Genomic DNA, 520,689 nt, shown 5'->3' on the forward strand with positions numbered 1-520,689 from the left:
TGGTTTTGTAGGTTTTTTTTAAAAAAAACTTATTCCTCATGCCAGGGCTGTCCATTAACAAAAGACTTTCTATTTATTATGGTAGGATTAGTTTGTGCAAATTAAAGAGGGAAAGCTCATGAGACACATGCAAATATACGTGCATACCAAGATCTGCACCTGATTCTGTCTCTTTAAACAAAATTACATTCATTTAACTTAAAAAAGGACTCCTGTCAAGCTCCTACCTTAGAGCAACTACCAATTGCATCATCAAAATTGCTCTCTGAGGTTCTGAACAGGTTTCTTAATAAAAGAGCAACATCAGCTCCTCAGAACGCTTCATCCCCACAGGACGGCAGCTACAGCTGCTGATTGATTCCTGGCTCAGGCCGATGGCTGTTGCTGGTAGGAAACAGGATGGGTTAAAGCAGGAGCATCAGCTCCCTCGAAGCGCTGTGAAACGGTGATCCGGGAAACCAAGGGGAAAACGGCTGGCTAGGAATGGCTCCCAGTGCCGAGGGCTTCGTTCCTGCATGCACACTGTCCCCTTCGGAAGAATTACTGTGGGGAGGGGTTGTCACTGAAACAATGAAATTATTGGGGAAGGTAATTATGTGGGAGCCCATCCAAAGGAAAACGCGTGCTGCTAAAATGAAATTTTAACGTCCACTGGTTGCTGGAGCGAGTAACGCTAAGCAGCCCAATGAAATTCTGTGTGTCTATTTTTGGAGTCTGTTCGTGCCCAACGTCAGAGTGGTCATTTTTTATTCTGGTTAAGCCTGGAGGCAGTTGCAGAGGAGAACTTGACTTGAGTAGCGATTCCTGGATTCAACCCAAAAATAAGTGCTCTTGCTGTAAAACGCATGATTGGAGGCAGGACTCAGATGCTCTCTTGTGGTGTCAATGGGGGTCGTATGGCTGAACCACGCTGAAGTCTCCAAGCAGGGGCTTCAGTGTCATTTAGATGTTGAAGAATGATATTCAGCAGCTCTCTCTACATTTCTCATCTCAGTTCCAGCCTGACTTCAGATCAACTGCTGCTGCTCTCACACAGGAGAGACTTACAGCCTTCCCAGAGTCTGGAGGGTATCAGGATGAAGAATAAAAGTTACTAGATAACAGCATCCAGCCCTGCTTTGTCACAGTCATCCTTCTCCGCAGTGTTTGACTCGGGTATTTGCTTTTATTCCCTAATTCTAAAATATACTTTTAACTGTTATGCCCCGAATTTTGTTAGGAGCAAAGAAGAAACACAACCTACATATAAATCCAAGAATATACACATAGTATAATTGAAATTTTTACAAAAAAAAATCTGATTCACATTATTTCCAGTCTGGATCAAGTTATTACAGAAAAAAAGAACGCATTGGCACAAAAAGTTTTGGGGGCAATATGGGCAATTTAAACCCTTGCACACACCCTTCTTGGTCACTCTCATTTCTTCATGCTGTGCAGCCCATTGCCCTGCTCCGGATCCTGCGCTGGTCTCACGCGGTTGCCTGGGGTGCAGAGGCCACAGCAGCTCCTCAACATCTGAGCTCCTTCACCAGAGGCAATACGATGGTCACGTTTATGGTCCATATCAAATCTCAGTTTCAACCTCCAGAAGACATTATTGGATATTCGGGTCAGTTTGCTTTTTAGGTCCAGACGTGTCCATTGAGATAAGAACAGATGGGGCCAGCACTTGTTGAGGGCTTCCTCTCAGTTGTTCACGGATGTGCTAAACCTAGAAAACTTCTGTAGAAAACTGAGTCAAGAAATCACATACAACCTGTATCTAAAAAAGTTAAATGAAGTTGTAATGCCTGACACGTGTAATTATCACTTGACAGCTTGTCATTTGCAACCATAAATGTGGGAACTCATCACAACGTGTCACTAATCCACTTGTTCCAGACACTCCTGGCAGTCTAAGTCACCCGGGTCTCACGGGAAGAGACAAACAGCTCCGTCACTCAAAGCAAGGAGCCCCACAAAACGCCGCAGCCGTTCGCCATCCGCCAGCCTGCGGGGAGCAACCAAGGCGAGCAGGGAGAAATACGTAACTAGCGGAACAAGGTACAGGGAGGCAGGGGCAAAAAATACTATGCACACCAAGGAAATCTCCTTTCAGTGGCATCAAATGCTGCACATGCTGCCTATAATTACTAGCCTCACATTGTTTAGAGTTTCTACATCCTTTGCTCACTTCTGAAATAAAATTACACAAGCAAGTAACATATGGGCACTGCATTCTAGCCTTTTTGGAGGTGGGGGAATCAATGTCAACTACACCATAAGGCAGAACTACCCCTTATAATTCACTTTCACCTCAGGGCTAAACGACACAAACTTTCCCGGCACAGCTTTCCCTTTTTGAACAAAACCAGCCAGGAATCCCCATCAGAATTTCACGTGGGAGACTTGGTAACTCTCGTAGAGCGGTACTGAAGCTGCCTCAGTGCTTGAACAGATCACATCTAACCCCAGCAAGGCAAGTATCCTACGAAATTCCATAAAGTATTTAAAATACATTAGTCTGTGTGACCGATATTTATCAACAAAAAGGCAACCCTTTTCAGAAATTTGCCAATTAGAATTATAAAATTGACATTTAGAATTAATTCTCAAACAAAAAGAAAATGGCTTTGCTCTGCCTTGATCTTTCAGGATGTAAAAATTAAGGTCTGATAAATTCTATTTTCCTGCTCATTTCCCATCTTAGAATCAGTGAGTCTTACTGTGATTTGCTGGTTGATATTAAACCGACTCTTCCTATAATGATCCAAGCTGAGTCACAATTCCAGTAAGGCAGATGTTTTATCTGTAGAGCAAGAGACTGCATGATAAAGATCATACTATTTTGCTGAAGAGTTTACAGAATCACAGAATGGTTGAGGTTGGAAGGGACCTCTAGAGATCATCTAGTCCAACCCCCCTGCTCCAGCAGGGTCACCCAGAGCACGTGGCACAGGGTGGCATCCAGGCAGGTTTGGAAGATCTCCAGACAAGGAGACTCCACAACCTCTCTGGGCAGCCTGTCTGTCACTCTCACAGTAAAGAAGTTCCTCCTCATATGGAGATTAAGCCATTATTGCTCCTGCTCCTCTTCCTCAATTTCATTGAAAACCCAGAGCACGGGACCTGCAGGATTCTTGGCCCTTAAATGTAAGGTCTTGGCAGCTATAGAAACAGTTGTTTGCATTCTGGCCTATGTCCACAAGGGTGCCAAGGGTGCCAATTTCCATTGGCCTGCATGGCTCTGCCACACAAGATTGATTGTTTGGTGCCGAGGTAAACCAGGCCAAGAGGTTTCAGTGACTGAATTTTGATCCCAAACGCTTCAGGTTTTTATTTCTTATAATTTTCTGTTCAACAACTATCAATTAAACAATTAAATAGTGAGTAATAAAAATAAAACAGGCTTCTCCTCCCTGGTTTACATTTTACTGCTGGAATCAAACTTCGGTTCTGGGGGCAAAAATCAAGCAAGGGAAGCTTTACAGTTTCCAGCACAGTCCTCTGCCCTGGATGTGCAGCAGCCTGTAAGTATTAGATACCTTGGTCCCTTGCTCCGGGCTGGCAGTTGTCCCACAATGTCCCAAGAACACTTCTTGGGTACAAGTTCTCTGTCTGTTATCTAACAAATAAAGCTGTTAGCAATTCCAGATTACAACTGAGACAGGCACATTCTTCACATCCAAAGAAGAAACAGACTTCAACAGAACACCCACCAACCCATTCACTTTTCTTCTGTCATCCTAAGAAACTCTCATTTTTTTCTTCTCCAGCAATTTTCATTCTTATTTTCCAAAGAAATGAGTTTGGTAAGCAGAGTGAAGACCTCATTTCTTTTGAGGGTCAAATGTCCATCAGTTCCAACACGCTCCATGTGCCCTTTGAGATCCTGCAGTCCCTAGTGTGGACAGATCAGCTCTGCTTTCACCTGAACCACCCTTACCCTTTTCTGACTACCAAGCTGAACAACTGTTGACTGCAGAATTCCTGAGGAGAATAAGAAAAAAAATATCCTAGGAGATTTGAAATGATGGAATTAGTAAGGCAGAACAAACAATAGGGAGGTTTCTTTGCCTTAAACTAGAGGAAAATTGAAATTCTGGAAATAAAGACAGTTTTGAGCAACATAGTGCTAAAGTAAAAACAAAAATCAGAGTCTCTGAAAACCTTAGGAAATAAAAATTCATGACTGAGAAAATAAACCCAAATTAAGAAATACCAGCTTGACAGGTGCTTCCTGTAGATACGGAGATGAGGAATTAGAAGTGGTTCCTTCAAGCAAAGGATAATGAAGTTTCAGGGAATGGGTGATTTGTTTCTCCTCTCCAAGGTGCCTCAGCACCAAGGGGAATCGCGGGCCAGGCTCATCAAGCTCCACCACCTGCTACTGGCCATGGGTGCTACTTTCAGAGAGGTGACTGTGTGAGCAAGCCCCATTTTGGAAAGCCGCAAATCACCTTCCTCAGATGGCAGCAACTTTCTTCACTCGCAGAAGACTTTCAAGTGGAGCAGCCCCTGTCCCTGCTTCCTAGGGAAACAAACCCAAGCTGTTCAGGAGTCCCTATTTTGCTGGGTGTCTCAGTAGGTAACAGATGTTTAGTTCCTCTCTCCACTCGCACAAGCTGGTTTCCTGTTTAACATCCAATGTTCTGTCCTGCTTCTGAATGTGTCCTGTAACAGGCTCCTTCCAGCTCTCCTGGGAATAAAGCTCCATTCACTGTCGGGAAGTTTTCACTGATACAGAGTCCTGGTTTCCTCCAAGTCAGCCCTTCAGCCTTGGTTGCTGTCCGATAGATTAGGTTCACTAACTCACTGTCTCGGTGTTTAAGCCTTTCAAGGATTTTTACTGGGAAGGAATGTTCCTCCTGTTACCTTAAGCCATATGATAAACATTGTCACCTCTGTTGTCCTCCTCTCTTCACTCAGCTGGCCCCTTCAATTAAGTCGTTACACATTTCCGCTATGCACAAGGACTTGCATTTTGGGTAGCTTTGTCTCTCTAAGACAGAAAATGGGACACCGGGCACCTCGAAACACAATAATGTGAATATCTGCATTTCACTGGTCGCTAACGTAATGAATTTGTAAAGTGGGTTTATGCTTAACCAACGGGGGCTCTCTGCAAGGAATATCCTCCCTTCTTTCCAAAAGACATTATTTCAGAGAACTGTTTCTATTAGAACATAACCAGATCCACCTCTACTGAAGAAGATGAGAAACCAGCACATCCTACACTTGGCTCCATGTTCCTCCAGGCTCAGGGTTCACACGTACTTTTTCCTTCCTTTCACATGTTCCAATATTTTTCAGTATGTAAAATACTTAACCAGACTGGGGGGATCCCTGCAAACCCCTCCTGAATTACGATGCACAAGAACAGACAGGCAGGAGCAGCAGGATGTATCTGTGCTATCAGCTACAAGACACGTTTTTGTCATAGTTCTCAGTTCCAGAGTGCTCTTCGAGCAGATTTCATACTGCCAGCAGCACTTATTGTAATAAATAGCAAGAATTTAATGAAAAAAGGAGTTCAGCAAAGCACAGAATACACGTACCATCACAGCAAGGGCAATTTAAATAGCCCTGACACATGCTGAAATGCAAAGCTCTGATGCATCTTTTCTATCATTACAGACCTGCCTCCAAAAGCAATACTGGCAGCCTGTCCAAATTTGTAAAATTTAACTTTTCACACTTTCTTCTTTCTGACACTCCCGAAACGCCTCTGACACCTGAAAACTTTAATCCACCATATGCTTCAGTTGAGTCCTGAATTATTCTTCAATTCTCTTGCTCATCCCTCAAAGAGAACCTCAGCCAACAAAGGCTGCACCAGGAATATATGGGTTTAGGCCAGAAGGACTCATACAAATTGTGACAGATTCACTTCTCTGAACATTAATCCACTTTAATCCAATTGGATCACATTCCAAAGTAATACAAAAATCCTTGAGGCTTTGACAGCACCAGCACTGTTAGTATTTAAAGGTTAACAAATTCAGCAGAACCTGTACAACTTATATCCACACTGAGAGCTTGGACTGAGATTCTGTTAAGAAATTGATGAAGCAGAGACCACACTCTGATGGGACTCTGGTTTTCTTTAGGAGGATATAGAGCCCCATGCATTGGAATGCAAGTGCTGCAAGACTCTCGGCTTCAGTAACCCAGTGATTTCCAGGATCTCCACATAAGAGCAAAACACAAGGAAATTCAGAACATGCAACTGTGATGCAATTTGCTCAGTTTCTGAAGAACCAAATTCTATGTCTCTAGATGCCTCCCTCTGGCATTTCCAATGAACATTTTGGGGTGAAAAATGACAATCTCTGAGACCCAAGAGAACAGGATAAAGATCACAAGAGCACAGGATAAAGATCACAAGAGCAATAAAGAAACTATCATTTATAAACTTGCTGTTGCTCCCTTCTTTTAAAGGTACAAGAGCACTTGCAGCTGTTAAATACTGAGGAGGAGGAAAGGCTGAACATCCACCTGGAGCCCTCAAACAGGACTTCACAGAGCAATGAGATTTTTAAAAAGCTAGTGAAAGATTGAAGGACACCAAAACCAGAGTAGTAGATGACCCCACAACTTCATAATATATAAAAGTATATAACACTGACTTCCAAGGCCTGAAGAAAGAACCAATGCTAATTCATACGCATGATATTTGTATTTAATTCAATGAACTAATTTGTGACTGAGGCCCCCCGCACTCAGATACAATAGAAAACCAAGGTCCTGACCCACTGCAGTCTTGAAAGACAAGACGACTCTCAAGAGCAGATACCAATCTCTATTCAGGTTGACTGTGTCCTGCCTATTTCCCTTAGCTTCAATTTTTCTGTGCAGGAGTATGGCAGTTCACTGAGCCCTGCACAGGTACAGGGAACTGGCTTAGCACCAAGATGCTGCAGTGGCAGAAATAATATATATACACATACATAAAAATATCAAAGGACCTGAAGATCAAAGCATGATGTAAAGTATGAGACCATGAACCCTGCACATTTTCTCCTCTGTCTCATCCTGTTTGGGATCCTGCAATAATATAAGTAGTCACTTCATTTAAATTAATTTATTTTAGAATATCCCTTTTAATCCTGCATGCATTTTTAGCACAAAAAAGGATTTTATCACAACCTCCTTTGTAAAACTTAATTTTATATGTTCAGTAATGTGGCTATTTGAATGATTCCTCATTGGAAATCCCACGACTGTGAAACCTTGGCAACACTGTCAGTCAGTGACCTACACAAAGTTCAATAGAAAAATTTTACTGAATACCCTCTGTTTAATGTAAACAAGGCAGGAGGCAAAACAAGGAGCATATGTTTTTATAGAGTTACACTATTTTACAGGGCACAGAAAGCACTGGGGATCATGGCATGAAAACCCTGGATGATATACAATATCAGACACAGTGTTCCATATACCCCAAAGTCTATTACATAATCCATACATTTTACCTAGCACCCGAATTCTAGCAAGACAAATAGTGATAATAAAACAGCATCTGTGAAATCCTACTGCAAGTTATGGTAAGAAATCACATTTACAAAGTCATTCCATGACTACTCGTGCCCTGTAAAATCGAGTGCAACTTTACACTACTCAGTGTAAGCAAGCTCGGGACTCTGGTCCTTGTACATATATACACAGGTGATGTACAAGCAGATTCAAGCTGTGTATTAAATCACAGCTTTTATATTGCACAGACAAATACATAATAAGAACATTACACAGACAGGATCTGGATACTAGGAATATTACAGTCATAAGAAACGGACTATGGACAAATGTGTTCTACCGGAGCTAGCACGTTGCTTGTTACCAATGTTCTCTATCAGACTCTAAATCAAATACATACAATATATGGGAAAAAAAGAGGGGTGTATTTACACACATGTGCAGCAGGGTTAAAATGCAGTTTGGATCTGCGTCGTGGAACCAGAAGCTACTCTAGGATTTCCTCCCAAGGATTTCAGTCTAACACAGTGGCCTCGCTCTGCAGAGCAGGGGCACCCGCGCTGCCCGCGGCAGCCGCCGCTCTCGGGTGCCAACGCGGGGGGATAAATAACCACGCACAAACACAGGCACACGGGAGCAAAACGGGCACCTCCGGGACGTGCATAGATTGGAAAGGTGAAAACATGGACCTGAACTAGCTTTTACCTTTTGTTCCAAAGTGCATGAAAAGAAAAATCGCAAGACGTAGTTAGAAGAGTTCCATATCTTAAGGAACATTAGATGATCTTTACAAAAACAAAACAAAAAAAGCCAAAGGTCATTGTCATCATGGGAAATTAAGGATTTGTAGGCAGCACTCACATTAGCAGTTTAGGTAAAAGAAAGTTAAAGGGTTGTTTCACTTGCTATCAGGATGTATCCATATCTTATAAATTTATCAACTGAACAACATTTGGTTTGTAAGACATCACCAATGTTTCTGAAAACCAAACCATTATAACCTGAATTTAAGCATATTTATAATTATATCCCCTTATCTTCTCACGAGCAAGCTTTAAGGGATTGTGCTTGCACCTTAGTAGGCAATTCTGCATTAAAATGCTGCAGACTTTGCAGCAGTCCTTCCAGAACGGCTGATACCACTCGCTACAGTGTAACGAGCTCAGCTATCAATGGCAACAACAATGACACGGGTGATGTTAATAATTACATTTCAGATTGGTCACCTCTTGGATGCCTTTGCAAATTGTTATATTACTTGGAATGCTCTGGCATGGGTTTAGTTTAACATTCCTCTCACTCATTTATGGCAGTATCATCACTTCCAGTTTCCATTGAAATTGGGGGATTAGAAATATTCTAGAACATAGTCCTTTAAAAATAATGAAAATAGGAATTCTAAGGAAAAAGTAATACAGCTCACAAAACCAACACAAACCCAAATTCAGTAAAGCACCAGCATCCCTGCTCCATAGCTTAGCTTCACTTGTCTAAGACTGGAATTTAGGAAGCTTCTTGATATTGCGTTACATTTAGCTGCTTTGCTGAATTTGAACCTATGTTATTACAAATATATGTACTAAACATAACTCTGCATAGACATTTACATATTCTGAACTATATGTCAGATATGTAATATTAATTAAGCTTCTCATATGGACTGACTGCAGTACAAATGACTTGAAAGAACAAAAATGAAAACACTGTCGTTTTTATAAACTTTATCCTACTTTGACCAGAAAATATTATATGGCTAAATTCAGGGGAAAAATAGAGAGGTGGGGAAGTAAATGATGCTTTTGTTTGCCAGCTAAATCCAACAGGGTAAGCAGAAGCCTCTGAGTATAGGGAACCACTTAATACAGGTTTTACCTGCAAAACCTTTTTCTCAGCACCTCAGCAAGTCTTCCTTCCCAACCTAACTTGGGCTGGAGGCTTTTATGGCAGGACCCTCTTCACTGTTCCGATAGGAATAAGTTTGGCCTGTTAACTGTGACACTGCTCTAGTGAACTTGCTAACTTTAAAGGCCTCACAACATCTGGATTCCAGAAATCTAAGAAAAAGGTCTCAAAATCAGGGATTCAGGGCAAAAATCTGATTCCAGGTACAATCATGTACATCCAGAGGAATCCTAGTGACCGAGTAAATTAGTCCATATTTGCATATGAGTAATTGCAACTAGCTGTGCAAACAGGGCATTAGGAAAACATAATAAAAAAGTGAAAGATGCACAATGTAAACACAAAGAATTAAGCTCTACTTCACCTGCTTATAAAATAGCGTCCACAGGAGAGTAAAGGGGTACAGTGCAGAGAGCAGGGCAGGTGTCTCACCAGAATGACTCCGTGTGATCTAACACTTTAAGCAGGAGCCTCCTGACCCTGCTAGTGCAGACGTGGCAGTGAGCAGCAGGGGTACCTGCAGTGCAGGCTGCACCAGTGGACAGGGGCAGCAGCAGCAGAGCAGCTCAGCTCGTGGGGCCTCGCTGGGCAGCAGCGCCCACGCTGGAACCGCTCACGGGCACCCACCTCTGCATCACAGCACTGCAAAGGGAAAAAAGGAGCACATTTTGGTCCTAAAGCAACACCTTAACTGAACTGGCGTCAGTTCCTCTTTTTTGGGCACTACTGCTAGGGTTAAATAAGCAATAAAACCATTTCTAAAAATGACAAAACATTTACGCTGAGAATTTTCAAGGCACGAAAGATTCTTAAACCAATTTAGCTATTTAAAAGGAGTTAAAAATACTGTTTCAGTAAACACTACTGATGACCTATAATCAGCTTCCCTGTGAAGATGCCATGAGGCAAGCAACTAAAACTCACAAGCAAAAACCTAAAGCAAATCTTGTTACACAGATGACCTGAAGAGAGATCATTTGAAAAGACAGGGACAAACATGCTAGAAACATGTATCCTTCAGACATACTTTTTATGGATGCAACACTGAATCAGGGTTAATTCCATTAGGATTGATTTTATACTGATGTATCTCCTGGAGCAATCACTGGGGAATCAAACTCAAGACGATCTCTCATGAATATATCCACAGTGTATGCAGCAGTGGATCTTTTCAATCTCTCCATTTCTAGTAATATCCATTGCAACTGTGGTTATGATTTCCCTTTATATTCCCAATCAAAAAGCAAGAGTTAAGACATGAAAATGTTACAAATTAACTTGCCAATTTATAAGTAATAAGGTCACAAAAAGCAAATCGGTGCAAGTGAACCTAGGAACATAGGAAAGACCTAACTCCCTAAACATTGCCATTACAACAGAACAAAAACCAAGGTCTGATGTCTGTGGTTCTTCATACAGTTTTTGCAGCTCTTCAAACAATGGCTGGAAATGCTATGTACTGGCTTCTCCTCAAATCCCTTCAGTTGTATCCCAGGTCCATTTGAATCCATCTCTCTTGCGAGGTAGCAAACACCACCTGGCAGAAGGAACCTGCCTTCCAGTCTGCCAGAGCTGACACATCCCCAGGAGATGCCACCTCTTTCCATCTGCGTTTTGTCGCTAGTCTCTGAGGGAGCAGGCCAGGAGGTTTCAGGCCAGGGCTAGGGGGTGGATGAGGCATGGTACTTCACGAAGGCGATGGCCGCCAGCTCCTTGCAGAACTCCTCCAGCACAATCACGCCCTCTAGCAACGTCATGTGGTCAATGCTGAGAAGAGGAAAATAATTCAGCAGAGAAGTGAGACCCGCCACACAAACCACCGCGCAAAACGTTCTGGAGAATACACAATGTCTGTACTCACATAGGCCCTTCAGGCTCCAAGCCCAGCAGGCGTTTTCTGACCAGCAGAAGCTTGGGAGTGAAGTCTGGGATGCGCTGGATTCTGACCATGAGGTCCCCAACAACCTGCAAGGAGCAGGGCCATCAACACCCAAAGGAACAGCCTTGCAGTATGGTTTAAATGAGCACCTTCCACACCTGAGCTACAGACTCACTTCAGAACTGCCACAGACTCATAAAGCAACGTGCAGACTAGTCATCGTGTGGCAGAGAAGAGCAAGAGGTCATGAACACCAAACATGTTAACAGGTGCCAATATGTGGGCACAAAAAGTAAAGCTACAAATTTTAAGCCTTATTTGTTGTTGCTATAAATAGGTATTACTCACTTCAACGATGCCAATGATTAATTTGCCTTAGAAAATGTTAATGGAGGCACACTGGCCAGGAAATTTGTGGGTTTGGAAAGCACAGAGAAAATGAAGATCATAGTTTGATATGGAGGAGGCTGCTAAGAAAAAGGAGCTAGGCCCTCTGCACTGGGGACATTAACACCAAGCAGAGTAAAAAGGCATTGACCTTGAATAAGTGCAGGATTTTGTTACTGAGCAGCATCAGGAGGCCTGTGGTGATGGGCCTCCAGCAGCAAGGAGGGCAGCGGAGCAGCAGATTCCCAGCCAAGGACACGGTGTTTAGGAGCCACACTTGTTTGGGGGAATCGAAAGCCAACTCTTGCCCAGTCAGGTGCAAACCTGTTCTCTGCCTGTACCTATGGCATTAGGTGGCACTGCCTGCAAATGACAATGTGACCAAGTCGGAGTAACATCACTGCCAGTGGGGATTTTGCATCCACACAATCAAACTAAGCAAACATTGTAGGGGAAATAACTCACTCTGAAGGCAGGCACAAAGGAAACAAACACTGGAAAAAATATTTTCCAGAGTTTTTTGTTAGAAGCGCCTTAGTTCTTTTTTTCAAAACAGGAATATGAGGACCTATTTTCAGTAACCAGTCCTTTGCTAACTTCATTACATAGCAATATTCCTTACTAAACTTCTCATTGCCATATAGCTTATGTAAACACTAGCTGCATGTTTACTCACCCTGACAATAACAGAGAAGAGAGACCTACAGCCAGAGGCGAGGTTTATATAAGGGTCCAGAAGGTATTCGTGTATATGAGGATGAGGGAACAAGGAGAGTTTGGACAACACTGATGTAACTTGTAAATTCACATCATAGGGCTGGAAAAAAAAAACAAACAAACAGCAAAACAGTAAAACACAGAGCACAGTTCAGGTATTTTCTTGCTGGCATGTGTATACTTGATTAGAACTTTGCATACTAGGTTATGATTAGATAAAACTTAAATACTAGGTTAAAAGGCAGGCCAAAAAACCCATGCTTTCTGTAAGAATGAAGAGAATGACAGAGAAGCTAGACAGTAAATATTACCTGTGTAATTGCTACAGAGTCCCACAAGTAGGACTACTGCATAGCTGCCTTTTAAGCAAAGCTTTTTCAAACTTCTAGCTTGTTGGCTAAGTCTTTTTGCAATAAAACAATCATTCAGCTCAGTAGCTAAACAAACAACATAGCATCAACATAGATAAAACAACTGTTTGCTTCTCCTGGATAATTCCAAACTATCTGAACTTAGGAAATTGAGACAGGAATCCATGATTGCAGCTAACATGGTATATGTCCTATTTTCAGTTTGCTTGGAAAGAGTCATTGCAGAAGGCCCAGTCACCTTGTGGCAGCCTGCAGGAACTGCTATGGGAGACAGACAGTCCTGGGAAATGTTATAGTGATACAATAATCTGTTTTCAGCTCACAAGGTAAACTGTTTTCTGAACAAGATCTCAGATTGAGTTTTCTTAAAGTGTTGCAGAAAGGAGCTGTAAAATATTTTCTTTACTGAAAAAATAGCATGCCTTTTAAGCATAAATGCTGGAAAACAAAAACAGAACCAGTGAAGCTAACACCTAAAATATTATTTAACCCTCCTAAAGATACTATTGTTGTTCAATATTTTTAGTAAATTAAGAATACTTAGCTTCCTGCAATCTACAGAGGCACACTTTTACCCATTTTATTTATTTATTTTTACCTGATCAAGAATCCTGCCCATTCTTTCAAAAAGGACTTTCAAGAAGTGCCCTTCAAAAAATGATGCTTCTAAATTGCACTTTTCCAAAGATCTTGGAGATCCAGGCCACTCCCATCGTAAACAAATGGCACAATAATCCCGGAACTAGAAAAAAGTAGGTAGGAAAACATATTCAAACATTTAATGCAAAACATATTGGGGACAGAAAAAAAGACACCAATTTACATGGATATCATGTAATTTCCTTTTAATAACCTCCATAAGACTATAAACTGTAGCTATCTGAACAGTCTGAGCTCAAAAACAGTCATGTTAAAATAAACATCAGTCTATGCAGGCACTTCATTTCCTTCCTGACACTTACGCTCTTAGGGGGATTTCAAAAACACAGGGAATGGACAACAGAGCTCCCAAAAATCAATCAGGACCCAGACACAAAGCCACCATTACACACATCCTCATCAGGATTTTTCCAAACCAGGGATTGCATTCATATATGGTGTAGTTGTAAATAAGTTAACATTTTTAATCCTAGAACATGCAGCTTATCTGCTCAACCCAATTCCTCCTGAATTCCCAGGACAGGGAGGCCCACATATGTGCAGATGGTACAAGTTTCCTTCGGGCCTCCTTTCCCCTCCTCTCCATAAAACACTGTTTTTCTCAAAAACCTGTCAGCTTCTGCCTCTGATTTGCTGTGGGCTGCCTGATGTCTCACTTTCAAGGAATTTACCCCTTCAAAGGAGCACAGGTTACAATGAGTGAAAATACGGCCTGCAGGAATAAACTGTAACAAAAGACAGTGAGACAGGCTCAGATATTCTTCCCCACATGCAGCTTCCTACCTGTTCAGGCTTTCAGGAATATGGAAGCAGAACAGCTACTTCAATGCAACATCAGCAATAGGCAGGGCAATTCTTAGGGGGGAATATTTTAAGGGTAGCCATATCATTGTCAGAAAATGGCAGAAACCAGTTCTGTTCACCAATAACTCCCAGAATATTCTTCTCATTAAGGCATGAAAGAAATACCAAGATGATATGAGCTTTCTGGTATCCTTGAATAGAACATTGGGGAATTTCACAGGAATGTCTGCTCCCTTATTCTCTGCTTTCTAATCCCTTCCTTTGCAGGGAAGACTACAGGTAAAACAAGGTAACAATTGCAGAAATGGAAGATTTCCATTTCAAACAGCTCACATCACAACTCAGATTATGAACTTTTTCAAGTGCCTACTAAATACAGTTCTCTTATCCTTGTGTTTTATGTTTTTTTTTCCCCTCTTATAGGAGATTCACAGGGCCTCATTAGGAAAGCTGCAAATAAACAGTGATTGTCCTCTGACCAAGGAGACTCTAGATTACACTTGCAAAAACAAAACCTGCATTTATTTCAAAAGAGTAAACCATCAAGTTTTCCCAGCAGAATTTTCAACTTCAAACCTGAATGCCTTAGGCTGCATATTTCCTATGATGAGCCTTTATTTTTAAAATCCCAGATTGCATAACTCCTATGCAGCATTTTAATTTCCCTTTAGTCCTTTCAAACAGCTTGGCAGGCAATTCTCCAAGAGAATGCAGATAAATGAAAAAGCAAATTAAGAACCTATGTGCAGTTCAAATTTTCTCTCAGTGTGTTTGTTACGTGAATGTTAACGCATTTAATGCCATCTATTATTCCTGCAGAAGGTGGATTCACCCTCAAATTCTCCAAAGGCAAGATTCTGCAAGAAAATAAAAAATGGATTTCTCATCTTCCATTTCTAAAATTACACGTAGCAGGACTATTTATAGAACCACTTGTACGTTCTCATAAGCGTTTCCAGTTCTCAAGGACTGATTAAAAAAGATTTCCGTGACTTACTTGTCTGTGGGCATCTCTGAGGTAAGTATCATAACCCGTACCCTCCACGTGGTACGATGACTTAGCTTCATCAGGTACAAGACAGAGAAAACTAAGAAAAGACATGAGTAAATTAACATTTAACTACAATCCACAGAGCAGCAGGGCAATATAATAGTGGACACAGCACTAAATCAGATGCCAAATTAATCCAAGCATTTTACTGTAACTTCACGTGAAGAACAGAGAATACAAAATCTACTTACGCAAGTCTGTTCTAACTACTGTTTGCAATAACAACATATATACTTCAGAATTTGTATATCTGGCACTAGAGGTAAAAACATCAGTGGGACGCTAGCAGTTTCTGAAAAGGAGCAGACAAAATGGAGATGAAAAGGAATAGTCATGACCAGTACAGATATTTACTAAAGGTCAGACTCCATCTTACCAGACCAGATGGAAAGTTCACTGGCAAGTAAATGAGCCAAAGGAGAAGGAGGATTATACTTAAAATCCCTCCTAACCTATTGCCTTATTTACTACAGGTTTGTTTGCCATGTGGCAGTGAACACACAGGAACACACAGGAGTATTTGTCCCGGTTAGAGATAGTGCCTTTATCAGATATGTACTTAAATACTGTATATTCTTATTACTGCACTGATATTTGGCCTAAGTATCACCTGGCAATTTAAATTATTAGAGAAGAACTTCCTCTAACTAAAAATAAACAAAAAGTCAAAATTCTGGACAGCAAAAGGCCATTCAAAGTTGAGCTTTCTCCACACATCAGGAACTGCTGAGGCTCCTGCAAGGTTTTATACAGAGACTGAGAACTACAGAGCAGTTGAGTTTTCTTAGGAAGTTCATATTATCCTATAAAATAAATTTGCAATACACTGCAAAACCTGAAAACATTTGCCCTCCCTGATGGAGGGATGAACTTTGGAGACTGCTCTTTTTGTCTTTTCTCCAAATCATGTCCACCATAAACTACATAGCTATGGCAAAAAAAAAAAAAAAAAAAAAAAAAAGTGAGGGCAAGAAACAACTACTCAGTTCTTTGCTGACAGTCCTGGGGCTGTTTGCTCCTTCTAGCTAACTCTGATTATTTCTGGTTAAGTAGGTAGGTCAGCAAAGACAGACCAGGGCTGCTCTGCTAGCTTGTATTAACAGAGCAAAGAGCATCCGTCCTCGCATTAGTAGCTAAGAGAATTACCATCACTAAGTTGCTTAGAGCAGAGAGTGTCCTCTTTGTGGTATGCACTTTGCAGTATGGCTTACATCTTACCCACACAGATGTATGGTATAGGTGATCATCCTTTTGGGAACAGAAGGTTCTCTCTAGCTTGCCTAGCACCTGTTTAAGGAACCTTAGGAAGCAAGTAATATTTTCCCCTAAAAAAAACACTATGGCAACACTCCCCAGACCCCTCCAGGAAGGTCAAGTCACCAGATAAGACTAGTTTAAACTCAGCAAACGTTTTGAGAATAAACTGTTTTATACTCAATTAGGCTTTCATCCGTAAGTATGAGTGAGAGATTGAAATATTATTGGTAAAGTCGCCCTATTTTTTCTGTTTTATGTTGAATTCTTCTTACTTTTTGTAAGCTCTAATCCTTTAGGAGTAGCTTTCTGGTAAAATGCCACAATTTTCTCCTGGGGAGTCATTTTGCCAGCTGGCAGAACATAACAGACCTACACCCATTACAGAGTTCATTTAGTTCATGTAGTGTGTGCAGAGACTCACACATTCAGAGACTTCTTTAAGCACTTGTTTGAACTCACCTATTTACAATTTTATGTACTTCAGTTTTCCCATCATTCTTTGGATGTTCTGGACTGACAGGCGGAGAAGCACTGAGCCACTCCTGAGCTGACAACATGTTGTCTGGAGACAGATCAGTAAATAATGGATCTTCCTCTAGGTCTCTGGGGGATTATAACAGGCAGAATGTTATGGAAGATAGGAAACTTTCTGGACCAAAGAAACATACATTCTGTTTTTTCTTCTCTGGAAGATAGCATGTCTTTCAGAACATTCTAATATGTACATCTTCTTACTAATTAATACGCACAAATACTAACCTTTACAAATAGTTTTCAAACTTTGTTTTATTTTTGAAGAAACTTCATAACCCGTTGATCTGAACGGCAGAGCTGGACATTTCTGATTGGTTCAAAATCATTGTGTTAAATCACTTAAGTGATTTATCCAAGTTTTCCACACAAGAGAGACTTCTACTCAAGGAAATCATTAGATTTCAAATGGCTGAGAAATATCTAAATTAAGAAGCCTAAAACAGTTGGTGTAGCTGGTCCTTACAGCTCCTTTCAGCAAAAAAAATATCAAGTGTTTCATCCAAAAACATGACTCAAGAACATTAATGTGAGTGAGACACTCAAATGACTGATTTCTCACTGAAATCAATACACACATGCACTCAAGTTAGATAGATGCGTAAGTAAATTACTAATTCAAGAGCTTCTATTGTTTAGAAAAGAGGTTTTTTGTTAATTTTAGCTCTTGTGACTCTTCTACCAGTTTCCTTAAACTGCTGATGGAAAAGTTTGCACATCACATCAGATGCTCTTTGTTTCTAGACTAACAAACAAAACACTCAGTGCCATGCAGTGCTCACTTTTCTATCAATTAATGAAAGAGGAGACTCATTTAAAAAATAAGAATCCAAGTTAGCTGTTGTGAAAACTTTTCTCAAAAAAGAAAGACACTCACACTGCTCCTGCAATCTGTCCATTTTCTATAACATCTTTATCTTCTTGACAGGGAGGCTTGTATTCCATATAGTTTCTTTCTTCTAAATTTCTCAGAACCAAGTTATAAAGAATGTGCTCATGGGGTTTTTGCAAAAGGTGCTCAAACATTCGCAAAGTCATTATACTGATCTGCAACGTAAAAAGTAAAAAAAAAAAAAAAAAAAAAAAAAAAAAATTAGTGAGTTCATGCAGAGTTGCCTTATGGTATTTGTGTTTGTACCTCATAGAACATTGCTATTACTTATTAACATCATAATAGAAGCCAAAATTCCCAGGTAGAACTAGAAAATTACTATGCTGAGTGTGGTATATAAACATTACTCCACACGCACTTGAAAACTATTATGTGAATGTTTTCTTTTCCTATAATATCATACAGGACAGTTCTATAATGGAAAAGAACTTCATAAAACCTGCCAAAATAACAAAGAATAACAAAAGAATTTACAACTTAGCTTTCCATATCACAATCACATGCACAGTGACAACCAACTTCCATTGTGGAAGCCAGGACTTAAAGATTGTAATAAATATCCAGAATAAAAAAAATTATACTGGGTTATCATGGCTAGAACTAGATGCTAGTATTTTTATATGGAGATACTACGTGGGCTTTTTAAAAGTGGACTTTAAGCAATATGGAGGCCATTTTACAGAGAATGAATTCTCAGCTTGGCAAAGATAAGTTAATTTATACAGTTATCCATTCTGAAAGGCTGAGCAGACTGAAGAAAACAGGCATGCCAAGGTATGCCAAGGCACGGATCTGTATTTCAGGCTGGTCTGTGGATTTTTTGAGACAGGAGAGAGGGGCAGCTATTCCACAGAAGAAGTGGTTACATAAGCAGGTCCCAAGCAGGGATTTCACTGAGTTCAACTATATTAACAAGGTGTTACATTAAGTTACAGCCAAAGTTACATTATCTTTTAATTGGCACTTTGTATATTCTCTAATCAAATCCACTTTATGTAATAAAAAATGTTTATCTACCCCCTTAAGTTGTAATATGATAAAATTGACACAAGAAAAATACCAGTGATGCAACATATAACATACTGCCAATTGAAACGCAATTACACAAACTGGCCATCTTTTACAGATGGGCAAGCTCAGATAGGCATGCACAGGGGCAAGCAAAAAAAAAATAAAAAAAAACAAAAAACAAACACACACACACACACCCCTTCCAAAACCCTCTCCTTCTTAAACAGTTTGATAAATAGCTGGATAAATAGTTTGATAAAACAGCTGAGAAAAAAGTGAGATGATCACAATTGTGTTTTTGTGGGTTTGTTTTGTGCCTGCCCAGCAGACATTCTGCCATTTTCATTTCTCACCTCATCAGAAATATGATCACAGTGCTCAATTAACCTGTGTCGCAACGGATGTCTGTTGATGTCTGTCAAAGTTTCTGGCTCTCTGTGCTCTCCAAGTATAAAATAAACCATTTCCTGCAGCAGGACATCTGAAGTCACTTGACGAACAATGCGATGCAATAGTGCAGTGGATGTGAGGATTCCCATCTCTGAGCTGAATGATAAATTTGACATTAGAGATGTACTGGTTTTCAGGCAGAAAATACCCACTTGATTCAGATTCTGCTGCTGTTTCTTGGGGAAAGATGCTACTCACGTTTGCATCAGCTGGGGTTCCATAACATCAACAAAAAATCGATCCCGCACAGCTTTTGCCATAGCAACAGCAGCAGTCTGAAACAAAAGTACAAAGTGGTTGGTCTCACACTGAAAAAACCTAAGGAATAACCTGAACTATTTACTTTCTGAATAGGTTTGTATAATCTATAAACATTTCAAACCTTTTGTGCTTCTTTGATAAGTTGATCACAGTAGTCAAACCATGAAAGAAATGATATCAGGGCTCTTTTCCCTGGAAAAGCAGATGCATCTTCTTTGTGACTATAGGAATCCAAACTGGAGAACATAAGGAAAAATATTATTCAGCCTATTCAGAATTATCTGAAGAAAACTGAATGTTCTTTTTATTAAACAGCACAATTAATGATCTATCAACAATGAAGTGAACATTAGAATAGCTCTTCTGCACACAGAGGTTTCCAAGGGAATGTTAAAGGATACACAGCATGTCCAGCAGAAGAATTCTGCATGGATATGCTTAAAGTATTTCTGAACTCAGAAGGGAGTACTGATCATCTAGACTGTTATCTCAAGAAACAGACCACAAACTGACTCAGTAACTCCTGTAGCTACGGAAGAATAAAGGGAATTGTTCTTCCTACTCTGTGCCTCAATCAAGACCACACAACATAGAGCTGAACTAGATTGCACCTTTCAGAAAAGCTTGAAAACTCTAAATGATATATTTACCACAGTCTTTGCTAATCTGGCCTAATAATTATTTTTCACACTAATAAGTTGTATCTTTTTGTTTCTAAAAAGACCAGAAACTTATTTCTAAAAGCCACTAGAAATTAAAATACTCTTTGCAAATGTCTGCTTTTGTCTAAATCCTAATAGATCGTGATCAATTCAAAATAATGAAGGCAGAGTGTGGAACAGTATTTGAATATATTTAGAATCTAACACACAAGAAGTTAGGATGATAGGCACATTGTTTCATCCTTTGTGCTGATGAGCTATGCCATATAACTTCCCTGCTCCTTCCCTGTTGCAGCAACAGTCTGCTATCAGATACACCCTCCCTGCCATTCCTTGGAGCTCTGTGGTCACTGTTCACAGAGCAAGGTTTACACACATTTCTGATATTCTTGACACAAATAGGAAAATAATCTGTGTGTGTGATAAGCTGTATCAGCACAAATTGCTGACATAGTTCAATGGAAAACCTTGCATCCTGAGGAATCTCTACAGTGGACTGGTGGGCAAACCTAACAGTGTCAAAAATAATGAATACATTGGATGTCTGAAGCCTTATCTCTCTATTGCAATTAATACCTAAACTCTGCTCTTGAAACTTCAGTGTGGGAATGTAAATATATTTCACATCTTATCTAGCTACCAAAAATGAGTACCAAGGAGAGATGTAAAATTATCTCCAGTATTAAATACACAAGTGGAATTCTTACCCCCAGTTAATTGCCTCCACCGTTTCAATGTCCAATGGATCCAGTGACTGCGGCAGGGCTCTGTAGAGGGTGGCCAGCCTGTCTGTCAGCAGCTCACACAAACTGGTGCTTTGAGTCAGGCACTTGGCTGCTGCTGGCTCCGGCAAACTCACCAGGAGCATGAGGCCTTCGCAGGCCTTCACTGCGATCCGGCCGTCCTGGCACCGGGGAGAAAGTCATTGGAAGGTCAATGAAGCCCACTTCACATGAAGAAGCAATATCTCCCAAATAAAACCTCCTCCCCCGAAGTGAATGAATACTTTTCCTCGTTTCCTTTTTCAACCACTAGAAATTATTTATCCTGAAATTGGATGGTATAAAAAAGAACTTCATCTCAATCCATGGCAAACACTAAGAATAACTGCAACCTTAAGGCACATGGCCCTAAAGCTGTAGGTCAGATTAAGACCAAGACATTAGACAAATAATGTCAAATTATCACTTAACAATTACAAGGTACACATGCAATGTGCACATATATGTACTGCCTCTCTCTCCTTCACACAATACCCAGTATGTCACATTAAAGAGACAAAAAACTCACTGGACTTTTAGTGAGATTTAGCAGAGAATTCACTAAATTATAGTCTTGATTTGGACGGGGGCTTGAGGACTCGGTTGGTGAGGTGACATTTGGCTCATCCAGACTGAAGGCCAGCTCGGCTGCCTGCTGCGGGGGGTCATCCTCCTTCTCCGCCTGCTCTGCTCCAGCAGCTCCGGGCGGTTCTTCGGGGGGAAGGGGCTGCCCCGTGTCATCCTGCCCAGGCAGCAGGTCCTCCGCGATCGCCGACGCTTTCAACTTATTCTGAAAAGCATTTGGTTGGAATCAGGCACTTGAAATGAATTCACTCTAAAGCAGAAGCTCCCTGGAAGGAAGTTTCATACAGCGAGGTTTGAAGCAGTTCTCTGCAAGGCTGGACACGGTAACAATGTAGAACATAACAGGCAGCAACAGCAGGTGAGTTGCTGCTTCTCAATCTGTTTACACCCTTCTTGAACCCTAAACCATTTCGGATCAAGGCCAAATCCACCCTCACAAAGAGGTGGCAACCTTTTACCAGTGGCAACCGCCACCAGTGGAGACACCCATTCACTTAATTTGTCCAGTACCTGACATGAATTTTTCCTTTTCCTTATGAGAGCACCTTCTGACCCTCACACGCATCACAAAACATTGCTTTACTTAAAACCATCTCAAATTCTTTTAATCTCTGAAATGCTATTCCCAGTTGGAATGGTACAGTGAAACTCATGCTTAACTTCTGAAGATTTTACTTTCAAAGGGAAAGGGGGAAAAAGTTGCTTTTATGACAGTAGGATAACTCTTAAATTGTATTTGCTATAAGGCAAAAAAATCACTTTTAATGGATAGAAGACCACTGTAAGCACTGGGTACTGTAACACATCTTGAGAATCTTCTCAGAAGCTGCAAAGCATCTCACCTTAACCTCAAAGAAACCTGTTCATCTTTCTGCAAAATAAATCTGACTCTAGCACATGGCGACATTTAGATTTGTGCTCTGTGAGACCCAAAAGAAATTCACAGCAAGGCAGCAATTCTCTGTTCTTCCAGCACAAGCACAGGTGAATAATGCTGTATTAGAACCATAAATTCCACTTCAGCACAAGACTCTTTTTCAAGCAAATACAGCAGCAAGTGTAAAACTCCAGACCGTTTCCCTCCTCCATGGTGACACCCGAGCTGTTGCGAACACACAGCCCAAGTAGTGGTGATTGCAGAGTGTCACCATCAGGGTTAGCAGTGTTTAGTGCACAAGGACAGCAGGGACCAGCCACGTGGCACCTCGGGGGCAACCTACAGGAGTGCTGCACCCGCTGGGGTAAAGGCGCATGCTACGTGCTACAAAATAGCTATCAATTCTGTCCACAGGAGAAGAATCGTTCCTTGAACCTACACCTTTCCCTCCTCTGCATCTTACTGACATATGGGAACAGCTGGATCAGAGCTATAACATTTGTGGATGACGCAGAACTACCATGATAGCTGTGGTGCATCTAGGGGTTCTGCTACCTCCCTGCATTTTAACATGGTTCTCATTTATAACAAAGGGCAATTAAATAGGCAAAAAAAAAATACTCAAATACTTGTTTTTCTCAGCTGTTATGACTAGAATTGCATTTTCAATCATGCATTAGAAATTGTTATTGGCACCACTCATGTAACAGGGTGGAGTTACCAGAAAAAATATGATTTTGCAAAACATTTATTTTACATGGCACTATTTCCTCATAGTGGACCTTGCCATAGCTTACACTTTAGTTAAAGCACTGATGAGACCTAACAGTATAAACCCCGCCTTAAAATTGACCATAACTCACTACTACATTGGCAGGTGACACAGAGCAGTCTGCAAACTGAGTAACACATATGCACAGCTTCATATATATAAGCTTCCTATAGATTAATCATGCAATTCTGCAGCTTAGCTGCTCACCTGCCTTCTGTAAAGGTGCAAGACAGGATCCTGAATGACCTGACAGAAAAGGTTACATAAAATACATATTCTGTGTTTTCAAGGCAAAGCACTCCTTTACATTAATTCATCAGCTGCAAAGAGATATAAATACATCTTTCTACTGTCTAATTTTCAAAATATGTGGCTATTTGAGTGTCAAAATCTGTGGTGGGTCAATCAACCGATATCACAGCTAATGAAAATATCCACTCAATTCCTGGGGAGAAACATTAAGCTGCTGCTTTGTAGTAATGTAATTAGAAGTGAGCAGTGAAACTATTGCTTATTTGGTAAAATGGGGGTTCTTATAGTCTCTTTAACAGATGGCTGTGTTCAAACTTGTTTGAAGAACAGAACTAAATAAATAGAGAAGCAAGCGTCCCTTTGCATGGAAGGATCAGTTGCAAGAAAAACCTCTCATAAGATGAGCTGAGATGTGGCTAGTTAAAGAGAAAACTCCTTTTTTTCCCCCTTGCTTGTTAACATGTTTAACATAATGACTATGATCAGTGGGGATATCTGAAACATTCCCATGTATGTTCCTTCCCTATACAGGAGAACACGGAAAACCCACTTTGAAAGAAGAATAAATTAAAATCCAAAACAAATTACCACATGAAAATCACTGCAAAAGATACTTTGGAAATTAACAGCTGAGTCGGGTCTTAAAAAGAATGCAGTTCTTCCACCTCTTCTTCCTTAAAAAAGTAAAATTCCCACTTATGCCTTATTGGTTAAGCAATGCAAGTGATGTAGGGGACAACTTTGGGGTTTGTACTGCTCAATTTTCTAAGTTCATGACACATTTTAGAAACTTAGCAGGAAAAGTTGAAAGAGGAAACAAAGCTCAGAATAGACTTGAATGGACTGTTTTGAAGAGATGTACCTGCACTGCTATTTGTAATAGAGATTTGAGAGAACTGCCATAGAGTTCTGCAAGTTTACCCTTGATCTGCACGTGAACACCAGACACTGCTGCCAGGTCACAACAGCAGAGAGGCTGGCATGAAAACAGCCAGAATGGGGCATCCTAACAAAGGATCGTTCAGCACCCCAAATATGTTCCATGGAAATTACTAGCAGGAGTTGTGAAGACACATGTCTTCGGCTACAACATTTAGAACAATCTCCTGATGATTGGCATCAACGGGCATCTTCTTTGGCTTATCTGAACTTTTTGGGGAACATTTTGTAAAACTTGAGCTCTCGTTGAATTCTGCAGTCCATGGCTGATTTTTGATATGTAATTTTGCTATTTCAAGATTTTTTTTTTTTGGTCAAACTAATGTTACACTCATTACAAATGCTGTTCTCAGATTGGATTTCAGAGGCATTATTTGGGCACAAGACTCAAGTCTTATTTTCTCTTTTTTAAGCCATATAATTTACATACATTACATTAAAAGTTACTTGAACTTGGACCTCTATTATATTCTGCCTATAATGTATAGCTAGCAGCTTGCTTCTGAGTGTCTCTAATACTTAAACACTAACTGTTTCATCCATATGCCAATCTTCTTGCTTGTACAGATATTACGGATACCATGGAAATCTGAGCAACACTTAAATAAGAATAAACTGGACATGAATTTACAAATACAAGTTTAAGTGATGTTCAGAAACTTACAGGAAAATACATCTTTCTTTTCTGTGTAGGAAAAGATTCTTGTTTTGGGAAAGCTGATGAAATACTGCTAGAGTAGGCTATAGCTACAGCTTTTCACCTGAAGACAAAAGAACTTAGTAACTTAAAACATTATGATCTTGGACTTCCTATCTGTGTCACTGTTACTTCCCTTGGCTTAAAATTCTTTTCTGATTTGGAGAGTGCCCCCTAAAGGCTATTAAGGCATTAAGGCTCTCGAGCAGGTAAATTGAGAGGACAGAATGAAAGCCTAGTAAAAAGAATTACATGTATCAAGTCTCTAGAAGCAAAAGACTTCGTGTTTTGTTCAGGAATAAAATCATCAAGTGAATTAAAAGTCATCTTTAAAAGACTAACCTGCTACCTCAGGCTCTCTATCAGATTTTGCCTGGGACATAGTTTGGAAATAGACCTGAAAAATGCAGATTTGATCTACTCACCTCAAGGAAGAAGTTGACCAAGTATGGATCCTGTTTCAACTTTGCACATACTATACAGAGAAACTGAATTTCTTCATTTTCTGTGGGTGTTGCCAGAACTTCACCACATAGCCTGATTAATTTCTGTTACATAAGAAAAGCAAACAATTAAGTTTAACTCAGACAAAAACGGAAAAATTTACAAAGAGATGCCATTAGTCACAACACAGAGAAACTCGTCAGACAAAGCAACATTTACTTTAAAAATTGAACAGTACCTGCACAGGCCTATGCACGTTTATATGGGGAAGCAGAGGTTGTCGTATTCTTCCTAGAAGTTTTGTATAAAAAGCCAAAACTTGCTGTTTCATTCCTGGAGGACACTGAAACAGATACCAAAAAATATAGCAAAGGGAAGGGAAATGATTATGTAAAATTGTCTAAGATTGAACAGCAATAATTTTAAAACCTCATCTGTTAACATATTGCTCATCTTTTTTTTTTTTAAATCCATATTTTCAATTATTACTCTAGCAGACACCTTCAAGTCTTTCCAGGAAATATGTCCTACTATGCAGAAGTTAGGGGAAATTAACTCTGAATTAATTGGCTGTAGACAAACTGCTTTTTATGGTACTGTATCATTTCATACCATATTAACTTTTAGCTAGAGTTCTCACAAAATCTAGCAATTCAGTGTGCAAGTACATACAAATATGCTGATAAACTCATTACTACAAACACCCCAATGTCTACTAAGTATTTTTTAATTGATGAGCAATTATCCTCAGATAAAGTGTTTTTACTTACACAGATGTTCCAGGACAAAGCAGCTGTCATTTAGCTGAGATTCAGAATAAGCCATAGACATCTGTGGAACATTTATGTCCATGTTCTACTCTCCCGTACTAAGGCACGTGAGAACACTTTCTCACCTCCACAGGACCTGATATGTGTGCAAGTGCCACATGATCTAGGTGCCCCTGCTTGTGCAGAGGGTTGGAATAGATGATCTCTAGAGGTCCCTTCCAACCTCAGCCATGACTTTCCATGTATTAGCCTCGTTTCCGTCTAAATCCTTGCCCAAACCTAACAGTTCTAACATGCGAAATAAATGCCTCCTTCAGAGGTTAATTCCCTGATCTGCTTTGCTGCACAGGCTTACCAATAGATCTACCAACAGGCACCAGGAACAAGAACTGCCTTAACTTGGCTCTCCTGCCAAGGTAACTATCCCTAGAGCTATAGCCTCATTATTGCTTGCCAAGTAATCTGTTAAAAAGAGAAAGTTGTACCATGAGGGTGCAACTACAAGAAAGTAATAAATCTGTGTCATTGCTGCAAAGGGATATCATTCATTTTGCAACAGATCTTTGCAACATCTTGCAAGCACTGAACCCTATGTTTATTTCAGATGTATCAGCTCACAAGTGGTAAAGTATAAAGGCAGGCTGCACACAAACTGCTTGTACAGGTACATCTGAGTGCAAAACAACTTCTCTCAACTCTTAGAAATCTACTGCTAATTACTCACTTGATATGTCCCAATTTCAGCCCAATTTCTTGATAAGAGTTTGTAGATTTACTGACCCAGCTATACGCATATGTGTATTTACTGAGCTAATTAAGCTAATTTCACATGAACCACAAAGCAGATGAGATCCGGACAAGATCCTGGGCTAGGTTCATATAAAAGACCAAATAAGAAAGCAACCTGAGCATCAGCTGAAATCTATTACTTCTGATATGGTAATCTTACATTTTTTTTTAATTTTTTTCTGAATGTGGTTATTTAATATAACTGTTTACTAAGAATCTCCAAACACTTTACAAAGCAAGGAGTAATATTAATATCTTGTAGAGGACAAGAAACTCTTAGAGCAGAAGCTTGAGAACTGGTACTCTGGTGGTGACTATGAAACTATAAGTGGGAAAATGTTTTAATTCTAACCAGCAGCCTCTGGTTGTCTCACTTTGATCACAGCTGTAGTACAAGACAATACCCTGGTAACAACTGACGAGCTATCTGCAAGAGTTCTGTGTCCTACTCTACCATCTCCTGTAGAGTTTCAGTCCCTGTTATAATTAGGGGCTCACACCAAAGATAATCTGTTTAATGAGAAGTACATACATCAGCTTTCCCTAGGGTGTAGAGCGTCTCCAAAATCTTGTGATGCAGCAAATATTCCATACATGGCCCCGTTTCACCCGATTCCCTCTCATTTTCTTCTTGAACTAGAATATCCAACATCTGTTCCAGATGAGAAGGAATGTTGGTGTCAGTCACAGGAGCTTTGTCATCTAAATAGAACAAATGCACAATTATGATATCTTACCAATTTTTCTTAAAATCAATTACAAATTTAAGATTTAAAAATATGATTACTCCACATCTGATTATAAGTAATAAAATAGTGATTAGGGTGTTAAACAATTTTTATGTACATACATATCTACATTTATCTCTTTCAAGCCTATATGAACATATACTGGTCCAAATTTTTGAAGGACACTGGTGGTTTTGGATGCTACACTTGAGACCTATTACTTAGACAAAATTGTGGAGTACCTGAAAATCAATTTTTAAGATGTCCTGAAATGGATTTTTAGAACCATTTCTTGAAATGTAAACTGGAATACACATTAGGCAGCTATTCAACCTCATGATAGTAAAAATGTGAAATGCTGAATTACAAGACGTGTATTAACCACATGATCCAAAATGAAAACTTTTGTAGACAAAAATCAAACTTAGGGAGAGAAAGGTTCCAGTCTTTGGTTGAGTGTCCACCCTGCTTTGCTAATTTCTTCTTTGCCTCTACACATAGTATCTACAAATCCACAAATGGCTGTAATCTATAAATAGCTCCTAAAATCAGATTAATTTGCAATTCATCTATTCCTTTACAAGCCAGATAAATAAATAGCTTTTCTAACAGTAACAAAGTAAACCCAAGCATTACACTTGTTCTTCAGAATATTTAGATTTGGCTTTCATACTTTCTGCATTAAGATAAGGTGCTGTCAAACTTTACGAAGAAAAGAGTAAATACTGAACTCTATACTGAAGCCATGAGACTATTGTGAATTTATGCCACTGGGAGTGGGATCTTGTATTAACTCAAACGTTACCAAGCAGCTGCGGAAGTGTAGAAATTTTGCTTTTTTCTTTTCCTCAGCTAAATTCTAATTGAACAACTATTCCACCAGGAAAATAGCTACCACTTCTTACGTAAAATCTAAAAATAATCATCTCCTGCATGAAAGTGGAAACAAGCTCACAAAAGAAAACAGCAGTATCGAGTGTTTTTTTAGACCCTGTTACAATTTCCAGATAGCTTACAGTGCTTTGTTGGAGTTTCCTGGGCATAATATCCTGCTCCTACTGTACAGGATGGAAGTTTATTCTGCTTCAAAGGTGCCACTGGCAAATCACCAGCTCTGAAAACTCCGAAGTTTTTTTTTGTTTTTTGCAGGGTGGATGCCATTGGTTATACGGAAGAGGTAACAAAGAAATTGGAAAATAGTGTTTTCCACAAGACCTAGGAAAGCCTGGGTGAGAGATCAGCTTTTACTTTGCACCATGTAATTACGGGTATCAGTTTTCCTCTACCACTCTGCCATTTCTACCTTAGGAAACACCACACAACATTCCCAAAGCTGGCTGTTTAGAACCAGGGGTCAAGTTGCAGCCTGCATGAGTAAATATTGACGTATATCAAGTGTCCCAGACATGAACATAGATTCAACAGCTACTGTAAAAGAAATGCAAAACTAATAAGCTTGAGAAAAGCATGAGAGCCTTCACTTTTAAAACTATTAAATTGTGACCAAAAATTAGAAAGGTAATTGTTGCAAAACTATTTTAAGAAACCACTGTAAAAGTTAAGAACAAGCCATAATTCATCAAAATATCCACTTTTTGAAGAACAGAATAAAGTCTGGACAAGTTTTAATAAAATGCAGCTTAAATCTGCTCACAATTTCACTTTTCAGAGCTAGGGTTTCAAATTACCTTTCACAGAGACAATAAACTACAGAAAAACCATGCACAGTTCAGGTATTTCTGGTCAAATGTATGGCCACAAAATGATTTTATGAAAGCTTTCTTCAAAAGCTTGGAAATAGGAAAAAAAACCTGATGCAAAACAATAAAGTTAACAGCAGGAACTACACTTTTTTAGATGTCTGTTTAGATTAAACAGAATAGATGAAGATCGAAGTTGAGTCCAACCTGAAAGGAGACAGTTCTTCACATTGTGCTCAGGAAACAAGACCTTACTTCCATCATTGTTCCTGCCTATTTTTTTAAAGATGCATGGAGTTATACTGTTTTTTTTGATTAAGAACTATTATCATCATTTTGATAGGAGAAATAACTCAAGTAGGACCATGCAGTACTTTCTAGTCTTTCAACACCACCAATACTGGGAATTCCAGCTTTCACAATGAAAAGACAAAATAAAAACGCTTCTCTTACCTGATGTCTCTATGTAGTAGTGGGTGATTGCTTTCCAGTGGTAAACAAAGTCTTCTTGCAATGGGAGGGAAGGCGCAAGCTGTGGAGAAAAAAAAAAATAAAGAAAAAAGGAAGGAAATAAAAAAGAGAACTTGTCGGTAATGACAAACATATTTCTTCAGAGAGTAAAGTGAATTTTATCTTATGCTTCAACCAAAACTGCCAGCAGACCAGTGCTATGGTCTTTACTCTGTGTTCCTACACCTGTAACAAGGGCTCTATGTATTACCCTGGTGAGCGTCACTACCGATCTCTAAGACCAGACAACCTCTTCAAAGCAGTAAGAGCAATCAGTCATACAGGAAAGCTGCACTATACATGAGGGTTTGATTTGTTTAGATTGCAGAGTTTTGTCCTTTAGGAAACAAACCAAGAGCAGCTGCTCCTGATGCCTTCTCCCTCTTGATATCTGCTGTTCTCTGCTCCCTCAAACACCCTGCCTAGCTCCTCGCACGGCTCCCAACAAGATTCCCCCCCGCCCTATTAGCTGCAACTTCAAAAGGAGATCTCCTTTCCCTTTTTTCTGCACAGCAGCACCATCCCCAGCGCTGGACAATTCCCCTTCTTGTAACAAATACATTTCTGAACCAAGAAAGTTTAGAACTTGTGATGGTCAGCTGTGGGTGGGTGGGTGGCTGCCTGCCACCCAGCAACAAGTAACAGACTGCAGGAAGGAAACAGCCTCCCAGCCAGACCACCAAAAGCACTTGCTCCTTCCCCTTGGAGCTTAGTACATTGGGGCTCTATGGCCCATTACACCCCATCTACATTCTAGGACTCTTACACCGAGACAAAAGCTGACAGGGCCATGACCATTTTACCACTCTGCTCTCCTGAACACCTTAAAAAGAAGCTGAAAAGCACTTAGAATAAGAAAAGATCTGCTAAAATCAGGAATCCTACAGTGAAAATTCCCACAGTCAAAAAAATCCTGGGATCTGCTATTACTGCGGCCTAACATTGCATATTTGAGAGGGTTTTGAAGCCAGGAGTCCCCAGGCCATTCTTGTAAACTCAGCCCTAAAATAAAAGAGCATTCCCTGAGGGCAGGTCAGCAGCAGCAAGAGCAGAGCCCCATGCAGAACCAGGCATGCCCACATTGGAGGAAGAAACACGGAGCCATCCCTGAAAGTGCCGGGCTCCTGCTCTGGTGCATGAGCTCTTGCTGCTACTGACCTTTGCACGCAGGACTTTGAAATGCCTGGCTGAAAAGGCAGCAGTGCTTGGTAACTATCTGCGTGTCCTGCTGAAATGTGCCCTCACAAATGCCACCCGGGCAGCCGCGCTTGTGCTCTTTATCCATTCCCTGATACTCCATGGGCTGATTAAATCTTCCCTATTTCCACAGCTGGCGCTGAGAGCAACACACCAGCTACCATGGACTACCAGGTCACTGTGGACAAAACTGCTAAGTTTATGGTTACTGCAAATCAGAAAAGTAACTGAAGAAACTAAAGAATGAGAACAAGGATATTTTGCATCATGTCACACTTGCTAGAGCTGCATTTCAAGCAATGTAATCATCGTTTCGCATCTTTATTGAAAGTATAGTGAAAACTCAATTTTGATTCCCAAGTGGCTTAGAGAGCACTCCGGAGGAATACCAGGCTTTTCAGACCACACCATTTTCACACTAACACACTACATCTAACAATAAAAATGTACCCTTGACTGACGCGATTTTCCTCTCCCCTCCTGTTAGCGTCATCTGTTTGGAGATGAGTTTAGTGCCCCTGAGCAGTGCCAGGAAAAGGATTTCACTTTTCACCACCATCAATAATTTATCTGCAGAGATAGAGCTGTGAGCAGGACGCTCTCCTGAGGGGGACTGCTCACAGAGCAGGGGAAAAAGCAGCTCAGGGACAAGGCTTGCCCTTTTAAATTAAAACACTCAGCCATTTCGCTATTTGTCTGACCTGAGAACTGCTAGACCTGTCCTGGCTACTACCTCCTGAGATCCCTGGTTCCCTGCCTCTAGAGCTCAGGATGTTGTTTTCAGATCTTTCCTACCCTGCTTTAAATAAAGTGTTTCCTTTGGCTTTACAAAAGGTTTAATGTTTACAAAACAAAGTCAAAGAAAAAGGATGAAAAGAACATGCTGAGGAGCCAGTATGTAATAAGCTGCATCCTGCAGGCAAATCTTCTCACCCTCTCTTTCTCTTTCTATAAAGTTTTTACACTGACAAAAGGGGCCAGACTGATGTCCCAGGCCCTGAACAATAATATAAGCAGAGCAGCCGACCCCTCTCTTCCCAAGCCAGCCCACCTGCCTGACCAAGCACTGTGCCCATCCCAGCAGTGTCTGGTTCCCACATTTCTACTCCTTTTCCTGGGCAAGGGCACCACATATTCCTGGCAGGTGTGTGTGCATGGGGCACAAAGGAGTTCAGGGTACAGACCCATACATACAGGGTCATTGGAGATCAAGTGCCAGAGGCATGAGCAACTTGAGAGACTGGAGGCAGGCGTTCATGCCACGGGGAAGTCTGTGTGTTGGTAGCAAACATCAGGGTAGACACAAGTTCCCAAGCAGTGGATGCACTGATATAACTACGTATGTTCTTACTTATTTTGAGCTACTGAAGCCTTATTTCAAAGCAAATAATTCCACTGGGCAAAAGCAAAACAAAAAAAAATCTCAAAGGTTGCAGTGTAGGTGCAGATATAATCGAATAGCCCAAACTCACCAAATGCTGCTAGAAACAGCCCCTTAGAGAAGACACCAAGTAACTTTTTCCATCTGCTCCCCAATTGCAGCAGTCAAGTTCCCTGGGAGGGAGCAAATGAGTCTCCTCATTTGCTAGCAAAACTTCTAACACACATTGCTGAAATCACCCTGGGTAACAACACTCATGATGGAACCTCACCCCTTCCAGGAAGGCTGCTCTTCAAGAGAACTATAGACCCCTGGTTAAAACGATAAGCTACTAATTATAAAATCCGTCTAAAACACATTTCCATGTAGTTTCCAAAACAGACAGAATTTCTGTTTAGCTAGGGGGGAAAAAAAAAATCAAGATCCAAGAAGCCTACAAACACATGGTATTTAACAAAAAAATCTTTATGCTTTTTAAAAACAACACTGTATTTTTCATGTGTTTTTCAAAAGCACAACTCAGAGTTACAAGAATGCAGACAACAACTGAAGTTGGTGATATCCCTCAGCGTAATTTGGACAAGTTCACAAAGTAAAGAAAACAGTGTGTGAAAGACTAGCGGCTACTGGCTGCTCTGATGCCAGAGGGAAAAGAAAAATAAAAAAAGGAGGAAGCCGAGTCAAACTGCAGTGCCCACTCACCTCACTCCCCTCACTGCTAATTGGAGCAAGGAAAACCTGCAGCAGTCACTCCTGTTTTACTGTCTTGCTGCCTGGCATGAACCTTTACCCCAAGGGAAGGTCTGGAAAAGGACTAATGCTTGATGGTTTGTTTTATTTCTTCAGTTGATGAATGCACAGATCTTAGAACAGCCATTGACTTCAAGCGTAAAATGAAGGATACGTGTGTTTGCAAACCATACATTATTAAACTTTATCCTTACGATTTCTAGGAACAGCACCAAGGTAAAATCATCGGTGATGTGAAGTGATTGCATCAACTAAAGTGGGTTTAAGAAGAATAAATCTTGTTCTGAGTAGTACCATATTTAGGGATTTTTTAGCAATAATCCATAACAAGTGACTTGGCTTCTTCCAAAGTTCAGTTTTGCCTCAGAACACAAAAGAAAAGTAGCTTGTTTAAAACAAGTCAGACGCAAGCGTAAGATACACAGTGCAGTGACAGGCTTGTGGACAGGCTGTGAGGTCCCACAGATGGAAACTCCTGCATCTAATGACACTCCCAGGCATCACTAAATCTTGTGCAATCTTGTTTGAAAGCTAAATTCAAAGCAACCCTGTGCAAAATTTCAAGCAAGCCACAGATTCCTGAGGAAGATGCACAGCTCAGTCTTTTCAAATTCACTATGAAAAAGAAGCAACCTTATGGAAGCTCAATCAGCCACAAACAAAAGCCCTTTAAACAACTTGTAACCATTTTATACTAGTCATTTCCTCTAAGGAATAAAATAAGTAGGCAAAGCAAGAGAAAAAAGTAAGTGTAATTTGCAGCTCTGTTATTATACACTGTAATTTATATCTTCCTAGGATTGCAACACTCCTGTGAAACTTCTGGAATAAAAGTATATGAGAAATAGACACCTAGAGCAAAACATCTCGGGGATAAGCCAGAAACTGTCATATATTCACTAACATTAACTCCATAATGTAATATTTCTATTCTGTCCTAAAGCAGCCCAACAGAACAGACTGCAGTCCTCTCCAGCACTGCCACCAACCCACCCAGGGCTTCTCAAGGGCACCTTTGTCCTTAGCTGGCTGCCCTGTAACTCCATCCTACACTATGGACTGTCACTCTGTCACAGCAACGTATCCCACAACACTGCTTATTCATCCAGAGGCTGTGTTTTTTTTCTGTAGAGACCTGGAAAAGGCAAAAATACCTTAGATACTGGCAGGATTCACACATGGTAAGCAGTCATAAAAGTTAGGATTCAGTTATAATAAAAAAAGAGCTATAGAGATAATCCACACTTAAGTAATTTAGGCAGAAAAGGCCAATTTATTCACAGTAAGAGAAAGTCTTAAGGAAAAGCAGCTGGTCCCTCATCACAGTCCTCTCAGGAAGGTGGTTAATTAGAGAGCACTGACTCCAAAACAAACCTTTGGCACTCTACAGCTCTGAGTTGGCGCACAGAAAGTAAGATAACAGGGGTGAACACCTATTTAGATAATAAGATATAAGTTCTTATTTCTTAAAGAGATGTCTCTGAAGTCCTTTGCCTGCAGGCCTGAGGCAGGGCATTACATAAGCGATGTGCAGTGGAAATGACAGGGCAGGAGGCCTCTGAACAATTCCGATTTAAAGTAAGTCCTATCAAGAGAAGTTAAGCCTAGACATATCCCCAAGTGTATTTAAGTGCCCAACTCTGCTGCAAGTTGTTCAGCTGCAACTGAATCCCTGTGGGAATTAGGCACTCGGAACCTCTGGGAATTTAGATCTTAGTTACCCGTTCAGCAGAGGATATTGAGAGCTGAAAGAGTCCATGTGGGGCTCCCACTGCTATACTCACTCTGCAGCAGTAACAGCAGTTCAAAATGATACCCTCAATTCTCTAGGTTATAAAAACAGCAGGCAGCATGGATATGAGCTTAAGTAATATTTACAATTTACACCAGTCTTCATTTTATAGCTAGGCTAAATAGCTCATGTGCTTAAACAGAGAATGAAGAAATAATCGAAAGTCACTATCAAGCCTAGAACTAGTTAAAAGTTTATATTTTTCAGGCCTACATTTGAATTACTAGGTTAGAAACTTCCTAAAGAAAAAGTGAAACTCATTCTTAGTATCCTCCTGCTTTTGTGATTCCTTGTTTCATTTTTCCCGTGTGGTGCTCAACATTTGTCTCAAGTCTATAAATACCATTTATCCCAGCATTTATTACCCACAGGTTCCACCACAGTGGTGGTAGCACTGTGAGGCAATCATAGAAGGGCACCAAAAGTGAACAAGGACCAAAATTGAGAATGTCAGCACAACTGTCACTTGCAAAATGATGTTTATCTTTTTTAAAAAAAGAGAAAGCCTAATCCCTATTATTTATTTTTACTTTTATTCTTGTCCATTCATCTCATTGATTTTTTTAATAGATCTGAAACAAATGAATTTCCTTTTGTTCAGTTTTTGTGCACCACCAGCTGCTACAAACACCTTCAGACATCTAGAATTAGTAGCCCTAGAAGAAGAACTTTCCTTCCATTCTCACATCCCCTAGTGATCTGTTCTTACAATACGGCACAGTCCCCTGAACAAGGTTTCTGTAGCAGGGTGGCCACTCATTTCTCTTCATCCTTCCATGAAAGGGCTGTTGGTTGAGGGTACCTGCATGTGGTCACAGGCAGTTTACAGATAAATCATTCCACACTTGTTTAAAAAATAATTTATTTTAATTTACCACTCCAGCACTAAAAGAGCAAACTAGCATGTAGAACATGTAATAAATGCTACATTTTAGCCCCTGGATGGCCTTGCTGCAGGCTACAGGACCACAGGCATGGATAAAGTTAAGTGTGTGCTTAAATATTTGCAGCACTGAGGGCTACAACTATAAATGTAAAGGGTGTCCCTCACACAAGGGGCTAATTGACACGGAGCCTCGTCTCTGAGCTGTGAGGAAACTCAGAGTTTTCCTTTAATGCCTTCCCCGCTCCTTCCCAACACTGTTTACTCCACGGCAGGTTTTAGTGCCCAACCGAGGCCGCACAGCTCCCAGCTCAGCCCTGTGCAAGTCCCGGCTCCCTGGCACAAAACACACCTGGAGGCTACGGACACTCCTGCCGGGCCCCATCTCGGTACGAGCCCAGCAGAACCGGCGCCGCGAGGAGCGGGGCGAGCCCCGAGCAGGAAGCGCCGGAGGAATCGCCCGGCCCGGCAGGAGGCCCCGGCCGCGGCCTCCCCGCGCCGAAACCCCCACACGGAAGCGCCGCCGAGGCCGCCAGGCCGCGGCCTCCCGCGGGCGGCCTGTGCCCGGGGCCGCGGCGGGCCCGGGCCTCGGCCTCGCTGCCCGCGAATGGCGGCGCGGCCCCGTCCCGGCGGCGCGGGCGGCCTTACCGCCTCCACGGCGTGCTGCAGGATGGAGGTGAACTTGGAGAACATGGTGTCCCGCGAGCGCAGCAGCCGCTGCCGCGAGGCCCGCGAGAGCTCCTCGAGCCGCCGCCGCCGCTCCAGGGTGAGGGCCGCATGCGGGGCCCGGCGGGCGCTGCCGGCCGCTCCGCCCGACACCGTGGCACTGGCGGCGCCGCCCGCCGCCCCCGCGCCGCCCGCCAGGGGCCGCCACCGCCGCGCCCGGGGGCCGCCTCGGCGCTTCCCCGGCGCCCGCGTGTGGGGAGCGGGAGGGCGGCTGGAACCCGCTCTTTTAAATGGCGGGTTTAGGGGAAGGCGCCCAGCATGTTAAGCGGAAGGGGCTGGAGCGCGGAGCTCATGAGGAGCGGCTGGGGGCAGCGGGGGTGGTTTGGTCTGGACAGGCGCAGGGGATCCCTGTGAGGTGGCTGTAGTGAGGTGGGCTCGGGCTCTTCTTCAGAATACTATGGTAGGGTGAGAGGAGTTGGCCTGAAGTCGTGCCAGGGAGATTTAAATGGGATATTAGGAGAAAAACAATAAAATTAAAGCTATATAGAAATAGTGGTGAAGCATTGGGACAGGCTGCCTGGGGAAGTGGTGGAAATGCCATCTTCTCTAGTACACATAGGTGAGGTCCTTAAAAACACGACTCACCAGGCAGGGTGGTGAAGGGCTGACAGTTGGACTCAGTGGTCTTGAAGGCCTTTTTTTAATCATAATGATTCCCTGAACCCGTGAGTCTCGGTGTGCTGCTCTGCTGTCCCTCGTGGCCTGCAGGCTGGAGGCCTCCCATGGGAGCACCCTCTGGAAGCAGTGCTGGAGCGTGTGGGCACCTTTGCCAGAGCCCTGGAGGAGCAGAGCCAGCTGCTTCAGAGCCCAGCTATGCCCAACAACATAGCTCTAGAGGAGTTTGTGGAGATATATATATCTATATGTGTGTGTGTGTGTGTGTGTAATGCAACTTCTCTAGGGTTTATCAAGTTATATTCTCTATCTCTTCTTAATAAATGTGAATTCTCTCTGTGAGTAGCAATAGGATGAAAAGTTTGCCCCACCCTATCATTAGTTCTATTGCAATGGGACTGCATTTAATATTTCATCTAATATTTAATAGAAGGGGGTCTGTGCTTAGTATTTTAAGGTTAAAAAGTTATCTTGGACTTTGCTAATGTCCCCTGGGAGGCAAAGCCTTCTTCAGATGCATTTACGGAGTATCTACTATGGTTTTGCCATGCACCTAAGTGTTAATAATTAAATGTTAATGTATTAAATGTATTTAATATAGGAAGCACAGTTTGAGGTCTAGATCCAGGCTGCTTATATTGTTTGTTTGCAGGTGTAAACTCTTCTTTCATTAAAAGAAGAAAGGCAAATGCCCAAGGTTGGAGGTGTGAACGCAACGTGTTGCCAGCAGGAGGGCTGAGTGGTGGTAGGTAGTAGTGTCACCTCTTCTCCCATCTGGGGTAGGATGTGGACTGCATTTTAGTGTGCAGAATAGAGATTTTCATCATGCAGGTAGCATGTTTCAATTTTAAATGCTTTGTAATAAGGAAAACAATGCAAGTATCACAGTCAAATAATTATCATGTCTATTGCATATAAATTGAGTTAATGTGAATAATTCTACATTTACTTACCAATATATTTAGCCTGATTTTGTAGCCATGCTGTAGAATCCAGTCTATAGTGTGTAAATGTGTTTCATATTGTAGATACGTGTTTTTTATATACAGTCATAAAACATTTTCAGATCAAACAGGTATCTGAAGGTATTTCTCAATGCTGGAAATGCAGAACAAGTACTAGCAGGCCTGTATTTCTATAGTAATATTTTTATGAATAATGAGGAGGAGAAAAATGATTTCATCAATGTCAAGGCAAAAAAAGAAATCAACTGAAATTACATTTTATCTGGATGCTTGATGTCCTCTTTGGAAATAATTAAATATGGACAGAGTCCCAATGTCGTATCATGCAGCAAATACATTTTTGCCTGTTCATGCTTGATATTGTTTCCCCTGAAATAAATACAGGTTTTTACTACCTGTTTTACTATTGCTAAAGATGTAACCCTGCTGTGTTATTTTTATAGGCAAGGTGGTAGTTGATCTGTGGGTTTTGTTTTGGGGTGTTTTATGTTTTGGGACGCATGCAGTACTTCAATGTTTTGCTTGAATGTGAGTTAAGACACGGCTTCAAAGCCAGAGTATTTAAATTGATAGAGAATGCTTTTGGATACTAACTTTTCTCCTTACAAATTAATGAAATTGGCTAGATTTTAATCAAATTAAATGGAGTGAGACAGTAAAATAATGTGCTAGTCTTTCTATCTGGAAATCTCCATGCTGTGCAGATTGATGGCAGCAGGCCAGTCTTTAATGGATATATCTGCCAGTGTTACAGAAAAACTTCCTGCAGTCTGGACTTTTGCTTCAGGGAGGTTTGGAATTTGGAAGGTAGGTTCTTGCACCCAGGATGAAAACATACCAGAGTTAGCTGTGTCTAACAGCTGCTTATATTCTGCACAGACAATTGTTATGTTTTATAATAATAGGATTGATATCTGTGTTTGCAGTGACTACTTGGGTAAAATAATGAAATGTTAGAGGCTCGTTATGATCTCTGGTTTGGAGGAAGACTAAAGAAACGTTAAATAATCTTTGAGCCCTTTTGATTCTAAGTGTTCTGTATACAAGTTACCAAGCAGCCCACGTGGGATTCTCACATGGGATTCATATGGGTTCTCACTCTAGTTCTCCTGAATTTAACCATCTTATATCACAAATTTTCTGGCTGTTCTATAAGCTTTGGCCAACACCTCCCTCCTTGCTGCTTTGCTAGTAGCACCATGTAGGTAGCTCATGGTGTATTCCCTTAAATCACATTTTTCAGACATATCCTGGTCTTAACATCCTTCTGCTCATTTCACATCTACTCTTTGTGTAGGGATACTCATTTGTCTTCTGAGGGGTTACAAATATCCTAATCTGCCGTTTAGTTGCTTACCAGTCATACCCCGTGGTTCCTCTTTACTTCATTATTTAGTGCTGCTGCTGAAGGTAGAGTACTGGGCTAGCTATTCTTGCCCAACAGGGTATTTCTTATGTTCATACTTCAGTCACACTGTTTTTGCAGCGTTGTTTTAGCTTACATAATTTAGCTTACATATCAGCAAAATGGAACATTTTTTTCAAACATGTCATGTCTCCCTCAAGTTCCTGTTCTGTTGGGGGCCTTCTGATCAAGGTTTCCTCTATAAATAAATGTGAGTTTTGTGTCATGTGGTATCTGCAGATACTAATATAGCATGAATTATTAAAATACTCTGAAATATGATGCATGGCACTTAGCCATTTTCAGTTAAGTGTGCAGGTTAACATGGCTGTGGGTTTACTTGTTCTTGTGGTCCTAGAAACTGAAGCAAAGTGATTGAGGGTAAACTTGTAGGTTTATACTATACTGCAACTGCAATCACTGAAAGAGCTTAATGTAGTATAACTATAAATAGAACTGGAATTTGCCCCAAAATAATAGAGGGAAAAAATAAAATAAACACTCCAGCTGCTATAGGATGGATTCCTCAGTCATTTGCCTCTGTACATGCAGAGACTGAAGTCTAGCAGCCAGGGATGGAAGTCTGTGTGGATTTGGGGGGAGAATGTGTACTGCATGCTTAGTCTTGAATGTGACAGATTCCTGAGTAATTTTAAAATCAGCTCCAGCTGTATGTATTTGCTTCCTGGTGCATAATTAGATCTCTTTGCTACTTGTATCTTTGGATTTAAGACTGCAATTTATTAATCCCCAAAATGTCATCAGATAATCTGTTTAATCATAAGAAAATGCTGATATGGATAGTCAATAAGATATAAATCATACAAAACAAGTCAGGCTGACTTCCTGCTATGCAAGCTTAGAAACGTCAGCATCTCTTTTACTGCTAGCTCACAATTAAGAGTAAGCTTTTGCCTGAGTTTCATCAAGTTCCAATATGTTTGTTCTGAGGCATAACTGAAATCTTTCATGGTATTTGATAAAGAATTTTTGGTATTGCAAAAAGTATTAATTCTGCTGCAGCTGTCTAAAATGTTTATTATGTGAAGCATTTAGTAGTGGCTTCATAGTTACTATTAAATTATTAATGAAAGTGCAGTTATCTAGAAAGGCACCATCCTGACAAATCCGGGGATGCTCTTTAATAGGTAAGATGTAGTGGTGGTTATCACGTAGTTCCTCTCACTGGGAAAATGGTGAGTGTCTCCTGTGTGTTTATTTCATGGCTTGTTAACAGAAACTGTTCTCAGCAGCAGTGAGCCTTGATGACCTATTTTATACTGCACGCTTCTACATGGCCTTAAGCAACGTGGTTCAAAGAAATCTCCTACCTATCTTTGGGGGTTTGGGGAAGGACTCTGTGAAGGCTAAATGAGCTGGTACCAAAGAGTAAGGTTGCCTCTGGGTTTGAGGCATGTTACTGGGCTTGTAAAGCTCTGGGTGCTGCCCGGGAGAGCCCCATCGCCTCAGCACTCCTGGTTCAGGTGATATTTTCAGCTGCACAACTGGCTTGAGTTTACTGAGACATTGACTCCTCCCTGAGGCCATCACATCCCACATGATATTTATATCTTTGGGACAATTAAACCCTAATGTATTTAGGGAGAGGCTCAGGTTCAAAGGCAGTCCCTTCTTAGGAACTCCAACCAAATTCTTGCATGCTTCCCGAGAGGTGCAATTACTGCATACCTCACCATTACACTATTTTACCTGTAGGAGAGGATAGAGGGAGTCATCTTGCTAATTCTAGGTAGAATTTCATGCTCAGAACTGTGCTCTGAGCCAAACTGCTTTTTTTCCCAGAGCAAGCGGGTGCAACTGGGCTGCTTTGCTCTGTGCTCCTGAGCCATTAGCCCTGTAGGAAGGAGCATCTGCAGCTGGGGAGGCCTTAGCAAACGGGCCTGGAGCCTCTACCGGCATCAAGCAAAGAAAACAAAATCCACTGCAGAGCCAGGGTCATTCTGAAACGTTGCTGTTGCTCATCCCTGTTCTTTTGCCTCGGGCCACTTTGGTCGAGCTTGGCGTTCAGCCTGGAAATGCTGAAGGCAGCAGATCTGTGCTTGCCGTGTGCCTGATACGTGATGGGGCCTGGTCCTGAGGAGCTCGCAGTGGCACTGCGATGCGCCGGATCCTGCCTGGCAGCTCGTGTGCCCAAATCAAGCATCTCTGTGTGTTTTGGGTTTTATGTTGAAGAGCTCTTACCCCCAGTCTCTGGGTATCTGAGATGGTGTCACATCAGACTGTTACTCAAACCTGGTGTGTGTGACTGCTGAAACCAGAACCACGTGCAGGCCAGATAAGGGCTATGCTCAGTTAATGGACCTTATGTTTCTAATCTTTACCATTGAAACATTTAAGGACAGTATTTTCTTATTGTAAGGGTGATTTATTTTTTCTTTTCAAATGGGAATTTCTTACCCATGTCTGAATAATTGAAATATAGGAAGGTGAGCATTTTTTCTGGCTTATTAATGGGCAAAAAACCCCGAGTATTGGTATATTTAAGTTAACATGGGTTTCTGCACAGCTGCATACATACCCCTGTTTAACCTGTTTGTTTTGATATTTATTATAGAACACTTTTTCTGTGTTTCCTCCAAGCTCTCCAGCAGCAATAGACGGGGAACAGAGAACCAAGTGTTACAAACAGCATTGCATGCCCAGTGCACACAGGAATGCTGCGTTTGGAAACCAAAGGCTCCCAACAGCACAGACCCGTTCCTGGGAGCTGGGGAGCTCCTGCCAGCTCGCAGCCTGCAGAGGGCAGCCTGTTACTGAGCAAAAGGGAAGCATTTTGCTCAAGCAGGTGGGTTCAGTAACGCGCTGGCACCTCCAGCTCTAACTGTGGCTTTATCAAGAATAAGCAGCAGAATATGAGAGGGAATTGGTGCCAGTCCTAAAAGTGAAATGGATTCACAAGTAGACACCTTCTTCCTCCCTCCTCGCTTAAAAAAAAAAAAAAAAAACTCTGACTCAACCATTTGATACATATTTTGAAAAGCATGTTGAAAGAATAAGATTACACAAGAAAATTCAGCTGAGCGTGAGCTTTATGTGCTTCAGACAACATTTCAATTTCTTGGTGTAGGTATCAGGATCCAAGAGAAGGGAAGGTATCTGCAGACTATAGGTATCTGCATGTGCTGGACAAGACTAACTGGAGAAGATGATTTTTTTTTTCTTACCCCCATCTCTTCAGGAGTCTTTTGATGTCCATTTAAGCTACTGTTAACAGGACTGTAAGTGTGTGCCTCTGGCTGAGTGGCCTACGTCGTTTCTCTGTGCTGTCCTGAGCCCAAACATCACACATTCCAGGGGGTTTTGTTGGACAGTTTGCGTCTATGCACACATGTGTAAAGTGGATGCAAGGGAGGTACTAGGGGCTGCTATTTTGACATGGTGTGACAAGAAACAGGGCACTCTGTTCCTGAAAAAGAGCCAGTACTTTGTGTCTCTCAAATCAGATTGCATCCAGCAGCTGATTAAGGAATAATCTTGATGTGCTCTGAAGGAGGTCCTGTCTGCTTCTATATTTTTCAGCCAGAGGGCCCTGCAATATAGTCTTCAGTGTAGAAAACAAGTATAAAGAAAAAGAGCATCTAAGAAATTAAGATAGCATTGGCAAGATCTGAATTCCAGGAGTACAGGAAGAAATGCAAGTATTTTTTATGATCAGATATTAATTACTCACTGATTCATTTTTACATTGTTTTACTTAATTGCTTTCTTTGGATCTGAACTCTTTATTCCACATATATATATGTTCATAGCCAGAGATGGTTTAGCTATTTCAACTGTTGGTGGATTTTTTGCTTCTGATGCCTATAGGAGCAGGCCCCATGCATAGGAGCCCTGCGAGATTTTGATTCTGTTTTATTCAAAATATTCTTTGCTAATCTTGCTATGTTTTCATAAACGTCCTTTGTAATGTGAACTTTGACCGAGGGAATTGTTGTCACAATTTACACTGATGCAAAAGATACGCTACGTAAAAATGCTAGTGCATATAACCAACCTGTCATTGAGAACATTTATTATACACTTACTAAAATCCTGTCTCCTTTTAGAAACATAAAGGAGTGCAACAGAAGAGAAATAATTACTTGGGCTCCTTTTTGCTTTATGATCTTTAGAGAAGGCTTTGAATGTTGCTCTTTGTTTCTACAAATCAGAAAGCAGAACGAGCAGACACAGGCGCACGCAGCCTTTCTTGGTGGTGCTGGATTCTGCTTGGCTTCCAACACTCCGTGGGGCATTTGCCTCCCAATTCCTTGGCTGCCCAAAAACCAGGATGCTTGGAAACAGTTTTAGAAGTGAAGTCAAAATTCTCCCGTAGTCTTTTGATTTCAGCAGTTGCAACCTTTAGAAAAATATCTCATACAATACTGTAGATTTTTTTTATAGGACTTTTGCTATAGGCCTGCTTTTCCTAAGGAAGAAGCCAGAGGAGTTGTGGTGGAGTGTATGATTAAAAGCTTTTAGAAAAACCCTATAGTTTCTAATATTCTTCAGCATTCCAGCATTAGTTCAATGAAAGGCAAGGCTACAGGCAAGTAGCTTATTCAGGACATCCTTGCAATTCTCTTTGTCTACAAAAAATTATAGCTTATAAGAATTTTTCCTCTATTAAAAAAAAAAAAAGTAATTTCTGTGATCTGCTTTTTCAAGAGGGCCACGTGTTTTGCAAAGAAAGGTATGTGCTGACTGAGCAGTTATCTGCACCAAGGAAAGGTGTGATGCTGATTCCAGCCTGCCTTTTCCTCAGCAAGCACACTAAGCTATTCTCTCCTGGTTTTAAGGAAAAAGTCATTTACATGGATCTGATGCGATCTTAATTGTGTTCAAAGTTATCATCCTGTTCTGATATTTGATAAACTGGTTCAAAAGTGATTAGGGGCAGATAGTGAAATTCATAAACTTCATTTTCCTAGGAATCCATGCTAAAAATAGTCTTTAATATTTTGAAGAGGTGGGGTGAGAAGGGCAAGGACTGCATGGGCTGGTATCAGCAAACCATTGGAAAGCCAAAGCACAAAACTTGCCTTGTGCTTAGCATAAAAAGATATAGGTCCCATTCTTTCCTCCAAAATAAATTTTCCCTGTGACCTTAGACAATGTACTTAGCTCTCTAAGGGTATTTGGACATCTGAAAATACAAACAAGAGACTTGAAAACACTTATTGGTTGGTAAAATACTTGAATTTGTTTAGGCACCTCTCAAAAAAATCTTAGGTGTCCGTTTGCATCTCTCAAAGCCCAAATACCCTTAAAAACATTGGCCTGAATGGAGCTTTTCCCAGTATCTGAGTTGGAAGCCAGGGCAGTGTTTACAGTCAATAGGAAGGTGTAGGAGGTGGGATCTTGTTCTCAGCTGACTAATTGCGTAGCCTCAGGTAGATGCGGGCAAGGAGAGCGTCAATCACAAGTCCTTGCTGGACTTGAAAGGCAGTGAGGAGATGTCTCAGGCAATCGAACAGCTCAGCAGGTTGCTCCTTCTCACGGGAATCCTCTCCATTCCCTTCCGTGGTTGCCTGTCTCTCCTGACTGGTGGTTCCACACTCTGGTTTTGGCAGCTTGGGTGTTTATCTGGGCAGCTGGTTTATTTGTCCTTTAGTCTCCTTAGCTGGCAGAAAACTAACCCAGCAACAGGAATATTGAGCACTTCTCTGCTCTTTAAGGAGCCAAGGCAGTTTGCTGAGGGTCAGAGCCGTGGTGATGCTGGCGCAGGAGCACGCGGCTCGGAGAAGAAAGCGCGAGGCCAGCAGCAACATGCGGGCTTTGCTGGTCTGCTCTGCTTTGTAACATTTCGTCTTTAAGTATCTGACTTCATCTCAAAAAGAGGGATAATGGCACTAACCTTTCTCTCGGTACCTCCCTTTTCCACCTGCTTTCTCTTCATGTTCCCTAAGTTTTGGCAAGATATGAGGCAGCAAGTGCTGAGGCTGCTTCAGCTCTGTGCGTGCTGAGTGTCTGGCTGGTGCTTGTGGCCAGCGAAGATGCGCCCTCATGAAGGGCTAAATGTAAAGCACCCACTGCAGCTGTTCTCCTGAGTTTTAATTTATTGTCTTAGATTAAAAAAAGGAAAAAAAAAAACTTGTAAGGATGTAATGTTTCTGAGTTCTGTTGCTTAGTCAAACTTGTTTGAAATTCTGCAACTGCAAATCCTATAGTGTCTGGAGAGGACTTGGTGGACAGACAGAAAAACATAACTATCAGCCTCAACTCCCTAAGGAAGCAGGCTGAAAAGCACCTAAATGGATATGGTAGTTGGTCCATGTCAGTGTTTCCTGATCAACTTGTCTCTTGAACTTCTCTGCATTATAGACTTGATATGGTGCATGGAATAAATTCTTTGCTGTTCTGTGCCAAACCAATTCACAAACATGTTTTCCTACTTCCTAGCAGTATAAAGAAAGGAAATTCTCAATTAAACATGTACTTTCTGCATGTTCCTTTTTAATGCCATCTATAAAATCTTACACAGGAGAGCCCTCGATAATGTTAGTCAGAAACTCACTGAAGGAAGTGCATGGGAAATGACTCAAAAATACAAAATGCCGTCACTGCGTTGACTGCGGAACCCTTGGCTCTTTTTGGTACAAGAAGGAAAAGTTGAGTTTGTAGCTGGAAAACTTTACTCATTTCAAAAAAGCAGGATGGAGGAAGGAACTGTTTTTCAAAGGGATGTGTCAGATCAGTAACTAGGGATGATGCCCACAGGAGTTGGGAGAGGAGGAGATTCTGAAACATTTTCCATAGACAAGAAGGCAGAGAGACGTGACGAGTCCGACTGAACCATGGGCAGCAAGGGGGGATGCATGGCAGTAGAGCTGAGCACGGCCAGTCAGGGCTGCCTGTGCTGTGCTTCCAGACTGTGCTGGGAACGTGCCTGATGTTCATAGCTGCTGCTAGCAGGGACGTGGTGCGATGCAAGCTCTGTCACCTGCCTCACACAGGGCGGTTTTGGTAACTGTTTTGTCAGTAGGAAAGTCCTCCAGCAGTCTTGATTGTCAGATGTGCAGTACAGCAGAGGGGAGGAGGGGGACTGGGTCTCTCCTGTCAGCTGCTTTGCCCGCTGGCTCTGTCTCCAGGGATGCTGCTTTCTCCAGGGATGCTGCTTTCTCCAGGGATGCTGCTTTCTCCAGGGATGCTGCTTTCTCCAGGGATGGTGCTTTCTGGCTCTTGGCTTGTAGGTGCCCATCCTGAGATTGATGAGTCTATGCTGAGGTTTGAATTCCCTATCCTGATGTGGTCTTCTAACCTGTCATTCTTGATTAATCAGGTCATTTTGTTAACTCTTGCCAGCATCTAATAAGCTGGTTGCACAGGGCTGTTTTGGAACTATTTGGCCCACTGCATTGAGGGGCAGAGCTACAGTGGGGAGGGTGAGCACTGGGCACCAACCTGCTCCTTGCCACTTGGCAGCAGGTTCCTGCTGCTCCCGCTAAGGAGCCAAGTCCTCTCCTGGGTGCTAGTGACAGGGTTGTTCTGTGGCCAAACCTGCTGTCTTTCTGTGTGTGTGTTGACCCTATGGATATCCACAGGGCTACGCAGACGTATGGTTACTTGGTCGTTGTTCACTGGGTGAATTTCAAACTGAGCTGTGGGCTTCGTGGGCAGGTGCTGAACCCAGTTAGCTGAAGGAGGGCTGGACAGCGGTGTCGGTGCCTTCAGGAGAGCATCAGCCCCTGTCCAGGAGGAGCTCCAGCCCCAGCCCCGCTGCCGGCAGCTCTGCGCGAGCCGCCCGCGCCCTCCCTGCCCGCGGCGGGGCCCGTGTCGCACAGCGGCAGCCGCTGCTTCCTCACGCGCCCGGGCCGCCCCGCTCCGCATCGCACCGCGCAGGGCGGGCGGAGCGCGGGGGGGCGGCGCGGAGCCTCCCGCCCGCCCATCGCTGGCCGCGGCGGCGCGGAGGGAGCGCAGGGCGGCGCGGAGCGGGAGCCGCCGCCGCTCCGCGCCCGCCGCCGCCTCAGCCATGTCCGCCAGAGGTGGGTGCCGCTTCCGCGGCGGGTTCCGCGGCGCGGGCCGCGCCTGACCTTGGGCGGGGGCTGCGCGCGGGGCGAGGCCGGGGGTTCCCCCGCAGAGGCGCCGCGGGAAGGGCCCCGCGCTGGGCGCTCAGGTGCGGCGGGCTCGGTGCGCGGCGCTGCGGGAAGGGCCCCGCGCTGGGCGCTCAGGTGCGGCGGGCTCGGTGCGCGGCGCTGCGGGGGGCCCCGCGCTCGGCAGCCGGCGCTTCTCGTCCCTGCGAAGGCAGCGCTGCGCGGGGCGCCCGGCCTGCGCGGGGCTGCGGGCGCAGGGCGTGGTGCCCGCGCGGCCCGGCGCCTTCCCGGGGATTCGCATCCCGCCGGGAGCGGCCCTTTGGCTCCGGGCTGGCGTTTGTGCCGGCACCGGCCTAAGCTGGCGCAGCCCCGCCGTGTGCGCGGGGGTAAACGCGGCGCTTGTGTGCGGTGAATCCGGGCTGCGGGTGGGCAGGGAGCCCCGCGCAGCGCAGAGCCCCCGGCCCCAACTTCTGCTCGTGGTTCCGCAGATGGATGAAGGCACGGCCTGAGGTCGGTGCTGTTCGGTTTGTACATTTACCATTGCCGTAAATGCAGTTAAGCATTTTCTTAACGTTGTTATTATAGAGTGAAAATATTAATAAGCTTTATTAATATTTTTCTGAAAGGAGAAAACTCTTTGCACAATTGCTGCAAGTCAAACACTCCCCAGTTATCTCTGAATTGAAAAGTACTTTGTCACCGTACTGCTTAGAGATGAATGAACCTCCCAGTGTAGGGTTGCATCCTATTTTTTTTCTCCCATTATTTCTCTGCATATTCAGGTATATTGCTCAGAATGCAGCAGGTCTTTTATTTCCCTGGATTTCTATTGATGTCTGAATGAGCATTGGGCTGCTGTGCTGGAAGGTTGTCAGTGCTTTATGGTTATGACCATATTCCTGAAGCACCACACCCGCTTTAGATATAAATAATAAATGGCGTTAGCTAAAATAACTCCTCGTGGCGTGGTAGAATCCCGGCTTTAGGAAGGTGTGAGATTCCAAAGAACCCATTTCTTGAAGAGCTCCAGTTAGATTAGGGTACCTGTAGGAAAACTGTACCTGTAGGAAAACTCCTGACCTTGGCAAACTTCTGTAACGCAGATTATTTTGTTGTCTTCAAAAGGTGACTCTGCAAGTGACTCCTCAAACTGGAACATAGAGAATGGGAACCCAGGGAACATTTTTGCTGTCAATTCCAGTTCTCCCTAGCCCACTATCCCCCCTTTCGCCTATTTCATCTGCACAATGTGCGTCATGTTTGTTTGATGCCTGCTTGATTCTGCTGGAGATGAAGGGGTAAATCTTCCTCAGCCCTTCCAGCGCTATCTAGTCTTTTCAGAGTAATTAATTGGGGAGAGAGAGAAACACACAGAGCGCACTCATAGAGAGGTACTGAATAAGATTCATAAAAGAGATTAAGACACTAATTTGTATCGATAAAAATTAGTTTTAATGGATGGACTTAGTTGGGAAATCAGCATGTCTGTGCGAGTAAATCATGGATTTATTCAATACTGACCAATGGCTGTTTTTGTATAAAGCAGTGTAGAACATTTTTATTAATAACTACTGCTGTTAAAGACTTGCATATGTATTTACCTTTACTTAATGGCACTACACAAAAGGGTGGAGCTCTAATAAGAAATGTGTCTTTGTGGGCTTGGGGCTTTGTTTAAATGTCAGATACGGACCCTTTCCTTCATGGAGGCAGGTTACCCCATGTGCAGAGTTCCATTAAAGCTCTTTTATCCTTGGGCTCTGCACGTTCAGCTAATGTTGATTGTTAATATTTTATGTTGCGCTGGCTGCCCGAAAGGTGACCATTATTATTCTGGATGTGTCAGAGACAGAGCCGTCTGCCTGCTGATTATACACCAAGAATAACTATTTGGCTCTTAACAAGAGTAGCCAAGGAGTTAAGCATTTACCCGTGCCCTTTCTACCACCAAACTGCTGAAGATATCCAACACGCAGTGAAAACCAGGGCGGTATCAGCCGTGGTTTTCCTCTGTGCAGCAGTCTCTGTTCATGGCTTTTGCTCCGGGAGGCAGCATCCTCGGGGGACCTGGCTCCATCAGGTGAGAGGAGGAACTGCTCGAATCCAGCAGCAGCTCTGCAGTGTCGGGCAAGTCCTTTTGAGCTCGTCTGCTCCAGTCCTCCTTGGTTTTTCAACCATAAATACCCACAGAGTCATTGGTATTGTGATGAACTGTAACACAAAATGAGAAGTATAGCGAATAATTTAAAGTAATATAATTTTGCCTTAGGTGGATCTGTGGATGAAGGGTCTTTTACTTCCCTACTTGTACAATGGAAATGATGGTAGCTAACTTCTCAGAGGGGCTGCTCTGAGGACTAACGGTTCCCTTGTGTTTTAAGATCCTTTTTTTTGAAGTTTTCCTTTTTTCCCTACCACCCTCCACAGACTAAGTTGTTGCAGTCCGGCACTCTTGTCTCCTACCCTCTCACTGTTAGAAAAACATAAGGCCATTCCTTTGCTGTTTTCCTCATAATGCAGCTCCATCTGATTTTTGATCAAATGTCAAATGAAGGAGCTGAGTATTCCCAGAAACTTGGATCAATCATCACTTTGGAAATGGGGTGATTTAACTAGGAGGTGAAGTTAACTTTGAAAATCCCTTCTCGCTTTCTTGCCTAGCTGGAGCTTCCCGGAGCACTCCCTCGACTTTTTTGGAGGTCTGCTGGAGGCAAAGAGGGCTCCCATCGACTTCAGTGGCACTTTCAGGTTTTGTAGGACCTTTGTAAAGATCTTTGTGCTCCACTTTGAGCTGTAACGGTGCTAGGAGTTGTTACGTAGCCCCTACTAGGACTCATCCCTGACTGAGTTTGGGTGTTGGAGTCAGCCTAATAGGTTGGTACTTACCTAAGGGCTTGTTTGTATAGAGCTGTAAATTCTCTGGATGAAAGACTTTTTTAAAGACAAGTATTTCTGTGACCTACTTGTGCATGTTATCTCAAACTGCTTGAAAACTGTCAAAGCTACTTGTTATCACAACGGTCTCCGTTAATGGAAAAATGGCTATTTTTAATTCCCATAATCTTTAGTTATACATGGGCAAACAGGCATCACTGGTGGCATGGGTTGGTATGGTCAAATAAGATCTTTGCTGGTTATTTTTTTTTAATATATTTTATCTATTTTTAGTCCAGTGAGCACCTTCTCTAGGAAAACAAAGACAAATGAAATGGGAGTTTTTTCAACATTGTTGTTGTCTCTGCCTTTTTTGAGCCACAACAGAAATCACTAGATGTTGACAGACATCGCTATTAAAAAAACTATTCTTTTTGTTTAACAGGTTGCATTGTGCTACTCTGGTGCTATGAGTGTGGGTGTTGTGAAGAAGATAATTGTATATTTTAGCCTACTTAGTAGTCGAAGTAGTAGGTTTAGTCAGTTTGGTGATTTATTTTGTGCAACAATCCTTGTCTTTACCTTTTCCATTTTCTAGCAAATGTAGGTCATACACTTCTCATCTCAGACAAATAAACTACCATACAACTGGTGGGAGGGAGGTTTTGTCCTCGTTTCGAGGACAAAGCAAGACAAGAATTGAAATATTTTTTGTTTATCACTGAGTCTTAGAGGTAGGGTCAGAACAGAGGAATTCTTGTCTCAGACTACCAGGTTGTACTTGTACAAGCTGGAAAGTGAATCCTAATAGAAGACGAAAGTCTTTATGTCGTTATGCTGTGCACTGGAACTGGTCCTTTTTTCATAGGCATTGAGCACATCACTTGATTCTTTTGTCCCACAGCTGTGAACTTTTGCATGAGGAAGTCATGGGTCTTTCACTGAGAAATTGAATACCAAGGCTTGAACCTTTCGTTCCACAAATTACTTTTTCTTTATCAAATCTTCTAGTGTCCTCCAACAGCTATGGTTTCACTAGCTGCTGAACTTCTATTCAGTGTTTTATTCTGGTCGGTAATTTTCAAAGCTAGCATTGCTCATATCAGAGAGCTAGTCCCTTAAGAGGTGGCGATGATGGGCCTGTCTGTTCTGAAGTCTGCTGTTGTGTTTTTCTACTTGTTGTCAGAAGAATTTTCTTTTCCACGCATGTAGCTGCCCTCCCGACTAGCTGTTTGTGGTGCGACTAGTGCGTGTCTGTCACAAAACACTCTCAGCTGAGAGACCTGGTGAGTGGGGTGGGCAGAAACACATCATGGGAGAAGGGTGGAAAATGTGCTAATAACATCCTGAGAACAAAGTAGTTTCTCTAAACTCCCCAATTCTGCAACAGAAGAACTGAAGGTGTCACTGGTATTTGACAAATTCTCACCAAAGAGAAAAAGACTCAAAAGGAGGGTGATGGGTTTGGGGTTTAGCTTCAGATTTCCTCCAGTCCTGCTGTCAGGTCCACAGCGCTGGAGGCTTTGTGCTTTCTGCAGGCCTAGTGATTTCCACCACTCTCCCTAGTCTTCATCCAGAGTTTCTTCCATATCAATTTCATACTGTTATTTAATCCTCCCTATTCTTTCTGTTTACTTCTTCCAAATATAGCTAGTCTTTTTTTTCTTTTTTTTTTTTCTTAGTTACTTCCTTTAGGGATTGAACCTAATTTTAGTGGTCTAAGCAGCTGTGTATCAAGATCTGTGCTTGTCTGTGCATGAGAATCTGCAGCCTAATCTTTAGGCCCAGTGGAACTCATGTTTTGATGGAGAAGAGAAATATCTTATTAGGTATCTGACTTACAGAATAATGTCTCTTTTAACCTATTCTTGTGTGAGTTTTGCCTTTCTCCTATCTTTTTCCTACCAGACAAGATTGAAGACTGTGCCATTTAACTTCTAGGATTAATGAAAACTAGCCCTGACTGCATGGAAAAAGTGTAGAGGCTAAAAGCAACAGCAAGAGGAAACTGGGACAATGAGGCAGAATCTATTTTAGATACCCAACTTTGAATGGGGTTGCACCGAAGGAAAATAAGCATCAGCTTATGGGTGGAAAAGCAGACTTAATTGCCATTAGTGGAAAAATAGCAGAACCTCATGTGTTTTCCAGACTCTAAAAAATAATTGGGGAATTATTTTAATGGGTTTGAATTTAATATTTTGAATAGTTTTAAATGAAGCCTTTAAATAATTTAAAATAAAACAGGTATATGTAGTTCACATGACCTCTATAATATTATATTTTGCAGTGTAGAAACGGAAACTGAGTAGAAATCTCGAGGTGTCGAGATCAACTGAGATATTGAGCTGTATATTGTGAGATGACCAGCAAGCAGAGCCTTTTTTTATGGCAAACTATTTAGGCCGTGATGCCTTTATGAATAAGTGCTCCTCTCAACTAAAACCACGTCAAAATTGCTTAATTGTTCCTAGATGTTATGCAAAACTCAATGACTGTTTTTTTGTTTTTGTTCAGCCCTTATTGTAGCATGTTTTCAGAAAGGACTTGCTCATTAGAAGACGAAACCCAATTAAAAATTACAATCCACCACGTAGCATTACATTTGCTCTGTTTACTACTGTGTTTACTAGTTGTGTAAGCAACTGCAAAAGGTTGGTTGCAATTCACACTTACTGCAAACTATGAATCTGTTCATGTAAACTCCAGGCTTTAAAGTGAGGGTCTGTTGCCGTGTTCCTAAAAAGCAAGCCTGGAGCATGCAGGACTGAGGCATTTGGTGGCACGGGCATCCTGCCTGCCTTGAGAGCTCTGCTGCTCTTACTGATAGGTAGGAGGTGCAGAGGAGACCCAGCTGCTCTGCACAGGAGGCCTGGAGTGACCAGGAGGCAGAGCCCTCAAAGGTGAGGGGAAAGGGTGTGTTTTTCCCTGAGGCTTGTCTGCATCTCCAATTTAGAGGAGGGTGGAAGAGAAACAGTCCAAGAAAATCACAGAATTATGAGGTTCTGATTCACTGAAGCACTTGAACTTGTGCTTAGCTCTTTTTGAGGCAGATGTCAGAGAACTGAGTGGCCTAACCACAGCAGGCTTTCAGAGGAGAGCACGATAACTTTTACCTTACTGCTTTCTTACTTAGGAAGATGATATTCTGTTTCTACAACTGCACCAACAAGTAATGTGTCATCAGAGAAATGGACACATTTTAATCCTGTGTAGCAAGGAGCTGAACTGTGAAAGTTTGTGTTTTTCTGTCTTTTCTTTTTGTTTTGTTTGTTTGTTTGTTTGTTTTCCCTATATCTGAGACCTTAACTTAGTCATTGCCAATGTGCTCTCATTTTTAAGTAGTATTCTCCACTGCAAGCCTTGTATGAGTAAGGACTGTGGGGTTTCACTCAGTGAAAGGGCTCTGCTTGAATTGCTGTTGTTATAAAGCTGATTTTTGTTTCTATCATATCAGATTCTTAAGGAGCATCTTTGATCAAGAGAGAAGTCAGCAAAACTGCCCTTCAAATTACAGTTTTATTTTAACTAGTGATGAAAGCTTTTAGGTTTATTTTTGGCATTAACAAATATGGGAATCAACCAGGTTGGGTAAGTGCTGAAACTTAGTATAACTGTAAAGGAACATAGCTCAGAAAAAAAAAAAGTAATCTAGCCCTAAAAAGGAGCTTATTCCAGCTCTAACTCTGAGGCTGCTCATACAGAAGATGCGAAACAGCTTAGGTTAAAGTCTGCTGTCTTCCTCCGTTGCTTTAGGTTGGCGCTTTTCTAATGAATGTCTGTGCAAGAGCTCTCTTTAATAAAAGCTGTGTAAGGTGAATGAAGTTCATAGAACTAGTAATTAGAACTAGAATGTAGAAGAGCAGATGGTTCTAGGACTTGGCATCTCATGAAGATGGTAAATCTCTTTTTAGTTTAATAAGAACATAGTTGAGTCTGACCATGTTCAGTAGAGAATCTGGAAATCAACAATTTCCACTAAATTAAAACAGGAAGGAAGGAAACATCTTCCTTTCTTGAGTCTATAGGGTGAAAACTATGGAATTTTCTTTCTTCAAGGGTTGTCTAGAGCTTGGACTTCCCAAGTTGTGTATTCTGCTGGTTCAAGTGCCTGTGAGACGCAGAACTGAGAAATTAGTTACTGCCCCCAAGGCAAATTTGGGTCTCTTCGGCTGATGTTCATACTCACACTCCATGGTCTCCCACTTGAAGCCATCACTGAGACGCTTTAGGTGGACTCCGGACATCTTACCTGAGATGTTGATGTGCATGTTTAGCACAAATCGAAGCGCCACAAGCTTCACCTTTAAAATGAGATACAGTTGCAAAAGGAATCACGCTGACACCCACAGAATGATTTTTTTATGCCTATTGCCGAAAGTTGACACAGTGCAAGTGCACTAATTTTGCTGTTGGGGGACTGCCTTTCTTCCTGTGTGAGGGTAGGCACAGGCATGAACACGCCATGCTAAGGGCTGGGGAAATGTTTGTGTTCCACGAAGAGACACCTACAGGTGCTTGAGTGGTTTTTAATGAGCAGAGCTTTAAGACCTCTTGGCTTTCACAGGAATTGTGCCCAGTTCAATTTTTTTAATCTTATTTGCACCATTACTTGTTACTATTCTCTTCGTAAGGATGCAGAAACTCAGATGTTTGTTTCTATAGCCTTTTGTTGCCGTTGGGTATATATTTTTATATTGCTCTAGAAAGGCAATAAAACAACTATATGATAATCAGCCACTACATTAAAAACATGTGGCATATGTAAAAAAAAAAAAAAAAAAAAACAGAAGACAACATAGTTATATAATAATGTAGTTGTCCAAAACTAATGTTTGTTCTACTTTACGAGCTGGAGATAATCTTAAACTGCTGGTCTTTGATCTAGAGAAGAAAGATACGACTTTGATCATTGTTGAATCAACAGCTACTATAAAAAGCTTGTGTCACATCTCTCCAACACAGGGTAAACCCAGAATAACTGATAAAAGAATTTGAGGACTGCAGCCTAGGGATGTTTTTTGACTTGACCTGACATAACCTCTGTCCAAAAGTGTCTATAAATATTTTTCTATTTTCTGTTGCCAGATGTTTTGATATTTGGGATGAATAACAAAAATGCTTTGTACACGTGTAATGCACATTTGTATTCTGATGTTTCAGAGAAAGAGGCCCTACTTCACGGATTACATTTGTACCTAACATAAGATTAATTTATAACGAAGTTCTGATGCCATGATTAAGATGCAATTATCTTGGTTTCTATCTTTCTGAAAATGTCATTTAAAATCTTAAAATAAGTGGCTAATAACTATGAATATGTTATAGCTCCTGTAGTGACACTCTATTCCGCTACATGCCTGCGGCACAGTAAATATTTTCCTAAGTTCATTTGTGGTGCACTTGTGAAGACCTTCCTTCAGAGCTGAAACTGAACTGTGGCAGTTAATTTCTAGGTTTAAACTACCTTAAAACATAAAGAAGAATGTGAAGAAAAGTCACCTAATCTCTTACTGATTATGCATTGGGATTTTTTTTTAAAACAAAACAAAACAAAACAAAAAAAACACAGAGTCATATGGATCACAACCTTGTGAAGTTTCTTTGGTACTTCTGAAATTTTGCGTATAGTAGATTACCTATAGGAGGATGTACTACCTACAGTAATTATTTACCTAATAATTAAAATAACTGAAAACAGAGTCAATGGCAGTTGATTTTAGGCTCCTTATTCTATTTTGGGCACTCGCATATAGTTCCTTCACAAGCCCTGCGTCCTGTCAGGGATCTTTGATCTGCAGCGGTGTGTTTGGAAGCTCAAGTGCTGTCGAAGAGGCCGGTACCGCTCCCGGCGCCGCGAGGCCTGCGCTGCCTCCTGTTTGCTGTGTGCGTTGTGTGGCGCTTGAGAGGCTAAAGCTGCGCAAGAATCAACCTTGTCCTTCTGTGTCTTCCATGTGGCTCATGGCCTGGTGTAGGGAACCTGCAGATCTGCCACGCTCTTTAATACGCTGGTCCCATGTCTTAGACACTAAATCCTGTTGTGCTAAACATGTTGATGTTGCAGGCTTGGGAGATTTGGGGATGTTTTGCACTAGCAATTTCCCCCACCTCCTCTTCTCCTCTGGTGACAGTTTTTGCAAATACTGGCAGCTCTCATTTTTCCTTTCTGCGAGGCAAACAGACTAACAGGCCAGGTCTAGAAGACACACTTTATTCTCTGTGCATTGTTGCCATTCCCTATTTACCAAAAGCAAAAAGACTATGTGCCCTAAGGGGGATTAAGAATTCCTCCCATCTTGCTATTTGTGATGCTCGGGCGGTATTTTTAGTAAACATTGTTGGCAGTGGTGCCAAAGGGTACTCCTGCGCAGATAACTCAGGAGGCAGCCAGCTGAAACTAAAGAGTACCGGGGTTGGCATTGCAGGGAGGCACTGACAACAGCAAAGACCCCTTCGGTGGGTTTCAGTGTGTGTGTGTGTGTGTGTGTGTACATATGCATATACATATACACACAAACATGCTATAGTCATCAGTGGTCACTGCAGAATAGAAAGAAGAGGGGAGGGAATTAATTCCAGCTCTTTCTACATGATACATGTTCCTGAGAGATTATCTGAGCAGCACAGAACAATTTTTTGAGCTATTCCATGCCTCAGTCTTCCTGCCATGTGTACAGGTCCAGCTGATCTGATTTCTGTTATTCACACAGGTTACGATGTCATTTTCTAAGGGAGCAAGGTGAAAATTGACCTTGTTCTGCCCTTCTGAAATCTGCTTTCTGCACTATCTTGTGGAAACTGCAAAGTCCCGAGTGCAGTGGGGTAAGGGAGTGCGAAGGACTGCAGAGGGTGGAAGCAGAATCCAAGGTTACCTGGGAACAGGGAACAAAAGAGAAATCTTAAAAGCAGAGTGAGCGGAGAGCGTGTGTGGGATCTTCCTTTGAGGCGATACAGACACAGATCAGAACTGGCCTCGAGTATAAAAAAAAGTCTTAGAATAAAAGTGTTGGAAGCAGAGAACATTTGGAGAGCTCAGTTGCGGAGACATGACTTGTGAAAGGAACCGTAGTTGTTCTGATGCTCATTGATTGTTTTTCATTTGTTTTGTTTTCTGGACAACTCAAACATTATAGGAGTGTGTTCAGGAATAAACTATCCATTGAAATGCTGCAAATATTTTGATGTTTGATGTTTTTCTGAAGAGTGTGCAGGGAATTACTGTTTTGCTTGTTTTTCTTTTTTCTTTAATAATCTGAGAAAAAATCTTAGCTGCCTAAAAAGTCTGATTTTTTCACAAGATCCTCTAGGTACCTGTGCTCTGTCAGATCAAATCCTTAAGCAGTTAGGTTTATTCCTGACTTTCTGAAATTATGCTTTGTTAGCACTATCACACAAGAGTAGAGCCAGGAGAGAAGGGAGGCGGGAGAGCTTGCACCAGCAGATGATATTTGAGGAGCAAAATATAAATCTTGTGTGTTTGGTGAGTCAGGGCTGCCTGGCGCAGAGCGCCGGTGCGTTTCCTCGTGGTGAGTTACGGACCACGTTGCTGCTGAAGGGCAGAATCCACAGTTCTCCTTGAGCGTGTTCCTCAGGACAGGGAGCACGTTCCTTGTTTGCAGTGCAGGTGTAAGCTTCCAACAGGAGCTCTCTGGCCTCCCTAACGAGGTTTCCTAACGAGGGGTAATTAGGAAACACCATCAGCTGGAGCAGGGGAAGTCACTGGAAAGGGTGCCACCAGAAGCCCAAGGGTAACTCACTGCAGCTGGGATCATCTAAGATGTCTTTTGGCCTTCTGATGTGTCTGAAGAGCCCCACTGATGCAAACAGAATAGACTGTGTTTTCCTGTAAAGGTAACAACTTGTTTTTCTACTTGCAAAATACACTCTAAGGAAGTAAGTGAAATTGGGAAGACAGAGAAAAATGTTTGGAATAAAATCTACAGGAATCACCACTCCTCTCCACATGCTAATAGTGCTATTAACAGTTCCAGACCTAATAGTTTTAGTCAGAATGTCTTTTCCTCTGTTCCTGCAGAATAGCTTAGTTTATCTAGTATGATCTAGTTATCTAGTTTAACTAGCTCCCGATTTCCAGCAATAATTACTGTTTGAAAGTGTGGCAAATGATTTACACACATTAGAGAGTGTGAGATTTTTCTTGGTTCTGGGAAGAATAATGTTAGGAAATCTATGCAACAAGATTTTGGTGGGAGAATTGCAGGAGATTTTTGGTTTGTTTAAAATGCATGTCTATGTGTTTGCTCAACATTTCTTTCAAGGGTGGAGTTTTTAGTAATGCATTTATTGATATTTTTCCCTAGCCTGTATTCCAGAAACAGTACTCATCATAGATTGAAATAGCTTGTTGCCACTAGAGACTATTAAGATTCATTTTGCCCCCCTGCTTGACTTCTCTAATGCAGGATAACCTGGTAGGAAAACTTGCAGTGTTAATTCTGTCCATTATTTACTGCTAATGTTGGTGTGTTCTGGAGCCGTGTTACTCTAATATTGATAATTCCTCTTGAGAGTGCAAAGGTTCAGAACCAATTTCATTTTTTCCAGTAGGAAACTGAAGTAAAAAGCCTTTCTAAAATGGTTATTTTCTTGCTTTGTATGTGTTGAAAATGTCAGTCTATAGTGTTGGTGTCACTTGAACACAGTATTCTGCAATATCAGAGAGTGAGACAGAGACAGCAATTTGATCTTTCATGTTTTAAAAATAATCACCGTGTGTTTTATTTCCAATCTGTTTCAGGGCTGAATAGCTATTTAGAAACTGCAGCACTTACTTTGTGGACAAAGTATATATTGGAGACAAAAGGGTTTTGTTTCTTTTTGGTGGCAGAGCTCTTTGAAGACCAGCTATACTCCACGGGGTTGTGTAAACCTGGAATTAAACCTGGAATGGTGGAGTCTAGCAGAGTAATTCCAGATTTGTGTCAGTTGAGAGGTGAATTGGCTGGATTTTGGTGATGATGCAAAGCAAGGAATACATTGAGCAGAGGGAATGGTTCATCCTGCCTTGGTGCAGGAAGGTGCACATTGCTTTTTGAGCTATTTCAGCCATAGTGTTCAGTGCCTTCTAAAGTTCTGTGCCATAGGATGGAAGGGCTTATTGAGCTGTGCTCATCTGAACCCCTGTTTTGTAGACTTTGTTTTTTTTTTTTAAAAATGCATGTAGTATGACAACAGCACAGATAACTATATATAAACAAGTTGAAGCTATTTAGTGCTTTATTTGATAACAAAGTTTAAGTTACCCATTGGCATGTATAGAAGACTTAATTGTATGTGGCTACATGAAGCTAAATAAATTCCCTCCACATGAAAGTAGGAAAACCAGTGATTTGAGGGGAATAACTCATCCTAACAGTTAGAAGACTTAGTGTAAAGTCTGTATTTCATCCACAGTTGTCCGCTTAATCTGTTGTGGGACATGCTAGATCACATAGTTTTCTAGCAAGAAGGTGTGAAAACTGCTTTTAGATGTTTCTAGGATGTTATGTCAGGTGTCAGATGTAAGTTGGTGCAGGAAAGAGAAGTTGTGCAAAACTGGAACTTGGTGCTATTCCTATTTTTTTTCCAGTTTTGTAAGCTAACCAAAAAAAAACTGCTCACTCTTGTTCCCTCCCTTTGGGCTGGAGCCTGCTCTGAACTGAGTAGCGCTAATGAGTTCCTTGGCCACCCTGGCAGCTACATTGGTAAATTGCTGGAAACAGGAGGAACTCTGCAGATTTTAAGTGTATGCACATAAATGTTTTATCTGGGGGCTGATCAGCTGCTGGTGATCATGTTTTCAGCATCAGCTGAACTGCAGGCAAGTACATGGTTAGTTGTTTTTGCTTGGTGGGGTGAGAAGAACTCTTTTTCCAAACATCATCTTCTCTAGAGAAAGTGTAATATCCAGACATGGTTGTTACTTAGTTTTAATGCCTCTTTGGAAGAGCTTGTGTGCCTGAAGTGGCATGGAAGACATACCCCCAACCTAGAACATGGTGGCATCCATTTCTTGAAGGACATCAACACTCTTAACAGCAGAGAGCAGTGAGGTCGCTCAGTGGTCAGGGACAGAGCTTCATTGCATCCTTTTATTACTTTTTACCTTGTAAAAGTAAGATATGAAAGTGAATCAGCATGTTGATTATAAATTTTGATGCTAAATTCACATTCCTTTTGCTTTCTTCTGTCTTCCTTTTTTAGCAGAGACTTGGCAATGGTTGTACTTTAATTTACTTGATGTTCGGCCATCTGGCGCCGAGCAGGGCTTTAGTCACACGCGTTAGCTGTGTTAAGTGGAGCAGTGTGGGAACCAGGGGCCAGATTCACCCCCAGTGGCAGCACAGTGGAATCGGGAAAGTTTCGTCAGGGCTGGGCTGGTCTTTTAGGGGGGCCATATGCTGGCAGATCACTGAAAAGCTTCATCTGCTTTTCTGCAGCTTGAGGCAGCTGGGTGCAAACATGACTGCAGTGTTTGGGGTAACTTGTCTGACCAGTGAATGGGCACCAGGCAGGTAATTCCCAGTGCCCCGCTCCTGTTCGCTCCGAGGCAGCTGCAGGTAACACGAGCAGCCGGCAGTTCCCTCTGGTCGTGCAGCCCGCTCCGTGGGGAGCCCCAAACGCAGCCTGGGCTCCGAGGCTGCGCCGGGAGCGCCGCCTTCCCTGCGCTCCCCTCGGGGCAGCGAACGGGGAATACGGCCTGGCTGGGGGTGACCCCTGCTCCTGCCAGGACCCAGGCGATCCCTGCTAAGCATGTTAGATCACGCCGTATGGCAAATTAAAACACAACCCTGAGTGTGTGTGTTTGTTTTTTTTTTTTTTTTTTTTTATGAATTTTATGTTGAGTACAGGGAATGGTATTGGAAGCAATGGAGCAAAGCTCCCTTATATAACAGTATTTCTACTTTCCTGAAAATGAGCCTGTCTACACCATTTTGGGGGGAAAAAAAAAAAGTTGGAATTCACAAACATTATTATTGGTGATGGATTCCTTCTTCCCTGACTCTATTGTCCAGCTTCCTCCTGGTGCTCCCTTAGCAGCCCCGGTCTGTATTGTTTGTGTGTGTTGCTGAAGTACAGCAATGTGGAAATTAAAGCCTTTGTGGCTTCCTATTTGTAGACAAGAGATGTGGTTACAGTTTGCCATATAACATGACATAAAATCTCTAATAGGCATCGTCTGTGTAGCAGTGTGAGGGAAGCCCCGGTGGGCTGGTGTTTAGGGTGGGCAGAGGGACTCTGCATGTTTTGGAGATTAGCCTGAGCTCATCCATGTTGCTGTGGTTCAACTGTTGCTAGTTACCAAGCTAAAGATGGGTTCAGATGTGGCTACTCTGCCATGGCCAGGCTTTCTTTGGTCAAGCCCCTGGGACTGATCTTTGTATTCCTGAATCCTATTTCATTGCGTTGCTGTTGATTTCTTGCCACTCTGTTGCTCAGCCACTGGCTGAGCTTTTCTGTATTAAACCGTTTTACCAAGTTTTGATGATTAAAGGTTGTAATATGCAATACGGTCGAGGGACTACTTGAGTGTTGAGAGACACTTGGGTATCACATAGTCCATGTAAAGACTCATGGAGAAAACGTGCTTACGCTTGCGTTGCTGTTGGTGAAGTTCACTGTAAAATGTTTAGTTACAGGCACTTTGAGAGGTACATGCGCCATAATAATGTGAGTGCAGGAGGTCAGCCTTGGTGCAGAAGCCTTAAAATCAATGAATGGTGGAATATTGTGGAGTTTTGAGTTTGCCTGGTTATTGTCCCAGGAATCAGTTGTCACCTATAGCTCAGGCTTTTGATTGGAATGCTGGGAAAAGCTGCCCTGCAATGGAGGGAAGAGACCTTGTTGAGGCTGTGGGAAAGGTGAGGCAGCTCAGTGTCCTGTTTGGGACATTGAGGAAAGCTTGGTGACATTTACAGGTGGTCCAAGCTTGGATTGGATTTTGTTGTACAAATCACCCTGCTCAAGAGCAGAATGTATCACTGTGTTTTGGAGACTGTATTTCAGAAGCATTTCTAGATGAGTCTGGAGATGCAGCTTATTAAGCAAGTGTCTGATTTAAATTAGTTGAGAGTTTATAGTAATTCATTGTCGTTAATGTGTTTGACGAGATGCAGAGCACTGGAGTTGGGAAGTTTCTTGCATTTGAGTGTGAGATTCTCAGAGGTAGCCCCAGCTTTGTACTTCCCCACTGCTGAGGATGGGTGCAGACTCACGGGCCTCAGCGCTGCAGCTTCTCTCCTGCCCTGGGACCCACATGGAGATTCCTGCGGTCAATGTGAGCTGGGATGGCAGGTGCAGGAGAGTGTGTGGAAGATCAGATCCTTATGGTCCAAGGGGCTAACGAGCACACACGATAGCATGACCTAATAACAAATAATACAATGTTGTTCCCTCCCCGTCATCTAGTTATGTCTCACATCATCTAACCCGGAGTGGTGCTGTCTCATTTGGGCAAGAGGAACATTAATGATATTTGCATAGGCTCATTGTGTAGGATGTTGGTGTCATGTACATGTGGGCTAACCCTTTGCATGGGGTGGTAGTGAGACTTCTATGCAAACACATAGTTAGCCTCTTTCTGCAAATGGAGATAGTTACAAAAAAGAACAGTTCTGAATTACTAATTCCAGTTCTTTTAAGGTCACTTGATAACCTAAGAAATATCTCGGTATCTCTAAAATACTGTCTTGAAAAGATGTAACAGCATTTCAGGATGAAGATCTGCGTTAAGTCTCATGTGATTAGAGAGTAAAAGAGAGAAGTGTTTCTTGTCTTTGGACAGTCTAAGTTAAAAGACAAAATCAAGTTTTCTAGCTTAACTGATGTAAAAGAAAATATTGATAGGAAAATCTCTGTAAATCTTTTCTGCTCTTACTTGCCACATCACAAATTGAAATACTAGATGACCAGCTTGGAGGAAAAAGGGTACAGGATAACTTAAAACCAGAGGTGCATATTGAGGCGGCACCAGGGAGCAAAATGGAGCAGGTTTGAAGCTGCGTTTGGATGACCTTCAAACTGCATCTGCTGAATTCTTTTTAGCTTCAAATTTCAAATGTCAGCTGCAAGTAGATCATTGCACCAGTAACACTTAGGCAATAAAAGATCAAGGATGTCCTCTCTTTTCATTTCTTTTAGAGGAGAGAAAATTTTCTTGTCCAACTAGGAAGTGCTGTCCAGGAGTAGCCTGATGTCTCTAGAAGGAATTGGGAAAACTTGCTCACTGGATTGATGCATTAATCAAGGGTGAAAATAGCATTGTCTCCACAAGGAGAAGCATAAACCTTAAAAATCCACCACGATAGCAGATTGCTCAAGTCTGGTGTCTGGGTTTTGTGCCATCAGATTTTTATTAGGTGTTGCTGAAGAAATATATGGGAAATAATTCAATATGTTTCTGTTAACAACTGTCCTTCCTTCATAACAGTGCAGGGACCCTGTGTGGTCCTTGGTTTTGCTGATCAGTTTATCAGTTCAAAGTTCTTCTGCAATAGCTAATCCTTATGTCTCCACCTTGGATTAAGGTGTTGGATTACCCCTCCATTCGTGCGAGTATCTTAGTAACAAAGTTGATGCAGGCTTAGCTGTAATGTTAAACTAAAAAATCACCCCTTGTAACATTTGTGTACTACTAAAGACAGAAATTGGATGTGAGAGACAAGAGAAAAATGGAGTGACTTTTGGGAGGTGGTGCAAAAGTCAGGAGGCAATCAGGGCAAACTGAGTGGTAGATGCGATGCTGAGGGTCTTACTTTTGTAGAAGAATGCATGGTATGAACTGTGAAGATGGACAGTGTGGTTGTTGGGGGAAGAAAGCCAAAATGGTGCATACAAAGTAAAGTATAGCTGGGTGTATTTAGCCAGGACTATGATCTTGTGCCTCCTTGAGTGACAGAATTTACCAACAGCTCCGAAAGGCAGGAGGAGAGCCCTTGCCCCATGCCCCAGTTCAGCTGCAGACTTTAAAGGGAGAATATGTTTAAGGAACCGTGTAGAAGCGAAACGTTAGCTCCGAGGTGTCTCTCAGCTGGGATCTGCGGTGCGTCCAGGGAAAGCACAGAACCGGAGCAGCCTCCGAGGGGCCTTTGGCAGAGCGGAGGGAACTGGGATTGCTGGAGAGCCGGAGGCCTCTTCAGCAGCACTGCCAGGGCTGCAGGAGCTCTAATTGCTGCCACTGATGTCGTTCAAGCCTGGGTCCCGCTGGAAGCTCCTCCGTGTTAATTATGGTCCTGAGGATGATAACTTGGCGAGCACAGCTGCAGCGTTGCTGCTGCATCGCTTAATTAACCATCGCGGCTAGGCTGGAGAGAGGATGTGCTCCTCTACCCTCGCCACAAACAGCTGTACAGAAACGAGGGCACAGTTTGGGGGGCAAAAGGTCCTTTTTCATCTGTACAGGCTGTGATGGCTGCAGGATCCTAATATTAGTGTGCAGTGTTGAGTATATTCATGTTTTTGGAAGGGGGCCGAGCTCCTTCTCCAAAAGCAAGTATGAAAAGCACCAAATCTGCAAGCACAGCTCATCTTTGGCTATGCAACACAGCTGTAAACAAAGCTTTGTGTTTGAAATTAAACCAGCAATAATTACCTATTATAATTTCACAGGTACAAGGGATAGATCATATTAGGAATACAGTGTTTTTGTGGTGGCGGGGTAACAGGCTGCATTATCAGTAGGCCTTTGCAGAATTTGGGTTGTGTCCATTCATTTTCAGGACAGGCTTGTGGCTAAAGTAATGGTCTGAGCTCTCAGCGCTTAGGGAACAAACTTGAGCCTGGGTCTGGGGTGACCTTGCTGGTATTACCCTGAGAGATGTTTTGCTGCTTGGAGTATTCCCCAAGGTGCACTTGATCATACTGCTGATGACCTGCCTTTGTGCTGATAAGCTTAATTTGAAAAAATTTAATAATAATAAAAAAAGGGCCTCCTGCCTTATAGATTGCTGAGGTACTTGCTGGAAAGACCCTGGTATCAGCTGTGGTTAGGAGAAAATAAAAAACAAAGAACAAACAAACAAAACCCACACAGTAATAGTCGTAAGGAATCTGTATTTCGGTTAGGTTCAGATTTCCAAAAGAATGGGGTGGGCAGCTGGTGCTGGGCACTGTGAGCGCCTTGGAACACGCAGCCAGCTCCGAGATGCTCTCGTTGCAGCCCCGTTGCTTTAGGTGGGCCTCTTCTGGGAACACTAAGTGTGATTTCAGTATTTAAGATGGGTGTAATCAAGGTCAGGATATTAAAAATAAATACAGATTTTCAAACTTCTGATCTACGAAAGTAGTGGTTTCTTGAGCATTATATTTTTTGTTGTTGTTTGCATCCAGTCTAGAGCACATTTTACTCGATCACTAGTAAAACTGTTGTTTAGGGCAGGTTGAAGTAAACCTGCCTGCTCTTGGCTGCATTCACAGCATCACAGAGGTTATGACTTTGGAATGTGAGAGCACTTGTCCAGCACAGACAAGGCTGAGGATATGAACCATGTGCCATTGTTGCCCAGATTGCTTTACTGGGCATGGTCAGGCCACTGGAGAGCCTGCAGCCACACGTGCTCCACGGCAATATATATATATATATATATATATATATATTTTTTTTTTTTACTTGCAGTAGCCTAGTAATGAGAATGGACTGGAAAAGTTTTTCCTTTTGCTCACAAGTCTACTGTTTTAAAATGTATTTTTTTTTTAGCCTTTTACTGTCAGCTGCTTTATGGTTTGTTTTGTTTCTTTACAATAAGAACCATTGAGTCTGAAAATGTCAGATGCTGAATGGAGAAATAGTTGCAGTCATTAGATTAAAACAACAACAACAGAACTTAAAGACTGGATTTTGAGTGAAAGAAATATGTTTATGATCCTGAAAAAATCCCTTGTGCATGTAAGAATTCATTACAGAGAACTGGGAAGGAATAACATAATTTTGCTGGTGTCACAAGGTTTAGGTTTTGAGGAAAAACAAGCTTGTTTTGGGAACATGATTTAGGCTATTTTAAATCTGTCAGAACTCATTTTTCCCCCTTGTTAAAACTGTAGTGGTTTGGTTTAGCAGTACTTGGGTTGAGTTAACCTAAGGCAAGCATTTAGGTTGGGGGCTATAATAATTTAGTATGTCTGGTTGTAGCTGTTGCTGAGGAATGAAATGTGGAGTTCATCCTGAAGTGCTTAAGGCTGGGTGATGGATTGCCCTCTCCATGATGAATTGCCCTCCATAGATAATCTTTTTCCTGATGATTGAGGACAAGGCCTCCACGATTAGTGTTGAGAAGATGCTTATCTGTTGAACAACTAATGATAGGTGAGGTGAATCTTGCTCTTAATAAGAGGAATGTATTTTTTTTTTTTTTTAAGATTAGCTTAGCTCCGGGAGGGCCAGCAGGACTGGGGTGAGCGATGGGCGCTGTGCCAAGCCTGCTTATACATGGTGAAAGATCAGTGTCTGAGGAGTTAGCCATCCAAATAGGGTGCAGAAACAGAGAAACTGCTTGTAGCCTCCTTTTTTCCCTTTATTTATTATTTACTTCAATCTATGTAAAAGCTCTTTTTCAGTATTTTGGACTATGCTAAGTTATTGTAAAGGAGACATACTAGCAAGCAAATGGCAGAGCTTTTATCAAAGAAACACAAACACGCGGTTCATCAAATGGATTTAAGCATGACATATATACAGGTACACGTAAGATGTTGAAAAGTGAGTGACAGACCCAGAATCGAGTTAATAAAATTCACTTTGCATGGCAGAATAATGTATTCTTTGTTCCAGATAAACAGACATGTCATTTCTCAGGGAGTGCTTTTAATTGAAGGTACATGCTGGCATTATGCTGTATTCAGAGGATCGTGAAATACTTTAATATCCACTTGACACATTTTTTTAACATTGTCCATTAGAGCCTGATACATGGAGATACATGTAAAACGGATATTTTAAATGAGTTTCTTCACCCACAGCACAAAGCTGAAATGAAGCTACACCTCACGTGCCCTTAGCTTGGGTGATGTGTGCTGTTTTAGCTGTGAGATGTGGGGCTCTTTATCAAAGCTGTAGGAACAACAGCATCAAGAATGCCACTCTCAAAGATATTTTCCATAAAAACTGAAAGCTGGTGAATGGAGGCCTTTTACAATCCCTGGATGGCAGCCACAAATCTAGGTCAATTCTGAGTGCGGGCGTTGCGGCTGTCAAGTCCTTAAAGGTTATTTAAGCTGTCGGGGAGGCGGCCGGGTTGACGCGAGGTGCCTCGCAGGCCGGCGCGGGCCCCGCGCCGCGGCGGCTGCAAACGGCGGGGCTCGGGTCGTTCCCGCGCCGCTGTTGGACCGTTTCTGCCGCGGCCCTAAAGGCAGCGGGGGGAAAGCGCTGCCTCGCGGGTGCGTGGGAGCATGGGGGCGTCGGGGCGGCCGTTGGGACCGCGCGCGCGGCCGTTGGGGCCGTTGGCGCTGCCGTTGGCGCCGCCTGGTGGCTGAGGCGGCCGCGGGGGCGCGCGGCCGTTGGGGCCGTTGGCGCTGCCGTTGGCGCCGCCTGGTGGCTGAGGCGGCCGCGGGGGCTCGCAGCCGTCCCGGGCATGTCCCGAGCTGGAGGCCGGGCCGTGCCGGGGCAGGGGCAGGCGGGGGGCTCCCCGCACGCTCATCGCCGCCCTGTCCCTGCTTGTTCTGAGCGGGCTTCCCGGGTTGAGTACTTACACAGGCAAACACGGAGCATTCCCGGGTAGGACTTCCTCCTTCCCGGGCTTTCAGCGCAGATTTCCCGGAGTTTTCTTATGTTTGTACTGAGCCCCAGCCTCCTCTGTGTGAATCTGCAAGGTTTTGAGGTCTCTGAGTTTCACTGAGTAGGTCTCTCGGATTTTCAGATTTGGGCTTCTGAAACTTAACCATTCCAGCCCTGTATTTGTATTTCAACTGAATTTAATCACCTTGCTTTCAGGCTCTTCCAGTGCATAGTCAGCTTACCCTCCCGGAATAAATGAGCATCTTTGCTGGTGGGTTGTTTGTAGGTACCGATTTAGCTGACATTAACCAGCCCAGAATTTTTGCGAGATAAAGTTTTGTTTTCATAATTATAAAACAAGCTTGAGTGCGACAAAGGTGCAGTGACTTAAAGCTGCTGTTCCTCCCTCTCGTGACCTAAGGACCTTGGATCTTCCTGCTGGTAATTCTGCTTGCCAAGTCTTTTGGAGCCCCATCGGGAGCTCTCCAGCCATCGGCCTAGCCCAGAGCAGTTTAGCTTTGTGTCTTTTTTTTTTTTTAATTATTATTATTAAATTATAGACTGGCTGCAGACATCATAGCACCATAATTACATGGTTGGGCCTCCCAGGAGCACCTTGATCCTTCCAAGTAGTAGCTCTGGAATCCAGGCTTCCCATATAAAAAGAGACAGGCAAGTTGATTCTTACCGCATTAGCTTGGTTGCATTTTACACTGTCAGTATGAGGAATAATATTATGCTCTACAGATCTTGCTCAGTGTCTTCACAAATTCAACTCAGCCTCAGAGCAGGGAATCCACATCCCGGGTACTTTTTTCACAGCAATATCCTTTCTCTGCCTCTCCCCAGTCTTTTTCTTGCATTTCATGCCCCTGGCAAGGGGGTCAGTGCCTCAGGGTACTCATCTCCTGCAGCATCTCTGTTTCTTGTCTCTACCCAGTTAATATTTAGTGTCAGTGTGAGTAACCTGTCTGTCCAGGCTGGACTGGTATCCCGAATCCTTCTCATCTGTAGGATTTCACATGCTCTCAGAGGAGAGATTAAGGGAATTTCAGTGAATTTAAAGCCCAGCACTAACATGCTTTTCTATTCGTGTTAGCCACCCTCAGGGTTGTGATGCGGAAATGTGTGCGAGTGGAGTAGGGAGAGGGGCAGTGTTGGTTCTCTGCGCTCGCAGTTTCTCGTGTCCTTAATGGTTTCCAATATCCTGAGCTTCCACAGAGCAGTGTTGGGGAGGAAGCACTGGAGCTCTCTTGAATGCTTTTGAAAGCGTTGATTGTATTTACATATAGAACTCTCAGTTATCTTGAAGGTAACTAGAGAGCATGTGCTGGAGCAATGTTACATGACAAGCTGTGTACTTTACCATACGATTATACTGGCTCTGGCATATTCTGTTGTACCATAAACCTTTGGACCTTTGTCTTTGCACAGTCTCAGTTCTATGTTGCGGGAGAGAGATAAAAGGGCAATTTTTGGATCCCTCAGTTTGGCCAAACATTCTGGAAAGGACAGTCTCCCTTTTCTCTGTCGTGCAAGTGTTTAACGCTAGCATATTCTTTCATTCCTCTCAGCAGTGCAGCCTAGAAATCTCCAGCCAGCTTGTCCTATTTCCCTGCCAGCATGTAATTTCAGCGGCACTAAGGGAGCAGGGCCCTCTTTGTTTTGGGTAGGGAAACTCAAACTGCAAGACACTTTTGCAGTGATGTGTTACATAATACGGTTCAAACCGAAAAGTAATGTGTAGGTGGAAAAGATACCCTTACTACTCAGTGTAAGGCTGCTTTGCCTTTCTGACAATGCTACCTCCTACCTCTTCATTTCTATGAGATTCTCACTCAGTATCCCAAAGATAAGAGGAAAAAAAATTAAAAATTTGTCTTTCTTGTTTTTCAGAAGCTGGTAATACAAGCAAAAGTTTGAGGTTACTTTATTGTGTCATCTTGGCTGTTTTGTGTTTGGAAACAGTGAGCAAATAAACAGCTAAATGAAAAAAGAGGCAATGCCCCCTCCTCGGAGCTGAGGAAGCCCACACTTATCAGGCCAGCCCGATCAGCATCATTCTCATTTTGGTGAGAATCCAAAGGAACCTAGTGAAACAAATGACTCTGCCCAGAACAGCTGAAATCACAGTGTATAAAACCTAGCAAGGTATCAGCCTAGCTCCATGTACCACTGGGTTAGCTCTGTTCTTGCAGACTGAGAAGAAAATCTCCTGTGTATTTCTGCTGCCTGAGAAATGGTAGGACTGCTGACTTCTGCTGTTGCAGCTCTTCTTACATGGCCCTTCATAAAGAATTTTGTTTGCAGCAGTCCCAAGTTGCATGAGACTCTGCTAACAAGAAGAGTGTGTGACTGAAATGAGGTTCATCCAACTTAGACAATGTGTAATCATAGATTAAAAAACCCTCAAAATATTATTCAAGGTTCTTAGCTGCTTTTGTTTTACTGTTTAATCATGATTTAAATAGTGTACATTTAGATTAATATCTTAAGCATTTGTTCTTAGGCTGCTGTCAAGGACTAAGGGGGCAGTTGAAAGGAGGTAGAGAATGAGGCATATAGAAAATACTCTATACTTATATTGGTAAGTGAGGAATCTTCTCCTAGAGCATTTTGCAGTTCTGATTACTCCAGCTCCAACTAAAGAGAGTTCAGAAAAGGGTGGCAAACGTGACCTATGCTGCAAATCCATATGTTGAAAGACTAAAGATCCCCTTGAATTATTTATCTTAGATTCCCTTCTTCATCGCCTTTTTATGTCATGCAAGTAGTTAAAATTATAAATGGTGTACAGAAAACAGATCAGGAGCATCTCTTTCCTCTTTGAAGATCACTGTAACAGGCATTTGATTAAATCAAGAAATTAGCAAAATGATCAAAGAGATTGAGCTCTTGAGAAGTGTCCAGTTTTGCTGTAATTAGAAAACCTGGTTTCTGAGGCTATGAAACAGATTTGCCATATTCTTCCCTTGACCCTTCATGTCAGCTTTCCCTGTGGGACCCTGAAAACTGTGCAGCTCTTTGTGTTGCAAAAGATGCAGTCCTAGGAATATATTTATTTGCAGAGAAACATTGTGTCTCTTGAAATGTAGGAAAAAAACCCTGTCTCTAGTGTATCAGCATCTGTGTGAAAAATTCTGTATGTATTTGCTTCTCTCTTGAAAGTAAGTCTTTGCTTTACATTATATTTACATATTATTGCCTTTTTTAAAATCAATTTTTTGTAAATTGTCCCTGAAGACAAAATTGCCATCTGTATTTTGCAGATGTCACCCCGCACTGCTTTTGTCTCATGCTCTATCTTTTCCAATCCTATGTGTCTTTTCCAATCCCCGTGTCAGTGTGTGCGTGTATTCAGAGTGAATTCGGCACCCTAGTAGGCTTTCCATCATCCTCTCACTTGTCAACCCCCTAAAAATTCCAAAGGAAATTGTATTTTGTGGAGGCCTTGGCAGAAAGTGCACAGTGGAAGCAGTGGGTGGCAAGTGTGCTGATCACCGTGGAGAGCGTCCTCGTGCGCCGCTGTTCTGAGGTGCTCCGGAGAGCAAACTTCCCAGGAACCCCCCTTGGCTTTGGCACCCTCCGGATCACGCCCCACGTGGTCGTGACAAGCACCTTCACTCCCTGAGTTTATCTAGTCTTGGAGTGCTGCGCAGAAAATGCTGCCAAAGCCAGACCTGCAGCTTCCAGTGTATCAAGAAAAATATTTTGTTGTTCTCCTACTTCAGGTGATCATTTGATTCTGAATTTTAAAACAGAATAAAAAAAAACAGTTCTGGTTATCTGTATCTTTTGTCTTGTCAGGGCTCCTCATGTTGTGCATGAGATGTGAAGTTCCTAACCAGTTTCACATGTGTCCCCTCTTACGATGAATGCAATCCCTGGCATCTGTAGAATAAAATATGTGCTAATTGTTATAGGACTATTTCCTTGCATTTTTAATATACCATGATTTTCAAATTACCTCATTGAAAGCAAATGCAAAACCCCCTAACAGTTCATGAAACAAGCAGAAATCAGGTGTGTGCTTGCTTTCTCCTAGCTGTCCTGGTAGGCTACATTTCACTTTAGGTGTAAAATACTCCCTTACTTGAGGTGTTAAATACTCCCTTCAGGCTCCTTACATTTCTGATAGTCTTTTTTGCAGGAGTAGCAGCATTGATCTTGTTAGCACCTCAGGTTACATTGTGACCTTCCACCTATAGAAAAGGCCCTTCAGGTTACGGAGCATGGGCACAGCATGGGCATGAATACCTCATCTCATCACCTTGGTGCCCTGGGGTTTGTGCTTGGGCAGGAATGATGCGCTCGGCAATTCACGAGGATCAGCTGAAGGGCTGTAAGCCCCAGCTCCTGCTGACAGTCCTGCCGTGCTTTGGCAGCTGCTGAATTTGTCACTCAGCTCCTGGGTCCTCTTTCTTGTGGTGCAGAGGGGAGGTTTGCCCTGAGCTATGCCAAGCCTTTGATTTGCACCTCCTGGCATCAGGAGACCTGGCAAGCCCACCTGCTAGTCGCTTGTGCCTTGAAAGAGAGGCAGGAAATCCTATAAGAGCAGATACTTTTGAGCATTTTCGTTGCATTTGACTCCAGACTGGTCTGGAATCATGACGTATGGAGACACAAACATTTTTTTAAAAGGAAAAAATAACATAACTGCTCATAATCTCAATATATGTCTAGCTATGACTGAGTAGGTGAAACAGGCCAATACTGATTCGTGTTCAGACATAATCTGAGCGCTCGTTCAGGTCTAGATCCATTTCCCAGTTCTGTCTGTGATTTGTCATAACTAGGTTCATTACTCTTGGTTTTACTTGCAGGTTTTTTCTTCTGTATTTTTTTTTTAAGTTCTGTCTTTTAAGTCCTTATTCCTACAATTTTCTCTTCAAAATATTTTTGAGTCTTTGTGGAGTGCACTACAGAAAATAAGCTATATTGGATTTTGTGTTGTGTGCTGCCTGAACAGTAGGTATTTCACTGAAAATCAGTATCTCGCTGCCTTTGTGTTGGCATTTGAGAGTTTTTCATGAAGGGATTCTAAACTTCCTCATGCAGTCACATCAAAATCAGCTAAAAGCTCAGAAGAAGAAAATACAAAATGAATTTCAGTCAGTTATATGCTCCGTTAGAGGTTGAATCTTGATGAAATTGCTATGTGAAACTTTTTTTTTTTTTCTTTTAGCAGATGATCTGTCCATGTGATAATGTAGATTGCATCACCTATAAAATAATCGGCGTAGCTAGTAGTAGTGAAATGAACAGGCTTGGACACCTAGAGATACCTTTGATTTTGGAAAGAGCCGTTTTGAATCCAAGGGGTCTAGAACTACAGACATGTAAAGCAGCTGTGTAAATTTTTTGGTAGTCTTTTGTTGATGTTAGGTTAGCAGAAGGGAACAGAGAAGAATCTTTTTATCAGGGGTTTCTAGTGCAGAATTATATATATTTATATAAACTTTATTTCAATTATGAACTACTTATTTTAAAACTGAAGAATTTTAACCTTGTTCAGCAGCTTTGCATCACAGAATCCATAACTGTAGAAAGCATTGCAAAAACAAACAAACAAAAAAAGAAAAAAAATAATCTAAGCCTCTCTTCTAAAGAGAGTAACCTGCCTGCCAATGTCTTTTCCAAATATAACTGCAGTAATCTGTCCCATTTTATAAGTTCAAAGTCTGGGAGTTGTGAAAACTGTTGTGTTTAGTAACTGTTCTTATCTTTTGAAAGCTCTTCTGTGTTACTGTAGTATATAAAAAAAAAAAAAAAAAAAAAGGAGGCAACAACACATATTGTAGTGTGTAGTTAAGTTTTAAAGAGTCCCAAAAGAGCCAAGATAAAAAACCTCCTTACAGTTCATCAAGGCAAAGCAGCCACTAAATAGGGAAATAGATGGGGCAGCCAGGAACGGAGCGGAGGAGTGCTCAGAACTGCCTGGTTAAATCGGGCTGCCTGGTGACATCAGGCCAAGGTTGCTAATGTGTCTTTGAGTCTGCGGTGACTAATGCTATTTCCGCGTCTGGATAATTCACCTGAGGAGTGAAGAGGTACAGGTTTAATGCCCAGATTTATAAGACTTTTCTTTCTGAGGACAGAATTCCCTTCTCAGCTGCCCCACCGAGTTCCCCGACGGCTGCAGCAGGGAGCAGGATGGGGCACTTGAGCGTGAGCGCCGCTTCACTGCGTTTCAGAGTGACCCACTTGCTGCTCTCGAGGACTGACTTCTTGCTCTCATTTAAAAATTTAATTAATAAGTGGCTTTTAATTAAAAGAACTTGCTTTGTTCTTTGTATCGTGTGACACTTACAGCTAATATTAAGTGTTTAACATCAATGTGTGTGTGTATATAGAGAGGGCTTACATATATATTTATATATTTTAGTATATAATATGATACACATAAGCCTGTTTAAATTTTCTCCAAAGATTCCAGGTTATTTTGTAGGTTTTAGACTGATACTCATTGCTGCTTTGAACAAATTTGGATTTTGTGGTTGCTGGATACCACAGAGATAGTGTGATATGAAGCTGTAATGGAGTAGGGAGGAAAGTGACAGTTACAAATGAAAAAAATGGAGTAGTGAGGAGTTTACAGGGGAATTTGAAAATTGAAAATTCCTGATGGTATTTGAGCTTTTTTTGCCTTGAATTTTGATGTAACTGAAATGTACAGCAGGGAGGAGAAAAAAATATATATTTTCCATTCCTTGCCAAGGCAAATAAACCTGTGGAAAACAAACAAACAAAAAACCTCTAGCTAAGTTTTTAAGATACATAATAACTTTAGGTACCATCGTTTTTGCATCCCTATTTCTGATATTTAGAACTCAGTTTTTGAGAGCTGATGTACAGATCTTTTACCAGGCAAAGCAGGAAAATCTGCCTGAAGAATTAGTCTGGAAATTCTCTTTACTGGTTCTCTGGCATCCCGGTCTTTTTCCCTTACCAAATTGTCCTGCCTGTTTTAGCAGCACCAGGGACTACTACAGAAATACAAATATTGTGCTATACCCGGCATGTTCTCCAGGCAGCCTTCTCATCCAGTCCCAGATAAACAGTAATTTTCGTAAAGAAAACTGCTTGAAATCAAATGCTTTTAAAGATATAGCCTGGGTATCTGGGTCTGTCAAACTTTTTTCCTAAATAACTCATTCTTTTTGCATTGAAACCTTCTCTGAGAAGCATCCTGAGATCAGTGTGTTCAGGTGAGCAGGTTTAGGTGCCAAGTACTTGAGTGTGCCTGAGTGCTTGAGTACTTGCTGAGTGCTGGCGGGGGAGAAGGCAATGGGACATGTTTCCAGGATGCAGGTAGGCCTGATGCAGTTTTGCTTTCTGCGGATGCGAGTGATAAGAACAGATGTCTTGCCCTTTGAGAGTGATGATTTCAACAATTCTTAGAAGAGCTTTTACAATCTGAGAGTCGTTAACAAATAGCTAATAAACAAGGTGGAGAAAAATAAAGCTTACCTTTTCCTGAGGCTGCACGACAAATGGCATTTTAGTTTGCCTGCACTTTCTCCTTCTGAAAAGGCTAAAGAAGGAAGGAAAGAAAGTTACCATGAGTAACCAAAGCTATTGGGTCTGGAAGCCACCCTCTTAACAGCTGTTTGTGTGCCTGCTGACAAGACTAGAAATGCAACAGAATAATAAACAGATGTGATAGGGAAGGAAGATATAAAATTCATTTTACTAAGCAGAATATATTACTATGAGTTTTTTATTTTTAGATCTCACTAAGAAATTGCTGTCAATTAGAAGTATGATGGATATTGGCCTATCAGTGATATTGATGTTGGATCAACTATATCAGCATTCTGGTTTTCCCATAATTTTTATAATGTAAAGCAGTTCTAGTTCTAATGTAATTGGTTTATGCTCCAGTTATTTTCCTGTTATTTTGTTACCATTTTACTATTAGAAATCATCCTACACAAGACTGTCCTCACTGAGTATGTCTTCACTAGGCAGTTTGTATTTGAATGTGTGCCACAGAGCACTAAGCAAAGTAACGTCACCCTCATTCTTACTTTTCCTCTCCATTTCCCTCCCTGGTCATCTTCAGTTATTTCTTGTGTTGAAGGGCACTGGACTAGCCGCATGTTTCTGAGATTCAAGATTTCACCTCTTCTTATTCTGTGAAAAAAATGTAGATGGTTAGTGAAACGAGGACTGTGCAATGGTGCAGTAGCTAAGGGACAGACCTGCTAATGGTAAAAAGCAATTCTTTCAGTTATGCCATGAAATTCTCAGGCTTTAGACAATCTGCTGTGCTGTCAGGGGTTAGATTTATCCCCAAGCAGTATTTTCCTGCCTCCGTTTGCAAATCCTGTCCAGCAGGTTCTCTGCACGTGAACCCCCGTTGCTCAGTGCCAGTGGATTTGTTCTAGGGCCCTGGATCACCCCACCTCATGTTGCAGTAAAGGCCAGAGGGTGCTCTCAATCTTGGGGGACAAGTGGTGCTCCATGTGTAGATCCAGCATGGGGTGATCTTGAGCCCAGGCTGGCTGGCTGCAATACCCTGTTTAGTGCAGCTTTAAGTTTGGTCTGTGCCTTCTTCATCTCCTGCACAGGTGGTGCAATAAAAACTTCCAGGAAACCTACAATTAAACACACCCTTAAGGTTTCGTGTTTTTTGTTGGAGTCTCAGTGTTTGATCTAAGACAAAATAAAAGTAATCTTTATTTTCCGGTGAGCATTCATTTCACATGTGAGAGAAGGGATTTATCTAAGATGTCTTAGTAAGTCTGTGGCAGAGATGGGGTTTAACCTCAGATACCTTGGGTGCCCTTGCAGGCTTTCAGCTACCACCTCCTCCTTGCTCTTTCAAGCTTCACTTGTGCTGCCTTTCTTTTCAGAGCCGCGTACAGATAATACTGACATTTCCAGAGCAGGGCTCAGTGAAGTAATGATAAAGACAGAAGCACAGGCACCCCCTCACTCTTAAATATGGACTCAGGCATGCACACCACTGCGAGCTTAAGTAGGTGTTGATGCAAGGCCACTTGCTCATGGGTTTTTGCCATTTTAAGGTCCACTGCCAGTGCAACTCCAGTCTCTGCAGCCCAAAAAGTTTCTGCTTACATAATTTCAAAGTACCTGGTGAAGCCTGCGGTTAACAGGCTGCAGATTTCTTGAGGCAGGTCAATGTCCTGCTAATTTGAGCCGTGAAACACTGCTCAACTTCCTCAGTGCTCACTGCCATACAGAGATATAGGGCATAAATACAGATTAACTCTTACCCTGGGTAATCTTGGTGCTTATAAAAAAGCTACTTTTCCAATTAGTGAAGGGCAGAAAGGTTGTCTGGCTAATTCTGATCTTTTACTAATGCTATATGAGAGTTGCAGGTGATTCTAGAAATCGTGAGCCTAGGCAAGACGTGGTGTTTTAGAAAGTGGAGAATACTGGTTACAGCTCGTTGTGGAAAAATATTAGGAAGCAGGGCGAGTTTCTTCTGGGCTTGTTTTGCCCCTCTTTTGCTGCTCGACTTTGTTCTGTGCACATGGAACTTCCTTGCATTGTTGACTGGAGAAAGGGTGTTGTGGGAAGGAAATTGGTCATAAAAACTCTCAGGAGGAAACGGCAAGAGGGCTTGAGCTGTAAACCTGTCAAAACAGGTTATTCCTGTCCCCAAATGAGGCAGCTGGCAACCCTCGTTATGAGGGAAAGGCTCAATACTCACTGACTGCTGCCTGATCCTTGTGCCTATTTCTAGCTCTGAAAACTTCAGTAAAATGTAGGCAGCTTTGAGTCATGGGCTGTGAGCTGCTTCTGCAGCCGGGCTGCCTAGCCTGCGCTCGTGGTGAAGCTGCGGGCCGGCGAGCGCAGCTCCAGCCGCTGCCGCCGCAGCCCAGCGCCGTCGGAGCTGCCGCCCGCGGGAGCAAGGCCTGCCAGATGCTTCCTTTGCTCTTGCTGCTCTGTCCGATGGTCAGAGGTGGGACCTGTCGCTTCTGCCGCCCTGCGCTGTCCCTCAGCAGCCTCCAGCCGTGACCCGCAGTGACTTTGGTGTTTGCAGGGACAAGGGAAGGGCGGCTTCTCGCTGTTGCTGGCCTTGCTCTTCCAGGGTACACGCTGCCTTTGTTGCTGGATGGACATAGGGAGTGTAAAATAAATCCTGCTTTTCTGTAATGCTGTAACCACAGATGGTGCCTAGGTGGCAGTCCCACACATGCATTGATAAAAATACTTTTAAAAAATGGGGTTGGAGGGATAGTGATACTGGCTGATGGAAGGATTTTAGATATAACACCGTCCTCAACTGTTTGCTGCTCTTGTAGCTGGCCTGAGACCTTTCTGAGGAGTTTATCAGAGTTCAGAAATTGAGAGGATGCTACTTCTCTATGTTAGGGTATATGAATGGGACATTGACTGTGTTGTGTCCAACCAAGCCACTGAGTGTGAATATACAAAGCCGCCATGTGTCTGCTGCAGATATCGCTAGATCTTCCCTTTTCCCAAACAGCAAGTTCTGCAGACACAGTTACTTTGGTGTCAGAAACGAGGATGTAATAGCCTTGGGCAATAGGATGTTGTATTGCAGGGCGCTCGCAGGATGATGACCAGGAAGAAAGCACGGGAATATTTCCCGCTTTCCATATGCTCTCCAGGCTCTGATGGGAAGCTGTAGGAGTGATGGGAAGCTGTAGGAGTGATTAACTCAAATTAGGTAAAGATGTGAATTCAGAGTTGAAGAGGCAGTGGTTTACCATAACATATTCCAGTAGCAAGCTAACAGGAATCGATCAAAGACACTCCTATTCATGAGGAAGTGCGTCCACAAAAGGCTTTAGAGTTGCGCACGTGGTCCAGTCAGAAGTTAATATGAAAGATTTTTCTGAAACATATACAGACAAAATAATAATAAGAGTCTATGCTCCAATAGCTGATTATTAGAGCTAGTGACACTGTGGTGTCCCAGGGGGTTGCAGGTGGCACCATATAGAGCACAAGGCCTGGTCTCCAGGGTTCAAGTCTCTCTCCTGTGCAAAACCTTTGCCTGCATCAGGGCAGGCAAAGTCTCTGATAAATTTTATGTCCTCTCAGGAATTTCCATCTCTTTACCCTGGATCTGATGTATGTTGCCATCACTCACAGCTGGGTCTCAAACGCTCCCTCCAGCACTGAATCCAGAGTTGTTCCGCAGACGGCTCTCAGCGAGATGAGCTCCAGGTCCCAAGCACTGAATGCACCGCCTGGTCAGTGAGCTGCCCTAGCCTGGCCCTGTGCCCCGAAGGCTTCCTGTACTGCCAGGTCCTGCCAGCTGGTCCCAGCATGTAACTTGTTGTTGTTAATGCTGTTCTTATTAGTGAGTCAGGCAAGCTTGTTTTTAAAAAGCAGTATCTCCCTTTTAAATTCAGGAAGGCTATGGAAAAGAAGGAAAGGAAGGGCCCATGGGAACTGCTCTGAGCTGTTTGTAATGTTCCTTCTCTAAATTACAGCTGGAAGATTGTTTTGCTCCGTGCCTGTGCTACTCAGGCACCTAGAAAGATTCTTTGAGACTTCTAGGAGAGACTCTCTGCTGCTTAGAACAGCAGGTTTGTTGGAACTTCTCTTCAAATTCCAGACTTTGTCATATGCTGCTTTGATTATTGGATTCACAGGCACTAAATCAGCAGCTCAGGAGATCCCTTTTATACTCAGATCTGCCTGGAAAAGGCCTCTGCTTTTACGGGATAATTCTGAGGGATATACAGAGTCAGGGCTTATTTATTTATTTTTAAACCATCTATCTCCTCCCATGGTACATAAGTCACTTCCTCATGAGTAGCAGTCCCTTGCCATTGAGTTAGTTGCTTCCACAGTAACATGGCTGGAGAGTATGAGAGCAATGAGAGATGTAAAGCTGTAATGTTGTAATAAGATGGTGCATTACAGTCCCCACCAAGTAGCGGATCTTGGCTACGGCAGGTACTGACAAGTCTTACAACACTTTGATACCTTAAAGCCTTTCTTGTGAAGCAGGAGCCCCACGGGACTCAAACCGAGCCCATGCATGGAGAGTTACACGCGGAGGTCATCGAGGGGCTGAGGTCCGTGCAGGTGGTGGCTGCCTCTGAGGCAGCTGGTGCTGTTCCTGCAGGAGCCGGGGACGAGGCGGCTCCTCGTGTTCTGCCAGCGCTTGTCCAGGCTTGCGTGGGCTGCTCTCGTGCCATCCTGCCACCTGCCAAATCCTGTCTCGTGTGCTCAAAGGTGGAGGCTTCCATCCTTGTTTCTGGAATAGATGCTGTCGTCTCTGCCTTCCTAGCCCCTCTGGTGGGGCAGCAAGGGATGTATCTGGGAGGTCACTTGTGCTGGCAGCACTGGAAGTTTCCTTGTCCTGCTCTAGCACGTGAGGCTGGGATTGCTTGTTTGCAGAGATCTTTGTGCTGCACTGTATGGTGGGGCCTTCACGTGGAGAAAGTTCTTGAAGTGGGAGTTCAGTTAAGGAAAGATTTGGAGCCAGGAGTAGTTTCTCCTTAAACTGCAATTCATTTCACTGGAGCTCCGAGCGAGAGTTATCACTACAGCCAGATCTGGAACATGTATTCCAATAATATTTAAATAAGCATCTTTATTTAGTGCTAGCACAGGACAGTTTATTGCATCTCCAAAGCACTGGAGCAATATAAGATATTTCCAGCTCTTATCTCCCTTCAGACTGGCTTGTGATAGCTTTACTCAGAGCATGCATTTACGTTTATGAGAAGATGCCTGAATATCTTGTAATGTGCTTTTGCCTTGGAAAGCAGCAGGCTCTGTCTGTGGCAGAGCCGGGTGGGAAGTGGTGCCTTCTGGCGCTGCCGTGATTTTGCGTGCACTTCACTGCATGACGTGCGAGCAGGTTTCCTTGCAGCCCCACAAACAGCTTCCACGAGACAGAAACCCTCCTAGGCTTGATTCTGCTTGTAATGTGTTCTTTGCCCAGAGGCAGCACCACTGGCCTGGAGGAGCAGCGTTTCCCATTTCTGGCAGTGTGACTGAAATGCATAGCAGGCATAGATACCATTAATTATTCCCAGGATTAAATGTATTTCTTCCTGTGCATGTGGTTATAGTTCAAGATCTGACAGTGTTTTTCTGTGGTAGCACAGCTTATTCACTGGGTTTAGAAGCTGCTTTGCACTCTCAGATTTGCAAAGGCTGACGGCGAAGCATGTGTTTAAGTTTGCTGAGACTAGGAGGGAGTAGGGTGGGAATGGAAGAGGGGAATTATGGTTGGATCTGGTGGAGGTGAAATGACAATTGTAGGTGCCTCTCAGAGCAGGGGATGGATGGCCTGGAGATGAGGAAAATTAAGTCAATTATTTTTGATAAAAATTTCTAAATTTAGAGTCTAAGGCTTAGTGCAGGCATTAAGGTTTTCTTTAGACTTGGTGCTTAACACCATAACTGAAGAGTGTTTTAGGTTGGCGAGAAAAAAATAGTCATTGTAAATTGAGTCCAGGGGTCACCAGAATTTTCCTGGCTCTGCAAAAGTGTGAGAACAATCCAAAATGAATCTTTAAGTACACAGTGATTTTAAGCGTAGCAATGAGCCATAGCTTAAGATGAAAATAGCATTAGGTCTGAAGCTGAAAATAGTTCTGAGATGGAAAAATTAGTGACACTATAATAGAGCTATCTGGAAACTCAGCTTCCGAGAATATGTGATCCATGTAGAGGTGTCTGCATGAAATGGGCAAATGCTCTAAGAGGTTGGAATGAAGGATCTGTGTTTCCAGTGTAGGTGTCTGTGAGCTATGTGCTCTCCAGCCTTTCAAATCTCTAATCACACACGTACTCTAGGTGGAATTTATTTTGAACTGCCTTCTTTGGCAACACAGTTGACCTTGAGTTAGGCCTCTGATCCCTTCTGAGTACATAAACAGCCTGCTAAAAGGACAAACGATTTTTTTTTTTTTAATCATTAATTTATCATGGAACAAATGTGGAACTCGTGACAGAAATTAGTGGAATTAGGGTAGCGGTGTCATCAGTGTGTGGAAATTACTGACTAAATGTTTGGTCAAATGACAGCTAAATCTCACTGGCTTGTATTAATTTCTGTTCATAAAACTGTCCCCTGAGTTCTTCTCAGATGCCAAAAGGTAAATTGTTTTCTGGTTCATCTGGGATGGGTGGGTATCTATAGCAGCTCATTCTTTAAATAGAAAATAAAAACAGACTGGGCTTAGCTGCTTTCTGTCCTTTGCAGGAGACAGGATAAATTAATGACCTGAAAAAGAGGTGTCAAAGAGCTTGCTAGCCTCCTCTTAGTGAGTATGATAGGAAAAAATGAACCAGAGGGGAAGTTATTCCTAGGAGTATTTGGGGAAGGGAGCAAACTGCATGTGGAAAGGCAGGCCTCGATGGTTCCTGTTGGGACACGCGCACGCCAGCATCCCGGGCTCTGGACGATGCAGCAGGTTTCATGGAGCCGGGTGCCGCTCCGTGCTTGGCACCCTCAGAACTGCCCTCCAGGCACGGCTGGCTGATTTGGGTGCAGCTTTGGGCTTCATCCTGCTTTCTGTGCTCCAGGGTGGTGCAGAATGAAATTCCTGTTCTCCAGCGTTTCCGTAGTCCGAGGGGGAGGGTATGGCTTCCCGGGCTGAGCTGCAAGGTGTGTGAGAAAATGGGCTGCGTTGTGGGGCTCCAAGGGACCGTGTCTGCCCAGCAGCCTGTGACGAGTGGGGCGCCAAGCGCAGGGTTTGATGCTGGAGCTAGTTCAGCTTCTTCATCAGTGACCTGAGGCCTCCTTAGCAAGTCACAAAGGTCATTAAATTTGGGGCAGCCGTCAGCACGCTGCAGGGCAGGGCTGCTGTTCAGAGGGACTTGAGCAATCTGGAAGAAGGGACGAGCAGGAACGTGGTGATGTTCAGCAAGGCTGGATGCCAACACCGGCATGGAGCAGCCACCCAGTGCCTGGCTGGTTAGCAGCATTGCAGAAATCCCTCCTGGATCCCGGTGGGCACCTTGCAGGTGGACCAGGAGTGTCACTTGTGACATGGAAGGCTCAGGCACGCTGAGGGTCACTTGTGAGAGTGCAGCCAGCAGCTCAGGGGAATTAGTGACTGCTCCCTTGTTCCTCTGGAATAGTGTCCAGTTCTATCTCTCTACCAGTGCAGGAAAGATACTGAAAAATGGACAAATCTAGAAGAGTGCTGCCAGGATGATTAGGAAGCTGAAGTATGTGGCTTGCATGGAAAAGCTGTGTTTTTTTTTTTTCCCAGAATGAGTGTGTTTAAGCCCTGGATCAGACTGCTCGGAGATGCTGTGGAATCTCCATCTGCGTGGGTTTTCAGGAAGTGCCAAAACAAGGCCCTGAACACCCTGAGCAGACTTTGAGGCTAGTCAGGCTTTGAACAGACAGTTGGACTAGAGATCGGTAGAGGTCCCTTCCAGCCTGAACTATTCTGTGATTCTCTTCCTAGAATCAGTGATTCTAGTCGTGTGGACTGCGAAACGTACGGGCTTCTGCGCACTGAGGTCTGGAGCAGGTAGAGGGAGGTGGTTCTTTTGGGTTCAAATCTTTTCATCCTGACTCCGGACCTACTGTACAGTGAGGATATCAGTGGTCTGCTTGTAAGAAACAGCCCTGGGGGAGTCTCAGAGTTTGTATATCCAATTACCTCCTGTCTCCCCCAAGTGCTCACTGCTCCTGCTCGTCAGGGCTCTTGGCTTTAAGCTCTTCTGATGGCAGATGACAAATTAATGATGCCCGATGTGAATTACAGCATCCTGAGTCTCTTGACCCACATGGAAGCCCTGGCTGGCATTCTGTTTACTCCAGCAGAAAAATCTGGCAGAAGGGGGAAAATAATCGTGCTCAGGTGAGCAGTGTGGCCAGCGTGTGGGTTACCATGCAGTGAGCACGGAGCAGTAGGAATGGCAGTGTTGATTATTGGCTACATATTGCATGTAGAAGGCATTGAAATAAAGCTGAGGAATAGATAAATAGAGCAGCTCATTCTGCAAGGAACCCCCTTCTGCCTTTTAAACAACTAGATGTAAGTGTCATTGCCTCACTTCTAAATAAAACTTGCAGATAAAAGAGCATGTGAATGTGGGTTGCGAGAAGATTAACTCTGCTTTGCTTTAGAATAACCTCTGTTGGTTTTAATCCTGCATGTTTCTGACTATTTAATATCCTTCATCTTTTATTTCTTAGATGAGCTGTGTGCAGACACTCCAGACACTTGCTAGCACTTTCCATTTTTTCTACTTACCCTAACAAAAGGTAGGATTTTCTCAGATTCACTAGTGGTTGACATCACAGCACATCGCAAAGGCTGTTGCCTAAACAGCTGTTGAAGTTAAGGTTGTACTTAAATTTCATGCTGTTTTTTAGGTGTCTGCACTACTTTGCTGTAATCATTGCAATGAGAAGGAAACTTTCCTTGGTCTAGAGTTGTATCTCATACATAATATTTTCAATGGTAATGAAATTGTAATGAAAAACTCCTTATGTTGTTCAATAGGCTATGGTAAACATTGCCTTGCAGGGGGGAAAAAAAAAAGTTGTCATCTACACATTTTTTTACATTCATTTTTCTCCTATCAATTGTGCTGTATATGAAAAGCACATGGAGTACTATAAAGTCCCATCAGATGCATCTGTACTGAATAAATAAAATTGTCTAGTGGGTTCCTGCCTGGAATGTTCTAATATCCAGGTTCTCTCTCTGGCTTTGCCACTAGGCTGTGGACTGCAAATTTAGACACATCATTTTTTCTCTCTCGGCTTGGTTTCCTCTCCTGTATTTCATCTGTTCGGATTATAAATAGATACCGGAATGTTACGGTGTTGCTGAGCCTAGTTCAAAGGTGTCTTAACTTCAGCAGGAGCCTGTAGCTATTATAGCAGTAATGATGCAAGTGCTTGCACTGCCTGTTTCCTCTTCAATTCATGCTCTGGTGGGGTAGAGGATGTCAGCTGGATTCAACACTCATCAGAGCTCAGGGGCCCACACTTGTGGGTTCACTTTCTGGTATTTCACATCACAGGCTGAGGAGCTGAGTTTCTGAGCTGACAGATCTGTTGAATTGCCACAAACATGGATGCTGGCTGAGAACATCTGCAGAACTTTCTTTTCCCTGCCACTGCTTGTGCAATGGGTCAGTAACCTCTGTGTTTTCATGCCTGTTTTATAAAGAAAGTCAACTTTAATTCCCTCTTTTTCCTCATCTCTCTAGAGTGCACCAGCATAATCCTGCCTTACTCTGGATACTACTCAAAACAAAAGAAACTCATTTTCCCTGATGTAAAAGAAAAAGAAAAAAAAAATGGATAGGGAACATGGAGGCATTCTCTAAACTCTCATCTTTAAAAAACATAATAAAAAAAGCTCTTGTGTTTGCAGTGATGTATATCAGAAGAATTCTGTTGCATTACTTGTCTCTCTTAGCTACTCTGGCAAACATGCAGAGGTTCAAATTCCTGCATGAGGCCTAGGCTTTATTTTACTGAAACCAATTTTTTACTTTCTGTTAATCTAATTTCATATCTTTATAGCTATTTGTCATGGTGAATTAATCCTTCAACAGTTTTTTTTTCTTCTGGGCATCAGCTGACTTCTGTGAGGGTTAAATAAGCATCATCCTTGAAAAAATCAGAAATGTAAATATCCTTCTGTTGCTGAGAGAGGGTCCTCCCTGAGAATTGTTTGGAAGGTGGATCAAAATTGCAATCAGGTTGCCCAAATAAGGACCATTCAGAAAGTTCTCTATAGTAATTCTTAGAAGGCAAAGATTGAATTAACAGGCCACAATTTAACTGAAGAACTTCTAGTAAGTTGAAGGAAAAAGACTGGCAAGAAACTAGGATTCAGGCTCTCGAGTTGTGTAAACTGACACTCTCACAACAAGTTTCTCAAAGATGCAGGTTATTTGCTAGTGTGAAGGAGCAAAATCAACCATCTGTCCCCAGGTTATTGTAGAGATCTGTTAAATGCCAGCTGAGGATGGCAATAAATGTCATTCCTTAAACTAACACACTTTCCTTTTGAGAGGAAAAGCAGTTGTTTAATCAACACAACACCAATAAAAATAGAGTTAGAGAAAATCTAATTGATGAGATGATTTTAATAGGCCCTGGTTGGTTTCTTGGCAGCGGAAGGCCTATGACAGGCAAGGGGCTGCCAAGGGTTTTATCTGCACGTTATCCGTTTGTATCCCGCCGCGTGGCGCCTGCGCTGGGAGCCAAGGCACGGGAGAGCAGGCGCTATCAGTTAGTTCCCAGGCTACAGCCGAGGGGGAAAAGCACAGAGGGAGCACACGTTATTCCAGCTCCGCAAGCGCTTAGCTTAGCTTCGGGAAAGATGGAATTGTTAAGGAAAGCCTTACATGAAGCGCAGTGGGAGACTGACATTTTAATCTTAGGAACTATTTAAAGCTCAGCGTATGACATCTGAAATATTAGCATTTCTTTCAGAGGACTCACATGGCTACAACTCTCATTCACTCTTGTTTCAAGCTATTTTGTTGGAGAAAAAATAGTTGTATGGAATATATATATATATATGTTATATGTATATGGAATATATATATAATTGCCTGATGTAGCAAAATGGTAAAATTTTCTAAAATCTCAGTTCAGAGAAAGCATGTGGAGGAGGAGTATATGGCCTCTTTCCCCACTTCCCCCTAAGGATGTAACATTTGTGCCCTCAGATTGATCAAATAGGCAGGTGGCAGACTTAAAAATAAACAAAGCTACTTTGGAAGTGTTTCTTTGTACAGGACCGGACTACAGGATGGGGTTCACTACTGCAGTGTAGGGCAATGCAAGGAGGGATATGTTCCAACAGGAGTTAGAAAAAATGTAGCTATAGGTGCATCAACAGTTGTTTATCACGGGTCTGGTGTCAGTCCCCAGCTAAACCACCACTCTGCCGTGGTGTGGGCATGAAGCTAGAAGGATTGGTGAATATTTGTCCCAGTTTACATTCTTTTTCCCATAAGCACTGATTCTTGACTACCAGCAGAGGCACTGCAGGTTTTGTGCCTTTCTTTATGCCTAGTCAGAATACTGTGCAAGTCAATGTTATTAAAACATTGCGATCCTCAAATGAAATGGATATGCAGGAATTTCAAATGATGTCTGAAGGCAGAGGGAAGATCTCTTTCCAACTACAGAGATTTTCAGTTCTACTGTTGGCCCAAATAACTCTCAAAAGGTGTTTATCTACAGGGTGCTGCACTAGATATTAGTAGTTCTGTATGAACATGGGCCTCCTTTTAAATCCCCGTGACAGTTTACAAAGTGCTCTGGGATGCGTTAGGATGAAAGCTGTATAAATGCATGTAAAATGCTATAATTAGGATGCAGTTAGTAATGCACAAGAAAGGAGTGTTTTCCTGGCTGCACTTTATATGTCTGTGAAGTTACATTATTCTGAAGCACAGGATACATGGCATAACACTTGTTCAAAGCAGCTACACTGGAAAATAATTGCTATGCACAAGCTGCAAGGAAGCTATTGTGAATTTGGTTTTGGTGCGAGGCAGAGGTGCTGATGCAGGAGTTTCACAGGAGGATCTAGACGGATCCTCACTGGGGGCAGTCAGTGAGCAGGAGAACCAGGAGCAGCCAGGAGGCTCCGCTCGGACGGGGCGGCGAGGGACATGGTTTCCTGAAGGGCCGAGGAAGACTCTCCCTGTAATCCTACCTGCTGGTTCTGCTGCTGCCCCTTGGCAGCCAGCCCTGGTGAGAAGACAGTGTCATCCAGCAGCACCGTGTAGGTGCGCTCTGTGTTTTGTGGAACCTGCAGGGAGACGAAGTAAGGAGAAAAGCCATGAAAGAACAAGGTAAGCTAATACCCTCATGAAAAGAGCTGTTTATCTCCTTCAAAATCTCTCTCTTTTTTCTTCTTCTTCTTCTTCAAACAGAAAGTTGAATGATTAAACCACTGCACTGGAGCTCAGTTTCTTAGTTGGACACAGGTTTTCGTGATCATGGATAAATCACTTTTTCCATGGGTTTTCCTCATATGTAATAAGGAAAAGTTATCTCAGGAACGGTAAAATCTTCCAGGACTCCCAGAGCCTCAGTACACTGAGCTAGTCCGGTCAGAACTCCAAGAGGCAACCGAGTAATTCCCTGCATGTCTCCCTCTGGACGCAACAGGAATTTGCCACCTCGTGAAGCTGTGGCGCTCTCAAGAGTTGCTGGTAACACTCTTGATCTGCGTGTTTTCTAATAGCAGATAGCTTGTGATTGTGGGTGCTTCTGTTTGGATTACATGAAGTCTGGGGGAGAAAGGTATTGAAAGAAAATGGAGATTATACAAACAAGCCCTTAAATTTAAGAAATGTCAGACTCTTTGCTTATATACTGCGGCTAAAAGCAGCGGTGCTTCTGTGTTCTGACAGCAGTGCGGGTCTGCGTGGCCTCGGCAGCCAGGGCTCGCTGTGCTCAGGCACTCTGCAGGCACTGTGCTACCCATGAGAACTGTGTAGGCCAGAGTAAGGTAGGTCTGGGTGAAATTGCTGAGAAGCAAATAGCCAGCACGTCTCGCTGAGCTTTAGTGGCCAACACAAACATCTTTCTGCGGAGCACAATAGACTGTGGTCTTTCAAAGTCCTGTCACTTGAGAGATTTGCATATGTTTTCATGGGAATGACCTGCACCGTGCTTGTGGCAGCACAAGGGTGGATTTCACATTCTTTCTCCATCATTTCTAGAGGTTAGACCTTCTGTGCGAGGAAAATGTTTAGAAATGACTGAGGTGAAACTTGGGACTGGTGCAACATGCAAAAATTCGTAACTTTTTACATGCTGTTCTAGATTACCAGGTGTGGTCAGTTAATTTAGCGCAGATGAAAATCAGCATATAGTCAGCTGGCATTAGAGAGGATATGTACATCCATATCTAGCCATATAGAACACCTATGTTAAAATGTGGCTCAAATACAGATTTTAATAGTATGGCAACTAGTAAAATAGCTAGAGTGAGCTTGCTGACTCGCACACTTTGTAGAGGTGTATGGAAACGTTGTCATCTTCTCTCTCATCCCTTCCCCTAAGCAAAAGAGATACGAGTGTGGTTAACTCCATACGTCAGTGTGGGCACTGAACGCGCACACTGCAGAAACGTTTCTTGATGATAAAAGAACTTGGTTCTGAACTTACAAATCTGTAAAGAGGAATTTTGTAAGAGACTTTGTTCCTAGGAGCAGAGTGGCTATAAATAAGTGCTAGTGGTCAACACCTCCTGGGAATATAGTGCTTTAATCTTTTTTTGTCTGTAGAAGCAGAATAATTATAACTGTCTACCACATTAAAGCGGTAATAATGGTAATTAATATGTGGGATGCTTTGATTATTAAAAAACAGAGTGGGGGTGGAAAGAAAGCGTCACTTCTGGTGAGCTCATCACTTTCAGTCAGGCACGTTGGAAGTCCAAAGTGGGTGAACGCCCTGTCCTGCACTAAACTTAACTTGGCAGCAAATAAAATACCCAAAGCCAGAAGAGGAGAGTGCCAGACTGACGATAAAGGCAGACACGTGTTCTGTGCCTGTGCATTTGCCTGTGTTTGTGCATGACTATGTATTTTTAACAAGCTGGCTGAGAAGATGAAAGTTTTAGTTCTCTAGTAGAGAAAATGAAGTCAAAAGTTCAGGAAATTATAAGTCTCATCTAATCTTTGAAGCAGGCAATTAAAAGTCACAGGCCAAACTTTGAGTCTAGTTGTTCCTGTGCAGGAATCCAGCAAGTCGCACGTTTCAGGCATCTTTTCAAACATGTTTAGAAGAGAAGTAGGCCTTTTGTTAAAGAAAAATCTTAGTGAGAAAGTGAGATTCTTGATACAACAGCATCTCTTAATCCATAGACTTCAGTAAGTGAAGCTTGTGGAGGTCTCCAGCTTGCAAGCTCTTGGCTCATCTCTTGTGCTTGGCTGTCTTTTGTTCATTTCCCAGGACACAAGGCTTACATAGCTCTGTCCTCCTTCCTTCTCTCCGTCTTTCATGCAGAGAATCTGTGGGTTGGTTTCAGCCATGGATCTGGCAGAAGAAAATCACAGGTGCTCACTTGGACCAAGCAGCAGGGGTGCAGGGGAAGCAGAGAGGGCAGTGTGCAGTTTCCAAGAGAGGGAAGTAGTGAAAGATACCGGAGCCTTTAACAGAGGCCCCTGAAGGTGCCTTGGAGGCAGGCAGGGCAGGTGAAAGGAACGGGCAGGGTTTGTGGGCAGGGGCTTGTCTGAGGCAGGACAGGCCGCAGGGGTGTTGAGGGCACAAGTCTGTCAAAAACAAAAACTCGGAAACTCAGCTGCCTGTGAAACGGTTTGTCTTCTGCTCTGACTCTGTAGAAGGAAGTGCCTGGAAGTCTACGTGTATGGGAGCCCGGGGAAGCCGTGAGCAGCTTTGGCTTCCCTGCCATGGGAAGGGGGTAGTTGGGGCGGTGTTTCTCTTGCCTCCTTTCACAGGGGCCCTTACTCCTTAGGCACAATATATGCATAAATGAATAGCTGGGGAGCAGAGACACAGATTAAAATAGAAGTAAAACAGTCATAGGGCTCAAGTTTGTTGCTTTCAGCCTGCTTTTGAGGCAGGTTAGGATCCTTTTGTCTAAAAAAGAAAGTTATCAGTGACAGCAGCAGCTTTGAGGTGACCAACATACTGGGCTAGTTCACTGTTTGATAACATACCAATTAGTCCAGATGACTAACGGGATATCTAGAACAAAATATTCACTTTTCCTTTAAACTATTTGGGAACAGAAGCCCAGCCAGTTTGCCAGGGCCACTCCCTCGGCAGCGCTCAGCCCAGGAAACCCGGCGTGGAGCCATGCAGGGAGCCCTCACCCAGGAGCCCTGCTTCCCCCCGGCTTCCCAGCAGCTCCCGCCGCGCGCCGCGAGCTCCCGAGGGCCAGAAACGTCCCACTGTGAGAGCACGAATGGAGCTGCAGGTACCGCCGAGCTCTGCCAACGGCAAAGGTTTGTCCCGAGCTAGTTCTGCTGTATAAATCTCTCCAAATAAATGACATCGGTTAAACCATCCACAGGACGTGAGTTCTAGTATATACTGAGGGAAAACAGGTTGAGGAAGTTCTGTTGGATTGAGCTGCGAATGTTTGTTGATGGAGCAGTTTCTTTAGCTGAGTTTGTTTGTCTTCACTGAAGAAGCAGGGAGCACCTTGAAGCGCCTTCCAGCCAGGTGCTTTTCCTGAGCTGCGGATTTTGTGGGCACAGACACGTGGCGCCGGGGCTGGAGCGGGGAGCGGAGCTCGGCGGGAACAGCTAGAGTCTCTCTAATCCAGCTCCGACTCCATGTGTGCTTTTGTGAGAGCTACTTCACTGCTTTGTTTTGCAGATTCTTGGAGTAAAGATGATGTTATTGCTGTGATCCAGTTTCTATATGTTAAAGAGCTCTTTTGTAGCAGAGAGTGACATAGAAGTTCCAAGTATCATTATTTAAAGCTTTGACAGAAAAGCCGATAACTGACGCATTTTAGGGTGTTGTTGATAGCAGCTTTCTTTGGAATTTATCGCAAGGAGACACTGTTACACAACCTGTGACTTAGTGACTAAACACGCTGCCGTCACCTCTGTTTGCTTGCCGGGGGGCGGCCTGCAGGCCGTGCAGCGGCTGTTGCTGGGCAGCGCGCGGTGCTTTTCCTGCTGCCGAGGTGCCGCAGGTGTGACTGTAGGTACAGGCAAAGCACGGAGTGCCCGCAGGTAGCAACCGGCGAGGAGCCTCAAAGCACCTTCCTCGGACTGCCAAAGAGCAGGCTGCACGGCCTGGGGGTAAGTTGCACAAAATGGTGTAATGGGGACACCCCTTGCGTGCAAGAGGCCTGCAAATCTCAACTCGCTTATTAATTTTTTCTCTCGTTTAATATCAGAATTTTGGAAAAAGCCAGGGGGAAGGGGGAAGAGGTATACTTAAAAATACGTACTTAAAAGATATATTTAGCCTTCTTAGGAACTCAGGTGTGGGTAGTTGCTGCACTTGCTTATTCTGTTCTGCTTGGGGAGGTAAATAAGATCTTCAGGGACGCACTTGACTTGAGGGGTTGGAACTGGCAGAAATAAAACTTGATTTTTCCTTTGTATTGTCTAATCTGATGCCTGCTGCTTAAAAATAACATCTTACACGGATCTATCTTTGCAGGTCTGGCACTTCAAAAATGTGTAGGTGTACACTTTAAAGAGATCTGTACATCTATTTATAAAATGTTTCGCTTTACCTTAAAAAGAAGCCAACCTTCTACCATCTGTTTATAAGAGAAAACCAACCAAACAAAAAACCCACAGTTTTTTTTGCTATTGCTAGTTAGCTTTTTTAGACCAAAGATACTACACAATATTGAGTTGGATACAACAGTCCTACTTTTGTTGTTTCTTTCAGCATGCATTGATTTAGGCTTACAAAGTTACTTTTACACCCTATTTTCTTAATATTTACTTATTTTAAGTCTGCTTCAGTTTGAATATAAATTTATCTGAACAGAAGTATAAGCTGTTAGTATTCAGTTAAAATTGAATATTTCTATATTGTTTTGATTTGGGAACCTGCCATACTCTTCCACATTGATCAAATGAACATTAGTCCAAATCCAGTGGGGTTTACACTGAATATTTTGTTCTCTTCCTGAAAAAAACACACTGAGAATGGGGGAAGCCTCGAGCAGAGCTCTGCGTGCTCCAGGTAGTGCAGAGGAGCTCCAGCTGAGTCCAGGATCTGCTCCCACCGCCGGGTCCTAGTACATGAAGTGACGGCCAGAGGGGGGTGACTGCCTTTCGCTGCTGCTGCACAGAGGGAATTGTCTCTTTCCCAGCATTAGCAAGAAGTTGAGAGTCTAGCAATTTTGAAGCATAATGCACACAGATACTCAAACTGAGGCTTGTCATTTCTCATAATTTTCACATTTTCAAGTAATGAAAAAGATGCTTTACTTTTGTTTGTAGTTCAGTTTCATGTGCTGTTTTTCACACTGTAGAGAAATGTTTCGCTGCTTCCTTTTGTCAGATGCCTATTCTGAATCTAAAGGCCAGACGTTATTTTGATGATAATCTTGGAGGCAGCTGGAGAACTGAAATGCTTGAGTTCTTCAGAATCGATTAATTGACTCTAGGAGAAGTACAGGGAGGGTGTGGATTCCAAATGAACTGCAAATGTGGGGGGGAAAAAAGCCCAAAACAAACAGAAACCACTGCAAAATAATGGATTAGCACATTCATAGTTAAAAAGGAAATAACAGGAAGCTGCCAGCCAGTTTCAGACTGAAAATATGCATAACGTGTTTATAACAAGGTTTTTACTGATAAATTCTGTGACGATCAGCACCTGTTTTAACTGAATCATCTGAAAACACAGCTCACTGCTGCTAGTTCATCAATCATTTTCATTAGCACAGCCTGACAGGCTGGCTGGCTTGCCTACTACTAAAACTTTTTTTTTTCCTCCTTTTTTTGTCTGTAGTCAAATATACAACTATTCTGAAGACATGTCAGGGAAAATATATGAAGACCCTTTGAGGATGTAGATACTAGAGGGCATGATAAAGCTGAACTTGGAAAGTTTGTACACGGAGAAAGAATTTTTATTTTTGAGGGGCAAGTGTGAGAGTGTGATGACCACTGTGCGTGAGGAAGGACCAGAAGGGCTGCCTGAATATCACCTGCTGGACTGGTAACCCTAGACTCGTCTGGCCCTAGACTCATAACCTTAACTGGCGAAAAGCAGTAGTGTTGCTGGATGGCATCTGGTCAGGCAGTGACGGGATACGATCAAAAATGTATTGCTGAAGAAATGCCAGTGTAGATGGGTGCTGCCTACGGAATAAGGTAAATACCAAACAAGTAGACTGCAAGGGGGTCTTAGATTTCTTTGTAGCAATTGACTCATTCTCCCATCTCATAGTTTATGGTGCCACTAGGATGATTTTCCTGGTCTGGTATGACATTGTTACCTATCTTTTATTCCAAAATTGTAAGTTCACTGGAGGGTGAATGTCCTCCCCTTCCCCTGCTGGATCAAGGCTCTTGATTTAGCGGCAACCAGGAATGGCTCTTACAGCATTTGACAGGCACCGCTGCACAACATTATGCATATTAGAGCAATAGGGTAAGGTAAGACCTGTTTTGTGCTGAGCGCCACTGGTAAAGAACAAACCAACTGTATCTGTGTCTTCAAGCCAAGGGCAGGTCTCCCCCGCTGTACTGTCCTGTCAGCTCTGGAAGTTTCATATGTTTGACTTTTTTTTTTTTTCTTTCTCCTATTGGTGCTAGTTTACAAACCTTATTTGAGTAAAGACTTCTCTTGAAGAGCAAGAAAAAGCAAACTTGCATGATCATCATCTCTGCAAAGCAAGGCCATGAAATGAATACCCAAGAGGTCTAAACCCTCAGCTTGACGCATGCCAGTAGGTTTTGTTGTGTGTTAGCTGTCATCCCACATCATGATCTGACTTGGGCTAAATTCCTTGAGTTCTTGAACTAAATTCCATAAGCCTTTTCTCAATCATGTTGGAGGTGATGTGTTTGAGACATCGAACATCAATGTGTTTGAGATAACGAAGTGCAGAACACGATGCCTGTGTAAGCATGAGCTAGTAGTAAAGACTTCATTTTGCTTAACTGACAGTCGGTTAGTTAATACCGCGCTCTCTGGCTGGTGTGTGCACACACTGCTGATGCATTAACCAGGGACAGTGCTGACCATGAAAGGAGGAGTTCAGCAGTGTTGTAGGACTTATTTAATTACAAAACAAAGATTAGCCAACACAGTGGATTTAAAGCTGCTTTTAGGAGGAATGTTGGCAGTGCTGAGCTCATCTGATGTCATTTCTGGCATCCTGTAGCAGTGCCATTCTTTCCACTACATTGAAAGGCAATCTCCTATTCTTAGTTTTGGTTTTGACAGACATTGACAAAAAGTTTTTACCAGCTTCTGCTAGGTACTGAAATTAGTGCCTGGAGCACCAAGAAGGAATTTGTTTGGGGGCTTCACTGAGCAGGGAGGGCAGCAGGAGCGCCAGGGCTGGCCCTTCAGAGCCAGTTGGCCCTTTTGAGTTATGCTGTGCTCCAAGAACAGCCTCCATGGTGGAGACCATTGGAGTTTGATCCAGCAGCATCAATGTTTAATTCTTTATAAGATCATGTGTTCTGAGTCTTCACATCAGCAGTAGAAGATTTACTATGAAAGGTGGATGTTAAGCTAAGATGTTGTGCAAGTTATACAGTGAACTGAGACTCTTTTAATTCTAAGATAATTCTTTTTTTCAGTGTTTGAGTAAAGTTATGTACATTTCTGGAGTCATGTGATGCATCAGAAGAGAGAGTACAATAATATCCAGGTTATTTTAATTTGGAACAAGAGGAGTGGTGCTTTCTTTGATGTCATGCCTACAGTACATCACACTTTAAAAAAACAAGGAATAAATATGAGGATTGAAAGACCAACAAGCTTTCAACTTTGATCTCTTTCCTTCTCAACTTATTTCTGTCTCAAATACTATGAAGTCTCCATTGTGAAAAAAATATCGCAAAGAATTTATCTCCTCATCTGGAGACAAAAAATATCTGAAGTCAGGAAAGAAAAACCAAAGTAAAACGTCTGATTAGAAGAATTACATTTATCTTGCATGTTGAGTTGATGCCACCTTTGTGAGCAAATGAAAAGGCATGATGGATGTGAAACACCACGGGGTGCTATTTTAATGAAGCATCTTTAGCTCTTGGGGCTTCTAGAGAACATAATTTAGTTTGAGTTCTTGGATTTATTTTTATTATTATCCTTTAAGTGGGTCTTTACTGGCTTTACATGCTAAATAATAATGTAATAAAGTAAAAAGAAGAAAACAGATTTTTTGACTGTAGATGAGATTTTCTATTTGACTGTAGAGATTTTCACCTCAAATATAATATAAGAACATCTCTAGAATATAAGAAACATCAACATTGCTGATGAGTAGAAAAAGCATAGCATCCTAGTGACTGTCTGAAGGCATGCCAGCTTTTGCCACGATCCTTTTGGCTAATTATTCCTTAGTGCTGCTTAGACATCTGCTCAACTTCAAGCATCGTGTGTAGCGCTGCGCAAGTTGTGGGGTTATTGCTGAGCCTTGGGCTACATGAGCATTTGCTTTGCACTGAGTCACTTGTTCAAGCATAGGAGCTCTTGGGGGTGCAGCAGTTTTTATATCTGTATTTCATAGAGCTGTGGCCATAATCTCCTCACAAAATAGCATCACTTGTCAGCGAGTACAGGTGGTTCTTTTCCACTAATAAGTACAGCGGATTGCTTTTGCTATAAGAATATATGGTGCAGTATTCTTGGCAATCTAGATCAATAGATTAGTCTTTAATTGTGCTGCCAGGAAGCAAAGTGCTGAGCCACCTCATTTTGTAATAATCCAATAGACCTAACCCTTAATGCACACACTGACATTTAGTGTCTGAAAATAGTTGAGGACAGATATATTATTTTCCCAGACTAATCAGAAATACAGTTTTGAATTGCTAAAAAGGAAGATCAATATCCTTTGATTGGATTGCACCTATTGCCCTAACTTGACCAAATGTGCACTCCTCTAGTCCTAGCAACCAGACTACCTTTATTTTTTTTTTGCTGTTTGGAGCAAAAAAATACAACTGTGATTAAAAAATAGAATTATTGGATCAGAGCTGATGTGCAAAATGGCCTTGTCTGGTAACTTTGTTTGTTTTTTTTGTTTTTGCTGTTTTTTTAAACGGAGTAGAATAGGATGTCTGTACGCTGTTCTGGATGCACCAGTAACTTGTTTGGATGTTCTTCACCGGGACTTGTGTTAACAGAGCACACTACCTGAGGCTTTTGATAATTAAAAAAGCTAAAATAAAGGCAATACTGCAGGTGCAGGGTCACAGGAACGCTTCATTTTTGGGTAACGGCAGCAGGCAGTGAGAAAGCTACATAGCGGTAAATAGAGTAGAAACCTCAGCAAAAATCTCTGTAAGTGTTAGAAAACATCATGAACTCTTAACATTTGTCCAAGGCGAGTGTGTGATCTTTGTTATGATTAAAGCATGGCTGTATCCAAAATTCGTTGCAGGTTTGCATGAGAGTCAAATGACAGAAAGAGGGTAATGAAGTCACTTAGCTTGGGACCTTTGACAGATCCACCTTCAGTTCTCTCTTTTTTTTTTTTTTTTTTTTAATTTTCTCTCCAAGTTTCACAGAACTATAGTGAAGAATAGATAAATATTTTGTTACATGTTAGTGAAGTCACAGTTTTAGAAAGAGGTTTGTTTGTTGCTTTTAAAGAAGCAATAATAACTGCTTTCAGAAAAGTTTGTTTATATATCAGTAGTATTAATAAGAGTGGATTATTCAGTATAGAAACAGTGCAATTATGAAACTGATTTAAACTGTTCTTTCATATCCAGCGGGTCTGTATCTGATCTCTGACAGGGGTCAATGCCTGGTGCTTGGTTGGAAAGGATGCTTTGAGGCCTGTAAAGGCAGCAGGCAGTCCTGTGCTGACAGACACTATTGACATCATGTCACCATTTCTCTGGGTACTTGATTTTCTGCGTACTGTTTCGGCCCAGTTAATAGTTACATGTGCTGGAAGGTGCCTCTTGATCTCGAGCATGTGATTTTGGTATTTCTGTGTGCTTAGTCTCAGAATGCGCTGATTCACGGAGGGATCCGCTTGGTGGAGGCTGGATGGAGAGAAGCCGGTTGGACCGAGTTCCTGGGGACCACATTCCTGGGGGCTCGTGGTGCTGCCCGCCCAGCCTCACAAAGCTCTGCAAAGCTGCCCCTTTGTCATCGAGGCTCATGTGGCTCACGGGTCGGCCGTGGAAGTTGCCATCCCCAGTTGATAACAGGAAGCGGAGCACAATGCTTTAATTCAGCTGAAAGATTTTGCAAATGTCATCAGCTGGGAAAGGAAATTGTCCCTACGTGGTCTTCAGTTAAGTCCCGAGATAGAAATGTGATAGTGTTTTCTTTTGTGTTTTCTCTTGATAGCAAATTTTACAGAAGAAGTAAAGGGAAAAGCAATGGTATGTGTGTTTTGGAAGGATCACCAAGAAAAAAAAATCAATGCATCCTCTTACTTATTTCTGAGTTAGTTTAACAAAACGTAACATAGTTTGGAAATGTGTAAAACTGTTATCCTGTTTGCTCTATGCCACCTTGGGAGATGCCAAGATGCCTCTTCAAAGAGTTAGTATTTGATGCAATGTGTAAGATGATAGATATGTGACTCTATCTTATTCAGCCTTAAGCTTAATTCAGTTTCTTGACTGTTCCTCTGTACTTCTGTGTTTTGCACATGTGTGTGCTGCAAGGGTAGGTGTTTCTACTGAAAGCTGGCTAACTGATCAGCTAAGCGTCAGCTGTAGGAGCCGTGAGGTCCAAATCCTACCAGCTTGATAAGAAGCCCTTAGGTGTGGCTACTGCTCACGTGGGTTGCTCAGCTGAGCTGTGGGACACGTTATTTAACCTTTGCTCTCACTTTGGAAAGGGCTATCACGGAGTTAGCACTTCTCAATAAGCCGTTCCTAGCCAACCTCCACCTTCACTGCTAATATGGGCACCCTTTGGGCTGTGTGTCTCTTCTGTAGTATAGGTTACTTCAAGTTTACTTCTTGTAAATTTGGATATTTTGGTAAACTCCTGTTAGCTAATGAGTGCCATCAATGCTACCTTAGAAAGGCGAGAACGATTTGTACGAGTGTTGTCTTGTTTTCCGTTGTATGGACTGAAACCACTAAAATGACTGGTTAGGGATCTATGGACTGCCGGGCTTTCTGCTTCCTCTGCCTCCATAATGTAGTAGGGCATTTTCTGGTGCTTTTTCTTGATGCTTTTACAATTTGTCTTCAATCTGCTTTTGAAAGCAAAGGCGAAAAATACAAATTCGGAAAACTTACCTCTGATCAGTAATTAGGAAGCAAAAATTGTTAGCAGGGCAGAGATTCTTTTTAAAATGACTGTCAAATGAAATAGCTTTGGGAATATGAAGAATAATTTGCTATGGTGGTCAAAGTTGGGATTCCATATTTTAGTTGACTTGTTAATGTGGGTTGGGTTAGCTGATATTGCAGAGTTCGAAAGGCTTAGGGAGAGTTAGAGATGGTTGTAACAGTACAAAATCAAGGCAAATTCAGTCATTCCAGTCGAATAGCAGTAAGGTACTGTGCATTCTTCAAGGTAGTTTTTTTTCTCCCCCACCCCAAATATTTTGTATGATTCCATAACAGAAGTATCATCTACTCCTTTTACTGATGGCCACAGGTGTTATAAAATACTGATCTTTTCCTACTTGACTTCTTACCCGTTGCCTAGGCACTCGCGCTTGTTGATTGTTTCATTATAACCTGTTGACTATCTCTTGTACCCGTGTCTGAATTTGGCCACCCGGCAGTATAATAACTGTTCCAAAAGCAGTCTCACGGTTTCTAACAACGTGATATACAGCGTAACACTAAACGTAACAGAAAATGGGGCAGTACAACAAAACCTTCAGATCAGAAAATCTTCCAGAGCATGGAGAGCAAGAGCGTGGAGAACTGGGCAGGTTATTCCTGTTATCACTTCTGTATATTACTAATTCAGTTATCCGTTTGCTATGTTTATGATCATGATACAGCTCCAGCATTGATCAGAAGCTGTAAGTTCATATCTATAAGGATTCTTGAGAGCATCCAGCACAATAAAAGATAGCAATGCCCCTGAGGGCTTTCTCAGGTATATTTTTTGGTTTTATATACAAGAAATCATTGAAGTAACAGTAAATATAAATTGCTAGGCTTCCTAATCGGTTATGTGTAAAATCTGCATCTTGATATGCTAACATTGATTTTTCCAAAAGCTGCTTGTGAGCAATAACAGCATGTAACACGGGCGTCAGCAGTCATTATATGACTGTTAAATATTTTTTCATGAATGAATGTGATCCTGGTGAAGCAGCAGCGGGCACAGAGAGGAGGAGGAAGCACCGCTGTGCAAGGCGCACACGTGTTACGAGGAGCTCCTGCTCTTCACCTGCAGTGCTCTCCTGAGCTCGTGCCCAAGCCGTCTGCCTTCGCCTAGCGGGGTAACAGCATGCACTGTGTGACTGGAACAACACTGCTCGCCCTCATTTTCTGGTGAGGTTACTCTGATACCGACTGTGTTTGAGACATGCAAAACAGAGCCTGGTACCCGTGGCCTGCCATGGCTTTGGGCCCAGAGCAGGACTGCTCAGTCGGTTCTCGTTTATCTTCTTCCCAACTTTTGAGCATTCCTCTTATTGCAGAGTTCAACCCATTTCCCCACACTTGCCCGTGGAAGCAACAAGGATCCCGAGTGGGTTGGCTGCAGATTTACCCAGGAAGTGGGTTGCTGTTTCAGTTTCTCATTGCCAGCACGTGTTAGACAAGTCACTATACCCACACAGGTGGGTTAGATTTCCCCTTCCCTGTTGTTCAAGGCAGTTAGTTTTTTTTTTTGAAATTCCCTGTGCTGAAAGTACTAGAAAATAAGATGATGCCAGTACTTTAGTTTTTTTATTATTATTATTTGTAATCCCCAGAAAGTATGTAATATTTAAGACTGCAGTGTATGAGGGACTAATAATCTTTGTACAGCAGTGAACATGTCTGCTTTTTTGGGGCTAATGTACTTCTGTAATGGTGACAACTTGGCTCCAGGGTCTGAGCTGGGTGAATATGATAAATATGTCAGTGAGCTGAACCTCAGCCCAGCTGCATCTTCTGTAGTGCAGTGAGAGAATGGATCTCACTGCAAGCTGAAAATACCACCTGTAAACTACTGGGGTAGAATAACCTGAGATAATTTTTAAGGACTAAATCATAATTACTCCAGAAGCCACGAAGTAGCTTTGCACGGCTGGTTTTTAGAGCTCAGCAGATTTTATGTAGCGCCTGAATTATTAATGGCGATAAAGTGGAAGAGAAAGCTCCGTAGTCCTCTCGGCTCTCAAGCAAGGAGTAGCTCGATGACTTTGCAGGGACAGGAGGCTCCTTCTGAAGAAATGAGTGAGCTGGTGCCTGCCGAGGAATCCTACGCTGCGAATGGCCTGTGTCAGTATGCCCAGAAGATGACTGCCTGTTTTGGACGCTTAGGTAAAGGAATTTAAAGATTTGCATATAAGAGGCATGGAGGGAAAAGGTGTGTTTGAAGCAGTATTAATTCTTGCGTGCAAAAGCTGTGAGTTATGATTTAAGTCTGCTTTTTAATCTCCAGTATACTGATGGGCTGTTTCTTCCAGTTTACAATAAATAGCCAAGCATGTTTGTACTTCACCAGCAGTCTTGAATAAGTAAACTGTAAGTGGTAAAGTGAAAATGAAGATGGGTGTCAGACATATACTGGATAATTTTACCATAACTGGAAAGCTTGTGTTTATTTAGGTGTGAAAAAATAATTTTTAGAATAATCTTTCGGCTCTCTCTTGCTGTTTTATTTTTTTATTTTTTTTTTTTTAGAGTCACTCGGATAACTATATTTCTTGGTATTATGGTGCAGTGTTATGGGTTTCCATCTGTGTTAAGGGTTTTTTCTTTTTAATGCTCAGTATCTGTGAGAACTCTTACATAGGAGAAGATAATCCTATCGTCTTGGATAGTTCCATGAAATACTGTTTGGGGCTGTTTAACTGTGCAGTCCATGTGAGGAGGGAAAAGGAAAAAATGCTTTGGTTTTAATCTATTTTCTGTTAGCTTTTTGTTTTGATTTTTTTTTCTTTGCAGCAAAATTTCACTGAGTTCAGATTATTGATTTCCGCCCCGCCCCATGCCAGTATCAAATTACACTAAAATGCATCTGTGCAAAATTGAATGCTGATGACAGAAGCAGTTGAAGACGGCGTCACGAGAGCGCACGGTGCCGTTGTGCGTTGCATGAGCTAAAGGCTGTGTGATGTAGCCCTTGGTGTGCAATCCCTGCTGCTCTTTGGAGCGCGCGCCGTGGTCGCGCAGCCGGCGGCTCCGCGGGACAGGCCGGTCGCTATTGCTCTGCAGCACTAGCATGGGGGCTGCTCAGGGTCGTACACAAACCGTGAGGCTTGGGCAAGCGGGTCCTCTGAACCTCCTTCAAGAACTTTTCTCTTCAGCAAGCTGGTTAGAAACTGGCCTTTTCCATTTGCTGGGGTGCTTGAGCTAAGTGATCAGAGACTGCCACTGTCTTTTCAATTCTGGCTAATGCAAAATCCTACTCTTTGTTGCACAAGGCTGCCTCAGAGCCTGTCCTTTACGCTGGCCGCAGGAAAGAAGCTGACCCTTAGAACCAGCTGCTTTAAACAGCCCTTAATCTGACTAAGAAACCTCTGTGAAACTTCCTGGTCTTGTTTTGCTCACTTCTACTTCTTGTCCTTCTACATTACATTACTGACAGGATGGAGGCTCTTAAAGATATGCCTTGCACTATAAAAACACTAACAAAAAATCGAACTGCTTTGCATTGCAAGCAGTATTCAGCATCTGGCCCTTGCAAATGTCATTATCAGACACTGACAGCAGTAGCCAGGGCTGGAAAGGGCATCAGTGCAGCCTTAGGAATAAGGTGGTGTGACTTAAAATTACAAACCAGGATGCTTGTTTAGGACACGTGAAAGTCATGAAACGTGCATCTAAACTGAGCTGCCCCTAGCAATGCTGTGAGTCTCAGGGGTAGGAGACAGGATTACACTTAACTAATTGAAGTAGCATTTGACCCTTCCGCAGAGTCACCATCTCTGCTCCCGTGGTGGTGATGCTGTGGAAAAAGGGCCCTGGCTTCTCTGCTTCCTTTCCAGGTAGCACTGGAGGCTGCTCTGCCTGCTGAGGCCTTGCCTAGCAAGCACAGAAATGGCCCCCACATGGTTGAGCTTCTTGTGCCTCCGCTCAGCCCCTTCACCTGCATCTCCGTGTGGCTCTTGCAGAGTCATTCAAGAGGAAAGGAGAGGCTCTTCTGCTCGGGTTTTGGCAGGGAAGCTGTAGCAAAGCTTTGACAGGTTCCTGGCGCAGCCTGTCGTTCCGCGTTCTCAGCATTAACTGCAGCACAGTCACCTCGTGCCATGTGCACTTCTGCCTCACCTACTTTGAAGAGCAAAGTCCAGCGTCCAGAGGAGTGCTGGTGAAGCTGAGTAACGTCCTGTACAGATTACCCATCAATCAATAACGCTGCTAAACTAACCTGAGAGATGTGTGTTAGAGCTGCTCCTGTGAGTGTTCTGTGTCTACTCGGAGCACAGGTGGGTGATGCGGCTTCAGCTGAAGTGGCGAAAGCTCTGGGAGTCTGAGGAGCTCCGTCTGCCTCCTGCACTGCGTGGCCGTGGGGGCAGGTCGGTGGGCTGCAAAATCCGGGAGCAAGTGAGAGGTTGCTGCAAAGCTTCACTTCTGTGGGGAGTGCTGTGAAACGCAGCATTTGCCGAGATCTGTGATCTCTGACCTGCTAGAAAATGCTCTGGGACAAACCTCTTAATTCTTAGCTATTTGAGCCAAATCCTCCTCAAATATAGATTAGCACCACCCAAGTGAAATCAGTGCAGTGGTGCTGATTTATACCGACCTTGTCCCGCGTGTGTATGATTGATTACAAAACCAGTGGCTCTTTAATAGGAACCATGGTTTCAGGCTTGTTTTCAAGACAACACTACTTTAAAAATAAAACCTAAATGATGTCATAGGAAAGGAAAACTGTGATAATAGATGATCCAAGACTGGGCTGGAGAGACAATACGTTGTCTTTAAAACAGTAAATAAAGCAGTCTTCAAACCCTGCCACAATCAGTAGGTAGTACTTGAGCTCTATTTGGGTACTGAGGGAAGAGTTAAATGATAACTTCCTTAGTAGCTTCTCACTGTGCTTAGTAAGCTCTTTATCTTAGCGTTTCTTCACCTTCTAATTTAGCGAAAGCCTTCCTGGAAGCAGCACAGTTATTACCCGTGCTCATTTTGCAGTTATGTCTAACCCCTGTATATTATGGCGAATGGAGAGCCTGGGCTGAGCGCTGCCTGTGCTGGTATCTTGGAGAGTCTGGCTGAGCAAGGATCCTGATGCACTCCCTGAACTGGGGCCCCGTCTGGCTTCTACCTGCAGCTTCCTCTTAGAGATGATAAATGCTGTTCTTGTTTGTTTTATTTCTTTTGCTCCTTGGCTTTGGAATTTCCTGTGACTTTCCAGTGCTTGGCTGATGATTAACTCTGCCTTTACCCAGGGAGAACTATCCATTAGATGATTAGATTAGCAAGTTACTAGAATTGGATTAATGTAAATACTTCTTGTAAGTGAAGCAGTAAGAGTTGGCACAGTATCGGCAAAGCTTCTCCTGTCAGCCATGCAGGAAAGCAGGGAGGAAGAGCGTGTGAGGAAACCAGCCCTCAGTATTTAGGGGAAAGCTTAAATGCGTCTGTTTGTATTAGACAGTGGAAGCAGCAGGAGGGATTTTGCCAAAGAAATCTGCTTATGAAGTCGTGCTAGTCAGCCTGAGTACGTGCCTCGAAAAGGAGGACAAACATGCCCTGCCTCTCCTATAACCTTTTCTCCATAATAAATACAGACCTTGTAGAGAACGGAGACGTGGTAGGTTAAATGCACAGGTGTACAGGTACAGCTTATGACAATGATTCTTCCATAATAAGATTTTTAACACAGCAAGGTTTTTGTTTTTAACTAATCCTCTTATTTACCTCCGATACATTCTTTCTCTTGCCCTGTATAAGTAATCCGATTTTAAGATGCTCTCTGTGGCTCTGCTTCAGGTTTGGCATTCCCAGGGATGAGTTGTAACAGATTACAATAGTTTTAGATAGTGGTCACCTGACCAAGCATACTGTCGTAATCTCTTGAAGATAATCACTAAAAATATATCTTCCTTAATCTCCTTTGCTAGATAAGGGAAAAAGAGAAGGATCTGCAAGGACAGCGTGCTGGAGTAGTAGCCTAAGTGCACTACAGGTTGCTCTCCCTGTCCTCTTGCTAATAGAAATGCCTTCTTTCCCCATTCTAAACACCTTTGGGAAGCTGTGTGGATCAAGTAAAAGTAAAGAACTGGTGTTGGAAAAGGTGAAATTCAGAAATTCGGTCAAAAGGATGTCAATTATTGAGGATGGGGACATTGCAGAGGTCTTGTATCTCATTCCCAAGAAGAGCGTACTGAAGCAGCTGCCCTACCTGAATCCAGATGACTACTACTTATGTGAACAGTTCTTTGACAGCCCAAAGGATCTGGGTAAGTGAGGACTGGCGTCGGATCTTGTTTTTTTTTTTTTTTTTCTCAGTCTGTAGATTGGATTGCTTTATCATTGGCATATTTTTTGCTTAACAGAAAAATGTTGGTGAAAACAGATGTGCTCAGGTGCAGATTAGTGAATGACAGAAAGGATTGAAAAAGAATAACACCAAATCAATCTAGAGAGGCAAAAGTAGCTGATGGATAGAGATGCAGCTATCTCTGTAGGGCCATCTTCGTAGGAACAAAAAGGGTCTTAATCTGCGGAAGTACTCAAGCTGGGAGAACAGCTTGTGAAAGTGCAGCATCCTGTGCTAGTGTTTTTCAGAGCATGATGTATGTTTTATGAAACTATATTTCCTTTTGTTTGTTTTAAACTCATTGCTTATTAGTTTCATTTGAAGCTCCCTGATACTTGAATCACAAGAGACAATTAACAGTTAGTCCCTGTTTACCTTTTCCTTGTCACTTGTTATTTTAGACTTCTGTCGTATCTCTCACCCACATATTTCTTTCCAAGATAAACAGTCGTAGTTTATTTAGATGCTCTTTGTGGTTCTCAAGACCATGCCTTTACCTATATCTTTCTAGCTCTGTTATAACCCTTGGAAACACAGTGAATAGAACTACATATGGTATTCAAGATATAGCATGATGTAAATATCATGAATCTGAACATTTGTGTGTTTTGTCGTTTGTTCATTCATTTGCTTGTTTTTTATTGATATTAAGCTTTGGTTTATTGTTTAGGAGAACTGTTTATTGGTGGAGAGTGGTGTATTCATCTGTTTAGCTGTTAAGATCCAGTATGAATTTAAAAAATATTTTTTTTCTGAAAATGCCAATTTGATGCCAATGCTATGAAACTGGTTCTGTGTGTTCAGATGGAGCTTGCACATTGTGATTTGTGACTTGCATTATGAATCTCTGTTTAGATACCCCAAATTGCTATGTGCTGGAATTTTGCCTGTCCCTTGGCAGATCAAGCAGACTGCATATGCTTGTCATTCTGTTCAGCTAGTAAAAACGTTAACATCAAATAGCTGTATGTGACAGACAGGCATTTTTCAAATATCTGCTTTCAAGTTTATTACTACACAGCGCTCGATAACATTTTTTGTTCTGTGCAAATAGCTTTTTTGCTAATTAGCTCTGTACCCATTTAACTTCATGGTGGGCTGGTAATACTGGCCCAAACCCATATACTCTTTTGGGTAGTTACTGCTTCTAAGTAATCAGTTGTGTTAAAAGGAAAATTTCAATGAAGTCATTGCTAAAACTTGAGGCAAATACGTCATATGGCTGTGAACCAGCATTTTTATAAATCACAACTCAGAAAATAGATTGAATGGGCAATGACAGGCTTTATTATTGATCCATGCAGGAACTCCAAAGAAACTCTGCCCTTGTAGCCATCACCTTTGTGTACAGGTGCAGGTTTCTTCTAACTCTTAGAGGGCTTATAAATCAGTCTAGAGATCTGCAGCTGGGCAGTTTTTCACTCGTTAGTCAGCAAGCGCAGAGGGAGGGAGCAGGCCGGTGCTGATGAGCACCTGCTGCAGCAGATCAGCCACAAGGCCCCTGGGCCTGATTTTTCTTTCATCAGTCAATACGGGGCTGGCGAATTTTAAGGGGCTGGCAAAATGCCTCTGCCTTGCAGTGGTGTGGAAAATGCAGCAGAGAAGTTGTGAGGTGCCTGGCCTCTCGGTTTTACTTAAATCACAGCACTGGAATCGGAATGAGACAAAAATGGGGAGGTGGAGGTGGCTACTGGAGCCGAGCGAGCGTGGGCGGTGTTGAGGCCCGTGTGTAGAAGGTGCATGTGCCTTTAAGCTACGAAGACCACGTGTCTGCGTGGGGATTATGGTGCCTCAAGTACTACAAGATTCAGCCGCTTAATGTACCCTGCTGGGGAGAGTTTGTTGTCTGCCTTTGATTTTAAAGACAGGGATTAGAAATGACCCTGTCCAAGGCATGTGGAGATGCAATAAATATTTCCCTTGCTGCTTACACGTGGAATGATAATCATCAGGAAAGGCCCATTTTTTAGATTTTTGGAAAGTCAGAATTTTTCTCAGCAAGTGCAGAGCTGTTTAGTGTTCAGGAAGGGAGTCCTTGAGGCTCCCAGGTTTAACCCTTGACATGCAGACTGAACGCTCTTACCATGAAATGCCACTGTGGCCCTAAGGGGAAGTTATCCCAACTCGTGCTGACAGGTAGCATGGAGCAGTCAGCAAGAAGTACTCTAACAGTTGAAGAAAACTTCAAAACGAGCATTCAGAAGAGCTTTGTATCATTGAAGGGGGAAACACGGAGTAGTCCCTGGGTTGGTTTGGCCAGCAGACGCTGCTGCATGTGGTGCTCTCAGCTACTGCTTCGACGTGGTCCCTCCGTGTCCGCTCCCTGTGCTGACTTGGATAATAAGGACAAGGTTTGTTGATACAGAGGCAATGAAGTGGAGGATCTGGTTGCCTAAGCATTAGTGGAATCTTTTTGGAGGTTTATATCAGTCACCAATGTTTTTGGTGCTTGATCCAGTGCAGGACTTTGATCTTTTGAATCACTTCCTAATTCAGATTTGGGGAATTGCATTTTCCCCTCCTTGAAGGCCCAAGCCAGGGAAGGGGATGGTTTTACAGTGCTACTGCCAAGGTTTCTAGACTGACTGTGCATGTCATGGAGGTGAGATTTCCATCCTGGAAAGCATCTCTGCATCTGCATCTCTTGCAGCATCTCTGGGGACTGGTCACCAAACCTGCATGATACCGGCTGGGTTTGGTGTGAAAGGCCTCGTGTCCCTGGTAAGGGTCAGCCAAGTGCTGCGGGTGTCGTCACCTGGGCCCACAGAGCCCTTCTCCACCAGCATGCCCAAGCGAGCAGCCTTGTTCTGTCCTCTTCGTGCAGTGCCTCGGAGTTACCCTCATGTTCATAGCAAGGACTTTGGCACAAAGAGTGCTCAAAGGTAAAGGCTTTTTCTGTCTCTTATGCACCTGGTGCAGGTGCTTCAGCACTACCGCCTGAAGAGTAAACCTGCCTGAAACAAGCTGAGCGATGGTCTTGTGTTTGAGGAAGAAGCATAAATGAAACTCCATGTCCGTGCTCAGCCCTAAACATCTTTGCTCTGTAAATGCACACAGTTCTATTTATTAAAAAAAAAAAACACACTTTGTAATTCATAGCCTTCTCAAATAGAACTAGTGCTTCATTTTTTGCTTATGTGTGATGTGTCTGCTCTCCTTTAATCACCGATGGTGCTGAATTTTTACTTGCAGAACCTGAACATTTAATGTCTTAACCATTGGCATCCTGTTTCTACCTTCCAGGCACTGAGGGACAGGTTGTTGCCAACGTTTTGAGTTCTATCCAGACTAACTTGCTTAGTACATTCATGGTTAAACATTAGTCTGCTTCAAAGTGCCATGGTTTAGAGCAACTGGATTCACCCCTGTGAGGCTCTCTAGCCCATCCCTGTCTAAGTTGTCATCTGTGTTATCCATTAATCAAGAACACAGTTGAAGTTTCTACTGTTATTAGATGCTGTTGAGGAAAAAATAGCTAAATCAGATTTGAATAGAAGGAAATAATGAAAAAAAAAAAGAATTATACAATGCATTGGTATGTACATAGGTAATAGCAGCAGTGTGAAAATATTTAAGGGGAATTTAAGCAAAGAGCACATTTGCTCTCTAACCCCATAGTACTGAGGGGTACAGGCAGCTGTGCTGGAGCAAACTGGCCACAGCCCCCAGGGTTGTTTACTGGGAGCCCTGCTTTTGTCCTGGCTCTGGTCACAGCTTCCTCTCCTGTGTCCGTCCCTTGCAGCTGTATAATCCTGGTATTTTGATCAAACAGCTGAGATGAAATGCAGTCTCCTTCCTGGCAGTGCTGGAGTAGGAGAGCAGCTTAGCTTGGCCTCATGGCTTTGAGGAAGAAGAGCGCGGCCCCTCTCGCGGGTGCTCACAGGGGATTCCCTTGTAGGCAGGAACGATGAAGGCAGCCTAGACACAAACCTGAACGTGGAAGCTGGTTTCAAGCTGAGGAAGCTGTTCTGATAGTAGGTAAAGTACTGGTGGCACCGGGATGGGGAAAAGAAGTGGAAAATGCTGATTTGTCTGCTGGGAGCTGTGTCTTGGGCTTGCTCTGCTCTTCCAGATGTTGGCATATGGCTGAGGAGAAGATGCTAATTCCTTGTAGCCACCTTCTCCTCTCTTATGCATGAAAAGTGGGGACCTCACTAAGTATACTTTCTAATACAAGGACTTTAAAAGTGTCTTTTAGTTTAAGAAGATGACAGATATTTGGCGACTTCCAAGGGCTTTTTTTTGTTAAAATGACAGAGCTACGAGCTAATAGCACTAATGGAAGGAGAAGGAAGAAGGGCAAATCAGGAATGTTCATCACCCATTTGCCCGAATGGCAAGTGAGGGGACAACCCTCTGTGAGACTAACGGGGCAATATGTCTTTGCCCGTGTGCTTTTCTTCTAATATACATGGACTCCTTATGATATTGTATCCTGGCATGGTGAGATTGATAAAGGCATTTGTCAAAACTGATAAAATTCTTTCCATTTTGTCTTATATAATCATAATTCTTGAACTCTTTGGCATTTAGGTGTATGTCATGTTGTCTTCTTGGGCTAGTAAACTTATGTTTGAGAGAGCCAACTTAATTCTAGAATTTGGAAGATGTAGTAACAGGCTAGATTAATACTACACTATGCAGCCAAGTTGCATCTTCTCAGAAAGCAAATTTTTGTCTCTTATTTGAGAGTTTCTGTGGTTCTTTTGACTGGACCCTGGATGGGGAAGTAGCTGTTGGGAGGTGAGATACATTTGCAGCACAAATTAGGTGCCTTTTTTAGATTCCTATTTATAGTTTAATGTGGAATCTGAGGAGGAAGCTCTCCTTTGACATAGTGAAAATTGATGAGTCCAGTTTAAATATAAGAAGAGTATATATCCATTATGCACAGGATGGCTTACCTCATCTTCGGCGATAAGAGACTTGTGCAGTCATGTACCGAGGCCTGTGCTGAAGGCTAGTGAGGTATTGGCTCACGTCTCGTGAGCCTGCAAAGCAGAGGGATGGCTTCTGCCCTCTGCAGATGACCTGTGCTCGGTGGGAAGCGGCTGCCATCGGATATCCCAGGGACCTCTCCAGGAGAAGCTCTGCAGACCGGAGAGTCTTTCCTGCGCTCCTGCTGGTTTCACTAAGCCCCAGGCTCCCCCGACAGGCTGTGGGAGCTATTCTGCAGTTAAGCCAATTCTGAAGGGGATAATCAATAACAAATCTCTTTAACCTTAGGCATGCCCAGGAAAGCTTGACACTTGGAGAGAGGCTCTCCCGACAGGGATTCCTGCCTTCATGCGAGTTATTTGCTGTAGTCAGCAGCAGTTACCAGAGGGTTGCTGACAGTACACTCATATTCCTATCTACAGCAGTACTGGTTGTGATCAAGATCTGGTTAGGCTGCTAATTTAGATTTTAGCAGATGGATAGCGATGATTTTATATAGTAATTTTTAATTTTTATCAAAAGTGTAACCCACTATCACTACGGCATATTATTGTACTACATCTCAGTTCATTGCCTGAAGTGTAATATCAAATGTGTGCATAGTGTAAAAGTGTAAAAGTTCAGGCAGGTACTAATAAAGCATAATCTCCTTTGTAAGGATTAACAGCAGCATAAACAGTTTGGAAGTCTATTGTTATAGCAGGAATATAATTCTCTGTTCCTAGTTAAACATATGTATATATCTACATTAAGGACAATACCTGGCAGTGAATTTCCTGTGTTTTGGGGTCACTGTAAAGAAGTGTGGTTTAACCATCTTTTCTCATCTGTTTGTAGAGGGAAGCAAGATACAGAGGGTTCTGCTACTCTTTACATGAGGTTGTGTGTTGCAGACTTCTAACTGCTTAGAGCGCAGCCAGGTGTCCTGGTTTCCTTGTTTTGTCTTGCAATGAATCAGGCATCACCGTTTCACTGCTTTATCTGTATTCTTGCAGACTAGTATTGCTCTTCTTGAGACTAGTAGCCTACTAAGAAAATCTTGCTTGCAAATACCTTCAGAAAATGAAAAAAAACATACCCCAAAACCTGGGGAATGGTGTTATTCCTGAAGGATTTAATTTTATAGAATAGGAAATGGTTTTATTTATGAAAACAGTAGGGTCCCAAATCTTGAGGGACCACAGTGAAATAGACTGTGCTTTGCTGAGTCAGATAATATATTTGGTAATTTTTAATTTCATTCACCTCAAAAGAATGATGCCCTATGATTATAAATACTGACATTGCAAAATGCTTGAATTCAAGTTAGCAGGAGAAGTGCAGCATGCTGGAAAAGTTGTGGTTAGGACCCAGCCCATCAGTCAGAATTTGCTTGAGCATCAACTCAGGATAATGTGATGGTCACAGGATGCAGGGCCACAACATGCACCAAGGAGCAGCCCTGCTCCTCTAGATGGTTTAAAACTGAAATAGAGGATGTCCTGGATGTCATTTACTAAAACAACTTTCACCCCCTTCCCTTTGTTTTCCACATGTGTTTTCTTATGCACAGTTTCCTTTATTAGTCAATTAGCAAGAAATCTTGGTCAGTTTTTAAGAATTTGGGCAAAAATCAGGCAATGATTCGTATAAACCGTGGTCTCATCTGTAAAGAATGAGAGCAAGATAAAACTCTGAAAGCCAACATTTAAAATGAGAATAACAAACCTTAGGTCATTGCTAAGCTGCTGAATATCTTGCATGCACTTTTTCAGCATTATCACCACACAAGAAATGCAAAACAAACTGGTTAAACTCCTCCCCCTTGTGCAGTAATATTGGGGTGATTCTCAGGTCTTTTGCTGAATGCACAGAGTATTTTCACCATAAAACAGCAGTTTTGTTGGTTGCTATTCCCACAGGACTGTTGTTTAGCTACTATCATGTATTCATTGTGACTCACCCAGATTGTGTTCAAGGAAAAATCTTTATTAAAGTTGTACAGTGCAAAAGGCTATTTAAAGAAAAAAGTTATTTTTCTTTGTTTAAAATATACACCTTTAACTAACAATAAGTCCCAGGGGGTTGTTTCCAGAATTGCTAGTTATTCCTCTTTCATCTCCTGTTGATAGGGGATTTGAATAGATTCTGTGCAGCAGGGTGAGTTGTAGTTTTCAGGATTAAAACAATGAGATTAAAACTGAGATTAAAACCATTCTAGTGTAAAAACACTTTATTTATAATGCCAGCATTTGATTTTCATATTCTTTTACTCAGGAGTAAATCACTGTTGATTCCTAAAATCTCCAGTATAACTTACTGCAGTCTGTATTCTTTTAATCTATAATTATGTGCAGCCCAACGTTGCAGCTTTCCCCGAGTGGTGCATGGGAAGGCTCCCCCTCCGGCCGGGAGAGCGGAGATGCCGCGGTGCTAATCCCTAGCACATGGGAAAAATGCAGGTAATGAACTCGGAGAGCAGAAAGTCCTGAGAGCAGCAGTCAGCTGTGGTTTCAGCAGCTGCTGAAGCAAAAAAAAAAAAAAAAAAAAAAAAAAAAAAGAATGTTAAACATTGATACAACCTTCTGGGTGTCTGGGGGTCAGGTTAACGGTATCCGTGCATGTAGAGCATCGACTCTGTAGCACATCACAGGGAATATTTATGAGTGAAGGTCAGATGTGCCCCTTTGGGACTCTGTGGCCTAACTCGTTACAGAACCCTGTGCGATGTAGAGGACAGCGAGGCAGAAGTGCACCCTGCAACCTGCCTTTCCCCCTGACGTGTCAGAAATGTGACAGCAGGATCGAGGTCCCGGTGCCACCGCTCGCGACTCCAGCGCTATTCCTGGTAGCGGTGTGAGTCACAGGAGCAGGAATGTCAGGCAGCCTGCGCTGTGCTGCTCTTACACGTTACACTGCTAACAATAGAAAGGCAGCCCAGATTTCTTAGGGAATAACTATTTTCCCATGCATGTGCCTGGAGTATACATACACAAATATATACACACATACACACACATATATAAATACATATATATGTATTTATATATACCTTTTTCCTTAAGTAAAGAATATCACTGATTAAGAAGTATCCTCTTATTGATGGAACAGGTTTGTTTGTTTAGTTTCTTTTTGTTGTCCTAGACAATATATTGACACATAAACGAAATGCTTTGAATTTATGTACTGCAAGCATTTTAACATTGGATGTGTGCTCTGCTTTCCACCATTCATCTGCCCTCTGATACTCGGAGTGGTACGTGTGGCTGGTCAGTTTACACTCATTTCTCTCTCTGCTACACGTAGTAGATTGGAGAAGGAATCCACTTGTGGTGATGTGGCTTCCAATTCCAGCCTAGCTCTCGGAAGCCGGACAGTTGTCCTGCTCTGGGCTTTTGCTTTAGGGAGTGTGGAGCTGCGTAAACGCAGTTGAGCCTCTGTCTCCCACCCTGCGGCACATGTTGCACCGAACTGCGGTCGAGCTGGAGCCCTTTGGACCTGCCAGGAACACCTTGGCTTTGAACTCTCCTATGCATGACTCTGCTCTCCTTGGCAGGTCCATTCACTTTTCTTTCTTGTTTTTCTCCACCTTTAAAACACGGATACCGAAATTTACTGCCGAAGAAAAGGTGTGATGCGGTTGATTAGTACCTGTGAAGTAACTAGTACCTGGTAACTGGCTACGATGAGCAGCAGTCAGTTATAGAAGAAATAAATGGCATAAACATACAGTAGTGTGAGCCCCAAATGCTTAAGGCTTGACAGACTTCCCAGAATCTTGATACTGGCAACAGATTTATTTTAAAAATAATATACAATAAGTGAGCATTCAGAGCCTTGAGAAACCACATTCCCAAGCTCTTCTCCCCATCTGCACTAAAGTTTTTGCTTGGTGGCATCGCAGCACGCAGGCATGACGTGGACTTGCAGCAGGAATTGCTCTGGCCATGCTCCTTGATTGGGCTTCTGAACCCTCTAGCTACTGAGCAGTGACAGTTCTGGATTTTATTATTTTTTGTTGTTATTCCAAGGTAGTGAATAGAGTCAGTATTCCGGGTTTGCACTGATTATGTAGGTTATACATAATTATACAGATTGGGTAGGTTATTCTACTCTGTCCCATGGTCAGAAGACATTGAGAGGCCACTCCTCAGCATGTTTTGAACTCTAGTTGGTGACATTCGATAACAGTTTTAAAATCCATCCCGGAGTGACTAGCTGGAGAAATCCCTGCGCGCGGCTGCCGCCTCCACGCTGGCCGCTGCCCTTTCCTTTTGTCATCCCGGCTCGGTGTGAGCAGCCAGCCTAGGAGGAAGGTCCGGAGCGGCCCTTGCGTGCGCGTGCCGGCGCGCGAGCGGCTGCCCCGGCCTGGCCGCGCGCGCAGGGCCGCGTGAGGCGGCGGCCGCGCTGCCCCGGCCACCGCACGGCCCCGCGTCTGCTCCGCAGCCACCGCCGGGGCCCTCGGCGCCGGGGCCGGGAGAGATCAGAGCGCCCCAGAGGATCAGAGGCACGAGGCGAAGGGAAACGGCGCCGGTGCCGAGCGGTTGGGCTGGATCAGATCCTGCGGGAAGCCTCACCGAGGGAGATAATTCTCTGGGATAATAAGCTGCCTCCCTTTCCCCCATCCACTTTCATCTCAGCCAAAAGCGGCTGGAAAAGGAGATTGTGTTTGAATTGCTTCAGCTAATCCTTGCTGCTTTCACTGCCAGAAGAACTTGTTTGCAATGGTGAAGGAAAAAGGTAACTATGTTTATTGATAGACTGGAGCTGACATGATCTAAGAATCACCAGCCTTAATTGTTCCAGGTTTAAACTTCATGTTTAAAATTAAGCCTGTTTTCACTGACAACTGCTTTTTTCTCACTGTAAATGTGATATGTAGTGGGTTGTACTGGGTGTGTTTGTACTTGTTTCCATAAGGACAGAAGCTGGGATGTACCCCTACAGAAAGGATTTGCACAGCAAATGTTCATTCATGTCCAGTTTGCTATTGACTTTTTTTATTTACACTTAAAATGATTCCAAAAGCTTTGCCCACCAAAGCAGTTAGCTTAATATTTTTAATATAAGCATTGGCATGTTTAGCACTTCTGAATTTGGCAGGGACTTATTTTGCTATTTTACTTTTTATGAAGAAATGGGATATTGTCTCATACTTGAATTTTGCAGCAGTAAATTAGATATGCATTTCAGTTACTTTAAATGGTATTTTAAGTCTCTGGCCCAAACATTATCTGCTACTCAGAACTGCTTGTCGAGTTTTTCCATGCAATAACAGCGGTCTCTGTATCTTTTGTTGCATTGTGAAGATGTGAAATACATTCTAAATGGTACTCGAGTAGCAGTTTGTATTTAGTTTTGGAGCATTACATCAGCATAGATATATTCAGAGCTAATCTCTGCTTTCTGAAGAGGATAATCTCTGTTCTTTACTTTTCTAAAGGCTCTGTAAAAGTTAATGTGGAGTAAATGAAAACTAAGGAAGAAATAGAAACAAATAGTAGTCGTGTTGTGCTAAAGTAAGTAGATATTCACCTCCAAATACCCACATAAAGATTTGATTAGTGCTGTAAAAGAAATAAATGGAGTGAATATAACCTCATCAGGTTTAGACGGAAGCGAACATGACAGAGGCCTCGGTAGTCCCCCATCATCTGTCAGACACATGGGACAGTTATAGTCACATCAGCCATTCCTGTGGTCGTACAGTCTGCTGGGAACCTCTGCTGATGCAAAGCTCTTGTCCAGCACAAGTCTCGCTAGTTGCGGACCAGCTCTGAGCTCTGCTGCTCCAGATTCACAGCATCTTCTTTATAGAAGCGATAGATGCAGTTTTATACATGAGAGCTCTTGGCCTGCTGCCAGGTATCAGCCAGACCAGACGGGGCTGCTTCACCGAAAGCACCGAAGCAGCTTCACCGAAATGCCTCGAAACTGTTCATTTCAGAGCTATTTCCATCAGCTGTGTCCCTCTCCCTGCCTGCTGTATCATCAGGCAGCTTATCGTAATTGTTTACTTGATTTTGAGGTTAAAATTTAAAAATAGATTGCTGATTTTTCTTGAGATGTGCAATTAAATGTGTGTGGAAGTTTTAGCAGTGCATTGTTTTGCCTGCATCTGATGTGTCTGCCCTCCCCGTGCAGCGGCTCTTCAGCTGCCAGGGCTCCCCTTGCGGCTCCTCTGTAGCTACAACGTAGGGCGCCTTTCATGCTGCAAGATGCCAACACCTAAATAAATAAGCCTTAATGCTTATAGGAAATGGAAGGGGAAGAATCATGCTAGAATAGTGACAAAAGTTGACAATAAATGAATGATTGAAGATACGTAAGAGACTTGAGTTTAAATTACTTCCTCTCCTCCTCTCCCTCACCCCAAAGTTTAATGCATTACTTACAATCGCTATTAAAACGCATGTTAGATATACAATTCGCCTTCAGTTCAGAGATTATAGATTTAAAGAGCTAAACGCTGTCTAAAATTTTCTGAGAATTGCTGTTATTTTATATCTCAGGCTGCAGAGCGGGAAGGGTAATACTTGTCTTTACTGAGAATACTTGTCTTTATTGCCTTACTAGTCTGAAGTGAATTCTCAGATGAAGGTACGGGTGGTGGTGGTGTTTGCTTTAGCCAGAAGGTCAGGAGCAGCAGCTGATTCTGAGCTGCTCTAGATGCCGTTCTCTGAAGTGACACATTTGCAGAACGCCAGCCCAGCAGAGCGGGGCTGGGCGCTTCCCTCCAAGCGCTGCCTGAGCCGCCCCTTCTTGTCCCCGGGAAGGTGCTCTCAGGCCAGCATCAGCGATGGCAGCGATGGCAGCGCGGCGCCGCGGGGCTGGCGCACCTGCGGGAACGCGGTCCCGGTTCACTGGAGTGCGGAACGCTGGGAACAGCTTTTAGCAGACTAACACGCTTCGATTCGCTCGTCCTGTGCAGAGATGGCAGCGGCTGCCTGCTCAGTTCACATGCACACAAAAACCCTCCTGAGGCCGGGCTGTTTTCTGCTGACACCAAATAGTGCTTCCTAAATTGCTTGACTGATAACCGCGTTTTCATCTCTCTGCTTGCGCACTGGTATAATATCAGTGTAAGCCCTTGCTATCTAGTTACTGAGCTAAATTGTTGTCACTGTGTTGCATCCAAGGACAGCCAGACCTCTGTATCCTGTGACCAAACAAAAAGTTTCCACATGCATTATCTGTTTTTTGCAATTTAAACCCCGTATTGTAGCACGTGTGTTCTTAATGCCTCTTTATTGAAAACCATGCTGACATAGATCATTACAGCTTCACTTTAAGCTCTGCTAGTTTAAAGCAGCTGGGGATTCTTGATTTCTTGATCTTTTGATTAGAAGAGCCTGCTAGTCTATCAAAGCATGTTGGGAAACCGGGTTTATGTGTGATGAAGTCTTGGGCTGGATCACACGTGGACAGACTTAGTGAGTGCGCTGTTACCAGCTCATGCCAGACGCCTTCATGCTTGGAAGGATCAGAGCGGGAAAGGGGAAGGTTTCAGGAGGGTTTTGGGGGTTCAGGAAGTGGATGCTGAGACTGCAACAATCCCTGTTCTGCTCTTCAGTTCCTGCTTCTCCGGGTGGGTAGATTCTGCTGGGTTGCAGTAGCTACGTTGTGTTCAGGAGCTGGTGGCTTGTGCAGTAGACAGCATAGAAAATGTTAAGCGTATTTCACTGCTGTGTTGACAACGTTTCCTGTGTTAGTTCTGGTCTGGTTAAGTGCTACAGGGAGAGCTTTAGTCCTCTGTTGCTTTTTCCATGCTCATTAACAAGATACCAATATCCCTTAAATTTATGACCAAGAAAACACTCTTTATGTATGCAGTAGCTCCAGGCTTCTCTCCATTCACATATTCCAAGATTGAGGAGGCTTCAGACCTTCTTCCTCCCGAAATAAATCGGCTTGCCTTAGGTGGGATTAACCTTAAAGATCATGCAAGGGATTAGCTGTCTGTTCATGGAAAGGTGCTATATACCTGGAGCACCGTCTCCCTTGTGCTGTTCTTCCAGTCCTAGGGCTCGTTTCACATGTGGATCAAGAAAATTTTGAACAATGAGATACTGGTGCTGATGTTGTCCGGATGTCGTGGATGTTCATGAAATATAATCTAAACTCACGTCATCAGACCTTTTCTCCCCAGGTGACCTGGGAAAGCCTCCAAGTTTGTTGCTTTTGAGCACATGGTGAGATTGCACAATCAGACTTTGTCAGGGGGAGGATTAGAGAGATCTCTTTTTTCTTTTGGCTTTGTTTTTATTTTCTCTTTATTTTTGTTTTGACAGATTTTGGGGCTGTGCATTTGGGGTGTTGTTTTGGTTAAGTCAAAACTGATGCCTTGTAGAAGCCACTAAAAAGACCTCCTATAAATATGTATAGTAGTAGTGGTTAAAAGATACTCTTGCAGTTAAGCTCTAGAGAACAGTTATAGCTGTGTTAGACTGCTAAGGTGACCTTGAAAGTAATCTGATGTCTCCCTGTGTTAGTTAATATGTAAAATGTGGGTAAGAACATTCCTCTTGTCTGCCTTGCTTATTTGAATAAAGGGTCTTTGGAGCAGAGAGTTGCTTTTACTTTGTGTCACAGGTTTCCCAAAGAAATTTTAGTCTTGGCTTTTAACTACTACGGCTTGACAAAATAAATAAATAAATGAAATGCCTGTAAAATAATCACTTGTTTCTTGACAAATATGTGATGTCACTTTTCTACTTTTTTCCTTTAAAAATGCATTACTGTGTTTCAAATTGTAGCATTGAGAGAACCCAAAATAACCAAGAAGATACCAACTCAGGTGCCACTGAAGGTCTGATCTGCTAAAGATTGCATTTTTTCTAAGGAGCCCTTAATTCCCATTGGGATATTGCCCCAGGGCTGGGCAAGCGCTCTGCGGCCCTGCTGTGCCAGGCGGCTTCCCGTGTTTGCCAGCAGTGGAATTCCAACTTCCTGGAATCCCAGCTGCGTGTACATGCCAGTACTTGCAAGAGATGATGGCAGCAGTTTTATATTGAGAAACATGGAGATCTCACTAGATGGGAGGGTCTAATGATTTTAGTCATTAAATTGGGACCCACAGAATTCAGGGGTTCAGATGGGGGTAGTAGCCCTTACACTGCCTTTTTTTTTTTTTTTTTTTTCTTCCCCCAAAACAGCTGAAGTGCACAGGGTGCAAATTGCACCCTTGAATTTCTCAAGTGAGAATTCAGAAGCCAAGGGCTTTGAAGGTGCTGGCGCTTCCTGTAATAGCTTTTTTGTGGAGTGACATTGCACATGTTTAAAATGTGTTAAGCTGAAGCAAAAACATACTCTTCCGAGTGCAGTCAGGAAGTACTGTAGGAAAATACTCACTGTTTAGGATAATATTTTGGCCTGCTGCTTTGAGAGAGACAGGGACCTTTTTGTGGATGATTAATGCACGGTGGGGGGAAACACCGAGTTCTGGTAAGGAAAATGTGCTGTGTGTTTTGGGTGGCACCACCTGAAGAACAGGATTTGTTTATGTCTGCCGTCCCTAGGTATGTCCTTAACTAATTTTGAAAGGATTATTTGAAATGCAGTTGGTTCTCCACCTAGAAAACAGTCAGTATTCCCTAAAGGATGATTAATCCTTGCCTTGGGTGAGCCTGAGAGCTCACCCAGGGCTGATAGCTAATAGGCCCACTAGGGACCTGGCTTGAACACTTCAGTGTTGCCTTTAAAGCCGCTTCTCTTCAGCACAAGGTGTCATTAGGTCTAGTGGAATCACTGGAGTTTAAATTTAAGTGCTTCAGTGTTCCTGACACTTATATGGGTTTGTTATAAAGTACTATAAGCCCAGAAGAGCTGGATTCCCTGTGCCTTGGTGGTGCAGGGCAGCCGTTAATTGTGTCTCGTTACTTACAGGCACGGCAGCAGGAGCAGGGAAGCTGAAGCAGCTTTTCTTCAAAGCTGCAAAATCAGGAGTCAGTGCCAGAATACGGATCGAATTAAGTCCTGCTCACTATTTAGAAGTGAAATTTTGGCTTGTTGGTGCCGTACAAGAACCTAACTGACATTGCTCTGTAAACAGTGCCAACCAGGGAAACAGCCGATATTCAGGACTACTGCATTAGTCATCAGAATTTTCTCTGTGGTAGTTTATTTACATTATAGTATTCCAAGTTGATGCCAGAAGTTATTTGAGACACCACTGTATTACAGGAAGTTGGTGGTTCACCACAGATGTTCATTTCATGATAACCACTTTTTAAGGTTAACATAATTAAGTTGTATTCTGAGGTAGGTCAAGGTTAATTCCTTTCACGCTATGAAATACCCTAAAAACAACTGCAATACATTTTTTTTTTTTACCCTAAAAAAGAAAGCATAGAGGAACTAAACATAAGTTTATTGTTACTTAGGGCTAAAATCCATACGTTGATAAAATTGCTGTTAAGGTAACTACAGACTTTATTGTTTTAGCTAAAATCCATACGTTGATAAAATTGCTGTTAAGGTAACTACAGACTTTATTGTTTTAGTCCTGTAATGGTTAAACACCACTCATCACTAAAACAGATCTTTCATTCTCCATGGAAAAAGCAATACTGTTTCTGCTGGCTTCAGCAACTTGCTTTTGTGCAGCCACCTTCAGAATCTGCAGTGAATAATTTGACACTTTTTATTTGATGTCCATACCTAAATCTTCCTCAAAACAGTAAGTGATGTGTATGAGATGGTTGCTCAGAATGCTAATAAGGGCTCTTGAATTTCTAATTACCCTCTTCCTAGGAATGCTAGGAATGAAGGAATATTTTGAGATCATTTTCGTGTGTTATGATGTATTATGGAGTTGGATATTGAACAAAATGATTTTACCACTTACAAGGTGGGTATGTTTGGTGTGTGTTACAGATATGCAGATTTTGGGTTTGAGAAACATATTTGCTGTGATTTTGCAAACCTCCAAGGAGAAGTTTTGAAGGGTGGGTTATCTTGAAATATTGTCTTTATAGTAAGTCAGTTGAACAAGTAACTGAAGACAACTTCTTGCTGCTGTGGTGAAGATAGGTAATGGTGCTCTCACTGTATTGAATTAGGCAGTCTGAGTTCACTATCTTTTTATCACCCAATTTGTATCATAATCTCTTTTATGAAAAATTGCACTAAAGTAGAAATATGGCAGAGTAATTTCACTTGGTGCATCTGCCCTTTGGTTTGCTAAGTGCTTATCAAGCAGCCCCCCAGTCATCTATCCTGTTGAGTAGTGTAGCTTTTAATTCATAGACTGCCTTAGCTTAGTCCATGTTTGTTTCAACAGCATCTGTTTTACAGCAAGCCCTAGCTTGCTCCTTGCTTTATGGCATGATCAGTGCCTTTTCATTACTGAAAATGGTTTAAAAATGACCTATTTCAGCTTCAAACAACACCTAATCGTACCTAGTCAACAAGTTGTTTGTCCTCTCTTTGAAGGGGTAGGATTTTTTTTAATTCCATTGTCAGAGGTAACAAATAGAAAAAAATAAGAATAATTTTGTCAAGGCTTTTTGTTTCTGCAGCGTAGGCCATGCTATGAGATGAGCCCTTGATTCACTGTCTGTGAACTCATAGCACGTGGCCAAAGTCTCCGTGTTGTGGGCACAGTGAAATTTGTCCTTGCCCAGAAAATGAAGGACAGTCCTGCTGCAATGTTAGAGAATGAAAAATTCTTTTAATGCTGCCCCTGTGCCTTTGTGTCAAGAACAGCCTGGCGTAGCTGGTGTGCAGAACCATCGCGGATTTGGCCCGTAGGCTTGATAATACGGTTTAAAGAATGCAGTGCAAGGGTGCTGTAGGGTTGAGCTAGCCAAAACATGTGCTTGTCCTTCCCAAACGGAGCACAGCAGAGTTTTGCCAAAGGCCCCAGGAGTCAGGCATATGCACCTGTATTGAAAACCAGTCAGGTTGGTGTTTTGTCCCTGCGAAGCTGTTGAAAACTGCACACGATTTATACGAGATCAACATCTGTGGTGTGATTGTTAATGAGCGCACATGAGATTGTAACTCTTAAGTAGATATAACCAAATTTTTTTAAACTCTCATCATGGTTATAGAAAAAACTGTCAAACTGGACCTGTCAAGCAGACTTATTTCAATCACATTTAGCACAAAATGGTTTTATATATGGTGCAGGAGATTAGAAACCTGATTAGGTTTCAGCTAGGAGCAGGCAAGTGATACTATTGACTGTTTCTATTAATATTGAATGGTTCATGTGCATAAATCTGAGACCTACAGCCATGCAGGTTGTTCTCTGTGGAATTGATTGCAGTATCAAAGCCTTAGGTGACCAGAGAGAGCTGGGAAGAGGATGGGAAAGAGCATGTAAAATGCAGAGAAAATGAGCATGTGTTGCTTTCTAGTTTCAGAATGCAACTGAAATGTGATTTTTTTTTTTCTGTTATGGTTTAAAATTCATTATTTTATAGCCATTTTATATGAAAGTTCTTGAAATAAACCTTTTACTTTTGTTGAGGTCTTCTCAGTTTATTATTTTGATTTATATCTGTTACTCACTCAGTACTTAACCTCCTCCTTCTATTTTCCCACCTTCTTAAAGACATCTAATTTAGTATAGACTCTCTCTTAAATTAGTTTCAAGCCAAATTGGTAGTCTGTAGAGGTTATTTATTCACAGTGAGAGCCTTGAGAGGTGTCTCTCCAGCTATGATTTGAATGGCAGTAGCCTGAGTAAGCCGCTGACTGGGCCTTTGCCTTCAGGTTTTCCGTGCGCGCGTAGGCCCGGAGCTCGCGGGCTCTCCTGACGGGAATGCCCCGGCAGGCTCTGTGGGTGCTTCCCTCTTCCCCTCTGCCAGAGACACCTGAACAGAAGACACCAGCTCCCACTCCTAACTGTCCAAAACAGCCTCTTTTCGTAAGCAGGTACTGACAAAGTGCCAGTGTAATGGACTGAGCAGCGAGTGTAGGAGCAGGATCTTCTCCTCTGCTCAGAGAGACCCGCTGAAAGAGCTTTTGATTCAGTAGCAGTTTGCTCTCCAGTAACAACCACTATGGTCAAAACGTTCCGAAAGACATGGTTTTTAGCTTTAAAAATAGAGATTGACACTAAGATTACTGAGCACTATTGCGGTGTGAGAGTAGCAAGGTTTCTGTTTTGACACGTGTTTCTTGTTACAATTGTGATTCTGTGAAATGCACCTTAAAGGAGTATTGGTTCTCTTTGTACGTGTAAATATCCAAGGAAAAGGTCTCCAAGAAAACGGCCGGTGTTGCGGGGAGGGAGGGCAGAGCGTGCTGGCCGAAGGAAGGTTTGGTGCCTTTAGTGCTTTGGCAGTTCCTAGCACAGTCCTCTTGCCTTAATTCCAGGGAGTGGAAAGGAATGGGGTGGGGAAGTTTAAAGCATGGAGCAAAAAAAAACCCAACACAACAGTTGCACACTGTTAAATCTTCTCTTTATTTTTTTCTTCTTTATTAATAGTTCAGTTTTCAGCCAAAAGTGATTATTTTGCTCATCAGCCATAGGAGTGCCCTCGGAATCAGACCCCTCTTAAAATGTGCATCTGTGAAAATCTATGCAAAAAAAGCCCGGAAACTGTGGAGGTGGCAGCCATAAAAACTGTAAATCCCCGCATGAGGTTAAAAATCTTGCTGCAACATGGTTGGAGTTAGCTGAGCATAACTCCTCTTTTGCTTGAGAGGCTGAGCATGTAGATGTGAAAACCACCAAGTTCACCATTTAAAGAACAATAGCCCATATCCTTCTCCTGTTTAAAGGAAGCCGCTTTTTCCTTCAGCTGGGAGAAGTGCAAGTAACTTGGCCATGAGCAGCGTGCTCAGAGCAGGGCTTCTCCCAGGAGCCTCTCTGTGATCGCGGTGAAGAGGCTACATCTGCATTCAGGTCAGGCTGGGCTGGAAAAATCATCGGTGAGGGAGGCTGCAGTTTTCATTTTCTTTCATTTCTTTTATTCGGGAACTGGTAATAGCTGTATTTTCCATTTCAGAAAGGCTCGATGTGAGTACCGAGGTCCCTTCTGTGGCTGAGACGGCAGGCAGGCAGTTACTGTAAAACCTCTGCATGACAAGCAGCTCTTGGGAATGCAGCCCTGATGTTACGGGTTGAAGCTTTGCATAGCAAATGAATTCCTTCGTTTTGCTTAGAAAGTGCTTTGGGTTTGTCCTGTGGATGTGAACTTCGGGCTTCGCTTCTGTGCCTTTTTTGCTTTGTTCACTTTTTAAGGCTTCCTTTCTCTGTGCAGCTCTGTGATTATTGTGGGGTGCTGCAATAAAATGCAATGATGAGTCCTTGCAGTCTGTGGGAGCTGCCTGTTGTTTACACCCGTGTTGTAGAGAGGCAAAATGTAAGAAAATCAGTGTTATGGGATTCACAATGGAATGCAAAGGATGATGTGGATTAGGATGCTGTACCTGTGCTGTTGATTTCCTGAATAAGACAGTGTGACCCAGACTTCTCGCTCGTTCCAGTGAGTGTCCATGTGAATTTAAGTAAATAAGATATTTATTGGGCCATTTATTTGTCTTATTGGAAACCCAAATGAACCGAAAGAATTATTCGGTCAAGCTGTCTTGTGAACCAGTGTGGAAGTTTTAGCTTATTTCTTGAAAAGTTCTTTTTGGTTCATCTAGGACTACAGAGTCTACAAAGTCTTCGGGCAAGTCCCAGCAAAGTTACAAGTTAAAACTGTTAGAAAGCAACTTGAAACCGTGAGCAACTCGTCATCAGTCTGTGCAAAATTGTAAAGACTGTAGCAGCTTAGACTTCTGTAAGTACCATAGTCTGATAGTTAATCTTGAAAAATGCTGGAGGAATAAACAAGAAAAATAATCAAAGAAATTGTCATATCTTTGTTCTGTATTCCTGCTTCTAGCATCCCTTGGGGTTTATTCCAACAGAGGCACTGCACTAATTTAACTAGAGCCAGTTCAGTAGGAGCAGCCTCGATGCTTTTGAAGAATTGGTGTTTGTTTAAAGCTAGTTCTGTGCCCTGCTGATGTGGGCTAGGCAGATACCTTATGTTTAATCTTACACAGAAGAATCTGTGTTCCTTGTTATAGTGGTTGGACTACAGCGATACAAAATCACAGCTCTGAGTACTCCAGCATGATCTGTGGATGTGGATGATCTGTGCATGATCTTGCGGACAAGTTTCAGTGCACACCAGTGTGCAGGGGCTGGCACGTCCTGAGGTCGTGGTTGTGTCTCGCTGCCGGGGCTATAAGTTATGAGGGCAGCTGAGAGCCACAGGACTGAACCAGGAATTCACTGCTCTGGTGGCATCTCTGGCTCAAAAGGTAATTAAATTACGTTCTTTTAATTTGGAGAGGGGGAAGAAAGTTTCAGAGAAATGTAAGATGCTAGAATGGATCGCGCAGGTCTTTATTGTCATGGTAAGGTGCTGTGTTGCACCTGTTTTACAGCTGGGGACACCTGAGACGGAGAGAAACTAAAGGCATATTCAGATACCCAAGTTTAAACAAATAGGCTATGGACTTGGGGACTGAACTGAACTTTGCTGTCTGGCTTTAGTGCTTTCCAGGTAAGGGCTTGCCCTGGGACGAGCCAGGCCGTCTGCGGTGGGGCAGACTTTGGAGCCTGGGATATTCAGAGCCTCAACTGATGTCCTGGCTGGAGCCTCTAATTACGCTGGCGGGAATCTCGTGTTGCCCCAGTCATGATGTAGAGCTGCTGCCCGCGCAGCGTTGCTGCTAGCCGAATAACTGCTCTAGCATGCAGGGATGTAGGGAGGGCTGTTGCGGGCAGAGCCTCAAATATTCAGCCCGTGTCGAGATGGGAAATGTCTGCAAGGAGGCAGGCCTGGCTGGAATCTCTGCTTGGGGTTTTCAGACCAAAAGGAGCCCATAATTTATATGTCCAGTACACTGGAAAGGCTTCAGTCAGAAATATTTAAGAAGAGTTGATGATAAAGGTATTCCCTTTCTGTTTACTTCCCTGTTCTGTCCTCTCTGATGGCCAGCAGGAGTCACCTCTGGTGCTGGGAAGCCTTGCTGTGTAATGCAGGTAGCCAAAGGCTTATGAGTAACAACATGCAGCAGAACACAAGTCAATTCTGGAGTCTTCACATACAAGGCTAAATTGAGGCCAGTAAGTCAAGGACCATAATTAGCTTCGCTGAAGAGATCAATCTGGAAATAGCAACCTGGCAGTATTTGTAGTCACTTAAATAACTGCAAAGGCAGAACTTGAAAGAAGTAGCATCATTGGACCAGCCTTGAAACCATTTATTTATTTCCAGCAAAGAGCAAAAACTTGTCTTTCCCAAAGGCAGGTGATCTGGGTGCTGATGTGCAGAGCACGTAGGGTGTCCTCGGCGCGTGGGCTCGGGAGCGCAGAGCGTGGCAGCTGCAGGCTGGGAGCGCTGGTCCCAGGGCTCTGTCTGCTTCCCCATCTGGGCAATTCCCAAAGGCCTTTCGTTGCCGTTGTGTTCAGTGGCCTTGGGATCAGGCTGATTGCAGCCTCTTGGGACTAACTTAATTTACCAGCAGTTCCCTGCTTGTTTGTTTCTCTCTTACTCACTTGTATTTTTTTTCTTGCTATATAAATCATAAAAAGTGTGTTTCCTTGGTTACAAGTTAATAGTTAGTAGTCTTGCTTGAAAGAATAATAAACCTGCTCTTTCACTCCAGAAATAGTGCTACATTGCAGATTAGATGAGGTTCACTCGAGGCAGTGCATTTCTTGGGGCCATATTTAGAAAGAACTGCTAATTAAAATAGTAGTTGGCATTACTAGCTGCATTCTGCTTACTCATAGGACTGAATTAGTGCTCCAGGGTGTAGCTGAAATGAGACGACTAGGGGAGGAGATGCACAAACCTTCATATTTGAGTAGATGAAATTTATTTCCTGGAATACTTACAGTACTCTGTGTTTGATGCCAGCAGCAGGGATGGCAGAAAGGTGTGTGTGTTACCATGTTCTTCTGAGCATCTCTCAATTGCAAAAAGTATAAAAAGGAGTTGTTTGGTGTTTCTTTTCAGAAGTCAAATGTGGAGCCATAAACCTTTTACTGCCGTAGCACAATATCCAATAAAGCTGAGGCAGCTCCTTCGGGTTCTCACCCAGCATGTGCTTGGGGCTCAGGGCTGTGGGAGAGTCATTACCCATTACCATTCACCATTCCCAAATCCTGCTTCTCTCGTTGCTCTGCACGTGCCGTGGTCATTTCTGTCTATTCATAAAATCTCTAAGTCACTCTTAGAAAGTTGTTTCTGCTGAAATTTATTGAGGGTAGAAAGAATAAATCGGCTTCTTTGCTCTTCAGACATGCTTTTCCTGTGCTAAACATGCTGTAGTAGAGAGCAATGGTTGCAGTTTTAATGTTGTCATTTGCATGCAAAGTCAGGCTGCCGGTTCATCTGGTTTCCCAAATCATGGTTTGAAACTACTTTATTCTTTTTGCTTGGGTATATTTGTTTTTGGATTAGAGCAGTTCAGTTCTTTCTGCCCGTTGTGCTCACTGAAGGGTTTACACACACTCCTGCTCTTGGAAACAAACACAGACTCTGAAACACTTCATGGTGCGGAAACTTTGGAGGATTTTTTTCCTTTTCTTTCCTGTCCATGACAGCCTCAGTGGAAAGAAACAGTAGCTGGTGCAAATGGCTTATGCTACTGGTTTATTAAAGGTTGTATTCAGAAAAACATTTGTGACTCGTTAGATGCGCCTAAAGCGTAAAAAGGGGAATATGTATTGTGACTAAAACTGAGTGAGCACAGATTTATGCACAGAAGGAAATGCTCTTTTTGCTTGTGCTGAAGCCATGTGTTTTGCTTTGCAGTGGCCCACGCTCAGGAGCCTCACCACCCCTCCGAGAAGCCCGTCATCCACTGCCACAAGTGCGGGGAGCCATGTAAGGGGGAAGTGCTCCGTGTCCAGGCCAGGCATTTCCACATCAAATGCTTCACTTGCAAAGGTAACACCTCGACGGTCATCTGCTGTAAACGAGGCCGTTGGTGCAAATAAACCGTGAGCCTCTGGGGCAGGCCAGGCTTCCTCCTTGTGCCAGCTGGGAGACATGGTTGTGTTCAGTGTGAGAAGTGGGTGGAGGGGGTGAAGAACCGGCGCCAGGCAGCACCAAGCAGGACAGCCTCTGTGGAAACATCGCGATTTGAATAGAAAGGAAAAGCTGTATGAAACACGTGATTCCTGTTGTTTGGGATAGATTGGCCCCTACAAAAAGGCCCAAAATAGCACATTCTGCTCTGAATGCTTACATAGTTATTCTCTTTTCTACCATTCACTGGGTACAAGTTACACAATGGCTAATCATACCTCAAAGAGATGAGAGGAAAAAGTCTTGCCTCTTTTTATATGTTTTGATTGTAATTTTTATTTTTTATTTGTTGGTTTGTTTTTGCTTACGACAGTTTTTCTACAATTCCCCATAGAAATTCAGTTTCACAATTCTCTGGAGTGGTCAGTTAAGCCGTGTTTAGAATATGACTGCTTTTATGGTTATATCTATTTATGTGGGAAACAATGGGTCAAAACTGAACACCCAGAATGAATTGCTTTATATAGAGTTACCAAAAGCAGGAAGAGCAAGTAGAGCCGTAGCAGCCACCCAAAATCCTGTGTAGATAATGTACTTGGGTTTCAAAGGAGTTGTGCTGTATACATCTTGTATTGTTTTCATATATGGGTCCTATCTTCAGATAGCATTGTGTATTGTAGTCGCAGAGGTTATATGGCATAAGAATACAGAAGAAAACTGTATCTTTTCATTGCTTTTTGTTCTAAATGCTTTTTATGGGGTTTGGATAAATGTTTTTGAAACGGGCACACACATCCGCCGCCCTGTGATAGGGATAGCAGGGAAAAGGCAGCCCCTCTCACACGGCCTGGTTGCCGAGCGGCAGGTACCGCGTTGAGCAGGGGAGGCCGTGGGCCCGGCCACGCGCTGAGAGAGGGAAGGGTAGTTAATCATTACAAAAGGGAAAGGAGCAGGTGACGAGGGACATCCGTAACAACCACACTGACACTTTGACCCTGAGAGAAAGCCGAGCTGGAGCTTGTAAGCGGAGTGGTAGAAAAAAAATGTGCTGGTTTCAGTAGCTTGATTCTGCGCGAGTTCTAGAAACAGCAGTGCACACGTGCATACGTTATCCCTGAATAAGTCATACGGTGCAGAAGATCACTGGCAGAGCTTTCCCCTCGTTGTGTGTTTTTTCAAGGGTCTTGCAGGACCCCAGATTCCTTATGAGCAGGTACTGTGTTTATGTTAAAGGAGTTGTCATAGTGCAGTGGGTTGAGGAATGAGTCGAGCAAAAACATTACTCTCCACTGGCATGAAATTCTGGAAGGGCTCTTGTGTGCCTCTCTGAGAGGTGGGGAAACATTATAAATAGCTATTGACCTCATGTGCCCAAAGAGTGTGCTTGAGAAGGGTCACTCTATTTGAAGTTTAGTTCATTCAGTACCATAAGGTAAATTTTCATGGCAGTTTTGTTTAATATAGGAAGCCCGTTGTCAGCCTGAATTCTACGGAAGGTTTCAGTCTGAAGGGATTTGGTTTTGGAGCTACCTTAAGGATGGAGGAAACGCTGGTTGCCAGAGGCTGGACACTGATGCGCTCTCAGCTGCTCTTGCTGAGCACATCATGCTGATCACCCTGTGCTTTTCTACAGAAAAGAGGAGTTTAGAAGTTTAGTGAAGTATTAAACAATAGTAAAATATCGCTACTTTGTATCAAGACATCACCTTTAAAGATGGACAATCTCCTGAATCATTGTTTCTGTGCCACTGGCAACCATAAAGTTTTGAAATTATTTGATTGAACTAAGTAACTCTCTCATCATAGTATGTATCAAGACGTGTGAATATGGGAAATAACATGGAGCTCCTTGTGAAACAAGGAAAGGATATGTCACATACACCCCACACTTGTCAGATTTATCATGGTCTGTTCTAATTTGGTACAGGTTACAGTGGCCTGAAGTAGACAGTACTGGTAAATCAGAGCAATTCGCTTGTGAAACCAACCTGAGTTTTATAAAATGCCATAGGAAGTCTTAATTACATCTGCTCTGATTAGGGACTACAGATGACTCAGACATCTGCTGGTGTCACACATGTAATTCTGGTATGTTGCTGGCCCACACTTACAGGCAGAGTCTGTACTCATGGACTTCATGCATTCCTTTACTTGAAAAAATCTAAATCGTATTTTCTGGAAACATCAGTCTAGTAAGTATACTGCAGATCCAGACTTTGAAAGTGTCTCAAGTGAAAATCTTGATTTTTAGTTTTGTTTTTCAAGGTTCAAATGCGTGTGGAAATTAGTAAAAGTAGTTTATTTTAACAATGCATTGCACGAGCAATGTACCCTGGAAGTATTCACTACTTTACTGCTGTTTCTGGCCATTTGTAGTTCATACTCTGTTCTATTCTGCTTCTTACTATATAATTAGTACATAGCAGATATTTAAAATAATCTGTTTTTTTTTTCCTGTGTTATTCTCCTCTCCTTTCTCCTCCTCCAAAAACCAAAAATTTTAAAGCTCACTTGTTTTATATGAAAATCGGAATATGAGAATCGGATGAAAGTTCTAGCAATCAGGACCCCAATGATATATCCTACAAAAACTTACAAGATTGCATATAGCTGTCCATACATTTATATATTTATACATAAAATATTCTATTTCAAGGTGGAAAAAAGTCATGTCGCTGAGACTTGCCTGGAAATGTCTACAGCAAAACACATTTCTTACTTGATGGCAATCTTTTGGTTTGTGATGGTTCCAAAGAAATATGAAAAACAGTTACTTAATTGTTCTCAGTCCCTATTATGACTTAAGACAAAAGTTGACACATCCATGCTTCATCATCTGTCTTCCATGTAGTTAAATGGTGTTTTTTAACTTGTCATTTAGCATGGTGATAGGAGGTTTTCAGATAGAGAATTATCAGGATATCTTTGTCTTGGAACTCCGATTTTTTTTTTTGAATGAAGATTCTTTGTTTTGCTTGAATTCCAAAATTCTTTGTCTTTTGCTTTTTTGGAAAGGTTTTGGTCTTCATACTAATTTGTTCTTCCACTCTGTCTGTGGGTTTGCCTAGAAATGCCTAGGACAAAGAGCTGTATCATGTTCTTATTCATCACAAATGGCATTTGACAGGGTATTTCCCTGGACTCTTGGGCTCAGGGGTGTTGTACTTGGCTGAGTGTTCACCTTGGCTGTCCCAAAGCCGGTCATCAGCTGAAGGAGCTCCCTTTACTGGTGCAGATGGCAGGGATTCACATGATGGATGTGGCCAGCAAGATGAGGGGCTTCTGTAGAAATATCCCTTCCTGAAGTGGTGCAAAAGGCAACTTGATTTTCTGCTCTGTGTTTTCCCTGCTAAAATAGATGGGATGCAACAGGAGCTAGTGCTAATGCACAACAAAACAAACCACGTTTAATGGTTTATTGAGCCATTTTTGTATCATGTAGATGCCAGCAACCACCCAGCATTCTTTAGGAATGCCCCCCAGATATGATATGGACATGTGATTTGCCATTTCTATGCCTATTGAGTATTTTCGCTGCAAAAGGCATGAAAAAGGATCAATACGCAACTAATACCACTGCGACAAAGGGGACTTAATGAGAGGAGTGCAGCCATCTGCATATGTACATATTTTTAAATGAAATTTAGTACGTTGGTCATTTAAGGGTGCAGGTAAATTTTCGTTATGATCATATTCAAGGCCCTGCTCTAAAATGTGTGGGTTTTCAATGTTTCAATCAGACTCTATGATCAGGCATCTCTAGTTAGTATCTGCTTAGTATGTGAAGTCTGCTAGCAGATGTATTACAACAGGTTGCATATGATACTAAGCCTCTCTGAACATGTCTGTTTTTGTTGTTGTTGTTTGTTTTGCTTGTTTGTTTTTGTTCCTGTGCTCAATGATTAGAACTGCTAAGTTGTTTTTGATGGTAAGGATTGCAAAAGTAAAGTTTATAAAATGATACCACAATGTGGCTTCTGTGCTTTTGTTGCATATGGTCTTTAAGCTCAGTAGGTATCAAAAGGTTCCTAAGATACTTAACTTTCTCTAGGGATTGACTTCCATGTGTGTCAGACTGGACTGGTAGCAGCTCATTGGGGCAGGCCTAGAGGAGCAATAGCTGCGCTACAGCAGAACTGTTAGGCTCATGTGAATGTCTTTTCTGCATTACAGTATTTTGAGCAGTGCTTCATGTTTTATAATTCCGAAGCAGTTCAAAGACAGTAGCAAGTCTTCACTTACACCTCCTGCCTGTAGTGAGTAGTGATTCCAGCTTACAGAAGAGCCTAGAGTAAATATGGCAGTGAACCAGCTGAAACTGTTTGAGTCATGAAGGAAAATAATAATTCAGGCCAGGCTGTAAACAAACTGCCCAGGACCTACCCATGATTTAAGGCAGCAGATGGGATAGGTCTCTGGGATTGTTTTCTTGCTGAATGCCCCAGACTAATCCTGCCATTTCCTTGGGATTTTATTTCTTCTTTTACTTTTCTTTTTTTAATCTACTTCTACACTGTCTTTGTGCTTTGACTGTTCTATTGCTACACTGGTTTTAATAGGTTGCCGATTTGGGGAGTGCAGGATCTAAACTTGTGGCTTCTGTTTATGGAGATACTACCAAACTGATGACAGTTTAATATTCTGTAATGTGGTTGACCTCATGCCTGATTCCATGAAGATCACCAGAGAAAGAAAGGCTATATAAATAGGTCTCTCTTGAGTTATATAAGACAGGAGTTTATCATTGACTTGTGAAACATTGAGCTTGTGGAAGAGAACTGGCTGCCTGTCACCACTCGTGGTGGGAGAAGGGTGACAGTGTGGCCTGTGAAGCCAGTGCAAACTAAGAGCCACTGCTGAATCTTAAGAGACTTCTGTCTTTGCAGCCTATTAAGCCTATCTCTTATTCACTGTTTCGCCAGCAAGTGCGTGTCTGTGTGCGCAGATTCATTTGCCCTTGAGAGGAAGGATGTGAGCCGTTTGCTCCAAGGTTTGCAACTGCTAACTCATTTCAGGTAGAGCTACAGAGCTTGTTTATTGTTGAGCTCTCACATTTAAAACAAGCGGACACAGCTGTTCAAGTGAGGTATTTTTTTCCTCTTTGTCTAATGGATTTTTAATTTGACACGACTGCTCCTCTAAGGAGGTGGAGTTAGATGCCCTTAGCTCGTACAGTGCGTTGTTAGCCTTGGGAAAAGGCTCTGGATAGTGGAAACAGAATTAATTAGCTGCATCTACAGGTGGTTTGGCTGTCTTCCCCCTTTCCATATACTGAGGTTTGCACTTGATGCTTCAGCTCATACTTTCACAGTGTGAAAGACCTGCACAAACTCATGCTTGTCCGATGTTATACCTGCTAAAAATATTTAAGCTTTTACTGAGAGACTTCGATAGTCTAGTAGAGATGTGAGAAAAATCTGTTTCCTCAGGCAGCTGCTACACTAGTGGTGGTGTAGCAGCATTTCAGCAGGGTTAATTAATTCCCTGTAATTTTGCTGGATGTGGGATTCCTTGTTTTACTCATGTCCATTCTCGGCTTTGTTTCCTGTGGGTTATATTTGATGTTATGGCCATCCCGCCTCCCTAGGGTAAGCGGGAGGTGCACAGGCCCTCCTTGACCACTCGTGCCAACGGTGGTGCTTGCGCTGCAGGAGCCAGGGGAGCTGGGGCTGTGTGTGGCTCCGGCCAGCTCGGTACAAGACTGCGTGTCACATGCTGTGAGGGGACACCTTCCTCCCCCTGTAGTGAGGTGCTGCATTGGTGTCTGCAGCCTCTCCTGGAAGAGGGTAACTGCTTCCCGACAACGATGACAAGTGAACCCTCTAGCAATTGATGTGTTCCCATACCGCCAAGATAAGAGGCAGCCAGCAGTTATTTCATGCCCTTGGAGAACTAAATCTATGCAGCTCTTCTCTCCTATCTGCCTCATGAGGCAGCCTGGCTTATTTGGAGCTCAAGATAAGAACTAATAACGGAGAAAGAGCTGCAAATGGGGGCGCTTATCCTGCGGAAGGGGAGCGCCGCGGGCCTCGAGCGGCAGCGACTGCCCCGAGGCAGCAGGGCCCTGCAGGCCGTGACGCGAGTTACACTGTCCTGCGTTACACGTGCAAGTTTAAATGGGTTCTTCTTTGCCTCATTATTTTCAATAAATTGATTTTGGATTTTACCTTCTGTTATGGCAATAGTATGCAGATCTTCCTGTACCAAATGGTTGATGGTTACCTGGTAGTGGAAGCAACAGGTTGAGTGGAAGGAGGGTTAAATGGAGATGGAGGGAGAAGGCACTGAGCTGGAAGCATCTTTGTTTTACTTATTGTCCTTAATAATCATTAGCACTAACAAGAATGAACTAATGGTTTATGAATAAGTAAGTATTTGTTCTTGTAGACACTTATGCATGTGAGCTACTTTTGTGAAGACCTGACACTATGTTGGTTACATATGGAAATGTGCGCGGGATCAGGCCCTTGATTTTGATGTGCAGTAGCAGAAATTTTACTATCTCTGTTTACATGGTAATTTAATGGTGAGCTGGTATGAACAGAAATCTATCATTGCCGATTGATGACAGTTCATTTTACCCTATTGCAGGTTAGTAGAAGAGGAAACTTTGATGCTAATAAATTGCTATAGTAAGACTTAACAATAAAGCAGCCTGTGATTCATGTGCTGAATTAGGGGGGAATGCTAGTTTCAGTACACAGAGTTTTGCTTAGCTGAACAGGCTTTAAGCTCTGCTACTAACAAGGTAAGAGTTTACCTAGCTTCATTCTGGTAGATGCAGAGATATGTTGCCTTCTCTTAGCAAGCTAATGTGATGTGATAACAGCATTTCAAGAAGTGGACAGGTTCTCTCTTCTGACTATTGAATATAAATGGGAAAACATAGTCAGCTTCCCTATGGTAGAGTCTATACTAAAGTATCTTCTAAACAAATAATCCTGCTTTGTAAGTATGGGGAGTATCTTAAAGTGCTCTTGTCCACAGCACATTTGATTCACTGTGTGTGATACTTTTGCATGAAGTAGCAGTATCAGGTATCAAATGGCAATTGCCAGCTAATCTTGCTAATTAGAAAGCCTAGTCTTGGCACACTGGAGGCATTCCAGAAATCCAGAGCATCCAAAGGCAGAGAAGCAACTATTAAAGCTTATATTAAACTCGTTACAAGTGATATGAAGCAGTTTCTTATTTATGGAAGAAACAGGCTAACCTCTCGAGTCAGACGTCGTTCAGGCTGCAGCAGTACCGGCTGCCAGAACCCTCCAGGTGTGTGCACCTGCCTCCGTGATGTTACTGCCCATGGGCAACAGCCGCGTCAGCCGCAGCTCCAAGAGCTGCGCGGAGAGGGGGGAGCAGCTCCGAAGTTTAGATCTGGGGATGCTCCGTAATCTCTCACTTTGAACTGAATCTTCCTCCCTTCAAGGACTGGGAAGAGGTTAGTGTCATGTAAGCAGACACTGTATCAACCCGCTGGAATGTGCTTTAGGTCATTAGTTCTTTGACCTTTGATCTGCTTGGATTCCTTTAGTGGTGGCAAAGGGAGGCTGCAAAACAACTACTGGTTGTTTTGTATTATTAATAACTCAGTATCACTGGATGGAAGTTTACAGATCAGGATATTCTTGTAGCAGGTTTCCAGGGTGCTGATAAAAATTTTTGCTTTCCACGGAATTGCAGAGTCACAGAATCACTAAGATTGAAAGGGACCTTTAGAGGTCACTGAGTCCACCCACCTGCCCAAGCTGGGTCACCCAGGGCACGTGGCACAGGATCACGTGCAGGCAGGTTTTGAGTATCTCCACAGCCTCTCTGGGCAGCCTGTTCCAGTGCTGTGTTTCAAAGGATCATAGAGGAAAATTTATTTTTAGATATTGGTATATTGTGTAGTATTGGAACACATCCTCAGGGGTATAAATGAATGCAGTTCCTGTAAAGACCCTGGAGATAAGCTTGTATATGAAACAAGATCAGAAATAACACCTGTAGCTGCACAACAACCACTGTATGCCATGTGAGAGAGCCAAATCCACCAATATTTCTGAAATCTTGTCAGTGGACAAGATACCATATCTAGCCTGTCCCTTCCCAAGTGTTAGGAAACCCTAAAATGCCCCTTGATGCCCCAATTGACTGAATTAAAGAACTTTCTTTAAATAAAAAGCTCCCTGGGTAGGTAATTATCTTACAAAAAAGGAGGTTGTGTTTGCCAGCTTATGAACTCTCCTTTTCAGTTTGGTTGTTTAAACAGCTTTTAGCATTATTAAGGTGTTTGATTTTTCTCAAGGTTTTGTGCTTTTGTGTACAGAAGTATATTTCTAGTCATGGAAACACAAAACATTGGAAAATACGAACCTGATGCTTTAACACACAAATTAACATGGCAGAAATGTTGTAATATCCTGGTGTGGGTGTTTGTGACTTTTGGGATCTAACTCATGATCATGAAGGATGATAATTCTGCATCTTTTATCCATTGTAGAGGGTCCCATAAGAGGGAATGAGGAAGAGAAACTTAAGGATTTTAGCATGAAAATTAGAGAGAAGTACTTATAGCTGAGAACTTTGCACATAAATCACCGCAATCTGAAAAAAAATAATCTGAGAGAATTGTGAGGGACAGAAAAGACATGTTTAAGGACAGTAAATCCTTTTTGAGAAGAATTATGAAAATTTGTGAAGAGATGCTATTGTTCTGTGCAAATTGGAGTTGAAAAGTTCCCCAGTGACAGCAAATGACATTCACGTTTGAATTCCAGTAGCATGACATGAAAATAAATCTCCTTTGCAGCTGTAAGCATAGCTGCTGTTCCTGTGTTTTTGTATGTTAGCAGCTATGTCTTGAATCCTGTTCTTTTCTTGATGTGGTTCTCAGTGATATTTCACATCAAATTCAGGGTCTGGAGGTTTTGCTTTAAAGGACCCTGGTTTCTTGCAAATGTTACCTTTTGGTGTCAGCAACCCCAAACTGTTATTTTACTCCCTCTAGGTAAGAAAAAAAAAAAAAAGAAAAAAAGAAAAAACAAGGAATTTCATCCCACTCTGAAGGGGATCCTTGTGCTGCTCCTGAGGATGTGGTGCTGTTGATGGCAATCGGTTGGCATGGATCTTAGTTTGGGTAGGCCTGATGTTTCTTTCAGCAACCAGCATTTGACAGGAAATGGAATTAATTGCCCTGCATAGCTGATATTAATGAATGCTGACAGATGCCATATCAGATTTTAGTAAACTACTGATCCCTTTGAAAGCAGAAGGGCAGCAGGATACTCTACAGGTGCTTGATGAGTGAGGCACAGCATCCTTCTGAGAGTACAGAAATTTGCCTGGGTTTGTTGTCTCGAATTAGATCAGATCCTTGGTAGTGTGCACGGACTCATTCAGACAGTGCTGTTTGAGGAGACAATCTTCCACAACAGGAGCAAGGTAGTAGAAATCCTTCCTGGGGAGTAGATTTTTCTAAATTGCTAGTTTTGTGTTATACCTTAACTGAAAGTTTCATACAGTACATGGGCAAAGAATGAAAAGGATAGAAAAGGCAACATGTAAATTGCCCTGGCTTTCACTTTTTTTTTTTTTTCTTTTTTTTTTTGCAAGAAATACTACTTCATGCATTTCAGAATTCCTAGAAGGTCAGAACAGGCAAAATCTTTGTCTCTTCTTGCCGAGCACTTCATCCTGCTTCCCAGCAGCCTATTGGAAATCCGTGAGAAGGAGCAGCAGGGAGAAAAGTGGCAGTGAGGGAAGAGTCAGTCTCTCAAGTAATCAATCAGTGTGGAAGTTCAAATAGATTAGAGGACATCTGTGTAAAAAGCCTTTTTTAAACCATAGTGGAGATGAACTTTAACATCTATAAGTGCCCAACTCCTACTACAGTGCGTTGCAGAACCCCAGTGCGGATCTCGCTGCGGTTGTCCTTGCCTTCGTCTGTGTTGAAAGGAAAACAAATGGAACACTGGTTGCTAAATTCTCTATCCCAAGTTTGCCTCCTAGTAAAACGTGCAAAGCCAGTTGATAACTATATGGGATAACATGAACTTTTGTTGCGAGTTTTCTCTTAGTGGATTTGATAGAGACATTTTTATTATTTCCAGAAATAACTGCAATTGAGAGTACAGAATCATGTTATGTAGGATGGATCTGAGCCTGTGTGGAAAAAAATGCAAGACGCAGCCTCGTATATATTTCTGCATTTCAAGATATTCTGCATGTGCATATTTCAGTGCACACACACCCTGTGTGAATAAATCTACATTTAGTGTCACAGTAACTAAGCATATTCTGACGTTAGGGATTCATCCAAATTCAGTGCTCTTAGTGCTTGTGTCTAACGTGCCCGATCGGTGCTAGCGATGCTGAGTAAATGGGACAATATACCTGCTTGTCCAGCCCGAAGGTCTCTGTCAATGGCTCCTTCATTTTCCTGCCTTGTTTCATAAGTCTAGGAATGAGGCAGACTTGCTTTTGTTCTACTCTTGCATCCTTGGCTTGCGTATTTATAATCTTCTTAGGAGAGACTTCTCATCTTGATAATTACAGTCAAGTTATCCAAGGCTGAACTTTGACATTTTTCCACTGATTGCATTCCCTTCAAGGTTCATTTCCCACAGACCCTTGTATGACTTTGATCTCCAGCTAGTGCTTAGTTTAATGTGAAAGGTGTTTTAAATGGTTGAATGATTCTTGCCATTGTTCCCATCCTGATGCACAAAACATGATATTTCATTTGGGAAACTGTCACACCGCTCCATTGTATATGGCTTACATGGCTGTTGTTTGCTTGCTGTTGATCTCAGGTGCCAACTATTGCCTGTTAGCTTGCCAGGAAGCCTGGTTACAGGCACGTCAGGCTCAAAGTGGAAGGTTTTTCCTGTGCAGTGTGATGATATTTGAAATATTCTGTCTTCAGTGTTAAGGAGAAAATCAAAGAAAAATGAGGAGGATTAAAGGTAGCGTCATGGTTTTGTTCGGGCAGCTTATTAAATTGAAAACCTGAAACTCATAACTAATGGTTTCAACTGAATGAATATTTGCATTAAATGCCTGGGGGGTCCATACCTTGCTGAGAAGTATTTCTGTCCGGATAGCAGTGGGCTCAAGGTAGTTGTGCAGGCAGGATGTGTGGAAGGGAAGGTCAGGGTTTATCAAAGGAAGATGACTAAGGGCCTGGATTGAGGAACGCTGGTCTAGGGGGCTGTAGGCCACGTCAGGGGAGAGGAAAGAAACACCAACTCATCTGTTGCTCAGGAAAAGTGTTGGATACTGAACCTTTTGTCCTACCCCACTGCAACTCACTGCAGTGCTGATTGATCCTGGGGCTGCTCCTGCCTGCAGAGACCATCCCAAATGAAGGAATTTCCCAGCCTTTACACGGCATCACGTCATGTCTTGAGAATATTGCTAGGCTGTGTGAGGAGGCCAGTTTGCTGTGGTCTGTGGTGTTCGTCCCCTTCTGGAAAAGATGTCTGTGACCAGGCTCGTTAGTCAAAACTCAGCAACTCGCTGGACTTGAAAGGGACTCTGCTGTTTTACTCCTAGACATCTCAACTGACTGTTGTCCAAACACCCCCGCCGGATGCCCAGCAGGAAGAACTCTGGCTGCGGCTGGTGTACGCTGCCTCCAGCGCCTGGGGAGAGCCGTGGATTGCAGCAAACAAACTCTGCGCCTCAGCGGCGGCGAGGAGGCCGCCCCGGGGGCGGGAGCGCTCACTAGCTCCAGGGTCTGCCACACGCGTGCCGGGTCCATGGGGGGATCGAGCCCAACTGCTGAGCTCGGCCGCTGCTCCCTGGGGAGCAAAATACGAGAGATGGAGCTGTCCTGCAAGACCCCTTGACCGTATTTCTGATACAAGAGAAGTGAGAATAAAGTGTGGAATGAAATAAGAGACCGGCAGAAATTTTCAAATATTTGGGTTGTGCTTGGGCAGGAAAACATCTGTGGCCTTGAGCCCATTAGTTAGAGTTTTTAAATATTTTAAAATAACTCCAAATGTATCAGTTAGAAATTATTGGCAGATAAATAGAATATACAAAACAGAAAACCAAACAAAAAGCCCAATTAAGTTCATTAGAAAATCGGATTTATAAGACATCACAGATAAGCCCTGGAAAGGGCAAAATGTGAAAGCAGCAAACACCTTTAGAAATTTCACAGCAACAGAGAACATACAGTTGCCTTCAAAATCTTTTAGTAACTGTAGTGCTGCAGCCTTAAATAACTCGAGGTACAGGAGGTTGTGTCATCAAGAAAAATGCTGGTGAGAGGGCAGATACAAAGGCAGAGAAGCAATTCTTTTGAAAGGTAGAAACTTTAATAAAAATATGAACCATATACTTTCATCAATACAGGATTTATTAAGCACTCAGGGGAAAAGGAAAACACTTTTTTTTGTGCACTCATATAGATGTAAATGATAAACTGATACAATGCCAAATTCCTTTTTACCTTCAAGCAACAAATCCATTATGTCCGAAGAAATAAAACATCTATGAACATTTCCGCACCTGAGAACAGCACTGTTATTTTATGAAGCCTAAAAATACAAGAAAGGAACAAATTCCCAGATGGAAATTGCCCATGCACCTTATTTAGTGCAAAGCTGTGGCCTGTGCTCTCCATGCAGGGTGAAAGAGGCCCCTATTCCAGCTCCCTCCAGTCACAAGGGAGGAAGGATCTTGTGCTCAGGATGGGGAACACTTTGAGATACAAATTCTGAGACAGACGATTTTCTTCCAGGAACCACTTTTTGCTCATTTTTATGTCACTATACTCAGGAGTTTCAGGGAATAGATTTTAGTAGAAATGTTCCTCTCTATCATCACTTTTAAAAAGCAGGTTTTGATCATGTAAAAAATGAATTTCCTCCATCTTATCAAGCAGGAAGGGTTCTTAAGGAAGTGTTCCTGTAAAACTGCTTGTCCGAAACTTTGAGATCACAGGACTATTTCCAAATGATGGATGCCTACAGAATACCTGTGGCTTTTTTCTTTTTTCTTCTTCTTTTTTTTTTTTTTGCCTTCTTGAGCATGAATTATGCATTGTTCTTGGCTTCACTAATTAATTCTTTTGGAGATATTTTCCCATCAGGAAAAAAAGGGAAACATAATTTGATGTTTCCTGCTAACTGTCATCATCTGGAAATTCTTTTTTGATGGCATGATATTTTATCACAGTAATTGCCTAGATCACACTATTGGGTTTTGCTGTGCATATGTATCGATCACAGCTGTTTTCTCTTCCTTGTCTCTGCTGAAGTTAGTGGCATGAATGATGCCAGGCAAATGATCTTTGGTTTTATGTAAAAGAATCACGTGCAGTCATTCCTCTCTGTGATATTTCTACAATGGTCATAAATAAATGTGCTAAGCCATTATTTTTAAGCTTGAGGGGATACAGTCCTGTTTATCATTTTTATTCAATCTGTCTCTCACTGCAAGTGAAGACTGGAGAAGTGTTTCTTGGACTGTGGATGCTAATGATCTGGGTGACCCTTACTGGGCCGATGTAGCCCAAAGCTGTGATTAGTACGGAATTTCTGATCAAATTTGTTGTGGGCAGTTCCCAGGACTCATCCTCGATTCCTGCAGTTTGGTGGTTTCCTGTGATGTGCTCAAAATGACGAGGCAGATGGTGGTTCATATCACAAGCAGTTCCACTTGTGCTTGAATTCCTCCCTTTACCAGTGTGAGAGGATTTAACTCATTCTCAGTTGTCCAGATAAAGAGCAAAAGAGATGAGGTTGAAAGGAGCCTTCATGCAGAAAAGGCAAGGGAGGTGTCGACTTTTTAGTAACTATGATGATTGCCCTTAAAAGACTTTCCAAACAATTCTATCAACCAATTTTTTTTTTTTTTTAACCAGGCTTGAATCCCTATGGCCAAGCAAAAGCGAGAGCTAAATAATTGAGTGAATGTCCCTACATCTCATGTTCGTGGTGGGGTTTTTTACAAGCATTGATTTATCTGCCCTGTGGCTCTATCTGATACTTTGAAGCTCACTTTTCCAGGAGAAGCCAGAACAGAGGTTCCATTGAATGTCACTTTGGATCATCGTACCTCATGAAAGCAACTGGCTACGCGGTTGAAGTGAGTTTTTCAGAGCTCAGATACTCAGTTGTAGACCTGGGAACCACAGTAAAGAGCCCACGAGATCATACGTACAGCTTATGGGGCAGATCCTGTAGCGTGCTGAGGGCCTTCAGCTTGAAGCTGAAATATATATGGACTTTGACTCCAGCTACAAGCCAAAATACGAACTAAAGAAGGTTAGGAAAAAGCTTTCAAGTAGATACATTAGTACTTCATAGCTCTTCATGAATTTAGCACCTTCTGAAGCATCTAGTATCGACTGCTGTGCAGGCAATAGCAACCCTGCGTTCATTCCTGTCACCACTCGCCAACAGTCGGGATGATCAGGTAATCTCTAGGAGCTTTTAGGCATTAACGTAATTTCTCAATGTTCGAATTGCAAGGATTCACCAAAGGTGACTGGGAAAAGCAAGTTAGCGATGCCAAGGCGTAGGCTTTGCTCCGGCACCTTCAGGGTAATGGCTAGACGGTTCCCCACTCGGGACGGGTCTCAAGTAGTGACGAGGGGTAGAGGCCATTTGACTTTCTGCTTAGTGGTTACATAATGTTGAGCTGTTAATTTGTAAAAGAGTATCTTAAACAAAAAGGAGATGTGCAGAAAATTATGGAAGAGTAGAAGAGTTTTTGTTTATTTGTTGTTTTTTTCTTTTCCTGGCATTACACCTGAAAACCAGCTCGGAGCATTTTGTGGCATTATAACAGAGCCTTAACAATAGTTCTCTATAATTCTCCCGAGCCTCTGATAATTAAGTTTTGGCTGCTTGTGGATTTAATGTGACTGTGAAATGTAATTTGTTTGCACATGAAATATTGAATCTGTTCCATAAAGGAACGTGGAACCTGAGGAATGCAAACACTGAACTGCTTCAATTCTAACTTGCATTTTAGTGCATTCTGTTTATTACTATTCTATTAATTATCATTACAATAACACTCATCAGATACCTTTGGGGCATGGCATTACCAAACAGAGGATTTGCAAGCCCTGCTCCAAAGAACTTGCAATTTTAATTTTCGAGCCAGGTGACTAGCAGGGTATTAGCCCATTATAACAAGGCAGAGAATGATTGTTGTGCTCAAGATCATACTTGGAATTTGTGGCAGAGAGAGAGATGGGAATTGATCCTAGTGTATTTCTTGTTTTAATTTTTCAAAAACTTTAAAACTGCAGGGAATAAGAATGCTGCTTATACATTTATCCCTTAATAGTCAGAATTTCTGATACTCGCTCTGAAGATACTCGAATGTTATGGGGAGTGATGTGTCGTGAGTATCCTGCAGAGTAAGGCTTAAGCTGCCATCCTACACTACTGTGCTCTTACTGAAGTGCAGAGATTCAGCACTATAAAGTGGCTAAAACCAAAAAGCTTGGGAAATACCATGCGCATATTATATGTATTATATATATATATTTTAAGTCATCCAACAGCTGTTGTTTATGCTTTCTCAGAAAAGTGAATTAGGAGGGCTTTTCTTAAGCCCTTGGGGAAGCAAGCAGTCAAGTGTTTTTGGTGCTACTGTGAGATGTCGAATAGGTAGGTTCAAGTCCTTGGTTCAACCCAAGTTAAAGCAGAAATGTGAAATTGAGTCTCACATCGATGATGGCATTTTCCTATTTGCCTTGTTCAACATCCAGCGTGCTGTTGTGTAGCTTGGTTGACTATACCATAAAGCACGTGTGGTTGGGCTGTGTCTGCAATACTGCAGTCATCTGAGCTTGGGGGATTTTTAACGGCAGGCCCTTTTCAGCACAGCCTTCTTCCAGGGTTCATGTCTGAATTCCTACGATAAGATTACCCTGAACGTTTTGAAATCCTCTACTTTTAAAAGCAGTGGGAAGAGTAGTGGTGCAGGGTGGTAGAGCAGCGCAGCATTCTCTGGGGGTGTGGAGATGGAAGAGTTAATCCAAACCATACCACATTTCCAAGATACTCGTTATTTCAAAAGAAAGCCCCAGCACGAAACTTCTTAAAGCATCCAATTGCAGGAAAAACGTGTACAAGTTTATGGTACTGTAATATCTGCTCTATTTATAGAATCCTTCCCCCCCGGCTTATCTCCAGTCCCTGAAGTGAAAGCAAGATTGCAGGAGCACAAGCTGCTGCTTTCATGGTCAAGTCACAGGGAAAGGGGCAGAGTCTCTCGTGCTGTGGGTGTCTTTATTTTCTAGCCTCCTGGAGGCAAGCCACTATGTTCTGCCTTTGAGGAAGCTAAAGCAGATGCACCTCTACGTTAAAGACCTGGGAGATGATTTCAGGACTCAAAGGTTCAAAGTCTGTTCCACACACACCTATTGCTTTTCAGGCATAAGGCAATTAGCAATTTACAACATGGAAGTGGGATACAGGAGGAAATATTTCTTAATAATTCATAATACTCTTGTTCTCCTATTTGATAAAATTATCCTATATAAGCTTTAGCATTTCAAGTTCATACAAATATTCAAAATATTTAAGCCAGGTAGCTAGGTCAGAATTAGAGCCTACCCTGTTGGCTGTACTGTGATATTGCAGCCGAGACAAGGTAGGACCATCATGTTTGTGATCTGGAGCTAAAGTGATTGCTTGAGCCCATACAAAAAGTAGCTGTTGCATTCCTAGCTTCTTCCTGAGTCTTTCCCTTATTCCCATAGGAGAAAGAACTGTAAGTGATGGCTGTGGTTGCCAAAACAAAACAGAAAAAACAGTGAATACCTCTGGGAAAATGCCCTCTAGTCCAAGTGCCATGTGGAATTTGTCTCTTGGAGGATTTTTTTTTTCCTCCTGACCATTTAATTTACCTTCTACAGCACTGTATTCCCTGTTAAGTCTACTGGGTGACATATTTCTTTGCTCTGTAGTTAGTGTTTGACCACTGAAGTTTGTTGAGTAGAAAGAATAGGTCCTTCTGCATGTGATTGAGGCCTCTTCTAAGCCCTGACTGAAGATCTTGATCAAATCAGTTTTCTGCTGGAGGATTTGGTTGTTTTCAGTGAGATTTTGACTGGTAGAACTTTTACTCTGACAGGCAAGTGGCAACATGCTAGAGCTCTTTGCACTATTTTCATGTTATCTTCTGTCCTCAAACTCCGTATTATAAATGTAGGCAAGAACAAGTGATCTGTAAAGCACCCTGTAACCTGTGTATTGGTGATGATCAGAAGTAAATGCAATGCAAAAGCTATCTTAGAAGGCATGCCTTGTCTTTCCTGTCTCTAGTGTCTTTCCTAGACTAAAATGTGCCTCCACTGTAACTCCTCCTGCTTGCTTTGCAGCTATTTTCAAGATTTTTCTCCTCCCCATATAGGGCAGTGGCAGTTATTGCAGGTCCAGCAAATGTGCTAAGGAGACCTAAGATTCACCTGCTCAGAGAATGAGCTGTCTAGTTTAAGCTATGACCCTAGATTGAGATCAGAAGGGCAGACTCACTACAACAGAGTTTTTCTGTGAGGACTTTTTTTGAATTTGAGATGTGCTCTTGCAACTCCAAATTAAAACAAACAAAAAAGAAACAGCAACAGAAAGAGTGACTGGAAATCATAAAAACAGTTATGTGAGAGCTAGTGTCTTCTACTCAGACCTGAGCTTCTCAGGCCTAATCATATCTTTAATAGCATACCAGCGAGAATCTCAAGTTCCAGTTTTCTATGTGTTAATTAACTGGATGGTGTGAGGTAGCGGAGGTTTTGGCTCGAAATAATAGTGTGAAGTTATGATTATGCAGATTCCTCCAAGAAACTTCTTGTTACAAGCTCTCTTGTAGCCAGAGATTTTACTGGGTTGCCAAGGCACATAATGACAGGAGGAGAAGATGAGGATCTGATGGAAGGAACCAAGACCACTGGCCTCAACTCATGTGTCAGACATCCTTGGCATCCTTGGCAGGTGTATTTTTCCAATCTATCTATTTGCTTTTTTTCAGTGTGTGGCTGTGACTTGGCACAAGGAGGCTTTTTCATTAAGAACGGGGACTACCTCTGTACCCTGGATTACCAGCGCATGTACGGCACCCGCTGCAACGGCTGTGGGGAGTTCGTTGAAGGAGAAGTAGTGACAGCTCTGGGAAAAACTTACCACCCCAACTGCTTTGCCTGCACTGTTTGCAAGTAAGTGATCCCTTTCCGTTGGCATTGCATGAACCCAGTACAAGAAACACAGGGAGAAGGATAGCATCACCCTGAGACACAAGGCTCAAGGCATATTTTTTTAGGATGCATTTTCTTAAAAAAGTTCTGCGAGTCTTCAAAGCACCACGGGTTTATTTAGGACACGAAGCTTTTCTGTTACATATAGCTTGCTGTTCTCGAAAGGTTGCTCTCGTATATGAGGGAAGTGAATATTGGGCTGACATGTTGAGATAATAGACGTGTTGGGTTGAACTGAGGTGATCATGTTAGCATGATGTGGAAAATAAGGCCATGGAAAATCCTGCATAGTACAATTCAGAAGCTGTTTAGGCTTTAAGAATAGTTAAACAACTGAAAACAAGCTAAGACTCCTTTGCACATCATGTAAGAACACGACACTTGGAAGCTACTACAGTCTCCCTCTTCTCCCCAAGTCCAGTATGAGAATCAACCTTCAGTTCTGCAATGGATACAAAGGAGTTAGCCATATGGATGGGCCAGAAGGTGCTACTTTTAATTTTATTTTTGTTCTAACTCTCACTAAGATATTATTTCAGAAATTAGGAGACCCTAGGGCAAGTATTCCACATGATCTCATAGCTTCTTCATTCAAGGAGTTCCATACTTCAAAAATCTCTGCTGAGCTTTACTCCCTGAACTCTACCTGACGTCCCTGCGCGTGGTGTTCTTTATTAACTGGCCCTAGGCACAGATACTAGGATAGAATTTAATCTGTTTTAGTATGTGCCTTATTGCTATGGAAACCAGTATAGTGTTTTGGATACACTTGAAGAAATAAACTTACTTCTGTAGGTTTTTGTAATAGGGGTACATATTTTTTTATAGTAGTGAAAATAATCTGAGCATCAAGTGAAGGTGATACTGTGGTGCCATCTCTATTCTGCAGAAAGGCAGCTATATTATCTGTACTTGCAGTTTACTAAACTGAAATTATTAAGGCTACCAGGGTGTTCATTTCTGCAGTTCTGAGCCCTGCAAGTAAAACTGAATTTTTAAATAAGTTGATGTTTTGCATGAGGAATGCATAAAAAGCATGAGAGAGATGCAGATAGACCTCATGGAGAGGGGGACCCGAAAGGCAGAGAGCCTTTTGCTTTGTAGTTTTGGGGACGAACAGGACAGTGGGGTTCTCCAGAAGGCAGAGTGCTTGGACTGGATGGGGTTTGTATCTCCCAGTAGTTAAGAACACTTGAGTTGTCTGAAACCTAATGCCAGAGGGAGAACAGGAATTACCCTGAACTATAGTGTGGTACGTTTATCAAGACTCTTCCATATAATGTATTTGGATCATTTTTCTATTTGTTTTTAAATACTGTGTGTGATTTGACTACATGTCGGCGATTCATATCCTGTGTATGTTACAGATTTAGCTCCCAAATACAGTGTGAAAATAGATGATATGGGCATGAAATATGGCATCAATTTTCTGTATATTGTCTTGTACCAGCCTTTTTATGTTGAATGAACAAAAAATGAGTCATCTAGATAGATTCATGGAAGGCAATTTTGCTGCTGATTTGTTTATGACACACTTAGGAATAGCAGGGGAAGGAAAGCTAGAACTATGCCTCTTTTTTTTTTTTTTCTTTTTTTAACAACTGCTATTCATTTGCTAATCACAATCTGGAGTGAGGTGTGGTGTAGGGGTTATGTAGTCAGGAGCTAAAGCTTCTTACCTCTCAAAAGATTTGTAGTTAGAGACGTTTCTCATTTTAGTGCAGTGCCCCCACAAACCGTTGTTTGTTTTCAGTTTTATACCCCAAATAAGAGTTAAAAGCAGTGTCTACTTCTGCCTAACACACGTTCGTAAGATTTTGGGGGGTTCAGCAGATAAACTCATCTTCCATAGTCTGTGCAGCCTTACCTTTCCCCTGATCCCATCTGCATGGGTAGCAATCACAGGGACTGTAGTCTGGATACCTAATTTAAAGCTCTGGGAGGAGGAACATGGGTAACATTTTGTTTTATGTGCCTCTGCATCCACTGCAACATGAGTATTGCTTTCATTGCTCAATATAGATGACGTGTATTTTTCAGTGAATAGTTCCACGTTCCCCACTGGCCCCTCAACCAATTCAAGCTGTTCCTTTGAGTACTTTTCTGTACTGTTTGCTACCTACAATGGTGAGATTATCATAAATTTAGCTGTTGTGTCTAAGAGGATTTCACTGTCTTCTCCCCTTCAGATAAAGGATGTGTGATAACTTTCTGAAACCAAAATACTGGGCCCGTCTAACCTCTGCTCTGCTTGAATCTTGTGGATTGGATTTCTTCCCATGCTGCATTTGCCAAGGCCACGTTGCAGCAATCATTTGGCCTGAGTTTCTGTAAAATATTGATCGCACTAGGGGAAGGTAGCAGACTGGAGGCACAGGGAATAGAAGATGATTCCTGGCATAACCTTGGCTAAAATACGTTTTTCTCTTTAACTCTTCAGGCGCCCATTTCCACCAGGTGATCGGGTTACCTTTAATGGAAGGGACTGCCTCTGTCAGATGTGTGCTCAGCCCATGTCCTCCAGCCCGAAAGAAGTGTCTGCCTCAAGCAGTAAGTATGGCAGCTTCTTGCTGAACCCTGGCACTTGTCAAGGCTCCTGAAAAATTGCTTCAAACTAACTAAAATCAATTGTAGACCTTGGGGATAATGTCTGTGAACTCTTTGCTCTTTTGTATCTGTGTATCTGTAACTGGGACTGCAGATGGGAAGAGACACTTAGACATCTTCATATAAATGAATGACTTTTCCCTAAAGACAGGGTTCTTAAAAGGGATGATTTTCCTTTATAGACATTGGGAAAATGTCTTCTTAACAATATCTGAGATTTCAGAGTCAGTAGATTCAATTTTCTCCATGTCTAATTGCACAGGTTTAAATATTCAAGAGAGGACAATGTCAGAGGAAATGAATTATTTCTGATACTTTTTAACATTTTAATTTAACTGCATTATCTTTTTAGAACAGTAGCAACAGGCTTGTGCCTTCAGTAGATTGATATGGCAATAATATCGTGATCAGAATCACAAGAAACATAATTTTAAAAGAATGGAAGGGTAAGAGAGAGAAAGAGGAGGGGGAGAATTAACTTATTTTGCTACTGAGTTTTAGTGTTTTTTTAAAGAGTAACTTGTAAACTGTGGATTCACAATAGGCACTCACCTCTGCCTTTAGTAGTTTTAAAATCTTATAACATTTCTGATCCTTTTCTGACTTTTGGGGGTTAACTTTAGCACTTTCATCTCACGGAATCACAGAACAGTTGAGTTTGGAAGGGACGACCCTCCTGCTCAAGCAGAGTTACCTAGAGTAGACTCCCCAGGGCCCTCTCCAGATGGCCTTTAAACATCTCCAGGGATCTCCACAACATTAGAAGCAGTTTTCCATCCATGCTGGTTTCCTTCAAGGAGAAATGCTGTGTTTTCTGCTGGTGCTTAGCTTCGAGAACCTCGGGTTAGTGTGAGACATAATGGCAAAGTTGGTGCTTTGTGGATGAGGCAAATGAAGTTCAGGTTTCTCAAAATTGACTGAGAACATGTAATCAGACATATAGCAAAACGGGAAAGCAATTTTTTGGTTATCATGCCTTTATGTCTGCTAGATGATCCTATTCTGCTGTAACTATGGATTTGGAGCTGAAAATGCACTGGCCCAGTCAGTTAAGGAAGAATCCAGGAACCTCTAAAAAGTCTTTGAAGACTTAGAAAGCAATGGAGAGATCGGTGAGGTATTTCAGGCACCCACAGGAGAATGATGTAGAAATCTGATTAGTTTAAATTACTTATGGTTTGGGAGCATCAAGGAACTGCGAGACACAGGGACCTTGGATGATTCACTGACATGGGACATTGATACCATTTCATGTAGCGTGTCACAGCCGTTGTTCCTGAAATTATGGTGTTTCATGATGGAAGGGGCTGGATCCCATCAAACCAGGTTCCCAAAGTGACCCTCTCCTCTGGCACCGGGGCCTCTTTCCTGAGCTCTGGCTGCAGGTGGCATTTTGTCCCTGAGAACACAGTAGCTGAAGGCTGTGTCTTGGTCCCCAGGCAAATCTAGAATCCCAGTTTATAAAAGCCATTGTCTCTGCAGTGTTTCTTCTTATGTCACAGGCGGAAGCTATAGATAATGTAGGCTTTAATGCATAATTTAATCTGCTGCTTGTGCCAAGAGGTTTTGGGCAAATTGCCTTACCAATATGCAGAACAAGAAAGCTCCTGCTCTTAGTAGTTTAATGTACGCTAGTTAGAAATCTGCCTGTCATTCTGTATACTGTTCTTCTGTGAACAACTACTGTAGGTAAATACAGTATGGAGTTTCTGGTCATTTTGGAGCAAAGCTCCTCAAAACAAAAAACAAAGGTGGGGCCAGCATGTGTTTGTAAGTTCAGATGACTAAAGCTAATGAAGCATCCTCTTCAACAGAGTATTCAAAGATAAAGCAGCTGTTGCTTTAGCTTTGTGCAAAAGTTGACTTAAATACTGCAAATTTCTTGCTGGTGCTGAAGGATACATTTTAATTAGTGTAAGCTGCTCCATATTGTGTTCGCTTCTTTCTCACTGACTGACTCAGACACGTCAGTCTTCTAATGGCTTTGCCCTTCTTTGAAAAGGTACGTTTTAATGCAAGTGCATTTAGGAGAGGATCTCATTCATACTATGCATCTGTTATATGCCATATATTGCTGTCCAGTTCCCATGATTGCTTTCAAGCAGATTATTGGAGGAACCTTTCCTGGAAACGAAGGAAATGGCAGGCGAGGAAATTGGATAGACTAACGTATATGAGGTTTGGTTGATTAATGTAGTGGAAAAGGAAGCCTTGTACCCCATAGAAATGTTTGTTTGTCTTAATAATGAAAATAGTGTTCTTATCTCTGTTGTTTTAAATAAATAGGAGAATTCTTGACAGCTTTTCTGTCATGATTTTAAGGAAAATAAAATGCCTCACAATGCATGGGTTAAACACAGAATAACATGAATGTGAATATTGTTGCAGTATTCCCGTGTGCACACCCATGAAATTCAGAAGAAAAAGCACTAAATAATTTATTTCCATCTTTTATTTAATATTAGCTGGATTCATGATACTCTTTTACCTTCTTTATATTATTAACATACTTCTTTCACTCCACATACATTACTGAGATTACAGATTATTTTTTAAACAGACTTTTCAGTCACTGTCTTTTTATTCTAATTTCATAAGACAGCCTTTTTCAATATGCAGAGGCTACAGAGTAATAATACATAATTCAGTTATCCCTTCTCCAGAGTCCCTGTAAGACGAGCACAGCGCATTAGCTTTAGTGTTTTCACTGAAGTCAGCAGGAAGTCTAAGGCTAACATGCCTGTAAATAGCTTTGTAGATATGAAATGGTGGGGTTCTTGCTTTGGTTTTGTTTCATATGGCAGCTTGATAAATGAGATGTGATCTATGAAGCAAAATGACCAGGATGGATATAGCTCAGCCCAGTGCAGGGGACAACTGGGTGTTATTTAGAAGTCAAGTCCAAGAAAAGTGAAGGTTTTGGAAGATGAGAAGTCTCATGTCAATGACTTGCATTGCTCCTGTCAAAGATAGGAAAAATATTTTTCTTGGGTCACAGTAAAACAGTGATCTGAATAATATATCTGGCTCATTAGTCTGAGGTTTGTTATCATATTATCATAACTACGTGCTCTGACTGTCTTCAGCTCTCTGCTCTTTGTTGTGTGCTAGCTCGGTGCTAACACAGCTGTGTTTATCGTGGGTCACACCGTCTTTTCAGACGGTCCCAATTTGAGGGGCTTTAACTTGCCTGAGGAGGGACTTGCGCGCCTGAACCAGTCTGTCGGTATCCCTCCAGGCACCCCTCCAAGGGCAATGCTTGGCTTCAGAACATGTCCCTTCAGCCCCAGCGTCTCGGAGCGGTTCCTCACCCCCGGCCGAGTTCCTGTGGGACGTGCCGAGGGGCGGTACCGCCCTGGCGCCTCAGTGTCAGCGTGTGGAGCGGAGGCGACGAAATGGGCCACAGTGACGAGCTTTTACCCTCCTCGTTGGCTCTCCATTGGGACCCTCTGTCAGTGAATGCTCGCCAGGCCTGCTGAAAAGTGAGCTGCTGTGGATACTTGAAAATAAAAAGCCTGCTTTAGACCTCGGTTTCATGAAGTTCCATGTTTTCTTGAACACCCGACAGCAAAGCAGCTGTGGGGATTCCCCATGCCGAGGCCAGTGCTGGAGGTGGTGCCCTCGGCTGGCCCTGGTGGAACCTGGGCCTGGCCTGGGGACCTGCCTTGAAAGCCTGGAGGGACTGGGGGGTCTTCGAACACAGTGTAGGGTTTCCCTTGTCCAAGGAGACTTCCTCACTGCTGTGCCACTTCAGTGCTCCCACTATAAAGCATTGCAGGTGGAAGTTACTGTGTGCTTTCCCTACCTGAGGTTCAGCTCTTTCTCAGTTGGCTCATTGTGTGGGTACTTGTAAGGATATTTTAATTACCACTTATCACCTTTTATTCTGAAACGTTGGGTCATTTTAGTGAAGTGCATAAAGAGAGGAACAGCATTTCAAATGGAAAGCAGCCTTTCTAGGTGGATAAGAAAAAAAAACCCACTGAAAACAAACTGAAGCAAGTTTTCTTTTGGAAAATGCACCATTTTGAGCATGAGGAGGGAGACTCTCGCAGTGTGTTCAGCTTCAGTGAAATAGGGACCTGTGTCCCACATAACTGCAATATCCAGTGACGCTGTTTGGAGAGAAGAGCAGCGCAGACGTGAGTGCTCAGAGTGCTCAGCCCCTTCCTTTGTGGCGGTCTCTGCAGCGAGTTCAGAGGGTCATGGGCTAGACAAGACGCGGAGCAGAATCTCCCAAATGCCCAGGGTTGCGTGTGCGTAAATAATGCTGGGGGCAGCTGTTCCCCGAGCAGCCGGCTTCCGTGGGGAGATTTCTCAATCCTGTTTTGTGCGTTTGCCCTTGCCTGCTTTGTACATGATGTTCAGCTGCAAAGAGGGCCGATTCTCTGGGACAAATGCGCCGTCTTTCTGCGCGCGGAGCCCGGCAGCGTGGCGGGCTGGCTCCCGACTGGGGATCTCGGCTCTATTGTGACACCGATAATAAGCTTAATGCTTAATGAACTCGGGGGAGAAAGATATCTTTGTTAATTACTTAATATCCTTATCTCTTCAAATAAGATACAGGAATGCTCCCAGTAAATATCTGAAACTTGTGCAGCTTGTGGTAAAGCTGAAGAAAAGCAGAACTGGCGATCAGTTGAAGAAACAGGTGAACAGGAAAAAAAATAGAGTTGGCATATTCTGTCACTGCCCACAAAACTGCTAATTTTGGGGATTTTTTTGAGGGGGGGCAGATAGGAGAGGAGAGACTTGGCAGAGTTGCTTTTGAAACAACAAAGCAGCAGAATCAAGAACAAGTAAATCTGCTTTACAGGCATCTTTAAAAGGCTCTCAAGCTGTCAATGCAATTTTATACTGAGAGCATAACTGTTCTTTCATTAGATATGGAGGTGATTTTCACCAGCATTCAGAGAAAGATTGGGCTGGTTTATAGATCACAAACTTCTTCATAGGAAGTCAGCAGGGTGATCAGAATGGATGCAAAAATCCTTTTAATCACAGTCCTTGTGAAAAAAAAAATCTGCAGCAGGGATTTGTTACTGTTTAGTCATGTTTGACTCAATTTCCATTACTTTCTTCTTTAACCTCCTTTTTTTCTGAGCAGTCTGAAAACACCTCAAGTCTGTAGGGAAAACCCAGAAACCAAAGCAAAGTGGTGTGACCGTCTCTAAGTCAGTTCTTCGCAGTGACTTCTGCCTTGCAGAAATATTAAGCAATATCCAGCACATGATACTGAGCTCACTGTCAGGAAAAATCTTAAAATTTCCTACTGCGTATCAAATGTGCTTAGTATGTATAGGTATTGAAATTCACTTAAAATGCACAGAACTTGCATTGTGGTTAAAAAAAAAAAAAAAAGGAAAGAAAAGTAGTTACGTGAATTCTACTACAAAGAAAGTGGATTCATTAAAATATATTTTAATTTTGGAATCTGTGATTTGCTAAGAGTCTGTAGTTTATAAAACTGTTTTCTTTGGTTTGCTTTGCTTTGTAGTTTATAAAACTGCAAAGTTTATAAAACTTTGCTTTGCTTTCATGTCTTTAAAGACGTTAGAAGTGGTAGTTCTTACACCTGATTTTGTTCATATATTAGAAAAGGAGAGGGCAAGTTTACTTTCTCTGTTTTATATGCAACTTGGGTATTTAACTTTGATTTAATTAAAATTTATCATTTTAAGAGAAATTTATTATTTTATGTTATTGGTATTTAATACTCTTTATTTAACTTTAGATTGGATTGTAATAGCCTTGCAGTGCAACCACCTGCATGACTTTATATATTGAGAATATAGTGGGTCTAAAATTTTACCCACCTTTCTCCCTCCCCACCCCATCTCCTTTCATAAATAAGGTAAGAATAGTACAAAAATAGAACTATATTCAGATAACTGATGCAAATTTCAAGCAGAGTTGCTTTCTGGCAAGAAGTTAATGGCTATCGATTATGGCCAAAGAATACTCAGCTCTTTCCTTGATGAATCCTTCCAGTTGACTTTTTTTATGCCTAATGCAGGAAGATCTATTCTTTCCAAGAGTTTGGAGGCATTTGTATCATTTCAGCAGCTTTCTTGGATTAATTTTAGTCCTTACTTATGTTTCATACCTATAGCTAAATTATTGGGAAAATGACCCAAAACAGTCTGCAAAGAAGGGCACAGAACGTGCTGTCCGTGCGCTGGGCAGCAGGCAGCGAAGCTCCCCCGCAGACTGTGCGGCTCGCGGGGGTGCAGCGCGTGGGAATTGGGAATGGAGATTCAGTGGGAGCTACAGGCGCGCTGGGGGGCGGCAATAGGGCTAAGAGGGTGAGGGCCAGGCCCAGCCAGCAGTAATCGGTGTTACTGCTGGGGTAGTTTGTGATCCTCACGAGCCTCTTGGACAAAGCTGGCCTCAGTGGGAGGCAGCTCTGGGGAGGCTGTGGAGTCTTTATGCCTTTTTCTCTCGCGGTAACTTCTCTTTCTCTAGCAGCTTCGGTCTTTATGGGAGGCCGAAGCTTGTCACTGGTGCACGCTTCTAGCACTGATTACTAAGAAATTGTTTAAATGACTGATTAAAAAATAAGACAAATGGATGCTCAAATCGGAAGAGCATTCGTCCTTCTAAAACAAATTAAATTACAACATTAAATGAGGAAAAGGCTACTTATGATGCATTCAATATTTCTGCAAATTGATTCCTTCAAATCAATGGCTTTGCTTTATACTTCCATGCGTATTAACCAATTTCTTTAAAAGACAAGCCTTGGTAGGCGTGCAGAGATGCCTGTTAATGTGGGTTTGTGCTAGACGCAAGAAGTGCCAGTTTCTGCTCTTTGTGATTTGATCCTATCTTCAAACAACCAAAAGAATTGTACTGAGGTCTTTCAATGCTTATTTTGAAGTTATCATTTTTCTCAACTGGCTATTTATGTTTCCAAAGTTGTGCTCCGCTCACTTCCTTGGAGAAATCCTCCATTCCCTCCGTTGTGTGCCCAGCCTCGTACTGTGAGACTCCCCAGGCAGCCGGCACAGGTTTGTTTGGTCGTTAGCAAAAGACACTTGTATATTTAGCTCTGACAAACGTTGCCTGCCCTTGCGCTGGCAAAGAGAAAGCGTCTGCAGCAGCAAAGTTGAGAAATGGACTCGGATCTAAATCCTGGGTCTAACAATCTGAATATTGTGTGGTGTGCTCTGATCTGCTGGAAATTATTGCTGCCATAACAAGCAAGTGATTATGGTTTAAACTTTGAAAGCATTTTATGTACTGTAGACAGATGAAATGAGCTTGTATTTTTAGCTTTTGACAAAAATATCTTGATGAGCTGGAAAAGCCTGCATGATAAGATCAAAACTTTTAATTTTAAAACAAGGGTTTAAAAGGCATCATCTTGTGGTTAGAGTGTGATCAGGAAAAACTTATCTGTGATCTTTCTAGCCGTGTGAGAAAGGATAATTGCTCAACCTTCAAATTGTCCCAGCAGCATTACTGGATTATAAGTGCTTTTTCCAGGTGACCAGGAGTCATTTACAATAAGACACTTGCTGACCTTGGCTCCCGTGGTACCTTTTTTTACCCTTTCTTCACCACGGAAGCCCAGTTCACCACAGCTGTACTCCAGCAAAAGTTTTAAAACCCTTGTAATTTTAAACCTCGCTGGTCTCGTTGCCTTCACTATAGCCACTTATGTGCTTGAAGTCATATGTACACTTGAATACTTTGCTGAACCACCTCTGTGCCTGTTCCTTATGTCTGAATATCTTTAATGGCTCATCAAACACGACCCCACAGCAATAGCTTAAGGGGGTTAGGCTATACCTGCAGCTGGAGCAGGCCTCATGGGGCTCTGAGCACAGGAAATACACAACGGGTACGTTAAGCAGATCAGGCAGAGAACTGTGCAAGAAGCTTCTGCTGGGCTAAGAAATGATGCTGTTTGGAGAGAGGGTGAATTCTGCAAAACATCTGAGCGTTGTGGAGGCTGCAAGGCAGGGAGCTGCAGCTGCTGGTGTCACAAACTGCCCAGAGGCTCTGGGTTGGGTAAGGTTCCTGTATGCCAGTTTGCCCAGATATAATCTCATTTTTTTTCTCCCATTTAGGATGGAAATTCCCATTTTTCCCATTTAGGATGGAGAGCTCCTGTGACGAGCAGGGCGGTGTTAGACCCAACCGCGTAGCCAGAGGTGGGAATGGCAGGAACCATTCATCATACACGACTTTGGTATAAAAATGTTACCTTGCAGCCCATGTATTTCCAGCATGTGCTGTTCTATCTACCAGCCCGTGTTCATGCAGATCAAACTTAGTGTGATACCAAGTTCCTTCCTGCATATGGTGTGTGGTGAGGAACTGCAGCCCAAGGTTTTAATATGTCATGTAAGCCTGAGAACATAAAAGGCTGTTTTTGTTGATTTGGGGTGAACAAATGGTCGTCTTTTCTTAGCCCAGCCTTTTCTGCTTTCTATTTCAGGAGGAATATAATGATAATTACTAGCTTTTAGTGTATATTTCTGACAGTTTTGCTAGAGGAAAAGCCAGATTTAGTTAAAAGCCATCTTAGTGTAGTAAGACAATGCTGGACTATTAATTTACTTTGATTTTGACATTAACCATGTCTGTGACATTAGCAGAATGGAGATGAAGTTGTTTTACTCTTGCAAAACACTTCAGGAAAGCCAGGACAAATCATAGAAAGTTGCTGTAGAGGAATCCATGCATGTTATCAATCCCGTTTATAGCACAAGTTTATGTGTTTGTGTGCACGAGTTTATGTGCACAAGTCAGTGCAGAACCACCATCTTTGGCCAGTAAACAGGTAGAGGTCCCTCATGGATTCCTGTTGCCTCCATGTAACTGTTTTTTGCACCAAAGACAAAGATACTGGACTAGGGGCAACTTTGGTGTAAGAATATCTTCTATTTTGGCTTTACTTCAGAAATTCAATTGGAAACCAAAGTACTTTACAACATTTTTTTGCAGGGGCGGGGGGTCTGTAACTGAGAAATTTCAGCTTTACAAAAATTTCTTCGATAAAGGGAAGCAGCATGAACATCATTGCGGAAGTGTTGAGGGGATTGTTGTGCAGGTGAGCGTAGCACAGTTCAGCAGGACTCGGGAACACGCAGGTTGGCACTAGGGAGAAGCATTGCAGCTTCGGAGCTGAGGAGTGGGTGCTGCTGAAAGCTGCTGCCACCGTGGCTGCAGGGAACGTCCTGCTTGTTGTTGCAGGAGGTAAATTGCATGGTTTGGAATAAAGCAGCTCAGGCTGGAAGGGACCTCAGGAGAAGGTGTAGCATCCTCCCAAAGCCAAGGGCAAAAGCATGGACCCAAGCCATCCTGACAGATGTTTGCCTCCGACCCGTGCTGGAAATTCCGGAGCCTCCCTTGTTGAGCAGTTCCAGCGCTTGCTGTCCTTTTAGGGTGGCACGAAGCCCTGAGCTGGCACAGAAGGGCAGAGAGATCCATTACATGCTGTCAGTCCTTGTCATTTCATGATTCCAATTTGTAACATTTGTCCTCTAGAGCAAAGTCATCCTGGTATTAAGACATCTCGGGGTTGCTTTGCAACTCCAAGTCATGTCATCAGGCTGTGACATCCATTTTACCCCAGGGTACCATAAACAGGCTTTCAGGCCCCTTTTTTTAAAGTATTAGGGAGAAAAAGTGTGCAGACCAAAAGAGAAGCATGCTGCAAATGATGACCTAGAGAGCAGGAATGCACAGTATATATTTGGGGCCTGTTATTCCTGGCCTGTTATCCAGCAAATGAAAAGCTTGCCTTAGCATCAGGGGGCCTCATTCTCCTGTCATCGTCTTCGTGATGAAGAACTTGAACTAGATATTTTGTAAAGTGTAGTGTTACCTGGGGTATCAAAGAACAAGGAAAGAGGAATTTTAGGCTGTTCAGTGAACTTGAGCAGTAAGCCACGATGCTCCTTTCCCTGGTGCCTGGGCTTCAACTGCTTTGATTGCGCTGTTGCTTCAGGTCTTTGGTGGATGCTTGGAGGCATGTGGAGAGGATGCTACAGGCACCAAAGGAACACTGAATTTGGGGACAGTAGGACAGGGAGAAGTTTAGCACTTTGTTCCAGGCTCTCTGGTGTGTGGCTTTCCCGTTGGCCTCACCAGTTTTCCAGGCCCCTCTGTCCCCAGAGGTTGCATGCAGAGCTAGAGCAGAAGGCCTTGCGGTCCAGTGCTGGCCTCCACATCAGTCTCTTCAAATCACACTGTATTTTGAATTGTCCCTTACCAGGAAACCTCCAAGTATTTTATATTTGAATAAAGAGGAACAGGAGCTTGAGGCTGAGCCAGAGGTTTCTGATGTGACATAAGACACTGACATCCTTTGAGACAGAGGGCTTTGAATGTTCCTGGCTTTAGGTTTGATTTCTACCATCAAAGGGTCTTTCAGAATCATAAGGAAAAATGAGCCTTGGTTACCTGGAGTGAGGGCCTTGAGGCCACGAGAACTGCTGTTTGCACACTGCAGGTGGAAGTGAACACAGCCATAGAGCACTGCTGCCATTTCACCTGTCACCCTTGCGTTGGGCCTCAGCTGTAAGAGCGGTCCCTCCTCATGTGCTCCATGGCCAGGATGGGCCCCTATCCCTGAGCTGGGAAGCAGGGGGGGGCCCTGCTGCCCCCCTGGGGAATGCAGCACCCGGCGGGAGGCAGCCAGCGTGCCCAGCCGTTGCATCCCAACCTGCCTGCAGGACTTCTCCTTGAGCCATCAGCTTCTCACTGGGAGCAAGGGGAGGGAAATGCTGATCCCTTTTGAAGGCAGGAAAGTCTCTGAGTCACGGTTTGCAGAGCCCATTCCTAACACTGCCTGGAGCTGATGCAGAGCACTGGCCAATCCTTCAGTCACGGGCTGCGTCAAACCCAGAAGAGCTTTACCTTCTCTGCTGAACCTGTCTGTGGTGGCGAAGACTGAGTCTTCGTGCAGGACCTGTGACGTGTTTGAAGGAAGCAGGACCTACCATCACAAGCTGTGCAATTCTTCCTTCTGGTTACCGATTGCTAGTGGTTAACGAGCGTTCGAGTGCTCATTAATGTATCAAGTAACCAGTGATCAATGCGTTGTCTCTTCCTTTGCAGATTGTGCTGGCTGTGGAAGAGATATAAAAAATGGCCAAGCATTGCTGGCTCTGGATCGGCAGTGGCACCTGGGATGCTTCAAGTGCAAGGCCTGTGGGAAGGTGCTTACAGGGGAATACATCAGCAAGTAAGTATCCTCTGCGTCTCCTCGGCAGTCTGGGCCTGGAGCACGTGGGGGTCCTTCTGCCTTGGTGCCTGAGAAATTCTCCAGACCAACTGCAGTGTTTCCGCTTGGGTGTTCCTCATTCACACCAAAAAAAAAAAAAAAAAAAAAAACAAGTCCCTAGTCTTAGAGTTCAAAGAGACTGCTTTTGCTCCTCACAACCTGCCAAAAATTTCTTTAGAGAAGTGAGCAGATTTTACAGTATGCCTGTTGTAAAGACCCTGATTTCCACTCATCCCCATGGCCATAGTTCCTCTGATTTCACTGGAATTACATCATCTATCACTATAGAGAGTCAGTTCTAATGAACAAATTTATTCCAGTGTTTTGTGACGGATGCCTTTTCTTGATGACATTTTAAGGAATAATTCTAGAAAGCACTGTAGCGAATATGATTCTGTTTCTTTCCTCTGCACAAAAGTTCCCTGGAGTTCTCTCCCATTTGTCCCTTGCTTTTGGAAGGAGTTCCAGACAGAAGGCAAAGGAAGAGCATAAGTTGTGCTGTAACATGTTTGTTAAAAGGTGGTTTATATTTTGTGAATTTTCTTTTTCAGAGATGGTGCTCCTTATTGTGAAAAGGACTACCAGGTTCTTTTTGGAGTCAAGTGTGAAGCATGTCACCAGTTCATCACTGGGAAGGTCCTAGAGGTAGGTATTTTGTAAATCGGAGCCTGAGAATTGGGCCGTGTCCTATTATGTGCTCATGCAACTGCAGAGAATACAGAAGTTCTCACAGGAGAGTTTTACTGTTGTTTTTAGAATAAAATTGCTATTTTTCAGAAATATATATAGTGAGAGCCGAAAGTCTGTGGTAGGAGATTAATTGCATTAGTTTCTATAGATTTATGGTTGCTATTACTTTTCCTTTTAATATTGATCTACAAAGTCTATTACATTTCTGACTCTGCTAGATTTGATACATTTGTAGAAGCAATTTAAGTGTCAGAAACACCTCTGGAACCATGAATATTCTTAGATGTATAGCCATGAAGAGCAGTTAGTAATATTAGATTTCTCAGATGAGGCCAGATGATAAAAATGTTGCTGAGGTGACAGGGAGAAATGTGCTTGAGAGGGAAGTAATATATTCGGAAATGAGATTGCACAAACAGAAAATGTCTGAACTGTCTGTTCTGTTGTTTCTTAGTTTGGATCCTCATCCTTCTTATCGAGTCTGGACAAATCCTTTTATAGTTGTGCATCTTTTGTTGTCAGTGCTGATTTCCATCTCCCATGGCTGTGACTGGTTCACCTTTGTGCTGGGATCCTTGGTCCTTTCTGTGATGCATCATCATAGAAATGTATAAAAGACAAAACTTCTGACAGAAATGGGGAAGCAGGGAGAACTTCAGTTGCAAATGTAGTTTTTGAAGAAATGGGATGTCCTGTTCTAGTGAGTAATAGAAAATAGACCTTACAGGGTTACAGAGGAAAAAATCACCTGCAATGCATGAGTGAGGGTGCACTACAGATTCTCTTCTCTGAGCACCATTGCCTACAAACATAAAATTGTGTAAATGTTTTATATTTAATGTCAAATGGTAACAGCTTGTGTGTTTTAGCTCTGGAGGCTTCTCTTGTTCAGTATGCAGGATGTTAGCCAAGATGGTAGTCACCAAATAAGTGGCTGAAAACACATTTAGACACCCAGAGCACTTGTCACTGCTCCTACTGAAAGGAAGAACAGTTTCTTAATTAGCCAGGCTTAGTCTGCCTCTTTTGCGGTGTATTTCTAATTCTTTTAGTGACCCACATACATAATTAGTGATAAAAGTCTGGATTTCCCCTAAAATAGTAAGATTGTGTGTGCCTGGCTTTTATCTAGTGGTCTGCTCCATCTCCTTATCTGCTTCCCTCTAGTGATGAGTTTAGCACCATGTCCTGGTGAAACCACAGTTGGGAAGGGAAGCACTATTGGAGAGAGTTAATTGGATTTTTGAGATCAGGAAACATAAAATAATACTAAAAGGACTTCAGATGCTCTTCCTAATGCTACTGTATTATATCTAATGCACATGAGAGGTCCTAAAGCCTACAAGCAATGCAGTCTGCTCACAGGCATGGAGATGAAAGGGATTAAAAAAGAGGGTTACTGGAATCTATGGAGATCTGATAAGAAACGAGCTATTTCTATTTGGAGTGGAGCCTTTTGAGTAGTGGCTGCGAATGCATAAAGGCAGCACTCTGGTTAATTTGGAGCGCTCTTGAGCGGGGGCTCAGCCATCCATCATAACCTAAGCTCAAATTCAGGTTGTCGGGGTCTGTGTCCAGGACAGAACTCCAGTGCACAGTCATTCTGGCCTCTGAAGCTGGTTTCTTAGCCCATGTTTTTTTTCTCCTCTTACGGATATTTATTATTAAAAGAAAAGACAACATTTTGCTAAAATATAGACATGAAACAGCTGTATGACTTTTTGTAAGGGTCAAATTCAGAGAAAATAAGACAAAATTAGACAGAGGTTTTTCCATTTGGCCTTACCTCTACAGAATCACAATATATCAGTAAATTTAAAAGAGACTCTCTGAATGGTCTTATAAATATATGCAAATATTAATCATGTTACTTTTTAGGCAAGACTGTAGTTTTTTTTTTTCTTGAATAGTATTTGTGGCTGTCATTGAATATCAGAGGCACAACCCATAATAACACAGTAGAGGGCAGCACTAGCTCTCAGTAAGCAACCAAGAGCTCTAAAGCCCGAAGGAATTGAGTTTCTCATATGCTGTATCTCTTTCCGGCTCTGTTTAAATGATATTTGAAGGCTGAAATACTTAGAGACCTTGACCTAAAAATTATTACGTACCGTCACGGAGGCCACGGCGAGATCGCTCTAACTGAACCACGGTATATTTTAGCATCCAGGATAGGCACTGAATTCTTCAGATATTGTCTCCGAATGCGGATACCAGAGAGTGTCTGTTGTTAGGCAGCACTTGGAAAAGATGCTTAAATGATAAAAAACATTCAGTAATTATAGGACTTACAGAACCTTTTTGAAGGTTTTGGTTAAAGAACCTTTTACACTATCAGAAATGTACAGCTTAGGAGAGGTCAGTGCCTCTATATTAGAATAAAGTAGCTAATAAATGGAAACCTAGGTTCATAAAATCATGTGTCAGCATGTCTGTCCCTTTGGAGCAGAAAAATGTAGTTTAAACGACGGGGTCAGAGCACGATGTGAACATCTTTTTAACAGCCTTTCAGGGAAGTCACACACTTCAGTGCTGCTGACGTGTCCATTTATGACTCTTGAGACCCTCACAGGAGAGTTGCTCTTTGCCCCCTTGATTTTCTTAAGCAGAATTTCTTTGGGAAAGCTGGGTATTTTTTGGCAATTCATATAATGTGAGTTGTCCCATGTCTCGCTGGCTGTCTTGGGAAAACAAACTGCATTCTTGGTGTGAAGCTGCACAGTTATAGGAGCAGTCTGAGCAGAGGTAATGTCATCACTGACCATAGAGGGTGGTAGTATTTATTTTTGCAGTAAGGAATTTTTTAAAGGAAATTTGAAATATTTTGAAATATTACAGTCTTGCACTTCCCATTTGTTTTTGTCTATTGGTATTGCTTGGTAAATGAAAAATCAGGTCCTTGGTACTCTACATGGAGCAGCCACTGATAAGATATCCAACACTGAACAAATTTGTTTGGGGCCTGAGAATTCTCATGTCTGAAGATACCTACATTCTGTGCCCCTAACAAGCACCTCCAGCAAGCTTTGCAGAAAGGCCAGTTTAAGTCAAGAAAGAAAAAGCTGAGAAACCCTGGAGTTCATCCATCCCTGAGGGGATGGAATTTCACCCACCATCCTGTAAAAGTGATGCTTTGGTCAGTTTTGAAGCACTTTGTTAGAACAAACAGCCTTATTTTACTGATATCTCCATACCACTGAAAACATTGCCTTTTTATTTTTTTTTAAGATCTGATAACTTTCACTAGCCATAAATGTATGAAAGAGAAACACTACATGTATTTCAGTCAGTTTGGATATTTCTCATGTGCTATTTTGCACATAACTTTCTGTGACAACCGGTCCCAGATGATAGGTAAGCCTGCATGCCACCATAATAAATGTGGTAAGTATCCAGTAGGAAAGGGATCTTGCAGCTTCCCTGAATGTTCAGGATACTTCAGGATACCATTGTCAAGGCAGCAGAGGTCAGTGTTCTTGCCAGGATTTGCTAGCAGAAAGGAACCATTATTTATGAAAATTAGTCATTTCCTGTTAACTCCGATGAAAAACTTTTCTTATCAGACAGTGATGGTATGATAGGAATGTGAACTGACACATAGAGTTTCCCCTAAGCTGTTGCTTTCATAGCTTGAAGATTTGCCTATTGAAAGATGCCCCGTTGATTCTAATCATGCAATTTCTTTGTAGCTATATGTAACTCTGCATATGTGAGTAAGATTACCCAGTGCATATGTTTAGCTTTTTGAAAAGTGATGGCTTAAATTATGTTTTACTAAAATGCATATTATACAAAATCATAATTATCCAGGACTTGGTTTAGAATGTTTCAGTCAGCGAGACTGTTCCCAGGGACAGCGGCGCCCGGCGGCTCGTGCCTGTGTGCAGGCGATTCCTGCCGGCGCTGCGGCATCGCCTCTGCCCAACGAGTCAGGGGAGCTGGTGGGCAGCTCATGGGCTTCACGACAGGTCCGTAGGCCTCAGCCCAGGCCTGGTCAGCAGGTTTGTGCCCAAGGGAGCGTGTGTGAAAGAGACTCAACCCTCCCGTTGAGTCCCGAGGTTCGGAAAGGACCCCCTGGCTTTCTATACTCCTCCTCAGAGGAGCCTGGGTGCAGCTGGGTCCAGTGCTAGGCTGAGCCTTGGTGAATAGTTTGTATCTCAGGGTTTTGGCATGCCAGACCACAGTCTGGTAAATAATTTAGAATATTCTTTATTAAAACAGGTAGGCAGAGGAAAATTACTCTCGTGTCAGTATGAGAATAAACTACTACACTGTGAAGAATCAAAAGGCCAAGTGCTGCAGCAGATGTGCACAAATCGCTCGGCCCAGAATGGAGAGGGCTCTCAACCTCAAGCAGTTGCCCCTGGCGGCCTCCTGCCCTGGGGGCAGAGCTCTCCACTGCAGGCTACTGCTTCCAAGGAGAACTTGGCTCAAACTCAGAAGCCCCATGGGCTTGGTTTTGCTGATAGGCTTTGCTGGGTATTTTTGGCATATAACAGGTGTCTAAACTCGATGTTCCCGTGTGCTTTTTGCAGTTAGGTAAGTGCGTGTCACGCTGTGTCGCGCTGACCAGCTGCCGCGAGGATGGGTGGTCTCCAGGCCCCGCTGGTGCTGGCAGGGCCTGGCAGGCCCCGGGTGACGGCCCTGCTGAGGGGCAGCAAGGGGCAGGCGCAGCTCGGAGCACCCCACACACCCTGCCCACGAGGGTGCTGCACAAAAGCTTTCAGCTTGGCAGAAACACCAGGGCACAGGCCCGTGAATCACGGGAACAAAAGAATACAGAAACTCTGTGAACGATGTGCAGGTCTTCATGGTTTGCACCCCAGTGACAGGCTGGCTTTTGGCTCTTGCTGATCTGGCCATGATTTGGCCTGGGGATATAAGGATCAAGATGTATGTATCCATAAACGAATCCCCCCACCACCTGGCTTCTAAAATACCGCTTGCTTGATTGGCACTTAAAAAGCCCTCGTGTGCTCTACTCCAGTTCCTGTTTCTATGGGGGGCCGGCTCTCTGCTTGCTTCCTGTGCACTGTTGAAATTTGCCCACCACCTTGTAAGTTGGGGCCTGGTGCCAGTGTTAACAGATGGACCTGAAGAGAGGTGTGAGGAAACCAGACGGCTCCTTTGACTTCAGCCTGCAAGATCAAGTTCTGACTGTTCCTGTTAATATTATTTATTCTGAGCTTCCCCTCACTTGAAAGAGGAGTATAGTTAAGAGGTTGTCTTCAATGAGGAGGAAGTTTAGCACTTGAAGATACTCTTGTAGCGTGACGAATTTCCAGATGTCTCATTTGTGCTGCACCTAATTCAGGGCGACACCCATTCTGAGACATGTAGGCTTCACAAATCAGAAGTAAATACAAAAATAATAATAATAATGAAACGTTCAGATGGTTGCTAAAGAAACAAGGAAACAAACAGCACTAACAAGTTTGCTGTTTCTCATGCAAAGAATAAATGATGTGAAGGAATAATGCCTGCTTAAGATGTGTTGTCCAAGGGTGTGCTTCTGTCAAAACGTAACCGTGCAAGCAGCATTGCTCATGTGGATGGTGGTGTTCACATGCCTCAGTACATTGACTTTTGGGCCTATGTGCATAAGTCATTTCAGATTTAATAAAATTAAAATCTGATTTTTTTAAATAAATATTTTAAAATGAAACTTAGGCTCATAGCTCACATGGAAACATCAGCCATCTCTGCAAAGATTTGCACAGGTGCTTAGTACTTCAGTATTTTCATGCCTCTGGTTCTGTGTCCTTATATCAATATGCTTTCTAGATTGAAGAAGCACGTATAAAATCTCCTTAAACACAGATTTATTTTAATTCCTTTCAAAAATGCTAAATGAATGGCTAACATTTTTTCTCTTTATCCTGATGAATTTAATATTTGCCAAGGCTATTTTCATCGTGGTTATTCAGGAAATATCACAGAGCATCTCACTTACTGGATGTTCATGATACAGGTTCTGCTAGCGATAGAGGTTGAAGTAGTTCAAAGCAAGAAACACTTTTATAAATGTAAAATTTGATCAATGCAGAGGAAAGAGATGATGCAGAGGATCCAGAAACATTAGGTTTTGGTTGTTATAAATAAAAACTCTGAAGTAGGTATTAGCCTTCTGTTTTTATGGCACCAGAGAGGGGCTAGCTGGGGTGTCTTACAGGCCTAGGAGGAGACTTTGCTTTCAGCCAGCATCTCCCAATCAGCAGTTGTCATCACACAACATAAAAATGCAGGGGAAAAATGCTACACAACATAGCGATGAGAAGCAGCAGAGTTCAGTGTGTGCCTTGAGAACTCTGAGATTTGCTTTGTATTTAATTTTCCTGCTGTTACAGTAAAGGGAAAACATAGACAGGTGGCCTAACTGATAACGGCAGGAGTACACTGCTGTGATTTTGTGTATAAATATTGTTGCATATAAATATTGTTGACCAATATTGTTGGTTTTTTTCTGATTAAGGTACCTCTTGTCATGGTACTTGTAGAGAGATCAGAGTCAGTTTGCAGGGCCCTTCAAATGTTCCCGGGGTTTGTCTGAGGGCAGATCTTAGCCACAACATGCTGACAATATAGAGGGATATATGGAGCATTACGAGAAGTCGCCTTGTCCCTCTTCCTGCATTAACCTGAATTGGAGGAGAATGCAATCCCAGTGTAAGTAAATGTTTCTGGCAAAACTAGACCAACACCCAGGGGGCTGCATAAATTCTTCAGAAGCTGTGGAGTACCATTTAATGACTTCCAGAGAGCGAGTGCTGCTTTCCAGACTCGGCGAACACCTCTCCCTGAGGGAGATACGTTTGGAGTTGTGTCATCATCAAGTTATGGCATACGAGCACTGAGAAATAGTCCTGTCCCTGCCTGGGTCAATGTTCTTCCCCCTTCCTTTTTTTCCAAATGGGTTGGCCCGGTCGCTGCTGGCCCTGCTGCCTGACAGGGAGGGCCCCTGCATTCGTGTTTTGGTGGGTGGGTGCTGGAGAGCCAGGAGGAGCAGAGGAGGAATGAGGCGAAAGGCTCTGTGCAGCCACAGACACTTTCCTGCAAGAACTGGTTCAGTGAGAGTATAAACTGCCTGCACGTCCCTTCTGGTAACGTCGCTCGTCGGGAAGAGCCGGAGGGAAGCGGGGCTGAGCCCGAAGAATTCCTACCAGAAGGTAAAACTCCTCCGTGGATCCCCGTCTGAACGGGGACGGGGTCCCGCTTTCTTGTCAGGGAGAGGTTACGACTCTGTGTTAGGCTTAACAGCTTGCGAGTGATGCCAGAATAAAATACTTGCAGGTTATTCCTGAGCCCCGAAAGGGTATTTAAAAGCCTGAGTGTAATTCTGTGTTCTAGATGATGAGAACGTTGCTAGCACATGTGTAGGTCCCCATTTATTGTGAAGCTGCCAGGAAGAGGGGATAACGGGACAGAGCTGGGGCGGTTTTTGGTTGCTGTTGATCGCTCTCGTTTGGGAAACAATGCGTTCCTGTGTCTGAAGGAATTCCTAGGATAGTGTGTTGGCCCTGATTGCTTTCTGATTGCTCCTAGAGATTTGTTGTGCAGCAGTAAAGTTTGAGTTAATTCGCAGTTTTCCTGCCCTGGAGATCAGAAATGTGTTTTATAAGTTAAAGAGCACTGATTTTCTTGAAAGCGAGGAGTGTTTGCATAAAAAAAGGGAAATTAAAAGTTTAATTATAACTCGGGGTCTTGATTAAATGGTTCAGACCAGTTGTTTATGTAACAGAGAAGCATAGATTTTGTTTCAATTTGAAGTAATCTTTCGTGATGAAAAATATGCTGGAGTAATTCACAGGACACCACACATCCACGTGATCAGAACCCTAGAATAAAGGTGCTTTCCAAAAAATAACCAGAATTGTTTGATGCAAAAGAACTATTTCTAAGTGACTCCCCCTGCCTCAGCTCAAGAGATTGAGCTTGACAAGAAGAATCCCTCTAATTGGGAAAGGTCTCGTCTGTGGAGATGACAAAAGCGGGAGCCGCGGTTGGCAGGGCCCTGCCCGCGGTGCAGTTGCCATGGCACCGTCATCACGAGGCATTAACTTCTCTGAGGGCTCTGGAGCCGCCTGCGCTCTGTTTGCACATCACTAGTACGGGGAGGAATGTTAAGAGGATAAAGGGGCTGATGAATAAGAGAAGCAGGCTGCAACAAGTAAATTGAAAAATAACCGATTAAAGTGTCATTATTGCCACAAAAGGGCTTGTGAAATCTTGCAGGTGCTTATAAAAATACAGCTTATCTGGATAAATTGCTTTGAGTATGGTGTTGCTAATTAGAAATGTTTCCTGTATCTCCTAGCACACCATCTTTAGCTTTTATCTTATTGTTTTAAATATTGTCTAGTGTGTTTCTTGCACTAAATGCTCCTGTAAAACTTTAGTTGGCTGATTAACATCCTTTGCAATGGCATTTCAGTAGAAACATTTGTATTAGCATGTTAAGAAGTTATTGCCACTGCCAGCTGCCTGTGTGATGTGTAGCCTTTGCCTGTATGGCAGTAACACACGACAGCTCCCTCCAACAAGCCATGTTCCCATCTCAAGGGTGCAACGAAGCTGTATCTGTGTTTTAGTGGAAGAAAAACTTATGCGGGCTACTTTAAATTTTGCTTTGCTTAATTGTATTAGGAATTCCATTGCGTGGTTGTCTTGCCGCTTGATATATGCTATTTTAGGGAAAGCATCATACTGTGTTTCTTTTGCAGTTCCTGCATCAAAGTGCACTAGAAGCAAAACTTCTTCCAGTGTCACAGTCTTATGCCTGGTTGTGATGTATTGATATGGAAATGTGAGCCACCTGTGACAGTGCTTGTTTCTCCTGAACTGACCTACCTGTCCCCAGTGAAGAGTAATTATTAGGAAAAAAATACAGCAAGAGATGGAGGAGAACTGTTGATACAACTCTGTGGTTCTCACACATTTGTAACTGGCTCCACCCAGGGTTTGTGTTTAATGTTTATCAGGATAATTATGGCAGGCAGCTTTCTTGACCAAAAGATATGTCTGGAATTTGACTGGAATTTGGACTTTCAAGTCCACTGACTTAACACCGAGGTCTCTTTCCTGAGCAGCTGCTGCAGAAATGAAGAAATATGATATACATTACTATTTTGTGATCATGTTTGAAAAGGCAACCTGGAGCATGCAGTGGGTAGCTTTCAGTTACATGCTTGTGCTAAATTAGAAGATCATGCAGGTCTAATAGTTCTTTGGACGAACATCTGGGATATATGACACTCATAATAAGACTTCCTAATTATAAGAGGGAAAAATAACACACAGCAAGAGGCACACTCGGTTTTCACTGGCGCTGCCGGTGCTCTGACATTGAAACAGTCTGAAGCTGGCCCGGATTGTTGGGGGCTGTTTGCAGAGGTCTCTGAAATGAGTATCGTAATTCATTTGTGTATGACCTAAAATGTTAAGAATTTGACTTTTACACGTAGGATTTGGAGAGATTTGTTATGCAACAGATGGATCTGTTGTTGCTTTGAATTCTGTGAAGTGCTCGTGTCTTGGCTGGGAAATGTCGTTTCCGAGCAGTGTCTGAGGCAGCCTTAGTTCAGCAGCGCCCTGAGCTACCCCTGCCGGGGTGTCACGTGTGGGGACACTGTTGTCAACTGAAAGTCGAATGGCAGTAACTGATGTTACGTACCCCTCCCTGCTTCACCTCTATCATCTCCTTGATGTTCATCACCATAGTAATATATTGCATCATGGGTGTTTTGTAGAAATAATTTTCCCATGGTACCTGCAAATCTTGATTTTGTACAGTGTCAAAGAAAAAAAAGTGGGGAATATCTGTATGTCTTGGTTCGGACAGAAGTAGTTTCAAGTAAGGGGAGTAAGCCAGCTAAGATTTAGGAGTATTGTACCAGCAGTGAGAAAACTGACAGACTGAAAAAAAAAAAAAAAAAAAGAAAAGAAAAAAAAAAGAAAGGATTAACACAAAAAATAAGAGGCTGTGCTTTTAGCAGAATATATAATGGTGGTGTGATAGTTATTCCAAGTTATTCTGTTTGAGAGGGATGTTTCTCTGCATTAAGTATTCACTGAGTTAACTGATGTCCTTTGATATTTCTGTATTGAATTTAGTGTAATATAAATACATTGGCTAGAATTACAAACCAGGGATTCCTGAGAAGTGGCTAGATGCAGTCAAATCCGGGCTTTTAATTATTTATCAGAGACTCTGGAGTTTAGCAATATGTTTGGGAAGAAGAACAGTCAAGGGGAACCTGTCCTTTCCTTAGATTGTATTTTGCTGCTTACAATGACCTCCTGCTGGAAGAGATTGCCAAAGGCCTGCTGGGGAGCACTGGGGTGAATCAAGGACAAAACCTGATCTTTAAAACATTACAGGATCAGAACAGTTTGAATAACAGTCAATTTTGAGATTAGTTTGCTGCAAAAGCAGTTCATATTCACCAAAAGAGAAAGCATTCTCTGCTTGATTTACTGTTTACATGTTTTCCTATGTGCTCCAAGCAATTTATGATCTACCAGGTGTCCACTAGCATATACACAGTGCTACTTTGTCTATACTTTGGATTTTTGTAGGCTACCTTTGCTTTATGGTCTCTTTTTCTTTTATACTGACACATATCTCACAGGACCTCATACTTTGTTCCTTTCCCTGCCTGTTTTGCCCTTCTGCAACTTTTGGTTTGGGTTGTTACTGGGACATTCCCTCTGTGTCATGTGCAGGCAGCAGAAGAGAGGTGCCGCTTTGCCACATTGCAGGCTGTAGGTTGCACGCTTCCTGAAACAGCTTTTGACAGAAAAGCAGAGCTTTATGTCAGATTGACAAGAAAATCCAACTTCAGTTACTGAGATTTGCTCAGGCCCTGCAGGGCTGGGAGTCAGAGGATTAGAGTTCCGTGCTTGGCTTTGCTGCAAACACTAATACAGATCCCAGGTGAGTAATCCCATTCTCTTGGTTGCTTCGTCAATAGAAGGTGATTCTTGCTGACCTGCTCAGTGGGCGAGTGCAAGAGTTTTGCCCTGCTGCTCCACGGAGCTGTGTTCTCACACCTGACCTGTCCTGCAGGGCCTCTGCTGCTGTGTCGTGTCAGGGAAACGCCGGTGCTGGTGCAGCAAATCCGAACTGCAGGGTTTCCCCTGGTGTTGCAGCTAAGCTGCCTCGCGGAGCCACGTGAAGGAGCTGTGGCTATCGCATGAATTTTGCTTTTTAGTCATGGCAGAGCTAGAAGTAAAGCTTTCACACTCTGAGCTGACGTAACTGTGCCAGAAAATTGGCCTAATTAATCTGCCGTTTCAGTCCAGACCAGAGCTGCCTAGGAACAGCCTGCTGCATATGTGAAAGCTTTTTTTTTTTTTTGTAAGGCCCAGTGGAACAAATTTTAAGGTCAGAGGGACTGCTGAAGTCATTTGGCTTGACTTTCTCTTTTCAAAACCATAGAGATTTTCCCTGGATACCAAATAAAATCATACCCTTTGGGAAGTTATTCTGCATTTTCATGAAGATGTCAGAGTGACTGTAAGGCTACAAGTTTCCCTGCTTATGCTAAGATTACCCTGACTTCTTAGAAAGTTAATCTTATTTGAGGTTAAATCTATCAAATTCAGCTTTCTGAGCTTGTTGTAGCTTTGGCTGAAAAGCTTACCTCTTCCTGCCATTACTTCCTTTCTTTACCTTTAATTGCCTCTGCTTTGTGATCTAGTCATCTTTGAAACCTCTTTCTCAATTAATGGCTTCACTGGGGCCCTTCAGGTTCACATGATTTTTGTGGCTCCCTACTGTAAATCCATGTGTATCCACTGATCAGTATGTGAGTAATGATTTTGTCATATATAGAGTCAGAAACAAACCCTTTTTCCCCGTTTTCCTTTATATTCTTCTTATCAGAAGAATGGCCATTGCAGGTATTACAAGAGCTTTTCCTGGAGGAGCATTAATGATCATCTCAAACTGCCTCTCTTGGTTTTTGCCATTCACAACACGTATTTTAGATTTACAGGACCTGTTTTCCTCATTTGTAATCTTTCTGTATTTTATAATAGACGGCTCCAATGCACCTGTTGGTTTCTGACAGCTCTGGCAGGCGTTGCCTTTGAGTCCCTGGCGCAGTTACCAGGGAAGGGTTCGTGTTCTTGCCCAGGCCGGTGGCAAAGGTGCCTCATGCTGGTGGCAGGAGGAAATAATCTCCGAGGTATCTGGCTCCTCAGTGCCCCCCGCTGCCATATCCATCTGTTAGAGAACTGCCTACCTCTCACTTGCTTCAGATTCTTGACTACCAATTATTGAAGTCTCTTAATCAGTAAATGTTGGCACTTCACAAACACTGTTTTAAAAAGTCTTATTTAATTAACAGTATCAGGCAGGGAAAAAAATCTCTCTTTTGGTTTTCTTAAATACATGTTGGAAAGATACACCAACTCAATGCTGCTGCCTTTTCTGTATCATTTTTAATGATTTTACCACCTGTAGTTCACAATTGCCTGATCAATAATTCTTTTTTTTTCTTGCTATTCTTGCCATTCTTGAATAAGGGCTCTTATTGTCTCTAAACATATTGCCCATAGATACTTCTTTGCTAGTTTAGCTTTAATTCTCACTTACCTTCCTGTCTAACTTGATGATGCAAGAATTGCCATTCGTTTCTTCTACTTTTTTTTAGTTAATATCATCTCCATTTTTATGCTTTTTTGGTGCATAAGTATATGGACTCGTGCAACTGCTTTGTATTTCAGAATACTGATTTTGGAGATATTAAACAGGACACCTTAATTCTAGAATTTCCATTATAGTTTCTTTAAAGTCTAGGAATATGTTCCTTGAAAATGCCTGTGTATGGACATACCATCCATACATGGACACTGCAGACACGTGCAGTCCATGGACAGCCCAGACACATCCATCCATACATGTAACACTCCATTTCTGTCTATCTATAAATGCACTCAGATCATGACTGCAAGTAACTGCTAGTATGTAGAGTAGCAAATGTCCTTTTTATGTTAAATTTCTAATATTTATTTACCTGCTGTCAGATGTGGGGCTCTCTAGTATAGGAAATAATTAGAGATTTTTAGATAGAAAGGAAATTTCTTACTGCCTCGTTTCCAGCAGGGTTTTGGTAGGCTGAAGTCAGTTATAGATGGTTTTACTGACTGAGGGAGTTGTTTCTGGTTGAATACTATAGGTACTCTCTCTGGTTCCCAGAATACTTCTGAGTATTTTGGAGGCTTTTTCTGTCACTGCTGCTTACTGCACTTGAACTTTAACTAAAACATTCTGCTTCACGTGCGCATGTCAAGCTTTGTTATCAAAATCCAGCCAAAAGGACAGGTCAAGGGACTAAGAGTCACCTCGTGCAGAGGGTTAAAAGGAGAACTCTGTTTTTATTTCCCTTTGGAACTCTTTGTATTTGGAACACTGTATTTCTGATCATTTGGCAGGCTCGTTATCACCTAACAAAAGAAAACATGAAGGTAATGGGGAGATTTCTGGTGTTAGGGGGGGATTGTGGATTTGGGACATTACATATCTGGTGCATAGCCCATTTGCAAGACTAAATGCTGTTCTCTTACTCGTGCCATATACCTAATGTTCAGCACCAAACAAAGCTGAGGGCTCTGTTTAGTTCTCAGCATGCTACAAGCTGCAAGTGGAATGGCCTTCTCTGCCTTGCTGCAGAGAGACCGCTCACCAAGCTGTGCAGCTCAGCAAGCCTAAAGAGCAGCCCTGTTTGTCACAGTAGTGTTTTTCTGGGTGATCGAAGAAAAAAAAAAATAGTTATACTGGAATTAGGCAGGCTGCTTTGAAAAGGCCCTTGGCACTAGGGGGAAGTTACTGTAATTTTGATTCCGGTTGCTTTCAATCTAATTTACAAATGTGAATGTGGCTGTAATCAGCATCTTTATGTGAATTAGCTTTTTACATCAGAAGTCTTTGCTGGACAAAAAGCACACAAGATGAAGGAGTGTTTAGGTGTGGAATGTTCTGTGTAGCCTGAAGGTTACGGAAGACAGAAGTTTGCATCTATCCTTAGGAACTGGAACTGCTCCAGCAGTGTTAATAAATAGAGATTTGTGTTAGACCCTGTCCAGTACTTGCTGTTGGGAAGTTCAAAATAAAAGTATCTGTGCAAGAACCACACTATAAAGGAGAACTGAATGGTGATGTTAAAGATGCTAGATTTCACCCTCTCCTGAATAAAGAGTTGAAGTAGTGAGGTGGATGAGACTAGACTGGAAATCCTGTCAATGTGTTTACTTTTACATCAAATCAACACATGCACATGTAAAATAAATACTTAGTCTTCCCACTTTGCAGAATATACACAAATCTTAATAAGATATGGTGCATGCATTTCCTCAGAATTCCCTGATTAACTTGGCGTTCAGAGATTAGGTTTCTCCATTCATAAATGCCAGCCCCAGATTCTAAAAGAGCAGGTGCTGAAGCCCTGGCTGCTGGCACTGAGGCTGTGCCAGCTCTTGTTTTATTCCTCTGTACAGAGCAGGATATTGGAGCTGGCCCTGGGCACCTTTCTTAGATGAACAGAGTTACCTTCCTTGCCATGCTGACCTCTTTCTATTAACTGTGTAGATAATACCAGCTCCTAGTTTTGGTCTTGTGTATAGCAATAGATGGATTTATCCCATGAAGACAGGGTAGACACCTTCCCTATAGGAGATATTTTGTAGCTGAGCATGTTTCACCTGTGTGTGTTTCACTGGATGCTACAGGAGAGCGAGAACTCAAGACTCGGCCCCACGTGGCCCCCAGGGTCTTGCAGGAAAGTGGGTTGACTTGATGGCCCAGCTGCTGGGAGCACAGATTCTTTGTGCCCACAGACAGCACAACTGAGGATTTAGCCTGAAATGTGGTTCAGGTCCTTGCTAAAAGGAAAAGCGTTATTCCAAACATCTAACAACTGCATTGCTATGAGCAGCAACTAATCATATAACAGTATGCTTGACCTAATTAACACTGGTAACGTGCAAAATATAATGTTGCCCATCTGTTAAGAAATATATTAACAGGACATTGGCAGCCACTTTGGGGATGCTGGAGGTGCCTGTGTGTGCTAATGGGAAACCTTGCAGGAGTTAACAGTGCAAGTGTTCATAGGAAGGAGCAGGAGAGCTGCAGTTTTGGCTTAGTGCAGCAGTCAGTGGAAAGTTTTGAGGGTCTTTCAGGTCTCTTGCGTGTTCTTGTGTGGATTTAGATTCATGGCTGAATGCTCCATTTTCCGCTTTTCCTCTAATGTGGTGACTTGCACCCCATTCAGCCTGGGTGCTTGAAACTCAAATCCAGGTCCCCAGGAAACAATTTCAGTCATGGATGAGCAATTTACAAAACAGAATTTCCCCTTCTGAAACTGTCAAAGGGTGGGTGCAAACTTGGCAGTGCTTGAGCAGCATCCAAATTCTCTGGCCTTTCTTTCTAACAAAGAAATCACACCATTTGGGTACTTGAAATTTTATTGGTATGTCTGTCTTTTTCTCAGAGCCCATGTGAGATATTTATCCTACTCAAATCATTTTTAAAGCTTAAATCAGGTTATACTTTCCTTCCTTTGGAATGGATTAAGAATGTTAAAGTAGATTCTCGCATCATTTGTGAGGATCTGCTCTTTTATTTTTGTATTTGCGCACATGTATTTGTAGTGACTTGGTAAACAGATAAGAGTCTAGGAAAAATGAGTGGACAGTTAGAGCCAGGATGTTGTTAAAGGCAAATTTTGGTTCTCAGAGTTTGTGCTGTCCCACCCGCCTGTGAGATCAGTGAAGCCTGCAGAGAAGAAAACAACTGGAGTTGATATTGTACTAAACATCAAACAGGGCTAAAAGTTCCATGACCTCTGTAAGTCATTAAAATAAAGCTTTACTGCCAAATGTAGGCTTCTGCTGCAGTTCCTGTCTTACAATTCATGACATTCCTTAAGGGGTTTAAAATACAGGTTGGAATTATTCTTTGGGCTGTGCCTTCGTTCTTAAGAGAGTAGAGAAATCAGGTCATCCTCCTCAGAGCAATGGTAGAACTAAATATTTGATTGGATTCAGTTGTCAAATCAGAGCCATTATTACCTGTATTAAAAAAAAAAAAAAAAAAAGTGGGGGGGGAGAAGAAGGGTTTACATGTTAACTGCATAGCAGTTTTTGTGGTATTTAAGTACTGCTTTGAAAGTAAAGCAAAGCAAAGCTTTCTATGTGCTTGCTATATGTTTGTCAGGTAATTGCTTAGATATCTTTGAATATTGGGAGTGACTGCAGCTGTGCAAATGTAATGCAGCAAAAATGCACTTAAATGTGTCTCTTGGCCAACAGCAAATGTCTGTTGATCATTAGATCTTCTACCAGACCTGCTGGCATGATAGCTCTCCTAGCGGGATTCTTGTTGTTGTCCTTCCTGGCTCTCAGTTACTGTTGTTCTGGGAAGAAGGGCAGAAGTGAAGGCATGAGTAATAGATCTTAAGCTCTTATGTTCACAGAAGAGGAAAACATTCATATAATAGATCAGAGTTCTGCAAGCACCCATAGCCATAGTATAAAAATTAGTCTTGTAGGAAATGGGGACAGAGTAAGGAGCTGGAGTCTGAAAATGCAGTTATTGGCTTTTCTAGTACCGTTATTGCGGTGTTAAAGCTGTGTGTGTGCTCTGGGTCACATTACATCTGGAATCAGTGTTGTTCAAAATTTCCTGAGGTTCCCACTATTGCCTTCCCTGACCCCTGAGTGCACCTTGAGCTTCAGGTCCCTGGAGCGTCTCAATAAAGTGACCCCAAACCGTTGTGTTGTGCATTGGGAAGAGGCTTGGCTGCCAGCAGAGTAGGAAGGGGGTGCATGGGAAGACTGCGCTGCACTTAGCTGGGCTTTCAAACATCCCTTAGCCTTACAGTTTGTCTCTAAGCTGCAACGAGCCCTGTGAGCGTGATGCCCACGGGGTGTCACGTGCAGACCGTGGTGGTCTCCATCCCAACCTTCTCCAGGCAGGTGGTCGGATTGTTGCCTTTCCAGTACGGGGAGCCTGCGAAGCTCTCCGCAAGCAGCACGGAGGAGCTTTGAGTGGTGTTGGAGACTGGTTTAATCAGCTGAGGAGGATTTGTGTGTTTGTGCCGAGGTTATTTAAGAGCCTAAGATGCTGCAGAAAGGCTGACACTTGCTAGCTGCTGAGTCTGAAAGGGTGAGCTGCGCAAAATTTGGTCTCTTGTTATTCACTATCGCTACACGTCTAGCGTTGCTGCAGTACATAATGTTACCCAGGACGTGTCCTTCCTTCTGCAGAACATCTGGCTCCTCCTGCTTAGCACATTATCCCTGAATCCCGATTATTGACAATCCAACTCCCGTTCATGACCCTTGGAGGAGAAGGAGAGATGATTAGGAAATCAGGAAGTTAGGGGTTTTTTTTGTTTTTTCCTCTGCTCACCCCTGGCCATTAGGAATACATTTCTGTAACAGTTTTTTTTGGTAGTTTTTCTTCTAAGCATTCTAAAGAGGGCTTGAAGTGTGTTGCTAAAGATTTGATTCTTTTTAAGTCTTGAAATTATCAAAACAAATAGAACCTCAGTACTATGTAAAACAATGGTAAAATGCTAAAATCTGTTTTGTCTACATATATATATACACACACCTATAAAGCATTTAGTGTGCATAATAGACACATATATAATAGTATATAGTTGTTATATAGCAGGCATACGTCACTGCTCAGCCATGATTCAGTGAGAACTGCAGAATCATAGTAAAGTACTCAAATTTAACATACATATTTATATCTACATTTATAATGGCATTTATAATCATATGTATTTGGCTACTGGTCCTTCATTCTGCAGTTTTAAGACTCTGGATGCATTTTGTAAATGACTAAAGAATACCGATTTTTTTCTTAAATGTAATATTAACTATTATTTCAGTTATTGTTAGCACTTCTGCTTAAGAAAAGGCAGGACAGTCAGAGTTTGCACTTGGTGGTGAAGGTTTTCTGGACGTGTCCTGCACTAGAGACTGGGTAAGGAGAGGCAGGCAAGGTGGGCAGGCCGTGCTAAGAAGACTGCTCCTCGGTAACCTCCAACAGCATGAGAAACAAGACTTATAATCCCTGTTATAACAGTATATTATACAAAGCTACACATTGCCCTGAATGAGAATTTAGTAACCTTAGAGCTGAGGCAAGACCAGATATCCAAAAAGTGTTTTTAATCTCCTTGTAGATTCAAAAAGCTTTCATAGTGTATTGTAGTTTGCATTTTTTTATCAACCTATTTTCTTAGATGATGGCAGCAAGTCAGGCATACTGAGATTGGCCTTGATTCGGCTCAGATTCCAGTTGTTTGCCCATGGATGCCCGCTGAAGAAAGGCTTCCCTTCCAGAGGCACAGGAATGTTCTAGAGGTGGAAAATTCCTGGCCCTGATTCTGCAGGATTGGTCTTCCAGGGCAGCTGATGGCAGCTGTGGCGAGCGACTCCCCCGGGACCTCAGTGGTGCAGGGCCTGTTAGCACCTCCACGGAGCAGCTCTGGCACTTGGGCTCTCATGTTCATTCACCATTCACCAGGCTAAGATTGTTTCAGCCTCGGAAAAATGTTCACACAAACATTTTGGCTGTTTTGGTCACACATGCATCTTTTAAACTATAGTCTCTTGACGGTACCATATTGGAAGTTTTTCCTGAAAAAAAATCTTCACAGAGGTTTAAACATTATATTGTGATGAATACTGATTTGTTTCTCCTAAAAATAACCCGACTTTTTAAAATGTGTAAACTGCTTATAGTAAGTAACAGAGAAGTACTTGAATCCAGGTGCCCTCTTCTAAAGCAGCCTGAAGAAAGGCCTTGTGATTTGGAGAAAACTAAGTGGACTGTTGATCTAATGATCATGGCACATGAAAGACCCCCTGATATTAGAGCAGATACAGGTTGTTTTAGGACAAGGGATGGCTGAAGCTACTGGAAATAATTGAGCAATTTTGCTGTGAACGAACTGAGAAACAAGGACAGCAGTGTCAGAATCCTGGATCAGCACTGATAGGGTAGCTTCACAGCGTCCCCAAAATTGATACCTTTTGCTGATGAAATGTGGCATTTGATTAAAATTTCGGGGCAGTGCATCTTTCTTGCTTACAGAAAGCACACCCAAAGGCCAGCCTGGTAGAAGAACAACAGGTAAAAACATACAAGTGTGCATGAGTGCAAGTGTGCAGTATCCTCACACCATTGCGTTATACTGTAATGCTCTCACAGTATAAATCTCTCTACTGGATCCTAACTACCCTTCTTAAAACTGCTCTCCCTTAGTTGAGCATCAGCATCTTCAGTAAGATATATATATATATATTTTTTTTTTGGTAAGAACTGCTTCATCGGATAAGATTGATGTACCGACTTCCTGGAAATTAACTGAAATTAAGAAAGTTTTTTACCGCAGGATTGTCTCAGTCCTTTGTTTCTGGAAATTTTGAAAACATCCAACAAGTATCAGGCTCTGTACTCTTTCAAGTCCAGACTATGTATCTAATTCTTAGCTACTTTACAGAATACCTTTCTAGAAGATGCAAATTTTGTTTCAGAAATCCATGTGCCTACTGAAGCTTTCTTAAGCAGCAGCACCATGATGTAGCAGAGAGAACTTTAGTTGGATGAGACAGGCAATGTCCAAGAAAAAAAATCTTGTTTTATTGTTTCTAATGTACTTTTCTAATGTACTTTTTAAATTACTGTCCTTCTGCTTGGATAAGATCCTTTCCGGCCTTCTTAGTTTTTTTTTTTTTTTGGATCTCATTAGCTCCCAGGACACAAGATTTGGCATCATCTCTAAGACAAATATGCCTAAATATGTCTGGAATCACTTGTGACAAGCAGCTCTGTGGGCCCCACTTTGCTGAAGAACTTTAGCAATGCTCAAAAGGGATTTTTTTTTTCTGCAACAGATACTAAAATAATTCCTATTCCTCAGCATTTAGTAAGTTATTTCTGTGGTATGTGTTAGAGAAAAGCAAAAAGTGAAAAGGGAGATTTTCAGCTTCTGCTGAGTGTTGAGCTGTCCAAGTTGGAGATGTGTCCTTGAAGCCCATTCAGTACTCACAGCCCTGTGTTCCACAGTTCTGGGAGGATCTGTTCTTCTGTGCACGCCAGTGCTCAAGACCGGCATCACTGTGGCTTGATTCCAGCATTATGTTTCAGATAAATGCAGAGTTTCTTCATTTCCTCATTGTAAATCCCAGTCTTGAATGGAACTGATGGAACATCTCAGAGGTTAAATCATTGCTGCAGAGAAGTCAGCACCAGAGAGGACAGCCAGTCCTGAAAGTGGTAGAAAAACAATTACCAATGTGCATGTTTTTCCATCTCAGCCCAATATGGTTTTTGTTGCTGCAAATAAGACACAACACTCTTATCTTCTCTCTCCTTATCTAATCTTTCTTTAATTGGTACGTCTTGTGTTGGCCTTTCATTTTCTCCCTTTTACCAGACTCCTGGTAACTCCCACCACTCCTTTGGCTGGTAGTGGTGTAAATCCGTGGTGCACAAAACACGAAGGGCTAACACTAATCTTGCTGGTTGGTGGAGCTGAACCAGCAGCAAAGGTAGTATCTTCTTAAGAGAAGTGCAGACACATTTGCAAATGAAGAGTGGCTGTATAGCTAAATGAACATCAAACTCCTCTCTCAGGACTGCTGTGACAGAAAGTCCTAGAAAGGAATTGTCCTAAAAAAGGCCACAACAGACGAATAATATCTGCCCACACCAGAGTCTCTATGAATAGTTATTGTTCCTGACAAATGTATTTTAGTTTGCCTTGGTAGATGTAAGTAAAGATTGAACTTCATAAGAAATTACAGTTCCAAGTATAATGAAATAAGAAACTATGTGATGATGTTTTGCAAGTGGGCTACAGGATAAGGAGGGATTTTGTTCATATAATGTTTTAGCCAATATGGAATATTTTTTGAAAAAGGATTTGAGGTTAACTTATGAAGAAACCACAATTTTAAAAACCTTTCAGAATTCAGAACTTGTTACTAATCAGGGTGGGTTTTTTTTTTTTTTTAGGATTAATTATATTTAAAGAATAATACAAAAAAGCCTGATGTGGACTTTGCATGTTTAGCTTCTGATGCAAGGGAATAATACATTGGTTGCTTTCCTCATCTAGGGATAAGAAATCACATTAATATCTGTATCCTTGATTTTCCTTATCCTCAGTATAGCCCTGAAATCTGATCAGCCTGGTTGATTATGAGTATCAATGTATTTAGGAGAGTGAATGACTCAGAGGATTTGGATTTGGGTAATGGGATCTGGAGTATTTAGCATCTTTAGGTCATTAGTTCAAATTCCGTTTAAGCTGCCATTGCTAGTGCCCTCTGAAGTCAGGCATATATGGATTAAGCTTGCGGTCCCAGCAGTTGCCCTGGAGAGCCCTCTCTTCATTACTGCCCACATCAGCAGTGTCAGGAAGAAGATCGAGGAGTGAAATGGCAGGTTACTGATTATCTGGATTCATCCATAGCAGAGGGACAGTGGAAAGTGCGTGTTGCTGGTGTGTGCTCTTCACAAAGAGGACACGTGGCAAAATGAGGCAGCAGGTTTACAGAAACACCTCATTGCACTGTGCCCTTTGTTGCTCTGGATTCTTAAATAAGTGAAGGTTCAGAAAGGTGATGAGCCAAAGCAGGGAGGATGGATAGTCTGGAACATAGCCTCTGATCCAGGAAATCTTCAGAACATCAGTCACTTGAGCCTGGGAAGTTACAAAGAGGAAAAACTGTTCTATACTTGTCTTATTTCTTATGATCTTTTCCCCCAACTACTTGCTGCTGACCTCTGCTGTTGAGGACAGGATGGTGGGTTAGGCAGAGCTTTGGACTGAAGTAATATGTCAAGATCTTGCATTCTCAAACCTACTGTTACATTATAAGGCAATATTATGTCATTGCAGAAGAAAAAGAGCAGTGGCCAGTCAGCAGTAACAAGTGTTCACAAAGCAGTAATGTATCGATCCCTCACTTCCCTTTCTTATTTTTGTTTAGGCCGGTGACAAGCATTATCATCCCAGCTGTGCACGATGCAGCAGGTGCAACCAGATGTTCACGGAAGGAGAAGAAATGTATCTGCAAGGTGAGGATGTCTCCAGGCCCCAGCTGCATCAGAAATGGTAGACTCAGGTCTGCAGCTGTTCACACGACTGGCGTGGAAACAGCCCTGCAGCCAGGGCCTCCTTAGTTCATCGCCTGGCAGTAAAGGAGCTTGTTCTCTTGCTAAACCCAAACTAGAAAATCAGACTTAATTCATCTGTCACAGAACTCAGCAATTTATAAAACATCTGTATGTTGTACAGGCAAAGAAGACTGGAGCCATTCTGGCTTCATTGCAGCAATCTAATACTTTTCCACTTAAGGATGCTTTATTAAATGGCCAAACATTGACTTCACAGTCACTCCACACCTTCACTGCCCCAGATTACCTTTCCAAAAGGTATATAGCAAAATAAAACCCACAACTTGTGGTTGGCGCAGAGTTGAGGATTTTGCAAAATACACTTAACTTCCCAAGGCCGCTGTCTTATCTGCGTTTTAAGTTTTCACATATCTCAAACCTCTTACCATTTTCTGAAAGAAAACTCAAACTGTTAGCACAGTTCCACCCTCAAAAATGGCTTGAGACCCTCTTGTCTTGTTGACTTTCAACAGCTCCAGAGTTCGCCTAAGCTGTTTCTAAAATGAACCCAATTTGTACCAAATGCTGCCCCAAAGCACAGTGATAGCCTTTGCTTTGGTGATGGGCAAGTTTTAATTGGAAAGAAACCCAGCTACAGAGGAACCCAGAGAATTTTTACCAGGGCAATGCAGGAAGTCTGCAGCTGAATTGGAGAATTGAACCTAAACATTGAGTCCTAATTTTTTGGCCTTCTAGCTCAAACTCCCTCTTCCTGAGAGCTTAATTTGTCTGACCTCCTAATCGAAGGCACAGCGCCTGCTTCTCTCCCGACCTTTGCAGGCTCAGTAGGGTCCTGGCTTGGAGGCTGCTGTTTGTTTACTGTGAAGGCTGTTGGTTGTGGTCTAATCATTCCCTGCTGCCAAGTGCACAGTTTCTTCTTCCTCAGCTTAGCCTGAAAGCCAAACATCTCAGACCTCGATCTAGAGTCAGTGTTCTCTCCAGTCTCCTCATGAGGGTGATTATATCATGTGTTGCTGGGAAGTGAAGTCATTCCTGCTGGTCTTCACTTCCATACTGAGTCAAGCAAGGGCTTGTTGGAATAACGTCTCCAGGGCTCCTGTCTTTGAGGGAAGACTTTCCTCTGGCTGCCCTTGAGCTAATATTTGCCAGTAGGGGATCTGGACTTTTGTTTCTTTGAGGACAGAATGAAGAGGAGAAGTTCCCTCCTGCAGACAGGCGAGGCTTTGAGGTAGCTGGAGGGAAGTTTGAGTTTGCCCGCAGCAGCAGTCAGTATGAAAAATCAGCATCAGCTTCAGTCAATTCCAGTTTAGCTAAACCTGCCATCAGTCAGCACAGTTTGAACCTTTCCAAAAGACAACTGAAATGGGATAGAAATACTCCTGGCCCTTGACAACACTGAGGAGATCAGTCGAAGTAACCACCACCCAGTTCATTTGCTTTAGTCCTCCCCCTTGGCCAGCAGAACCTTTCAGCTCCAGCACCCAGTTCTGCACTACTTTCCTGCTGCTTGAGGCAGTTTGAGTTGTGCCAACTGCTTCAACAGCATCAGACAAAGGCTGCCCTAGGTGGGTTAAAGATTTGGATTTTTGTGTTTTACCTGTATTTCTCATGAGCTGGAATGGATCCATATCACAATCTGCAGCAGTGAAAGGGTTCTCTTTACTACCTAGCTTTTTATGACCAGCGGTCATGCATTTTAATCTGTTTTTTTTTTTTTAATCTCCCCCAGGTTCCACAGTCTGGCATCCCGACTGTAAGCAATCCACTAAGACCGAAGAGAAGCTCCGGGTAAGCTGGATTTGTGGCAAAAACACACCAGGCATTTTTGCACGTGCAGTAACTGAACACTTTCTTGAAGAGAATAATTTCCCATACTTTTCATTGCATATCTGCGACCACTCTGACAGGATAAAAAACAGCACCACTTCAGAGGTGTTATTGCTTTTTAGGCTCATCACTTTCACATATTTTTCAGTGCACTGCTCCAGGGACTCTGAAGTCCATCTCTTGGCATTTGGTTTCCAGTATTTAGCATTATGCTATCTAGATAGTGTTGTCAATGACCAGCCTATCACTGTGTCGACCTGCTTTAACTTTACTATATGAGAGACAGAATTGCTTTCAGGAGGGTTGTAACGACACTGCATCACGCAAGGAGCAGACAGGTTGTTTATCCCAGTGCTTACTAGTTAGAAGATATATGACCATTATTGGTGTCAGGCCTGTAGTTGCTGGTGGTTCTTCAAAAAGCCAGTGGTTTGGCCTCTTTACTCTGCTGGATTTCCTTTCCCTGTGGAACAGAACAAACCAAACCCCCATTTTAATACTAAAGCAGCTTCAGAAATTTGCAGCAAGCTCTATGTTCTCTCAGTAATGGAGCTGTGATACAAACTGACCAGCGCTCTAGCTGATCGAGATCTGCAGGTCATAAAAACAGTGGCTGCTTAAGACCTTTCTCCCGCTGAATGTTTTGGTGGAGGATTTTGAAGTCAAAACAAGCGTAAAATAAAGCAATCCTAAGTACATAATTTCCATATGCATTGTTTTTGTTTTGTTTTTGTTGTTTTTTTTCCTCCATCTGTCTAGCAGTTGGTGATTCAGCAGTGAGCAATATGGAGCATATGTATCATAACGCACAATTTATTTTCTAGCAAGTAGCTATTAACAACTTGTTGAAAAAGAGATTGAACTCTGGCTTGGGGAGGTCTGCTTTCCTTTTCACTCTTTCTCCCTTTTGTGTTTCATAACAGCATTCCTCATCCGAATTCTTTTACCCAAAGAGTCTGGTTCTGCGCAGGCCGCGCTCTGCAGAGGTTTGCTGCTGTGTTTTCATAGTGCTGCTAGTAGTGCTCTTTCCTGAGAAGATTTCACTCGTCATTATTGGCACCTGCTGCTCTTGCTACTACTTCTGCCACTGAGCTTTCCTGCCATCACGCACCACTGTGGGCACCAGTGCTGTATTTTGCATTGTGCAGTGTAGTGTTGTTGCTCAACTCTCACATTTTTTTTTTCATTTAATGAAATGCTGATTTTTTGTTGTTGTTGTCGTTATTTACATGAGCCTTTGGAACCTGCAGTATTGCTCTTCCAGGGCTATAGAAAGCTTTTCTTCTGAAACAAAAAATGGATGTGTGTGAAGCAAATGAAAAAGCACCTGCATTTGAAAGAACAGTTAAAATGAAATATTGTTTCATGAGCAATGATTGGTGTTTTTTTTCAGAAAAAGAAATGCCAATTAAATGTCAGGGTTTTGGTTTTCTTTGTTATTCTGTTTTTGTTTTTCCAAACAAACCACAAATCAATGTTGTAGTTGAGGAAATATGTACAAAATTTGGGACTTGAACATGTTCTGTGCACTGTCCAAAAACACTTGCCCCTGTAATCAGGGACATACCCATTTCACAGCAAGAAGATCCTCCCTCTCCCCTTCTTTCTAGACTGCCTTTCTCTCTACCTCCTCGCGTTCGCTTTGTGCCCCGCTCCAGCACCTCCCTCTATTTCTTCTCCTTCACAGCAGCGCTGCTCATTGGTTGTATTTGCTGTGTAGGGGGACGTATGGCTGCGGTGCATGTGTATCTGAGGCAGCTTTCACCTGATAATAAATAAAACTGTGCTGCGATGGACGTCAGTGCAGACTAACAGTGGGCAGACAGGCCCATGCCACTGGATTTCCATTATGTCAGCTCGTGCTGCCCGCACGTCTGTGACTGCATCAGCTGAGGGCAGGGTGTTTGTGTTAGATGCAGGCGGCAGGGCAGGGTTTCACGGTTCAATCCAGCGCTGTGTTTCAGCGTAAGTTAATGCATGCCCTGCTCCCTTTGTCCTGCGTGATATTTTGCTCAAAATTAACTTTGGAAGTTGCAGTGTCTTTGGAAGTCGGTGTCTTTCTTAGCTACAGAACTATGTCTAAAGTGACTACCAATACAAAGATGCATTTTCACTGTTTCTGAGAAGGGAAATGTCTGCTGTCCTGGGCTTTAACAAAATCACGTATTGGAGGCAGAGAGTAGCAACGTGAGGAGCCTTTTCACTAATCTGTTATGCCAGCTGAATGGCTCCTGAAGTGCTGCACGAATGTTCCTTCAGTTTAGGGTGCCAAAGTTGGGAGTTTTCAGTGTTGAAATACAGGAGCTTTGGGATTAAAAAACAAAGAAAGAATCCTACCCAATGCATTAGAACAATGTGCAAGAGAACAGGAGTGCTCCTCGTCATATTCTCTTTCTTACTTTGTAGACTGCATCTGTACCTTTGCAGATACAGGTATCTTAGAGTCAAGTGATATCCTCTTGTTTACACTTAATCGAGGTTCAGTTCTGTCTGGATTTACATGCTTATTGTGCAAAGTGTAATTCACAGCAGACTTTGCTTGAAGTCTTCTTCTGTGGAGCAGGCATAAAGATACCAAGATATCGTTGCTGTTGGAGTGTGAGAAAGGATGGTGATTATATCCTGAGCATTTAACATCAGCAGCACAGAAGTTCTGAGGTACCAAACTTGGGTACTGAAGCTTCCATTGAAATCAGTGGAAGTTAGGCATTGCACTAGGAGTTAGATGGCTATTCAAGAAAGAAAATGAAAAGAACATAAGAGATTTCTATAGTTGTATTATAATTGATAATCTTTTCCTATAGGCAGCTATCCAAGGACTTGAGACTTATATTTAAAGGTATTGCTTGCTAAGTATAAGAAGGAACACATCAAATTGGGCTACTTAGTTGGAGGGAAGTGTCTCCTAAGCTACAGACAGATTGTAGTCTTTTTAAAAAGATTTATATATATATATATTTACAAGAGATTTTGAGAAAATTGTACTATTTGAAAATGTTTGAGAAAGGAAGCCGAGAGTAATCGAATTCTGAGAATTTTGCCATTGAATACAGTAGGTTTTGGCCTTCCAAGCTTATTTTTCTGCCTTCAGTTTGACTTACTTTTGGGTGCAGAATACAAGAATACATTAACATAAGCAGGCTTGCAAGAAGCTTATGCTTCTAGCAACTGGCCCTTGGTGATGGTGCTGCAAATTGATTCTCCTTGCCTTTGTGTCTCAAAAAGGAAGAAAAATATGTTGTGACCTACTGGTGTGTCTGCGTGAGTTTGACTAAGTGTCATCACTAGTTTTGCCTTGATACATATATATAAATCATTTTTTTAAGAGTAGAACTAATGAGAGGCTGTAGACATTTGATGGAAACAGACTTGTAAGAAGAAGAGTACAGTTGCTAAAGTAACAGGTACTGTGAAAGCTGCAGCATTAAGATGCTTTATAGATCCTGAAAGATGCTACTGAAAAATATTGAGATCTGCAGGGCTACTGAAATCCATGCAAATCCTGTCTTTAATGAACTGTGGTTCCAAGCCCTAAGCTACTTCTCTGCCCTGTAAAATTTGGCAGTTGGTTAGGCAGGTAGTGAGAGTAGCATGTGCTGTACTGTGGAAGCCAAGTCCTTGCTGTTGCAAAATGGCTTCTGCCAAGTAGAATAAATTATGAAAGGAAACACAGATTTTCTAGTAGCTTATTTATAAATGTAATGCACTTAAAGTAACTACTAAGGCTTAGAAGATCTGCTGGAACTGTAATGTTACTTGTTTGTAAGTGAAAACATGTTCGTTTTTCTGCAGCTGTTATCACCACCTTGCATAATGAACTCTATCAAAAAGCTAAGGCAGGTACTGTACACAGCGTGGGTGATGCCTTTATGAAACAGCAGTGCATCCAAGTGGCCAGATGTTCTGGGGATCACTGTTGATCTGGTTGCCTGCCCTTGTAAGCTTTTATAGAGCATGATGCTGAACATCTGTACTTTAGGAAGCCATAGCCACCACACTGCAGCAGCAACTGAATGATGTGGATGGCTCTAGTGTTGGTTTTTTGTTTTTTGTTTTTTGTTTTTCAAAGAAGCTACTTTCTTAGAAAATGTGCCATGCATGATGAAATACAAGCTGAGGTAAACCCAGATGAACATCCTAAGCCTTGCAAGCTAATGCTAGAAAGCAATTTGGGGCAGATGCATGGGTGATATGATCCGTGGGCATTGAGATTCACAATGACCCCAGCTGGGTGGCCATCAAGAGCATGACCATTGGTGTTACTCTCTCCAGTCTGCAGTTGAAGTTGCTGAAGGACTTTTGCATTGAAGACAAATGCATGAAATGAAGAACAAAATAATAAGACATCTGTGATGAAGTGGAAAATACTGAGAAATCTTGTAGATATTTTAGTTACTTTCTGATCTGACACTTTTTTTTGGCTCCTTTATTGGCATGCATTAATTTCATTGGTTGAATTTCTGTTGATTCTTCATATACATTCATAGACTTCCTGTATCTAATAGACATCCTATATTACTGTATTTACTACTGTTATTCCATTTGGGTGGAAGAGGAGAGAAAGAAGAGATGACTTTTGTGCTCTGAGAAAATGTGGAGAAAGACCACGCAAGGCATGTGCATGTGTGCATACACACATAATACCTCATAGATATTTCCTTCGGGTTTCTGGGAACAAAGGTGGTATAATGGAAGGCTCTGGTCAATCCCTTAAAGAACAAGCATAGTCATATAAAGGATGTTCCAGATATGTATGAGAAATCTGTACAGGATGTTAATTTGCTCAGTGCTTAAGAGTAGAACAAATTGACAGGGAAGGAAATACTACTAAATAAATCCACACATAGGAAAGGAGATTTCCTCTAATTTCTTCACGTATCTGCTTTGAATATCGCGTACAAGAGATGTTCATACAGTATCTCCACTGAAGGTTGAACGTTAAATTGAGGATATTCATTACTTTTTTCCAATTTCACCTGTGCTCTGATTTTAGCTCTCTCCTAGTGCATAATACATATCCCATCTCAGTTACATCACTAGAGAACTTGACCTCCAGCATATCTCTTGCCACTTGTGTAGCATATAACAACAGTGGTCCGTAGGGTTAAGGATTCTGACTGATAAGGAAATGTAATGTGCAAGGGGATAAAAGCCATGCCCAGCCACAACCTTTCAGGAGCTGTTATAGTCCTCTTAAGATATGAACCAATGATGGGAATGGAAAGTCTGCCAGAGGAACAGCTTATATCAGAGCATAGTCACTGTAGGCAAACAGCACAAATGTCATTAAGTGCTGAGCAAGGTCTTTAGGGGAAGGCGCAAAACTCAAGGAGTCCAAACCATGTGGGAGATGCGACCAAGTGGGGAGCAGCTCAGCATCCGGGATGGAAACAGCCTGTGCAGTTCTAAACAAAAACAGGCCACGGGAGGCAGGAAGGGTGAGAGGACGTGCAGAAGTCTTTTTTCATGCTCTGTCTTCTGAGGGTAAAGCTAAGCAAGACCTAGGGTTGGGAGCGAATGGAGGTGCTGCACAACTCCAGCTCTGCGCGGATGAAGCTTCTCGGGACACGCAGGATGTTCGTTCAGGCAGCGGCTAGCAGAGTATGGAGCTTTGCCATAGTCTGAAGGTAAAATTAATGCTCAGAAGAATTTCAGAAAATAGAAAACTGGATTTAAGAAGGGTCATATTTGATGCATGGCTACGTTAAGGGGAGGGTAGTAAGGGTCTTGAAGCAGGAGAAAGAGCACACTGAAGAAACAGGGAAGAGGTGCTGTGACTTGTGCTGTCCATCTGACACTGAATCCCATGTAAGCGTTCCTGTGCTACAGGATTAAGAGCACACAAGAAAGTTAGCAGAATATGGTTGTCTTCTTAGGGTAAAAGACTTTATTGAATAAATTCACTGATGCAGTTAGCACAGTTGGATTTTCCTTTGCTGAACAAGTTCTTATCAATGAAACTCACAGATGAGGTTAAGAGTTGGCCCAAGAGCTGAAAACTACTTGTTTTCTGAAGCTATTGTGAAAGGACAGAGAGAAGAGCATCTCAGAGGGACTGCCAGCTTGGGAGATGTAGCTGATGCTGAAGGTTTTATTCCTCTTGGAGAAAAAATTACACAGAAAACTCTTGAAGAATGTCTGCCAAAAGCTGAAGGCAACAGAGCCACCCCTAACAGTGCCTCAACGACTTATCTTTGTTCCTGATGTTGTAATGAAAACAACTGAAAACAAATCTTTCCCATGGCAACTGCAAAACGTTATATACGTCTTCACACAACATAGTGGTGGTGTGAAAGAGCAGAATAAAAATGGGTTTCTCAACAACAGCCAGATTCTCCTCCCAAAGTCTTTTAATCTTTCCCTAAAATAAGCCTTTTTTATTTTTCTTTCTTTCTTCTTTGACTACATTATGGAAGAAGCTCAAGTGCAGCTGGGGCAGCTGAGAAATTCCTGTGCTTCCTTTTGGGACATAGGATTTTGCTGCTACAAAGAGAAAATGCAAGAAACTTGTGAAAGTCCAGCTGCGAAATGTCCTCAGATGTGCTCTGGAGAGGGTTTGTGGCTCTGTCATTCCATGGCCACATCTGCTCTCTGTTTGATCTGAATCTTCCCTTGTTTCGTGGGACATGTTCGAAGGCCTCTGTTCCCTTGACCCTCCTGGAGTGTGGTGGTTTTCCTGTTCCACAAATGGAGCGAGGGAAAACCTCATGTGTAATCCACAAATAGTCTTCAGCATTTTTGTAAGGATTGCTTTCTTGGCTCTGAAATAAAAAGCAGAAGGACGCTGTTGAAGGGGCTGTTGAAGGATCCTTCCAGGAAATATAAACCGAGACACAAGAAAGCCCCAGTAGCCTTGGTGAGTGCGCTCGAGGCATTGCCCAAGCCAAGCCTGTGAGGCAGGCTGTAAAGCTTTGCTTCTCCTCAGTGTGTTACTGAAGGCCCCCTAGTTCAAGACGGCAATCTGTTTACCAAGATTCAATTTTAAGTGGTATTAAAATATCCCCCTGCACTTGTGTTATCAGAGTTATCTGCTGGAGCATTGCTTTTATAGTGGGAGCTGGTTATCTGCAGCCGATTAGGGAGCAAGAATTGTAGTTTCCTGCAGTTGAAGTGTGCTGTCTCCGATCACCTTTCCTGAAGTCCACAGTAGCTGGATTCAAATACCTGTTTACATATCTCGTTGCCAGTAGGAGCTGGGAGCCTAACCCCCTTTCCATTACCTCAAATCATGTTTCTTCAGTGATAATCTTGTAAATCAAACAGTGTGCTTCGCTGGTTTTGTTCACCAGAGTCTCCACCATGCTAGATTGAGGACTTGGTCAGGCTGGTGACTTTTGATCAAATTAAATTATTTTACATTTATTGAGTTTTAAGGACTCAGTGATATTACTTTGTCTCCTCTCCCAAAACTTCCTCCAGAAAGGTAGTGTTTGTTCAGTACTTGTGATGTGTTGGAAAATCTGCTAAATGTGTAAGAGCTGTCACTCTGCAAGAGCCCGAGTGCAGGACAGTGTTATTAAACATCAAGACTTGGGAGGAGAGTGGGGAGTCACAAAATTTCAACCAACATTGTAGCTTTGGTCTTGCATCTAAATCATGCTACAGACATAGGAAACAGTTCAGAGCCCAGGATTTGTGGTCAGAGGGGCTGAACTCAGTTCTGTATTTATAATGGAAATCCAGTCACTAAGATGGAATATCTGGAAAGCGATAATGTGTGTGCTCTGCTCCACTCAACAGTTTTGCCTGGATTACCACTGATATCTCTAGCTGTTTGTGAACTAACATTTTGATAAAATCACCAGCAGGAGTATCTGAGCTGTAGTTTGTGTGACTCCCTGCGCTGTATCTGGCAGGTGTTGTTTTGTTCATTATCGTTGTCAGCCTTTTACACTGTATGCTTTAAAAATAAAATCACCTTTACCTCTCACAACACTCCTTCCCCTGCAAAAAAGCCTACCTGCTTCACAAGACTGTGGAATTTGCCAAACACATGCATTTGTGTTGACTTTTTTTCCTGAATACAATTATTTCTAATTATTATTATCTAATTATTATTAGCTAATTACTAAGTATTTCTAATTATTATTTATAATTATGTATCAAGGTGTCTCATTTAACACCCAAGTAACCCAGTAGTAATGGCTTCAACTGTCTCTGAGAAATTATCCTGTTTGTTTTTCAGCCCACAAGAACATCATCAGAAAGTATTTATTCCAGACCAGGTTCCAGTATACCTGGCTCACCAGGCCATACTATCTATGTAAGTACCCATTCAGAAGAATAAGGTGCTGATACCTTGGTTCTAGGCATGAAATACTGAAGTAAATGGCTTTTATACTTATGCTAATTCCTCCATTCCAGTGGTTAAATTGACAAAATTCTCATTTCCTTACCAGATGAGTTTGTATCACTGCAACGTTGTGAGAGCAGCCTAGGCCACATTCTTGTTACAAAGACTTGATCACTGTTGATGTTATGAAGAGGCACAGAAGACAGGAAGACAGGACAACAGGTCCTTTTACTCCAGTAGAAAATAGAAATTTCAGTTATGCAACAAAATATTTGCCCTTCATGCAGCTCTTGAAAGGTCTGCTGCCTGCACGTGCAGAATTTGGGGAAGAGCGTCAGCCACACTGAAGGATGTCTCGACTAGGAACAGAAAGATTTTTAATAGTGTGAGGGGTTGGTTAGTTTAAAGGAAAAGGATAGTGAGGAAGGATCTTTCTGTTAATAATATAATGCTGCTGAAAAAGGCACTATTTTTACACTTCTTTATTTGTAGCTATTTGAGATTTAAAGGATCATACAATTCTTCCAGTAACCAAACCTCCTATTTCAGTATTTTAGATAATGTCTTTGACTTTTTAGCCTTGTTGTTAATGCCCATGAGATCTTGAAAATTAGAGATTGGAATACTTCAGCATAAGGTTGGCCCACAATTTTTAAAGGAGTACTCTTTTTCCATCTATCATGCATCTTAGGAATGTGAGTGTTATAAAAGTTGGTGCTTTCTTTTTTCTTGACAGAGAAGTCTTTACAGTCAAAGGAGTCATCTTTTTGGCTCTGCAACTCGGTCCTAAGCAGGAAGGATATTAAATGAAATGTACTTGGGTGAATAATAGAGCAGCTCAAATTTCTTGTCTTTTTAATGCATCTTACCTACCCCTCCAAGATCCCCCGTCCTGTCCTTTTCCTTGAAAGTCCGTATAACCTGTGTCCTCGTATAAACCACACTTGCAGGTAACCTGCACAAAACCCAAAGCAGAAGCAGAGGGTAACAGCTAAGGAAGGAAATCACAGGAAAGCAAGTTAGTGAGAGAAAGAGAACTCATGATGAGGGGATCAAGGACAAGATGTGCTGGGAAGAAGAGAGAGGCTATAGGGCTAACTTCTGCTTCTGTTACGTGTCTGATAGAAGAGTTGGAAAGGAATTTGTATATTTTAATAATCAGAGATGTGATGTGTTGCAGGTAAGAATGTATAATGATTTTTTTTTAAGCAAATGTTCTTTTAGATGAAGGGAAAGATTAGCTACTTAAAACAGATGTAACATCTCATCTCCTTCTGATGGGTGCAGCACTCTGGAACCAATTTCCTACATTGAGCTTCCAGTTCTGAATTAGTCAAGACGTTGCAGTTTTAGTGGAAAAAATAGGTAATGTTATGCCTATGTAGTATCCTTTTAACAAGCAATATATGCTTTAGTCAAAGATTGGGTATAGGTTGAGTAATGAGAGTGATGTAGTAATTTTAGTTGGGAGTCTGACACCTCCTCCTGGCAATTAATCCTGTTGGCCTTTTGTTTCCTTTTGTTAAATTGTATATCCTCTCCTGTGTGAAGTTGCAGGTTGGCTTTCTGTCTGTAGATTCCTGCATGGAATCCTTTGTAATCTCTGTGATCTGCAAAGTAAGGTGATGTTATCACATATTTTGCAGATGGGCAAACAAAAGCAGAGAGGTGAAAAAACTTGCCTGAGGCCACAAAATGAGTAATTTCCAGAGCTGAGATTTCCAGCTGAATACTGGGGATTGTAAATGTTTGTTAGATATATATACACAATGTTCTTTCTTCCCTGAACCCAGAAGACACTGTATGCTTTGGAAGAGGAGGTCTGCTGGTGGAGAGCAAACAACAGTTACTTTGCGTGTTAACAAAAAGTGCCAAAAAGGGTTTTACGTAACAACAAGGTGACAGCAAATACACTAAAAACGGAAATTGTATAAAATAGAAGCTACCAGTACTTTTGTGTAAGTTAATTTATCTTCTGTCTTTGACCTTTAGGCAAAAGTAGACAATGAGATCCTTGATTACAAGGATTTAGCAGCCATTCCCAAAGTCAAGGCCATTTATGACATTGAACGTCCAGACCTAATAACTTATGAGCCATTCTACTCTTCCGCCTACGAGGACAGACAGGAGAGACAGAGTCTTGGAGAGGTAATGAAATGGCAAGCAAGCCATTCTGCTATAAGCTTTACTCAAAGCCTGCTATGCTTCTCTTCTCCTTTGATACAGTTGCTAATTGACAGTGCTGTTGCTGCTGCTGCTCAAAGTGCTTTTTGTCTATTTGATGGGCGTTTGAAGGGAAAAATCATGGTGATGACTTAGGTGCAAAGCTGCAGAACTGAGCACACAACTCCACTTCTTTCCATCAGCCCCAAGCGGAGGAGTGGGGGGTACAGGATGTTGGTGTGTGTTCTTATAACTCACATAAATATTCTGGCCTTTGGGTACAGCCACGTCCAGAACATGAGGCAAAAGCCAGTCTAGTGTTGCACCATACCCGGGGCATGTTGCTTTGTAGCACCGCCACGCACAACCGAACACAAGGAGTATCATCAGGTTCTGTGACAGGAAAAGAATTAAGAGCAGCTGGATGGGCTCGCTCACAAATATCAAGCAGAAATATATTTCCAGAGCACTTTGTAAGGCATGCTGGCTAAAATATGCAGCAGGTCTGCACGGACTGGAAGGGCTGCTTGGTTGCAGTGTGGAAATAGCTGCCTCCCATTTTAGACTGCTGCCATCTTTAATCCTGCAACAATATCATGTGATACATTTTCTTAAATATGTATTTAAAATATGTATTTAAAATACATATTTAGGATGCCTTTCAGGATGTAGGGCTTCTCTAGGTTTCTCATATTTGCAATGGACTGCTAATATGGTTCCAGTGCAGACTGTGAGGCAGGTCATGTCATTCCATCTGACAGTAAATCACATTCCCAGAATGAAATGGAAATGGACTTGCTTCCCTGTAGTCTCGGTGGCTTTACTGAGAGTAACTGAATTGACTATACCAATGGTCTGAAGATACCCAGATTGGTGACTGACAATCTTCTCTCTTAGCATGGTGTCCTGCCCACCAGCAGTAGATTTTGCTTATGAATCAGGGTTACCTCAGGGTCTTTTTTATTTTCTTTTTCAGAGTTTTATAGGATTAATCTTTTAAATGGAAACCTGAGTTGGAAATGCAGGAGACCGTGAAGCTCAGGAAAAATACAAAACAAAACAGGTCAAAATGTTAAAGAATTTCCCCCCTCAAATTCAGGTCAGCAGTCAACCCAGGTGATGTCTGGTTGGAAACTGCTGTGCGATGCACTGCTGATCTCTAAGCAGCTCTAGCAGGTCTAGGCCCTTTCACAGACCCAACTACAGACATAATTGTGCAGCTGGTCACAGAGGATGAGCTAATCCCTCTCAGATAAAATTTGTTAATCCTAAAGTCAGCTGCCTTCTAATAAAGCAGTATGCTGGAAATTGCCTCCAGTTTTGCATTTTGCGCGCTGATCCAAATCTTTGGGATTTTCCTACCCCATATTTTCACCAGTGTTATGTTCAGTTGTGAAAGGGCTCTCACCTTCAGCTCAGGAGATTTGAGTTTTCCACTAAATGCTACCACTGATTTCTGTGTCCTTGGGCAAGTCACTTCACCTCTTTGTTCCTGTCTCTCCTCCCATCCCTTGCCCTAATGAACACAAGCCCTTCTGGAGCAGACCCATCTCCTAGTTTGTATTTGTACTGTGGTAAACCCAGTGACCCCTTAGTCTTAGTCTTAACTCGTGTTTGGCACAAAAGCCCAAGAGGCTGGACTGGTGGAGCACAAATACAGAGCGACATACTCCAAAGTTAATCACAGTCGGTGCATCCTGTCTGAAGCTGCTTTCCTTCAAGATCATGTCACATTTTCCTCAATCCTTTCTCAGCAAGTGCTGGAAAACTGTTTGTCCTTTTGGGACCAAGAGGGTTTTGTGGTTAGGTTTTGGAAGACAAAAACCCTTTGAGTGATTTGATCTGCATTCCCTTTGCCAAATGTGTGCATGTGGTGGCCTTAAACAAAAAGGGAACCTGAGCTCTAACTTGCACCCCAGCAGTGTGCAACAGCTGCCAAAATTTCCCCAGTGAGGACATAACCCGTATGGCAGGGACCTTTCAGCCGTAGGAGGTGAGAAGGGGCAGCAATGGGCGTTATTCCTTATTGCAATGAAAAAAGAAACCGCTTTGGGGAGCTCCTGCTCACAGCCTCTCACGTTCAGTTAAATCAGGGTTGTTTTTCTGGAAGTCTGAGATGAAAAATATTCTCATGCAGCACCATCTAGCGGGAGCTGATGGGCTCCAGGCCGCGGGGATGCCCCGGCAGCTCGGGCAAAGCGGCCTCGTGGGGAGTCGCTGGTGACTCTCGGGCTGCTGCAGAACTTCTGCTTTCTTGAGGTCACTCAATAAACTGTCTCCTATGGAGGGAGATGATTAATGTACTGATACACTTTACAAAAACTGCCACCCAGGTCACAGAACGACAGGCCCTATTACTTCTGTCCTGCCAGCAGCCGGACCAGCACAGGAATCGGATCTTTTTTTCAGCTCTGACTTTTGCTGCAAAAAATATTTAGAGAAAGCCATGTGTTATCTGCATCCTGCCCACTGAAGCACTGAATGTCTTTAACAGCCTCCTGAAAACAGGCTGACATGAGAGATGCTTCAAAAACAGAGCAAGCACCCTACCTCATGCTAGGTTAACAGATATTGAAATGAGATCAGTGGAAAATGCTGGAGCTCCTGTTTTAAGGTGGCACCTGTAAATATGGCCAAAACAGTGTCTGCCAAGAATTCCCAGAGCACAGAAGGATCTGTTTGATTTCCATTATCCAAGTAGTCCCTTAGGTCTTAAAAGTAACAGAACACTGAGCCTGTTGCAGTGAGTTTGACCCTAAGTTTGGTCAGAGTAGGATTTTGTTTTCTTTTCTTTTAATCCAGAGCCATCACTTTGCATTTTCCCCATGTCGCTGTTCTGGAAGTGAGCTTATCCTTCTCACTTCACTTGCAAAGTTTGTTTCAAAGGGACTCGTGTAAAAACTTATGTGATAGAGGTTTTGAAAGACCTCACAAGCAGGAAAGAACCCAACTTTCCCTGGCAAGCTCAGAGTTTGAGATAAGGAAGTTCACCTGTGCATGATCAACAGTAAGTTGGCTGTGGCATATGGTTTCCTTTCCCAAAAAGCACCAAGATGATGCTAGTGGGCAAGTAGAATCATAGGAGAGGTTAGTCATGGAATCAAGTCCCTGTCTGGAATGTCTTTTCAATCTTTGAGTCCTGTGACTAGCATGTACAACAATTAATTATTTTAGCATAGCAGCTAGGTAATCACAGAAGATTATGAAAATTGATTTATTTAAGGTAAATATTTAATTAAATATTTAAATTACTTGTAGAAAAACATGGGGAAACCCATCACAAACTGTGCTCTGTTCATTCTGTTGCAAGTTTTAGGTTTTATTTCATTGTTTTTGTAGGGAGTGATGTTACAAAGCTATTCAATCTGTAATAAAATAGTGTTTTTTCTCTATAGCACTTGTGCAGTTATAATGATTAGAAAATCAAGAATGTAAAAAAGGCTTTGATAGACAAGTTTTAAAAAGATTTATTGCTCAAAAGGAGATGTTCTGTACCCAAGCTAAAAATGTCACTCCTTTGTTTGGATACTGTGTTTTCCCAATGTCACTAGCCCCTTTTATGGTCTCTCACTACTATGTAGGTGGCCATTTATTACCAAAAATTCTGCATACGTCTCACACAACTGCTGTTGTGTGCACTGTTGTGTTGTATTCTTGTTTGTACTGCCGACCAAGGCATAATCTTATGCTTCATTTCTAAAAAGTATTTCATGCCTCAGTTTCCCTAGCTCTGTAGTCGAAGCTATCCGTAAGTATAATTCCCATTTGCTTTTACATAGCTCCTCCAATTTAGATGCTTGTAATTCCTGTCTGTTCTCCTTGCATACCTGTAGAGGAGCCCACAGCTGATTTAAAGAGCGATCATATCAAAGAAATGCTGATGACAACTGCTTCCTGCTGTGTAAGGACAGTGTATGGAATGGAAGGCCTTGCCAGCGTATGGCTGTTGGAGGAGAAATGTGCTTCATCCGGATATTTTTTCTGTATTTCTGATGCCATGCAAAGCCCCGAGTTGAGACTGTTTAGTTTTGATTTCCACTTTAAGGATTTCTTCATAAGAGACACAGTTATTAATTTAATAACTCTTTTGGATTTTGATCTTTACAGCTATGTTTTAATTACCATAATGATTAGATGGCTAAGAGATTTTGTTGCATAATATTTGACTGAATTAATCTTGCTGTTATATTTCTCCCAGAAACTTAAGTTGCTTCAATGACTTAAGGAACAGTACCTGAGCAATGTAGAAAAATAAGTTTTGACTGTTATACTGGTCTCAGTTATGTCTGCACTGCCATTTTATCCTGCTGTGCATGCAGGTATCTGCAGCAATGTTCAGATTGCAGCTTTCTGGGCCAGCACATACCAGGATGCTTCTATAACCTTATTTTTTATGTCTTTGCAGTCTCCAAGGACATTATCTCCTACCCCTTCTGCAGAAGTAAGTTTGGTGGAACCTTTGGGGACAGTGTGTTGCTATGATTAGTTATTCATTTTGTGAATGAAACACAGTCATTGATTTTGTTACCAGTCTGATAAATCTCTGCTGCACGGGCATGTTTTCTGCTAATTAGAACTTAAGGAAAATTAAATCTAAAAAGAAAGCATCAAGTTCTCGTTGACAGATTTTACCATAAATGAAACTACGACGCTAACCAGTTGTTTTCTACAAAGCAGAGGCTTTTGTCCAGCAGAGGCCACTTCTTGTGTGTTCATTTTTCTTGTCGTATGGACAGGGACTCAGGCTCCAGGATCCAGTTGATCTGCATGACCTAAAAGGCTATTCAAAGCATCTAAGTAATAGCCCAAGGTTGCTACTGAAGCGTTGGTGATTCTGCCTTGAAGAAAGCCTAACTGTGGCCTGGCTTCCCCTCCCAGCCCACAGGGGTTTTTATGGACATCACAGTAACATTAAATTTGTCATTTGTCAAAACTGTGTAGGTGCCATTGCATAAGTATTACTGCTTGGGGAGTGGGCACCGCTGCTTGTTTAGCCAGAAGTCACTCCGATTGCTACGTGTAAAAAGGTTACTCTAAAGTCTGTCCTGTGTTTCCACACAGTCCTGTTCCATTCCTTCTGGTTTGCCTTGTTTCGATTTTTACTGGAGCCCAAGTCAGCTGTGTTTCACTCTGTGAGCAGGTGTTGTGTTGTCAGATGCAAGGGGTACCTAATTTGGATACGAAAACCCTTTGCTCATGAGAAGGAAGGTAAATTAAGCTACAGAGCACTCTGTGCAGCAGCTGTTGAATTTTTAAAGGCTCCAAGTTAGCTAGCTGAAGACTAGCTCATGCATCTCTACCATGAGCTACAGGATGGGTGATGAACACAGCATCCCTTAAGGAATCAAATGAATGGGGAAGCCTAGGATAACATAGAAGTTAATAGAAGTTACCCTGAAGGACATGTGCAATTTGGACCTTCCAAGACAGAACCTGATGACAGGAATCTTTTTTTTAAGGAAAGAAACAAACAACAACAACAACAAACCCCACAGTAATACTGAAGTAGGTGGAAAGCTTAAGGGAGGTTTTAGTTTCAGTAGCTTCTCTTGATGTCTTCCCATCCATGAAAGTGAAGTGCTGCTAAAAACTGCATGAAGTGCATTTGCCTGTATTAGTGAATTCTTTTGAAATGCTTCTGTCCTGCAGGGTTATCAGGATGCCCGGGATCGCATGATTCACAGATCTACTAGTCAGGGCTCTATTAATTCTCCAGTGTACAGTCGCCACAGCTACACCCCCACGATGGCGCGGTCCCCCCAGCACTTCCACAGACCTGGTAAGGGCCAACTGCATTAGAAGTTTACATTAAAATGTTGTTACTTTGTTATAGCACTGAATGACACAGAGAAGCAGTTGCTTCTCTTAGTAATGAAAATATAGAATTGAAAAATTGTTGCATATTTTAATGTCCTTTTTTTCTACTTTTTATTTATTCTTTTAATTAAAGCAGCCTTTTGCAGTAGATTAGTGAGTGTGCTTATATCATAAAGAGTGATCTTCTGGGTTTGTTTTTAATTATTTTTTTAAACATTTGTGTGTTTCTGAAAGTAAGCAGCAATTTGTAGTGGTGAATGATGAACTTCATTCTGGCATTTGGGGAAACATCACATCTTGAGAGGAAAAAAAAAATGTCATAGCTTGGCTATACAGAAATAACTAATGTAGCATTCCTCCCTCTTTAAAAACCCTTTTGATGGGCCATCCTTTCAGGAGGTGCTGGATACCTGCCTTTGGAAGCTTGGCACAGCCAGGGCATCTCAAGTTAAGCACCCAAAAACCCAGATATTTGAAATTGCTGGTCATCTTTAAAAACATGGGCTTGTAGTTACCCAGATAGTTTTAGTTATTTATTTTTTAACTAGAATCTTAAGCAATATCTAAGTAATTTTTAAAAAGTATATTTTTCAGTTACTCATGTAGGAGTAGTAAAGTTGCACGTACACTGCAGAAAATGTACAGGGCGTTCAGATTCCCAGTGCCTTCAAAATTACTGGTTGTGTATATGAAAGTAATACATGAACTTGGACTGTTCATCCACATACAAGCTGCCTTAAAAATGTATCTTTCAACATTGTTCACTGACTACTGTTCAAGTTGGATCTTATTTTTTATATAAATTAACCGAATCTTTGTGATCTGTTTTTCAATTAAGTACTACAATCTTGCAGTTCCTTCTTCCTTGGTGATTACAGATGAATGGTTGGGATACCAAAAACCCATGCACAATAGGAGCTGCATTTTTAAAATTAAAGATTTATTGTGGAGCCACCACTGTGGAACTTGAATGCTGCAGCCATTTCCTCACGGGGGTGGCTGAAAGCTGCTAATTGTGTCTGCCAGTGAATGCTTTATTTAATGGACCCAGGGGAGGAGGGACAGAAGCAAATTGTGTCTGATATTTAGTGCTGACAACATGGCTGTGTTTTGAGATGACACGATAGCTCAAACCAAAGGAGACTGACAAAGTGTGAAAAAGCTGCAAACTTCCCTCTCTTGATTCTGGCAGTTCTGCGGGGATTTTTCCATTTATCAGTTGTATCAGGGCTATGAACAAATCCAGGCCTTGTTGCAGACTTCAGTGCTTATGACTTGTACTGTCTCTGTTCAGTCAAGGGCCTTCCTCAGAGGCAGTCTCAGTTTATATAATTCTTGTAATGGACAGATGGGGGTCCAAGCCACAGAATTTGGATCCAGATCTGAAATCTTCCAAAGTTTGCAGCCTGTGGGATATTCTGGGAAGATTTTTGTTCAGGCTTATCACTGTTCAGATGATCTCATCCTTGGCTCACCTGTTTCTGTTTCTCATACAACACAGAAGTAATTCTGCAGAATTCATTGTTGCAAACTTTGCCACCCTGCCTTGGGCTAGTTATTAATGTTACTCTTTAATTTTCCTGTTATTCATGTTGAATAAGAAGACATATATATTTACCATTTTTTTTCTCCTAAGGCCACTTCTCATCATCATAGCATTTCCAAGAGTAATTTCTCTCTGAATAAACCTAGTGGCCCCAGGTAACTCCCTTTGGGCTCCCACTGAGCCCTTGAGAGACAAGCGAACCACTGTGTTGCTGCCGGCAGAAAGTTCTCTAAACAACTTGAGCGTTACAAGTTTTGAAGAAGTTTGCAGCTTTTTCATCCCGTAGTGCCCTAGCAGGTGTTGGCAGCATTTGAGGAAGGTCTTGAAGCGCTGGAAGGCAGCTCAGGTGCCTCTCCACTGCCATGCTGGGTTCTTGGTGGGGCTCTTCTCTAACCAGCCGCGTGCTGAACTGCGTGCGCCTCTGCCTGCGATGTCTGCATGGTGGGAGCAGGCTCCTTCTAGATGAAAAGGTGTAGGGCCATCACTAACCCAATAAATGTTATGCTATAGTAGCAAAGGATTACAAACTTGAGCTTGCTGTAACTGTCTAACACTTATGAACCCTTTGGTACGTCTCTTAACCTTTTTTTTCCTTCCTGCTTTTCAGAATCCTAATTGTTCAATGCTTTTTTTTCCCCCCCTCTTCCTTTGAAGCCTCCTTCCCTGCCTTTCTCTTATTGTTTTTCTTTGTTTTCGTTCCGTCCTGCCCCCCGCTCCCCTGCTGCCGCAGAGCTGCTCTCTCCTGGTGTGCAGCGCTTGTCCCACCTGCGCACTAGCAGCGTCAGCTCCTCTCACCAAGCCTCCCGCCCCAACTCCCCCTTCCGACACCACCTCATGCCCCCTGCCAAAGGTAAGGAGCCAGGCAGCACCCTGCACAGCCGAGAGCTCTTAGCATCCCGCAGAGCTACTAAGGTGCCTCTCCACGAGGGCCTCGTTGGCTGGCCGTGAAGCTGAGCATGCCTCGAAACGCGCCCTTGCGCTCGCAGCTGTTAGTGTAGACATAATGTCCTTTCTCAGAGGAAATATGTCATTTCTAAGGGCCCTAGCTGAAGAGTCGTTAAGTGATTACCTATCAGAGATACACAGGAAAGCGTTTTCATTTGCTGTTTAGAACACAGAGATGCTTAATATAGCTTCTTTCTAAAGCAGTACATGGCAGTCCATGCAACAACTAATGTATCAGATTTAATAAAAATTTCCACATTCTTAAAGCACGAAGTTGAAAATGACCAGAAATATTGCCCAGATGGAATTAAGGTGATTAAAACATACACTTCAAAAATTTATACTGCATAAAGATCAATGACAACAAGAAAACTCATCATTATTAATTGTACTGGCAATAATTAGTGCCCCACAAAATGTAATTGGTAGGCCTCTCCTCAACTCATGAGAAATCAGCACACTCTGCTGAAGACAGTAGAGTTGCATGATTTATACTCACTGAGGATTTCATCTTTTCTGTTTCTGTTTTTGTTTTTTTTTCTTAATCTTATTTTTCATGGTTTGGTTTTTGGTGGAGGTTTATTGTTTTCATGCTGCGATCCTTCCGAGAGCTCCTTCAGCTCATTAAGCTTTTAGTTCTGTTTCATGCTTTCCGTGAAAGTGAATAGAAGCCTTTGCTTCTATTGGAGCACTCTCTGGCTTTGCCTTCTCTCCCGCTGGGGGAGAAGGTCGTAGTTTATACCACCTACAAGAGCTCAAAAAGAAGCAGTTGAGTAAACTGAGCCTAGTTTCTGTTCTGGAACCATCAATTAATGCAGACAGCACTGGACATTAAAAACAATTGCAAAGAGTCCATGTCATGGACTTTCAAGAAATGCTGATGGATTTCAACATTTTGTCTCTTCAAACACTCAGATCACCATTACTGATTTTAGTCTTGTATTTTACGTGATTATTTTCAATAATATGCACTTTTAACTTTCCTGTTATATCACTTTGAACTTAAAATGAATGGGACCCTTAAAAATAGATACAGTGCTCATTTCAGCATGCAGTTAATCCATAAACTTTGCAATTCAGTGCTTCTTTGCTGTAAATTTAAATTGATGCTCACCTTCTTTCAAGTGGCATTCTCATCCCTCTTCTGTTGAGAAAATAGCTTCTTCAACAGATGTATGAGTAAAGCTCTTTGAAATCCACGCATATTATTTCAGATTTCAGAAGAGCACCTGTTGAGAAGATTAGGTTTGTGGCTCAGTTATCAATACAAGTGGCCAAATAGGATTACAGACACTCTAGTGAAAAGGGTGGGTTTGTATCTTTTCAGGTAGATGCACATAAAACATTGTAAGAATCCACTTTCTGAAAATTTTACATAAAGGTCTTAGGCCTGGACAGAATTCTTTGGTATAGTTTCTGCTGTTGTCAAGGCAGGAGCCTTCTCTTTAAAGTATGCATGTTTAACCTGCTCTCAGTAGGTATTAGTCCTTGTGTCTGAAGCTTGAGGGTTAAGTGCTTCCTACTGTCTTAAAACCTGTAACACCCCACACAGGGCAGCATGTTTGAGTGGAAGGGTTGGTAGTTGGACTAGTGCATTTTGAACTAGACAGTTGTATAAATCCTCTCGTTGTTGCAAAGGCAGTATAGCTAGAATAAATTATCCAACACACAAATGATGTTTGTTTTAGATGACACATGTAAAGCGATCTCTGCACACAGGTTATTATTGTCTTAGGTCAAAATGGCCTGAGGTCCTGTGTTATTTGTCCATCATGTAAATGTGGGGGCTCGCAAAACCCAAATGTAAGACAAAGACTCATACTGTTCTGAAGCTCTGCCTTGGCCTGTAAAAAAGGAGATTATGATAGAAGATAATTCTTAATCAAATGTAGTCTAAAAGCACACGTAGTTTGTGTAGGCGTTTATGCACCACCAGTGCACATGCAGTTAAAGAAAGACGTTATAGGGAGAGATTATATAAAAGAGGTTAAATAAACCCTAGCATGTAAGTATATATGTTTGCATAGGAGGAAACAATATAACTTGCCCAGTGTATGATTTCAGGGTTTTGTTTGGTGGTTTTTGACATTCAGGTAGTGTTGGGTGAAGTTCAGTTGCACTGTGTCATATCTGCCCTTTACTATTCTGTGTTTGTAAGTGGATACTCTCTTATACACTGATGGGGTCGACCTGAGTATCCCACACAGCTCTTCGGTGTTCTCCATGTGTATCATGTGTTTTTTTAATCTATGCAGCAGAGAGGATTGCATCTAAGGACTCCTTGACATTATTATCCATAAGGAGATGCCTTGAGTATTCTTGGTGTTCTTTTTTCTAAGTTTAAAGAACTGCCTTTACCCTTAGAAGTGGTGTTTCTATGCCTTCTGGGGAATTAGACCCTTGTGAATGCCTGATGAGGACTGTAGCCCTGTCTGGAGTTAATTGGATGTGATACATTCGTGCTGAATCAAAGAAAAGGCATCGTGTGATTTCCTTTGTACTTGGTCATCCTCTTTCAGTCACTTGTGCCTTTGGCAAGGGCGTGAACTGTGTGTAAGTTTTTAAGGTAAGGATTTCAGAAAGTCATATTTTTTTTCTTTAGGACTCAGAATGAGGATCATGCCATAACTGCCTCAGTAGAGGCATGTGATTTCCAAACAGCATGATGATAATGAAAGCAGTGTATGACATATTGCCTCAGTGTATATTATTTTATAACATCAAGCCAGAAAAGTTGATATTTGAGCAAGTTTCAGTGTGTTTACCTAAAGCTCAGTTAAATTATCATAATAATCAAGCCTTGTAGAGAAGGCCAAACTCAAAGACCACCTCTGAGGAGGAAGGGGGCTAAATATTATTAAGAAATGAAATTTCATTCATGTAACATATATGTGTAACTCACTAAAGGGGGTGCAGTATCCATCAACTTAGACTTAGATTGAATTTGGCCCACTGAATTTGAGCTTGTCTCGATTATGTACTGTCTCTAATATGAAAGGGTGAAAACAAGTCTGTGAATGAAAGAAATTCTGACCCTAATGAACTCAGAGACAAAGCTCTCATTTAAAGCCAGAATTTCATGTCACGTGCTTACATTTTTTCAGAGGCATTCAAAAATATTGAAAAGACCCCATAAGATTTCTGAGTAAAAAGAGCTCTGAGTTAAGAGGCATTTCTCTGCTCACAGACATTTCCATAATGAATGTGCCCACTTTCAAAGTGAATTTGAGCTTGGTTTTCACAGATTCCTGTTTTGCTTGCATATTTTTCCCTCAGGCAGGTCTCGGAAATCCAGTGCTCTGTGTGTGTGATAACTAATTCCAGGGTTTTGCAGATGCAGCTGAGGACTCTGCTCTGGAAAACAGCCACACTTCGGCTGTTTTAGGGCTTTTTGTTCTGTGCAGAAAATATGGGCTGTGGATCTGGGCAAGTTGATGAATGGCGACTTGATAAAACCTAAAGGGGCCTTAGGCTTTCCAAGTGCTGCTGAGCTCGCTTCTCTCTGTTGATTTAGAAGTGGAGCGACTAAGGCACAAGTTGACAGCAGGCTCAGTTTTGGTTGTATACTGTGTTTTTGGCCTGACTGTAAATTGAGCTTGTGAATCACAAGTTGGTCCAGTGATGACTTCAGAAAGCAATAAGAACCAAAATAGAGCATATATCTGGTTTAGGTCAATTTCGATCTATATCCACTATTTAGTGGAGCCGTCCTTCATAAGGACCTTCAGTAGAAGTGGTAGAAAATGGGAAGTTTGTCACAAATTTCCTTCACTTTTTAAATTTTAGTGTCATGCAGCTGACAGCTGCTCCCCGAGGGAAGGGAGCCAGCAGCCAGATGGGATAGCATGGCTGGCAGGGCAGGAATCTCGCCAACTAGAGCCCAGTCCCACAGCCTGAGCGAGCTGACCAGGCCCAGGGATGGCTGCCAGGTTCACCCAGGAGTCCCCCTCCCCAGACACATCTGTGGTGAAAAGGCAGGCTCCAAGTTAAGCTGGAAAGACATTGGCAAGTCAGGGTTAGGACCAGATCTGGTGATGCTGACCCAGGCCAGCGATGGTCACTCACATCCATGTCAATGAAGCAGGTCAAGCCAGGAAGTCAGGCCGCACATGGGGGTCTGCATAGACAAGGCTGGTAGCCAGGCAGAGGCTGTGAGACAGCCAGAGCTGCGCAGGGCCCAGCAATAGCACCCTGGGTTAAAAGCAGCTCCCAGGGGAAAGGGGACAGGGTGGCCTTGTTGAGGCCCCTCGCTTAGCTTGGAGCTAAAGCAGCAGAAGTGGCAGGGGGGGTGCTCTCAGGACCCTTGCATTGCATTTGATTCCAGATTGGTTCCCTACTAGGGTCCCTCATCCTGGAGAAGAAAAGGATCAAATCTAAAGTTAGTTTGGACACTTGCTTAGACAGTACTTTGCCTGTGTCAAGCCTAAAAATGCAGATGGTGTCATCTGTGAGACCCAGTGTATAGGGCAGAAAATACTGCTGTCATTTCAGTAACAGCTGTCATTGCACACACCTTTTCCATTCTTATAACAGCAGCAGTAGTTAACCAAAATGTTTAGGGCTCTTCAGCTTTCTGGCCTAGCAGCTTCTCCTGTTTTCAGTTGTACCAGCCCCATATGATCTGAGATCCATCTGAGTTCAATTTCCCTGGGCTTCCGAGAGACCCTGAACTGTCCCTTTTGGCTTTACCGCTGTGCTCAGGTGAGGGACTCACAACTGCTAGCCTTCTTCTGGACCTTTAGACACAGTCTACAGTCCAGCAAATGCCAGTCAAACCTGTGTTACTTATTAGAGATCACTTTAGACTAAAGGCAGTGCCAGTTTCCAACAAAATCAAAAAAAAATTCTAAGCAAACTCTAGAATGATGTTCCTAATATGCTCATAAAAACTGCTGTAACTGAAATCTTAAAATTGTTCAAGATAAAGCTGTACAGCCGCTCTTAGCAAAGTTGAGACTTACTTATTTTTTTAACTGAAAAATGGATATTTGGATGAATTGAAACCTTATAGCAGTTCCTCACAGATTTTATAGATTTGTTTCCGTAAAATAAATACAAAAAGAAAAAAAAAAGATTTAGAAAGATATTTGGTATTTTAGAAAGAAAACATTTTAGTTTTCTGGTAAAACTTCATCTGGTAAAAGAGGAAGAGTGTGCAGAGTATTTTCTCCCCCCTGACTCACCAAGAGTATACAAATAAGCAGAGTGCCAAATCAGGGGTTTGAGACCCTCTATTGGGACGCAGGAAATCTGCAGCTGAAAGAATTGCAGCTTCAGATCCTTTTCTGTTGTGTTTTACAGCCCTCTTGTACTTGTCTCCTACTTTTTTTTCTTGCTTTGTTAATAAGTTCTGCTAAATATCTGCAAAATTAGAGGGATTGATGCTCCCCTTCATCCCTTCATCTTTGTGGTCACTTACACCCATGCAAAATGAGAATTTAGGTAGACGACTTCTGCCTGTGACAGTTTGCACTAGTTTGAAGAACGGCGCAAAGTAAAAGATAACGTCATTTCTTTATGGTATATATATGGTCCCGTATTTTACAATATGACTTTTGAGTCTTGATGCTTGTGATCAACCAGTATGGTTGTGTAAGAGCCCTCTGGCCCTGGCAGCCAGAGGATCTTTCAAGGCTGTTGGATTAGTATGGCTGGATAGTAGGATGCAAAGAAATAGTTCTGATAAGATAAGAATAATCTTATAAATAGATTTTTTTTAGACGTTAGATCTACGTTTTCTGAATCGAGCAAACAGAGCAAAATTTGGCATTGAGGGATTTGTGGTGGCACCAATGATTTTGGTGCTGCAATCAGGTGAGCTTCATTTCTTTACAAATTATTTTGCTGTGAAATATCTAAAATTTACTATCAAAGATCTAAACCAATGAAAGAGTGTGTAGGGAACAGTTATGCCTTGTGATATGGGCCAAGTGACCTAACTGCTATTTTCCATCTCTAGCTTCTGTGATCTTTTGGTTTAGGGTACTGTAGTAGCTGCCAACATCTGCTTCTACCTGCTTGGAAGTTGGTTTTGTTTTGAGTTTGCATATGAATTACTATGCTCCATGCCTGTGCCTTTTACCTCCAAATGTCAGTCTCCACACTAAATCCATGCCGAGTAACCTTCCATTCCTCTCTTCCACCCTGCCCATCTAACCCCAGCTGCATGCGTCAGAATGAGCGGGAGCCGCTAAGACTCGACTCCAGTCTAAACACGAAGCTTTGTCTCTGCAGGAATGTCAGAAAGCAAAGTCAGCAGGGCGACCAGATCTTGTTATTGCTTGCACTTATGTTTTTGGTTCAAGCTTCTTTCCTCCCTGGAGGTTTTGATTCCACTGATTTTTGGTTGGGTTTGATTGGGCTTGCTTTTTTCTTTTTCTTTTTTTATTGCTCTCCCTCTTCTCATTTTGTTTTCTCCATTCTTTCATTGGAGGCAATGAGCCGTCCAGCGGTCGGAACTCCCCTGTCCCCTATCGGCCAGACAGCCGCCCTCTCACTCCAACTTACGCTCAGGCCCCTAAACATTTCCATGTTCCAGGTAGGAGCTGGCACTGTCTGTGTCTCGGTGTCCTGTCACGGTGTAGAATGTAGACTATGTAACTTCTGTCTTGTCTCCATGTTTCACGCTGTTTGCCGCGGGGTGCACACACAATGCTGGGAACTGCCTGCTCCTGAGCTTGCTGAGAGGAGGATTGTGTTACGTTTTGGGGATGCATTGTAGTTTTTACCTTACTCTGTCAATTGAGTGTTTAACTCTTAGAATATCGTGTTAATAGGGTCTATTAACAGACTGTGAGCTGGATGGGAATTAGGCAGACATTCTTGTCCCAGTTGCACCAGTGTAACTGTGCTACCTTTGGAGGAATTGGTTTTGAAAGTGGCATGCAGGAGAAATCTCCCTGGTGAGCAGTTACACAGACAGTTCAGTGCCTGTCCTGTCATGGCCTGCTTCAGTTTTGAAGCAAACAGTTCTAGGTTAGTGTTGTTTAACTGAGTGCGGACTTTCCTGTACTTGCTTTGTACATTGGCTCGATGTCCCTAGAGAGACCAGCAGATCTGCAAGGATATACGTGAATCTGGATGTTCTCTCTACGAAGGGCAATCTGTTCTGAAGTCAGCTGCACAACTTCTCCGGTCTGTGAGATCCCCATTTTGTCTTTCATTTTGATGGGAAGAGGGGTAGGTATCCCTCAGGCTGTGGACGTGCATCTTCTGTCTGCATCGGTGCTGGCCGAAAGCTTTAGTATATCTCGTTATTGCCCAAGCCACCTTCAGTCAGCACCCTTCACCTGCCAGAGGTTACTCCTCCTCCTCCTCCTTCCCTCAAATCTTTCAGATGAACGGTTGGTGTGAACTCTCCCTTTACATCAGTATGAGCTGGCTTGGCTAAGGCAGGTTACTCCAACTGCCTATGCTAACATGGCTCACGTTGGCTGCGTAAATTCAGATGCCCTTGCACAAATAGCTCTGTTGAGCACAAACCCCGTTTTGGTGGGAATTGAGATCCTTGAGATTGGTTGGTGGGACAGGAGTCCTCTTCAGCTGGCACCATGCAGCCGCAGAAGGAGCCATGTTCCAGCTTTCTGGCTTGGGCATGCACAAAAATACTGCTACCTTTGTAGTGTTCACACCTATTTGCTATTCAGGAAGGCACAATAGATCAGTAATGAGAAGGAAATACTGCGGTGTCTTTGTGTGCAATGAATTTGCCTATTGAGTCAGGGATACAAGATTCTGTGGAGTAAGATTTGCCTCTATTTCCATAGATTTTTAGGTTTACTTTTTCTTAAAGTCAAAGGTGAAGTTGTCTCCTATAGTATTTGGATCTGAGATATATACCATGCATTTATTTTTTTTATTATTTTTTTGCTACTATAATTTACAAAAATATTTAGGAGTGTGAAGTAGCAAAATTGATTTCTGACATACATTTTCCAATTTCTGGAAACATGACTTAAAATAGGATTTTGAGTTTGATTTTACACTGCAGTACCAGTTTTGGATTAACTGCTGTTATTCTTAGCTGTACAAAATATGTGAATTGTTGTGAGTTGTATTTTAGATCAGCTTCCTCTCGGACATCATTGTTTTGGAAAATACTAGATCTTTTAGGCATGAAATAGATTTACTGTGCTGGAGTTCTGGGAAGTGTTTTTATTCTAATTTACATTAATAGTGGGCAAGTATCTAAATGAAAAATATTATAAAGAAAAGATTTGCCCTAGTGGTTTGGGAATTAGCATTATATCAGTTAACATTAGGTAGAGCATCCCTTTGACTTGGCGAAGTCTACCTGCTATTGACTGTTTGAAATAGTGTATTAGACACTTCATTTATTCTCTGGGTTTTAAAGTGAATTCTAGGCTCTTTGCATTCTCCTCAACTCAGTGCAACCAGCCAGCTGGAAAGGAAATTGAGCTCTTACAAATGAAGCACAATTTCCTCTCTGAAATTATTTGGGGTAGTTTTCCCCAAATTGCTTGTATCTTCAACATTGAAATGTCTTGTTTGTTTGCATTTCCACTCTTTTATCCAAGTAACAGTCTTCTGAAAATTTAAAATAGATTGTTCATGACTTAGATGCATCCACATGTTACAGCATAATCTCTGAAGGGCTTCATGTCACATCTTTGACTGTTTCACCTGTTCTTACATTATCTTTTCATAAAAGAAACTGGTTCTGTGTAAAACTAGGATTAGTTTTCTGGCTTTTCCTTGTGCTACATCTTTGATTTGGTCTGTCTATTGTTTCAGTGTTGGAGTTATCTCTTTCTATAGCTGAAGTAGTTCCCATATTCACATTTTTCTTACCACTTAATTTCACAGATCAAGGCATCAACATTTACAGAAAACCACCAATCTACAAACAGCACGGTAAATGATCTGTTTATATTTCCAAGTCAGAGTGTCAACTAAACTAAGTTATACAAATCAGTGAAAAACACTCCAAATTTAATGTATGAGTATTAAAAATGAGAAATCTGAACTTTAAACAAGTTTTATTGCAATTTCTGCTGAGTGATTGTGTTTTAAAGCCTGTTGTTTGATTTGTGTAATACAGTTTAAACATTGGCTGTGTTAATGTTAATAGCAAAATTGCCACTAACTGGGATTTTACTCTCTCTTTAGCATTGCAATGCCTTTCTGTATTTCACTTCTTTAAGTTTATATTTTCGAAGTACAGGTATTCATCGTGGTAAAATGGATTAGCAACAGCCCATTCTCTGACAGGAACTTCTTGGAAAATCTTTATTTTAGACAAAAAATAAATGTACAATTCTTTATCTCATCAGCAAAGGTGGACATGTTATCATCAGACTGGAATATCAAATGTTTCTGTGCTTTAACTAAGAATCTTCAGTTTACTGAAGATAATAGAGGTTGCTTCCTGCTGGCAGGGCTAATTTGCCTGTCAAGCCCTTTAAACCAGCTCAGGTAGAGTACACTGTTTTCCTGGTGTTTAGCTTAGAGCTGAAAAATAGTGTCTCTTCTCCAGAAAGTTCAGAGCAGTCGTCGTTTTAGCAAGCCTGAAATAACCAAGCCCTAGCAGTCTTTCATACTGCTGAACAAGTATTATAAGGCCAATATAAATGGCCTTATATTCTGTCTTCCATTCTCTCTTCAAATGGGAGAAGATTTGTGTGCAGTCTGCTAAAAAACAGATGCATCTGCTCTCTAAATATTTTGAGACTCTTTTTTCCAGTGAAAATTATTTATGTTTAAGTAGTGACTGAGTGGTACTGTGCGTTTTAGATGAACCACTGGCCAAAAGTCTATGGATAGAAATGATTAAGAAATACAGGGAAATAAATCCTCTCCGTAGATGGGAGTGAGCATCCAAAGAACACTGTTGTGCTTTTACATCTTTTTTTGTTTTGTTTTGTTTTCCTTTTTCCTTTTTAAGTTTTGAAACTGTATGCCCATTGTAGAAAGTCTTAACATTATTTGTGTTTATTTTTATGGTTTTAATGTATCTCCTCACATCCCATTAACATGTGAATGTTTAACCACTGACATCACCAATTTTAATATGTAAGTACTGTTTGAAGTCATGCTTTTTAAACTCTGATTAGTTTCTTACATGCTTTTAATTATAGAGTTTCCCAATCTTAAAATTCCCAGAATTCCCAATGACATCTAATACTGGTCCTTTTATACTACCTTGAATAGATTTACATGTTAAAAAGGAATCTTTTATTGAGAACTAGCTCCTTTTGCTTCTGTGTTCTGCATTACTGCCTTAATGGATTTTTTTTATTAAAAATAAATAAAAAGGAAAAAAAATATATCCTTGTATTACTTAAGGTAGCTTGGACAAGTAGTTTACAGATAGAAGTTAATTAAGACAATTTTTGTTACAAACTGAATTCATTTGGATTTTTTTTGTATGTCAAGAAGTGAAAGCCAGAGTGCACACACATGGTTTTAAGAGATGGTGGCTCTAGAGCCTTAAATATGTGGCACACTGTTGAGCCGTTTTATTGGTGAGGCTCATTTCGCTGGAAATGCCTTTCCTTGCTGAGGTGATCTGAAAGGAGTTTGGTATTTACTAATAAATTCACATCTACTTTTATTACTGCATGTTAATTACAAAATGTGCAAGTAGAAACATTGCAGTGGTTAAATAAATGTAGCTATTTGCTTCAGGCTTACTTTTTTGTTTTTGTTTTACAGCTTTTCACAGAAGCACAGGAAATAGTTAGCGTTAGTGAAGTTAGTGCTCTCCCTCTGAACTCCTGCTTCCTTGTCCTGGAGGGAGGACAAACCAGCACATCAGAGCACTTTATTAATAGTCAAATGTCTTCAAAAGATATTGGCACACATAGTTAGCTTGAAATTTCTCACTCTTGCTTAATCATTCTAACGATGTAAAACCCTAGTAAAATTTGAGCTTACTTTGAGGGTTGGGGTGAGGGAAGGGAGGAAGGTTTAATCACAAGATATTAGCAGGAGGAAGGTATTTCTTTGCTTCAAATTGCTGTTAAAAAGGCAAAACATGTTTGCTTTTGAAAATGGACCTCTTGTAAAGCATATTTTTTTGCCAATAATAAGGAAAACCTTAACATTGATACCGATTATTACATAGCTAAGTTCCCTGATTGCCATCTAGATGCAGCTGCTTTGGCAGCACAGAGCAAGTCTTCTGAGGATATCATCAAGTCCTCCAAGTTTCCAGCAGCCCATGCACCTGCACCCAACGAGATACCAAAGATTGAGACGGACCACTGGCCAGGTCCTCCCTCCCTTGCAGCCATAGGTATGCAAAAGAAACATGGTACAAGTGATGCGGACTGAAAGGTACTGGTAACCAAAGTAGATTAATACTGAATCTGTAAGATCCATCAGCCAGGACGGTGTCCACCCACAACTTCACCATGAAGTTTAGTCCTTATGGTGAAATGCCTGGGTGTCCGTATATTTGTCTGTAATTGTGGAACAGGGCTAAGTAAAAGACTTTTTGCCAAAGTGCATTAGAATTGTTCACACAGATACTAACCTGCAGACAAATTGTATGAGCTCCCATGAAGTAGTTTACAAAGAGTATGACGCGTAATGCAAGCCTGACTTCTTTCAGTTATTGTTTATATAGTACTTTAGTCCTGAACTAATATTAAATATTCAGTTAGAAATGGCATTACTTCTGGCCATGGATATATCTGTGGCAAGGAGCAATGACTGCAGCGAACCAGTTAATAGGATAAAAAAGTCATGTTTTTTCAGAATCACTGTTTCTGCATACTATATTTTTTTTCTGTGTTGTTGCACTGTGTATATCCTATTTTGTTTCTTTAAATCACATACACAATCATTTCTTAACTTTTTTTTTTGGTACTTTATTTGTCTTCTCTGTTGATTTTGTTGACCCCAAGTAAAATATAGGATAAACTGTCTGCCCTGGGTCATTCACAAAATCACCGCAGAAACACTGGAAGTTTTGCCTGTTTCAAATTTCTGTGTAGGAGTTTATGGCTTTCCTTGCATCGGGTTTTTCATGGAGGGGCTGGAAGAGGAGGCCCAAGGTGACAGACCTCAGTAGTTTGTGTTGACATGACCAAAGGCTGTCAACGGTGGGGACTTCCAGGATTCTAGAAATTGTCATTTATGTAGCTTTGGAACCTCAGAAATCTTACAGTCATTTTGATAACATACAGATATTTAAAAGCAACAGTGTCTGTGGTAGCTGCAGCATTGTTGTGTTGTTGAGGTGGAGGCTTCGTTAAAACATTGGTTGTCAGCACAGCCTCTAGGCAATGGATGGCAACTTTGGATTAATTCCAGTAAAAGTTCTTTGAAAATTGGCTCTCAGGTGATTTTTTTACACCTGAGAAACTAAACTGCACTGTTTGGAAACTGTACAGGTAAAAATGTTTTTCTGGCCATTCTGCATTGGGAAACAAAAAGACACTGTACAAGATGAATCACTAAAATGCAAACCTTCAAGCCCTAGGTTTTTAGGTTGGTTATCCAGTTGAGTCTGATACTTCACACACAGAGCTAAGCTGAGCTCAGCTATCAAAAAGGAGTATTCCTGCTGTTGTACAGAAAAGTTTTGCAAAAACCTGAGACACCAAACAAAATAATATGTAATATAATTACAGAGATCTAGTTTCTCTGTACCTTTTTATCTTTCCTTGTATTAGCAAACCTTCTGATAATTTAGTGGCAAATTTTAGTGTTCAACAAAAGTTTGTTTTGTAGCTACCTTAGGGTATACCCTCTGAAGAAGGAATGTGTGTAGTGTCTAATGGCCTTCAGCAATAGCATGGTCTATGTGTTCGTTGAAATGTCCTGGTGTCTTAGACCATTTCTCATAAATGTTCAAGAAAATAAAAATTAATAAAAAGTGAGAAACTAAAATTTAGAACACTTGTTCAAAAGTAAAGTGGTCTTAATTCATTTTAGCTTTATCCAAAAGACAAATTAGTTTGCTCCATTTTAGACTAGAAATAAGGCCATATTCATTTAAAATAGGGGCATTTAGGGAAGTAAGGTCATTTTGTTTTCCACTTAAAATGTTAATTCAGATTTGCTTTTCTGGGACTGGATGAAAGTATAAATGTAAGTCAGACCTTATTTTTTTCAACCATTGGTACATGCATCAATGCCCTTAAACACGGTATGTGGCTGGTTAACCAAACTCCTTTTCTCTATTAAGCTGATGGGTAGCTTTTGTATCTCAGACTTTTGCTTGGCTGGGGACCAATGTACAGCTTAACTTTTTGTTAGTATTAGTAGAAGCCCAACAATAGTAAGGCAAAGTATGGGTGACCTCTTTTAGGGGTGAGTTTTGAAAAAGGCTTTTGAGTCTGCAAGAAAATAACTGCTTGCTTTATTCAGTAAAGCAAACTGACCAGTACCTTGAACTAGTACTGAAGTTTTCAAGAACTGATATACAGTGGTAGAACTGATGTAAAAACTCTTTGCATATTGTGGTTTTATGGAAGCAGGAGCTGACATGAGGCGGAGATCAAGTGGAAGAGAGGAAGAAGATGAAGAACTACAGAGGCGCCGGCAGCTGCAGGAGGAACAGCTTATGAAGGTCATTATTAGCTCACTGTGCTACTGTTTACGAACACCAGCCAAAAAGGGCCCTTTTTTCCCATAAGCAATTTATATTAATACCTTAATCAGCTTTATTTTATCACAGTATTTTTAATTGCCATTTATAGCTCAACTCTGGTCTGGGACAATTGATACTGAAAGAAGAGATGGAAAAGGAGCTTCGTGATAGGTCAGCCCTTTCTGCCAGTCGTTACGATTCTCCAGGTAATTCACGGAGGCAACAGACCTAAGAATGAACCATGGCTATTTCTAACAGACCATCTGAAATGTGTGTGTATATATTGCTCTCCCCTAAAAAGCATGGCCTAACCCATTAGCTGGTTATGAGATGGAGAGCAGGGTGATTTGTTTTTTTTTTTTTTTTTAATTGGAAGAAATATGAGGCTTAAGATTTTGAGGAAATCTCTGGGAGATAAATTTTCTAATACAGACAAAGAGGGAAGTCAAATATAGCAAAATATAGCAGTGACTGTTACATTGTGCATGTGCTAATACGTTCACAGGAACAGAGATATCTTATAAACTGTGTGGACCATTAAGGAGAGGGGCTCCCTCTCCTTTAGTTGCTTATGTATATGGTTAGCAATTTTAATTGTGTTTTAATGCTAGCTGATTCCTCAAATGTTCTTGTTTTTGAGTTTCTTTGGGATTTTTTTTTCCAATAAAAGATTTTTCTCTTCCCCATTCAACAGCACATGGTTCAGCTTCCAAGACCTCTTCTCTTCCTGGCTATGGAAGAAATGGGCTTCACAGGGTAAGAAGATAGCAATTTCGAGAAGCAGAAGGTGTCTTTAATTGTCTGTGATATTTATTTCCCTGCTCAGTGTATTGAATATCCAGTTTGATCAAGCTCACTTACCAAATCATCTGAAGTCAGACAAAATCTAGATTCCTTTCGCACAAACCACATTATTAAAAGTGCAAGAAAGCCTATGAAAAATGGGGGGAAAAAGCTTAAAGCAATTCGGTGCTCTGAAAACACCAAACCCATTTCTGAAATCAGAATTTTCGTTTCTGAAATCTGTGAATTTATGTGTGTGTCCCCTTTACTGTTACAGCCGGTGTCTACAGATTTTGGTCAGTACAACAGTTACGGCGATGTGAGTGGTGGAGTTAGAGGTAAGGCTGAGGAGCCTTTTTAACATGCTGCTTTATTACAGAGTATGTTCATATGATTGAACAGGCTGCCCAGAGAAGTTGTGGAGTCTCCTTCTCTGGAGATCTTCAAAACCCACTTGGACGCAGTCCTGTGCCACGTGCTCTAGGTGACCCTGCGTGTGCAGGGGGGTTGGACTAGATGACCTCTAGAGGTCCCTTCCAACCTTAAGCATTCTATGACTCTATGATTCTATGATTGATCATATCAGCTGTTCTTTTTTAAAGTCATGGATATGTTTGCTGTGAATTTGCTCAGTACATTTTAACTTAATCTGGTAAATTTGACAGTTAACTAGAACTCCGCAATTACACATTAAAAAGTTTATAGTTTATGTGCTTTATAGAGCTGGTGTTTGTTTATGCCAAGAGTCTACTTTAGCACTGGTGCAAAGAGAAAGCAGGTAATCCTTAGCTAATTAGGAATATTGTTCAGAGTTCTGCTTATGGTGTTTTCTTTCCTTGAAAATTATCAATTGCTGCACAGTCTGGAAGAATGAGCTACAGTGAAGAATGGAGGATAATCCCAGCACTGCTTATGATTTGCTTTGTGACTTGGAGCTGATCTGATACCAGTCCCTGCCCTATTTTTCCCTTCTGTAACAGACTGAAAATTAATATTTATCAAAGTTATAAAACTTTGTGTCAGTTAACGCTTTGAAATGGTTTTGAGCTCATAAAGACAAGAGAGAGACCAATTACCTCAAAATGGAAACTGACCCCTTCTGTCTTAGAAACCCTAAAATCCAACATCTTTTGTTCATGCTTCTTTTGATTTGTAGACTGTGGAGGAAGCCTAGACTGCTACCTGATGGCAGAGCTAGATAAGGTTGATTAACTGGTTATTTACCTGAGGGTGGATTTGTATGTCTTAGTATCTCCAAAGTGACTTTTTTTTTTTTTTTTTTGGATGAGTAGCCTTATTTAAAGGCAAAGAACTGCAGTGTTGGGAGAGTTTCGCTGTTAAGATTAAAAGTAGGTCGGCTCACTGGCTTTAGAGACACAGGTGAGATTTTGAAATGATAGACTAGAAGACACAAGGATTCTCTGGTTGATAGTGACCAATTCTTGTTATTCCACACTCTAAACCTGATGAGATTTCTCTTTTGCTTTTCAGACTTCCAGGTAGAGTACGGGTTTTCTTCAATCAACTGACAACAGAACTAAAAGCATCTACTTTCTTACTGAAGTCTGAATTTCTGCTACAGGGAAGGGTTTCTTAAGACCTTAGTTCTGATTTATCTGCATGTTTAAGAATAAGCAATGATGTAGACTCTTACCAACAAAAAGCAGGTGTAGCCTCAGATTCCTCTTTGTACCTCCCTAGAGCTGAAGTGTAAAGGCTCATACCCCAGTTCTGTGACTTCCTCTGTACAATCCACTGTCTGTTGAACACCTAAGTTACCTGTAACAGTTCACTCTGGACAGCTAAGGGTGGAACAGGCTGCCCAGAGAGGTCATGGAGTCTCCTTCTCTGGAGATCTTCCAAATCTGCCTGGATGCCACCCTGTGCCAGGTTCTCTGGATGTCCCTCGTGGAGCAGGGGCGTTGGACAAGATGATCTCTAGAGGTCCCTTCCAACCTCAACCATTCTGGGATTCTGTGTGAGTCTGTGATTGTTTTTCCAAACGCTCTAGGACTAACCCCAGACTCATACAGAAACATTCTTCTAGAGGAATATTTTATTTTCCATACCAGCAGCCCTGAACTCCTTGTATTTTCTTGGAATTTGCCCTCTAGAAAAAGATGGCTGATCAGTAGGTTTCTGCAATGCTGCCATCACTATTTCCAACCCTTTTCCCCCAAATCCTGATGCCAGAATTTTCTTCCAGAGTAGTCTTGAGTCTTGATAGCCTCTCAACACAGACAAAAAATGAGCTGACATCATAAGAAAGGATTTAAATACTTGAATATATTTGCTATTTGCTGTATCAAAACTGTGATGGTTGGGAAAAGAATGATAAGACTGTGGGAGGAGAGAGCGGGGTGTTCATGTATTACTATCAAAATATTGTTCTGTTGGGAATAGTACCTGTGTCAAAATAGCAACTTGTAACCAGAGAGCTACCTCTCTTTGGGTTCATAGTCAAATTGGCCATTGTAGAGAGAAAAAGAAGCCTGGCTGAGAGGGCCTTGGCAATTCGAAGTGGCAGGAAGTTCAAGCAGAGGCCTAGCAGCACCTCGTATGTGGCTTCGGTGGGGTCTGAGCTGAAGCCCCTGTGTATTTGTCGAGAGAAGAACTCTGCAGAAGAACTCTGCCTGGTTACTAGAGCAGGAAGGGACCTACCGCTCCCTGCAGATCTTCTCATTCACTTGGGAAGTGTTTTAGTGAGCTCTTCTGAGAGCTATAGCCAGCCTTAGCAGTGAGCAGCAGCCTGTGGTGGCAAAGGAGGGGGTGGAGGGATTTTACAGCCTGGAAAAGCGCTAAGCAGCAGCCATGGCCATGTCCTATATGACGGCTAAACCTTAAGACCCGAAAGAGCTCTCAGTGTAAATTCACCTTTGTTTTCACCACTGCTCGAGTGCCTTTACCCTGTGTGTGTGTAACCCACGTCTCTGATGTGTACCTGTATCCGATGCAGTCCCTCCCGGATGGTCATGTCCCTGGAATGAGAATGGACAGAGGAGTTTCTATGCCTAACATGTTGGAGCCAAAGGCAAGTGCAGATGTTATTCACTTTACTTAAGGCAGTGAAGATTTTAATGTGAAATGCAGGTGGAATATGGGAAAATTCCTTCTTCCCTTGTTTTTCTTTACCTCACCCCAATCCCTGCTCCTTGTGTGCCAAACCTCTGCTTGTGCTCTGATGAAGGTGTTAGTGCTTAGGCAGGCTGAGAGCAACCAAAGTGTGCAGTATTGAGGTCTTCCCAGAGAGAAAATGAAGACACTGAACATGTTTGATAGCTACTCCTTCTGTTACTCCTTCAATGGCCAAAATTACAGACAAAACTCAATGGGAGAGTCTCAGCTTTGTAAAGTCTGAAAAGTGATGCTGAATATTGTAGCTCACAACATGCCACTGAAAGTGGAAAATGTGGATCTCTGTCCCAGAGAGGCATCTGTGTATTTTTCTGAATCTAGTCTTCATCTCTTAGTGTTATCTTGACATTTTCCAACAGTGTCAAATTCCTCATATAAGAAAATTTTAGGATATTTGTTGAAAAGAGTCGTTGTTGGCTGAATATGAGTTAGGATATAAATTAAGATGCTTTCACAGCTATCTTCAGAGATGTCTGGATCAAAAATTGCAGTAATATACAGAGGGGCTCAACTAGAGCTGTTTTAAATCTTGTGATTTTCTCTACTGCTGGTGAAACTTCCGAGAAATCATGATTTTTTGCTAAAATTATAAGGATCAACATTTCTGCCAGTAAAGTGAGCAGCTCTTTTGGCAAACCAGATGACTACTTGTGCTTCCGAGTCACCTCCAGGCAAACTGTGCAAGGCAATAATCATAGCTTTATAAGCTGAGACCCCAATGCAATGTACATTAATGAGTGTTCGTATATATTATGTACATATAACCTTGGGGACATCCCCAACTCCTGAGATACTGTTTTTTATTCCAAATAATTCCTCTCTCAGTTCAATAGAAATTCTTACAGCCACCACTGCTGTTGATATAGCCAATCATTTGGAGTGTTATTTTGGGTGACAAATTCTGTCTTGTTATTAGTAATAAAATGTATGTTTTTTTTTTTTTTTTTGTGGGGCAGTAGGTTGTTCTTCCATTGATATTTCAAAGATTATGCCTTAAGAAGTTTTGTTGTATGAATTAACAGTAGTTCTGTTCCTTTCAATGGTACAGGACCAACTTGAACCTACTAAGGTGAAAAAAAGTTAATTCAAAGTCAGTACAAAAGAGCTGAGAAATGAAAATCGGTAAACCTTAGCATGATCAAAACTTACAAAATGGTGTTACAGAAGGACAGAATTTGTGCATCCTGACAGCCCAAAGTGACCAATGCTTTGTTCTGAATACCTAAACAAAAAATGTACTATGACCTCAGACCTTGACTTAAACTCTGCCTGTTTAAATATTATGAAAAATTACCTTTTAGTTTACTGTGATGCTGTCTATGGTAGCCATTTTCAGTATAGAACATAAGCATTGTAATTCAAAGTATAGACTCCATTGTACCATTGTGAGAATGTCAAAATCTACTAAGAATCCTATCTTACAATTGGTATGTAAGCACACGTTTACATTATTATTACTTACAATAAACTCAGTGGTATGTTCATTGATGCCTGAATCTTATTTGTTATATTTCTGAAAAGTTCATTGGTGGCAATGGCATAAACTTAATTGCCCAGTAGGACACTAAAGCTGATTAGGTGGAATTTCTTCTGTTAGCATGGCAATGGATTCAGTAGCATTTGTTGATCGCTCAGGTGCCCCTTCTGAAAAGTTTTGGCCCAGTGGCCAAAGTACTTGGCTACTTTCCCAGTATGCAAGTGTCTGAATCAGTAGAACAAGACTGAACAAGAACAAGTCCCACTGAAGGCTGTGGAAAGACTTTCATTGACTTCAGAGAGGGTTAAATGAGAACCTCACTGAAAATGCCCTTGTCCTGCTCTGCAAGGAAATAAGAACTGATTAGAACTATAGGGAGGCTCTGTCAGATGGGACGTAAACTCCTGAGGTTTCATCGATATCTGGTCCTGAGGAAAAAGGCTAAAACAGAGAATTTTATCTCTGAGATAAAATATCTCAGAGACCCACAGACAATAAACATGGTACCTCAAACAAAGAAATTGTACGAGTAGATGAAAACTGAATCTTTTATGCTTTCACAAATTATTTATTAACCAATAATGGATTTTGTGTAAATTACGGCCACTCTTTGCAATATAAAGGGGAAGTTATTGGGAGATGTGCAAGGTGGATGCTGAAGCAGATGACAAGTAAGATAAATATGTTTACTAAAAGTTCTTCTCTAAGCCTTCTGTGTATGTCACAGCCAGCAAACACAGTGGGAACTTGTTGAAGTTCTCTAACTGTCCAAAAAGGCAAGGAAAATAATCTGATTAATTCAATTCAATGCAGTGGCCCCACTGATGAATATCTTGCTTGTTCAGAGCTGCTGCTGTTTCTGTTGTACTAAGATGTGGTACTTTCATGTACTACTTTTTAAAGTCCTCTAAGCATCTGCTTTCTTAGAGCTACCCATTTTTTGGCAGCCATCAATCGGATCCACAAGTGCCAAAGATATTTACCTTACTAAACTCTAAATTCACCCATCCATGGATGAGAAAGTTGATGGGAACTCTGTCTGATCAAAGGCAGCCTGTGCATCTTGCACGCTGTAATAATCAGTAGAGTGGGCAAGCACACAGTGACTCTACAAGGCAGTTTGGTATTGGTATAAAACAAGTTTTTGTGCTATCCAGATGGGCTTCTCTTTCCTTCAACATTGGAAAAAAAAAAAGAAAAGAAAAAAAGATTTCCTTTGAAAAAGAAATCAAATGTTTCTGTGGTTATGAAAATAAGACACATGTACTTTCTGCTTTAGAGTGTAAATACATCTTTTTTTCCCCCTTTTATACATTGTTAACAGATTTTTCCATATGAAATGCTCATGGTGACCAACAGAGGGCGAAATAAAATACTAAAAGATGTAGACAGAACCAGGCTTGAGGTAAGAAAAGCAAGTTCCTAAATGCTCTTTCCTACTGAAGATGTTTGTTTTTGCACACTTGAAAGCTCAAACACTGAAGTGTGGGTCCTTGTTAGACTGGGAGGATTTCCCTGCATGAGACAGAGAAGCAGGAGTGGGACAGCAGGAGGAAGCAGCAGCTTCTCCACGAGCAGTTCCAGGCCCGGGGCTCCGTATCCCTGCCTAGCAGTGCGTGGGGCTCCCTGCTCCTGCACAGAGCTGCTCAGAAGTCCCTTAAGTTGTCAAGCAATTGCTAGGAGCCAGTACCAGCTATTCCTGCAGAGCTGAAGTCTGCCTTCCTTTAACTCAGCCAGAAGTTCTGTGAATTTGTTTGACTGGCTGATATCCAAAAGCATGATGATTTAAATCTCTGCTAACCAAAATAAGATGTTTACAATTTTGTGGATTAGCACGATTTAATCAGTCCAGTGGAAGTACTTGGCCAGGGATGTTTAAATCACTTGTAGTTAATTAATCTTGAGGAGAAGAATGAAAAGCGCCACAAGATTCAGATAAGTACCCATTTATGCACATTTTTAGATGAGCAAATATGTATGATTCCTAAGCAGAATTCAACCTTGTTCTACATTAGTGCCACAGGCAGAGACTGTCCCTATCCTGTGTACTCTAAGATACATTAGCAGTGTCCAAAGCAGCACCAACAAACGTTTCATCCCCAGTAGTGCAGTGCGCTGGACGCTTGGGCTGACCAGACATTTTCCATCTCAGAACTTAGGCTGTAGCATGTCCAGCTAGCAGCCCTTCCAAAAAGCTCTCCTTAAACTCAGTGTCTGTTTGAAATTCCATATATGAAAGGAGATGACTAGTTAAAACCCGGGACAGGGCAGAGCTATTTTTGTTCTCTGTTCTCCCCCTGCTTGCTTCATGGCTCCAGGCAAATCATTATTTCTGAGGCTGAAATAGTGGTCCTGATCTCCTTTTGTAAGCTTCTCTGACTTAATCAAATTACTAGATGGGAAAAAAATGTTATTGATTCATTAATGGTCCATGACAACATTCATGCCAAAGCACTGTTATTTCATCAAGCTCCTGTCACTAGGTGCTGTAATGGCTCCTGCACAGTGAGATGAAATCCATCAGGCATTCCTATTTCCTGCTGTGTCTGTTTGGCTTTGACTGACCATTGCCTTTTCTCCCTTTTTCCCAGCGTCACTTAGCACCCGAAGTTTTTCAAGAAATATTTGGCATGACGATACAGGAGTTTGACAAGTTACCTCTCTGGAGACGCAACGACTTGAAGAAAAAAGCAAAACTCTTTTAAACTCCCTTTAAACAATCCAACAAAAAATGGTGCATAGGATATTTGAATCATACAGTCCAAACTATTTGGAAACAACTACTTATCCACCAAAAAGGGAAAGAAAAATAGTGGCACCTCTATAAAAAGCCGTTGAACAAGATGAGCATTTGCCCTCCTGGAGCATAGGGAGAAAATGTCTGTGCTCAGAAACGTTGATGATGGTTTTCCAGGTGTCAACCTTTTACATGATATTATACGAGATAGGAAACCGTTCTGTTCTTCTCCCTCAATGATGTTCCCTTACTCTTCTCCATAATAGATATGATGGACTTAATTGCTAGAGCCAGGAAGTGCCCTTAGGATGCCTTGTAGACTAAAGTAGTTGTAACCACTCCAAGAACCGAAATATATATATATATATATATAAAATATATATATATGTATGCGTGTGTGCGTGTGTGTATTTATATCTATCCATCTATCTATCTATATATATATCTGTGTGTTTATGTATGTGTATATATGTATATATATATGGAAAGAAAGATAGATAGATATTCTGTAGTTAAGAAGACCTTTGTAACATATCCATATGGTTACATTAATCCTTTTGCACAGCTGTTTCTTAATTGGCACCCTTTTGAAATGGCATCTTCTTTGTGTGATAAAAATCTGCAAAGCTGGGCTCTCTGCTCACTTACACTGCATACTGATTGAATTGTTGGAAAATAGACTCCTTGCTTGTACTTGTACATATTTGCTAAGATATAGATAGTGAATTACAGTGTCTGTTGTCAGTCTTCCCTCTTCCATCCCTTCTGCTTGGATTAATAAGGCTGGAGCTTAACCAGTCATTTAAGTAATTTAAGATGATTTAAGTAATGGGAATGATGGAGAAGAGTCAGTTTTCTTGTTATTTAGTCGAGGAGATGGGTGGTTGGGGGTGGGAGTGTCAGAGTAAGAAAATGGATTTCTAAGTGTGCCCTGGTTCACACCCAGAGATTTTGGGACAGACTCCCTGCTGGAATTACTAGTACAGCTCCTCAAACTGCAGTGGAGTTTCAGTATTTTGTATCAGCAGGGAAGTTGGTTCTCTGAAAACCAACACTGAAGTTCATCCCTCTTGGGGAGGAATGTTATGCGTTAAAAGGTACCATCAAGGTGCCATGATCTGCCAATGGAGGCTCCTTAGTTAAACTGCAGTTGCTGATGTCAGTATGGCATAGTGCATGGGGCCAAGCACTCTCTTTTTAGTCAATGTAGTTTCACTTGTGCTTGGAAAAGGGGCACAAACATTTTGTCTTCTCTCTTGACATTTCAAAGCTCCAGCCTTGGTGATCTTTACTTCCCTTCGTGCCTGACGGTCTGTGAAGAGAGAGAAATCATGCAAGATAGTTTCTGAGCTGCACTGAACTCCTTATTGCTTCAGATCTTCTTCCACTATGCTGCAGCTTTAAGAATGGCCTGTACATACCTGACTGCTTGTAGGGAGGTCCTATGCAAAGGAGGAGGAGCGCTGAAGTAACCGAGTGCTTTGTGGCTGCAAGGTCAGCTTCTTCTCTTCCTTGGTGCTTAACTGCCAATGCAGAATGCACTAATTAGCACATCGCCTCATATGGGAGAGGGTCATTTAGGTTCTGTGTCTGTCAAAGAATATCAAATTTTCATTTTTAATGCAGAACTGTTGGCACAGGAGACATCAGAGCCCTTGTGTTCTCTGTTATGGTGTCAAAATCTGGAAGGGGAAGTAGTCCTGTGTGGTTGTGTAGCACTGCATTGGCTTCAGCAAACGGCATTTCACTTTCAGCACTGGCCTAGCTAAAACGAGTGTACAGGACAACCCAAATCCTGCCTTTTCTTTGCTGGCTTAGGAAGCCCTGTTGCAAAGTGTCAGTGCCATTCTTTTGAAAAAATCTGGGCTAAAGATTCAATATATGAGAGATTGATGCAAGTGGTCAGCACCTGCTCCGTGTCCCTAGAGGAAAGGAATGGTGAGGCCAAGGGAATGAACTGGACAATATACTGCTGTGCATATGGTATCACAGTCCCATTTAACAAAAATCCTCCGTGAACACTGTGACACTATTTTGAGGAAGCTCTCTGGACATTACTGAGATTCAGTGACAATCAGCTCAACCTGCTTTACTTCATTTTTTCAGAACAAGCACCTGAAATGGTCTTAGAGCAACGCTGAAAAGTAAATAGGAAGTTAGGGGCACTGGTAGTTTGAGATGCATTTTGGAATGGTTGTTGAAGCCAAGTACATATGATGAAAGAGCAGCAGTGCTTTGCAATCACAGATTTTGTGGCTACATTTTGTGTCTCAGAAATTCAGTGATTGTTACCTGCAAGTATTGGGTTAATTTTAAGATGAATCCACTAATTTTGAGTTTTAGTACATTTAAAGTATTAAAGTTCTCAGAAATCTGTCAGCTCTCCTCCTACAGATAACACTGGGCTGCCACAGCATCCTGGACACTCCTGGTTAACATAGTAGAACAGATAAAATGCATTTCCCACTCTTCTAGTACTACTTCCAGCTGAGAACATCAAGGGTTTCCTGAGCCTTAACTGCATGCCCGTAGCTGATTCCTAGTTATCCCAACCCTGTGTAGCCCCAAGAGCTCTCGTGGCTGTGAAACCCATCCTGCTGCCAGCCGCAGGGTGTGTGTTGGTTTCCTCAGTGGGCTGTTAGCACTCGTCACTGGAGCAGTTTCTGTTCTTTCATCAGCTTGTCCCACCTAATAAACACAGACACGTAGCCCTGGGGAGAATTTTCTTCCTAAGCAGTGAAGCATTTTCCCAGTAGCAATCCAGTAGCGTTTTGCTCTTTGGGCAGCTCTGCTTTTTTGGGCAATTCTTTGCAATTTCCCTCTTCAATATTCCCTTGAGACCTGTGGTGGATAATTGAATTGAATATTGTAATATGTCACAGAATCACATTTTGTTTAAAGCTTTGTAATAAGGCTCTGCTTCAGTAAACGCTTAAGCAAGTGTAAAGATGTGCCTTACATATATGCTTAATTTCCTCTCCTAGAAAGCAATTGAGCTTCTGATAAAGCCCCATTGAACTCAGTGATGTTGACAGAAAATCAGTGCCATAAGTGCTGAAAACTGATTGCTTTTGCTCTTTTACTCTTTTTCCCCTTCCTGCCTTAAGAGCAATATGAGAGCCAAGGTGCAGTGTCAAAGCAGCCATCCAGGATGGAACTGCAAAACTAACAGCACGTGCACAAAATGGGATTCTGTACACGTGTAGGTTTGCAAACACAAACGTACACATATTTATGGGTATCAATTAAAACACAGGAAGTTCCATCTCCATGTGAGGAGGAACTTCTTTACTGTGAGGGCCAGAGCCCTGGAACAGGCTGCCCAGAGAGGTTGTGGAGGCTCCTCTGGAGATCTTCCAAACCTGCCTGGATATCACCCTGTGCCACGTGCTCTGCGTGTCCCTGCTGGAGCAGGGGGTTGGACTAGATGATCTCTAGAGGTCCCTTCCAACCTCAACCATTCTGGGGTTCTGTGATATCACACAGTCCCCATTCGGAGTTGAGATGCTGTGTTGAGTAGTTAACCTGGAGTTTCCAAACGGTGCAGAGCGCCGTGGCTAGGGATGGTGAGACTGCAGCTGCACACAGTGTGTGTGTGCATGTGCCAGCGGGCACCTGGGTCCTGGTTCTGTGCGCTCTGTTTGGGGCTGCAAAGGCACGGTCAGTTCCTGCCATGGTCCAAGTGCCAAGTTGGCCACAGTAATATTACTTATAAGAGCTTTTTCTGGCATAGATGAATAGTTGTAGTACCTATACCTGGCATGGCTTAAATGAAAGGGTAATACTCTGTGCAAAGTCTTTATATTAACGAGGAATGCAGTGATTTGACTATGATTTTTTCTCTCTCCATGTACTGGTGTGGAAGTTCCCCTGTGAACTTGTGGAAAACAGTTCTTCCTTACAGCAGGAATAGTTGGCCACCCATCATCCTTGCCCTCATTTAGTGTAGGCTCCACCCTATTGAAAATCCAAGTTGAAGGTTTTAACAATGTTGAAATATGTAAGTTTTTCATTTTATCTGGAGACAGAATTAAGTCAACTTGAATGGAAATTACTTAACTATCCATTATTTTTCAGTGACACAATTTAGCCTCAATTATGTAAGATGAAAGTAGCATCTCGAGACTGCCCATAGCCTATCCAAACTTGCTAAACTTTCCTTACTCTTCAAATGAAGCATAACTTCATTTGGAGCTTGCTCAAGGAGTTTCAGTATTTTTTCTTCTGTTTGTTATTTCATGCTGGTGTCATTAAGACAGTTTGTAGTGGCATCAGTCTGGCAAACATCCTTGTGTTCAGTTTGGTTAGTGGCCTGTCATTCAGTAGGGCTCGTTGTGGACTCCAGCTAGCTGCAGTGTGCCATGGAAGGTGGCACTAGGAAGGCATGGCCAGACAGGGGCCAAGACAGCTCCCTGGCTCGGGCCGTGTCTTTACCTCTCTCGAGACAGGTTTCACCTCCTTGCGAGGATGCAGGGTCTAATGGCCATGCGGCTCCGTGCTGGAGTGCTCTTTGGTCCTTCCCAGTTGCACTTCAGCAATCCTTTTTCAGCCATACAGCTCAGAAGTCCCACTGTTCAGGGAAGGTCACAAGAAGTCCCTTTCCTAAAAATCTGTTACACTGAAATTAGGTGTATTTTGAGGTGAAATTCCTTTCGGTAAGCTACTGCTTCATGGTGCTACATGGTTCAGTCCCTGGGGCAGTCAAGTTTGGAGCACCTGTAAATCATGAGTGTCTGTGCTGAAAATAATCATATGAAATGTTATAACAAGTGACAGAAAAATTAGTCCCCCAAACAGTAAGAACATGAACATCCTCTAAGCCAAACAGAAATTTATCTTGGGTCCTTCTTTCTTTAGTAAAGTCTAGGATATCTTTGCACGTTTAAGTCCTAGCGCTGGTAGTCTCCCCTTCCACGATTCATTACTTTCCTTCAGAATTTATTTGTGGAGGAGGATATCCACATCCTGAAAGTTACTTGAGGCACTAAAAAAGTCAAAGATGATGATGATTCAATAATAATAATAAAAAAAAAGCATGCAGGAAGCAAGAAAATCAACTGATCTGCCCTGGGATGACACTCATCTTCCCATGACAGAGAGACACTTAGGGCTTGATCTCACAGTCTCTTTCCTCACCCAGGTCCTGGTTTAGTTCTTTATACCCTGCCAAACCTTTTGGCCCTGTCGACACCCCTGCCACAGGGTGCAGGTGCAGCCAGGCCTTCAGCTGGGCGCAGAGCACGGAGGGCTCTCGGCAGCGCGTGGTGCTCCTCACCCTGCTGCTGCGTAATGGAGAGCTGGACAAAGCTCCTGCACGCTGTGACGGGAGAACGAAACGCCTTTTGCTTTTAGTTTGGAAGCATCCCTATCACCGTGGGTTGCAGGGCTGCTCTGGATGTGGTGAGTTTTGCCTTCTGATTCCTCCCACACTCCTTGCTTTTTGCTTAATAAGAATAAGGAACAAAGAGTGCAGCTCAGTGCAAAGATGCAGAGTTCTTAGGCAACTCTGCTGGCAGGAGCTATCTGATGCCCACATTTGGCATGGAGGGGATAAGAATTATTAATTTTAATGTAAGCATCAGAGTAGGAAGTGGGCTTGTAATTGGCCATTAATGTTGTTTGCCTGTATGCAAAATAAATTATTTGTTGCCCAAAGGGCTTCCATCGTGGAAATAGCTTTCTGCTAATTGCTTCCAAAAGAAATGCTTGTCCATGTGAAGAGGTAGTACTGCCATATGCACTGCGGTCTCTCACTTTCAAGGTAAAAGGAGACAATTCTGAAGGCAGACAATAATCTGTTTGGTCAGAATTGCTGTAGTTAATAAAAGCGCTCCTAGGGCTTGAGAATCTAGGGCCCCCAGAGCCTGGCTTCTGGGCATTAGCAGATGAAATATTTAAAGACGTGAAGATGCAGAAGCAGCTGTGAGGCTTCCCCTGGTGCCTTTACAGGCTGAGATTCTGACTCCTTTAGACACTTCGACAGATGCCCAGGGGCACCTGCCTGGGCTTTGGCACTGCCCTTTCAGCCAGCACCTCCCCTGGGCTAGAGACAAAGCTGCGGGGATCAGAGGAGCCTGTGGTGACATCCCCACGCTTCCAACTAGGCCTTTCCTGGCTGCATGGACCAGGGAAGTCCCTGACTGCTCCACATGCCACAACGGGCTCTGTCCCAGCCAAGCAGGGTGATTTGGCAGGAGCTGCTGACAGCCTTTCCCACAACAGGGCCTTACAGCTGGGGGCTTTTTTTAAAAAAAATAAAACTTTGGTGTCTGAAACTAATTTTTCAAAGTTATATTTTCTTTTAAATCAGTAGATTTTGACAATAGGATTTTTATTTTATTTTTGCTTTTTTTCTCTCTCCATATAGGTTAGAAACTGGCATTCTGGGGAGGTGTCCGTGTTTTTCCATTTGTCTGCGAGACAGTCTCTTTCTGAGTCTCTCTGTAAAAGTAAATTTATGTCTTGTCTATACAGTAAGTCTTCTTGTATGCAAAATGAAAAGTTGCCCTGGGCTGCAGTTCTGTACAATTAGTGTTTCCACTGTCATACTGCAAACAGCACATACTGCACTCCTGTGCCACTGTAACCTGCATCACTGTTGTACTCGAGTCAATGAATAAAGTTTGGAGCTTTATTCTTAATGGCTGGATGCATGCTGCCTCATTTATTTGTTTTTCATCTTGCAGATTCATATGAAAGTCTTTTTGCAAAGCAGGATGTGCCCTCAAGAGTGGGGGGAGAGACAGACAAGTGACCAGGTGACAAGAGGCAGGCGGAATTACGTGCCATCCGTGAGGTTCTCACCAGTGCTGTGAGTGGGAGCACAATGTTTCCTGTAACAAAGTCGCTAGAAATATATATTCATGCAAACCACATAAGGGTTTTAATTCTACGGGATTACTTTGTGGTTTAAAAGCATCTCAGATGTCAGAGATGTCAACTAAGCCACACTTTTTATCAGCTTCACCATCTGAATGGCTTCCTTCCTTTAAAACCCCTTTGAGCTTAGCTATTCTGTCCCTGACTTGAAGAGGTATTTCTGTGTCTTAATACTTAAAAGTTAAGTGTTTGCTTTAAACCTGCTTTGGTGGGAGCTTTAAACCTGCCCAGCCTTGGTCTGCATGTGGAAAATAGTGGAGAAGATGCCATTCAAGGAGATAGGGCCATAAAACCCTTATGAATGTGCTGAAGGCCTGTGTCTCCAGCAGACCTTCGTAGCAGCAGATTTAGGCACATCAGAGGAACCCACAGCCACTCCTGACACTGCCCCAGAGGACAACTGTTAAGGGAAATGCTCCTGCTCCATGCAGATGTCCCCTGGAAGAGCAGCCGCACGTGCCTGGAGCTCTCCAGCTGGCAATGAGCATCTTCACGGGATTCATCTGAGCCTCCTGCTGCTCCTGGAGCCAGAGCGACCAGAGCTGGAGCTTCGTGCGGATTGCTCGTTGGGCTTGTTTGCCGGGGCAGGAGGGGGTTACTATTTGAAATCACATCCCAAAACTGGGGATCAATCCTAGAAACTTGGAAGGGGGAGGAACCCTAATCCAGGCCACTGATCATCTGCATTGCAGCCCTCTGCAGGGGCAGGAGGACTGATACAGCCCAGACGTGGCTGAGAGTCCTTGAGCCTATGGAGAGCCGCTGCAGAATCGAGATCTGTGCTCTGATGTGTCTCCCATTCCTCGTTCCTCTGAGTCTCATCCCTGCCCTCACCTCACATCAGTCTTTATTCTGTATGAGTTCCCTCTCCCAAGGAAGGTCAAGCTTCCCTCAGAGCTATTTCATGAACTAGATGGTAAATATGTAAGGACTGAGGCTCAGATGAAGTGAGTATGAAGATTCCTGCTCGGACAGCAGCAGGTGGAGAGCTCAGGGTTGCAAGTGGAGAACTCAAGGTCGTATTCACAACTTAGAACTAAGGCTAGAACGTGAACGTAAGGAAAAAGAAATGAAGGTTAATTTATTGCAAGTGCTGGAAATCTGATGCCATGAGAGGCAGAAGCACCACTGCAGTGCTATATTGAAACACAGATATTTAACTAGGGAGCTGCAGTGTCCAGATGGAATAGCCCTAACTCAGAATTGGTCCATTTGTAAGCACGGGCTCAAGCTAGTGCCTGACCTGGGCACTTACCAAGTTACCTTTCCGCAGGCACGCAAGCCTGTGGACATCAGCAGGTCTGGGCATGTGTTGCAGTATCCCTTGTTTCTCTCTCTCCTCATGTTCACAGTCATTGCATTTCCTGCCACTCCATAGCCCTCAGAGATGTGCCAGACCATCACACATGAACCATGCCATAGCAGCTCATTTTGTCTCCTCTCCTTAGCACCAGCACAGAAAAACACAAGCTCAGGAAACCCCACTCTCCTGTGGGCAAAGCTCAGCCTCCAGCACGTGGAGCTGCGCGCGATTCCGGGCAAACCTGAGCCGGAGAAGAGTTAGGAAGTCGCCATCCAATGTGCGACCTAGGCCATGTCCTGCTCTGTGGTTTTGAAGAGCACCCTAGGCTGGAGCTCCTTCACCTGGCAGTGACAGAGCACTTGACCTGCAGACTCCTCCTGAATCCATAGATGCTGGGAACATTATCTCCGTTGAAGTACCCATATTCCTAGAGCAGACACGTAAGGTTCTGTTCCATAGGATGACAGTGCCAGCCTAAGCGCATTTTTAATTTCTCTACACTTAAATACAGAAGCCCAGCAAAAATCTAAATCTTGTGTTGCCTTATCCTTTCTTTCTTTTTTTTTTTTTTTGGTTAGGCCATTTTCCCTGTTCCCCTCCTCCCCATAAATAATGTGAGGTTTATGACCCCTGAGTAATGACTCTGGAATGCACTACATCCTACAGCATAGCAAGGCATCTGGCAATGGGAATCTTCACAGCATGTCAAGCATACACAGATAAAACCACTGTAAATAGATTAGATCAAAACAAGTCAAATGTCAGTGTTAATTTGCTGTCAAGTATACAGCCCAAGACCACTTCCTCCTGCAAAAAGAGAAATCCAGTTCCCAAGTCAGATTTGCTCCACTGTCACAGGAAGCTTGTTCCTCACCAGAAATCTCCCTGAACTCTGAACGAACAAGGCTGTTTTTTTCCCCTTGCTGTTTTATTTTCCATAGCTTTTGTGCCTGTCTACTGCTGGGGCTGAGTCTGGGAAACAAAAATGCAATCTTGCCTGCCATTTCTCTATTGTAAAAGGGGACTCTTGGGAGAGATATTTACTGTTTTCTATGGCTCAGCTGGAGGGCGAGAAAGAAAAATTGTTCCAAGAATTCCCATTACAAAGCTTTTCTTTTTTTTTTTTTCCTCACATAGACTCACTTTTATTTTGTAAGGACTTGGAGATGAAAGAGCAGGCAGCATTGGATCAGGAAGCTCGCTGTGCTCCCCGAGGTCAGGTGGGTCTCAGGCAGCCGCTGCTCCTCCGCATACGCACTCCCGAGCAGTGTGTGAGTGGGACTGGATGGAGTCAGGGTAAGGATGGGGGCCCGAGAGGAGGGGGGGGCAGGAAAGCAGCACGGTACAGCCTCTCCTCGGGCTCTGATTCCACAAGACCAAGTACGGGGCTGCTCAGCAAGCCCAAGGTGTTCCCACGCCCCCACAGCTTCTTCCTGCCATCAGATATGTCAGCACGACTACGGGGTCATTCTCAACGGCATTGGGTAACAGATCCTGCTAAAAAAAAAAAAAAAAAAAAAAGAAAGGAAAAGAAAAACATTTTTGACTTGGTTTCTATTTCTTTGTACGATTTGTTTTCCCTTTCACATGGAGTCAGCTCCCTGCTTTGGCTTATGGAGTGGCCTCACAAACTGCTGGCATAAAAAAAAAAAAGGAAAGCTCAAGTGGCGCAAAGGGGCGCGAAGAGAGAGGTGGAGCAGAAATCCTTAAACCTGTTACAGATAGTTCATGCTTTGTGTCACGAGATCGCAGTTACAGCCCAATGGCAGAGAGGGCAAGAGGCAGCCTCTCTTCATTCTTTCAGTTCCAGCAACAAATACATTCACATCTTCTATTATAAAGTAATTCACATCTTCTAATATAAAGTAATTAATAAGGAAGGGTATAATTGTTTCCAAGATCTTTGAGGTTAACAGAGTCATTGTAATGATACGTTTTCCTGTGTCCTGCCTATTCCACCCACTCCAGCCTGTGGGCTCAGTTCAACTTGCAAGACAGTTTAATCACTGCTAAGGGCTTTGGTTGGACACCCACCACTAACCGTGTCTCGAGATTTCCGCATCCTTTTGCTGCTTACCCCGATAGACTCTTTGCTCAAAGGGAGGCAGCGTCTGCAGGCCAGAGGACTAGGCCTCAGATGGAAGAGTTAAGCGTGCATTGTCCTTTCATTGCTGTCCCTCCAAGCTTTGTTAAACCAGGGAGTTTTGAACTCTGAGGGAGCAACATCATTAAAGAGGATATTGCGGGTAGAGGGAGAAAGGACTGAGCTCTGAAACCCAGCCAGGCTCAGGTACGTCAACATTCATGGAAGAAGGTGACACATTCTTTGCTAGGAACTCTTGCCTTGATGGGAGTTGTGTGATCTTGGCTAAAACTGGAGCAATATTATTTGGACAAAAGTCTTGAGAGGCAACCTCCCCGGTGTGCACTCCTTCCTAAAAAGATTCTGAGTCTTCCCAGTTGGCAGGAGTAAGGGGCTAGGTGTGGATTGATAACACATCCCTGGGGATAACACATCCTCAGTGAAGAAACATCTAACGCCAAGGCCAGGTCTGGCAGGAGCAGACTTACTTGGAGGCTCACTCCGTACTGTCGGAGGTCCCCACGTCATGCCTGGGAGTAGACTGATTATCTGTTCTCAGTTGTTTGGGATATCCCAGTCCCCATGGCATATTAGATATTAGAGAGAAGAGTTTATGGTAGAACCAACCCTCTTTAGTCTAGCGTAGCTTCCGCAGGAAATGAATGCTCCCTCTTGGCTGACTCTTGGATTTAGGTTAGACTGCACAGAAAACAAAATGCAGCTAATGACCTTCATGGTCTTCATTGCTTGATACATGCTTTGAGGTCTTTACGTAAACTAAGCGTTGTGAAATAGGAGACAAGCTAATAATTGAAACAGGTTTTATAAAGGTTTTACAAAGAGTGAACCACTGCTGCGAAATGCCTACTTTATGACTTTGATGCCATGCTGCATGTTAAATGACTGCCAGTAGCAAACTCTGTGGTATCTCCGTTAGCTCTTAGCCCTAATTATCATTTATAGAGGAATCCCAGCCAGAGGAATGAGGACTGCAATATAAAGGACTTAAGTGAGATTATTAATGTGACTACATGAATAACTCTCCTAGCAATGATGCTTTTAAGAGCACAGATACTGTAGGAGGGGATTCATTTGAGATTTTGAATCATTTAAAAGCATAAGACTTATTTTGCATGTTCTGGCTTTTGCTAGTTCCCGAGTCCTGCTGTGGGCCCCGGGGTGGCAGAGCGCTCTGGGGCACTGTGACTGCAGGCTGTGGGAAGGCCCTGTCCCGTGCCACGTCCCCATCATGACTGTACTACTGAGCCATCTTCACCTTCAGAGGCAGTCGTAAACCACTCAGAGAAACCTGGAGTCAAGAATAAGTCCTCAGAGCAAGGTTTCCCTGGAGGCAAGCTGCCCTGGGAAGAGCTGGCACTGCCTGAAGGATCCCTGCCTGTTCTTGCAGATGGAGTCACCTCCCTCCAAGGAAGGAGATTCCTACGACTTCCCCGTCTCCACAAACTCTGCTCCTCTGATGTCCTTCTCTCTTCAGTCAAGCCATGATATATGTATGGAAAAACATGTCCACTAGTCTGGCAGACACCTAGCAGTCTGTGTCTGCTCTCACAGTCCTGATCTTGTCCCACCACCATTCCACCAAAGCAGAATGAACTCCTGTACACATCATGGCATTCAACTTAGCCTTCTCCCCATGGGAACACTTATCAGAAATTAACTAAATTTACTAATCCCCACTTTCAGATTGAAACAAAATCTCCCCAGTCCGATTATCTCAATGTGGGACTGAAGTAAACTAAAGCAAATTAAAGGTACTTAAAATCTGAAGGTCTGGTAAAACCTTCTGCGAGTCTCGCAGCAGTATTGGCGCCATTACTGCTTCCCACCACTTGTTCACTGGATGTTACCCGCTTGCTCTGCAGCGCAGGAGCAAGCAAAGGTGTGAGTGCTGTGGGGAGGCCAAGTGGACTTCCTCAGCGGTTCAACGGAGGTAGGTTACTCTGCACGGAGACAGAAGGGCCATAACAACAACCATCTTTGGTGGGTGGGCAGAGAGAACTGGGGTAGAGGCTCCTGCTCAGAAGAAGCTGTGAGATAAGATCTCTGAGCGTCAGGTCTGTGTTGAGAACTGCTCTCTTCCTGTGGCACAAACCCACAGGTCCCTGCATGGCAGCTCCCTCGGCAGGGGGAGGGCAGGGGACAACCTTCTGCAAGACCAACACCTGCACCCCGACGGCCACGTCTCGCAGCCGGCCTGTTGTGGCTGCCATGCAGCCCTGTGCTCCCTGGCGAAGGGAGATGGAGGCCTAGTTGAACGTGGCCTCCGGCACAGACGGACACTCTTTGCTCCTGCCACTTGTGTTCCAGGTGACTTGCACCCCATCCAACTTAGCCTGTGGTGACCCTACCGGCCACTGCCCCTGGGCAACAGTCCAGGTTGCCCCCTCCTAGCCGAAAAAAACATTTCTGGGCACCTGGCCTGCAGAGTGAAGCAGCCTCTGTGTGATATTTTGTCAGCTACAAATCGTTGAAAAAGGCCTACATAAAGTCCTAATTGTGTCACAGAACAGGCTCTTCAGTCATCCATCTTCCTATTAAACTTGTGAATCTCAGCTACTCAGCCCTGTTGGAGTTATTTTCCCCTTCCCCTCCTCTTCTTTTAAGCTTCTATTTATATTCTCTCAGTTGTCTCTGCCAGAAGATCTCATGTGGATACATTAGGCCTTTTCAAAAGGAAAGTTGGATTAGAGCGATTTTTCTCCCCGTAGGACACAACAGCTTCATCCTTCATAACAGAGCAATACACTATAACTTCATTATAGATGGCATGAAGCTGGCCTATTTAAATAGAATACTTAATGATAGTTGGGAAGGCAGGAGAAATTCAATTCCACTGGTCTATGTGGGAAAAGAGAAACTGTGTTTTTGGTATTTGCCAGTGCTGACTTCTTGACTCTTAAATTCTCCTTTCACAGGAAAATAAGAAAAGATGCAGTGAACACAAACGAGATCTGTTACCCAACAGTTACTTCTGATTTGGCAGGTAGTTTGATATATCCTGAAAGCCAAAATAAACAGCAGACATGGGGTCTGGGAAAGAAACTTGGACTCCTCTTCCGTAGTTAGTCTTCCTGAAACAAACTGCATTTTAACGGGTGCTCTCCTGTATGGACCACAGGTTCTTATTTATTATCGCTTTTCCACTTCTGCAGTGCTGACCTCAGAAGTGTGCTCTGCTTATTGACTTTGGCCGGATAGAAGTGGTTTAGGCCTAAACAAAAACTCTCTAGTTTTTTTTCTTTGGGGGAAAGCCAGAATAAACAGCCTTCTGCGAGCTCAGAGTTGACTTCAGACCACAGTTTGTGGTGATGATGGGGAAGGCTTAAAAAAAAGCTTTTGAAAAAGCAACATGCAAAAATTAATGTTTTCCCATATTTAGGTAAAACTAGTTTTCCTCTTGCCTAAGTTTTAGTGGTGCTGAAAAGCGCCAAGAGTTCAGCTCTAGCAAGACATGTCCTACACTGAGGGCTTGACAAAACACACTTTTTTTTGTTGTTATTTTTGGGTTTTTTTTGTGCCAACCTGGGAACAATATTACTCAGCACTGTTTCACTGGAAGAATCTGTGTGGGTGAATTTTTCAGTATTTGCTCACTGATAGCCATGCTTTCCTATCCCATCCCCTCAAAAGCTAGGACCATGGCTTATTTGTGCATCTGCGTCAGAAAATCTTAGGAGGCTGATGGTCGTCTCCTGTGGGCACTGTGAAGCATTACGTGATGAAATGCAGTGTACTGACACCCAAGGATGTGTTTTGAGGGTCCCCGACATTGAGCTTTGAAGATAGTGCAACAACAAATGTTTTCTACTTATTTAACTGCTGATGACCACTGTCAAGGGAAGGCTAAAGAGCTTTTTGGAGGGGAAGTAGTGTCTGAGGTTGAAAACAAGTATAAGGAAAGAACAGCTCCAGCATCGACGTCGCCCAGGTTGTTGAGCGCACTGTTAGGTCAGCATGTATCACACTTTGGCCAGAAATAGCTATCCTATCCAGCAGCGGAGAGAAAATAATTCCTGCTATTGGAGCTCCCTGTAATTTGTCCTGGAAGCCGTTTGGACTCAACAACTGAAAAGGAAATGTCAAAGAATAGGAAGCCAAGAGAAGCTCATCAAAAAGACATCTGGTCTTGCTGTCTTAAATGGGACATTCCCTCCTCCCTCCAGCCACTCTCTTCCCAGCCATGCTCTTTTGAAACACTTAATGTCTGAGAGAATCCGAAAAATTGCCGGAATGTATCAGCCATGAAGCTTTTGTATAGCTGAGCAGCTAAACAGCTCTGGTTTTGTTTGTATTAGGGCTGATTGTCTTGACTTTCGTTGGTGGAAGTCAGAAGTGGCTGGGCACAGTCAGTGGAACAAGAGCAGCACGAGAATATGTCCCTCTCACACAAACCACTTCACAAGGAAGTATTAAGACTTCAAAAGGAACAATATAGGCAGGATGCTTGCTAATCATCTGAAATGAAGGATTCCTCTTTGAGAGAGGGTTGTCATCCCTCTTCTACTGCAAGCTGGCTACTTTTCCCTGCAGCAACCATGCTAACAGTGACCCATCTGCCTCTGCTTCTTCTAACCCTTTCTTCATTGGCTCAGCCCTGGCAAGCTCCCAGTTCCTTCCTGGAACCAGAGACTTATCTGGTGGGCCAGTTATCTCTGGAGAAAACATTTCATTACTGTTCATTCTCCTGGATGGGTAGCCTGGGATTCACAGCACTGTTCTGCAGTAAGTCACGTGGCAATGCCATTTGTCACAGGCTGCTTCACAAAACTGTGTTCTGGGGACCTGGGTGGGTTAAGTGTCTTGCAGTGGGGTGTAATGGTTCTGGTCGTATGAATGACGAAAAAGGCAGCAGAGGCCAGCCAAGTGGTTCTGAACTCCCTGGGGAGGAATTGGATGCCTCTGTTCAGTTCCCCAGCAGCAACTATCACCTCAACCCACCAAAAAGAAGCTCCAGAAGACAGGCAGGATTCGATGGATCAGGGTCAAAGATATTGGTAGGAGCTCCAAAAATTTATTGAATGTCTTGTCCTTGCTTCTGACCAGATGGGAGCTGAAGGTGGACTGTAAACAAGACAGCTGAGCTTGCAGCTGCTGAGAGCAGTGATCCCTCCTGGTAGTATGGTCCCAGCTACTTCCTTGGACTTGCTATGATGTTCATATAGTGTCTTTCTTCCTTTCAGGTATAGATGCTTTACCTGGAACCAGCACCAGGTCTGCAACACAACTCACTTTTCTAGCCTGGGAGAAGAATCTGTCATTTTAGTTTCTCATCACCTTCACCATTGAAGTTGCACCATTTCACCATGAAAGTTGATCTAGCAATTTTGAAAATGGTACAAGAAAGAGGGACTGTGTGGTCAGAAGCAGGGGTGAGAGGAAAGATCCTCCCCTTTCAGATATAGCAAAGTTATTAAGTTGGCACAGCTGACCTTAGGTCCAAAGCCTTGGTTCAGGAAGATATGAATATAGACAAGAGTAGCAGCACAGCATCTCTTTGGCAGAAATCCTATGTAGAGCCTCTCTAATGGAAGGGACCTACTCCCCTGCTCAGATTATGGCAGCATTTCAGCCTGGCAGTGTGACCAGGGAGGCCAGAGTGACCATCAAGACCTTGTCTTTATCTTCTTCATTTCTTAATGCTTCACAGAACACCCTCAGCTCAGTCCGAGGGTGCACACACAGGCACAGTGTTTGACACGGCTCGCTGTCTTTCAGAAATTTAACCAGGACAAATTAATCTTGCATTCTGAGGTTCCTGAACAGCTTTGATAAGGGCTTGAGGTAAAGGGAAAGACTGTGAAAGAACAGGCTTCTTCGAAGCGTAAAAGAAATTTCTACCTTTTGTTCTGCCAGCTGGAATATTTTCCCTTTGGAAGTGGCAGTTTGCTGGTGTGAAAGGTAAGTGTAACAGCAAAAATGAATTATTTTGATCATTAACAAATGATTATTCACCTGCTCAGTCCCCTTTAGTTTAGCCAAAGGGTGATAATCTCACTAGCAGCCAGACTGGCTATTAATGCAACATAATCAGGTAGCAGTGAAATAAGTGTTAAAATGATAAGCTGTGGTATGATCCTCTGCACTGAAGGAGCGGGTGTCAGACACCAGTAAGGGGAGGACTCAAGCAGAATGAGCTTGGTCCTCAAGGCTTGTCACAACTGAGTCGTCACTCATAAGCAGGAAAATAACGTGAACTATGTGGACATGCATATTGAAATCTGTGGTTGACTGCTCTTTTATTGGCTCCTGAGAAGCTCAGATAGGAAAAGCAGTAAGCAAATGTTTATTCATGGTAAGCTTCCAGCTTTCAGCATCAATATTGGGAATTTTAGCTGCTTGCATTAAGAAGGGGCTGGGTATTTCCTCATTTGATTAAAGCCAGAGAACAACAGTGTGCTTGAAAAAGGCCATTCCAGTGTATTCCTGGGTATTTCCTAATACAAAATGAAGAGGACAAACAGGAAGAATTTTAATCCTTCTGCCGTTAGTATTTGTCCCATTGTCACTACCTCAGCAATTGCCATAGGCCTGGCCAACAGTCCTTGGACTGCGGAGAGCCCTCATGGAGGTGCAGGGGAAGGAAGGGGACATGGCAGTGAGTAAGGGCTCCGAGGCTCACAAACAGGAAGTTTGGGTATACAAGTTCTTGATCTTTCAAATCTTCTTTAATTAGTTTAAGAGGCATTATCCTTAATTAGTACCGATGAGTTGAGCATGACTACTACTTCAGGACCCATGTGTGCTCACAAGGTTTATATCTAGGCCTCACCACCCAGCCTTTACCATCCTCCTGCCCAAAATCCTAAAGCAGGCCCAAGCTCAGGACCAAACCTCTTTTGCCCAGACCTCAAAGCCTAACAGTCCCTTAAGGTTTAAGGCAATGGGATGAGGAAGAACCTCAGGGCAATGAGGTCCCAGTGGGACCTCATCCTTCAGTGGAAGCAGGACTAGAGCCGCCCACAGAGACCCTATGGATACAGAGGACAGCGTGTGTGCTCTAGCGCATGATGCAGAGCTGGTTTCTGCTGAGGAAGATGGAAGAGGAACCCAACTTTTCCAAGTGCCGCCCCGGGCAGTGCAGGCAGTGGGTCCCTGGCTGGCTCCTGCCTGCTGTCCTGGCACAGGGTCACACACAAAGCTCTCCTGGGACAGCCAAGGCCTTTCCCTGAGGATCCCCCGGCCCCACTGCAACCATCCTACAAACAGGGAGCAGAGAGGGTCCCTCTGCGATGGCCACAGCTCTGGGGAGCAGCAGGAGGCCCATGTCCCCGCCATGCCCTGCCCAGGCCCAAAAGCCACCAAAAAAAACCCTCAAACGCCTCAGCCCAGAGCTCTGCTCTTCCTCCTCCTGCTGCTGCTGCTGCTTGTGGCTCCAGCCCTAATCCCGGTCTTTTCCCTGCAGCAGCCACCGAGGCCCCGCGGGGAGAGGGCCGGAGCCCCGACCCCAGGTCCCCCCATCCCTCTCCCCGAGCCGCCTCCGTAGCTCCCGGGCGCCCTTCCCAGCTCTGCGGCGCCCCTCCTGGGCCGGGCCGGGCCGGGGCGGAGCGGGGCGGCCCGGGGCGGGGCGAACCGGGCCGGACCGGGGCGGGGCGGCGCGAACCGGGCCGGGCGGGGGCGGAGCGGGGCGGACCGGGCGCTCCGGCGGAGCGGGAGGCTGCGGGGCGGCAGCGCCGTGCGCCGGGACCCCGGCCCCATGGAGAAGTACAAAGGTGAGGCGGGCGCCGCGCGTGTCCGTGTCCCGCCGCGCGGCCGCTCGGGGCTGTCCGGGGAGCCCGACCCGGGGCTGCCTGTTCCCACGCGGGAGCGGTCCCGGCTGGAGGGGGATTCGTCCCTGCCCGCGAGTGGGGCCGGCTGCGGGGGTGGTCCCGTCCCCGCGAGGGCGTGTTGGGGGGCGAGGGCACCTCCGTGCGCGCGTGGGGCCGGGGCGGGTGCCCCGCGGTCCCTTGTCCCCGCAGCGGGCAGGGGAGAGCGCGGGGAAAGGAGACTCGTTTGAGGCAGTCTGGGAGCTGAGCCCTTTCTCGCCGTTTCGTTTTCGGCGGCCGCCGAATTTCGCCAGCGCCGCTGCCGTTTCCTCCGCAAACTCCCGTCTGGGCGGGCGAAGGGGCTGGTGGCGATGGGGGGCAGCTCCGCTGTCCCCTGGCAGGCTCGCCCGCAGCCCCCCTGATCCCCGGGGGTCCCTGAGGCTGGTGCTTCCCGGGGGCCGGAGCGCTCGGCAGACCCAGGCGCTGCTCCCTGCACCTGCGGGGTCCCTGTGCTCTCCCTGTTCGGAGAGAGTCGGACCCTCCTGGGGGCAGAGTCCGAACTGGAGCATCCAGGAGCGGAACTTAATGCTGGACCAGTATGGTTCTGCCTGACCTAGTTTAGAGCCGTTATTGCCCCACCTGCGAGACTGGCTTAGGAGTGAGCAGATGCACTCAAGTTACATGGCTCGTGTTTGCTCTTTTTTCTTTCTTAATATCTTAAGGCATCATTTTCATTTTCCTAAGACTGTTTTTTTTTATTTCACTATGAGAGTAATTTAGTGTTCAGATATGACTATTATTGCGTTGCCTGTTGCATTTTGATCTGTTCCTCACAGTTGTTGCTTTACAGGCCCCATAACATCATTGGAAGCCCAATAGTGACATACTGTTCAAGATAACGATATAAATCCGATATTGTGCAGCCTTTTATTTATTTATTTTTTAATTCTGGCAGGGTCTGTGCGATGCCATTGAGTTCCAGTAGCGCAGCAGTAGCTTCATTGAGACGCAGCTATGTTTTGCGCATTGTGTTCTCCGGCGGGCACGCTGCCCCTCCGAGCAGCGAGCGCGTGTGCGAGGACCAGCGAGCGCAGCCTGTTGCGGACACTCGCCAGCGCTCTCCGCGTTGCAGGCAACAAGTGTGCGTGGTAATGAGGTGCCAGGCAGCTACAGGGCGATTGCAACAGCCTGTTTAGGGAGGGAAGGTGAGGGTTGGGTGCAGGCACCTGGTGTGGAGGAAGCAGGTGGTGGGGAGGGCCAGGTTAGGTGTATGTGGGAGTTGGGAACCCTCGGGAGCAGGTGGAGAAAGCAATTAAGGTTTTACTCCTAGTCAAGCACCTGTGGATATTCCCAGTGATGACCCTTAGCGCGTGGGGGGGATCTCCGGCTTCTCCATCCCTGCCCCTGGCCAGGCGGGGTTCTTGTGCAGCAAAGTCCTGGTGTGGCAGAGACACCGGCGAGGCGCTGCCGAGGGACGTATTACCCCAGCCTCCTGCATGGGCCTCGCGAGGGGAGGCGTCTCCCCTCCAGCTTCAAGGGTGAAGTGGCTGCAGGAAGGCTGTGGAGAGCTGGGGGAGGGCATGGGCAAGGGGGCCTGCAGGGTGATGCCCTCTCTCTCCCCTTATTCCTCCATATTTTGCCTTTAAATACAAGTTTCATGCCACTGTCCCATTTTGTACACATGGGTACAAAATCTGACCTCTGTGGCTCCTTGTCTGCTCCTTGACCCTGCAGGTTGGACAGGCTGGTTCAGCATGACCCGTCACCCAGCTCGTGTTGAGTCCTCTCAGGCCACCCCTTGTCACCATGGTCCCTGGTGATTCTGTTGTGCTCTGACTCCCCAAGTACTGTCTAAGAGGTCAAATGATATGAACCTTGAGAGATTAAGACCAGTTATGTATTTTTAATATTAGAGCTCTATAATGGAAATCAAAGACTCATTGCAGTCCAGTTATCCAAAGAAGGGTAGTCAACATTCTTCTTTTATTCTTAGGCAAAGACAAACATTGCATTTCTCCTCATTTGGGGGTCTCCAAGGGCTCTGGAGGGCATTGCTGGTATTTGCAGTGTTCCCTGTAAGGTGTTACGGAGAAGTTGTTTTCTTAACAGAAACAGAATTTAGCACAGATAAGGCTTGAAATGGCAACTTGGTAGAAAGATGAGGTGCTAGCTTGCTCATTATTATGTTTTAAGGAGTTGGGGGAACATGTGGGGCTCTAGCTGGAAGCTTGGTTATATGCACAAGGTTTGTGCACGTGTGTTTTAGCAAGTTCTTGCAAATACAAGGGTTGTGCTTGGGATTAAACAGCAAAGCAGAGACAGGAATACAAGACAATGGCTCTGAAACAGACTGAGGCCCCTTTTTAAAAGCTAGTTCATCTCAGTTGATTTATACTAATGTGATCTAGGCTGTCTGTAAACATAGGTGGTTTCTCCTAGGCAGGGCATCAACACAGCTGTAGTGTTTTGTTAATTGGACTAATTGGCACCTGGAGAGAACAGGGCAAGAATTGCCCCATATGCCAAATCCAGCACAAAATCAGGTGCAAGTTAACATGCTGAGCAGCTCTCTAGCAGCTCTAAGGATTTGTGCTTGTGTAAGGGTGACCCTGCTGGGCTTTGGAGAGGGGAATGGACTCTGTTGGGGAAACAGCAGCAGGAGGGCACAGCTTACTCAGCAGAGACCTCGGAGATGAAACCTTTTTCTGTGACTGAAGCCACAGCCCACTTCAATTATACATTCACCGTGTCCACCCTGCCAAGGCATCCTACACACTCTCGCCCTCGCCAGTGCAGCGTTTCTGCCTCTTCCAGCACAGCTGCAGCTCTTTTGTAAGCAGGGCACCCAGGGGTGCTCGGAGTGGGGTGCATGCACCCCTGGCACTGCCCAGATTGAGACGAGCTCCCTGCAAATGGTCAAAAGACCATTTTGATCAACCTCAGTGACTTTTCCTGTGTTTGTGCGGGGATGCTGCTTTTTCTGCCTTCCACAATAGTTGCTGAGACTAAGGCGGGGAATCTGTGGGCAGTGGAGAGCAGCGGGTGCAGCACGTGGTCCTCTTGCTGCTGCTCTGTCCATGCTTGGTTTTGGTCATTGAACAAAATTGCTTGGAAACTGCTCCCCAGGCTATCGGTGCTCATGAACTCCGAGCACCTGCTGGAGGCAGCGCGTGAGCCCTGGGGCTCTACAAGTCTCCTTGCAACTGCTCTGCGCCTTTGCCCTGCCGTCCTGTCCTCTGCTTGTGCTGTGCAACGGGGGAACCACGTGAATGAGTTCAGTGCTCAGGGGCTCTTGCTGGACACGCAGGGCCCGGGAACACAGGGGGTGGCTGTGCAGAAGGGCCTGCCCTGCTCCTCCTGGCGCAGCTGCGCAGCCCGCGCTCCTCTGGCTGGGCCAAGCACTGCAGGCTCTGCAGTGTCAATTCTGGGCTTCCGAGACGGTGAAAATCCTCGCTCCAAAATGTTTCTGGCTCAACACAGAGCAGACATTAAGGATCTAAATGACCAGAGTCCTTAAGACCTTATGGAAAACCGAGAACCTCAACCTCAAGGCATTGTGGCCAGTGCCTTCCTTATACATCCATCCTGCCTGGATAAACTAGATACTGTTCGCTTCAGAACTCTTTTTAAGCTTCAAAAATAAGTTGCTGTAACCTCTGAAAGGGCAGGAGTACATCTGAGGCAGGGAAAGTGTATCTTCAGGCAATAGCAGAGAGCCCAGAGAAGCTGGGAACAGCTCAGAGGACCAAAACTCAGCCAGGTGCACCTGTGAGTAAAGATGCAGAGCATGAACATACTGGGGCTTCCTCTGTGCAACTACCTGCCCGAAGCACAGATCCAGACCTAGGAGGTAAACTGGGTTCCTGCGGTTGCACAGCCAGTTGGATAACTCATGTGCTGTTGTTTACTTGTCTAGGGAGTTGTGTCATCTGCAGACAAGACAGACGAGCCCAGTCAGTGCTGCCAGCCCACTCTGTCATTCCGATGGTATTGGCGTGGCCTGGCCGTGAGGAGCTGCAGGTAGAGGTGACACTGCTGCTGGGTTCTGGGCTGGAACCACTTGGTCCTGGCTTGGGGGTGAAGGGATAAATCCCAGTGAATGGATAAGCACCCTGCCAGTAACTGGGATAAAGCATTTCCATTGCGACAGCGCCATTGCAATTGGAAGGAGAGTGGTTAAGCTTGAAGTTCTTGCTCTGAGGTATTGTAGATGGTAAAGTTTTGCATGAGCTGAAGGAAAGACTGTACAAGCTCACAAAAGAAAAAACGTTTTGAACTTCAGATACTTCTCTGTAACTCAAGTTCTTTAAAACAATCTTAAATAAAGGACAAGCTGAGATTTACCTGACCCCAGAACCCAGAGCTCTAGGAGAGAAAGTTTGAAAGGTTAACAGAAGTTGCTAATACTGGTAAAATGAGTCTTTTCAGTGGCCCTCAGCCGTTCCTCGTGTGCCCAGCAGTTGGTTTCTTCAGCCTCTGCCAAGGTGCTGCCTGTGCTTGGTTGCAGAAGTCGGGGGCAGCCGTGCTCACCCCCTGCCTCCATGCTCCCTCCTGCGAAACCGAGCGGCTTTTCTGCCTCTGCAGCAGCCAAGCGAGAGAGGAACCAGGGCCAAGGGGAGGAATGACAAGGATGATGGTTGGAGTGGTGTAACCGATGGCTGGGGGGCCAGGATCAGTGGGAGAAGAGCTGCTCCTAAAGGAGAAGGGAGATTTGTAAATATTCCTGGCCAGGGACGGACTTGGTGGCGCTGCAGGCTGGGAGGCAGCCGTGGAGCTCAAGCTGTGGCAATGCAGGACCCACAGTACAGCAGGATCCTACCCGGGGGAGGCCCTGGGAACTGCGCTGGTTTGGTCTAAAGTTCAAAACACGAGGGTCAGCATCCACTAAAATACTTTCTTCTTTCTTTTCTTTCTTTTTCTCTTTTTCCACTGACCTATTGCCTTCTCTGTGGGCAAGATTCCATAGAAAGTCTGTCTGATGATGGCTTGGTGTATGGCAACATTGTCTTCGGTTATAAAAAGCCTTGTCTGGAAGTAAATATCTCAGAATTATGGGATCAGACTGAAACTCCCACATAGCATACAGATTTGGCTGCTTGGGATTTAATAAAGCCTGCATTTTTTCCCCCCTTGGGTAGACTGCACTATGTCTTGCACAGAGCTTTTTTTCCTGATATGTCTCCCCCTCACCACCACCAGCTTTGGATCTGCTTAGGTTAAAAACATAGTGGAGGGCTTATGAAAAGCCTGGGAAATAGAGATCCGGCAGCCTTAGCTGCCAGTTCAGCCTGTGGGCTTCTTCCTTCAGCGTGTGTGGGAATTGGAATCTCTTCCTGAGATAACCAGGAGCAGTAGCAGCCCCCAGCACAGCGGTGATGCACATGTTTTTCCAAGTGCTCTTGTGACTTAGGAGACTAAATCTTTTCAAAAATATATCTTTAGACTCCAAGTCTGACTAATAATTAATGGATCAAGGCTTTTTGCAAGCCGGCATTGAGTTTGAGTGAAGAGGTGGGCTGCTTAGCAGCTTGGAAGCTTTTTTTTGAAAATGTTTGCATAACACTTTGGCAGCAGCGCTTTGAAAGAGGTGGGTCTGAGCCAGGAGAGCCTCACAGCTTGTGCTCAAGCTGTGGCTTGAGACCTTCTGCCTCAGACTGAGTGCGAGTCCTGGGGTGCCGACAGGGAAGGATCTCCATGGTGGACCTTGCGTGTGCACCAGGGCAGCTGGCTTGGCCAGGTGATGAGGGGAGTGTGGGCCCCGAGATAAGATATCTGTAAGCAAATCTCGGTCCGAAGTCATTCAGCAAATCTCATGGTTATTTATCACTTCAAAGTATGAAAGCGAAGGCTTGGGAAGAAAGAGCTGGCTCCCGGGGAGCACGAGTTACACAACGGCTTTGCTGGGTCACTGTTGGCTTTAGCTGAATGTCTCTCCAAAGGCATGTTTGAAATTTGGGGCTTTCTTTTGCTGAGGAATGTGGCTGGTCCAGCTGCAGCCTTGCAGGCTTCCAGCAGCTCCATCAACTTGTCACTTCTGTGGGACGAACTATTGCATGTGTCCAGTCTGTCCCAGTGCCAGGTGACTCCAGCTCCTGGTAGACACGTTGTAAATGGGCTGAAATCAGCAGTAATGCAAAGGGACACTGTCTAGTTGGTGACAGTATGCAGTCACACTGGTCTAGTGGCTGTCACTTACTGTGGCAAAAGGCTGTAAATGCAGAAATTGGGCTGTCTTTAAAAGCCAAGATGTGGCAAGCCAGGTTCCTGCAGTGCAGGCGCTCTGTCTCTTCCATGCCATCAGCAGCTTTATCCCTGCAGTTTGGTTGGGGAGCACGTCCTGTCTCCTCCGTTCAAAGCCTGAGTATTCAGGGATATTTTACATTTCACTGCAGCCTCCAAAAATGTGCATTGTAGTCTTGGATGGTGGGAATTTATGCTCTTTTTATTGTCATGCTGCTTAGACTTCCCTCTTGCCCTAGGGTATGCAGAGCCAGGCGAAGTGCTGGGATTATCATGTCCTGTTTCACATCTGTTTGTTACAGGATTGCCTGATTTTTGGCAGCTGAAGTATGATAAAGCCCTGTGTGAAGAGAAAACTGCTTAGACTAATTGTCCTCAATCTAAGAGGACAAACAAAGCAGCTAAGACCTTTTTACCTTGCTGTAGCTAGTTGAACTAAAAGATGGGGTGTAGGATCTACTTTATCTGACTGCAGCCAGTTTTCTTGCTTTCTGCTGGAAATTCAGTGCCTTCTTGGCTCAGTTTATCGGGGAAGTTATTTTGTGGGGATCATCATGGGATGATGTCTGCTCCCGTTGTAGGCAGCGCTTGGTGCCTTGCTGGGGAAGTTGGCTGATGGGACAAGTGCTCAGTAACTTGTCTGACTTGCCTTGTGGCCATATCCCTTGCTCTCCTGCTGTCTAAAAAGGGAAAACTGAGACGGTGAGGAAGAGCTGTGTATGCAACTGCATGAACGAGGTCCAGGTGGAGATGGGTTACTCCTGCTGTCTGTGCTCTCACCTTCCTTCTGCACTGATGTCATGATGGTCCTAATTGTGGACTGGGTTTGTCTATACCTTAACCTCATTGTAACACTGAGGAATTAAAAATCTAACGCTGTTTCTGCACACCAAGCTAGTGGATTGCGTTTTGGCTGATAAGGAAATGCTGAGGAGGTGCAACCCAAATGTTCTCCAGGGTTGTAGAGGAGATGTGCTCACCTTCAAAGACAATCAAAAGGCTGAATTTCTTCTTTCTTGTACAAAATCAACTTCCAAGCCTTTTAACAAAGCATAGTTTGTAAATGACCTACTCTTGAGCTAAGCACAGTATAATTTTACATAAACATAGGTTCTCATTACTGCTTTAACTTTATTCTCTCTTCCCTTTTCCAGTCATATTATTTGATACATATAAGTGTGCAGAGATGTGGAGTGTCTTTCAACTTTCTGTGATGAGCAATGTCTGCTGATGATACTTCTTCGTTGCCTAGAAGCTGTGTCAATTTAATTTTCTTGCTGCAGGTAAAGCTTTGAAATGGTTCCCCTAGTGCAGACATGACACTTCTTTGTGAAATTAGGTTATCTTGCAGGTGCAGAAAGGAATTATTTGCTTGTTTAATACTGGTTGCCCTAATATAATACTGTGCAGGCACTGTGAGTGATTCAAGTGCATCATAAATGTAGCCACCTTTGCAAGCCAGGCCTGAGTTGTACCTGATTCCACGTGGATTCTAAGGTTTAGTTCAGTAAATAACCTTTATGTGTGTATATATGTACTTATGCTAACCTGCGCTTTGAGTTTTCTGGGATATGGGATTGGTAAATCCTCCTCTGATTCTGATCTACAGATACTGAGGCACTTGCAATGTAATCTGTCATCTGAGCGCTTGGATCCTGGCAAATAGTCACCCTATCTGCTCAGCAGGCTCTTGTGGTGCGGATGATTTTTTTTTTTTTAATCATTTAAATGATTTTTAAATCATGTAAATTTTGTAAATGCCAAAATAATGATCAGCCCAAATATTTAAGCTCCAGTAACTCATTTATATAGTCATCATCATCATGGCTAAGTTTCACGAACGAAGGCATGGGAAGGGCTTTACCCACGTTTGCTGCAAGCGCGCTGACGGCTAAAGACCGATGTGGGAAAGGCAGGTCCGGTTGCAAAAGGCACAGCGGAAGGTCTCCTTAGGCAGTATTGGTGAGGCACGGTTCTTTCTGCGTTGTCTTTTCTCTTCGAGATTGATTCTGTGTGTGTTCTCAAAGGAAGCAGCAGCGTTATGGATGGTGCCTCTCCGTTTCTCCTGATTTGAGGCCAGAGTGGACCATTGACGGTAGTCAATACGGCCAAAGCTGAGGTATCGTTTCAGGGAGTCCTCGTATCCCCTCTTTGGGGCTCCTCTCTTGCGGCAGCCGGTGGCAGGTTCACCACAGAGCACAATGTTAGGGAGGTGGTGATCGTCCATCCTGGAGACGTGCCCTGCCCAGCGCAGCTGCGCTCTCAGCAGCATGGCCTCAGTAGTGGAGACCCCTGCCTGTCCAAGGACAGCCACATTAGTCATGTAATCAGACCGGTGGATGTTTAGGATTGCACGGAGGCAGCACTGATGGAAGCATTCGAGGAGTCACAGGTGGTTCTGGACTGACTTAAGCTCTGATTTGCCTGTGGTGACGTGGGGGTGATGGAAAACTTCCTGAGGTGCAGGTTGGTAGAGAACTTCTGTCTTCTTCAGACGGACTTTCAGCCCAAAAAGCTCAGCAGCCTCTGCAAAGCAGGATGTTGAGCACTGCAGTGCTGCTTGTGTGTGAGCAATGAGGGAGGCATCGTCAGCAAAAAGCAGCTCGCAGACCAGGTGATTTAGGATCTTAGTGTGGGCCTGCAGACGCCTTAGGTTGAATAGGCTTCCACTGGGGCAATATCAGATGTAAATGCCATTTTCTTCATTGAGGTTTGCCATGGCCCTTTGGAGCACCATGCTGAAGCAGATTGTAAATAGAGCTGGTGCGAGAACACAACCTTGTTTCACACCAGTGGTTATTGGGAAGGGCTCAGACAGTGCATCTCAGTGTAAACTGGTAATAATATGAAAAAAACAGACCCAAGAGAGGATGTAGTTGAGTTAAGTCTGTGTCTGTATGGGAATTTGTGCTAGTTAAGTGACTAATATAGTTTTCAGATCAGGTTGTTCAAGCTGGGCCTGCCTCAGGGAGGGGGTCCGGGCTTCGGCACCTCCCGTGAGCCTGGTCTCTGCAGCAGCCGCGGCTCCACCTGGCTTGAAATTCTTTTTGAAATGGGATTTAATTAAATGGGATTTAATTTTCTTGCTTTTTTCTTGCTTTTTTCTTGGCTACCTCAATGTTCCCTCATTTCCTTGGCTTAGATAATGTAATTCCCCATAGGTTATGTGGGGTTTTTTGTTTGTTTGTTTTCATTTGCTGTTGATATCACTTCAGCTATGGCGATTCTTCTGTTTTTATGGCAGTTGGTTACAAATACCACAGGAATTTTAAAGCACGTGGATAAACAAGAATGCAGCCAGTTGTTCTAGCACAGTGTGAGAGGGTTTGAGGAGCCTATGTAGGATGTCCTGTTAATGCTGTGAATGTAATAAAATTGAGTATCCTTTTAGCTCGAGTAGATAGCTTAGTGCCTATTTGAAATTAGACTGTTGCTACAAAACCAGTGTGAAAAACAGTGTATAAACAGTGTACACCTTGCAAATTGCATGTCCTTCCATCATTCAGCTACCTGATGTTCCTGTGAAGAAACGTGTTATCCAGAAGATCTCTGTTTCTAGGATACTCTTGTTATGTTTAACTCCAGTCGGACAACCTCACACTAACTCCCCTGATCAACTGCAAAATCTTCTCATTTTGCTTTTGTTCCCATCCTGGACTGAGTTTTTGTTGGAAAGGCTCAGTTTTCAGCATATTTTCTTGTTTTTCCCTGATAAACGTAAATGTCTATTGGCCCATACTTGGAGGTGGTGGAAAGGGCCAAATTCATTCCTGATGTCACTCCAGCATAGCCAGTGGACTGACCACAAGGATCAGATTGGATCCAAGATTCATATTAGGCTTACTGCAGATCTTACCCATTTTATTGACACATTTCTTAACTGCATTTCTGGTGCAATTGATAAAGATGCCTTTGACATGCCAAGAAATCTAGTTTTAATATAGCAAAAGCTGATTTATGATAGAGCAGATATGTAGAGTTGGCAACTCATTAGCCAAATGCAAATGCTAATGGGTTTTGGGTGCTAATGGAACAGCTGTGACTGACCCTTGCTACAGACATAATTGCTTAGACCATGAAGGATGGGGAGGCACGAGCATGCCAGAGAGACACGGTGTGAAAATGCAGCCAGATTATCTCTGGAGACCTCAGCAAGGGCTGGGGGCCTCCTGGTATTGAGAGCTACAGAGCAGATTGTAGGAGAACCTGCATAGACCTTCTCAATGGTCTCTGATGGCCTAGGCTGAAGAGGCTTCTGAAAACTTTTTCCTAATCCCCAATTCCAATTGCAATTTCAAATTTTCATTCAGAACTTAATGATGATTGCCTTTCCTCGTGCATACATTCAGTTCTTCTTTTTGTGTTATTCCCCAGCCTGCAGGCATCTCTGGACATGTCAGCAAGAGGTAGTAAAATATTCTGTTTTAAATTTCTAAAGAGAATCACTGCTTAGCACAGAGTGGTTGACTCTTCTAGATGAAAGTCAATCGGCAGACTTCTGATTTGAGCTGGATCAGGAGAAGCTTTGATCTAGAAAAGATTATTCCGTTAGCAAAGAATAACTCTTTAGAGTGAGTTTAGAAATAAAACCCTACGATTTTGGGCTATGGTGATTTCAACATGTCAGTCATAGCATATACAGTAAAAAAAAAAAAATGCACACCACGACTTCTGAAGTGAAGTGTGGAGGCTTTTCTGACATTGGTGGTCAAGAGTTTTCCTTGAAGCCAGAATGGATTGCAGGTGGGGAAAGGTCACTCCTATTGAGACAGGAAAAATAATTGATGTAGACAAGCCAGAAAGGGAAAAGGCTTCAGTTCGGCATCACAACTCAAACCAGAGATGGGGCCCGGGTTACAATTCAGGTCTTCTGGCCCCAAGTCAGCCCTTCATCAATGCACGCTGCCTCCTCTTCGTCCTCGCTTGGTCTGGCGCCCTTGTCACTACTGCAGCCCGTGGGATGGATCAGCAGGAGCAGACTCGGCTCAGTAACGGCATCAGCTCCAGTTGCACGAAGTGGAGATGGCCAACAACTTGCTGCCGAGCTGCTCGTGTAGGGAGCCAGGTGCTGGGACGCACATCAGTGCAGCTGAGCTTGCCTGGCGCTGCAGGGACCGAGTAAACACAGCTGGGCCTGGCTGGGTCCCCGTGCCACCACAGCGCGCGGGGCACCGCGGGGCCTGGCGATGCGGAGGGATTTGTCTGGCTCCCACGCCAGCTCTTGGCAATACCTGCACAAACGGGAAGCGTCCTCAGCGTGTGTTTCTTCGGCAGCTTTTTTCTCTGTGCACCCCCCAGCCTCTGTTTTGTTCTGCGCTGCTGTAGGCTGAGCACGAGTGGGTTCTGCAGAGCGTCGGGGAGCGTTTCCTGCTGCTTCGCAGTGACTGCAGGACAGAGCAAGGGAAGTGGGAACAGCAGAATTTCAGTGTTGAGTGTTGCAAGTGCTGTAGCTTCCCTCAGTTCCCTTGGGAGATTATTGCATATTTTTGGAGATCTCATTACTTCTAGGAACGTGATGTAGAAGCGTTGTGAGTTACTAGTACTGAATGTATATAGTGGAAGCGTAAGATAATTTCTTGGTGTGGCAAAACCTCCCTCTTTCACCGATGCCAAAGAACAGCTAGTGCTGTGCTGAGGGCTGGAGGACGTGTGTCTGCGAGGGGAGGCACTGAGGATGCAGCTCCCTCTTGCACGCGGTCACTTGCTTGGAACCATCCTGCCTCTGGAGTGTCTCGGCCACCCTGTGCTCAGGGGGCAGCGCTGCCCTCCCATAACGCAGCGGCGTGGTTAGCCACGCTAGCACCAGCCAGAGGGCAGAAGTTGTTCTTGTGGATGATTCAGAAGCCCAATGTTTGCCAGAGGGAAGTGGGGAGAGTGTGGCTGGAGGGAAGCAAGATCTTCCCCTTCCCATGGGAAGGCCGGGCCTGTGAGCCGGTCTGCGGGCAGCAGGGCCTACCCTCATGGTGCCCAGGGATCGTGCAGCTCGTGGCCGTGTGGCGGGGAAGAGCAGGCAGCTTCGCCCGCCTCTCACGGTGTGCGGGGCAGGGCCTGCGCGCTGAGGGATCCCTGCTGCGGCGCAGGGCTGCTCGCTGGGCCCTCCTGAAGCAGGGAGTGGGGTCGCACCTCCCACCTTCATCTTTTCCCCCAGGGGAATGTATGGGAGGGAAATGGTGCCTGCTCTCCATCTTTCAGCAGCCAGAAAGCTCCCAGATGTTACCAGATCCCACCTCTTCTTCTTCCAACTTCTCTTTGTGCATATTGACCACTTCTATTGTGCTGATGTGTTTCCAGGTGTTACTTCAATTTTCTGCAAAGACAGATAGAAGTGAGGTGCCTTCTCAGGAGATGACCGCATTTATTGATCTGAAGTAGGGTTTATCGTGGTAGTGCACCCCCTTCCACATAGACAAGACTTTTTCAGTCAAGGAATCTGGTTTTATAGAACATAAGTTGTTCAGAAGCAGTTTCTTAGAGACTAGTTGTTACACTAAAGGTCAAATATGAGTTCAGTGAAGCTAGAAAGGTTAATCCCAAGTAAATACTCAGCAGTGTATATGTGCACTCCGAGTTTTTCGTGGCACATCTGCTCTTACCATGCTTCTGTCTTGAGTATAAAGCACTACCTTTACATAGAGTGGTGTTGTGAAAATGGGTGACTCTACTCAACGATACCACACAAATGTTATAGAAATCATTCTGGTGAGTAGTGGTGGTCATATGCATGTTAGCAAAAAGATCAGAAACGGGGATTCCAGTCCCACAGGAACTGGCCTAAGTGGGACTGGGAATGAAGGCAACGGGAGCTCGTGCTGCTTCACACCAGGGGAAGCTTTTAACGTTTGACAGAGCAGTCCTTTCTCTTGAATGGTAATTGGGTAATATACAGTAAGAAGCTTCGTCTACAGCTATAAAAGTAAAGCCTTTGAAATCTGTTTCATTTTGGACAGCTTCCAGGTGTTTATGAATTATAAATGGCAGTTAAAGTACCTGAGAACTTTGGTGCCATAATGGTTATTAACTGCTCTTAATGTGTGCAGTGACAAAATGTAACTTCAGTGCAGAATCAGTGAGAATCCTCAAAGCTATAGGTATGTTTAATATTGCCATATTGTTACATGATCTCTTTCAAGTGAAGGGAAATTGATGTGATAAACATTATATCAGAAAATCAAAACAGGGCTGCAGAAATTCCTGTTTGACAGCAAACACCAGAGTATTTTAGTAGTAGGATAAAAGCAGATAAATAATAAATGCAGTAGGGAACAAGGAAACCATGTAGTAACTGCAAAAGATTCCAACACATGGAAAATTCAATTCTATGGAGAGTTAAGTCACTCTTATGTAATCAAGATCAATGGCAATGAGCTGATGTCAGTATTGGACTGGCTTAATGCATGGATGGAAAATTGTGTCCTCGCAAAGACCTGCGCACAGAGTGGATGTTCCACACGGACTGGATTTCCATTAACTGCCCTTCTACCTACAAGGGGCCTGCTCTAAACCCACCAGAAGTAGATACCAGTTTCAGGTTAGCAGCAATCCTTTTTTATGGGGAGATCTTACTGTAAAAGAAGCCACTGGAAGACAGTAAGAACCGCAGTGAGCATCTGCCTTTTTTACTGGTTGTTCAGGTTGAAACTTATCCCCTGCTTCCCATCAGCCTGAGCCTTTGGCACTATGATCACCCTGCATAGGGTTTCACTGACCCAGCAGCCTTGGAAAACCCCTCTGCAGGTGGGATTTTCCCATTTTTTGGCTGGAAGGGGCCGGAGCTGGCTCCAACAGATGGAGGGGACATCTCATTGCAGAATGACAGCAGGTCTCACACGACATAAAGACAGCAGAGAAACTTTCTCCTTGATATCTTAGACATATTTTCTGTATTTCTCCTAAGCTCCTTTAGCTTAACAAATGTTTTCTGCACTATGGAGTAACCACTCTGAAAAATGGTGCTAGAGGGGGGTGACATCCGCAGCCCTGAGAGCAGTGTTAAAGTGACACTCCACTCTGCAGATCTGTTGGAAGTTGGCCTGTGCCTTCCCTGAGAAACAGCTGCTCAGAAATTTTGGAGGAGAACTATTTTATTTTTCACATTCTGGCGGGTTTGAGACCCACCAGCTGGCTGTGGAGCCTGCCAAGGCTCCGCACTGCGGTGGAAATGTACAGTAACTGGGCAGGAGCAGCTGTAAGCCCCTTTTGCACTTAAGTGAGAAAATGTCTTCATACTGGGAAGCTGCTGATTGTCTCTTTCAAAGGAGAAATAAATCAGAAGGGAATTGCTGTGTCTCTGCCAGTAAATAAACTCATTCCGGGGAGTTTGCTGTCCTATGTCCCTATTTCCGCTTTTACTGTCCCTGTTTCCACAGTACCTTTCAGGCTCTGCCTCTTGGATGGAGCTGTCCAAGCACTCCAAGGCCTTCCTGCTCTTTATGTCTATACCTGAAACATGGTGTTCAGCTTAGAAAACTGGTTCATAAATCATTTTTTGACTGATTATGTCCATTCTGTGCATTACATTATTTTTTCCATTTCAATCCGAGCGCAAAATTTGGATAATAGTGCAGAATATCTCCAATTTCAAGAAGTTAAGATCTAATTCTAACAGATTGAATTAAATGAGCAGAGGTGGATGTAAGACTGTTAAAATGACTTTACTATGCCAGCACAATTTCTGTATTTATATATAAAATATGCATATATATGTGTGTGTGTGCGTGCATGTTTTAATGTGTATCTATTTAGGTAAATATTCTGATTTGCTTTTCCCACCCTCTTCCTCCTGTGCCCACATGGAGAAAAATGTAAATGAAATATTTTGCTTACTGCTGTAAGTCAAAATGAAATATGTTTGTTTAATCCTATCGGGGTGGAAGGAGAGGGGAAGGCCAAGTAAGAAAATGCATGTTGTGCTAATGGGAGGTGTTCAGATACTTCCAGAACTGTGCAATGCAACTTGAGCCAGCGCTAATGTTTCAGCTATAAACCAAATGCAGGTGATTGCTGATTAAAATGAGCCTGCACAATATCAACCTAATGCGGGTGTTTGGTTTAAAGTAGCCTCTAGTAATACAGGTGAGGAAAACGGATTCTGGCTTTCTGGTGGCATATGCATTTTTATCTCTGTATTTTAGTTTTGAAACGGAAACACAAGCAATCCTCTGATAGGCTTATGTGATCAGCAGGAAGGGCAGTTGGAGGCCGCTCAGTAGAGGCTTAACCCGGGCGTTGATACTGAGGCCAATACCATTGAGCATCTTCATTAATGATGTGGGTGATGGGACTGAATGCATCCTCTGCAAATTTGGACCTACTTTTGGTATGCTCCAGGTTTCCGAACTTGTGGTTGTTCAGATATCCTACAAAAAATCTCAAGTAAATATTGAAAGTGTGCTGTCAGGGCTAGGAAAAGAGGCTTTCCTGTGCTAAAGGACTTACTGCCTCTCTGATGCCCTCCAAGCACCATTAAATGTGTCCTGCAAAAGGGTGGTTTCATCAGCAGTTCAACTTGGCTGGAGGGAAAATGATGTTTGTTTATTTTTGTTCACCAGGGGCTCTTGGCAGGTCAGCCACTTCCCATGCACTTGCAGACTGCCCTTGTTGGTGTCCTTGCCCCCAGCAAAAGGTGAATCTGGTCCCTGTCAAGCAGTGGAGCTAAGCTGGGGACACCCTTTAGCCAGGTTGTTTCCAGCCCTTGTGGCTCTTTGTGATGTGGATCCTCTTTGGCTGCCCTCTATTTTTAGATGTTTGGAAGCGTTGCTGGGACGTTCCTCGCCAGATGATCTGGCGCGTTGGCTCTCCTGCGTGTGCTGGAGCTCAGCTGAGCAGAAGGATTTCTAGTGTAAATGCACATCTGTTGCTCCTTAAGCGTGACCACTGTCAAGGTTTCCATCTCTCCAGCAAAGCAGTTCTTAGCCAAAGCCTGGTATTTTTTTTTTTCTCTCCCCCCACCCCTCCCTTTATTTAAGAGAAGAGAGGAAGTCTTCAGGATAACTTTTTTTAACCAGAGATGACTTTTGTGTAACTCTTAAGTAGATGTGCAAAGCACCCACAGCTTTGCTGGTGAAAGCCACTTGTTTGGGCAAAACCCACTTAGTGCCTTTGAGGGCTGCCCCTTGGATGGGTCCTGCTTGTCTAGGCAAGTGCTCGGGGCAGAGCGCCCGGGTCTCTTCCCCCCTGCCCTGTCCGAGGGGTGGGAGGCTGTACAGGAAAACAAGGGACATTGTTTTCACAGGGTGCAAATCTCCTCCCTCCACCCTCTGCTGCTGGTATCTGGGCTTTAAATCCTGAAGGGAAGGAGCAGGCTGAGTCATCTGGCGCTGCGGGTGTATTTACAAAGCAGAGCGGTTGGAAGAGCGCAGGGGCCGGAGGAGAAAGTGATGCAAAGGGGTGGGCGGGAGATCTTGGTCAGACACGGCGGGTTCCCCCCGCTCTCCTCTCTGTCTTTGGGCTCCATTGCAGACGCTGACTGACCTGTGTGACGAGCGAGGTGATCAATAGGAGCTGCTTCAAGGAAACCATTGGTAGAGCATCAAACAGCTGGGCTAGACTTGCTTGGAGTTTCCTTGCAAAACCTCCCTTGCGAGCAGGGGAGGGACAGAAAGACTCTTTGAAGATTCCTGATGCTGAGATAAGAGGACTGATCAGGCTTTCCCTCCTTTTTCCCCAGCACGGCTGTGATGGGGGAGACAGTCTGCAGCGCCAGTCCTTTCAGCTGCTGTTTGTATTAGTCACAGCCTGTAGCCACCTGGCTTTGATCTTGCTCACACTGGAGCAAGGGGAGGGCTCGTGGAGCAGCTCCTCGGCGCTGCTGTCCCGCTCGTCCTCACAAACACGCTTGCCCAGAGATGCTGCTTACCCGAGGGCATTGGTTCCTGCCGCACTGCTGTCTCCATCTGCGATGGCAGCTGCTAAACCTCGCTTGCGAGCGCTGTGTGTCTCCAGGAGCAGCAAAGGTAGCTCTGTTTGCAAGGTCTGCGCTTGCTGGAAGGGGCAGGATGAAAGCCCAGGTTGGGTCAATGTCAGGGGAGTTGGGAATGGGGAAGGAGAGCAGCGGAGAGGGACGGCTCCTTTCTGCATATCCTGCCCACGCTGTGGGAACAGGGAGTTAGCTGCCGAAACAAACGGGCAGGAAATGGGAAGCGAGTAAAGGAAAGGGTTCCTCTCTGCTGGCCGCCAGCGCGGCCTGCGGCACGGGCTGCGCAGGCCAAGGAGTCGGTGCTGTTAGCCTGGCTCCGAAGGGAGCTCGCGAAGGGGATGTGACCGGCGTGCCAGGCTTGGGGCGCTGCGGGTGTGTGAGCACCATGCGCAGGCGCCGTTAGTCCGTGCGCACACAGACGAGGTTAGTCCGTGCGCACACAGACAAGGTGTGCGAGCAGCGTCCCAGCACCCACTCCCTGTCCTGTCCACGCTGGGGTCGTTATGTGCCAAGCGGAGACCCCCAAGTCCCCACCAAAGCCCGGGAGCTGCCGTTGAGGACCTGCTTGGAGGGCAGGTCACTGCTGTGGGGCACCTGCTGTGCTTTGGGGCACCAAATGTCAATTTGGGCTCCTTCACTGAATGCTCTCCGCTGTTATTGGAGCCCCCAACATCCCCAGGGTCTTGGTCTGGGATCTGAGGCCAGGGCTTTTTTTTGGTTGAAGAATGTTTCGCTCATTTATTCCTAATCGCGTACAGTTATAATCACTGTCCAGGCCATGGCTTTCAGCTATCTTGAAATGAAAAGAAAATAGATGGTTGTCTTCCAGCACCTTGGGAGCCAAGGGAAGCCTTAGCCAGGGCCAAGCTGTAACGTGGCAGTACAAACACGGATATTTGATGTTTCCCCCAAAGTCGTAATTAAGAGCCGATGTCTTTCCCAAGGTTACCAGAAGGACACGGGCCTACAAGACCCACTCGTCTGGCTGCCATAATGCTCAGCCTGTTCCGACAGCGAGGAGCTGATTGCTGTTGTTCTCTGTGCTGATCTTAGGCTTATTTATTTCTTTTACTGAGTGCTGCTCCATATCTCCCTTTCTTCTGGCTAAAACCAGGCCAGGCGGCTTTTTCCTCCACATCTCATCTCCAGCAGGATCCAGCTGCGGAGCCAGTAGGGAGCAATGGATCAGGAGGTGCAGAGAGGCAGGGGGGACAGGCCTGTAGTGTCCTACCTGATCCAGACACCTCCTGAGCCTCCTCTGCATTGGAGTTTTCCTCCTAAAACTCCTCAGAACAGCAGACTATGATTTTTTTGTTCTTTTTTTCCCCCTGCTCTGGCGTTTGTGACCCATGGTGCTTGTTTGCTACTCCCCTTTCAGTGCAAGGCCCTGCCTGCACAGACCATCCGCATCTCCGTGTAACACCTGAGCGGTGCAGTAGAGGCCACAGACAGGGCCAGGCGCCTCACGGGGACACCATGGGACGCAGCGTTTTCCCAAACCAGCTTTCGGCCTCGGCGAGATCGCGTAGGTGAAGGAGGCCAGTGCAGCTCCAGGGAGGGCCGTGGGCGCTGGGCTGGCCCTGCCGCTCATTCATTCTTTCTCATAGTATTTTTAGGGGAGGAATTCACCTCCTGACCCGCCGCTTGCCGCGCTGCCTGGGAGAGCGGGGCTGCGAGAGGCCTCCGCGGCGCAGGGAAGCGAGGTCCCAGGCATGTTCCAGCTGTAACTTTCCAAGCTGCTCCTATTTTGGGATCGGCTGGGTGTTTCCAGGTCCCCTGGGTACGCTCTGCGCTTGTCTTCTCGCCTTTGTTAACGCTGCTTGGCCCTGGAAAACAGCCCTTATTTATGATCCCTTCTTTATTGTATAAACTAGTAAGAATGCATCCTCGCTTACCTAACCCTTTCTGAGAAGGGGTGTGTGTATCTCTACGGGGAGGTGGATGGTGAGGGCTATATTTGTGCAGGTATCAGCTAGTTTTTCTTGCCCGATTCATTCTTTCAGGCTGCGTGTAATGTGGTGAGCAAAATCAAGTATTTTTATACCGTTGAAAGGCTAAGTCAGGATTCCTGTCTGAAAGGTGAAATGTTTTGGGAATGAGCACAGTGTATCTTGGGCATTTCTCGCTTCCGTTGGCAGATTGGGAGGCTTTAGGAAGGCTTAAGCTGACTGCAAACTGGAAAAACACAGGCATGCTCCTTCTTGCCTGGTTTGCTGCTAGTGCCTCCCTTCCTCCCACCTTCCCAAACCTCTAAGCATGGGCTCAAGTCCATTACAGGCTGTTTGAAAGTGAACCGTGGTGTAGGAGCACACTGTAGAGGGATGGAGGTAACCGCACACTCTCTATCTCTTGGTCAATCAGGGCCATAAATAGGCCAGTTGCAACAGTGCTGTGTTCTGTAGGTGTTTGCACTTTTCCTGAGTTACTTAGAAGATGGGCTTAATAGTCGTGGATTAGGGGTAGTGCATGAATTTTACACAGCCTTCAGATCATCAGTCTGTTGCACTTGGTTGAGACTCCCTACAGGCCAGAGGACTGTGCCTCAGGTTATGTCTAAGTTCAAAAGCTTTGCTGAGCAGGACTAAGTGTGTGGACTGGTTCCTCATGGCTCCCCAAAGCCTTGAGCAAATTTAAATTCTCTCTTCATTTGGCTGCAGCAGTGTATTTCAGGCTTATTTCTCCTTTTTTCTTTTTTCATGGGCATCCTGAAAAATTTTATTCAGCATAACTCTGAAGCTGAGATCCTTCTGGAAACCAGATGTGTCAACTCAGTAAGACATCCTGTCTAAATGTTTTCAAACAGAAGTTTAGGGTTGCCTCACCACTCTTGATTCTGGAGTTGTTTGTTTTTCAGTGTTAGTTTTCTGTCTTGTTCAGAGAAATAGCCACAGGGCCAGATTCTGATCTAACCTCTACCAGTCGAACGCAGGAACCGCTCTTCCTGAGTCAGGCTGCACAGAAGGGAGGTTGGAGGAGGCTACTTGTTCCCAGGGTCCTCTGAAGGATGGCTAAGACCACAGTAACTCTTTCTTAACCCAAATGTCAGCATGGCGCAAGCTCTCCACAGATGTAACCTGGGTCTCACCCTAGTAGGATGCATTTACTGGAACCACTGTCAGCAACAGGAAAAGTGATGGAAAACAGGCAAGTTATGACATTAATGGATTTTTTTCCTTTTGGATGGAGGAGGAAAAAAAGAAAGAGATTACAAAGCAACTTCTTTGCAGCCTGTAGTTTCTGAGATGGGCTATGACGTGATGGGAAGGGGCTGATTTGCAGATTGAAATTCCCTCTTTGAAAATTGCCATTCCTGCTGGCAGCACATGCATTGCAAGAGCCTCCAAAGGAAGCACACTGAGTCTTGTCTCCCCTTGCTCTGGATCCAGCACCGCTCCCTTCAGGAATCCTGCATCCTGGAGATGGGCACGCACTGCCCATGCTGGTGCTGCCCCTGCTGCGGCAGGAGAGGACAGCCTTGCTGCAGAGCCCCAGTTTGGTGTGCACTGGATGTTAACTTATACTTCAATTTTTCCTGTCCCTGGGATAATAAGGCATCACAAGTAACTCAGCTGAAGCTAACAGGCCAGATTTCTCGGTAAGTTGTAGCTGCTTGGTGCTCTTGAGCTAATGGCAGGCGGCCATAACCCTAGTTCATTAGTGCCATTAACTGAGTCCTGAGTGCTCTGCAGCACCGCTCTGGGGTGAAGTTGTCAGAGCTGCCCTGATAAGTTCAGCTCAGGGGAACTCTACTGGCATAGAAGGGTTCCAGATATCCCTTTACATTAGCAGACAGTAGAAAGCTTTTCTGCTAGACTGTTCACCAGAGAGCTGCTCCAGGGGACTTGGGCCTTGGGGTCCAGAGGACTTGCCTGCAGTACTGACAAATCTGAGCTCAGTTTTGATCCAATCTGGAGGAGAGCTGTAGCAGCCCACTGGGATTACCGGCTACCCAAGAGTGCTGGATTCATTTTCTTTCTTTTCTTAAAAAGAGAAACCCAAAGTTTGGGCATCCCCTTGAACATGGGAGTCGCTTGTGGTTTCCTCATTTAAATAAGATACAGTTTATATTTTCTTCAATTTTGCCTTGTCTTTTTGCTGTGGTGTTTTGGGGTCCCCAGAGCATTCTCAAAGGAATGCTCCTTTATGTGCAGCCCAGTTCCTGGATCCCAACTCTTTAAGTCCCAAATGCTGGAGACTGTATTTAAAATCCTGCAAATGACCAGGACTTCACAGCCTTGGCGGGGTCTCATTCCTGCTGGTTGCTCAACAATTCAAGTTTCAATTTTTATGGGGATCAGGTCTTACGATTGCATTAGCTATCATGGGTGTTTTCATGCTTGGTAAAGGAATAAAGATAATCCTGGAGGCAGCCAGAAGGGAGAGAAGTGGGAATGGCTGGTACCTCCTCCAGCCTACAGGCAGCTGCTAGGAAATTAAGGCCCTGGAGTTCTCTGAGCACCTTTGAGCCGTGTAGGGAAAATCAAATCAGATTCGTTGCTTTTCCCCGAGCTTGGCCTGGTTTTGAGTCAGCGTAGAAACAGTGCCGCAGCATCCTCATGTTGTGGCTCTTTAGGGGGTTAAAAGGGACTGTTTGGGGGTTGTGCTGGCTGCTTTCACTGGGAATTAGCTGTGTCCCTGGGCACAGTGTTCCTGTGTAGGCAAAAAATGACTAGTTCTGGCCTCTCTGGTATTGAGAAGCCACCAAGGCTTTCAGGCATGAAAAGCCAATGTGCTCTAGAGTTTGCATTTTCTGTGCTGGCAGATGTGAATACTGAGAGAGAACTACTTCAGTAGTGTTGCTGAAAACTAGCAGCAGCTGCCTCCAGAGCAGGTGCTGAGCGTGGCAAAGATCCTAGGAAACACTGCAAGTGCAGAAGGCTGCTCCTTAGGACTGCCCATGCCAGTCCTAAGGTCCAAGAAAAGCTCTCTGGCCCATGTGATATAACTAAGGAATGCCCATTTCCAGCCAGTGACTACAGAGGACAGCACGGTGAGCGACGTGTCTAGTTTGAATGAAGGCCAAAGAACCAGGTGGCTGCTTGCAAGTGGGTCAGGTCATGTTGCCACTGATACTACCTGGGGCAAATCTTTGCAGTCGTTTCTGTGGTTTCATAGCCAGGTACCTTTGCCAGTCTGCTGCTGTGTCCTGCAATGCTGCATCCTTTGCCTACCTTCCTGTGATGAGTGCTCCTTCAGAGGTGGCTGTGCTTGTGCAGAGACACAGCCACACTGGGACCTTTTGAAAGACAAGCCCTGTGAGACTTCGAGGAAAGAAACCTTCATTCCTTTGAGATCACTGGTTTGGTCTACAAGACTGAAGCAGATGGGATCCAACACAGCTTGAACTAAGCCCATGAGAAACTTCTAAATGCTGAGACAATTTTCAGTAAATACTTTGCATTATGACATCCTGTGAGCTCCTCCGAGTGTTACTGGAAGCTTGTTGCAGCTTGCCAAATTTCTGGCATTTTTTTGCTTTACACACTTGACAGATAAGCAGCTCCAGTGACTTAACCACAGTGACCCACTCAGCTAGGCAACTTTTGGCCTCCTTACTGCCCTTGGCTCCTCCTCCTATTTGAGTAGCACTTGGTATTAATGCAGGGACGTTGTTGTGCACATCCTGCCCTGGATATTTTTGAAAACCATACATTTTGGCAGACAGATCTGATTTGAAGCATAGCTGCTGCCTAGGCTAGCGTGGCTTGAGGAAGACAGGTAGGAATTACTGAGGGTGAAGCATTAACTCATGTCAGATTTCAAGCCTTAAGCCAGAACTGTACGTTCCTGCTTGTTTCTACCTCCACAGACTTGTTTATCCTAATTTAATGTCATGCCTCTTATTCACATATGTGTATAGTTGGATGATAGGCCCATCAAGACTGACAGCTCAAGCACAGAAAGTGTTCAGGCTGAAAGGAACATAAAAATCCCTTGTGGAGAGCTTGTGTGCCGCTGCTAAGGGCTCATCCTCTGGCTTGACTCTGTGGAGCTCACCAGCACCAAGCAAGACACTTGGAGCCTTTTGCCTTGGGAGGAGCTTTGACTCGTTTTAATAGTTTCTCTCTGGAACCATAGAACAGAAGAGTCTCTGCTGCATGGGAAAGCATCAAGAAAATAGTCACTAAAGCCCTCGGGTAGGAAATAGATCATAAGAAATGGCTCAGGAAAACACCTGCTCTGTTTTCTTTCCAGAGCCATACGAGTCTTTTGCCCAGGCTGGCTCAGGGTTTTATTACAGATCTCTAGATTTTGGCTCTAGCTCTCTCATCTTTGCAAAGACCTCCTGGTGAAATGGGCTAAACTTTGAGTTGAATGGCCTTGAGTCAATTGCTAGCTAAGGAAAAAGCAAAAGAAACAGGTGGGTTTTCAGCTGGGTTTTGGTGTTGCTGTCTGAGATTTCTTTTGAATCCCTAATTCAAAAAGCCCAGTGGCATCCCACAGGCCTTGATGCAGGAGGAAGTTCCCACTGATCCCCGAGGACTGGAAACCACCAAGTTTTGCATTTGGTTTAATCCCTCCGGAACCTCCTGCCTGTGGAGCCGGAGCAGGCGCTCGCCAGCAGAGCCAGCACAGCTGCTGCCAGCCCTCGGGCTCCTACAAAACCTTTGCTCCAGAAAAACCTCCGCTCTCCGGACAGTGATCGGGGTGATAGACCAGGCTGCGTCTGCACAAATCCACTTCTCTAAGAAATACCCCCTCTGAGGGTTTTGCAAAAACCCTGTCCTGCTTGGAAATGATGGATGCCAGACAGCTATTAATAAGCCGAAAAGCGAAATGGGTGCAAGAGTCAGCTAATCTTAAGGGTGGCTTCTTTCTCATATCTTCAGCAAATGCAAGGGTTTTCTCTTAAAAATATTTGAGACACAGATATTCATGAAAGTGCATTTATAGTAAGGTCTGTGGAGCTGGGAAAGCTAAATAAATTTTTCTGGCAGCAGTTCAGCTTTTTTAGCATACTCTACGTGCCCAATCTATGTCCCTTTTAAATTCTAATGACTTCCTCGGGCGTACCACAAACACTCTGGCCCTTGTCACTTCTCCCTTTGAAGTCTGCGTTTCATAATGCTGCCTTTTCCGAAATGCTCCTGCTGTCAGTCAGCTAACTAGTACAAAATTCCCCCCTGCTTCAAAATCACTTAATTCCTTTTCAATTACAAATAGCAGCTCTCCTGTTGCTGGCTGCTGACTCCTGCAGGAAAGGTAGCGTGCCTTGAGTGAATGCAGAGAGCTGAAGTAGGGCAGAGAAGTTGCAGTGGTGGCCAGAGCAGCAGGGAGAGGTGCAGACACAGCGAGGTGTGTTAAGAAGAAAGTGTCTCAGTGAAGCCACAGTCTGAGCCATAGTTGGTGCTGGGTGCGTATCCTCACCAAGGCCTTACAGCATCAGCCCCATCACTGGGGTTTTGTGCTTTGGCAGAAAAGGTTGCTGGTGGTGAAGGGCGAGTAGTGAAGAACGTGCATTTCTGCATCATGGCTACCGTGCCGTAATGCTCATCCGCTTGCTGCTTTTCGGACTAGGATGTTGATGCAGTTCCTGCTGCTATAGCTTCAGAGTGCTTAAAGTCTTAAATAGGTAACTGCAAAGTTGCCTTATTGGAGGTTGGCAGGATTGATTTTGTTTGGTGTTGCACCATGCAAGTCTATGGTTTGGCCCAGAGACGCTTAAGCTGCCAGAGAGGCACTCATTGGACTCATTGGTTTAAACCAAGGTGTCTTTCTCTGCATGGGGAATTTTACTTGTCTTCTAGTGCTTTTTACCAGCGTACAACACAAGGGGCTGGCAGCCTGGGCAGCCCTCAAGCAGGTCCTGTGCCTCTGGCGTTGGTTCTGCGTTCCTTGCAATAGGTAACCGGTGCAGCAGCTCACACAGCGGCTGTAGCAGTGGTGGCTGTGTGGAAGGCTGAGGGAAGCCTCACCTCTGTTCCCAGCCCTTGGCTCAGGGGCCAAAGACATGACCCTGCCTCCCCACCGCGCAGGAAATGGGAAGAGGACAATTCTCCTGTCTATGGATCTAGCCTGCCCCACCAACACCTCTCTTCTGCTGAAACAAATTAGTGGAATAAAATTTACTTTCATCTTAAAAATCACTTTTTAAATCAAACAAAATGAACCATTTAACACACATGTTTAATTCAAACAAAAATATTCCTGCCCCTAAACCTGGGAAATGTTTTCCCATTCATCTGCCTTTCCCTTTCTTCACCTGTCTGCCTGCTGCTTACAGAGCTGGGGCAAGCAGATAACAATAAAACGAAATTTCAGCAAACCACAACACAAACAATCCTTAGTTTTTTTTCCTAACCCAAGAAGATTTAAGGGCTCTGTGGCTTTGCATTCCCTGGCTTGTTTTGGCTTCACCCTTGGGGCTGGAGCTGAAGAGAATTGATGGAAGGAAAGTCAAAAGATTGAATGACTGTTAGTGGTGGCTGCCTGCGCAGGAAAGGACTGATGGTGGCCAGTGTGCAGGTTTTGGTAGCCTTTACAAGACAAGAACAGGGGACAGTAACTGACAAGATCCTTCTCTAAGTATCTTTGTCTGAGATACGATGGGTTGAAGTATTTGCACTTGTACTGCTCCTCTGGCACGGAGGCAAATGCACATGGTGAGGAGGGAGATCTGGAGCATGCAACTAGGTGCTTCCCTCTGCCTCATTCTCTGGACCATCAGCAAGTTAAGTTACCACCTTCTTTTTCTTTTTTCCTTCTTTTCTTGGTCCCTTCTCTGCAAAACTGCAGAGCAGACCAGGGGATCCATGGCTTTTGCTAGCACCTATCCAGCAGTTTTGAAGATGGGCATCTCTTCATGTTTGTGAGTACTACAAAACTCTCTCGAGGGCATTTCCTGTTTGCAAGATGATAATCGTGTCCCTGACTGAATTGATTCCAACGCTGCAGGCAAAGTGATTTACTAGCCAGGCTGCACTTATTACTGAGTTAATAGAAAGTTCCCTCAATTTACTACTTTCATTAAAAACCTATTAATTTCTCCATGCAGGCTTTGTGGGAGGACACGGCCTGCCCTGGCAGCAGGGAGCTGGGCAGGCCATGGGGAGAGCTGGAGACCACTGGGGAGAGCTGTGAGGACGAGTTACGCTGTGGAGTGTCCTGGAAGATGCAGAGACCCATATAAGAGCTGGAAGAAATTATTTGTTGGGATTAGCTGTTAGCCTTTTTACTGCACCTATTTAATTTCAAGAAAGTCGGTGTCCTAAATGCTTCCGAGATAGTCTAAGGTGGACCTGTCCTGCCCTCTTCTGCTAGATGTCAAGGCTGCTGACATCTGGGGAAAGTTCAGCTGTGCATCAGTGTCAACCTCTGCTGGTTGCTCTAATTTCTAATTGTGGATTTGGAGGTGGAAAAAAACGATTTGAGAAGCAGATGATTGCAGAGGCAGCATGTCTGTTACTGATGATGGCATAAGTATTCATTAGAGCGCAGTGCTGAGAAAACAGAAATAGCCCAACCAGCTAAGTTAAGGCCAAGCTACAAGGGTCCCTTAGAAATCTGTTAAAAGGGAGACTGGAATCAAGGATGAGTTTAAAAAAAGTTCCAGGGAAGCTGAATTTGCTGGAAGGGCTTGAACTTGTTCATCAGCAGTTTCTTGTCACAGATTTTCTGCTGAAGCGGTAAACGAAAATAATCTAACTCTTAAATCTATGATAGGATTAGTGATACTTTTGGCATATTTATATAATGGGCTTTGGAGGTTTAATTTGGAATATTATTTCCACTCTGAATAACTGGCTCTCATTCATGTAAACAAAGCACAAGAGAGACTGAGTAAGAAAATCTCTTTTATCTGGTAAATGGTTGCTTTGCTGGTTTGGGAGGTGTCTCTTGTTTCTCATGCCTCATAGTTTGGATAGCAAGGGGCAGCTTTCCAGTTCGCATGGGAAGGGGAGAAATGCACATCTTGGTCCATGTCTGTGCTGCCACAAAGGCCCAGGCCCTGAGGGGGCCTGCTGTGAAGAAGGCAGGGTGACATAAACTTAAACTTAACTTCTCCTGAACCTCTTCTCCATCCTGCTTGGGCATTTCAGGTAAATTTGACTTCCTGCTTCTCAGTGGCATAAGGGAGAGGAGACTTGAGCCTAGTGGTGCAGGTCTTTCCTAATCTTCTGTGACCTGATAAAACGAGATTTATCTGCCCATCTTGGCAGCTTTATGTTGGTGATTTCCTTTCTGGTGCCCAGGAAAAGATTCCCCCACAGAAGAGCCGTGGGCAGGGGGACAGGTCCATCAGGTTGAGCCAAGCCTGGTTTCTTGCGCGGCAGAATTTACTCGTCCCAGTAACTGCTGTGCTGTGGCAAGAGGGTCAGCAGAGGACACGGTGCTGCTGCTTTACGTGGCTGCTGCATGGGGCTCATCTCCCTTTTGGAGTGTGTGTGTGTGCATTTTCTTCTCTCATGCCTTCTCCATGGGCCTGACCATCGACACTGTGTGGGACCTGGATTCAAAGGAAAACAAATGGGAGCCCGTGTTGTGTCCTTCCATGCAGTGAATGGAGCTCCACTAGTCTCCGTGGCCCTGGCATCCTTACCCTGGTGCTCAAGTGGTTGTGAATTACTGTGCCATTTACCCCAGGGCATGCCTGGCTCACCAAGAAGAGTGTTTTATCACTGTTTTGCCACTTCGTCACTTAGGTTTTATCAGGGCAGGATTTTTTTTCACACAGTAGGTAAGCAACCTGTATTACAGAAGTGGTGCCTGTGTAATAGCACCTGCATAAATTGAGTGACTTGGGAGAGACGCTTTTCTGATGCTCTTTCCCATGACTGACACTTGTTTTCCTGAAAGCAGCTGCTGTTCATTTTTATAAGCATTGAGCAGAAGTCTCTCTAAAAGATTCTGCTAATAAAATATGGTGGGCAGTTTCTTGGGCAATGTGAATTAACACAGGCACAAAATGATACTAAAAGCTTGAGCTGCATTTGAGCAAAAGGTGGAATTTGGGGTCTGGGACAGGGCAGAGCTGCTGTTTCTCTATAGCACTGCACTAGCATTGAGACAAGACTGGTCTTCCCCCAAAAGGCGCCTGTGTCTCAGTGACTATTTGGTGTCCAGCTGCTTTAGGAATGGATACCAGGGCTGCTGTGCACTCCTGGAGAGCTGCAGTCCAGACAGGATTCAGGGACTATCTCCTATGTGTGACCACTGAAGTGGGATGGCGTAAAGATGTTGTAAATTCCAGCCATGTGGAATTTCCAGGCAGTCGGCAACGACCTACCCATGACTGTAGCCATCCTCAAGCCTGCTCTTCTCACACCTCTTAACCCTAACCTGAAGTTTAGTACACGTTGGTGTACTTGGAATCCTGCTGTTACGAGGGGTGAGTTTTGCTCCTGTGTGATGTCTGTAGGCTTTTTTTTTAATTTCTATTTGAGCAGATCTCTGCTCATGTACTGGGATTTCAGAGGAAATATCTGCTTTGCACATGCTCCTGCCTCGTTTTTAGGCTCCTAAGCTACCCCGAAGAAGATGATGGATAAGCGCTGCATGGCATATTTGGACAAAGGACTGGTACATTTCTTTCTAAATGATCTTGCTCCATCAACAACAGCTGCTGTAGTGTCCATCAGCCTGATGCACTTCGGGCTGCTTCAGAAGTCCATTTTTGTCCTATGCCAGTGCAGTAGTCTTGGGTAGTCATCCTGCTTCGCAGGAACAAGAGGCTGAGCCCTGATGGTTGCGGTGGGTCGGCGTGGCTGGAAGGAAGCAGGGAGGAAACGGCTGGGGCTGCTTCTCTGGGTCTGTCTCTCTGAAGCTAGTGCTTTTGCTTTATCAAGCAGCTGCTTTCCTCTTCTGCTGTATTTCTGTTTGCAGGTGAAATTATGCCATTATTCAGAGAGTGGTGGGAAAAAATGCTTTGATAGGAGGTATTTGAGGGTGTGTGCATGGGTATGTGTATGTGCATGTCCTCCTTACAGAAAGGAAAAAAAGAAAGAAAGAAACCCTCTTGCAGCTTCCTTTATTTTCTTTCTTGCCTGTGAGAAGGAAATCTGTCCACATGTTGTTGGCAGTCAGGTGCCTTTTTTGCATGGATGTGATACAAACTGCAGGATGTTGCTCCAGGGATGTCTTTATCATCATTGTGATAGCTGATCTCTCCAGGAGCCGGGCCCAGAGCTGCCCACGTGCTGCCCCAGGCTCGCTTTTCCTACAGCAAAGAGCGATCCCGTGGCCAAGGGCTCCAGAAGGGCTCTGGAGAGCAGTGTGCGGGTCAGTACAGCGGAGAGCAGTGGGGTGCAGCCGTCTGGATACCTCTGGTAAGAGAACAGACACAGACTGGGCAAGAATGACCACAGTTGTGGTCAGGAGTCCCTCTAAGAACAGACGATCTTTCTCTCCAGATCTAGAACAGCCCTAAATTTGGGCTACTCAAGGACCGTTTTAGGGAGGATGACCACTTTTGGGAATCAGAGTCTGGCTGTGGCAGAGGCTCCCTTCGTTCCCCGGCATTCGCAAGGAACCGAGCTGAGGTGCATGGACACTTGTTGCCTTCTCCATGGATCAACCACTGTGTTGAGGAGGAGCCCAAGTGTCCTGCAAAGGCTGTGCCGAGCAGCTCACGGCGCGGTGCCTCTCTGCCTGGAGCTCTGCAGTGGGGCCCAGCGCACTTGTACTCTGGCATTTAGTTCTTGGTGTGATTTTCGTCTTTAGCAGCTGTTGTATTTGACCCAGCACTTCCTAGTCGCCCCTTCCTGGACACAGTTGTGTGTTGCGTGCGCTACAAACAACGGATGTCCTTTAAATTACAGTCGGGTTGTCCCCGGGCCCACAACAGTGAAGTCAACCACATGGTCTTCTAGGGAGGCAGAACAGAGAAGAGAGGAGGAACCCAGAGCTTAGGAGAAAGATGAGGAAGTGAGGGAAGAAGGAGGAGAAAGGACTGTGGGACTGAGGAGGGAATCAGTGGTGGCAGCTTTAGAGAAAATTGTCATTTTATGTCACACAGCTGTAGGCTTCAATGCTGGGACTCGGCAGCAAGCAAGAATTCTGCTTCATAAAGTCTGAGATTGTTTTCCTCACCTCTGGGAAGGGAACCGACCATCACCTGATCTTGGGATTCCTTTCCCTAGTGGAAGACCCTAGTTTACACCCTGACCTACCTGACACAGTCCAGATTTTTCTAATTCACCTTCATTTCTGATTTACTTTGATCCAGATCTTATTCTCCTGGCTACCGTGTTCTAATTCCTCCCCCGTTGCTTCCCTGGTGTTCTCCTAGCTTCATCTTGCCCCAGAAGGGATTATGGTGTTTCGCGAGTGCTCTCACCTGCTCACACACGCACGCTCACGGATGCAGCACGTAGCACAGCAACACTCCATACCCCATCCAGGTCCCCATACAGGTCTCCACGGTACTTGGTTACGTGATCATGTTCACTGAGGCTCGTGTCAGCAACAAGCTGAGCACAGACATGGAATCTGCAGCCTTACAAAACTCCAGGGACCTTGTGAGCGTGAGGGGCTCTCTCCCACTGTGGTATGTTATAGACGGCAGAGACACTGACTGCTTTCAGATTTCATCCAGCAAATTAGATGGGCAGAGTGAGACCGGCTATGACTCACCAGCTGATGGGTCCTGGAAAGACTGAGACCCTTTGCAAAGGCAGATGTCCCTATGTTCACCCCAAGTTTAATGCCTGCACCATCTATTACATGTATAAAGCACTATGGCATAAATAGATGCAAGATTGCTAAGTGAAAATGCCTCAGGACAAAATAATTTTCGCACTTCCTTTTTCTTCTTCTTTTTTTTTTTAATTTTTCTTGGATGCTGTTTCTCATCTTCCAGCGGAGGGGAGGGAAGTCTGTCTGCTCAGCAGACTGAGCAGCTTTGTGTGCGTTTTCTGCTGCCGCGCTGCTAAAGTTCAGAGTTCCTGCCTTAGAGCTGCCAGCTCCTCAATGTGATTCCTGTTGGGGCGGCCAGAGCAGCCCACGCAGAGCTGCCTGGGCCCATCTCGGCAGTTCCCAGCCCACAACCTATAGGCCCCCTATTTGCCCCTCTCCTTCCGTGACTCATCCTTTGCAGCACAGGCAAGCTCCCAGCCGGATTGCATGAGGTCAGGTAGAGCTGGATTTTAGGGACGTCAAAGAATCTCTTTTTTTTTATTATTTTTCTTCCATGTAAGCACTCATTGCTTCTGAAAACCAAGCAGCTTTGTGGCAGTACTTGTAACTAACCCAGCCTGCTAAACAGGGGAATTATGGTAGGAGTTCTCCAGATTTACAGTTTTCCTATTTAGAGGAGTTGGGGGTTGCCGCAATTTCGCGACTTTTCCCTTTTATTCTTTCAGTCTCCTAGTGCTTCTCCGATGCAGTGCTTACTAAAAGCAGAGTGCAGGCCTAAGAGTGCGAAGCGAAGGCTGCTCTCTGATTACAGAAACCCGCTTACGCAGGAAGCCTGAACTCACGCGTTTTTGTGCTAGCAAGGTGGATGCTGGCAAGGCTTCAGCATGGGGCAGGTGCGTGTCAATGCTGTGGCCTTCAGTGCTTCAGCAGGGACGTCCCTCCTTCCTCTCCTGCCGATCACCCGTCAGGCTACCAGGTGTATGGGCCAGCTTATGGCCATACGTTATGGCCATCCTGGTGTTTCGCTGGTGACAAGGGCGTTCAGAGCAGGGCAGACTGCGGTGCTTTGGCCTCAGCAGTTCTTTAACCATTTCCTTTGCTCCTCCCTTGCACAACTCTGAAGCAGGCGGGATGAGGAGGGTCCGGTTGAAGAAATATCCGCGTTGTTGGTTTGGAAGGCAGCCTCGTGTGAGGGTCATCCAGCTGTTACAGCTGCCCTGTCGACACATCTGGCTTTCCTCACAGCTAGGGAGAATAGGCTGTTTTAGCTGTCATCATAGATGACTTTTTCTCTCTTCCAGCAACAGTTGGCCTTTGCAAAGCTCTAAATTAGCCTAGGAGGCCTGGGCCGGGTCCTCCTGCGCCGCTCACAACACCAGCTATTGAGCAGCGTGAAAGCTTCTCTGTGCCGCGGCGCGCTCCTCAGCTGCCCTATTGATTTTGTGCAGGGGAGAAGAAAGAAACCAGGGCCAAAAAGTAACAGCTTTCTGCCAAAGCGGCCCCTGGGCAGTGCCAGTGCTGCCAGCCCGGCTGTGCAGGAGGGGAGGCCGGGCAGGAAGGGATGTCCCGGGAAGGCTCCTCTCTGCAGAGGAGGTTCCTCCGAGGGAAGGGGGCTGCACGGTTCCCCTGCATCCTCGTACCCATCACAGCCAGGCATGGCTGCCACTTCCCCTGGCTCTGGGCTCTCCAAGGCTTTGGCTGCAGCACTGCAGGTATTTACAGTCTCCCTCCAACAGAGACACGTGCTGGAGTCTGTGCTGCCTCCTGACAGTTTAACTCAATCTCCTGTAGCAGATGTGAAGCAATATCCTAAATCCAACCTCTGCTTTTGGCCGGAGTGTGGGAAATCTCCCAGTGCTCCAGAATTTGAGGAATGATGATAGGGAAGTGAAGGCTGAAGCCTGGGACACAGGAAAACTAGGTTGCATTCCTGATCTGATGGGGAATGACACACACACCCCTGGACAAACAGCTTAATCTATCTGCACTGTGGTTTCTTGCTAGTTTCCTGCTAGTAAATGATACTCCTTATCTTCTACCTCTCATCTCAGTACAGGAAAGTTTGTCTTTTGGAATGTATCTTATTACAGTTTTTTGTTCAGTGGCTGGGGGCCCCTCTACCTTGATAAAATAAATAATTAATGTAAATTAAATGGTCTAATATAATCCTGCCCAGTGGTTGCTAAAACACTTGACTGAAAGTTCATTGAGAGCCTGGCTTTCCATTTCCTCATAAGGCCAAAACATGAAGTAATTAGATGTAGACATAGGTTGTTATTGTAGGCGAATGACAAAGATCCAGTGGTTATTGGAAGGAATGGCTTTTATAATCTAGTTTAATGGTCATTTACCTTTCAGTGACCTTGGTGTCAGGCAAAATTGGCAGCTCTTTTATAAGGAATGTGCTCCCTCAATGGGGGCTTTGCAAGCTGCTAAATGTTTTGGCTCTAGCTTCACATGAGCTGGGTTAGCTGCTGCTGTAATGCAAGAGACTTTCTGTCTGGAAAGAGTGGCTGTAGACTGGTGCCAAGAGAAGCCCTTTTCACTGTCGTCCTGCCACTGAATTGCCATTGAAACAACTCAGCTCTCAAGCAATTCATTGCTTATTGCCTCAGCCAAAGTTGCACCCTTCATACAGAGCATCTTCTGTTGTGAGGCTGCTTCCTAGGAGGTTCTGTAAGGGGGCTGTGTCGCAGCGGAGTAAAAGGCAGTAGAGTATTTTGCTGATGTAGTTGCTCACTCTCTGTTTAAATGCAGTGAAGGAATCATGGAATCATAGAAGGAACTGGTAGTTCTATTTGTAAACCCCATAAGCTTCCTTCCTACCTCATCGCATGATTTCTACATATTTTGAAGTTTGCTCTCTTCAGTGTGGTCATCTGCTCGTTGCATGTGCAAATCATCCAAGTTTTGTGTATCGATCATGCTGTTCCTGCATCTCTCTCCACCACGTGTTGGAAAATCCTCATGGTTTTATGCACTGACTGGTATTTGTGGTCATAGGGAAGCAGAGTGATATGAGCCGTGTTGTGCTATGTAATACCACCACCTACCTGTGCACCTTGCTTTGTAGGGAGATAGAGCAGAGAGCCAAGAGCTAGGACTTGAGAGGGCTGGCTGCAGTAGAGATTTGGCTAAATCTATGTGCAAGATGTGCAAATCTATTGATGATTTGCTGGTTTTGATGAATAAAGTGCTATGATGTTGCTTGCGGGAGCATCAAAATGATCAGTTCAGTCACATTCTACTTGGAGGTTCCTAAAAAAATGCTATGAGACTTAGAGAGCTGCATAGTTGTGGAAGAAGGTTTTCCCAAAGCACCTCTGCGAAGGGCACTGATGTGTGTTGTCTTCTAATCTCTCATCTTCATTCTGCTGCTCACGCTCATTTGATTTTGCATCAAGCTGTTGCCCTGAGGATTGGCAAACAAACCTAGCCACAAGTCATCCCTTCACCTGATAATATTCCTGAATTACTAAGAAGGGCAAAACAATACAGCTTTGAGGGAGAGCCATCCATTTCGGGCTGCTTTGAATAACCACCAGCCTCATTTTGCTATTAGTGGGTTCAATATACTGTCGCCAGAGGATAGCATGAGAGATTCCTAGGTGATACCAGGCCAGCACGCAGAATCCTGAGGTGCTTTAATGTACGTGAGTTCTGGATGGTTTTTAGTCCTGTTGCCCTGCTGGGACCCCGCTGTGGTTTTTGCTTGCACAAAAAAATCTTTTAGACTCCTCCGTATTCATCCCTCTTCCTCTTTGCATTTGTCACTGTCGGACAAGGATTAGTGTCTCCTCCTGATACGAGAGAATGAATAGTCACATTCATTTCAACGGCAGTTTGTTTTTGCAGGTATCAGGTTTGGAAAGGGGATGTGCAGCTGAGATCAAAGGGGAATTTGCATGGAAGCAGATCGTTTATGTCCTGCTTCTTGCTGAAGAAGACCAAAATGACTCTCTTCAGTCCCTGAAGTCTGAATCCATTGAAGTCTGACAGAGTCTTTCCACTGACCTTTATGGCCCCAGGATCACGTCCTAAATGAGTTGCTTTGAGTCGCTGGAAGCCTGAATTCAGCTCTGGTGGGCTGGAAAATGTAACCTACTGTATGGGCTGTGTTATTCAGAAGAGCTTGGTTCCATGTGTGTGCTGGTTGTGGATGCTTGGGAGAAGAATGAAGGCATTTTGTGCAGTAGTGGGGGTGGGAGAGGGAATTTTTTCCCCCTTCCCCAGAAACTCAATAGCGTGACTTCCATGCAGACAGCTGTTGGGAACTGACCCCCTGCTGAAGCTTTCAGTTAAATTTGGTGTTTCTTGTGCTGCTGCTTCTGATGTTGTCCCTGACAAGTTGGTGTCCTGTCTGCTAGTAGGAACTAATAGGAATGAGTGAGTGTTAAGAAGGCTGTGATTTATCCTAGTGGGAGTTTCTCTCCTTATAATTAGAAAAAGCAGGCTCCTTGAAGCTTGGGAGAAACAGGCAGCAAGTGTTAGGCATAATTGCTTACAATTCATTATTTAATGGTACTTAGTGACATCTGATCTTATTGCCACCAAGTACTACCTTCCTTACAGCTTGAGAAAAATGCTGTTGCTTTTTCTTGAAACTATTCTTACTTCATCTAGGTAGTAATGGGTTAGAAGTAGGTATAACACAGCTAACAAGAACATTCAGACTTATGCACCATGATACAGGCATTTTCCATTCTCCGCTCGTCCTTATTCAGACCTAAAGAGAATTGATTGGGCACAGAGGGTATAAAATGAGGCACTGGTATCTTATGAGGGTCTTGTAGAAGCCGTGGTAACAAACAGGATGGAAATGCTGAAGCTAAAGGCAATGGAGTACTGCCCTGTTTAAATTACCTGTATTTCACAGCCACCCGTTTCTTGATGGTAGGATAACAAGTTGCAGCCTATTTTGTAGCCTGGCTGTGAAAACAGAATCTTGCTGCCTCTCTTGTGCAGTTTGGTAGCATTAGGAAGCGATTAAGTAGCAAACCAAGGAGAGTCCAAGAGAGGAATGGCCAGAGCTGGCGTTCTCCGTGCTTTTCCCACACGCTCGCCTTCTTACGCCGCACTTCCTTTCTGCACATAATGCTCTGTTATTTCCCCTCTGGAATGATATCTTGCCATGGCTGCTTAATTAGCCCATGACAAACTTGGGAGTGAACAAAAGCGAGCAATTAAATGCCTGTTCCTTCAGTGCGAGCCCTGTCTGGGAAGTGATTTATCAAAAGCAGAGCTGAGTAGAACCTCCTCAGAACGAAAATAAACCTATTAGCTGGGCTTAGCCTTCCCTATAGGGCAGCTGTGTGTCTGAGCAGCTCTTTGCAGGTATGAGGGAAGTCTTTGGTGTAGCAGCTTTCCTGAAAGCCGTCTCGCCTCACGGATCACTTTGGGGATCAGCTTCAGTTTCACTGGGCACAAGGATCACCATAATCACCACTCAAGCAAGATAACCTCAGAAAGTACTGAATTATGAATGGTTTTAGTGCTTTTTTGATGGGTGTGTGCACAAGTGTTTCTGAATCATTACAATCTGAGAAAAATAGGAAGAAGGCCTGAAAAGAGGAGTCATAAAACAGGGCTTTTGGTAGATCCTAGTCCAGATGTGGCCTGGGAGGTTGGACTAGATGACCTCTGGAGGTCCCTTCCAACCTTAAGCATTCTATGAGTCTATGAATGAAGCATGAAGGCTCAAGCATGACTCAGATTTCAAAGCCAAGATCTTGCCAGCTGCTTCCATGGAGTCTCAGCCTTAATGCTCAAAACCTCTCCGTACTTTCCTTGGGCAAAAAATCCTATAGGAAGACTCTTATATGCACGATATTATTGTGCTGTCTGAATAAACTAAAGGAAGTTGCAACCATTAGGGTTTTAGGTCTCAATTTCTTCTCAAAACAAGAAGGACAAGTCAGGTTGGAAAATTAAATATGAATTATTGGGGGGGCAGAAAAATCCAGAGGATCTTGGAAAATAGAGAATCAAGATACGTCCTCACCCAGCTGCTTTGCCAACATTTGTCTCTGCTGCTGTCCTAGCTCTCGAGCAGCTGCTCACAGAACTTGAAGATTTTCTGAGGATCCTGGACAAGGAGAACTTGAGCAGCACGGCTGTTGTGAAGAAGAGTTTCCTCTCTGACCTCCTGCGGGTGTACACCAAGTCCAGCGGTACGTGGAGGGAACACCGGGAACGGAGTGACGGGCTCTCGTGAGAACTGCTGAGGGGTCTTGAAGCAGTGTTTTCTTGGAGGGTGAGAGGGAGGGGAGACAAGAAAACTAGCAGGAGAAAATGAAATGGGGATTATTTTTGCAGTGACCTCTAATTGTTTATGTAAAATTACTGTGACTATGTGTCCAGCTTTACAAGTAAAGATTCCCAAGATTCCTGATCCTTTCTGTTTTTCTTGTTAAACCTTAAGTTTATTTAATCCACTCTGTAAGATACACAGGATGTACTGTTTGGCCAAGTTAATATTTAAGTAGAAATTTTAACTTATGGAATTTCCTGGCTGTAGAGCATTTAATTTTTTAGCTTGTTATTACTGCTTGGGGATTTTTTGCATGTAGCCTCAGCCTGCATATGTCCTTGCAGATGCACACAGCTGACACTTTTTGCATCTGAGTTCATGGAAAAACACAGCAACACAAAAGCAGGGAGTAGTTAAAGAGCTTGATTTTTCCCTTTGGTTTCAGGTGGTGATGAGGAATACATTTACATGAACAAAGTGCCCGTCCATAAGCAGCAGGGTGACCAAGAGAAACAAGACAAAGGTAAGAAGCTGAAGAATAATGGTTGCCTCCTATCTAATGGTGCAGTAAAGGCATGTGTGGATAAATCTGTCGTTTAGTGGGATTGGTGCAGGCCTTTCCTACACCTCTGGGAGTCTGGGGCATGGACAGACCATGGGAAGGACTGCCATTTTTATTGCATCTCTCTGAAAATCCTGGTCCGTGCCAATACTGTGAGATTATTCCTGGAAGTAGCCCTTTGGAGGGTGCTATTTTGGGATAAAAATGTTGCCTTCTTAGGCTTTGAAGCTCCAGTGCCTGAAATATTTAAGGAAGCCCTGGTGTTGCTTTTGGCCATGAAATAAGTTGCCTCACCTCTTGGAGACTTTGAAACTGTCTGAGTGACTAGCCCAGAGGCTCTGAGCTGTCACGACCTCGCACGGCGAATTCCCAGGGCACAACAGCCCAGCATCCCTTGCTATCTCCTGAGGGATGCTGGAATTCTGCAGTGCACAAGCCAAGAAATTAAACCTGGATAAAATACTCATTTCCAATGTATATTCCCAGGTTTTGCATCTGTAGCATGGTGAAGAATATCATAACTCTTCAAAAATGCCCTTTCTTTTAGATATTCATTGCAAATGTTTTCTTTTTTGGTAAGTGTGCCACTAATAATCTGGTTCTACACAGTCTTCCATGCACACCTAGCCAGAGGTGGACCCTAGCCCAACGCTGCCAGTCTAAAGAGACCAAATAAGAAAATGTGCAGCCTGCAGTTGATGCACTGTGCACTGGTCGTGCAATAGTCAGAGCTGTTCCATTTTCAGAGTTGTTTTTGTTCATTTTTGTTGGTGGTGGTTTTGTTTGCTCGTTAAAAAATAAAAGCCTACATCTGAATTTGGGTTAACTTCAAACACTCCGGGAAACAGGATCTCCTCCCAGTCTGCACCTGCGGCTCCAGCGTGACCTCTAGGCAGGGCCCTCTAGGTAATGCCCCGTGACAGGATTGCAGAGCCCGCCGGCAGCTCCTGTAGCTGCACAGCAATAGATACGCTTCTTTATAGGTTGTGTGGATGAAACAAGGCTTGCATGCTGAGCAAGAAGTTTCAGACAACTTTATTTTTAGAGTTGCTTCTCTTATTTCGGGCTTTTTGCTGCAAGGCCAGGAACCTCCCCACTCGGACGCTCCCTGAGGGCCCTGTTGCTTCTCTCTCTCTCTGCTTGCAGCAACCTCCCTAGTCCAAGTAAAACTTCTGAGTTAACTGGGAACGCTGAAGTCAGTCGCACACATGCATGGGATCTCAGCTGTAGTTACAGCTGGGCGTGCAGCCCTGAGCCTCCCTGTAGCTGGATGGAGAGGTCTCTCTGTGCCTGGTCAGCAGTGGGATCTGCACGCTCAGTTTTAGCAGATGGAGAGAGCCATAATACACAGAGCTGCTCTGGGAAGTGATGCGGATTCCCCCCTGACTTAACAGCCCTTCTCCCTATAACCACCGCAGCTCTGTGCACGTTGCTTCACCTAAATCTTATGGGGAGTTCTCATGGTGATACTCCTGTGGCTGAGGTCAACTGGACATCTCATTCCCTGCAGGGCTTCTTCACTGCTGTATATTTGCTCTAGCAACACAGGATGAATTACTTCCAGAAATAATAATGCACTAGCTCCAAAAGTTCTCCAAACACCATAAAAAAAAAAAAAAGCTATTACTGAAAAAAAAATAACTGCTCTCTGTGGCTAATTTTGAGTCTATCAGTAAGGACACACGCGGAGCATTCAGCTCTTTTGAGGTGCCTCTTTACGGCACAGTAAAACTCATAACTCATTGCATTGCAGTGAGTGATGAAGGCACTTGCATGAGAAATACAGCACGTCTCTACGCTGCAAGTCCTTGGTTTTCCTCTGGGAAGCAGAGGCCGCTGCCCTCTGGAAGTCACCGCAGAGTCACCAGAAGTCCCCAGAAGTCCCAGGGCCTGGGAGATGGGCTGGTTTGTGTGGTGCAAGGCTCCTGGTGACACACACTGTGGTCCTTCCAGCTCAGATGCAGGGAACAATTCGCTTTGACACAGAGCAGAGAGCACAGATGAACAACAGAATTAGCACAGATGTGAATTTTGGCAACCTTTTTTTTTCTCTCCTTCCTTCCTTCTTCTAAACACTCTCCAAATTCCAGGGTTTAGGGAGACTTTTTTGTCTGAAAATACTTGGAAACTGTTAATGCTTGTCAAGGAAAAAGCAGCTTTTGTGAAGGTGTTGTGCTGTGTGCACAACACACGTTTTGTAGACCCTTCCTACCAAGAACAAGCATTAGGAGCTTTGTGCCTGGGGTTGGGTGCTGGGCAGCATGGCAGCTGCCCTCTAACCTCACAACAGAAACATCTCCCATCTGTCACATCTCAGCGTCGTGTTAGGAAGCAGGCTAAAGGCAGGGTTCCTGCCACACAAAGCCCAACCACCAGAGCTCCTTCACCTCGTGCTCCGCTCCTCGGCTGGCGCGCTGGGCATTGGTCTGTGGAGGTGAGATGGTTTCCAGCACGGTGGCAGCTGAAGCTGTGGTCTTGGTCCTGAGCTAGGAAGGTTGTGGGAGGAGCAGGAACTGTTGGTACAGAGAGCAAAGAGCCGTTTGCTGCTGCAGTGAGGTTCAACAAGATGATTCCTGGGCGTATCGAGGAGTGATGAGCAGAGGGCCACCACTTGGAAGGGCAGCAGTGGTTGGACCTCTGCAGAGCTGAGTGTGGGAGGCTTTGCCTGGTGCAGACGGAGGCACCGTGGCCTGTTTCTCTCAGCTAGAGAGGCCCTTTGAAAGCGCCCTGGGTTCACAACTGTGAGTGTGGGGATGATCCTTTCCTGGGGAACAGCTCACTGGGACGTTAAGAAACCTGAGCCTTGTTTCTGATCTTTCTGAAAGCAGCAATGGCCTCATCTGTTATAGATGGGAGATGTCCGCCCTGAGAGCATCTCCCTCCTGGTCCCTTACAGGGAAGGCCAACAACCTCCGACAGCAGCCGGTAGTTACAGCTCCATCTGTGTAGGCTATTTTGGTAGGTGCACCTCCTCATCATGCAAAGAAACCCTGTTTATTAGGGCTGATGACCAGTCTGTGTCCTATATTCCCCTGCTCTAATATCAGTTCGAGCTTTACAAGATACCCAGCCAGCCCAGCTTGTGGGGTGCAAACAACTATGTTCAGCTGATCCATGGGTCTCCGTGGGCTCCAGATTTGCCAAAATTAGCCAGTCCTGGCAGAGCAGGAGGCCTCCATCACGGGGAGCCATCTGTCACGAGCCAGAGCCCTGTGTACCATCAGCCAGGAGCTCGCGGCAGGACAGAAGGGCAGAGCTCTCATTGTGGCTTACAAGTCCCACATTTGAACACAGTAGTGTGGTTTCCACCTTCTATTTTTAAAGCCCAGAAATACGCAACGAAGCCGATGCCAGCGCCTTCCAACGCAATGGTAGCTGCTGTGGGCCTCGTGGTGCCACGGCGGCCGCGGCGCGCGCGGGGAACGTGGCCGAGGCCCCAGCAGGTGCCCAGGGAGCTGGGGAGCATCCGCTCCGTGTGCGCTGTGGACGTAATTCCCATGCTTAACTTACTGCATTGGAGATACCTGAATATCTTGGCAAATATTTTAGAGGAAATGGAACTAAGAAACACTGTCTGTGAAAGAGGACTTATCTACTGCACAGGGTAATGCTTTCAAAGTCCTATTTTTCGTTTGATGCCTCACTCCACCTTGTTCCCAGGAATTGTTGTATTGCACTATCTCTAAGGTCATGGGATTTGGGAACTTGTCTGAGGCCACCCAGGAATTTTCTGATGGTGGAAGGGGCTGAGCACAAGTTTTCTGTGCCTTAGACTAACCCTTCTGCATTCAGCTGCTTGGAAAATCTGATTGTCCAGAGCAAGGCTTGGAGAGCGTGGAGCACTTCTGCAGCCATCCACATGTCAGATGTTTGGCCTGTGCTGCTTTAAGAGCATCTCATCTTCAGCTAGCAGGTTCGCTAGCTATTCAATTACAGTTGTTGGCTGCTCTTGAGAACTTGTTTTGCAGAGCAGTAAGCAGCAGAAATTAGAGGGAGGATTTAGAAGTGCCCAACATCAGTCCATGTCATTGTCACTCATGGTATTTTTGAGGGAGGAGAGGGGGCAGTCGCCCTCTCTAAGCCATTCTGGGCTTCACAGTTTTCCTTCCAGAAGAGGAATATGCCTAAAAAATAGAGGCTGGTTCTTCTGTTGGATCTTCTAGTGCAACATTTCTGGATGCAGCCCGAAATGACACGGTTGCTCTGCTGCCCGTCTGTAATTAGCACCCTGCTTCCGACTTAAATAGCACCTGCACAGCGCAGGGCAGCCAGTGCTTTGCTGGGAAATGCCACATGTCACCGTTAAAACTGTTTCTGCCTTGCAGCACTGGATCGGAGAGACTCCTTGAGCAATGGAGACCTCGGAGTGCACTCGTCCCCTCCGCAGAAGAGCCTGCCAGACCTCCCCCCTCCAAAGGTATGTTCTACAGCTCCTTGCCTTTTCGCTGCTTAGTCCTTAGTTTGGGAATTTGAGCCTCTGAAGGCTTCAGGGCCTTTTTTTAATATGTAATGTGCAGCATGGCTGCTTGGGTGGAGCTCTGTGATGTTGGTGAGGCATCCTGGGTGAGTTTAAAAAAAAAAAAATCAGTGAAGCTGCATCCAGTGTATGGGTTTCCTGGCTCATGTCTCTTCCTTCCCTGACCTCTGCTTTTTGAATGTGTAAAAGAGGTAGATCTCTGTGCCAGGTGCAGGCCATGAGGCTGCCTGGCGGCCCCAGCAGTGAGACTATGCTCGGTGTCAGACGGACACCCAGAAATCCCTGTTGCTCCCAAAGCTGGTGCACAAGCTGCGTGTGCAGCTCTGCTGGGAGCCTTGGCATTCCTGCGCGTGCGCAAGAGGACTGTGCAGAACAGTCTGTATTCCCGACGGAAGAAACCCAGGCCAGCAACACGAGCAGAGAGACCCCGTCCCTGCTCCGGGGAAGGTGCTGGACCCTCTGTTACTCCTCTGCATTGGCCTGTCCTTGGTCTTCCTGCTTTCTTTTAATGCTCCTTGCCTGTATGGGGGAAGCACTGTGTTGCATTCCAGCTCTCCCAAGGCCCGTTGCAAAAAGCTACAAACAAGGTAGCTTTAGATTTTTTCCATAGGGTGGTTATAAATCTAATCAGGGTACAGTTCAGCTCTCAGTGGGATTTTGCTGTTGTGCCACAAAGCCAGCCTGGGTATCCTGGAGAGGCCCTGGGCCCGTTGGCTGCAGGGAGCCCTTCCGGCTCCCAGGAAGCCTCGGGCCCCCTTGGTGGGATTGGGAGCGCGGAGCTGGAGCAGCAGCGGGAGCGGGAATTGCGTTGCACGTTGCATTCCTCGGAGGGAGACGGCTGGGACCGCGGCGTGGGCTATCCCTGCAAGCAGAGGGACGTGCCTGCCTAGCAGAAGGCACACGTGGCTCAGCCAGCAGGACGAGCGCTGCCTCCTGCCTCTCCCAGGTGTGTCCCAGCTCCTGTCCGTGATGAGGACCCCAGCGCTAGCTGCTGCCTCGTTCTTTTGTCCTGCACCCGAGTGCGTGTCCTTGCAAGGGGTGGAAAGGAGTAATGTCAATGACAGACCTGCCCTGCCCCTCTGCAGCGACCGGTGACCTCGAGGGCATGTGGATGATGCTGGGATGGTGGCTGCTTTCTCTGCTTCTTGCCTGCATCATCTTAATTCAACCTGTGCCTCAAGAGGAGCCAGTCCTTGGCAGAGCAGAGTTATCTGAGCACAAGAGCGTGGTGCTCTTCCAGGGCACGTTCGTGTGCTGCTTGACACGCGCTCCTTGGGCCTGTGTGACCAGTGCATCCAAGTGGGTGAGGAACACGCAGGAGAGTGACCAAGTCTGAGCAGCGAGGAGGGAGCAGGGAGAGAGCCGGCCCCAGCGCTGCGGAGGATGTCGGTGCCTACCAGGCACCAGGGTGTCCCAGCACATCTGCTCCTGCACGCTGAGCTGCTGCCGGGGGTCGAGGAGGCTGCTCTGCTGGGGCAGCCCCTTCCCCAGCCTGACATCTGATGGATGCTGAACTGTGAAAGCAAAACTCTTGGGAAAATGAGAAGATTAAAAGCACTCCCTTCAAATGCTGTTCTGTGGAAGGAGTGGCTGTGCCAGTTACGCTCCTAAACGCACTGCAGAGAACGTTTTCTTGGGAAGACATCAGGCAACCCAGTCTGAAGCATCTTCTCTGAGCAGTTCAGCTCTTAGAGGTCCCATCGCACCATTCCAGGGCTTGGAGCCCTTGGATGTTGATACCTGATCTTCTGATTCTTCTTAGCCTCCCCTGGGAGCTCCTGTCCTGAAAACCTGTCCGCAAGCATTGGGTATCATGGGATGGCTCTAACACACGTTATCTTCCCAAAATGGCAATCAGGAAGTCCAAAAAGGGGCCTGGAAGACAACAGTCCCGGGCGACAGCCGAGAAGTCTAGCAAAGTCATTGCTGTGCTTCCAGGCGATCCGTGCACTGCCCTTTCCCCACCACTGACCACAGGAATGAACTTTGTTTGAATAAAACAGTCACGTACCTGTGAACTGAGAGCTACTGAGGAGTGTCAGCGATCTGTGGGAAGCAAAGATACCTAAATGTTCTGGTGGACTTAAATACTTCAAGGAGTGTGACTGGGGAAGGCTTTACTGCAGTCCCAATTAGCCTGTGAAAACCACTGCTGTGGGGAAATGAATCTTCCATGTCCATTTTTGCTGCTGCAGGTTCAAGTAAGATCAATGCCCATCTAGGCTATGGGGAAGAGAGAGTGTAAATCCTTACCAGGAGGTGGGAGAGGACCTGGAAGATGTTTATATTAACTCTGTGGAGTCTTCTGCTCCTCAGCAACATTAAGTCAGTAAAAGGTTTTTGAAGGGTTCTCTGCTGTGATATTTCAGTTGCTGGCAGCTGGGTCTGTAGCTCCGATAGAAGAGGATTAGTTTCTTCAGGCTTTGATTTGAATGGGTGCTGGCCAGGCATGCTCACAGGGAAGCACAGGGGCAGCTTGGGGTCTCTCAGCCAGGCTGGGGTGAAGGACAGTGACATGTCGTGGTCCCCTGGAAACAGTGCCCACCTGTAAAAACCACGGAGACACTTTATTGCTTCAGGTGTCTCTGCATGTGAGAGAGACAGAGAGAACATCCAACAAGCGGGAGGTGCCATCTTGCATGGATTGGAAATGACGTCTGTGGGATTTAGGATTTTGTCACTGGGCTTTTCAGTTGGAAGAGTCAGTGACTTGGAAGTGCTGTTCTTCTACAGGTTCTTGAGTTTAACGGACAGAGGGCAGTGAAGCTTGGTCTTCTGAAACCTGTCCTAGTGAAGTCCTCAGGCTGGCCCTGAGGAAGTTGCTTGTCTAATAAAGAGGAGACACCACAGAAGTCTGCATATGACGCGGGTGTTCAAACCCATGGGACTATCAAGTGATTGCCAGATTCCTGTGGCGTTGCTTTAATTTCACCTTTTGAAGCACCAGGCAAGTTTGGTGATGAAGCTCTACAGAGAGCGCTGCCTCCAGTGTTCACCCGTGTGCTTGGATACCATAGCCGGTGGCCTGTCTGGATCTCGGTGTTTCTGGAGGTCTTTGGTGTTGTCCCAGCTGCCTTTAAACAACGAGTGCCTTGGCGTGGACCTCGATGTCCCTCCGTTCTGCTGTAGCCCTGACAGCTCTGCTGCTTCCCGGAGCCGTCCGCTGGGAACGGCGCGGCGCGGACGCCGTCCTGCTGGCATCGCTGCCCGCGGCGCCGGTTTGCGTGCTCTGCTGTCCCGTCACGGAGCAGGCAAATGTCACAACGGAGCAGGGAAACGTTCATGCGGGCTTAGATAACGTAGCACGCGCGCGTTGACCCGAGTGGGAGACAAAAGCAGCCCACGCCTTTAGGGAAAGAGAAGAGGAAAAATAACTTCTGGGGCAGCTGAGGCCCAGTCCCGCCTAGTCCCTGTTGGTTTCTATTGTCTGTAGGAAACAAAACAGAGCAGGTCCTTCCCCCACCCCTTCCCTGACACTTGTTGGACCGTGTCAAAAAAAAAACCCAAAACAACAACCCACGGCATTGCTTTGTTTAGGCAATTTGTTTATGGCTGCAACACAATGCGAGCTGGCTGCACACACGGGGCTACCACAGATGGCAATTGCAGACAGGTTCCCTGGCCAGGAAAGGGGTTAAGCAAAGCTCTGGAGTGGCTGGGTTTGTTTGTTTTTCTTTAACACATCAGGGCAAAGTCTCAAGGCTTTGAAGAATTTGGAGACAACTGTTTTCTGACGGTGTGTCCTCCACGGCCCTGGAAAGCAAGATGAGAGCCTGCTCCCAGTGTGTGGAAGGAGATTTCAGTGCAAGGTTCCTGCCCTTCGCAGGGCTGCTCGCACATGCGGGGCTGCAGGGGTGCCTGGTCTGCCTGGAGCTGCCTTCGAGGACTGGAGTCCGATGGCTTCAGCCGGCGTCCCCTTCATGGGCAGTTACTGACCAGAAAATCTTCTGTTGTCAAAGCTTCGTTTCTGCTTCCCATAGGGCAGGAGGGACAGCTCTGAACCTACATTCATGGTACTGGCATGACTTGAAAAGGGATTGATCCTGCTGTAGACTGCTCCGTATCTTGATGACGCTGATGCTCAACCAGCCCCTCTTCTGCAGGGCACCCAGAGCATCTGTGGGGGTAGCCAGGAAGAGCACGTGTGATCCATAACCTTCAAGGGGTTTATGTGAATCTCGATCAGAATCCAGCCACTGTTATCTGATGATCGAGGGAATGATTTTAAGTGGGTGATGAGAGAGTGGCCTCACTGAGGCCTGGTGGGGATGGTATGGTCAGGTGGTGATGGGTGAGACATGATCCCATAGTTTGTGGAAACAGCATAATCCTGGGCTCATCCTGCTGTAATCTCCGATTCTGTTGTCTAACATTTGACAGCCACATGAATGAATTGAAAAATATAAAGCTTGTTTCTTAGTTTCTCTTTTTTGCTTTTCTTTTTTTTGCCTTGTCTGCTGGTATTTCTAAAGGATCAAGGCCCTGTTTTTCCTGCCAGCTCTTGCCTGTGTTTAGGGAGGGGTTTGGCAGGCACCACAGGGATTTTCCAGCTCTGGACTCTTTTCAAAGGCTTATTTTCCATCAGTGTTGTTTATCTATTTCCTTCATTTTTTGTTCAGAGCACAATTAAAGATTCCTTATATAGTTCCTAAAACAGAGATTTTTAGCTGTTGGTTTGCTACTAGCAAGGAACTCTAAGGTACAGCAATGGCTCAGACTGTAACTTCAACATAGCCAGGATTGCACCAAAAATACTCATTTCTGATTCTCTCCTAACACTCTCCATAGTGTAGATCATCATCCCCAGCTTAGGAGGAATCTGTAGGGCAGGAAGGACCTCCCCTTTCATGGCGAGACCTATGGACTAGAACTGCTGTTTATTGGGAAACATCTCAGTTGATCCTCCCAGGGTTTTCAGAAAAAAATAAAGAAAAAAATGTTTATAGCACAGTTATATGGTAGATGCCAACCTCCTTTATGCTTAAACTACCTGCATACTGGAATCCTTCACCACTGTAACACTCAGTAGTCTTTCTTCCCTTGCATATCCCTTGTAACCTGTTCATGCTTAAAAATAAAGAATCAGATTGTATTCAAGCATCTGTCTTTACCTAAAATCACATTTCTCTTATTTATTTGCTCTGCAGATTCCAGAAACAAAACAGCCTTTGGTCCCCAAGATCGAATCCCCAGAAGGATATTATGAAGAGGCTGAGCCATATGACATCTCTGTAAATGGTATATCACAGCTAACTGTTCAGGGGGATTTGCACGGGATGGAGAACTTGAGGTTTGTGAGAACTGCTACACAGAAGTGCATACAGTTCTTACAGCTTGTGTGATGAGTTTATTTACTGGTGTTATTAGAGATCTATGTTAGTTGTAAAGAAAATGAATCAGTTTTAAACTTCCTGCAAAAATAAGTATTATATCTGGGTTAACACAGCATCACTGTAAAATCTTGCAAGCAATTGTGTATTCGTTTTCCCTTGATGTTTTTCTAGCAGTTAAGCTTTGGTCAAATGCAGGAGTACTTAGGATTTTCTTCTTAGGAGTGACTGGTGAAGTGCTGGTGCCTTGCATTTGTGTGAGACTGGTCTAATAGTCCCTTTGGGGCTCAAAATCTGTGAATCTGTTGATCTGTTAGAATTAATAGCAGTTTTTATAGTTGATAATTTATTAAGATAACTTATGCCCCTTTTGATAGTTTATTAACCATTTTTAAACTCTTTTCAAAGCCAGACTGTATATAAGGGGACAGTGTGTGTGCTCTCAAACTCCTATACACACTTGCTCATCTTGCTATGTCTGCAGCTGCCAGTGATGTCTCTAGCAGCACCACTAGCTTCTGTCACCTACGAATTCCCCATCCTCTTCGGGAGATCGGTGCACGTGGCTTGATTTCAGAGATGCTTTCTCCAGAAGCTGTATTCATGTATCCTCCTTTTGTGCAATACCTTGTATGTGAGATTATCACCTCTCATCTGATAGCGAGCCGATCTTCTCATCACTGTAGAGTCCAACTGAGCACGAATGCAAGAGGTGATGTCACCCCTCTGGAAACGCAGATCCCTGGTCACCACCTTTGTCTGCAGCAGAGTGGGATGTGATCACGAGCACGTGCAGGGCAGCTTGGAGGGGGGAGGCAGGCAGAGGATGGAGAGTTGAGGAAGGAGGTAGGTTTGGGTCTAAGCTCCTGGCTCTTGTATCTGAGCTGTTCATGAGAGAGGCTGAGCCCTCTCTGGCCCCAGTGGCCAATGCTGGGCTTTGAAGTTCCCTGAAAGAGAAGCCCTGGTGAAGCCACGCCTGGAAATCACAGGGGTTTAATTTATCTTAATGACCACTAGTGCAGTGTATGCACATGGGGACAGTTCGTAGCTCCTGTAGCTCGCTGTAGTTGTGAAGGCTTAGAAGTAAAAAGGCTAAGCAAAAAAAAAAAAAAAAAAAGAGAGAGCTATGTAGAAATAACTTCATTTTCCCAAACCATCCCTTTTTGGCAGCAGCTAAATAACTGCAGTGAACAGGAAGATTGCTGCTGTTTCGGGTGAGAAAAGGCGGAGAGTCACCGTGGCCAGGGTGAAACATGCTGGTTGGTGCAGAGGAGAGGCTGGGCTGGAGCTTTCCACCCACCAGGGTGTACTCAGGTGTCGGCTTGGCTGTGCTAAAATGGTCTGGGGTTTTACCGAGGGCTCTGCAGGGCACGGCAGGGACAAGCAGCAGGGCACGTTGGCTCCATAAACTCCCATTAGCTGGCAGGATCAATAACATGGAGCCCAGCTGAAACGTTTTTCTTGGTACCCCGTTGCTCGGAGATGTACTTATATTTCCCTATGGTTCACTGAAACTCAGGCCAGATTCCTAAGGAGCTGAGAGATCAGAGCCCTACAAGGGTGGTAGAAAAAGCCCCAGTGATGGCAATGCTGTCAAAATGAGGCAGTTCTGGGAGCTGGGGGTGCAGCCTGTGGCTGCTATTAATAGTTGTTTGACCAGCCGGCTTAGTGTTTTATGAGTATAAATGTGCGGTGTGATGCTACTTACCATGAGCACTAGCACTTTCCCTTTGCTCTGCGTCTGCTGCTGGCTGTACTTTAAATAAGGATATTTTGGATATTCTGATAAAACCAAACCCAGGAGCAGAATCTGGGAGCTCATAGTGAGAAAAACATGAGGGAACAGTCCGTGCGGGCACTCTGTCCCCCTGGTTTTGGAGCCCCTCACTAGTGTGTCTCTGGTCCCCCAAGGATCCTCCTCTCCTTTACAAGGAAAGGGGCAGGATCTGAACGCTGCTCCCTGCCCACCAGCTGCAGAGTCTCCAGGGTGGAAACAAATCCCAGCATGAGATGAGAGCCCAGTTATATCTGGCTGCCGCTCTGGACTGCATCCTAAGGCTTGTTAAATGAAATCCTTTAATTTCCAAGCCCAGTTCCTGCTGTTCAGTGAATGCCAGGCACCACTGCACACTAGGTGCAGCCCTGACCAGTACCGTGGCAGTGAAAAGAGACACAAGCCTCTAAAGTAAAGAACTAGAAACCTAGGGCTGATTGATTGGGTTGCTAAGAGTCTCCATGTTTCAAGGTTTGTTTTTCCTTTCATTTGGTATAATCCTCTTTGGAGGTAGTGATTCCTTGGAGTGAATGGGGTGATGTGAGAGGAGCAGGCAGCAGAGGAGTGCAGGGGAGCAGCAAAGCAGTTGGTGCCCTTGTTGGACTCAAGAAATCGGAGCTCAAACCCGTTGGCTTGTGGGTGAGACCTATAGGTCTTGGTTGCACCTATTTGCCACTGATTTAACGAGTACAAAACAGGAATCTCTATTCTCTCCCCCTTGCTTTGCTAGGTGGTGGCAGCATCCTTGGACCTGTTTGATATGAAGTGATGCTTTTTGCTGCCAACCACTTTGAGATCTTAGCATGCCTGATGCTATTAAAGGACAATTCCTAACATGTGCAGGTTTGCCCAGACTTTTTCTAGCCAAATATGCTAAAATACGACCCCACTAACCATCCAAGCCCTCTGTGCTCCCCCTGCATCTCCCGGCCCTGCAAGCTGAGTCAGAAGGAGTCAGGCAGCGTGGGGAGCCACAGTGTGAGCCTTGGAAGACACCCGCACATCTCCAAACAAATGGGCGTAGTAAAATTAAACAAAAATAGGAACATTTGTAGAATTAATGAATGCGCTGCCAAGAGAAGACATCAAAGCAACCCTCCAGATGGGCTGCGGAGACAGAAGAGTCGCGCCGCGTCAGAGGTGGAGCGCAAAGCAGTATAGCACACCATGGCTGGATTAATTAAAAAGGACCAGGGCAGGCAAGGCTGTTGGGTCTGGGGGTCCCTCTTTCATCGTCAGGATTCCCTGCTCTCTGAGGGCCTCTGCCCTTTCCAGCCCCAGCGGCTGCCGCTGCTTCCCTTTGCTCCCGGGCTGCAGCGTGCCCAGCGCATCCCAGTCCCCTCCGGGGCTGCCTTTGTGTAATTGGAGGGTGCGATAGGGAGCGGAGGGGAAACGCAGCGCGGCTGCCGCCTGAGCAGTAATTATCCCAACCGAAAAGTTCCTCGGCCCTGCCTGATTTGAGTTACGGTGGTGATTGTTTTTCTGAAAGGATCTGTCTTGATCAAAGGAGCTGGTTGAAACTGTCTCCCGGCGCCTCGTTGCTCTTTGAAGTCTCGCTGTGCAGCGAGCTCCCTTCGCTGACACGGGGACGGGAGCGTGGGCCTGGGCGACACTGACTCACTTGTTCTTCCCTGTGTTTATCTGTGGCTTTCTCTCCGTCTCTCTTTCTCTTTGCTTTTGACTGTGCAGGTCTTTTTGCTAGGCTTGCTGCGGCTGGACCGAGGCCAGGGTTGCAGGTTACTGAGGGCGTTATTTATGCCACAATAACGACGGGTATGGCGTGTTTGCAAAACCTGACGTGCCCTTTGCCTGGTCATTTTTGTTATTTTGTTGTTGTTGTTTTTATTCTTTTAAATTAGAGTTTTAGCAAAGATGGTCGGATGCCTCCCACTGGCATTGCCCACTCTGTGCATGGAGAGTAACCCGTGTCCATCCTTGGTGCACATACAGAGGGCAGGTGTTCTTATTTGCTCAGGATAACAGGGAGACCTTTCCTGGCCCCTGCTTCCCCATTTACAGTGGCTGATGTGGAGCTGATGTGTGCTAACGGTAGCTGCATCCACAGGTAGTGGTTCAGCGAGCACTGCAGATGCTCTGCAGAGGTAGAGGAAGCTTCTGACCTGCTGGGTTGTTGTAATTCCCTGCATTATTATATTGATGAAGTTACTCAGCAGCCTGTGGGAAGTCCAAACAGGAAAGCAGCATGGTGGATCCAGATAAGGACATCCCAGAGCATGTCCGAGATCCTCCTGGGTGTTTCTGTTTGAAAACCCTACCTGGTTCTCAGCTAGTTTGGAAGGATCATTTTGCAGTGCTGAGAGTCTGGAAATTTCAGGAACTCTGAAAGCCTTGAGAGGTACAAGAGCCTATTCAGGAGCAGGCTAGAGAAATGGGGAGGGAAGAGTGAGCATCGGTGCAGAGGGAGTCAGGGGATTCCCGTCTCCATGTAACAGGAGACTCCAGGAGAAACACATTCTAGTTTTACAAGATGTGTCATCTCCTGAGGCAGTTGTGGTTACTGCACAAAGAAAGGCAGCTGAGGCACATGCTGTCAGTATGGAAGACAGGTTTTACTTCCCCAGGAGAAAGGAGGCAGCCTGAGGCCTGACGTCTAGGTGAGGGGCACCAGAGACAACCAGGAGGAGCAAAGACTTCCAGCAGCTCCGTGTTGATAAAGAGGGGGTTTTGAAAGATGTGGTGACTTGCTCTTCAGTGAAGTTCCTAATGCCTTTTTTTTCCCCATTTTTTTCTCTTTTTATTTTTCATCAATCTGATAATATTACTTTTGTCAGATGTTTAAGTTTAGATGAGAATCATTTCAAAGCCCCTTGCTGTCCATTAGATGCTGAGTAGTGAGATCTGTTAGCCCAGAATGGGAAAGTGGAACGACATCCCAAATATAATAGATCATTGCTTGTTGCATGGCCTTGCAAATTTCATTTTTACTTCTGACATTCAGAGGACAAGGGCTGATTGTAGCTTGCAATTGCCTTAAAAATTTTGAGTATTTGGCTTGAAGAGGGAAGTATCTTGAGGGGAAAAAGCAGCAAACAGCAGAAAATGTCTAAGGGGATGTTCTCAAACTTGTGATCAACTGGGAAGTGCCGTCGAGTGTTTGCTAATTGAGACAATTAGGCACAGAATGTTACAGTGAAATTAATATTAGACCAGAAAGGAGAAAGAAGTTTATGAGGATTATTTTCCTGTGGATCATGCTGCTCTAGCAAATCTTCAAAAGATACATCCCTGCACGGGGAGCTCTTGCATGTGTGAGCATGGCTGAGGCAAGCCATAGGCCCAGAATTAGCCTAGAAATGCACTTAGTGATAAAGATTTACTTTTGTTGTAGAAGATGGTGATGCAGTTAGTAGCTCATACGAATCATACGATGAAGAAGAGAGCAGCAAAGGCAAGTCAGCGACCCACCAGTGGCCATCCACGGAGGCCACCATTGAGCTGATGAAGGACGCCCGCATCTGTGCATTCCTGTGGAGAAAGAAGTGGCTGGGACAGTGGGCAAAACAGCTGTGCGTTATCAAGGACACCAGGTTGCTGGTGGGTAAAGCCTCCATTTTCTACCTAAGACAACCATATTTGTGTGTCTGAATATACAGATGTATGCAAGCCTTCTTGTGCTCAGTGCTCTTGATGCATGTGGTTGCACTGAGCACTTCTAGTGGTGAGTTCATGCTAGCAAGCAGAAGGAAAGCTTTCTGTTCACTCTCTTATTTGACTTCTCTCTTCCTTACCTCAGTGCTACAAGAGCTCCAAAGACCACAGCCCTCAGCTCGATGTGAATTTGCTGGGCTGCACTGTCATTCACAAGGAGAAGCAAGTGAAGAAGAAAGAGCACAAGCTGAAGATCATCCCCGCGAACGCCGACGTCATCGTGCTGGGGCTGCAGAGTAAAGACCAGGCAGAGCAGTGGCTCAGGGTCAGTGCAGCCCCTGTGCTTGCCCTCCTTGCTCTACCTGGGACTACGGGGTGGGAGGGCCTAGCAGAAGGTGGTGGTCCAAGTGCTCTACGGCCACGTCGTGTGAGACGTGGGGAGGCAGGGGACACGTAGCCTGGCCTGGGCACAGCGTGGCACTAGCTCAGCTGTGCTCTTTCTCCAAGAGCAGGCTCCAGCCTGACTGCCTCAGACCCCAGCCAGCACAAGCCAGTGTCAGTATTGACCCGTCTGGGCCAAGTTAGTTCTTGAAACTTTTGCACGTGAAGAAGGTAGCAAAGAACATGGGACTGAAACTCTGGCTGTTGGAAAAGGCAGCATCACGTTGCTCAGCCTGTGAGAAGAGTAGGTAACCAGAGAAAGAGGCTTTTGAAAGAATCCTCTGGAGTTATATCTTTGGGCTCTCTAGTAATACAAAGGGAAATAAGAAAGAGGGGATGGAGAGGGGAATTGTGGGGGGCCCTACACACCCCAGTTCCTATACAGGGTTGTGACTCTCTCAGAGATGTTCCTCTGGCTAAATGCCCGGGGGCCTCCATAGCTCAGCCCTGTCCTTGAACACTCTGGCTGTCTTCCTCATTGCAAGCTCATCTACAAACACAGCACTTCATTTTCACGTCCTGGGTTAGCTCCCTCCTGCAGCTCTGTGCTGCTCGCAGGAGGCGGCCGAGGGGCTGCCCAGCCCGACGGCTGCAGAGGAACAAGGACGATCCTTGAGCCTGAGAGCACTGAGCTCCCTGCACCAGCCCGGCGAGGCTCCTCGGGAAAGGCTGCAGAGGGAGAAAGAAGCTCATTTCATGCTGCAGAGCCGGGGCTGTGGAGAGGAGAGGGGAGACATGAGGTGGCTGTGGAGAGCGCAGGGAGCGGGGCCCTGCGCGGCAACAGGACACAGAGCCGGGGATCACTCGGGGTGCAGAGGCGCTGGGTGCTCCAGCCCCGCTGAAGTCACCAGGGTTGCAGGGAGCATCAATCAAAGTAGGATTTAGCTTGCAGCAGTCCCTGGGTTTGCTCACAGCCGAGTGCAAGCTCCAGGTCTCTGCAGCAATCCAGGTCTCTGCAGCAATCCATCCCCAAGCTCCAGTGCTGTAACATGGCATGGTCTGTGGTGAGGGTTGCCAAATTTTGCCACGTGTCTGCCAGACTGCTTTGGTGGGGGTGGAGCAGGGGGATAAACTATTGGTTCTGCTAATGCAACTTTATTCACAGGCTCTGGCTTTGTCTTCTGCACAGGTCATCCAGGAGACCAGTGGTCTCCAGTCCGAAGGAGGCAGTGAAGGCAATCAGTACACCCCGGATTCACAGCGTCTTTGTTACCCAAAGGTACATCCAGTCTCCACAGAGAGAGAAATAGCACTTTTGGTGGTACTTTTTCTCCCTGCTGCTGTAATAAATAACAGTCAGAGTTGTAAGTAATTTTATCTGATCAGAGCCTGATACAACTGTAAACCAAACTCTGATTCTGCTGAAAGGAGTTTCACTGGAACAATCTTAATTTTCCTTTGCAGTCTTAATTTTATTGCAACGTTTTTCCCCCAAAACTGACTCAGCACTTGGACTCTCCCTTGCACAGGGAGCGGCCGTTATCTCATCCAGCAGAACAGTTGTTCTGACCATGAGTTTTCTGGAAGGAAAATACACCCTTGAATGCAAGGGCTTGAGTGCTTCCTAACCCAGGTTAAAGTGATTCTCCCTGGGGGCAACTTATAGCAAAGCAGTCAGAGGAGAAAGAAATCTTCATAAGCCTCTGGCGGCCACCTTAAATTCCTGTGCACACCCTCATATCACGATATGAGGAGTTGCAAATGCCCTCGGGCAGGTTACAGGGCAGCTCGGGACACGAGGAGTTAGAGTGGGCAGCGCAGGGGTGCGTGCGGCCGGGGCGCTCCAGAGATGCAGCCTGGGGAGACCCTGAGCTGGTGTAAGTCACCAAAGACTCAGGGATTTCAGTGGAAAGACACTGATTTCTGCTGACTGGAGTCCTCTGCCTGCATGTTTGGCATCTGCATGTATGGTGCATTTTGGGGTGCACAGCATTTGTGCCTCTGTGAGTCTTCCTGTGATGTGTGCGTGTTGTGATCCCAGTTCTGTACCATATCTAGCTTTACTAGCATCAAGTCCTAAGCCTTGGATTTTCTTACCCAAGCACTTGCTGCCAGAAAAGAAATTCCTTGGTGGCACTTGCTGTGTGAGGATGGGTTACACCCATCTCTGCAGAGCTCATGTGTGATGTTTGTTGACAGGTAGAGCTATCCGAGAGATATTCTGCAGCCTCAGAGAGTGGGAGCAGCACAGACGGCCACACAGAGACAACTGAAGCAAAAGATGGTAAAAAAAAAAAAAAAAAAAAAAAAAAAAAAAAACTCGCCCTAAGGAAAAGCTGAAAACTAGGCCACTAGCCCTGCCTGGAATGAGGATTTCTGTAGCTTCTCTACAGCTGCCACCTCTCTTTCCTGTACCCCAAACTGATCCGACTCACAGTGAAAACTGCATGTGAATTCACTGTCTGTAAATTTGAGTTCATAGTGTTTTCTCTGATGAAATGGCAGGGGGACGTTGGGTGTTCTCAGCACTTACAGAACGAGCATAGGGCTCAAGGGCTGGGGCGTGATGCCCTGCCCCATCTCATAGCCCTGTGTGACTCCGGGCAAGGCACTTTGGGGCAGTTTTGGATAGCATAAGTGCTGTCCAAGTCACTTTCTGCATAGAGCTTTGTAGAGCAAATTGAAGTACATACATAAAAAACTAGACCATCACACCAGCCCATCTGACTGGGCTTTAAATGGGCAGGAAAGTACATGAAAAGAGGGGATACTCCACTAGAAGGATGATGGGGCTCATCTGCATATCAGATAGGGAGAGATCTATGCTAAGGACTTATGTACTGCAAATTTCCTGGCCCAACAGATGGACCCAGGCTGCTGAATCCCTCTACATTAGGATTACGTAATTTTATTATGATAGAGATAAATTAAATCTGGACTACAAAAAAATCAAACTTGATTTCTTACCAGAATTTCGTGATTATTACACAGCCACAATCATGTTCACACACTGACTGATATTCCTGCCTGGTGTGTAAATGCTGAAGAGACTGTTTGCACATAGGCTTTTCCCTTCCCTACACAACGTCTGTCTTTTTAAAAGGAAAAGAACTATTTGAAGACAGTAAATATTTATAGGCAATGATTTTTTCTCATGTAAGAAAGTGAAGGGAGATTAGCACCTGCAGAGCAAGACCTGTTCAGATAGTCTTTCCACAGCCCCAACCACGGCCACTGTTATTTGGCACTAACCCAGATTTTAAAGCAATATAGGCTAAGTGTCTTGCTCTGCTATATGATGCTGGGAAAATCACTTAGCTATCTGAGATTAATGGTGCTAAGTGCTGTGCCTTCTTGCTCTTCATCTCCCTGTGCCTTGGACTGCTACCACATGCCCTGAATTGCAGGTTTGCAGGATCCCACCTGCAAGGGTGGGATTGCAAGCTGTGAAAATACAGAAGCTGGTGACTCTAGCATGTGTGTGATGTGAGTGCTGCTTGGTGCATGACCCAGGGCAGGACATGCAGCTGGGACAGCAGGCTGCATGGCTGTGAGTCAGAAGAGCTGTCCCCAAGCCTATCTGTTTGTTTTCTTAGTTAAGAAGAAAGGAACAACTGGCCTAAAACTAAGCAACCTGATGAACCTTGGGAGGAAAAAATCCAGCTCCATGGACAGCCCAGAGAGATCGCTGGAGACTTCAAGTAAGCGACAGCATGCACCCCATGCAGTGACTTGTCTCAGGGATGGGTCTTAATGTGCAATGAGATCTGACTAATCGTCATCTCACCCACTACGTACGTGCTCCAAGTTGCCCTGCTAGGGGAGGGACAAAGGCCACAGTCCACTCAGTCCCTTTCAATAAATCCATGCAGATCATGGTGCTTCTTACATGTTAAAGCGAGTGTCTTGCTTGCAAGGTAGGAGCTGCAGGTTTGCCCAAGGAGAAGGATGGAGAACATGAGACGTATGCACAGGACCAGCGCTGCTCTTTCTAGAGATCAGCCCAGCATGTGGGATTCAGCAGGGAGAGTTGTGTGCGCAGACTGGAGTTCCTCTTCTGGGACAACCTTTGCCCAATTATCTGCAGCCAACTTGCTGCTCCACACCTGCCTGGAATTTCAAGCATCCTATTTTGAACATATTTTCTCTCATTTTTATATGTTTTTGCTCTTTACTGCTGCGTGACTTTGTGTTCCCAAGTGACCCCAGAATTGACTTAGTAGTCAAAACACCCTCATACGTGAAATGAGTTTGGATTTCTCTGATAATGGTGTTGAAAGCCTGATCACGTGGCCTGTGCTTGCTTGCAGGTTACCTGAATGTGCTAGTGAACAGTCAGTGGAAGTCCCGCTGGTGTCACATAAAAGATGGTCACCTCCATTTCTACCAGGATAAGAACCGAAGTAAATTGGCTCAACAGCCTCTGAATTTGGCGGGTTGTGAAATTATCCCGCAGCCAATTCCTGATCATCTCTATTCCTTCCATATCCTGCACAACGGGGAAGAACGGGTCACTTTGGAGGTAGGGTATTTTCCTCTAGGCTGGGTAACCAGTAAAGTTCTCCAGAGAAGCCCTCAATCCAGCAAAACAGAACCTGAAGCACAGGACTCTGGTTCATCTGGCTTTGGTCACCCAGGACGTCTCCAGCCCACGCTGGTAGTCCAGGCTGCCTCTGATGCTGGCATCTCCAGAGGACCATTCAGCCTTCATCTTAGGCACTCATCTTAGGATGGGATGAAGGGTCCTCTGGAGGTGCCCATCTCTCTCCACTGGCTATAGGATAACCTTGGATAATTAAGTTATATGGGACATGTACTAGATGGCTCATTTGATGTGAGAGGAATCCCACTGAAGGGGTTTAAGACTGGGCCTAAGAGGAACAGAGAACCTTTTCCTTTATCTTGGGAAAACGGAGATGCAAAAGCAAAGTTCATGGATGCATCCCACTTTAGCCAGTCAGAGATCTTCCTTTGACAGTGCAAGTAAATTCACCTCCATGTGTTACTTTCTTTTGCCTGCATCCAGGACTGTTTATCTCTAATCTTAGTTCTCGCTGACGACAGCCTGATTATAGTAGGAGCTGGACAATGTGAGCAATTTCCTGTATTTTTCCAGTGGGTGGAATATTTACAGCTAAACAACTGACTTCAAGTGCCGTCCATGGAAGGTGTTTTTGTTTAGCTTGTGAACCAGGTTATGTCCTAGATCCAAGAAATTTCACCTAATTACAGATGTGAAAAGAGATGCTGGGAAAATTTACGTTTTGTGAATGAGAGAAACCGCATCTTGTTAGGATATCAGGCTCATGTACAGACAGACTGGCTGGCTGACTTCCCAGGCACTAAAGTTTTGTGCTAAATAAAACAAATTGGAAGCTTAAAATATACTTTCCAGTTTGGTATTCACTTGCCCTGAAATTTATTTTGTGTTTCCTGGTAGGACTCCTAAAATCAAAGCAAAACACGTGGGCATTGGCCCAGTTCTTTCTTGCTTCAGGTAGAAATAATTTTCTACCAGGAAGTACATGTGGCTAGAGCTAACTTCAAGGCAAAATCTCAGCTCGTAATTTCGCATACCCCAAAAAGTCAGTGTTGCACTGGACCTGGAAATTTGTTTTTGACCATGTTAAAGGTGGGGAATCTCTTCAAAATTCTTCTGTGATCACACTCCAAAATTCTTCCTTTGCCATCTCCATCATGCACACACCCGCAGAGCAGTTTTGGCTTTGGCATGAGGAACTTAAGCTCTCTGATTCAGGTGTCCTTGTAAGTCTGTGTTTGGAAATCACACTGCTGCACTCTACTGGTACAGAATTAAAATGTGCTCTTTCCTCTCCAAGAATGGCTTGCCTAACACATCTGAAGCCAGGGAGATAGTTTTTTTCAATTCTGTAGGCAGCCAAGTCCTTTCACCATTAACAGAAAAGTGAAGAAATGCATTTAGAGATCTTCCACATTTGCAAATCAATTCCACACATGGAGCAGAACTCCTTCTTTGCTTTTTTCCTTTAAAACAAAAACATTTGCTCTTAGACTTAATTTAAAAATGCTGCAGTTCACCTTTCTTCTTGCGGGTCAAGAGGGCTGTCAGCTTACCTCCCTACCTCGGGCTTAGTAAGTGCTAGCCTTGCTAGTCCAGGAAAACTGCCATTGCAATGTGTAATGATCTCGCTGGTCACCTTGTAGGCCAAATCCTCGGAGGAAATGGGCCATTGGCTGGGCCTTCTCCTATTGGAGTCAGGTTCAAAAACGGACCCGGAGGAGTTTACCTATGATTATGTGGACGCCGATAGAGTTTCCTGCATTGTCAGCGCTGCAAAGAATTCCTTCTTGTAAGTCACAGTGGTAACGTGCTGGTCCCTGTGCTGGTGGCAGAGGCTTGTGGAAGGGGGAACAAGCTAGAGGGAGGAGGAGGGGTGCCATAGGCTGGCTGCAGAACAGGTTATGGAGCTTGTGTCAAAGCTGAAGCCTCAATGCCAGCTCGGAGAGCACTTGTTGCTGTTCGAGGGTAGCTGCCGTGAGGCTTGGGGCACGTGTCCAGGCTGCTCTTGTGAGGCCATCCCAATGGGTCCAGGCTGCTAGCTGGGGTGCAGAGCTGCTGGGCTGCTGCAGCAAGCTAAACACCTCGGTGCAGTGCTGCGCCGAAGGCTGGGCAGGAGCGGAGGGAGCCGTGGGGAAAGGCAGCCCCTTCCCACCGATGCTGCCTGGTGCAAAATGACAGCAGTGGTCACATTGCTGCGTGCCTCTTCCTTCGCCTCTCCTGCGTTTGGCCATGTGGCCGGTCCAGGGCTCAGCACCACTGTGCACAGACTGACGTGCCAGTGGAGAGCTGTGAATTTGGTGCAGCGGGTGGCCTGCCACAGCCATGCAGCAGGAGCGGTCACCCCAATAGCATGTCCTGCTGACTGTTCACAGCTTAATGCAGAGGAAGTACTCGGAGCCCAACACCTACATCGACAACCTGCCGAAGGGGAGGATTCAGCAGGAGGAGCTCTATGACGATGTGGATGTGCCAGATGTGCCTGGGGTAAGGTCTCACAGCCCCCAGCAGGCTTGCAGGGAGGCTTGTGGCCCAGGGAGAACCTTGCTCCAGCAGTGAATGGGGAGATTTTCCATAGCTACAAGCAGCTCATGGAAAAGGGAATTCCCAGCCTGTGGGGAAAATCCAGGCTTTTGCAATGGGGCAGAGGTAGGTGCTGATGAGGAATTGCCAGGGAAGGTGAGAAAGCTTTCCAGGGGGAGCTCTGGGGGAATCCTTAATAAGTGAGTTGAGATGAAATTTCACAAAGTCTGCCAACAGCAAAAGCTGGTGGTAAGGTAGAGAGGGATGAAGACAGAGCTGTCAGTGAGTGACACGGATTGTTGGTGATCATGGGTTGTTTGGAGGCCATTCCAACAAAACTCCTCCTGCCGCAGAGTCCCATGTGTAAGGACAAGAAAGGCAGGTTGTGTGCAGAGGAGATTCCCCTGGGGAAATGCAAAGAATCTGGCAGGGGACTTGTGGAAGCACAATAGCATGAGACCCTAGGGAGATGCTGGTGCAACCTTTGGAAAGATCTACTGCAGAAAGCAGCAGCCCTCCCTTTGGTATACTGAAAATTCCTGTGAGAAATGACTTAGAGAATGGGGTTCTTGTTCCTTGGTCACTTGTTTATGGAAATTATCCTGGATTACCTGAGACAGTGGTACTCCTGAGTGAGACTTGGCCTGTACTTCTGCATGCAGCAGGCCCCTCAATGGTCTCCTTTTGCAGGAAGAAGGACCCAAGAGTGAAAACAAATCTGAAGGGGACCATGACAGAGTGTACCTGGATCTCACCCCAGTGAAATCTTTCCTGCACTGTGCTGGCAAGCAGCTTTCACCCCGGAGCTCTCCCTCCTTAGAACGGGCTGGCAACAAGGGCTTAGCAGATACTGTAAGCGAAACAACCCTTGTGGCTAAGGAAGACGAACCCTCCAGAAAGACAGTGGAAATCTTGGAGCAGGTACTGTCCAGAATTGTAGTCCAGAACCATCAGCAGGCTAATTTCCCCTGCCACATCATGCCATTTCATTCCCCTTCTCTTCTGCCTCCAGAAAAGCCCAGAGAAACCGGAGCCCGAGGAGCTGCCGCCAAGGGCCTCGACCATCAAACTGCAGACGGAGCAGCAGCAGATCGCGTTCCCGCAGGCGGGCCCCGAGCCCACGGCCTGCCCCACGCTGCTGAGCAGCCCGCAGCTGCTGCCCGCGCACAGGGACAGGCTGGAGCGGCCCAAGCTGGCTCTGCCCGGTGAGTTCCTGGGGATCCCACCACGCGTCAGGCCAAGGGAGCGCGACCTCCCCGCTGCAGGCTGGGACACGCCAAGTGGGAGCTCCCCGTGGCTGCTACCGGGAACTTTGGTCACCCATTTTAGCTCAGACTAGTGCTTTGCCCTCCAAAGGAAGTAAAAGTGGTGGCTTCGGGTGCAGCTGGGATGTGCCAAGGCATGGTGAGGAGCTGCAGCAGGTCTGAGCTTTGCCCTTAGAGTCTGGTCTGTGTTTGCAGCACACTAGCTTCTCAAAATATTTTTCTCCTCAGATTGTGTGTTGACCAAGCTTGTTTTTGTGGCCTGTGTTTGCAGCAGCAGCGGTGGAAACCAAGCTAGGCAAGAACAGGACGGAGGCTGAAGTGAAGAGATTCACAGAGGAGAAGGAGCGGCTGGAGAGAGAGAAGGATGAAATCCGAGCTCAGCTCACCCAGCTGCGGAAGGAGAGGCGGGAGCTGAAGGAAATGCTAGCGGGTTGCACAGGTAGAGCTAGGAGAAAAGCAAAGTGTTGAAATGAGCCAAGGTGGGACTAATGGGAATGGTGGGTGGCAGCTTTTTCAGAGGTGACGAAGTTGGCCAGCTTGGGAATAGAAAGGTGCTTGGCAACTCTCCCACTACGTACAGGACCACAGGCACATTAACACCGGCCAAGGTGCTAGAGAAATCAGTGCTGAAATGGCTTTGACCTGGATCCAGAGCTACCCTTTGACCTCCTGTGGCTTCCAGTGAGGTAGAAATAGCCCACTATTACACAGCGTACAGTGTTAGGTACGCTCAGGGTTTAGGTGTTTATATCACACACACACACACACACCTCATCTCTGGCCTGGTCTGTCTTGGGAAAAGCTCTAAGATAAACCTTGGTAGCAGTAATATGTGCTGTTTCTCTTGCTCCTTCCTTCCCCTCCTAAGCTCCCCCAAGTCCTCTCATCCCTCACTGCACTGGGAACATGCCCAGCAGTGGCTCAGCAGGACTGGGATACCAAGTTATTCCTGTCCTTGCAGATAAGAGCCTCGAACAGAGGCTGAAGGAGATAGAAGAAGAGTGCAAAAAGAAGGAGAGCAAGAGGGTGGACCTCGAGCTGAGCCTGGTGGAAGTGAAGGAAAATCTGAAGAAAGCCGAGTCTGGCCCCGTGACGCTGGGCACCGCTGTGGACACCACGCACCTGGAGAACGCAGCCCCCAAGGTCGGTGGAGGGAGGGCATCCCACTGGGCCAGCCTGGCCTTGGCCTTCTCAGAGTGCAGAGCCCACGGGTTTGTTTCTGCACTGCAAGGGGAAACAGTCACGATAGGGCAGCTGAAAGGTGGCTGGACTCGGGAGATCCAGCTGTAGTTCTCTGTGGGACCTTGAGCAATATGCTCAAGGGTCATGCAGTTCTGGACCCCGCTGAGGGAACTTGTCTCAGGGAGATTTAGGCACCTAAAATCCTTTCTGAAGATTTGGTTCCTTTAAAACGTAAATACGAGCCTTTCTCTTTACAGTACAGGCAGGAATTATGGCTACATCAAAGAGTGAAAGGCCTTCTGAGACATTAAAATAATGTGGGAAAGATGAACTCACCTCTTTGTGAAGGCCTTCTCTATACTTCAGCTTAAGTTCCTCAACATGCAAATAAGTACACTATAAATGTTACATCATGGTGTTGTTTCACATTTGCATTTCACTGGAAAATGCCTCTCAGTAAAAAGGGGACTGCAGCTCTAACAGTTGAGCTATTTTTTTAGGAAATGGTTGATGAAAGGCAGCAATGGTTGTAGCCTGAAGTCATCACAATTTTTATTATTTTTATTGTAGATTCAAGTGAAAACCACCAGTCCGGCGAACAGTGTGGAGAACTCGCCAGTCAATTCAGCGACAGCTTTAAAAAACAGGCCATTATCTGTCATGGTAACAGGAAAGGGGACAGTTCTACAGAAAGCTAAGGTAAGGCACCATTTTAAACTGCATAAAAAGCAGTCTCCTATAACTGGACCTGAGTCACGCTGACTGGGTTGAAAGCAGATGGAGGAGACTAGAGGTTTAATTTCACTGAAACGGTGGTGAAACACTTCTCAGGTTTAACTGCAAGAAAGCCACAGGAGGGATGGGCCTTATTCACCTGGGAAAACAGCTCAGCCTTTCTCAGCCTTTTTTCTATTCCTACCAGCATAGGCCCCAGCTTTGCAGCAACCGTAGTCCCTCGAGGAAGCAGCAGTGCTGTGACAGGGATTTTATTCACTATAGCTTTCACTTCTGAAAGTAGGATATCTCAGCACACCCTGCTTTCAGAAGTTGGCTGTGGATACCTTTCTGTCACGAGTCTCCTCCAGAGTACCCCAGAGTGTGTGAATAGTTTGTGTCTCTTGGTGCCCAAGAGATGTGCAGGAAGACAGACTCAGCCTGTAAAATGCCTGGCCTGCTTTAGGGCTGCTTTTCTTCCCCAAGTGACAGCAGTTCAGCTAAGGCAGAAAGAACAAATCATCCTTCTCTGCTTGGTACTTGATTCTCCTTATTCTGATCAGTCTTAGTAATGACCCAAGGAAGCTCACTGAGCTTTGCTCAGTCTCTCCTTCAAGCACCCCATACAAACCTTCATCCCACCTCATGGTTTCTGCCCGCGTGCCTGGTCCTACATTGGCAGTGTCACTGCTGTGTGTAGTATAAACTCTTTGGTGAAAGTATTGCCTATGATTGGGGAGATCCCTGACCCACCCTGCTCTGGACGCTGGCTTGGGGAGTCCAGAAACACTCCAAGGGGCAGGTGCTACTAGCTGATCTGATGCACATTAAAGCTACCTGACAGCCTTGCCTTTTGACTAATTGATCTTTGGTCTTTGACAGGAATGGGAGAAAAAAGGAGCTAGTTAGAACTACATTTTCAACGGTAGACTAAAGACTGGAATTGCCCATGCATGGACAAGAAAGTTCAATCATCTGGAGATAGAGGTGGGATGTGAAACACAATCGCACACCTAGCACCTCCTCCACGTCGTGCAACTGTTCACATGCAACAGGGGAGCTAACAGCTGCCGATACAAAAGATCCATCAAGTGATCTTGCTCTTCCCACACCAGTCCCATCAAAAGAGTAACAACCAGTGGCAATCCTTGCATCAAATTTCTAACTGGGTTGATGTAAACAAGAATGTTATTGTACATAGGGGTGTTTCGTGTATATCTACTCTGGAGATTTATCAATGAGTTAAGGTTTCTATATTAGTGACAGTAGTGGATTCAGAATGGGCCTCTGCTCTTCTTTATACTCCAGTGGTGTTCAGCCTGTCTTAGTAAATTACAGTCAAGTAAAGTCTCACCTGTCTTGCTGCCTGTCATCATACAGCTGCAGATGATCCAGCCTTCAATCAAGGGCAGGAAGGAGAAACCCAAACAGGAGGGATGGTGGAAACACAAATGAGAAGCACACAGCAACATGTCCAGTGGGGAGACTCTTCTCAGCTAATAGTGGGGAACTAGACATATGGATGAAGCAGATATTTTTAGTCAGTGACCGGATGCTCCGTACCATGTGCTTATTTCCACAAGGCTACCAGCCTGCTGCAGGCTGTGATTTTTCCAGAATATCAAGGAACATCCCTGCTCATTTTCTAACTCTGTAAGATGTGTTACAGTCTGTTGGCAATAAGAGCTCTGGACAAAGGAACACCTCCCAGACAGATGCAGTTAATTTTCTTGAAAACACTGAGCTACTTCACCTGAGAAACTTATTCTGAAAATCGTTATGAAAGCTGGGTCATAAATTGTCAATGGCCTGGGCCGGTGCACCTTGCAGATGAGGAAGCTGCCCAGGATGAATCCCATCCCAGAGGAGGCCTCATGGCACTATCCAGGCTGCTGAATGTGTCTGATGTGAAAGGGGTCCTTTGGTAGCAGCAGTGTCCCAGTCCTCCACTCCCCAACCCAGCTTTCCAGTGATGCCTGTTGAATATCCAGGACGCCAAAACATAGAGAATGGGAAGTAGAAAGGAGCGAGTCCGAAATCCCTGCATCTTCCCTGGGACTTGCTGTCACCTCTGATGGCCTCTAACCTTCCTACAGTCCTGGAATCCAGGCTCAGGAACTGAGTTGACCGTGGGGGACTGCAGCTGGTTTCTGGCGTTGGAGAGGCTGGAGCAGCAAAAGAAACCTGCCTGGGGTGCAGGAGTTGCTCAGGGCCCCCGGAGCAACTCCTGCACCCCAGGCAGGTTTCTAGGTACCTGTTAGATCCTAAAGCCCAGTTCTGGGGCGGTGCCTCCAGGAACCTCCTCCAAGGTGGCCCTTGGAGAGCAAGGACGTTGTGTGGGGAGGCTCTTGTGACGCTGCTGTAGGGCCTGCGTGCAGCCTAGCACTTGTTCAGAGGAGCCTGGAGGTGGGAAAGGCGACCTCCCCGCCTCTTGGGAAGTATCTACTGGGGCACAGAGTAACCTGCTCCTCCCACAGGGCAGGAGTTCCTAGGCCCCAGCTCTCAAGGCTGGCCCTTCATAAGATTTGCTCAAGGGAAAGGCCCTGGCACAAAACCACTGAAACTTCCAGCTTAGGACGCAGGGAAATTTACTCCCTACCCCAGAAGGAAGGCACAGACACCATGAAGCTTTTGTTTCAACACAGCATGAGATGGCAGGAGAGTCTCTCTCTCTCTCTCTCTCTCCCCTCATGCCATACCCTCACCATACAACTACTCATGGCAGCCGTCCTCTGCAGCAGTTGTCCAGACATTTCGCAGTAGAATTGAGGCTAAGGGAAGGGAGCTGCTCCACTTGCCACAGCACAGCCTGTGCAACATCCCTGGGATGCCACCACTGGGAAAAATAGTAAACACAGACAAGCCTGAACAACACACCCAAGTCAAGAAATGTTAAACAATATCCCTGTGTCCCCATTGTTTTTCTAACTCGAGGCATTTCCTTTGTTGTAACTGTGACCTATAAAGTGGCTCTTTAGAGGGTTTTATAATAAAATGTTGGGTATATTATGTTACCAGTGTATTTTATTTTGTAATGAGGCTTCTCCTGAGTTGAAATATAGGAAGTTCCACTTCCATATGAGGAAGAACTTCTTTACTATGAGGGTGACAGAGCCCTGGCACAGGCTGTCCAGAGAGGTTGTGGAGTCGCCTTCTCTGGAGATCTTCAAAACCTGCCTGGATGCCACTCTGTGCCACGTGCTCTGGGTGACCCTGCTGGAGCAGGGGGGTTTGGACTAGATGATCTCTAAAGGTCCCTTCCAACCTCAACCATTCTGTGATTCTGGGATTCTGTGAAGGGTTCAAGCACATCAAAATCCAATAATGCAGCTTTAGTGTTTGTTAGCAATGCATTCAACAACTGCATGGGCTGTATTTTATATGCTTTAGTCTGCTGTAAAATTAGTGCGGCATCAAGCAAAAGTTTTTGGGCCAGATAACCTACTGAAAATAGTAATAACCCTAGTAGTTTGCATGAATACCTGTATAGCTTACTCTGGCTTAGCAGACAAACCTCTTAAACAAAACAAGAAAAAAATGCATCTACTACTCACTGTGTCCACTAGATAGCAACTTTGTCCTATGTTTAGTGCTCGCTGCAGTCGCTGAAGGGAAAGTCAGGAAGAGATATGGCTGAAAAAGAAGAAAAAGCGCCAATAAAGAAAGTTGCTAAGGTCAGTCTGTACAAAGAGGCACCAAAACATATCTGCATAATGCATTTGTAGTAGAGCTTTTGTTGGCTCAACCACTACTAGCTCCACTCTTTGGGAAAGCCCTGCAAAGCCGTCCACAGCTCTTACCTCTGCCCGTGCCTGTTTGCAGTGCCTGGGTAGCTGCTCCTGCTGCCCCAGCACAAACCTGCCCTTCAGAGCCCTGCAAGGACTGCAGGGGCCCTGGAGGGCTCTGCTGAGCCAGCCCCTTCTTGAGCAACAGTGCTGGGGCAGCCGCCTTCCTACTTAGTACATACAAAAGTGGGCACTTCTTTGATTTTTAAATAACAAACACCCAAAGTGCCAGATTAAGAAAAAAAAAATCTGTCTTTCTAGGTAAATTTAAGGTGAATAGGCAAAGGTGATCCAAAATTATTTATTTATATATACATGCATACACACATACTCATATCTCTACATATGTATATACACAAACATTGTTTGCAGCTCAAAAAATATGACTGTAGCTGTACTGTAGAGCATAATCTCTGCAGGCATTTTGCCAGGTAAAGAAGCCAGTCGGCTGTAGGAGTGGGTCTTGTCACCAGCCCTTGGCTGCCCAGAGTCTGCTGCAGCAGCCTGCTCCACCACACACCCTGCTCCACCACACACCCTGCAGCTTTGGCACCACTGGCATTGCACAAGTTCAAGTTTACTAGTTGCAAAGGGGCACACATTTCCCAGTCCTGCAGTGCGGACAAGCCACGGGCGCGTTGGTTACAGCGTGCAGCGTCCCCGCTGCCCCGTGCGAGCCTGGCACGCTGCCCACGTGGCCCCAGCTCTGCCCTGCGGGCGCGGGCAGCACCGCAGCCTTTGGGGAACAGGCACCAGCACCACAGGGGCTCGTGAGACTTTTGACTGACTGCAGATTTTGAGCATAAAGGCTCACCGCAGTGCCTTGAACTACTTGTTCTTTCTTAATTAAAATTTGCAGGACCTAGGATCTTCTACTTTTTTTAAAAAAATTATTTTTATTTTTTCCTTATGCTCTACCAACTGCTCAGTCTCAGACCAGTGCTCTGCCACAGCCAAGGCCCCCGTCTCTCCGACTCACCATACAAGAGAGGATGCATAACGAGAGCGGGAATGGTTTTCAGGGCAGTTTGGCTGAAGTTTAGATCCACGTCGTACAAAGCAGATCTTTGGATTTCAACTGAGCCTCTCTTTGGCTGTGCACCAGGCACCTAAGGACACAGGCACCCTTCAGAAGTGACAGTGGAAATTCTCATTCCCCCTGGCTTGCTTTCTCCCCCAAGGGATAAGATAGTGTCACTCTTGTCTCAGGGCCAGCTTTCATCCCTACTAGTTCTTTAGACTGTTGATCCTTGAACAACGAACCCGAGGAACAATTTGTGGCTCTCTCTGTGCACCTCATTGCAATGTCTCTGCCTCTGCTCTGTCTGGAGCTGCTTTGCTCTCCAGAGGTGAGCGGTGCCATGGGAAAAGCAGCAGAGAAGCACACAGCAGTGTGACCCAGGTGGCCCTGGCGGAGCAATCATGTAAGGTGAGTGGTTTCAAATTGACCTAGCAATCCAGCGAGGCCGATGCTCTGAAAGATGCAGGCGTGAGGCCAAGCCGTGTCGTTGGAAACGCTTGTGAAGCATCGCAGCCCGCGAGGGGCCCAGCTCGCAACGCGGACACCGCTCCGTGCTGGGGGAGTCAGCTCTGAATAGGGGAGGGAGGCACCAGTGCCGTTTGTCTGCTCTGTTCGGGTCCAGATAGGCCAAGCAAAGATTCCCCAAAGCCCACCTCCACAGGAGAGTAAGGCAACACAGTGAAGGTCAGTGCCACAGAACAGCCCTGAGAGAGAGGATGCTCAGAAGGATCAGGAAGGACCACTGAGAACTGTATCTTTCATTAAAAAGATTCCAGACCCAGTTCCCAAGCACCTGTGCCTCATACAACAGATTAGGGGTAATACATGAGGAGCCAAGGGGACCATCCACCTTACTCCTCTTTATCTACCAAGGATATATTGAACGGTAGCATTTAAAAAATATATGTCAGATAATATCACTCTTTTCCCGTCAAAATTCTGTCACTTCTGTCTGGGCTCAAAGACAACCAAATCTTTTTGCTGGTCCAAAAATCAACATCAAGATTAGAGCTAACCCAGCTTCTGATCCAGCCTATGGTTTCTGTTTTCAGTGCGCTCAGAAACACCTGCCTTTGCAGTTCTGCTTGCCAGCATGTAATCTACATTACCCCCTTTCAGCAGGAGTGCCAGAATGGCTCAGACTTTTACTGCATTTTTAGACTAACTGAAAGATCTGACAAGAAGTCTTTTTAAAAAAAAAAAAAAACACAGCGCTAGATTCTGGATGAGGAAATGCAAAATACCAATAACAAATACTTAAATGCAAATATTTACTTGATACAGAATGAGAGAGAGCACTGGGAAGCTCAGCTTGTGTGACGCAGGAACTGGGAAGGGCGTCAGTGCAGACTCTGGGCTGGGTAAACTGGTCACTGCAGAGGACAGTCTTTCCATCAGGAAAAGGAGATCCACGCTGCACTCAATGCTCAGCTTTGGTGCTGAAAAGGGAGAGAATAATTTGTTGTATGCAGGGCAAAAAGACAAGCACATTGGGCACCTCAGCTGCGTCTGCTGGAAGTGCTATTGCATGATGAAGGGCTGTTCTGTCTAGCAGGCTAAATGCTTTGCCTGGCATTGCATGAGCTGGAGGACAACTGTTTTGGTCAGATATCACATAAGTCTTTACACAAAGGAAATATTTAGAGGATTCTTGGTATTTCAAATTGAAAACTCTTCTGGTATTCTCAGGAAATCTTTCAGAGATTCAAGATATCACTGAGAAAGGATCTGATTGATAGAATTTGAGACAATTTAAAGGGCCTTGATGTGAGGGGAGGTAAGTGTTCAGCATTTTCTCAAGATAGGACCTTTGTTAAGTGTTGCATACTGAATCCCAAACCTAGAGCCCCTTCTGGGCTGGCACAGGCAGAAGGGAGCCAACACACACCCTTCTGCTACATCTCTCCAAGTTTTATTTTGCTGCTTATGTGACGCCTTCATTTAGAATTAAATATAGACACACTAGTACATGACTTTTTTGTTTTGGTGCTCTCTGTATTGAAGATTTCTGAGCAGCAGCTCTGAGTCACTGGGTCTGTCAGTGACTAGTCAGTGATGTTAAACCAATGGGAGAGAAAACTCAGCCCATATTCCGTAATAAAGCCTAGCCCCGGCTATCCTTATGGAAATGCAATGGGCACTGCAAAAGCAGGCCATAGCCAAGAAGGAAAGCGAGCAAATGCAGGTTCACACCTACCACAGTGGATGTTCCCTCCGTACCCCACCGGGCACAGGCAGTAGAACTTGTCCAGTCCCTCCGAGACACAGGTCCCCCCCGTTCTGGCATGGCTGGGAGTCACAAGGGTCTAAAAGGAGCCAGGGAAAGGAAAGACAGGGAGTCAACACCCCTTCCCATCCCATTCCAGGGTGGACATGGCCATAAATTGAAAAAGGGCTCAAATCTCAGCCCATTGTGCTGCAGAATTTAGCACAGATGCCCTCAGTCAACTCAAGGCAACTTCACTGTCACTGGGAGGTCTCTGAGCGTTTCCCTATGAACGTAACAGATGTCAAGGAAATATGGTAATTTGAAAAAGACAAGCTGCATTAGCAACTTCTCCAATTTAGCCTGCTTGATCTGCATGAATCCATTCCCCACACAGGCAGCTCAGCCTTTTAATGAGTCTGCTTAGCAAGTGTTATTGGGTAGCTCTGTTCCACTTCACTATCTGTTCCTCAACACTGTCCACTTCAGAGGCGGGGATGGCTCTCAAGTAGGTAGCTGTGAGGACTCTGAGCTTAATTCCTTTGCTTTGGAATAATGCCAGTGAAGTTACATTCAGGCAAATATAGAATAATTACTAACGTTAATGCAGCTCTTCCATATTTACATTAGCAAAGAAGGAATCACAACTTTATTTCTTGATTGCTCATATTTCATTTGGGCAAGATATATTTGCCCCATTAAGGGTTGGCAGGTTTTCTCTAACCTTTGACTGCTGTAAGACATTCCCTGAGAAACTGAACTGGATTTTGACAACATTTTAGAAGTGAGAATAAATTCCATCTTTTTTTATTCATTATTTGTTATTTATCCTGTATTGTAAACAGAATTTCAAAAACAGTTAAGTCCTACCTGGACATACTGTTCGGAAGCATCTAGATGAATGTTTTACGAAAACTTTTTTCCATCTGAAATAAGAAGTTTAATAATAAACAGAAGAACAAAATCTATCACGAATTTTAATCTTAACAAGTTATTTTCAAGGGTGATCTCATTCTGTTTTCCATGGAAAAATCTTTCCCTGGAAAAAGCATATTTTTCAAAACAAGTATTTAATAAGCAAAATGTCTATTCTGAGTGGGATAGCAAAAGAAAAATTTCATTATATTTATTCTTTTACTTTTGAATTTTACTTTAACATGTTGTATTTTACACTTGAATATTACAGATATGTCTCAATGGCTCCAAATTATTATTGTTTTTTGTTTCCTACAGATATTTTAATCTTTTTGCTCCTATTTGGAATTAAAATAAATTCTACTCACTGTTAACTCTGGCTTCCTGATACTGATAAAACTGTAATGGCTACTGGACAAGCAAGGTTTAGATTGGAAAGAAATTCTCAGACCTAGAAAACCCCTAGCACAGAAATTATGACAAACGTGTGCAAGAGTGTTTGCCTCAGAGCATCCTGGTTGCACAGGTAGGAAACATAACCCCAGTTCCATTTGCTGGATCTGATTGTTTTAGCCTCTTGGACAAATTTTTTGCTTGTGCGTCTCAGTTCCTCAGATCAGCCTTTAAAATCAGCCAGCTGTTGGAGCAGCAATTGCCTCTTCCTAAACCTACACACCATGTTTCCTTCAGTCTTCCCTGGGCTTTTTACCTCAACAGATTCATGATCCAGTTTAAGCCTCATTACTATCTCTTACTTCTGTCTGCCCTGCTAACTTTTAAAAGCTATGCATGCCCATCTCACCTGTAAAATGGGCACAGTGAGGCACGCACTGCATTTTGCTGCTTTGAGCCTCTCCAGCATATATAGTTTCCAGCCAGCTCCTTCACAGTCTCCAGGGTCTTGCGCTCACAAGGATGGGATTCAATTTTGCAGTCTGTAGCAAAGAGAAAAATCCAAGTCCAAAGCAACTCCCTGAAACACGAAGTTTGTACAGGACGGTGGAGCACCATTTTTACAACCAGGTTAGTTCTCCTTGCCTTCCTGCTAACAAGTGTGTAAGACAGGTCTACAAAGAGCCCTCTGCAAGACCTCAGGAGAGAATGACAAACTCCCTAGACTATCCCACCTTTTGGGGTACTTGCTCTTTAGCCCTCTTTGCTTTAGTATAAAACTTGCATTGCTGAGTTTAGACTCCACCAGCACCTTAGACATTCATGCACTCAGCTTTCTTCTACCTCTGGATCAATCCAGGATCCACAGGGTCCTGCTGTCTCCTCGGAGTGCTATCCCTTATCACACAGCCAAGTCCTTCAGGGGGTTTAAAATGACTGTATTTATCCCTGTGCCTACCATGACATGATCAAAGATGAATACACCCATTTTTGGGGTGAACCAAGAGATTTAGAGTCATGCAACTTGCAGGAAAGGTAGTTGAAAAGCAAGCCATCCCATTGGGGTACCAGAAACAGATTATATCAGAGTGCAACACCCACTGATTCCCCTGTAAGTTCAGTTAGAGATTTGCTGGTTGATTTGTCATCACACCACAATCTGTACAGTAGCTCTGTCCTACATGGTTCTTCAACTTGAAGAATCCCCAAGGCAGGGATTTCAGCTTTCCTGAGTCAAGAAAAATATTTCTGACACTCTTCCACCTTTTCTCACCCAGAGGCATGCTGCAATGTCAAAGAGCAGGTTTGAAGGTGAAGGCAGGACGGGGGTTACCTGGGGACGGGCTGCTGCAGGCCATGGAGCGGGTGAGGGTGCTGTAGAAGCCGTTGGCAGCATCGGCGGCGTCTCCAGCAAACAGCACGTGCTGCTCCGCGGGTTCGCTAGCCAGCGCGTGCAGCTGCTCCCACCTGTGAACCCAGGGGCTTCAGCCATTTGTGCAAAGAGATCCTTAGTCCTACCCAAGGAACACCCAAACAAACCCTGTCCATACAGCAGAGAGACCTGATGCCAAAAGAAAGACACACTTCAAGGAGTTTCAAGTATCTGGCATGTTTAGGCTTACATAGTAGCTAAGCTCTAGCCAGTAAAAGAGCTTCCCTCATCAATTCCAGTCCCTCTTTGCTGTTCACCAGATTAGTGATTCCCCTATGCCTATATTACATCCCAAATTCTCCTTTTATTCCCAAATTCACATCTACCTCAAGAGATCTCTCCACCATCTCCCACTGACGAGGCCTTGCCATTTGGTTAGCTTCATTTTCAACCCTGCGAGAAAGTTTTCTACCTTGGAAACTTTATTCCTACTGCAAAAACTGTGATCCTCCTCTCCTTCAGCTGCATTGCAGGTAGTTCAGTGTTGCCCTGGGACTTTCCATCTGAAAGGATGATGAGGATTTCAGGGACAGTTGAGTTTCTGCCACCAGGGAATCCCTTGTGAAGGACGTATTTCAGAGCCAGACCTGTCTCTCTGCCCCCACCTCTAAGAAGAAGATAGAATTAGAAAAGCAGAATCGAACTTTTACTCAGTTACTGAATTTACCATTTGATTTCCAAATTTCTACCCTATGATAGCACGAAACTGAGTGTATTTCTGCATCTTGCCGCAGCACATCCAGCGATGTACTTGTCATCTTCGGATCCATAGGTCTCATCTACCTACCCTTACATCCCTCTTCTTCAACCCATAGATCTCTCCAGAAGACTCCTAGCACATGATGGACCATTCCTGCAAGCTGAGCCATCACTAGACTAAGACAACAAAAAACACTGGGCAAAAGCATCTCATCCCTTGTAAAAACCAAGGGCAATCTGCACTTCAAGTTCTTCAGCTATTGTAGCCAACCCCTGCCTACAGCTATTAAGCCTTTTTTATTGTTGGAGGGTTAAACATTTGGCATAGCTTACCCCAAGGGGTCTTGAGTGGACGTTAGTCTCCTCCTACTTTTCTTGGTAGGTCTCCAACTGCACAATGTGAGAGCTCTGCAACTTGCCACTCCTGGCTGATCATTTGATACAGAGAAAGCTCAGCCCACTGGGAACACGTTCCAGACCTTTTCATAATTAAGGCACAAGATCAGAGGAGACATTTCCAACTGCCTTCTGCATTGTGCTATAAATCATTTCATGTGATTGCTTTTATCTCCATCCAAAGCAAGAAAGGGGAAACAAACTGGAAGTTTCATTCCTTTCTTGGAGGTCTAATGTTGTCCTTCAGCTGTGCTGGTGCAAACACTCCCCTTTGCTTTCTGAGCATCTTCCTTTTGCTTGAGCAGCTCATTTGCTTGTTCTATAAAAACATGTGATCATATCTAAATTTGTTTTTTTGTGTCTACCCTCCAATTTTCACAGAAGCCTTTTTAATTCAGTACAGACCAATCCCCTCCACTCTGAACGTCTTCCTTAAGATACTGTCTTCCCTGAACTCCACCATTTCAAAATAAACTCAATGACTTTGTTCGTAGTCCAGAAGCCAGCCTTTCTCTGGCCTAATGTCAGAAGTGACCAAATATTTGCATTTCTGTCAGTGCAAAATCCTTCACACAGTGCTTGCTAGCAGAGATTTCATCATTCATTGCTATAGCTAAGAAGCTGCAATGCTACCAATTTCATTGCATGGTATTTCTTTTCCTGGGACTCTGACTCAGGGATTCTAGGCTGGATAAACTGGAAGACTCCATCGTGGGCAACAGGACATGATCTTGGCAGCTGCAAAATCTGGTTTTGATGCAGAAGGCACTGTGGGTTGACTTCTTTAGGGTGGTCGATGATAGGAAAGTCCCCTTATTCCTCTAAAACCTACAAGTCAACTCAACCTACCATGTATGCATACAATGATATTTTATATATTTAAGTTGTAGTTGTTTTGTAAAGTTTATCTATATAGGTTAACTTATTAAATTTTGAGATGTTTTAGTGACAAGTGCAGTGTTTGGTTAAAAAAAAAAAATGGCCAGTTTGATGGCTAAATTTTAATGACTCAGTAATCTGTGATAATAGGAGCCTTCAAGATTAGAGGTTATTAAACTGTCTGTGTGCCAAAGCTTTCTAATTCGGTTTCTTAGGATATGCATTTGGAGGTTCCCTGGCTTTTGACACAGTGAACACATGTTAAAGGCCCTTCAATAAGAGGAAAGACGTGGGCTTTACCAGCTGCCTTTCCTCTGAAAGAGCACTAAAAGTTTCTCTCCCACAGACTTCTAAGAAATAATTTATGTATGAAACTTCTCTTCTGAGATAACTGCCAATTTTCTTGAAATTGGCCAATGGATTCAAAATATATATGGATGAGATTTACAAAGAGAGAGAGATTGGCTACTTCAGAATAAATCACAAAAGCTTCACTTCAGCCTGGTAATGCATCCTTTCAAGAGCTCACAGCTCTGAGCCGAGAGCAGAGCTCTACATTCAGGAAATGTCTCACTGACAAGAACAAGACTCATCAGAATCACATGAAGGAGTATCTCAACCAAAACGTCCAACATTATCTTTTTTCGGAAGCCAAATGCCTGGAATCCATCCATAACAATTTTATCTACTTTGAAACGTCAGCTTTTCATTTAAACTAGATGAAACAGCCGAGCACAAGGTCATTAGTTCTATTCGATCTGCCAGCATCCATCTGTTGTCGTCAAGGAATTTCAGTGCCAGGTACTGAACACTGCTTCACTTTTTCTGCTCTCACAGACATTAAGTAGGTAAAGAAATAGGTGTGTATCTTCTTTTCTGATAAGATTTCTCTGTAATGATATATAAGAGATTTTCTTGATTGGATAAACTGTTATCAAAATCAATGCAAACAAAAACAAACAAACAAAAATCAATCCTGGTGAAAAAGTTAAAAATGGACAAATATGCTTTCAATATGTACATTGTGCTGAGAGAGACAGACATCCACGGAGAACTGCTGAGCTATCCCTTATCCTCAGGACAGAACTTCAGGAGAAAGGACTGGCACTGCCAGGCTGTACCGATACCTCCTGATCACCAGGATATTAGGTATTACTTGGGAGGGTTGTCAGGTCCTTTGGAGATCCGAATGTATTCTCAAAGACGAAAGTTTGGCTTTTGAGGAGCTCAAAGACAGTGTTTCTTCGGCCTTCTGGCTCCACTTCCTGGAGTCATGGGAAGACATCCAAGTCTCCACATCATGAAGGAAAAAAAAAGGGTTTCTGGCTGAAACCAGAATTCAGCACACACACACACACACACACACACACACACACACTTCAAAGAACTACCAATTCTTCACCACCCTGCAGGATGAAGGAGGATGTAACCACTGAAGGACAAAGACACATGTTGTTCTGCCTCTGCCCAGTGATGTGGGAACACTACACTTGTTTTTCCATCTTAAAGGCCCACTCAGAGAATCCCTAAGTATGTCATTCACAAATAACCCAGAAAATGACTGGGAAGCATCCGAGAAGAGCTCTGCGGTCTGTGGGGGAAGCTGATCTAGCTCTTCTCTGTCAGCTGGAGGAAGGATGTAACCGACATCCTTGGATGAAGGGCCAGAAAGACCTGTCAGAAGGGGTATGGAAAATTCTCCCCTATGCTGTCATTAATCATGTTATAGCAGGAAACCAAAAACTTCCTTCCAATAGCATATCGAACTTCACTATCTAAAATAGACCAGGGTATATATTTTCTGGAGACTGTGGATTAAAGACCCCAATGATGGCAGATGCTCTTCATTCAGCTCTCTTCCTGGGGATATAATGTTGGTGGAAATGTTCAAGCCTCAAAAAGCTCTCATGCTAGAGATTATTCACAGCCCCCAAAAAGAGAAGAGCTGTAAAATAAGCTGACCTGAACACAGCCTTCTTAATTCGCTCTTTTACTTCTTGTTTAGTTGCATACAAATCCAGTGGTAATTCAAGATGAGGAATTGAGCTAAACTGAATCATTCCCACGCGGACCTAAAAGAGGAGGTTAAAGAGTATGAAAGAAAGGTGCCTTGGAGACATCTACACTTCTGATCAGATTTGGGAACACTGAATTGTTTTGAGACAAATGCTGTCCTTCACACTGAGCGAGTGGCATTTTAAATGCACTTCTTAAAAGAGAGCATACACCACAGAATTGCTTATATATGTTACATATAAGGTAAACAGAGTCAATGGAAGCCTCTGTTGCAGTTACAGGCAAGTTCAAGATACTTATCCATTTAAAAGATTTAATATCTCGAAGACAGTAATAAGGCTATAAATAACACTTATTATACCAAACCATTTGGGCACCGTGCATGCAATTTTTCCGCTATGAAAAGCAGTCCCCCCACCAGCATTGAGCATATTAGGCAACATAAGGAAGTTATTTTTCCACTGCCTTCTCTAAAAACATTTTCTACATTTGAAAATGCCTAAAAACATAAATAAACAGTCGGTGATCTGTGCTGAGCAGAATATCCAGAATGTTTCACTTAAGCCTTAGAAGTTTTATGAAATGTGACATGATTGGAGGGGCAAGAGGTACTGAGTTTACATCCCAGAAGAGTTAACAGAAAGAGTAGGGGAAGAAACAACAGAGGATGGTATTTAAAAATAACATACTCAAAAACTTGCAAATACATAATGTCTAAATTCAACATTCACCTATGTCTGCACTGCAGTAATTACCTAGTTGCGAGTTGTCAGTCTCTACTCTGACAATGCAAAATCAAATAAAAATCACTTTAAAAAAATCATATTCTTTCACCTGAAAGGTTACTTCCTTCCTCAAATCAAATGAAACTGTTTATATCAGTGAAGAGCTGAGAAGTACCATTGAGCCCCATCAACTCATAAACTCATAAACCTTCACTTTTTGAATAATATTCTGATGCCATAGTAGCTGCTGTGGGGAGCATTTCACTCAATGTGGTTTCACTGGCCCTTACAAAGAATGTGAAGCTGCTTCCGTCTAAAATGAGACATTCCTGACACTCACCCGATCTGGCCTGATGTCCAAGGCATCACAGAGCTCGCCTGTGAAGTGCTTAGACCTTTCAAAGCTTCCTTTGCCAATGCTGTAGGAGCCATCCAGGAGGAAAAGGATATCTATGGGAGCCGAGCACCGCATCACTAGGAGAGAGCAAGACAGACCCCATCAGACAGTGGGCTCCCACCGGGACCTCACTCACAGGTCATGGCAGAATTCAGGCAGCCAGACAAGCCAAAATGATAATAACAATAATAAAGTACCAGCATTAATGCAGGGGAGTTCACAACCTGTAAGAGACTAGCGTAGCCAGATATGTTTCATCTACGAAGAATTTTTCAATACACACTCGTTTCTATAAAAACAAACTCTCTGAACAGCTCCCCAAAATCTACCTATTCTCCTGTGTACAGACTTATGCCCTAGTGTCACCTCTGCCCATGGGAACATGTCTGCTCCTACGCACAAGCTCCTGGCATGGGTGCCATGAAGTGGAAGCCCTTCATTTCGCTGACAGATTAAGCAGTCCCTGCAGACTCTGAAGACAAATTTTCAAAGTCATTTAGATAGATAGTCTTTTAGATAGATTTTAAGTCATCTCTGCAGCACATCCTAAAAGCATCTTCAAGGGAAACTGAGCTGAGAAGTTGAGTAGGGGATCGGAGGGAAGCACCTTAAGTATTTCTTCTAAAACAAGATGTTGAAGAGTCCATTTTGCCCTATAACCCTCCACTATCCCCCAAAATCACCGTTTTTTTTCCCAGATCATTCCTGCTCTCAGAAAGCTTTAGTGCCAGATCACAAGGGACATTAAGATTGAAAGCATTCCTTTCTGGATCTCTAGGTTTTGTAGCAGTTGCCACGGAGCACTATCCTTTGTAAGTCAGCTCCACCATCCCACAGAGCAAGGCCCCTTCACCAGCACTTTCTCTGGCTCCTTCAATGGATGGAAGATGTTCCATATTTTTTCACTTCCTACATGCTGAGCTTGCTTTATTAAAACAAACTTACACTGGCCAGCAGCTGAGATCTTGACAATCTTCTCCTGGTCAGCATGAATTTCTTGTATACTCAACACCAGCAAAACTGTGGGATCAAACAGATAAATCATCCATGAACCTTAGGAGCTGCCTTAAAAACAAGATAGGTACACAGGTTTTAATCAAAAGCACGAAAAATGCTCTTTTGCTGGCGTGTTTACACTCACCAAGAAGAATCATTAGTGATGCAGCACAGCAGTGTATCTAAGGGAAGACCAGAGAGCATGAGGCCTTGGAAATAGTCAAGGACTCAACCGAATGCAAAGAATGGTCGGTCCCTCTGCTCACTGCAGGTCAGGAGGAGAACAAGAGCTAGGACAGACTTAGATTCTGAACATTATAGTCATAAGCATAGGGCACAAAAAACTATTTAACTGGAAGGAAAGCATACTGCATAAATTATCAAAGTTACCCATATAAAATACTTTTTCCATATGTAAATCAGCCAAATGTGCCTGAATTCTCAGAAAAGCTGTTTCTTGAGATAGTATTTTCTCAACTTCTGTGTGAAACTAGGTTTCAGAGATTCATATTTAAACCTCCTGGAAAGACATTCAGCTTTTCTACCTTGGGTCAAAGAATTCCAGATGGAGACAGTGGAAGTGCCTGAGATAGAGCGACACGAATGCAAAAAAGCAGTGTTGAACATACCTTCAGAAAGTAGAAACATGCAGATGGACTCAAATGACGGCAAGAAGGTCATGGTGACAAATCTGAAGAAAAAAGAAAATAATTCAATATATGCATGTAATCATCTCTTTGCTGGATGTCTCACATGGTGAGTTCATACACATTTGATCTAAGGGGCAAAAGCACCACAGGTCCCTCTTGCAAAAGCACTGGCCCGGCACCTCCTGTCCCACTGGCGGGATCCGGCTGCATCCTGACCCACATCTGCCCCACGGAGCTGAGCAGACTGTGCGGGAAGACACGGGGCCAGAGAGCGGCCTTTTTGGTGCGTTCCACCACCCCTTACCCAGCCCCGGCCCTGCCGCAGCCGCGGGCCCCTCTGCAGCAGCGCCGGGGGCACCTACCTCCCTCCTGCCGCCCTGCGGCTGCCTGGGGCCATGCTGTGGGCGGCGGCTCCAGTGGCTCTGCCGCTCTCTGCTGAGTGCAGGCAGGTGTTGGGAAAGTTCCCGTGTGAAACTGTTAATGCTCTTTTCTCTCCCTTAAAAAAAACGGCGTTAAAAAAGGCAGTTTTCTCGGCCAAAGGTCTCACTTCATCCCAGGGCAGGTTGTGCTCAAGCCCTTAGCTTTCCTGCACTGGTCCCGTCCCAGCAAAGCAGGGCACAGACACCCCAGCAAGAAAAACCTGCAAGAGCAGCCCAAGCAGAAAGCAATGCAGAGCGATTCAAATTAAACGCACTGGTGCTACAGGATGGTCTGTGTCAGTCTTGCATGATAGGATTGTTGCTGCACAGCTACTACAAACCTGCAATAAAATATTTTTTTTTTTTTCCAAAAAATGACTGTAATTCTCCTGTATTTTCATCTCTTGTCTTACCAGGTAAATTTAAGAGATTACTGCAATATTTAATCTGAAGAACCTTGTAAGTATCACCTTGCATTTCTGTTTACGGGGTAACATGGGTCTCACCAGGCCCGGAGGAACCTGGTAGGGCCCGGGAGGTGCCAAGCTCCTGCACCCGCTCTGCCACCGTGGGGAAGACCAAGCAGTGCGGCAAGGCCCCTGCGACCAGCCGTGCTCCCGGGGCGCCTCTGAACCAGCAACGACACCCCCAGGGGGGAAAAAAACATCCAGCTCCTTTAGGCGAAGCTTTAAAGCAGAGAGCAAGGCTCCAGGAGGCCAAGCCTCTCTCAAATGTACAAGCAGCCATAACTGCACAAGATCAAGCCCTTTTTCCTACTTTTCCAAGGTCAAAGTGACTACTTGGGAGGTCATCATACGAGGCAGCATGCCTGACTGCTGGAGAGTAGTTGCTAGGAGAGGCAAGGCACATAAAACATTAAGACAAACAAAAACACTTCACTTTCAAAACAGGTTTAATCGCAAGAGGGTTTTGCACAAATTGGAACTACATTAACATCTTTGCTTACAGTATACAAGCAGTGATTTAGAATCCACTAGTATTATGGCCACTGGCTTTAGTATCTGGCCATTATTCCTGCCTCTTAAGTAGGCTGCAGAGAAGATGCTCATCCAAGGAAGTTTATTAATGGACTGCCAGTATTTTTGTCATACCCCAGAATATGAGCTTTTTATTATGTCATGAAAGAAAACCGGCAGAGTACCAGACTTAAACATAGACCTTCCTGTAACACAGCCAAAAATCAAGACATCTGTTAGAACTCATTTTGAAACAATATTCACAGCTGCAAATTAAACAGCATAATTGTAAATAAAGAATTGCATGCATCTAAGTGTTTAATGATTATAGGGAGAGAGAGAACTATCTATACACAGTCCAAGTCAAGATTCAACCTTAAACAATACTGAAACCAAGCTTAAAATAATGATTTTGAGCCTACTAACCTCAGACAGGAAGCTAAGTTGAAAGATGGCTAAACATAGGATGACATCATTTTTTAAGTAAAATGAAGGGCATCAAAGCTGAAGTAAGCCTTATGATTATAATTGTTTGAAATTCAAATATTAGCAAGATGATTACTTTAAGGAATGTCACTGCATTGCAGGTTATGTACATTCAACAGCTAAATAAGTCAAATTGATACTACACTGTGTTTATAAACTGACAAAAACAAAAGAGAAAATTTGACTTGCAGCTTTGAAACCTTTCAAGGTTAAGTATTATTTCACAATAATAGTCCATACAGGTGGATATTTAACAGAAAAATTCCTTTAAAGCAAAACTCTCTCCTTTTAAAGCTGATGACAATTGCTCTTCCAAAAAATGAATTTTATAAATACGAATGAAATTGCACATGTCAGAGAGACTTAATCCAACAGTTTTTTCATTTCACTGAATCCATCACAATTCCCATATTTGTTTAAAAGAAAGAGTAGAATCCGTTCATGCTTCTTAAGCTGTGAAATAAGGACAAAGAATTAGCATGAATATTTTCTTTATTTGAAACATATATATTTAACATGTACATATGTAAAAAGTCTGCGTGTTATTTTAACTGCCAATTTCAAATTAGGATAGATACCAAAGCTAAAAACCTCAGTCAAGTCCTTTACTAGTTCAATGTAAATAGAGCTCCTTCCTGTGCTAAAACACACACTCTGTAGATAAGGTATAGCTTTTTTGTTGTTGTTGTTGTTGTTGTTTAAGTGAACAGTCTTGAACAGGAATTGATAAAATATTCAAACCAGTAATGAGATAACAGACTTGTAAAGATATCCTGTTATCCAGTTTTCTTTGCCCAACCTGGCTATTTCTTGGAATTTTAGTTCTATCTGGAAACCACTCACTTCATTCGTCATGTGAGTTTGAGCCAATCTTATCAGAATAGGGAAAAAAGGAAAAATTGAGGGAAAAAACCACCACCACCACCACCCTCAAAGTGAAGTCAGACAAAAGATTAGATGGATCAAACCCCAAACCCCAGAGAACTGGATGATCAAACTGGAAAGAACTTCAGATCAGTATTTTGTAAGTACCATGGGTTAACATTAAAAATAAGATTTAAAAATAAAACCAAAAATTAGAGAAAGGTAACATTTCCATAAGTGACATTTTTTTCCCCGCAAAGGAGCTGCTGTTACACAAGTCTCCATGTTTATGTTGAATTTGCAGATTCCCAGTCTTAGCTCCATGACCAAAACACCACATGTATTATTATTCACTGCTAGTGCTACCCAAAATACACAGACAGAATTTTCTTAAATGTGCAGCTGTCTGCCAAATTGCAGCTCCAGCAAAACACTGCTCTAGTATTTTGTAGTGTCTGTAGTGTAGTCTCCTTCCCTTCCTACTCTGGGTTGCATTTGAATTCCGGAGAAATAAAATTTCATTAACATCATTTGGTCTGAGTCTTACTTGCACACTCAATTCTGCGCAGCAGCACTTCGTCTCACTCCCACAGCCTACAAAAACAAAGCAAATAAATGAGCAAAACATGTTTGACCACTGCTTCCCCTCAGAAGAGTCCTTTAGGCATGCCACATGCACACATTTCTTAAGCTGTACATTCAGATAGGGAAAATAAGTACCTTGATGGAGAGCAGGCAGGTTCTCAGTACTGCAGTACTCGACCAAGCCTTCCCTTACTAGTTTGTCAGCTACATTCAGACTACCATTTTCAGAGAGTTTCTCCACTGTTACCAGATGAACATTCCCACTAATCCCTTTCACCGTAATTGTGACATGTTTATTCAATAACATTTCTTTTAACATATCTAGTAATAATGGAGGCCACTCAGCTTGCTTTATTCCTGTGGGGAGGAGGGGGAAAAAATACAATAAACTTGCTTGTGATATAAACAGTTTCTTTACAGCATCACTTCAATCTTGCACATAATGCCATTACATTTTTGAAAACACAAAGGCTAATCTTTATACTAATAGTTAACAGCTTACATTTTTTTCTTTTTCCCTGCACATTTTTTCAGATCATTACCTAAAAGCATTCTTTTTTAAAAACAGCTTTCACAGTACTAACCACCACACTGTTATAGCAGATCACCTTATTTGTCTATAAAGGAATGGATACTATAATCAGAACAGATATAGATATATGTAATAACCAAGAAAACAACCCATCACATTTTCTACCTGCAAGTGAACACTTAATTATCCTAAAAGGCAGCTTCAAGTAGGATTCAGGGATTGGCAACATGCTTGAAAGTGGTAAAGTTTCTGTATTCCCATAGTCTGCATACAGCACTCTCACTAAGGACTGAGAAACTTTTAGGACAAGAGCTCTGTACCAACGGCCATCACCTGAAAAGATGAAACCAAAAAAGTCTTATGTGAAACACTTTTACAAATACAAATTATTCTGAGAACAAGAATCTATGTTCAGGTGCATATTTTTCCAGGCATATTCCAAGTTTGGTAACTTTTTAAGTACTGCTGTATATACATAAAGCAACCTGAGAAACAAAATATAGAATACCCACAGAACAGGGAATAATTTCCAATTGTAATATTTAAGATTTAACCATTGCTTTTAGATTTTTGCCCAAATTATACAGACAGACCTTTTAACAAATGTTACAGTAAAAAATCCTACACACATTATTTACAGTTCACTACCTTTGTTTCCCCATACTTAATTCCTTTCAATACATAAGATTTTTAAAAGTATTTATTCTCCCATTATTCTAAAGAGCCAAATAAGCCAGGTGATCAACAGCTCTTGCTCTTAAGTACATACACATGCTAGGAGCTGTTATTTCATCTACAATTCACCAGATGTATTTTACAGCATTTACTGCTTTCCAACCTGCTCAGCACTTCTTAGTCAACACAACGTGTGTACAGATATACATATATATGTATATGTATTTTTCTTAAATAGTGACCTAACATATCAGCAGGCTATACTCTGTTACTCTGTTCTTAAGGTTCAGGGCTCCAATTTAAGTTATCTTATAGCTCAGAACACTTCTGCCTGCCAGGGCACTGCCACCCCACAAGCCTATCTGCAAGCCGCAAGTGTTTCTGTGCCCATGCAGATGCTCTATGCACTGTCACGGGTTTAACAATCCTGTGACTCAGAGTCACTAAAACTTCAGGTTTTACAGTTACCAGCTATTCCCCCCTAAAAGGGTCACACATTTTGCAACATACAACATACTCTATTTTCTCTCCTACACAGTCACATAACTTATTTGCCCTAAAGACAACAGGGCTATACTTTGTGACAGTATAAGAGATTTAAGCACTTGAAAACTGGATTTTTTCCTTTTTGTAAAAGGAAGAAAAAAATATACTAGTCAAGAAAATAGAAAAGTGAGCAACTCCCTCACCTGAAAACTTTGCACAACAGACTTCGCCCACTTTGGGGTTAAAGGGCCGCTTGTTACAAGATCTGCAGTACTCTTCCAGGTCAGCCAGCTGCGTATGTGGTGTGTCTTGATCTACTGGGACCAAGTGTTTGATGAGCAATCAAGTTTGGGTATAATGAATAGCATCATTATGTCAACTCTTAACCTGTTTCAAAGCACCCCTCCCCCCATCAAACCCTTCAATCTTCTGCATTTTCTATATTTTCCTACTTTCCAAGCCACATCTGCATGTGATTCAGGCTTTCACAGCAGGCTTTCATCTGGTTAACCAGATAGTAGCTAAGACTTTTTACTGATATTAAGAACAGAAGACTCTGCTTCTTACCTCTGGTTTGAACTGGTACAACATAGAACAAGTCTGGGCTCAAGACTTCTGTTACACAGACGGAGAGGGTTTCACCAATAGCCAATTCTACCGACTTCCACTGCCCAGGGGACCTTTCTAATAAAGTTAGAAGACCAATAAAATGCAGTGTAACACTTTCATTAAAACATATACAGGTTAGAGGTCCCTACTACAGAATTTTATTTTGAATTTTACAAGCATCTGCATGCCTTTACTACAATAAAAGAAAGCTAAAGAAAGATATTCTTGCTGAATTTTATTTTCACTAGCTAGTTTTTAACATGGTAATAATTTATGTGAAAAAGACTTCAGAAAAAAAATAAAGATATTCATAAGTAAACACAGAAGTAGTTTCAGTCTTATAGCAAATTTATCTCTCTCCACTGTCACATATTCAAAGAGCAATCATTTAAAGCCAACCCAGTAATTTTTCACTTTTGTTTTGCCTATAATGCCATCTGCTGGGCAGCTTATGCTTAACTGTAAAGCTCATTATAGACTCAGTTAGGCATGTTTGCTACTGATTTTAGTTAAGACCAAAACCATGGTTAAAGGTTGGACCGTTAAAAATTCCTGTTCAACCTAAAAATTAACACTTGTTTTAATTACCTTTTTTGTCAACCAATTTATTTGGACACTTGTTTTTCTCTCGTAAAACTTCCTTTACAGCCAACTGTTCACAGGTTAACATCTCGTTGATCACTTTTGGACAACCCGTGGAATTGTCAATGAGCTCTACGCCTGCCCCGTCGCTGGAAAAGGAAACTACTCTGGCTTGAAGCTTTGAGGCTGCCGCGTACATGTGAAACCTTGCTGTAGCTTCAGGGACCCATTTGCTGTTAACAGGCTTTATACCTAGGAATAGGAAATGGGCTTAGAATATACATTACTATATGTTATTAGATATTCCTAGGCTTTAACCTAGGCCTAGGTTGATAGGCTTCATACTTAGGAAGTAGAAGAGTTTAGAATACCTCCATTACACAACTTTTCCCAACATTATGCACTTTTTTTAAAGCACTATTCTATATCAAAACTTTCACTACCTTGTTTCGCATTTGACAACCTGTCTCCCCTCCTCTTTTCCTCTAACTTAAAAGACTTTCTCAAGATATTAAAGGCTTTTTCTCCCCTACATTTTATGCTATTCTACTAAATCAATGCTTGTGTTTAAGCACAACCAACACTATAAACACTGTTTATAAAGTAAATTTGCATATTGCCTTTTTCCCCTCCTCCAATTTGTCCTGAAAGTCAAGAAAAGCAGGATATGCTCTAAAGGAGATTGATTTTTTTTTTGCTGTTTCTATGTGTTTTTTTTTTTTTTTTTTAAACCTAGAGGACTGCTTTAAAAACATTCAACAGCATTCTGTAGGACTGAGTGATCTAGTATTCAAAAGGAAGAGCAGCAGAATATGGAGAAGATGGAAAAATAGCAGTGAAGGACCAGACTCTGCAAGAATCAAATGAGACAGCCCTATAGAAAGCTGAAAGATCAGCTTGATTCATGAAGACATAGAAGCTCCCTTGACTGCAAGAATTTTGTGAAAATCACCTAGTTGCACAAGAGCAAAATACAACCATTTACTCTTAGCAACCAAAAGCCAGTAAGCACCATAGATGAAGCAGCACTGAACTATAAATTCCCTTTGACTGGTAAATCACTGAATAACTTCCATACTAGATCACTCCACAGCACATTCTGGAGCTCCAAGAGGAGCAAATGTCTGTTAAATGCCAATCTGCTGTGCAATGAGGTTAAAACAACGGTTCCCAGGATTTCCCGAGTCTGGAAGCAATATGTTAGATATATAATGTACAACAGAGCTGCATAAGCTATACTGATCCCTCGTGCTCCCTTCAGTCTTTAAGTGAAACTTTTTATAATGAAAGAAGCTGTAAAATGCACCTGAAAGCCAGCATTTAATTCCTTGAAATGGGAGTTTTAGGAATGAGGACGAAATCTGACGAATTTTGTCCAGTGGTACTTCCTCTACATTTCCATAGTCCACAAAGCAGACTTTAACAGCTCCATCTGAAGTAACGTTTTGCACCAAAGCACGGTACCAGTTACCATCAGCTGATTGAAGAAAGTCAAAAACAAAAAACACTCCTTCATTAAATTAATTTTACCAGTAACTTTTTTTTTGTTAGAGAATAAATCCAACTCCTTGTTATCCTCTATGTAACAGACTACCTTCTACTTATTTTCAAATTTCACCCTATGCAAGTTAAAATATTCTCGTTTCTTACATACCAGGAAAAAAAGCACAGCAAGGTTCTCCATTCTTAGGTTTAAAAACACTTGGTGGAGTTTTTTGACAGTATTCAGACAATGATTTGTTAAGTGAGTTTAGAGCAAGTAACTCTGAAAACCAAAATAAAAACAAAGACAAGATCAATACAGCAAGCTGAATAAAACTTAATAATGATTGCCTTATAGCTCACTTATATGCGACTTGGGAAGATTTCATAAATTTAGTATTTTAAAAATATCTGAAGTACTCAGTTAAATAGTTAATTTATTAAGAACATTCATTATTATGACATGAGAAAGCTGACCTTTCTTGATAAGTACTATAGCAAGTAGTTCTTCCCATTAATGCAATACACACCTTTAAATCCATAATCTTAAGGATTTAGGGAGATTAGCCAGTTCAACCAACCTATGACAAACCACAGGATCCCACACTGCTCCTTTGCATCAAACTCTTTAGAATGAATTAAACCTCTCTTAGGTAGGCAGGCAGGCTTTAAAGTGGTAAGACATTCAGAATCCACACTACCTTGGAATAATCAGGTAGTAGATTTCCTCTGCTTTTTAAGATCTGCCTCTATTTCTAGTTTAAGTGTATTCCATTTTAATTCTCAGACATTTAATTTTATCATGCTTTTTCTACCAGGTTAAAAAAAAACCCAGTGATTATCAAAAGTCTGTCTGTAAAGGGAGAAACAAGATATTTGGAGCTTATCCAGAAGAAAAGGAAGTCTCGAAAACGTATCTTTTTGCCTTCACATTTCTCTTTTCTGACTCTTTCCACTTTGTCAGTGCAACTTTTTAAGTTTTGGCATTAGAACAGAACACAATAACAGAACTCCAGTAGTTCTGCATGTGAACAGGATTATTTCTTTCTCTCTTACTACCTTCTGTTTAGTGATCCCTTCCTTAACAAACGTTAGCTCTTTTAAATTCAGTGCAACCATGTAGAGGAAAGTTTACTCAACTGCTTGCCTCCACTGAGAATTCATTCTAATATCACTACATATCATAATCCAATTTCTTCAGCATTTCACTTGCACTCTTTATGCTTAAATGTACAAATTCAGAGGTAAGCCCTAATACTCTAAACTCACTTGAAAGAGCAAAGCATTGGAACTAGGTTAATAAACGAGGAATTAGGAAGCAGAGTAACTTAAGATAAGGGCTGGAGAAACTTACCACTATCATTTGAAATCTGACAGTAGAATTCACCAGGGTTGTACAGGGTGCACACTATGACATCTACTGTTTGCTTAGGACTTAACTTACTCCACATCCAAATGCCCTTGTTTGCTGTATCTTCTAGAGACATAGGGGAAAGAGGAATAGATTACAATAATTTGGGGAAAATTACATATTCTGAATGCTCCTTCATGTCCTAAGATTTCTTGCTATAAATAATGTAACAGACTAATAGCCAGACACATCTATTCATAGACTAAAAGCACATAAAAGAAACAAGACAATTGCTTAATATATTTGATCACTGCTGCTAGGGTCAGACCTTAGATAGGAGGGAACAGAAATTACATAAAAAAGAAATTATATGAAGTCTAGGCAGAAGTATTCTGAACAAGGAAGACTTTAGAGAATTTTAGTTCCTAGTACACAGGGCAGAGGACAGCCAGGAGGGGATTAACTATCACAGACTGCTAGTGCTTTTCACCATCAAACCAGGAAGATATAGAAAGACTGCTTGATGACACTTGCAATGTCATCTCTCATGCTGCTTAATCCAGGTGTAGAGTATCTGATATGAACACTAACTCTTGCCATTCTGAAGCAGCTCTTGTTCACTCTTTTAGTTCTAATCCTTATTATAGGTCTCAAGTTTGTTAATGTTGTGGTAGGCAGCAGCATGCAGAGGTATTCTGTCCTTCTAAAACACAGCTCCAAGTGGCTGGCCTTTGCTAAGCATTCCTAGTCCCAGAATCACAGAGCAGTTGAGGCTCAAAGGGACCTTTAGAGATCATCTAGCTCTGCCCCCTGCCCCTGCTCAAGCAGCAGGCTGCCCAGGACCCTGTCCAGGTGGCTTCTGAGCATCTCCAAGGATGGAGGTTACACAGTTGAGCGTCTTCCTGCCCATGTAAGAGACGTGAGTGCAGAATGAAGCCCATGTAAGAGATGGGAGTGCAGAATGGCTGCACTGGAATACTGATGGATCTGCCCAGGATTCTGTCTGCCAGTATATTACTTAGGGAAGGAGTACTCTTCTCCAAGAGTACTCCTTGTAGGCAGGAAACCTGGCTCTCTTTACTCTCAGCAGAGTGCAAGACTATTTTTCATACAGTAAAAGACTGTCAGATACCTATTGGAAAGGTACAAAGAATAATCATTGCACATTAAGAAATACATTCAGAGAAATAGAAGCCGAGTTTAATTTTACCACTCCAGAAGGAAGAAAGAGCAACAAAGAAAATACAGATGCCTGAAAGCTCAGAGAAAGTTTTAGGATGCTTACCTACTATGATATGTAATTGGTTGTTCTTTTGTGTGATGGCAAGATTTCTTCAAAGTATTTTCCTTTACCAACAATACATTCTTAATTTCTACTGAGTTAATCGAAATCTACTTTTAACGCTGGATCTAGTGATCACAAATTTCAATGGTTGGAGTTAAACAAAAGTTAATGAAAAATTTTGCAAGCTGACAGAGAAATATAGGTATGTGTTTAAATTCCAACAGATAACGCTAAAATTTAAAAGGCTTAAGACAAAGAGAGATTACTTCTGTTTAGAAACTGCATTTAAAATGCCCAGGATCCACAGAGACTTGAAAGACTTAGGAGAATTCTAAGCAGAGAAAGCAGAAATCCTAGTACAATCTTTTAAAAATTATTGCAAACCAAATATAAATATTTTCTAATACAGACTTATTTTCTATTGATAGAAAGCTTGCAATGGCTTGACTTCATGATCCAATCCAGAAGGTTTCTACCTGTAAGAACTTTGTACCTGTTCTAGTAGGACATTAAATAAAGCCAGCACTGCAGGGCCAGCTTGCTGTACTCACCACTTGCCTCCTTAACATCACTTATTTCAATTGCTGGCAAGTTCATCTTTGATTCCTCAGTTGCACAGCCTTTTTCTATGAGGTAGTTTGATATATTCTTTACTGGAGTAATTGATGCATCTAGGAGCTCTACCACAGAGCTATTACCCTTTTTATCAACTACTTTTACTGTGAGTACTTTGTCTTGCACCAGTTGTTTCATGAGAGAAATAGCTTCCAGGGTCCAGGCTCCCATCAGTGGTTTTACACCTGAACAATCAAATTGTACAAAAAGAGTTTGAGAACAGTCAGGCCTTGGAAATATGCAGAAGGATGAAACAAAACCAAGACTGCAAGTCAAACCGCCAGTATATCAAGGTATTTCCCCTACTCCTCATGCTTATAAAAAAAATTCAGAACAAAAGTTACATTCTGAATTTCTGCTCCTTGATTTAGTAATAATTTAATAACAACAAAAGAAATAATATACAACTAGTTGGGAGAACAAATGTAAATTCAGCTTAATTTTACCATGAACACCCACAGAAGTGTTGGCCATTGTGTCTCATGAATACAGCTTAGCTTTCAACATACATGCAGAGCAATGTTAACAATTTCTAAACAAATGCATCTGCTACAATAACTATAAGCTTCTTTCTCCTTACATTTTTACTGTTTAATTTTGGAAACAAATTTAGCAATATCATAAACAGAATTTTTTTAGTCTTTGGCCAACACAAGTGCGTTGCATTCCAGAATGATATTTTATGCAGGAGCAATTCCTTTTCCAATCAGGAAATATCTGTTTTTTACATCTATACAGACCTTTTGCAGGCCTAAAATAAGTATTAGAAGTCAGCATGATTTTCCCCAGAAGGGAGGTTTCTTTTGGTCATGTTCCACATACACTGATTTCCTCTCTACAGGTGAGGGCAGAACTGCCTTATTTTTTCCTCCAAACTAAGAAATGACAACTAAGAATTTGGGAAATAATGTCCACTCATCTCTACCCTTTCCCTTATTTTAACAGGGGATGCTAGAGGCATGTAATAGTTATATGAATCCTCTTATTCTCTCTCCACTCAGTCAGAAACAGCTAATCATATCTTTCATACCTGCCAAAGTACATCTTATAACTTGAACTGGAAAGTCCATTAATCTCTGAATCATGGGACGAAGTTTAGTCAGGTGCAGAACTTCAAAATTACCATAATCTATATAGCCCACCAGAACAGTATCTTCAGAAGTATACGCTAAAACAGCAGCACGGTACCAAAGATTGTCTTCTAGAAAGGAGAACACAAATATTTATGGTACTTGTTTTTAAATCCTTGAACTGAACTATTTCTAGGCCATACTCCAGCATAAAACACAGTATCAATTTTAACATAAGACAGCCACAGACTTAACAAAGCTTCATGAAGCCCTCATAGAAGATGGCATCTACATCCCTTGTAGAATTTAAGTGTTGCAAAAGGTTACTTCTTTCCATATAAACCTTCCCTCATTCAAATGCATATTGCATGGAAGAACTACATTATGTGGCTGAAGTACTTAAGTTCAATATATTTAAACACTGCTTTATATAGAATACTAACCTATGTTTAGGCAAGTTTAATGATGTGTCTATCATGAGATTTCTAGTTATCGCTGATGTTAAAAGTCTATGTTCCAAACAAAATTCAGAACTGAAGTCCTTTGCTACACAGACATTGAGAGGATGAAGTCTACCAGCGTAACTGTGTCATACATATAATTTTGCTCCCCTCCCCCCCCCGTTTTTTTTTTTTTTTAATCCAGCAGTCTTTATTTACTTAAAGTCACAAAAAATAGTGCTCAACAACAGATATCAGTCCAATTTCTTCAGGGTCTTTTGAAAGGTCACTTGATACAAACGTGATTCCAGTCTTAGATACTTTCTCAATTAAGAGCCATGGTCTAAACAAAAAACAAAAAACCTACCACAACAAAAACCACCACAACAAAAACATATTTTATCGCCGAAACATTTACCATCTAAAACAAACAAACAAACAACAACAAAAAAAAACAAAACACACACAAGAAAACAACTTGTAGCACTACTCACAGCTAAAACAAGATACGTGCAACAAACTTTGAATGAAACATTTCTCAACATAAGTAATTCTAAAATTTGTAATCTGATAATAAATTAAGGTGATTTAAGAGTATCCATTTCTTTACCTGAGAATTGGGCACAGCACACATTTCCAACAGCAGGATGGAAATCTGGGATACTGGGAACTTTTTCACAATATCCTCCAAGAGACACTTGAAGCTCAGCAAGAAGATCTAATGTCAAAATACAGAGAATTTAGAAACCTTGTAATTTGGGAGGCTTCATAATTATTACAAAATCACTAACACCACAAATTTTTAGCTCAAAGCCTGGAAGAAAGCCTTTTACTAGGATGGAATAAACACAATTTTATTACCGCACATAATGTTTAATCTAACTCAGAAACAGTGCATAATCTGATCAGATTAGGACCCTTCAAGTCTCTAACACTGAAGAGAGTCAGGACAAGCCTGAGGAATCACAATTGTAAAGGAAATGCACATGGATAACCAGTCTCAGATTCTCCAGTTCCATGGCTCTTAACAGACTGAAGCACGGCCTGAAGCTAGAGAACCACTATTACAGTTCAGACTATGCGACAAGCAACATCTTCCTCTAGCTACCCTCTACTGGAGAACAACAACAACAACAACAACAAAAACCCAAACAAACACACACAAGCACACTCAAGAGTTAACAGTCCATATTTTCAAACAACTGAGCCACTTACGTGCACTGTGCATCTGCTGGCAGAAAAAATTTTCTGGGGTTTGAATGTGGGAAACCACACCAGAAAACACATCTCCAACACATACAGGGACACACTTTGCAACAGAATCAGTGGTGTGAAGTAGTTCTTTATCTTCAGGTAATTTTTCTTTATCTCCTTTAGAACATTTTGCTAACACACACACATGCAAAGGAAAAAAGGAAAAGAGGTTACTAATCAAGAACTCTGAAATGCCAGGCAGCAGAGTCCCCTAAAATCAAATGAACAAAAAACGCTAAATTAAGACACAAAATCTAAGTTTGCTGAAAGTTTATTTTGTTGAATCCTTCAGAATTTCAGGGGTCTTTATTTTGTCCATAACACAACCATCACTAAAACAGTATTTTATACTAGTACAAAGCGTATGTGCTGGAGTTAGCAACGAACTCCCAGAGCTCCTCTAGCCAATATGTTTAAATAGGAGGTTAAGCTGGTGAACAGCTGGTGTTTTACTACACTCATAGCATTTTTCAATGTGGAAGGATCTAAAATTCCCCAGACTTTGTCTATCTCCTACTTAAATGCAACTTGCTTACTCACCTCTTGGAGAGTCTGTTCCCATGCCATTGTTCTTTGGGGTTAAATCACACCTCACTTCTGACAGTACTTCATCTAGGCATTTCCCTAAAAGGTAGATGTAGAAACAAAGTAATTAACTACAAATTAACCAGCAGGTAACTGCAATTCAGTTTAGTCAAAAAAAAATAGTTCCAGAACAAAACTAAGTATATAACCTAAGTCACCATCACATACTAAAGTGATCACATTCTTGAGCAACACAGCATGCTTAGAAAGCAGAACAACAGTAGTTTTGGAAAGACTCAAGTACTTGAGCTTGCTGAAGATATTAGTTGTTAAAACATCATTTCATTTACTTTATCAAAGTTTCAGGAAGTCACTACCAGTAAAAGAATGTTGGCTCAAAAGCTGATCGCAACAATTGAAGTATAAAGATTCAGAATGCATGGCTAAACATCACTGAGTACACTATTAATTAGCAAAATTTACAAGGAAATCTTGACTTCCACAGCAGTTACGTAACCAGCATTTTAAGCTTTCAATACAATTCTTTCAAACTGAAAATGTGTGCACAGATGTTTAAGTTGCTTCTAACTACTGCTTCATTGTTTGAAGTAGCTACGCCGCACAGTTTGTTGAAGCTGCACTACTCTTGAAGAGATTCCCCCAAGGGGTTTGGATACATCCTTCCCACCTCAGTCAAAATATATATATATATATTTTTTTTTTAAGAGGATCCAATAGGATAGTGTCTATTCCCACTGCCTTCTTGCTTCTCCCAAGCAACTAAGTTTTGGCACACCCTTGTTCCATCAGTCCTTTCCTGCTAAGAAAATCACACTAGAAAAATAAACTGAAAGGATCATGTGCAAAACACATGCAAGATTTCAAAAGACCGCAAGATTTTTTGTGATCTTCTTTCCAAGAGGCTGGTAGGTATATTGCTTTGCCATCAGTACACTGTAAAGCAACAGAACAAAAAAAAAAAATAATCTGCTTAGTATAACCCTGGGCCCGTTCCATTTACACAGGGCTTAAGTACACCACACGGACAATGAATGGACACAAGCTTGCTGTTGTCTAGAATACTATTAAGAAGATGAAATGTTTCTTCCTTTAAAGTTTCTGTGACTGTATCTATGAGAAGAATGTTCTCAAATCACCATCATTTATGCTCTGCATCCAGACAAACAAAACAAGAGAGTCCTCCCACCAAGGAGAACAGGCACCTTCTGTGCACTGAGCTGTTTCCACAACCACAACTCCTGGAGTTTGGCTGAAGAGCTAAATCCCAGCTCCCCAGTAAAGCTCAGTTATTCTGCTTGGCTCTGCTAGTTAGTTATAATTTTGAATTAGAGTTCTCAAGTTAGATACAGATAACAGTATCAGTGGCAAAAACTGTTTGGAATTCTTGTCTTGTCTGTATAGGTGTGTGTGAAGTACAATAAAAGCTAGCAAAACACGTAAAAGAGTGGAACTAGAAACTTAATATGATACTATCATATTTAAGAGTTGAAAACACAGGAGAGAGAAAAATATGTTCCCATATCCATGGGCATCACATTAAAGCACACACAAACAAGAATATTCAGAAAAAGTGAACCAGTTTTAAGGCTCTCAAAAAGAAGAGTTTAGAAGATCTTTTTAAGGTTATTAAGCAGAAGAGAAGATAGATCAGGCACAGTTTTTTTTTTTTTTTTTCTAAATGACCTCTAATAAAGGTAAGATTTAGGACAAAAAAACTAGGAGGAGGATATATATGCAGAGGGGAGGGAGAGAAAGAGAGACCGCATTACCAAGTCTGACTTACCAGAATCTGGAAGAATAACATCTACAGCAAAACTGAGCATCATTTCTTCCTGTAATATGTCAACAACAGTGACTGAACAGTGCTTTCCCATGAACTGAGGGGAAAAGCTGGTGATGCCTTCACTCCATCCTTCTTGTGTTGGATCAAAATTAGCAAGGGAACACTTAATGGCCTGGAAAGAATTACTGTTAATTACTGCTTTTTTATTTTTATTATTTTCCCCATAAAGAAGGGTGATTAAATACTAAGGCCCTTAAAAATATCTGGCATATAAAAGCTGTTGATGGAACTTGAAGCACTACTGACTCAGGCGGTTTGTTTACAAAGCACAGTTAAGAATAAGGAAATGAAGTTCACCTTTTAAACTACATTTCCCCTTTGCTTCTCCCACTATATATGCTGTCTTACATAACCATGGCTGTATCACAATTATTACAGGATAGCAGAGCTCATGCCCTGCTTTCACTGGGCACAGAAGACACTGTGATAATGACAGTTACACTGAGATACAAGATACACTCATTCTGAGAGCTATTCATTTAAAATATCACAACTACTGTTAGGAAAAAGAGACTCACACATGGAGGAAACCGTTCAATGTTTTTGTGAAGTGCTTTAATCCTGGAGAATGAAATATTTTCTTCATTTCCATAATCAATATAGAATATTTGGGCTTTCTTCTGCAATATATCCACATCTTTTACCAATGCTCTATTCCAGGTCTATAGAGAGAGAGACGATACCTTCTTCAGTAAGAGCACAATATAACAAAGCAACACATTTACTGCATTCCTCAAAATTCATACTTCAGTATCATCATCAGTATTTTCTTTTAATTAAAAAGTAACTGAACAATACTGAAGTAGCTCAAATGAACACAGATCAGTGCAGTGGCAGCTGTTGTGAGGACAGAACAGCATTTCTACTGACACTGTCTGGCAATAAAAAATGGCCCACAATAGAGGAGAAGGTAGGGGAAAGAACACAAAATACGTAGACAGAACAGTTTTACTACAGATGTTGTGGGAAATGCAATCAGATGAAAAGTGAAGTCAGAATAACTTCCTTAAAATAAACAGAATGATATTCCAAACCCTTTCAACTGTAGTAGGACACACTTATTAAAACACGGAGCCTTTAAAACAGCAGTAAGACACACCACCCCTCTAAGCTCCAAGTACTTGAAAGCATACAGAAGTAAAAGCTTTTGAAGAAAAACCTTTGGTGTTTCAGAGCAGCATTCCATGTATTACCAACTTTTTTATTTAATGTTCTCCAAATGTTATCCTATGCACATCTCTAATGTCACTGGAGGCACAAAAGCAATACACCCAGTTCAATGGGCTCAACACAGAACTGTCATTTTAGGGACAGTAAGTTGTTACCTGATCCAAAGAATATTTTGCTACGCAGACTTCCCCTTTGATAGGGATATATTCCTCTTGAATAACTGTATTAGCGTAACGGTCTTGCAGTTCCACAGAAATTTTACTGATATGTTCTAAAAATTCTGGAGAACTTATCTGGACATAAAATTCACTTGGATTCCTGAACTCTGTTACTATACCCTAAAAAGAAAAGTCACAGTTCATGAGAATTACTCAATAGCAACATACAGTATATCATTTAATACCAGTGTACATTATAATGTATGCATTACACTCCATAATTAATTCCATTTCTTACCTAGAAGTAGAAATCATAGGGAACAAATACTGGTGATATGTTTCTGTGAAAGTGAATCTTTCTCCCATATTTCCCCATTGCATTTACTCATCTTCTTTAAAAGAGAAAAAAAAAATCTAACTAAGCATCTTAATATTCTCTCAAAAGTACCTTTATTTCCATAGCTTTTTTCAGCCCTAGAGTTTGAAGATCTGAAAGCATTATTTTCTTGATGTGCTCTTCTATCTTGAGGGAATCCATAGATGCTGAATTACCCTGTTTGAAACAGCTAAAGTTATACTTAAATTGTCCACATAAATGCTCTTGTAATAACAAGGGAAGAAAGAATAACTCTTAATCTCAAGCAACATTTATGAAAGTGCTTTTGTTGACTTTCAGTAAGATAAAGTCTCAAAGATTCCTTATTACATTTGAAAATATAACTCTTAAAGAAAATATGATACAGTGAGCATGCAGTGAAAAAAAAGTCAGAAGTGCTGACATACTTACACAGTAGCAGCAGAGAGGCATGATTTATCTGTTCCTTTCTTACCTGCTCGAACAGCACTGACAACTTCCAAATATTTCCTGCTTACGATGTTCTCATAAGTAACTGGAGCTGAACTGAATACATCTGCTGTCTTGTAGTTTTAACAGCATAGTTACTAGGATAACTAACGGGGGCTTTTTTTAAAATGTAAGTTTTAACATCTGGTCTAACATACCTAACACGTACACATCTATTACACCCTAAAAACATTAGAAAAATACTCTTCTACACATCATTAAAGAAAGTCTCTTTCTCTAATGATCATTTGGATCAACATACTTAAAAAAAAAAAAAAATGCAGTGACGGTTTACTAGCAAATGTAAAATCTATAATAAAAACGCACCTGACTAATAATATTAAGATTACCACAGGTGACTGTACATAAGAAAAAGGGGATAACATTTGTTTTACTAAAATGCATGTACACAAGAACACAGAGCAGAAAGCTATCAGAATGAACTAAAAGAAATATTGTAAGCTAAGATAAAGCCTCCTTACGAAATTCCTCCAAAAAAATCAAATAAATGAATGAGCTACCTAAAAGTAGTAAATAACAGGGAAATTTTGCTATACAGTGCAAACATGCTGCTAATTGGAGATATGACTATTTACTTCCTCCAGTAAGGATGATTCCAAGAAATCCTAAATGATAGCAAAATGATTCCCATGTAACAGCTCATAGAAAATTACAGGAAGAATTGGTTGGCTAAGATTGAAGGAGGCTAGAACTGATAGAAAATAAAACTTCATCAGGCTTTATTTCTGCTACATTAAGGAAGTAAGATTTTACTTATATTTGTTAATATGCAATATTGCATTAAATGTATTTCTCCTAACAATTTACACAGGTCCCAGCATCAGACTGTGATGGAGGCAGGGAAAAAAGCAAAAACAAACAAACAAGAAAACAAGGACACTAGCTTATTTCTGAAGCAGACAAGCTAAAATTATATCCTTCATAAAATATTTCTCTAGTAGCCATCATACACCACCTCATTTTTAACTTTTTCAAACATGTTTTTCACAAAAAACAAACAAACAAAGGGCGAGTCTTGCCGCATTTTTTCTAAGAGCTTTTTAAGCAGTAACTCTTCAATGCTTCTACCAGTAACTTCTGACTTGAAATAAGTCTTTCTAAAAAGAGTAAAAGAAAAAACTCTGGAATTTGTTCCTTTCCTATACAGGTTAAATTAGTATTGTAACTAGCTCACACCAGCTCCAAGACACAGAACTTACTAAAAAGATATTCTATACCTTAAGATAAACTTTCCTCTTGGCTTTAGCAGGTGGCTTGTCTCCATTGCTGCTACTTAAACTGTAATCAAAGAAAAATGCGTTAATTTTGAAAAACCAAAGGCAAGCATGTAACATCAGTACGATCTATTTGCAATTAAAACAAAACGGCTGTGTTCACTGTATAGGCTCATGTCAATACTTCTTTCTTGCAGGAAGAAGGGGAATGACAGATTTGTTAGCTCCCTGCCACGCAACACTTTGTATATTTTTCTTCTTAAAATATAAAAAAAAAGTAATTTAAGTTTAATCAAATTGAAAAAGCAACCTTATACTACTTTTGTGGAGTTCTAACAGGGTAAACCTAGGCAAGCTTTCAAAGCTGTAAAAGCATGAAAAAGATCATTTTGCTATTTCAGTTGGGAACATAAGTAAAACTGAAATAACACATAAGAGCTTGCCAAAAAAAAAAAGAAAAAAAGCCATATGCAGCCCCTCTAAGAAAACACAGCAGAATAGTTGTATTCTCTTGTAAGCTTTGATTATGGACACCCGGCTGCAAATGTTCTGAGCAACATACACTTCAGGTTGCTATCACTGTCCTTTGCTATAGGCTGCCAGATTAGATGCTCGGATGACTCCCAAGTATCTCAGTTGGCATGTCATGGAGTGATAGTCAGGAGCGAGACAACTACCTGGTTAAGAATTTCTAATTGAAGCTGTGCTGACCAAAGATAAGGTGCCAATGAAGCTCACACAGGCCACATTTGGACTCAAAGGGTGCCTTTTCTGTGCCTGCTAAAGGCGGCACATGAATTGTGTTCAGACTCATTGTCTCCCTTCCCTTCATCTTCAAGACCAATAGCAAAGTTACTGCATATTCATGTTATTCTGAATACAGAAACAAAGTAGAATCCTTTATTTTGGTGTATGCCAACTGTGAAGCCACTATAGAACATTCTGAGAAACTCAATATTATCTTTCCAGTCATCCTTCTAACACAGGAGAGCTGAGCTTTCTGACCTTACTAACCTAAGAATAATCAACATTTTACTGTGACATTGTATTTACATGGCAATTTAAGTTATATTAGCAGGAACATTGTCTTTCTGTAAACATTATCTAGCTGAACTTTTGACAAACTTACTCCTGTTTAATCGGCTTGCATACCACCCCATGCATTGGCCAATCTTTCTTCTGGCAGTCTGCAGAGCAATAGCATATCTGCTTACATTGTGAACACCTCAGGGATCCTAAAAGTACAAAGTCAGAGAGAAACATTCATGGTAAAAGAGACAACAGCTCTTAAGTTACAGACTTAAGAGACAGATGTTATTAGATGATTACAAGAAGGTATCATTACAGTTCTAAGCATATAGAAATTGGTATTTTAATTCATCTGCAGCTATCTATCAGACACTGTTGAGCCAGCTGACCAAAGTCTGTCTATATTTAAATTTGAAAAATATTCAATAAAGAATGAAATTAGCCTCTATTTATTGATTCTGTAACTCCAGCTATGAGATGATAAAACACCTCTGGTTTATGGCAAGAGCCTACAAGACATGTTTCTCAGCAATTAGTAAACATACTGTGTATCCCAGACTATAGGATGAAGGAAACATACCAAATAAACCACAGTGATGGCAAGTCATCTTTGGTGAGGGTGATGCTAAAGAACTGAAGAGACTCTCATCATAGCCGATAGAGAAAACATTCTCAGAGGAATACTGTAACCTTTTCGGCTTCTCCTGAATCGCATCAGGATGGGAGCCCTGTAAGAGAAACATCCCAGGTGATCCTTACTGGAAAATACAACGCTCTGGGACAGAAATATACTGAAGTATTAGAGTACGGCAACAAAAATTGACTTAAAATTTCCAAGTTCCAGCAAAATCAATATATTCTTATCATTTCTGCTATCTAGTAACGCTCAGATTATTAGATACAATTATAAAGCACACTAACTTACAGCATTTCCTTCATCAATTGCAGCTGTCAACCATGATTTCCTGCTATGAGTTACACCTTCCACTGAATTTCCTAAGAACAGAAGCATTTGAAAAGTGATTTAACAACACTAGTGCATGCCTGTGCTATGGAAAACTGTAGTTAAAATATGAAACATTTATCTACTCCTATTATTTTGTTATCACATTCACTTCTCCTTATTACTCTGACATTACACAGACTCAAATCTTACCACCAGTGAGAATACTAGAACTACAGTTTCACTGCTCTGTGCCTATCCCTCAATAAGAGAGACTAATGTCTCTATCCATAAACTTGTGCCAATTATACTTGCACAGTGTAAATTAAGAAATTATATACACACACAACTTCCTACAGACGAAGAGAGAAAACTCAGAATAGACAGTTGTACAATAGCTATAGTACAATGCCGCCTTTTCTATTTTCTTTTAATATAAGCTAAATGTAGACCATATGTTTAGCTATATTTACATGCAACTTTGTCACATCAACAAACATTCAGATACAAAAACTGTGGTCTTTCGAGTGAACTTATTCTTTAGACAAAGATTTTTGTTCACAAAACACCAGATTTTTACCACAAACTTTCAGGTAAGTCTGCTTACTGACACATGAGGAACTACCATTTCCATAAATAGGCAGTTCATTTTCCCACAAGCTATTTGCTGCAGACAGACTACACAGGCCCCTCCGAGTCTGCTCTAACAGCTTTTTAAGTGCAAATTCTCCTTTCAGTCAGCACAGCCATACAGTTTGCATAGCTTTTTTAGACCTTGAGGCAAGCCCAAAACACAATTAAGCTCAATGAATCCTCCAGTCTAAAGATAGCTACATACCAAGATATAATGAAAAGAACTAAGTTATTTTCATCAAAAGTAATGCAGAGTATAAATCAGCACTGAGATAGTGCTGAAGGAAAGAAACATTGGCGTGCATGTATACACACTGAATTCCCCATTTTTTCAGTCCCCACAAGCTTAGATAATAATGAATTAGCTTTATTTACAAGCCATAACCATGCCGATGCTCCTTATCAATAACCAAGCATATATTCAGCTACAGCTTTTTGACAAGAAGTTCAGAGCTGTAACCTCCTCTTAAGTTTTATTACCTTTGTTCTTCATGCGAAGTGGTTGGGCCATCATAAAAACTTTCACGCTGAACTATGACAAAGGGTGTTCATAACAGTACTATGCCTGGTAACTACAGAAACAGCGATTTAAAAGTTAGCTCGTACACATGTATGTGCTGATTAAGTATTTCAGTATCTTCCAGTTTTTAAGTTAAACACCAATTTTGGAAGGATAATTATTCACTATAATTTGCCCAGTAAACAGTAAAATACTTTATGTGCTAAAAGTATCAACAATGGATCCTCCAAATTAAAAATAAATAAAAGTTCTGTTCTGCAGGAATTCACTCACAAACAGGAATAGCTGTCGCCAAATAAAACTGCTGAGTCTGTTGAAATCAAGGCAGATCTTGCTATACTATTTTTAAAAGCCATATCTACATTAAAACTTAAGTTATACTTATTTGTTCTTCAATACCGGGAGTAAACCACAAAAGAAGGACCTGATGTATTGTACACGGAAACCCTAAGAAGTCAGCCAACATCTGCTTTGAAAAAAACATTATCTGAAGGGAAAATACTACCCCGGGCTTTGCCACAGCAACCTTTGGCAAAAAGTTTCAGATTTCCGAAAGTTAATACCTTAATGTTAAGCATTCTAGTTATGAAAAGACTTTTACTACATAATGTTAGAGAAATGAACTTTAAAAGTCTTTCAACATATTGATACCATAACCGAGTCAACCAGGAACCTGCCACCCCAACTGCAACCAAGTAACACCAAGAGCACCATTTCAGACAGCACTGCCTTAAATAATTAGCTTGGGATGAGATTATTGTGTCCCAAGCTACAGCGCACAACCTGGACTCGGCAACAGGCTGTTGCTTTCCCACATTTGTATCTTACAACATAACCGAGCACCAAAGGCCTTCCTAGAGCCCAGTTTTCCTGGCTCCTCTTGCAGCCAAACGGGGCAGGGAAGCTCCCAGCGGGGCAGGGAGGTCCCTGCAGCCCCTCGGGCCGCTCCCTGCACCGGCACCTGCCCTCGAACGGGCTCCCGGGGCCGCCCCCTCGCTCCACGACACACGGACGGGCCCTGCCTCCACACCTTCTCACCATGAGGCCCGGACGTTGGGCGCGGCCGTTAACGGCCGCCAACGGCCGCTGCGTGGGGCGGGGCTGCGGGAACCGGTCCGCGCCGGTTCGGACCGGTCTGTGGTCCCGCCCGGGAGGCCCAGGACCGGTAATAGGGAAGTGCTGCCGCGTACCGGCTATATAAGGCTGCCTCGTAGGAAGTACGAAGGTGATTGTAAGAACTGTGAGAGAAACATTACAGTGCCCCTCCCCCCCTTTTTTTGGCCTTACAAGTTGGAAATACTTTGTTTCCTATTTCCCATTGCCTCTTTTTTTCATTTACTATTTTCTTCTCTTTTCTACACAAGATGCTTTCTCCTTTTCTCAAGTGGAAATAGAGCAATTATCCAGACATCTGTCTTTGCTTAATTTAGTTTACACTTAGGAATCCCAAACCCAGGGGAAGTTCTGCTTCTGTCTCTGCAACACAGACTGCGCCTCCAGCACAAGTCTGATGGCGCATGACTCTATATTTTAGATGATAAACACTCTCAGAAATCTCTGTGCATTCCAATGTGCCCCGTGTATAGGTGCTGTAGTTTGGTTAGTTCAGTTTGATACAAGCACGAGCAGTTTAGTAAGGTGCCTGTTTCTATATCCTGCCATTGTATCGCTCTCTGTGACTGCCTTCTGGGGATAAAGTCCTACTTAGGTGGGAATTCCATCTGAAAATGGGAATTGCAGAAGCTACCTGAGCCTCAGACATGGATGTTGGAGTCATGGAGGGTCTGGCTCAGTACAAAGAAGCCCTTCTCGGCTGCCTCCAAAGCAGCTCCGCTAACCCATGAGTGGGGCTAGATTTTCTTAGCTGTATTTCAGTCCTGCTGAAAGCTGCATGTGGATGAAGAGCAAGGACTGCTGCACCCTTTCCCAGCCTGATGGGGCACACAAAGCCCTAAGCGACCAGAGGTGGTGGTTAAGATATCAGCGTTTAAGCTTTTGAAGCCATGTTTTCATTCTGAAAACAAAGAACATGCAAAAATTCATGGTTATGATAGCTCTAACGGTTAGTTATTATGTTTAGATAGCAATAAGGAAAAAAAATCATAATTTAAATAATATTCATTCACATGCTCAAAATTTATCTAACGTGTAAAAACAGCCATTTCAGTTTCTGGCGCTGCTGGCGCATTCAGATAATACCTTGTTTAGTTTTCCTAAATCTGTCAGTGGTTAGCACAGGTTTTTCAACCCAGTGACAACAGTGAGAGGAACAGAGAGAAGGCGTTGGAAAATGGTGGGAAGGACAAAACCTGAAGGGAAAAAAACAACTTCCCATCGGGGGCCTTGCACTGGGATCCCTGCGCGGGGGTCGCCGTCAGCGCACGAGGGGTTAAAGGACCGAAGCCCCGCCCCCTGCCCCGCCCCTGCCCCGCCCCCCGGCCTCGCCGCCGGCCCCGCCCCCGATCTGGCTCCGCCCCGCTCCGCCCGCGCCGGGGCCGGGTCCGCCGCGCCGCCCGCCGCCATCTTTGTTGATGTGTCAGCCCGCGGGACCGCCGCTGCCCGCGGCGCCGCCGCCGCCATGGCGGAGCTGCCGCCCTCCTAGCGAGCCGGTGAGGCGGCATGGGGGAAGGGGCGGGGGCGGCCGGCGCCCTTCGGGGGGCCCACGGGGGGTTGGCGGGTCTGCAGTGCAGGGGCCGCTCCGAGCTGCCCCGGTGCGGGGGGAAGGCGCCCGCGGGCACCGCGGGACCCGAAGCAGCGCCCGTGGGTGGCCGGAAGGAGCGGGGTGAGGGCCCGCGGGCAGCGTCGCGGTCGGGGGCTCCGCCGTGCCTGGCCGGGCCCTGGGAGCCGCTTCCGCGCTTTGTTCCCTGGGGTTTCCTCGCTGCTCCGGCGCCGCTCTCCCCGTGCGCTTCAGTAACGCTCAGCGCAAACCGGCGCCTGGGGCAGCGCGCCCGGCGCCGCGGCCGTTGCGGCGCTGCGCAGGGCGGGCGGGCGGGCGTCCTCGCCTTGGCAGAACGGCGTGTCCTTCCCCTCTGCGGCTTCCGTGAGGGGCTCGTGACGGGGGCGGCCGCGTTTGGGTTCTTCTCCTGGAATACGCTGCGCTCGGGGGGCTCTCGCCCTTCAGCGGGAGCCCCTGCAGAGCAGGGGAGGCTCTCCGGGACGGCCGCGGCGCCGGGGAAGGGTCGCGCTGAGTTTTCTCTTACCCGGCTTGCTTTGTCTTGTAAAACTGCTTTTCAGAAATTAGAATATGGCAAACGGAATACTGCTAAAAAACAAACACGAGCATTTTTTTTTGTATAATGAAATTGTTGAAACAGCACCAGAACAGCTCCATTTTTAATACCAAAAATGAAATGTAATCCCTATAATCAGTTTGCTGTGACTGCTTATGTTACCTTTACCTTTGGGAGGAGGAGATTAGGGTCTAAAAGTTTGGGAGAACCTCTGAGGCTGTTTCAACAAGCACTAGATTTGAAATATGGTTATATATGTGTATAAAAGGTGACTACTGTAGTTGTATATTACCTTCTGAGGTTTCTTCCCCTTCTTCTGGAATTCTCCAGTCATCCTTGCTTGGCTTGGCAGCCTTGGCTTTAAAACAAAATTCTCTATTATACTGATGTCTTAAAAGTCTTACTTGGTTAGGGTTTGTTGACAGATGTTTATTAGTACAGCAAGGTTCCCTATTTAGAAGTGTTTAAAAGGGAACTGAAAAAAGCAAATACAGAGAATGGTTTCTTTGTGTCTAGCTAACAGGTATTGTTTTTCGCTACCACAGGCTAATGGTGAATTTTGTAAAGATGGTCTTATAAAGGGCTATGTGCAGGAAAAAAAAAAAACCTTCATTTCATTTCTGGATGCAATAACTTATTAGGCTGAAGATTATATGCTATCTTAGTGACCTGCAGCATTCCCTAACAGGTGGGCTGCAGTATTTGGCACTATGCTGTACTGGTTCTTGGGTAGCTTGTTTTGAACTATTGCTTTTCCTGTTGCAAAAACAAGCAAAATGTTTTAAGGACAGCTTGTCTTCAAACCATTGTCAGAGATGTGGATGCCTGAGATGGAGGCAAAAATCTCATTAGGAACAGATCAGTGCTGAGGCAAAGGAGATGTAGGAGAAAATCGTGATCATACTTTCTAGAATTAGTAGAATATTTCTACTAATATTTTTAGGTGATAATACTGCATATAATACCACCTCTTAGTAATTAACAAAAGTATGTATTCTGTAAAGCTTACAGTTTGCCCATTCAGATCGTTACAGAATCAAAGTGGGGTTTTTTTTGTTTGTTTGTTTGTCTCGCTCCCCCTTTTTTTTTTTCTACCAGAGGTGCCTGAGAAGCACTGCAGGAAGGTCAGGCTTGAACACAGTAGTGCCTTAACATCCTCATGAATGGCCTTTTCAGTATGCAGTGGCCAGGCAGGCAGTCCTGCCGTGCTTGGGGTATTACAGCCCTCTTGCATGTCCTGGAAATGGTGTTCCAAAGCAACCTGTGCTTGCAAATGGCCTGGCATCTTTGAATCTAAATGTGCCCAGACTCGCGTGTTGCTCCAAGCAGTGCTGAAGACAGCGCGGCTGAAACGCTGGATGTTACAGCAGAGCTGCTGCTAGAAGAGCACAGTTACTGAGTGGTGTAGGTGAGAGTTTTCTTCTGAAGAAGAAGAAGGATTGCTATGTGCTGAAGAAGCTCTGCCAAAAAAAGGTTATGAGTCTATGCAGAAACCCTTAAATAGCAAATGTCGTTGAAGTTCACTGTAGAAGGGCTCTGTTGCTAGTGCTTTTTTTTTTTTTTTTCTCGTTTTCCTTCTCCTGAAACATGAGCTGTAACCTTGGGGCTAGTCAGACTGAAGAGTAACACACTCAAGATACCCCTGGGTATGATGGTAGGAGGAAACCCAGTCTTGCTCTTTAAGTCCTAACTTAAATAGTTAAATGGTGTTTTGGAGTTATTCGCTCACATGGCTCTGTGATGTGATGTTAATAGGATCATACTGTTAAGAGCTTCTGTGAGATCAGTAGAAAACCTACCGATGCCATGAAGGAAATTATACTGTACTACTCACTTGATGTGTGACCTAAGCAAAGAAAATCAAAGGTAAAGAATGAGTAAACCATGTCTTGTAAGGCACCTGACTCACACATTAAAAGAGCTGATAATAACACTGAGCTTTGCACCTTGGCATTGACATTTAGCAATGTGCAATCAATGTTTATATAAAGTAAGATTAAAAATGAATGTAAGTATTAGGTTTAAGTATTAAACTGGTAAAAGCAAGGAAATCTAGAGAGTACTCCCTGTGTGCGCCTACCCTTCCCTTCTTCCTAGTGTTTGCATCAAAGCAAGTGTTTGTGTGAGCTCAGCTTAGGTCAGGTTATGCTTGGGCCAGGGAACTTGGTGTCCAGTACACAGCCAGTTTTACCCCTCGTACTGTGAACAAAATTTGTCCTGTCTGTACTGCAGTCCTGAAGCTTTCCTGTGCAGACAGGACTGTTGTGTTGCTTTCTTAGCACTACCAGCTGATACCCCGGTAGGCCCTATGTCCTTTTCAGATTTTGAGCCAAACCTTGCATTCGTTTTAGGTTAAAAGTGTTATACTGAAGAACCGGTGTAGGTGGAACTCAACTTATATTCGTTTCATAAATCCAAGAAGTGCAAAAATGAATTTAGTTCTGTTCAGTTCGATTTAAGTGAAGGCATGAATGAAGATTAAGATTACACTACAGCTATATGTTAATACAAATTGTAAGATTTCTTATGCTTTTTTTCCTAGTTTAATTGTCATACACAAGTCTTAGTGAGAATTCTGGTTTAAGGACAGGTTGGCAGTGTTTTAGAAAAGCGTTCTATTTTACTCATATAACTAAATGATTTTTATCCAATAAAGATGTGAGAAGTTCTTGAAGGGCTGCGTCCTAGCATTTAGTGTGAAGAGCACAACTATGCAAAGAAATAGGGAACTGTCATATCTGTAGATTAATTATTTCTTTAGCAGTCTTGATGAATTCATTGCAGATGTGGTAGTATCAGCTGTTTTACAGCCTCATTACCCTTGGATTAAAAGTTAAGAGATTGAAAATTAAAGCAGAATTAAAAATAAATTGTGTTTCCGTGAGTCTGTGATTGTATGATGTTAATAGTGTAATGTCTCAGCCTTAAAATAATCTACTTAAAGATGATAGGATATATTATTTTACTGTGGTTCATCTAAGCTTGTTTCTAGTAGGTTAGTTGGTAGCATAGTATTAAAAAAGGAACGGCCTTTTGTAGAACAGACTGTTCAGACAAATGGGGTATAGTCTTGCTAAATGACAAATACCATAAATACCAAAGTATTTGTGAAGCATTTCTCCATTCAGTTTCTTCTAATCTTAATTTTGGTTGCTTATTGTTTCATATCCTTGAGACTTGTCAAGAAAACTCTAAAAATCATTATCATCCGCTTTGGTGTTCCTCAGCCAATTGATCCTTACCAACTACTTCAGATAAAATCCTTGCCCTGTGTTATGTTATACTGGATTATTTTCCAATGTACACCAGACTACCTCTGGTGTAGTCCTTGAATTCCAGCTGGAGGCTTTGATCTGTGCTGTTGCTCTGCGTTGCCCAGGAGCTTGCAGGAGACAAGTGCATCTCTACCTGAGCTGCTCAAATGGTGCTGAGCTGGCGTTTGTTTTTGACTCATCTGGTGATCATCAGAGTGTTGCTGAGAAAAGCCTTTAACTACAGAAACCTCAGCAATATGCTTACGCTATGCAGACATATAAGTCAAAATGTAAAGAGATTTTTGATATTACTCTGCCAGAGCCTTTGCTTTGGATTGCAGGGATGAAAAGAGCCAACAGATTGAACAAGCATAGATGTGCCTTTGTTACTGCTGTACCTGTGTCACTGTTTTAAGAGCTTTAATAGCTTTTTGCTTGATGAGAGATGCTCAGCACAGCCAGGGTTCTGCTTGGGCATGATGAATCACGTGTACAAATCACTCGGGACAGGATCTAAATATTCTGATGTGTTTAATAGAAGGCTAAGGAAGAGATGCGATAAGATATTGAACAAATTGATTATTCACTGAGATGCTATGTCATCTTACGACTTTTAAAATTTGCAGTTATTGCAAGATCACAATTTAAAAGGCATGGCTGTGCTTCGGCTGTCTTGGAATAGATTTAGGATATTGGTGATCTTGTCCCTTGAGGGAATTTTTTTGAAAATCACGCCAGAGAAGGGCATGTATTAAAATGTATTGCTTGGTGTTACTCAACTGAGATTAATGCTCAGTTCATGCTAAGTAAATGCTGCAGCCTATCCCAGAAGAAAGGCATAAGGGTCCAGCCTCCTGTCCTCTGTGTCTTTGTAAGAGATGGAGAGTATAATATACTTGTTATATTTGAAGGTTAAGATATGGAGCGCACTAAAGACATGTAATGAAATTTCACTTGCAGTTTAACCCGGGACAGCAGTGTTTGGCAGGAAGCATGTTGTGCGTTTTATAGGAAGATTTAATTTTTAGTTGCAGCGCTCAAGTAGTGGCAAATTGTGTTACAGTGTGTCATGAAGAGTAAGCATGAGTTTTCAGAAAAGTTGTAAAATGTATGCTGTTTGCTCATGGAAGTTGAAATCACAGCATTTTAATTTATTATTGAGAGGTTTGGAAAAAGCCACGGAATGTTTTCTTGAGCAGCTTTAACTCCAAGAGGCTAATGCTTTTTAATGCTTAAAAACAAACAACTGTCTCGGTTCCCCAGAACTAGAATTGGCTCTCTAGTTTGGATTTGTTTCTTAGCAGCCTTTTTGTTGTTTGTGGTTTCTTTTTATTTATTTATTAGATCAGATTTGAAAGGTCACACTGTTAACTTGATAGTATCTGTCTTTGGATATATTGTGCGTGAAAGAACAGATGTCTCTCATTTTATTGGAGAGCTGTCAAAGAAATAGAAAAATGAAAACAGAGAAGATGGCTTATGAAATCTGTTTAGACAAGCTGCAAGTTCAGGTGCTTCAGTGCTGCCTTTGGTATGCAGAGAATTGCAGGTGGACACTCAGTGCAACCATCATGAAAATTTTAAGTCCTAACAGAAGTATTGAGTTCTATTCATTTAGCAGTTGGCTTATACAGAGATTAAAAGTACTTTTCTAAATATGTAGGCATCTGCTTTCCTAGATTTCTTTCGATTCATTAGTGCCGACACCTGGCACATATTTAGGCATCAAAATACAGCTCTTTCCTCACTTGCTCTCACAGTGCTGGGGTTTGCTGGCAAAGAATATGTCAGAATAGACAGATGCTTTTTGGCTGAACTGGAGGGGAGGATACACAGGAGCACAGGTATTTGTAAAAATCAGTTGGAAATCGGTATGGAGAACAACAATACAGCACCTGGAATAGACAGGTGGTTATTTGAGTTACATGGTTCTACCCAAGGCTTCTGACCTAGTAATAGGGAAAGGAAGAATAACTGGCTTTCTTTCACTGAACAGGATGAGGGAATGAAAAGAGTAATAAGGGAGTAAAGCTCTTTTCTAACTGCCCTTGCAGGATGCTGTCAAAAAGTGAAAGGAAATACGTTATCTCTTCTCCCAGTTACTTGGCAGGGCAGCCTGCCTGAAATGGGTAAAAAGAAGATAAATTGTTTTATTATTTTATTTTGTCAGGAGTTCAAAAATAGGAGCAAAATGAAAAGTTAGCAGGTATTGCAGGGCATTTGAAGGGATTACTGCTTAAGGTGTTCGCTTATATTTTATTGTGAGTCTCAGTGGAGTTTACCTTGGAAAGGTGCTGTCTTGAAAAGGAACATGGAAAACTTAATCAGAGCAGAGTTTGAGAAAGGACCAGGAAATAAGCTTCTTGAATCATAGTGTGTCGAGAACTGGTCTGCAGCAACGTCACTGTTCTGTAGTTTTGCCTGTAAACAGTGACGTGTGGTAGGTAGGTAGGTGTGTATGTAGTAGGTATGCAGTGTTTCCCAAATTACTTGGCCACACAGGCCATGGTGTCAGTGTGTACGATGCTTGGGTGACCTCCACATGGGAGAGGTAGGGACCTCTGGAAACTTCTGCTTGTGTCAGTTTTGCCAAATTTTCCTGCTTCTCACCTACTTGGGATTCTAGAAGCTCTTTATCCCTTGCTTCCTTGTCCCCCCACCTTCTTTCTGAAGAGTATTTATGTAGTAGCCTTTGGTCATTTTAAGATTTCAGTGTGTTGCTTAAAGCATTTGGAAGTTTCATATGAAATGGAAGGGAAAAGAGGGTGGCAATGCAAACTTCCTTTGTACTTCCAGCTAAACGTGAGTTGTTTCAGATTCTGTAAGACTTGTCTGGATGCTTTCACGTCCCAGCTGTTGGGAGCATCCGTGGTCTTGGCTGGCAGTGTGCAAGAGCTGGCAGTTCTGGCTGTTTTGTGGAACACACCTGTATTTGGTTGCTAGTGGGGATGGGTGAAGGCACTTCCACATTCATCAGTGCCTCTGCTGTGAGGTTTCTCTTAGAAGAATGTGTATAGGCAGGATATATGGGGTGGGGGGAAGTTTTCTCAAAGCAGTTCCCAAAATCTGGATGGGTTCTTGTTGAAAGAAAGTGGTGTAATTCACTGCTACTCTGCAGAGTTATTTAATACGTGATTGAATGCATCTGGTCATCTGCACTGAAATTCACTACAAAAGTGGTACCTTGCACAGTTGAAGTAGGCTCTTTGTTAGCAGGAGCTGCCCTCTTCCAAAAGGTTGTGCCCCTCAGAGCTACTCATTCTGTTTTTTTTGTTCTTCCACCTCCAAAAATCCACCCTGGTTTCACCAAGTCTTCATGGGCACGCCCTCCCACCCCTCCTCATCCCCCTCAAGCATTAGTCCATCTTTCCCTTCTCAGCCTCCTTTCCCTCTAGTATCTTTAAACTTTGCAGTTTAAGATATATTTCTCTTCAAGTGGCAATCCTTATTTTCTAATACCTTCAGTGTCAGCCGGTGTGCTTGCACTGCGCCTTCCCCTCGGGCACATGCTGGCATTCTTTGCTATTTCTTTTGAAAGAGCACAAATGTGATAGTTATTAGGTGTCAAGTCGTGTTTTCTTTTTGCCTTATTGTTAATGAGTTCTTCCTGGCAGCCCAATCTCAGAAAACATTTCCAGTAGTTCTCATTTAATGTATTTCTTTGGATGCTGTTTCACATGGTTTGAAATTGGCTGAAACAAAGCTGCTCTCCGTCTCCTCCATTTGTAATGTAGGTGTTAAATGGGTCAAACTACCTGTTTTGTGATGTTAAATGATAGTGTTAATGGTGCATATGCCTAGGGAATTCTTTATAATCTGGAATTTGAAAGAGTCTTGTTTGTACTCCATCCATCGAGTGACTGAAAATCAAGGCAATTTGAAACGGCGTCTCAGTACATGCCTGGAGTAGAGGGAGAACAGGCTAGGAAAGCTGGGGAAGGCTGTGTTTCTGGACAGCAGATCTTTGCAGGCAGTGGGAAACTCCCTCTTCCATCTCCCTCCATCTTCCGTCTTTACTGTTGTATTTCTTGTTGCTTAGTACTTGGTAGTTAGAAGAAAGAGAAGGATATGAGAATACAGGAAAGAGAAGAGACCTGAACTTTGAGTGTAAAATGGTAAGTCTTAGCTCTCTGCAAACACAGAAAACATATACAGTCATCTTGGGCATTTTAATTTAAAACATTCTTGTAGTGAAGTTGAATAGAGGAGTTAAATGTTTTTGTAGGTTTTGCTTGATTTTTTTTATTTTTTTTTAATCTCTAATCTTGTTTCTGCAGTTCTATCCTTAGAAGCTATTCATTGCTGGCTTATGTTCAAACATCTGTGCATTTAATATCCTATCTAGCAATATATTTAGAAGAATGATCCTAAAACCACAATTGAAAATTCTCATTTTGCTATTACCTGAGAAAATTAATTCTCATAACCTAATTTATCATGAATATATATTTGTATACAAATCCGAACTTAAATTGGAAGAGCTTTAAAAATTAGTGGTATTCCTTACAGCTATTGAGTGGCTTTTTATTTCTGCAGGTAATTGATGCTTTTAGTTCAGTAACTAAATAGTTGTGTTTAAGAATAAACCTTCTTACTCAGTTTAAGAAATCTTGGAATCATAAACAGTCACATTAGTGTGCAAATGCGGTGTCATGGGCGCTTCTGGAATTTCTGTTTTAATTTAGTTATAAAAATAACATTATAGACATGTATCTGATTATCATCCTGATGCTAATTAGAATTTTTAATTCCAAAAGTCAAGTTAACAGGATGTACCATAGTTGGTGCTCAGTATGCAGGAGCTGATCAAGTCTTGGAGAAGAACAAAAGTTATTTGACTTGTCCACTTTCTGAGACTGATTTAGTAGAACAAGTTAAAGCCTTGTCAGGTACTTTGTCATATTCTTCAGAAGTCAAACTCTAGTTTGCAGTAGTTAAAGTAGCTAAATTTTAAACATTTATGACTTAAAAATTAAGTGGCTTTAAACTATGAGACAAATTAATGCAGAGAACAGAATGTAAGTGGAACCATCCCAAGAAGTCCCAGTGGCCTAAATGTTCTTGTCTGCAAGTTTTATCTTCTTAAAAGGCAGAATTCCACAAATGTTTCTTGGTGTTCTTTAATTCATAGCCATGAGTGGCCCTTTTAAGCAGGGGATTTAGGCCAGGGCTTAACAGGTGCTTAAAATAACCATTATTGAAGGAAGTTATTTTTTTTCCCGGCCTTTAATGTGACCATGTATCAAGATTTTTCCATTTTACTCATAGATATGTACTATGTTATATCAGATGTTTAACTAAAGTCCTTAAATGAATTATTGTCATAATATTTGTATTTTTATCATTCAGTTAGAAGTAAATAGAGACTGTTTTTCTTCTGTGCCAAAGAAAGCTGATAAATATGAAGAATCCTGCCTATTTCCTGTGCTCTTGTTTTCCTTTATATGTAGATGTAAAACATATTTGCCTTAAGAAGTTGGTGGGCTCTCTGCTGTCTGTGGCTGCAGGCTGCTGTCATCCTGCTTCCGAGTCAGCTCAGGTTTGGTATTGGCAGTGAGCAGCCTAGGGCCTCTAAGTTAAATGATGTGGGAAACTCTTGGGCTGGTGCCCCTAGTAGCCTGTAATGTTTTGTGTCTTAGGGATGCGTGCTGGAGTTAAGCTCCTTCCCCAAATACCAAAGTAATGTTTAACATGAACATAAACTCTACTCTGATGTCTGTATGCAGAAAGGGTTTGTTGTGTGTTTGTGCCCAGGGCGGATCTGCAGGAAGCTTGGTTGAACTCTGCTAGTTGTTCTCTAATTGTATAACCAGTTTTTCAGTCAGTGCAATTCTGCTTACTTTACGCTATTGCATTGTGAAAAAGCAAGGGCAGCTGTCCCCTTAGCATGAGAATAAGGGCAAGGCAGGGAAGAAGTGTGCTGGGGCAGAGTGCCAAACCAACTGCGAGCTCTAAAACCAGCACAGGAGAAGGGCTGGTCAGACCAGTTGTGCCTGCGGTGGAGACTCCCGCCAGAGCAGCACCGCAACGCAGCGACAGGAGCCTTTCCGCGTCCCGCGCGACAAGTATGACAGGCTCGGAGCACGGCTGGTTATGCGAGGCATGCAGACAGACCAGCTTAGGCTCAGCTCCGTGGCGTTTGGAGTTGACTTAGGGCCTTGTGTAGCACGGGCACCAGGAGGGAAAGGCTATCGGTGAATGTACGGTAGTGACCATGGTGCAGGGTGGGCTACCAGGCTGTTGGGGCAATGGTTAACTCGGAGGATGATTAACTCGGAGGAAAGTAAACAAATTTCATGATGTAGAACAACTGATAAATGTGAATCATGATTTGCCTTTTTATGTGTTTGCTTTTGACACCTTCTGAAGGCACCACTGGGCTGATTTGTTCCCTGGATGCAGTGTTTTGTAAGGGAATGATGCTAGTAACTGTTACTTGCTTGATTTCTTTGGAAGACTGACTTATGAAAATGGTAGAATATGAAAAGATGGATATAAAATCTGGAAAAATGTGAACCTCCTCTGCAGCATGCCTGTTTCCTGCATACTGTTTGGGACCTGCCGTATTTATGAGCTTGGTAATGTGAAACAGACACTTTAACCATGTTTCATTTCAACTAGCAACTGCTAGTTTGGTGGTGGTGATCTTTTTAAATTAATACTTCCCACCACAAAATGTATTTTTGCGCCAATGCAGGAGCATTTGCTTTACCATTGTTAATGCAATTTTCTGCCTCCTCCTTTATAAAGGAAATACCTTCTGCACTTGGTTGTTCAAGGTAAATGCCACAAACATTGAGTATTCAAGAGACATTAGAATATCAAGAGGAATGTGCATAGGCAGTTATTCCACATAATTTTTGGCTAGATATTTCTGATACCAAGATCAGTTGTGACCTTATGACAAATTATTAGGTTTCATTTCTACTTAAAATTTAGTAATTGGAATATGAAAATTAGTACTACCCAGCAGCAGCAGAGGAAAAAAATCCATCTGCTTAGGGGTCACTTTTGGGCAGACATTTAAAATTTGGTGTTTTGCAATCAAGAAGGCTAAGACCATTCTTAATATGATAAATTGTGTTTTGGGTACTATTTAAATTTGCAGCAAGTCTGCAAGGAATACTGAATCCTCTTAATTTTCTTTTGCTTTTATACGTTTGTTTAGTCACTGTTGGAATTCCCGAGTGTTTGCTGTGAAAGCTATAGGCTCTGTGTTTTCAATTGGCTTTAAGTATAGGACGTTCTGTGGATGGAGCTCGCAGTGTTCTGGTAATAGCAGAGTTATGTAACTAGTTTTATTTTTGCTTGCAAATAGTCTTACCTCGTGTCAATAGTGCTGTGATTTCATGCTAGAAGGAAGTAATCCAGAAAAACAAAAACTTAGACAATGCATTGGGCAGAAACCAGCAGGCAATATATATTTTTTTCACCTCCTGCTCTCCAATGAAGAGAAGTGCCATCCAGTGTGTGGACTTCTGACTGTGCTGGAGATCTTGGGTGGGATATCCAGTGTGGATTAGGAAGTTCATGTGTCTGATTTTGCCAGTTCTTTTCTTGTGGGAGTGGTGAACTCCAGCAGCTGGGCAGTAATGAGCAGCTTTGAGGCAGTAACACATCAAACAACTACACATTTTGGAGGGTTTATGATACTTTCCAAAGTGCTTTACAAAAAGCTTAAAACGAGCCTAAAAAAGCCCTCTGATCATCCCAGAGAAAGCATGTGTGAGAGCTTGGACTCCAGTACCTACTGCAGAATAAACTGGCCTCAGCTTTACTACTGCTAAGGTCTCTTTCTACAGAGAAATCTTTTGCTGAGCATGTGAAATAAAAGCCACTTGTGAGAAGATGGAACAAATCCTGAAAGGGAAATTTCTATCTTCCCTCTTACCTGCGTTATTTACACATTCTCTTACTGAGTGCGTTAAATGTACATCCTCAATTTATTTTAAACATTAGAGTTAATGTTCTTTTACCATCAAATTGGTTGCTTTCTCCAGCAGTTTTGCTCATGCTCTTCTATTTCTGTGCACATTTAAATGGTCAATGAGGGTAGATTTGTGGTAGCTGTTTCTTGTAGAACACTGTGAGCTCTTTAATGGTCACTTGGTAGCAGCAGAGTAGTTATTTTGTCTGCCCAAACCAAATGAGAGGCTGGGAGCTTGGGAGTTGTGGATTTGCTGACCGCAGTGTTGACTGAGCATAAATTGTTTGAAGCAAAGAGGATCAGGAGTTTTACAAACAGATCTCTGGTATCAATAAAACTGAGAGCCCTTGTAATAGTTGCGCCTTGCATGTTATGCACAAGGTCTCAGACTCGCCACCTCCATTCTGATTTACAGGTTTACTTGCTATTTGCCTTCTGGTTCCCACTTTGCTATTTTCTGTAGGTGTCTGTAGCTATTCTGTGCTCCTGCTCTGTATCTTTCTAGCTGTTTGTTGGTGATTTGTGAATGTTTTCCGGCCCCGGCTGGGCATGCAGACACTTGTCCTTACACTCTGTTTTCTTTCTTTTTATTTTCCTTTTGTTGTTTAGCTGTCAATCGCAGCCTCACCATTGGTTTTGGATATCAGTGGTGGCATCTGTTGTTGATTTTGCTGTGTGTGTGCGTGTGTGACTACTACTTCGGAGAAGCAGCTGGGTTGAGGTTTCTTCTCTTCCTTATTTGACTCTTAAACCAAATAGTGGAAGGCTGAAGCGGTAGCAGCTTGTCCCTGACTTAGTGGCGTTTGTTGATCCCTTTACCAACTGTCCAAACCAGCACAAGCCGCAGCACGAAGTGTTGGTTAATAAGGTAGAGACTGCGGTGAAGTGCAGTGGGTTTGGTGAATATAAAGAGAAAGCTGAAAGGAATGAGAAAGTGAGTGTGCAAACATGCCTGATGCTGCATGGTGGCAAAGTCACTGCTTCTTTTGAGAATTATTGGAAAAACAAGGTTGACATCCTCAGTGATGAGTATGCCTGCTGTTTATAAATAAAGCATGTATTTTAACATTGAATGATTATATATAACTTATTACTCTGTAATTTATTAATTTATAGATATTTTCTCCAGTGTGGGAGCACAGGATTGAATCTGAAAGTTATGACTGTACTAACTAATTTCTCGTAATGGAAATGACACCTCAAGGGCTTCTGGTGTTGGGTAAAGATGCCAGCAGGCTTTCTAGACACCTGGCCATCTGAGGTTCCTGAAACCAAAAATACAGCACTGAAACCAGGCGGCTCTTTAAACGTTCTGTCTGTTTTGGTCACGGAACGATACACTGCTGCAGGAACGCTTTCTGCAGAGCTCTTTGGCTCCTCAGAAGTTTGTTCTTTGAGCTACTTTTGAGAGAGCAAATCTGCCACAGACCATCTGTGCTCTGCCAGCAAGGGATTTGTGCTGCTTGCAGACAGATGGGAATGATTTTTCTCCCCTCCATTCCTTCAGGTTGTTGGTATATAGGCATTTTGCTATATAAGTACATATGGGTAGTTGGTCAGGACATGACAGTAAGGAAGTTATATGTGTATTCTCATTGGCTGAATGAGTAACCTTGTGTTGTAAAAATGCATATGCCAAGGCATATTGTTACTCTTGAATAGCCTATTAAAATGAGCTGTAAAGCTGTAGGTTATTAGAAGGATTTTTTTTCCTGTTGTATTTGTATTTCTGTAGTATTTTCAGAGATGATCTGTGGACTTTTTGCGAATTTAAAAAGAAATGCATTGGTTAATTTGGAAAAGCTGTGCTATTTTTCTAGCTGCCTTGTCACTTACTATCTAATTAGTTTGTGTTTGCTATCTGTTTTCAATTCTCATTTTAGGAATTTGCACTGGAGTATCTAAGTCAGTCTTGAAAATTGACAGACTCTGAGTGAAACTTATGTACCTAATTATTTCTATCCTTAAAATATTACTTTCCTGTAACCGTTTTTTCCCCTCTCTATTTAATTTTGACTTTGAATATTATGTTTTGTAATGTGAATTCTCCTTCTAGATTTTTAGAAGAAAATGATGGAAGAGTATTTACCAGAAATGCAAAGCACCCTGGAGCCAGTCATTCTGTCCAATGAGTCCAATTCCAGCTCCCCAGCCAACAAAAAACCTGATAAAACACCTGAAATGAAGGACAGCACTAACATCTGTTGTACTGGAGATGATGCTAATACCTTGGAAAGGGAGTCCAAATTACTCCCCTTGAACCATGATTCAGCAGTGACTGAGCCAAGCAGCAATGGGAGCCCGGTGGGACAACAGGAACAGCAGTGTGATCACGGTGGAGGTGGGGACTGCTCTGCCAACATGGGCTTTGAAAGAAAGGTGGAAGACCCCAAGAAAACAGGCCATTTTGCTGGCGGAGACTTCAATCCCAAATCTAATGAGACAGAACAATCCCTAATGGAAATACTACAGGAGCTAAGGGAGGAGTCTGACTTCATGAAAAAATCTACCGATAAAATCTATTCGGAAAGCCCCTATGATACAGACTGTACAAAGAAGCTTATTTCCACAATACATCAGACCTCACAGGAGGATTTGCTCGAAGAAATAGAATCGGAACTTTTATCTACAGACTTTTCAAAAGAACGCAAATGCCCCAATGGTGTGAGAAAGGGCGAACATGCCCTGGCTGTGTTTGAAAAGTGTGTGCAAGATAAATATCTGCAGCAGGAGCAAACTATAAAGAAGTGAGTATTTGAGTGTTCTGATCACGAGTATGGAGGTGTATAGGAGTTCAGGGTAAGAATGAGCTCAGCTGCATACTGTGTGAGCACAGTGTTGTGGTATGTTACAAATAGTACCTTGTGAATTGTTACGGAGGCAGTGAATGACCTTTTTTCAAGGAAATGGGGAGTTAATTTTGCTCACACTATGTACTTTAAAGAAAACCGTGTGCTCGGATCTCTGAAGCCTCATGAAATTTGGCAGAAGCTGAATAGCTAGCTGTTCAGTTGGATAGCCTGCCAATATCTAGAATTACTTAAGTGCTGTGAAAGTTGGGTGATATAATCCAGGATTCATTCAATCTATGCATTTCTTTGGAGAAACGAACCTTTGAAATTCTTAACTATCCCTATATGATTACTTTATGCCTTTGAAAATGCTTTTTTTTCTTTAATGTGCATTTAATATTCAGTCTTTCATCATACTTCACCACTTAGAAGGTATTTTTGAGTTGAAAACTACTGTCTTAACACATTTTTACAGAAAAACTTTTGCTATATACTTAACGAACTTTTTCTGCAGTCATGCTTGATAGTTCTACCTTATAGTTTATTAAATGAAGAATATTTCTGTTCATGGTAAGCCAGATTCTTTGGATGACTTCTTGATTCTCCACTTGACCTCTTATATTGTTACCACCATTAGGATTGTTTCTTTCTAACAGAGCTTGATTTCAAGCATATTCCTGCTTGCAGAGCTGGAGGTGAGTGCTGTGTGTATCGCTTTTTCGCACTGATACTATGGCAGGGCAGGATACCAAAGGAGGGAGAAATGGGGAGGGAGAGACTCCCAAAAAGCAGGTTTTCCCTGTAACTGAAAGCACACGGATAGGTAGAAAGTTGCTTACTGGCAGCAAAGCTTTGGAATGTCTAGTTAGACCTTCAGCAGGGAGGAGGAGTGAGAGTCCGAAGTGATGGGTGTGTGGCTGTAAATCCAGGAGACTAAGTGGGAAATACTATTAGGGTTTTACTTGCTTACAGAAAACTTAAAGGCAGTGGCAACTATTGTCAGCAGCGGACTAGCTACTTTTTTAGATTCAAATGTGTGCATACTTAGAGAGATTTTATATATATGAGCACATATTTATATATAAATATATTCTCCATACATATCACATATATAGCGTTTGTAGGACAAGGTCCATTTAGGGTGTTTTTTCCTCTCCCTAAGCTGGTGTCCCTGGAGCAGTGAAGCCAGCTGTTCCCCTTTGCCTCCTTGGGACTCATTTCAAAATTGTCAGACTTCTGTGCAGCAACTTTTGTTTGGCTCAAAGGGCATTTGGGGCCGGGTGTTACCACTTGTGTTTGTGGTATGTTTTTGTGTGCGTGTCCCTCATTTTATGATCAGTAAAATCTCCTGTAACGCTGCTCTAGAAATAGCCTGGTTTTTCTCCTGAAGTCAATTCTAAAATACGTAGGTGAGCTGCTGACTGTCCTTAAGAATTTGTGGTTTGGGAATATATCCTAGTAAGTGCATCATTTGAACAAATCTGGAGTGCTGAGCTCTTTCACTGGTGCTTTTGAAGCATTTGTAATTTAGGAGCCTATATTATTAGAGAACTGTTTTTTGTTGTTTTTGGGGGGGGAGAATTGTTTGTTTTTTTTTTGTTTCCCAAAGGGGACTGAAGATGTAAGGATTTTTAAACATCTATTCAGGTTAAGTCCTTGGTTCCAACTGAAATGCATATGATTAGTGTCCTGACATGCTTAGGTGCTTTTCTAAATAGCCATCATCATTTAAACGTTCAAATGTACTTGAGAGCATGTTTATTCAGAACTTCTGAGGTTTCTGTACAACTATTACAATGCTGGAAAGTCAATTTAAATACATTATTGTTGAAGCATCAGTTCTAACTTGCCCTTTATACTGCAGTTCTGTGAAGAAAATATTAACAATCTGAACTTGGCAGGGACTGTGAGCCTGGATAGTGTTTATAGATGTGTATTTATTTGGGATTCAGAAGATCTGTGTTCTCTTTCTTACTGGGTTGTGGGCATCATGGGCTACTCTGAGCAATTCAGCTCATTGCCCTTTCCACTGTGAAATTAACATATTGTCTGTCTTTTCAGACTCTTGACTAAAGGAGCCATTGGACTGCATGTTACTGTCTTATGAATGCCTTAAAACTGTTAATAAATACAGAACTGTGTGCTAGTTCTGTAAATTGCATAATTACTGAATGTTTCACTTCTCCATTGACAGTACCAGTGCAAAATGCTGGAAATAAGCAATTTTACATGGAAGATGCTGCTTGTTGATTTAAGAGTTAAGTTTCCCTTGCATGGTATACTTCTGTTTTGTAAGGCCAGGGTGAATTTCTTTAGTGTGGCTGGCTGTATTTCCGATGGAATTTGCAGATCAACAAAGAAAATACATAAATCTCTCAAACTAAACACTATACAGTACTGAAGTACTTTGTATCTTGTTTCATTTTTTTTCTTTACAGATTGATTAAAGAAAACAAAAAGCATCAGGAACTGATTTTGGATATCTGCTCAGAAAAGGACAATTTAAAAGATGAACTGAAAAAACGAACAGAAACAGAAAAGCAGCATCTCAATATTATTAAACAGGTACCGATAACAGCAGAAGTTAGTGTTTCACCTGTGGGATGCTCTTATTGCCACTTGTTAATAAGATGCCTTTGGAAGCGTAGGGGAGATGCCCATCCTTATATACTGAGCATTTTATGAAATCCCTTTTTTCATTCCAAGAAAATTATTCATTGGCTAAAAGCATTTGCTGCCTTTGGTTAATTTCAACTTCTAGATTCAAAGCACTTAGGTGTTTAGTATCTGGAAGTCCTTATAAGGTCAAGTGAGTTCTAGTTATGCATCAACATGAGGATTAAACTCTGTGGGTAGCCTTGAGAAGAACATTAGTGTGTACCCTGGCTTCCTCTTGAAGACTGTGTCAAAAGGCTTGCTATGCCTTTTTCCAGAATCTCTGTTTCTTACCATGATAAGATTTATTTATTTATTTTGTACCTAGAGATAAAGGGAATCTCACTTAGGCCTTCTGTTATATCTCATTTCTTCTTGATCTGCCTCCCTTATTTTCCATTACTAACTGCTGCATCTGTGGGTGTGTGTAGTTAGAGTAATAACTGTATAGCTGTTAACAGTTATAAGTTAAAATAATCCACAGATAATTTTAGAAAATACTGTTTTGGGGTGTAATGCTTTGAAATTGTAGTTGGACAGCAGCTAGACTTTTAACATAAGTTGCAGCAAACCCTGATTATTTTTTGTGCCACGTGAATATTTTAATGTGGTAACTTTGTTTCTTCAAGTAAATGAAAGCTCAGCTGTGAGCCCAAAATGCATGTGTGCTTGCACATGTGGATTTTTTTTGCATGCTAAGCAGTGATTCATTTGCCAAGCTAAGGAGGGTGGGCAAAAGAAGTATTTAACTTAATGGCTTTATGCAGGAGTTTAGAACCATACAAAAATGGAAATCCTGAGATCTTTGCTCTTAAGCTAACCAAAAAAAAAGCTGGACTTGGTGAATGGACTTTCAAACAGTTTGAACAGCCTTTGGGCACCGTTACAGCTTCCGACGCTGGTTGCGCACGGGTGCCCGCGTGCCGAGGCGGCGCGGGAGGCGCTCCAGGTGCCCAGCAGTGAGGAGTCTGCAGCTGGATCAGGTCCTGCGCTGGCTCGCTGCGTGGCTAGAGACACATGCAGGCGCAATGACCTCGTGCCTCTTTATTTGCTGAGCTATTTTTCAATTAATTAACTCCCAGCCCAGTTCAGTAGGGGTGCATGAATATTCTGCTGGCACAGTGAAGGAGATGGTGCAAGGATAGTGAAAAAAGGATAAAGCAGCTTGAGACAGCACCCAACCTGGCTTTGGTATCCCTGCCAAAGAGATGCCATCAGTTTCTTTCTTTTTTTTTTTTCCTTTCTCTTTTGCATAGTGAGTTATTATGCATCATATCTTAGTTTATTTCATGCAGTTGTCTCGCTGCAGGTGAAAATTGGCTTCTTTTATGAGCCTTCTTTACTACAAAGCTAGACGATATTGGCTGTTGCAGCTCGAAAAAGTGTAAAATACATGTAAAGATGTGGGATAGCATCTGCTTTTGTGTGAAATGTGCCTATCTGTACAAAACCTGATCAAAGTCTTTTTTCTCTAATTATATCCTGTCGTCTTTATAGCTAGAAGCAAGAATAGAAGAGCTTAATAAGGAAGTGAAAACTAGTAAAGACAAACTTTTAACCCAAGATGCAGCAGCCAAAAATGCTATTCAGCAGTTGCATAAAGAGATGGCGTTTCGAATGGACCAGGTAATGTAGAAAACTTCTAATTGATAAGCATCTCACAAGCTTGCTTTATGCAGGAAACATGCCCCCAAAGTTGTTAAATCACAGGATCAGTCGAAATTTTCCAAAATTGAAATTACTACAATTTAGTTATGTATGCATTTGGTAACTTACATAAATTAATTTCCACGTAGCTGTTAATATTCTAGAACGACTGATGCCCTCCTTTTTATCATATATGTTTATATACATACAATTCAGTCCTCAAAGACATTTAATTTTCCCTTCCTGTAAATCGATCTGAGTTTAAAAGAGGGTAAAAGCTGGCAGTTGCTATTGTGAATTAAACTAATACACTTCTGAAACCGAACTCAAAGTTCTTATTTGTCTTGTGTGTTGTTACTGAGAGCTGCTGATTTTAAAGCTTTTTTCCTGCTTTTTTTGTTTTGTTTGTAAAAGTGGAACTTGTCATTCTGGGGTGGGAAGGAGCACCATCTGGTTAAATAATGGATGATGATTGTGCAGTTCCCATGTGGACATGGGAGGAGAAAGGACAGATACCGAGTATTTGCGGAAATACTTCGTTGCTAAAATTTATCAAGTATACTTCTTTTCTGAAACAACAGATTGTACTCACAATGACTAATACACTGATAACTCAAGATGTTTAGCTTTGAAGCTGCAGCTGCTTAAATATATATTTACTGTTACAAACATGAATAGTTCCAGTTGAATCAATTGGACTAATGATAGTTATGTAGGGGCCTAATGTTGCTCTTGGAAACTGAAGCTTTGGAGTCCCACTTTGTTATGCTAATTCACTACAGTGCTGAGCATATCCAGTATTGGCTTATAAAACCTAAGTACTCATGCAAGGTTAATTCGTTCTCTTTTAATATTTTCAAGGCAAACAAGAAATGTGAAGAAGCACGCCATGAAAAAGAAACAATGGTGATGAAATACGTCCGAGGGGAGAAGGAATCCCTTGACCTCCGGAAGGAGAAGGAGATACTTGAGAGAAGGATGAGAGATGCAAACAAAGAAATTGAAAAGCATGCTAATAAAATCAAACAGCTTTCTCAAGAGAAAGGAAGATTGCACCAGCTCTATGAAACCAAGGTGCTCTGAGCATTATTATATAGTTTAAGTAAATAATCAAAAGCCCTCTCAGAACAAACAGATCAACAAACCAGATAATTTGCTATCATACTTGGTGAAAGAAACCAGTTTTCATTTGGTTTGGTTGTACAGCCGTGAAAGAATCCCTTTCCAGCAGAAGGGGAAGAAGTAACTGAACTCTTACAGTGATCATTTTGATAACTCCTTTCATGTGTGTGTTTCAAGGTAACATAATGTTAATGCATATAAAAGCTGCATCCCAGTGCAGCTTTATCTTGTACGTGAGTTGGAATGCTTATATATATATATACATATTTTTTTTTTTCCCTGGGTTAAGGGCTAAAGTACTCGTTGCTTTTAATTATGTGCATATTTTTGCAAAATCAGGACCTTAAAAATTGTACACCTGGCGTTTACATACAAGTCTTGTTCTTGTAGAAGCACTGGATGATTTAAATCCATGATATTTTCTTAGGATGGTGAAGCCACTCGCCTGAACAGAGAAATAGAAAAACTGAAAGAAGAAATCAATTCTCATATTATCAAAGTGAAATGGGCTCAGAACAAATTGAAAACAGAAATGGATTCACACAAGGTTAGTGAAGTGTTACTATGACATGAAACTGCAGTTGGTGAAATGTAGACGCTACACTAGTTCCTTTTTTACTATCACTACAATCTCCTTTTAAAGGTTTCTTCCATTTGAGCACCTGCTGCAAAATATTGTAGTGCTTCTAAAAGATACTGATGCTGAATTGAAAGGGGGCAGGGGAAGGATTTTGTCTTAACCTGCTGATAACTTCGGTTTTGTGCGATAGATTTAAGTCAGTATGTTGTCTGAAAATGTACACATAACAGCACATAACTTCTGTGCTTTCAGTGTTAAACAAAATTGCATGAGCTGTTCAATGGAAGCAAGATGGGTCAAAAATACTAGGTATATCCCTTTGGTGTTAATTCATTTCAGATTGAAATAGGAAAATGTTTTCAGAAATGCTTTTGTCTAAGTTAGGCTGTGTAAGTGTGTAGATGTAACTGATTATTCATTGCAATTTGTGGTTAGTTGGTTGTTTCCTTGTTTTTATAGGAAACCAAGGATCGCCTTAAAGATGCAACAACAAAATTAACTCAAGCAAAAGAAGAAGCAGACCAGATACGGAAAAACTGTCAAGAAATGATAAAAACCTATCAAGTAAGCACCTTTTTTTTTCAGGAAACAAAATAAATATTTAGCATCAGGTCTCTCCTCTCTATTCTATTTTAAGCTGCACTAGTGGAGAACTACTCAGTGCAAGCTGCAGAGCGATGACCACAGATTTCCTTATGGGGATGCAGTGGGTCCTGACATGCTGTTAGCTACATAACCCACTGGAAAGAGTACGATGATGTGCAATAGTGTGAGCATATTTCTGAAAGAGGAACATAAAGCTCTACAACAGCACTTGCATATCTCCTTCCCTTTCAGGAATCAGAAGAAATTAAATCAAATGAATTGGATGCAAAGCTGCGAATAACAAAAGGAGAACTGGAGAAACAGATGCAGGAGAAGTCTGACCACCTGGAGGTAAATACGTTGTGATATCTTCAGATGCCTTTAGATAATTTTGGCTTAATTCCAATCCCAGATGTCTGCCTTCAGCTATGATTTTTGGAACATATTTTTAGCTATTGCATTTTAGCTATTGCTTTACTTCTGAGAATGCATTTATGGAAGAAAAAGGAGGATGTTACAAGGACAAAAATATTAACGTTGCTTTACGCTAACGCTGCTTTTGCTTTATAAAAATATTAACGTTGGTATGGCTTAGAACACAAATTCAGCTGATAGGCAGGATTGCCTTTTTCTGTCTCGTATTTTAGCAAGCTGTATGGTGAGAGGGAGGCAGGGAAAAGTTTCTTGTCTGATTCACTGCAGAGGTTTGCTAGCCCCAAAACTAGAGTTCTGTAGTGATTCAATCCTGGCCTTGTGTGTTGGATCTGCTCACCGCTCTCGTGTATAAATCATCTTCACTGTTTTGGTGTCAGTTTGTCTAGAACTTTTCCCTGAGGCTGTTGTGATGTAGGTTTGTACAATTAAAACCAGTGCATAATGTCACTTTTGCTTTCTGTTCTTCTGAGAATAAAAAGCTCTTACACTTTGTTTTATTTATTAAAAACAAACCTTTAGGGTACATGTCTCATGTCTTGCCTCGAGCCCTCTCAGCTGTTACTCTGGTCTACATAGGCCTAAATTCTTTTGACTTCCCAGGGATGCCAGTACCTGTTTAAATTTCTCAAGCAGTTTCTCACCCTTTAAAAAGGTTCATCATGCAAAAATAAAAGAACTGGAAGACCTGAAGAGAACGTTTAAAGAGGGAATGGATGAGCTTCGGACACTAAGAACCAAGGTAACTGGTTCTAACCACAGCTCGTTATTTCTTGCCTCTCTTCAACTTCATTTGACCTTTGTGATACATTTTGGATTTTATCAATAAGTACCTCCCCATACACAAACAAAGAAAAGCTTTGTACAGTGTTCTAGACATCAGATTAAAAGAATTCAGTTCCAAAGCTTTCCAGAAGAGTAAATAGCTTCTCATTTTCTACTTAGGTAAAATGCCTAGAGGATGAACGTTTGAGAACAGAAGATGAATTATCCAAGTATAAAGAAATCATAAACAGACAGAAAACTGAAATTCAGAATTTGCTGGACAGAGTTAAAATTGTAGATCGTCTGCAGGATCAGCATCAGAGGTAAAACTTTGCATACTGATTGACACTTTCTTGTTATTAGTGATTTTCTGTATTGAAATTAATGATGCCTTAAAATGCATTTTAGTTTGGAGAATCTGTGTTATAATTTAAGTATCTCTTGTAGTTAATTGTGTCTGTATATAGACAGTATTGGAGATAACTTTGGATAACATTTGGATAACTTTTTTTTTTGAATGACTGGGAGAAAACAAATGAGTTAGAAAAGCAGATCTAATTATGATGGATTAATTTAAGTGTTTAACAGAAACAGCTTAATGTCTTTGACTACTATTGTATTCAGTGAAGTTAGTTGGGAGCACTTGTATTTCTAATGGACTAGCATTGGTTTTGGTGCATCAAAGTTTCCCCATTTGAAAATGTGAGAGAAATAGAGTAAATAAATAGGAAACAGAATTTTCTTAGGAGGGAATTTGGTTTGGAGACTCTCTGAAGTGTCTGTAGGTAGCTTTGTTTCCATATGGTACATATGAACTGGAGTATAAACAAATGCTGTCCTCTTGGCTAATTCAAGCAGTGGTGCCAGGTTCTAAGAAAACCACCCACATGTGTCTCCTGTGCTTTTAAATAGTTAATTGTTATTGAAAAATATCTCGGCAAGTTTGTGCCTTCCTCAGGAGCGAGAGGGGAGCATCTTCCCTTTGCTATATCCTGCTCTGCTGTACTGGCATGGTCCTAGTGAAGTGCAGCCAGTTCCAGAGATGACTGAAGCTCAAGTCTGGATTAGTAGTGTTTGGGGATCTTTCTTTTTTTGCCTTGGGATCCTGCCAAAAGAAATAAAACTTCAGATATGTTTTTTAATGGATTGGAAGTGACGTTTAAATTCTCCTATTGGGAGAGCTTCAGTAGAAGCAAGAAATGGTTTGTAGGGGGTGGGGAAAGATGGTTGCTTTGAGTCAGAACTGCACAACTTGAATAAGGATGTTTGAGTAATTGCCATCCTGCTGTCCTGTCCTGCTTAGAACTGTCCTCTCCAAAATAAGTCCTCTCCAAAATGACTCTTTCATATTTGCAAGCCTCTCCCACTTTCAGGGTCTTTTTCTGAAAGTTTGGTTTCTTGTTCAGACCCTGTACTGAAGCCTATGAAGCTGAGTATAGAAAGAAGCCTTCCTGGAGGAAGCTGAGGGCTGTGTGCCTTGCTGTGAGGTGTAGGGCCTCCTCGTCACTTCAGCATGGCAGTGTGTCATGAAAAGGAATCTGTAAAACATCTTGGCCTTTAAAAGCATCCAGTGACTAGCTGATTCCCTAGGATGATAGATAACGCATTTGTTTTGTCTTACTTCATGTGGACCTGAATGCTTTTGTACTTATTTTCTATTTGATGTTTTTAAACTCAAGTTATGCTAATAAGATGCAATTCCTTTGACAGAGACGAACAAGAAATAAATGCTTTGAAGGAAGAAGTAGACGGTCTCAATTCTCTGATTGCTGATCTCCAAAAGGACATTGAAGGTAGTCGGAAAAGAGAGTCTGAGCTATTGATATTCACTGAAAAGTTAACCAGTAAGAATGCACAGCTTCAGTCTGAAAACCATTCCTTGCAGAGCCAGTTGGATAAGCTCTCTTACAGCGAGAGAGAGCTGCAGAGTCAGCTGGACCGTGTGCGGCAGACTAAGGACGATCTGGTGAGTGCAGCATGCACAGCTTTTTGCTCTGGTTAGATGGAGGGCATGATTCTCACCTGGTCCCTGCTTGTCTACGTAGAGGGCTTTAGCGCTGCTTTAGGTGCCATGAATTTTGGAGGTGTGTATGGAACAGGCTGCTATGGCACAGGCCCTGCAAGGGAACGAGCCCCCAGGGTGCTGAAGGCCTGGTTGAAGGGCGCCAGGGGTACCACAAGGGAAGACAAAATCTTAATTAAAGCCTTTCCTGGAGGCTTTAAATAAAACTTCTATTGATCGTCTGGCTTTTACCCCTGAGCGTTTAATCGGAGTGGTTAGCCTGGGGCAAGTCAAACTATCACTCTTCAGACCTGTGGATAGAAGCCCGACTTGGGTCTTTTGTGTTGCCAAACTCACTTTTAGTTGTGGGGACAATTTTCTTAAGCTTTCTAGTATCCATCTCTGTGCTATTTGTTTCTTTCTCAGCTTTTCAAATGCACACCCTGCACGTTGATGTGCTGCTTGCAACAGAGCAAGCCTAAGCCTGGAGCAGCCTGCAGCTACTGCTTGTGCTTACGTGGGTCTTGCGTGTGGCCACTGCAGTGGCGTGAGGTTGCCACTCTGAGAAAGTAATAGCAGTGGGATGTGAACAGCTGCTATTTTTACGGGGATAAGAAAAAACAAGCCCCCTTCACTGGAATGGTGGGTGTTACTGTGTGGCTGCTACTGCTGTGCTGAGAGGACAGAGCTGTTCTCCATGTTGCCACTGAAAGGTTTTAATTTGTGCATGAGATTTGTCACTGCAAGCTGTTACTTAAGTCATGCTTTTGCTGTGATCATGAGGTAGATAAATGTCACGTTTAATAAGCTTGGTGTGTCACAGAAGCTAATGGGACTTTAACTGCATGTCACTGTTCTGTCACATAGATGTTCTGGAGGCAGATCAGGAATCTCCTACTGTAGTGTTGCATTGTGCTGCAAACTCACTCACAGTGGTAATCAGCCTAATTAAATATAAAATATAAGATTCTTGGGTAAAAAGTGAAACGCAGGTTTAGAGTTACTGTGAGCAGATGGATAGTCTAGATTTTTTTATATGTTACTTAGAATTTTGTATATTATTTGAAAAAAAAAAAATCCACTTTCAGGCCTCCAAGTTGCAGAAGGAGGAGGACCTGCGAAAGGTAGAGGTTGAGACACTCCAGGCTCAGCTGGCTTCAGAGCAGAAGGAACTAGCAACGAGGAAGACCCATGTGGATGAACTGAAGGATGAACTGGCTACCCAGAAGCGCAAGCATGCAGCAAACCTGAAGGATCTCACCAAACAGCTTCAGCTAGGTTGACATCATTTTCACATTTAATAAGTCAGCCCAGTTTGCCTAGCCCTCTTGTACATATATACGAGCAGCTGAACACTTTTTCTTACCCATATTGAAAGATCAGTGTCTCTAGGCACCAGTACCATACTCTGCACCAGGTAATGATTTTAGTCATGAGATACCACAGCGGAGCTGGTGTCCTGTCATTCATTAGTTGCTTGCATAGTGTCCTAATCAACAGGAGAATCAGATTTCCATCTTACTGTTCCCAGTCAGCCCTGAAAAGGGTATTACCCCTTGGATTGAGAGCTACTGCAGGACATAGGGTTCTTCCTTGGTAGGCATTGCTTCCAGGTACTTCTTGGGAGGGGACACAGAAGGGGAGCTGTTATTTCCTTTTTCTTGAGATTTTAGTTGCTGACTTTATCTTTCAGTTGTCAAACCGTTAAATTCTTGCAGATCATCAGGGCTTGGGTATGTTGTGTCACAGTACATTTTTTTACTTTAGGCTTCTGTTGCTAACGGTAATTTTGTTTGGCTTTCAGCACGGAGGAAATTGGATCAGATGGAAAATGGTAATTATGACAAAGAAGGCAGCAGCATGGGGAGTCGTTCCAGTTCATCAGGTAATGCAGCAAATAGCAGGGCTGGCAGAAGCGTCCTTGGCTCTCATTGAGGTTGCCATGGAGTGCTCCTATGAGCCTGGCTCTTTCTAGGGCTCCCACACGTGTAGTATGTGGGTAGTCTCCCATTAAAGCTGACAAAATAGCCTTTAAGCACTAAAATGCAACAGGCCCTGAATGCAATAGTAGGTGATTATTCTTATTACAAAATTAATGCTTATATTTTCTTTACTTTTTTATTTTATTTTTTTAATGATGACCTTTACACTGCCTTTATGCTTGGAGGAAGCTCAGAGAATTCAATGAATAGGAGCCCCTCTTAAATGCAGCCAGAGGCAAAACAAAACCTAACAGCTGCTTCCAGCACTATTTAATTGCACTATTGACAGTTGCCACTGTGTAAATGCTAAATCAATTAGCATGTTTAGAGGCGCTTATGTATTTGTGTGAAATTCATTACTTTTTATCTAATTAGAAGTGAGATGTTCAGCATTGAAAATGTCATCTGTTTTCTTAATGTTTGTTTTAAATAAGTTTAATTCTGTCTAAGTATCTTGTAATCTTACTATATAAAAGAGATTGAACTTGAAATACTTGTTTTGCTCTCTGTTTCTAAGTGACAAGTACTGCAAAGTATTTATGCACAGTGCTTTGGCCGCTGTGTATACAGCTTTCATATGTCTGTAATTTTAATGGACTCTGAAACTAAACTGTTTAAAGTCAGCTCAGTCCCGTGTAAAGTAATATCAACATGAAGGTACTTAGGTAGGAAGAAGCATTACTGATGTAAGCACAGTTATGCTAGGGGAAGCCTGTTCATGCCAGGCGGCTCTACTACTGTTGTAGGTATAATTAAGATGTTATATGTGTTGCTTATATAGAAACCAAGTAGCATCCAAATGAGATTGACATTTGAAAAGAGGAGTGTTTTGTCTGTCCTAAGCTGCTGAGACTCTAATGCACTGGTGGGAGACATTCTACCCCATGTGGAGCAAGGGCTTTACAAATGCAAATGTGTTGGCAGGCTCCCTTAACGCTCGCAGCAGCACCGAGGATCGGTCCCCGGAGAACACGGGCTCCGCAGCCGCCGTGGACAGCTTGCCAGAAGTGGACAAGTCCGTCCTGGTTGAAAGGATAGTGAGACTGCAGAAGGCACATGCTCGAAAAAACGAAAAGATGGAGTTCATGGAGGACCACATCAAACAACTAGTGGAGGAAATCAGGAAAAAAACTAAGTATGTCTTGAGTTTGGTTCATCTGCTTTCTCCATTTTCAGCTGCTGCACTGGACAGAAGCATTCTGGATTTTATTTAAGACCAGTGATTGTCTGAATGAAAATAGTTAAGACATTATTTCAGTGACAGTAGATTTCAAAGGTATAGTTAATCTTGGATTTCCCCACCCTTTTCCCAGCTGTTTTCTAATTGCTGTCCAAGTTGTTCCTTACCTATATGTGTCTTGGAGCCAGCAGTATTAAAATTTGTCAGGAGGAATGGAATGGTGCAAGTTTCTTGGTAGCGAAATGGCCACCTGGTTACTGATTTGAGGTGGATCGTTGCCACTGGCCAACAGGAGAGTTCAACCTCTGTGTGCTGAAAAGGGTGCTGGTTGTAAGTGTGTGTTTTAGACTGAGAGGCTGCGTAATTCCAGATTAGTCTGGCCTGCAGGCCAAACCTGCACAAAAGCTTGTCCGTATTTAGTACGTGATTCCATTTGCATGGAAACCTAATGTTTTAGAGTGACATCTAGAATACAGGTGCGGAAGAAGCTGTCGTGTATCTTCTGAAAAGCACTGTAGTCTGTTACTTATAGCGCTTTCTTAACGTGTCTGTGCTCTTCTACTCATGTGGTACTTTTTCAAGGGACCAGATTACAGTTTGTGGAGACTCCTAAGTGTCTGTATTTCCTATTTCATCTTCAGAGACTTTAAGGCCATGATTCCATGTCTGGAGTCTACAAACACTATAATAAGAAAGAGGCAATAATTTAAATTATATATAGTTCAGGGAGAGAATTTCAAATTTTGAGGTAACTTTAAATCCCATTTAAGTGGGATTGTTTGGTCCTTCAGGAAAGGAGTAGATGGAGAGGCATCTTTTAAGCAACCTTTTTGCTCCAGCTGCATTAGTACTTCTTTAAGTTCCTCTGACTATATAATCCCTGTGTGTTGTAGTTGCTCCACTGTCAAGAGTCTCTTATAGCATCTGTGTGATTTAGATTTTTCTCTATCCTGGAAACTGCGGCTTCCCTTTAGTTGGCAGGATTTGAATTTATTGCCTTTCTGGTAAAATAACAGTCCTTGAAAATAATGAGAGGAGAAGTATTTATTTATTTTTACACCCACACATGCGTAATGTCAAGATTCGAAAGGTACTTTGTCTTCCTTTTCACTGACTTGTAATGCTATGATATCTTTTTGACTTTTTGACTTTTTTCTTTCCCTTTCTTCTCCCAGAATTATTCAGAGCTACATTTTGCGGGAAGAAGCTGGAACGCTTTCCTCGGAGGCCTCTGACTTCAACAAAGTACACCTGAGTAGGCGAGGGGGGATTATGGCATCTCTCTACACATCTCATCCCGCCGATAGCGGCCTCACGTTAGAACTCTCCTTGGAGATAAACAGGAAGCTGCAGGCTGTGTTAGAAGATACCCTACTGAAGAATATTACGCTGAAAGTGAGTAACTGTGGTGTTCTTTCAGCTCGTTGAGAACTGGAGATGTTTAACACTGAGCAGAGAGCGCTTGACGTAGATGCTTTGGGCATCTTTTGGGGTCCCATCATAAGATGCACAATAAGTTCGGCTCTCAGCAGTAGATTCTGGGCTGCCTGCACAATCAGGAAGAAGGCCCTCCGTACCCTTCTGCCACCATCAGCAGCTTGTGCCTGGCCGTGTGCCAATTGCTCAGTGTCATTTTGGGCAGCACCTCTGCTGTGATGAAAACGTGGCAGGCTGGAAATGTTCTGCAGACTGCCAAGTGCACTGTGTATTGCAGAAGCTGGAAGTCTTCTCTTTCCTGTGATAATTGCTCCCCTTGAAGTGCAGAGACAGCCCTTACAGTCTTACCAACGGCCTGTAAGACTCGTTCAGAGCTTTGCAGAGTTTGTTGAAGCAGGTTTGCTTTTCCCCACCCCCAGCTAATCATTTTTTAATTTGTTCTGGATACTTGACATTTCAAATGCTGACCTAGATGGTAATTTTTAACTTCTTAGTGTGTTTTGTGCTGATTGTCTCATTTTTCTTGTATTTATCTTTCTCCCTTCCCCCCCCGCCTCCCCAAAGGAGAACCTTCAGACTCTGGGAACAGAAATTGAACGGCTCACTAAACACCAGCTTGAACTGGAAAGGAGAATAAAGCCAACATAACCAAACTTCTATGGAATAACCAGCATGAAGATGCAGAAAAGGCAGGTGCTACAGACCATTGCTTTTTTACAGTTTTCCTCAAATATGGTTACCTGCTGGCACAAGCATCCAGTACTTTACATATACAGCCCTTAACTATACAGGCTGTCTGTCTTCGAGTGAGAGAAGGTCCACAGGGTTTGGCATCAGCCTGGTTCTGTCTGCCCAGTAGCAGACTGAGATGTTGCTGGATTTTATGCACACTACAAGGAGGTGAAACATTTTGTTTGAAACATTACAGACGATTTGCAGTGCTTACTGTGTTTTGAATGAGTTGCAATTTGGTTTTAATTTCTGCACTGTATAATTAATTACTTTTAATGATGGAGCTTGGAAAAATGAAGCTGATTATTTTTTTAGTTGCTGTTGAACATATCCAGCCTTACTGAACTGTAAGGGCTTTCAGACATTACTTCCTCCCTTGCATATTTTTCTGATATTTAGATTGATTGAACATTTTTGACATGTGCATGGGAAAATGCTTTGTCACAAAATTTAAGTGACAGCCATGGCAATGCATATTTTCTACTTTAGGTTAGCATTCAACTTGGTGTTTCTTTTAAATAAGAGTGAAACAACATTAAAATTAAGGGATTAAGAAACTTGCTGGTTCAGTTGCTGAGTATATTTGATTGAAATGAGTGTCAGCTCAACAAATCCTGTAATCCCCTGATCTTTACATGTTTGAATCTAAAGAATTCTGATCTCAAGTAGTTAGTTACTAAAGTTCTCTGACTTTCTGCATAACTAAAAATATTAAAAAGTTGGAGTTTAAATTGACCACTGTTTCCTCCTGATTCAATCTGTTTTCAAAATATAAGCCTGCAGAGTTTACTCATTAGCTATGGATAGACAGGCCCGTGACAGCAGCAGTAAGAAATGGGCAGTGTATTTAAGCGGGTTTGCACTCTACTGGTTCATCTATAGAAGTGGCACAGAAATCGGAGACTCTTTAATTTTTCCGTTGTGAAGGAGACTCAAAATGTTGCGAACTCAAACCTTAATCCCTCAGTGACTGAGTGTGGTGGAGGGCAGGTATCACAATGACAAGATTCTTGTTTGTCACGATGTCCTTTTCATGTACCAATTCCAGGATAGCTTACAGGAACTGGAATGTCTTTATTCCAGCAGTAAATGCATAGATTTATGCATTTATTGTCTTTTGACCAAAATTTAATGAACAGAGCCAGACCAGGTCACGGTGTAAATATGTACTTTTGTCTTTTTATTAAATATTTGCACTTATCATGAAGAAAAATGAATGTGCACTTAAGAGTAATGCTTCAGCTATTTTAATTAGAAAGGACACTTGAAAAAAGAAAATTATTCTCTCTTATTCCAGTTGCTATTTGCATCATATATAAAACAAGAGGCCTGAATCCTGTAGCACAAGGTAGGAAAACGTATCAAAGCACCTAGACAACTTCAGTGTGTGGGCTCCATTTTCCGGTGCCACCAAGTCCCTTGAGGAATTTGGGGGATTCAAAATGCACTGAATTGAGCACCAGGGCCCGATTTGGCTCTTATGGGTAGTTTGGTGCAAGACAGAGACACCTTCCTTTTCACTTTGGAGATGGGCATCTCCGAACATGCTGGTAAGGTTGTCCACAGAGCCTCTGGAGTCTTGAATAGCCAGTCTTTATACTAAGAGGATTACGTGTTTGTTTAAAAAGAGGAGATGAAAACAAGTGATTTAAAACTTGATGAGCCTTGTAGGAATGATAATCCTTTAACCTAGATGGTTTTTATACACATACATATATTTTTTCAAACTCCTGAGAGCAATGGTTATGCAGAGTGTTACACATCCTGTTACGGGGCTCCTGCATTGCTGCTTTCTGAGCGATGCGGAGAGGAAAATCCCAGGTTCTGCTCAGAGTTGTCACCATCTTCCAGAAAGTTGAGAGCTCCCCCGGAGCAAACAAGCAGTTGGTCCTGACTGAACCGGACCTGCTGTGGAGAGAGAATTCTAGGAAGAGCAACTCGTGTGTCAAAACACAGCTTAGCTCCTGTGCATTAGTGTTTTCATGCTTTAATGTACCAGCTCCCTGGATATTCCCGGGCATTCAGCTGGGTGTCTCCAGTATTTTAGATGCCATGTTAATATTGTATCCATGTTTGTTCTTCAGGTGTACAGTGTGAATGAAGGAGCAATGTGATGCAGATGGAATAAGTGCAATGATATTGTGGAAACTTTTACCTTTTTGGCATGTTTTTTCTTCTTTTAAGTTATTTGAGAAACCTGGTTAGTTGTCCTCCTGCCCTGCTGAAAATGCTGCTTCTCTGTTAATGCTAGGTAAATTTTGATTCTTTTTGGTTATGGAGACACTAAACATCCCCCCAGATCACTTTGTTTATTGCATATGATATTCACTGGACCAAGGTTGCTTTCTAGATGCTTTATTTCAAACATACCTCTGAAAGATGGAAACTTGGAGTACAAAAGTAAAGAAGTTTGAGTACATGACAGGGTGAGTTAGCCACTTAGCTCAGTGCTGCTGCTCATTCCTGAGGGGAAGTGCTGTATTATCCATATAAATGCTGGAGTGAAGCCACCTGCCTTTTTCCATGGGCTCCATTAAGTGCCAGGAGTCGAGGACTGCCGGTGCAGAGAGCGAGGATGCTCTGAACAGCTGCGTAAAGGAGACCAGGCTGCTGGGCAGGGAGCTCTCGAGAGGATGCAAGGCTTATGAAGCAATCACATTTCATTTATCTTGGAAAGTTCTTATCATTGGTATGAATATTAGACTAAAAAATGTCCTCAGATGAAGTGGTATCTTGAAGACAGCCTGGAGCAGTTAGCTACGTATGTGCCATTGAATTCAGTGCCCATTTCGTACCTAATTGCCACGGGCTTTTTTTTTGAAAATGCCAGCCTTGCAGCTAGTGGTATCCTACAGGCAGGAACCCTAAATCTGTTCCTTGAATATTCAGGGTGCTCTTAATGCAACCACCCTACATCCTGATGTTCTTTGAGGTCCTTCAGGAAAGCTGCCTGTGCTCTTCCATCTGCTGTAAAATCCAGCACTGAAGGTGTCTTAAGCAGGACCTTCCTCACTGAACAGGTACCACTTCCTGCTCTAAAAGTCACTGGTTTTCTGCCACACAAACTTGTGCAATGTTTTATCCCCAGGAAGCAGTGGGGATCAGCCTCTGCATCTCAGATGTTCTCATCTTCCCTGTTCCAGGCAGCAGCTGCAGAATCTCTATTAAAACACAGCTTAGTCCTTGGAAAACTCTTTGTTAAAAGATCTGGCTCCTAACTAGAAAACTCGGGTCTGTGGCTCCCCAGGAATGGGGGCTGAGCTGAGCGCTGGCACGTTGTGGAGAGCAGGGCCTGCTGCAGCCTCGGGATTGGGCGCCCTCCCCTTGGCTGCCGGGAACAACTGCGCTGATGGACATCAGCGGTAGGTGGCACTCGAAATCAGGTTATCCTGCCCCAAAACCAACCCGAAACCCTTCGGACAAAACTGCTGAGTTGCAGAGGGAGGAGGGTGGTGGTCAGAGCTTTCTCAAGGTGGATGGGGTCTCCTTCCTGTTTTTGTGTTCTGATGGTGAAACTATGTCGAATCTTTCAATATATGTATGTATGTTGTCTGACTATACACAAATGTCTATTGATTTAATTTTGTAGATACTTGTTTCTGTATAAAGTTTTGGAAGACATCACTATACATTATGTATATATTGTACTTTGAAATAATAAACATACAAATATGTGACCGACTCCAGAGTCTGTGGTTTGCCCCATTGCCCATTTCCTGCAGTCTCATTGGGACACCTCCGGCCTGTCCAGCAGCACAGCCAGAGCTGGAGACCTGTGCACATTCCAGAGCAGAAAGAGGGTGAGATTTTTCCATTTTAGGGTTGGGGAGGGGTGTGCTACAACTAAGTATTGCTGTGACTTACTGTCAATTCCAGTAAGTGGCCTCAAAGACTCCTCTTTTCCTTTCTGTGATGTGAATTTGACAGTCTCATACTGCCAGGAACAAGGGCCAGTTCCCTTGGTCACAGCTCTGCATTTGGCACATTATAACTTGCTGCTTATTTTTCCAGTTAGATCTAATCTAGTTTCTTTGGTTTTAACTATATCACTATAGAAAAATGATGCTGTCATTGCTAGCTGTTTCTTAGGCCTGCATTAAAAGCCCAGGAATCAGTAGCGTATGAACTGCCTTGCCCAAGCAAAAATTGCAGGGGAAGAAAGAAGATTGAGAAGGGGTAAATTGTGGGTTATATTTTAGTATCTCCCCAGTTGCCTTAAGTGAAAGAGTCAGCATTTTGTAGAAATTTGATGATGCTTTCCCACTAGCTCCTCGGGAGCAGGGTAAAGGCTCCTAGTGTGACTTTTTCAGTCACTACTACTTATATACCCATATGTTGGAGTAGTTTTGCCCTTCACTGCTGTTCTTTTAACCTTTACCATGGGGAGCGGTTGCAGCTCTTGCTGACAGATGAGACCAAAAATGAAGATCTGTTTGTGCTTCCAGTACTTCGCACTGGTGTTTGGAAACAGCAGCCTAAAAGCAAAGTTTCCTCAAGCTTCTTGGCTTTGTTATTTGTAAGCGGCCGTTTGGCAAACAACTGTTCGTCCCCTCTTGCAGGTAGGTCTGCACTTCAGGCGGGAACAGCCCAACTGTGTTTGCAGAGGAAGGGTTTTCCCAGCACAGCAGTGTTAAGTACTCAGCTGTGAACCAAGCCAATCTGATACTGGAGCTATTAGGTAATAAATATAGAACTTGATGCTAGCAACTTGTCTAGCTGATTGCAAGAGAAAATCACTGCTGCTTTCTTCACTGCTCCATTTTAAGATGATTTTTATTTTAACGCAGAGATAGGGTTGGAGGGTAGGGGTTGTTATTGCTGTTTTAGGTTATTTTGCACTAACCACGGTTACAGACTTTGCAAGATTTTTGCATGCATAAATGTAACTGCAGCATGAGATGAGTTGTCTTCATCTCACATTTGTAAATGAGCCATTAAATATGTGCATAGCAGTTTTGTCTTGGTGGGTGCCCCTGTGGTTGGAAAAGTGGCTTTTGTTTTGCAGGGCTTTTCACCAGGGGTACTTGCATGCTGACCTCAGCAAGGCTGCAAGTGAAGCACCCGGCTTTCAGGCTGGCGAAAGGGCTGCATTTGTGGAATCATTATGGTTGGAGAAGACCTTCAAAATTCATTCTGCTCTGCATGCCCAGGTGCTGCTTAGGAAGCTTCTGTTAAGGAAACAATCCCATGAAAATGCAATAAAGCATACATGAAAGCACTAGGAAGTCTCTAAATTCCAACCTAAAGGCTAAACCTAGCAAGAAGAGCCTTAGAGTCTCTGAGAAGTTCTTGAACACTGCCCTGGGCATTGAGAGGGAGGGAGATAGCTTGGAGCAAGTTGAGTTTAGGGTGATGTTTTTTCAAGCTGAGAGAGGTAACTGAGGCTGTGATTTCAGAGAGTACCTTAGTGAGCTGCTATATTTGTCTTGGTGTTCTAAGCTCCCCCAAGTCCAGGCAGGGCTGGACATGGGAGGAGAAAGTGAGAATTCCTTCTATCAGCGCTGCAGATAAAAGCAGGGTATGGCAAAGCTATGGCTGAAGAAAAGCAAAAGTTGTGCCACGCAGTTCAAATCTGCTTCATGGCTCCACGGATTTCCTGGAAACCCTGGCAAGTCACAGAGGCTGGAAAACTCTGACCTGGGCCTCAGACCCACAACCTGTGAATCCTCCAAGTGGCTGGTACTGATTTACACTCTACACAGTAGTAATCACTAGTCTTGCTTCACTTTAGTAAGCAAATCGCAGAAGCACTGACTAGATAGGCTCTAGTAAATGTTTAAGGACTTCATCCTTCTGGAGATGGAAGTGGAAAAGGTTTTCCACCTGTGAGCTGATAAAGCTGGTATCAGCTGGTATTAAAGTTGGGGGGACGCAGGAAACACCTTGGCTCATGGTGGGTCATGGCTTCCCGCTCCCCTGGGACAGCTGCCATGTGTCTAACTGGACTCCTCCATCAGGGCAGAGCTGGGGCTGTCCCTGGGCTCGCTGCTGGCGAGGCCGCACTGCTGGCACCGGTGCCCACCCGCTCCGCAAGCTGCGCGTTCCCAGCCTGCCCACCAGCTCCCGGCCCGCGGCAGGGCCCTGCTCAGCCTTCGAGGCCCTGAGGTGCTGTGGCCTGCGGGGCCGGCGGCACCGCCATGAGGCGGGATGGGAGCCCCTCGAGGCCCTGAGGTGCTGTGGCCTGCGGGGCCAGCGGCACCGCCATGAGGCGGGACGGCAGCCCCTCGAGGCCCTGAGGTGCTGCGGCCTGCGGGGCCAGCGGCACCGCCATGAGGTGGGCCCGGAGCCCCTCGAGGCCCTGAGGTGCTGCGGCCTGCGGGGCCGGCGGCACCGCCATGAGGTGCGCCCGGAGCCCCTCGAGGGCTGGCGGCAGGAAGGCTGCGGGCTCCACCTCAGCCCTCCTCCCTGCTCGGCACCATGGGTTTCGCTTGGCTTCGCTCGGGCATTTCTGGGTGCAGGAGAGGCGCAGCTGGAGCCAAGCAGGCGTTTTCCATCAGCAAGGGCTGGCAGGGGAAGGTCTCCCCCTCCATACGCCATGAAGCGAGTTAAGGATTGACCCAGGTGTTTCTCCCCGAGAGCCAGGCCTGGAGGCGCTTGTTGCTGTTCTGGAGCCTATACTCAGAGGCCCCCTCGCCAAACACCCCAAGGCTGCAGGATGGCCGTGGCCTTGCGCAAATGGAGGCGCACACTGAAAGCAAGAGCTGACAGCCCATGGGTTGAACCAGCCCCATCTTTGCTCTGAAGGCAGGTGAAGCTCTTGCAGGACAAGTGATTTGGCAGCAAATCGGTAACACCAAGACCTCAGGTTACTTAATAATAATAAAACTGAATTTGTCAACTTTTCTTCTTCCAGACTTCCCTTGCTGCTATCAAAGGCTGCTGGTGACAGTGAGAGTTCAAAGCTGAATTTTGACATTGCTCTGTTGGCTACCAGTTTGGGTTAGTCCCTGTTACTTACGGTATCAGAAAAGGAAGCTGGTTAAACATGTGTTAAAAACAAAAAAAAAGTTCTGTGAGAAAACCCCACACTTGCATTGTAATTAGCAGCATTGCCTCAAGCACAGTGTCACAAGCTGCTCTGCTGCACAGCTCCAGGTAGGAGGAAACGGTCCTGGTCAGGTAGAAAAGGTTTAAAATTAAAATGCAAGGGCAAGGAAAAGGTTAGGAAGTGGCTAGCTGGGGAAAAAAACTAAGAGGAAAAAAGGGAAATATGATTTTAAATAAATAAAAAGGTAAGAGTGGCACAAAAAGAAACAGGCACCTGCTCTTTGGAGCAGACCCAGGTCCTGGCATGAGAAGAGGTGTCTGAGCAGCGCGAGTGCCGCCGGTGGGTTTACAGAATGTTGTGCTCACGGGCAGAGCCGTCGCGTTTCCTCTTCCTCACCCCAAACCAGCACTGCCCTCTGCAACCACAAACCCGGAGTGCAGCTCAAAGCACAGCCTTAACTTCTCCCTGTTACTCTGGAGCATCAAAACGATTTAGTTTTAAGTGGATTTTTATGAAAAAGAAGCAGAAATGCTCTCAGCAGTGTGGCACAGAAAGCGCTTTTACAAAATGTATTTATTTTGGAGGTTCCTTTTGCAAAGTGTCTGCCCACCTTGGTCCTTGTCAGTGCCGAAGCCCATCAATTTTCCCTTCCCCTTTTCCTGCCCGTGTTCCTGTGAGTTTGCTGCTCTGCAGGGAGCCAGCGGCCCCTGTCAGACCTCACTCAGCTCCTTGGTTATTTAATTGCATCTCCACAGAGGAATGAGACACAGGAGACATCTACCTGGTGCAGCTTGGCACAGGCCAACTCAGGAGCTGTGCAGCGCAGAGGGGGCACCTCAAGAGTATTTGCGGGTTCAGTTTCTTTCCAGCTTCCTCCCAGATCTTAGGACAAATAGCTGTGAGGACAGCAAGGTGCTTGCAGCTCTAGTTTGCTCTTAGGTTCCTGGATACCAAAAAAATGGGAGAATTTGCTCTTCTCCGTGGGAAGAAGACACAAGCTGTACTCACCCCGCAGAGCTGCCTGGGCCTGGAGGTGGGGAGCCAGCATCCCACGTGCTCCTGCCCTCCATCCCGTGTCCCAGAGGCCCTCACTCCATCCCCACACGCTCCTGGCAGGGCCTGCAGAGGGGATTATGAAACCACTGACAACTCTGTTCTGGCCTGGTCTGCACAGGTCCCCCTTGGCTGTAAGCTCTTACGAGGGCGGGGAGATGGTCTGAGAGCAGTGGCGAGGATGCAAAATGCAAGGGTTTGAATGCGAATGCATGGAGATTCCTGCACTAATGATGTGGTGATACCTTCCGAGCAGAAGAGCCAGGACCAGGGAGTGGGATTTGAAAAATAACTGAGGGAAAAATACAGACCAAAGTTCGCTCTTTGGAAAGGTGCACCTCCAAAGCAGGACAAACCACCTCAAGAACAAGGATTTACCATTTACAGTTCTTTTAAAAGAAGGTTGCATTGCTGCTTGCAAGGTCTGAGAGCAGTTAGGATGCCAAACACGTGCGTCTATCGTGCTGGTAATGCTGCATCAACGTTTCCTGATGCGTCTGTGCTTCTGTCCATCTGTTGTCTTGTGTGAAGGTGACCTCAGACGCACTTGGGGACAGACAGTGTCGAGTTTTGCCTACGCAGAACCCGGCATGAATCGTTCCTGGTTCCCGCCTCGACCTTCTAAACACTACTATCAAAAAGAAAAGCCTAAAGGTTTCAATACCAAAATTAAGGGGAAGAGAAATTACCTTGGCCTTTGTGAACTAGTAAGGAAAGGATTTCAAAATGCATTGTAAAGTTTGGACTTCCAGGGGCAACTGCATTGTGCCCAAGAAGGGAAACCGAGGTGAGCAGGTCTGCAAAGATACCGTCACTGTAATGCCAAGGAAACCAAAATTGCAGCCAAGAAAAACAGTCAAAGTGAAGCAATGACTTAATTCAACTGCTGCCAGTAGTGTATAAGTTACCTGCAGGACAATCAAGAAGAAAAGCACCTACAATATTCATTTGTGTGGCACAGATACAGATCCCACGCCTCACAGGTAAAAAGAGGTGATTCTTGAACCCACAGACACAGGAACAGGCACGAATGAAACAAATGACGTAGCTTAAAGCAGCGTTACGATAAAGGGGCCTGATGGGACAGATGTTGCTTACAGCTGTCCTCCCTCCCTGCTGCTTGGCCGCACGCCATCTGAAAGGCAGCAAGACCTCAGCCTTACAGAAAGCACAAACCACACTTTCTCTGAGCAGTGATATTGAAGCAAGAAGGCGTGCTCGGGTTTGAGAATTTTTGCCTAGACTACTTAGACCCACCCCTGTATTTGTCTAGAAAGCAGTGCACAAACATTTCTTGATGAGGAGTAAAATGCAGTTTATTCACCCAACACCTTAATCGGATGTACTTTTGGGGTACCTACTGATTATTTGTCTTTCACAGCTTCATCTGTATTTTAGACTTCAGCAAAGCAACGTGATGCAAGACCTGAGAAGCAGGAGAGGGAAATGCATACACAATACAAGATGTTCCCATCCAAATCTCGGTTCCTCTTAATGCAGAGAGGACCTACAGGGCACGGTGTTACTTGGGCTCAAATATAAAACTGCTGGGTTTTCGAGCACTCTGTGAAATTGGTAAGACTTGATATTTTTAAACATAGCCTTTGGTTACCATCTTCTCAGAAACGCGTGTTGATCAGTGACCTCACCCTTTGAAGAGGGAAGCAGGGTGCAGGCACGAGCTCATTCAAGGTTGGGAAGGAAGCGTGTGGTGAACCTCAGGCCCAGGGACTTGATCTACAGTCACGAAGCTGCCTTTGTGCCACATGCAGACACAGGCTTGGGCAACAACTCAACACAAAGCAAAGAGTTCTTGATACTTCTGTGACAATGTGAGCACCTAGACAGGCTCAATCTCAATGACAAGTCACTTCATTCCCAACTCTGTCCTGTTCTTCTCACTGTCCTCTCTCCCCCCTAATAAAATATTTCCATGTCTGCTGCTTTGAGTCTTACAGATCTGTGAGTAAAAAGAGGATTTCTTCTAAAACCTAGAGCAAATCAGTCAACAGAAAGTACTTAAGAACAAAAGATTAATTTCAGTGCCCAGTTTTGAGCAAGTTTGGCCGTTAGCTTCAGGAAGTCTTCATCATTTATGTGGAGGAGGAAACAGATGGAAATCATAGAATTAATTTGACCTGAAGAGATTGTGTTATGGAAAAACACACGTGTCAAGCCCCATTATTCAGGATTACAGATCTGGGGATAAAATAAGCCACGTGTGGAGTACAAGTATGAGCATGCCGGATGCCATTTAGCAGCCTTCCGAACTGCACATTTCCTAAAGGCCCATAGCAGCTTTTCTGCCTTCTGTCCTTCAAGGAACAGGATGAGTAACGGGAATGTTCGCTATGAAAGCCAAGAAACAAAAGGACTGATAATATTGCCCTTGTCTTTGGGTGGGATCTGTTTCAGTCAAAGCAAAAAGAGCGCAATGCCTTCTGCAGTGAAGACTCCGGATCAGAGATCAGGGACTGTAGGAAATACCCAAGGAAACGGGGAAAAGACTCAAGTTTTGAAGGGCACAGAAGTGTTTTGCAGCACTGTCGTCATACCTGGCATTCAAGTCACTGCCATGTTTACTGTGCTGGCTGCAGAGAAGGCAGCTGATGTCCTACAGTTCCTGTTTTGTAGGTGAGGTAACTAAAGGATGGGGAAAGCTGCAGGGGCTGTAAAGAGGAATTAGCACAACTGGAGCTAGTTGTGCAATTCTGTCACTAGCACAGGGAAAAGGGTTGGGTTAGTAGCAATTAGGCTCAGTGAAGTGCTCGGGCCAGAAGGGACCTGGGGTCCAAACCCTGCTCAAAGCAGGGCCATCTTCAAAGTTAGGTCAAGGTCTGGACCGCCTGCTTGTGTCTTTGCTTCACCTCTCGTATGAAAAATTGTTAGTGAAAATGCAGACCGCCTTCCCCACAGACCCTAAAACGGCAACTAGATTCCAGTCTCCTGCTCTCCAGCCTGACCAAACCAGCTCCCTCTGGGGAGTCTATGGGAGCTTCAAGAGCTGTTTTGCAAGGGCCCAACAGATCACAAGTGTGAGCTTGGCAGCAAACACTTTTTAGCATCCTGGGTAGCAATGCAAACCCTCCCTCTCACTTTCTTTGACCTTCCATTACCCATCCTGGAGGCACTGGCTGAGGATTTTTTAAAGATGCAAACAGTCCCTTTGGCTTGCTTGGGCTAATGGCTATGTTGGAGCTAGTCTTCAGCTTTGTTGGATATCGGGGCTAGTCTGAAATTCCCCCTGTCTTGCTGCATGACAAGCAGGCATAAGGACCACTGTGAAGCATGAGTGTCACCTCTGCACACCCCACTGCGGTCATGTGGCAGGACGTACTCCATGGGCCTTGACTTTTGTTCTCATCACAGAGAAGGTTGTTTGGGCCTTCAGAGCCAAGGACCTGGGCTGAAGGGGTGATGTCCCACCATAGTTCCAACAGGCCAGTGACCTGGGCGAGGAAGGCAGTTTGTTTTCCCATTGAAAGGCACATCCTGGAGTCCATTTGCAGAAGCATCACTCACCACCCTTGGCTTGGTCACCAGGGTGGGCTCAGGCTCAGTGCTGAGGCCAAGTGCTACACATGCAAAGGAGCCACAGACTTCAGAACACAGCTAAACCCAGTGCATTTCGTTGTCATCCTAGTGCTTTGAGTGAATATAAATACACTGTGTATTGATTCACATTAACGTGCTGAGCATTGACTCTACTCATTCTTGGCACAGCTGGACTTCACAAGACCAAAAACAGCAGCCAAGAGATTTATAAAGAAGTGGGGAACAGTATTTTGTGCCTGGCTGATTAGAGACCCTTAAGGAACATGGGAAACATGGGATTTGCCTTAACAGACTCAGGTAGTTCCCTATCCTGCCTCCAGCAATGACCTACTTTCTCTGCCGAACATGTTGGAGTTCTCTGATGCACAGATGAAAAATTCTTTCCTGATCCTCTAGTCATCTTGTGTTTGGAGGCAAAATACAACTAGTATTCAGAAGAGGCAGGAGAAAACTCTACCTGGACTAGCCCCGCAGATTTCAGGGAGTTCCATCCATGTAGCCAACACTGCAAAATTTAGTATGGGCTTTGCGCGAACCTCCCAGGAGGAAAATAGCACTTTATCACTACATTCAGCAGGGAAAAACTGTGCTGTTCTCTGGGGATGTCCAAACAGCACAGGCAGGAGTAGTCTTGAGAATCTCAGTGCACTTTCTGGGAAGAAATGATAAGGTTTATAGCTTACTGGTAATCAAAAAACTGGTTATCAGTCATCTTTATATAAGTTTAGAGATTACTGTAAAAGTTTGGCTTACAACACAGTTTGAATCACAGCCGGTCTTGGAGCTACAGTGAGCTGTACTGCGATGCTGATGCTCTTTCCTGCACAAGGAGATGCACTAGTGAGTCATTTCCAGCTCCCCTGCCAGGAGAGGTGTTGCTGTGATTTAGAGATGTGTTAGAAAAAAAGAAGAAAATTCCTTGGTTTATCCATAAGGCCAACTTCATCCACCTTAGAGAGGCCGCTTCTGCAATCGTATGGGCAGTGCGGGGTGGAATGGAGCATTTCTTGTGTGTGGAAAGACCTACAGAAAAGGCAGGTCTGTGAGTTCCTGTTCTTCATCTCCTCGGAGCTGTGATCCCACAAGCACACATTGTACCCAGCTAACTGCTCTTATGTGTGACTGGATGACAGGGTCAAGGGAAGTGCAATGATGAAAAGCTTAAGTTTGAGCCTTTTCTCCCATTTGGTGTGGTTCAGAGCACCAGGACAGGACTAGCAAACACAGGTAGCCTCTCAAGCTGCCTTAGCTTGATCATCTGTCTGTCTCAAAAGCACTTTATAAAATGCACCACTACTCCAAGTAACTCATAAGCAGTGTGTCTTTGAGATAGTCGTAATCATATTCTTGGGAGTAGTTGAAAAGTTACTGGAACAAATGGGTGATAAAAGCCTCCCCCCTCCCCCCCAACCAGCATCACGCAGAAACACTTCTGAATGTCATGATTCCTTCGTTGTTTAAAATGATTCAGCAGTAGACTCTCAAATAATCTCCATCTGGTTAAAAATAACTGCTTGCCTCATATGGCTTCAGCATGGTACTGTCAACTGCAAAATGTTCCACCTTCCAAAAAATCGGAGTGAAAAATGAAAGGGAGCTTTCACACATCATTACTCTCCATGGTCAGACCTGCAGAGCTCCTTCCAAGCCTATCGCAGGAGGAGAGGCCAGCAAACAAGATCTTTGCGTTGCTGCTCGGTGGCCAGCAGGTCCCTGAGCAGCACTGTCTTATCCACGAGAGCAGCTAAGCTGTGGTCTCTCTGTTTCCTAAAACAAAACACTACTTTACTTTCAAAAAATATTTATTCATTGGGTTTCTGAAGTATGACGAGAGCTTAGCCATAGTGGTTGGATGTCTCCTGGTGTCAGGAGATCATGCTCCAAGAGGCAACCAGTATAAACCAGTTGGCTGCACCACACTCTACACTTAGCCCGTGACACTGGGGCAAGACAGTCCAGGAGCCTTCGGCCTTCATCAGACATGGCAACCTCCCCACATGCACTGACCAGGGATGCGCCTGCAAGACATGCGATATATTGGCTTGATTTTCAGCTAGATCAGTAAACAGAATGTGTTTCAGGGGGGAAAAAGGGGTAATGAGGTTGCGCCAGGGGCCAGAAAGTGCAGGGAGGTTATTTCTGCTAGTGCCGTACCATGATGCTTGACCGCAGTTGCCCTCAGGTGGAGGTGGACGGTGCTTCTGCAGTGCCTATAGGCAGCTCCTAAGGCACCTCTCCTGTGAGGACTCTCTCACGTGAGCTGAGGATGCGCGGATGGAGAGGCTGAGCTGCTTTGCCCCACGTCTCCGATGAGAAGAACGAGCCCCTTGCAGTGAGCAGCACCTGTGCTCGCTGTGGTTTCTCCCATTTGCTGAGGAGAAAATAGCTGTAGACTTGGTGATGCTCGCTCGCTTCCAACAGTGAAGAACTTCAAAGACGCCAGAGGAGGGGGAAAAACATCCATCTTTCCCTGCATGCTTCACAGCATCAGAAGCTCACTGCAGAAGCCGTATGACAAACTGTTGGTTAATGCCTGCATTAATTCATTTTTTTCCCCAAAAAAGCACATTGCCGTGCAAGGTGCTATGTGAAACCCGGTTCCCTGGGCCATGGTAATTCACCCTTGCTGGAATTCAGTGAGGCTGCAACTGGCAGCTGTGGGAGCTCTGCATTGCTCAGCCCCAGCTGCCCAGGTCCTGGCCAGCATCAGTGGGGCAGGATTTTACTATAGAGTCAGCCCCCCATGAAGGCCTAAGTGATCCCAAGTGCTGCAGCGGCCACGCAAGATGCTCTGGGTACCCATCCCTGCCAGCAAGCAGCACTCACTGCATTTGCTGCTGTATTTCAGAGGGCCTGAAGCTTTCCTCTTGCAAAGCCACATCTCCTGATGTTTACATCTGCACCCTAAATGTTCGCTCTGGATTAGTTTGCTCTTGACCATACGAATGAGCCTAGAAAAGAATCATTGTTACAGATAAATTAATGCCCTAAAGGAGCACAGCAAGGACCGAGCCCACTAGTTCCAGATGCCCACTCATGTGCCAGGCCCCGAGAAATGGTTGTGTTTATTGGAAGGGACTTTCTCATAGGACAACAATTTTAATGCACACCAGGCCCTGTGCATTTTTTCTCTCCATTTACAATATAATGATAAAGTTTGAAGTGTGGCTGTTGTGCATGAATGAGACTGTTTCCATAATATTTTTTAATATGTGTGGACATTTTGTTTTGATCTCATGGGACATGAGTCAGCTCCTATTTGAGGCCACCCGAGCCCTCTCAGTGACCTTCCTGGGGACTGGATATTTGGTCTGACGCACCATAGGTGTCTGGTCAGGGTGACCTGCCGAGCCCTAGGGCAACCCAAAAGAGTAGATCGATCCAAAGAGCCTGGATCAGGAAATTACATCCATAGTATTCAGTGTGATCTGTGGAAAAAACAAGTTTCTGCACTAAAAGGCACATGCAGCAGCATCACAAGCTGGACAAGTCAGCAGCAGTAGGTGTCAACCCTGACACATCTCCGAAGTTGTCCTCTCTGAAGTAGATGCCAAGTCTCTTACCCTGGAGGGGTACAGGATTTAGGGGCTCCTTGATTTGACTGAGCTCTTGGAGTGGAACAAGCCTGAATTACACAGACCAAGCCCTGCTCGCAAATGCAATCAGGCCCCATGAAGCCCTCCTAGCCTCTCTCGGGAGCACAAGCAGACTCAAAGCCACAGACCTGCACCTTGGGCTTCCTCACAGTTTACACGAGCTGCATAAACAGGACTGTGACAGTCTACGGAGCCGAAAGTCAATTAGGAAACTCCAGCAGGTGGTAGCCTATGCCCAGCTCTGGTGCCACCAGCAAAGGCCTGTCTGCTCCCAGGGGCTCCAGAAGAGCCCTGGTGCCTGTCCTGGAGGTTGCAGCGTTGCAGGCTGCCGCCACGTGAGTGGCTCCTCGGCCACGGGGGCTGCTGCACTGATGGCCTATGCTTTGGGAATTGAGAACGTATTTTATGTTTACAAAACAACTCACAAGAGTTTTTAAAAAGGACTAGCAGTGTTTATGCAAAAGCTGGATGGACTTTAAAACATTGCACGTTTTGTTGTGTCAACTCCCACACCTGCAGGACATATTTGGAAAAGATCCTGGGCCCAAGAAGTAAGGGGGCCAAGCACCTGAGTGGGTCCAAGCTTGTCTTAGTACTTCAGCTAGAGCCACGGTGAACATTTTTTGCTAGCTGAGCTGCAGGATGCTATGGAAAATGCTCACTCCGAAGTCTCTGTTCCCATCTCAAGCTAAAGCTGGTGAAAAGCAGTGAGTGGAACTGCGGGGAGCTGGTATGAGGAGGCAGCCCAGGTGCAGCGCCCGCTCCACGGGGTGAGGCGCAGGGCCCAGGCCTTGCAGGGCGCCCACGCTTCCTGTCACAGCCCCCTGCTGGGCGCCCTGGCTGCCGGCTCCACGCGGGTGGTGACACACTTCTGTGAGACCCTGAAAGGCTGAGATGCACTGTTGACTTCAAGATATTTCAACATTTTGAATCCATATGGACACCTTGATGAGAAGGGGCTGAGAGCAGGAAGTGACAGAGCATGGCCCCCAAACAGCAAAGCCTGGGTTTTCTTACCAGAACCGAGCTGACGAGGCACTTGGAGCGCCGGCTTCTCACGGAGCCCACGAGCTGGAGCCCGCTGTGCTTCAGGAGGTGTCTGCTGCTGGTGGAGCCTGCGCGTTGCTCCAGGAATGACGGCTCCCCTCCGGCTGCGTAGGCACGAGCAGCACAAAAGGGCAGTAGCTCTGCTAAAGTTGCCCAGAGCCTTTTCTTGTGCTTTCTCAAACTACTAGAATTACCAAATATGTTTTACATTGTGTGTTTTGGTTTGCTATGCCAGAGAGACCACTGATTTCAGGATTCATTCTGATAGACCTGGGATTTCCTTCCGTTGCACCACTTGCAGTAGATCCTGCTTTGACTTTGTTTATTTGTAAGATGACACGAAGATCCATTCTATAAACGGTTATTGACCTGGGAAGAGAGAGTTTCTAGAATTTAAGGGTTGGGCAGTTTCTTGGAAACTGCCTTATCAGCATTGCTACAAACTGGAAGCTTCAACAACCCTTACTTAGCCGTGTGCCTCGAGCGCCTAGTCCTAGGGTTTGGTATCAGTCTCTGTACACACAGGCTTATTTTTACAATATGTTATTTACAGCAACTTCAGACCACGATTGCCACAAAACACTGAAGCCAAAATCAATTGTTTGGGCATTATTATAATTAGGTGTCAACTAAGTCCTGAAGCAAACCAGTAAAGGAAAACATACTTCTACACACGGAAACTGCCTAAAAACAGATGCCAAGAAACTTACGTTTCCGCTCCTGCTGATGGAGAAAGGAATTGTTGAGTGGTTCAAGGGTTATCAGTAGAAGCAAAAAGATAAAATAGCAACAGAGGAGCATTTATGGTGAATGGCAAGGAGTATCACCACAGCACACTCCGGTCACTAAGAGCAGCAGAGGAGGCCTGAGGGGGAATGGAAAAGTGCAGCTCTCTGGGGATTTGAGACAGAACTGCAATACATTAAAGTCTGCTCTAGGAATGAGCCGGCACTTCCACGGGGATGGCCTCGCTCTGACGTTTCACAGAGTGACAGAGTGAGCTGGTTCATCACAAATGCCACAAGGGCCTGCAGTGCTTCAAGCCTGGCCCCTCAGACCTGAGCTGGCAGCCCAGGCTGGAGCTGCTGCTCCTTGGCCCTTTGAAGAGCCCTTCCAAGAGCCCTTCCTCAGCTCAGCTGCAAGGCTTGCGTTCAGCGGCCGTGTCATTAACCATTTCCCTCCCTGGCCCCTTGGCAGCTTTCATCCCATGGATAATTATATAGATAAAGCTGATAGGCAGGAGGGTCTGAGCAGTCGTGTTCAATCCTGTCCCTCTGTGAAAGCTGTGCAGGACACAGGCTCTGCATCCCACATCCAGCCCTCTTCCCTGAGGGTGCCCAGCAATCCTGAGGGGGAAGGAGGCAGCCAGGGAAGCCCTTTGGTGCAGACAATTCATCCCCTGGCATCATGCAGGCAGATTGCTTAGCAAAGTGGGCATCTGCATCAGCAGCAAACATCCACAGAACCTTGGACACACTGCACTGTGGCTTCACTTTGTGAGCTGTTGCTATAATAATCCTGTTTGCTCAGACTTAATGACCAAAGTCAACCCTAAACAAGAAAAACAGCAGGATTATCCTACAGCACCTGGTCCCACTGAAAGGGTTATTGCAAGCTGGCTGTACTGAGAGACATCCTTGAGGACTGAGCAGACTGAGCACAGTCTACGGCAACCTGTCAGAAATCCTTCCTCCACTTCTGCACACTCCTCTTCCAGGTATTTTCAGTGCAACAGCTGGAAACTCCTAGCAGATGGAGGTCAGTCCACATGGTTGCAAGTGCCAGTGCTTGCAAGTCTCCAACACACAGAGTTGCTACCCCACTGCTCTTCAGCAACAGCATCTCTTGTTTGGCTGCCTAACAGCGGGAGCAGCAGGGGAAGTATGGGCTGGAAGGGCTCAGAAGGCAGTAACTTTAGAGCCCTTCAAAATAAATTGTTTTATTGCTCATAGTTCCTTCTAGTTTTGCAGTACAAATGAAGTACCTGCCCTACAACATTTTAAGAAGTGCTGTGACTACCCCTAACCTCTCCGCAGCAAATGTTCGCTCTTTCCTCTATCCTTCATCTGCAAGAGTGTCCCCCTCTCTCTGATGTAGAGGCTTTGGTGAACTGTAGCCACTGATGTTTTTTCTATAATGGAATGTAACATTAAACTAAACACTAGAACATGGAGACAAACCAAACAACAAATCGGGGAAATAATCCTTAGCTTGTAATGAATTTTGCAAAACATTGGCAAAATTAGGTTTCATGTGAACAAAAATGTATTTATCTTATCTGTCAACTTTGAAAAACTCTTTAAATTAAGATTTTATTTAGAAGCCTGAGGATGACCCAGAAATGAGATTATATTTATAAATAGCTTATTATATACCACAGTATGAAAAATACATTTATCTTGGTGCTATTGAGTCATATTCCTTGTTATATGGGGAACACATGCTACCTTTCCTAATGCCAATCTAGAAGAAATTATAAAACCACTGGGAGGTGAATGCCAACAACCCATGGCTCAGATTCTGCTGTGAAAAGGAGCATAAGGAAATGGTGCTCACCAGAAAAGGCCACCTCGATGCTGAAGCTCATGTAGAACTGGGCCAAACCCAAATGGCATGAAGGAGCAGAAGCTTTTGATCCCTGCCAGACTGCACAGGATTTGAACCTGTTTAGAAGCTGTTCTCAAGCCCTGGGCCAGCCAGGCCCCCATTTTAACTTGGTTACGCTGTGAATGGGTGGCTCATTCCGAAGTCTTCACCCTGTTATTTTTGGCAATGGTTTTGACAGGATTGCAGGACTGCAGACGATTCCTTGTGCCAGCTCAACTTCAAAGTAAGAAATGTTCTGTGACCCCAATACCAATTACAAAGCTCAGCAAAGGCTCTTCTGAGAGGGCTGAATAACATATTGTATAAATTCAGCGCAGGGGTAATTGCACAATTGTTTTACATGGCCGAGAACCTCCACCAGGCTGCTGACACTGGCTTCCTCACCCGTGTGCTCGCCACGCTTCGTGTGCGTCCCATTCACTTGTGCATCACGTCGAGCTAAGGAGCACAAGAGACAGCCTCGAATTTCAGGCGTGTTTTAGATGTTTTAAACAGCCCCGTTTACAGCAGTGGCTCTTACAAGACGAGACAGATTCAGGCACTGAGGGCTTAGCATGATGCCCCCAGCCGTGGCAGGGAAGAAGAGCCCTGCAGGCCCCTCACACACACGCTGGGCAAACCATGGCTTTGGGGGGCTGTCTTACAAAACCTCCTCTTAACCGCAGAGGGGACCAGAAAGTTTCTCCTTGGATATTTCAATCTTTGAACCTCTGCTAGAGCAGACTGGATTCCTTTACCCAAGGCTCATTAATATCCCATAAAAAAAGATAAATGTTATCCTTTCTCGGAGCCAAGCAGGGTTAGAGCACTCTGCTCCGGCCATGCCTGTGGCGGCAGGGAGCGCAGAAGATGGGCGCTGGACCCGGTATCCCCAGTATCCCCAGCACAGGCCGTCGGGGGTCGGGCGGCCGTCAATCATGCTGCAAGCCAGGCTGGCTGCTCCCGTGCACTCCCCAGGCCGTGGCCCACGTGGTGGAAAGTCAGAAGGGCAAGCGAGGCCCACGCAGTGAGGCAGCCCTGCGGAGGCGACATGGAGCCTTGCTGGGAGCGCTGAGTGCTGCGCCGCAGGAGGCCCTGGGCGGCGGGGGCCGGGAGCTGTGTGGTGACACGCGGGAGATAAGGCTCTTGATGGATGGACTTCGAAAGGTTTGAAGGTTTTTGTTCTGTTTGGCTGAGCAGCCAAATGTTCACTCAGATAAGCCTCAGAAATACATCTGATCTGAAGCCCTTTGTATCTAAAAAGCAGGGCTGGAAATAGCACGAGAGAATTCCTCCGGCTACGGCGGTTCCTGGGCTTTTCCTCAGCAGCACCAGTAAGTCTAGACTCACCCACCCAAGCAAAAAGATAGGCCAGCTTTAACAGCGAGCCCCTGCCTGAACCTCCGGCTGTCGGCTGCGCCTGGGCACCAACCCCAATGGGGAGTTTGGTGCCGAGGAGAGACAGATCTTCATTCTGGATGAGGTGTGTTTGGTCACACTCCACTGTTTGTCCTCCTCCTCACAGCTGTTGTGCTGCCTTGGTTATGGTGCCTCAAAATAGTGTTATGGAAAGTCACAAAATCACAGAATGGTTGAGGTTGGAAGGGACCTCTAGAGATCATCTTGTCCAACCCCCCTGCTCCAGCAGGGACACCCAGAGCATGTGGCACAGGGTGGCATCCAGGCGGGTTTGGAAGATCTCCAGAGAAGGAGACTCCACAACCTCTCTGGGCAGCCTGTTCCAGTGCTCTTGCATCCTCACAGTGGAGAATTTCTTCCTCACATGGAGATGGAACTTCTGTGTCTTAATTTACACCCATTACCCCTTGTCCTGTGACTGGCTACCACAGAGAAGAGTTTGGCCCCATCTTCTTTACATTCTCCCCTCAAGTATTTGTACATATTGATCAGATCCCCTCTCAATCTTCTTCAGGCTGAACAGGCCCAGCTCGCTTAGTCTTTCCTCATATGATAGATGTTCCAGTCCCTTAATCATCTTTGTTGCTCTATGCTGGACCCTCTCTAGAAGCTCTATGTCCCTCTTGTGCTGGGGAGCCCACCCACACGTATATCTCTTACCATACCCATTGGCACAGAGTTTATATAACAGGTATATTGTCAGAGGGCAATGCTGACAATTGCCTAGTACCTTTTCTACCAGGAGAATTATATCCATAGCAAACACCTAATTGCATAAAAATGTCTGCAAAACCTACTGATGAGCTTGTAGTCAACTGCAGGTCTCCTAGGGACACTATGGACTGGTGGCAAGAACAGACAATCCCAGCGCAGACTCTTGCCCTCCTCGTGTCCCATGTTCAGACCTACAAGAGAGCTCTTGTCCTGCAAGGGCCAAGCTGCACCAAAGGGGACTGGTGACTATCCTGCAATTTTAAATTGCAGTTATTGAGAGGCATTTTTTTGGAGAGTGCGTCATTTCCTTGGGAAGAAATTATAACGTCATACTTTACTCCAGTGAGTTTCCTTGTACCATATGTTGTTTAAACAGTTTCTCATTATGCATTTCCCATTTAGACAAAAAAACAAACCAGAGAGCCTAAGGCACCAAGGCTGGTAGGAAAACGGAAATCCTGCTCTGACCATCCTAGCAGGCAGGCAGCAGCTCCCTAGCTCTTAGCTGGCACTGATAGGCCCAAAGAAAGTTTGGGACAGACGGAAGCAGCAGTTTCTGGCTGCATAGGGAGCTCCCAGGTGGGGTGTACACCTCTCAGGTTCATCACCAAAAGAGTGTGGTCTTCCCTTGTCCTCCCGTACTGCCTGAGCTTGCTCGGTTGTGCACGGTGTCTGCGTGGCCCTGCAGGCCTGAGGGGATGGCCGGGCAGCAGCAGCAGGACACCTGCAGCCCTTCCGTGCCCCGGCAGTGCCCAGGCACTGCTCATTGTGCTCCTAGCCAAGGGCCCTCAGCCCCTTGCAAACCAAGGGGGTCCGTCCCGGCTAGGTTCAGCGCTTACAGTCATTTCCCCTTCCCTCCACATCCCTCCTCAGCCTTCCCAGGCTTCTATTTATAACCTTGCCCTAATGAGTTCCCCCATCCTCCCCCCAGCGTTAACCTCTTCCTTGCCAAGCGGTCTTTGGAGTTTATGTTGGAAAGTTGTTTATGTTATATAGTTTTGTAATAGTTTCCTCATACACCACCTCCCTTCCTTCCCCAATAAAAAGCTCTACAGTGAGCTCTTGACAAGGCCCGTAAACAAAGGAGGAGTTTGGAGACCCAGCCGGTTTTGGTGAACCCAATAGGAAAATAATGTTTCTCTTGAAGGATGTTAAGGATAGAGCGCATAATAGTAGGAAACTAGTGTCCACCCTAAGCAAGGAGTTGCCTACTTGCTGCTACCTAGCATAAAATGCAGATGTCTGTGCACCAGGCCACAAATTATCGTTGGACGTAAGCACTTAACCTTGCACCATTTCCTCAGCCAGCCAGGATGGTGCTGGTGGCATAGGCTGATTTGTTTGCTAAGTTCCAAAGATTAAAAGTTGTAATGAGTGAGCAAAAAAAAAAAAAAAAGAAGAAAGCAAAAAAGCATTTTGAACTCACCTAAATCCTGATGAGTAGAAGCAGAAGGCAATGCAAATCCATTAGTCTGGCTGTTCCCTGCAGAGGAAAAACAGGCACACAAAATTCAATACATTATTCTCTTTCTTGTTTAACACTAAGTCAGTCATTGAACTTTACCACTTGATCTATCCATTTTCTTTAATAGTAGGGCTGCAGGAAATCTTTTCCTCCTCAAAGGGAGCTTCACGTTTCCAACTTGCATCATATAAAAAATACTCGAAATGTATGAGTAAAAAATAACTGCATTTCAAAGAGAGCTTGAACCATGCAGATACTGATAATTTTTCTCTTCTGAAGTGCGGAACTGCAGAGCCGAGGTCACAAGGAATCCGGAGCACCATTGTTCCTCTTCCAAAGGTTTTATCTGGAGACAGGCAGTGTGATACAGTCTGCAGAGGCCACTGAATGGATTATCTGTTCAAAGTGTTAATGGATGCATTTGACAACATCAGCCATCTAATTTATGAGGTGCCTCAGAATATAAAATGCAAAAGCCCAAACACATCCAGTACAATTAGAAAGTATCTGATCAAAGTCCAGTTTGCTCCACAATGCAACTTTCTTAATTATGGATCTGTAAAGATGTTCCATCTTCTTAAAAGTATGTTAGCAGAATTTGCACAGGGTTGGAAGTGTTATATAATGGGAACTATATTCATGGAAACAATCCAGCACTGAAAACACTCCAGCTTTTTTTTTTTTTTTTTATCATTGCATTGCTTACTCTCACATGAGTGAAATGCTCGGGACTAAGAGCAGCTAAGTTTCACCTACCAGCAGACATGCACAATACGGATTACTCACAGGTCACTGTGCCCATCCACAATCCCATCCGCAATCCACATAAAGACCTTGTGCAAACAGAGCTGCTGTCCCTAGGGAATTGCTTACCGTGGCTTTTGACTTACCTCTGGTTCGTTGCCATGTCACCCCTTTGCAGGTGGGAGCACCTCTGTACTGCCACTACGTCCCCCAAGTTGCTCCTCAAGCTCAAGTGGTCCATAGGTCTGCCAAAAATGGAAGAGTCTATCCCATGCTCTTTACTGAGATGCAATTGCACAATGGATAATCAGACCTAAATCTTTTTTTTTTTTTCCTATGGCACTCTGAATATTTGTGGAAAACTTTAATATTTTCTCTTTCCACTTTTCCCGTGCACTGAGAAGTTTAATCCCTTAGTCCAGGCAGGCAAGGAATAGTGGGAATAGTGCTCATCTCTCCTTGCCCAGAGACTGTACTAACCCATCGGCTCCAGGATGCTTCTGCCACAGGATGGTTCGGGAACCTCCTGTTCCCCTCAGCTCCACATCCGTATCACAGACACTCACTGGGCGTCCAGTTCTGTGCAGGGCTGGGCCCATTAGCTACACGTGGCATGGGGCTGCTGAAAGGTGGCTTCAAACCTTGCAGGGGAATATTTGGAGGAGCCCCCTCCCTCTGGCAAAGGACAGACTTAGATGATGTGTCCTGTTCCTCATTTCAAAGGGGTTAATGGACTAACTCAGGTCACGTGAAATAGCAGGCAAGAGGGTGCTGATCTGGACCTCAACTTCCGCAGCATCCAAATCGGAGATGAGGTTTTGTGATCAAGTCAAACAGAGCTAAATCTGGTCTGCAACCAAAGCAGATATCCTCATCCCTGCCACCTGCCACGTGCCTGTTTCCGCTGTGCCGTCGGCAGCACTTGTGCAGCCCATGTGCTCAGCTGAAATTAAGCTTTTTCTAGAGGGGCTGGTTTTTCTCAAGGGGCGGGATGATGCAGCTAAACGGGAGCAGGAGCCCTCCCGTAGATGCTCCCGAGGTGCTTTAACGCACTGCTGCATTACCTGTCGTTGCCGGCAATTACTGCAGCAGCAGCAGCCTTGCTCTGAACGTTACATAAAAGCTCCGAAAAGCCTGATTATTTTACATAATCACATTGGCCTCTGTTGGTGGTGAGAGTGCTTTAGTGCACTTTTTTTTTGGCCTGCCTCCTCTCCTGTGCACTGGAGAGAGCTACTGTTACCCCATCTGTGACTGCAGAAAGCAGCGGTTTTGCCCTGGCGTGGGGCAGGAGCGGCGCTGGTGGTGTCAGGGGCAGTGGCGTGATGACAAACCCCACACTGGTGCTGTCAGAGGCAGTGGCGTAAGCAATCTAACCGAGACTCCATTTGAAGGCTCCCAAGCGAATAGCTAGGGGAAGAGCAGACAAACAAAACATCGCTCCCTGAAAGCCCAGGCCGCAGACAGTGATTTAGCTATGAAACAATGGGAGCTTTGTGGGACGTCTCCCAATTTACCTGCTCCCGTCCAAGAGGAAGCGCTCCTCCCTCCAGAGCACAATGGTGGCTTCATTAACCCAGAAGGAGGGACGCAGCTTCAGGAGCAGGTGACTCCTCCACCTGGAGCAGCACTGTGAGGAAAGGCCTGAGAGGAGGCTGTGCAGGAGCCCTGGGATGGCGGGCACGTGCGGGAAGCGAGCTCCGAGGCCAGGAAAGCCCAGAGACGCTCCAAGCCTGGCTTTGCCCTTCCTGGGTCCCTGTGACAGCGTGGCCGAGCTGCCACACGGACTCTCCCGGCAGGCTGAGGAAACGTTGATCCCGGGGTCTGAGGAGCTGCAAGGATGAAGCAGAGGGAAAAGTCTTTCCCCAGTGCCTGTGCCACGGCTGCAGGGATCCGCGCTGGCCCCGTGGCAGCCGGGGGGGACAGGAATGGCCCAGGGCAGGAGCTCCCCTCCACAGGGACGTGTGGGCGGGAGGGCTCTGCAGGGGTCTCCGTGCCCCAGGGCAGGTCTCGCCGAGGCCCGTGTGGGTCTGGGGCAGCGCGGCCGGCGGCAGCGGCGCTGAAGAGCGTGTTACGCTCCAAAAAAGAGGATGCAGGAGGGCATCTGAGGGCACCATGTGCTCCGCAGCAGAGTGGCACTGACGGATGCCACGCGTCCCCCGAGGCGGCTGAGGGCTGCCCTGTGCTGGGGACAGCGCTCAGCTCTCACTGGGGACATTGCTCTGCCTCTCACTGATCACTCAGCAAGGGGCGAAAATAGCCTTTTCACGGGTACTTGGAAAATTTCATCCCCAAATTTGTTCTCCATTTCCTTGGAGGAAAATCTGCTCGTCTGTGTTGCCTCTTCTTAAAAAAGAAGCACTTTAAAATTTTGACTGCAAAGCACTCAAATTTTGGCCACTTAGCAGATCTTTTGTCCCGCGCTGTTCTGCTGCGCTGCCAGCTTTGCCCCTCACACGCACAAGCGCCTCTGCAGCGCTCCTCGGAGGAAGCGCGGCCAGAGGCTTTGGAGGGGCTGCAACACTCACGTTACCCTGAAAAATGACGTGTTCGGCAGCTGAAATATTTATACACCCATTAGTCGCTGAGCTCCTTAGCGGCTCAGAGTGCCTCTTGCTATGCTCACGTAAATACACCTTTAAAAGCCCTGTCCCGGCTAACTGAAGAACTATTATCAGAATGACTTTGGTCAGCAGTCCTGAGGTCGTGGCTTGCAGAAAGGCTTGGGCTTAGGCATGCGAAGGTGCCTTGCTGCTGGTCATCAGCTAAAGGCAGGAGCACCAAGGTGCCAGAAAATCCTCGTCTCGCTAGGGACAGCAGGACTGGGTGTATCAAGTAGGACCCAAAGGAGAGAAGTCGTGCTTGGAGCATGTGTGAAATGCACTGCTACCCATGGCAAGGGCAGAAGCCTAGCAGAGCTGCTGCTTTCTCTTTCAGGTCACTGGCTGAGGTTGGGAAACATTTGCTACTGGTTTGGTGCTTTCCCGCTGCGGGGCAGCTAGTGTGGGTAAGTAAGTCGAGCACTAGACCTGCTTGGAGTGACCCAAACCTGAGGAGCTGAGCTCTCCTGTGCCTTTGTCAGCGTTTGGATCCAGGCTGCTGCTTGGGCCTGGCTGCCAACCTGACCTCTGGGGCAAGCAAATACCACCACCGAAAAGCCCCAGGCCAAACACCATGCAGGCCGTGGTGGATGTGTGCACGGAGGCATCGGTGAATGCGAACCAGGAAGTTTATCACGCGTTTATGTAACATACCTGAGCGCTGCGTAACTTGGAGCATGAACCTGCACCGGCAGAGCAGCCGGGGCTGCCCACTGGGGCACCAGGTAAACCTGGCGAGTCAGGGGTGCTGTGGGCAGCTGTGACCGGGCCGTGTATAACCTGCAGGCTCAACAGAGACAGCGCGCAGCGACTGCAGGGCCTGGACGGCTGCCGAGGGGACCTGCGTGTGCCGCTGCCAGGCCCGCGGTGACAGCCCTGTGGGGAAACATGCCCCCTGCTCCTCTAAATCTGTGTTTTTCTATAGTCCATCCACCTGGTGCATCTCTATCGCAACTAGTTAGACTCTTCCAGTTAGAGGCAACTTATACAGTACAGCGAAGATGCCTCTGTTAGTGCTGATTGCAAGGAGAGCTCCAAGTTCCCAGCATCACCTTTTGGATCTTTTTTCCCATCTCAGTTACTTTTCCTAACGCAGTTTGACAGCCTGAAGTGACTGAATTGCATGAGCAAACCACTTGCTACTCCCATGGCTTTTCCCTTCTGATCGACGGGCAGAAAGAACACCTTTAAGGAAAGTAGAAAACAAATTGGTCTCTTCGGTGGTACAATTCTAGCAACAATTCTGTTGTTGATCTGCCATTATATGTGGCTGTTTACCTACAGAAAAAGACTATTTGCTTCCTCCTTAGGCCCTTCTGAGTTTGGCAGACTCTGAAAGCAAGTCAGTGGTGCATATGGTAATGATCCTCAGGGAGGGCATGCGTAGCATTATTCCAGGAGATCACATTAGTACTTCTGACATGATCAAACAGAAAGTTTCAGCCAAACAACGAGCTTTTAGGACTAGAAGTGAAGTACTAAGAAGGTGTGGATGTCTCGCTGAATTTGCTTCGTTTCACCCGTTGATGTGGCTGTAGCAGAACTATTTTTAGGTATAATCCTTCAAACAGAACATGACTTCTCCTTTCTGATTAGTACAAAGCTGGCTGCTAGTCAAAGGGTAATTATTTCCCAACATATCACCTAACGCAGATCAGCAAACAAAACACTCGTCCTTTGAGTTATCCAGCATTAACTGTTGTTTAGCAGTTAACATTTTCCTGACAGATTTGAGTAGGACTAATTGCACCGGCTTCATTAGCAGAGGTCAGTTACTGCTGGTGACAGTAGACTTTTCTGGAGATACTCGCTCACAAGACATTAGATTATCAGGTCAAATTCTGCTACCAGTGGCAATTTGTGACCACATTTGGCCTCAAGAAAGTCTGCTCTTGTAGTTCATAGCTGCACAGTTTCCAGCCCTGCAACTGATATATTACATAAAGGAAGTAAGTGCAGTCCACTGGACAGGAAATTACAATAAACTAGGAAAGTGTGCAGCACAAGGAAGGTTTGCAAAATAGCCACTTAGAAGTTATTAATAAAATGTCAACTTCAGATAGGGTTTAGGAAAAAAAAAAAGCCGACAAAGAAGTTGTCTTTATACTTGAAAATACAGACATAGCCACATGGGAAGGCAGCTGCTTGCAAAAGGGACAGTGCAAGATGCCTTTGCAAATGAATGATCGATGCCGACAAATTCTGTGTGCACGATGGGCACAAGTTTAGATCTACCTATAATAATTTAAAGCCATCCTTATTGCACATAATTTGATTAGTTACAGTCATTGTAGAATATTTATTCAGTTTTTGTTTGGTAAAAATCTGCACTATTTGTGACTAGGGTCACAGTCAAAATAATAGGAATTTTCAAGAGCTTTTGTGCTTAACTCTCAGTGATGTGCAGGTATTTTTAGTTTTATTATCTATTATCTATTATCTATTTTATCTAGATTATCTATCTATTTTATTATCTATTTATTATCTATATGTTGTATTTAGGCTTCTAAAACATCTATCCCTGCTGAATGCACAAGAAATGAAGTCATGTTTTCCACCCGATACATTCAAACACGTGGAGAAAGGCAGCCTTCTTCCCACACGCGCTGGGTCACTGCTGCTCAGAGAGCGACGGGCGCCTTTGAGAGCCTCTTACACGGGCCGGTCTGAGGGAGCCCTGCCAGCTTCCGTCCTGACAGACACGGGACATTTTCTCGTACCCGATTTCTGTTTTACCTGTTTCTCCCTTCCCTGCAGGTCTGCGGCTCTTTGCTGTAACGCTCCGTGCACGTACGTGTGTAGCTGCATGTCTCCCACCTATACTTTCTGACTCGCAGCTCCAATTGTTAATCCACGTCTGGTTTTCTTCAAAAAAAATATTCTTCCTGAATGCTTGACTCACAGCCTCCAGAGCACTTCGGCTGCCTGTAACTCTTTTCAGCATATACTTCTTCGCTGCTCAGAACAGCCTGTTCTGAGCAGGATCCGGGGGGGACGGCTCGCCAATACCCTCCTCGCTCACACACATGTGTGCCATATGTCCTGCTTCATCTGCAGGGCTGCTGTGCCCCCCTACGAGACACACAGGCAGCCACCGCACGGGCCGTCTCGGCTGTCCACCACGGGGTTAGACAGGCCAACCTCCACGCTTCCCTGTCGGCTCCTCGGCTGGCCCAAACCCAACGGCAGCCAGGTCCTGAGCAGTTCACGCGCACGGCTGGTCCTGCTGAGGCCAGTGAGCAGAATTCACCCTACCTTCATCCTCCTTGTTTCAATGGCATTACGCCCAGCGAGGAGAAGCACGGCCCCGTGCAGTTACTCGACTGGGTAAGCTGAGCAAGTTCTGGCCCTCAATTTCCCCTCCAGGGTCCCTGCTGAGCCAAGAATTTCCTCACCTGTTAAGTCCAGGGACATGAGTGAGTGCTCAATGACTCCAGTGTGAACATGCAGAGGGTTAAGATTAAGTCTGGGAGACAGTTTATGAGATTAAGATCGGAGTCCCTCAGACAGACCCCGCAGCGCGACACCGGTGCGGTTGTTAGTGACCGCAGTGGCCTCGGGCTCCGTCACTGCAGCTCCCGGGCTGCGCTGGCTCTCTGCAGCCCAGGCACACGCGGGAAAGCCCTTGGCCTCCCCGGCTGCCGTCCGCGTCCTTCCTGAGGCGATTCATGCAACCAGCCCTCCCGCGCCGTCGCCTGGCGTCAGCCTTACGGTCCCGTTGACGTGGCTGGAATCACACAGCAAACCGGGTCCTGGGATAAAATCCTTCCTAAGGTGCCAGAACATACTTGATTTAGGAACTGATCTGGCTTCAGCTTGGCGCTTCGAAGAGCCTGTTCAACCAGTGAGAAACTATCAACTGCAGCCCACATCCTAGCCCCAACTGAAGTAATAGAAAAATATCCCTTATTTTGTCCTTGCATAAAAAGTATTGAAAACTGCTAAAAGCAAAATCCTTGCTTTTTACAACAAGCAAACAAAAATAAGCAGATGCTTTTCAAAATGAACCTATGGCTACTCCCCACTTGCAACTCACTTTGAGAAATATTCTTCCTAGGAGCTAACTTCTAATTTAGCTATACCTCTGAGTGTAATAAAGCTAAAAAGCGACCTCACTTTTATTCTGCAGTGATACTAGGAGGTGTTTTACAAGGTCTACCACTTTCTTTTGGTTGCTCTACCTGCCTTGTATTCATTGCAACAATATTTTATGAAACTACGAAAATCCAGTGTGCCTTCGTAAAGCAAGAAAGGAAGCCGGGCTTGTTCACACGCCAGCCTTTGGTTTCGGTCAAGGTGCGCTCTAAGAACCCAAATCCGCCAGCCTGTTCACACACCTCCCAGCTCGGTCCCGTCCACGGAGGCACCAGCTCTATTAAACATTCACTTATCACGATGGGGCCCTCCAGGAATAGGTGGCTACTGGCAACTGCGAAGTTCAAAACTTCACATTATCATTAGCTTTGTGACCCACAAACGATGGATCTTTCTACTCAAGACAGTTTTCAGCTTTCATATTAAGCATCACGAAGCGGCTCCGTACTCTTAAATACTTCAGTGTCCTCCGGACTCCCAGTCTCATACACTTAACAAAAAGAGGAATATATCCCTGTACAGAATAGTTACAGAAAATTAGTATATTCATTATCAGACTGGAAACACCTTATTTTTAGCCATTAATTTGAACGAAGTCGGCAGACCTCAGTGCAACAGGAACACCAACTTATTTGGTTTCAAACACATTTTTTTACAACACTGTGTCAGGAAAAGCCATTAGGTAGAGCTGTATTGGAAAACTGAGCCATCTTTTAAGAAAAACAAATGTGTTCTTCCCATTATACACAGGTATTGTTTGGAAACCTATAGAGACACGCTCGCTTGTGCTGCAATGGTATTTATTGCACATAGACCAATTACTTAACACAGTAGTAAATTGCACCAGAGTATAAATATGATATAAAACACACGGAGGAAAATGGAAATGACACACGAGTGCTAAAATAACAGCAGGTTCACGTGGGCACTTGGGAGATAAAAATAATAAAAGTCCCTTAAGATATTTTAATTTATAATACGGATATATTTACAGTACCTTCATAAAATAATATAAAAAGTCACTCTCAATAAAACTATAGTGGATCAGACAAAAACAGAAGTCACTTTCAGGTTGGATGTTATTTAAACCTCGGTTTCATTTTTACTTTGTTCTGCATATGCGTGTGCAAGTAACATCTCCAGAAAACCTTACAGCTCTTAATACTGTGCAAAAACCCAGCTTTGTTGACATTTCTTTTTACATGTGCAGTAAATTTTGGTTGCTGATGAGATTTTTTCCCCCCCTCCACTCATCTCTAATGGCAACAAACAAACAGGAGAAGGCTTGCTGCCCCCCCACCTCTTTTATAAAATACTACGAGTGATACATAAATAAGCTGTTTAATATAAACACGCTCCATTTATTCCCCTGTACAATATGCACAGCTTGAGGTAGAAGTTTCTCAGCCCGACCGCTATTGTCTGGCCAGAGAAGATAAGGACAAAAAATTCACCGGTTGCTGCTGCGGAGGGGAAAAGCGGGGAGCGTTTCCCCCCGTCACCGCCTTGCAAAACCTACCCGCGCTGCTCGGTATTAACTTTCCTGCCGCTTCCACCTCGCGCGATGGGAGCTTGCGGGAGGGCGCGTGTGAGCCGGGCTGGTGGGAGCCCCACGCACCTGCGGTCGCTCCAAGGGAAGCCTTTGCGGGAAGCTTTGCCAAAAATCCCACCCGGCTTTTCCTGTGTGTGCAAGGCTTCCCCTGCGGCGCTCCGAAACGGAGCCGGGGACCTCCTGGGAACAGCTCCGACGCTGCCCCGCAAGCCAAGCGGCGGCCCTGGGAACGCCGCACCGGCCAGGGCGTTTCAGGCTCCCCTGCAGCCGCCCCCAGCGAAGGCTCCCGCACGACTCAACAGCCTCCGGTTGCGCTCGGGTGCTCCCGCTCATCTCCTGCGCTCACTGGCCTCCCGCGGCTCCGGTTGGGGATGCGGTGTGCTCCGCCAGCCCCCCGCCCCCAGCGCCCGCCCTATACCTTGGACTCCGAATTGGACGTTTTGCTATTTCTCTCCTCCAGGCTGGACTCGCTGCCGCCCCGCGCGCCCCCGTTGCAGTCAGACCAGGCGCCGCCGAGGCCGTGCTCGGGGGAGCCCAAGGTGCTGACGAGTCCCCCCGGGAGGCCGGCGAGGTCCCCGGTGCCGGTGCGCAGCCGCCGGCCGCCTCGCCGTGGACAGCACAGCAGCCGCTTGAAGGCCTTGCGGAAGTCGGGGCTGCGGCAGTAGATGATGGGGTTGAACGCGGAGTTGGCGTAGCCCAGCCAGTTGAAGAAGACGAAGAGCCAGTCGGGCACCAGGTCCCTGTTGAAGACGTTGACGATGTTGACCAGGAAGAAGGGGAGCCAACAGAGGGTGAAGACCCCCATGATGATGCCCAGAGTCTTCAGGGCTTTCTGCTCCTTCATGGCCATGATGCGGGAGGTCTTTCGCTTGCTGGCTCGGCCGTTGCCCAGGATGGGCTGGTGCTGGGGGAGCGGGGGCGGCTGTGGTGGGGGCTGCTGCTCATGGCTCCCGTAGAAGCGGCCCTCGCATCTATCAATCTTCCTGATCTGCTCCTTGGCCTCCCGGTATACCCGAATGTAGACGAAGATCATTATGAGGAGGGGGATGTAGAAGGAAATGATGGACGAGGCGATGGCATAAGCCCTGTTGGTGACGAAGTCGCAGCAGCCCGGGTCCTGGTAGCACTCCAGCGCCTGGGGGTCCTCGTCCCGCCACCAGTGCATCATGATGGGCAGGAAGGAGACCAGGGCCGAGATGGCCCACACGGTGCAGATGATGCCCTTGGCGCGGCCCCTGGTCATGAGGCTCTGGTAGCGGAACGGCGAGGTGATGGCCAGGTAGCGGTCGATGGCGATGACGCACAACGTCTCGATGCTGGCCGTCACGCAGAGCACGTCCAGGGAAGTCCAGCACTCGCAGAGGAAGGAGCCCCAGAGCCAGGTGCCGCGCACGACCAGCGTGGCCCCAAAGGGCACCACCAGCAGCCCCATGATGAGGTCGGCGCAGGCCAGCGAGGTGATGAAGAGGTTGGTGAGCGTCTGCAGCCGCTGCGTGCGCCCGATGGCCGCGATCACCAGCACGTTGCCCGCCACGATGAGCAGCACCACGAGGGCCATGAGCAGGCTCATGCCCACGGCCCACTGCTGCGAGAGCAGCTCGCCGGGGGGCAGCTGCCGGCTCCCGAGCGGCGGCGGCGGCGCCGTCGCCCCGGCGCCCCCGGAGCGGTTGTGGGCGCCGCAGTCGCCCATGGCTGCGCGGGGCCGCGGCGGGCACGAAGGCGGCGGCGCCGCGACGCTGCCCGGCGCTCCCCGCCGCTCCCCGCGCTGCCGCATGGCCCGGCCGTCGCCGCCGCCGCTCCCGCGCCGCGCCCCGCCCCGCCCGCCGCCGCCAACCGGCGCCCGGGGGCGGGAACGCGCCGCCCCGGCCCGCTCCGCTCCGCCCCGGCCCGGCCCGACCCGGCCCCTGCCCGGCGCTGCCTCTACCCGGCTCCTGGTCCTGCCCCTGCTCGGCACTGCCTGTACCCGGGCACTGCCCCTGCCCCGGCACTGCCTCTACCCGGCTCCTGCCCCTGCCGCTCCCCGGGGCTGTGGCCGCGTCCCGGCCCCGCTGCTCCCGCCGCCGCCGGGGAACGAGGTTGGGCCTCCCCGCGCCTGGCGCTGCCCACCCCGCTGCCCACCAGGTCTCTCTGCTCTTGCTGAAGCGCGACCCCAAACTTCTACCCGCGCTGTGCGGCACCGCTCAACCCGCAGGCGGCCGCAGTTATCGCTGTTGTTGTTTGTTAATGACGATTAAAGGGCACAAATGATGGTGTCCACGCCGGAGGCTCCCGTCCCTGTCCCGCTGCCACCCCTGCCGCCGTCACCGGCTCGCGCAGTAGCTCTGCATGCGCCTTCACTTGCTCAGCCCTTCGTTCAGCCAGAACATTATTACTCTTGGGTGGATTTAAATGTTTTTACTCCTCTTTGAAAACTCTTAAAATAATATAAAACAGCTGCCGACTAAATGAGAGCCAGGTCCCCTCTCTGCCTTTTTTAATCCCCAGCATGTCTTGCAGCAGTGCCGAACGTTCCCCACAGCAGTCCAGGAGCAACTCGGAGGAATGGTTATTTTTTCCCCCATATATATTTATTCTGCTCAGGCCGCTCCATTGCTCCAGCTGGGTCATAAAAATCCCTTCCAGGCTCATACTTGATTTACAAGGTCGCGACCTGGCAGTGATTTATTTATTTATTTACACACTATTTACTTAACCCTGACTAAAGGCCACGCACAGGCTTGGACCTGCCGCTTGGCAAACTATTCCCGCACGTTCCCATGAATTTTGCTGCTTTCTGTCCGATGCACCATTGTGCAACCCATTTGGATGGGCAGGGAGGGAGCCCTGGTGTCTCCATCAGCAAAAGGAGGCCTTATCCTAAAGGATGTGGCTGGAGATACTTGTCTATCATGGTGCCAGTTGAGCCTGATCCTCAGCAGCCTGGTCACAGCTATAGAAACCACTGTAGAAGAGTGGAGCTTTGGGACAGAACCATTTTCTCCCACAGAGCTCTGTGGAATAGGTAAAGCAGTTACCAGCTCTGCTGTCCATTCCTACCCCGAGGCCTTCCTATTTGGCAGATACTCTGATGGATTTTGTGAAGGCGTGTGGTCCATTTTAGTGCAAAACCAGCCAGGTTTAAATCTGGTAAAATCTTAAATGTCTTTCCCAAGATGACACTGGTGGTGGGAAGCAGTTAGGACTATCATCTCACTAATCTTGCAGCTTCATCCATCCACCATGTGTTCAGACCTTTTGCTGCTACCTACACAGTTAATAAATGCTACAACATGCCAGCTCTTTGCCTGTCAACCTGTCTTGTCAGATGACGACATCGAAATACTTTGCAAGGCAGTATAAGCTTAAAGATTGGAGAAATAAAGGAAGATACTGTGTACCATGCAGAAAAACAGAAGACACATAATAAAGCATTGCTTCCCAGTATCTTTTTTGTTCAACACACACTAATCTGCAATGCCAGATCAGAGCTGGAGCAAGAATGGCTTTGGGAAACAATGCATCTCCAAAGGAAAAAATAAGTGCATCTGCAGTTTTTGTACAGAAATCCCTCTGGTTCTTACAGATAGAGCAGCCAGATAATAACTGCAGGATTAACCCCTTTCAGGGAGAGTGTTGGGGACAAGTCCATGTTCTATGGACAGACCAGTGGGTTTCTGGGGATTTTGAGCTCCGTATCTTGATAGGACAAGGAAGTTGCACAAAGAGAGGTGATGAATGTCCATAGAAAGAGAGGTGATGAATGTCCATAGAATTAAGGATAGAAGGATGGTGGAGTTAATGAGGAGACTGAAGAGACTATTTTAGCTTATTGATGACATTGTAAACTCTTAATGTAGTAGCAGGAAGAAAGAATTGTGAGGGAGTAAGAGGAGTAATTTAGAGGAATACAAGAAGATTTAATGAGGGGTAATATGATGAAAGGGAAAATTTGGTATAAATATCTGAAGGAACTTTTATGATGTCAAACCCATTAGGTTGCTAGAAGTAGCAGTGGATGTCTCATTACTCCAGCCTTTATAGCTAGATTTGACAAAACTTAAATTTTCAGCTTTGGATCAAACTGCACCATCTGTAAGATCTGGACATTTCCAGCTCTTATTTTTAGCATTATCATGGTCTCCTACCATATCTCAGCAACTTGAGTCATACCAGGTATCCTTCAGTTTTCCTAGTGCAAGGAAAAATCATCTCACTGAGTTTTGCTGCTGGATAACCAGCTGGGTTTAAGGCAGATTTACTGGAGATGTGGAGTTCGTCCCTGGCTGCTGGGCTTGTAGGGACAGAGCAGAGGTGGCCACCAGCAGGACTCAATATCTGCCTGTCCCGCACAAGGTGGGACTGAGCCAGCCCATCGTGACCTGGCAGGATCGTGTCATCGCTGCCCAGCCATGACCTCACTGCAAGCAAAATCAGGCGTTACTGTTATTCATTTAATATAAACTTAAATATCAACTGTTTGTTCTCTTAAGCATTAGTCAGAGTCCACTGAAATGCTTGGAAGGTCTCGTGTTGATTTCGGGGAGTTATGCACTGTTGTCATTCTTCTTTCTCTGGAGAACCAGAACTATGTAAAGGCAAATTAAAAATGCATTTGCTGCCATTTTTTTCTTCTTGCTGTCCTCCTAAATCCCTTTGTAAACTCGGCATACATCTGAGAAACCATTTTGTGTTGGTTATCTAAACATTTTCACTAAAACCTGAAGGAAAGCAGCAGAGAAACAACTTTTCAAGTCTTTCTGCAAAGCGATCAGGCTTCACCCTCTGTTTTGTCCCATGAAGAAACTGTCACTGGGCTATATTCACATCAGACATTTGTTATTAGAGAAATAGAGACATGATGGAACACTGCCATAAGATCCATGTCTCTTGTTTTTAAAATAAACATCTTGGCTTTGACTTGGCATTTATTTTCCATAAATGCCTCGGCTTCAATTTGGCATTTCTGTAACAGCGGGAGACCGTTATCCTGTGACAACACGCAATTCCACTGACATTATCTCTTGATTACGTGTGACAGTGTGCCAAACACTATATACACTTGCCTGCAGCCAAACAATGCGATGGAAATACAAAACAAATGTATGGAACTAGAGAAGCGTCCATAGGAGAAGCGTCCAGGCCTACACTGAGTGTTGGCTCCATGATTATACAACATACACAGGGCAGCAGTATGTGACTTGGTGCATCCAAGCTGTTGAATGTCCATGACTTAAGTCCTGATGACTTCTGAGCTGTAGTTGGTACCTTGGTTTGCATGTACAGGACCTACCATGCCAACAGTTTGAAAAGCTCCAAATCAAGGTGAATGCACATGGATAAATCCTGCTGCACTGACCCCGCAATGCTAACATGGCTGTTGTTTAGAGCAGGTTTTCATGAAAGGACCCTCTTACAAGCATTAATTCCCTCCAACTGATAAAAAACTGATAAAAGGTGCAATGATTCTCTGTCTTTTGGCCTGTCTTTCTGTTGTATACTGAGAAAAAGAGAACTCCCAAGTGGGAAGCCTCTTTGTGCTCTGAAATCCGTGTCGTGCTGTTTTCGAAAAGTCAAGCCTCAGGAAAAGGCTGAGTTTGATCACTGAGTTCAGCTCCATTCAGTCCTTCTAGAATGGACTGTGGCCTTTTTTTTTTTATTCTTGTGCTCTTTAGGGGTAAAATTTTGAAGATCTTTTATTTTTTCTCCATAGGATTGAGTTCAAGTCTCTATTTTCCCTATATTCCACAAAACTGTGGTGCTTTTTTATTCCTATCCACAGCTTAAATGAAGGGCCCTTGACTGAGGTCTCATTAGGACAGCAAGGGAAGGGACTGACTTTAGTCTGGAAATACATCTCTTTTAGAACATGGGTTTGGGTTTGTATGTGCAGAAGAAGTTTGGACTATGAGTAAAATTTCTGGCTCATGCCAGATATATTTATTTAAGGTATAAAAATCTAAGGGACTTACACCAGTTTACACATACCGAGGAGCTTGCTCTTTGTCAATCCAGCTGATAGTTTCCAAAATTCCCTCCATGCAGACCCCACGCCATATATCCGAGAGGAGATCTGTAACTCAGTTCCTCAGCATCTAAGGAGAAACTCTTATTCCATCTTTCTCAGACACTAGTATTTGTGTGATGGATCAGTGCCTGGATTGATGTCCTAAGCCATGCGGTGGTTTTACCACTGTGTTACTATTCATCTCATGGGACTGAATTTTCCCTGGGAAAAAGCAATGCCCAAACTTTGCTACAAACAAACTGGGTTTGGCATTTCTGGAAGCAGGGTTCCTTTTGCTACTGATGCACCCTTCACTGAATTAATTCCCTAGAAGTATTTGATAGAACAGTTTATGTTTCAATCTGGGCTAGTATTAATCTAGATCAATAAAGAGGCTGATTAATTCAGATTATAGCTAAAGTTTGCCTTTAATTGCTCAAGATGCCAAGTCTCACTGTCTGCACCTCTTCTTTCTTGACATCCAGAATCCCAGACAGAAACACTTGCACTGTGAGAAAAGCCCCAAACTGCCTCTTTTCTAAGCATCAGCAATTTCTGTGAGAGGGGTGGTGGAACATTTAAGGCAAACCAGAAAACATTGCAGTAGTTGGAGTTTTTGTTTATACAGAGAGAATGCAGCTGAAAGATTAGAGCAGAGAAGTGATGACTGAGAGTCCTCTGAGACTTTATTCTAGCCTGTTCCTGCTTCAACACACATTTGCTGCAAGCAGTTGCTTCATTTTTCCATATCTTAACTTACCCATCTGTAAGATGAAAGTTGCTTCTTTCAGGAAATATAAGCTGATGTTTTAATTGGAACAGGGAGCTAATCCTTTACAAGCAGCTCTATATGTTCTGGATGGCGAAAGGCCTGACTTGAGCAGAGCGGGTGAGGAGCTGAGCTCCAGCTGGCTGCGACGGAGGGTGCTCAGGGTGGTTTTGATGTCTGGACAGCCCAGTGTTGTTGGCTGGGCATCTTTAGATGTAGGGTCAGGGCTTTGGACTCTTTAGGGAAATGGATTAGGGCTCCCGCTGGGAGAAAAAATATTTTGGATTGTTTTTTAAGCCAGATAAGTCAATTGCAGCTCATTCTAACTTAAGGAGGTGCCCTGGGAAGGAGCTCTGCATAGCTGAGACTAAATTACAACATGTAAAAAAAATGGATGGTCGTTCTTTACTGGCTGCAGTAAAAGTGCCTTTTGAAGCTTTTGGGGAATTCTGAGTTGGATGTTAGTTTTTTTGCTGTTGTTGTTTTTGTTCTGTTTTATTTTTTTTCAAATCTGTTTGTCTTTCAGGAATTTCATAACAGTCAGCCACAAGGTTTCACTAAGCGACAATTCTTGTAAGGTGTCTTAAAACATTTGAAGCCTTTTTTTTTTTTTCATTAAGGGTGAAAAATAAGCCTTGATATTTCATAAGCAATAATTGCTGCCCATTAGCATCCATCTGTAACCTTGCATGTCTCCCAGTTAGCTATCAAACACACAACATTAACTTGCCATGTCATATACTCAAGTGGATACTATCTTTACTAACCACCAAATAAAATAATGCTGCTTTGAAGTAGTGAGGGATGTGCCCTCCATAGAGTGTGGGGGCCACTGACTGCTTTTATTTAGTGCAAGTAATTATAGGATTGGCTAAAAGAGAACACACATGTTGAGCACTGCCAACATGGGACATGCAGAGCCAAGTGACGTTCCTGTTATTTGACATTAAAAAAGAAGAAAGCTTCAAGCCTCATACCTAACCTGACAAGATACGTAAAATATAATGAAATTAATGCGAAGTGAGTGAAAGGACTTACGTGGTTCAGCATCATTTTATATTCACTAAAATGCACCTGTAATACAGCACTTTGTCTCTGTCTGGCTCAGTAACCATGTAAAATTAGAATGATGTTTACTTTGTGAAGAGGTCTAGCATTAGCTCCTTTGAGGATTAAGTAAAAAATTGGTGTTCAGAATTGCAAAGTCTGTTCAACTAGCTCTAGTTATTGGAGTAAAGACTCAACTCTTGGACAGAGCCATGGACCAGACTCTAGCTTGTGGTGTTAATAAGAGATAGGAACACGACCCTCTGTGCATATGTATCTTCTTTGTCATAGCAATGATTATAAACCTGCAGATTTCTAACAGACAATAAAATTCCAAGTATCCAGGCAACAACCTAGAGTTGAAGGAGAAATGAATTCAGAGATTCACCCCAATCAACTAATAAAAACCAAAGTAAAATCCTGGCTTATTGTGATACGAAAGAAGTAAAAAACACTTAGGATATGACTGGTAGATCATTTTATCAATGTATTATTTGTTTGTTCAGGTCTGAAGGGGTTGTTATAAAAGACAGAACATTTCTATGATCCAACTGTTAAGTGCTGCCCTGAATGAATGAGTCAGAGTCGATGCTTAATGTAATGTACTTGTCATCTCTTACTGGCTAGGAGAAACCCATCGACCATTTCTCCATGGCCTTGGTACTGTCCATTAAGCTATTTGTTGCCTACAGACATTTTGTTCTTCAATAGTTTCAATAGCATGGGCCATGCCGTGGTGGTGTTTTTTTTTTTTTTTTTTTTTGTCTGTCATAAAATCATGCTGAGATGGTAGGAAATTGCTTAGCTGTTCACCATTTTGCTTACATCTTTGTAAAGGCAGCAAGTAATAGCAAGTCTCTAATAGCAAATCCAAAAATAAAGACATGGAGATACATTGTTACTTCAGTGTTTTTCCTTAGATCGAGCATCTTTCTGATGTATAAAATACGGAGTTATTTATTTTGGAATCCTTTGGGGAAGCTTTTGTGGTTCTCCCCTATCAGATCTCCCAGGAGGGGCTCTGATAAATACCTACAAAGGGAAAATACCTACAAAGGGAAAGCTCAGGCTGGTACAGCCATAGACTGCACAGAAATTGCCCCTGCTCCAAATCCTCAGGCTGAAAGGACTCGAGGACCATACAAGAGAGATGGGAAAAGGGAAAGGGAGGAACGAGCACTCGTGCTGGGCTGGAGGTCTCATATCACCCTTTTCACTGGGATCTGCTCTGTAGCAGAGAGCCCTGCTCTGCCAGACACAGGCTGCTCTAGCTTTGTTCGCATGCTGGTGAAACAAAGTCATCCTTGAGTTTTATCAAATTTTATTTCAAGGGCCTAATTTTCAGTTCAGCTTAACTATACTTTGTTTTCCCCCTCCTGTTCAATTAGTGAGACACTTAATAATTTACAAATACCATGCTATGGCTTCAAACCAAATGCATTTATAACCAAGTGACACCTATAAGTAATTCCTGATATACCTGCTGTTTACACATAACACCTTTGGGCTAAAAGGGAGATTAACTTTTTCTTTTTAAGTTGGCTCCACCCGCTATTAAAATGTATACTTATAGCTCCTTACATGTGAGTAGCCGAAACCTACATCTGTCAATAATTTTGTAAGGTATTAGTAACAATTCCATAATTGCATAAAAGCAATACTCTCTCTGCCCTCACAGGGCTTTACTGAAGCTTAATAACTGTGAGCCACTTTGCAGTCCTCAGCTGAAAAGTCTCCTGTAGACAGAATAATGTTACTGTTTTAAATAGCATGTTTTAAATAGCACAACTCTTATTGAGACCTTTGTATTCAAGCTGTTCTTGACAGTAACCACAGACCACTCAGTGCAGCCTCTAGCTCCGAAACTGCTAAACTCATGGTTAGCTTAGTTGTTCTCACTCAGCAAGCACTTTGTTCCTAATGATTTATTTATCCCTTTATTCTGCAGTCTGTCCAGGAATGAGTTTTGTTTTTTACACGTTAATCACTCTTAATGATCTGAGGAATTTGTTTATGCAAACATATTTCAGGCTCTTTGCAAGCTCTTTGCCTTTCTAATTTCTCCAAGTATTTGCTCTTCATCATTTGCTGGTTTATAGAACTCATAAATCATTATAAACCAAATCATGTGACGTTGCTTTTGTTCTCTGACTGATGAGCCTCAAATGCAGGAAAGTCTTTTCTAGAAGGCATGAGAATGCTTTTAATATGAATACTTGGGCAGCTAGTTATTTCACAGCAGCTCTCGTTCTGCTGTTTCTGAAATCACAGGTTCATTCCCACATGCTTCTGGAGAAAGGGTTGAGGAGGGGACGTTGCTCTTGAAATTCCCCGGCTCCGCTGCTGCTCTGAGCTGTGTCACAGAGCAGTTCAGTTGTCTGAGGCAGGAGTAGCAGCGGCTCGAGCACCTGCTGGAACAAGAGCCCCGCACCAGAGCTAACGGGCTGCCTAGTTGGCAGTTAGGAGGGAATATAAAAGTGACAAACAGCTTAAGTGACTTTGCAGCTGGCATCAGAAGCACTGCTGTAAAGCTAGGGCCAGGACTCAGCCTCAGTACCTCACTCCATATTCAGCCTGTTGTATTCCTGCCTTCTGATTCCACTAGTGATTTATTTTTCTCATTTTACCATGTTCTCACTTCCTCCTCTTATTATTCTTGGCATTAGTTACCATACATTGAAGTAGCCTTTCTGTGGTCTTTCGTGCTGGGGCTTTTGTTTCTCTGTCAGTAAAAAGGTCCAATAATCCAGACATGCTGTAGGGTTTGGAGGGTGGTGACCACTATTCCACATGCTTCAGAATCAGGAGTGTTGCATGTGAGATATAAAATAATCCCTCAACTCTATTCAGGGCCTAAAAAATCAATGCCTGACATCATTCTATTGGCAATGCCTGTATCCAGATTTGGGTGCCAACTTCTAGAAATATGTAAACCTAGTGGAAGGATCCCCAAAGCAGGCAGCAAGAGTGATCAGAGGCCACTGTGATTCAAGAGGAAAGACTGAATAAACTGGGTTTGTTCACTTGAGACTAAGGGGGCACATGATGACAGTCTTCCATTATGTAAAAAGTTCCTGTAAAGAAGAAAGGAGCAAACTTTTCATCCCCTGGGTATAGGACAAGGATGAAGGGGCATAAACTGCAAAAAGAGGTGTTTAAGTTGAACATTAGAAACATGTTTTATCAGCAGAGATGGTTGAACTCTGGACTAGATTGCCTAGGAATGGAGTAGAATTTTCATCCTTTACAGTTTGAAGAACAGGCTGAGCAGTGTCTGCCAGGATCTGTGTATGCAGATGGACAGACCACATGGGTGGATGGACCATATGACTGATGGGTGTCCCTTCCTGGCAAGTCGTCAATGTTTATTTAGGTGTGTTGTACTGGTAAAAATGCAGGATGCACAAACAAGAGGGCATTGGGCTTCTCAAACGCAGCTGGCAATTTCCAGGACTCTGAGAGATCACTATGACCTACAAAATATGAACCTAAATTCTTGATTGACTCTCCTAAGTTTGTGCACCTCAGTGCTCTGCAAATCAGGAGCATCACAGAACTTTGGAGTTTGGACTTCCATGTGCAGTAAAGAGACACAGTGACTTAGGCCATTCTTTAACTCCTTGTGGAGGAGTTTTTGCCTCACTAAGTTAATTAGTGAGGGAGCCCAATCTACTACCTTAAACACTTTGTTTAAGTGCTCGAAGTTGAATGAAAGGGCCCGGGCCTCAGTGACTTGTTGATGCTGTGACTCATCAGCAAACCCAGGGGCTCCTATGTCACACACTCCAGGCCCTGCTTTCATCACTGCTTTCCAGTTTACAGGCTATGTGCAACAGTGAATCTCTGCTTGCAGAAGTTTCAACAGCCTTAGCATAATACGTATCTCCTGTTCCCAATGAAGGTTAGTGATTTGTTTACTGCATCAAGCTTTTTCATGAATTGCCCTTTGAATATAAATAAATTATTTTGAAGGTTTTTCCAGCTAAAGCATTTTTCTTGTAAAAAGAAAAGTCAGCAGTGACTAACATTTTACGCAGTAGGTCATAATCCAGCGTAAGTGCTAAGCATCCAGGTAATGGGAAGTAGATTTCAGGCTCAGTTTTCAAGGATTCATTATAAATACAAGAAAGTGAAGTGAAAAACTAGAAAAAAAAATGTCATGGCAACATCTTAGTCATCTGACTGTACTATCAGGTAAAAAGATGCAGCATCAAAAAAAGTGTATCTATAACATCATTACTGTAGATTAAGACAAAAGGGGGATTTTTTTCTTAGGTTAATTAGCACCAAACACTCGTGTAGCAGCCTAACTGTCTGGAATGATCTCTCTGTAGCTAAAACTGGGGAAAACGTGGACTCAGGATTTAGAACCAGAACCAAAACACTTGGTGCTGGGAGAGCTGCTGCCACCTCTTTGTGAGCAGTGGAGCTCGTAGCAGCGCCCGGTGCAAAGGGCTTGATTTCCCTGCCCCTCTTCCAGCAGCACCGAACGCCGACAGCGCCAAGGCCAAGCAAGCTGCTGCTTTGAGCCTCTCTGCTCAAGGGAGCAGCCCTACAAACTGACACGGTCGGAGACGTGTGCGCGTGGCTGTCTGCCTGCCTGGTGGCCAAATTCCACCAAATTTGACAGAGGATGAGAGACCTCCAATAAAACAAATCCCTGCGGTTGTTATTAGAAGGAAGAGTGGTGCAGAGTGAATTCAGTCCAATAGTGCCCCGCTGAGGGAAGGACAGCTGCAGAGCTCCATTCTTGCTTAAACATCCACAGCGCAAACCTGTTGATCTCAGGCCTCCTCTACTTTTATTTTTCACAGGAATAATTCTTCAAAAGATACTTAATTGGCGTCAAGAGGCTCTGCTGCCATTTACTCCTGGTCTCTGTATCCCAAGTATTTGAACACCTTTATCTCCTATCAACAAAGAAGAGAAGGAAAAACATCTCCTGGAAATGACATTTCCTTATGCTGCATTTGTTTCCTCCACATCATTTTTATGTCATACTCACTCCATTTATCATTACAAATCCGAGTTGGTGCTTTTTTAATTGCCAGTTCAGCCAGGTCTACTGGATACCTTGCAATGAAGCCTGTTGGCCTCTTCCAGCTCTATAAACAGTGAAGCTCCTGGACTCAGCTGGACTGTAGCTACTGCTGTTATGCTGCTGTAAAGGCATGAACTGTATCAGAGCACAGCTTGCTAGTGCAGCTGCTTTGGCTCCAGAGGGGTGTTTGTGTCAGTAAACTAATCGCACATGACTTGGACAAGAGGCAGGCAGAGAGCAGATAAGGGTCTGTTTTTGCAGAGTCCGTTCTTTGTCCATGACTATGTTTTGGTGAATGAAGTCATCACAGTACAGACTGCAGAGTGACTATACAGGAAAGGAGGGCACTAGCCCCATAGTTGCAATCCCCACTCAACTATGAGTTAAATGACAAGTCATTTAATCCTTTTGTGGCTCCTCTTCTGCAGAGCCATCAAAATGGTGCATTTCTTAATGGCAGCTGAGGAACAAAAAGGAACTTCAAAGTGAGAAGTAAGAAAAACTGAAAGGCTTTGGTAGCCAAATTAAGAGGCAAGACCCCAGTATTCACTTGCATAGATGAAGGGAGGCATGTTTTCAGTGTGGAAACTATGCTTTCACTAGAGATGAAAGCCAACTTCCCATTGAAATCAGAAGGGCTGGACTCCCTCTCCAGAGCCTGGATGCCCAGCACAAGCCATTCTCAGCAGCAGCAGTAGTGAGCTAGGATGTGTTCTGTTAAGCCTCAAAGCAGCCATCCCTTCTGAACAGGATCTAGCTTTGAGAATCTGACTGCATGTGTGCTTAATTTCACAGGAAGATGACTGCAGGAAGGAATGCGGAGAGAAAGAAAGAAAACAACCCCCATATGACAGATACCAGTCCCATTGCACTGCTGAAGAAGTTTACAGTGGAGAAGAACTTGCACAAAGTGCAATGAAGTTGGTAACATAATGGGAGATGGCCTGAAGACGGGCTTTAAATAAAACTTCTGAATATATCTAGGCCAACTGAAGAATGAGGAAGAATACCAAGCAAATTTTCTGCTGGTAAGAACTACTAGGCTAGGGTCAGAGAAGCAGTGAAGAGCCCCATCATTACAGAAGAAATGTGATCGGTCACACTCAAACAGGATGATATAGACAATAGCCTTTTTTTTTTTTTTTTGCTTTGAGGGAGACAGATAATATGGAGGCTAGAGGAGACTAACTACAGATTTTTTTGTTTGCAAAAACAGCAGATGCATAGAAGGGTTGAGCTACATAGCATATGAAGTATAGCACTTGGCCTTTAGCTCTGCTTATTGTTCAGTATGTCTTCTCTCCACAGCTCAGAAGGACAAATCCTCATCAACTAAACAATGCTGGATGCAGTTCTAAAACCCTGCTCCAGAACTACATCCAGAAACTAACTCAAGACAGCTGGCTGGAACCGAGCCAGTGGGTTTTGACTTGAAAACAAAGAAAAACCCTCCTATGAACTGAAAGGTCTGTTACTATCAGTTTGTCCTTATTCAAAAAGAACCATTACCTGCTTCCTTAGGATCAAAGGCAAGTAATTCATGAAGACAAGAGAATAAGGAAAAAGGAATCCTTCATCCAGAGGACTATGCATTTTGAGACAACCTGTTCTTGTCACATCAGGTGTGGTGTTTCCATTGTCACTGGTCTGGTTAAACAGGGAAATGGGTAAAAAGTGAATAAACTCAGAATTTTTCATAGGCACTGACTTTTTGTAGTGGTTGGCATTCAGTGTCTTCACATTATGACTGTCAAACTTGCATATTCTCTCTTCAAATTCAGCTTGCATAGGATGTCAGGATGAGCCAAAGTGGGAATGGAGAGAAAATAAGAAGTAGCATTAAAGTGATTGAGACAAATCTCTATTGTCATATTTCTGATATACAGGACTAATTCACCCATACTGTTCTCACTGATTTGGATACATAAACATGACAATATGTTTAGGTAATTTATTGTCTCTCAACCTTTTCTTTGCTACAAAATACTAGAGTTTGATGGACAAGAAAAATCCTGTTTTTTGAGTAGCTTGTTTCTTTCGCATCCTCAGTTTCCCCATTTGTAACTGAGGATGCTATTTAGGCCTGCTTTATACATACTGTATGAGCCAGGGATTATGTTCCAATGGGCAGGGGGTGTCCTTCAGTGATGGAATCATGGCTAATGCTGTGATATGGCTGCTACTCTTCTAAACACATAAGTACTTTCCTCTAAAGAAGAGGAACAAAGTCAGTGATTATGTTAATAAGCATGAAAAAAACCATGTGTTTTTAAATAACACTTTGCAGGTCAGACTGGCCTTTCCCAGCGTTTTCTATGAACCTACAAATAAGAAAGTTAACATTGGTCTGGGAAAACTGTGATGTTAACTTCCTTCTAAATAGATTTTATTCTCCCATTTTCTGCAAGAAGAGTGCAGAGAGAGATTTGTCCCAATGCACTGAATTCATGGAAGAATGCAATTAATCTAAATTGGTTCATTATTTTATGCAAGTAACTGTTCTTTAAAGTACATTAATCAGTCTACCTTGAGGATACAAGTTTTTTTAAGGTGGCCTCGTGGATGCCTCCAGGGACTTTATTTATGAGCAGTGGATGGAAAGTTCCTGCTTTTCCCCCAACATGACCAGTGCCCCTCTTGCTTCCTGTGCCACAACAAAAAAGCATTTGCACAGCAAAGAATCTGCAGCCCAAAACTTCCTTTCAGACATAATTGACTGTTTTACATGTTTGTGTTATGATGCAGCCAATCAAAAGACTCTCAGTTTGACCCTCAGCTCAATAGCTGGAGTGTCCTTCCTCTTACCTGATCCTCAGCAGATATCAGCAAGTCACATCTCTGAGTTTTTTAATCTTATCTGTTAACTCTACCTGCGGCTGCTAGGTTCAAGGAGATTCCTGGAGAACAGTATCCGCAGCTGGTCCCAGGTCTACCCTCACTTAAACTATCCCAGCTCCAAGTCACTGTGGCTGGTCAGAGTGATAGACTCCAGAAAAAGAGATGGAACAGATGTTCTGTCCAGGTTCTTTCCACTGCTGTTTTCTGTCCTTTTATATAAACAACAGCAGACTTCGGCCCCATAAAATTATCTGTGTTGGAATTTGGCCAGTGGAAGTTCTGACCTTCCTGCTACACAATCTAATGCCTTTCTATACCCTGGGGACTCAAGAATCACCCTAAAGGATCCGTCCAGCTCTATCCCTCAGCTTAGTGAGAACATTGAGGTGCCAAGACTAGCAGGTCCTCCCTCTCAGCGACTGATGTTACTTCTGCATGAAGAGCAAACAAAGTGGGTTAAGCTTGATTTTAATTAAACATTTCCTGCTTTCACAATGAAAGTGGAAAACACATGTGGGTGTCTCCTCACTAAGTATGAAGGACAAAACAATGCTTTGTAGGAATGGAGCAGATGTTAAACCCTTTGGCACATCTTGTTCAGTTCACTTTCCTTTGAAGTCAGACTGGAGTGATTTACTTAAAATGCTTCCCTCCTGTGCAAGTCCACTAGATGATGAGGAAAAATGAAGGCGTTCTTAGGAAGCATGAAAAAACCCACACTCTTTTAAATACGCATGAAGGGTTCTTCAAGGAAGTAGTCTGTTTTCCCCACTTCCTAGCTCTATAAGGAATGATGGAATGTCAATTATTCTTTAGATTCAGTCTCAGAAAAGGATATGATATTTTAATTTCTGTGTGACTGGATAGAATTGAAGATTCTGTGCATACCAGTCATAAGATTTCTGTCCAGGCAAAACTATTTATGCGAGATGCCACTATTGCTCTTCTACAGCCCTGCCAATTGCCAATGTCTGGAAGTATCTCCAGAGGTACCTTTCTGGAGAAAGAAGCTGATTTATGGGGAAACACACAGGCACTATCAAACATTGGTCACAGCTTGAGTAACTGGATAGACTACTGTTCTGGCTCAATATGACACTTAATAAGTCTGCATGCCTCACTGATGTGATAAAAGATGCTTTTACATGTTAAGTGATGTCTTTATTTCCTTGAAGATTATCTGAACTGCCTTACACCTTGACACAAGACTGGAGTGAGTTGGCTCTGCCAGGAGAGGGAATAACTGGGGGCAGATATGCTTTACTTGTAATGCTTCCTTCCTCTTGATGTTGCAGAGGCCTTTAGGTAACGAATTAACATGAGGACACTGAGAAGCACATGGGAAACGCTGTTCTCTTGCATGCCCCCCTGCTCTGAACGGAGTGTGTGGGCACAGCTGGATCTAACCCCAGCTGGCCTTGATCTCAAGCTGGAACTCAAGCAGAGCAATCCAAGGAGCAACTATGGGAAACAGGATCACCTGGATCCTGCTCTTCCTCTAGGACCCAACTCACTTTGCTTTTATCACTCTCCTCCATTCCTGGCAGGTGCTTGTTTTTCAAAATCCCTTGTGATGCAGTGATTCTGTTCTATCCTCAAGCCATCTATCGCAGAGATTGCCTATTTTTTCAGTTAAAAGATTTTTCCTAATGTCCGAATCTCCCAAGCTTCAATTAAAAGCTCAGCTCAGGTGCTGCCGACCCTGCATGCAGCAGCAGGCTTCCTCCGCATGCCTTTGCCTAGCCTCTGTGTGCCAGCACGCTGGTAGCCTCTTTTCTGAAGGAATAACATCACACTCAGCTTGTAATTCATTCTCACTCTTTTCTGAAGATATTTCTGAAGATTATTTCTGTCCTTCACTGTCTACAGACTTTTTTTCCAAGTTGCAAAGATATTTTTGTATCTGAGTCGTGATTGCCAAAATGTTTGCAACCCCTCCCAGTGTAATGCCCTCTGCAAGTTTAGCAGATATTCTCTCCTGAAGAAAGCAGATTTGAGGTCCTCTAACAAAGCTTGAAACTGGAAGTAAACCTGACATCAAAACTGTCCAACTCTTCCAGATCCTATGGGGCGTTGGTCGACTTTTTTTCTTTTTAATAGCCAGCACAAGCATCAGGGAATACAAACAGTTGCTGCCTGGCACAAAGCTATTGTTAAAGATGTCTGCGCTTTCCTAACAGATTAGAGATGTCCTTAGAAAACAAAGCTCCAGAAAAGCTTTATCAGAGCAAACTACTGAAGCTCAGGGGATGCAAAGGCTAGCTAAAAGCTTTCAGGTATGTGCCCTTTTGTCTTGTCTGTTTGCACTCTTATTCCGGTGTTCATATTATGGTCTTGGCATACACACAAGCCCCATTAATACCGAGGAGGAAGTGGTAGTTACTAACTCCGTTTTGGACGCTGCTGCAGGGGACTGAGATAATATTTCTTTCTTACACAAACAAACAGATGTTTCTGGATAAGGTACATTATACCCAAATATTACGGAAATAACTTCAGAGGACCCTGCCCAAGAGGAATTTCTATCTTTCCTGGTACTAATCTTGATTTTACTTTTTTTTTTTTTTTTTTTTTTCCTTAAAGCTATTTATTATTACTTTGACAGAGTTTTTTGACATATATGGTGCTGTACTCTTATGCATGAAGAGTTATCTGGACAACACAAAATATAGCACTATCCATCTAGGCATCAATCACATCCCCAGAAACACTGAATGAAAGTGGTATTCTATACATTATTATAAGCAAGCAGAACTAGATGAGAATTTGCTTGAGGTCATGAAAACTAGGTCGATCCAATCCTAACTCCAAACACATTGCCATTAAGATAGATCGATTGCAATTGCAGATGATGACAATGTTATGATGGCATTCCTGTCTGTTAAACAACATATTACCCTTTCACTCTACTTAATAAAGCAGGTCCAGGAGTGGGGACAAAGACCTGGATTCTCCTATCAGGTTACCCTAATGCCCCGTGGGTCTCCTTGCCAAGTGCCAGAAGAACCTGACTTGGAATAAAAATTGTCTTAGCTCTGCTGCTTTCTGTAAAGTCAGGATAACTTGTGCCAGCAGAAGTTTTCTCAGGACTCTTAAGAGGAAAGAAACTAGAGGATTACAGGAAAAAACTGTACTGGTATTCATGGAAAAGAATGGCTAATCTTGTGTGTGAGTATGGTCATGCTTTGGCTAAAGTAATTGCTGGCACTGGAGAGCAGCAGCAGTTCGAGTCTGTCATCTGTCCTGGCTCATCTTGCGCTGGTTATCATGAGAGTTCTGGACGGGGGCAGATTATCCTGCCCCACTCCCATCTGGCAGGGCTGGCTTGTTCATGATTGCAGTGCTCTGGGGACAGTACCCTGGGGACCCGTGCAGGAAATGTGCAGACCAAGTGATCTGCTCTCTCCTGTGTACGATTCTAGAGAGGCAGAAGCCAGCAGAACAAGGGAGAAGACACATGGCCTCTTGTAACAGGCTCTCATCCACGTTATGTCAGTAGTTCTAGTGAGGCCAAGCAACTGAAACTATTTGGAGGCCTGGAGGGAACAAAATGAGAGAAGTAACTCTCTGGTGTACAGAAGAGGGGAAAGAAAAATATCTTCCACTGTGTTGTTGTTACCAGTAACACTGCAGGGTTTCTTAGAATAGAGCCCAGCTAAGACCAGAAGCCTACGGTGTGACACACACACAGACAGGGACAGCTACAGCTCCAGGCTAAACTGACAAAACACAGGGTAGGAATGAACACCAAGACACCCCCAAATCCCATCAGAAGTCAGTCAGAGCCAGGAAGAGAATTTTTCTTACAACTGAAGGCTTTGTTTACTGTATCAAAAAAAAAATTACAATTCCTTCAACTACTCACCCCACAAGTTTCTGGAATTTGGAGTAAAGAAAACGTTTTATTCCAGATTCAAGCATTTCAGGATATGCTAACATCTATTTTCTCAAATAAAGTGGAATGAATTTTCTAAATCAGGAGCCATTTCCAACTGGAAAACAAATATTCTGGCTGGAGAAGTTAACATAAAAAATTTCAGCTTTCACTATTTATTGTGGTTTGTTATTCATGGACAGTTAAGCAAAACTGAGACAAATCCACAAAATACTTACACTGCTGGCAGGTTTCCTCATGCTCTGCTGAGACCTGCCATCAAAAAGAGCTCCTGTATGTGGCCTGCCAGGACACTCACACTCTTCCATTCTCAACTGCCTCATTGCTACTATTCCCTGTGGCCAATATTAGTTGGCATAGCAGTGGTGGAAGCCAAGCCCTAAATACCAACATTGCAAAGCTGAGGGGAGATTAGTGCCTTGGAAAGGTGCTGGTCTGTGAACATGCACTGGGTACGTTTACACTGTGAGCTGGGGTTATGGCTTGAAGTCTGTGACAGCCACCTACACAAGCCTTGGTGTAAATCTTGAGTGCTACTGAACAAAAACGTGCAGCGCTAGAGCTTCTCAGCCAGAGATCACAACAGTGCCAGTGGGAGCACATTACACTGGATATTTTACTCAGGAAAAACAAACAAACAACAGCAAAAAGAAGCTGTTTGCAGATGCATGTGGCTTGACAGTTACCAAAATTACATAAGTGTGTCTCCTTCAAGATGAATCTTGAAGCTATAAATAGCATCATGTAGCACAGTATAGGAAGACAGGACTTAAGCACTGCTGTGAGTTACCATGGTGTTTGCAGGAAACAGAAAATGAGCACCTGAATTTTGCCACCATGTGCATCTTGCTGCGTGCACACACACACTTGTGATGCTTATTACTTGCTGGTGCACAGGAATGATGCTCCACTGTCGTGCCTAGAGAAGCACCCATTTACATCAGCAGGGAATTTGGTCATTATCATTTGTGTCCTGCTGCTGCACAAAGGTTAACATAAAATTACAAACAAAAACTTCCCTCTGTGTTAGAGAACACAAAACCTTGAAATGGGGAAAAAGCTGACAGCTAACTTGCATGTACTTTGTCCAAAGCTGCTTTCTGTTCAAGAAGAAGAGAAAGCTAGACCTGCACTTATAAAAATGGACATTTCCTTTGCTATTGCTAAGAATTGTATTGACTTCAGAGATGGTTGCAACTTTTTGTTTTAATGCAGAAGGAAGTCAAAGGAAAGAGATTCAGCCTGCAGTGCTGTCCACTGTTGGTTTCCATCTCTACCATTACCATTTTGGGTAATGACACATATAAACAGAATTCACTAGAGTCTGGATTTAAGATCCTGGCTCATGTTCTTAGGACTTTTGGCAGCTTAATGAACTCTGTATCAAGTTCTGTTTGTAGTTTTCATCCGTTTGACAAAAACTGAAAGGTACTAATGATCAGATGATTTAAAGCTTTTCATCTGTCAATGCTATCATTTAGTTTCACAGACCAAGGGCCAGATTCTTGGATATAGACGCTTTGTGCACAAGTCAGCATGGCATATGAAAAAAAAAAAAAACAAAAAACCCTTTTGTACAGGTCCCATTGCCTCCCACAGAACAGGAACTCTCTGCTTACTTCTACAGCTCCGGAAGATCATCCTTGCCCTGAAGTGAACTACACTAAGCAGAACAACAATGTCTGGTAGAGAGAAAAGACGGCTTTGGAAGAGAAGATCTAATACTTCTTTAGTGGGTTCATTAAAAAAGATACTGACATTTCTATTAAAAATCATGGAGCATTTATCAAATCTGGTTAGCAAACTAGGCTCAGTAATTCTAAATTATATGGAAAAGTTCATAAGTCTTGTTAACTTAAGAAATCAGAGCAAGTAATCTGAGTTTACATATCTGAAATGTGTTAAATGTCAACACTTCTAGGGGCTTATTTTCACAGCAAGCACCCTGTCACTTGCTACTCCCTCCCTAAGAAAATCTCTGTTAACATATGAGCAAGAGGGCAAAATATTGGTGCCTTTCTCTTCCAGTGGTCACAGTCACGTGAACTTATTTTATCATTCATCCAGAGAGTCGATGTCCTCCAGAACACTTGCCAGAACTACTTGAAAATCTGTTCTTATTCCCAAGCAGGCTCCTTGAATAGTATTGCTACCCTTTTTAATAATGAGTTAAGGAAACACGACCAGTTATGTTTAGCACTCCACTAAGGCCATTCAAATCAAAGTGCCTTGCAGGAGTATCACTGCTCTTTCAAAGCGATAGCGGCAGCATTTGAAAAACCTGGATACCTTTTTTTCCCCCTTTCTTTTTTAGTAAAGGTGATTCAAAGATATCCTGGTGTGTGAGACATAGCTGAGAGAAATACTGAGGCAAGGGCCTTTACTGACATATTGGGAATGGATTCAGGAGACTGAGGAAACTAAAATCAGAAAAAGATGATGTGGAAGAAGAAATCTTAACTAGCCACTGGCCTGAACATAGATAGGCTGGTGTAACAGCTGAAATAGATTTCAAGAGAGATTCAAAGTAGGATAAAGTAGCAGTATTATGATTTTTTTTCTCTGAGCTCTTTTCAACAAGAGAGGCATGAGGGAAAACTCAGAATTATGTGAGAGAAGTGATAATAAGCAAGCTGAACAAGCTGCCGCAGGGACTTGGAGAAACTTGGTAAGCTAAGAGCTGGCTCATACATGAGCAGGGAGAGCAGGACTTTCAGCTAAAAGGTGTCATTTGCCCCCTGAGGTGACTTTGTCCACAGGATTGGCCATGGAGCAGCCCACACGTTGTACCTAAGGCAATAGGAGTGCAACAGAAAGCCCAGGAAGCCAAGGAAATAATAACTCTGAAGGTCACCAGCAGCTCTGGAACAGCCCTTCTCTACCTTTCGGGAACTACTGCTGTCTTGTGCTACGAGACGCTTTTAGAAAGTGAACTGCTGGAAGCCCTTAAAAATAGATCTCTGATTTCCTGTTGTTTTCCCAGCTTATCTGAACCTCTGGACTCACTTTGTGGAAAAGAAGGGGAAGAAAGAAAAAAAGGGGGTTGGCATTTGCTATTGTGTTTTCCCAGCTTCTTTGTCGACTGATTTGTGATAAAAAAAAAAAAAAAAAAAAACAACATTTCAGCTTAGAATAACAGAAATGATATCAGGGAATTTACAGACAAAGAAGCTATCTGTTTTAGGCACCATTATATTTAAATGGATTGTTTTCCTAACAGTAATGCATCCCTCACATTTCCTTCAAGCTATCGCACAACAGCAAGTGGAGGTGTTTCCCCTGTACAACACACAAAGACGAGGACTTTGAAGCTGTGTTAGCCCCAAGTGCTATGTAGCTATCTGTAGATCAACATGTGCCAAATATTTTTAGTAGCACTGTGCTGTACTGTCAGTTTTAGAAAGGGACTGCTCAGCAGAAACTAGCTGCTTGTAGCAAATACTTGGGAAAGTAAAAGATAAGGCATTAAACTGGGAACTGGAATAGGACAAAAAGCTAACAGCTAAAAAGATAAATCAGAGAATTGTAGAGAACGTAGATGGAGATGGGGTCAGTTTTCATAATGGTGATCTGGTACGTACCATACCTGGAGCAGCGAGGTGGGCTGCCTGGCTGCTCACTGCACTAACAGGACGTCTTCACCTTCCAGGGCCTCTGCTGCACTTTCCACCCTTGGGCTTGCTAAGCAGTTTGAGGACAGTTTGGAAGGTTCTTCCTAATTCTTATTGCAACGTGCCTTATAGAACACAAGCTCCAGCAGGAGACTGCCATCACTACCATAACATTTTCACCAGGTATCTCTTTAGTTCCATTTTTACCTATTTCCAACGCTGCTTTTATTTGCTTTTCTCTGACCCCACTACTTTATCCATTCAGATCAAGATATGGAGAAAATTTTTAGACTCAAAGATGCTCAGTAGCTTAGGAAAGGCATCCATAAGTGGACAAACGGGGCATTTATCTTGTATGCATTTTGTTTTGACTGTTCAGATTAATGGTCAGAATACAGAATTTCAATATTCTTCATCAAGAAGCTGTCACCCCTCCAGTCATATTGTATTTATAGGTGAGCAGAAAATTATGTGGTTTTATTAGAAATATATGGGTAGCAAATAGGGTACAGAAAAACATGGGTAGTAAAATCGTCACTAGCATTAGACATGCCAGCTTCACAGTTGGTTTGTGTTACTGATATGAAAATGACAGGATTTACTCTCTACTTTCTAGCTACGTTTGAGTCATTTGACAGTGCTGCAGTTCAGGGAGCTAAATTATAGCCACCCTTGCAACACTGAAACAGAATTAGAACATAATTCAGAACACTTAATTAGTACCCAGTGAGCTGCTGTCACACCGCTTCTTCGAATTGGCACAATTCTTAGAAGAGCACAGAAACACAGAGCAAAGCAGGAAAACATGTGAAGTGGCAGGAAGTCACCTCCGGTCTTTTCCTCACCTCCTCCCATTCCAAAATAAATAAATAAAAGAAATTTGCAGTTCTACTTTTCATTAGCTGGTTATTTTTGCTATATCTAAACTGTACTTGATAGCAAGATTTTACATTGTGCAAAGTTGAAGTATCAGTTTCCTAAATATTGATTTTTAGAGCTTTACTGTCACTGTGTAGTTTTAAATACATACAAGATTTCTGAATGTTCCTTCAAATAGAGTGTATTTGTACACAGGCATTCTGATATCTATCTCAGCTATACTGCACTAATAACATTGCAATCCTGATGCTTAAACTGCATCTCACATGCATAATGTTAGAACCAGAAAAGAAATGGCTTTCTCAAAATTTAAAGAGTGTTAATATGAGCGTGTAGAATTACTTAGCTATTTGATTTGAGGACCATGAATGAAATCCTGGCCTCATTGAAGGCCATTTGAGGGCAAAAAAGTTTCCTTGCAAATAGAAGATAACCTAGCACTTAAAATTTCAAGGTGTAACTGCTACGACATTGATTCTTCTTGCAACTTGGGACCCTTTCTGCTGATTTCTGCATTCAAATAACAGCCTGGGAGTTATATAACTCAGCACAAAGGCACAAAACTTGTCATGTAAAACAGCCGTGAGACTGGACTGCACAGACCTGAGAAAGTCGAAAGCCAATATTGAAACTAAGCAAAAGAATCAACTTGCTGCAGTTATGTCCCTCTCATGCCCTGCTGAGCAGAAGAGATGGCTGGATACAGTATTCTCACAATGTGCCTTTCAACCAACAAATCTAAGTCAAAACAGGAACACTACCCACCCAAATGAGTATTTATCCCAATGAGAAAACAAATGTTCTGTTGAATTATCAGTTGAATTTGTTTTGAAATTCTTCCCTCATCTGAAATGTAGAAACTTCTCATTTCCCTTTTTATTCTCCCGAGGTCATCGAGGAACAGCATTTCACTTGAGATTGCCCCTCTGAGGAGTCCCTCTTTCATGGTTCATGCGAGTGCTGCGTTCCACGGAGTCCTCCAGCAGCTCCGGAGCCAGGGAGATGCTGCTGACGGAGTGGGGCAAAGCTCTGCATCTGAGGGTGAGATTCAAACCGGTCTCAAGGCAGGTTATGATCTAGGAGTCATATTTTGTGCTTCCTGACTTTGAATGTATCTCTTCATGCTGTACTTTTAGCCAGGTCTACAGTGGGTCACAAAGTGTGATTATAAGGCTGATCAAATGTGACAAAATTCTCATAGCTGATACCAAGGCCTTGCACATTGCATGGTCCTAATACCACAACATCACGATTTTCTTCTCACCAATTTACCATCATTCAAATAAGCTGCTTATTTCACACCCCTGAGCGGTAGCAGAGATCCAGATCTCACCCTAACAACTGCTGTCCCAGTTTCAAAGGTTACAAAGGCATTTTCAACCTTCAGCTCACTAAGGCACAACACTCTGCAGAAATAAAACATCATGTAACAGTGATATCAAGCCACTTCATTCTCCTATGCCCATATCCCAGATAGGGCTTGAAAAAGAAGGCTGTGAATGTGTGATTAAAATATGTGGAAAGTATGTTTCTACCCGTTCACTTACGTCATGCCCATTCAATAGAGAAATCTGTTCTCACCCCTGGTTACCTGACATCCAAAGTATTCCTATTCCACTCATTCAAAATGTGGGAACTCCTTTCCCTTTCCTCTTAAAAAAAATAAAAAAGTAGTTTAATTGTAATTGGCTTCACGTTGTCTTTCAGTTATAATTAATCATAAGCAAAGTAGTATGAAAGTACAAAGCTCAGGCTTTTCAGTCAACAGGAGCTTCTGACAATTCCTCCCCACAAAGCATTAATTAGTGTCTGAATTTTGCTGCCATGTCAGATAACTTCTGCTCTCAAGAGGCAAAGACTTGAAGCACCCTCAACACTGATTTTTCACATATTTATGATACATTTAATAGGTGAGAATTCAGCACCATGAAATATAATTTAGGCCAAGGTGACATTCAAAGGCTGATTTGTATGGAGACGTAACAGCAGTCAGGTTGTACTGATCCTCCACAACCCTGAGCTATTAGAAGAAATACAAACTTACAGGATGTAATCTCACTGCAGATTAGCCAAATGATAAGCTAGGAAGTAACTTTCTCTCAGATATATTACCTTGTTGAATATGGGTTTCTTGCATCTTTCTCTTTTCAATAGACAGCATTAAAGATGGGGTCCCCAACTGGAGAGCTCTAATGGGCAATTACTACTTCAGTATTTTTCCTGCACACGAGCACCCACTTCTGCAATTTTTAACACAACAGAGCTTGCTCTTGTTGTTCATCATCTGGACTGAAGCAAAGCCATTTTTAATTTCTTACAGGAGCATCAACCTAGTCAGTGATCTGTCACGCTCTTAGCTGCATGTTGTGCATCACCAGACTGTTTTGGTGAGAGCTGTGCAGGTACTGTCATGCTCTCTTTATTGATACATCTACCACTATATCCACCTCCTTAACACAGCTGCCTTCCACCTGAGAGGAAGGAATCTTGTAGGAAGAGGGATGATGTGACCATATAATTAAAGACCATTTCATAATGTAAACATGTCAGAGGACCAAATCTGACAGGCAGAGATTTTTGAATTTTTTTGCATGTTGCTCATTCTTTGTGCCTTTCTTAAGAGCTTCCAGAATGGCCTTGGATCAACACTGTCCAAAAGCCCTTGTGGAGAACTTGAGGTTCAATCCACAGGCTGCCCAGAAATCCAGTTTGAGGTGAGCTGTGCTTCCCTTGCCTAGACAGAAAGACTGTGGAAAGTCTTTCTTTCCAGTGAGAAACACGGTGAGACAAATGTCACATGAGGTGGAAGGCCACAGCAGCTCAAGGGCAGAGAGGATCTATACCTCTAGCTTCCTGACCTAATGAGGTGCTCCATCCATGCATCCAGCCTTGCATCATCTTACAGGATTTCTCCTTGTGAAGTTGTAAACCTATTTACAGCAGTCATTTTTCTGGACTCTATCAGCCAACACAATGAAAGACGGGAAGCAGGAACATTCTAGGTCAGTCCAGTACACACAGCTCAGTACACAGAGGAACTTCACAAGAGAACAGTGCTGAAAATTCAACATCTAGGCTTAAGGCTGAGGAAAACATAGCAAAGCATCACTCCCTGTAGTAACACACTGCTCTGTTCCACATGACTCCATCAAGGGGCTTCCTTCACAGTCTGGGGTAACCAGTCACAGCTCATCTGACCTTGCTAAGCAGAAAATGTTCACCAGCAAGTCCTGTATTACCGAAAGATTGGTGCCAAGTTAGACGTACAGGGTGTTAAAGTTTTGTGATTTAAGATTACAGTTTAAGAAACCACTCAAATACACTTGAATTATTTTATACACATAAATCCCTAGGAATGATAAGCCAAATCCTCCTCTTTTCTATTGTAAATGTTAGGCACTCTGAGGGGCCAGAATTCCAGTTGCTTCAAATTCATATAAGACAAAGTAGGATTGGCTCTTTTTTTTTTTTTTTTTTTTTTTTTTTTTTAAGATTTCTTTCTTTCTCCCATTTTGTCCATCTCTGATGAGAGAATTCAGTACAGTAAGCTGAATAACAAATGAAAAATAGCTGCTGCCCAAAGTCTGAAAATACCAACTTTCCTGTCTCCTTCACCATCTTACAGTTTCTCATATAAGGGCAAAATTCTGCAACTAAGGTTTTAAAGGGCAGTCATCTTTAACCAGCTAAAAGAAAATTAATTTGTCAACAAGCCTGACAGACTAGTCACCCCAAGCAGCGTATGTAATCCTACCAGGACAAGTTCCCAGCTCTGCGGCAACACTAGTAATGTATCTGCTCAGTTGATTACATTTTCTGATATCTCAGAGTTAACTAAAGAAGGAAAAGGGAATGGAAATTTAAGCTGGCAGCTGCCTGCTGCAAAGATCAAGACAAGAGCTTACATATTAAGGAGCAGAAAATAAAGAAAGTACCTACAACTATATGTTGTCTGGTGGCTCAAAAAGATTTTTCTTGTTCAATAGGTAGTCTTCCTGATTACCAGGATATCTCATATGAAGATTGCTGATCCCTGTCAGACAGTGGATGGTGTCTTTCTTCTATAAGGAGAATTAAGGCATAGAGCAATGAAATTACTGCTCTTGATCACCCCAAGAATCCAGATAGAGATGTGAATGACGTCCAGGCATTTACAATATTCTCAAAATATTGCTTTAAGCAAAAGATCCCCTTCTGTTTCTCTTTCTTACCTAGTTATACTGAAAATAACCCTCCCAAATTCAGCATTCAGCTCTCTGTCTTGGATATGAGACTCTACTGGGACAGTATTTTTTTTCATAGCACAACAGTGAAATCCAAAAGGAGCCCATTACAAATCACCCGCAGGACTTGTCTTGGAAGGGAAAGATAAGATGCTTATCTTTGATGACTCTGCCATACATCTAGGCTATTACCTAGATCTTTCCAGCATGTGTACCTCTGCTCATTATACTATTTTCAGCTACAGAAATTTTCTTTCCTGAAGGAAAAGCTATTTTAAAGCTGTTCAAGTGTAAACCACCTTTGACTGAAGATACCTGGCAGAAATCACTTTACTGATATGAGAAGCAGCTATTCGACTAGAGCTCTAACCTATAGCAGACTGTATGTTGTCTGATAACATAAATTTGTGATTTTGAACTAACTGCATTGTGTATAACCAGCTGCATGTAGGAAAATTCTCTGAAGAGTGCAATATTTTTTCTCATAGTAACTGGGAAACATTTCTCTTTTTAGCATTAGAAACATGGAGAAAATACAACACAACAATTAGACCACTGCTGTAAATTAAGTAAAATATCAAGGAGGTATTGAATGTCTTGCCTTTAGTTTCGGTGTTTTGAATATAGAAAATAAATCACATCAACAGCAGTGCCTACTGTAAATGGACATATATAATGTATTTCAAAAGCTTCTTAACTTGTGTATTGCTGTATTTCCCCTTAGTATGGGGATGATATGTACAACACTGAAGATGATCTATGAGAAGAAATGGAGCATAAAGAAATCTGAAGATACATAGCAGAAAATTTTGCAGGAACAGAAAGCCATGTATCAAAGCAACCAGCCCTGGAACACCAAGTTCCACATGGAACATCCTTTATATCTGCTAGAATAGTCCTTGGGATATGATCATGTCTTAGCTTTCCTGACACTTGCAGTGAATTTAGAAAGGTTTCACATTTCTTTTCCATTACTGGGAGGGAATAGCATGTAAAAAGACAGTAAAAAATAAAACATAGACAGAAAATAACAAGCCAAACAAATATTCAAAACATTTTCCTACTGAAATTCAAAAATGCACCATAATTTCAAACAAATAAATCCTCAGCTGATCCCATGAATGATTGAAAGGGGTAAATAACTGCAAAGATGCCATTAATATTTTCCTTATAAAAGCACACAGTATGTTTTATACTGCGTCAGCAAGCCAGGCATGCTCCATTTACAGCATCAAAGGGACACGAACTTGAACCTCTGTTGAAATAGAGACCATCCTAGATAGTACCCCAAGATTAAGTAATGTTTTGAAATCAAGTTTAACGTAAGTCTTCTGTTCTCAGTGGAGCAAGTTATCACTGGCTCTGCAAGCAGCAAAGAATATCTTATGTTTCCCAGAGTAAAAAGGACCCCACATACTGAGAATCAAGCCAAAATCAGAACAATCTCACTGGGTATCTTGTTTACTTTAGTTGCATATCTTGGGGTAATGAAGTAATCACTACAGTGGGCAAAAGGACAATAGTTATAAAGGTTAAGGCAACTGAGCATTTATGATTTGCATGTACACACACACATCTTCCTGAAACAGCTAACATAAAAGAGACTGAATATTTTTCCCATTTGAAACAGGAGAAAAGCTGATGGAGCTTGAGCACATTTACATTTTAAATACTGTAAGTGGATGGATGTATTTCATTTCTATCTTTAGTAATGATAAACATAGCACACATTCATTATCTCAAAGAGGATACTAAAACCCTCTTGTAAGAGATACAGTGATACCTCTTCTCTTACCATTGAATAAAAAAGTAGCAACTGTTCAATGTGAGGAATGAGATAAAACTGTTCACAGAAAACTGTCTTGCAGTTAAGGCAGATATAAAAGACACTTTTTATTCATAAATAACATCATAACCACTCACCTTTCTTCTTCCTTTTTTATTTTCCTAATTTAGAAACGTTTCCACAGGTGACAACAGAGGTCAAAGTTTTTTTTACATTCTTATGAATTCTGAAGACCTCGGTTGTCTGAAAATTCAGATAAAAGTTTTCTTCATCATGAAAAAAAATGGAAAATGTCTTTAGGAATAACGAGATTTTTAAAGAGAACTTCTTTAGTACATTTGTGAACACACATCATTTTGGAGCTGACTGGCTTTTTGCCTTGACAGCATATCCGAAGTTTATATAAGAACATAAAATGGTTCCTAACCTGCCACAACAAGATTTAACCCCTGGATAAAATGCTCATGTCTAACTTTTAAACACTGCCGAACATTAAAACAAAGGCTCACGTCAAAGCCCTCTCCATCACTGCTATGCCAAACAGTCAGCTCTGAAGATCTGATGAATATTTTTTCCCGTGTCAGCCCAACTACTGCAGTGGTAACTGCTTGTAGATGGGGAGAGAGTAGAGGTGGCTGCCAGGGGAAGGGGGTACCAACAGTTGCAGCAGTATCAGCTATAACCTCTGACAAATTTCCTGCAGATCATGAGACAGAAGTGCAGGAAGGCAGACCACAAAACTATCTACCTACAAGATATTTACGATGTTACATCACCCGTCACTGCAAAAGGTCTTCTACATGGGTGCAAATGAGGCACTTCCTTGCATGCTTAAATGAACTAACGATAAATATGAAACCACACAGGCAAACCGGCCCTGGAAGGCATAGTCAGTTGCTTTGCACCTGCACGTACAGTTAGGTCACAAGAAATTCAACATAGCTCCCAACATTACTGTCAAAATAACAAGTTAATTTGATGAACAGGCTCAAGTAAATTCTTTTACTAAATTTAAACACACGCATTATTCGGCATCCCATCCCATTGCCTTTCTCCATACACGGAGGTATGACCAATATGCCTTGTGACTCATGCCGAGAGACAAGAATAGAATCAATGGATTACTTGAAAGTTTGCAGCAGGACTTGCCAGGAAGGTTCCTCATTCACCATTTTAGATAAGGCTCTAACTGCAATTTGTCATAGGAAGTTCAATTGTTCTGAAACATGAAAAACTCCTTCACTTTATTAAGCTTCTCTCAGCCAAAGTTACTATTTTCCTGTCTTTCATTAAGACAGACTAAACTTTCTCATAGGTCTTATATTATTGTGGCACTGCAAGAAATCTCTCAGCTGAAGCAGTAAATGCCAGTGAACTGTAAAAGTGAACCATCCGTTTCTAATTGCATTCATTCTGAAGGTGGGTGATAACTTGAGTAGATTATCAGGAAACTTTCTTACATGATATATGTCTCTAGTCATTCAAAAATAGAGAGACTGAGAAAGATTTGGATAAAATTATTTACATAGTTCACAGCTGGCAGTTCTAAAAACCATCAAAAATTCAGCAGGGTTCTTCCTGAATTCTAGCTATATTAGCAGTGTTACTACCTTTACAGAGAAGACTGTGCACACTAGAGCTATGAATAAAATAACTATGAAACAAAGGTAACAACTCAAATGGTCCCTATTGTAAGTACAGGAACAGAATGTTTTCTGCAAAGAATATTCATATTAGATGCAAAGACACTTTCATTAACTTTATTTTGAATAAGGTTTCATCAAGGTGGGCTCAGTGTTAATAATCTCCTAAAAAAAAAAAAAAGCAGTGCATGGCCACATAACTTCATTTGTTAGCACAGCATTATGGTTGGAGCTTTTCTTTTGGGCTGCTTCTTAGTGAGGAAGTGTGGGAATCCCTTTCCAATTGAAAACTAGAACCATGCATGAACAAACTTCTGAAATCCTGCAAAAATCTCCAGGAAAAGAAAAAATATATATAACTAGCATGTATCTAGGGATTTCTTAAAATATGTACTGCACCCTTCTCCTTTCAACTTCCATGGTTTATTATGAAAAATAATTCACTTTGAAGCAGCATTTTCACAATATGTGAAAGGAAGCCTCAGAACTGGTCTGTGACTGTGCTTGGAGGCCTCTTTATTCAGGGCTCTCCCATGATTTGAATTGGGCAAATACATCCACAGACTGAAACAGTGTTCAAGCCCAGCCCTCGGGGATGCTCAAGCATCCCTGTATTGGCTTGTCTAGGTCTGCCATGTCTATTTGTGGTCTCCTTTACCTGTTCTGGGAGGGTCGCTGCAGATCTGCTGCTGCTCATGGCCAATACGTGACTCCTTTGAGATGGAAGCAAGGCGCACGTGGCTGTGAGCCCGCTGTGGACCTTGTGGCTTTATAACTTAGCAACTTCAAACAGAGACAGGCATGAGATGTTCTTCTACCTCTGGTAAAATAAACAGCAAGTGCCTGAATGTGCTGGGACCTTCACGACACAAACAGGTGTTGCACACACACACACACACAAAAAGCTCTTTTCATCCTTTCATTTCATTCTTTTCTTTCCTACTCCTATCTGCTCTTTTAAGCTTATCCAACACCTAATCAGTTTGTTAACCAAAATATTTTAGATCATGTGGCTAAACATCTCAGAGAACATATTTTTGGTACTGTCCAGAATGAGGATATGGAACTCACTGCTTTTCACCTTCATCTGATCCTTTCTTTCCACTTGCCTTTCTGATGTTCTTCTCTGAATAGTTTTTTTGTTTGATCCCTTTTAACAAAGCCAAAACGCAACTTCCCCTGTATTTGCCAGTACCACACCATTCTTAAATGGGTAATATCTTTTCACTCCCTCTTCAAGCATGGCTAAGTAGTAACTTAGTCATTCCAAGATTAATGCTAGATCAAAGCAACATCAGTACCCACTGTGCTGGGTTCACATACAGCTATTTAGGCATTTAGGACTTCAAGTTATAATCTACATACACAAGACAGATAAAGGAGAAGAAACAATTTAACAATAGCAGGGTTAGGAATAAATCCAAGTCCCCACTAGACCCTGCTTCTTTATCTAAAAACCCCTCTTTTCATTTTAGACAGCATGTATGTGGAAAACCGCTGTTTAGCGCTGAAGTTTTCAGATGCGAGTAGCTCATTGCAAGTGTCTTTGCAATAAAATCATCTCACTCGAGCAAGTGGGAAGACCTAGGCTGAGCTGGGGGAAAACTGTCACCAAGGGCTGTGAATTGCACAAACTCAATTTGCATTTCAAGCTGACCTAGTGCATCTATTTGCTTCTTGCTGAGAAATTTATCAAAATGATGCTGTGTCTGTTCACACAGTCCCCCATAGGGAGGCTCTCATGATACTGTGGATCAGCGTGAGCAGCTTTCATATTCAAGTTGGAGATAATAAAAAAAAAGACCATAAGATTTTTTTTTTAACTGACAAATTGTTCTGAAGAGGGAAAGAGGCATTGGTCCTCAGAGTACATGTTTCCACTATAATGACTTATCCTTCCTCTCCAGCAGCAGTGAAACAGGGATGCTTTTAATTATATGAGAGAGGAAGGCATTTAGTGGCAACAGAGTCGTTGCATATGGGAAAAGTCTCACAGTACCCAAAGACTCTGCTATTAGGGCAGCACTTTGAACACTGTCCAGCTTCTTTATGGTCAACAGTTATTTTTATTAGAGGTTGCTGATTGTCTCTGAGAAGTGATTTTAGGGAATTTAGGCTAATTCTTAATGGCTGTCTATGTTATCACATGTGACGTACTTTTAGCAGAGAGACAGGAAAACCGAGCTGCCATGTCACCTCCCACAAGTGCTCCCCTAGAAGGAGGGTTATAATCAGGTCAATTTGACAATATAATCAGTCAACTGACAAATGGGCCTAGCTAGGGTTTAACGTCAACAGGCCTGAGTCTCCATGACTGGTAGTACAACACTCTTCCCCTAACTGCAGTCAGCCAATTTCCCCTTTCATGCTACAACCCACTGCGGGTGTGAGACACTGAATTTGCACGTCTGGGCCCTGGCAGCAAAGAGACATGCTAAGGGATGGATCCTCACTCTGAGTTCACATGTAGTGCTTGCAAAGGCTTATCAGATAAGAAAATATAACACTGGGTGCTGTGATAAAGTCTGCCTTTACTTTTGTTTGAAGTTGGAAAAGATATAAAATGAGATAGTCGGAAAACTTCACGGACAATGGTGCACCAGATTGCCTGCACCTTCATCTGAATGAGATGGCTTTTAGGAGAACTGCTGTTTCTTTGTGAATCTTGGTTGAATTCAGTAATGCCTTACGTCTGAAAAAGTGATCAAGAGAATTATTTTTTAAGTATTAAGACATTTTCCTTCAACAGTGTTTAAATGAAATGTTTCCTCCTGGAAACACTGAACATTTTTATTTTGATGCTTTCCATACGAAACTTTTCTTTTGCAAAAGGTTGTTTCTTTTTAAAAAATGTATTTAAATTCAAATATCTAAAAAGAATATTAAAAAAATCTGCAAATAAGTCAAAAAGTTTAAAGGTGAATGAAACACTTGAGTGTGACCCTAAATTAAGATGTTTGTTTCCCTGAAACATTCCAGTTTGTGCAAAGTTAAATCACTTTGAGTTTTTTTAGAGCTGGGATTACTGAGAAAAAAAGAGTTTTATTTTCCTACAGAGTAAAGACATCAGTAATTTTATAGACACGAGTTATGGAAAAATTATACAAAGGTTGAGCAGAGACAGATGGCAACAATAAGCCTTTTTACAGACTACTGCAAAAATACGCCCTTGCCACTCTTAGATACATTTTTTTCCAGAGAACAAAGCAAAACAAGTTGGAAAGATGCTATTCTGTATGTCACTAGCACTAGGAGCACACAGAACATCAGTGATGGAAAATGTTCCTGCAGAAGATGATCTGTCTACTATGGATCCCCTCTCCTCATAAGCCAAGAGCTAATCAACACAACCCATTCAAGAGCCTTGACTTACATGTATGGGTTTCAGAAATAGTTGCAAAAACCTATTGTAGCTGTAAAGCTGTCTTTGTATGTATTCTTGACACACAGTACTGGGATACAAAAGGCTACACTTTGTTCTTAGTCTTAGTCATTAAAGACAAACTTTCTCCCAGATCTACCTTTATATTCAGATAGCTGGACCTACATAGACTTTATCACTTAATTAACTCTCAGTGCAATAAAGAACATGAACAGAAAACTGGAGTTGCTAATAAGTTATGGTATACTGACCACAAACTTACACCACTAAGCACACACTAACATACTATGTTTTATATTTGTGAGCTAACTAAACATATCCCCACCCTGCAAAGGAATAAACTAAGGGCAGGGGCACAGTGGCTCCCTGAATTCATTGGAGTATAGGGAAGTTCTTGGCTCCCACTGACACCGCTTTTATCATGTGTATTATTAGATGAGTGCACTACCATGGTGTACCTTCTACATCTCTTTATATTTTTAGTACAACTTGATCCTCACATTACATTGCTGCTCTCTTAACCAAGCACCTGATCCAGGAAAGCTCCACTCAATGCCAGAACCACAGGACAGGCTACTTGAATTCACAAGCATGAATCTATAGCTCACTGTCAGATACAAGTATGCCACATATAATTCATCTGATGTGCACAATTTCCTTGTTTTCTGTTTTCTGGTTGTCTATTTTATTTCCATGAAAGAATGTTTCAAAGTCATAACTAAAGTCCAGTTTGCTCTAGGCCAATGTATACCAAATTTTATTTCAGAGAATAGCCCTCCATTTTCCCTCTCTCTTTCCTATTATCAGAAGCATGTTGGATTGACTTGGCTCATTTTTTTTTTTTTTTGACATGTCTATCCTACCAGTGAATTTAATGTCCAACGTGTTTTCAAGAGGTTAGTCAAATCCTCTGTTGAAGTAGCAGTGTTATAGTTCATGCTGTCTGGGCTCTAAGCGAGCCTGTAAACCCTCATCCATTCTGGTTTTGACATCGCTTTCCAAAAGGCAACTATTATCTTGGCTTGTATTGTATAACGGAGTGCTTGCTTCCCATCCCAGCTACCCAATTGTTAAGAGAACACAACAGGACACTATCTATAGAAGCAATATCTGTCTTTCCAGCTATTATGAAGAAGGTCACTCAGCTCTATTAGTTCTGCCTACATAAACTGGAAATCTATAGTGTGCCTTAGCTGCTTTTCCATCCTGTTTATTCGGGTAAGAAACATAATGTAGATGAAAAAGTCATAATAGCTTACTTAACAAATCAGTAAGCTATTGCTTAATATAAATAAAGTGGAGTCATATATTGCATTATCATTTTTACTCAGAAATGTGAAAACAATTCTAAGATAACATGAAAGGATCTCTGTTAGATATCTGAAAGAGTAATGGAATATGTCAAGAGAATAGTGGTTTTATCAACAACTTAACATAGTTTTTTTTTTTAGGTTTATAACTGAGGTGGCTGTATATATGTCTGTGTGTGCATTTGCATGTTTACATGCGTATGTTTGAACATCCACTTTATCATACACCATTAGATAAGCACTATCATAGAATTTGGGGAAGTGGAGGCTTTAACTTTCAGCATTGGCAATGGTCTGACAAGTTGATTTTGTACAGATCAAATTTCCTTTCAGTCCTTATCCACAAAACAGAGGTCATGACTCTGACCTTTCTTATCATCATGTACTTTGATTAAATTTCAGCCTGATTAGGATTTAGAATGGAGCTGTTGAATCAGTAGAAGAACCTGATCTAACTATCTTAGGGTGAAAAAAAGAGGATGCTTGTTTCTGGGTCCTGAGTCCAGTGGAGGCCACGTATGGACAACTTTATAATCTGGTCCTAGATCAATTTGGTGTCATGGTCTAAGGTGTGTTCAATGCTGCCACTTTGGTTTACAGCACCAAAGAGTTCAAAGGAGAGGACTGCACCTGTGAGGCTGTGCCCAGCAAGGGAAAACCTCAGGAGTCAGTCAGCTCTGTGGTTCTCTTGGTGCTGTAAAAATAGGTTAGTTGTGCATGTCACTTTTTAAATGAACAGTGAGTGATAGGCCAGAAAAACCTGGCATGACTCCATAATGAATAGCTTATGTTTAAATTAAGAAGTAAGGTATGGGCCAATGTCTGTTATTGTATGAATTTGAATGGCTCAAAACTATTTCCCTGAGCAAAGAAATTAAATCACACTGTTGAACTGTTTGTGGTTAATTTACAGTAGGACGCTGTACAGCAGAAACTAAAGAAATCTCTTTGATATTTTCTGTCCTGAAAATAATACATCTGTATTTGGACTGCAGACAGGCCTGAACTAGACCACCAAGCAACACACTTTGGCTGGCTACAGAGTTAAAAGCAGACTGAAATCCAGATCTATAAATCTATGAACAGTTCCCATCTCTGCCATTTTTCTAACTTGAGCAATTTGGGAATACTTGAGAACAACTTCCAAAGCTTGTGAATTCCCACAATTTTATCTAAAAGGCTTAAAAGGAATCTGGAATCTAAATATTCTCCATATGTACGGAGTAACGTAGCAACAAACTGAGATTTCAGGAAGGTATCTTGGTTTGGTCCTGGTTTCTGAATACTTTATTGACTTACTATGCAACTTGCTTTCTGTAGTGGAGGAGAAAATAAGGCAAAATATGCCTCTTCCTTTCTGAGAACCTCCTTGAAATATAAAGAGAGATATAAATGGCTAGGAATGGCTTCATCCTAGCTTAATTTCTGACACACACACACAAACAAAAAATCTCTTCTGCCTTCTGTGGACTCATCCACACCTTAAATCTTTCTGAAATGCTGTTTTTCTTTATGTCCCTACTTTCTATTTAGCAGTAGAAATAAAAAAGTACTATATTAACAGTGGTTGCTTACGACAGATGATATAGATGGTAAGCAAGCTGAGTGCAGCAGCTGTCTCTGTAGATCTCTGTAGCTTTTTCATGAAATATTCTATTGGAAGGTTATGAAAAGGAGACCTCTGTCTCTTGTTTCTAAGTCACTGCTGAGGAGGCCTTGGAGACAAAGCGTTCCTAATCTTACTTTATTTCCTGTCTCCAACTTGAGTATGCAAAGCCCAGCTCTTTCACACACCTATCCTTAGGCTATTGCTTGTTTAGAACAACATTATATTGCATTGGATGTTTAATATTAGTACTGCATTAAATCACAGATACGGAGCTGAAGGCACACAAAACATTTCCCAGTCACGGCAGCCTCATGCCAGCAGCTTAGCTGAACCTACAGCTTGCTAGACAATTCTTGGCAGATCCCTCAGACAGAGAGAGCCCACAGGAGGCTGATCAAACTGGCAAGTAATACCAAGCACTCCCGCTGCAGACAGGAAAGGACAGGGGAAAGGCAGCCATAAGAAGCTCACAGAAATAGCCCTTGAAATTAAAATTAGTTTCTTATAACTCAAGAAGTTAACTTGTTGAGTATCAATTCCCTTTATTTCCAGCTTTAGAAATGTTACTATCTGTTAGTGATACAAGGCTGACAGACAAAAATGGTGAGGAAAATATTGGTGGCAATCAGATTTTGTCTGATCAACGTACCCCAAATCAAAGATCTTTCTGGTAGCGCTTGACAAGCGAAGAGCAGAGTGGCTGTATGGTCACTCCGTGACCTGACCTCTTTATGTGAAAAGGGACTTGTGAAGGACCAGAAACAATCTCTTCAGCTTTGATAACACAGGCCTCTATCCTGGCCTATTCCAGGGCCTTCCCCCTATTCCCATGGCAGACTAGGAATAGGAGAGCCTGTACGCCTGTGGCCAGCACAACACAGGTCAAAGATGAATTCTACTGAGGTATCAATGACTGAATGAGATGAAGAGGGACAGTTTGTGATTCTCAGCCTGTGGTTTGTCTCACAGAACTTGAGAGATGCCACTCAAGCATACATTCACTTCAGTGTTTCTACCTTACCAAGAGCTTGGGGAGAAAGAACTTTTTGATTTGTGGGCTTTGGGGTATTTTTTGCTTTGTTTTTGCAACACAAAGAGAGAAGAATAATTATTTAATTAGATTCTTCAGAAATTGATTGAGTCACCAGAGAAATGTTGATAGAGAAGTATCACTTCAATCTAACATGTGCACACAGTGAATACAAACTACTGAAGAAAAATTTAAGCTTCATTTTTTGAGAATGCTCAGAGGGAACACTAGAAATCTCAACATTCATAGTGGCTTGAAAAAACTCTGAGTTGAACTGTCACATAATGAAGGTCTTTCTCTACAGCTAGAGATAGCACTTCATTGCCCACAGCCCAGATAATGTGTACAATATGTATGCTTCCTATTCATTAAAGACAAGAAATATTTTAAGCCTATTTTTTCTTTGCTTATTGTTCAGTTTTGGGGTGTTTGTAATATGGTGATATTCACCCGTAAGGGAGGTGTTATCACAGGTTGGTCCCTTGGCATACCCTGTCTTGACTGTTTTTCCTTTTTCCCAAAAGGAAAACAGAACGACGAGATTGCAGAACACTAGCCTAATTAACACCCATATGTGACTTATCTGAGAACTCAGATGGAAGAAATAGTAAAGGGGTCTGTGACATGGCTTTTCAAAAGGTTTTCAATTCAACTTGCAATAGCTTACAGAGAGAGCCAGCAAAGCTCCAAGTAATTAGGCCTGTTTCTAATGTAACAAAGCAAATTGTTTAGATCATTTTCCCTTTAAAATCACATTATCTGTAATGCATTCGTTGGTAGTGAAAGGATGAAGATCAGAGAGATTAAATCCTTTGTGGAAGGCAACACAACTGTACTGGTCTTTTCCATTAATTTCCATCAACCTCATCCTTTTTCTTGGAAATTCTGTCACAAGACAATCAGGCAACTGTCAGATCATGTCTATCACCAAGCACTGTTGCTGCGACTTGCAGCAAGAAGGGGCAATATTGCTACAGCTAGGCCCACAAAGAGCAGCTCAAATGAAAAAGTACAAGCGTATCTCTCTCCACCTTCCCAAAGCCCTGCAACAACCTATCATTTCCATTATTACAGAAATTACAGAAATGAAAGCAAAGGGCCTTTATAACTATTAAAATGAATATATTCTCATCTACAACATTCATGCAAAGACAGCCCAAAATTAGGAAGAGCTTGACTTTAATACCATGCTGAGTACATGCCAAGATGTTTTTTCACTGAGTCTCCTTGCACTAAGAACTATTCCTGCTGTAGAGCAGAACTCCAACACATTCTGGTTTATTACCAAAGCTCACATTTTATAGGCAATTCCTAATCCTCATGTTATTTTGTTTCTTAGACAGATTTATCTGAACCTATCTGCATATTTTGCAATTACAGACTGTGCTGTCTGAGTATGTAGGAGTTTGGGACTAGCTCTGTAAGGCAATACAAATGAGATGGTTTTCCTTTGCTTAAAATATTCAAGTCAGAAAACTTCAAAAACTCTTGAAAACTATTCACTGCATGTAAAGAGGAAAAGACTGACAAAATGAGTATTACAAACCCTGTCCCTAAAGTCTGAGGCTTAGCAAAGGAAGTGCTGTAAACTTAGAGAAAGAGACTCCTGGGATCTCTTCCTGACTGTCACTTTTTAATTCTGGGGAGAAAAATCTAGAGTCTCTAACTTGTTTTTCACATTTCTAAAATGATGGTATCAACATGCACTTTTATTCTACACAATGAGCTCCTCAAATGAGACAATCACATATACAATTTAAATCTCCAACTGATATTAGTACTAACTTCAGACTGCCATCTGGGGTAAACTTAGAAAATCAATCTAGCCAAATAAGAGTCTTTTTTTTCTCCTCCGTAATAGCTCTTCCTTAACCAGCACTGCATAATTTAAATGTGTCCATCTGTTGTCCCTCAAGAAAGTAAAGAAAATCTCATGCTTCACTGATTCAGAAGATGTAACAAATGGGGCTGAAAGAACAGATTTGATTTTTTAGCATAAATAAACTCTAGCACACCTAGAGTTCCCTTAGGATCCACGAGGAATATTGCAAACTGCACCAAAGATTATAAAAACAGTTTAAGTGGAATGCTATCCAGCTTAAAGCTAAATATAATAAAATATTCAGTGGAGAAAAAGCAAACAAAATTACTATTTTGCATTTTTTTTCTATTTACATATTTGTAACATATTCTCCAATGCATCCATCAACTTACTTATTGCAAATCGAAGAGGACCAACACAGACATAGTAACAAAGAGACACCAAGCCTCAGGGACCCAGGGATCATTAGATGAGAACAGCTAAACCAGGTTTCCAAATATGCTCATATTGTTACTCACAGATGTGTTCCTCAGTTCCCCAGCTGTCCTGCTACAACATAAAGAAATGGGCATAGAGTACCCTGTCTGCACACCCAGTGTGCTTGTTATAATTCAGCATGGTAGAAAAGATGGTCATCGAGTACATACTCCTTGCTGAGAGTGCTGGCAAAGCACCCAACTTCCAATCTAAATTGAGATGTCAGTCACATCAGTATCAACCTGAAGCAGCTGTTCTGAAATTAATTTGCACCTGCATGGCTGACTGCAGAATCTAATACTCAGTCTATAATTTTGAGGAGGAGGGCCCTGGTATCTTGCTGTTTTCCACATTTTGTTTGGCCTAAAATGAACTTGGAATATTTAATGAGCATCACTAGCTTATGAAAAAGTTATCTTCATTAGACTAATTTACTAAAGACAATCCTGTTGAACTGAGAGATTTCATAGCCATGCAAAGAATATAAAAGAAAGGAAAAGGACAGAGAAGTCAGAGGTTTTGAAAATCAGGGATTTTACTTGAGCCATCATCTAATCATAGTGTTGAATGAAAACAGCCCCTTCCATTACAAGCTTGAAATACTAACGTTGCAGAGCACTATGAGGAAGAAGTTATAGTTTGCTTCTATATTGAATATACTGTCCTGCAAAAATGTTAATAACCAGTAAGATGTGGATTTGTGTATAAATTACTAAAAATTGCTTAGAAGAATTTCAGCACTAAGTAAATAACAGTGCTCTGGGCTCCCAAGTGCTCTAAAACATGCAGTGCTCCTGGAAAGTACATTTACAAGACAGTTAATTTAATTTTCATTAATTTTCAAATGTGAGCCACAACAGTTAATCCAACAATGCAGCTTTTAATCAAACTTTTCCATTCTCTGTACAGTATCTGTGAGGTGACATTTAATCTGCCAGCTAGCCATTTGGATGTATAATAGGATGTTATAACATATAGAGTTGCTTCATACTTGCTTTCTTAAACTGGAATAACCAAATAGAAAAGGTACATGTACATGACAGAAAAAAAAAAAAAAAGGCTCCAAAAGAAAAATATGCGTTTGGGGCTGCTGAAGATTTACCAATGAAAACCCTGCAAATGTAGTCTGTATTCATTGTCAGAATAAAAATAGTAATTGCTTGTCCAAAGCTTTGAGTGGAAATAAGTGACTAATGTTACATGAGTGTTTGCACTTTTAAGGTTAACATTCATTTTAACCAATTTTAGCTGTAGTTTAAGGGAAAGAGAGGGTGCTCTCCATATTTTTTTTCCAACCTCTCCAGCTAGTTTGCTGTTGTTATTAAGGACACATCTTTTATGACATCTTAGTCATAAAATCTAATCTTGAGTAATCACCATCTGTGAATGAGACATGTTCTTCATGTGCATTCAGACCCTTCTGTTAAGAAGACTCATGCAGCAAGAATATAAAGTCAAGTTGTTCCTAATTACCAGATTACCCTTAACTTTTTTATTTACTAAGAAACCATTTCATGGGGAAAAAAAAAATCCTTTCTGTATCTGTATGATGTTCAATGATGGTAACAGAGGGATCACTCTTATACATGAAGGTTTCTGTGCACTTAAAAAACATAGACAAAAGTGCAAAGAATCCTGAAGTAGGCAGGGGCTGGATATTCCCAGAAACGTAAGATAACTCCGGAAAGTTGCAGATTGCTTTAAGATTGAAATTCAGGAGTGAGTCAGTAGCCCTTCCAAAATGAATGTTGCTAATATCTTTTGAAAACGTTGATAGTTTCAAATGCCACTTAATTAGCCCAACTAAAGGGATCATCTATCCATTCTTCTTGGAAGATTAGTGAAATCTGCAGCAGCAATGACAGGGTATCTCCTCACAACCAACTGCTGGAAGGCAGCTCCTAGCAGCAAAGAGTGAAGGTGAGAAGTATTGTTCTTAACAGAAGAGTTAGTAAGCACGGGGCAGCAATTCTGTGTAAACAAGCAGCTTCTAGATGCAGGTCTGCAAACGAGCAGATCAGAAGTACAAACAACCCTTGACACTCTGCTAATGAGTCACTCTCACTGTGTATAGGACAGGGATTGTGTGGGCCTGATATGTAGTAACCTCTCTGCAGAAGACAAAATCTGCATTAGATACTTCTTTTGCTGTCCCTCTCTCCAAGAAAAAAAAAAAAAAAAGAAAGAAATGTTATAATGAAAGCACAAGTGGGAAAAGAGATAAGGATTTCATTTTGAATCCTGTTACATCTTTTCTTTTTGCGAGCAAGCTATTTTCTCTCCAAAGTACTCTTCCAGGTAGTCTCACTAGAGTACCTGAGGTATGTCCTGCCGAGGCAGTTATAACCATGATACAGCTGAAATTTGATACATTAATGTTTGAAGAGATATTTAAATAGATATTAAAGATACTTTCCCCCTAGAACCATAAGAACAGATCTGAGATACTAAGCTTGATAAAAGGGCTACTGGGAATAAGCTTTAAAACTTCCAGCCCATATGTCAGCACTTTATACTTAATGGGACAAAGAAAACAGAGCTAGATCTATACTTAAACAAAGGTATATACACATCATTACAAGACTGAAACGTACCCCTTTGATCCAAATTTCTAATATTGGAAATACTCTGAATTCTCACTGTCACAAATAAACTTGGGATTCTATCTTGACTAAGAAATGAAAGGATTGGCCACTCCAACTCTAGTTCATTTAGTATAAATGGATATAAAGACGTGCCTTTAGATTAGAACCACTTGTAGGAAATCTTTCAAATGTATAATATTGGGAGATACAGACTTGCTTCCTTTTGTAACCAGCTGAAAGCATCTCATCTCATTCTCCTTGGGGTTTATTAGGAACACAGGCCATCAACAGGACATGTACATAAAATGTGTATGGAAGTGTTGGTGGCATTCATGTGATTTGTTAAAGGGCAAACTTTATTGCAGAATTTATTAAAAGCAACTTCTCTCAAATAATTCTTTTCTTCTTTATAAAGATACCTTACTTCATTTTTCCTCCCAATAAAAGTTTTTTACTTTAAGTCTTTTGTTTGTTTGTGCTTCCCTTATTGATTTTTAAGAAAATTCAGGAAGAAATCATGCCAAGTTCAAGAAAAGACAGTGAATATTGCTTTCTCTGCTGCAGAGCCAAGGCTTCTCTGGATTGCTAACAAGAAGAAAGCAACTTGAAAAGTCAGAGAAAAGGCAGCAATTTAAAATGTCTAAGCATTTCTGACAATCCCTGAATCAGCATTGCTCCCAGTCAGCTGAGGATGAAGAACAGCGACAACCCAAGCTACCTCCTCGCATGCAGTGCAGATCCCTCTGAAGATGTTAATAACCTCCAAGTAAATTAGGGATGTGGTATTTCAAATGTAACAAGCAAGCAGAAAATAGGATTTATTTAAGTGTTGATGTCATCATTATGGGGTCTAGATGAGAAAGGAAAGGGAACAAAACTGACTTTCTAAAAACTTTTCCTTTGTAATTCTAAACAGTACAATATTAACTTTCAGGTAAAGTGACCCCAAAAGGGTGCACTGATAAAACTTGGATCTTTGAAATACCTTGTGTTATTCAGTGTTTGAACTGAGATCTACCTAGGAAAAAAAATCGCAAATCCTAGAATTATAGAACTCAGCAATTGAAATGAAGTAGATGGTGTCTCTGCATTTAATCTCTTTTGAGCAAAGTGAAAATCCACATTACAGTAATTTCCATATACCTTCAAAACAGAAAGAGCTTGCATTTAAAAGTGTGTTCCAATAGCAGAAAGAATAGGAAGTGACTCTAGTGTCTAGAAAATTTAAGTGAAATAAGAAGTTGGTAAGTTGGTGCTCCACTGTGCCCAAAATATTGTAATGAAAAATACATTTTAAGGAAGAAAAGAAGAAGGAAAAAAAAAAGGCACAGAAAGAAATAATAAGCCAAACAGTCATCACAAATCTATAACTGAGCTGGCAGAGCTACACGCCAAGTTTCAGCTAAGGACATTGAATTCAGCTGACAGGTTCATCTAATTTACTGCTTTGTTTTGGACATCAGGTTAAAACACTTTAAAGAAAAGCTGGACCAACAAAGCTATGTCCTGAGTTTTCCAAGGATGATGAGCTCAGCCTGGAAAAGGAATGGAGTATTTGACCTTATTGTGCAAAACTTAAGCTCTTAATTTTGTCTCTTTTTTATTATTTTTAAAAAGGTTATTAAATCAAGGTGGAAGTTTCTCAGGATGAGGATTTAAAAGCTCGGGAAGGACCCTGGACAACAGTGAAAAAAGGAACTAGTGGTTACGGGTGAAATTGTGCAATCCAGCTGCTTACTCAGGTGGGGCCTAAGTCTGGTCTTGGAGAGTGATGCAGAATGCCTGTGTGCCACCATCGCCAACCTCAGAGGAGCCGATGGGTACATCAGCTCGACTTTTGACTGCTCCAATATTGATGCATATGTTTAGGCACCAAGGTGTACTTGGAAGGTCCTGGTGCTGAGGTGCTAGCACCTGCCTTCCCTCTGGGACAGTCAGGTTGATCAAACAAGCCTCTCCTCCTCGAGCCATGCAAAATCTTGACTTGGAGGCACCACAACTGAATAAGAGTGAGTCATTGCTCAGTTAGATGCCTGGCCTCCGAGTCATGCTCTGAATCTCAAGTGGACAGTGGGCAATCCTGAATGGTGATCATGGTCAAGAGAAGAAGGATGTTGGACAGATGCACCATGCAAGGCATTGAAAACATCAAACCTTCTTATACAGGCAGTGAGGAGAGAAGAGTGGCCCACCCAGATTCCATTGGCCTTTCTCTTTATCCCGTAGAGAAGCCTTGGCATTTCACTCAGGTGTTCTCAAGCATTTACAAGGGCAGGTATCTGTTAGCAGCTCTGCATGAGGCAACTCAACAGTTCAGGGATTACAGCTCCCTTGTGTTGGATGCATGACTTTGAGTAAATCAAACTAGGCCTTCCTAGAGGTCATTTTTAAACACAAGTCTAGCATCTAACATAGCACCATTGGATGAATTATTCTTTTGTCAAATGAGACCCCAGTGCAGGTCTCTGCTCTCCCTTGATCAGTAAAAAGCTGACAGTTATTCCCTCCAGATTTCAACTAAGACAGTGACCTCCATTTTACCTATACTTTCCATGTGAAAGCAATAACTTTTTAGTTGGTATGTATGTTATATTCCTCCTAGGTTTATGTTTCCATGTGGTAAAATGATACATAATATGCCAGCCTATAAAACCATATACCTCTTAATAACCTCTGAGAGGAAAGGTGCTATGTAAAGGTAAGCACATGTGAAGAACCCCAACCACACATTCACAAAGCCTCACTCAAATCTGATGGAAGTTTAGCTTGAAAGTTTATCTCTTAATTGCAATTATTAGTGACATCATCTCTCTTTCCAGATCCTGACAATGGAAGACACTCTTGACATATGGACAAAACCTTCCCATTTCATCCTGCATAAAATCAGAACATCTCCAACTGCGTAATGTGTCTCAAAGGCAGATTAGGATCTCTGGTTGTTACTTTTCTACTGCTCCTTCCCTGTCACATCAGAGAGCCCTTTCAGCTTCAGATGCTGTCTCTGAACCATCAGGAGCTGCAGAACCACACAGCTCCCACTCACTTCTCTCTGCAACAGATATGCTGATAGCACAGGCCCTTCACTGCATCCTAGGTCCAAGTTCAAGAGCAGGCCACAGAGCAAATGAAATGGTTTATTCAGTCACATTCTCTATTAGTACAGATCCATTTTTTAAAGTGACAACACAAAACCAGAGGAAACAGCCTGGCTACCCTGTAGCAGGCTGAAATGCTCATTTCCAAGAATGTTTAGTAACCAAATAGCAAGTGATGCTGCAGATGACAACTTAGATGAGTTGGCAGAGCAGCTTGAGGTCTCTACACTGTGTTGACTAGCCATATTTTAAAATCATTATTATTTACTAAAATAATCAAGAAAGATCACTCTGTCTTTTGCCTTCCCAACATAAATAAAGTATTGAATGTGTTGTCTGGCTTTGCTATTGTGCATCTTTGCTTTCTGCACATTCTTTCTGATTTGGGGTAGAGAAGTCAAGTCCTTTCATTCACAGAACAGGCCCACTCCTGACAGCAGCTATTCAAGATTAACCACATTTGTGTATGAAATATGTTGCATAAAAATTGTTTTTATTGTCTCTTTAGCCCTGGCCTTCGGCTCAGTTCTAGAAGAACCATTCAAAGGTACTTCTGCTTCTCACTTTTCTCACTATTTTGCCTTTCTACAAAGTCAATCTAGTGCAAGTTAATTATGACATTTTCCTGGAGACTGCCTTCATAGCTACTGAGAATAGACTGAGACCACCAAAAATTGGTATTAAGTATGTATGAGGTAGGCAATGCTTGTTTCCTTCCTATTTTGAAATCTTGCAGCCATATTCCAATCTGCTTATATGAATGAGCAGAGTTTTGATAGATGGACCCTGACTAAAAATGTAACCTATACGAATGGAATCTGCAAGATATTGAGTGCCCATCACATGACTGATCAGAAACCTTGTCTTACAGTTCCTGTGTATACACTCCTGAATACTTTTCTGCAAACTTTGCCTGTCGCCTTTCCCTGCAGATTTTAAATCAACTTTACAGGTTGTTAAGACTTAACAACTTGTGTTTGTGGTGATTTAACAAACTCCAGAAAAAATGTGCCCATGTGTGTATTTTCCTACAGTTTCAGAAATCTTTCATAGCTGGATGATTCATTTTCTTTCTCATCTGTTACATAAATTTAGCAGTGTTACCTTTTGAGGGAAAACACTGTAAAGGTCAAGCTTTAGCTACCAACCAACATGAAGTTTTGAGGCACTCATCATTGCCAGAGGAAGTAAGATAAAAAGAAATGCAGAAGTGAAAATCATTTTTTGGATTGCAAACTGTGGAAGTATTTGCTAAGTATTTGCAATCTGCAAGGTTCTTAAAAGCAGCATTCTTGAAGTACTCTTTTCTATTTTCCTAAAATAACAGTCAAGTTCCCTAAAATTTCTAAGTGAGACTTTGCCAAGAATTTGCAATACAACTCAGGTACTTTTTTTCCTGTCTGTGCTACCGCCCTGGGCTGTGTGGTCTTCTTGTCACAACGGCTGCAAAATAATCTACATTACTGTGGCCTTCAGTGAGGACAGGCTCACTCAAATAAACTTGCTTGTGACGTAAGCTACATGTCCAAATGATCTTTTAACTTTAAATTTTGATCCCTGTAGCAATCAGTCATGGAAGTTCTCCAGAACAAAAAGCTTCCATGCTCAGTTTCATTGACTTTGGTGATGTTTAGTCATGACTTCAGAGTCCTCATTTGGGGTTGTGCTTTCCAACAACCCTTGGCAGTTCGATACTCAACGGAAGGCATTTCATTACAGACAGTTCCATTAGGTCAATTCTGAAATATTCAAGAATTCCCCCAAATTGCCTACATATGAATACAAAAAATGGCAACAAAACATATTCTGGAAAATGTTGGCATAGCTATGTTGAACTTGATGTAAAAAATTCAATGATTTTAAATCTTCCAGTATTTCCCCTGTGTATTGGCTGATGTTTCTATTTGCCATTTTACTAGTAAGTTTTATTCTGTGATTTATATTAAACGCAGAAACAAAGCCTTCTAAGTATATGGAAAAGACCTAACACTACACGGCTGCTATAAGTGTTGTGTAGCCCAACTAAACACATTAAAATATGTTCTACATTTAAAAGAGAGATGACCAATCATCTCTGTTGTCTCAGTTTATAGATGCCCCCCACCACTGAAGAAAAACATCCAGCCTTTCAGAAAACATTGAACTGCCACCTTTTAAAAATTTGATACATTTGAGGGAATATTGAGATGGATGTCTCCAAACTGACCTATCATTTAAGCCACTTACAAATATTCAGAAGAGAAGGCCCACCTCACAATTTGGGAATTCTAGAGTGCTCCCAGGATTTCCAAAGATGAAAGGCTTCACAGTGGATAAACATTGCATTGCTAGATTCCTGCTTGATATATATTTTAATTCCCAACTTAATGCTGTTTAGGTTATTTCATTTCCTTTTGTCTTTGCTGAAGGATTATGCTCTGTGAAAATGCTCACAGATTTCAAAATTAAAGGAAAAGAGGGATTCCTGAAGATTAAAGATGGGAATTAGTATTAGTCCCTTAGAAGTAGGATTACAGATCTTTCTGCAGTGGACAGTGCCTTGCTGTGTACTGCTGAACCACCATGCATAAAACGTTTGACAACAGATACTAACCACCCGGCCATACCATTGAAAGAATCTGTTCTAAGAAGCTGTGCATATAAACTTTCATAGTTTGCATAATAACACGTTCTTATCAGATCTGAAGCTGTTAATTAAAACAGCAGGGCACCAGACATCAGGAATATGAGCCTTTCTTTGGAAATGAGATTCAAATTCGTCCACCTTTGAACTAACTGGAACAAGTTTTGCCTCCATGACAAACCCTCAGATACATTTTATATAATTATACTCGCATTTTTACATATTTACTTCATATGGTAAATGGTATCTACAGACTTATTAAGGGCTTTTAACTCCTTTTTCACACTGCTGAAGGCTTTAATTAAAAATATAGAAAATGCAATGTAACCTTTCATACACCAGGCTAGGGAAAAAAACAATCTAGGAAATGCATTTTATGACAGGGCTATTTAAGTATATAATCACATATCTGTCATCAAACAGGCCTGCTTATAACATGTTGTCAGTTCTCCTGGAGAGGGGGTAGTCTGCAGTCAAAGTTTTTAAGTAAGAGTGTAGAATTTTTAGAAAGCTATAATGGGCATCTAAGAAAGAATCTATAATTTTCATCTTTTATTCCTATTAAAGCAGTACTCAACAATCCAAAATTAGAACTAGGTACTCACTGTGCTAGACACATGAAAAAAATTAGGTTGTGCTCATTCAGCTCTGTATTTATTTATTTACAGACCTCTACCAGTGAATATGTTCTTTGTTATCTATGAGGATGGTCCTGGACAAGAAGCATGAATATGGTTTTGGAAAAGCTGAGGTCAACTAATAGAGCCTACAAATCTCATAGTCTTCCAAAACAAATTCTTCATAGGATTTGTCTCCTAGGGCATTCAGTCACAGAAACGAAGCCTATACTGCTAAATTAAAACTGTTTAGGACCTTGCCTCGGCAGTGAGATGAGCAAGAATGGAAGAGCATAGGTGGTATTAGACCCTGTCAGTCTGCAAAATTGGGTGAACACTTGTGAACTGCCTGGTCCTGCCATCCACTGAACCAAACCTAAGAAATGTGGAGATTTTGTTCTAGGCCTCAAGCAAGCCAGGGACCTTTCTAACAATTCATTTCTACAAACAGGGAAGCTCCAGTGTCCAGGAATGTTTCCTGTCACTATCTAATTTTCTAGTACTGATGCAGACTGTGGCCAGATTGGGAATGCATTCAAATTAATATATAGTGCCTGTGACAGAGAACAGAGAACACCAAGGTATGCTGGGCTCTTGCTTACCACTCCAGTCTGAAAAAACTCCCTTTTACTGCATTGTGCACCCTCTGCTTGTAATGTCCAGCTCTCCTTTCTTAGTTCTTCGTTCACTTTCAAATTGCTGAGCTGTTCTGGGCAGAGAGTTCTTGGGACATGGTGGGTCTTCACCTTTGGGCTGTGGATCTAGCTCTAATGCAGGTTCCCTATTTCTGTCATATACAATAGATCAAGAAACACAATTTTGTTTGTGGGGGAATGTTGACAGTTAAAAATGAGCCTTCTATGTAAGATAAATAAAAAAAAAGTCATTCCAAATTGCAAGTGATTTCATGTGTAAAAACTAAAAACCCACAAAACAAAAGGTATTTTCAACCTAAGTTAAGCAATTATATTTTCAGAAAGAAAAAAAATACATTTTTATAGAGGCTATCTCAAATACTTTTGACTACTCAAAACTATTTAAAATATTAATTGCCTTAGCTGTAGTTTAGAATCTTAAAAGACATATTTGTGACTCTCTCAGAAACTTATGTTAAGTTAATCTGAAACAATTATTTAAGTTTCTGGGCCCTGGTAAGAACTTGAAATTTTGCTGAATTTTATGGTCTAATTAGGTGCTAATTTCCCAGTGTTAATAACATATACTAGGTTCCTTACAATTCAAGTCCCTCCACTTTGTAGGAAAATGAAAATGCCACATTGCTCCTTCCAGTATTTTCTTCAGATACCACATTATTTTAAAAAGAAAATCAAATAGTGGAAGGTGAGAAAGAGTTAAAAAGGCAACTTTTAATGAAGGCTAAACTCAGGATCCCACGCATACTGGAATGAAGCTTGGTAAGTTATTTCTAATAAAACATGCAAAAATAAGGTTAGAATATCAGACAGGAATTCTTCAGGATTAGGGCAAGCATCAAGCAGGCCAAAATAGGAGGAGATTTATATATGATTGCAGAAATTCCCAAAGAAAAGCCTTCTTGACTATATGTCTGGGTACTTTGCAATAGGACTACCCCCAGATTCCTCACGGACACTAACTCTCACAAAACACTGTCTATGAGTAAGGCTTTCTACCTTCCCCCAGTGACTAGAAAGTTCCTATCCTGGCAGAGCACTGGGTATAAACGCCTTTCATTACAGGCTCTTGCCTGGACAGCAGCAGTGCAATGCCGAACTTGAAATCATAACCCTTTTAGGAACTACACCAAAGTCAGCAAATTAACCAGTCATTACCCGTCTCCTGATTTTTTTGAGACAGGCTTCTCGTGGAACAGTATCATCTAGCTGGCATCAATAGGATTCAGACCGCTATGCTCCAAGGATATGAGAATGGTGGAAAGCAGCTTCTGATGCAGGGTTGTTGAAATGTGGAGAGAGCAGCTTACACATAGATATCTAGCTGAGCAAACTGAATCCTTCTGCTCAAAATATCAAGTAAAATCCATGAAATTGTTCATCATCTTCCTGACATTCAATGACAAACATGAGGAAGTCAGACATTAAGAAAGAACACTGATCAGTCACTGCGATTTCTATTGTAAGGCTAAAATTTAGCAATTTGGGCTTGTCCAAAATCAGCTACAAACTCCTATATGGAATTAAATATCCTCCTATAAACGCTGCCTTGCCAAACCACATCATCTTCAGAAGAGGGGATGAGAGAAAGAATGAGCCACACATGACAGCTCCCACTTAGATGTTCATTTACACACAACGGAAGATGCTCAGCCATTATCATAAAGAGGCCGTGAAAGAGCTGTAAAAATGCAAATTATCCTTTATGAGTGCTGTAAAATTGCATGCAAGGAAAGCATATAAAAGGCATTGTAGCCTCGCGGTTCCAGATCACCAGCTATAAACTCATTCCATGCATTTTATTTCAAGCGCCACCGGAGGGTTTTCCGAGCTGTGCTGTTTGACAGCGGCGCTGCCAGGCCATTTCCCAGGCTGAGGCAAGTGGCCTCCGCGCTGCCAGGCCAGCAAGCAGAGCCAAGGCTGCCCTGGGAGCTTTATGCTCTCCTTGTCTGGTCTACGTGGAACCCATTCCTCCTGCTTTGTGTTGTGGTGCCTCCTGTTTTCTGACCTTCGCTCTGGTCCTGATCAGAGTCCTCCCTTCAGACTGCTGCAGTGTACAACTACAGCACTTCCTCAGCATACAGCCTGTTACTGGTTTGACAGGGCCGGTATCAAGGTGCTGCTTCCTACTGACCAGACTGAACAAAAACCAGTGAACGCTGGTAAGAAACGAGCAGTTTTGCAATGCCCTACAAAGGAAAGACTCATCCCTTTGACTCACATGTGGCCAGGATCTGTTGCTTTTTGGTGAAAAACAGGTGCACCACAGTGCAGGATTCAACCCTGTGGCCTGTACTGTTTTGTTTTCTATGCATTCTAATCAATCGACTCTTCAGCCCGTAGAACAAACTAAAAAAATCAATAAATAATGAAAAGACTACTGCATCTCTAGTCAACCTAAATGTTTTTTCAGCATGTGATCAAATATCTACCTAGCAAGTTGATAAAATCTCTAGACCCTTTAGGGGTTGAACCTGGAAAGGCATCTAGTTTAAGTGAACTTCATTCGCTCTTCCTGGACTAATGACTTAATCCCCCAGTTCAGGAAGTTTTTAAAATTTATTTGCTTGTACATTGCTGAAGTTTCAGGAGGAAAAACAGTGGAAGTTTTGTATACAAAAAGAAAGGCTAGAGAAAGCAATTGGAATGATAGAACAACTACTTCGGATTTTGTAGAAATAATTTATTATTCGGGCTTTCAAATCTATTTTTAAGGCTGCTTTGTTGAGATTAAACACTGCTAAGGAAATAAATCTGTCATACTAAACATTATTATTATTATTATTTATACTATCATAGTGCCCAGGAGTTCTTCTCAGGAACAAAAAACTCTATTGCATTAGGTATTATATGAACACATACAAAGAAAATGTCCTATCAACAGAGAGCTTACAATCCATGTGAAATGTAAGTCAGCAAATGATATAATACAGACAACAGAGACTGGCAGTAAACAATGAAATAATGTTGGTTTAAGGGTGATAGATATTGTGAAAATGAAGGGCAGCCTTTGACAAACTTGTTTCAAGTGGAATAGTGGAAAATACTAAGTGGAAAATGCTGCCTAAAAAGATGGAACAATCTGAAGCAAATGCTGGTATCTCAAAAATGAATAAAAACTTACAGATAGGATGCAAATACATTGTGAATGAGCAATGTGTGTTTGAAACTATCAAGAAAAGAAAGATGGCAGTAGGATGAAACAGAGTAATGTTTCAGTCTTTCAGTCTTCAAAAGCAACTGGTAGCAACTTGCATAGGTAAGACTGGGAGAGCGCTCCATTAACTAACACTGGATATTGGAACAATTTGAGGCACGAGGTCAAGAGGCCTTTAACAAATATCCAAGATGTAAAGAGACAGGAGAGGCAAGAGGTGTAAAAAGATTATGCAAGATCAAGATACAACTTAAATGCAAGATCCAGTGAGAGGCTGAAATCCAAAAGAACGCTCAATTCCTACGCCTTGGGTGAGCTGCATGATTGTTTGAGAAAGGAGGAACAGGAAGGAAGAGTGAAGAGATGATTAGGAGCTCTTAGCTATACTGAGGATGACAAAAGCCGGAGATATAGGGTGAGACTTAGCTTTGACAGAAAGACAAAGTTCTGAAGGATAGTCGAACATTGCACAATACAAAGTGTGGAATGAGAAGAGGGAAGAAACACTGGCAGAATTCAATGGAATTCCCACAGAAAACTGGGGAAGGGGAAGATGAGGGCTATTCAGCCAAGGACATAATGGAGGAGTAGTCTGCAAAGTAAACAAAACGCCAGAATAAAGGCAAGTACAGAAGCAAAGAGAAATTAACATTTCAGAAAGTAAAAGCTTGGTTGCGTGGGTTTAAGGCAACTGACAGGTTAAAAAGTTTGGAGAGATTTGGTGAGCAACAGACCATTAGAAACCTTGCTGAAAGCAGTTTCAGTGGTTAGCATGGGAACAGCCAAACTAGTATCAAACTGAAAGCTACAGTTAATAGCACATTTCATGAAAGGGGAAAGGGATAGAAAGGTTAGCAATATATGTGTGTGTGCATATATATATATATATATATATATATTTAAATATGAGAGAAAGTAAATTCCTTTATGAGGTAAAAGAGCTACAAGATGATACTCAATGGCCTGGAAGGTCTGGGAGGACAAATTAGAGAAAAGGATCAAGTGATAGTCATTAAGCAGAAACTCAATACTCTAAAAAGATGTGCCCAGCCATGCAGCAATAAATACACCACTTTGCTGCCTGGGAGAAATTTATAAGCTCTACTGTCCAATTAGAAGCAAAAAAAAAAAAAAAAAAAAAAAAAAAGCACTCTTGAAAATACTATCAGAACCATGTGCAGTGTCTAGCCTTCTCACAAATGGGACACTTGAGGGGAAGTTACATGTTGAATGCAGATACGAAGGCAAAGAAAGGGTTAGCTGGGAGGCCAGAGTTACTGGCGAGGTGTTTAGAAACCTGTTCACCTTGCTATGTCTTCTGAGGTAATAGCAGCCACAGTCTTTCTTTCTCCATAACCACAGATTTATACCAGGGCTGTTCTGCTCTGTCTGAATGAAAATGTTCAGGACCCACTACGATGTGACCAACCACGGTTCCTGAGAGAACGATACTGATCTATCCCATCTAAGAATTCAGCGTCACATGGTGATATCACAGAGTCAAACTTACTGTTGAATCTGAACCTCTTCCAGTTTGAGATTTCCTTAGACTTTAATGCTGATATGTACTACTGCAGTGCCTCACTGAAACCTAATCCTAATTGATCTTCCTATTTTCTTGACTAACAAAATCAGAGATAGGATATATCATTCCTTATAACAGTACTCAAAACCTACTGTCAAGCTGACAGGTCAGAATTGCCTTAGAATAATGTGATCATAGAATAACTTTTTCTGACAACTCCTTTACTTGACTGTAAGTACTTCTCAGTTAAAAATAGTCATGTGTCCTAGGTTAACATCATAAATTTGTTGGGATTTTTTCCAAAGAGCAGATTATCACTTTTTCTGAGACAACTTTAATCACAAGTATGAATTTCTTCCAAGACTGGGAGAAACTCCAGTACTGATTAAATCTAAAAGAATCCTAATCAGTTTTACTTGTCTGTTGGAATCAGGCACTCCACTAGCTTTCTGCACATTAGAAGCAAGTGGAAAACAATTACCACAAAGAATTCATCTGAGTTAGGCTGCTCTTCAGAAGCAAATGTATGCATCTTTCCAGATGCCTATAGCAAGGTAGGCTTTCCTGCAAACAAGATCAAAACTGTCATAGGCAGAGGAATGAACAGCATCACAGTGAGTACATGAGGCAGGAGACCCTGGTACTGAGTATAAAAGCAAACTTCATGAAATGGGATATACTTACATGGACTTAACGTAGGTTGTAAAGGTTGTTGAGGCTTTCTATCTACTAGCATATAAAAAAAATACGCCTATTTTTAAATCAAGGTCTGGGTATTAGGAGAAAAAAAAAAAAAGTACAGCCTTCATCCCACCTCTTTGCTTCTCCTGGTGAAGTTCTATTTTCTATATTTGACGCACTTTCTCTTAATTTAAACCTACCAGTGAACTGATCTGTTGAGCAGCATTAAGTAAACAAAATATTTTAATTCCCTGATTAATTTCATAATTACTCCTCTAGTGTTTCAGTAGATGCTTCATTTTACAATTACTGACTTTGTGAAGCAAATGTGATTGCATCACTCTTTACTGAGACTCTATTTCTGGGAGTTCCACTGTATCCTCTGCACCTTCCACATATGGTCTGAGAAGTTCTAACACATCCTTTTTTTGATTCAAGTCTACAGTAACAACAGCATTTTATAGCACTGCTAACAGCATGGCAAAAATGCTAATTAAATCCAGCTTCTTTATTCAAATGTACAAAGGAGAAAAAAAAATTAAATGATGGTTTTCTCAGTAGCTCCCAGCTACTGAGAATCCCTTGGACTGAACTGCCATTTAAACATAGATGCTCCTATGCATCCTTTGACATATTTAAATTTTATATTCTTTTGTGTGATCCCATTTGCCTAAGGTGTTAAGATTCTGAAAAACAGCTACATCTCTCATTCTTAATGATCTCTGTATTTTAGTGTTGTAACCCCAGACAACAACTTGCAAAAAATTACAGCTTTACTCAAATCATTAATGTCAGTGTCTGCATGGAGAGGAGGGAGGGAAAATGCATAGGCCTTGATGTAGCCATTACTTACGCTTGCTGCTGACTTTTAGACTGTTGATGGTACTTTGTTTTGCTTAAAACACTTCATATTTATGTTCAGTCATCTCAGACTTAGGACTCAGACTTTGTTGGGAAGTGATGTGCCCTGTGATATAATGCCCTGCGATATAAAGAAGATAATAAACCTGACTTACTGCCTTCTTATTAGTATATAAATATGACATTAGAACAATTTTCGGTTTATAATTGCGACTTCAAAGATCAATAACAACATTGTACAGCAGAAGCTTAGAAATGGTACTACAGGTAAATTTGGCTAAGTATTTGGTTTTAGCAATGTAACCTCTTCATTATCAACTACTTATGACAACGTTTGTTCCATTTTTTGGAAAGTATATCTTACTTACCTGTTGCTAGGCTCTCTGACCATTTAGTAGTCCTGCATATTCTATCTACGGAAATGGCTCAGGCAGCAAAAATAGGTAGAGATTTAACTAAGTTACAACTAATGCTTCAAAACAAAACAAAAGACACCACTTTAGAAAGCTATTCTTTTACAGATGCAAGTTACTTTGATTTCTCTGCTTAGAAACGGGCAAAAGAGCACAAACAAGCTCTAGAGTCCAAATATAACTAGGGTAGAGTATTACTACATAGAGGCAGCATATAGTATAGTCACCAGAAACCGCTTTGAAAGTTCTGGTAAGATTTTGGTAGACTGAAAAGACAGAATTCATCTATTAAATGATAGATGAAGCAGCAGGGTCATAATGCTGAGCAGCTTCAGCAAACCAAACTCTGATTCAAAGGACGGGGTAGGGAGAGAAGCCTTCCAAAGCCTCAGCTACACAGGAGGGAGACTGCAGATTCCCTTGCAATAACAAGAACACATCTACCCACTGTTAGTGAGTATCAAATAAAAGGCTCCTTTTCTCCACCTTTAGAAACACGGTAAGGAATCACTCCCTAAAACAGCTAGTCTGACACCATGGAAATCCACCACCACAAGCTGACATTCGCAAAGCAGCCGGTCCCCGACGCGTGGAGCGCCAGTCCCATCTCCCCGTGCAGAAAGGCCAGGCCGTGGGAGCTCTTGTTCCCAGCTCCCGGGGCAAGGCTGGAGCTGGGGAGCCCGCACGGCCACCCGGTCCCCACGGAGCCTCGGGGGACCTGCGAGGGCAGGGCCAGGACCGTGCGCGAACGCACAGGCCTTGCTGGTTAAGGGGTTTAACGAAGCTGTCACCTCTTATGGCTCACATATTTCCTTACTTTCACATCTATGTTGATATGGAGATTGACAGACAAGACAAGCCTTAAAAGATATAATTTGTTATGTTTATTTTTCCACAGAAAAAAGCTTTACAATAGGTTTTACTTGAGAAAGATTACATTCTTTAATCACTGTTTATTTGCTGAATTGATATTAAAGGCTGCAACTTCTTCTACAGTGTATTTCTTTCCATAGTATTACTGGACATTTACCTTTTAAATAAAAGGACTTTAATCCCTGCAAGTTGTTAAGAATTATATTAGTTAACGCTACATCTGAACAGTTTACACAGTCTGTATCAGCCGTAGATGAAGTGTCTTCAGTTTATTCTTTGCATGTTTTGCAGCAGCAAATAAAAATCTTTTATATATTCATATTTTTAAAAGGCTTTGCATGACATGTAATGAAAATAGAGGTTTAGTATCTCAAACAGCAACAAAAATATTCCAATGTCCACAATGCCACACTTACGTTCTCAAGAAAGGAAAACAAAAGAAAAACCTCTTGTCCCCATAAACAACATAGAATATTTATTAAGGTGTTATGTGCTCAAATGTGACTTTCCTCCCCAGTGGTAAACTGCTGGGATTTTTGTACATCCCAGCATCAGAGCCTAAATGAAGTTATATGGTTTTACACAGAGAGAGAACCCGACCCTTCGTAGCTGCCTGTATGAACAACCCTTTGCTGTTCTGTAGAACAGGAAAACAAAACTAAACTAAACCCAACTTCTCATCCCTGAAACACCAAGGTGTTTCACTATCCTCACCCTTTTAGACCAATGGGAGTTTTGCCCTTCATTTCACTGGGATCAAAATTTCCACAAGATGTTTGCCATCTCCCTGCCAGATGTGTTTTGAAGTGGGCATAATACATAGCAACAGCCTCAGAAGCAGGTTCACAAAACTGAGAAAAAAGTTTTACAAAAAAAGTACTTCATAAGAGCAGACTGAACAGAAGACACTTTTATTTCTACTTCATTCAAAAACATAATGAAGAGGGGAAACCTTTCACAGTTTCTGAATTAATAAAGATCTTTAAAAATTCCAAATTTACAAAGCATGAAGGCCAAACCCTCCATTCCAAACAGTACTCCAGTAGTTCTGTAACCATAAGCATTCAAATATTTTTAAGTAAGGCACTGATATTTCCTTCAGTTGTCATGATATAATGAAAATGCGGTATTTTGGTTTGAGGCTGAACACCTGGCCCAAAAGGTTATTTCCTATTAACCCTGGAGAGCCAGGATTCCATGCACAATTTCACAGTGACCTCATTTTTCTTTATTAGTGCCCTTATAAAATGAAATAGATCCATTACAGGTTTTAATGGATGTACAATGATTTACGTGGGAGAAAATAATTCTCGCGTTAACGCTCCTTTTTAAGTGAAATTGGATAAACTGGAAGTTAAACATTTCAACGTATAAAATATGTACTAGTTCTGTTCCTCCACTTTACTATCAACTCCAAATTATTTTAATTTGGAAATCAATCACCTGATACAGACAACTCTCAAAGACGTATTAATGGAATGGATACTTCAAAAGCAGGTATTTCTCTTTAAAAAAAGAATTGAAGAACAAGCTCCTATTTTTAAAAAACAATAATGTAAAGTCACATTGGGAATAATTACCTTGTTTACTATGAAGTCTGCCAGCTTCATAAACCAGACAGGTTGAGTTTCTAAATACTTACTCAAAAGGGAAAATACTGCTCTCCTGAGGCATGCTGAGTACAAATCATTAAAATCCATTAAATCAAGATAGACTTAAGAACAGGTTTTTACAAGCAGTGTTTCCTTAGCTTAAATTTCTCAATGCTGCAAACAAATGAGGCAACATTTGAAAAATACTTCCAATTTTTTTAATTAGTCCTGGGGCCTGCAATTGGACAAGATATCTCCCCTATGCTTGAAAGCAGTCAGAGAAAAGAGGTAGAGCAGACAATCATAACAGTAATTATCACCGCACAGACAGTCCCCAACCACATCCAAGACTTTTACACAACACAACCCGCAACACAAGTACGCTAACCCTCCGTAATAATTAGGCAAAATCTGCATCATGAAAGCAAGATGATCTTTCAAATCACCTAATATCCAAAGTATTTTCTGTGACATCAATATTTCCTGAAACCAAGAGCCACCAAAATCCCTGCAGAGGCCACGTAACTTTGCTGGGATGCTCTGGGAGGTCTAGAAACAAGATTGTAAAGAATGTGAGCAGCAGCTTGGAAGCAGGCAGCCCTGGAAGGCCAGTGTTCACTAGGTCTATCCATTTGGGGAAGCAGCGTCAGGGTGTAGCTCATCCTGGAACTCTCACCTCCCCTGCAGCACTGGGAATGAGCTTCAGATTAGAAGAGCCCTATTGCAACCTCTCTTTACATCCACCCCACTAAAGCAGGCCTGGGGAGAGGAGATCATCCTGCTCGTATCCCTCTGAGGTGCCAAGAAACAGGCTGGGCTTCATCCCTGGGGCAAATGGCAGGAGAGCCAAACCAAAACCTGGCATAGCAATCCTGTGACAAAGACGGCAAAATAAACCTGGAAACTGGGTACTGAACAGGCATGCAACGGTACAGAAGCTATAAAACATACAAACAGGTAGTTCTGATGGAGGACAGTGGTCAAGTTGGTTATGTGAACATAATTGAATGTATAAATATGATTAGAAACACTATGTCTGTATTTATGATGTGTAGACTACAAAGACAGACGTGGTAGAATAATTCAAAATAATCCAGTCTCACTTTTGCACTGACCGTATGAATTACAACCCATGACTAACTGTCAGAATCCTTCCAGCTTTCTAGCTGGAGACAAAGATGCTCATTTAATCCCTGGAAAAAAACAATTCAATGAAAATGATTAAACTTATATTTTGCTAACGTACAAGTTATTTTAACTGATGATATGAATAATTCTGCTGGCAGAACTGAGCAGCGACCTGTTACAACATCTGCCACACGCTATTTAAGAAAGAAAACTTCTTTTTGACTTGCAACACACAGTTTATGCACATGATTGTGTGGGGCATTAGCTGCAATATATCTCTGAGGTAAGTGTGAATGAATAACAGTGATCTTTAAAAGTTAAGAAAAAGACTGTAATAACTTAGTGGACAATAATATTTATAAGTTCTTTCCAGCTAACAGCTCATAATGCTACTAAGTCTAACAAGTAAGTGCTTCATCTGCATAATAAACCTTGCTAGGACCTAACAAGTAAGTGCTTCATCTATGTAATAAACCTTGTTAGGACCCCAAAATTCAAGAGCATTTGCAACTGCGCAGTCACTTATACATTTACCTTTGCTTAAATAGTCAATAACTAAATGAACAGAATGACTTCCCCCCAAAAATGAAAGTCAGTTAATTCTGATCACCTCCTTTTTCTGAGCAAGAGATGAGGAACATGGTTCTCCCCATGTTTGCGCAAAAAATGCTTTGACCCATGGCTGCAACTGTAAGATTTGCCCACTGGGAAAAAAAAAGTGTATGAGAATATATAAAATACACCAAAACCTATATATACCTTTTCTCATGCTATGATGTTATAAAACTATCTTCTTGTGTGTTACATATGTGGTTTGTATTCGATTTGAACCACTACATAACCACGGTATTATACAATGTTCTACAGGTGGTTAAATGCACCCATCAGTTTCTTTACTTTCATCTTTCAAACAGCATTTACAAACTGAACAAAGTAGCAAAGCTTTCTTGTTCCTCAAAACAACATGTAATCTGAAAGGGTAAATTAGAAAAGTTGCTTAAAAAACACAAAAAAATAATAGTCCAGGCCTTGCCTTGTTGACAGGTGAGATGGTTATCATTTCTGGTACCTCAGAACCCACAGACAGGCTGGCATTTCAATGGAAGGAAAAAACACGAGTCCATATGGCTTCCTTAAAACAAAAGCCTCCTGACTTCATGACCAACATTTCAATCAGCTTTTAAGTAGGAAAGAGCAACAACGAATCATACTGGGGATTTACTGACAGATGCCAGGAACAATGGCATGTTTGTTATAACAAGCTATATAGTTCTTTTGCTACTGTGCTCCATGGTGTATGTAAAAGTGTCTTTTCAAAATTAGGACAAATTCATCCTCTTAGAACTGGTCCTCGTGATGCAAGCAGTGAGCCCAATCCAAGTTATCACGGAAGCCCACTGGAAATCCCACCAATTCATGTAAGAAACTTGCACACATTACAGTACTCCTGCTACATTCTATGGAAAACTGACAGGATTTTACCTGCACGACAGCTAAACAGCAAAGGCAGAGTTTTGGAATGCAGTTTTAAAGGCCGTTATGCAAACATTAGAATTAACAGTTTACTCGTAAAAGCTCAGATCCCGCAAATGGGAATGTGAATGCAAATAATCCGTCAATAAACATATGGTCTTCTTCAGAGGCCACTATTAACAAATGACTCAGAAGGCTTTGAATTAGAATCCAAGAGTATGATACTATTCATCATCAAGTGTTTGCAAGACAGGAGTCTTCAGACAGGTCTTTACACAGAAGCCATAGAAGTGGGAAGAAAAAGTGATTCTTCTGCTTGAAGTGATGCTTAACTTTTGCAGTTTAGATATTCAACTATTATCTATAATTTAGTATAAAATGTAAATGGGTACATAACAGAAAACTGACTTTTTAGTATACACACTAGAGAGACACATTCTTTGTTAGAAAACAGCATGAAATGCTTCTGCAGGAACTTAACTTCCTTTCACAGAATTTTTTTTCATGAAACTGCTTTTGATATAAGGCAGTCATATCTAGTTAAAACACAGCTCGCATAAAATTAGAGCTGCACCTAGTTTAAGATACATTTTCAAAATACACGTGTCATAAATGCCAACACCGAAAAATAAAAACAATAACTTTTAAAACCTGGAAGAAGAAAGCACTGGTTGTGACATTCTGTTAAAAGTTAAGGGCATTAAAGGAATTTCTAACTGCTAGTCCAAAAGGATCTAGCTGTTTTACAGTATGCACAGTGCAAAAACCTTATTACAACAACCTCACAAAGCAATATTACCTCTTCCAAAAGAGCTCTTGATATTGTTGCTCATTGCTCAGAATGGCAAACAGCCAGCATATTCACCATCAATAACAAAATCTACAGTGTTGTTATATTATCATTGCTACAGTATGACAAGAACCGAGGTGGTGATCTTAAATTTTCATGTTAAATTCTGAAGAACCCACTTTATCAAGTATATTATTTCTCAACTTCTTCATAAGCTGTAGGAAAATGAACATCAGAGGAGTAATCTATTTGTATTTTCTCTTACAGAAACACTGGACACTAAAATAAAGTACGAAATTAGTCAGCTTTGGGTTGGTTAAAATGTGTGTGTCAGTTCAACTTGGGTCAAGCTACCTTGGTTTGTATTAGCTATCTGCAGAGGCTGAGTGAACGAGATTCCTTTCATCATACAGGCACTGCTCCCTTTGCTGCAGTAATAGAGGCACACTTTGACAGCCAGGATCGCTTCAGCCGAGACACAGCTACGAGGGAGCTGAAAGGGAATAAGAGTTTGATGGGAAACATCCTTAATTCCTCCAGACACACACTCTCCTGGAAGCAACCATGTATTATCTGTAAAAGAAAAAAACAGGTTTTATCATTAGGACATTCAACATCATCTCCACAACCGATAGAAAGCATTGATTTCATTTACCAGACAACATAGGTTTTCTTTCCATGTGCAAAGCTAGGCAGAATTCTGTCTAATTTTTTCCAGTCACAGAGAAAAAGGAAAAGCAATTTATAAATGTTCTTTTGTTATTTATTTAAAGGTGGAGGGATCCATAGCTTTGCGTTAAGAAGTACACCTCAGCTAAATTCAATGCATCTGCAATTTGTTCTACAAACTCTAAAAAGAATATCAAAATTTATTCTGCGATATGTAACCATAAATTCTGCAATATGTAAGCACAAATTCTCCTTAAATTAATGGGCTGTTACAGATTTGTATCAGAGGTCTAATACTCAAGGCAAGGTGACTGCCATAAATGCATAGAAATGAAGGTAGTTTAGGGCATTTCCAAACAAAAATGTTGGCTTTAGAAGTGTATTGCTATAATTTAGTAATGTTCAGGCTGACTCTTACAATGGGACCTGAGCTTCATAAATATTTAAATATTTAAGAGTACGTGAGCTGAAAAATGAATCGCACAATAAATGCACCTAATTCATTGCATTGTACCCTGTATTTTGCCATAAGCGAGATGGATGAAGTGTTCTTTTCGGCATTTTTCAGCAAATAACTACAACTTGGCTGTAGAATATATGAGCCTCAAACGGCTTGTTGAATTTCAGTTGCTTACATTCTGTAATTTTACTAACCCTTGAAACTATGACATAGCTCTTTACTTCAACAACATTTGGAGACTTTTTTTTCAGTCAAAAAGTATGCTTATGCTCCTGAAAAGAGTCTATCTGCTCTCTAAAGGCACAAAGTGGGAAGAGAAATTTCTTCAAACCACAAGGTGCACAAATAAACTGTAGCGTTCTAGAGTATTTTTTGATTTTTAAAAACAACCCATCTAGTTGAGGGAACATATGGATCTAAAGATTCTTTGAAAGCTGGCCAACAAATAACTAGTCAAAACATAGATGTTTAGCTTTAGATCTGTTTAACTGCATCTGCATGCACTGATGACTATTAACAGTATAAACAGATTAGAACGGACAGCAGATGTCTGATACAGTGTTTTCCAATGCAGTGCTAGAAATGAGTGAAAGTATTTTATATACAAGTGTTTTCTCTACAAAAATCTACTGGAGGTGCAAATGAGGCACTTTTTAAAACTGTTTAGCAGCTCTAACAGTCGGTTTTCTATTGCTCTGTATCAGCTTATTGGGTAGCTTGTTTCGTCCCTCCTAGAAGGAACAGGTCTCTGTCCACAGTATCACACACTTCTAGGGAACCTAGAGACTAACAGCAAATGTGTTCATAATGTTTAGATTTTTTACTCAGCATCTGCATGCTACGTGTCTTCCTTCATCCCCAGAAACACTAGTTTATGACAGTGGTTTTACTTAGGCATACTGTGCACAGAATTGGATACCTTTTAAAAGCAATGACTTTCTAGTGAGATCAAAAATGTATTCCTAGAGCGTAAATGTGATAACGCAAATGAATCACACCTGGTTAACTCAATAGCTGTTTCACCACACAAAACATCTGAAAAACATGTGGGTTATTTTATATATATTGGCTTTCACACGGTACTTGGAGGGCACTGATAGACATTCCCTTCTGGGTACAGCTGGAACACTGGAAAACACTGTCTCCAAACACTCATTAATGGTCACCCTGCCCAAGAAGCAGCTTCAGATAACCTTGCTATTTTTGTACTGAAGGAAATTTTAGGGAATGCTCACATGTTCCATTCCACCAGTTATGCTATGGGCACAGTAATCTCCAGTGTAAGAATGGCAATGATGGATGGAATTAAACCACTCCAGTCACAGGCCCTAAGAACATGTTCTCCATGTTCTTTTCAAATACTTAAGAGTTGAGATACTGATTAATTTACAACACTGCTGTGACATGCAATATTATTATTCCTACTTTACGGTAACCAAGACCAGTCACTTTTGATTTTTTTGACATAAAAAAATACCTCTAATGTAAGAATAGTTCAGAGTATATACCTCAAATAATTTTTAGAAGAGTGGGGAATAAATAAATAAATAGTAAGCTTCTTCAGGAAGATAGTACAGGTTCATGGTAAGCTTTCCCCCAAAAACAGACACTAGGCCTGGAATAATCCTTTCAAGCCAGAGAGCAGAAGGAAAGCACCTAACAACCAAAATGCCCAACTCCTCCAGGAGCAGCATCTTTGCCAACCCCCACGGGCAGTTTGTTCCAAGCAATTGTGAAAAAAGTCAATGCAACAAGTGTTAACTCAGGCAAAAACAGCCATTACCTTCCCAGCTGTTAAACACAGAAACTGCAACTATTCTCTAAATATAATACACAAGGCCTGTAAGAGACATTTTAAGTCCATGAGATAGAGATCCCTTGTGTCACAGGCATGTCATGATATGACATACTTCACAGTTTACCTGTTCTAGTTCAACTGCCATGACAATACAAACAATTTACCTTCTGCTGTGATGAACCAGGAATTAGGTGCTTCTTCATTCAGTTTTGCATCTGGAGGAAGAGTCAACTTTAATAGAAATTGAATTGTCTGGCCAGGACTTACAGCCAGTGAAGGAAGTTGAATGTTTGGTGAAGATTTAGGCAGTTTTGGAAGGTTTGCTGTTTTATCACTTTGTACAGATTGATGATCTGGAACATCACATGCTCCTGGATTCAGGATAGGCAACTGTCAGCAGAAATCAAACAAAATATTATTTTTTAATCTGTGCTGTAGAGCACAGCACAATCACATATTCATAGTTGACATGCACTAGGGAAACCAGTGCATGTCAAAACAGAATGTAACAGGACTGCAGTGACAAAAAGTACAGTGAAGGACAGATTTTTAAAAAGTTTAGAATATATAAAATTGATATATGAATATATAAAATAGAGAAAAGTAATATTCGTTATTAAAATCATAAGTCTACCACTTACAAGTTTCCACTAGTTACACTATACTTAAATTTAAAATTATAATAGTTTAATTACATTTTTAGTTTAATGAACATTACAGGTATGCTCTTATCTGGTACTGCCTGTACCCTAAGGTAATAAAATACAAGATTCTCACCATGAGATTATACAGCAAAGCAAAGGATTATTTCTCAGAATGCTATATTTAATATGAAAGTTTAAACCTACACAAACATACTTTGACCATTCTGTCCTACCTGTACAAAAACAGTCAGAGCCATTATAGAATGGACAGGAATTCAAAGCTGTTTTGCCCTCATGTGGTATAAGCAAAGACAGCAGTGCTTAATTCTGAAATGGTTTTAATTTGACAGCTTGAAAGCCCAAAAGAAATTTTGCATTGCACATATTAAAAGTTAGACATCATTTAAAAGCAAGCTTCAAAAGTTAAACACTGTAATAGTAAAAACAAGACTTTGTAGTACCAAAATTTTAAAAGGTTTGGAAAAATTCTGTTTTAGAAACTCAAATTTTCAACCTACAAGGGAACAGTGAGAGCTCTTCTGCTCTCCCAAAAGCAGCCACTTTAAATAACCTAAGGATATTATGGACATTGCTCTCCAGTTCAATGTTGCAAATTATCTTTGTTTTATTTGTTTTATCTTAATAGAGATAACAATGTCAACAGATATAAGATCAAGTAAAAATAATGTGCAAAATGAACCACAAGATATTGCAAGATGATCTCGACAGAAAGGCAAAGCACAAGGAGAAGGTGCCTTGCATTCACCGTGCTAACAAACCATGTGTGTTTGCCAAAACACATCTTGCCACAAAATATTATGTGAATATAAGAATTATATCAAAAAATCTCTAGCTACTTGACTTTTATACCACTTACCAAAGTCTCTAGTAGCAATTTATACCAAGAAATACCAGTATTAGCACGCTTAATAAATATTACTTGCCGTGGAAAGAATTCTTGTTTCCAAATCCAGCACTTTAATCTGATGGTTATTTGTGTCTGCAACGTACATCAAGCGGCCGCTTTCCTCAACACATAGACCTCCTGGTTCATTAAAAGTTGACTCTGTAAAGCTGGAAGCAGTAACATTGCTTGCTTCTCCTGTGCCTGCCAGGGTGGCACAGTTCTTCGTTTTGGGATCTACAACCTTAATCTAAGATAAACAAACAAACAAACCAATCTGAGGAAAAAAGTCACTGGTATTTAAAGCTTCTGTATTTTCTCATGCCCAACATTTTCAGAAGCTACCATTAACTTCGAGTACCTTAGCTTCAAGGATAGACACTTATCAACTATGTGGCTGCTAGGGTACCATCCTTTAACAAAAAATACCTTCATTATTTCTCCTCGATTTCCCCAATGGCATTTACTGGTCATTATTAAGTGTTTGTTTTTTCCCTTCTACACCACCTACCCCTTTGCCATGTAAGTGTGCCAACTGGCATGTTTCTCTTACATTGGAAGTTTTCTGGAAACATTTTCAAAATGGTTGAACCATAAAAAAAAATGGTGGGCTAATTTGGAGTATATATTTTACTCTTCAAATGAAAATAAAACATTTTTTTTTCTTAGTGCATTTAATCAAGGTAAATGTTAACAAGCTGGTATCACACAACACAACCTTCCATATAACTGAATGACTCAATTTTATAGGAGTAACCCACAATATTTCTCCTCCAAAATATATACGTCTTTTTTAAGGAAATCTAAAGGCAAGTCCTTTTGGACTACAAGTTTTAGCAAACTGCAGTATCAAAGAGGCCATCATAGCTGTACAATAAGTGCTAACAAAAAAAATGGGGTCAAGAGAAAGACCCACAAGGGAAGGAACAGAAAGGAACCTACAAAAGAGGTAATATCATTTGTTTCTTCAGCTCCTCCAAACACAATCTTTGTATGTTTTTAAAATTTTCTCTCATGGTTCTAAGAGCTGTAAAATGGTGTGCTATATGCTCCTATGTGCTTACCTTATGATTATAGGAATCAGCCACATACAGCAGTTTTCTTTTCTTGTCCCAGGTTACTCCTAGAGGATGCTGCAACTTTACATTTATGCCTGCTCCATCCACATCACCAAAAGCAAACAAATTCTAAAGAAGGATGTCATTAAATTAAAATTTGATCACTCAGTGCTGACAAACTTAAATTATTATAATTAAATGGAAATTAACTGACTAAAAACAAAACAAGACAACTTCAAAACAAGGATATCGAGACCTGGGAACTACGGACACTGACCACCAAAATCGAGATGAGGACAGTTAGGTTATTAATATGAATACAGCTGACTTTATACAAGAGGCAATGCCAGCTATAGTTGGCTGTTATTTATAAGTGATGGAGCCCCTGGGGGTACAATCTGCACTACAACTGAGCACCACGACTGGCACACATTTGCATTCCAAGCAGGGAAGTTAAGCAATGGATGGCCATGGAAACCGAGTTACCCTCTCACCCCAAAAGTGGCTCTTCCAGGTCAGGCTCGAGGACTATTAGTAGGGCAGTGTGGGGAAGGTGGAAGTCATTACCAATGGATCTCTCTCGCCTCCTACAAGGTGCTTCACTGCTCCGTCTTTCAGAGAGACCGTTCGCACTGTGCTGCTCTCGCTGTCGGCTACAAAGAGGCAATTCCAGGGATCTTCAGAAGCCAGGGAGAGACCCGAAGGCTGTGAGAAGCCAGCCTTATGTGGGTACGCGTTGTTTCTGTTCTCCTCATTCCCACTCCCAGCGAATCGAAGGCAGACTCCTTTTTTCAAATCGCTGAAGGAAAATGGCATCCACGTTCACGAATACGTATGAAATACTTTAGACATTATGTATAAACTGAAGCTGCAGGAAAAGCATGTGAGCATCTGTACTGTAACACAATGAATTATCCCAATTTCCTCTGTGCTAGCTTTTATTTCACCTTAGTTTATCATTCATTCCTGGAAAATCCAGCAAATGCAATGAAAAGCAACATCCAGTAATATGAATGTGGTTTACCAAGTCATGGTATCTTCCTTTTCATCTAACTTATGTGGAGAAAAAAAGAAACAGGCAGACTTTCAAGTGCAGAAGCCTTTTAAGTCTGAAGAGAAGCAGCAAACTTCAAGCTAAGTACAGACTGAGGGAAATTAGTTTGAGTTTAATGTGTTTATCTCTCTCTGGGGTTTGAAGGCTATTTATCAAACAAACAGCAATTCCTTATATCTCTCATTAAAACTGCTTACCTTCCCTTTGGTAGTTTTCCATCTTCTAACATCAGTGCCCAGATCTGATGAGTGCCTGCCATGGCTATCCATAAAACATCATCTTCCTGGGAACCTGAAACTTTTTTAAAAAAAGATGTATAGAAACAGGGGGGAAAATAAGTCCTTTGGGCATGTTTTAAAAAGCAAGAAGTCAACAAACCAGCCCTGACCTTCCCCACCTAGCCACGTCCTTTGCCATGGGACACAGTGCCTTTATTCCTCTGTTCTCTTTCCACAATTATAAAATATTTCTCTGATATCTCTGGCAAAGACAATACCTCAAATGGGATTTGCTGCTTGCATGATTTTGCTGTTGAGTTCATTTCACCTGTTATTTTTGGATTCATACTGGTTAACAAATATACACATGTGTCTGTTAAGCATGTATATGTGTATATATATATATATACACACATGTAATTTAGTAAATTAGCAGCAAAGTTCAATATTCCAAACAACTATTGGCCATTGTTTCCAGGGTTTGTGAGAAATCACAGTGGCAGTATCTTTCAGATCATTTGCTGGTTTTAATTACAGATCTTTTATCCTGCAAATTCACATGTTCTATTATCCTAGCAATCCCACTGAAGTCAGTCAGTGGTAACACTAATGGTAGCTTAGACAGGGTAATTGTTTTCAAGATAAGAGCAACTAGTGCTTCACTGTCAGGTAGATTTATGCTGCAGAGAATAACAACTGCTGGGTATTCAAAGATTAAGTGTCATGTGTGCAAGCACCAGCTTCCCTCTAACGAGTTTCCAAGTGATTCCTTCTCCGTGTGTATTTGTACATGCAGTATCATAAATGCAAGATGCAGAGCTTGAAAAAGGGATCTGACCAAAAAGTGTTCAAATGTGTATCTGTTCTTTTTCAACTCATAAAGTGTAAAACCAATCCAAACTTATAGACCAACTTGACCAGACAATATTTCCCAGATAAAATGATAAAAATCAAAACAAAAGACCACATCACTGTTCTATAGCTTAAAACAGATCATATCGCAGCATAACAAAGAAGGCAGGAAAACAGTGAAAGGCCATTTAAAAGAAAAAAAAAAAAAAAGAATTTACTTAGCTTTTTTTCTGAATAATTTAAGAACAGAAAAATGACATTTAAACATTTAAAATGTACAGTGTTATCTTCCTAACACTATATACACAATACAGAACTGTTCCATCTAGTCAAAAACAAAATAAAAAAGTTTTTCTAAATCCATATAACAGATATTGAAATAACTTTAGCCAGTCAAAATAAAATTATCTTCCAAATGCTCACAGAAACTTTTTATTCACACGATCTTCTAAAACAGTGCTTCCACAGCACTGTTCCTTGCAACAAACAGCAGCCCCTCTTACTTAGTAGTTTCGGAATGCAAGTAATTTTATGCGAAATGCTTGCAAACATTTTAAACTTTGAAAGTTTGACCAAATCAGTCTTCCTATAATAAAATTATTTCCATTCCTCAAACTGAGATCCTTGCATCTTCCACTTCTCAAGCATTCTTACATCATGTGTTAGAAGAAAAACAGTGCCCTTCTGTCTACAGAAACAGCTGCCCCTCACTTCAACCAGTTTAAGAGTAGCATTAATATATATCAATGTATTTTATCTCCAGCCTTTCCTTCTTCTGGAATCAAGATACAAGTTTCCAAGCCTGTGATGAAGAAGAACTCAGTTGAATCTCTCCTACATCTCCACATGCTCTATATTTTTATGCAAGCCCAAAAATAAAAGCTAAACTTCCATAGCTTTTGATGAGTGAAGAGGTTCACAAAATGATCTGGAAAACAAATATTCTACAAATCACCAGACGTGCTAAGAAAGTACTAGGAATGCCAAAAAGAAAAAAATCCTGAAAACCTCCACGGGATAATCTTTGATTAAAACTTGTTTTTAAGAGACTTGATGAAGAAAACAGGCTAGGCAATCATCTGACTACCTCCTATAGAGCACATGTTCAGCTCCTGGGATTTTATGTTTCTATGCTGCATAGTTTGCGTTATTCAGATGCTGCTATTCACAGTACTGCATAACATGCAGTGTTAAAAACACTGGTTAATTCAGAAAATGGGCTTTTTATATTGCATTTATGCTATTCTGAAGGCTGCAAAGTGCTTTGTTAAATATTTAATACCCACTTTATCCACCAATGAAATGGAACACTGAGAATAGAGATGAGCACTTCAGAAAATCTATTGCATGGATCATTTTTTTTTACCTCTTCACACTAAGAACCCTTGCGACAGCCAGAAGTAGAAAAATTAAAGAGACACCTTATCCCAATTATACACACTGAAAGGCTTATCAAACACAAAATACAAGAAGAAAGTATCAATATTAATTTCAAATTTTACTGAATATGTAAGATCAATGGAGCGAAGGTTCTTTCTTCAACTAGATAACAAGACAGGAAAAATAAGAAAGAAACTTTTAACTGTTTTAAATTATTATGAAAGTTAAATATTTTCTTCTGGATAGCAAGTAGAAGCAAGAGAATGGATACAAACATGGAAACAGAATGCGTACCCTGAATTGTGAAAAATACGTCACAGCTTTAACCAGAAAATTATACAAAGTGGAGAAGTAAAAACAATGCCTGTGGTTGCGTATTTTATCACATGACGGTCCTGACAATATGGAATTTCATGTTTAAAGTTCTAAAGCAGAAGATAGAAAACATTCTTTGAGGGGAAAACAGTTTGTGGATGTGTCACCAGTGTCCCTCTACTGTCCTCATAGGAGAAGGAGGGGCAGGGAGAACAAACATGCTAAAAGCTATGATAATGCCACCAATTGCTCCTTATCATCCCTGAATGGAAGGAATTTATTTTTAAAAGAATTTATTACAAAGCAGCATAAAAGAACAAAGTAATTCTTCTACATTTATTCAATTAAGCCCCACATTCCAAACTATCTCAAGTTGTCTTTAAATGCAGTGTGGTTTCTCCTTATTAGGATATGTACTTTCTTATCTTTAGGGCTGTCTGTATCAAAGCAAAGTATGGCTTGTAAATGTGATACACTTATGTTACAAAGATTCACTAATAATGCACGAAAGCATTGAATGCACTTTGGTTCCATATGGCAGCATTACACTGTACCGCACTTCCGTGCTCTTCCCGTTCCTAAACCCACCTCTGCTATGTATCCGTGCTTTCAAGGACTTGCAGTCCTGGCACACCCATATTCCACTGTAAACATGTTCCTAGTAATGCTGACCTTTCTAGGGCACTCACTGTAGCACAATTTATGTACTTAGGGTAGTGCAAAGTTTGAGCTGTAGAGAAACATGATTCAAAATTAATCCCTGATGCTCTCCGAAGCAGCTCTTATTTTCAGCTACTACCAGGGGAGATTCCTTTCACAAAGCAAAGAAGATTAGAACATCAGCGCCAGGATGAAACAAGACTAGAAGAGATATATAGAAAGACATAAAGAAACATGGAGAAAATCTTACATACTTTTACTTTTTAAGGGCTATAAAGTTTGTACCATCAAGATAGCTACCACACTTTCATTTAAACAGTATCTATGTTACATCTATTTTAGATTTATTTTAGATCTTTGAAGGGCAAATTTCCAACTCATTTTTTAAAACACGGTCAATACTGTACTTGGGAATTTCTACAAACAGTTTGACAATCAAGACAAGGTTTTGGACGATTTTGGAATCTAAACCACACAGTTATGTCACCATGCACAGGTCATCGTTCTGTTCCTTCCAGCAAGAATGCAGCTATCAAGAACATTTCACACTTAGATCAACTGCGCATTTAAGCATCACTTGCTTTCAACACCCACTGAATAAAAATAGAAGAGGACTACAGAAAGCGTTAAAAAAAAAAAAAAAAAACTCAACACATAGTAATTAATTTATTAATGCATTTTTAAACTGCTGACCTTATATTTTGCATTTCCTATACAATTTATGTCAATTCCAGTTTCAGGATCAATTTCAACAAAGCCAGAATGCAATCCAAGGAGTTTACTCAAGAATTTTTAAGAGAGGGTAAAACAAAACTAAAGCAACTAAAAATACGACAAACAACAACACTGCCTGTCTGAATCCTACTCTGTGTTTTGTCTCCATTAATTCCCCTACCTTAAAGGGAGACAATTGTGTCAACTTTCTTTTAAATGGTATTTCACAGTCACTTAATCTCTCTGTCTTAGTTTTCCACATCTGTACCAAATGAGGAAACAAAGCTTACTATCTCATGTAAATACTGTGAAGCTTGGTTAAAAGCATGCTGAGATACTTGCTAATATCTGTTCTAAGAATGATCCCACAAAAACATTTTTCTCAATACTGTTATCTTGCAAATGTATACAAAGCAAATTCAAATTACAAAGCTGCCAACTAATGGATACATTTGGTTTTGATAAAGATATCTTCATATCCTTTCAGGTCTTGGTTTTGTTTGTCTGATATCTGTCGACTTCATCCTTATGAATTCTTAGAAGGATTTTCAATGTGAGCAGACTAAGACCAGACACTACAGTGCTCAGCTTCATAAGAGATTGAGAAATCTGATTTTTACTATACTTGGAGCTCAAATTAATGCAAAAAATGTCATTCACTCAAAATGACAAGTGAATTATTTTCTATTGATGATATAAAATAACCTTCCTGAATGTCCAAGACAGACGTCAGGAAAAGAACTGATGACTTCCATAGGTTTTGCATCAGTCCTGATGTCTTCTGGAATCCAGCAACTGAACTGTGTATTTAATTCATATCTTTGAAACCAACCATGTCAGAGCAATAATGACTTGTGAGTATAGTGTCCTAATATTAGCAAGGACATTTCTTGGTTCTTTAAATGGCATATTTTAGACCATAATTTAAGCTCATGTCATTGCAAAAATAATTCATATATTAAAATAAACATGCAAACAAGTAAGTATTTTAATTTACCAATACATCATCTAAATTATATTAAGAGAAGTAACGTTTTAAGAAATATAGTTAACATGGAAAAGAAGTTTAACTTTTAAGAGATAACCTTTCCCTTTGAGATTTTGAAAGACACCAGTATAAGCAGTTTAACACTATAATTGTCTCGCATAGCACATAAAGAGCTTAAGCATTTAAGCTTTTCTTCTTATGCCTTTTATGTTCTGGACTGCATGGCTCTGAGCATTAAAATAAAGCTCACGGAAGCACCGCTTGCTCTAAAAAGTATAAAATCCATAGATCTGAGTTCTGAAAAAAAAAATCCTCTTGTGCATACCTTAAGGTATGTATTCCTAAGGAAAATGGAAATGAATCCATTTCATCGCCATGCCAGTTGACACAAAAATCTAACTTAGATGGAATACTGAACCTTAACCTTCTGAAGTGTATACAACCTCCTCAAATTTGCACAGAGATGCACATAAGCACATGTAAACAACACGGCACGTGGGCATTGCTGGGTGAACACAAACATAAGTAACTTCTGAAAATAGATCAATTCCATCCAAATTCAGACCATCCATCCAAATTCATTCGTAGACATTAGCGTACTGAAACACAGCATGTTATCAACAGAGCAGATGCACTTGTGGTAGGACAGCAGCACACTGAGAATCACCAACAGAAGGTCAGTCCCTGCCCTGGCACAGAACTCTGTTTGGCCTTGATTTCCTACAGAGCTTCCTACAGAGCTTCCTACAGAGCTTCCTGCACGTCTGCTGAATGATGAACAGGTGCTATGACTTAGCAGAGGAGCCCACCAGGCTCCAGCAATTTGCAGTAGCAATATAGCTTTGACAAACCCTCCTGCACTGGTGATGAGCTATTTTGATATTCTGTGACTCAGAGCTGTATCAATGCTCTGAGGGCAACGCACTGCAGGCTGCGACACACAGCCCTGGTTCTCATGCACATTCTCACTGTGTTTGCACTGTGTCTTGAGACGACATGCACCATTCACGTCCCTGCCCAGACCTCCTTTATATGATTCCTCCAACTGGTCCTTGAAATTGGCGATTTAAATTGCATCCTGTAGTCCTGGTTCCTTAAAAAACTCTTGTCTTAAAATGCCCAAACTGGCACCGCCAAAATTCTGCACGTGCCCCAGGAAGTACTTCTGCTAGAAGCTCGCCATTGCTGGTTGTATTTTGACACATTTCATTCTAGAGCATTGGGCTAAATCCTCCAAAATCCTCCCCTAAACCACAGATTATACAGATTGCTGCACTGAGCCCAACCATAAACATTCCATTTCAACTTTATCACTTGTGATGTGACTTAATTTTCACATAATGTTTCATAAACCTATTCAAACAAGTGTGGCATCATGCTGTCACATGCAAAGATTCAAAAAGGCTGCACTGGGAAGAACAGCCATGGCTGAACTAATGAAGCTTTGGCAGTACTAGGCTGTTTTGAAAGAATATGAGGGGGAGGCACTGAGGTGGTTCCCTGCAAGAAATTTGCAGCCTTAGGGAACACAGGAGGAGGTGATATTGGAGCATGCAGGACTGGGGTACTCTACCCTAGGATCATACAGCCAAAAACTCTCTGTGCTTTGCACCAGCTTTTCCATGTTTTCTCTGCAAAAGGAAAAGACAGAAAGCAGCAGTGCTAAGAGGGTATTTTTATATGTAATCTTAATAGTGAATATAACTTTATATTTGCAGCCTTAGGGAACACAGGAGGAGGTGATATTGGAGCATGCAGGACTGGGGTACTCTACCCTAGGATCATACAGCCAAAAACTCTCTGTGCTTTGCACCAGCTTTTCCATGTTTTCTCTGCAAAAGGAAAAGACAGAAAGCAGCAGTGCTAAGAGGGTATTTTTATATGTAATCTTAATAGTGAATATAACTTTACCTCATTATATGTAAGGCTTTTTTAAAAGGATTTCTCTATTTTCTGCAACATTAGAATGGCTGATTTCACATGTGAGGTATTTTCCTTTCAAAATTGAATTAATCTTGAAAAGACTAAAACTCAGCCGGCAAAACATGTTACTCCAAGGTATCTATCCAGGGTATATGTTACATTTTATCATTCCTTTGTACATGAAGAACCTTCTGCATACTAAATAACACATTTTTTTTTCCTTAGGGAATACTTCCAGGGAATCTAAGTCATTTTGAACTTATCTTTTCAGCATTTCACTGGCTATCCTTTCCACTCAGGTGTTACTGGGATCATGAACAGATTCCTGTCAGGGTAGTACTCAGTAATCCTCTATTTTGTAGTCTCTCTAATCACAGTTTTCTAAACAATTTTATACAAGTATCACAGTAATTTTATCAAGTCTATTTCCCTAGCTCATTTTGCTCACACAAAATGGTATCTAAAGTCTTAAAAAAATAAATCAAATAGATGGATAGGTACTTGGCCTATTACTCTCTCAGAGAACGAAACGAAATTGATTTCATCTCCTCTAACTTGCAGGTTATACTGTTTTGATAGAGATCTAAATAGACAACTAGCAGATAGGATCTAACTGAATATGAAAAAAAAAAATCTATATTGCTCTGAACTGTGCGTTTAGAGATCTGAATTTCATACTAACAGTGACAAAAAGCAGTCAATGTTAAACACTATGGGTGACTAATTTCCAGAGGTGACTAACTCAGGGATGACTAGGCTCACATTGATAGCAATCAATTAACATTTCATTTAACAGGGTTCTCAGAACTAAAAAAAAATCAACAAGAGATAATCAGCTATTGGCAGAAGAAGGCATCATGATAAATAACAGCGTATAAGTGAAATAACAGCTCTGTTTGAATAGCTCTGCAGATCAGCTTAAGTTTCTGAAGCACCAGGGCAAGACTTGTGCTGAGTTATTAGCCTCCTTCCTTGCTGGGCTGTGAAACAGTAACCCACACAGATGAAAATGCCAGCACCTGACTACACAATAGTCTATTGGACCACAAAGAGGTTGGAAAATACTGAGAACAAGTCATGCAGCCGCTCATTTACGGCAAGCCACAGCTGGTGAGATTCTCTTTCAGGCACTGCTCTTGGGCCACAGCTGTAACACAGACTGAGTGACAGGGTCACTGTTTCAATATCGGGTCAGAGTTTCATAGTGCTGCGCTTGTTTTTTGTAGAAGTCACATTAGCAGAACCATTACATCTAAAAAACGGTGCCTGCTGCTTGCTTTAGCAGTCAAAGTACATAAGCACATTGTTTCTACTGGGAACATATTTGCACCAGAAAACTTTCAATGATCTGCGTTTATGAAATAGCTTTATGTTCCCTTAAATTAATTTTGAGTTTTTTTTTTTTCTCCCGAGTAACTTACCAAGATTATAGCATGCTTTCGGGTCATGACAATTTTCTAATTATAAGTACTGCGAAGCACTTCTAATTTAAAGATAACAGATGTTATCTACAATTGTTAAGCTCTTCCTTACCCCTTCATCTGCAAGTTCAAAAAAACCAATGTAAGCAATCAAGTTTTACACCAAAAATTCTGGCTCTAGAGTTTTATGCCACATTTAAAGATTGGTTGCTCAATGTTAAGAAATTTCGCAGTTCCGACTTTTAAATTATATTGAAATGAAAATTAAACGAGAAAGCAGAATATTAACTCTCAGCTAGTAACAGTTAACAGCATCACAACTATGTGATGTCAAGCTAAGGAACGTGCTAGGTGGATCGGGAAAGGAAAAGCTTAGCAATTCCTTAGAAGATGCTACTTGTATCTTTTTCACTATGGAAAGATTTCATTTTCACTCCTGATGCTTGCAAGATTTTTCCTGAGATACTCCTCTGCTATGAGTCTAAATCTGCTATGATCTTCGGTCTAATGATTTCATGTCACCTGAACAGTAATAAATATAGGTGACAAACTACAACATTTACAAATGGTCAGACATGTCTGTAGAGCCAAAAAGGGAACTTTTAGACAATGTCCATTTCCTATAAAATGCACATGCTTCTACAACGATGCTGGCATAAAGCACTAACCTAGCAGTCATAGCTTCCTTTTCTATTAACTTGCTGTAAAATTATCACCTTTGTTTTAGATAGAAATCCACATTTTTTCAAGACTCAAAACAGAAACTTGATTTCAGCTGATAACTTGATAACTCATATTTTTCCCAAAGAAATCACTGTTTCTTAAACTCAGCTGTACATTGAAGTAAAACTTTTTTTTCCTGCAATTCGGGATTACCACAAAGGAAAACACAGAGCAACACTCATTCATGTGTGATGTAAATAATAATAATAAAAAAAGTTAATCTCTCTGATACAATACCTGAATTTCCAAAGACCACATCCCACGGGGAGCTGATGGGCTGTTGCTCTCCTTTTGCTCCACCTTCATTGTCAACACCTTGTATCCCAACGCCTGCTACAGTGCTCACCAGCTCTGATTCAAGGTCAATCTATATGAAACCAAATTATGTAAATTGAGCGTACAATAGCAGGCGGAGGTCACTACAGATAATCTGAGCTTAATGTCAAAAATGGAGGATTTTTGGCTCAAAAAAAGAAACTAAATCCTAACAAATTTCAGGTATTTATTTATATAGGACAGAAAACCAAACCAAACCAACCAACAACAACAACAAAAACAAAACAAACAAACAAACAAAAAAAAAAGAAAAAAAAAAGAAAGAAAAGAGAGAGAGAGAGAAAGAAAAAAACATGTATTTCTCTTCCTGATCTGTCAAGGTTAGGTTGAACTTTTGGAAAAAATTACGAACATTTTCTAGAGTAGCATTCAGACGGACAATAGATGTCCATATATACCATATGGAATAAAGCATAAAAACCTCAAACACTCCAACAGTATCTCACATCTATACATACAATAATCTCTACAAAGCAAACATTTTGTGCAGTTTATTTCAGTAGCAAGACTTACAAATATTTCATGCCCTGGAGGATTTTTTTTTCCATTTCTGCTGCCTTTTTCTTTCCTTCCCTTTTTGTGCATTTTCTAAGTCACTTCTGGTTAAGTCTCATGACTTTATTGTGACAACTATGCAAAAACGTAGTCTTGCCTGCCTAGCATCTTCTAACTTTTGCAGCAGTAAATGTTCCCTTTTACACAGACTGTATTTTGCATAAGCAGTTCATAAGTGGTTGAAAGCATGAACCCGTAGCTGTTATATTACCTTAATTCTTTAATCCTGGGATGTTGTATGTTTAGAAGCCATGAAAAATGCTGAAGCAGTATGACTCAAATCTTCAGCCATCCCTGTACTATCTTTGTTACCCAAACCATTTAATTATCTGCGGTCTCCAGGCTACAATGATGAATAATCAGCAAGATGAGAACTTTTTTTTTTTTTTTTTTCTCTCTGCAATAACGCTCCCTTATCAATAGGACCACCTTGGTCCCTTTCAATAAAAAAAAGCTTTGGAGCAAACTAGCATGTAAACAGTAGGGAGAATTTGTAGATTAGTGCTACAAAATTAGCCAAAAACACAGTACAAATATATCCCAAATTAGTAAATACCTCCTGAGATAATGAATCAGAAACCCAAATACTGGTTAGGATCTACGTACAAGATGTTCTGGACAGGCATAAAATATTTTTATTAATAAGGCAATACATTATTGCTTCAGCAAATTTAACTTCTAACTACTTTAAATTTCATGTAATCAAATTTAAGATCCAGCTACAACTTATACTGGATAGTGTGCTAAAACCTTGTGTTTAATCTAAAACACCCCCCGTGTAGACAGTTCTCAAAATAAATCAGTTCCCTGCCATTTGTAGGCCCCAGCAGCTGAGTAACAAAGGAGCAGAAATCACTGCACCTCAAGAGAACGGTACCTTTTGGTAAGAAACTGACTACTTTGAAGTGAAGCAAAAATAATTTGTTTCCAATACTAAGAAAAGAAGTTTCTCAAAACAGGAAAGCAAGAAACACTAGAGAAAAATCAAACAAACAAACCCAGCTATGTTAGAACAAGCAGTGCATATCATCTCCATTTGAAAGGATGTATAAATACATATGTCGTCCTTTAAAAAACAAACTGCACTACAGCATTTATTTATATTCTTGCTAGAGAAAGTATTTGTAAAATAATTAACAGGGTATAAATTTTCATCTGTGCAGGTGGGAGAAGGTACTGTCATATAGGAAAATTACCTTTCTAATTAGATGATTTTCTGTATCAGCTACATAAATCACATTATTTTTTATAGCAATCCCCTGAGGTGAGTTGAAAGCTGCCTCTGAAAATCTTCCATCTCTTCTTCCGCTGTTTGGACCTATCAAAGAAAAAAAGCAAACGCAAAAGTTGTTTTTGAAAGAAGAACTTAAAAATAATCAAAGTGCATATATTTAAATCTATAAGATAATTACATATTCTAAAAGATTCTTTCATAGCACCTTGTATAGCATGTTATAAATATGTGAGAATCTCATTTTAGTCACCATGTTTTGTGACTATGACAACAATTAGGCGCTACTACGTTTTTCCACTCTAAGCTCCTTGCATCTTTGGCTTCGTTCTCTAAAAAGAGAACTTAATACGGGTCTATATTGTTGCTTTTTCATAAGGAAACAACAGGAACAAGAGGAAAAAAAAAAAGTAGATTTTTTTATTCCTGATTGCATCAAAGCAAGTCAGCAGCGAAGACTTTAAATGTCAAAACTCAGTTTCATTTCAATGATATATTTTTTGGTACAAGTTTCAAATGAAAATACTCAGCAGCATTTTCTGATGAATAATAATTAGCAAAAAAAGATGACAGGAAACTAATTACATGACAGAAGAGTGAGAATAATGGAGTGAGTCTTCTGCACAGCATAATCGAGAAAGAGAAAAGACCTTGACCCGAACAAAACAGTGCAAAGGTAAGCATCATATTTTAAAGGGGGAAACATCCAAAGTACATTAATAGCAGATGTCAGCAAAAGTAGAAATGTTACTAGTAAAAGGTTTGTAATTAAAGTATTTAAGTATTTCAAATTTACTTTTCTTTTCTCTACTTTGATAACTTGTTTGCATGTTACACTTGAATTTTGATAAGAAACCAGAGTTTCTGCAGAGGGATGCTTCTTTTCAAAACACACATCGCCAAAAAAAAAAAAAAAATCTACTGAGACAGGAGACATTATCGTGTCTTTTCCCTGCCATGCTACTGGCATGTACATGGGTGTAAATCAATTAAATCTATGGCCACGTGCAACTCTTACATAAGACTACAGAACATGTAATTTGTGCTTCATGTTGGACATGGCATAAAAAATACTAAACTCAGGCAACAAAACAAAGAAAAAATATATCAGTCAACTCAACCAGCTGCATCACCCCAATATCCACTACAAGTTATTTTAGACATTGTTTTTGCTACCAATATAAACTGATAAAAGCTCTAAGGAAAAAAAGAGTTGTCATAAGAAAAGCTCTAAGAAAAGTACCAGACCAGTAACCCCAGAGAATATACTCCATTTATAAAATCAACTTACTATAAGAAACTTGCATAACCTTACCTCCAATAGTGTGTAGAATTTGCCCATTTTTCTGGGTAACCAAAATCCTGTGATGTCCAGTGTCTGCTATTACTAATCTTTCTCCTGAATTATCTACAGTAACTTTGCTAGGAAATAGCAAGGGAGAAGGTGGGAGGGAGTCTCTGTATAGCTTGATTGCAATTCTGTTATCCTTGATTTGTCCTCTCTCTTTGTAGAACTTCAGAGTTACAGAAATAAATAAAAACAACTTCTCTTTGTGCCCCTCTCCAACAAGTGAAAACAGGATGTTTCCTCGAGGCCCAAGAATGACAAGAGTTGGCCAGCAGGACACCTCCAGTTCATGCCAAAGTGTCGCATCTGCATCGTTTACTACTGGGTGGGCAATATTATACCTCAGAACTGCACTTTTGATGTTATCCAGAACCTTTTCATTTGGGAATTTCGCTGAATGGACACCAACGATAACAAGACCATCTGAAAGGAAAAGATTTGCACTGAGTCATATTTGTGTCTGAATTCAGTTTAAAAAAGTAAAAATGAAGCACAGACATCTCACAGTATGACCTACCGCCTTCCAGAATGAAAGATGATTTGAACGAATATGAATCATTACATCTCAGTAGGAATATAGCTATGTATACAAAATATTGAAACTCAGAAATAAATCATCAGTAAAAGTACTGAGCTTGAGTACCATTACTTCCCCAGCTGGCTGACATCTAATATGGCATAAATTGTTTGTAATTCATAACCTCAACATAAAAAGGCAGAAATTGCTTTCAAAATAACAAGTAAGCTGAATAGTTCACCTGCTACTTTAATTTTTCAAGTGTTTATCATACCTCTTTGTCTTTTGCTTCCCCAACACAATTATCCTTTTTTTCTAACAAAAAAAATTTGGGGCAAGCAGCCCCAAATTTTCCATCCCCCCTACCTTAACCCAACAGAAAGAGAACGAAGAATCTTCTTTTAATCAAGTCACTTTGCAGTACTCTTTAGGAGCAAAACAAAGACTACGCACTTAAAATATATATATATTTATTATATATATATGATATATATATATATATATCATATATATATTTTACCAGCAAAATCTCTACCAAATGGAGCAAGTAATGTACATGACATAAATATTATACCTCATCTCTCTCCATAGGTGAAAAATATTATTAAGCATAACCTTCTTAACCTGGTAACCTGTAAAGTAACCTGCAAATTCTGTGATGACTACTTAAAACTTCAGAGGACTGGTAACACTGGACTAAATTTCAGAACACAGCCATTTACACAGAGTCTGTTGCTCGCAGCCATCAGGACAGAATGAGGCATTTAAGATTTCTCGCAGCTCCGCATCATGAAAGCACTGCCACCATGAACCACTATAGTGCTTCTAGTGCCTGCACTGCACTTCTAGGAGTTTTGAAGCTTAAGTAAATTATGTAATACAGACTATTGACTAACTTCATGGCACCGCATATAATTAATATTACACACACACACACAATAAAGTTGACAGAAAAATGCAGCTGTTCTCTTTTTAAGTGTATTATACAATACAAAACCAAGGCATAAAAACTCCCTTGAGACTCAGTGTTCCAAGACACAATATGACTGTCTGACACCTATTCAGGGAAAAAGAATCTTCTGCTGTAATGCACACTGCACTGCAAGAATTTGATGAATTATCTCTGCAATAATGGAGCACTGCCAAAGTCATTATTGTTTTGGCAACAAAATCCATATTTTAAGTGATCTACTTTGTTGTTTTTGTGGCAGAAATGCAAGCAAAGCAGTTACTTCGGGTCTTAAATAGTTGTATTATTTGAGCTTTGGGGAGTTTCTTCTAAAGGACAAGTTCAATTTCAGGTTTTATTCTTTGGTTATAGAGAAAAGGGAAACTATTTTTCTCTTCTAGTCTTTCTCTTCCCTCAGCCATAACACAGTATCAATGAAGAAGTGTAACACCTGCAAGAATGCCCATATTTCATTGTAAGAACAGGAGAGAAGAAAATCGCATAGCAGGAAAGCAATAAAACTTAGTTGAACAGAACAGGTTTAGGGATTACAAAATCACTATAACTGACACAGTCTTTGCTAACCCCACAAGCACAGCCTGTTGCAACATCAGATAGTTAAAGTTGTAATATCATAAACTGTTGAATTCCAACAGCATGTCAAACATTTCCACTGTGCGAGTGTCAGCAGCAGTCCTTCCACTTGCCCTTCTGAAGCAGCAGCATAGCTAGAGCAGCTCTGTACTCGGCACCTGCACAGCACAAATCGGATAAAACATCATCTCGTGAAGAAAACTCCTGGGGGAACTCACAAATCTTACTGTAGGCTGTAGGAATATGCGCACCATTTCAAACACATTATTTGAAGGATTATGCCAGAGCATAAGACTGGATGTCTGCCAAGCTATTTCTGAATATATAAAAAGTACTCCCTCTTATAGAAGTCATTTCTGGACTGCTGATAACATGAACTGAATATGCACCGAGGTTTAAAATAACTTTCTGAATGCCACTATGAAAACAGAAATAGCACCACTGAAGATAGCAGCAAGAGCATATCAGATAAAGATGCTAAGCAGCCATTTAATTCTATGGAAAGTAATCTTTGAGACAAACCTACTGAAGTTCCAGACAATAAGAACATGTGCATATGCACAAAGACGTATTTGACAGTTGCAACCATCCTAAAACAAGAGCTTCTTGTGTTTGCACATCTCCTGTCTGATTATCACATTGCTGACGTTCCAGCATACTCCTGCGTAAGAGGGTACTTACACCATGTGAACAATAAAAACATTATCAGAATATCAAAAGTTTATGTACCCGGTGAAGAGTCAAAGAAAAAAAGATACTGCCATGACTTACACTGCTATGAGAATGTCCTCAGTTAACCAGAAAGATATAGGAAATGTTCTTTCAGATATTCCAACAACGGATTAAAAAAAATCTTAATGCACTTTGAGATAGATGCTTTAGCAAAACAAGACGACTGTTTTCATTCCAGATAATCTTGTCAGATAGATCAGCACCCTCTGTTATTTCCATTGCACTGTAAATATGTAGATTGACCCTGCAAATACATCCTATATTTATACACCTGAAGTTTTGTAAAGCTGCAGTTTCATTGTTTAACCCAACATGCTGCCCTAAAAAGGAGCCATCTAGGTATTTGCATCAAACTTGGCATTTGTGCAATAGCAGTGTGATACACATTGCATAACTCATGCAACTGAAAGTGAAGCTGTCCCCCCTTCCCCTCACCCCAAGGGAGAAGGGACTTCCCTTAACTGAACACCACACATTGAAAGGGATTGAAACTCCAGCATAAGGCACAGAACACCAAGGCACTTGAATCCATTTATCTTGAATTTTGTTTTCATTTGTTTTCTTTTTTTTTCTTATGTCAGGCATCCTTGGTGTTTAACCTTATTCTTCTGAACTCTACTTTTCTCAAGCCAGCTCTCCTCTCCTCTTTCCTCTGGTAACTGATAAGCATTTTTCCCCCTCCAGTGAAGACACACATTGACAATGTCTATAGCTTAAAAAAAAAAAAAAAAACCTCAGCCCTTTTTGCCTTGATGTATCTCTACATACATATAACCATTTATAGCTTTATACCACTGTAATATTAGAATTCATGCAGTTAACAATTTAATAATCCACCAAAGGCTCACAATTTACACAGGAAAAAAAAAATAAAAAGAACCAAAAGGGAAAGCTACAGTTAAGATGATCATATTTTCCTTTTTGTTTGTTTGAACCATACAAACATATTCATCTCTTCCTAAGCCCAGCTGCTAGCCTCTTTTACCTAACACATTACATGTAAGATTAACATGCCACACACCCACCCTCATCTCCTTCTACTTCCACCTTAACGCTCCATTTTTATTCCAAATGTTTTTGTTCTACCTCCAGTTCCTGCAGGAAACAACAGCAAAGCTCAAATACAAAACAAAAAAAAAATAAAAAAACCTACAAAAAGGAAAAATCATCTAAACATATAATCTATCAGGAAAGTATTTTCTTCAAGGAATAATTCTTATGACCATAAGCTTAATAAAATGCAAATGCAAAACAAACCAAAAAACCCCAAACAAGCAAACAAACAAACAAAAAAGCCCCACCAAACACATCTCCAACTTGATTATGAATTCGGTATTTATCCACCAAAACAAGAGACGTTCAAGTATTTTAGGGAGCAAGTTTGTAGGAAGAGGTTGTTAGGAACCAACCTTTTGTTACCAATTGCTCTTAAAAAAAAGATTAAATATATAAGAGAGATACTGATATTACAGAATACAATAACATATAGTACCATAGTACAGAATGTTTACAATTTAAAATATTGTTTGTTATGCAATCACTGTAATCTTCTGAAATCTCAATTCAGACCTTTTTCTCCAGCATAACTGATGTTCAGAGTGGACCATTTTAAATTCATTAACTACCTTCCCACTTAAAACAGTTTCTCTCCTCACAAAAAATCTGGGCATTTTTTTTCATTAGATAAAGTTCCTTATATTTGGAACCATCACACTAGATCTCAAATTAATCTGAAGCAAACAGCTAAGTTTTTCAGCTTCTAAGTCAAATGCGCAGGGTTACACACATTAATCTTGAACCTGTCACACATCCTTGTGTAGCATTCTTCAAACAGCTCCTTTTATAAAATCAGAATTGGGCTTTAAATACATATCCCAATTCTTTAATTATACAGACACAGTAGCTACCTTATTTAACCTCATTTAAGAATGTGATGGGGGTACAATCAGTCACTTTTACCAGGTTACATAAAAGATTATAAGACACTTTTAGGCCTCCCTGAACTTCCGCCAGCTTTTAGTAATGAGCAACAAAATGACTCAGCTACTCCACCTGCAACACTGCCAGGAAATTCTATTCCAGGCAAGCCAAAGCACTTTTACCTTTATCAGAGTACTGATGCTCTAGTGCATGGAGATCGGGCAGCAAGTGCAAACAATTGATGCAGCAGTAAGTAAAGAAATCCAACACCACCACTTTTCCACAAAGGTCTTCGTGAAGAGAAATAGGACCTTCAGTGTTCAGCCACTGTAAATCTGGAATTTATAGAACAGAGGTATTCAAATTAGGGGAAAGGCAGAGGGAAAGGAACATCTTCATACCTACATTCCATGAGAACAGACAAAATTGCCAGTATAGTTAATTTAAAAAAGGTTTAACATCACTTTCTATCCTTACAGGAATGCAAATAAAAAGTACTATATTTATCAAACTCATCTTTATGCTCTACAATTTTTCATAATTAGCAAATAAAATTTAATAATTCAGTAATATTGAGCAAAATTTTAAGTTAGTAACAATTAATGTAATATTGAAAATGCAGATTATATATTTAAATAGGCACCTTTAATGGAAAGCACATGCAAGCTATAGAACAATTTTTATCCATCACAGAGTGTGATCTACATAATCTAACTCCTATATGGGTAATGCTTATTTTATTTAATATTAAACAAGTATCTGCTAGTAAGTAGAGAAAAATGCAAACTCTTGGAGATTTTACATTTATGTAAAGAACTTCTCAGAAACTACTGAAATATTTCTGTTTATAGTTTTGATCTCAAGTTGGAACAATTAGAAATAGCAAGTATAAATTATATGTTGATTTCAAAGAATTAAACCTTTTTCAGATATGCCTGGTACTACTTCTGCTCATTTATTTTCAACCACCTGATACAAGACATTAAGGCAGTGTTTTCTCATTTTATATACATGCACACACAGAGGTGACTGATATTCCTCTGATCCCACAAGAAATTGGCATTAAGGTAGCAATAAGAATCCAGGATGTGTTTGGTCCTTATTATCAATAAACATGAAATAACAGGAAAACAAAACAAAAACAAAAAAATGCAGATGTAATATATCATAGCCCAACTAAATTTCTGAAGGGCTACATTTAAAAAAAAAAAAAAAGTACAAGTGTGCTTCAGTAACCTAAAAATATCCCAAAATTCCATCCTGAGAGGTTCAACTAAAGAAGCTATTACTTCTCGCACACCTAGAACAAGTTACTGCTACTCGAGGCAGCAGGAAGATTGTTTTCTCTGTTTCACTAAGATGAGGGCTGTTCACTACCTACATACACAAAAAGTCATTGTTTTGGTGACAATAATAAGACCCAGTAAACACTTGCCTGTACACTGAGGAAATCATGCATTCAACTTGACAAATGTTTCATTTTTTTAAAGAATTGGTTATTTATTTTACAGTATAGGTCCCTAGATATCTTTCATCAAAATATACTGTAAATTAAAAATGCCGATTGAGGCACTTTTCTGAAAAGAACATCATCTCTGAAAAAATACAAAAAGCAAAATAACACTAATGATAAAGCTGAAAATTCAGGAAACCAAATCCAGAGAGAAAGAGCATTCACTTTATTTCGCTGGTTAGGTCAGGATTAAGTCCCATGATATATATGTGTTTTTAGGCCTGAAAGGTGTCATTCAGGTTCTCTGTCATGCAAACACTCTCCTGGTTCCAACAGCTCACTAGGTTACCTGGACCCCAAGCAAGACGTACAAGATCTTACAAGACTTAACGTTTGATTCCCTCTGGGTGTAAAAAGAGATGTAACAATGTGTGGAAGTGGAATGGGGACACTGCTGACCAGGGAGAACACTTCCGGCATAGTCTGTATTATCAAAAACGGGGAATATTGAGGATCGTGGGTAAGTCGTGGGGACAGAGTCGTGGGAAACACCTTAAGGGCCTGCAGTGAAACCAGGTGAGCTCGGGAGGAAGCTGCCAGCACGGGTAAGATGAGACCCCTGCCTGGCAGAGATCAACACCCTGCAGAAACGCTTGTTAAAAACGTTAAAACAGCAAAGCTACATGAAACTTTAGGAAGGAAGTTTTAAAGAACACGTTTTAACAAGCACTTGCAAAGCGCTATGAAGAGACTCCCTGCACTTGTCTCTTCCTGCCGGCACTTTCGGGAGTCACATTTCTCACAACGGGGGCAGATTCTTTTTCAAGTCCGTAAATTAACCGGATCGCAATTAACATCTCACCCCCCGCTCCACTGCGCGCCCGCCAGCAGCAGCAACAGTGCCTCAAGGGAGGCGCCGGGGGGCGGGAAAGACGGCTCGGTCCCGGGTCTGGGGGCGGTGGTGGGGACCTGGGAGGCAGCTGAGGGGGGGACGCGGCCGTTCCCGCTGCGCCGCGGCCGGGCCCTGCCACCCACCTCTGCCGAGCTCGGGCACGGTCAGGTCCCGCTGCCGGCCGTCCGCCTTGCGCAGGTACTCGTAGACCAGGTCCTCCTTCTGCGGGGCCGCCTCGGCATCCAGCAGCGCGTACTCGAGCTGCGTCTGGGCGGGCAGCAGCGCCGCCAGCGCCGCCATGGCCCGGCTCGGAGCGGGGGAGGCGCTCCGCGCCGCCCGCCTTTCCCGCGGCCCATATTCGACAGCGCCCGCGCCAACCCCGAGGAGCAATTAAAATAAATAAAAAAAATCCCCTGAGCACGAAATCGGAATAAATTGGATGTTTTAAAGGAACACTGATCTCCTTTTTTTTTTCTTTCTTTTTTTTTTCTTTCTTTTTTAAACATAGCCCTGATATTCTCGGCGGCATATTCGTGAAAAGAGGCGCTAGTGGTGCTAGTGGTAATTTCAGGTCCGCAGATTCACCACTACCCTTTCTTTCCCGCCAAGTTACTGGTTTATTTTTAAGAGCAATTAACCGCAAGCCGAGGGCTAGGGGCACTGTCCAAGACGGGACTACATAGTCAGAGGCAGTTTTCATTTTTTTTTCTTTTTCTTTCAGAAGTTACGGGAAGTCGAGCAGCGGCCGCAGTGACGAAGCTGCGGCGGCGAATGCCGCGGCCGGCGGGATCCGCGGCGCGGGTGGCAGCTCCGTTCCGTCCGCGGACGCTCGCGCGGGGCCCCGGGGCCGCCCGGCTTCGCGTCCCGGGGTAACGGAGCGAGGTGGCGGCCCGGGCGGGCACTCGGGGCCCGCGCGGCCCTGGGGGCCGCATAACCAGCGCGAAGGCCCCGCGGGACGAGCCGAGAGCTGCTGCGGGGGCCGGAACCGGCGCGCTCAAGCCCTGAGCAGCGGCGGGAGCCACCATGGTCGTGTCTCGCCCGCGCTTTCTGCTCTACTCGTGGCCCAATTTCACTTTTTTAAAATGGAGTTCAAGCGCTTTCCTTCAGCTAGTGGAGACAGCGCGGGAGGGAGAACATATTAGCAGAGGGAAAGGTAGACTTGTGAGCTGCTGTCCTGAGCAAGGAGAGCAGCTCATGTGCTGCCATGTGGGAAGATGCTTTATTGGAGGAGGAGATTTGGGAGTACAAATCCATTAGGAAACAGAAGTTGGAGCCTCAGGGTGGTTCAGAGAGCGGCTCTGCACCTGTGCAGACAATAAGTAATGGCAAGTGCAGGCCAAAAAGGAAGGGAAATGGAAATAAGAAAAAATCTGTGGAAAAAACAGATACTAGGAAGAGCACTGATACTGTTAAGAAAAGCAAGCGGAGATCAAGACCAGATCCGGATCTAGATCAAAGTAAAGATGATCCTGTCGTGCAGTCCCAGGAGAGTGTTAGCAACCTGACAGAGCAAAGCTCACACAGTGCAAAGCCAGTTCATGATGGACACTGTCCAAGCTGTCAGATGCCCTTCTCTTTACTGGTAGTCCAGACACCTCGGTGGCATGTTGCTGAATGCTTGGATACCCCAGGACCTGTGGAAAAAGGTATGAGTAGTATAAGAATGTCTTTAAAAAAAACAAAGACGTTTAAGACGCATCACATAATGTTGCTGGAAACTCATTTTCTTCATACTTAAAAATCTGAGGTGGTCCTAAGTTGTTATTGGCATCTGAATCCTGAATATTTTTTTGCACATCAATAATTATTTATTTAATGTGTGATTTGCCAGACAACTTTGAAATGAAATTCCAGGTTGATTCAGAATGTGGATTTCGTTCATTTTGAAACGTTTGTTGCTTTTTGCAGTGCCACTGCTCTGAGCTCATTGCTTCCACGCGAGATGGGTCCAAACTAGAAGCTGTGTAACTGCACACTGGAGAAAGCTAACACAGCCTTCCCCTTAGGCAGGTGTATCAATTAAAGCTCAGTGTTGTGTTTATAACATCTATTCTTTTTTAGTTTGGAAGCAATCTCACTTGTAGCCAGCTTAAGGGGCTCTTAGCTGATTGCAGATTGTTTTGTAGTATCCTCTGACGCCTGCGTGCATAAGCTTTTATATGAAAAGTCATATATAATTTTAACACTTATGCAAAGTGCCTATCTTTACAAAGATATTAACAGAGTTCTCTGCTTCACTTTCCATAGAGTGTCCCGATGGTTTACTCTGCACCTCCACCATTCCATCCCACTACAAGCGCTTCACCCATTTTCTCCTTGCAGCAAGCAGGGCAGGAGATTATCTCATACACTCTTCAACATGCACTCCAGAGAGGAAGGGCACTTGTTCCACTGCTGCAGAGCCCAGCTGCCTCCCAACTCTCGTGGAGACAACTTCACAGAACGAGAAGCCATCCAGGAATGGCCCAAATGCTGAGCAGACACTGGTGGTGCAGAGTTCAGCACAAATGAAATCTCTAAATATAACCAGTGAAAGTACTTCCTCTTCTGCAAACGTTGAAAGACCTCAACAGACACTACAGTTCACGCAGAGCACAGATGATAATTGCCAGTTTGAATTTTATGACTTTGCATCCTCTCAAGGAAGTGAAATAGGAGAAGATCTGGACAGCCAGAGAGATACAAATCAGCCAAGTCTGCTACAATCAAAAGTTGATTTCAGTGACTGTGAAATTTCTTATTCTCCACTAAGTACTTGTGAGGAAAGTGAAGAGGAAACTGAGAAAGAAGAGAAGAAAATAAAAGCATTCCAAAATAAATTATTGGAAGTTCAGAATTCTGAAAATGAATATTCTAATTCTGTGTTGTTTAAAAATTTTGAGGGGCTTCCTATACAGCATGTTAAAATGGGAAGTAACAAAACAGAGCACTGTGAGAAAATAAATATATCAAGCCATCTGGATCCCAGTGTAAAAACTGTTTCTCAGGGTCACATGAATAGCAAGTTCTCTAATTCAGCATGTGTAGCTAATCAGCATCAGCAAGAAGTGCTAAACACAGCATCCTCGTTTCCTCTTCAATATAATAGAACTCAGGAGGAGGGTGAAGAGTCAGAATTACTTGCACCTGTTGCTAATGCAGGTAATAAAGACTCTGAAGACAGGGGTGTTTATGCTGTGGATTCTGCCTATGTGGCTCTTTCAGATATGGTGTTGCTGCAAGTGAGTGAAGGTGCTAGGTCTGTCCTGCCACAGGAAAGTAATATTTTGAAGGACCCAAGTAATCTTTTGACTAGTGTAGGTAAAATGACTGCTAGCACGACTGAAAAAGCAGGATGCCAGGAGAGGTTGCAGTCAGTAACAGAGAAAGAAGGAAATCTTCCTAATAAAACTCCTGTGTGCTGTTCCAGCCCAGTGTCTAAAACAGTGCAGGCTGTTTCTTTAGCAAGCATGAATGCCAAATCTAGTTCTGCCAAAGAACTCAAGCAAATGGACATTGGTGTTTTCTTTGGGTTAAAACCCAAAGCAAAAGAGGAAAGCAAAAAAGAAGAGGAAAGCAAAAGAGCGACTGTGTCAAGCGAAGGAATGCAGATATTGAATCCAGTTACTCCCAATGGAAAGACGCCCAGACGGCGCAAAAGGAAAGCCGAAGGATCAGTGGAGGATGTAGAAGCAGTTATAGGTAGTCCGAATAAAAATGGAGGCTTTGCAGATGCAAGTTCTGGTGGCCAACGAAGGTGGAGAAAAAGATTTAGGGAATCATCTACTACAGGGGAAGGAACAAGAAAAAAACAGTGCCCCTTCTACAAGAAAATACCAGGTGAGAGAGTCAGTCACTGCTTTTGTAGTGTTGGTTGTGCATTTTCTGCTTGTTCTGTATTTTATTTTTTATTTTTTTTATTTTTTTTTTAAAACCACCATAATTTTAGGCTGTATTCCTTATTCTCCATAACCATTTGTCCCTAAGAACCTGAGTTTTCCTTTCCTCGCCCAAGTCCATCAGATCTTGTAAAAGTGCAGGTCTTCAGAGGATGATGACAGAACTGGAATTATCACTTTGTTGTTAAAGTATAGTGAAATAACAATCTCTGAGAAATTATTTCAGAGGCAGATTCTTCTAATTCCCAAATTTAATCTCTTACATAATTGTTGGGCTTATTTTCCAGGCACAAAGGAAGCTATTTCCTTGCACTAAATTGAAAAAAAAAAAAAAAAAAAAGAGTTTCATTTTGTATTAAACTTACGGTATTGCGAGTTTCAAATCTGGCTCTTCTAAAATAGTAAGAGATCTTTTTGGCTTTTATATTTTAATTTCTAGTCTGCTGTGTTTTTCTTTTTGGAGTTGCAAATTCTTCTAGTTCTAGTGTTAAGTAATTAGTTCTATTTGGAAGATCTGAACAATTTGTGTAAAATAAAGTTAAAAGAATGACAGCAGATGGATAATTCTGTGCAGTATTGTGCGAGTACAGCCAGATGAACATTTCTCAACTTGTAATCTTGTCATTTGTAAGATGACCATTTTTCAATATGTTTAAATTTTTTAAAAAATGCAGAGAAAGGTCTGTCTGCAGTGACTTTATACAAGTAAAGCCTCATTGAAAACAGACAGTGGCAAATCAGTGAAGTTGTATCTCAGCAAATGTATTCCAAGACCAGAGATCACTTTTGTTGTAACTATACAGTAGCATGTTTTAGGAGGAATATTAAACATATGAAAACATAAAAACGATAGTTTGACTACAAAGCGTTTTGTTAAGCTGTAGCTGTCTGTGGTATTTCGTGTAAAGATGTTGGTATTAGACTTCAGTCCACATGATCTTTCAAAAATATCAGCTGAATTTACATAATTTATTTTTTTGGTCAATTGCCATTTATGGAAGGTGGCATTTGAGCAACAGATGTTTGAATGGCCTGTGGAGCTGTTTGTGGACAGATATTTATAATTTTAATAAACGGAAAAAAAATTGTGACTGTACTCATAAACAAAACACATCATTCATCTTTATATGCTTCCTCTAGTTGTATACCTCGAACTGCATTTCCTTTTGTAACTGAGTTTTCCTTTTTGGGGGAGAGAAAAAAAGGAAAAAGAAAAGAAAAGAATGTAAGTAGAGAAGGAGAGTTCTGAGCTATGCATATTTACTTACTGACTTTTCTTCCTCTTTTTCTATAGGAACTGGTTTTACAGTTGATGCCTTCCAGTATGGAGAAATTGAAGGCTGTACAGCCTATTTCCTCACTCATTTCCACTCTGATCACTATTGCGGCCTAACAAAAAATTTCATGTTTCCAATCTACTGTAATAAGGTAAAATTTTTCAAGATTACTAAATATATCAAATTCATATGCAGCTATAATACTTTTATACAGATGATGGTAATTAGAGGAGTAGAAGATGGGCAGTAGGCAAGGTATTTGTATAGATGAAGCTGAAATCCTGTAATCAAAAGATTCCTGATTTGGCTGGTAAGGAAGATGAGAGGAACTTCCATGACTAGATGACATGGAATAAAAATAGATTTAAAGGGTCCCCTAGAGATCATGTAGTCTGATTTCTTGCTCAAAACAGGGTTAACTTTGCGGTTGGATTAAATTGCTCAGAATCTTTTTAGTCAAATTTTGAAAATATGTGAAGATGTTTTCCAGAACCTCTTTGCTGCCTGTTGATTGCACTGTGAAACTTTCTACTTATACTCAACCAAAATCTCCCTTTTTGTAGCTGATAGTCATAGCTTTTTCTTTTGTGTGCATCATAGAGGCATCTGGCTCCATCTTCTCTAACTCTCTTCAGGCGGTGAAAGGCTGCAGTGAGATTCCCCTTATGCCCTCTCCTCTCTGCATTACACAGACCCAGTTGCCTTAGCCTGGTCCCATGTGTTCGGTGCTTTGGGCTTCTGAATGCTGACGCTGCCACTGAATATTGTATTTCCAATAGCTCTTTAATGGGGGTGCAGTGGAGCACCTTGCCTAAGCAGTCCATACAGAACCTGTTCCGCTGCATGCCTGGAGTTTCCTGGACTGCTTGTGTCCTATTGTGTTACCTTCAAGCAGGTGTTAGGATGGTTACAGTCTTCCCAGTCTTCCATGATGTTGAGGTGGAAGGTCCTTGGACAGTTCTTCAGTTACTCAGACAAGGCTTGGTCCTCCTGTTCTTGCCTGGAGAATTTATAATGAATATTCACCAGGTTGCTCATTTTTTGGAGCCTTCTCACTGATTCTGAGCCATACTGTTGACAACTTTTTTTTTTTTTTTTTTTTTTTTTTTTTTTTTTTTTTTTGCTTTTAGGAAGATTGCTTATTTTAAGTATTTTTTTTTTTAGGGGTGAAGCTACTAAAAGTCTTGATTGTACCTAAGATTTCACAGTTTCTTCCTGAGACAAATTGTATCATTTAGAGATTCTTTGCTTCTAAAATAAATACAGTTTTTCAAGATTGTTTCTGTTTTATCCTTTTGCCGTTACAGATAACTGGCAATCTGGTGAAGAGCAAACTCCGAGTCAAGGAGCAGTATATCCATGTGCTGCCAATGGACACAGAATGTGTAGTAAATGGGATCAAAGTGTTGTTGCTTGATGCCAACCAGTATGTATCATTGTGTTTGCTGAGATGCGTTTGTATCTATAAAATGTTAAATAGCTGCATGTATGCAATTTAACTTAACACATAGGAGTCTAAAGTGCTTGCAAGTACATAGCTTTTAAAGTATCTGATTTCATTTTGAAAATGAAACACAGGCCATTTTTCATCTATATAAGGTTTATTCTCTTTGCTTGTCCATGTTTCCATGGTGTCATCCATGCACAGTTCCTTAACTTTCACTGATGACAGTGAAATCTTCAGCTAAAGAAAATATACTTTAGATCATCGTTAGAACGGTAGATCTTCATCTACCAGCAATTTAAATTTGAACTTCAAACCTTGCTGAAATCTGTAACAAGGATTTCTATTGGATTCAGTACAAAAGGGTGATTTTTCCCCAGGTTAACCCTAGAGGTGTGTGTGGTAACCTTGCAAGTAGAATGCAGTAAGCTTCTGGCTTCCCATCCTGTGCCTTTGCAGTTCTTCCTCTTGATGTCTTATAGAGCTGTGGGATAAAATAAAAGTTGTTTCCCGAAAGTATATATTTAAATGCACTGTGTTACAGCTGGTTTGATATTACTTATCTTTGGTTTAGTTTATAATTGGAGAGATAAGGTTGCATGAAGTCCTTTGAGAACCCTTTCTGGGAAAGAAAGAAGCCTTGTTGCTAATGTAATCTGGACACTTTTCACCTTTCCTGATTTGCTCCTTGATCTGCTGCTTCAATTTAAAAGGCATATAAACCCTAGGTACAAAGTTCAAATTTTGGAGAGCTTACCAATTCTGTCATTTTTAGCTCTGATTCTTGCGAATGTTTCCTTTTGAGATTTTGTTTATCATTTACAGATGATTCATGCCCAAAATAGTCCCACTGTCATTTCCAGTCTGAGCATTTGCCCTTTTCTAATGAAGAAGCACAGAAGGTGCAAAGGGCTCCCCGTGGCTGTGGCTCACAAAAGAATTGTATTTATAACAGCAAATTGGGTGGAGGACAATGTTAAAGCTTTAGTAAACTATTACAGGAGTGAAAACAGCATTTGCAATAACACAGTTTTGTTTGTCCAAAATAAGAATGCCTCTTGGTGTTAGTGTGCCTGTTTGTCCTTTAAAACAAGTCTGATGGAACCACAGAGACAGCATCTATGTCATACCTAGAGAAAGACAGAGCATCCTAAAAAGGCAGTTAATGCTTGATTAGTATTGATGTATTTTTCTTCTTGCCATCTCTGCTGTAACTTAAAATCCTGTTCTCTGAGCCTTCCTACTACTGAAGGGCAGTATATCTCTTAAGGCAGTTCATCAGTATAGAGAAGTAACTTTTTGTGTTTTTGGTGTTTTTTTTTTTTTTTTCTGTTTTAAGTTGTCCAGGTGCAACAATGATCCTTTTTTGTCTCCCTACTGGAAACGTTATTCTGCACACGGGAGACTTCAGGGCAGATCCTTCCATGGAGCGCTATCCTCCTCTGATTGGTAGAAAAGTCCATACTCTTTACCTTGATACCACGTAAGTCTTTTTATTTATTCTGTATAATTCTCCTTTGAGTTGAATAAGGATTTACATGAATCAGAATTTGCAGTATGAATGACCTTTCAGTTTTTAACACTCATTAGGTAGGTTTGGTATAATACAAAATTAGGTAATGATCAAAAGTCCTTGCATGTCTGAACTCTCCATCTCTTGCAGGAGTGAGAATAGAGGTGGGTGGTGGAAAATTTGCCAAAGTATTTGTTGAGGCGGCCTTATTATTTATAAGTGATATTAAATTCTAGATGTCAGAGTTCATATGTCGAATGCTCAACTCTAAAAATAGAGGCTTATGGAACAAATGATTTTAGGTGGATTCAGATCTATTATTGAAAAAAAAAGAAAATTAAAGGAGTAAAGAATGTAAAATACATTTGTCTAGGTTTTCATTAGACCTTTCTCTGACTCATCTATACAAAATTGTTTTTCTGTATATGATGACTAATACCCATCTGCAGTCTTTTATTTCTGTTCCATATGTTTCTGTGAATGAATAATGCTTTATGTTATGGTTTGTGTGCAAAAAATAGACATAAAGAAGTATGTGATACAAATATCTAGCTTGAAAGAGCACTCGGTATTTATAGAGGGGAAAAAATACAAAATTCAGTGTCAATTTCAGGCAAGTGAGTAGTTGTATAGAAAGTGTACAAGTATGGAACATAAATTTTATTGCAACAATTTCATCTCAGTACCATGGTGTTTTCTAACAACTAGATTGCTGATAGCTTGACATTACATTGATACATATCACCACTTCCATTTCTGTGTTACTGTATGATTGCAGTTTTGAAGGTCTTTTAGGAAAACTAAATTGCCTTTTGTCATGTATAACAAAATGCTTACATCTTGTTTCTGTGCTTCAGATACTGCAGTCCTGAATATACCTTTCCTTCCCAACAAGAGGTTATCCAGTTTGCTGTCAATACTGCTTTCGAGACAGTAACTTTAAATCCACGTACTTTAGTTGTCTGTGGCACCTACTCTATTGGAAAAGAAAAAGTCTTTTTAGGTATGTAAAATAAATGCACTAGATCAAATGACTAAATACCTGTCTGAATCTGTTAAATGACCTTTACAGGGTATCTTAGGCTTGATGCATAAAGGAGATTTAGTAATTCTTCCTTCTTTTTATTTCTCTCCTTTAGCTTTAGCATTCTCAAAGAAATGTTTTTGTGCCATTTTTACAGTCCCCAGAATGTACAAAGTGTCTGTTCAGCTGCTAAGATGAATGAATAGCTCTGTTGGTGAGGAAAGCACTGGTAATAATTTAAAAGGCATAAGTAAAATCTTCAGGATGTTTTTGTCAAGAAACAGCAAAGAGCAAATTGTAGCGCGCACCCATCTGGGTGTTATGTTTCACTTGGTTACAGCAATAGTGATTAGCTGAATGTATTTTTTAGAGTAGACAGCTGTGTACTCTTTGTGCTCCTGAGGAGATTTTAGTCACTAGTTTAAGACTGTCTCTGAAATTCAGTCTGTAATTAAATTGAGCTGGTCATGCCATGTTCGAAAAAGTACACTCGGTTCTAGCTTCTTTGAAATAAATACCAGTTCACCTCCAAAACATTTTAGCAAAGAACCATGACTTGTAACTGAGAAATGTACTTCTGTTCTGCTTCTCATTCCAATTGTCCTACAGAATTCTGGAGCTAAAATATAGGAGGCTGTATATTGTAAAAGTCATTTCAGTTTTCTGCTCTTCAGATTAGAACAAGGAACATTGTGGAATATTGTATCTTGATGAATATGGATTTTTATTTTTCAATAATAAAAATGTTCCAGTGCAATAACTAGGACTATCTCTCCAAAACAAATAATCTAAGAACTCATACTTACTTTATTTTATTTTATTTTTTTTTTGTATTTCATTCTAAAGCAATTGCTGAAGTTTTGGGCTCCAAAGCAAGTATGTCTCATGATAAATACAAAACACTGCAGTGCTTGGAGTCAGCAGCTGTGAATTCCCTTATCAGTATGGACTGGCATGATAGTTTGCTTCATGTTCTTCCTATGATGCAAATTAATTTTAAGGTAAGTTTAGAAAGATACAATAGGTTGATTAACCTGATGATAGAGTTTATTGTTGACTCATCCCAAACTATGTTGTCTGTTGCTTTTTAACCTCCTGTCAGAGCATATTTATTTAGTGAAGTTTTGACATATAGCAATACATTGAAAAGGAGATGTAATTAAGTATTAATAACTGTCTTCAAACATGATGCACAGAAAGTGTAATTTTGCATTAATGCTGTGCTTGTACAAGATGAGATGAGATTTCTTCAAAGACTTGCTCTTTGCAGGCCTTTTTGAAGTAGGTTTATGTAATGACTGCAGCATCTAGCCTATTAACAATTAATACATTATGACATTGGTCCCTGTTCTGGCCTGCTTTTTACCTTGTATGGTGTAGGAAAAGACTCAAAGAGTGTTCTTCCTGAGGATTTCATTGTTTAGAGGCAGCCCATGAGCATTGCAAGCTTCCAAACTGTAATTACCAGATTCTCTGTGCTCCTCTCAGTTCTTTTTCTATGGCTTTATAAGAAAAATTCAGCAGATAAAAGAATATTATTTCTCATTATATTCTGAAGATCAAAGTGGGGATATGGATACTTGAAAACTACTGAAAACTCGCACACAGACATTTGCAGACGGTGAGCATGTTGAAGGTCATTTCAAAAATGCTCATTCTTTAGTTTTTCTACATACAAGAATTTTCTCTACTGTTTGTAGCAAAAAGCAGCAAATTGCTTTTTGTTTAAGGTATTGTTTCATTTTCACTGACTTTCAGTGATGTTTTATTGAGGAGATTGGGATTTCACTGTGAGATTTCTGTGGGAATTTTTTTAGTTGGAAAAGGTGACTGATTCATGAGAAAATGTCTTTTTTAAATAGACTTGAAGTTACAGAATGACATTAAAGCAAAGCAATAAGCTCTAGTTAAATTTTTAAAAAAAAAGTCTAAAAAAAAAAAATAAACAACAACAAAAAAACGTGGTCAGTTCAGCCTTTCTCACTTGGATTCCTTTTCCTGCTCAGATCTACTGTGTGAGCTCAAGCAAATCCTTCATAACGACAGGGTATTTAGCTGCAGGACCAGCCAAGGTCAGAGTTGTCCTAAAAAGGAGAAAAAGAGGCAATATGATTTGGACAGGAGTGGCAGGAGAAAGAACTTAATATCTTAATGGCTTTAACTTCCTCTATAATCTTTTCCATAGTCGGGGAGAAAGTGAGTAATGGAAATGCATATAGATTTATTATGTTTAGCTCTGTCTTGTGTTGCCTTAATAAACAGCAATATGTTTTAGTTTCTTGCAGAGAAATGCATTTGTTATGTGATACTGCTCTCATGTATCCCAGAATGGTTTTGTGACAGAAGAGGCAGACAGATGCCTTCTATAAACCCCTGCATCCTCTGGATTATATACGCCCTACTCTAGCTTTGCACTTGCCAGATAGTTGGCAGCTCCCCTGGTGCACACTGGACTCGAGCTGTCTGTGTAAAGATGTGCACACTTCTGTGCAACTGCCTCCACAGGGGAGAAGACTCTTACCTGGCTTGAATTCTTCTGCCACTTCTTATCCTCAAGCAAACAATTAAATACCATAGCATTTGTTATTCAAGCACTGCACTGCACGGCTCTTCCCATGGCTTATCCCAGTAATGTGCAACCAGTAAGGGGAGATTTTTCAAAAATGACAGTGATCGAAATGTGCACACAATTTGAGATTGAAATGGCCTTCTTAGTGTTACCATTGCACACCCCAGCACTGGTTAACATTGTATGTTGGGAGCAGTTGGGATGTTGTTGGGGCAGCGTGAGCAAATGGAGTGTCGGGAGTTGCTGCCTTTTGCTATGTTGGTTCTTTTTTTCTTTTTTTTTTAATGAAGTGTGAAGAAGGAGCAAAATGTTACAGTTATATTTTTGTCTTAGTGAACACTAGAATTCTGCAGTGCATTAAGAGTCATGGAGGTGAGACGTAATTCTTGTTGCTAAATAAAATTTGTGCTGTGGTAGGTTTTTTAGCTACTGTTCTTTATTATCCCCAATTTATTGGGCCTTACAGACCATATGTCTACTAGACATTATACTGAAGATGTTGTTAAATGTGACAGTATCACAGGCAGCTTTCTACTTTCCTAGTCAAAAAATTTATTCTGTCACAGATTTGGGGTTTTTTTTTGTTGTTTATTTGTAGGGGAGAGCAGTCTTTATTTTACATTCCTCTGCCTGCTGCTGACATAATGTTTATGCTTTGGAGAGCTAAAATCTTGGACTTTAAAATGGAAAATGTGCCTTTAAGATTTTTTTTTATGGGACACATGAAATAGATTTTCTGTTTTTGGTTTGAAATAATATTGACTTCACTTTATCCAAATGTAGGATTGTACATTCCTTGTACTTCCCACTCATCCTTTCCTCTATTTCCTCTAGCCTAGCTTAAGTGAGATTTAATGGTAACTTGGCCAACTTGAAAAAGTTTCAAATTCTTCTTTTTCTTTCCTTTTTTCCTTTTTTTTTTTTTTTTTTAAAAAAAAGGTGAAGAGATAAGAGGTGGTTTCCTTCTGATTGCAACTGGAGTTGTGGTTTTTAGTGGTCAGGGCAAGACCTAGATGCCTTACTGAGCTCATGTACTGGCTTCCTCTGAGGTTTTTGGGGTAGTTTGCTAAATCCAAGTGCTTCTGGGCACAGGCAGATGCCAGGATGTCAGTGGCACTTTTAACCAGACCATTTTTACTGAAACAGCCTTTCACAATCCTTGATCACAGCCCACGCTGGAGCGCTGGCCTCCAGCTGACAGAAGGAAATGAGTAGCCTGGGGGCACTGACACTGATCCCTCAAGATCTGTAAGATGATGTGACTGTCTTCTGTGTTTTGGTCTGTAATGCTCATTACTAATGTGTTCTTAATTGGGTGCAACAGCTGAGATCCTAAGGTATAAGGTGCTCTGCAGATGTAAATATTTGTCAATATTAATTTGAAGGCAAACGGTGTTAAGAGAAAAAAGTTCTTTACCAAAACATGAAAACAAAATTTAGTCTGAGGTCTCTTCATTACCACATCCCCAACCCTTTAGGCTAATGTTTAAAAATTTCAGTGTATGTTGCATTCTTGTTGCAGGGCCTGCAAGATCACTTGAATAAATTTGCTGAGAATTTTGATCAAGTTCTGGCTTTCAGGCCTACTGGGTGGACCTACTCGGATTCCTGCTGCTCAATGGTGGATATCAAGCCTCAGACAAGAGGAAGGATCACCATATATGGTATATATGTGGTAAAGATTCGCTGCATTTAATTTTGTAGGGAGGGTTTTCATATTTTATTTGGGAAGCTCCTGCTGTTCACTGTAATCAGTGCTTCCTGATAGCTCTTCTGTGAGAAACTGAACAGATGGATCCCTCTAGGACAGGTTTGTGGAATGAGTAATCCAAAACACTGTAAATACAGACTTTTTGCCTATTATCCTCTCCTCCTGTCCTCTTGCAACTGAAGGACTTTATCTAATTTAAACAAGACTTCAGAGATCAAATCTTGGCCCCACTCACAAAGGTGGCAATGCAATTTTATTCCATATCTCATTGCTCTTGAGAGCGGAGCCTTCCTCTTTCTCCCAGCTTGAATCTGTGGGTGCAGTTAAATCTTCTATGGTTAAATGTTCATTTAACCAAATATTAGGTGTTTCTCAGTTTGATAATAGACATAGTAAATGAATACTAGTTTTTTCTTTTGTTTTTTTTTTCATGATAAAGTCTAGATTTTCATTTTATTCTTTCTGTAAGCCTTAGTTCTCCAGTTTGAATTAAAAGCAAAAAAAAAAAAAAAAACTTTATTTCAAGCATTTCTTAGCTGGAAGTCTTCTTAAAAGTGCCTTTGTGGCAGTCTAGACTGACAGATCTCTCTGATTTGCTTCGTTTTAGGGATTCCTTACAGTGAGCACAGCAGTTACCTAGAGATGAAGCGTTTTGTTCAATGGTTGAAGCCACAGAAAATCATCCCCACTGTAAATGCTGGTGACTGGAGAGCCAGGAGCTTGATGGAGAAGCAGTTTAGAGACTGGATGGTGGAGAGCAACGGACACAAATAAGGAAGGATGCACACTGCAAAGGAGAAAAACTCTCAAATTTCAATTCCCTAACTCCATTTTTGCTGTGCAACTCTGGTCTAAGCTGCTATTTCCATGAAAAAGCATTATTTAGAAAAAAAGGGGCATCTTTCACTTCTAGTGTACCTATTGATTTAACTTCCAGTAACTTACGACTCTTGCTTAACTTAATGCAAATGCAGATTTTTTCCTCCTTTTTCGTTCACATTCTTTATCTTTCCAGTATCCTATCCCCCAGCATTTCACTTCTGAGTGCTTCTGGGTTAAAGATTTCTAAAAAGAAGTTATGGTAATAAATGAAATAATGGTACTAAGCTTACCTGGCATGTTGCCAATACAGGCTTCAGGGAAGCTTGTTTCATTAGGCAGAAATGCCTATTTCAACAATGATGATTTTAAAGCTTATAAAGAGTATTTATCTTATGATAGAGGATTGGACTGTTGCAGCAACTTGAAAAACAGTAATTTAAAAAAAATGTTGCTACTTATTTTCCACTCAAGATTTTATATACTTTTTTAATAAAGAATCTACATGAGAGGTGTGTCCCCTTTTTAAGTTAAAGGGAAAGGTATCATTTTCAAGGTTACTTCAGTTGCAATCTGACAAACCTAACACATTCAATGAGCTTCCTGTAAATACTGCTTGTTTATACAGCCTGTGTGAGATTGGTCCTGTGTAGTGCAAATAGGTCAGCACAGAAAGTGGTCCCTCTGCAGATAGTCTGTATTGTATTTGGATTTACAGGATTGTGTAAATAGGCTTGTCACTTGATTTCTGGGAAAACAAGAAAAGTGAATGCAAATATTAGTAATGGAGAGGTAAGTTCCACTTTCTCTTTTACCCTTGAATCCTACAAGATTCTCAGTGCTGCTTGTTTCTGAATCTCGCTTGGTTATTTATGCTGTTGTATACCCCCATGTATTTCAGTCACACTAATGTTAAATAGTGCAACAATATTTGTTCCAAACATCCAGGAGATATAAAAGTTGCATAATGCATAGCAGACCATAACCACCTCCTGCAAAAGCTAATCTGAAATTTTCAGTATGCTTTTTGGTGGGAAAACACTTTTTGAAGAGTGTAATATGAACAGGCATTTATGTTTGATAAAACTCTGTTATACAGAGTTACTTTATTTCTACCTTGGAGAAATAGAAGTTCTTTAATGATTCACACATGCACTTAAAGGAATCTAAATTTGTTTTGACTAGTATTTTAAATGCATAATTCATTTTATCTCCCCTTATCATGGTAATTGTTAGTTGTCCTGGATTTGACCTGTTAATTTCTAGTACTCCCTTGTTGGAGTATATGAAACTTGTCTTTCATGGTCTGTGCAAACACTGAATGTGATTTTAGCCCCATGTACAAGTTGGAGCACAACTAGGGATTCTCCTTAGCAGGAAAATGCTGCTGCATCATTAAAGATTTGTCCATGGTTCTGCCTTCAAACTCCTCTCCCTGGCTAATTCTGCGTCATGTGTAAGGGTCTCAGTGCAGTAAAATGGTTGTTTTACTATCACTGCACCGGGTCCCTTTGCTTCCAGCTCTTGGTTATTACCTGTGATAATGATCCAGCTTGGCCTCTGCTGGGCTGACTGATTGCAGGTTTTCAGCCCGTTAATTGTGTTCTGGTTTGGAACAGATGCTGGAACTCACTGCAGTGCCCAAAGCAGAAGTGCGATGGCTCCTGTGTCGGATCCCGTTCTGCTCTGTACGTGTTGGGTCTGTTTGCAGCTGCCTGCTCTGCTCTAGATATTCACATATCAGCCCACTAGCTGCTTTCGTTCCTCTGTTCTCCTGCTTTGGATTTGCACTTCTACAGGCTCTTTTCCGTGGGTGGACTTAAGCTCTGCAGCATTGCAGCATATCACCCACCTTCACAGTAGCAGCTCTGCAAGCTCTTTCCTTGGCTTTCTTCATACGGGGAAAAAACACATTTTCAGAATCAGCACTCAGGAAGAAATTGTTTTTGTTTACCTTATTGTAAAGGAAGAAGATCAATAACAGGAACTGTCTGCTTAGATTAGGAGGGTGGATATATAAGCAGATGTGGAAAACAATTTGTTTAAACAAGATTTTTGTAGGAAGACTTGCAATAGGAGCTTTTCTTTATCCTTTTCTAGATTGTTCCTAGGCTGAGCTTTCTGATCGCAGCAGATCAAGACATTTTGGAAAGCAGAGACATGATAAACCTAATTTCAGAGTTGAGGCCAAGTATAATCAATTGGGATTTAGGGAAAGTTCTGCTTTTGTCCATGAGGAAGGGAATGTATTTTCTGTCTCCCAGCAAGGTTGGTGTTACAGAAGTCAAAGGATTTGCTATTCAAGTTAACAGTGTTGGCTCTATGTATGCAGGAGATACCATTTTTCGAAGGCAAGGCACTGCTTTGCTTGCTGCTGGTGGTCTTGGGGCAGTGTTGAGTGCTCAGAATGGTCTTCAAAGCCAACCACCCCAAGGATGGCATTGCGTTTCCCGTAGCGTCTCCCTGCTCTGAATACGGATCACCCCAGCAAGCTGATAAATGAGCTAAGCAACATGGCTTGGAAAGGCAAGAGAGAGAGGAAGGGAAGAGGAAGCAAATAATGCTCATTTTACTGAGTCAGGCTAGTGATAGGCTTGTTGTGGTAAATGAAAACTGTGCATCACACCCACCATCCTCACTGAAAAGGACGGTATGTTCAAAGGAGTTGCTGAATAAAAGCATGTATAGGCAGTTAAGGGTGTTGGATATCTCTTAAAACTATGCCATGAAATAAATATTGGCATATTCTTAGAGTGGAGAGAGGTGCTGAGGTGTCATGGGGCTGGTGAAGGCCAACCTCTTACCTGTTATTTACCCATATGTTTGTAGTATAGGGTTTTGAATTCATATTTAATAGTTTCGAGTCTATTTTTTAAGATAATACGCCTTCCAACATATCCTTGTGCAATTTGGGATTGTTTTGTACTAAGACTATATTTTGAATATGAAGAACACTTCCTGGAGCTATGCAGGAGCCTTGCTGTCATGCCAGGCTAAAGATGCATTTTTTTTGTCATGGTGTTTTATGTGCCTGTTGAGTGTTAAAGTGACTTAGGGAGGGTGGGGAACAAAATCAGGTGACTCTTGTGAACCAAAAAATTCACCCCAACCTTCTCCCTTCTTTCCTTGGCTGCGGAAAAGCAGCTGCTTCTCGTTTCAGAGTCAAAGCAGGGGGGTTGGACTGGATGGCCTCTAGAGGCCCCTTCCAACCTTGGGCATTCTATGATCTCCTCTGAGCGAGGGGCAGGGCCTGCTGCCCAGTGCCAGGGCTGCTGTGGTGGATGGGGCCTGGCGGAAGGAGCGGTGCCTGCGCAGGCCCAGCCTGCGCCACACGGCTGCATCCTGGGCTGCTGCTGCCCCGCTGGCCCCTTCCCAGCTGCTGCGGCGGCTCCTCCTTATCGCAGCTCCAGCAAATGCTCTGGCAGGGAAGCGGCTTTTCCACTCTGTCACATTTACGTGTGCCCTCGCATCTGGGAGCAGATAGTGGCCTCTCTGTGCCCATTTCCACCAAGTGCTTATATAAACAAATAGTACTTAAAACCCCCAAGCTTTCTGCTTTGGCATTTGAATTTCACTTTGCTCACTTTTCTTCCTGTACGTTGTGCTGGTTGTTAAGAACGGAAGGAGGAAAAATGTGAAGGGCAAGAGCTATGACCAGCGCACCTGAGGAGAGGTGACCCAAGGTCACAGGTGCAAACGCAGGTGGTTTTGAGTTGGCAGCAGACTTGTGTGAGGGAAGACCCAGCTTGCAACCATGGCCTTGTCCTCAGGAGCTGCAGGCAACGGGCTCTGTGCCCAAGGGAGGTGTCTGAGATCCACGCAACGCAACCCAAGAGGAGCTCTTACCCACCTTACTGCTTCCACAGCCTGATTTGTATTGCTTCTGAACCTGCACGGAGCCACCAGTGACCCACTCCCAGGAATGAAATCAAATGTCCATGGGGAACCTGGGGAACACCAGCAGAGTCAGCTTGTTAAACAGCTCCTCTCCTAAATGATTGTAATCAAGTCATTTCATTCTGTTGCCAACTCATTTTCTTTTTTTCTCTCCTTTTTACTCCTTTAGCAGTATTAATTGCAGCTGGAGGTACCAGTGTGCAAAGCAGAGTCCAAGCCGAAGGCAGACAGTGCAGAAGGAGCTCAGTGCACAGCAGAGAAAGTCCAGAAAAGGAAATGAGGGACTCTGTGCACGTCTGTAATGAATAGGATAGTGGCAGAGCTTGCTGGAGCGAATGAAGATTTGAGAAGGTTTCACACTGCACCAGGCATAAAATGTAATGCTTAATCAATTAGGGAAATTTCAGTGATCACACAGCAACAGATCTGGATGCTCAGTGACTCTTCAATCAAAACTAGCAGATGTTTGGGCTCCCATCTCCCAGGTTGTTCCTCCAAACAAGCAGCCTGATTCCTCTGCCTGCTGGGGACAATAAATATCTTATCCCGGTTTTTGTGACCCCAGGCTCTTCCTTGGAAAGCACTTGAGCAGGTAAGGGCAAACAGCAGCCAGGTGCTGAGGGATGGCCAGTAGTGAGATGAAGAAATACAGCTCAGATCATGCCCTCAGATGTACATTGGAACCGCTGCTTTCTTCCACTCTGCTTTTCCTGGCCTCTATAATGATGGGCCACAGATGCTGAGCAGTGTGTGCACTCCCTGACCAATACACACAAGAGGACCAGTGACCACTACCTGCCTGACAAAAGCAGAGATGCCCCTACCTTGCCTTGGGTATACTTGGTGTCTCAGGCTTGCCTGGGGTCTAGGGTTGGCAGAAGCAACCAGCCTTGCATTTAATCATAATTGGATTACTATAAGAATCTATTCCCAGAGGTTCTGCACTTGCTTAGTTGAACAAGTTAGCCAGCAATCACCCTTAGATATGACAGTTGCTTATTGATTTGTTTCTGCATGGGTACAGTCTGTTACATTACCCTTCTGTCTCCTTGCTGCAATGCCAAAATATCCCTGGACTGCTCCTAGCCTCTTGATCTTCATCAGCAGCAGTGAATTCCATTTGCAGGAGTTAAACAAGACAAATAAAAATGAATGGAAACTCTCAGGGTGCCAGGACCATGGGGCTGTTGTTTTTAGTAGTGTTTCACCACAGTGCCAGAGAGACGAGACACACATTTATTTTGAATTATTTCAGTGCTTCAGCTGGCCTTGAAGAGCAGGTACTGCCACTTGCCTGATAGGAATAACCTCAAGCTGATTTATTTCAAATCACTGGATACATTTAAAAAAAAAAACAAAAAAAAAACACAAAAACTTCACAGCAGAGTGCTTTGATTTCATAGGCTTTTGCTTCATTTTTTTCCTACTCTCTGTCCCTTTGCTGTCTGTATCTGCTTGTGACTCAGTTTTCCTTTCTTTCTCTCACTGTCAGACCTCCCAGCTCCCCTCCCACTACTGGGTCTTTCTCAGAAATGTTGCACTACCAGCACTCACCTTCATTCTTAGAAAAAGGAGCACAAGAACATTTGCTTGGAAGTAAAGGATCTCTGTGAAGAACAACTTTGGACAACAAATCAGATTGAAGCGAGGCAAATCTTACGGAAACTCTTCAGGGCATCTAATTACTTTCAGGACATTTAGAATATAAATAAGGTTATTTTGGCAAAATGTGTCCTGATGTCAAATATTCAGCTTCCCTAGGAAGCTGAGGAGCTTGAACGATTGGAAAAATGGGCTCCTCTCCGGTGAAAAGACTTGAGCAATCTTCATGACTGATGGCAGGTAGCAGCCATCTAACAACCCTTGGAATGACAGGAACGCTGGCTCTAGAGACCCAGACTGGAAAGAGAAGCAGGTCTTATGAGAAAACTTACAGGGAAAAAAAAAAAAAAAAAAAAAAAAAAAGGCCACAGGTCTTGAGGGCCATGACAACAACTGCCACTGTTGGCTGCAGGATGTTCTGTGACTTTTTGACATCTGCCTGCAAAAAAAAACAGTGCTCCTCCTGTGCAGTGCCAGAAGTGTCAACTCCGCAGAGTTTCCTGCTGGTGCCCATATTTCGAGTGCTGGGAGTTTCAGCATGGGCTCCCTGGCTAGGGCTGCTGCACAGGAGCTGTCAGGGCCGTGCAGCGGCGCTCGGGGCAGGTGCACAGAGGGTGCAGCCGCTTCGCTGCGTTTCCTGCGCCTGCCCCGTCCACCCCTGCAGCCCTGACGCGCTGCGGCCAGAGCTTCGCGCTGGATCCGATCAGCGCTCGGCACGTTCACGTGTCCAGATATCCTGGGCAACTGCACAGGCTCTCTGCAGGCTGCCAGGGCAATATTTCCAGGTGGAAAAGGACAAGTCTGAGCAATGCAAACGTGCTGGGCTTTTCCAAATGGGCTTTGTCGCATACTGCTAATAATTCAGTACTTTTCACAGAAAAATAAAGGCAGGCAAGGCATGTGCTCTAGTTCTTCCAAGCCTTTTTTTTTCCCCTTTTCTCATTTTTCTTCTGGGATTATGGAGCTAGAGGCCTAGATTTATTTGTTATTTTCCTTCTACAGCAAGTTTTTGAGGATACCATTTTTAAAAGGAAACTTCTGCTCTTGGGAAAAGGTCAAAATCATTAATGCTTTTTATATTTTTGTTCTGTTCCAAAGGCTGTTAGAGACAAGTCTGCATCCAGTTGTGATGGTTCCTGATAGCTGCTACATGGCTACAATTAAATATTCCATGGCTACAACTGAATATCCCAGGAAACTCCTGCTCCTCCGTTAGCTATTTGGCCTGTGTACATTCAAAAAGAAC

At 42.8% G+C, this 520,689-nt stretch overlaps 9 protein-coding genes across 13 annotated transcripts; 4 read left to right on the forward strand and 5 right to left on the reverse strand.

The window, feature by feature from the left end:
• Positions 1 to 11,021: 11,021 nt before the first annotated feature.
• On the reverse strand, positions 11,022 to 36,864 carry FHIP2A (FHF complex subunit HOOK interacting protein 2A). Its single transcript, XM_088528588.1, has 17 exons — positions 36,769 to 36,864; positions 30,061 to 30,139; positions 27,712 to 27,881; positions 25,859 to 25,963; positions 25,602 to 25,724; positions 21,584 to 21,844; positions 21,001 to 21,197; positions 19,753 to 19,867; positions 19,569 to 19,645; positions 19,274 to 19,466; positions 17,895 to 18,064; positions 16,946 to 17,089; positions 15,176 to 15,266; positions 13,313 to 13,456; positions 12,303 to 12,443; positions 11,222 to 11,325; positions 11,022 to 11,127 (listed from the first exon to the last, which is right to left on the reverse strand). The coding sequence occupies exons 1-17, from the start codon at positions 36,811 to 36,813 to the stop codon at positions 11,022 to 11,024; spliced, it is 2,265 nt and encodes a 754-aa protein (XP_088384714.1). The 5' UTR covers positions 36,814 to 36,864.
• Positions 36,865 to 47,723: 10,859 nt separating this feature from the next.
• Positions 47,724 to 227,329, forward strand: ABLIM1 (actin binding LIM protein 1). Its single transcript, XM_088528591.1, has 26 exons — positions 47,724 to 47,816; positions 128,332 to 128,466; positions 146,533 to 146,716; positions 149,196 to 149,305; positions 160,436 to 160,562; positions 161,153 to 161,246; positions 183,315 to 183,402; positions 185,192 to 185,250; positions 186,213 to 186,275; positions 189,082 to 189,129; positions 193,475 to 193,552; positions 195,575 to 195,730; positions 200,151 to 200,186; positions 201,395 to 201,524; positions 203,839 to 203,958; positions 210,487 to 210,591; positions 212,880 to 212,927; positions 215,164 to 215,310; positions 217,502 to 217,593; positions 217,724 to 217,820; positions 218,309 to 218,370; positions 218,675 to 218,735; positions 219,889 to 219,896; positions 221,354 to 221,428; positions 224,334 to 224,414; positions 225,601 to 227,329. The coding sequence occupies exons 1-26, from the start codon at positions 47,804 to 47,806 to the stop codon at positions 225,712 to 225,714; spliced, it is 2,331 nt and encodes a 776-aa protein (XP_088384717.1). The 5' UTR covers positions 47,724 to 47,803; the 3' UTR covers positions 225,715 to 227,329.
• A 16,335-nt stretch (positions 227,330 to 243,664) lies between these two features.
• AFAP1L2 (actin filament associated protein 1 like 2) lies at positions 243,665 to 308,780 on the forward strand. Of its 5 annotated transcripts, none has more exons than XM_088528593.1 (20): positions 243,665 to 243,741; positions 280,546 to 280,674; positions 281,200 to 281,277; positions 285,642 to 285,733; positions 290,941 to 291,031; positions 294,587 to 294,670; positions 296,247 to 296,452; positions 296,652 to 296,831; positions 298,077 to 298,166; positions 299,087 to 299,171; positions 300,484 to 300,588; positions 301,198 to 301,409; positions 303,074 to 303,219; positions 303,803 to 303,914; positions 304,641 to 304,871; positions 304,963 to 305,155; positions 305,487 to 305,654; positions 306,177 to 306,358; positions 306,968 to 307,096; positions 307,994 to 308,780. In XM_088528593.1, exons 1-20 carry the CDS (start codon positions 243,726 to 243,728, stop codon positions 308,018 to 308,020), a joined length of 2,556 nt encoding a protein of 851 aa, XP_088384719.1. In that variant the 5' UTR covers positions 243,665 to 243,725; the 3' UTR covers positions 308,021 to 308,780. The 5 variants fall into 5 exon arrangements, with proteins under 5 accessions (XP_088384719.1, XP_088384720.1, XP_088384721.1 ...); XM_088528594.1 differs by having other exon boundaries at positions 296,250 to 296,452; XM_088528597.1 differs by lacking the exon at positions 243,665 to 243,741 and adding an exon at positions 251,180 to 251,297.
• A 4,389-nt stretch (positions 308,781 to 313,169) lies between these two features.
• Positions 313,170 to 323,676, reverse strand: VWA2 (von Willebrand factor A domain containing 2). The gene is given in 11 exon segments (XM_088528865.1): positions 313,170 to 313,356; positions 314,115 to 314,193; positions 314,195 to 314,223; positions 314,994 to 315,049; positions 315,841 to 315,973; positions 316,765 to 316,898; positions 317,276 to 317,470; positions 320,800 to 320,909; positions 321,919 to 322,052; positions 322,921 to 322,995; positions 323,601 to 323,676. Coding segments are annotated over 11 exon segments (1,179 nt in total). The 5' UTR covers positions 323,653 to 323,676; the 3' UTR covers positions 313,170 to 313,174.
• A 2,190-nt stretch (positions 323,677 to 325,866) lies between these two features.
• Positions 325,867 to 346,245, reverse strand: TDRD1 (tudor domain containing 1). The gene is made up of 24 exons (XM_088528844.1): positions 346,215 to 346,245; positions 345,084 to 345,154; positions 344,739 to 344,886; positions 344,259 to 344,364; positions 343,133 to 343,193; positions 341,499 to 341,603; positions 341,048 to 341,230; positions 340,241 to 340,384; positions 339,663 to 339,834; positions 337,874 to 337,957; positions 337,295 to 337,465; positions 336,690 to 336,797; positions 335,600 to 335,770; positions 334,506 to 334,754; positions 332,673 to 332,795; positions 331,491 to 331,601; positions 331,143 to 331,313; positions 329,843 to 330,088; positions 329,213 to 329,329; positions 328,849 to 328,959; positions 327,650 to 327,817; positions 327,088 to 327,309; positions 326,915 to 326,961; positions 325,867 to 325,956 (listed from the first exon to the last, which is right to left on the reverse strand). The coding sequence occupies exons 1-24, from the start codon at positions 346,243 to 346,245 to the stop codon at positions 325,867 to 325,869; spliced, it is 3,210 nt and encodes a 1,069-aa protein (XP_088384970.1).
• A 2,518-nt stretch (positions 346,246 to 348,763) lies between these two features.
• CCDC186 (coiled-coil domain containing 186) lies at positions 348,764 to 379,863 on the forward strand. The gene is made up of 16 exons (XM_088528598.1): positions 348,764 to 348,863; positions 362,722 to 363,412; positions 365,896 to 366,022; positions 367,610 to 367,738; positions 368,621 to 368,833; positions 369,309 to 369,428; positions 369,921 to 370,025; positions 370,299 to 370,397; positions 371,134 to 371,220; positions 371,424 to 371,566; positions 372,954 to 373,209; positions 374,334 to 374,523; positions 375,050 to 375,130; positions 376,152 to 376,362; positions 377,583 to 377,802; positions 378,409 to 379,863. The coding sequence occupies exons 2-16, from the start codon at positions 362,736 to 362,738 to the stop codon at positions 378,490 to 378,492; spliced, it is 2,742 nt and encodes a 913-aa protein (XP_088384724.1). The 5' UTR covers positions 348,764 to 348,863; positions 362,722 to 362,735; the 3' UTR covers positions 378,493 to 379,863.
• A 30,516-nt stretch (positions 379,864 to 410,379) lies between these two features.
• Positions 410,380 to 411,764, reverse strand: ADRB1 (adrenoceptor beta 1). Its single transcript, XM_010224359.2, has one exon. The coding sequence runs from the start codon at positions 411,762 to 411,764 to the stop codon at positions 410,403 to 410,405; it is 1,362 nt and encodes a 453-aa protein (XP_010222661.2). The 3' UTR covers positions 410,380 to 410,402.
• Positions 411,765 to 473,251: 61,487 nt separating this feature from the next.
• Positions 473,252 to 500,009, reverse strand: NHLRC2 (NHL repeat containing 2). The gene is made up of 11 exons (XM_088528845.1): positions 499,853 to 500,009; positions 497,547 to 497,699; positions 492,620 to 493,075; positions 491,270 to 491,391; positions 489,420 to 489,549; positions 480,186 to 480,285; positions 479,502 to 479,733; positions 478,941 to 479,063; positions 477,917 to 478,126; positions 476,493 to 476,718; positions 473,252 to 473,974 (listed from the first exon to the last, which is right to left on the reverse strand). Exons 1-11 carry the CDS (start codon positions 500,007 to 500,009, stop codon positions 473,718 to 473,720), a joined length of 2,166 nt encoding a protein of 721 aa, XP_088384971.1. The 3' UTR covers positions 473,252 to 473,717.
• A 654-nt stretch (positions 500,010 to 500,663) lies between these two features.
• DCLRE1A (DNA cross-link repair 1A) lies at positions 500,664 to 513,972 on the forward strand. The gene is made up of 9 exons (XM_010224357.2): positions 500,664 to 501,355; positions 501,957 to 503,528; positions 504,882 to 505,015; positions 506,172 to 506,290; positions 507,648 to 507,791; positions 508,679 to 508,824; positions 509,692 to 509,846; positions 512,937 to 513,078; positions 513,733 to 513,972. The coding sequence occupies exons 1-9, from the start codon at positions 500,914 to 500,916 to the stop codon at positions 513,897 to 513,899; spliced, it is 3,021 nt and encodes a 1,006-aa protein (XP_010222659.2). The 5' UTR covers positions 500,664 to 500,913; the 3' UTR covers positions 513,900 to 513,972.
• Positions 513,973 to 520,689: the final 6,717 nt, after the last annotated feature.

Source organism: Tinamus guttatus, unplaced genomic scaffold (assembly GCF_059628265.1).
Source record: "Tinamus guttatus ecotype Peru unplaced genomic scaffold, ASM5962826v1 Tinamus_guttatus_pri_ptg000314l, whole genome shotgun sequence".
NCBI classification, from domain to species: Eukaryota; Metazoa; Chordata; class Aves; order Tinamiformes; family Tinamidae; genus Tinamus; species Tinamus guttatus.

Coding starts and splice junctions, on each gene's coding strand:
- DCLRE1A (XM_010224357.2), top strand. CDS start 500,914: ATGTGGGAAGATGCTTTATTGGAGGAGGAGATTTGGGAGTACAAATCC. Junction 507,792..508,678: donor ACTCTTTACCTTGATACCAC/GTAAGTCTTTTT, acceptor TCTGTGCTTCAG/ATACTGCAGTCCTGAATATA. Junction 509,847..512,936: donor TGATGCAAATTAATTTTAAG/GTAAGTTTAGAA, acceptor TTCTTGTTGCAG/GGCCTGCAAGATCACTTGAA.
- CCDC186 (XM_088528598.1), top strand. CDS start 362,736: ATGATGGAAGAGTATTTACCAGAAATGCAAAGCACCCTGGAGCCAGTC. Junction 371,221..371,423: donor TTCGGACACTAAGAACCAAG/GTAACTGGTTCT, acceptor TTTTCTACTTAG/GTAAAATGCCTAGAGGATGA. Junction 373,210..374,333: donor GGCAGACTAAGGACGATCTG/GTGAGTGCAGCA, acceptor ATCCACTTTCAG/GCCTCCAAGTTGCAGAAGGA.
- NHLRC2 (XM_088528845.1), bottom strand. CDS start 500,009: ATGGCGGCGCTGGCGGCGCTGCTGCCCGCCCAGACGCAGCTCGAGTAC. Junction 497,700..499,852: donor CGTGCCCGAGCTCGGCAGAG/GTGGGTGGCAGG, acceptor TATAAATTCCAG/ATTTACAGTGGCTGAACACT. Junction 493,076..497,546: donor GCATCAGTACTCTGATAAAG/GTAAAAGTGCTT, acceptor TTTTCCTTTCAG/ATGGTCTTGTTATCGTTGGT.
- ADRB1 (XM_010224359.2), bottom strand. CDS start 411,764: ATGCGGCAGCGCGGGGAGCGGCGGGGAGCGCCGGGCAGCGTCGCGGCG.
- TDRD1 (XM_088528844.1), bottom strand. CDS start 346,245: ATGGCCCAACCACTTCGCATGAAGAACAAAG. Junction 340,385..341,047: donor CAAAATATTCTTTGGATCAG/GTAACAACTTAC, acceptor CTCTCTCTATAG/ACCTGGAATAGAGCATTGGT. Junction 336,798..337,294: donor CCAGCAGATGCACAGTGCAC/GTAAGTGGCTCA, acceptor TTTTGACATTAG/ATCTTCTTGCTGAGCTTCAA.
- AFAP1L2 (XM_088528593.1), top strand. Junction 285,734..290,940: donor CAGACCTCCCCCCTCCAAAG/GTATGTTCTACA, acceptor TTTGCTCTGCAG/ATTCCAGAAACAAAACAGCC. Junction 303,220..303,802: donor GCTGCAAAGAATTCCTTCTT/GTAAGTCACAGT, acceptor GACTGTTCACAG/CTTAATGCAGAGGAAGTACT.
- FHIP2A (XM_088528588.1), bottom strand. CDS start 36,813: ATGTTCTCCAAGTTCACCTCCATCCTGCAGCACGCCGTGGAGGCG. Junction 17,090..17,894: donor GGACAGATTGCAGGAGCAGT/GTGAGTGTCTTT, acceptor ATAATCCCCCAG/AGACCTAGAGGAAGATCCAT. Junction 15,267..16,945: donor GTACATAAAATTGTAAATAG/GTGAGTTCAAAC, acceptor GTCTTTTCTTAG/TTTTCTCTGTCTTGTACCTG.
- ABLIM1 (XM_088528591.1), top strand. Junction 217,594..217,723: donor AGGAGGAACAGCTTATGAAG/GTCATTATTAGC, acceptor TGCCATTTATAG/CTCAACTCTGGTCTGGGACA. Junction 217,821..218,308: donor CAGTCGTTACGATTCTCCAG/GTAATTCACGGA, acceptor CCCATTCAACAG/CACATGGTTCAGCTTCCAAG.